Genomic DNA, 490,886 nt, shown 5'->3' on the forward strand with positions numbered 1-490,886 from the left:
ACTTTGCCAACAAAGGTCCATCTAGTTAAGGCTACTGTTTTTCCAGTAGTCACGTATATATGTGAGAGTTGGACTGTGAAGAATCCTGAGCGATGAAGATTTGATGCTTTTCAACTGTGGTGTTGGAGAAGACTCTTGAGAGTTCTTTGGACTGCAAGGGGATCCAACCAGTACATCCTAAAGGAGATCAGTCTTGGGTGTTCTTTGGAAGGACTGATGCTAAAGCTGAAACTCCAGTACTTCGGCCACCTCATGAGAAGAGTTGACTCATTGGAAAAGACTCTGATGCTGGGAGGGATTGGGGGCAGAAGGAGAAGGGGGTGACAGAGGATGAGACGGCTGGATGGCATTACCGCCTTGATGGACATGAGTTTGGGTGAACTCTGGGAGTTGGTGATGGACAGGGAAGCCTGGTGTGCTGCAATTCATGGGGTTGCAAAAAGTCGGACACGACTGAGAGACTGAACTGAACTGAATAGGAGTTGAGGTAAATAGGCCTCTATCATGAGAATTTATGATCTTATCAGGATCTGAGGTTTGTTTCATATTTGCTCAAGCTATAGGTGCCACAGATTTCAAATTTCTCTAGCGCTTTTGACTTTGTCTGCTGGAATTCAGGCTTTCCTGCATACTCTCCTGCAGAAAGAATGTGTTTTACAGCAGTTTCATCTGTGATCAGTAGTAATCCCATAGGTGTGGGAACAAGGTGTGGGAGGGTAAATGTTCTATAATTTTCCATTTAAGTCTCATTCTGATAGTGGGCTTTCCTCTTTGACTTGTGACCTACATAAGTGTGTTTTTCTTTTTAATGGCCTTTAGAAAAATTCCCCCTCTCAGCATAAAACAGGGAGGGGTCTGGAGTGAGAGGAATGTCCTTCCCCATAATCCCAGGATAAGGCTCAGGTCAAGTTTTTTCTCTTGAGGAGAAGGACTTTGGTATGGAGAAGGTCTGGGCATATTTCGCAAGCATTATTCTCCCCTTGCCCCTGAAGATTCAGAAGGGGCATATTTTTCATATCTTCATTTTGAGAACCTGGTGGGGTTCCTGGAAGTAAAGATCACAAAATTGTAGGGGTCTCCTAAAGCCCCCAGGAGTTTCTCATCTCATTCTATCAATTATCTCCAATAATTGTCAAGGTGGTCATTTAAATCTTGCCAGTTTATGGATTAAGTGATTGTGTTCCAGATAAGCAGATCTTGGCTGTGATTCTCTGGATCGCATTCCAGATTTCAGGGTAGCTATTTATTTACAAACTCAATTCTTTGTTGGGTTAAAGAAAACTTGCTGATTTTCAATTTGTCCAGATTTTCTTCTTATAAGGACAGTAGAGAAGACTTGTTGGAACTAAAAGTTCTCTAGATTGTTTTTGTTTTATGGCTCTTTTTATTTTTTATTCTGTTTTTGGCCATGCCATGTGGCTTGCAGGATCTTAGTTCCCTGGCCAGGTATTGAACCCATGTTCCCTGCAATGGAAGTAAGGAATCCTAACCACTGGACCACGAGGGAATTTCCCCAAAGTTCTCTATATTTTTGATATCAATGTTTCAGCTGCTCAAATGCAAGAACATCTTGATTGGATATAGTTTTTGGTGACCTCAGGCCTTGACTTCTAAAAGGAGTAATGAATGACTGAGAATGGTCCCTGTGATGTTTGTTTAGCTTGAACAATTGAGACAATGTCTCAGACTAGGAGAAGAAACAGTATTTGGCCTTTCACAGGGGGATTAGTGCAAGTAGGGATACTATCTCAAGTTATCTCCAGTTTTAACAACCTTGACCAGACAATGGGAGTCACTCAGACTGTAGAGGCATACAGTAGTCATCATGGCTTCCGCATCGAAATAACAGTGACTCTGAAGAAAGAAACCAAGTCGTGCTAAGGACAAATCATTAATAAGTTGGACAAATAGTAAAACAACATTTGACTCAGTGTATGCTCAGATTTTGTTACAATGATGAATTTTTTCTTACAATGATGATTTTTGAACATAACTCATCTGAGAAAACTCCTTATATCACATAATGTGCCCTCCTAGCACAACTGACAGAATGGATTGACTTTGAATGAAACCAAAGTGCAAGGTACCAGCAAGTTACCATGCTGGGAACTTTCTGGACCATAATTTATAGTTATGTTATGGACTAAATTGTACCTCCCCAAATTCATACACTGAAGACTTTACCCCCAATATAACTGTATTTAGAGATAGGGCCTTAAGGGAATAAGGTAGGTACCTCAGATTGAATAAGGTTATAAGAGTGGATCCTAATCTGACAGGACTGGTGTCTTTATAAGAAAAGAAAGAGGTGCAGAGATTTCCCCTCCCTCCACATGTGCACAAAGAAAGGTCACTGTGTGCCAGCCAGCAAGAGAGAGCTCACTGGAAACCAACCCTGGCACCTTAATTCTGGATTTCCAGCCTCCCAAAAGTATGAGAAAATGACATGTGCTGTTTCAGTCACCCAGTCTATGTATCTTGCTATGGCAGCTCTAAGTACAAATGGTAGAGATGGACTCTTGGTTCTGTAGCAGTGACTATAAAGAATTAGGCACAACACCTGACTGACTTCCATGGATGTTGCAGATGCATATGGCACAAGTGGATATTTTTCTGCTGCTTCTACACAAAGCCAACAGACAGCCTAGTCTCTAGAACTTTTGTTGTTCAGTGGCTCAGTTATGTCCAACTTTTGCAACACCATGGACTGCAGCATTCCAGGCTTCCCTCTCTTTCACCATCTCCTGGAGCTTGCTCAAACTCATGTCCATTGAGTCGGTGATGCCACCCAATCATCTCATCTTCTGTCATCCCCTTCTCCTCCTGCCTTCAATTTTTCCTGGCATTAGGGTCTTTTCCAATGAGTTGGCTCTTTGCATCAGGTGGCCAAAAAATTGGAGCTTCAGCTTCATCATCAGTCCTTCCAATAAATATTCAGGACTGATTTCTTTGAGGATTGACTGGTTTGATCTCTTTGCTGTCCAAGGAACTCTCAAGAGTCTTGTCTAACACATGTCAAAAACATCAGTTCTTCAGTGCTCAGCATTCTTTATGATCCAACTCTCACATCCATACTCTTTTCCACTACTGGAAAAACCACAGCTTTGACTCTGTGGACTTTGTCAACAAAGTAATGTCTTTGCTTTTTAATATGATGTCTAGGTTTTTCATAGCTTTTTTCCAAAGCACAAGCATCTTTTAATTTCATGGCTGCAGTCACCATCCACAGTGATTTTGGAGCCCGGGAAAATAAAGTCTGTCACTGTTTCCATTGTTTCCTCATCTATTTGCCATGAAGTGATGGGACAGGACACCATGATCTTTAGAGCTAGAGACCTTGAAATCAATCCAAATGTTAATACCTCAAGAGCTGTCCTAAAGCCCACATCTCCTTCAGAACCCATGATATTACACATATCTGTGTATGGCTTTGTAGACTTTTGATGGAAACCTTTGTCAATAAACCATCAATATATCTCAGGCTCCAGGGTTCTCAGTCACTCAGTTGTGTTTGACTCTTTGCGACCCCATAGACTGCAGAACGCTAGACTTCCCTGTCCATGACCATCTCCCAGAGCTTGCTCAAACTCATGTCCATCGAGTCAGTGATGCCATCCAAACATCTCATGTTCTGTCACTCCCTTCTCCTCCTGCCCTCAATCTTTCCCAGCATCAGGGTCTTTTTCGATGCTCTTCACATCAGGTGGCCAAAGTATTGGAGCTTTAGCTTCAGCATCAGTGTTTCCAATAAATATTCAGGATTGATTTCCTTTAGGATTGACTTCCTTGCTGTCCAAGGAACTCTCAAGAGTCTTCTCCAACACTGTAGTTCAAAAGCATCAATTCTATGGCACTCAACTTTCTTTATGGTCCAATTCTCACATTCATATATGACTACTGGAAATATCATAGCTTTGACTAGACTGATCTTTTGTCAGCAACATCTCTGCTTTTTAATAGGTTGTCTATATTGGTCATAGCTCTCCTTCCAAGGAGCAAGCATCTTTTCAAGTCATGGCTGCAGTCATGTAGCAATGCAAAGGTTCTACAGCTTGCCTAATAGATTCAGAGATTATCTCACTACAAGTCATGAATCTAATGGAGTCTTCAAATAACAGTCAAACAGGGCCTTAGGTCCTTGGCCATCCTAACAAATCCAATATTAGACACTGAGACAACAGGGTTCACTATAAAAGAGCCTGCGTCCAGAGAGAACACTTTCAGTGGACTATTGCAGCCTTCCAATATAATGACTGATCACCAACAGCCCACTGCATTGAGGGTCTGCAAAGTGGGCTGAACAGCACTTCTCAACTCATTTTTATACTAACTATATACTTTATACTAACTATACTTTATACTAAAGATGCTAACTCATCTTTATACTTGTGAGCCAGCACTAAAAGCCTAAAAATTGTCAGGCTATTGCATATGAACATAGGGCTATAATACTAAAAATATATCTATATGAAATTAGATATAATAACTTGTTCATGAACTTAATGTTTACATCACACAAGTATATGTCCAAATAAAGGGATTATGTTTAAGTCAAAGTATTTTCCTAACAAAGTCCAATCAAGAATGCTGGGCTATTTTGTTGGACTTATTCTGTAGTTATATTTTTAATTTCCTAAGACAGAGGTTTAGCTCATTAATTTTTACACTCCTTTCTTAACTTAAGAATTTTAGTCTAACCATTTATCTCTATATATTGCTTCAACCCAACACTTCAAGTTATGCACTCTAGAATTTCCACTAGTTTAAATACCTAAAAATTGCCTAAGTTCCACAGCGATTTCTTCTATAATCCGTGAGTTGCATGTGTTAATTTTATATTTCAAATGTAGTTTCATTTTGTCAACTTTTGTTGTTATTATCTTCCTTAATTACCATGTCATCTGCTGCTACTGCTACTAAGTCACTTTAGTCGTATCCAACTCTGTGCGACCCCATAGACGGCAGCCCACCAGGCTCCCCCATCCCTGGGATTCTCTAGGCAAGAATACTGGAGTGGGTTACCATTTCCTTCTCCAATGCATGAAAGTGAAAAGTGAAAGTGAAGTCTCTCAGTCGTGTCCAACTCTTAGCGACCTCATGGGCTACAGCCTACCAGGCTCCTCCATCCATGAGATTTTCCAGCAAGAGTACTGGAGTGGGGTGCCATTGCCTTCTCCTGCCATGTCATCAGACAAGTTCTACTACAAAATATTTGAAAGTTTTAAAAACTGCTTTTGTGACATGACCTATCATCATTTTTCATAAATATTCTATGTATCCATAAAAGTATGTTTCCTCCAACTGTGAAGGTACAATAGTCTGTAAATATAATTAGTTTTAATTTGGCAATGGTGTGATCAAACCTGTCAAATTACTTATTTTTAAAATGTTTATTCTACAAACTAAGAGATGTGATAAAACAACACAAATGATACATTTGTTAATTTTCCCTGTAGATTCATTATTTTGCTCTTGCTCTCTCAATCTTTCTTCCTCCCTTCCCTCTCCCTCCTTTCTTCCTCCCTTGTATGTTGTTGGATAAAATTTAAAACATTTTTTTATAAATGGTTAAATGAATATTTTGCCATTATACACTGATCCCCTTTACCTCTGCTAATGTTTTGCAATGTAATGGATTTTTTTTTCTTTCAGTTCAATTTGATAATCTAGATGTTCACTGGTGGATTTAGCCCAAGCAGTGTAATTGTGATTACCAATTGTTTCTATTTTTTTCCTTACCATCTTATAAAAAGTATTCCCTATTCCTATACTTTTCTAAATTTCTATTTTTCTGAAATTCTTCAGTGTTCTTCTCTTTCTTTCTTAGGAAGCAAAATCTTTATTACTGTAGTACAATAATTTAATATTAAATTTGACCCTGAACTTTGTGATGACAAGTATACAAAATGAAACACTGGTTCACATAATTAGTTCTCCTTAACATCTACAAATTTAGTGTGAAAACAGATGAAAATACCTTTTCTAGGAAATGAATGTACATTGATTTGGGGTGGTTTTTTTTTTTGAGAGAGAAAACTTACTCTACTGTTAAAATCTAAAAGAATGTCTGGTATGGAACTCAATTTATATAAGGCAATACAACATGATGGTTGCTATTGACAACAGTTCACAGAAGAAGGGCAAGGGTGGTTAGAAACTAGTCTTCATTTTTGTTTTTCCAATTGAAATGTAGTTGATATTATCTTAGTTTCAGGTGTACTACTTAATGTTTCAACATTGGCATACATTATGAAATCTGTATGCAGGTCAGGAAGCAACAGACTGGTTCCAAATAGGAAAAGGAGTACGTCAAGGCTGTATAATGTCACCCTGCTTATTTAACTTATATGAAGAGGACATCATGAGAAACGCTGGACTGGAAGAAACACAAGCTGGAATCAAGATTGCCAGGAGAAATACCAATAACCTCAGATATGCAGATGACACCACCCTTTTGGCAGAAAGTGAAGAGGAACTCAAAAGCCTCTTGATGAAGCCAAAAGAGGAGAGTGAAAAAGTTGGCTTAAAGCTCAACATTCAGAAAACGAAGATCATGGCATCTGATCCCATCACTTCATGGGAAATAGATGGGAAACAGTGGAAACAGTGTCAGACTTTATTTTCTGGGGCTCCAAAATCACTGCAGATGGTGACTGCAGGCATGAAATTAGAAGATGCTTACTCCTTGGAAGAAAAGTTATGACCAACCTAGATAGTATATTCAAAAGCAGAGACATTACTTTGCCAACTAAGGTCTGTCTAGTCAAAGCTATGGTTTTTCCAGTGGTCATGTATGGATGTGACCGTTGGACTGTGAAGAAGGCTGAGTGCCGAAGAATTGATGCTTTTGAACTGTGGTGTTGGAGAAGACTCTTGAGAGTCCCTTGGACTGCAAGGAGATGCAACCAGTCCATTCTGAAGGAGATGAGTCCTGGGGTTTCTTTGGAAGGAATGATGCTAAAGCTGAAACTCCAGTACTTTGGCCACCTCATGCGAAGAGTTGACTCATTGGAAAAGACTCTGATGCTGGGAGGGACTGGGGGCTGGAGGAGAAGGGGACGACAGAGGATGAAATGACTGGATGGCATCACTGACTCGATGGGCGTGAGTCTGAGTGAACTCTGGGAGATGGTGATGGACAGGGAGGCCTGGCATGCTGTGATTCATGGGGTCGCAAAGAGTTGGACACGACTGAGCGACTGAGCTGAACTGACCTGAACTGATCACCATGATAAATTAGTAACCATCTGTCCCCATACAAAGTTACTATAATATCACTGACCATATTCTTTATGCTTTTTCTCATGACTTATTTATTATCTAACTGGAGGGTATGTGCCTCTAAATCCTCTTCACATATTTTGGTCACCCTTGCCTCTGCCATCCCTTCTGGCAAACATCTTGTTGGTTTTGGTTTTCATATCTATGAGTCTGTTTTCCTTTTGTTTTGTTTTTGAGTTCATGAGGTCGTTTTCTTTCTCTGACTTACTTCACTGTAAGTCAGAAAGAAACTTGTAACATTTTATCTCCCCAAGTGTCCTTCCCAGCAGCAGGATAAAGTGGCAGGAATAGATATCCTACAATCTCAGTGGCTGGAGATGATATTTCTATTTGTCTTTACATGTAAAAATGCAAAACAAAAAGCAAACACACACGACATATTATACTTATACATATAATATAGACAGTAAAAAATTAAATGAAATTTATATTTCATAAATATGTTTCTTAACAAAATTTTATATTTGTTTACATTATTTCTCATTCACACTACTTGTTTTTAATGGGCATCCCATAGAATGACAGTATACCTTGTTCTAGCCCCAGGGTCCAGGCCATGTGGCATTATTAGTCACCAGGGCAGAGATAAAGAGATGTAAATGTATACAATTTCTTAAAGCTTCTGCCCAGAGATCACACAAGTCACCCAACTCTCATTATTATTCCTACCAGGTCCCAGGCATGTTTTAATTAAAAATCACTGTGAAGTACAGTTCTACTGCGTGCCTCAAACATCCTCCTTTCATCAGTTCCTGGTTTTCTTCAGTTAAACATTCATTCTGCGGTACTAACATTTATATTCTGTTTCATTACTAATTTCCCTATTTTCATTGAATTTTAGTTTTATATCTAAATGGGTTTATTTCTTTTTACCACTGGTGCTTTCCAACTGTGGTTTCTCTGTTATTGCGATCTTGATGTTGATTTTTTTTCTTGAAATTCATAATCAAAATTTTAAGACAGGCTTTTTGGACTCTGTTCCTTGATTTCTTGCATATTCATGAATTTATTTCTTTTATACTAAAATGTCAACTTGACTGAATATAAAAAATCTTTTAAAAAAGTCTTGAATTACACTTCTTTTTCACATAAGGATTTCATAAACATTATTTCACTCATTTTTAACATATGATTATGTACAAGACTCTAATACCACTCTTACTGTCTCATCTCATGATTAATCCCCAGGATGTCCACAGAATGCTTTTGATTTTTTAACTAATTTAAATGTATTTTTTTTTAATTTTTAAGTTACAAAATAAGATGTACTATTTTAATAAGTTATAGAGCACAGAAATAGAAAAAATGTCAATAACCTTTATATCCTCCACTAATTTCTCCCTTAAGCTTTGCTTTTCTAAAAATATACCTATTTATTAAATTATAACACAGATAGAGAAAATGCACAAATCATAAAAATGAAGCAAATTATGTTTATAAATGTGAATACACCAATGTAGTCAGTATATAGATAAGAAAACTACAACACCAGCATTCTAGGAGTACCTTCATGCTGCAACCCTTCCCTAAGGAGTAACCATTATTCTTTAAAATATATATATATATTTATTTTAATTGAAGGCTAATTACTTTACAATAGCTTTGTAGTGGTTTTTGCCATATGTTGACATGAATCAGCCATGGGTGTACATTGTTCCCCATCCTGAAAGCCCCCCCACCTCCCTCTCCATCCCATCCCTCAGGGTCATCCCAGTGCACCAGGCCTGGGCACCCTATCTCATGCATCAAACCTGGACTGGCGATCCATTTCACATATGATAATATGCATGTATCAATGCTGTTCTCTCGAATCATTTCACCCTCGCCTTCTCCCACAGAGACCAAAAGTCTGTTTTTTACATCTATGTCTCCTTTGCTATCTCACATATAGGGTCATCATTACCATCTTTCTAAATTCCATATATATAAGTTAATATACGGTATTGGTGTTTTTATTTCTGACTTACTTCACTCTGCATAATAGGCTCCAGTTCCATCCACCTCATTAGAACTGATTCAAATGTATTCTTTTTAATGCCTGAGTAATACTCCATTGTGTATATGTACCACAGCTTTCTGAGCCATTTATCTGCTGATGGACATCTAGGTTGCTTCCATGTCCTGGCTATTATAAACAGTGCTCTGATGAACATTGGGGTACATGTGTCTCTTTCAATTCTGATTTCCTTGGTGTGTATTCCCAGAAGTGGGATTGCTGGGTCATATGGCAGTTCTATTTCCAGTTTTTTAAGGAATCTCCACACTGTTCTCCAAAGTGGCTGTACTAGTTTGCATCCACCAACAGTGTAAGAGGGTTCCCTTTTCTCCACACCCTCTCCAGCATTTATTGTTTATCGACTTTTGGATCACAGCCATTCTGACTGGTGTGAGATGGTACTACTTTGTGGTTTTGATTTGCATTTTCTGATAATGAGTGATGTTGAGCATCTTTTCATGTGTTTGTTAGCCATCTGTATGTCCCCTTTGTAGAAATATCTGTTTAGTTCTTAGGCTCATTTTTTGATTGGGTCATTTATTTTTCTGGAATTGAGCTGCAGGAGCTGCTTGTATATTTTTGAGATTAACTCTTTGTCAGTTGCTTCATTTGCTATTATTTTCTCCCATTCTGAAGGCTGTCTTTTCACTTTGATTATAGTTTCCTTAGCTGTGTAAAAGCTTTTAAGTTTAATTAGGTCCCATTTGTTTGCTTTTGCTTTTATTTCCAGTATTCTAGGAGGTGGGTCATAGAGGATCCTGCTGTGACTTATATCGAAGAGTTTTTTCCCAGCACCACTTGTTAAAGAGATTGTCTTTTCTCCATTGTATGTTCTTGCCTCCTTTGTCAAAGATAAGGTGTCCATAGGTGTGTTGATTTATCTCTGGGCTTTCTATTTTGTTCCATTGATCTATATTTCTGTCTCTGTGCCAGTACCATGCTGTCTTAATGACTGTAGCTTTGTAGTAGAGCCTGAAATCAGGCAGGTTGATTCCTCCAGTTCCATTCTCTCTCAAGATTGCTTTGGCTATTCGAGGTTTTTTGTATTTCCATACAAATTGTGAAATTATTTGTTCTAGTTTTCTGAAAAATACCATTGGTAGCTTGATAGGGATTGGATTGACTCTATAGATTGCTTTGTATACTCGTTTTCATTATATTGATTCTTCTGATCCATGAACATGGTATATTTCTCCATCTATTTGTGTCATCTTCGATTTCTTTCATCAGTGTTTTATAGTTTTCTATATATAGGTCAATTGTTTCTTTAGGTAGAATTATTCTTAAGCATTTTATTCTTTTCATTGCAATGATGAATGGAATTGTTTCCTTAATTTCTCTTTTTGTTTTCTCGTTGTTAGTGTATAGGAATGCAAGGGATTTCTGTGTGTTAATTTTATATCCTGAAACTTTACTATATTCATTGATTAGCTCTAGTAATTTTATGGTAGAGTTTTTAGCGTTTTCTATGTAGAGGATCATGTCATTTGCAAACAGAGTTTCACTTATTCTTTTCCAATCTGGATTCCTTTTATTTCTTTTTCTTCTCTGATTGCTGTTGCTAAACTTCCAAAACTATGTTGAATAGTAGTGGTGAGAATGGGCACTCTTGTCTTATTCCTGACTTTCAAGGAAATGCTTTCTATTTTTCACCATTGAAGATAATATTTGCTGTGAGTTTTTCATATATAGCTTTTCTAATGTTGAGGTATGTTCTTTCTATTCCTGCTTTCTGGAGGGTTTTTATCTTAAATGGATGCTGAATTTTGTCAAAGGCTTTCTCTGCATCTATTGAGATAATCATACGTTTTTTCTCTTTCAATTTGTTAATGTGGTATATTACATTGATTGATTTGTGGATATTAAAGAATCCTTGCATCCCTGGGATAAAGCCCACTTGGTCATGATGTATGATCATTTTAATATGTGTTGGATTCTGTTTGCTAGGATTTTGTAAAGGATTTTTGAATCTATGTTCATCAGTGATATTGGCCTGTAGTTTTCTTTTTTTGTGGCATTTTGTCTGGTTTTGGTATTAGGGTGATGGTGGCCTCATAGAATGAGTTTGGCAGTTTACCTTCCTCTGCAATTTTCTGGAAGAGTTTGAGTAGGATAGGTGTTAGCTCTTCTCTAAATTTTTTGGTAGAATTCAGCTGTGAAGCTGTCTGGTCCTGGGCTTTTGTTTACTGGAAGATTACTGATTACAGTTTCGATTTCTGTGCTTGTCATGTGTCTGTTAAGATTTTCTATTTCTTCCTGGTTCAGCTTTGGAAAGTTATACTTTTCTAAGAATTTGTCCATTTCTTCCAAGTTGTCCATTTTATTGGCAAATAGTTGCTGATAGTAGTCTTTTATGATCCTTTGTATTTCTGTGTTGTCTGTTATGATTTCTTCATTTTCATTTCTAATTTTGTTGACTTGATTCTTTTCCCTTTCTTTCTTGATGACTTTGGCTAATGGTTTGTCTATTTTATTTACCTTTCAAAGAACCAGCTTTTAGCTTTGTTGATTTTTCCCATGGTCTCTTTTGTTTCTTTTGCATTTATTTCTGCCCTACTTTTTATGATTTCTTTTCTTCTACTAACCTGGAGGTTCTTCATTTCTTCCTTTTCTAGTTGCTTTAGGTGTAGAGTTATGTTATTTATTTGACTTTTTTTCTTGTTTCTTGAGGTAAGCTTAGTGCTATGAACCTTTCCCTTAGCACTGCTTTTACTGAGTCCCATAGGTTTTGGGTTGTTGTGTTTTCATTTTCATTCACTTCTACGCATATTTTGATTTCTTCTGTGATTTGTTAGTTATTCAGAAGCATGTTGTTTAGCCTCCATATGTTTGTATCTTAGTGCTTTTTTTTTTTTTTTTTGCTGTAGTTGACATTTAATCTTACTGCATTGTGATCAGAAAAGATGCTTGAAATGATTTCAATTTTTTTGAATTTACCAAGGCTAGATTTATGGCCCAGGATATAATCTATCCAAGAGAAGGTTCCATATGCACTTGAGAAAAAGGTGAAATTCATTGTATGGAGGTGATATGTCCTATAGATATCAATTAGGTCTAACTGGTCTATTGTATCATTAAATTTTGTGTTACCTTGCTAATTTTCTGTTTAGTTGATCTATCCATAAGTGTGAGTGGGGTATTAAAGTCTCCCACTATTACTGTGTTACTGTTAATTTCCCCTTTTACATTTGTTAGTATTTGCTTTACATATTGCAGTGCTCCTATGTTGGGTGCATATATATTTATAATTGTTATATTTTCTTCTTGGATTGACCCTTTGAACATTATGCAGTGTCTTTGTCTCTTTTCACAGCCTTTATTTCAAAGTCTATTTTATCTGATAAGAGTATTGCTTCTCCTGCTTTCTTTTGGTCTCCATTTCATGAAATATCTTTTTCCAGCCCTTCACTTTCAGTCTGTATGTGTCCCTTGTTTTGAGGTGGGCCTCTTTTAGACAGCATATATAGGGGTCTTGTTTTTGTATCCATTTAGCCAGTCTTTGTCTTTTGGTTGGGGCATTCAACCCATTTACATTTAAGGTAATTATTGATAAGTATGATCCCATTGCCATTTTCTTTGTTATTTTGGGTTCGAGTTTATACACCTTTTCTGTGTTTCTTATCTAGAGAAGATCCTTTAGGATTTGTTGAAGAGCTTGTTTGGTGGTGCTGAATTCTCTCAGCTTTTGCTTGTCTGTAAAGCTTTTGATTCCTCCTTTATATTTGAATGAGATCCTTGCTGGGTAGAGTAATCTGGGTTGTAGGCTTTTCTCTTTCATCACTTTAAGTATGTCCTGCCATTCCCTTCAGAGAAGGCAATGGCAACCCACTCCTGTACTTTTGCCTGGAAAACCCCATGGACGGAGGAGCCTGGCAGGCTGCAGTCCATGGGGTCACTGAGGGTCAGACACGGCTGAGCGACTTCACTTTTACTTTTCACTTTCATGCATTGGAGAAGGAAATAGCAACCCACTCCAGTGTTCTTGCCTGGTGAATCCCAGAGATGAGGGAGCCTGGTGGGCTGCCGTGTATGTGGTCGCACAGAGTCGGACACGACTGAAGTGACAGCAGCAGCAGCAACAGCCATTCCCTTCTGGTCTGAAAAGTTTCTGTTGAAAGATCTCCTGTTATCCTTATGGGAATCCCCTTGTGTGTTATTTGTTGTTTTTCCCTTGCTGCTTTTAATATTTGTTCTTTGTGTTTGATCTTTGTTAATTTGATTAATATGTGTCTTGGGGATGACAGAGGATAATATGGCGTATGATATCACTGACTCAATGGACATGGGTTTGGGTGGACTCCAGGAGTTGGTGATGGACAGGGAGGCCTGGTGTGCTGCAGTTCATGGGGTCGCAAAGAGTTGGACATGACTGAGCAACTGAACTGAACTGAACTGGGGTATTTCACCTTGGGTGTATCCTGTTTGGGAGTCTCTGGGTTTCTTGGACTTTGGTGGCTATTTCCTTCCCCATTTTAGGGAAGTTTTCAGCTATTATCTCCTCAAGTATTTTCTCATGGCCTTTCTTTTTGTCTTCTTCTTCTGGTATTCCTATGATTTGAAATTTGGGGTGTTTGGCATTGTCCCAGAGGTGTCTGAGGTTGTGCTCAGTTCTTTTAATTCTTTTTTCCTCTCTGCTTCATTTATTTCCCCCATTCTCTCTTCCACCTCACCCTATCTTCTGCCTCATGTATTCTACTGTTGGTTCCCTCCAGAGTGTTTTTGATCTCATTTATTGCATTATTCATTATTTATTGACTCTTTTTTATTTCTTCTAGGTCCTTGTTAAACATTTCTTGCATCTTCTCAATCCTTGTCTCCAGGCTATTTATCTGTAACTCCATTTTGTTTTCAAGATTTTGGATCATTTTTACTATCATTATTATAAATTATTTTTCAGGTAGACTCCCTATCTCCTCCTCTTTGGTTTGGTTTGGTGGAAATATATCATGTTCCTTTACCTGCTGAGAATTTCTCTGCCTTTTCATCTTGTTTAGATTGCTATGTTTGGGGTGGTCTTTCTGTATTCTGGCAGTTTGTGGAGGTTCCTTCCTGTGGCCTCTTTATTGTGGAGGTTCCTCTCTGTGGCTGGGATTGGATGAATGGCTTGTTAAGGTTTCCTGGTTAGGGAAGCTTGCGTTGGTGTTCTGGTGGGTGGAGCTGGATTTCTTCTCTCCGGAGTGCAATGAAGTGTCCAGTAGTGAGTTTTGAGATTTCAGTGGGTTTGGTGTGACTTTGGGCAACCTGTATATTAAAGCTCAGGGCTATGTTTCTGCATTGCTGGAGAATTTGCATGGTATGTCTTGGTCTGGAACTTGTTGGTTCTTTGGTGGAGCTTGGTTTCAGTGCAGGTATGTAGGCTTTTGGATGAGCTCTTATCGATTAATGTTCCTTGGAGTCAGGAGTTCTCTGGTGTTCTCAAGTTTTGGATTTAAACCTCTTGCCTCTAGTTTTCCATCTTATTCTTACAGTAGCTTCAAGACTTCTCCATCCATATAGCACCAATGATGAAACATCTAGGTTAATGAAGAAAAGATTCTCCACAGTATGGGGCACTCAGAAAGGTTCGCTGAGTTATGTGGAAAAGAGAAGAGGGAGGAGGGTGATAGAGCTGACCAGGAGGAGACAAGGGGGATTCAAAAGGGGAGACAACAAGCTAGCCAGTAATCAAATGTCTATGTGCTCTCTGCAGCCTGGAACACCCGGAGAAGCTCATGGAGTTACATAGAGAGAAGAGGAGGGAAGGAGATAGAGGGGACCAGGAGGAGATAAGGTGGGGGGGGCGGGGGATGAAAAGGAGAGAGACAGATCTAGACAGTAATCAGTTCCGTAACTGTTCTCCACAGCCCAGAAAATCCAAAGAGATTCACAGAGTTGGGTAGAGAAGAAAAGAGGGAGGGAGGAGATGGAGGTGACCTCCTTTCGAAGACAATGGGCTACCTTTCTTGGTGCCTGGTGTCCTCTGCCAGCGTTCAGAAGTTGTTTTGTGGAACTTGCTTAGCATTCAAATGAACTTTTGATGAATTTGTGGGGGAGAAAGTGGTCTCCCCATCCTATTCCTCCGCCATCCAGAGTAACCATTATTATAACAGCTAAAATAGCTTTGCTTATTTTTTAAAGAACAGAAAGAAAAGATTCACATCATTGTACAGCAGAATGTAACATATTGTATGGCAATTGTTTCAATATTTTCAAAATCATTGGCTTGCTTTTTTTTCTTTTGCTATGTATTCGTTACTTTTTATTGTGTGTGTGTGAGTATGTGTATATATATGTGTGTGTGTATATATATAGGTCCAGAACAGTGGTGATAGTCTTAGCCTCTAGCTCAAAGTCAGAACTAGACTGCTCTCCAGAATGTTCTACCTTTCTCCATTCCCTCACAGTGCATGAAGTTTCCTATATCCTCATACCTCACTATTGTTTAAATTTGCATTGCTCTAGTTAATGTGTATAAACATCTCTTTCTATACTTCAGTACTTATAAGCTTTTTTCATTTCTTTGTTTTATTTTTTGAAATTTTTTATTGAAGTATAGTTGATTTACTATGTTGTGTTAATTTCTGCTATGCCACAAAGTGATTCAGTTATATTCTTGAAAAATTCCTGTTCACATCATTTTTATTTTTTAAAGAGAAATCATACATTTCATTGTTAATATGCAGAAACTTCTTGTATTATATATCTAATATATTCTAAATTAACCCTTCATTGGTTTTAGGCATTGTAAATGTCAAATTTCATATTCTGTCACTAGTCTTTTAACTTTAACTGGGTGATTTGGATTTCTGGATGACTAGTGATGTTTAGCATCTTTTCATGTGCCATCAGTATGACTTTTCTGAAAAATGCCTACTCAGGCCTTCAGTCCACTTTTTAATCAAATTGTTTAGTTGTTTTGCTATTGAGCTGTGTGAGTTCTTTTTATATTTTGGATACTAACTTCTTATCAGACACATCATTTGCAAATAAGCTTTCCCATTCAATTGGGTTACCAATTGTTTCCTTGCCCTTTCTTCTAACATTGGCTCTTTCCCTACATGTTTAATCTTTTTACTTATAAGCATATCATCCATGCTTATTTCTTTCTGATTTTTTACTAATGTTGAATGAGACACTTGTATCTGTTCACATATTTGCTGAAATACATTAAAGGTGAGAGATGTAAATTGAAGCAGTGGAAGTTCAGGATGCATCTTCATCATCTCTGTTTGGTCATCTCCTCAGTAAATGCTTTCTCTCGTTAACATTCCTATGTCCAGTGAGCAGAAAGTCTTGAGTTTTCACAATAAAGCCATATATTTCAGGTGTCTGTGGCATCTCTCCCCATTATTAATTTATTTTCATTGACATTTGATTGGCTGTCACCACAATGAATGAGGTATACACTCTTGTCTTGCTCTTTCTGAAAATATAACATTAAGTATGAATCTTCTTATTCAATCTTCCCTCCCTCCTCAGGCTTGCTTTATACATCTGTACTCTGCTCACGGGGCTTCCTGGTGTCTCAGTGGTAAAGAATCTACCTGCAATGCAGGAGACGTGGGTTCGATCACTGGGTGGGGGAAATCCCCTGGAGGAAATGGCAACCCACTCTACTACTCTTGCCTGGACAAGGACAAGAATTCCATTGACAGAAGATCCTGGCGGGCTACAGTCCATGGAGTCACAAAGAGTCATACATGAATGACCATGCACTTATGCACTCTGCTCACACCTCCATGCCAGGTATCTTTATTACCTTAGAGCTGTTCCCTGTACTTTGAAGGACCGCTGTACTATTTAAAGCATCTCTAGGGGTTTGCATTTCTTCTTGTCATCTTTTGCCACTTTGGTCCCAATAAGTTTTTCCTTTAATTTCTATTTGGAGGTTGTGAGTCCCAATGAAGACAGAATAGTCCCTATTTTTTATATATGCTTGTTCTTTCAGTTGGTGTTAAAGAATACAATGGATAAAATTACAGAAGGAAATAATGCTTAATTCCCTGAAACTGGGTAAAACATTGGACAGTAAAAATATTTTCTAATTTGCTCCTTTGAAACCTGTTATTATTATGAAATTTTATCTTTTTCTATAAGATCAGGTGATCTGATGCTTTGAGGTTGGTGCTTAATTACTGCAGAATGCAAAATTTGGGACTCCAATATGGAATGTTAGTTCATGCAAATGATGTAAAAATTACATCCTAACAACAGTAGAATTTGTTGAGAAAGAAAATGTAAAGTTGTTGTGCTACTTAGTTTTATTAGGAAATGATTCCAGTATTGGACCAAAAAGACTGATAATTATTCATAGCACTACTGAGGAGATGGCCATAGGTAACAAAAGTTACCAATAAGTTAATTTGTTAGCTAGAATTTTTTAAGGTGCAAATGATAGAAATTCAAACCATCCTTAAGAAAAAAAGAGAGAGAGAGGGAGAGGGAGAGGGAGAGAGAGAGAGAGAGAGAGAGAGAGAGAGAGAGAGAGAGAGAGTTTATTGATTCTTGTAAGTATTCCAAAAAGGGAGCTCACTTTAATCATGGCCAGCCCCCGAAGCTTAAAAAAAAATCTAGTTTTGCTGCAAATTCTGGTCAGTTCCAAGTTATTTATGAGAAGGACATACATACTTCTTTGTTAGAAACCCCAAAAGAAAGAGAATTGCTTAATCACACATGAAAGATTCTCCTTTTCCCAAGTTCAGACTCTTTGACCCCTCTTGCATCACACAACTGTGCAGGATTGTGTGTTGAATTCCACCATGATCCATTGAGAAGAGTAGGACTTTTGTGTACAAGCAAGGGTGCTGGTAAAACAAAAGTTAAGTCCAATTAATGAACTGGGTTGTGCTATTTCAATATTCTGATTGCAAATAATTTTGGAGAAGGATTTGCGTTTCTACTATAAGTATTACAGAGTAATTGAAGTTTCTTTGTTTTGTTTAGAAGAGGATTGGAAGAGGGAATGAACTCTAAGATGAGGCTATTTCAGTGATCTTTATTCTTTAGTTGCAAATTGGAAAGCCAAACACTCAAGATACTTACTCTCATAGCTTCAAGTTCTGCCTGGAATCTAGCTTTTAAGATGCTCTCTTGGGACTTCCCTGGAATGCAAAATAGAAAGTCAAGAGATACCTGGAGTAACAGGCAAATTTGGCCTTGCAGTACAGAATGAAGCAAGTCAAAAGCTAACAGAGTTTTGCAAAGAGAAGGCACTGGTCATAGCAAACATCCTCTTTCAACAGCACAAGAGAAGACTCTCCACATGAACAGCAACAGATGGTCAGTACTGAAATTAGATTGATTATATTCTTTGCAGCCAAAGATGGAGAAGCTCTATAACATCATCAAAAAACAAGAACGGGAGCTGATTGTGACTCAGATCATGAACTCCTTACTACCAAATTCAGACTTAAATTGAAGAAAGTAGGGAAAACCACTAGACCATTCAGGTATGACCTAAATCAAATCCCTTATGATTATAGAGATGAAGTGACAAATAGATTCAAGGGATTAGATCTGATAGACAGAGTGCCTGGAGAACTATAGATGGATGTTCACTATATGTTACAGGAGGCAGTGGTCAAGACCATCCCCAAGAAAAAGAAATGCAAAAAGGCAAAATGGTTGTCTGAGGGGGCCTTGCAAATAGCAAGAAAAGAAGAGAAGCTAAAGGCAAATGAGGAAAGAAAAGATATATCCATCTGAAAGCAGAGTTCCAAAGAATAGCAAGGACAGATAAGAAAGCCTTCCTCAGTGACCAAGGCAAAGAATAGAGGAAAATAAAAGAATGGGGAAGACTAGGGATCTCTTCAAGAAAATTAGAGATACCAAGAGAACAATTCATGCAAAGATGGGCACAATAATGGACAGAAACTATGAACATAACAGAAGCAGAAGATATTAAAGAGAGGTGGCAAGAATACACTGAAGAACTATATTAAAAAGATCTGAGTGACCCAGATAGCCACGATGGTATGATCACTCACCTAGAGCCAGACATCCTGGAATGCAAAGTCAAGTGGGCCTTAGGAAGCATCACTATGAACAAAGCTAGTGGAGATGATGGAATTCCAGCTGAGCTAATTCAAATCCTAAAAGATGATGCTATGAAAGTGCTGCGCTCAATATGCCAGCAAGTGTGGAAAACTCAGCAGGGCCATAGGACTGGAAAAGGTCAGTTTCCATTCCAATCCCAAAGAAAGTCAATGCCAAAGAATGCTCAAACAACTGCAATATTGCACTCACCTCACATGAAAAGTAATGCTCAAAATTCTCCAAGCCAGGCTTCAACAGTACATGAGCTGTGAATTTCTAGATGTTCACTGGAATTAGAAAATGCAGAGGAACCAGAGATCAAATTGCCAAGATCCACTGGATCATTAGAAAATCAATAGACTCCCAGAAAAATATTTACTTCTGCTTTATTGACTAGCCCAAAGCCTTTGACAGTGTGGATCACAACAAACTGTGGAAAATTCTTCAAGAGATGGGAATACCAGACCACCTGACTTGCCTCCTGAGAAATCTATATGCAAGTCAAGAAGCAACAGTTAGAACCGAATATGGAATGGACTGGTTCCAAATTGAGAAAGTTGTACGCCAAGGTTGTATATTGTCACCCTGCTTATTTAACCTCTATGCAGAGTACATCATGTGAAATGCTGGGCTGGATGAAGCACAGGCTGGAATCAAGATTGCTGGGAGAGATATCAATAACCTCATATATGCAGAGGATACCACCCTTGCAGCATAAAATGAAGAAGAACTAAAGAACCTCTTGATGAAATTGAAAGAGGAGAGTGAAAAAGTTGGCTTAAAACTCAACATTCAAAAAAACAAAGATCATGGCATTTGGTCTCATCACTTAATGGCAAATAGATGGGGAAATGATGGAAACAGTGAGAGACTCTTTGTGGGGCTCCAAAATCACTGCAGATAGTGACTGCAGCCATGAAATTAAAAAAATACACTTGCTTCTTGGAAGAAAATCTATGACCAACCTAGACAGAATATTAAAAAGCACAGACATTACCTTTCTGACAAAAGTCCATCTAGTCAAAACTACAGTTTTTCCAATAGTCATGTATGGATGTTAGAGTTGGACAATAAAGAAAGTTTAGTGTTGAAGAATTGATGCTTTTGAACTGTGGTGTTGGAGAAGACTCTGAGAGTCCATTGGACTGAAAGGAGATGAGATCAAATCAGTTAATCTTAAGGGAAATCAGTCCTGAATATTCATTGGAAGGACTGATGATGAAGGTGAAACTTCAATACTTTGGCCACCTGATGCGAAGAACTGACTCATTTGAAAAGATCCTGATGCTGTGATTGAACGCAGGAGGAGAAGGGGATGACAGCGGATGAGATGATTGTAAGGCATTACTAACTTCATGGACATGAGTTTGAGTAGGTTCCAGGAGATGGTGATGGACAGGGAAGCCTGGCATGCTGCAGTCCATGGGTTCACAATGAGTCAGACATGACTGAGTGACTGAACTGAACTGACAGTGGTTAAAACTCTGAGCTCCCAATGCAGGGTGCCAGGGTTCGATCCTGGGTCAGGGACCTAGATCCCAGGTATCACAACTAAGAGTTCCATGATGCAACTAAAGAAAGAGCATCCTACAACTAATGATTGTGCATGCTACAATGAAGATAAAAGATCCCACATGTTGTAGCTAATAGCTCACACAACCAAATAAATAAATAATAATAAATAAAATGTATTTAAAAGATGCTCTTGTTTCTGTTGGAAAGGAAAGAATCAATCCTTTGAATTCTCTTGAAATCACAGGGAGGAATGCAGAAGGTAGGACACCTGAATGCAGAGGAACTAAATCTTTTATGGAGAAAAGAGATCTTTAGATCTCTGCATCAAGCCTTGGCAAAAATGTTCTATCTCTCAATTTTTCCATAAAGAGGTAGTTCAGCTCAGTCACTCAGTCATGCCTGACTCTTTGCATCCCATGGACTATTTCAATGAGTAAGTTCTTTGAATCAGGTGGTGAAAGCATTGGAGCTTCAGCTTCAGCATCAGTCCTTCCAATGAATATTCAGGACTGATTTCCTTGTGAATTGACTGGTTGGATCTCCTTGCAGTCCAAGGGACTCTCAAGAGTCTTCTCCAACACCACAGTTCAAAAGCATCAGTTCTTTGATGCTCAGCCTTCTTAATGGATAATGGTCCAGCTCTCACATCCATACATGACTACTGGAAAAACCATAGCTTTGACTAGACGGACCTTTGTTGGCAAAGTAATATCTCTGCTTAATATGCTGTCTAGGTTGGTCATAGCCTTTCTTCCAAGGAGCAAGCTCCTTTTAATTTCATGGCTGTAGTCACCATCTACAGTGATCTTAGAGCCCAAGAAAATAAAGCCTGTCACAGTTTACATTTTTTCCCCATCTATTTGCCAGGAAATGATGGGACCCGATGCCAAGATCTGTTTTTTGGATGCTGAGTTTTAAGACAGCTTTTTCACTCTCCTGTTTTTAATTTCATCCTGAGACTCTCTAATTCTTCTTCACTTTCTGCCATAAGGGTGGTGTCATCTGCATATTTGAGGTTATTGATATTCCTCCCAGCAATCTTGATTCCAGCTTGTGCTTCATCCAGCCTGGCATTTCTCCTGATGTACTCTGCATATATGTTAAATAAGCAGGGTGACAATATACAGCCTTGATGTACTCTTTTCCCAATTTGGAGTCAGTCATTGTTCCATGTCTGGTTCTAACTGTTGTTTGACCTTCATGCAGATTTCTCAGGAGGCAGTTAGGGTGGTATGGTATTCCCATCTCTTGAAGAATTTTCCACATTTTGTTGTGATCCACACAATCAAAGACTTTGGCGTATTCAATAAAGCAGAAGTAGATGTTTTTCTGGAACTCTCTTGTTTTTCCTATGTTCCAGTGGATATTGGCAATTTGATGTCTGGTTCCTCTGTCTTTTCTAATTCCAGTGAACCTCTGGAAATTCATGATTCATGTACTGTTGAAGCCTGACTTGGAGAACTGTGAACATTACTCTGCTAGTGTGTTAGATGAATACAATTGTGCGATAGTTTGAACATTTTTTAGCATTGCCTTTCTTTGGGATTAGAATGAAAACTGACTTTTTCCAGTCGTTTGGCCACTGCTGAGTTTTCCATCTTTGCTGGCATATTCAGGGCAGCACTTTAACTGTATCATCTTTTAGGATTTGAAATAGCTCAACTGAAATTCCATTACCTCCACTAGCTTTGTTCGTAGTGATGCTTCCTAAGGCCCACTTGACTTTGCATTCTAGGATGTCAGGCTCTATGTGACTGATCATATCATCATGGCCATCTGGGTCACTCAAATCTTTTTTGCATAGTTCTTTTGTGTATTCTTGCCATCTCTTATTAATATCTTCTGCTTCTGTTAGGTTCATACTATTACTGTCCTCTATTGGGCCCATCTTTGCATGAATTGTACACTTGGTATCTCTAATTTTCCTGAGGAGATCTCTAGTCTTTCCCATTCTATTGTTTTCCTCTATTTCTTTGCATTGATCACTGAGGAAATTCTTACCTGCCCTTGCTATTCTTTGTAACTCTGCATTCAGATGGAAATATCTTTCCTTTTCTTCTTTGCCTTTAGCTTTTCTGTTTTTCTCAGCTATTTGTAAGGTTCCCTCAGACAACCATTTTGCCTTTTTGCATTTCTTTTTCTTGGGGGTGGTCTTGATCCCTGCGTCCTGTACAAATTCACAAACCTCCATCCATAGTTCTTCAGGCACTCTGTCTATCAGATCTAATGCCTTTAATCCATGTGTCACTTCCACTGTAAGGGATTTGATTTAGGTCATACCTGAATGGTCTAGTGGTTTTTCCTACTTTCTTCAATTTAAGTCTCAATTTTGCAATATGGATTTCATCATCTTTAGTGTTTTATGGCATAGTAGATCATGTATTTTGTACCAGTAATCAAGAACATCATAAATGAGACCCAAGTTTATTTTGTTCCCTGAAAGGGGAAGTGAAAAGTTTAGTTGCTCAGTCATGTCCAACTCTTTGCAACCCCATGGACTGTCGCCTGCCAGATTCCTCTGTCCATGGAATTCTTCAGGCAGGAACACTGGAGTGCATTTCCATTACCTTCTCCAGGAGATCTTCCCAATCCAGGGATCAAACCCAGGTGGCGTGCATTTCAGGCAGATTCGTTACCATTTGAGCCACAGATTTCCTTCCATAAGAATTAACAGTCTGCTAGCAACAGTTAGAAGTGGACAGGGAACAACAGACTGGTTCCAAACAGGAAAAGGAGTACGTCAAGGCTGTATATTGTCACCCTGCTTATTTAACCTATATGCAAAGTACATCATGAGAAATGCTGGGCTAGGAGAAGCACAAGCTGGAATCAAGATTGCCGGGAGAAATATCAATAACTTCAGATGTGCAGATGACACCACCCTTCTGGCAGAAAGTGAAGAGGAACTAAAGAGCCTCTTGATGAAAGTGAAAGAGGAGAGTGAAAAAGTTGGCTTAAAGCTCAACATTCAGAAAACGAAGATCATGGCATCTGGTCCCATCATTTCATGGGAAATAGATGGGGAATCAGTGGAAACAGTGTCAGACTTTATTTTGGGGGGCTCCAAAATCACTGCAGATGGTGATTGCAGCCATGAAATTAAAAGACGCTTACTCCTTGGGAGAAAAGTTATGATCAACCTAGATAGTATATTCAAAAGCAGAGACATTACTTTGCTGACTAAGGTCCATTAGGCTATGGTTTTTCCTGTGGTCATGTATGGATGTGAGAGTTAGACTGTGAAGAAGGCTGAGTGCCGAAGAATTGATGCTTTTGAACTGCGGTGTTGGAGAAGACTCTTGAGAGTCCCTTGGACTGCAAGGAGATCCAACCTGTCCATTCTGAAGGAGATCAGCCCTGGGATTTCTTTGGAAGGAATGATGCTTAAAGCTGAAACTCCAGTACTTTGGCCGCCTCATGTGAAGAGTTGACTCATTGGAAAAGACTTTGATGCTGGGAGGGATTGCGGGCAGAAGGAGAAGGGGACGACCGAGAATGAGATGGCTGGATGGCATCACTGACTCGATGGATGTGAATCTGAGTGAACTCCGGGAGTTGGTGATGGACAGGGAGGCCTGTCGTGCTGTGATTCATGGGGTCACAAAGAGTCGGACACGACTGAGTGACTGAACTGAACTGAATTGATTTTGGATATGTCATGTTCACCTTGATGCTCTTTGATGCCCCTCTTCCCATAGCTGCTCTTGCTCTAGCTCGGTTTAACACCTCTGTTTAAACACCCTCATTTTACTTTTGACTTGACATTGTCTTGAGTCTTCTTTCAGAATCTAGTTCAGCTCCTGCAGAATCTCTAACATGGATCTCTTTATTACTCCTGAATTATAATTTGGACATATTTTGTTCCCTATTTGATTCACTCCTACTCAGTAACCCTCCTATGACTCTAGCATAAAGGACTCAGCTTCTAGGTTGCTCTTTCTAAGCAACTGATCATCATCCAGGAACTTGGAATTAAAAAAAAAAAAGCATTGAAGGAAAATGAGAAAGAAGAAACAACTGGTGGAAAATGTCAAAACAAAGCTATCTGAGAGTATATTTACAATCTTGGGCCCACTTAAATCATGTTCTAGGATAACTACATGGGATAAATTGTTTTGGAAACGTTGTCTGTGTAAAGCAGGTAAGTTATGGAAAGATCATGATCTTAGATAATTTGGTAGTTAACTCCTAGGAGAATAATCATCTAATGTTTCAGGAAATTAGTTGGAAACTCAACTTAGGCTGTCAGGTCATTAACATATAATGGTATTTAGGTTTTCTATACTACCCTGCGAAACATGGATTCTCCCAGGGCTTAAGTTCAAGTGAGTGTGTGGCTTATAGACAAAACAAAAGGAAATAGAGGTACAAAGGACATATTGGAATTGTTTCTTACTCAACTTTCCTACATCTGAGTGAATGGCTTGTCAACAGTGTTCATCCTAATGTTCTCAAATATCATATATTGCATTTCTCACAGTAATCAGTATTTCAATAAATTTTGTATTGATATTTGTGTAGGAAGTGGTCACCTTTCCTCTTAATTAGTGATTTGGCGATGACATTTCCATATTGCTTTTTGCCACATCCTCATTTTGTGCAACTATAAAGTTTGTTTGGACCCATTGTAAAAGTTACATTACTCAGGAAGCTCTGTAGTACGTGTACAGCTTATCGCATCTGAACTCAATACAGTGCATGTTCTTTCTGCTTTGTATGTGATAATAATTCAAGACGCTTGTTTTAATTTTAAATGCCTCCATGATCTGGCTTCTAACTAGAGAATGTTTAAGGTACTTGGTGATAATCCATATTTAGTATTTCTTTGGGAGTTAAGAATAATCACTGAGCAGTCAGATTTTTTTTTCTTTTTAGTGTTAGCATATTTTACATTGTTTCAGTGCTCTGAGGGCACATATTTTAGTTTATCTCTTAAAAGGTAATCAAAGCTGTTCAACCAGTTGTGTGAAATTGGAAAAGCATACTTAAATTCACAAGTTGCTAAAGAGCGAAGATGAGTTTATATTAAGGAAAGGACCTAGAAATGTGATTGCCTACATTTTGAAAAACAAATGTAATAACAATGGCAAAGTATGTGGTGAACAGCATTCTAAAATATATAGACATATTAATGCATTTGATCCACAAAAAATGAGTGCTGTAATCCATTTCATAGATGAGGAAACTGAAACAACTGGTTAAATTGCCTAAGGTCAAACAACTGATAAACGCCAGTGTCAGGATGTAAATCCAAGAAGTTCAGGCTCAGAATGTGTACACATAGTCGCTAGAGAAGATTGTTTTCCAGGTGGTTGGGTGGGTGGGCTAGCAGGCAGTGGAACAGGTACACTGGGAAGTAAAAGGAAAGGGTAGGTTTTATGACAAACTGTGCTCACTACTGGGCTTCCCTGATGGCTTGAATGGTTAAAAAAACAAACAAACAAAAAACCACCTGCAATGCAGCAGACCTGGGTTCCGTCCCTGAGTTTGGAGGATCCCCTGGAGAACAGCACGGCAATCTGCTCCAGTATTCTTCCCTGGAGTATCCCCAGGGACAGAGGAGCCTGGTGGATTACAGTCCATGGGGTCGCAAACAGTCAGACATGACTGAGAGACTAAGCACATGCTCACTTCTGGAATTTGGAACCTAAATGATGGGATTGAAGGGAAGGATTTGCTAAGATTTTATGTGTGTGTCCATGTGTGTAAAAAATAGGACACAACTTTTGTTGTTTTTATAAATTTTTAAAAAATATAAATTTATTTATTTTAATTGGAGGCTAATTACTTTACAATATTGTAGTGGGTTTTGCCATACACAGACATGAATCAGCCATAGGTGTACATGTGTTCCCCATCCTGAATACCCCTCCCACTTCCCTCCCATCTCAACTTTCTGGGTCATCCCAGTGCACCAGCCCTGAGCACCCTGTCTAATGCATTGAACCTAGACTGGGGATCTGTTTCACATATGATAATAAACATGTTTCAATGTCATTCTCCCAAATCATCTCACCCTTGCCCTCTCCCACACAGTCCAAAAGACTGTTCTATACATCTGAGGACACAACTTTGTACCCCCGCCCCAGGCTGGTGTGTTCTCAGGATGAAAAAAGTAGCATTTACATTGAAAACGAGATACATGCTGACTCACTACTTTCAAATAATAGCTTTTCAGATAGATACTAAGTGTGAAATCACTAATAATATATTACCTTTAAATAGCAACTTCTTCAAAGATATATCTAATTTTCTATAATTTTATTCTTTTTCTGAGGACTGCATGCAGAAATCTCAACTGAATCTGAATCAGTTCAGTTAAGCTCATTCAGTCGCTCAGTCATGTCCGAATCTTTGTGACCCCATGAATCACAGCACGCCAGGCCTCCCTGTCCATCACCAACTCCCAGAGTTCACTCAGACTCACGTCCATCGAGTATGTGATGCCATCCAGCCATCTCATCCTCTGTCGTCCCCTTCTCCTCCTGCCCCCAATCTCTCCCAGCATCAGAGTCTTTTCCAATGAGTCTACTCTTTGCATTAGGTGGCCAAAGTACTGGAGTTTCAGCTTTAAGCATCATTCCTTCCAAAGAAATCCCAGGGCTGATCTTCAGAATGGACTGGTTGGATCTCCTTGCAGTCCAAGGGGCTCTCAAGAGTCTGCAACATCACAGTTCAACAGCATCAAATCTTCGTCGCCCAGGTTTCTTCACAGTCCAACTCTCACATCCATACATGACCACTGGAAAAACCATAGGCTTGACTAGATGGACCTATGTTGGCAAAGTAATGTCTCGGCTTTTCTATATGCTATCTAGGTTGGTCATAACTTTTCTTCCAAGGAGTAAGCGTCTTTTAATTTCATGGCTGCAGTCACCATCTTCAGTGATTTTGGAGCCCCCAAAAATAAAGTCTGACACTGTTTCCGCTGTTTCCCCATCTATTTCTCATGAAGTGATGGGACTGGATGCCATGATCTTCTTTTTCTGAACGTTGAGCTTTAAGCCAACTTCTTCACTCTTCTCTTTCACTTTCATCAAGAGGCTTTTGAGTTCCTCTTCACTTTCTGCCAAAAGGGTGGTGTCATCTGCACATCTGAGGTTATTGATATTTCTCCCGGCAATCTTGATTCCAGCTTGTGCTTCTCCTAGCCCAGCATTTCTCATGATGTACTCTGCATATAAGTTAAATAAGCAGGGTGACAATATACAGCCTTGACGTGCTCCTTTTCCTATTTGGAACGTCTGGTGTTCCACGTCCAGTTCTAACTGTTGGTTCCTGACCTGCATATAGGTATCTCAAGAGGCAGGTCAGGTGGTCTGGTATTCCCATCTCTTTCAGAATTTTCCACAGTTAATTGTTATCCAAGCAGTCAAAGGCTATGCCATAGTCAATAAAGCAGAAATAGATGTTTTTCTAGAACTCTCTTGCTTTCTCCATGATCCAGAGGATGTTGGCAATTTGATCTCTGGATCCTCTGCCTCTTCTGAAACCAGCTTGAACATCTGAAAGTTCACGGTTCATGTACTGTTGAAGTCTGGCTTGGAGAATTTTGAGCATTACTTTATGAGCGTGTGAGATGAGTGGAATTGTGCAGTAGTTTGAGCATTCTTTGGCATTGTCTTTCTTTGAGATTGGAATGGAAACTGACCTTTTCCAGTCCTGTGGCCACTGCTGAGTTTTCCAAATTTGCTGGTATACTGAGTGCAGCACTTTCACAGCATCATCTTTCAAGATTTGTAATAGCTCCCTTGGAATTCCATCACCTCCTCTAGCTTTGTTCGTAGTGATGCTTTCTAAGGCTTACTTGACTTCCCATTCCAGGATGTCTGGCTCTAGGTGAGTGATCAAACCATCGTGATTATCTGGGTCTTGAAGCTCTTTTTTGTACAGTTCTGTGTTCTCTTGCCACCTCTTGTTAATATCTTCTGCTTCTGCTAGGTCCATACTATTTCTGTCCTTTATTGTGTCCATCTTTGCATGAAATGTTCCCTTGGTATCTCTAATTTTCCTGAAGAGATCTCTAGTCTTTCCCACTCTGTTGCCTTCCTCTATTTCTTTGCATTGATCGCTAAGGAAGGTTTTCTTACCTCTCTCTCCTTGCTATTCTTTGGAACTCTGCATTCAGATGTTTATATCTTTTTCTCCTTTGCTTTTCGCTTTTCTTATTTCACAGCTATTTGTAAGGCCTCCCCAGACAGCCATTTTGCTTTTTTGCATTTCCTTTCCATGGCGATGTTCTTGATCCCTGTCTCCTGTACAATGTCACGAACCTCAGTCCATAGTTCATCAGGCACTCTATCTATCAGATCTAGTCCCTTAAATCTATTTCTCACTTCCACTGTATAATCATAAGGGATTTGATTTAGGTCATACCTGAATGGTCTAGCGGTTTTCCCTACTTTCTTCAATTTAAGTCTAAATTTGGCAATAAGGAGTTCATGATCTGAGCCATAGTCAGCTCCTGGTCTTGTTTTTGTTGACTGTATAGAGCGTCTCCATCTTTGGCTGCAAAGAATATAAACAATCTGATTTCGGTGTTGAGCATCTGGTGATGTCCATGTGTAGAGTCTTCTCTTGTGTTGTTGGAAGAGGGTGTTTGCTATGACCAGTGCATTTTCTTGGCAAAACTCTATTAGTCTTTGCCCTACTTCATTTCGCATTCCAAGGCCAAATTTGCCTGTTACTCCAGGCGTTTCTTAACTTCCTACTTTTGCATTCCAGTCCCCTATAACGAAAAGGACATCTTTTGGGGGTATTAGTTCTAAAAGGTCTTGTAGGTCTTCATAGAACCGTTCAACTTCAGCTTCTTCAGGGTTACTGGTTGAGGCACAGACTTGGATTACTGTGATTTGAATGGTTTGCCTTGGAAATGAACAGAGATCATTCTGTCGTTTTTGAGATTGCATTCAAGTACTGCATTTCGAACTCTTTTGTTGACCATGATGGCTACTCCATTTTTCCTAAGGGCTTCCTGCCCACAGTAGTAGATATAATGGTCATCTGAGTTAAATTCACCCATTCCAGTCCATTTTAGTTCGCTGATTCCTAGAATGTTGACGTTCACTCTTGCCATCTCCTGTTTGACCACTTCCAATTTGCCTTGATTCATGAACCTGACATTTCAGTTTCCTATGCAATATTGCTCTTTACAGCATCGGACCTTGCTTCTATCACCAGTCACATCCACAGCTGGATATTGTTTTTGCTTTGGCTCCATCCCTTCATTCTTTCTGGAGTTATTTCTCCAGTGATCTCCAGTAGCATATTGGACACCTACTGACCTGGGGATTTCCTCTTTCAGTATCCTATCATTTTGCCTTTTCATACTGTTCATGGGGTTCTCGAAGCAAGAATACTGAAGTGGTTTGCCATTCCCTTCTCCAGTGGACCACATTGTGTCAGACCTCTCCACCATGCCCGCCTGTCTTGGGTGGCCCCACAGGCCATGGCTTAGTTTCATTGAGTTAGACAAGGCTGTGATCCTAGTGTGATTATATTGACTAGTTTTCTGTGATTATAGTTTCAGTGTGTCTGCCCTGTGATGCCCTCTTGCAACACCTACCATCTGAATAGTTGCAGCTTATACCCATGCTTAATTGCTGTCTCTTTTTTTCTCAATTCCTAAGATGAATTTTCAACATGGTGTCATTAGTATGAGTATTTACAATTTTGTTTGATTCTTATTTTTTTTCTGAGGGAGATAGCAAAGTGAATAAGTTTTTTTTTTTTTTCAACTCCCAACACCTAGTTTAGACACTCATCACCTTTCCCTGGATTTTCATGAGTTTCCTAAATAGCCTTAAAAAAAAAACTATTTATTTTTAATTGGAGGATAATACTTTATGATATTGTGTTGGTTTCTGTCATATGTTAATATGAATCAGCCATAGGTATACATATGCTCCCTCCCTCTTGAACTTTCATCCCATCTTCCACCTCCCACCCCTTCCCTTCTAGGTCATCACATAGCACCAAATTTGAGCTCCCTGCTTTATACAGTAAATTTCCACTGAATATCTATTTTACATATGGTAATGTATATGTTTCCATGCTACTCTTGAAATTCGTTCCACCCTTTCCTTCTCCTGTGTCCAAAGGTCTGCCATCTATGTCTGTGTTTCCATTGCTACCCTGCAGATAGTTCCATCAATACTATCTTTCTAGATTCCATATATATATGTTAATATATGATATTTGTTTTTCTCTTTCTTACTTACTTCACTGTGTATAATAGGCTCTATGTTCATCCACCTTATTAGAACTGAGTCAAATGCATTCTTTTCATCACTGAGTAATATTCCATTGTGTGTATGTACCACTTCTTTATCCATTTATTTGTTGGTGGGAATCTAGGTTGCTTCCATGTCCTAGCTAGTGTAAATAGTGCTGCAATGAACATTGGGATACATGTGTCTGTTTTAATGATGGTTTCCTCAGCGTATATATCCAAAAGTGGGATTGTTGGGCCATATGGCAGTTTTCTTCCTAGCTTTTAAGGAATCTCCATACTGATCTCCATAGTGACTGTACCAATTTGCATTGCCATTGACAGTGCCAGAGAGTTCTCTTTTCTCCACACCCTTTCCAGCATTTATTGCTTGCAGACTTTTTTGATAATGGCCATTCAGACCACTGTGAGGTGATACCCTTTAGTTTTGATTTGCATTTCTCTAATAATGAATGATAGCATATTGAAAAGCAGAGACATTATTTTGCCAACAAAGGTCTGTATAGTCAAGGCTATGGTTTTTCCAGTGGTCATGTATGGATGTGAGAATTGGACTGTGAAGAAAGCTGAGCACTGAAGAATTGATGCTTTTGAACTGTGGTGTTGGAGAAGACTCTTGAGAGTCCCTTGGACTGCAAGGAGATCCAACCAGTCCATTCTGAAGGAGATCAGCCCTGGGATTTCTTTGGATGGAATGATGCTAAAGCTGAAACTCCAGTACTTTGGCCACCTCATTCGAAGAGTTGACTCATTGGAAAAGACTCTGATGCTGGGAGAGATTGGGGGCAGGAGGAGAAGGGGATGACAGAGAATGAGATGGGTGGATGGCATCACTTACTCAATGGACGTGAGTCTGAATGAACTCTGGGAGTTGGTGATGGACAGGGAGGCCTGGCGTGCTGTGATTCATGGGGTCGCAAAGAGTCGGACATGACTGATCAACTGAACCGAACTGAATAATGAGTGATGTTGAACATCCTTTCATGTGTTTATTAGCCATCTGTACATCAAGGCTGTATATTGTCATCCTGCTTGTTTAACTTCGGTGCAGAGTACATCATGAGAAATGCTGGGTTGGATGAAAACAAGCTGGAATCAAGATTGCTGGGAGAAATATCAATAACCTCAGATATGCAGATGATATCACACTTATGGCAGAAAGCAAAGAACTAAAAAGCCTCTTGAAGAAAGTGAAAGAGGAGAGTGAAAAAGTTGGCTTAAAACTCAACATTCAGAAAATGAAGATCATGGCATCCAGTCCCATCACCTCATGGCAAATAGATGGGGAAACAATGGAAACAGTGTGAGACTTTTTTTTTTTGGGGGGGGGGAGGCTCCAAAATTACTGCATAAGGTGACTGCAGCCATGAAATTAAAAGACTCTTGCTCCTTGGAGGAAAAGGTATGACCAACCTAGATAGCATATTAAAAAGCAGAGACATTACTTTGCCAACCAAGGTCCATCTAGTCAAAGATATGGTTTTTCCAGTAGTCATGTATGGATGTGAGAGTTGGACTATAAAGAAAGCTGAGCACCAAAGTATTGATGCTTTTGAACTGTGGTGTTGGAGAAGACCCTTAAGTATCCCTTGGACAGCAAGGAGATACTAAAGGAAATCAGTCCTGAATATTCTTAGGAAGGACTGACGCTGAAGCTGAAACTCCAATACTTTGGCCATCTGATGCAAAGAACCGACTCCTTGAAAAATACCCTGATATTTCGAAAGATTGAAGGTAGGAGAAGGGGATAACAGAGGATGAGGTGGTTGGATGACATCACTGACTCTATGGACATGAATTTGAGCCGGCTCCAGGAGTTGGTGATGGACAAGGAAGCTTGGCGTGCTGCAGTCCATGGGGTTACAAACAGTCAGACACTACTGAGCAACTGAACTGAACTGACGTCTTCTTTGGAGAACTGTCTGTTTAGGCCTTCTGCCCACTTTTTGAGTGGGTTGTTTTTCTCCTATTGAACTGTATGAGCTGCTTGTGTATTTTGGAGATTAACCCTTTGTCTCATTTGCTCTGTTTGCTATTATCTTCTCCCATTCTGACGGCTGTCTTTTCACCTTGTTTATAGTTTACTGCACTATGCAAAAGCTTTTATGTTTAATTATGTACCACTTATTTATTTTTGTTTTTGTTTCCATTACTCTAGTTCAGTTCAGTTCAGTTCAGTCGCTCAGTCGTGTCTGATTCTTTGCGGCCCCACAAATCGCAGCACGCCAGGCCTCCCTGTCCATCACCGACTGACTCCCAGAGTTCACTCAGACTCACGTCCATCGAGTCAGTGATGCCATCCAGCCATCTCATCCTCTGTCGTCCCCTTCTCTTCCTGCCCCCAATCTCTCCCAGCATCAGAGTCTTTTCCAATGAGTCAACTCTTCGAATGAGGTGACCAAAGTACTGGAGTTTCAGCCTCAGCATCATTTCTTCCAAAGAAATCCCAGGGCTGATCTCCTTTAGGATTGACTGGTTGGATCTCCTTGCAGTCCAAGGGACTCTCAAGAGTCTTCTCCAACACCTCAGTTCAAAAGTATCAATTCATCGGCGCTCAGCCTTCTTCACAGTCCAACTCTCACATCCATACATGACTACTGGAAAAACCATAGCCATTACTCTAGGAGGGGGATCATAGAGGATCTTGCTGTGATTTATATCAAAGAGTGTTCCTAGTATTATATAAATTTAAAAAATGTACAGTAAACACACATTTTATTTTCATTCTCAAATGGTACAAATCAAGATGACAATGGATGTAGATGATAATATTCAGGAAAATTGGGCTTCCATAACATTTATAGTGGTTATTGAGTGATTTATTTTAGCTTTCCATTTCCTCTATCTAATCATTTTCAAAATGAGAAAAATATATATTCACTTAATGTAAAATATTGCCAAATTAGTATACATTTTAAACAAATGAGCCTGGGGTCATTTATAACATTGGAATGGACAGACAGTAACTATATAAGCTGTTAATATAGACATAATACAGAAATCAGCAGAAGTTTTCCTTCTTGTAAATTAAATTTATAACTAGATGAAATCAATAAAAATTGACAATATTTCAATACAAACAAAAGCATTTTAATTGCCAAGACCATAACCCCTATCCTTTTTCTTTCTTGCAAGCATTACTCTACTTCTCAAGTCACATCCTCATGAGAGAAGACCTATTATACTTTATATAAGGCTCTGATAAAACACTTTTTTTAAATTGGCATGCCTTACTTAGGTAAGTGTGATACATGCACATGCATGCACATGGGTGTTGTTGTTATTCAGTGGCTAACTTGTGTCTGATGCTTTGTGACTCCATGAATTATAGCACACCAGGCTACTCTGTCCTCCACTATCTCCAGGAGTTTGCTCAGATTCATGACTATTGAGTTGGTGATGCCATCCAACCATCTCATCCTGTTGTCCCCTTCTCCTGCCTTCAATCTTTCCCAGCATCAGGGTCTTTTCCAATGAATCAGCTCTTCACATTGGGTGGCCAAAGTGTCAGAGCTTCAACTTCCATCTTTCCAATGAGTATTTAGGGTTGATTTCCTTTAGGACTGACTGGTTTGAACTCCTTCCAGTTCAAGGGACTCCTCTCAAGAGTCTTCTACAGCACTACAGTTAGAGGCATCAATTCTTCTGCATTTCACCCTTCTTTGTGGTCCAACTCTCACATCTGTACATGACTACTGGAAAAACTATATACAGACTGCCATATAACCTAGATAGCATATTGAAAAGCAAAGACATTACTTTGCCAACAAAGGTCCGTCTAGTCAAGGCTATGGTTTTTCCAGTGGTCATGGATGGATGTGAGAGTTGGACTGTGAAGAAAGCTGAGTGCCGAAGAATTGATGTTTCTGAACTGTGGTGTTGGAGAAGACTCTTGAGAGTCCCTTGGACTGCAAGGAGATCCAACCAGTCCATTCTGAAGGAGATCAGCCCTGGGATTTCTTTGGAGGGAATGATGCTGAAGCTGAAAATCCAGTACTTTGGTTACCTCATGCGAAGAGTTGACTCATTGGAAAAGACTCTGATGCTGGGAGGGCTTGGTGGGAGGAGGAGAAGGGCATGGCAGAGGATGAGATGGCTGGATGGCATCACTGACTCGATGGACGTGAGTCTGAGTGAACTCCAGGAGGTGGTGATAGACAGGGAGGCCTGGCGTGCCGTGATTCATGGCGTTGCAAAGAGTCGGACATGACTGAGCGACTGAACTGACTGACTGAACTGACTGATATATATGCATCACAATTTTCCCATGCTAGAATTAAAAAATCTAGACAATTATTCAACCAGATTATTGACTCATTTTCTCTTTCTCTACTTCATTTTACTTTCCTTTCTTGCTTTCTATCATTCAGCAGACTTTGTTTTGGGGTCCATACTATATACCAGGCACTGTTCTGCATGCTGACAAGATCCACAAGGTCTTACCCTTACAGTGAAAGTGAAAGTCGCTTTGCAACCGACTTTTGCAAAGCATGTCCAACTCTTTGCAACTCCGTGGACTATACAGTCGATGGAATTCTCTAGGCCACAATACTGGAGTGGTAGCCATTCCCTTCTCCAGAGGATCATCCCAACCCAGGGATCAAACCTATGTCTTCCACATTGCAAGCAAATTCTTTACCAGCTGAGCCACAAGGGAAGCCCAAGAATACTGGAGTGGGTAGCCTATCCCTTCTCCAGTGGATCTTCCCGACCCAGGAATCAAACTTGGGTCTCCTGCATTGCAGGCGTATTCTTTTTTTTTTTTTTTTTTTTTATACCTTTCCTATATAGGGCTTTATTGGAAACTTTTGGGGAATTAGAGGTTTTTAAGACATAAGCCTTCAGGGTTTTGCATGATCCTGCAATAGACCTTTCTCTGCTCCAAACACCTGCATTTTGGTATTGTTTGGCCTCACTGTGCATCAGGCACACAGATTTGCATTTGATAGCATATGTGGGTTCTGACTAGACCATGTCTCTGCTGCACCTACCTGCCTTGACGTGGCCATTTCTTTATACCTTTAGTTGCAGACAATCTATTCTGCTAGTATTCAGATTGCTCTCAGAGCTGTTGAAGTCTTGGTGTATCTGTGGGAGGAGGTGAGCTCAGGATGTGCCTACTTCACCATCTTGATCTGGATCTCTGATAGCACAAATTATTTTGTACAATTTTGTGATGTTCATTTTTAATGTAATAGAGCTGTCCGTTTCATTTATAACTAGTATTTCTAGCAAGTATTGCTTTTTTTTATTTTATTATTATTATTTTTTAATTTTTATTTTTACTTTATTGTACTTTACAATACTGTATTGGTTTTGCCATACATTGACATGAATCCACCATGGGTGTACATGCGTTCCCAAACATGAACACCCCTCCCACCTCCCTCCCCATAACTTCTCTCTGGGTCATCACCGTGCACCAGCCCCAAGCATGCTGTATCCTGCGTCGGACATAGACGGGCGATTCGATTCTTACATGATAGTATACATGTTACAATGCCATTCTCCAAAATCATCCCACTCTCTCCCTCTCACTCTGAGTCCAAAAGTCCGTTATACACATCTGTGTCTTTTTCCCTGTCTTGCATACAGGGTCGTCATTGCCATCTTTCTAAATTCCATATATATGTGTTAGTACACTGTATTGGTGTTTTTCTTTCTGGCTTACGTCACTCTGTATAATCAGCTCCAGTTTCATCCATCTCATCAGAACTGATTCAAATGAATTCTTTTTAACGGCTGAGTAATACTCCATTGTGTATATGCACCACAGCTTTCTTATCCATTCATCTGCTGATGGACATCTAGGTTGTTTCCATGTCCTGGCTCTTATACACAGTGCATTGCAGGCGGATTCTTTACCAGCTGAGCTATAAGGGAAGCACTTACAGAGCTCATATCTATTGCCGTGGGATTGGAGACCAGGAAGGCACAAACACCAAGAGCATCTTAGCATAGTGTGATTATAAAAATCTTCTCTAACAAAGTGATAATGAAGTTATGATGAAGCCGTGGTGAGAAGGAGTGAGGGGAAAAAAGTGAGAAAGAAGGAAATAGGCTGGAGCATAGTGCCTCAGCAGGACTTGGACTGGGCAACTTTATAATTTTATTTTAATTTTGATTACCAAATGATAAACACAGATACCTAATAGTTATTTATCATAAATCTTCTTTCTCAGCTATTTTGGGGTGCACATGCACTTTGGAGTCAGAAAATCAAGGTTTGGAGTCTTGGCCTAGGACCTTCTACCTGGGTGATACCATCTGAGACTAAGTTTTCCCATCTTTGAAATCTGGACAAAGTTATTTGGTTTTCATAATTGTTCTGACACATAACAGTTACACTGCAGGTATTAGCTTCTTAGCATTTTTGTTTCTATGCTTGAAGAATGATAAGAATATAACTTAATCCATTCACTTAGGCAGCTTCTTGTTCACTCAGTAGAAGATTGTTGACCACCACTAATTGACAAGCATTGTGAAAAAGACAAAATCATAGTCACCATTATTGTTTTGGAAAGTTTGGAGATGACAGGCTCAGGGTAAAAGGAAGACCGAGACAGGGGGCTTCTCTGATCTGTCCGTGAACTGGATTTGTGACACTACAACATAAAGACTGGAAGAACCAGGATGAGAGCAGGAGTTTTCCAAACTTACTGGAGATAATTTTTCCCTGCAGAAATGTATGTGTTTCGTAGGTAGAAGCCTCATGTGGGTGTGATTCCTGGATTATTGTAGGAGAAGATGCTTCAAAGGTATTTAAACACATTTGATACTTATTACCTAATTTAATTCTGTCTTCTTCCTCCAAAAATTCAAAGGAAGAGACTTTAGAAACAGGTAAAGGGAAATGATATGGGCTGTCATTGAGTAATGCTGAATAAGATGTGTGTTTAGGGAAAGCTTTGAGAAAAGGGACAGAAGCATAGAGGAAACTCCCAGAGGACACTGCTATTAAAATAATAATTAAACGCTATAGCCATATATTACCTTAATGTAATTTATGGCAAACTTCCATTGTAAGGTGCAAACACACATTCTGCTTCTCAAAGAGATTTTAATTTTAGAATGGCAAAAGCCACTGGAAGTTTGGGTAAATCACATTAATTACTGGAATATCTTCATAAATCTCCAAATGGCCTTCCTCTAAACTACCTACCTGTGCTTTTCAGGTGGAACTGGTGAGTCAGTTGTGATATTGTGCCTTTTCATTTTCTCTCCACTGGTTCCTCTTTTCAGTGTTGCTGAGATAAAAATGATTCTGTTCATGTGGCTAGACATGCTTAGAATATAGGACAGGTTTTGTTACAGTTTTCTTCCTGTAGATAGAATCTATTTTAGCTTGAATTAAGGGTCACCAAATAAAATCAATCAAGAAAATAGAGAGACACTCCTTCCGTCCGCCTCCCACCTCTGCAGCCCATCCGCTCCCGCGGGCACCGTTACAGGCTCAGTGTCTGCCCTGCTGTCACCTCCTGGTACCTTGAGCCAGGTGCAGTTATCTCTCTAGAGGATGCTTCTTGATTTTACATCTCTGGATAAAAATCTGTTCCTGGTATTCAGACCCATAGATTCAAACCTTCTTGACTTCTTTTTGCAGATGGCTTAGAGTGAACTCATTTTCTCACTCAGACCTATTTCTGTATTCCCATCTCACCCAAGAATAATACTCTTCACCTACTTACTCATCCTGAAAGCCCAGAATCATTGATTCTTCACTCCCCATTAACTTTCACAATATCTCAACTATCTGGTCCTTCTAAGACCATCTTCTTAATTTTCTACAAAGCTGTCTTCTACTTTCCATCTGCACTGTAATTATTTCAGACAATCAACATATCTTTCCTGACGTACTGAATGGCTCCTCAATGGTCTCCCTTCTTCCCTTCCTGTCCTCACCACCAATCGATCATCTTCACTGCTAACCATGGTGGTCTTTCCAAACATGAACTGGTTTTTGTCACATACCTCCTTAAAAATCCTCAAAAGGGTCAGCATTGTCTACAAGTTAAAACCCACACGTATGGCAAGGCATGCCAAGCCCCTCCAAATGATAAATGAAGGCAGCTCCGGGCTGCCAGTCTTCCTGCCAATTTTTCTCCCTTCTGTCTCCTTCCGACCTAAATATACACCCTGAGTTCAAACTACATGAAGCTTTTGCATTTGCTGGAATCTGCTATCGCTTTCTCATATCCATTATCTGTACCTGTGTAGTTACTGATGCTCTCATTTGCTTTTAAAATTCTTTAGCATAAATGTCATCTCCTCCAGAAAGCCTTCCTGATTTTCCCAAAGCAGAATGAGATGTCTCTCTGTGCTCCCCAGCAACACGCTGCCAGTGACAATTACTACTGTTGCCATATTCTAGTGTACTATTGGATGGCCTTCTCCTGCGCCCTTAGACTATGGGAAGTTTAATTCATAGTGATGACTTAATGAATCTTTGTTAAAAAATTAACTGAACACATCTTTCTTTTTTACACTGAAATGCTGCTATGTAACTTAATGATGCTGAATAGATGTGGATTATCCCGCCTTCTTTTGCCTACACAGATGAAGGATCTATGAAGTAGGAAGCCTAACATATATAAAATTATTTTTTTCTATTCAAAATTTATTTTCAAACAACTTTTATAGGCCTCAGTAGACAAAATCACTGGCAGTTTTAAAAAGGTTCTCATAAAAATAACACACGTAATGTGCATATATTTTTGGCTAAAAAACTCCAACATATTCTATACTGCCAACCATGCTTATTATTCACAAGATAATTATCAAGAAATTGCTTTTTGTAAGCAAAATCCTTTCCCACTCATTATCTTTACTCTTCACTCACTCTTCAATCATTCTTCACTCTACTCTCATTTATTTTATATTTAAATATTAATATAATTAATGTACTGGAAATCAAAGATCTAAAGAAAATACCTTTTCTGTATTGAAAAAGGAAGAAATTAGAAGATATTCTGAAATCTGTTTCTGGAAAGACTAGGAAATGAATCTTCTCCCTAATTATCAGTCTAGGCATGGTCTACTCCATCACTACTGTAATTCGGAAGAGTTGTGGCGAGTGTTCTCATAGTATTATGAGACCAAATTAGTCTATTGCTCTCATCTACACTAGATTTTGATTTGATCACCTAAGATTACCAGCAAGGAAACTGCAAAATTGTACAGAACCAAGTTAAAATTGTTTCTAAAAATAGACTCTCATGTCATGGTAAAATGAAAGATTTCACACACACATACACACACACACACACACAGAGTCTATGAAATAGGAGATTAAAAGAGTACATTGAGAAAAGGAAACCAAGATAAAAAGAGTGAAAGAGGAAAGTATGTTTTAACAGCAGGAAATGGCATGACTTGGCACGAAAAAAAGAGTAAAAAGTATAGAAAAGCAGCTGGGAGAGCTAAAAGTAAAAATTAATGACAAAAAATGAAAAGTCTGCCTTCAGAAAACTGAAAAAAAATTAAGTTTCAATGCCCAAATATTGCTATATTTTAAGACTGTCAGGATATATTTGTTATATTGCACCATTCTTTTAATTTTCTTAAATTCAGAAAGATAAGATTCTTCACTGGTGACAACTGTAAGGCACATATTGGTCTCCACTTGCTTTGACACAGTAGGGTCCTTTGTACCCTTTGTATCCTTGACAGCTGGGCTATGACACTACTAGCGGAGCAAGTTTTTATTTATTCCTTTTTTTTTTTCTTTCTACCTGAGGTACTTGTTCCCTCTTAAAATGTTTCCTGGGTACTTGGAAACCAAATAATTCAAACTGTCATAAGGGTGAGGGTGCACAGCTTTCTTTTAAATCAAATGCTACTGCTTTACTCTCTAATCTGTAAAATCACAAGAATCCAACACTAAACAGCTATTTTTTTTTCTTCATTTTAGTGTCTTGCTTCTGAATTGGTTACTGATACATAAATACTTCAGATTTCTGCCCTGTATATAAAAGCAGACTATAATAATATAAATAAAAATATAAATACTAGCCTGGAACAGTAAAAAAAAAAAAAAAAAAAAAAAACAGTAAACTTCATAGAGCTATCTTAATAGCAGATTATAAGGTCCAAAAGATAAAACAGATATTCTCTCCCCAACCCCGGCCCATCCCACCTAAACTAACAATGTACCGATTCACCTTTCTCATTTGGCAAAGTGGTGGCAAAACACAACACACACAAAACAAAAACAAACCATAAACACATAACTTTGGAGCTAAAGCCAAAGTGAAAAAAAAGATTAACTTCCTAGCTTTAAGAGCTTTTAATGCATCTCAACAGTACATGTTGAGATGTTACTCATTTTAAAGGCACTGTGCTAGAAAGATAAGCCACGGGAAGGGGGATAAGATGTAGAAAAATGCACAGTTAATCATACAGCCGGCGAGAAAATAGTAAGCACTCCAAGCAAAACACTCACAGAGGGTATGAAGGATTCAAAGGAAGAAGGCATCTTAGCCAAATGGAAGCATCAGGAAATCTAATAGAGGAGATGTCATTTGAGGTGGGTCTGGAAGAATGGGTAGGATTTGGAAGATAGAGACATCTATTTCCACTGATTCTTAAGATTTAGGTAGGTGCTCACTCGATTTTCTCTGCTTCTACAGTTTGACTTTTTATTGAATTTCTAACTTTCCATATTTAACACTCCACTCCACGACCTCATTGAGAATTTAATCATACCAAATTAATCACTGACTCCTGAATGAACCAAACATTTTTAACTAGCATTTTGCATGTACTCATTGGATTCTCTCTGCTCGCTCCACTGCTTTCTTCCCTTTCCTTGAGTAAGTTGCAAAGTAACATAACAGACTTGGTTCACTTTCTGTCTTGACCCTTCCGTGCATGAAAAAGTGTGTTATCTCACAGGTATTTCCCAAACTCTGTATGTTGCTGGATTACTGTGTCTCATGTTGTATCACTTCATTTATAAGCTTGATCCTCCAAGCAAATGATGAGATCCCCGAGGCCACTGGCCGTGACACAACCTTCTCTGTACCCACAGGCCCGTGTCTCTCAGAGGAGAAGTAGTTGGTGTCTGAATGTACATATCCTGATGGAGTCGGTGTTTGGTAGAAGAGCAACATAGGCATGTTCCCATAAGCTGCGGTCCATTCTGAAAAGTAGGCTGTGGACTCTCGGGTTCACCCTTCCTCTGCCCGCGTGGACCACTAACGGGGCGCACTGAACAAGGCGAAGGCCACATGGAAGCCCACAGCACCACACTCTTGCCCTAGTAGGTCATCCTCCACGCATTCCAATGCGTCCTCCCTGCCAGCATCTAAACACTTCTCTGCAACGGCCTAAAGTGGCCCTTATTCATTCCTTTCCAGGATCAGGGAAAACACCTCCCTGGCTTTCAGTCTGCGAGGAAAAAAAAAAAAAAGACTAGGACTTCCCTGAAGCTGGGAGCGGGGATTCCCTCTCCAGGAACGTGCCATTTCCACGCTGCCTACCTGGCTGAAGGTGGCCAAAGACGAGGAGCCGGGTGACCTGGGGACACTCGACGCGCTCGAGTCCCCCTCCTCCAGAGGGGGCGTTCAGCCCGGGAACCCACTAATTAGGCTCGCCCCCATTGGTCGTCCCCTGGCACCTCCGTCACCGTTATGCTAACGAGGGGCGTTTCATTGGCGGGGCCTCCGCGGAGGCCCCGCCCACGGGGAGAGCCCGTGCGCTGCGCCGGGACCCCCAGCCCCAGGCCCCCCGGCGCCTGCGCGGCCGTGCGGGGCTTCCGCCTGCGGGAACCTGCTGCAAGCTGGGCTACCCTGCGGAAGGTCGCGCCTGCAGCCGGGCAGGGCGGGCTTTCACCCTCGCGCTGCGCGCACGCCCACCCCTCTCCTCTCTTTCTAGGCACCGCGCGTCTTTTCTCTTTTTTTTCGGGCGAAGTAACTTTTGCATTCCCGCCTCCCCCGAGTCCTGGAGACTAGAGGCGGCGCCCAGCCTGGGGGCGGTTCCTTGGCATCGTCGGTCCTTGTCAGAGCCAGACTTTTGCTCCTGGGCTGGGTTTGCATCATCCCCATCACACTCTCCGGAGGAGAGGAGCCGGCCCCTTTCGGCCTCAGCTTCCGGCTGGGCGCAGACCCCCTCCACCCTCCCAGGCACCTTCCCCTGCTGCGGTCCCCCTTCCCGCCGCCGCCTTTAACGAAGTCCTCGCCCCCCACCTCCCCACTCCGCAATATTTTCTTTCGCTCGCCTTCCTCGCCTCCTCCATTCGTTGTCTCTCATTCCCACTCTTTGAGGAAGGATGGTTGATCTGGAGAGCGAAGTGCCCCCTCTGCCTCCCAGGTACAGGTTTCGGGATTTGCTGCTCGGGGACCAAGGATGGCAGAACGACGACAGGTGAGTGGTGTGCTGCAGTGTGGCTCCGAAGATACAGCTGGAAAAGGGAGGGATAGGGAGGCCGAAAGGCTAAAGGAGGGAGACGGGGAAAGGGAGCCAGAGCTTGGGGGAGGGAGGGAGAGGGACTCTGACGTGTCTCTCCATTTTGACTATAGGGCTACTGGTGTAGGCAAGGAACTCCTTTTCACTTTCGGACCCCTGCAATGTATTTATTGCATTTATTTGGTGCTTATTCTTTTGTCTATCTGTGCTTTCCCAGGGTGTGGATGAGGCTGGTGTGAAAGATATAGTACGTCCAAATGGCACGCAGCATCACTGCCGATCAGTTTTCATATTTTCCCCTTGGCTGTTGTTAATCAAATTCGAAAATGCATCCGAGTTGATTGAAAAAGCATACCTGATTAGGTGTCCACCTGCCACTGGGAATTTTATGCTTTTTAAACATTTGGAGACACAGGTAGACAGTTGGTTTCAATATGTAACAGGTAGTTAGTGAAAATGACAGCGTTTGCAATTGGAAAAACTCACTTTGAACGGGTAACGACGATTATTATTCATAATGTGTTCGTATAGCTTGATTCAACCTTCTCATAAATAATGTATTTAACCAAAATAGTATATATGTCACAAAATTAAAACATAAATTTCAAAGAGTGTTATTAGCAGCATATTGCTCATGTGTTTTATCTGTAGAATCACTGCTTTGCCTCGTTAAACTTTTGGAATTACTCTTGTTATGTCTTATTATTATTTTTTAAAAAGCACATTTTATGTTTCATTGAATTTGGTGTTTTCTGAAATAGTCATTTAGGTATTACATGCCACATTTCTTTGTTTTAAAATAATACGTGTATACTAAGTAGACTTTCAACTCAACTGAAATTTTTCGTTAAATTTCAGTTTGGTATTGCTGTTCTGTTTTAATAACATAAAAAACCCATTATTGGCCCCATTCAGAATTTCCTTGTTCAACCACTGGGAAATACCTTCCTCCCATCTCAGCTCCCAATACAAACCCACACTACACACAGGGGATTTTATCTGAGGCATCACTTGTGGCCTTCTTCTTTGGTCTCATGTTAGTAATTTAAAGGGATATAGATGTTTTGTAGATGATATTTCAGTTCAATCTCTTTTTAGGCAAAAATGTATATATTGATAAAAATTAAAGAATTCATACCAGTATGCTTGGAAAGTAAGGTGTTCTGGTTGACTAAAGATGAAGAAAAGAATATTTAAACCAATTTCAGTGCTAACTGACATTTAGATACACTATTTTAACTTTGCTCAGTGGCTCATCAAGTGCAGCTTGGTGTTCATAGTGATTGGATCTATATTTGTTACTTCAGGATATCAGGATCATCATGTATTAATTGAATAGAAATCCTCATTGCAAAAATGTGAGTTGGCAGAGTACCTAGACATTTCAGACTGGTGATGATAGCCTTGTTTGTTTTTTAAACATCGTATCTAAGATAATGATTGCTCATGGGGTTGCCCTGACTTTTCTAGGGATGCTGAAGATATTTAGTTAATTAAGAATTTTGGTTAGTTGAATGCATCCTAAATGAGTCATTGCCATGTTGAAAAATGTTTTGCACTTTTAAAATCCCTTTTATAATATAAGTTTCTACTAGCCGAAGTTTAACTCTAAAATTCGGCCATATTTACTAATAAAATAAAGTACTGTTACCAAACTAAACTTGGGTCCACTTGCCTGTGCAGTAAAGCCAATCTACTGACAATGCTTTGTGGTGAAGGCAAAAGAAAAAGTGAAGTCGCTCAGTTGTGTCCAACTCTTTGCAACCCCATGGACTGTAGCCTGCCAGGCTCCTCTGTCCATGGGATTTTCCAGGCAAGAATATTGGAGTGGGTTGTCATTTCCTTCTCCAGGGGCAACTTCCTGACCTAGAGATGGAACCGAGTCTCCCACAGTGCAGGCAGACTCTTTACCATCTGAGCCACCAGGGAAGCCCTGGCAAGTGCAGCCTTTATTTCAGGGCACCAAGCAAGGAGTCCAGGTAGCTGGTTCTGGAAATGCCTAAACTTGCCAGTAGCTTTCAGGGAGATGTTTTTAAAGACAGAATGTGAAGGAGGGGCAGTTGTGCAGTGTGTGCAGCTCCTGGACATTCTTTTGATTGGTTGGTGATGAGGTAATCAGGAGCCTACATGTTCAACTTTCTGGTTCTAAACCAACTTGGGGTCTACCAGGTTGTGGACAGCAGGAAGTTAACTTCTTCCACCTAGTGGGGTCTTCGTGTCTGCAGAACAGCCTGAAGATCAGGGCTCAGAATGTTTTGATGGCCATTGAGGTCCTTGACTTTGTTTAATGGCTGACATATTCTTATTTTGTTTTACTTGACTGTTTTCCTTTTTTTCTGCCATTTCCCCACTTCTCCAGTTAAATTTATTCTTTGGAACTCAGCCTCGGAGGCTAAAGTTTTCTACAGACAAGGGGCAGGCAGAGGACATGGTGGGGAGAAATCTGTCTTGGGAACCCCCATAGGGTCCTATTCGGTTACAGTGTTAACATTTTAAACATTGTTCATTCACATTTAAAGGTAATTTTGTGCCTCCATGAAAACCTACTGTTTAGTTTTGGTTTTGTTTGTTGTCCATCTTTGAAGATAAGATCCTTGATTAATATGGAGGACCCAGATATCAGTGCTGTGCTTATTTATTCACTACCTGAGTGGCCTTAGGCAAGTCATTCAGCTGTTACAAATTTCAGTAATTTTATTTCTGTAAGATATTCCTGTAAAACTAGCAGTTTATACTGAGTACTTAGCTAGTGCTATATGTTAGCTATATTATATGTGTATGTGTGTGTGTAACATGCATGTAAAAACATATGTATGAGTTAACTTACGATAGTTATTATTTCAGTCAATTATCTGATAGTCCTTGAATTGTAGGTAATTATTTTAAGGACTAGGAAACTCAGTTTCTGGGAAATTAAATACTTGTTATGGTGATATACCTTACAAGTGTAAAGATGACACTTGGGTTCAGTCCTTTGTGACTCAAATTACTTAAGAAGCTCCTAATTTCCTTCTACCTAATTAAATTTCTATTTATAAGAATAATTTTATAGAATCTAGCTTAGATGAGGTGCTCTTCATTGCATTCCCTTCTTAATCCATGAGTCAAAGTTTGCAAGTGAGGTCATCTCTTTTGGCTTTAGTACGGTCACAAACTTCTCTTTGCCATTAAGTGTGAGTAGCAATGTTGTTCTCAGTTATCTTCGTGGGCTCAATTCCTACAGAGAAAAGGAGGAAGCACTCTTTAATCTGGGAATAAGTAGACAGTTCTGCCAACAGATGCATTTAGTGCTCTGCCCATATTTACTGGATATTTTCTAGGAACACCCTCTGCTTGATATTTTTTGTTTGTTTCCTCTTGGCCTTACGTGCACACCCGGCCCTCTTGGAGAGCAAGCCAGAAGTACCACTGAGTAAATACAGATTTGTTAGATAAATACTGTAGCCTCCTAGTTCCTTGGTTGGGACCACTCTGGCTTATGTTCTTTATACTGTGTCCTATGGGACCCCACTCTAACTGGTATAGGGGGGTAACTGGCTTGATATTGTGAGCTTTATTAGCTTTCTTCCCTCTCTGCCTAACTGGTATTTTCTGGATCATTTCCCAAGTAAACTACTTACACTTCCATCCTTATCTCAAGGTCTGCTTCTGATGGAATATGCACCAAGATGGATATATTCCCCATCTAGAGGCACATTCTAGAAATGATGGGGGAGAATTAGAGGAGAGAAAAGTAGAGCTCTTCATTTTAAGAATTTTAAGTTCAGTCTTAATAAGATATGGTGGATTGACATGTAAAAATGAGTGAGGCATATCACTGATGCATGAAGGGGTAATGTTAAAGAGGGAAGATTGGTGAGTCTGTCATAACACAGAAGTGTATATTCCACACTATAGATTTTCTGTAAACTAACCGCAGATAATTCAGTTATATTTATATTGTACCACCTTTTGCTAGGGAAACAGACAAACATGTAAAATACATGTAATATGTATGTATATGTATAATGTATATGTAATAGATCTGTATTCTATGTGAAAGTGAAGTCGCTCAGTCGTGTCTGACTCTTTGTGACCCCATGGACTATAGCCTACCAGGCTCCTCCGTCCATGGGATTTTCCAAGCAAGAGTACTGGAATGGGTTGCCATTTCTTTCTCCAGGGGATCTTCCCAACCCAGGGATCGAACCTGGGTCTTCCACATTGTAGGCAGACGCTTTACCATCTAAGCCACCAGGGAAGTAATTCTATGTAAAATATATGGAATGTTTATGTAATATACACATCAATGGATCCTTGTGTAAATCTTATCCTCTAATGCTCATGTTCAGTCATGTCCAACTCTTTGCGACCCCATGGACCGTAATGTCCATGGGATTTCCCAGGCAAGAATACTGGAGTAGGTTGCCTTTTCTTTCTCCAAGGGACCTTCCATGTGAAATGCCATGCTGGATGAAGCACAACCTGGAATCAAGATTACAGGGAGAAATATCAATAACCTCAGCTATACAGATGACACCACCCTTATGGCAGAAAGTTAAGAGGAACTAAAGAGCCTCTTGATGAAAATGAAAGAGGAGAGTGAAAAAGTTGGCTTAAAATTCAACATTCAGAAAACTAAGATCATGGCATCTGGTCCAATCACTTCATGGCAAATAGATGGGGAAACAATGGAAACACTGACAGACTTTATTTTCTTGGGCTCCAGAATCACTGCAGATGGTGATGCAGCCATGAAATTAAAAGACACCTTTTCCTTGGAAGAAAAGCTATGAAAAGCCTAGACAGCATATTAAAAAGCAGAGATATTACTTTATCGACAATGGTCTGTCTAGTCAAAGCTATGGATTTTCCAGTATTCATGTATGGATGTGAGAAGTGACGTCGCATAGTCGTGCCCAGCTCTTTGCGAACCCGTGGACTGTAGTTTACAAGGCTCCTCTCTGTCCATGGAATTTTCCAGGCAAGAGTACTGGAGTGGGTTGCCATTTCCTTCTCCAGGGGATCTTCCCGACCCAGGGATCGAACCCAGGTCTCCCACACTGCAGGCGACACTTTACTGTGTGAGCCACCAGGGAAGCCCATCCTCCACTATGGATGTGAGAGCTGGACCATAAAGAAGGCTGAACACCAAAGCACTGATGTTTTTGAACTGTGGTGTTGGAGAAGACTCTTGAGTGTCCCTTGAACTGCAAAGAGATGAAACTAGTCAATCCTAAAGAAAATCAGTCTTGAATATTTATTGGAAGGACTGATGCTGAAGCTGAAGCTCCAATACTTTGAGCATCTGATGCGAAGTGCTGACTCATTAGAAAAGACCCTGATGCTGGGAAAGACTGAGGGCAGGAGGAGAAGGGGACGACAGAGTATGAGATGGTTAGATGGCATCATTGACTCAATGGACGTGAGTCTGAGGGAGCTCCGGGAGTTGGTGATGGACAGGGAGGCGGTGATGGACAGGGAGGCCTGGTGTCCTGCTGTCCATGGGGTCATAGTCAGACACGACTGAGTGGCTAAACTGAACCAAGTAGTCTTTTATCCCGTCAGCTAATGTTTGAATGCATGCTATATCTCAGGGCCTCATGAAGTTAGGCTTTGGGAAGAACATAATAAAGAATATGAAAACAAGGCTTCATCAGGGAGGAGTTCACAGATATAATTTTAAGTGAATTTCTGCCATGATGTTGACAGTATTACTTATGTTATGATGATGTCCTTACAGAATTTCTATTTGTAAGTAGTATATTCAGTGTTTGCTTGAAAATAAAGTAGCTAAAATCTACTAGAGATGGCTCTATATACTAGAGAGTATATAGAAGTCTTCTATATACTTTAATATTTAGACTACTTAATATTATCAAAGTTACTCTGTAATTGAAAGCAATATGAGTAGAGACTGAAAATTTAATTAATCTTCTGTGGAGACCATTTTGTAATATGTAAATTGTAAGGGTTAAAAATACTTTTTGTTTCCTATTTCATATTTTAAGATTTATAAAATAATAAAGATTTAGACTATTCTCTTGCAGTTAAAGATTGGTAAATTTCAGGTCTTAAATGTCTTCAGACAGTTTGGACTAGCCCTTCTCATCCTTCATCATGACTTAGTAATTTTAAAGTTTGGAACACAATGCACTAGATGTGGATAAATTATCACAAATGTAGATAAATTGCTGTTAATGGACATTTCTCAGTTGCAGTCATATGGGAGTAGGCCATTTATTTAATTAATGTTATTCTAGTGTTCAGATATTTGGTCAGGTGTTGAAACTCAAGTAATTTTAAGTGTATCATTCATATTTTATAGTTGGCATTTACACATAATGCAAACAAGTCACCTAATGCATTGTGGTAATTGAAAATATAAAAGAACTTGAACAAAAAGTGCAATTCAATCAATTAATAGTTAAGAGGTAGTTATAAAATGGAGAGAATGTTGAATAGCTTTTCTAGTATAGATAAGTTTATATATCATACAATGTAAATATGTGACTTTATTTTTTGTTGTTACTTTTTCTCTTTATTTTTTTTAGTTTTCTATTAAAAAAATTATTTACTGTGACTTTATATAATCAAATTGAATTGGGGTAATGATTTTGGATTGGCACATGGCAAATATATATGTTATCAATTTTATCTCCCTTATTAAATTATGTATTATTTTAAAAGTATCCATTTAATGTAAAGTTTTTATTCTGAATGTTTATATTCAGGTCAGTAATACACTTTTAAAATATTTTGTGCTGTTAAAATTAATTAAATTTTAATTTTAATTTTTAATTAAAATTAGTTATCTGTATATTATCTATACATAGTAGAACCAATCATACATATGCAATATCTATAAAAATGATTCCAGCATTTATTATTTGAAAGTCCAGATAGTTCTATATCTGTTAGAGCTGTTGTATTGAGAGAAATCTCTATGAATAAGACAATAAAAATATTACCTGCTACTGAAATAGGTAGTGGTATAAAAATTGACTTTACACACATACACACACACACACACACAGATATATATATATATATATATATGTATATATATATATATATACACACTACCTTTAGGTTAATACTGAATGTGATACTTCTGGGGTTTCCAGTCATGCTCTTGTTCATATGTTTATATATTATTTTGTCATTGATGGTTCATCTGTTTTTATTAGTGTATTTGTGTATTGCCGATGTTGTCTTACTTATCTGTTATGCTTGTCTCAATTGCCTTTAGAAAATAAAGCAAAAAGAAATATTTTTTTACAGTGATATTTCACCAGTTGCTTTGTACATTTATACTGTGAAATTAAATAACAGTGACCTTTTCTGAGCAATATTTGATATTTTTTATCAAAATTTTTTTCAATTAAGATATTTTTAAACTAATGTTTTTCCTAAGTCTTAAGTTGCTAATTTAAAATTTCGCTATAAAAGAACCAAAACTAGGTAATGATCCAGAAGAACAGTTACTTTTACTCTTTTACAGTTTTTGACTAGATATGGAATTTTTAAAATAGGTCTTGGGATCTTAATCATCAGATAGTAATCAAATTGCAATTTAAGAGAAAATTACTTGGAGAATAGTGAGAAGAAAGGTGCATATATTGCACTGAGAAAATCTCAGCCTCAGTACAAATTCAAACTGGTTGTATGCAGTCATAAAAACTATGACCCAGAGGGATGGTACGGGGAGGGAGTTGGGGGGGGCGCGGTTCAGGATGGGGAACACGTGTACACCCGTGGTGGATTCATGTTGATGTATGGCAAAACCAATACAATATTGTAAAGTAAAAATAATAATAAATGATAAATGGTTTAAAAAAAACTACTATCCAAGCAAAGTGGAGGGACTTGCAGTCCCCTTCGCACTGAATGTACCACCCAGGTAGAATAGATAAAGATAAACTGAGCCAGAAACTTCTTTCTGGTAGTCATGGGGGTGTTATGTAAGGTTTTTAAAGTTGTAAGCAAATGACCCAAACGTTATGAAGAAGCAAATTATAAAGACTACCTTAGATATATATTTTACCCTTGCATTTCTATAAAATATAGAACACTGTTAATCTGTCATTTAATATAATCCATATTAAATATTTATACCTAATATACACATAAATAATGATTATTGTGTTTAAATTCTAATTGACATAGAAACTGAGAAATTTGCCACATATTGTAATCATCAGCTTTAGTCTACCAACCAAATTACATTATGAGTTTTCTTTTGCCTAAGGCAATCATTAATATTGATAACGTTTCTAAGTTACGCATTATGTCACTGTTGTTTTGTTATACACTTGTGTATTGCAGAACAGAGGCTGTGGTTCCTTAGGAGCTGAGGTTCCCTTGTATTCTCCACCATCTCTCTAACCCAAAGGTTTGTTCATGTACAGTTGGCCTCATCATTTGTCCCAGCATCTGGGTACTGCATGACCTCGAGCCACTGTGATGTTTGATTGCATATCTGTCATATACAAGAGAGACCACATATGTGTTTCCAGCAGATAAATAGAAGCTCAGACAGTGTGAAAGCAAGAAAGCACTCTGAGAAGGGCATTGGGTCCTTTATGTCTGGTCATCTGGAAGCAGAAGAGTGAACACAAAATTTCTGACCTTGTTTTCTTAATAACCAGAACTAGATTCTCTTGAGGAGAATCTGAGTTGTAGTACGGTTTCAAGGGGAGGAAGGAGCACTGTTCTTACTTGGAAAAGTAAATTATTTATGTAAATGAATTCAGTGTATCCCTGGTAGGTTTACTTGTCTGCTTTGGTTGGGAAGCAGGAATGGGATTGGAGTTGGGAAGGGGATTCCATAGAGGCTGAAAAGTTCTCATCTCCTGAAAGGAGTAGAGGGGATATACTCCTAGGGGTTCAGGAAAGAGGATTTGCAGAAAAGCAAGACCAGGGAAGTGAGATTTCTCTCCCCAGTTTTTCTTGGATCAGTCATATTGATCTTTGTCATTTTCTTTTTTTTTTTTTCTTCCCTTGACAAATAGAAGCAGTGAGGGAAAAACAGACAGGAAAACCCGGACTGAGAAGCCTGGCTGGTCCATAGGGCACTGTGGACTGGCAGCGAGTCCCTTTCCTGTTCAGATTCATTACTGGGCCTGTCTTTGGACTGTGCTTCTGCTCTCTTGCTCAAGTATGCTCAGCCACATCCAACTCTTTTGTTACCCCATGGGCTGTAGCCCAGGCTCCTCTGTCCATAGGATTCCCAAGAAAAGAATACTGGAGTTAGTTGCCATTTCCTCCTCATGGGGATCTTGTGACCCAAGGATGGAACCTGTGGCTTCTGCGTCTCCTGCATTAGCAGGTGGATTCTTTACTGCTCCACCATCCAGGAAGCCACTTAGCTCTCTTAGTACTACTGCAGTGATGCCCCAGCTTTAAAGATCGAGAATCATTTTTCTCTGTGTGTGTCTTCGTGGAACTCAGAATTTTATTACTTCTTATTTTCACACTGCCCAAGTCTGTGTGAGAATAGGAGCTTGCACACGAAGCCAGAAACCTCTGAATCCAAGGACTGAAGGGCAGCTTCTTCTTGGCTGCCTTGCATTGCACCTTGCACAGAAACAGAATGATGAACTGCTATATCTGGGGCATCCTTAACTCATCTTGTAAAGCACCATGTGAACAGGGATAAAAGCGAATCGTCACATTTTAACCTCATTCAAATCCCTGTGGGAAGACTTGTAGATTGTCCACATATTGCAGACAACCTGGGACAGAAGGACCAAATGTGTGGTTTAATAATGGGCAGCCTGTGGTGTCAGGTCTGTCAAAAATGAAAATGCCATTCCATGCCCTCAGAATCGAATTGAGTGATTAGTAAGCTGCACAAGATGGTCAGCAGGGACAATGATGACTTTAGCACAGTCACTGCTGCACCATGTGGTGATGACACTGGCAAATTATAGATGGAAGCTTTCAGTGTTATGTTTCTATTTCTTGTCTATCTCTCTACAAGAGTTCCTGTGCTATGCCACCTGTTTCCCCTGAAAATACAGAGGAAGATGAAATGAAAATAGATGATGATATGAAGAGGGTGTAGAACACCACACATTGTTCTAAGCATGTGTATTATTTCACTGAATCTTCACAGCAGCTCTGAGGAATCTGGTTATCTTCCCCTTCTTACAGATGAATGTCCCGAGGTACAGAAATTCATGCCTTGTTCCCAGTTACATAACCCTAAGAGCTAGAACCAGAATCTAATTATTCTACCTACCCACTATGTTTACAACTAAACAAATGTGGTTTAATGCTGTGAAATAACAGACAGAACAAAATGCAAACAAATGTGAATACTTTGGAAGGTAGAAAAATCACAGACCATCTGCATCCCTTTAGGCCAGCATCACTTGAGTAACTCAATAGGAAAGTTAACGGAACTTTTGAAATTGATAATTTCCAGGGAGAAAATAATTTCCCCCCTCTCCATATACACTGTTCTCCTCACAATCTGAAGAAAGTGGATTGAAGTAGGGAATTAGTGAAACAATCAAGGCAGAGATTTATTTATTTAAATATTTATTGCTGTTTTTATTAAAGATAGGCCAGAGGTAATTGACTGGAGAAGGAAAAGGCAATCCATTCTAGTATTCTTGCCTGGGAAATAACATGGCCAGAGGAACCTGGTGGGCTGTAGTCTGTGAGGTTGCAAGAAGTTGGACATGACTTAGTAATTGAGTATGCATGGGCAACCTTGGAGAAGGAAATAGCAACCCACTCCAGTGTTCTTGCCTGGAGAATTCCATGGACCGAGTAGCCTGGCAGGCTACAAGCCCATGTAGTCTCAGAGAGTCGTACAGGACTGAGCAACTATCTCTCATGCACGGGTAAAGATAATTGACATCCCAGGAGTCAACAGTTCACAACTACCTTTCTTTTTATAAGGCTAGGTTTTTTGTTTTGTTTTTAAATATTTCTCATGTAACTTTGGGGTTTTTTACTGTACTTTTACTCCCTAAGATATTGGTACCTACCTGAAATTAATTTTTCTCAGCCATCTTGCTAATGCTCATGGAAACCCTCTTGTGAGATGTTATGATGTCTAAATGTGGTGATGTGAAATTACTTAATGGAGGCCTTAATATGGAGGTGTACCTATTAGTATGTTTCACCTGTTCTAAAAAAAAAAAAAATTGCAGTGATCCACATAAACACTTGCAATATCATAAATAAAAAAACAGAGCTGAAGAAAAATGCAATAAGAGGGCAAAAATGAATCCAGTATAGAGTTGGTACACAGTAAGAATTCCATGATTTGCTAAGTAGCTACTGGAGATGGACAGCAGAGTTAGCAAGAGCAAAAGACATGATCAGTCACGTAAGATGAGAAATAAACCTGCAGCTCAGGAGGAATACAGCTTGCCTTGTTCAAATTGAAAGAACATTGTTCCCAGGGATCTCACCTGGTGTACAGTGTGCTCACCCACTCCTCTGTCATAAAAGAATAGCAGATTTCACGAGACTTTTGTGATATTCTCACTGCCAGGTGCTGATATAACTAGAATTATCCAGTTAAAACAAATCTACAGGACACGCACAAGTGTATTTCAGGCCAAAAAAATAAGAAACACTCCAGGTTACTGATGGGTTATAGTCTTTCATGTAATCATCCTTAAAAAGTTTATATAGATAGATAGATGGCTTTGATTCAGAATTAAGAATGAAGTGAGTTTAGAGCTATATTTTTTGTTGTGAACCTGAAGAATAAATGTAATCAATAGAGCCTGGGATCAGTTACTGAATGTAGAATCTATAAGGATTCTAACCAAAACACAAGCCTGAATTGTAGTTATTCTCACCTGCTCAGCAAATGTTAGATTAATTTATTTTCCTTTCCCACAAATACCTAAACTGTATATTATATAATATTATATGAAGACTTTGTAAATATCCTGAATTTAATTATTCATATAGCACTTACTTATCTTCATATACATAGTGATATATGTTAAATGCATAGTTTTTATAGCAGACTTCTGGTTGCTAAGTAATTGATAAAAATAGCTTTAAACTAGAATATTTATTCAGTTTATCCACCATCACCAATATCATTATAATCCTCCAGAATTCTCCATTTCAAAACTTCACAATAGTTTTGTATTATCTTTTCAACTTGCTTTTTAAAGTTAGTTTTTGATCTCTATCCTTTTTTGGTAAGATTTCATTCTTTCTTACTTAAATTAATGTAACTTGTTGGCATACTTCATTGTTGCAAGCCTTTCCTTTGCACCTCACCTCCAATAATCTCTGTTGTCAACTCAAGTCTCATTCAACTCAAGCGTTTTCATCACAATCTTCTTAACATAATTTTAACATAATATTCATGTGACTGATGCTTATTATGTGAAATTTAAACTGCTCAGCCTAGTATTCAATATTCTTGACTAACCAACTCCTCAGTTTTGTTTCCTGAGAATACATTTTTATGTTTTCAAACTGCAGGTACAATTTTTTCTTTTAAATAAATCAATTTATTTAAGCTAAAACAAACAATTCACCCATTTCTCCCGCTTCTTATCTGAGCCCCTGGCAACCAGCAGTCTGTTCTTTGTATCTATGAGCTTTTTCTTTTTTAAAATTTATATATATATATATATATTTTAGATTCCACATATAAGAGAGATCATATGGTATTTGCCTTTCTCTGTCTTATTTCACATAGCATAATGCTCTTGAGGTCCATTTGTGTTGTTACAAATGAAGATTTTATTCTCTCTCTCTTTTTTTTTAATGGCTGAAATACATATATATTACACACACACACATATGGCAGAATTTATTTATTACATTCATCCATCATGGAGTCTTAGATTGTTTCTGTATGTTAGCTATTATAAATAATATTGATATGAACATAGGGTTGCATATGTCCTTTTGAGTTCATGTTTTCATTGTTTCAGATAAATACCCAGAAGTGGAGTTTCTGGATCACATTGTAGTTCTATTTTTAATTTTTTGAAGAACTTTATAGTGTTTTCCATGTTGAACTGCATCAATTTACGTTCTTAGCAGTGCAGGAGGGTGCCCTTTTCTTCACAACCTCTGCAACCGTTGTTATTTTGTTCTTGTTCATAGTAGCCATTCTGACAGGTATGAAATGATATCTCAGCGTGGCTTTGATTTATATTTTCTTGATGGCTAATGATACTGAGCCTTTTTTCATTGGCCTGTGGATTGTGTGTTTGTCTTTCACTTGCTTTTTTTGCGCTTGAGTTGTATGTGTGTGTGTGCTTAGTCACTTAGTTGTGGACGAAGTGGACTGTAGCCCACCAGGGTCCTCTGTCCATGATATATCCCAGACAAGAATACTGGGCTGGATTGACATTTCCCACTCCAGGAGATCTTCTCGACCCTGGGATCAACCCTGTTTCTCTTGCATCTCCTGCACTGGCAGCTGGATTTTCTACCACTGTTCCAGCTGGGAAGCCCACTGAATTGTGTCAGTTCTTCATGTATTTTGGATGTCAGTCCCTTATGAGATTTATCAATTGCACATATTTTCTTTCATTAAGTAGGCAGCCTTTTCAGTCTGTTGATGGTTCCCTCTTCTGTGTAGAGGCTTTCTAGTTCGAAGTAGTTCCAACTGTTTACTTTTGCTTTTGTTGCCTTTCATTTTGGTCTCAGATTAAAATGATCAGCAAGGCCTGTGTGAGGGACCTTACTGCCTGTGTTTTCTTCTAGGAGTTCTATAGTTTCAGGTCTTAGGTTCAAATCTTTCAGGTCAGTTCAGTTCAGTCGCTCAGTCGTGTCCGACTCTTTGCGACCCCATGAATCGCAGCACGCCAGGCCTCCCTGTCCATCACCAACTCCCGGCGTTCACTCAGACTCACGTCCATTGAGTCAGTGATGCCAGCCAGCCATCTTATCCTCTGTCGTCCCCTTCTCCTCCTGCCCCCAGTCCCTGCCAGCATCAGAGTCTTTTCCAATGAGTCAACTCTTCGCATGAGGTGGCCAAAGTACTAAAGCTGGAGTTTCAGCTTTAGCATCTTTCCTTCCAAAGAAATCCCAGGGCTGATCTCCTTCAGAATGGACTGGTTGGATCTCCTTGGAGTCCAAGGGACTCTCAAGAGTCTTCTCCAACACCACTGTTCAAAAGCATCAATTCTTCAGCGCTCAGCCTTCTTCACAGTCCAACTCTCACATCCATACATGACTACTGGAAAAACCATAGCCTTGACTAGATGGACCTTAGTCAGCTAAGTAATGTCTCTGCTTTTGAATATGCTATCTAGGTTGGTTATAACTTTTCTTCCAAGGAGTAAGCGTCTTTTAATTTCATGGCTGCAATCACCATCTGCAGTGATTTTGGAGCCCAAAAAATAAAGTCTGACACTGTTTCCACTGTTTCTCCATCTATTTCCCATGGAGTAATGGGACTGGATGCCATGATCTTCGTTTTCTGAATGTTGAGCTTTAAGCCAACTTTTTCACTCTCCTCTTTTACTTTCATCCAGAGGCTTTTGAGTTCCTCTTCACTTTCTGCCATAAGGGTGGTATCATCTGCATATCTGAGGTTATTGATATTTCTCCACAGTTAATTTTTTTACATAGTGTAAGATCATTGTCCAGTTTCATTCTTTTCTGTGTAGCTGTCCAATTTTCCCAGCACCATTTATTGAAGAGACTGTCCTTGCCCTAATTATATATTCTTGCCTCTTTTCTTGTATATTAATTGACCAAATATGTGTGGGCTTATTTCTGAGTTCTCTATTCTGTTCTGATCAAGTATCTGTTTTTGTACTAATGCCATACTGTTTTGATTACTGTAGCTTTGTAATATAGTTTGACACCAGAGAGCATGTTGCCTCCAGCTTTGTTTTCCTTTCTCAAGATTGATTTGGCTATTTGGGGTCTTTTATGATTCCATAAAAATTTTAGGTTTCTATGAAGAATGCCACTGGAATATTGATATAGATTGTATTGAATCTCTAGATTACCTTGAGTATTGTGAACATTTTAACAATATTAATTCTCTCAATCTATGAGTACATAATGAGTACATTATTCATTAATTTTTCCAAAAAAGCTTTTTGAAATTTAGCCACTGTGCTTATTCACAGAAATAACTCCCCACCTCCCTTGCAATATACAGTTCATTGCTCTTTCTGGTATCACACCATGATCTGAGACTGTTCAGCATCTGTTCCTTTTCTTATCATCCCTTACTTCATGACCGGACCCAGAACTGAACACTGAGCCAGAGTTACTAATGAAACCTTTGAAATCACTCAGGCTACTCAATATATTTTACATATCATGATGTGGTTTGATAATTACTCATGTGTTATTTTAGGCATAATATACAACTTTCTAGGGAAAAAGTCATGTCTTCAATTTATTTGAGGTCTTTCTACATTATTTAACATATATGGTTTACACAAAGCCTTCAAGAATTTTAATTTTGTAATATAAGGAATATATTTTTAAAAGAAAAACAGTCACAGCTATGAATATATATATATATGTGTGTCACATACATACATGTACACATTATTTTAATAAAAGTGCAAGATCGTTTCAGTTTGAGATGTTTTTTCACTTGGATATAAAATATGTTTTTAAAGCCCCTTCTAAACCTAGATATGTAGCTTAAATCATTTGGCTTGAAAAATACTATTCCCATTTCTAATTTAATATTCACGAGGAGCTTTCCTTTGGAAGTGGCAAAGCAGAATGTATCTCAGTCCATAATTCATACAGTGACAGTTCAAATGACTGTTAAAGTGAATTCTGAATTTTACTTACAGGGCCACTCAGTGAAAGCCATCAGTCTGCTTGACAGTCAGCAGTTTCAGTGTCTAAGAGACTGGTGGAGGTGTTGAAAAGAGCACATAGGTAGTGGTACTAACTCTTACATAATTGGGATGAACAGAAGGAATTCTTTTTGGTCTTAAATCCTATTAAAAAAAGATTTTTTTTCTTATTGAGAAACAGTGCTTATAATAGTTGACTATGTTTAATTTTTCAGTGTTAGTGTGAATAGAATGATTTTCTAGAGGAATAAAAAAAATATGTGAAATATATCAGTGACAACTATCTAAACATGGTCCAATTCTTTGACTAGAAAAAGGCACATTATTCCTAAACATGTATATGCCTATTATTATTCTATTTCCTGAGTCAGATCCTTAACTGGTGTTTTTGTCCAATGGAATGAACACATTTGATTTCACTTCAGTCTCCTTTTTAGTATCAGAAAGAAGCTGGTAATACATCTCTCTATCACATGGCAAGTAGGAGAGAAACAAACTCTAGTCACTTACAAAAATATATAATTAAATGTGCCTCAAAAAAAGACTAATTAAAATGTTCATTATAAAGATGCTCTTACTTGCTGATTCTGTTCTTCCTGCTACATATTCCAAGTAATATGTCCTTTTAGTAAACCCATGTAATGAAGTCAAGGGAAGTTCCTCTGTGCATCCCAGTTTGTGTTCACGTTGAACTTATTCCTGTTACCATGTGCATTAGGATAAGAAGTGCTTGAAAGATACGGTCCTGCCTTTATCGCACCCTTGAACTTGTGTTGGAAGACTTAAGACTTGCAAAACAATTCAGATAAGGTAGAACATTGTATAAAGTAGCAGTCACCAACATTTTTGGCACCAGGGACAGGTTTTGTGGAAGACAGTTTTTCCACAGATTGGTGGTGGCAGGGAGGGGAAATGATTTCAGGGTGATTCAAGCACAGTAGGGTTCATGCTCCTATGAGAATATAATGTTGCTACTGATCTGACAGGAAGTGAAACTCAGGCGGTAATGCAAGCAATGGGGAGCAGCTTCAAACACAGTGAAGTTTCTCTTTCTGGCCCACCACTCACCTGCTGCTCTGTTGTGGCCTGGGTCCTAACTGGCCATGGACTGGTGGCCTGGGGGTTGGGGATCCCTGGGATGAGGTACGGGAATATTAGAAAAAGCTTTCTGCAGAGTTTTAGAAAGCAAGTAAATTTTTATGTTAGGGGTCACGTATTAGACATCAAGTGGTAACAGCTAGTACAAATGGTGGATCTTCCATGAGGCATGTTCTAGGAAAAGATGCAAAAAGTAAACTAGATTGGACATAATATAGTATACTCATGGATCAATAATTGATATCAGTAGTTTGGGGAAAGACCATAGGAGCATTTATATTGCCAAGTGGAAGAGTGTGATTTTTTTTTTTTTCCTATAGACTGTGGGGAATTGTTGAAAGGCTTCAAATAAAAAGTGGCTTTATCAAATGTGTAGTTTTAGAAACTACAGAGAGAGTAGAGAAGTTGATCAGACTACTTTAATGAGCTAAAAGAGAACAAGCAGTGATGATGAAAATGTACCCCCCCCCAAAAAAAATGCAATAAGAAACTTTGGAAGTGTCATTAGCAAACGTGAACATGGACTGTGGTGAATATCAATGTTGTGAAATAAGAAGAAATATTAAAAGAGGGGCAAATTTTAGTTAGTATTTGTCATGTTTATGCAATGCAATTTTATATCATTCATTAGGGTTATAAATTCTAGGGGTCAAAATCTCTAGAATCTAATTACACCTTGCAAAACATCCAAGAATGATGCTACTTAATATACTCATTTTCATTATTGATAAAACTGAATTCATCTCAACAAGCAGTAGATAATTCCTGACCATGAATTGTAGTCTGTGCTAAGTCCCTGAAAACAATGTAAAAGGTGTTGTGCTAAGTCGCTTCAATCGTGTCCAACTCTTTGTGACCCCATGGACTGCAGCTCATCAGGCTCCTCTGTCCATGGGATTCTCCAGGCAAGAGTATTGGAGTGGGTTGCCATTTCCTTCTCCAAAAAGATGTTCGGTTCAGTTCACTTCAGTTCAGTCACTCAGGTGTGTCCGACTCTTTGCGACCCCATGAACCGCAGCATGCGAGGCCTTCCTGTCCATCACAAACTCCCGGAGTTCACTCAAACCCATGTCCGCTGAGTCGGTGATGGCATCCAACCATCTCATCCTCTGTTGTCTCTTTCTCCTCCTGCCCTCAACCTTTGCATCATCAGAGTCTTTTCCAATGAATCAGCTCTTTGTATCAGGTGGCCAAAGTATCGGAGTTTCAGCTTCAACATCAGTCCTTCCAATGAACACCCAGAACTGACCTCCTTTAGGATGGATTGGTTGGATCTCCTTGCAGTCCAAGGGACTCTCAAGAGTCTTCTCCAACACCACAGTTCAAAAGCATCAATTATTCAGTACTCAGCTTTCTTTGTAGTCCAACTCTCACATCCATACATGACCAGTAGAAAAACCACAGCCCTGACTAGATAGACTTTTGTTGGCAGAGTAATGTCTCTGCTTTTTAATATGCTGTCTAGGTTGGTCATAACTTGCCTTCCAAGGAGTAAGCATCTTTTAATTTCATGGCTGCAATTACCATCTACAGTGATTTTGGAGCCCCAAAAAATAAAGTCTCACACTATTTCCACTCTTTCCCCATCTATTTGCCATGAAGTTATGGGACCGGATGCCATGATCTTAGTTTTCTGAATATTGAGCTTTAAGCCAACTTTTTCACTCTCCCCTTTCACTTTCATCAAGAGGCTCTTTAGTTCTTCACTTTGTGCCATAAGGGTGGTATCATCTGCATAAATGAGGTTATTGTTATTTCTCCTGGCAATCTTGATTCCAGCTTGTGCTTCTTCCAGCCCAGCTTTTCTCATGATGTACTCTGCATATAAGTCAAATAATCAGGGTGACAATATACAGCCTTGATGTACTCCTTTTCTTATTTGGAACCAGTCTGTTGTTCCATGTCCAGTTCTAACTGTTGCTTCCTGACCTGCATACAGATTTCTCAAGAGGCAGGTCAGGTGGTCTGGTATGCCCATCTGTTGAAGAATTTTCCACAGTTTATTGTGATCTAGACAGTCAAAGGCTTTGGCATAGTCAATAAAGCAGAAATAGATGTATTTCTGGAACTCTCTTGCTTTTTTGATGATCCAGCAGATATTGGCAATTTGATCTCTGGTTCCTCTGCCTTTTCTAAAACCAGCTTGAACATCTGGAAGTTCACAGTTCATGTATTGCTGAAGCCTTGCTTGGAGAATTTTGATCATTACTTTACTAGCATGTGAGATGAGTGCAATTGTGTGGTAGTTTGAGCATTCTGTGGCATTGCCTTTCTTTGTAAGTGGAATGAAAACTCACCTTTTCCATTCCTGTGGCCACTGCTGAGTTTTCCAAATTTGCTGGCATACTGAGTGCAGCACTTTCACAGCATCATCTTTCAGGATTTGAAATAGCTCCTCTGGAATTCCATCCCCTCCACTAGCTTTGTTCGTAGTGATGTTTCCTAAGGTCCACTTGACTTCACATTCCAGGATGTCCGGCTCTTGGTGAGTGATCACACCATTGTGATTATCTGGGTCTTGAAGGTCTTTTTTGTACAGTTCTTCTGTGTATTCTTGCCACCTCTTCTTAATATCTTCTGCTTCTGTTAGGTCCCTACCGTTTCTTTCCTTTATTGAGCCCATCTTTGCATGAAATGTTCCATTGGTATCTCTAATTTTCTTGAAGAGATCTCTAGTCTTTCCCATTCTGTTGTTTTCCTCAACTTCTTTGCATTGTTTGCTGAGGAAGGCTTTCTTAACTCTCCTTGCTATTCTTTGGAACTCTGCATTCAGATGTTTATATCTTTCCTTTCCCCCTTTGCTTTTCACTTCCCTTCTTTTCACAGCTATTTGTAAGGCCTCCCCAGACAGCGATTTTTCTTTTTTGCATTTCGTTTTCTTGGGGTTACCAACCTTCATTTATTTTAGGAAGGTGAGAAGGACAAATAAATAATAATATTCTAGAGCATACTATATAAAAGTAATATTAGTAATACAGATTATGGAGCTAGTACAGAGGCAAATAATTATGATATTTATAGTAATAAATAATAATAAAATGATATTACAAACAGGAAATAATTATTGTGATATTATATAAACAATAATAATAAATAATTGTGGTATTATACATATTAGCACATATAAAAGCTAAGGTCATATGTCATATTTAATCCTTTTAAAATTTACTGCTTTTGTATTCTTCACAACATGGCAACATAGACGGGAATGTAGACCAATCCTGTTTCATTTTAGACGTAGAAACTCAACTAAAGAGAATCTTATCTTTTTTTTCTTCTTTTTTTAAATTGAAGTAGTTGATTTACAATATTATGTCAGCTTTAGGTGTACAGCTTTCAGTTTTACATTCAGCTATGCACATGTATGTGTGTGTATGAGCTTCCCAAGTGGTGCAGTGGTAGAAAATCTACCTGCCGATGCAGGAGACATAGGAGATGCTTATTCGATCCCTGGGTCGGGAAGGTCCCCTGGAGACGGAAATGGCCACCCACTGCAGTATTCAAACAAGTAGGTCCTGTTTTGTTTTGTATTTTATATATGTTAGTGTGTATATGTTAATCCCAAACTCCTAATTTATCATTCCCCCACCCCTTTTCCTCTTTGGAAACCATAGATTTGTTTTTTATGTCTGTGAGTCTCTTTCTTCAACTAAAGAGTGTTTAAATACCTGAGCCAAATAGCAGAAGTTCTCTATTTGTTCAGTTGTAAATTATAGAAAATCCAGCTTAGATACATCCAATAAGACAAGAAGTCTGGAGCTGCTGTAGCTTCAGGGTTGACTTTAAACCCTAGGATGTGTCCGTTTTTCTCCTTGTTTTCATTGACATCTGTTGCTGTGTCTCTCTTCTGGAGCTTGTCTGCTTGGTCCCTGAATGGCTGCTCTGCTTCCACGTATCACAGAGTCTGAATCTTTGCAACCCCGTGGATGGCAGCCCACCAGGCTTCTCTGTCCATGGGATTCCCCAGGGATGAATACTGGTGTAGGTTGCCATTTCCATCTCCAGGGGATCTTCCTGACCCAGGGATAGAATCCATGTCTCCTGAGTCTTCTGCATTGGCAGGCAGATTCTTTACCACTGAGCCACCTGGGCAGCTCAACAGTGCCAAAGTCCAGAGATAGAAGAGAGAATTGTCATTGTGTTATGCCCTTCTTAAAAATGAGAGAAGTGTTGCCTGAGGCATTCGAAAGATACACTCTCCTGTGCTGTTGGTTGTAGCTGGTTTCTGCTGTGTGCAAGGGCAATGAGACCTCATGGGCTGGAGGTGGACTCAGCCTCCTCTGAAGAGCTTTGTCTCTTTGAGATGTATGAACAACATCAGGTTTGCTTATGGGGAGAAAAAAGTTTTATGCGTGTTGGTAAGGTGGGTGAGGAAGCCAGGCTAGAGACATGGCTATCAGGGTAGGAAACCCACAATTCCAATTCTAAGTATAATTCTAAGTATAGCTCTTTAACCGTTTTACTGTTTTTCTTCACTTTCAAGCAGTTCCCAGAGGAAATCATAATCTCAGCAGGTATCCTATGTCTTCTCTTGATAAACACAATAGTCCAATATATGAATATTCTTAAATTCCCATGTGAAAATTAGAATGTTATGAAGGCTTCTCTGGCTCTCCAGTGGTTAGGAGATCTAGGTTTGATCCTTGGTCGGGAACTAATATCCTGCATGCTGTGTGGCCAAAACACAAGAGAAACAAAAAATTATAATGTTATAAACACTGTGCTAACTTATAAATGGACCTTTTGGAAAATTGTAAGCCATTCTGAGTGCAAAGCTTCTTTTAACAGCGTCAACATCAAATTATATAGGTGCTGAGGAAGTTTTGGTATTTTTGCTGCTGATAGTAGGTAATAAAGGAAGAGATAGAGATATATAAATATGTATAGATCTATATCTCTGTGTAATGTGGATATATAAGCTGTAGCTGAGGTAAATGCTCCCTTACTGCAAGAGAACCTCAGAACATCAATTTAGAAGCAGGAACTTTGTTTTGTCTAAAGTTTTAATAAAAATCAACCATACCAGTCCCCCCACTGAAGTCTTACCTGAAGGAGCATGTCCTACATTTTCTGGAAGAGACTGAAGGTCCTGCCAGGTGTTGGGGAAACAGGTGGGCTGAACAGGTAGAAGGGAGGAGAAAGAAGTTGGGGAGGAGAGAGAAGGGGAAAGGGGGCCAGGGACACAGCGCTTCATCTCTTTCTTGTAACAAGTCATCTGACAAATATAATGTGTGTTGCTTATTAATAAACATGGTATCTAGCAGTAGCAGGCATCTCTTGATCACTTATGACAGGTGTGGAATTTTAATCTAGTTCCTTTTTTCCTCCGTCCTTTTATAATTTTGCTGACTTGGCATATTTGAGAGGAATTAGTAGAAGAGGGCTATAACTGGTCAGAACAGTAGGAGAGGCAGAGCTTGGAAGAAGTATGCACTTCACCTTATTTCCTTTTACTATCTTCTGCAGCATTTTAGTGCTTTCCCAAAGTCTAGCAGGCCATGCTGTTTTAAACCAATAATGGCTACGAGAATATTCTGTTTGAAATTGGAATGAGGAAAACCAGTAATTTTATTGCCAAAAAAATGGCTTTTTGACCTTGCCGACCAAGTTCTATATGGTCAAAGCTATGGTTTTTCCAGTTGTCATATATGGATGTGAGAGTTGGACCATAAAGAAAGCTGAGCACCAAAGAATTGATACTTTCAAACAGTGGTGTTGGAGAAGACTCTTGAAAGTCCCTTGGACAGCAAGGAGATTAGATCAGTCAATCCTAAACGAAATCAACCCTGAATATTCATTGAAAGGACTGATGCGGAAGGTCCAATATTTTGGGCACCTAATGCAAAGAGCTGACTCATTGGAAAAGACTTTAATGCTGGGAAAAATTGAGGGCCAGAGGAGAGGGGGACAGCAGAGGATGAGAAGTTGGATGGCATCATTGACTCAATGGACGTGAGTTTGAGCAAACACAGGAAGATGGTGAAGGACAGGGAAGCCCGAAGTTTATGGGGTCACAAAGAGCTGGACATGACTTAGCGACTGAACAACAACAAGGAGCACCTCCTAGATAATGCTTAGTAAAAATTGATTTAACTGTACTTCCCTGGTGGCTCAGACGGTAAAGCGTCTGTCTACAATGCAGGAGACCCGGGTTCGATCCCTGGGTCGGGAAGATCCCATGGGGAAGGAAATGGCAATCCACTCCAGTACTATTGCCTGGAAAATCCCATGGACAGAGGAGCTTGGTAGGCTACAGTTCATGGGGTCGCAAAGAGTCGGACATGACTGAGCGACTTCACTCACTCACTCACTCACTCATGCCTAAATTAAAGGCTTCTTTTAGTGAAATGGCATGAATATAAGGGCTTTCCCAATGGCTCAATGGGTAAAGAATCTGCCTGCAATGCAGGAGACGCAGGAGACCTGGGTTCAATTCCTGTGTCAGGAAGATCCTCTGGAGATGAAAATGGCAACCCAATCCAATATTCTTGCTTGGGAAACCCCATGGACCCAGGAGCCTGACAGGCTAGAGTCCATGGGTCACAAGGAGATGGACACAACTGAGTAACTAAGCATACATGCACAGAAAGTATAGATTCAATAACTGATACAATGAATAAAAAGCCAGATATTTTCAAAATACCTATAGAGATTCAGGAGTATCAGGGGTACATAAGGGTAGCCAGACTTATAATGAATATAATAAATGTCACAAATGCACCTACTCATACTTTAAAAGGGAGGGACACCTTCTTAGATTGAGCAGGATGAGGTTGTTCTCAGAGGGGTTATCTTCGGATTGGGAAGACATCCAACAATAGCTATCTTTAGTTTTAGAACAGGAGAACTATTATGTTTAAACTTACTAGAAAACTCAGTTGAACATTGTTGTTGTTCAGTCACGCAGTCGTGTCTGACTGTTTGCAACCCAGAGGGCTTCAACATGTCCGGCTTCCCCATCCTTCACTATTTCCTGGAGTTTGCTCGAACTCATGTCCATTGAGTTGATGACGCCATCCAACCATCTCATCCTCTTATCACCCCCATTCTTCTTCTACCCTCAATCTTTCCCAGCATCAGGGGCTTTTCCAACAAGTCAACTCTTTGCACCAGGTGGCCAAAGTATTGGAGCTTCAGTCCCTCCATTGACTATTCATTGTTGTGCAATTATTTTAAAAATCAAGTTTTGACCCTTAATCCGATAACTTCTGGACTACAAATACTATGCCCAGTAGTGTTTTTTAGAATGCTTTTTAATATGGTCAGTACATTTTAATGTGTAAAATTATTCAAAATATATGTGAAATATTTTAGTTACTTGCACATCCATGTATACGTATGTTTATTTAGTTCATAGTGACTTTAAGGATTATGTTTTCGTAAGTGAACTTTTACCAGAGAAGACAGTTTTGTCAACTGCTGTTTCCACTTAATGTATTGTTACATAGACTAAATCTAAGTAAAATGTGTCTTTAAGTAGATTCCTGAAAGAACATTATTTATGATTGTGTAATATTCCATGATATGAATATATCATATTTATTTAGTTAGCTACTGTTGCTATTAGACATTTAGGTTGCTTTCATGCTGCTATTTTATATCCTTGTCTCTAAATGTATTTGTATGCATTTCTAGGGGCTTGGTGGTGATTTTCCTAAAATAAATTCCTAAATGTGGAATTACAGTGTCAATTAGAGCATTTTAAAACTTTGAATGTGTATTTGCATATTGTACTCTAGAAATATGTTTTAGTTGCTAGACTATTCCATGTATGTATTATTATTTTATTAAAAATTAATTGATGCCATAACTATGCAGATTCTAGATCATTGTTAAATAGAAGTTTATAACGTAGTTGACTAGAGAGTACTACTATATTAGTCTTTTCTACTCTCCTTGTGTATCATCCATATCTCATTATATGTGTTTACTTTCCTTGTATCATTATATATTCATATCATTGGCAAAACAAAAGCAAAGAAGAAAAAGCAAAGATTGACACATCAATGAATGTTAGCAATAACAATAAAAGTTACTGCTTTCAGGAAAGCTTAAAATGCTTACCATAAGATGGTGCTTTTGCTTGCTAATAAAAATCTCCATTTTGCTCTGTGCAGATAGCAACAACAAGAAAAAAAAAAAGAAGGAAGGATAAACAAATACACGCATAGACCTTACCTGCTAGGAAAAGCTAATGATGTAAATGAATAATAGCCGGGTTTTTATTATTTCAAGTAAATCATCACATTTGTAGCTGACTGCTCCCAAGACAGGGGCTTTGCCAGTGGCTCAGCAGTAAAGAATCTGCCTGCTTTGCAGGTGACTCAGGAGACACCAGTTTGATCCCTGGGTCAGGGAAGAACCCATGGAGAAGGAAAAGGCACCCTACTTCAGTGTTCTTGCCTGGGAAATCCCATTGACAGAGGAGCCTGGCGGGGTCCATGGGGTCGCAAAGAGTCGGACATAACTGAGCGACTGAACACACACACACAATCACACAAGACAATAGGGCAGTGTCTTTTTGTTTTGAATGTTCATTTTTCCTGTTTGTTTGTTTTCCTGCCTATTTAATCCTTGTTCACATAATATTTAATTTACATTTACACTGAACTGCAAAAGCTGAGATATTCAAATGCCACTTACTCTCAGGGATTCCCTAGCAGTCGAGTGGTTAGGACTCCATGCTTGCACGGCCGGGGGACCAGGGTTGATGGCTTGATCCCTGGTCAGGGGACCAAGATCCTGCAGGCTGCTCAGTGTGGTGTGGGGAGGGGGAAACCACTCACTCTTGAAATGGTATCTAGCAACTGTGTGGCCTTGGGCAATTATTTAATCTCTTTAGTTATCAGTCCTCAACTATAAAATGAGGGTAATAATCTTATAGCCTTTGGGAGATGAGGTAAAGTAGTTTTGAAAAAAGCTGAACCTTGATAGTTAAAATATATTGGTGATTTTTGTTTTTTAGGATTTGAGTCTCTTTTCTAAATAATATGGGGACTTTGCATTGGAGAGTCAAGCTGAGGAATTCTTTCTTTTTGCTGCTGCTAAGTCACTTCAGTCGTGTCCGACTCTGTGTGACCCCATAGACGGCAGCCCACCAGGCTCCCCCGTCCCTGGGATTCTCCAGGCAAGAACACGAGTGGGTTGCCATTTCCTTCTCCGATGCATGAAAGTGAAACGTGAAAGTGAAGTCGCTCAGTCATGTCTGACGCTTAGTGACCCCATGGACTGCAGCCCACCAGGCTCCTCCGTCCATGGGATTTTCCAGGCAAGAGTACTGGAGTGGGGTGCCATTGCCTTTTTCTCTTATGAGCACCTATTAAATACTACAGTTAAGAGATCAAGGGAAAAAGACATGAAAAATAATATTGTTCATCCTGGTGAGATACAGTGGAAGAAATGATAAATTGTATCACTTAGGGTTAAAAAAATTTTTCCCTCAATTTTAAGTTTAGTAGCTGTCTACACTATTTTCCTCTTTGCTGTTTGTTTCTTTCTACTTGTCTTCCTAAAACCTTAACCAGAATTCCATTATGGAATCTTGAAGCCAATTAATTTTACCCTGAGTCACAAGGTTCCTTTTCTAGAAAAGCCTGTCAATTTACTATTAACATAAAATTTGATTAGGAAAAAAATTACAGGATTTTCCTTTTGATAACAGTATAGCTAGTCACGAAAATGTTTGATGACATAATTCTCTGAGAATATGATCATTCATCTCTATTCTGTCTGTCTTATTTCCGCACTGCTGATTTAACTGTGCACACACTGTCATCTCTGGTACCCTAGTTTCTTCTGAATCTTCTGGAGTTACTGCACCGTCATAAATGATTTTCTTTTACACTCATTATTTTTCTAAGAGAGTTCACTGCATCTTCTTATTTTATTTTTTAAAATTTTTATTAGAATATAATTGACTTACAATATTGTGTTACTTTCTGCGGTGCTACAAAGAAATTCAGTTATACATATACATAGATCCACTCATTTTTAGATTATTTTCCCATAGAAGCCATTACAAAGTTTTGTGTAGAGTTCCCTGTGTTATACAGTAGGCCCTTATTCGTTATCTATGTTATATAGTAGTCTGTATATATCAATCCCAATCTCCCCATTTATCCTTCCCTTCCCTTATCCCTGGGTAACCATAAGTTTGTTTTCTACATCTGTGACTATTTTGTGACTCCATTTTGTTAATAAGTTCGTTTGTACTCTTTTTAGTTTCCACATGCAATCAGTATCTTATGATATTTGTTTTTCTATGTCTGACGTACATCACTCAGGATGACAGTCTTTAGTTCATACATGATGCTGCAAATGGCATTATTTTTGTTCTTTTCTATGGCTGAGTAATCTTCCATACTATATATGTATTGCATCTTCTTTATCCATTCATCCGTTGATGGACATTTAGGTTGTTTCCATACCTTGGCTATTGTGAATGGTACTGCTGTGAGTATTGGGGTGCAAGACATTGCACTTTTAACCCATGTCAATAATTATACATTATCAAAGGTGATCATTTATTTCTTATATCAAGTCGAGAGATGTAAAATGTCACATAGTGTGATGTGCCTTTTCCTTGCTTTTTCCCACCAATTTTCCTCCCTCACATTTTTTAAGGTTTAAGATAACATGCAACTTTAAAGTAATAAATAGATAAAATGGTGCAAGGCTTAAATCTAGAAAGCTGGACCTTTTTAGATCTCTATAGCTCTTTCTAGGGTATTTCCTCTTGTTCTCATGATTATGGGTTGAAGTCTATTCATTGACTTTAGCTCCATAATAGACTGTTTATGTAACATTGCTCTTTATTGGGCTTTCTTCTTGGTGCTTCACCTGGTCCTTGAGGAAGTGCATTAGCTGCATTTGGTAGTTGAAGAAACAGAAATAGAGTTTAAGTGACTGACAGTGGTTGCAAACTAGATAGAGGAAAAGCCAGGAACACACGCTCTGATCTTCTTGACCATTAGACTGTTCCAGAGAGGATGGAGAGGTGCACGAAGGTGATGTAGGGATGGGGGTTATTTGGCTTATTCCTCTAAAATTTGCTGTTGATAAAAAGATAATTGATAGATGCTAAATTAATGCATGAATACATCATCAGCTCCATTGCAAAATTTAGGCTCAAATTGAAGAAAGTAGGGAAAATAACTAGGCCATTCAGGTGTGACCTAAATCAAATTCCTTATGATTAAACAGTGAAAGTGAGAATTAGATGCAAGGGGTTAGATCTGATAGATGGAGTGCCTGAAGAACGATGGACAGAGGTTCGTAACATTGTATAGGAGGTGGTGACAGAAACCATCCTCAAGAAAAAGAAATGCAGGAAGTTCAAGTGGTTGTCTGAGGAGGCCTTACAAAAAACTGAGAAAAGAAGAGAAGCAAAAGGCAAAGGAGAAAGGGAAAGATATGCCTAATTTAATGCAGAGTTTCAGAGAATAGCAAGGAGAGAGAAGAAAGCTTTGTTAAGTGAAGCAATGCAAAAAAATAGGGTAAAACAATAGAATGGGAAAGACTGGAGATCTCTTCAAGAAAATTGGAGATACCAAGAGAACATTTCATGCAAAGATGAGCACAGTAAAGGACAGAAATGGCAAAGAACTAACAGAAGCAGAAGGGGTGGCAAGAATACACAGAACACCTATACAAAAAAGATCTTAATGAGCTGGGTAACCACAATGGTGTGGTCACTCACCTAAAGCCAGACATCCTGGAGTGTGAAGTCAAATGGGCCTTAGGAAACCTTACTACAAACAAACCCAGTGGAGATGATGGAATTCCAGCTGAACTATTTCAGATCCTAAAATATGATGCTGTTACAGTGTTGCACTCAATATGCCAGCAAATTTGGAAAACTCAGTAGTGACCACAGGACTGGAAAAGGTCAGTTTACATTCCAATCCCAAAGAAAGGCAATGCCAGAGAATGTTCGTATTTCTGTACAATTGCATTTATTTCACATGCTTACAAGATTATGCTCAAAATCCTTCAAGCTAGGCTTCAACAGTATGAGAAGACATGGCTTTTAACAAATACTCTTTAGACAAATTGAAGCTAATTAGTATTTGAGCAGAACTTCTTTCTCTGTTCAGAAAATTGTTGTAAATGACTGAAAGCAAATTTCTTTTTACCAATAATGATCCCCACTCTGTACTGCTATCCTTCCTCTTCTTTATAGTCGAATTCTGTAGAATGAATCAGGCTGCAAGAGAATTTCAAATTATGTACATTAACTTCGTTAAACTGAAATTCAGGAACAACCTCAGGGAGTAAGGGGTGAGAAAATAAAATGAGGCAATATTCATCTAGTGGCATTAATTTTCAATAAAGAGCAGTCAAAACTAAGAAATCTTTATATTATTAAATTTATGTTTTTTTTTCCTTAGTTTTGATACCACACGTCTATTCCATATATAAATAAAAATAAAACTATGTTTACTTAATCTAGATATTTGTAAGCATTGGGAAGTTAGTAAAAATGAAATAACTTAGGAAAAATATTCCCTGCTTCCTATTCTATAAACATGTACCTTTTTCTGTTATAGTGAAAAAGTGAAACACTACAACTTAATGTATATTTTCTTACCACACATAAGCATTCATGTGATTTTATACTAAGCCTTTGTGATACTAGTAGCTAAAAATGCTAAAAAGATAGATTATATTCCACATTGATGTTTAAATGTTTAATGTCTTAAAATCTTACTTGCTGTAGGGCTTCCCCTGTGGCTCAGTGATAAGGAATCTGCCTGCTGTTCAGGAGCTGTGGGTTTGATCCCTGATTTGGGAGGATCCCCTGGAAGAGGGCAAGGAAACCCACTCCAGTATTGTTGCCTGGAGAATCCCATGGAGAGAGGAGCCCAGCAGTTGACTGTCCACAGGGTCATGAAGAGTCAGACATGATTGAAGTGACTTAGCACAGCACAGCATAGCATAGCATAATTTTTTGGAATAAATGACCTGTGTGTTAGAAACAGTTTTATCAAAATACATATACATTGTTCAGAAAGTCAACTATCATCATAAGGCTTACAATAAGAAAACAAGAACAGAAACATCTTAGCAATAACAGTTGGCCTCTGCCGTCATGTTATCAACACTTCCACTGTCTACCTTCTAGACAGAAACACTTTTAAGTCTTTTAACGTCTACCAAATTTTTAACTCACTATTTAGTATATTTCTTAATTTTTCAATTTCAGGCAGTATTTGTTGACTTCCTTGTATAGAAGACGAGGAGTTAGGAGTCTAATTAATCATCACGACATAGCTTCCACTCCCCATCCCCCCAGTATAGTCCTGTATTTGCGTAGATGATGCCAAGGGTGTATTTTATGCCTCTATTTAAATATTTCAAAGAGCTGAATAATATAGTCATGTATTATGATTAGAATTTTCTTGTTGTTGCTGTTTAGTCGCTAAGTTGTGTCCAGCTCTTTTCAACCCCATGGACTACAGCACATGAGGCTTCCTTGTTCTTCACTATCTCCTGGAATTGGCTCAGACTCATGTCCATTGAGTCAGTGATGCCATCCAGCCTCTTCTCCTTTTGCCTTCAGGCTTTCCCAGCATCAGGCTCTTATCCCAGTGAGCCAGCCCTCTGCATCAGGTGGCCAAAATAGTGGAGCTTCAGTTTCAGTATCAGTCTTTCCAATGAATATGCAAGGTTGATTTCCTTTAGGATTGACTGGTTTGATATCCTTTCAGTCCAAGGAACTCTCAAGAATCTTCTCCAACACCACAATTCAAAAGCATCAATTCTTTGGTGCTCAGCTCTTTGGCACTCAGCCTTCTTTATGGTCCAGTTCTCACATCCATACATGACTACTGGAGAAACTATAGTTTTGACAACACGGACCTTTGTGGGCAAAGTGATATATCTCTGCTTTTTAATACACTGTCTAGGTTTGTCATAGCTTTTCTTTCAAAGAGTAAGAATCTTTTGTTTCTTAGGAATTTAATTATTTTACTTTTTTTTCTTCTAGTTGACACACTAAGAGTAATCTATTAGTATAATTGGATAGAAATGACAAAATTCTTTCAAATAATTCAATATGTCCTTAGAAGTCCTTATATGGATGTTTCAATATCTCTAAAATATTTTAAAAATAATGATGATCTCAGGGATTTCCCTGGTGGTTTAGTGGTTAAGACTCTGCACTTCTATTGCGGGGGCATGGGACTCAAAACCAATTATGCCTAGTGATTTTAAAATCTTTAATTCACTATGTAATATAAGATATCTATTTAACTGTAGCCAAAGGGGCTTCTCTGTAAAGAATCTGCCTGCAATGCAGGAGACCCAGGTTGAATCCCTGGGTTGGGAAGATCCCCTGGAGAAGGGAATGGTGGCTTCCCAGGTGAGGCTAGTGGTAAAGAACGTGCCTGCCAATGCAGGAGACATAAGAGATGCCAGTTTGATCCCTGAGTTGGAAAGGTCCCCTGGAGGAGAGCACGGCAATCAACTCAGTATTCTTGCCTGGAGAATCCCATGGACAGAGGAGCATGGCGGGCTATAGTCCATAGGGATACATAGATTCGGACACAACTGAAGTGCCTTAGCATGTACACTCACGCATCTACTCCGGTCTTCTTGCCCGGAGAATTCCATGAGTAGAGGAGTCTGGTCGACTACAGTCCCTGGGGTTGCAAGGCGTCAGACAGGACTGAGCAACTAACACTTTCACTTTCAAAGATACTTTCTATTTAAAAGGAAAGATAAGAATGCATAAAACAAGATGTTGAATATATTAGCAATATTTTCAGTTTACTTTATAATTTTCAAATACACAAATTTATTCATTATTTGGCTATAAGACCTTCCAAATGCCTTTAGAGATGTGTGCTAGGAATAAGGTGCAAACTTCTCACATAATCCTATGTACGATAGTATCTACTTCACTCTGACGCAGGCTACTGACTGGTACTCCTAATGAGTTTTGCCTGGAATGTTTTTCTAAATAGCATAGGTTCTTTAGGAGACAGTAGATTCACATATAAAAACCATTCAAATTTCTGTGCCGTTCCTGCTTGTAGCTCCTTGGATAATTGGTTTAATGTTCCAAATCTCAGTTTCCTCTTTATAAAACGGTAGTAAAACCAGGAACACTAGCTTTTGAATCAGATATATCTGTGTTTATATTGCTTTTTGTATTACTGGCCTTGAGTTAATCTTGGGAGCTTTTTATTCTTCCTATTGTAACGCAGTATAACCATGTACAGTTTGCATTGTTGATATTAGGATTCATTGAAGACATGTATATGAAGAACCTGAAACACTGGCCCATCTCTGGCCCATCTCAAATATTTATCAAATGTTACCTACCATACCTTTCCCAACGTAAGCTGATAGGACAGTTAAGATCATGAATCTCTCAGATTATAGATAGAAACCATTTTGGAAAATATTAAAACCAGTATGCATATTAAATGGTCCTATTACCTCTGTGGCAATCATACAGATTATAGGCTATAAACTGATAGCCAGGTTATCTGTAGGTTAGTATCATAAAAGCCCAAGTTAAAGTCAGCTCAACTGACAACCTTTCTTCATCTGAAGCATGATTGAAATATTTCCTGGCTAGTGGTTAGGGAACAAAGCTAGTAGTGGAGGAGATGGAATGGGGGGAGGTGATGGAGGTGATGGCCACCTGATGCAAAGAGCTGACTCATTTGAAAAGACCCTGATGCTGGGAAGGATTGAGGACAGGAGTAGAAGGGGACGACAGAGGATAAGATGGTTGGATGGCATCACCGACTCGATAGACATGGGTTTGGGTGGACTCTGGGAGTTGGTGATGGACAGGGAGGCCTGATGTGCTGCGGTTCATGGGGTCACAAAGAGTCAGACACAACTGAGCTGCTGAACTGAACTGAACTAAGTGGTTAGGGCACTAACAATTCTGCTACAGTCAAGGGACGCAGTTAATGCTATGGACATTTTACTTATGACTCATTTGCTGTGAAACTGTAGGATATTATTATGCACATCATCTCAAAAGATGGATGTTGAGTGAAAGGAGAAAAATGATACAGATAACATTGGTAAAGCAAAACATTACCCAACTTGGATCATGTTGATCCAAGACATCTGAATTTAAAAGGGAGTATTTCCCAGGGTAATGGAAGTAAAAACAAAAATAAATGGGACACAATTAAACGTTTTTGCAAAACAAAGGAAACTATAAACAAGGTGAAAAGGCAGCCATCAGAATGGGAGAAAATGATAGCAAATGAAACACTGACAAAGAATTAATCTTCAAAATATACAAGCAGCTCATGCAGCCAATACCAGAAAAACAAACAACCCAACCAAAAAGTGGGCAAAAGACCTAAACAGACGTTTCTCCAAAGAAGACATACAGATGGCTAATAAACACATGAAAAGATAGATGCTCAACTTCACTCATTATTAGAGAAATGCAAATCAGAACCACAATGAGGTATCATTTCATGGCAGTCATAATGGCCATCCTCAAAAAGTCTATAAACAATAAATGCTGGAGAGGACGTAGAGAAAAGGGAACCCTCTTACACTGTTGGTGGGAATGCAAACTGGTATAGCCAGTATGGTGAACAGTGTAGAGATTCTTTAAAAAACTGGGAATAGGACTGCCATTCAACCCAGCAATCCCACTGCTGGGCATGCACCCCGAGGAAACCAGAACTGAAAGAGACATATGAACCCCAATGTTCACTGCAGCACAATCTACACAGTAACTAGGACACGGAAGCAACCTAAAGGTCCATTGGCAGATGAATAGATAAGGAAGCTGTGGTACATGTACACAGTGGAGTATTGCTCAGCTATAAAGAAGAATGCATTTGAGTCAGTTCTGATAAGACAGATGAATCTGGAACCTATTATAAGTGAAGTAAGTCAGAAAGAGAAAGGTAAATACTGTATATTAACATATATATATATATATATATAATTTAGAAAGATAGTACTGACCATCCTACATGCAGGGCAGCAAAGGAGATACAGATGTAAAGAACAGACTTTTGGACTCAGTGGGAGAAGGCGAGGGTGGGATGATTTGAGAGAATAGGATTGAAACATGTACATTACCATATGTAAAATAGATGACTAGTGCAAGTTTGATGCATGAAGCAGGGCACACAAAGCCTGTGCTCTCAGACAACCCAGAGGGATAGGGTGGGGAGGGAGGTTGGAGGGAGGTTCAGGATGGGAAAAACAATAAAAATAAAGTTGGTATTTAAGAAAGTGGCAATAATCATATATGGATATCTGCCAATCATTATTATTTAAAACAGTATCTGCAAATTGTTAGTTATTCCAAACAATATCTTTGAAAATCTCTCTTTTATTGATTCATTAATACCTTTACCTCACTGTTTCCTCTGGGAAAAGAGCAAATTTCCACTTCTAAAATTCTCTCCATTCTAACTTAATGATTTTGAAAAGTGCCTTAGATGAGTTCTTCCCCCAAATGGACACAGTGCAATTTATTTAATGTAGAAAATGCCATCCATTGATTATGAGCCTTGAATTTTGTTTGAAATTATTAAACAGAGGCAACATGTTATTTATTGAAAATTCTAGGAGAAAATTCTGGGAGACACATATGGAAAATTTTAAGCTCTTCTCTACCTGATGTTAGTTTTTTAGAAGAAAAGAAAAACTTTTTCCCAGTGTATGATTTTTTTTCTCTTTCCAACATTCCTTAGTTGTCAAATAATGCAAAAAGTTGTACATAATTTATATAGGAAATATCTCTAAAACTAAGTTATATTCACCATAATTTTTAAAATAAGTCAAGTATATCTCTTTATATCTTAACAAACCTTTTTGATCCCTCTTAACAAGTATATAATGATTAAGACCTCACTAAGAAGTTATTTCTTTTGGAGAAACAATTTGCAAATTTGTTTTTACGTGTTATTCCACTTTAGGCTTGTGTGTGATATCTTTGTGATGAAACAAGAGTTTTGTTGGAGAGTGGAGAGAATAATGAAATGTAAGAGAGAGAATCCAGATCCCCAATTTTGCCCTTTTCTGTAGCACCTGTTTCCTGGACAGTTGTTGGACCATTGTGACACTAAGCTCTTCCTTCCTAAAACAAAACAGAGCTTTCACTCTCATAGGATTGTTGTGAGAATCACATTAGATGATACATTTGATAGTGATTGGTAATTGAAAATTCTTTACAAATGTATAGATTATTTGGTATGTAGAAATAGACTTCCAAATTAATTAATATAAAATACAAAATTTCGTTTGTTTGCCTTTCTTTCCTGTTCTTTTTTTCTTTTCTTTTTCATTTTTGGCCACACAGCATGGATTGCGGGATCTTGGTTCCCTGACCATGGATTGAACCCAGATCCTTGGCAGTGAGAGAATGGAGTCCTAACCACTGGATTGCCAAGTAATTCCCATGTTTGCGTTTCTTGATAGGATGCTTTGCATGTTTAGCCCACTTATGCTTCATAGGAACCTTCATTTATTCCACTTATGCTGTATTTCATAAAAGAAAAATTAGGTATTATTTTCTGTTTTCTCCAGATTAAATAATAAAACTATTATTAATAATTGATTCTCAATAAAGCTAAATGGTTTTTTCAGGACCATGCAGCTGTGATAGAGCTGGGATTCAAACCTAGGCACACTCTACTCTACTATTCTATCACGACCCAATTTTGTGTACTTAGGTGATTTTTCTTTATCGTAGAAATCTCAATCCACTTCTTTCTTGCTTAAGAAATTTCAAGTGCCTTGTGTGTCAGGCACTGTTCCAAATCAGGTCATGCTATTAAGGCATTTATGGTAGCTGGAAAAGTAAGAGTGCCAGGTGGCAAGGAGTGCTCAAGTTATAGGTGTCTTGAGAGCACAATGGAAGGAAGGAGCAGGGAGGACGTGAAGCATCTGATATGCTTCAGTGAGCCCTTGAGCAGGTCAGTGTGGTAGGAACCTGCAGGAGGAGTGAAATGTGCAAAGAGGCAGAACCACGAGGGAGCACGGGAGCATAAGGGACAGTAGGCCAGATGCCAGAGACTGTCAGGACATAACATCGGAAAGGTGGAGTGGTTTCTGATCACGTAACCACCCCATGCCTCGCTGGGGTGTCTAGACTTTTCTGACTGTGATAGACGAGGGAGTCAACTGAATAATTTCAAACCAGGACGTGACCTGCTGGGAATCCAGTTTTGGATCTTTCTTCTCTGCAGGGGGTGTTGCCTTTGCTTTAGAGAAGATTTGGATGATGAAGTTTGTCTGTGACATGAGATATATGCAAAATGGATATAATTTCTGGTTCGAATTCCTGTTGGGAAAGTTCTTTGCAGTCAACGAACTATTTCTTAGAGATAAAAGCAAATTGACTACCTATGTCATTGCATTTTGAGATTTTAATGGGTAATTCTTTGTCCTGGTAAGAGTATGTATGGAGGTGCATGTATATATATGGTTTGATACTGTATTATATATGTTAGCATTAGGAATATGGTATACAGCAAAACAACACAAAATAGCTAGGAGCTTCTGAGGGGAGAGCATTCCTAGTCCTCAAAGATTCAGAAGCCCCAGGCCTTTAAAACTCTGAAGTAAGTACTTAGAGATAGTCCATTGTTGATTAAAGAATGGTTTCACCCCTTCACTGAACAGTGCTGTTTTCATGATGGGAATATAGTCAAGACAGGACTGTGGACACAGTGGTTATAGATACAGTCCCTAGCCCTCTCAGGTGGGATTAACATGTATTTTAGCAACTGTAATTATGATAAATATTGTGGTAAAGTGTGCACATAAAGGAAGTTATTTAGACCAAGGTAAGCTTGTCAAGGACTTCCTTGGTGGTTCAGTTGGCAAAGAATCAGCTTCCTATGCAGGAGACCCAGGTTAGATCCCTGGGTCAAGAAGATCCCCTGGAGAAGAAAGTGGCAACCCACTCTAGTATTCTTGCCTGGGAAATCCCATGGACAGAGAAACCTGACAGGCTACAGTCCGTGGGGTCATAAAGAGTCAGACATGACTGAGCGACTAAACCACTGCCACAAAGTTTGTCAATATATTAAATTGGAGTAAATAATAGAAAATTACTAAGACCACTGGCTTAATTTTGTGATACTCAAAATGACACTTCCCCCTTCGTGCTTCACAAAGGAGTCATTGTCCTGTTAAAAAAATGAACTTGAAATAATGGGGTTCAAGAAACAGTTCCCATGTTAACATATCAGAAGATTCAACGTAGTAAAGATGTCATTTCTCCCTAAATGGATCTGTTTGGTTGAGGCAATTTCTATCATTATTTCACCAAGGTATTTTTGGAGACATAGATGCACTTATTCCAAAATTTATAGGAAGGCAAAGTCTCCAGAATAGCCAAAACAGATTTGTGGGAGGAATAATAATATGGGAATAATCAGCCTTCTGAGTGTTAAGAGTTACACTATTCAAGATGCTGTGGGTCCGGGGAAGGGGAGGCACAGATTGTTACAGGACTGAATAAAGGAGCCAGAAGTGCACCCACACAAGTATGTCCAATTAATTTTTTTACAAAAGAGCAGAAGCAGTGCAAGGAAGGAAGAATGGCCTTTTCAATAAATACTGCTTGAGCAATTGGACCTCTGTAGCTAAAAAATGAACTTGGACCTAAGCCTCACACCTAACACAAAGCAACTGAAAATAGTTCATGGAATTAAATGTGGAACATTAAATAACACTGCTAGGAAAAGACACAGGAGAGAATCTTTGGCATGTAGAATAGGCAAATAGTTCTTAGACCAACACTAAAAACTATCCCCCTCCCAAATTGTGCTTCATCAAAACTTCAAAGCTTTTGTTCCCACTCTAGGGAGGATGAAGTGACAGATTATAAATTGGGAGAAAATATTTGCAACCCACATTTCAACAATGGATATGTATCTAGAATACATGGAGAACTCTTAAAACTCAGCATTGAAAAAGAAGCAAAAAAAAATCATTTAGGAAATGAGCAAAAGATATGCATAGATATTTCACCAAGGAATATATACAAACAGCAGGTAAGTGTATAAAAAGATGCTCACTATTGTTAGCTATTAGATAAATGTATATTAAGAGCACCAGGTGTTTATGCTACACAGCTCTCAGAATGAAAAGCAAAAAACAGTGTTCCTTGCCCTCAAATGCTGGCACGGCTGGATCAGAAAACTGGATCACTCATATATTGCTGGTGGAAATGTAAAATAATACAGCCACTATGGAAAACTGTTTGCAGTTCCTTTAAAAAGTGAAAATAGATTTACCTTGTGAAAAGTGAACGTGTTAGTTGCTCAGTCATGTCCAGCTCTTTGCGACCCTTGCACTATAGCCCACCAGGCTTTTCTGTCCATGGTGTTTCCCAGGCAAGAATACTGGGGTGGGAAGCCATTTTCTTCTCTAGGGGAGCTTCCCAACCCAACGATCGAACCCAGGGTCTCCTTATAGACAGATTCTTTACTGTCTGAGCCACCAGTTTGACCCAACAGTTTAAGTCTAAGGCACTGTTTCATGCAGAAACTTGTACACTGATGTTCACAGCAGCCAATCCCTAGTTATATATAACAAGGGTACATCCATACTGGGCTTCCCAAGTGGCTCAGTGGTAAAGAACCCACCTGCCAATGCAGGAAACGTGGGTTCCTTCCATGGGTCTGGAAGATCCCTTGGACTAGGAAATGGCAACCCACTCCAGTATTCTTGCCTGGGAAATCCATGGAGAGAGGATTCTGGCAGGCTACAGTCCAAGGGGTTGCAAAGAGTTGAAAGCCAATTAGCAACTAAACAACAACAGCATTCATGACGCGGAATATTTGTTGTTCAGTTACTAAGTGGTCTGCAGCATGCCAGGCTTCTCTGTCCTTCAGTATCTCCTGGTGTTTGCTCAGAGTCACGTCCATTGAGTCAGTGATGCTATCTGACCATGTCATGTTCTGTTGCCCTCTTCTCCTTTTGCCTTCAGTCTTTCCCAGCATCAGGGTCTTTTCCAGTGAGTCAGCTCTTCGCATCAGGCGGCCAAGGTACTGGAGTTTCAGCTTCAGCATCAGTCCTTCCGATGAATATTCAGGATTGATTTCCTTTAGGATTGACTGGCTTGATCTCATTGCAGTCCAAGGAACTCTCAAGAATCTTCTCTAGCATCATGTTTCACAAGCATTGATTCTTTGGCAGTTAGCCTTCTTTATGGTCCAATTCTCAGATCCATACATGACTAGTATTCATGGAATACTGGTTCAGCAATAAAAAGGAAAAATGACATAAATTCAAGAACTTGTATGAACCTCAAAGAAATTACGCTGAAGGAACCAAAAGTGAACCTCAATAGAATATATCCTACGTGATTACATGTATTTAGCATCCATGAAATAATATGGTTATAGAGATGCAGAACCAATTAGTGGTGGCGAGGTGTTAGTGATGGCGGTTGGTGGTGTGGCTGTAAGCAGAAGGGCATCTTGTGGTGATGAAATTAAATATCTTGATTGTGGTGGTAGTTCTATGAAGCTACAGGTATGAAAAAGTTTCGCAGGGCTACACACACATATCAGTGAGTGCATTTATAACTGATGAAAATCTGAGTAAGCTCTTTGAACTGCATCAATTTCAATTTTTTCTGGTATTAGTATTGTGCTATAGTTATGTCATCTGTTAACATTGGTGCACAGAACGTCTCTGAACATTTCTTCGCCCTTCTGTGAATTTATATCATCCCAAGATGCAAGACTTAAAACAAAGGTAATGATAAACATAAATACAATAAATTCCTCCAGGGGAAAATAGTTTTCACATCTCCTCCATTAGCACTTCAAATTGTTAGACATGAAATGAGTGAATCTTATGAATATTTTAGCCAGTTTTCTATGTATTAGCACATTCAGATGCTCCTCCCTCCCTTTTCTCTTTCCTCTTCTCTCTCCCTCCCTCCCCCCCCTTTTTTTTTCTTTTAGTCATAAATTATTTAGTGTTCAAAACACTTTGAAGCTTACTGGATAAACAGCTGGAGGAAAATAAATATTAGTATTATGTATCAAATCTTCAATCTGATTTTGAGTCCTATAGAGTGACTCTCAATATAAGGTAATTTTTACCTGGTCTGATTAGAAATCAAGATTGTCCCTGGGTAACTCTTTAAAAAAGACAATTAAGCAATGAAATGTAGTACTAGATGTATAACCAACTCTACATCACTGTTTCTGCTCATTCCAACCACAAAACGTATAATGGATTTTCAATCTAAGTAAGCCATGAAGTGATTAAACACACATGTGTATGTTTAGGAATTATATTGTGTACTTTCTTAGAATTTTAAATGTATGTCTCAGAATTCTCCCTCTCTCATCTTTATCTTATTCTTAAACTTAACATTAGCCCCAAGTGTTGCATTTTCCATGAAGAAAGTTAAGGCATTTCTTTAAAGTTAAATGTGATGGACCAGGTCTCTGTGACAGTTGTTTCCTATCTCTTGAATGAGAAGATTTGGTCAGATATCCATTGTGTGCCTTCTGTAAGTTAAAAACCCACACTCGTTCAAAAATTCTGAAAAGAAAAGGCCTGCTGTGGTTAAAACATCCTGGAGAATTTTTCCATTCTGATGTACATGTGTTCTTTTATTTTATTCTAGCATCTGTCTAAACCTGAGACACTTAGAGCCCCTTTCCATTTATAGCCTCATTTATTTGGAATAGAGCTTATGCCTAAAGTTTTCTGAGAAGCAAAAACAGGCAGCATGCATCCAGAAACAATTGAAAATCATGTGCTAGACCTTCTTGCTCCTAAAATCTTTGCAGCAACTCGTTTGTTATGGTTCCCATGTGATTTTGGTCAAATAGATGGGGGAAGAGTGGAAAGAGTGGTAGATTTTATTTTCTCTGGCTCCAAAATCACTGCAGCCATGTAATTAAAAGGCACTTGCTTCGATGGAAAGCTGTGATAAACATAGACAGCATATTGAAAAGTAGAGACATCACTTTGCTGATCAAAGTCCATATAGTCAAAACTGTGGTTTTTCCAGTAGTCATGAATGAATGTGAGAATTGGACCATAAAGAAGGCTGAGCACTGAAGAACTGACACTTTTGAATTGTGATGCTGAAGAAGACTGTCGAGATTCCCTTGGACTTTAAGGAGATCAAAGTCCCATGTGTTACTTCGTTCTATCAAGTGCCTGGCTTTCCAGCATCTCAGGAAATTTCCTTTATCATCTGCATTTCTTGAAAGCCTTTATTGATCTATCCACATGCATTGTGGTCTCAATAAAATAAAATAGCTTTTTAATGATAATATCCACCCTTCCTGGTAGCTCAGATGGTGAAGAATTCACCTGCAGTGCAGGAAACCTGAGTTCAGTCCCTGGTTTAGGAGGATCCTCTGGAGAAGGGAACTGCTACCCACTCCAGTATTCTAGCCTGGAGAATTCCTTGGACAGAGGAACCTGACAGTCCAAGGGGTCACAAAGAGTCGGACATGACTGAGCGACTTTCACTAATTTAGAAAGCATTTTCTTGCAATAACAATGGTGACTTATAGATTATCACACCCAAATTGGTAATGGTGACTCAGATTTGCTGACAAGGTGACAAAACATATATATTTTTTCACTTTGATACTTCCTCAGCCTTCTCTGATTCACTTCATGGCTCTCTCTCACTCTATGTTCTAGAAGGCCAAGATTAAGATCTGGCTTCTTTATAGATGCTGGCAGACATCCTCATTCACCTGCCCAGTCACTGGGTCATCACACCAACTTCTACCCTCCACGTTTGGCTATTCTAGATCTGGAGGATTGTGTGTCAGGCAGAGTTTTCGCTGCACTGGGATAAGTCCCAAGTCCCTAGTGGATCTTTGTATCAGATCTAAAAGTTGAAGTTGCAAGGCTTAATTTTTGCAGAGGTTGATTAAACTATCAAAATAAGTCACTACCGTAAGGAAAGTTATGATCAACCTAGACAGCATATTGAAAAGCAGAGATATTACTTTACCAACAAAGGTCTGTCTAGTCAAGGCTATGGTTTTTCCAGTAGTCATGTCTGGATGTGAGTGTTGGACTATAAAGGAAGCTGAGTGCTGAAGAGTTGATGCATTTGAACTGTGATGTTGGAGAAGACTCTTGAGAGTCCCTTGGACTGCAAGGAGATCCAACCAGTCCATTTTAAAGGAGATCAGTCCTGGGTATTCATTGGAAGGACTGATGTTGAAGCTGAAACTCCAATATTTTGGCTACCTGATGCAAAGAGCTAACTCATTGGAAAAGACCCTGATGCTGGGAAGGATTGAGGGCAGGAGGAGAAGGGGACACAGAGGATGAGATGGTTGGATGGCATCATCGACTCAATGGACATGGGTTTGGGTGGACTCCGGGAGTTGGTGATGGACAAGGAGGCCTGGCGTGCTGTGATTCATGGGGTCACAAAGAATTGGACATGACTGAGTGACTGAACTGAACTGATACTCTCTTTTTTTTACAGTCAAGATTTGTTGTCATTTGCTAGTTCACCCGAGAAAGAGATTAAAAGGTGAGTACTTTTTAAAGCTCGTTAGCCTCTTGTCTACAGGATCTGAGCCTATGATGACAATTGGATGGTTTCATTCATAGTGTTGAAATATGTTGAAACACATTACCTCTCAGGTCCCACTTCTTTCTCTCTCTCTCTTGCTTTCCTTTTTTTAAAATTTCGAGTATAGTTTCTTTACAGTGTTGTGTTAGTCTCTACTGTACAATGAAGTGAATAAGCTGTATCTGTACATATATTCCTTCCTTCTTGGACCTCCCTCCCATGCCCCCATCTCCTTTAGATCAGTTTAGAGCACTGAGCTGAACTCCCTGTGATATAAAGCACCTTCCCACTAGCTTTCTGTTTCACACTTGGTAGTTTATATACGTCAATCTCAATCTCCCAATTCACCCAACCCCACCCCCACCGTGAATGTCCATTCTCTATGTCTGCATCCCTGTTACTGCCCTGGAACTAGGCTCATCTGTACCATTTTTCTAGATTCCACACACATGTGTTAATACACATATTTGCTTTTCTCTTTCTTTAAAATCTTCTTTAGGCAAGTTTTAACATCTGCATGTTCACATAATCAGGGTCAGACTTATAGCATGGATATGCATTCCCCCAAATACACATTATTTCTATGACTAAAACAAAATAATTGACATTTCTGTTACATGAAATCCCAGGAACTTACATCTGCCCTCCATAAACACACCTCATTCTGAACTAATTTGGACCCTTTCCATGGAAAGAAATGTCTGCATCTCTGGGGCAATAATGAAATTTATTGTATCTGTGGAAATGTGGGTCTCTGCAGACCTATGCCTTCTAGATTTGCACTATTGGGACTTTTATTTGCTAGGCATTGGGGTGTGATTGACCTGTTGATCATAATTATCTTGTTTATAGATGAGAATTTTACGATGGAGGCAAATTCATCATCATGGTTAATAACCAGAAACAGATCTCTTTTGAGGACATTTTGACTTGTATTGAAAAACTATCTTAACTCTAGTCTCTTGAGGACCAAAAATTCTATGTCAAGGGGCTTATTTTATTCATTTCTATATTTCTTTCAACTTTCTGTCTGAGTCCCAGTGCTACTTATTCTGGGATGTTCCCCAAAGGTAGCCACATACCCTCACATCCTTTCTCCTCTAAAGTTAATAGCTTGAATCAGGGGAGTTTTTCAAGTCTTTTCCCATGTTGCCCAAATTCTTCCAAGAGGGACTGTAAATGGATCTATAAACATTTTCTGCAGTTGAGCTGATTTCTACCTTTTCTGTTTAATAGCACATCCTATCCATCTCTGTGAAAACATCTCATCTTGAAGCACTTATTATTTCAATGAATATGTGCTGAGCATCTCCTTTTACCAGTTGAAGTGTTGGGATTGTTGTTGTTTACTGCTAAGTTGCATTTGCCTCTTTGTGACCCGACAGACTGTAGCCCACCAGGCTTCTCTGTCCATGGGTTTTCTCAGGCAACAATACTGGGGTAGGTTGCAATTTCTCCAGGGGATCTTCTTGAACCAGGGATTGAACTTGAGTCTCCTGTTTGGCAGGAGGATTCTTTGCCATTGAGCCACCAGGGAAACCCTGAGGTTGTATAGGTGAATAAAACTAGCAGAGATTTCTTTCTTCTTGGGACAGGGAAAGGAGAGGGGAAGACAAATTAATATAGGAGTTCAGTCGTATGGGACCATGTCAGAGCAGTGTGGCGGGAACAGGCTAGGCGGCTGAGCTGTCTGCTCCTATAACTGACGTTTGCCCTCTGGGCTCTTCCTTTAGAGGAAATGATGACTGCTTAGTTTTATGGATGAGATGCAACCAGTATTTTAGGGGACACCTTCAAGATGAACGCTCTGTTGTTGAATGGTCAGACATTTTATCTTCACCAAGATCCAGTAGCAAGCCGGAATCTTTCTGAAGAGGACAGTAGTTACTCATTCAAGGAAGATTTATTTTTGCTTCACAATCCTAGGTGGCCCTGTTTTGTTCTTCCTGTGAGAGCTTGACACATATTCTTTATAGCACCTTCATCTACCACAGACAATTTGCGTACCCTTGCATCTGCCAGCTTAAAAGACGTGAAGAATGTTTTTTTTTTTTTTTCCTTTGAGAATACTACTGCAAGTGGTATTCTCTACTCAGAACTCAAAACTTTCCTGTTGGCTTGCTGTTGAGTAAGAGCGTGACACCAATATGGTGTGTGAAAGTGTTGAAAGGAGGTGCCCCCAACTAGGAAGCCTCCAACTCAGCAAAGATTGATTCCTTTCCCTTTTTTTAAAATTTAACTTTATTTTTAATTGGAGGATAATTGCTGTACAATATTGTGTCAGTTTCTGCCATAATATCAACATCAATCAGCCGTAGGTATACATATGTGCTTTGTTTATATTATGAAAAAGTTCATCTGATTGTTTTTATTTTTTAATTTGTTTGGCCACTCTGTGGGATCTTCCTGAACCAGAAATGGAGCCCAAGCCTCTTGCAGTGGGAGCATGGAGTCTTAACCACTGGACCACCAGGGAAGTCCTGATTGTCTTACAGTCTGGTTTATTCAGGCCCCATCAAAATTATGGAATAAAAAAACCTTAAAAATCTGCCAACACAAACATTTAACAGGGTTTTAACAAGAAGAAGAATCATATTCTAGCAGTTCCTCAAAAGAAGATTCTTCCTTTCACAGTTAACTGCATTTTACCCTCTCTATTTTTATTCTGGTTTTAGCAGACTGAAGCATTGTTTTTGAACTTCTAGCCCCCTATTACACGAAATCCTTTTTCTCAAAGGGCTTTTTCTGTTCCAGTCCATATGTCCTGGACCCTGGAGTCCTGCTGAGTCAAAACTCTCCCTGCATGAGCACGAGACCCTGGGAGTCCTTGAGTGGCTTTGGAAACCATCAGCTGCCTATAGACTTCCTCCTACCTTTCCCATCTTCCCCTCTCCCCTGCCCAGATTGTCCATTTTGCCCTGTAATCAAAACAAAAGCAAGACTTTATTTTTAACATAAGTCTCTCACAGTGTGGGCAATAGCAGTCTAAATTTTCTCCCTAGTCTAGCCAATGCTGTTGAACACAAACTCCAGTTGCTCAAGTTTGAATAGGGCTACATCTGTAGCCCCAGGTGTGCCATTCTTTTCCTTCCCTCTGGGCAGCCAGTATTTATCCCTGTTGTTATCCTTTTGAATTAACTTCATTATGATTTCAGGGGCTCTTTGGGTCTCTCTAGAAGTCTAAACTCCTTCAGTAATGTTTCTCCATAAATAGCCATAGCAGTACATTGTTCCACATGATCCTGAAGAAAACTGTAAAATCTCATTGGGGTATATAAATAGATATATAACCAAATGTAAGGGTATAGCTTTATCCTAAGGAAGTCACCAAGTATCAGATACGTTTATAGCTTTATTACAGTTCCAGTAAAATTTTAAATGTATCATTTATTGAAAAATCAACTTATCACCATCAAGATAAGCAGAAAAATAAATGTCGAGACTTAAAGAGGTCATTTTGAAAAAAAGTAGAGACAGATATTACTGAATGTACATTCACAGTAGTTGTAGAGATCATTGAAACAGTTTAGATAGTCTGAAATGATAGGAAGATAATATAAGAATATATTCTGTCCTCAGAAGTCATCAGTTGTAAAGAAAGAAGTTTAGAGATATAGTTGATTCTAAATATCAGATCCAATACTTTGGCTGCCTAATGCAGAGAACCAACTCATTGGAAAAGATTCTAATCCTGGGAAAGATTGAGAGCAGGAGAAGAAGGGGAGAGGATGAGGTGGTTGGATGGCATCACTGACTCAGTGGACATGAGTTTGAGCTAACTCTGGGAGATAGTGAAGGACAGGGAAGCCTGGCGTACTGCAGTCTATGGGGTTGGAAAGGGTCAGACACGACTTAGTGACTGAACAACAATGATAAAACATCAGATCAGCTTACCAGTATTTCAGTAGATTAAGAAGCTAAGCATAAATATAAGCCAGAAAAACTAAGAGGAAATAAAAATTAATTTTAGGGTTTCAACAAAAGGATGGAAACTCATTAGGAATGAAATGATAATAGCAGTGATTTATTTGTGTTCGCATCCTTCTGTTGAAATCCTAAAATTAATTTCTGTATTAATGGTAGGAATTTTGTTTTATGCTTAACTTCTTAATCTGCTCAATGATTTCTGCCCCATCCCTTGCTCTGGGTTATCATTCTTTTAAAAGGATAGGCAGTTATCACAAGGGAGCATATCAGTAGATTTGACTCTACATGCTGTGAGCTTTTTGAACCCAAACTCTCTCTTTACGTTCCTAGCATAGGGTCTTTCCAGCCTTCATTCAACCAACATTTACAGCATTTGCTCCTGTGATTAGTGCAAGTTTTGGGGTGGTTGGTTTTTGTTTTGAGAGGCAATGTCTTTAATGCTCAAATATTAGAACTGCTGAAGAAAATCATGATAAACTGGAATCCAGGCTCAAGGCAGCAAGTTTTCCTAAATGAGATCAACGTCCTGGGTGGAGGAAGACTCAAGTACTGGGGTGGAGGTGTGGAGATATCACTGTTGACCCCTGATGTCCCATTTCCACACAGGCAGCTGAGAGGGTCTCCGCTTCCCTCAGGAGTCCTTCATCACTGCCTTCCTCTCTTCCTTCACAGAAAGCCTAGTGTCCCCACTTCAGGGGTAAGGTAGAAGCCATCACACAAGAGATTCCTCAGGTTCTCAGACCTGGACCTGGTGGGCACACTGCCATAGCCCTGGCACAAGAAGATATGTCCTTACAGGGTTGCAAACTCTCCCTTCCCTGGAATCCGTCAGCTCTCACTTAGTGGTGACTCGGAAGACTCAGCTATCAGTCCTCTTTTTAAAGATTGTAGAAAAACTTGAGAAAGTTCTAGATTTATGCCAAAAGCATTCGAGAGGCAATCTCATCATGCAGAGCTGTACAAGCAGTGCTATCTCAAGATTAGATTTCGGGGGACAGGAGGCATTTGAGTTTTGCCCTTGACTGACACAGAGATTTCTGGGAGGTTACATTGTCAAGAAGCATTCCATATTACACAGAGAACTATACTCAGTTCAGTTCAGTCACTCAGTCGTGTCCAACTCTTTGCAACCCCATGAATCGCAGCACGCCAGGCCTCCCTGTCCATCACCAACTCCCGGAGTTTGCTCAAACTCATGTCCATCGAGTCAGTGATGCCATCCAGCCATCTCATCCTCTGTCCTCGCCTTCTCCTCCTGCCCCTAATCCCTCCCAGCATCAGGGTCTTTGCCAATGAGTCAACTCTTCACATGAGGTGGCCAAAGTATTGGAGTTTCAGCTTTAGCATCAGTCCTTCCAATGAACACCCAGGACTGATCTCCTTTAAAATAGACTGGTTGGATCTCCTTGCAGTCCAAGGGACTCTCAGGAGTCTTCTCCAACACCACAGTTCAAAAGCATCAATTCTTTGGTGCTCAGCTTTCTTCACAGTCCAACTCTCACATCCATACATGACCACTGAAAAAACCATAGCCTTGACTAGACGGACCTTTGTTGGCAAAGTAATGTCTCTGCTTTTTAATATGCTATCTAGATTGGTCATAACTTTCCTTCCAAGGAGTGAGCGTCTTTTCATTTCATGGCTGCAATCACCATCTGCAGTGATTTTGGAGCCCCCCAAAATACAGTCAGCCACTGTTTCCACTGTTTCCCCATCTATTTGCCATGAAGTGATGGGACCAGACGCCATGATCTTCGTTTTCTGAATGTTGAGCTTTAAGCCAACTTTAAGCCACTCTCCTCTTTCACTGTCATCAAAAGGCTTTTGAGTTCCTCTTCACTTTCTGCCAAAAGGGTGGTGTCATCTGCATATCTGAGGTTATTGATATTTCTGCAGGCAATCTTGATTCCAGCTTGGGCTTCATTTAGCCAAGCGTTTCTCATGATGTACTCTGTATATAAGTTAAATAATCAGGGTGACAATATACAGCCTTGATGTACTCCTTTTCCTATTTGGAACCAGTCTGTTGTTCCATGTCCAGTTCAAACTGTTGCTTCCTGATCTGCATATAGGTTTCTCAAGAGGCAGGTCAGGTGGTCTGGTATTCCTATCTCTTTCAGAATTTTCCACAGTTTATTGTGATCCACACAGTCAAAGGCTTTATCATAGTCAATAAAGCAGAAATAGATGTTTTTATGGAACTCTCTTATTTTTTCCATGATGCAGCGCATGTTGGCAATTTGATCTCTGGTTCCTCTGCCTTTTCTAAGACCAGCTTGAACATCTGGAAGTTCATGCTTCACGTATTGCTGAAGCCTTGCTTGGAGAATTTTGAGCATTACTTTACTAGCGTGTGAGATGAGTGCAATTGTGTGGTAGTTTGAGCATTGTTTGGCATTTCTTTGCCTTTCTTTGAGATTGGAATGAAAACTGACCTTTTCCAGTCCTGTGACCACTGCTGAGTTTTCCGAATTTGCTGGCATATTGAGTGCAGCACTTTCACAGCATCATCTTTCAGGATTTGAAACAGCTCCACTGGAATTCCATCACCTCCACTAGCTTTGTTCATATGATGCTTTCTAAGGCCCACTTGACTTCCCATTCCAGTATGTCTGGCTCTAGGTGAGTTATCACACCATCATGATTATCTGCGTTGTGAAGATCTTTTTTGTATAGTTCTTTCTTGTACTTTTGCCACCTCTTCTTAATATCTTCTGCTCTGTTAGGTCCACACTATTTCTGTCCTTTATTGAGCCCATCTTTGCATGAAATGTTCCCTTGGTATCTCTAATTTTCGTGAAGAGACCTCTAGTCTTTCCCATTCTGTTGTTTTCCTCTATTTCTTTGCATTGATCTCTGGGGAATTCATATTTAATTTTGTCAATTAAAATGTTAATTCATTTTAATTTTGTTAATAATTTTAGGTAAGATTCAGTCAGTAAGTTTTTGCTTAAGGAGCATATTGATTAATTCTTAAACAATACAATTGAATATATTGATTATATTAATTGAGTAGAGTGAATATTAATTCTTAATGAGATATTATATGAATCCTGTGAAATTTTTTTGTGTTGTGTGTTGATTTATGTGTTTTAGTATATTTTTGTCTATAGACCTTATGTATATTTATTCACTGATGCTACAATATATTGTCTGATACATTTTAAATACATATTCAAAACATATAAAATTTTATCTTGCTTTAAAAATATTTTGTAATGAAACAAAATGCTAACTCTCATAACTCATTTATATACATCTTATATTTTCTAACAAGAAGTACCTTATTGAGTTCTCTATGCAGCCTTCATGACCTCCTTTAGCTGTGGTAATGATATACAATTTCTTTCTCATCATTAAGAAAGTATCCTTTAGATAGCTACTTATCAGTTGGTACTAGCAGGATGAAACCATAAAAATAGCTTATTCATTGTGAAACTGTACAGAAGTTTCCATTTAGATTTTATAAAGTTTTTCTTTCTTTCCTTTCTTACTTCTACCGCCTTAACCTCTTTCTTTCTTTCTGGTCTTGAAATAAGCCTTTTAGGACATTTGTTTCTTATGTGATCCCATTTGATGAATCTTGCATGTAGGTGCCATGTGTGTACTTAGTCTCTCACTTGTGTCTGACTCTTTGTGACCCCATGGATTGCAGCCTGCCAGGCTCCTTTGTCCATGGGATTTTTCAGGTAGGAATACTGGAGTGGGTGAACATTTCCTCCTTCAGGGCATCTTCCTGACCCAGGGATTGAACCTGCATCTCCTGCGACTCCTACCTTGTTAGGCAGATTCTTTACCACTGCTCTACCTGTGAAGCCGACACATGGTTGCCATACTCCTGTTTATAAAAAGTGCTTTTGATCTTGTCATGTCTCATCCAGACAACTGTTATGGTGCATCCCCATGCCTTCTTCGTAGTCAAGAGGACAGTCTAAGATGTAGCATTTAAAAGACCACCAATTCTGCTGCCAGATTGCCTATGAAATCACTCAAGCTGCTCCATTCAGGGGATGGTGTCCTTTGCTACTTATTACTTTTCTCTCTCTGGAAGGTCATGTCTTCCACAGTTTGCACCCGAGGAAATTGGACCTCCCGCTAGCAGTCCCACTCCCCTTGACACTAAAGGATCTTCAGTGATCTGTTGACCCAAATTATCTTCTGCTTCACTGGCTGCTTATTGCTGTTTTATTTAGCTCACTAAATACTCATATTGAGGTTCTGATGGAGGGGGGCGGCAAACATTTTTCAGTTATTGACATAAAATGATAATGACAAGATCCATTGTCTTGAAGTGACTGCATTTCAGGGTAGTAACCCACACTACCTGGGTTATTGAAATGTGTGATTTCAGTAACACATCCTGTGACAATTCTATTAAGCCAGTTATGGGAATGCTTCACTTTATATCAGTTCTCTACACTAATGGTTTGATCAACCTACTGGTCAGTTCTAAAGGATTGATCAAACCAGTCCATCCTAAAGGAAGTCAACCCTGAATATTCATTGGAAGGACTGATACTGAAGCTGAAGCTACAATACTTTGGGCACCTGAGGCAAAGAGCCAACTCATTGGAAAAGACCCTGATGCTGGGAAAGATTGAAGGCAAAAGGAGAAGGGTGACGCCAAAGAACGAGATGATTGGATGAGATCACTGACTTAATGGACATGAGTTTGAGGAAGCTCCTGACGATGGTGAAGGACAGGGAAGCCTGGTGCCCTGCAGTCCATGGGGACGAAGAGTCAGACACAACTGAGCGATTAAACAACAAGAACAGTAATGGTAGGTAGAGAGCACAAGTGGATTTGAAGCCAAGATTCTGTGTTAGATTAGCTGGTGGAGTCTAGTTAAATTGAAGGAAGGAATACTTTGTGTGAAGGAAATAATATTCTTTGTGGGTTCTCAGATTCCTGGTTTTGTTTTATTTGTTTGTGTTTGGCAGGAGAGGACTTTGTTAATGGCACTAAACTGAAATAGAATTTGCCCTGGAGGTAATTAGCTATTGAGAAGAATAGGAAAAAAAAAAAAAAGTAATTAGTACCTTACTTCCTAAAATATAATTCAAAATAAATCATGCAGTGGTTAACATTATTTTCATTTGACTTTTTTCAGTCAGCTCACATTCAGTATTTTCCAGGCAAGGGAAATGGCTACATATCTGTGGCCATATTTCTTTCTTTCATTTATTTATTTTGTTATGGGCGTGCAGACTCCTCACTGTGGCCCATAGAGGTCTCTAATTGCTACATGTGGGCTTAGTTGCTCCATGGCATTTGGGATCTTAGTTTCCCAACCAGGGAGTGAATCCATGCCCCTAACTTTGGAAGATGGCTTCTTAACCACTGGACCACCAGGGAAGTCACTGTGGCCATATTTCTTGGACTATCTATGCTTCTGTAAAATAATTTAGTTTATCTTGATACCTCTTACCATTATGTGGCATGTTAGTTGCTCCATCTTGTCTGACTCTTTGCTACTCCATGGAGTGTGGCCCACCAGGCCTACTCTGTACATGGAATTTTCCAGGCAAGAATACTAGAGTGAGCTGCCATTCCCTTCTAAGGGGATCTTCCTGACCCAAGGCTTGAACCCAGGCCTCCTGCATTGCAGGCAGATTCTTTACAGTCTGAATCACCAGGGAAGCTGCCTTACCATTAAATCCTATTCCTTATCAGATCCTATTGTTCCTGTGTGTGAGATATCCATGAATATATACACTTCCCTTCTTTACCATCCCACCTTATTCCAAGCTTTTCCCATTTCTCACCTGAATTATTTATTCTTTGGGTGAGACTTCCTTTTCTTTATTTTATTTTTCTCCTTTAGAGCCAAATAGGTCATTTTGAAATATAAAACTAAATGTACTTTCCCTCCCTTTACACTGTTAGGGGATAATAATTAAAAACTCAGCTTTCATCCGGTCCCTAAAATCTGTCCACGAAGGCAGGAGATAAAGAAAACACTTCTATCATTAAGTAATCCTAAGACCAGGATGTGAGACACATGGGCAACCCAGTAGGCATCTGCAAGATAGAAATTTTATTTTCTGATACAGCCAAGCGGATGCAACCCATCACTTAAATGTTCTCAAGATAATCAGTAATGAGTCCTGGAGTAAGAAGACTTGACAGCACCGTTTATCACCTACCATTCATCTTAACTTTGCTTGGTAATTGGAATGATCATCTGTATTAACTAAATAGCCTTACCCAGAGGAAAATCAAACTTCCTAGGTTTTTTTTTTTTTTTTAATTAGATTTTTTTCACATGAACCATTTTTAAAGCCTTTATTTGCTACAAGATTGCTTCTGTTTGATGTTATTGTGGTTTTGATTGGGAAGCATGTGGGATCTAGCTCCCCTATCAGGCACTGAACTCAAACCCGCTACATTGGAAAGTGAAGTCTTAACTACTGGGCCACCAGGGAAGTCCCCTCCCAGGTTTTTATTACAGGAAGTTTTTTTTCAACTTGAAGCCCTGAAGATTCTGCTGTCCTACTACAGAAACAGAGAGATGGGGAGCTATCGCCCTTAATGTTCACATCACAAAGAGATGGCTCCCGGGTCCTTGAGAAAGAAACACAGTCAGGTCTGTAAAGCCCACCAGAGGCTGACCTAGTTTTCAAAAGGATTTATATGATTTCGAAAGAACATAGTATTTACAAGTACAGATTTTTTTTTTTTTTAAAGGAAATGCTCAAAGGAAAAGGAGAGTGGAGAAATCTCTTTATTTTCAACAGGGAGAATTAAGCCTCTTAGTTTTAATTTGTATTTGTCTTTACAACACCAGAAGTGTTTTCATTCTTCTTAGGATAAAGACCAGACATCTTAAGAGGCTTCTCCTGCTGCCTGGTTTCCTTACTTCTCCAGTTTTCTCTGACTCCATGTTCTCTTCAGCACAAGTTCAGCTACATTTTCCTTTATTCTATCAGAATTCTCACCACATTGCTTTAGCAGAAGATTATTTTTCTGCTTTACCATCCCCTCAACAAATTTAGCCTTGGTTAGATATTTTACATCTCAGCTCAGTCCTTCTTTTCACGAAGTGCTGTCTCTTGCAGATTTTAAGCTGCATGACCACTGCCACTGTGTCAGATTTTGCTCACTCTTGCTTTATGCCAAGTGTAAACTGTTTTCTTGATGCATAGTAAGCTCTTTACTGATATTTTTAAAGGAATTAATTTAAAAGTTAACATTAAAAATTTAGAAATTAGTAAAAGGAGTAGGATAGGGTGGGGGAAGGCTCAAGAGGGAGATGCTGTATGTATAATTAGAGCTGATTCAATCTGTTGTACAGCAGAAACACATTGTAAAGAAATTATCCTCCCATTAAAAATAAATTTTAAAAATTAGTAAAAACTAAAAGAGAATATGATGAAATATTTATCAAATATTTAAGTTGAGGTAAGTTAGTGATGGACAGGGAGGCCTGGTATGCTGCGATTCATGTGGTCGCAAAGAGTCAGACACGACTGAGCGACTGAACTGAACTGAAGCTTCTTAATGGTTTTAAAAAAGCCTGTAGAACTGGTTTCATTCAGTTAGGTTCAGTTCAGTTGCTCAGTCGTGTCCAACTCTTTGTGACCCCATGAACTGCAGCAGGCCAGACTTCCCTGTCCATCACCAACTCTAGAGCTTACTCAAACTCATGTCCATCGAGTCGGTGATGCCAACCAACCATCTCAACCTCTGTCATCCCTTTCTCCTCCTGCGCTCAATCTTTCCCAGCATCAGGGTCTTTCTCAGTGAGTCACTTCTTTGCATCAGGTGGCCAGTATATTGGAGTTTCAGCTTCAGCATCAGTCCTTCCAATGGATATTCAGGACTAATTTCCTTTAGGATGGACTGGATGGATTTCCTTGCAGCCCAAGGGACTCTCAAGAGTCTTCTCCAATACCACAGTTCAAAAGCATCAATTCTTCAGTGCTCAGCTTTCTTTATAGGCCAACTCACATCCATACGTGACTACTGTAAAAACCGTAGCCTTGAGTAGATGGACCTTTGTTGGCAAAGTAATGTCTCTACTTTTTAATATGCTGTCTAGGTTGGTCATAGCTTTTCTTCCAAGGAGTAAGTGTCTTTTAATTTCATGGTTGCAGTCACATTCTTCAGTGATTTTGGAGCCGAAGAAAATAAAGGCTGTCACTGTTTCCATTGTTTCCCCATCTGTATGCCATGAAGTGATGGGATTGGATGCCATGATCCTCATTTTTTGAATGTTGAGCTTTAAGCCAACTTTTTGACTCTTGTCTTTCAATTTCATCAAAAGGTTCTTCAGTTCCTCTTCAGTTTCTGCCATAAGAGTTTTATCATCTGCATTTCTGAGGTTATTGATTGTTCTCCTGACAATCTTGATTCCAGCTTGTGCTTCATCCAGTCTGGCATTTCGCATGATGTAATCTGCATAGAAGTTAAATAAGCAGGGTGACAATATACAACCTTGATGTACTCCTTTCCCAATTTGAAATCAGTCCTTTGTTTCATGTCCGGTTCTAACTGTCATTTCTTGACGTGCATGCAGATTTCTCAGGAGGCATGTCTGGTGGTCTGGTATTCCCATCTCTTGAAGAATTTTCCACAGTTTGTTGTGATCTATAGAGTCAAATGCTTTGGCGTAGTCAATAAAGCATAACTGGATGTTTTTCTGGAACTCCCTTGCTTTTTCTGTGATCCAATGGATGTTGGCACCTTGAACTCTGGTTCCTCTGCCTTTTCTAAATCCGGCCTGAACATCTGGAAGTTCACGCTTCATGTACTGTTGAAGCCTGCTTGAGAATTTTGAACATTACTTTGCTAGCATGTGAGATGAGTGCAATTGTGTGGGTTTTTTTGAGCATTCTTTAGCATTTCCTTTCTTTGGATTGGGATGAAAACTGACCTTTTCTAGTCCTGTGGCCACTGCTGAGTTTTCCAATTTGTTGGCATATTGAGTGCAGCACTTTCACAGCATTGTCTTTTAGGAGTTGAAATAGCTCAGCTGGAATTCCATCACCTCCACTAGCTTTGTTTGTAGTGATGCTTCCTAAGGCCCATTTGACTTTGCATTTCAGGGTATATGGCTCTAGGTGAGTGATCACACCATTGTAGTTATCTGGGTCACCAAGATCTTTTTTGTACAGTCCTGTGTTCTTGTCACCTCTTCTTAATATCTTCTGCTTCTGTTTGGTCCATACCATTTCTGTCCTTTATTGTGCTAGTCTTTGCATGAAATACTCCCTTGGTATCTATGATTTTCTTGAAGAGATCTCTAGACTTTCCCATCCTATCAGTTCAGTTCAGTTCAGTTCAGTCACTCAGTCGTGTCCGACACTTTGCAACCCCATGAACCGCAGCATTCCAGGCCTCCCTGTCTATCACCAACTCCTGGAGTTCACCCAAACCCATCTCCATTGAGTCAGTGATGCCATCCAGCCATCTCATCCTCTGTCGTCCCCTTCTCCTCCTACCCTCAATCTTTCCCAGCATCATGGTCTTTTCAAATGAGTCAGTTCTTCGCATCAGGTGGTCAAAATTTTGGAGTTTCAGCTCCAAACACCCAGGACTGATCTCCTTTAGGATGGGCTGGTTGGATCTCCTTGCAGTCCAAGGGTTCTCAAGAGTCTTCTCCAACACCACAGTTCTAAAGCATCAATTCTTCAGCGTTCAGTTTTCTTTATAGTCCAACTCTCACATGCATACATGACTACTGGAAAAACCATAGCCTTGACTAGATGGACCTTTGTTGACAAAGTAATGTCTCTGCTTTTCAATATGCTATCTAGGTTGGTCATAACTTTCCTTCCAAGGAGTAAGCATCTTTTAATTTCATGGCTGCAATTACCAGCTGCAGTGATTTTGGAGCCCAGAGAAGAAAAGTCAGTCACTCTTTCCACTATTCATTTGCCATGAAATGATGGGACTGGATGCCATGATCTTAGTTTTCTAAATGTTGAGCTTTCACCCAACTTTTTCACTCTCCTCTTTCACTTTCATCCAGAGGCTCTTTAGTTCTTCTTCACTTTCTACCATAAGTGGAGTGTCATGTGCATATCTGAGGTTATTGATATTTCTCCTGGCAGTCTTGTTTCCAGCTTGTGCTTCTTCCAGCCCAGCATTTCTCATGATGTACTCTGCATGTAAGTTAAGTAAGCGGGTGACAATATACAGCCTTGACGTACTCCTTTTCCTATTTGGAACCAGTCTGTTGTTCCATGTCCAGTTCTAGCTGTTGCTTCATGACCTGAACACAGATTTCTCAAGAGGCAGGTCAGGTGGTCTGGTATTCCCATCTCTTTCAGGATTTTCCACAGTTTATTGTGATCCACACAGTCAAAGGCTTTATCATAGTCAATAAAGCAGAAATAGATGTTTTTATGGAACTCTCTTCCTTTTTTGATGACCTTTCAGATTTTGGCAATTTGATCTCTGCTTCCTCTGTCTTTTCTAAAACCAGCTTGAACATCTGGAAGTTCACGGTTCACATATTGCTGAAGCCTGGCTTGGAGAATTTTGAGCATTACTTTACTAGCGTGTGAGATGAGGGCAATTGTGCGGTAGTTTGAGCATGCTTTGGCATTGCCTTTCTTTGCAATTGGAATGAAAACTGACCTTTTCCAGTCCTGTGTCCACTGCTGAGTTTTCCAAATTTGCTGGCATATTGAGTGCAGCACTTTCACAGCATCATCTTTCAAGATTTGAAATAGCTCAACTGGTTTTCCATCACCTTCACTAGCTTTGTTTGTATTGATGCATCCTAAGGTCCACTTGACTTCCCATTCCAGTATGTCTGGCTCTAGGTGAGTGATCACACCATCGTGATTATCTGGGTCTTGAAGGTCTTTTTTGTACAGTTCTTCTGTGTATTCTTGCCACCTCTTCTTAATATCTTCTGCTTCTGTTAGGTCCCTACCATTTCTTTCCTTTATTGAGCCATCTTTGCATGAAATCTTCCCTTGGTATCTCTAATTTTCTTTAAGAGATCTCTAATCTTTCCCATTCAATTTTTTTTTGTCTATTTCTTTGCTCTGATCGCTGAAGAAGGCTTTCTTATCTCTCCTTGCTTTCTTTGGAACTCTGCATTCATTGGGTGTATCATTTCTTTTCTCCTTTGCTTTTTGCTTCCCTTCTTTTACAGCTATTTTTAAGGCCTCCTCAGACAGCCATTTTGCTTTTTCATTTCTTTTTCTTGGGGGTTGTCTTAATTCCTGTTTTCTGTACAATGTCACGATCCTCCATCCATAGTTCATCAGGCACTCTATCAGATCTAGTCCCTTAAATCTGTTTCTTACTTCCACTGTATAGTCATAAGGGATTTGATTTAGTTCATACCTGAATGGTCAAGTGGTTTTCTCCATTTTCTTCAATTTGATCACTGAGTCAGGCTTTCCCATCTCTCCTTGCTCTTCTTTGGAACTCTGCATTCAAATGAGAATATCTTTCCTTTTCTCCTTTGTCTTTTGCTTATCTTCTTCTCTCAGCTATTTGTAAGGCCTTCTCAGACAACCATTTTGCCTTTTTGCATTTCTTTTTCTTGGGTTGGTCTTAATGACTGCCTCCTCTACATTAGAAAAAGAATAATTAGTTTCATTTAGTGACCCATGCGTAAAGATACACACACATACATAAAAACACACACGTACGCTCACATATACAAAAGGCAAACAATACATCAGAAACATGCAGTAATGAATTAAATATGAGCCGATGTGCTCAGTCCCTCAGTCATGTCTGACTCTTTGTGATCCCATGGACTGTAGCCTAGTATTTTCCTCTGTCCATAGAATTTTCCAGGCAGGAATAGTGCCTACATTTCCTACTCCAGAGGGTCTTTTGGACCCAGAGATGGATTAGGGAGAGGATGTTTTATAAAGAACTAAGTAAAAATATCAGAAAAGATTATATCTAAGTAAATACCAACTACGTCACTAATAAGGTGAGAAATTCACATTAAAGTTAGATGTAATGTTTAGCAGTGCTTTTCCAATTATATAATATGAAAGTGGATATAGTAAAATAGAACTTTCTTACATTCCTAATGGGAATGCAGATTTGTACAACTTTTTGCAAAATGATTTGGTAAGTTTATGAAGAAACTTGAAATGTTGATATTCTTTGAGCAAGTAAATCCACTTCTGAGAATCTAGTCTGGAATTCAGCAAGAAATGAGCAAGTAATGATGTTTGTTATCCAGTATGTTACTAGTGTGATACAGGAAACATGATAAATGTTTTCCTCAAAATTGGAGGAATGGTTTTCTAATTTATGGAAGAGAGTTTTATATATACATATATATATATATGGGTTAAAATTTCTGTGTAGACACAAAATACATATTTCAACAGATTGGAAATATGTCCTTTTTTATTTATTGCCAAGTCTAACAAACTTATATGTATATATGTTGTATACATATATCTGTGTGTGTGCACTTATTCTCTCAGTTGTGTCGACTCTTGTGATCCCATAAATTGTAGCCTGCCAGGCTCCTCTGTTCATGGGATTCTCCAAGCAAGAATACTGGAGTGAGCTGCCATTTTTTTCTCCAGTGGAAACTTCCTGGCCCAGGGATCGAACCCGGGTCTCCCACATTGCAGGCAAATTCTTTAGTGACTGATCTACAAGGGAAGCTATATATATATGTAGTTTCAAAGAGTTTCAAAGAGTCAGACAAGGCTTAGTGACTAACACTTTCATTTTCCACATATACAATATTAAGTAACAAAACAACATTCCACTTATTCACTATGACCTATATTAAAGGTTAGAGTTTGTATGTATATAAGAATCGTCAAAAAGACATTTTACCTTCAGGTGATCTAAGCTGTCTTATTTTGGTATGATCAATTTAAGGAGAATATTCACTGAATTTTTTTCCCCAATTAAAACAACCATTGTGTATTTCTTTATTTTTTATTTAGGCATGGCTTTTCTTTATGTGTTTTATTTGTATTTCAAATAAATAACTCTTCCAAGATATTATTTGCATTTAGAAGAATAACTATGTATTATCGATCAGCCCTGGGATTTCTTTGGAGGGAATGATGCTGAAGCTGAAACTCCAGTACTTTGGCCACCTCATGTGAAGAGTTGACTCATTGGAAAAGACTCTGATGCTGGGAGGGATTGGGGGCAGGAGGAGAAGGGGGTGACAGAATGAGGTGGCTGGATGGCATCACTGACTCGATGGACATGAGTCTGAGTGAACTCCAGGGAGTTGGTGGTGGACAAGGAGGCCTGGCGTGCTGCAATTCATGGGGTCACAAAGAGTCAGACACAACTGAGCAACTGAACTGAACTGAACTGACTGATCACCTTTCATAAAGCTGAATATGAATCTGTTTGTTGGAATTAGAGATAAAGAACTAAATTTTCTATACATACTAAAAAAATTAAAAAGCTGGTTCATTTGATTCAATGCATATTTTCAGTTTTACTATGTTTTTACAAAAGTATTGAAAACAAATTTCAACTCTGAAAGAAAATAAATCGTGACCATGTAGAAAGAGGTGTAAATAGAAAACCATCAGGAAAATATTTGAACAAAGGTTAAGTATAAGAGATGGAGTGTGAGGTTCTTGAATTCAGCATTTTGTCTTCCTCTTAGTTCATAGCCTATTTGCTTTGGGCTCTGTTTTCCTGGCAAATGATTGACAAGTCCCTGAAGACATTAGAGATTCTGGTAAGTTAAATATAGTTGGCTTGGTGCACTGGTTGTGGGAATAGTATTGCTCCCATTTTCCTACAAAAGCTGCAGGCCAAAACAAAAACTAAAAATAAATAATAAAGGAGAAGTAAAGGAAAAAAATACAAATTAAGGCAAATTTAAACATTATAAAATGATCAGTTTAGTTCAGTTGCTCAGTCCTGTCTGACACTGCAACCCCCTGGACTACAGCATGCCAGGCTTCCCTGTCCATCACCAACTCCTGGAGCTTGCTCAAACTCATGTCCATCGAGTTGGTGATGCCATCCAACCATCTCATCCTCTGTCATCCCGTTCTCCTCCTGCCCTCAATCTTTCCCAGCATTAGGATCTTTTCCAGCGAGTCAGTTCTTCGCATCAGGTGGCCAAAGTATTGAGGTTTCAGCTTCAACATCAGTCCTTCCAATGAATATTCAGGACTGATATCCTTTAGGACAGACTGGTTGGATCTCCTTGTAGTTCAAGGGACTCTCAAGAAGCTTCTCAGAAGCATCAGTTCTTTGGCGCTCAGCTTTCTTTATAGTCCAACTCTTCACATCCATCCATGACTACTGGAAAAACCATAGCTTTGACTAGATGAGCCTTTGTTGGCAAATTATAGAATGATAAATCAGATATGATATCCTTACTTTACTATCTTCCTAATTAATTAATAACTGGAGGTAGATTTTAATAGATTTCACTGTTTGATCCTATTTGACCTATATGCACATTTTCCTATGGTATGAGAGTTGTTTTCAGTGCATAACTTGTAAGACTAAAGTTACTAAAGAAATTGCTTTCACTGTATTGTGTTATTTTCTAATTAAAAATAAAATTTAATCACACAGTCTATTATAATATCAGCTTACAGTTAAAGAGTACATTTTGAAAAGCATTAGGCATCACCTACTGTACCAGGATGCTAATTTGTAACATTTTGGTATAGTAGTGAGGTAAAGGTTACAGAGGCATACCAGTCACAGTATGCAACTTCTCACATCCCTCAATGTAAGAGTAATTAAATCTCATTGCTTTTTTAAAAAAAAAAATAATTCTGAAAAATATTTTTTAATAAAAAAGTTTATATTCTAAGCAAAAAATGCTCTTTAAAATAGCAAATGGTATATATTTTCATTTTTAAAAATGTAGATAACTGGAAAACTGATTTATTAACTTACTTGATTAAATAAATTACTTGATTTCTTTCACAAATAAGACTTCAAAAATATGAACTCTTTTTACCGCCCCCCACCCCACCCCACTTTTTAGTGATTTTGTGATTTTCTTTAATATATATATATTTTTTCTTTTTGTGTATTTCTCATCACTGTGATATGATTAGATGAGATTCTGGTCAGCAGACTGAGAATGACTGAGCATGCGCACATGCGTGCATGCTGGAGAGCAAAATGGAATTACTTTGCTGTTAAAAAATTCTGTGTTCTGGGCCATATTATTGTTTTTCCTATCAACCTACCAAGTTGGTATTTTTTTCTTTTTTTTAATTTTTTTTAACGTGGACCTTTGTTGGATTAGTTGCAGTATTGCTTCTGCTTTCTGTTTTGATTTTTTGGCTACAGGGCATGTGGGATCTTTGCTCCCCAACCAGGGACTGAACCCTCATACCCTGCATTGGAAGATCAAGTCTTAACCACTGAACCACCAGGGAAGTCTCATTTTATTTTTTCCTGACTCAGAGATCATGTTGAATCATAAACTTTGAAAGAGGAGAATGTCCACAGGGATCATGAAAAACTACATCCTGACTGTTAACATTAAGCTGCCTGCTACAGGTGATACAGTTTGGTGGGAATGTACAATGAGATCACTCTATTCCTCCCAAAATGGTATAGGGGGATAGTTGCTATGTCTTGTGTTAGTTCTTAATCAAAAGTATAATGCAAAAGCTATTAGAATTCTGGAAAAAAAGATTTTCTATGCCATATTTATCTTCTAAAGCAGGATTATGAACTATTTATGAACTAATACAGAGACACTTGGAAAATGAAAAAAAAAGCTCATGATTTTAATGACAGAATAGTCTGTAATTTCTGTTTTTAAAAACAAGTATAATGTAGAGACAGACACAACTGTGGAGAGAATCGGGGAGAGTCACTTTAGAATTAGCATGTGGTCTCTGTTTCTCATTGGCATAAAAACATTTATCTTGCTCTTCCTCTTTTAAAAAAAAATCTATTTTATGTGGAAAATTCTGAAAGAGATGGGAATACCAGACCACCTGACCTGCCTCTTGAAAAACCTATATCCAGGTCAGGAAGCAACAGTTAGAACTGGACATGGAACAACAGACTGGTTCCAAATAGGAAAAGGAATATGTCAAGGCTGTATATTGTCACCCTACTTATTTAACTTCTATGTAGAGTACATCATGAGAAACGCTGGGCTGGAAGAAGCACACGCTGGAATCAAGATTGCCAGCAGAAATATCAGTAACCTCAGATATGTAGATGACACCACCCTTATGGCAGAAAGTGAAGAGGAACTAAAAAGCCTCTTGATGAAAGTGAAAGTGGAGAGTGAAAAAGTTGGCTTAAAGCTCAACATTCAGAAAACGAAGATCATGGCATCCGGTCCCATCACTTCATGGGAAATAGATGGGGAAACAGTGGAAACAGTGTCAGACAAAATCACTGCAGATGGTGACTGCAGCCATGAAATTAAAAGATACTCCTTGGAAGAAAAGTTATGACCAACCTAGATAGCATATTGAAAAGCAGAGACATTACTTTTCCAACAAAGGTCCATCTAGTCAAGGCTATGGTTTTTCCAGTGGTCATATATGGATATGAGAGTTGAACTGTGAAGAAAGCTGAGCACCAAAGAGTTGATATTTTTGAACTGTGGTGGTAGAGAAGACTCCTGAGAGTCCCTTGGACTGCAAGGAGATCCAACCAGTCCATTCTGAAGGAGATCAGCCCTGAGTGTTCTTTGGAAGGAATGATGCTAAAGCTGAAACTCCAGTACTTTGGCCACCTCATGCGAAGAGCTGACTCATTGGAAAAGACTCTGATGCTGGGAGGGATTGGGGGCAGGAGGAGAAGGGGACGACACAGGATGAGATGGCTGGGTGGCATCACTGACTCAATGGACGTGAGTCTGAGTGAACTCCGGGAGTTGATGATGGACAGGGAGGCCTGGCGTGCTGTGATTCATGGGGTCTTAGTGAGTCGGACACAACTGAACGACTGAACTGAACTGAAATGATTCAGATTCTAGGTTGGAGTTGAAATTGGTTAGGCAAGTACTATGGTTTCTTTATAGACAAGGATAGAAAGACAGTAGAATTTTTAAGAGTTTGAGATTCATTATATTTATTAATATTTCTGATGTATCACAAATCATATGATTTTTAATATAAGAATAATGTCCAGATTTCTACTGCATTATGAACTCCTCAAAATTAGTCTCACATGTTGTGGTTAGTTATGGGTGCACTAATTCACAGAGGATACCAACTAGGTCAGGTAGAAGAATGAAAACTTTCTCTGCCTTAAAGTGTAAGGGTAGAGAGTGTGTATAAGAACTTGTTCAAATGCCTGGAAATATTTAAACTTCTGAAGGAGGTGACCACCTTGTTTATTTAAGTTGAAGCGGTAGCCTTAAAAAAAAAAAAAAAAGCAGATGTTTTATTGCTCCCAATAATGTGGTTAGGAGTTCAGACAGGGCTTAGCAAAGTGCTTTATGAGCTATCAGCCTGATGGACTTGATTATGACTGGAAGGCCCAAGATGGTATCACTTATGTTGTGGTCCTGGTGCAGCCTTTTGGCTGGAGTTACTTGAGTCTCCTCCATCAAGTTTCTCTCCAGATAGTGGCCCAGCATTTGGGAGTTAGCCTAGGCTTACTTAGCTTGTCATGTTTTCCAGCAGAACGAAGGCAAGAGGGAAGATGCTTGCTAGATGGTAGCCTTTTTACCTAGCAGAACAGGACTGAGTGACTGAACTGAACTGAACTGACTGAAATGTAGCTTACAGTAGATGTTTCTTTCTTTCCTTCCTCCCTTCCTTTGTTTCTTTCCTCTCTCTCTCCTCCCTCTCTCCCCTCCTTCCTTTCTTGGAGTATAATCACTTTACAATGTTGCATTAGTTTGTACTGCACAACAAAGTGAATTAGCTATATGTATGTATGTGTGTGTGTGTGTATATATATATATATACACATATACATATATATATATACATATACATATATATATATATGTATATCCTGGGTTTCTCAGGTAGCCCTACAGTGCTGGAGACACAGAAGACTTGGATTCTATCCTGGGTCAGGAAGATCCCCTGGAGGAGGGCATGGGAACCCATTCCAGTACTGTCGCCTGGAGAATCCCAGGGACAGAGAAGCCTGGCGGGCTACCATCCCTAGGGTCGCAAAGAGTCAGACATGACTGAAGCGACTGAGCAAATGTGTATATATATATCCCCTCCCTCTTGGACCTCCCTGCCCCATTGGGTGTTCTTTAAATTAAACTAATTGAAAAAAGGAAACTTTCTTCGGTTATGATTCAGAGCAACAGTAAGATAATAAGAAGCTGCAGGAAGAATTGTCTCGTATTTAGGAATGGACTTCATCCTGATAAAGGCAGTGGATTCCCTGTCACTGACTGACTGCCAAGGTTGGTGTTCACCTTTCATGGATGATTTAGAAGATGTCTGTCTGAGGAATAGAAGAAAGCAGCTTTTGAAGAACACCTAAATTTTAATTTTGTATGATTCCACCTTGTATGTCCTTGGCTTGCAAAAAAACTGCAGTCACCACGATATAAGTGAACTAGCAAAGTAGAGTGTATTTTTGTCATTTTCTCTCTGCACTTCAGAATTTCTCTCTTCTTAAAAACTATTCTTCCGTTTTCAACACTTTCCAAAGCCCCACGTCTACCTGTCACCTACTGACTCTCCTATTCCCTCTAGTTCTACTCTTTAGGCAAACAATTCGAAACATCAAATTTATGTTCTGTTCCTCACGTCCAAACAAAAACAGTTCTTATTGTTCAGTGTTTTTGTGTTGCATCTGAGGAAAATAATTCAAGAGAAGTTATGGATTTAAAATAAATTGAATGATCTCAGATTATTCATGAGTTGTGTGGCTTTGGTCACTTAGTCTTGTCTGACTCTTTGTGACCCTCTGGATTGTAGCCCACCACGCTCCTCTGTCCATGGAATTCCCAGGCAAGAATCCTGGAGTGGGTTGACATTTTCTTCTCCAGGGGATGTTCCTGATCCAGGGGCGAGACTGTGGTCTCCTGCATTGCAGACAGTCTCTTTACTGACTGAGCCACCAGGGAAGCCCTTATGTGTGAGTTAATCCCCATCAATCTCTTAAGTGCTCAGGCCTGGATGAGGCAAGAACAGGAAGCTCCTAAGCTTGATTGACCTCCTGGAAGCCATGCTGAGCCCACTCACTTTTTTTCAGTGACTCCTGTCACGAAGGGCAGTGCTGTAAAAACACACACCTTGAACTGAGAGAGCTTGGTCTCCCAAAACTGCAAATATCTGAACTCAAGAATCATAAATAAATATATGAATGTGAAGAGTTGCTTATAAGTAGAGAAAAGGATATCATTAGGAACATAATTTCCCTGTGGCACTTTCAAATGTCCCATGAGGTCAACTTGAATTTACCAACAGTGCCTCTTTTTCCTAGCATGCTTTTTTTTTTTTTTTTTTTTACTGTTCCCACAGCCTTTGGTTCTGAGAACAAGAAGTATCGATCTGAAGGAAAAAAAAGGTTCCCATGATAATTAAGTGGAAAGGGAATAGAAGTGAGAAACAGAGTGGATCTCATGTCTACTGGCTGGTTTATTTTAGAATTTGTACAAGTGAATTTGTGTTTATTTTTAAGCCTGTGTACATGGATAAAATATAAATGTAGTCTACATTTAAAATCCTAAATGACGTCCTATATGTTAACCCAAGAGATAACATAGAAAGACTACAAGGCTGAAGTTATTTTCTTGATTTTGACAGTCTTTTATTATAATAGTATACCTAACAGAAATCATATGTAATATAAAAATCCATCCACATTTTTTTCTGACAGAGTGATCGCAAAATGTGTGATGTTTAAAATAACCGATCTTCATTTTGTGTTTTTTCTTACACGTGGTACTGGAAGCAAAACACTTAAGAGGAATCAAGACAATCACTTTAAACTGATTTTGCCAGAATCTTTGAGTTTCAATTTTCTCTCACTCCTGCTGAGAAAGTACACACATTTTGAAAGTTAGTTTATTTGAGCAGTGCTTTCCCCTCCTTTAAGCTGATGATAAACATGTGGGAGTGGGATTGAATTAGAGACAAGCTGTTGGTTTCTATTGAATACTCAAAAATTGTAAGTTATCAAAAAATTTTTAACTATCCAGTGATTAGCTGAAGTTTATTAGAAGTTCAGTAAATGGATGTAAAATCATCCTGATGTGGAGCTTATAGGAAGAAACGTGGTTGGTGTTTATTTCATAATTGGGGCTATGACTATTTGGCTTAGCGCTCAGAGTTATAAAGTTATGGTATTCAAAGAAAAGAATTAGAACCAGAAAGGGATGCTGAAATTCACACAGTGGCAGCAAGAATATTATTATTATTTTTTTTCTACCATTTTGTTGGTTATCTCTTGGTTTGTTATATTTGGAACCATATATCTAGAAAAATATAAAATGTGTTCTATATGTTATAATATATATATAAAATAGAAATAATATATCTAATAAAATGACACAGTATAATATATAATGGTATATATTTATTATATATACATGCTATATAAGAATTATAATTATGTAATAGTATAATTATAATGTAACATACATGCACATATGTATACATATATTGTGTTATAATTATTATTCTATTATACAGTTATAATTATTGTATCATAACATATGCATATATAATGTTATAATTATATAATTATTACATTATATTACATTATAATTATACTTAAAAGACACTTGCTTCTTGGAAGGAAAGCTGTGACAAACCTAGGTAGTGTTTTATGAACCAGAGATAACAGTTTGCTGGCTAAGGTCCCTCTAGTCAAAGCTGTGGTTTTTCCAGTAGTCACGTATGGATGTGAGAGTTGGACCCTAAAGAAGGCTGAACACTGAAGAACTGATGCTTTTGAGCTGTGATGCTGGAGAAGACTCTTGAGAGTTCCTTGAACTGCAAGGAGATACAATCAGTGAATCCTAAAGGAAATCAAACCCAAATATTCATCAGAAGGACTGATACTGAAGCTGAAGCTCCAATACTTTGGCCACTTGATGCGAAAAGAGGTTGATACTGGGAAACATTGAGGTCAGGAGGAGAAGGGGATGACAGGTTGAGATGGTTGGATGGCGTCACCAACTCAATGAACATGAGTTTGAGTAAACTCCAGGAGGTAGTGACGGACAAGGAAGCCTTTTATGGTGCAGTCCATGGAGATGCAGAGTTGGACACAACTTAGTGACTGAACAGTAATAACATCTGTGATGTTATAACATATAGTGGAATAGATATTATTAACATGTTACAATCTATAAGTATATATAATATATATGTAACAGATATTATATTTGTACAGTTCTATACTCCTAAGAAATATTTGAACAGATGGAGAATATACACTAGAGATAGTTGCTGATTTTAAAGTATATACTTATAAATACATCTACTTCCATATCTATTGAAAAAGTCGGTTTCTGAGAAATCAAATGGTATATCTTAGAGTTATATCTAAAAGGCAAGAGAGACCTGCATTTCATTTATACCTTTATGACACTAGATTCACAAAACCGTTTAACTCTGAGGAGTCTTCATTTCGTCATTTGTAAATCGGTGGTACTGAACCAGAAGACCATTTCTAGCTCGAGTTTGTTTGACTGAAGAAAGAAACAGGCCAGGCTTAGGACATCTGTAAGAACTAGCGATCTGCCTTTGGGGCCTTCTCACCTACATTTCTCTCACACTCCACCCTCTTCTTTCCTGCCCATCTTCTTCTTGCTGAAAATATTCAAGAGTCAGGGCCCATGAGGTTTTTTACTGAACTCCTTTCTTCTTGCAAAGGTTTGTGGTGACTTTTATAACTTGCCATTTAGTTTAACCTCTACCAAAATACCCAGGCCTTTTCCATTTAAACTCTGCTTTCAGCTAGCAATAAGAAATAAATACTTGAATGAACTAAGTAGCAGGCTTCCAAGTTCTCAGTTTTTAGTATATATCACTTGTTGAAAGTCCATGTTTGGAGTCTAGGCCCCCCCAGTCGCTGAATGTCCGTTTTTTAATACATTCTCTTAACAGATTCCAATGCTCTTTGAGAAACAGTGGCCTAGGATTTCTGTATATTGCCAGAGATTTAGAAGGATTTAATTCAAATTATAGATGGAATATTTGGAGTTTCTGACATGCTTCAGGTCACACAAAATTATACATAATTTTATAGGTTTTACTCCTTAGACTAGTCTCAATCTGTGGGGTGGGCCCGTTTTCTCCAAAATAATTGTATTACTTTTCTCCAATGAATTTTCTCACATAGTATTCCCCCTAGAGTTCCAGTGTTAAAAAATAGAGTCCTTACTGAGAAAGATGGAAGAAAATGAACTTTCAGAATTGCAAACTTCATTGAATGACAGAATACTGGTTTACCAGAACCTAAAACCTAAAAAGAATTAACAACAACAAAAAAGACAACTATATAAGCTGATCTTCCTAAGTGACTTATTGTAGAAGCCCAGTGCCCAAAATAGGTTTTTAATATTTTTATTTATTTATTTATTTTAATTTATTTTCTTTATAATATATTTTTTTTACTTTATTTTACTTTACAATACTGTATTGGTTTTGCCATACATTGACATGAATCCACCACAGGTGTATACAAGCTCCCAATCCTGAATCCCCCTCCCACCTCCCACCCCATATCACCTCTCTGGATCATCCCCATGCACCAGCCCCAAGCATCCTGTATCCTGTATCGAACATAGACTGGCACTATTAGTTACTGTTGTTTTCTCTAATTCCTCTCATATACTCATTTTCATGGCTTATAAATGTTTTGCTTATTTAATGAGTAACTCCATGAAATTCCTTAAAATCTATTATTGCTCAATGGATGGCCTTGGGCTTTTACTAGAAATACCGAATCTTTGGATCCAGTCCAAACCTACTGAATTAGAACCAGCATTTTATAAGATTCCTAGTTGACTTGTATTTTGTATTTGTTTTAAAATTTGAGGAGAGCTACTATAAAATGCTTTTTCTTGGGCTATACCAGACTGGAGTTTACTTTTAATATATTACCTTATGAAATTTTAATAATAATGTTTTAAAAAGCTTAATAATTAAAAGCTTAATTTTAATAATAATGTTTTTGTATAAATTACATGTGTTTATTTAAGATATAAAGGTAAAGAAATGTAAATAAGGAAACTCACTCAGCCACTCAGAAAAAAACATTGTTAACATGATAATTTTAGATATCTCCGTATACAGATGCAGACGAATGTAGATATAAATAGAGAGATGGATGGATAGATGGGGAAATGCTGAGAGAGAATTTTGCTGAAGTGGAATCATGCTATGTATAAAACATTGAAAATAAAGATGCTAGGTTAATTTTTTTCTGAAATCAGAATTATTCAGAATTGATAAATACAAAGAAATTTAAATGTAATTGAAGGTATTGCTGAACTTGAAGCAAGCATTTCTTTATAAGAAGAGATCTTAGATTTTAAATGTCTTCTAAAATGTGATAACATTGTGAGATGGATGTATTTCAAGTTTTGAAGACATCTGTTATCTGTCTAATGAAGGATGGGGAAATAAATATCTTTCACTGCCTTGCACTTCAGCCTCCCGATTTTGTTTCTTGAAAACAATTTTTAATTTTTTTGCAATGGCAAGGTTTCTAATGTTCACATTCCATTCTACTATCATAATTTTAATTGTTTAAGCTTACTTCTTTATTTAGGGGTATAATTATCTTATCAGTAGCACTTATCACATTTCCCATCCTATTTTTATTTTGATTTATTTCTGAAATGCAAATATTTCATTAGATATTCTCTCCGAAAGACAGTCCAGTGAGTATTGCTTTCTTTAGCTTTTTGAATTCTTGAGAGGGCAAGTGGTCCTTTTACTAAAATTAAAAAAAAAAACCAAAGTACATGGATATGTACTTATCTTGTTATTCATTGTTGCTTTATACTGGAGATATTGCTATGTTTTCAGAGGTTATTTTCCTGAAGAAATCTCAGATCACTTTGATATAAACTAACACCCCCTCTTGTACTTAGAGAATATATATACAACTATTTTCTATAAAGTTAGGTAACTTTACCAGAATATCTTAGTTTTACTATCAAAACTATCACAGTGTGCCAAAAGTTGCTATGGATTTTAGCTTCATTTATTTCAGTACAGTTTTCTTTGATAAAGTTTTACATTTGTTTTTCTCCGTTTTACTTGTTCTCTTTTTTTTTTTTTTTTTGGAACTCTGTGCAGACAGATTTCTTTGTTTTTCTTCTGTTTCAACATAATAGTAACAGGTTTTGTTACAAGTGGGAGGTTTCATAACGCCCTAGACCCTCATGTTTAGAATTTTACTTCTGCACAATCACTATCCTTAGAAATTAGCCCCAGTGTTCTGTTTCAGGACTGATGAATGTTCTGAACTGTGGCCTCAGGGTACACACAGAGGTTACTTGAAAAACAGTGTTATGAGAAGATGTCCATCTGTTGATAATATGAATGTCAAATTATTGGCTGCTATCATTAGAAGACCCATATTGCTCCAAGATGGCAAATAACTCATTAGGCTCACTTCTCAGAGGTTATGTAGTTTCCTCTATGATAAAGACACAGGGGCGTCCCAGTTGCCTCTAGTAGTAAAGAATCTGCCTGCCAATGCCTGAGACACAAGAGGCATGGGTTCAATTGTTGGCTTGGGAAGTTCCCTTGGAGAGGAAATGGCAGCCCACGCCAGTATTCTTGACTGGGAAATCACGTGGACAGAGGAGCCTGGCAGGCTAGGGCCGCAAAGGGTCAGACATGACTGAGTGACTGAACACACATGATAAAGACATATGGTATGATACCGGGAGTATAACTAACAAAAGAATAACAATAAATTTACTTTATTAAAATTAAAATGTGTTTCATAGGACATCATAAATGAACTGAGAACACAGTCTACAGAACAGAAAAAAAATATATTTGCAAGGCATATATTTGAATTCTATATTTGTAATCTACAATATATGTAACAACTTTTACAACTCAATAATCAAAGGACAAATCACCCAGTTTTAAAAAGTAGGTAAAGGATATGAATAGACCTTTCTGCAAAGGACGTGTACAAATGGCCATGAAACGCAAGAAAAGATGGTCAGCATTATGACCATCAGAGGCCTGCAAATAAAAACCACAATGAGAACCTACCTTCCACCCACTGAGATGGTTTTGATATAAAAAGACAAAAATAACATGTTGACAAGGATAGGGAGAAGTCAGCACCCTCATATATTGCTGGTGGGCATGTAAAGTGGTGCAGCTGCTTTGGAAAACAGTCTGGCAGTTTCTGAAAAGGTAAAACATAGATTTACCATGTGACCCAGCAATTCCACTTCTAGGTGTTTACTCAAGATTTAGAGGAACATACATTCATAAAAAAAAAAAAAAAAAACCAAAAACTTGCACATGAATGTTTATAGTAGCATTACTCATAGGGCTTCCCTGGTGGCTCAGAGGTTAAAACGTCTGCCTCCATGTGGGAGACCTGGGTATGATCCCTGGGTTCAATCCCTGGGTTGGGAAGATCCCCTGGAGAAGGAAATGGCAACCCACTCCAGTATTCTTGCCTGGAGAATCCCATGTTCAGAGAACCCTGTATGCTACAGTCCACAGGGTCGCAAAGAGTTGGACATGACTGAGCAGACACAACTGAGCATTATTCATAATAGCACCCAAATGGAAGCAAATTGTATGCCCTTCAATAGGGAAATTAATAAGTGCAAATGTGATATGTCCATACAAACGAATACTACTCAACAACAAGAATGTATTAAGTACTGGTGCAAGATACAACATGGGTAAACCTTGAAAACATTATGCTAAATGAAAGAAGTCAGTCATAAATGATTGCATATTGTATGACCATTCACATGAAATATTCAGAATAGGCAATTCTATAAAAACACAAAGTAGATTAGTGGTTGCCAGGAGCTGAGAGTGGGACAAGAGTGGGATATAGAGCCATTGCTCATGGGTGGATGGATGTAGGTTTTCTTTGGAGGGGCTGAAAATGTTCTAAAATTGGATTTGATGATGGTTGCACAGCTCTGCTAATACACTAGAAACCACTGAAATGGATAAATAGATTTAAATAGGTCAAAATTCTGCTATATGAATAGTCACTGTTGTTTAGTTGCTCAGTCGTGTCTATCTCCTTGAGACTCCATGGACTGCAGCATGCCAAGCTTTCCTGTCCTTCACCGTCTCCTGGAATTTTCTCAAACTTACATCCATTGAGTTGTTGGCACCCAACAATCTCATCCTCTCCCCCTTCTTCTCCTGCCCTTAATCTTCCCCAGCATCACTGTCTTTTCCAGTGAGTTGGCTCTTCATATCAGGTGGGCAAAGTATTGGAGCTTCAGCATCAGTCCTTCCAGTGAATATTCAAGGTTGATTTCCTTTAGGATTGACTGGTTTCATCTTCTTGCTGTCCAAAGGACTCTCAAAAGTCTTCTCTAATACCACACTTCAAAAGCATCAATTCTTCAGCGCTCAGCCTTCTTTTGGTCAGACTCTCACATCCATACATGAATATTGGAAAGCTTCCTGGGTGGCTCAGTTGGTTAAGAATCTGCCTGCAATCCAGGATGCCCAGGTTCAATCTCCTGGAGAAGGGAAAGGCAAATCACTCCAGTGTTCTTGACTAGAGAGTTCCATGGACAGAGAGGTCTGGTTAGCTACAGTTTGTAGGATCTCTAAGGGGTGGAAAATCTGAGCGACTAACACTTTCACTTTGAAGCTATATGAATTACATCACAATAAATTCACTAAAAAAAGTATATTAATGCATATATACAGAATCTTGAAAATGATATCAGTTCAGTTCAGTTCAGTTCAGTTCAGTCACTCAGTCATGTCCAACTCTTTGCGACCCCATGGACTGCAGCATGTCAGGACTCCCTGTCCATCACCAACTTCTGGAGTTTACCCAAACTCATGTCCATTGAGTCGGTGATGTCACCCAACCATCTCACCCTATGTTGTCCCCTTCTCCTCCTGCCTTCAATCTTTCCCAGCATTAGGGTCTTTTCAAATGAGTCAGTTCTTCCCATCAGGTGGCCAAAGTATTGGAGTTTCAGCTTCAGCTTCATGCCTTCCAATTCAGGATTGATTTCTTTTAGGATGGACTGGTTGGATGTCCTTGCAGTCCAAGGGACTCTCAAGAGTCTTCTCCAACACCACAGTTCAAAAGCATCAATTATTCGGCGCTCAGCTTTCTTCACAATCCAACTCTCACATCCGTACATGACCACTGGAAAAACCATAGGCTTGACTAGACGGACCTATGTTGGCAAAGTAATATCTCTGCTTTTCCATATGCTATCTAGGTTGGTCATAACTTTTCTTCAAATTACTCAGCATCTTTTAATTTCATGGCTGCAGTCACCATGTGCAGTGATTTTGGAGCCCAAAAAAATAAAGTCTGACACTGTTTCCACTGTTTCCCCATCTATTTCCCATGAAGTGATGGGACTGGATGCCATGATCTTCGTTTTCTGAATGTTGAGCTTTAAGCCAACTTTTTCACTCTCCACTTTCACTTTCATCAAGAGGCTTTTGAGTTCCTCTTCACTTTCTGCCATAAGGGTGGTGTCATCTGCATATCTGAGGTGATTGAGAGTTCCCCGGCAATCTTGATTCCAGCTTGTGCTTCTTCCAGCCCAGCGTTTCTCATGAGGTACTTTGCATATAGGTTAAATAAGCAGGGTGACTATATACAGCCTTGATGTACTCCCTTTCCTATTTGGAACCAGTCTGTTGTTCCATGTCCAGTTCTAACTGTTGCTTCCTAACCTGCATACAGATTTTTGAGTGGCAGCTCATGTGATCTGGTATGCCCATCCTCTGAAGAGTTTTCCAGTTTATTGTGATCCACACAGTCAAAGGCTTTGGCATAGTCAGTAAAGCTGAAATAGATGTTTTTCTGGAACTCTCTTGCTTTTTTGATAATCCAGGAGATGTTTTCCATTTGGTCTCTGATTCCTCTGCCTTTTCTAAAACCAGCTTGAACATCAGGAAGTTCACAGTTCACGTATCGCTGAAACCTGGCTTGGAGAATTTTGATCATTACTTTACTAGCGTGTGAGATGAGTGCAATTGTGTGGTAGTTTGAACGTTCTTTGGCATTGCCTTTCTTTGGGATTGGAATGAAAATTGACCTTTTCCAGTCCTGTGACCACTGCTGAGTGTTCCATATTTGCTGGCATATTTTGTGCAGCATTTTCACAGCATCATCTTTCAGGATTTGAAATAGCTCAACTGGAATTCCATCACCTCCACTAGCTTCGTGATGCTTCCTAAGGTCCACTTGACCTCACATTCTAGGATGTCTGGCTCTAGGTGAATGATCACACCATCGTGATTATCTGGGTCGTGAAGATCTTTTTTGTTCAGTTCTTCTATGTTCTTGCCACTGCTTCTTAATATCTTCTGCTTCTGTTAGTTCCATACCATTTCTGTCCTTTATTTAGGTCATCTTTGCATGAAATGTTCCCTTAGTATCTTTAATTTTCTTGAAGAGATCTCTAGTCTTTCTATTGTTTTCCTCTATTTCTTTGCACTGCTCACTGAGGACGATGGAAATGGTGTAAATGAACCTATTTGCAGGGCAGGAACAGAGACACAGATGTAGAGAATGGATGTGTAGGGGCAGTAGGGGAAGAGGTGGGTGGGGTGAATTGGGAGAGTATGTTTGATATAAATATTGACAACGCCATCGTGTAAAATGGATAGTTAGTGGAAAGCTGCTGTATTTCACAGGAAGCTCAGCTCCTTGCTCTGTGATGACCTAGATGGGTGGGATGCTGGAAAATGGGAGGGAAGTCAAAGAGAGAGAGGCTATATGCATACATACAGCTTATTCACAGAGTTTTAGGACAGAAACTAACACAACATTGCAAAGCAAGTATACTCCAATTAAAAAAGAAAAGAAGAAACTCAAGTGGAATGCAGTCTTGCTTCCATGTTTCTCTGGGTCTCTGGTGATATTAGCAGTTTTCCCAGGCAGAGCATTTCCCCAAGGTCTTTTCTCTGCTCCTACTCCAGTACTATATCTCTCTCCTTCCTTCCCTCAACCCAGGTGGTTCCTTTCATGTCCTGGTGAAGATCAGAGCTAAATCCATGGAGGTGGCTTTATTCTTCCCTGGCTTTCTTTTTTATTTTACAATCACTGCATAATTATATCCTACTTAGCTTCCAAAGGCGTTGGTTTTGATTTGCGAAAACCTTTGGTGAAAGTAAAAGTCCAAACCTGGATCATTTTTTGTGTGGCTGTTTTTGGGATTTAGGGCTGTGGGAAATATCTCATAGTTCACAGGAACTGTAAGTTCTGCTGTTAACTTCTAGCATGTCTGGAGAAAACAGAAGTATATTTTGACCAAAACATGCTTTCCTGCTAGTCTTTTGACTTGTCCACCCAGCAAATTTTTTTTAACCTTTTGCTGAGAATGAGGATTATTTTTTTTTTCTCTTCCTCTTGTCCAGGGGAACATTTCATAAACTTCAGATAAGAACCCACTCTTCTTATTTTTGTGAAGTCAGTTTTTATTCCAGACTTTTCTCAACTGCTTACATCCTGAGGAAAACCACACTGCTTAGTCTCATGGGAGACATTATTTGTATTACAAAACACATTTGAACATGTATAATGAGACATGAAAGTGCCAAGCTTGCTGGTGTGCTCTAACACTGCTCCGGGCATTTTTTTCCAGTGAATTTTATGTCTGCGAACAAATTAGGATGAAAAACCTGTTCAGTTAGAATATGGAATCACATCAAAGATGTGCCCAAACCATCGGAAAGTTTCTAACATATAACAGCATTCACTGCCAGACTAGAGACGTACTAGGCAAATTTATTTCCAATTGCTAAATCCAAAATTCCCCAAGTGGCCCTTTTTCTTTTATAATTGAAACCACTTTTAATTAAAGCACTTCTATTAGTTTGGGAGAGGGGTACTAAAATAGGAAATGTATATGCATAAGTAATTTTTAAAATTATATAAAATTTGATATGTCTTCAAAAATAATTTTTCATATTAATACATTCACATGTTTAAAATTTTTGAAAGTGTGCAATCAGAAATAGAAGAAATAGAATGAAAGTCTGCTTCTCCCCCATTTCCATTTTCACAGGCAGTTAAGCTGGTCCTTTGTTTCTGGTATGTGACTCAAGAAACATTTTCTATCAAAGCAAATATACCCACACACATGCACACACACACACACCTGTGTGTGTGTGTGCATGTGTGTGCTTAGTTGCTTAGTCATGTCTGACTATTTTTGAGCCCATGGACTGTAGCCCACCAGGCACCGCTGTTCATGGGATTCTGCAGGCAAGAATACTGGAGTGGGTAGCCATTCCCTTCTCTAGCAGATCTTTCCGGCCCAGGCACCAAACCTGGGTCTCTTGCATATAAAGCATCTCTGGATTCTTTATAGTCTGAGCCACCAGAGAAGCCTATATATATACACACACACACACACACACACACAATACATTTCATTTTTCATCTTTATATAAGTACTAGTAACTACATAAAGTCTTATTTTCTACATTCTTTTTCTTTATATTAGAAGTCCTGAAGATATCCATTGTTCCAACATGGAATTGTTCCTCAAAGATAAAAAATGTAACTTAAAGATAAACTTTAGAATTTTAAAAAATTTGTTTGCTTTTTGTCTGGTCTCCTTTTATTTCCCAATACTTTCTTTTATCCCCTTTTATCTCCCAGTATTTTCTTTTCCATTCTATTCTTACTTTCACAGATTTACATTAGAGAATATTAAGATGATGGTGTGATTTTTTTTTTTTAAGTTGCTCTTGGGTCTGACAAAGTTTATCTTTCTGCAGTTATACTAGAAGAGACTTTTGATTGATAATCCCGTATGAAATGTACACAAAACAGTTTGTTGAAATTAAACTTTACTCTTCTGATTTAGAATCCTTAAAATTACAGTACTTTAAAATGTTAATTCTCTAAGATATTACTGAGAGACAGATGGGATAATTATCTACATATCAAATACAATTGTTTGGAAGCTACAAATTAAATCAAGAACCGAATTTCTTATGTATGAAGCTTAACTCTAGTGAATTCCTTTGACTTATCAGTCAGTAGCTTCTAACAGCACCACCACTATATTTTAAATGAATGTTTGGCTTACAGAGTTGCTAAATAGTTATATGTAATCAATTTATGACAATATATGATATCTCATGGTACTTATTTCTTTATTTTACTTTCATCTATCCATCCATCCATCCATTCATTAAGTGTTTTTCTTAGTGTCCTGAAATCATTTCATCTCGTAGGATATGGACTGGATAAAAGTCTAGAGTGCATTATAAGATAATTAAAACAAATATTGTGTAATCAAAAAGTGAGTCTTGCAGAAGATAGGATATTCTCTTTATTAAAACAGGAATCAACTTATTTTTCCTATGGAAAGAATCAGATATTAATTATTCTAGGCCCTGTAGACTGTAAAGGCTCTTTTATAACTAGTTAGCTCTGCTGTTTTAACCCATAGACAACATGTAGATGAATGAATATGTTTGAGCAGAAATAAAACTATTTATGGACATTGAGATTTGATTTTCATGTGCCATGAAATCTTCTTCTTTGAAATGATTGCAGACATTTTAAAATATAAAAATGTACTTCATTCACAAGTTATGTATAAAAAAAGAAAAACAGGCAGTGGGTGAGATTTGGTTTCTGGGCTATTGTTTGTCGAGCCCTGAAGTATAGCAAGATATGTTGCTGGATTCTAAACAAAATTCATTTCATTTCTAATTGATTATTTTTTGCTTAAGTGTATTTAAAGTGCTGATTATTAAATACCTTAATTGTTTTTCTCTTATATGTTCAATTCAGTCTGTTACTTAGGGAAGAGATATAATTTTGAGTAATGTGTAGATACCAGACACTTGGTACTTTATCTCACTTAATCCAGTCACCAAGTCTATGAAGTGGATATTCTTATTTCTGTTTTATAGATGAAGTAATGAGGAGCAGAAGGATCAGCAACATTTCCAAGGTTATGTCCTAGCTAAGAGATGGGTTATAGTTTTTAATAGAGGTTGATCATACTCCTTGTTTATAGAATTGAACATCTATTTTTCAGTGTAATAAATATGCTGCTTCCACATAGTTCCATAGAACTTAGCACAGTTCTATGCTCATGAACTTAGGTATTCAAAGTTTTATTGTTGCCTGTTGGTCGGTTGATGTTCAATGCTGCTATTTTCACAAAGATATAAACAGGAAAATTGAATTCATAGTTACTTTCATTACATAGTTTTCACCTGAATGACTTTGATTTATCCAGCTTCCTTTTAAGGGGAATTGGATTGGAAAATTGGCAAATGGAGTTTAAAATTGAGTATTTTTTTTTCCAAATATGGTCCTGACTTGCAGTTATATGCATAATTTAATTTTTATTTTTGTAATTTCAGTTCATTTCCTCTCGAGTCCTCAGATGTTCAAAATGTTGGATGACAGCCAATTTTAGGAGATTGTTTTTCTCAGTGGTTTGAGGAAGAATGAAATGTTTTTATAGAGGGATTATAAAATACATTAAAGCACATATTCTTTCTTCTGAACTTAAAATAATTAAGAGTGTGATCTTTTTAGTCAACAACAGCGTTGAATTATAGCCATATTGTTGATAGCAAAATTTGGCTACCCTTAAAAATAGACTTCAACATGAACATGCATGCCCTAGTAGCTTGAAATATTCTAATCAATTGGTTGATTATGACCCCTCTACAGTCATCAGCCATGCCCTTAACATATTCTCTCTTTAGCCCAGACAAATATACCATCTAAAGTCCATTTAGATTTGTGGGTTTATCTCCATTGTACAAGAGCATTCTGTGATTAATTGAATTATTGGTTCCAAATAATAGGGCATTAGAAATCAGACAGTGTCTTTAATTTCAGTGATTGTTTAAAGGCTAATAATTAGAAGATTCAGTTACTGACCTGCAGATGTCAGAGAAAAAATTTATTCCTTATCTGCCGCCACAATTTAAAGCAGAAGCTAATGCTAAGATCATACCATCACACTTTATTCTATCAATAAGAGGTGAAGTCATTACGTAATGACTACCGAGATAAAGGAGTGGGAAAATGCCCTTTAAAAAAAAGGAAAGAAAGAATTAAAGAAGGAAGGAAAGAAAGAGAGAAAGAATAGTTTACTTAAAATAAAAACTAAATATTGTGTGTGTCGAAAATACCTGGCAAGAACATGGAATAATGCTGTTCTACATAACAGACGTTAATACCATTAAAAACATTAGCTTTTCTAATTTTTATTGTTTTTTACAGACTGTTAGATATTCATCATAGCTCAATCGGTAAAGCATCTGCCTGCAATGCAGGAGACCCAAGTTCAATTCCTGGATCAGGAAGAAGGAAATGGCAACCCACTCCAATATTCTTGCCTCAGCAATCCCAGGGACAAGGGAGCCTGGCAGGCTGCAGTCCATGGGGTTGCAAGAATCGGACACGACTTGGTGATTAATTCACCACCAAGATATTACTATTTTGAGATTCATACACCTTAAGTCAGAAATCTACAGTTAAAAAGTGAGAAGCTTATTGAAAAATATTAAACATGCCAATGACTATGTTTTATGTATGCATAATAATGACTTCAGAAAACCCTAAGAGGCCATAGTATTCTCAGTAGCCCATCCAATGCCCAATACACATGGAAAACTCATATGTTTATTGAATGAAATAATAGACTGATCTTCTGTATACTTTGTTTTATCCAAATCTTATTTTCTTATATGCTTATTCAATCTTCATTAAATAGTCCTACTATTTGTTTTTATAACTGAAGAAGCTCAGTTAGTTTATAATTGATAATTTCATTGAAATATAAAAGTATTCTTTGTATCCATTTCTGATTTCTGTCTTTGGAAAGTTATTTAACAACATTTTGTATGAAATGCATGAATGCTCTCACTTCAATAAGATATAAATCTGTAACCTAATAAAACACGAAGAGGGAGTTAAAGCCATTTATTTATGTATTTTATATTCAATAGAGATATTGATACATTTTATGGAAGTGCATACTTCATTTCTCAAGCTCTAATATTCTGAATACATTTTTAAGTTAATTTTTCAACTTGAGTAGTGCCAGGATAGTAAGAAGTTAGAAAATTTTGAGAGTAATTTTTTAGTAAAGTCTCATTTTAATATGATAACATCATATATAGTTATAGATGCTTCAGGTTAGGATTCCCTGTGAATACCTATAACTTGTATTACACATGGGCTTCCCTGATGGCTCAGTGGGTAAAGAAACTGCCTGTAATGCAGGAGACATGGGTTTGATGCCAGAGTCAGGAAGATCCCCTAGAGGAGAAGAGTCCCACCCACTCCAGTATTCTTGCCTGAAAACTTCCATGGCCAGAGAAGCCTGGCAAGCTGAAGTCCAAAGGATATAACATATAATATACATATTACATATAACATCCTTGTCCTGTAAGGTCGTGATGCCACAAAACCAAAGTACAAAGAAATGTACGAAGAAAATGAGCATTATTCAAAAAAAATTTTCTTGGACTGTATTTAAAGAGCCCAGATTGAGATAAGTTTTACTATATTTTTTCAAATATTTGCTAGGGTTGTTTTCAGTTGTCTCTTTTCCTTGAAATTGTCATTAATTGATTCAAGGTCTCTGGTTTTCCCACTTCCTATGAATTATAGATACTACTTTTATTATTATTATTAGTTGAAGTATAATTGATTTGCAATATATGTATATAAATACTCATTTTCAGATTCTTTCCTGTTATATATTTTTACAAGATAATGACAATAGTTCTCTGTGCTATACAGTAGGTCCTTGTTGTTTGTTTTATATACAGTAGAGTTTTTTGTTTAATCCCAAACCCCTAGTTTATTCCTCCCTCACTTTTTCCTTTAGTAACCATGTTTGTTCTCTAAGTCTGTGAGTCTGTTTCTATTTTGTAAATAAGTTCATTTGTATCATTTTTTTAAGATTGCACATATGTGATATTATATGATATTTGTCTTTATCTGATATACTAATCTCTAGGTGCATATATGTTGCTGAAAATGGCATTATGTCATTCTTTTTATGGCTGAGTAATAGTTCTTTGTGTATGTATGTACCACATCTTTATCCATTCATCTGTCAGTGGATACTTGGGTTGATTCCATGTCTTGGCTATTGTAAATAGTGCTGCTGTGAACACTGAGGTGCATGTATCTTTTCAGATTATAGTGTTCTCCAGATATATGCCTAAAGTGAGATCGCTAGAGCATAATGGCAACTCATTTTTTTGAGGAATTTCCATAATATTCTCCATAGTGGCTGCACTGATTTACTTTCCTGTCAACAATGTAGGAAGGTTCCCTTGTCTCCACACCCTATCCAGCATTTATTATTTGTAGACTTTTTGTTGATGGCCATTCTGACAGGTATGAGGTCATACCTCATTGTAGTTTTGATTTGCATTTCTCTTAACAATGTTGAACATCTTTTAATATTGCCTTCAAGTGAATAATTTTTAGGACGAACATTTTTACAGATAGGTAATGATTAAAAAATTTGGAATTGTGTCCTTTGAGATTTCAAAGAGAAAGCGAAATTAAAGAAAAAATAGGAGGGTAATTGGCCATTTGGGGAATACATTGTAGTGGCCTTTCCTTGATAAGGCCACGGCTCAGTGTCTCAGACTCAGTGTCTCAGACTGAGAATGCTGGACATTCTCATTGGAATGCTGCACATCTCATTTCCTGAATGCATCCAGAGTTTATAGTTTCAAACCAACTGATTCATGCTCAGCACACTATAGTATGACCAAGATACAGTCCGTAATATCAGGGTAGTGACTTTGTTCTCATTAAATCATATGCATGTAAATGGAAATCATAATCAAAATCATACTTCCATAGGTATACGTATAACCCTCCCTTTTATGGCTGATTCATGTTAAGGTTTGACAGAAAACAGCAAAATTCTGTAAAGCAATTATCCTTCAATAAAAAATAAATTAATTTAAAAAATCATACTTTCATAACAGAGTCAGAAAAATAAAGAAAAGGGAGTTGGGTGATTTTTAAATGATCTCTAGTATGTAATTCATGTAGCTAGTCTTCCCTAGGAGAATTGCAAGAATTTTTCTCCATTTCTGAGAGGTTAACAATTCATCTGTCTTTGTTGTCCCCTCATTGAGATGATTTGGCAGGGAGAAATCAGTGAAAGAGTGTCAGTTCTGTAAAACAGTCTGTTTTTTCTTACAGATCTTTAAGATATACATATATATATAATACATTGATAAATCAATAAATCTTAATTTTTGTGTATTTTGAGTTTGCTTTCTTCTGTCTCAGGGTTTTAGCTTTTAATCAAATGTCCAAGTGGGCTCCTGTTCTTTTTTGTTTTTTATTCTTTAAAATTTTTAAAGCCTAAATTGCAAGCTTTCTTTTGCTATGTTATTTTCTACTTAATTTTAGTTTGCAACAGCTTCCTTAGTATCTCCACTTCCTTATTATTTTTCATTTGAGAAAAATCATAGGACATATCAGCTCAAATAATTAGTCTCTTAAGTCTAGCAAATATTATCTTACTAATAATTCTGTGGCGTGTGCATATTTATTGCCTGGAGAAGGCTTTCAAAATGAGAAATTTAAAATAATGTACCTAGCCAGTGTGTGCTTTGAATACAGAAACAATTTTCCTCAAAGTCTACTAGGCAATCAGTTTACTCCATGGAACAATACCTCTATTTGTGATTTTCTCTCAACATATAAATGTACAAAAATTGGTTATCTATCAAAGGCATTGGAATATGAACAGTTATGAGCTGTGGGAAGCAGTGTTTTCAAAATGTGGTTTTCTCCCCAGTACTTTTATTTCTTAAGTAAAAAAGAAATCTTTTTCACCCTCATTTATCACCCTCCAAACTTTTGTCCATTAAGTGCAAGAATATTGGGGCTTAAAGCAGATATCTTGTGTTATCCCCAAATTGTGAATGAAAATCAAATTTCAGTGAACAAAATTACTCTTTGGACTATCTATGAGGTGGTTCAGTGAATTAGAATCTGCTTACAATGCAGGAGACACCAGTTCTATCCCTGCATTAGGAAGATTTCCTGGAGAAATAAATGGCAACCCACTCCAGTGTTCTAACCTAGGAAATCCCATGGACAAAGGAGCCTGGTGGGCTACAGTCCATACGGTCAAAGAGAGTTGCACATGACTGAGCAACTGAACAACAATAACAGTGAAAAGTCCACTGACTCAGACAACGTGATACCCATGGAGAGGACTTTGCTGCTTCCCAATTGCTCCATGTACCCACTCATTACCACTAGAAGTTTCCATCCATAGCACTTATTTCAGTTTGTAATTGAACATTTATCACTGTGTTTATTTTCTGATTCTTCTAATTCTAATATAAGCTCTGTGAGAACATTATTTTTCTTTTATTCACTGCTGTATGTATGCTATCAAGGACAAAAGAAGACACAAGTTATTGAATGAATAGACAAATGCATCTGTAACCAAGCTGAGGCTTTTCTTTCTACATGGATTGACTTAAAGAAATGCTAGATTTCTGGACTGGGAGGAAGCTGTCATAGCTCATTTTACAGTTTGGGACACTGAGCATCCCAGAAGATGGAAGAATTTGAACAGTTCCCAGATGCATTGATCCATAATAGCTATCACTTATCATTGGTTCCTATTAAAACCTGTTTCTTTCTGTATCACCATATTTCTCTTTCAAAGTAATTCTTGTTCTGAGACATAAGGTCATCTCCACCATGATCTCTTTTTGTAATTGAGGGATAATTTTCATGTTTACATTGAGTCTTGAGAGGCCCAATAATTGTTGAACATTGAAAGAGAACTTCATATATCAATAGTTGTTCTCAGAATCATTCTGTCAGCATCTGAAAGAAAACCTTGTGATTTAAAATACTTCAGTGGGTGTTAGCAATACCTCGATTGAACTGTAGTATCCTTGATAATCACCTGAGTCACTAACTTGGCAGTGCAAATTCTGTCCACTCTGTCATGTATATAATCCTTAGTTTGCTCAGTAAAAGAATGAAATTTTAGTGTGAACAAATAGAAGTTCCTGTGTATGTCAATTATTTGAGGATCTCCTTTGCTTTTGAATTGCTACTGCTGTCCTCTCGAAGGGGTAAATTTTGAGTGACCAATGAATATTTGCTGGGGGAGGGGCAGTATTTCCAGAATTGTATGAGGCAGTAAGCAGTCTGAGCTACTTTATTACACTGTATTGCTTTATGTTATAAATCATATGGTTTTAAGCCTTGGTTTATAAGAAAAGCTCAACAACTAGATTATGCATCCAAGCATATTAATAGAGTGGGGTATTAATCCTGTAAACATCCCTTTTCACATGCAAAAGTTCAAATAGAAAGCAGAAATAATTTATTTTGGCTCAGACACAGGGGATCATTAAATGTTCTAAAAGTTGTGTTCTGCTGATAAATTATTGGAGACTGCAATGTAGTCACAATTCTTTGAATTTTTATTTTTATTTCATGGAATTCTGCTAAAGAGTATAATGATGAACATTTTAGTGAAATAAGAAACATATGGTGGTCTCAAGCATTCTATCTTCTCTCTTGTTTATCTCAAGATTTTCCTTCCGTTCTGGTTAATAAGACTCATGTTCCAAGTATGAGCTTGGAAATGTTAAAGGGTCCCAGCATGTGAAGTTTGAAAAATGAACTTAGCTGTTGAATGATTCTGCTGATTTAGTTCTGGAAACTCAAATGATGTCCAAATACATTACATGGAAATGGTACAAATCACCTACTTTTCCCTGATTCTTGCTTGGCTAGTGCTGGTGTTTATGATACTATTCAGAGTCAGAATGAGTTGTTCCTGGCAGCATGCACTGTTAGCCCAAACTCTGATGTTTTCGAAAAATGTTTCATGGACTAAAGTTTTAAATCAGAATATTATTTCTGTTGATTCTCATTTGCAATCACTGTGAAATAAATGGATGTGAACATGTGATAAGGCATTCCTTTCCTAAGAGGGAAACAACACTAATGAAGACTTTATTTACTAAACCTCCCCCCACACCCCTCACACACACACTTAATATGGTATTGAGCAAAGGAAGCTAAATTACAAATTCGAGGATTTTGACAACTATGCATAGTTAACTCACAGACCCAGGTACTCCCTGCTACCACTTTGTAAAACTTGTAAATGCTATACTGCTTCAGCTGTGCTTCTGCACTTCCACCAGCAGCCATTTGGTCTAATTACATTAAATTGCTGGAATAAAGGCATCTCTGATTACTTCATGGAGAGAGACTCTAGCGCAGCCTGACTAGAGATCCTGCTGTAATCATCTCTGGACCCTTGAGTTATTTTTGCTATTTCAATAGATTTACAAGTCTACATTTCTCAGTGATAATACTGAGATGCTTACTAAAATGTCAGTCCTCTGTGGGGTAAAAATTCATCAATCTTATGTGATAATGATGGTTATGAATACTAGCCTAATAAAGATATGAGAAAGACAATCAAGATGCTACTGCATGTCAGTGTCTATATTAGGTATTTCACCCGCATTCTCATTTCATTCTAGTTAACATTGGGAAGTAAGAATTACTACTCCACTTTGACCACCTTGAAGAAGCTGTGAATCTCAGAACACTTAAGTAACGTTGCTGTGTTCAACATCTGATAGTTAGCTCATCTGTGCATGTCCTGTGGCTCTGAATTTTGTCCTTTTTCCTAAAATTATAATCTTCACATGGTACCCTGTTCTTTAGAAAGTCTCCAATTAAAATAAATTAAGAAAAAGAAATGATTTGAAAATAAACATTCTTTTCTGAGAGCAAAACAAACAAACAAAAAAAATAGAAGGTCTCCTTGGGAATTCTTCTCTAATAACTGTGAAATCTTTTCTCTAATTGGGTTCGTGAAAAAGTATGGGTCTAGCTCAGTTGAGAAGAAAATGCCCCCTAAGCTTTGAAGAGCAAAGTCCATACATTGTACCAGAAAGAGTGGAAGGAGCAGCACCCATAGTCTCTTATGAAGAATAGAAGTCATGAGGATCTTGAGGTAACATGGTGCTGGATCCCTGGTAGTGATTAGGGCTTCTCTGGTGGCTCAGATGGTTAAGAATCCACCTGCAATGTGGGAGATGCAGGTTTGATCCCTGGATCAAGGAGATTTCCCTGCAGAAGGGAGTGGCTATCCACTCCAGTATTCTTGTCTGGAGAATTCCATAGAGAGGAGCCTGCTGGTCCAAAGAGTCAGACATGACTGAGCAAATAACACTTTCACTTTTCAGTGATTAGGTCCAAAACTTATGTTCTGTAAAGTTGCTATTTACCTTAGGTATTTGACCTTTAATTTGTTCTTTTAGACTTCTTTTCTGAATTTAACAAATAGCCCTGGAAATTTGGGAGGGGCTGAAGTCCAATTGGTTGAACTAACTAACTAGTGAGTGGGCTTCCCTAGTGGCTCTGCAGTGAAGAATCCACTTGCCAATGCAGGAGACACAGGTTTGATCCCCAGGCTGGGAAGATCTGCTGGAGGAGGAAATGGCAATCCACTCCAGTATTTCATGCCTGGGAAATCCCATGGACAGAGCAGTCTGGCTGGCTACTGTCCATGGGGTTGCAACGAGTTGGACACACCTTAGCAACTAAACAATAACAACAAGCCTAGTAAGTAGCAGTTAGGATGAGGATCTCCAGATTCTGACTCTGGATATGATGTGATCTCCAGCATAATGTCCTTGAAAATAACCTAAGGTCACCAGAGAGCAATTATTTGGATCTTTGTAGATGACATCCAGAAAGTGATTTCAAAGTGATTTTACATATTAGGAAGTAAAACCATGGTCAAACACCGTGATAGTCGTGTTTCTTGGTACCGCTGGTGCACTTTCTGTCATTAGTGCTTTATTTTTATTACGTAAGTGGTACGTGGTCACTATGGGAAAGGTGGGAAATATTGATTAGAAACAACCACTTCAAAAAAAAATCTGAAACATAATTTCACCAATGATAATAACTTGATGTATAATAGTCCAGATTTTATTTTCTATTTTGAAATGTTTAGGCTTTATCTAAACAATCAAATAACAATAGTGTTTGGTAACCTATTTTTGTTTATTTATTTACTATTTTTCCACTGAATATGTTATGGTTAGTGTTCCATAATTATTTGTGATGGCTTACTATTTCATGCTTACTGATGTATAGAAAATATTTATCTGCTTTTCTATTATTGGGCAGTTATGTTGCTTTGATTTTTCACAATCCAAATAAGATTATAATGAGCAAAATTACAAAAAGAGTTTATATACTTCTGTGCACCATTGTCATGATATAAATTGCTAACATCTTCCTAACATTATCACTGTGTTTTAATGAGATGTATATTTTATAAATGTCTATATTTTTATTAATTCATATATATATACATTATTGTTATGAAACTTCTACACATATACTTATTTTTTTGGAGTATAGCTGATTAACAATGTTGTGATATTTTGAAGTGCACAGCAAAGGGACTCAGCCATACTTATACATGTATCCATATCCTTCAATATGTCAGCCATTTTAAAGGGCACATGTTAAACAGTAATGTTCTCTTGGAATATAACATTTAGTGTATATATATATATATATATATGAATTGCAGAAAGACCTTGCTGTTTGGAATATGATCACTCACATTCTTCTGAGTTGTAAGGCTTATATGTTTGGTAGACATAGTCTCAGAACCATGGACTTTTCTGAAAATTGGATCTGAATTATTTATCTTTGTTTAGCATAAAAAGTTTGAATCTATAACAAAGTCCTTTTTCTTGAGGAAAAGTTGATACTTTTTCTATTATTGAAGTACAGTTAATTTACAATGTGTGTTCATTTCAAGTGTACAGCAATGTGTGATTCAGTTACATTTGCTAATATATCTCTTTATATTCAATCTATTTCCTCAGATTTTTTAAAAAATTCTTTTTCAAATTCTTCTTTAGAGTTTATTGACCGGAGAAAGATATATACGTTATGTTTTCTGAAACAAGTGATATGTTCTATATTTTGAACATCAAACACCCTGAGAATAAATACAGATAAATAAAAGATTTGTGGAAAGTAGCAGAGAGGAATATTGTGACAACTTATTCACTATGCACAGTGTTCTGTGAAATAATCATGTTAACGTAGTCTGTTCTTCCTACATCATCAACATTTCCTTAATAGTCTGTCAAGCAATGCCGAATTACAGATAGCATTAAAGGAATTAGAATCAGCTGCTGGATCTGAAATGTTGCCATCCCATAAAATCTTTCTAAAGTCATGGTAAAAGCAAAAGACTCCATTCCTTTGATCTTGCAACAGGATGAAAGGAGTTTGTGGCTGTAAACATATTTCTTTCTCTTGAACAAATACCTGAGCAGAAGATCATAATGTCTCCACAGCTAGTTCCTTGTGGCTCCACTTTCGTGCCTTTTCCACGACTTCAGTCATCAATATCTGACTCACGAGAAAGGTACTGTAGAGTAAGCTAAAACATCAAGGGGTTGAAAAAGTGAAAACGATGTTCAGCTGCTTTTGTCGACATGGATAGAGCTATCAGTATTTGTTCTTTATGAATTTATTGCTCCCAAATAGAGCGCTTTGAATAATTTGTGGTTTCAGCAAACTTGTGTTTCATGTTTTAATATATTTATTTTAATGAACTGCGACAGATATATTTAAGAAAATTCTTTTTTCATTTAGTATTATTTAATTTAGCACTGTATTTTTGAGATACTGTGGATGATCGAGTATATAAAATATGCTCCCACTGTAAGTTATTATTAAATTGCTCTGATTTGACATAATATTCTTTTTTTTCTAGCATTATTATTTAAATGGAAGTTGTTTTAAGTACTTTAAGCCCAACATTTGCTCTAAAGAAAGCCATTCAGTCACATTAAGATACACATTCAAGAGTTAAATATTTATGTACAACCTAACTGTAAGCATAACAGGTATGGGGCAATCTAATGCACAGATATGTATTGCCTAAATTTTTCTGTTCTTGACTGAATACAATAGCTTTTTTTTTTTTTTTTTCAAAATTCCCATGCCTGCTTCTGCTCCTTTTATCAGTACATTTTAGGCCAAACTGCCTGCCTGGCAGATGGGTTGTTGCAAATACGTTGATGTCACCAGTCAAGGGAATAATTCTACCAAATGAGAAAGGGATAGTCTAACCAATTTTTATTACTGACAAGCAGTCATGAGCCAGTAAGAAGGAAACCCCCATAAAAGATAAATCTCTTCTCCCTTAATGATTATATATTTTATGTTCAACACTTAAAACTAAAGTGCTGCTTTCTCAAATGGACTATGGTAAAGTAAATATTTGGGCAATAACCCATAATGAATAAAGATTTATTGCATTTATTGTTGGCTCTAAGTTCAATAACACCTTTTGTGTCTTGGATATCATTAGGAAATTAGAGATTAATTCATGCCATTCCTGTTCGATCCTTGCTTGGATAAAAAAGTCATGTGAGGAAAGGCTCACACATTATTTGTTTTTGCAATTGAAATGGCAGCTTAGTATTTACTGTTGTGCTCACAGGAAAACAAATAACCCTTGGCTGTAATATTGGCAGTAAAATATTTTTTCAGAATAATTTCACATTTCTTTCCAAGAATATTATCCTATGCAGAACTAGAAGTACTTGCTTTCTGCATGTTTACAGTGACCACAGCACTAATGTACTAAAGAAATTAAAACCTTGTTTAAAAATGAGACAGGCTATTTTGATTAAAAAAGTGTAACCTTTTATTTATTTATTCTTTTTACCTAGAAGTGGTCATTTCCCCCATAGAACTGATGATGGAAATTATTAGACCAGTGAAAGATAGCTGTCATTCCATTATTGGTCATTATCATTTTTTTTTCCTTTAAAAATGCTTATTAGAGGTAGCTAATCAAATTCAATTGGAGGCTAAAAAAGTTGGTAAGTTAAAAGTACTGGAGACATGGCAGAAGAAATCTGATACATTAGCAAGATCCATGATCTGGGAATCAAACTTGAGTTCACCTCTTTTTCTGACACTATGTATGAAAGAAATTCACCTCAGTGACATTGCTTATCTAATTTGGGTTTTGGTTTCTATCTATAAATCTAATTCTAAAGAATTTTTGTCCAGAAGGAGTTATAGTCCTTTATATCTCATGTTTTTATGAGATAAACTGTAAGAAATATGAGAATAAGTCTTCAGGATTCATTTTATTTTCATTGCAAAGTTGCAATTATTTTAGATCCCAGCTTCATGACTTACTAGCAGTGTGATTATGGGCAAGTAGTGAACTTCCTGAGCCCCATCTATTTCAGTTATATAAAGAGAATAATAATTCTTAGTTATTTTGTAATGTTAGAAAAAAATGCCAAATGTGTGGCTAAAATGGTGGAGTTGGAAGACCCTGAGCTCACCTCCTTCCACAGGCACTCTAAAATTATAAGTACTTATAGAGAAAATATTGATGAGTAAGACCTAAAGATAAGCAAAACATATTTTCCACTATTAAAGTTATAAAGAAGGAACCACAATGATACATGTTATAATTAACACTCATACCCCAAAGTATGCAACCCATGAATTGGGATAATCACAATTATAGGAATTCTCCTAAAGGAACAAGGGGTGTGAAACCCCCTTGGGCTCTCCATCCTAGAGATCTGCTCTTGGGAGACAAGCCCCCAGAATGTCTGGCTTTGAGGCCAGCAGGATGTACCCATGGAGAGCCAGAAAGTGGTATAAAACAGAGACTTTGTTCTTAAAGGGCACACACAAAATCTCATATGCTTGGAGTCCCAGCACACAGGCAGTATTTGAAAGAATCCTGGGCCAGAGTACTTGCTCATATTGGCAATCACCCCAGAGAGGCAGTAAGTTTGACCTCCTACTGGGGATGTAGACACTGGCAGCAGTCATTTTCAGCAACTCATTCTATCTCAAGGGTAGTGGTGCTAGTAAGCACTGTTTGAGGTATTCTCCTTCAACCTTCTTGGGTTGGGAAAATACCCCAGAGAAGAGAATGGCAACCCACTCCAATATTCTTGCCAGGAGAATCCCATGGACAGAGGAGCCTGGCAGGCTGCAGTCCATGGGGTTGCACAGTGTTGGACATGACTGAAGTGACTTAACATGCATGCAGATGCTGACAGTAGTCATTTTCAGGAGTTCATTCTATCTCAAGGGCAGAGGTGCTAACAACCACTGTTGAGGGATTCTCCCTCCATCTTGTTAGTAATTTGGGCTTACCCACTCCCAAGCAGGTCCCACCTGGCCCTATAGGCAGTGACCAAGACCCAACTCTGCCCCTCAGGGCGTCTGTACCAGTAAGGTGGCCCCTGGACCCTAAGACCACTGCCCTAAACAAGGCTCAACTAGGCTGCCTCCAGTGTGCCCACAAAGATTGGCTTTGCCACAGTGGAAGAAACCTCACAGGTCACATGAAGGGCGTGCCTAGAGCATATGGCTCTGGTGGCCAGGCGAGGATGTGCTATTGGGTTCTGTAAAATGGCTCCTACATAAAACTATTTCTCCAAGATCAGGAAATGCAACCAACCTACCTAATACAGAGAAATAAGCTCAGAAAATTCAGCAAATAAAGAGACAGAGGAATATGTTCCATATGAGTAGACAAAACTAAACCTCAGAAAAAGAATTGAATGAAGTGGAGGTAAGCAGTCTACCCAATGAAAAATTTAAGGTAATGATCATAAAGATGCTCAGTGAACCCAGGAGAACAATAGATGAACACAGTGAAATTTTAACAAAGAGAGAGAGGATGTAAAGAAGAACTAAACAAAACTAAAGAATAACTAACTGAAATAAATACACTAGAGGAGATCAGTGGTTGATTAGATGATGCCAAGAAGTGGATCAGAAAACTGAAAGATCACTGGAAATGTTCATCCATGTTGAACAGAAAAAATGAAGCAGAAATTTAAGAAATGAGAATACTAAACTTCTGTCACCAAATCTGAAGGGAGAAACTGTTAGAAACACAATAGTAAGAGATTTTAACACCATACTTACCCCAATTATATCCAGACAGAATTAATAAGGAAACACTGCAGTAATGACATATTTGACCAACTGGGCTTAATAGATTATTATAGAAACTTCCATCTAAAAGCAGCAAAATATGCATTCTTTTCTCATGTACTTAGAACATTCTTTAGGATAGATAACATGATAGGCCACAAAACAAGTAAGGATAATTTCATTGATTGAAATCATATCAAGTATCCTTGGCAACCACAATTGTCTGAGATTAAAAATCAACTATAAGAAAAGCTACAAAAAAACCCACGCAAACATATGGAGACTAAACAATATGCCACTAAACAACCTGTGGATCACTGACTAAATCAAAGAGGAAATTTTTTAAAAATGCCTGTAGACAAATGAAAACAGAAATACACTGGTTCAAAATCTGTGCTGAAGCAAAAGCAGTTCTAAGAGGGAAGTTTATAGTGATACGTGCCTACTTCAGGAAACAAGAAAAGTCTTAAATAACCCAGCCTTAAAGGAACTGGAAGAAGGAGAGCAAACTAAGCCCAAAATTAGAAGAAGGAGAGAATAAAGACCAGAGCAGAAATAAGTGAAATAGAGATAAAAATAGGATGCTAAGAACTGGTTCTTTGAAAAGATAAAATTGATAAACTTTTGGCCAGACTCATCAAGAACAAAAAGAGACAGAGTCAAAATCTATAAAATCAAAATGATAGAGGAGATGTTATGACTGAGATACAAGAAATAAAAAAGATCCTAAGAAATTCCTCTGAACAATTATACAGAAATAAATTGGACAACCTAGAAGAAATGGATAAATTCCTAGGAACCTACAATCTCATATATTTGCTTGAGCAAATCATAAAGCATGGAAAATTTGAACAGATATTACCAGGAATGAAATTGAATCAATAATTTTAAAACTCCCAAAAGATAAATGTCTGGGGCCAGATAGTTTCACAGATGATTTCTCCCAAGCATTTAAACAAGTTAAAGCCTATTTTTCTCAAACTGTTCTGAAAATTGAAGTGGAAGAATGGTTTCCAAACTCATTCTACAAGACCAGCTCCATCCTAATACCAAAACCAGAGAAAGACACCACAGAATAGAAATTTATAAGTTGATATCTCTGATAGGCATAGATACAAAAATCCTCAACCAAATATTAGCAGACCAAATTCAACAGTACATTAAAAGGATCATAAACTATCATCCAGTGGGATTTCCTCTAGTGATGTAAGAATAGTTCAGTATCTATAAATCAGTCAACATGAGATTCCACAATAACAAACTGAAGTATAAAAATTATATGATTATGTTAATAGATGCAGAAAAACTTTTGACAACATTCAGTGTCCATTTGTGATAAATCTGTTAATAAAGTGGGCATAAAGGATACATATCTCAACAAAATAAAGGCCATATTTGACAAGCCCACAGCTAACATCATTCTCCATGGTGAAAAGCAAAAAGCATTTTTTCCAAAGATCAGGCACTAGACGTGGATGGACACTCTCAACCACTTTTACTCAATATAGTTTTGGAAGTCCTAATCAAAGCAGTCAGCCAAAAAATAGAAATAAAAGGAATCTAAATTGGAAAGAAAAAAGTAAAATTGTCACTATGCAGATGATATGATCCTATATATAGAAAATCCTAAAGACTCCACCAAAAATTAATAGTGCTTATCAATGAATTTAGTAAATTTTCAGAATACAAAGTTAATGTACAGAAATCTGTTGATATGCTCTAGTGATAAACTATCAGGAAAACATTAGGAAAATCTCATCTACAATTGCACAAGAAAGAATAAACTATCAAGGAATAAATCTAATCAAGGAGGTAAAAGACTTGTACATGGGGAACTATGAAATACTGATGAAAAAAAGTGAAGACAGCCCAAACAGATGGCAAGATATACGTAATCATGGATTGAAAGAATTAATACTGTTAATATGACTATACTACCAAAGGTACTTTGCAGATTCAGTGCAATCTCTACCAAAATACTACTGAAGTTTTTCACAGAACTAGGACAGATAATTCTAAAATTTGTTTTAAAACATATTATTCCTCAAACACCAAGGCAATTTTGAGAAGAAAAACAACAGCAACAACAACAACAAAGAAGCTGGAGGTATCATATGCCCTGATTTTAAACTACATTGCAAAGCTGCAGTAATCAAAGTAATGTGATGCTGTCACAAGAAAAGCCACATAAATCAGTGCAACAGAGTCAGGAACCCAGAAGTAAACTCATACTTATGTGTTCAATTGACCCATAACAAAGGAGTCAAGAATATGCAATGAGAAAAAGACAACTTCTTTAAAAAATTGCACTGGGAAAACTAGACAGCTACATGCAAAATAATCAAACTGAACTACTTTCTCACACTACACAGTAAGTCTTCTACATCCAGATCTTCAAGTTGCCAATTTTCAAAGATGATAATGTGTTTTTGCATGTTCAGTTACAGAAATTAGTTCGCATGTCTGACATATGTTGTCAGGTGCATGCATCCTCTACAAGCAATTGTGCTTTTGTGCACTTCACAGTATGGTATAGATTACAGTAGTACAGTACCTTTATTTCAAGTTCAGGAATGTCCAGAAGTAAGCGTAAAAGCAGTGATGATGTAGTTGGTACTGCTAAGAAGTGCCAAGCAATAACAATGGAAATAAAAGTGAAAATTATTGAGTGGAGTGAGGTGAAAAGATGGTAGATAAAGCTCATTCATTGAACTGTTAGCACAAGGACAAAATCGTGGGACATATGAAGTCTGCTGTGTCAGTAATGTTGACAATATCAAAGAAGCATGGAAAAGTGACAGAGGAGATTGAAAAAGTTCTCAATGTTTGGATGCAGGATCAGCGTCAGCATCAAGTCCTGCTCAGCTTAATGTTGATTCAAGAGAAAGATAAAAGCCTTTATGAAAACTTGAAAAAGAAAAACGGTGAAGAATCAAAGGGCACATCTTTTAATGCTAGCTTTGGCTGGTTTCCAAGGTGACTCAGTGGTAAAGAATCTACCTAGCAAGCAGGAGACAGGAGTTCAATTCCTGGGTTGGAAAGATCCCCTGGAGAAAGAAATGGCAACCCGTTCCATTATTCTTGCCTGGGAAATCCCATGAGCAGAAGAGTCTGGCAGAGTATAGTCCACGCGGTTGCAAAGACTCAGACATGACTTAGTAGCTAAAACATCACCACCTACAGCTGTTTATCAGTTCAAGACTACAGTCAATCTTTACAATATAAAAGTAAGCAATGAGGAAGCAAGTGCAGATATGGTAGCTGCCCAGGAATTTCCTGAACACTTAAAGAAATTATTGATGAAGATGTATATTTACCCAAGCAGATTTTTAATATAGATGAGACAAGACTGTACTGAAAGATGTTGCCAGACTAAAGTTACATCAGTAAGGAGAAAAAGTTGATGCCAGGATATAAGGCAGCAAAGGAGAGGCTAAATCTGTTGTTTGGTGGTACTGCTTCTGGTGATATGGAACTATAGTCTTTCTTAGTTTATTATTAACCCAAGAGCACTTAAAAACATGGCCAAGGGTTCTCTTCCTGTTGTGTGGAAGAGTAACCCCAAAGCCTCAGTTATACAGGCTATTTTACAAGACTGATTTTTCTATCACTTTATCCTAGAGGTAGAGAAATATTGCTTGAAGAAGAATGTCCCATTCTTTTGCCACTCAACAGTGCTTTGGGCCACCACCCATTCATGCACAACTTTCATCCCAACATCAAAGTAGCTCATGTGTATGTATGCTCAGTCATGTCCAACTCTGTGACCTCATGGACTACAATCTACCAGGCTTCTCTGTCCATGGGATTTTCCAGGCAAGAATACTGGAGTGGGTTGCCATTTTCTTCTCTAGGGACTCCTCCCAACCCAGGGATTGAACCCACATCTCTTACATCTCCTGCATTGGCAGGTGGATTCTTTACTTCTAGCTTCACCTGGCTTTCCCGGTGTCTCAGATGGTGATGAATCCACCTGCATTGCAGGAGACCTGGGTTTAGTCCCTGGAATGAGAAGCTCCCCTGGAGAAAGGAGCTGCTAGCTACTCCAGTATTCTGGCCTGGAGAATTCCATGGACGGTATAGTACATGAGGTCACAAAGAGTCTGACACTACTGGGCAACTTTTGCTTTCACTTTCAGTGCCACCTAGGAAGCCCAAAAGTAGTCCATCTACCACCAAATACTACTTCACTTATCCAACCTATGGACCAGGGAGTTGTAGAAACTTTCATGAAATATTTACACCGCACTTTTTTTTGTCAGAGTGGTGAATCAGGAGTAACCTTGTGACAGTTTTGGAAGGAGTGTAACATCTACAAGATCATAAAAAACCTGACTTTGCTTGTTGCGAGGTTAAGGCCATCACCACCGATGGGGTTTGGAAGAACCATAACCTGCACATTTTTCATGATTTTTGTGAATTTGAGAAGTTGGATGAGGAGTCCAAAGAGGTCTTCAGCAACTTGGTGACCCTCACCAAGAAGCTGGAGGTAGATCTGCAAGAGGATAACTACACTGAAGCCCTTGTTCTACAACACAAGGAGTTTACTAATGAAGACCTCATGGAATTGGAGTCCCAGAGGAAGGACTAAGAGAGACAAGAAAAAGAAGTAACTGAAGAATGGAAGAGAGTCACAACAGGGAATGGCAAGGGGATTTTCTTTATTTGCGGGGACTCTTCATTGTTGAGGCATAGGACTATAGAATCTAGAATGGTACATGAAGGTTGCTGCAGCCATTCAGAAAGCAATCTGTGCTATCATGTCATCTGTGATGAGCAAAAGAGCTATTATCCAGACATCCCTGGGTAATTTCTTTCAAGAGGGTACATAGAATTGAATCCATCAAGGAACCAGAACCTGTGCCATCAGCATCACACATGACTGAAACTGCAGCTTGCTCTGTCTTCTGTTGCTGGCAATCCTTCAGCTCTGCCATCTCCCACCTTCTCTCCATTTTCCAATCAGTAACACTTCTTGCCTGTTCACTTGATGCCTGTCCCTCTATGCCAGCTGTTTTACCGTACTGCTGCACTTTTCAAGGTATTGTACTGTAAGATTAAAACTATTTTCTTTATTTTTTGTGTTTGTTTGTTTCTTAGGAATTATTTGTGTGAGAAGTATTATAAACCTATCACAGCACAGGACTATGTAACCTATCATGTTAGTTGGATAGCTAGGCTAACTTTGTTGTACTTCTCAATGTGTTGGATTTATGAACATGCTCTCAACATGCAACTTGTCCATGTGTAAGGGACTTACTCTCTATAAAAATAAATTAAAAATGGATTAATGACTTAAATTAAGGCCTGAAACGTAAAACTTCTAGAGGAAAACACAGGTGGTCCACTATTTGATCTTAGTCTTGGAAATATATTTTTGGATCTCTCTCCTCAGGCAAAGGAAACAAAAATAAACAAATGAGACTACATCAAACTGAAAAGATTTGGAACAGTGAAGGAAGCTTTCAACAAAACAGAAAGGTCATCTACAGGATGGGAGAAGATAATTGCACACCATATACCCATAAAGAAGCTAACATTAATATCCAAAATATACAAAGAGTTCATCAGTTCAGTTCAGTCGCTCAGTTGTGTCCAACTCTTTGTGACATCATGGACCACAGCACCCCAGGCCTCCCTGTCCATCACCAACTCCTGAAGTTTACCCCAAACTCATGTCCATTGAGTCAGTGATGCCATCTGACCATCTCATCCTCTGTCATCCCCTTTTCCTCCTGCCCTCAATCTTTCCCAACATCAGGGTCTTTTCAAATGAGTCAGCTCTTCACATCAGGTGGCCAAAATATAGGAGTTTCAACTTCAGCATCAGGCCTTCCAATGAACACTCAGAACTGATCTTCTTTAGGATGGACTTGTTGGACCTCCTTGCAGTCCAAGGGACTCTCAAGAGTCTTCTCCAACACCACAGTTCAAAAGCATCAATTCTTCGGCACTCAACTTTCTTTATAATCCAACTCTCACATCCATACATGACTACTGGAAAAACCATAGCCTTGACTAGACGGACCTTTGTTGGCAAAGTAATGACTCCGCTTTTTATTTTATTTCTGCCCCCCCAGAGGGTACTTATCTTTTATTTATTTATTTATTTATTTGCTTTCCAATATTGTATTGGTTTTGCCATACATCAATTTTAATATGCTGTCTAGGTTGGTAATAATTTTTCTTCCAAGGAGTAAGCGTCTTTTAATTTCATGGCTGCAGTCACCTTCTGCAGTGATTTTGGAGCCCCCCAAAGTAAAGTCTGCCACTGTTTCCACTCTTTCCCCATCTATTTGCCATGAAGTTCTGTGGCCGGATGCCATGATATTAGTTTTCTGAATGTTGAGCTTTAAGCCAACATTTTCATTCTCCTCTTTCACTTTCATCAAGAGGCTTTTTCATTCTTCTTCACTTTCTGACATAAGGGTGGTGTCATCTGCATATCTGAGGTTATGATATTTCTCCTGGCAATCTTGATTCCAGTTTGTGCTTCATCCAGCCCGGCATTTCGCATGATGTATTCTGCATGTTATTTAAATGAATAGGGTAACAATATACAGCCTTGACATACTCCTTTCCCGATTTGGAGCCAGTCTGTTGTTTCATGTCCAGTTCTAACTGTGGACTCTTGACATGCATACAGATTTCTCAGGTGACCAGTAAAGTAGTCTGGTATTTCCATCTCTTGCAGATTTTTCCACAGTTTATTGTGATCCCCATAGTCAAAGGCTTTGGCATAATTAATAAAGTAGAAGTAGATATTTTTCTGAACTCTTCTTGCTTTTTCTACAATCCAACGGATGTTAACAATTTGATCTCTCGTTCCTCTGCCTTTTCTAAATCCAGCTTGAACATCTGGAAGTTCACAGTTCACATACTGTTGAAGCCTGGCTTGGAGAATTTTGAGGCTTACTTTGCTAGCACGTGAGATGACTGCAATTGTGCAGTAGTTTGAACATTCTTTGGCATTGCCTTTCTTTGGGATTGGAATGAAAACTGACCTTTTCCAGTCCTGTGGCCACTGCTGAGTTTTCCAAAGTTGCTGGCATAGTGAATGCAGCACTTTCACAGCATCAGCTTTCAGGATTTGAAACAGCTCCACTGGAATTCCATCACCTCCACTAGCTTTGTTCACAGTGATGCTTCTAATGCCCCCTTGACTTTGCATTCCAGGATGTCTAGGTGTAGGTGAGTGATCACCCCATTGTGGTTATTTGGGTCGTGAAGATCTTTTTTGTACAGTTCTGTGTATTCTTGCCACCTCTTCTTTATATCATCTGTTTCTGTTAGGTCCATACCATTTCTGTCCTTTATTATGCCCGTCTTTGCATGAAATGTTCCCTTGGTATCTCTAATTTTCTTGAAGAGATCTCTAGTCTTTCCTGTTCTATTGTTTTCCTCTATTTCTTTGCATGGATCATTTAGGAAGGCTTTCTTTCTTTCTTTTTTTTTTTTTAGTTTTTTATTTTTTAAATTTTAAAATCTTTAATTCTTACATGCTTTCCCAACCATGAACCCCCCTCCCACCTCCCTCCCCATAACATCTCTCTGGGTCATCCCCATGCACCAGCCCCAAGCATGCTGTATCCTGCGTCAGACATAGACTGGCGATTCAATTCTTACATGATAGTATACATGTTAGAATGCCATTCTCCCAAATCATCCCACCCTCTCCCTCTCCCTCTGAGTCCAAAAGTCCGTTATACACATCTGTGTCTTTTTTCCTGTCTTGCATACAGGGTCGTCATTGCCATCTTTCTAAATTCCATATATATGTGTCAGTATACTGCATTGGTGTTTTTCTTTCTGGCTTACGTCACTCTGTATAATCGGCTCCAGTTTCATCCATCTCATCAGAACTGATTCAAATGAATTCTTTTTAACGGCTGAGTAATACTGCATTGTGTATATGTACCACAGCTTTCTTATCCATTCATCTGCTGATGGACATCTAGGTTGTTTCCATGTCCTGGCTATTATAAACAGTGCTGCGATGAACATTGGGGTACATGTGTCTCTTTCAATTCTGGTTTCCTCGGTGTGTATGCCCAGCAGTGGGATTGCTGGGTCATAAGGTAGTTCTATTTGCAATTTTTAAAGGAATCTCCACACGGTTCTCCATAGTGGCTGTACTAGTTTGCATTCCCACCAACAGTGTAGGAGGGTTCCCTTTTCTCCACACCCTCTCCAGCATTTATTGCTTGCAGATTTCTTATCTGTCCTTGCTATTCTTTGGAACTCTGCATTCATACGGGTATATCTTTCCTTTTCTCCTTTTTCTTTAGCTTATCTTCTTTTCTCAGCTATTTAGCAGGTGTTTATTGTCTTAATGATTAAGTACATATTGGAGACCATAATTTTTGTTGGTGATGAACTTTTTTCCCTCTACTTCATATTAGTCATTTGGGATTGGTTTTTCCTTCTATTTCCTTTTACCCGTATTTGTTAATTTGCCTTCCATATAATTAGAATAAAGTGATTGAGCTATGTAAGTGTTAAAGATGCTTAAGTGGAAAAACAGGTTTCTTGACCTACAAATTAGATTTTTTCACCGCAACTGCTGAACTAAACAAATTAAAAAATCATTTGAACATCTGCACATTACAGTGAGAAATGAATTCAGCTTGAGGCTTTGTATAATATATTTCTTTATATTAACTATGTTCTTTCATGTGCACCAGGAACTTTGTTTCACATTAAATTATTTAAACTAATTGAAACTTTTAAAATTGAAACTTTATATTTTATTTAAATGAAAGATTCTGAGTTATTAAGTATACATCCTTCATATGCTAGAAACCTATGTTATTTTCAAAGGGTACACACTGATTTATAACCCGAATAATAGATTCCTATTAATACTCTTCCTCATGAAAGAAATTCAAGCAGCTTTTAAAGTACTTGAAACTGTAAAGATAATGGCCTCATTTTGGTGAAATTTGTTAGATTATTAGTATCCTTGATATTTAAGTCGTTGTTTTGCTAATGAAGTGTCATTATTTACCTATGAACCTCTCTGAACACATTTCAGTTAATTTTAACCAACTTTATTTTTGTGTGATCGATTTCTATGTGTGTACTTTCAGTCTTTGTGGTAGTAAAACTTAGATAATGCAAGGCAAATTACTGAAGCTAATAAATGGCTCATAAATGCTATGAAGTCCACCTTTTCCATTCGCATTAAAATGAATAAAAGATAATTTGCCATTACAAAAGACTTTTTGTTTCTTTAACAGGAAGTTTTGAGGGATATAATGTAGAACCAACACACCATGGGGAATGCAAAAAGAAAAATGCAAGGCAGTCAGTGCCTTTGTGTTGGTAATGGTTGAAGAATAGACAAGCATAAATTACACTCACCAAGTAAAACTATTAATACAATATAGGTCCTGAGCAAGAATCAGAACAAGTGCTACAGTTGACCCTTGAACAACACAGATGAACTGAGTGTGTCCATTTGCATGTGGATTCTTTTTAATGGTAAATATGACAGTGGTACCTGGTCTGTGGTTGGCTGAGCCAAGGACGCAAAAAGCTGACCGTAAAGTTATAAGTGAACGTTTGACTGATTTCTAACCTTTGCATTGTTTAAGGGTAAACTCAATATATAATTTGGATACGTATCTACCTGCAAGACAGGAGAACCAAGTTCCATATCTGGGTTGGGAAGATTCCCTGGAGAATGGAATGGCAACCCGTTCTAGTATTCTTGCCTGGCGAATTCCATAGACAGAGAAGCCTGGCGGGTTACAGGCCATGGAGTTGCAGAGTCGGACACAACTGAGCAACTAACACTTTCTTTTTTCAGGTGCGTTTGAACATTTGAATTGTCCACATCTCATGAATCTTCACTTTTAGCTGGCTTTTCCATAGCTTCATCATGCAATATATATCTAAATTTGACCTTTCTCAGAGCAGGCTCACATACCTATCAGTGAAATTCCTTTTTGTAAAGGAACATTGAACTCACAAACAATAACACTCTTAACTTATTCCTGAATGAAGCTTATCTAACAAACATTTCTCCATAAGGCGTATCCGATCTTGTCATCTAGGAACCCAGACAGCACTTGAGCATTGCAGCTTTGGGGTTCCTTTGAAGAGTGAAATCACCAACAGAAGGCACACCAAAAATTGCAAAATACATGATACTAAATAGACCATGGAAGAAAAGGCACTTGTTTGAAATATGGGAGCTGGCATAAGAAGACAGGGCACCATCTTGTTCAATCTCAACTGGGAACTTGCCCTAAAGACTTGCACTTTTTGCTGCTTTGTGAAAACCCACAGATGACTTGAAAACACTGACAGCAATGATTTGGTCATTTTCTATCTGTTCACTAGCTATTTTCCAGGAAATAAAAATCACCAAAATACACTTTTCTAATATTTGCTTTCCTGTTAAATGACACCCATATCTATCAGATACTTAAGCTAGAAATATGGGAGTCAAATTTGACTTGTTTTCTTCACAGGGACCTTAATATACAACATGTCACCAAATTGTCTGATTTCTAGCACTAACAAATGTTTGTTTTTAAATTTACTTGACATCTTTTATTTCCCCCTGAACTACTGAGTTTCCTCACATTTAATCTTGACCCTTTTAATGCACTCTCTATACTGATTAGATATATAAAAAAACCACAGACATAACAATTGTCTGTGTAAATGGCTCACCATTACTTTAAAGTCCAAGTTCAAACTCCTTGATATGATTTATAAAACCTTGCCACCTTTTCTTGATTGCTTTCCATCTGTTTTTCTGCTCCAGTCACAATAATATATAAAATAGATATGAAACTAGAGATTATATAGAAAAACACTCCCTGTATTCATAAAAATTGAAACCTGACATTTTATTTAAATCAATTTTTCTGAGCTAGGAGACAGTTTAATGCTGCTTTAGATCTAATTTGATTTTCCTGTCTACTTATAGTGAGAGATGTATGCAAAATGAAATTTTGAAAGCTAGAATTCCCTCAAGAAGCTGATATCCAAAGTTCTAAATCCAATAGCATTGATGTAGAAATGTCCTAATGCAATTCTGTCATTTTTCAATATTATTTATGTTAATAATATTTAAGTTATAGGAACATGAACATCTTACTTAGCATTGAAAATAAATCTTATATGATTTTAATGTGAACTGTATATTTTACATCATATCATACATCATTTTACCTCTTTATTTTTATACCACTGACATCCAGTTACTCATTTTTGAAAATGAATCTTGATTTCTCTCTGGAAAACCAGCTTTTCTTCTATCTCAGTCCACCCTACCCCTAACCAAGCTGCAGATTTGAGACTTGATATGACCAAGGCTAAGCCAACTTCAGAGAACTTCATGCCTTGACCTCAGTGTTTAATTTAGGGATGGATGCATGACATGAATCAGATCCATTGACAGCCTGTGATCAATGAAATTATGGTAAAGACTTGCTTATTTTTCTTTCTGCATTTAACATGAGTAGATGTAATTTCTGGACCAGTTGAGTTCATCTTATTACTATAAAGGAAAATTTGTTTCAGGATTAAGTAAGGGAATGAACTTGAGAGATGAAGGGAAATGAAGTTGAGAGATGGAGAAAAATAAAGTCTTGGTGAAATTGATGAGCTCCTGCTTCAAGCCATTCTTGCAGTCAACCTGAGGCTGGCACGTTTCTATTATGAAAAAGTTTAAATTCTTTTTTTTTTTTGCCTCTTTATGGTTTTTTTTTATTTTTTATTTTACTTTATTTTACTTTACAATGCTGTATTCATTTTGCCATACATCAACGTTTAAAAGAGTTGGAATACGTCTTTTTTCTCAGTTGAAAACTGAAGAGTCCTAGCAATGCAACACATAACAAGATAGTCATTTCAGTCATCTGCAATTTTTTTTGAATCAGAGCATATATATGTAAAGTTTTAGTAACTTAACTACTTTAGATTTCACTGAGTTGTATGATAACATTATTTTCACATATGCACATCTGTTCTTCATCAGAAACCGCTGGAATCTCTATTATTTATACTTTTTGCATATGTATTGTTGTTCACCGTTTGTAATTTAAAGACCTATAACCCCTTTAAAGACAGCAAAATTCATGTTCTCACTTTAATTTTTAACTTTTGTTAGTATGAATTAACATAAAGTACATTTACAAACAAGTTTAATTTAAAAAGAAGGGTGAATTGTTATATATACATGGAAACAATGAAAGCTAGTTTGAAATGAAATTGCCAGGTACAGATTCTTTCTTCACAAACATACGGTTAAATATAACTATGGAGATTTTATATTCTTTGGTTTTTAGAGAAAACTACACATATTATTGGCACTTTTTTCCCTTTCCGTCTAGTCAAGGCTATGGTTTTCCCTGTGATCATGTATGGATGTGAGAGTTGGACTGTGAAGAAGGCTGAGTGCTGAAGAATTGATGCTTTTGAACTGTGGTGTTGGAGAAGACTCTTGAGAGTCCCTTGGACTGCAAGGAGATCCAACCAGTCCATTCTGAAGGAGATCAACCCCAGGATTTCTTTGGAAGGAATGATGCTAAAGCTGAAACTCCAGTACTTTGGCCTCCTCATGCGAAGAGTTAACTCATTGGAAAAGACTCTGATGCTGGGAGGGATTGAGGGCAGGAGGAGAAGGGGACGACAGAGGATGAGATGGCCTGATGGCATCACAGACTCGATGGACATGAGTCTGAGTGAACTCTGGGAGATGGTGATGAACAGGGAGGCCTGGCGTGCTGCAATTCATGGGGTCGCAAAGAGTCGGACATGACTGAGCAACTGAACTGAACTTTTTCCCTTAAATGGAGGAAAATATGATTCCATCATTAAGAGGAAAAACTCCATTATAATTGATTCTCAATTATTTTTATAAGATGTGTCTATAGTCAGGCTTTAATTTCACATCAACTTTTTTCCAATCCAAAGGAATACCTTTCCTGTTAATGGAGGGTCAGTGTGTGTTCAACATTTATGAATGTAAAAATGAAATACACATATTTCATAAATAGTAGAGTGTTAAGCAAGTTTTCATGGTACTAGTATTCCTGAAATTATCTATTTTATGGTGTGATTTAACTGCCTTTTAACAGAAACCTAGCAGCTTTGTATTTCGCAAGTCTTCTTAAAAGGGACTAGAATGTGAGGTGATGGCCTTCTGAGTTCTGGTGACCAGCCTCAGGATCCTTGAAAAGGCTGTGCTATAGTCTTTCCCATAGCTATGGGTGCTGGTAAAATTGTCTTCATCTAAAAAAGTGCTGCAAGTGCTTTACAGCCATATTGATAGTTGCTTTCCAGGAATATTAGCAGTGATGATAAACCAGGATATAGAATTTTCCCCAGTTGTTTTTAGTACTTTAAAACTCTTTTTTTAAAATGTAAATTTATTTATTTTAATTGGAGGTTAATTATTTTACAGTATTGTATTGGTTTTGCCATACATCAACATGAATCCACCACAGGTATACATGTGTTCCCCAAACTGAACCCTCCTCCCTCCTCCCTCCCCGTACCATCCCTCAGCCCCAAGCATCCAGTATCATGCATCGAACCTGGACTGGCGATTCATTTCGTATATGTCAGTTTTCCTAAATCAGCGACATGAGTTATGAGGCTGAAGTTTGGGAACGGATGCTGTCATCTATTATGGTTTCTTTCTTTTTCTTTTTTTGGGATGAATTCTGTTCATTTTGTTTCCCTCTTAACAAACTGATGATTGAAATTCAGACTTAATTCATCAGGGAGATATCTTACATAGTTTATTTCATGAACGAATAGTTTCACAATTCTAAAAGACATGTTTTGGCAGAATTTCTAAAGTGATAATTTTGGAATTTAATGATTTATTAATGTGTAAAAGAAAAACACCCAACAAAAATAAACAAGTGGAAATCAACTCTCTTATATTTTATATAAATATAAAGATGTCATTGACTAGTGTTTAAATGTGTAAGTTAATATTCAAATACTATATATGTACTTAAGTAAATGTTTAAGTAAAGGTATGTCAGTATTTACATGGTACACATTTTTTGGCCATATTTTATGAGTAATTTATGCAGAATTCAAAAATTATTCTGAAAGTATTAGAAACAAAAAAATATATTCTCAGTACTGCTCTGCCACAGAGAAGAAATAATAATACTACTGATTATTTTGGTGGTCAGAGGAAGGAAGGTTGAAGGTGATACTGAGAAATTTTAAATAAGCCCCAGCATCAGAATGTATAAAGGAAGGATGGTGGAAAATTAGAAAAATCTTCAGAAGAGATTTTAAAGTGAGAATATGATTTGACAGATAAGAATGTAAATATTCATGAGCAAAAAATATAAGCTTTTATATAGCAAAATTAATTCAACCCTCAGGAACTATATTGCATACCTACTATGTGTACCTGGCACTATGTTGGGTTCTGAGAACACAATCAAAGTGAATAAAGTAGCTGGTGAACCTGTTTGCAGGGAAGGAATGGGGATGCAAAAAAAAGAATGGCTGTGTGGCCACAGCGGGGGAAGCAGAGGGTGGGATGAGTTGAGAAAGTAACATTGGTTCACATACACTATCATGTGTGAAATGGAGAGCCAGTGGGATTGGTTCACATACACTATCATGTGTGAAATGGAGAGCCAGTGGGAAGCTGCTGTGTAGCGCAGGGAGATCAACGTGGTGCTCTGTGATGACCTTGGGGGGGGGGCGGTGCAGGAGGCAGGCCCAAGAGGGAGGGGATTATATACATAGACATATATACATATAGACTTCCTGGTGGCTCAGACGGTAAAGCATCTGTCTACAATGTGGGAGACCTGGGTTCAATTCTTGGGTTGGGAAGTTCCCTGGAGAAGGAAATGGCAACCCACTCCAGTACTCTTGCCTGGAGAATCCCATGGACAGAGGAGCCTGGTGTCCATGGGGTCACAAAGAGTAGGACACGACTGAGCAATTAAATAAGATAATATACATATGGGCTTCCCAGGTGGCGCTAGTGGTAAGGAAGCTGCCTGCCAGTTCAGGGGATGCAGGAGATGCAGGTTCCATCCCTGGGTTGGGAAGATCCCCTGGAGTAAGAAATGGCAGCCCACTCCAGTATTCTGGCCTGGAAAAATTCCATGGACAGAGAGTTTAGTGGGGTACAGCCCACAGGGTCACAGAAAGTAGATAAGACTGAGTGGTTGAGCACACAGCAGACAGATAGATAGATAGGCATAGTTGGGCTTCCTTGGTAGCTCAGCTGATAAAGAATCAGCATGCGATGCAAGAGACCCCAGTTCAATTCCTGGGTTGGGAAGATTCCCTGGAGAAGGGATAGGCTACGCACTCCAGTCTTTAGGGCTTCCTTGGTGGCTCAGACGGTAAATAATCTACCTGTAATGCGGGAGACTTGGGTTCGATCCCTGGGTCGGGAAGATCCCCTGGAGGAGGGCATGGCAACCCACTCCAGTATTCTTGTCTGGAGAATCCCCAAGGACAGAGCAGCCTGGTGGGCTACAGTTCATAGGGTCACAAAGAGCTGGACACAACTGAGCGACTAATCACAGACATTTATATAGTGATGACTGACTCATGTGTTGTACAGTACAAACCAACACGACACTGTAAAGCAATTATCCTTCAATTAAAAAAAAAAAAGAACAAAATAGACACAGCTCCTGCCCTCACAATTTTAGAGCCAAGCAAAGCCATTACTAGCAGCTTCAGAGGGACACACAGCAAGAAACATGCCCTCAAATCAACTCTTGATGAGGCTTAGAGTTTGATGTTATTAATGATGCATTCCATCTGGTACTTGGTAGCTTCCTGTCTATTTCAGTCTATTTCTGCTCTTTATTCTTGCAAAGCACTAAGCTAAGCTGTTTCTGCTTCTCTCAAGGAGGGTATACAGTTTCAAAATGTAAATGTACCCAATTTCTAATTATATAAATATTTTAAGTTATCCTTTTTCTTTCTATAACATTGCTGTGTTCAGTGCCCTATGCCATAGAACTAGTTTTTTTTTTTTTTTTCCTCTCTAAGTTTTAAAACTTTTCAAAAGACCATTCCAACACCTAGTAGTAAGTCCTATGGTCAAAGGAATTGAGTGCACTGAGCAAAAACACATGTGTGTCACTTAGAGATTGTGGTAGAAGGTTCAGGTGGCGTCTAAAATGAGACCTGAAAGAAGCAGAGCAAGGCTGAGAAGAAAGGCAAAGGAAATCTTAGTTGAAGAGTTGTTCATTTTGGTAAAGATCCAGCTGAGTATTTTCTATTGTAAAGTAGTGCACCCACAGATGAAAACCTGTTAACTTGTATGATAATGAAGTCTCGTTGAGGAAATAAAGAAGAATTATGACATACTAGAGTGTCCATATCATCCATGGCAAATCAGAAGAATGCATTCGCAAATTAACAAATGTGTTCTTCCTTTTGGAACAAGGTTATTTGGGAGTCTCTGTTTCCTAGCATAGAGGCCAGATGGCAGCAGTCACAGATTGCCATTCTCTGCATGCTGGTAGTTGTCAACTTCAGATGCTAATGTGGTATCAGAGGCAACTACTGCCAAATAATTTTTAAATCTATATATATGAGTGAACATCCACTATATTCTAGGCACTGGGCAAACAGTTATAAGCAAAAGCTGGTTAGTATTGTTTTAGTGGAGCTTGTGGTTTAATGAGGCTTTAAGAAGCTGTGCGATGACAAATTTTATCCTCTCTTAAACTAATTCTGAATTTTTATTGAACTATGGATAGCATAATTGGGATTAATTGGGGAGAGGGAGGGAGTAAGCATGGGGAAAATGAGCAGGTAGATCAGAGTATCTTCTTTCTCAGACACAGTAAGGGGATGGGAAGAAAAAAATGGGTGGTTATTTCCTTTCCAATACTTCCCTCTGTGTCTATACATCACTCACCCAAGGGATTCAATCTGGCCGTTTCTGCAGTCATATCTAATTAAAGGTCATGCCTTAGAATAGAATAATATTAATATGTGCACAAATGAGAAGTAAAATAGGGTATAATTACATGACTCTTGTCTGTGCCACCAGAGGATTTAATATCAGCTCAGATTGGGGAAAGATTTTAGGGAAAAAAATATCAGAAATTTAGGTTTTGGTTATGCAAAGTTGAAGACATCCATTTGAGAAAAGTTGAGTAGGCAGTTGAATTTGAATGTATGAGTTCAGAAGAGAGGACTGAGCAGGAAATATAAATTTGGCAAACTTGGGCATAGAGATGCATTACTCTTTGCGTATAATTCCAAAAGGATAGATTTTAAGAAGAAAAGGGAATGAACTAGCCAAGGATACTCAGAAGGAGTAAACATAAGTGGGAGGAAAACTAAGAGAAAAGAGATTCAAGGATGAGGAAGTGATCGATTATGCCAAACGCTGACAGGATATGTCATAGGCCTCATGCCTGGTTTCTGCATTATGCCAAGTAGAGGTCATTGGTGACGTTGGCAATTGCAGGTTTGGTCTGAAAGTGGAATAGGCTTAATAAAGAACAAAATGTGAGGAATTGGAGCCAGTGGTTTTAGGCTTTGTAAATGTTATGAGCTAAATTGTGTCCTGTAAAATTTGTGTCTCTGTGTGTGTTATCACTCAGTCATATCTGACTCTTTCTGACCCCATGGTTTGTGGCCCACCAGGCTCCTCCATTCATGGGATTTCCCAGGCAAGAATACCGGAGTAAGTTGCCATTCCCTTCTCCATGAGATCTTCCTGACCCAGGAATTGAACCCAGATAACCAGCATTGCAGGCAGATTCTTGAAGCCTTAATCCTCGGTACCTTAGAATGATAACTATTTGGAGACAGCACATTTAAAGGGATGATTAAATTAAACTGATCAGTTCAGTTAAGTTGCTCAGTTGTGTCCAACTCTTTGTGACTCCATGGACCACAGCATGCCAGGCCTACCTGTCCACCACCAACTCCCAGAGTTTACCCTAACTCATGTCCATTGAGTCGATGATGCCATCCAAGGTGATGTCATCCCCTTTTCCTCCCTCCTTCAATCTTTCCCAGCATCAGGATCTTTTCTTTTCTCTTTTTTTTTTTTAATTTTTTTAATTTTTATTTATTTATTTATTTTTTAATTTTTATTTTTACTTTATTTTACTTTACAATACTGTATTGGTTTTGCCGTACATTGACATGAATCCACCATGGGTGTACATGCGATCCCAAACATGAACCCCCCTCCCACCTCCCTCCCCACAACATCCCTGTGGGTCATCCCCGTGCACCAGCCCCAAGCATGCTGCATCCTGCATCGGACATAGACTGGCAATTCAATTCTTACATGATAGTATACATGTTTCAATGCCATTCTCCCAAATCATCCCATCCTCTCCCTCTCTCTCTGAGTCCAAAAGTCTGCTATACACATCTGTGTCTTTTTTGATGTCTTGCATACAGGGTCATCATTGCCATCTTTCTAAATTCCATATATATGTATTAGTATACTGTATTGGTGTTTTTCTTTCTGGCTTACCTCACTCTGTATAATCGGCTCCAGTTTCATCCATCTCATCAGAACTGATTCAAATGTATTCTTTTTAACGGCTGAGTAATACTCCATTGTATATATATACCACAGCTTTCTTATCCATTCATCTGCTGATGGACATCTAGGTTGTTTCCATGTCCTGGCTATTATAAACAGTGCTGCGATGAACACTGGGGTACATGTGTCTCTTTCAATTCTCTCTTCAAATGAGTCAGCTCTTTGCATCAGGTGGCCAAAGTATTGGAGTTTCAGCTTCAGCATCAGTCCTTCCAATGAACACCCAGGACTGATCTCCTTTAGGATGGACTTGTTGGACCTCTTTGCAGGCCAAGGGACTCTCAAGAGTCTTCTCCAACACCACAGTTCAAAAGCATCAATTCTTCAGTGCTCAGCTGTCTTTATAGGCCAACTCTCACATTCATACATGACTATTGGAAAAGCCATAGCCTTGATTAGACAGACCTTTGTTGGCAAAGTAATGTCTCTGCTTTTTAATATGCTATCTAGATTGGTCATAACTTTCCTTCCAAGGAGTAAGCATCTTTTAATTTCATGGCTGCAATCACCATCTGCAGTGATTTTGGAGCCCAAAAAATAAATCTTCCATTGTTCCCCATCTATTTGCCATGAAGTGATGGGACTTGATGCCATGATCTTCGTTTTCTGAATGTTAAGCTTTAAGCCAACTTTTTCACTTTCCTCTTTCAGTTTCATCAAGAGGCTCTTTAGTTCTTCACTTTCTGCCATAAGGGTGGTGTCATCTGCATAACTGAGGTTATTGGTATTTCTCCCAGCAATCTTGATTCCAGCCTGTGCTTCTTCCAGCCCAGCATTTCTCATGATGTATTCTGCATATAAGTTAAATAAGCAGGGTGACAATATACAGATTTGACGTACTCCTTTTTCTATTTGGAACCAGTCTGTTGTTCCATGTCCAGTTCTAACTTGCTTCCTGAGCTGCATACAGATTTCTCAAGAGGCAGTTCAGGTGGTCTGATATTCCCATCTCTTTCAGAATTTTCCACAGTTTATTGTCATCCACACAGTCAAAGGCTTTGACGTAGTCAATAAAGCAAAAACAGACTGTTGTCCTTATGTAAAGGGGAAATTTGATCACACAGAGACACCAGTGATGCTTGAACTCAGAGGAAGAACCTTGTGAGGACACAATCAGAGGATGCCATCTGCCAGCCAAGGAGAAATCAACCCACTGGCCCCTTGATCTTAGGCTTCCAGCCTCTAGAACTATGAGAAAATAAACTTAAGTCATGCAGGTATTTTGTTATGGCAGCTCTAGAAAGCTAATATCACAAGACTCAGTGTCAGTTTATTTCTTCCATGGCTAAGGTGGCTGAGTGCATTCACCATCTTCTGCAAGTTTGTTTCCCTCAGTGCGGTGTATATTGTCTTTCAATAACCCTGGTTCTCTCTAGGGGACTTATGTGGGAGATTTCTGTTGTGCTCTTCATGGGCTTTTTCTTTGCCAGGTCTCCTGTCAAAAGAGAAACTCCATATCATCAAAAATTGGCAGATTACACCATTGTGAACAGCAGAGTTAATAATCATTTATTTCTCTGATTTCTTAAATTCTTGTCTTATCTGACTTCCAAAGGATTTCTCTTACTTTCCTGGTAGCTAAGACATACATGTTAAAAAGTGGTGTGTCGTTTGTATGTTTAATACAATTTTTTTAACTTTTCAAGGTATTTCATTTGGGGAGAGTTTATGGAGGGTGTTTTATGATATTGTCAAAAGCAAAATCCTATATTATTTTGAAGTTTTTTTTCCTTTTGTGATAAAGCAATTTTCTCTTTTCTGCATGTTGCCAATGTGATCATAGTTACTTGCTTGCTTTTTGATCCTGCTGGCTTGTCATTAAACTCAGAGACAATCTTTATTAAGTAATTCCCAGTGTCTCTGATTGGGCTCCCTGGAAGTAAACCCAGTTATCCAGCTCATGGTGAAGGAGGTGGATCTGGGTGCTAAATTTTCATGTCCATCATATTCAGTTATATGTACTTAATCATGATACAGTCTTAGCAATAATTTTTATTTACTAAATTAGTTGAAGCTGAAATAGCCAATTTTTCTTATGTAAATAAATTTTAATCCAACAAATTCCAAATGTATCTATCAGTCATTGTGGTATATGAAATACACCATTTTAGTGTATTTTATAATCAGAAAAAAAACACACACAATAGCTTAAAAAATAGAAAATTTGTGGTCAAAAGGGAAAGTGTTATTTGCTTAGTCTTATCTGACTCTTTGCAATCCCATGGACTGTAGCCCACCAGTCTCCTCTGTCCATGGGATTTCCCACACAAGAATACTGGAGTGGGTTGTGATTTCCTCCTCCAGGGAATCTTCCCAACCCAGCGACTGAACCTACTTTTCCTGAATTGGCAGTTGAGTTCTTTACTACTGAGCCACAAGGGAAGCCCACATGATGTGAGATAGAGGTCCAATTTCTTTTTTTCCTATTTGTATGCCTATTAAAAAAAATATTTAAAGTGTCTCTTTTTCCTATTGACCTCTCATAAAGTTTTTGTTTCACAGTAATATTTAATAAATGCATGAGTCAGTTTCTTGACTGTTGTATTCCTCTAATCAATTTTTCTTTCTCTGTGTCATGCTTAGATTCTTTTGATTACCATAAGATCCTAGGTCTTGATATCCATCAGGTAGAGAGGATATCTACTCTTTATTCTTCTTCACAAAATATCTTGTTTAATCTTTCACCATCTATAGAATCAGCTTATCAGGTTCCACAAAATTGCCTATGTGATTTAGATTGGAATTTTATGTAATTTTTGGTTTATTTCATAATATAAATACCAAATTGTTTATCAAAGCAATTGGGACAACTTAAATTATGCAGGTAATTAATGAGAAACCCTTATTAATTCGAGAAGGAACTTTTAGAGTATAATTTCCAAAAGGTTAAAAAACATGTCCCTCATACAAATATGGACTGAAATGTCAAAACTTATACTCAACTCATTAATTAATGAAGGATACAGCACTAATTTCAAACTGGTAGAGTATTGAAGAAGCCAGGTATTTCTAGGCAATGCTAAAATAAGATGTCTGGGTTAGTAGTCCCACCTCTAGAAGTTCTGTGGAACATTTGGTGTTTTCTCTTTTGTTTTGTGGAGATTTGTTGCTTAACTACTTGACACAACTCTACTCACTAAGATCTGTTCCTTCACTGTTGAAGAAATGCACAGAAAATGTAAAGTCAAGGTGAGCAGTTTATTAAAAGAACATCTGGAAACCTTTTTTCCTGCTTCCAAATTTTGGATACTTTTTCTGACAAAATAGACAGAAAAAAAATTGACAGCAAATGTTTCTCTAGTATAACATTTTCACATTTTTCACCATTGTCTATCTTTTTAGACAGTTTTAGGAAAAAAAAATATTGGGAAAATTTTCTGAGAGAAGTTGTTTGCCTGTTAAAATGATGAGATAATAAACATAGTTTTAGATCACTGTTATATTATTTGTCATCTACATAAGTTTAAGTTAATTTGATATTTACATTTTATGTTCTTTAGTAAAAATATAGATGATATACTTATTATTTATTAGAAAAAAATACATGATTATTTTCCTGTATTTTTTTTTCATAATCAGCCAACAAAACTTAGTTACACAATTCCATAAGGTAATTGTGGGAAAATGGTGGACCTTTAATACAGAGAACCATAGAAGAACACCACACAGTTGTTAACAATAATGATCTAGACCCACATTCTCTATGTTTGAGTAAACATAATTATGTTATAAATCTGCAGGTGTTTAAATTATTGAAATGTCACCAGACATTTGTAGATAAAGCAAAACTAAGTTTATTTAAACTCCTTGAAGCTAGGGATTAAACATTAGCCATGCTTCATAGGATAATGTTAAAAGTAATACCTTTATTATAGTTTGGAATAAGTGCAAGAGGGTCTTTTATGGTGAAAGGGGTTTCAAATGATCAAAATTCATGATAAGTCCCTTTCAACTGGCGGAAACAACAAAGTGAGGGTTTTGAACGCGTAATAAGAATATGAAAGTCTTGTAAATAAGTGATGTATATTGTTCCCAGTAAGTTGATCTGGAGAGATTTTCTGGAGTAAAACAGTGAAGTTATTTATTGCTTTATATCCTTATTTTTCCTAAGCAAATGCTTCTTGGAGGAATCTTCAGTTCATTTCAGTCGCTCAGTCGTGTCCGACCCTTTGTGACCCCATGGACCGCAGCACACCAGGCCTCCCTGTCCATCGCCAACTCCTGGAGTTTACTCACACTCATGTCCATTAAGTCAGTGATGCCATCTAACCATCTCATCCTCTGTCATTCCCTTCTTTTTCCTACCTTCAATCTTTCCCAGCATCAGGGTCTTTTCAGATGAGTCTGTTCATCACATCAGATGGCCAAAGTATTGGAGTTTCAAATTCAGCATCAGGCCTTCCAATGAATATTCAGGACTGATTTCCTTTAGGATAGACTGGTTGGATCTTCTTGCAGTCCAAGGGACTCTCAAGAGTCTTCTCCAACACCACAGTTCAAAAGCATCAATTCTTCAGTGCTCAGCTTTCTTTGTAATTCAAATCTCACATCCATACATGACTACTGGAAAAACCATAGCTTTGACTAGACAGACCTTTGTTGGCAAAGTAATGTCTCTGGATTTTAATATGCTGTCTAGTTTAGTCATACTTCCCTGGTGGCTCAGACGCTAAAGCATCTGTCTACAATGCCGGAGACCCGGGTTCGATCCCTGGGTCAGGAAGATCCCCTGGAGAAGGAAATGGCAATCCAGTACTCCAGTACTTTTGCCTGGAAAACCCCATGGACAGAGGAGCTTGGTAGGCTACAGTCCATGGGGTCGCAAAGAGTCGGACGCGACTGAGCAACTTCACTCACTCACTAGTTTGGTCATAACTTTTCTTCCAAAGACTAAGCATCTTTTTATTTCATGGCTGCAGTCACCATCTGCAGTGATTTTGGAGCCCAGAGAAATAAAGTCTGCCACTGTTTCCACATCTATTTTCCATAAAGTGATGGGACCAGATACCATGATCTTTGTTTTCTGAATGTTGAGTTTTAAGCCAACTTTTTCACTCTCCTCTTTCACGTTCATCAAGAGTCTCTTCAGTTCTTCTTCACTTTCTGCCATAAGGGTGGTGTCATCTTGGAGGAATCAACTACATCAAATTGACATCAGCGATCCACAGTTTTTGTTTTCCTTCCATAAATATTTGTTCTCAGAACACTTTTTCACTATCAATATTTCAGAAAAAAAATTATTTGCTATTGTCTAGTTGTTTGTCTCACATAGAAAGTATCTCTTTGACTTTTATAACAACCATGTTAATGAAAGTAATATCCGCATTTTGTAGAGAATGAAAGTTAGGAAATCTGGTAGTCAAATGCATATCATTTGATCCCAAAGTCTGTGCTCTTATCCCTCTTAGCCATTATGCTAAACTAAACAAAAGGAACAAACAAAAGAACATACCAGCACATGACTGTGGGGATGAAGTCAGTTTCCCTAGAAAACACAGTCATTTATTGTAGTATTTATTGAGGGAAATTCTATTTGTGACTGTTTTCTCCCTCTTTTGCCAGGTTGTGCAACCATGTCTTTAATAGTATTCAACCCCTATGATTTTTCTATTAAAAGTCATGTATGGTATTCAAGTGCAACTTCCCTGGTGGGTCACATGGTAAAGAATCTACCCGCAGTGTAGGAGACCTGAATTCAGTCCCTGGGTCAGGAAGATCCCCTGGAGAAAGAAATGGTTACCTACTCCAGTGTTCTTGCCTGGAGAATGCTATGGATAGAGGAACCTGACAGACAACAGTCCATGGAGTCACAATGAGGCAGACATGACTGAACAACTAACACTTCCACTTTTCATGTTACTTACGGAAGAATATTAAGTGATAAAAGAAATCCTAAAGCAATATATGTCCTCAGTGAACTGTGTCTATTACTGACCTGGAACTTTTTCCTTTGAGGTGCAGAATGGAAGAGGCTGCTTGGAGGACTGATCTGAAATCTAATGTCACTGGTGCAAAGAAATAAGACTAAAAGGTGCTACTTTCACTGCATGTGCAAGTCTCCATATAGTTTCCAATTTCATACTAACAACCAGCATCTGTTGCACATGACCAGACTATTTGAGATCCAATGAGTCACTCCCCCAAAACAAACACATTTCTCCTCAAGCTGGGGTTTGCTACTTGATCATGCCACCCATTCATAGCAATCCTGGGCTGTGGGAGCATCATTATAGTTTCCTTCAAGATTTTAAAATGACTGATGCAAGAGTCCAATCTGAGTTAGAAATTACATGGTGTCTTCTTTCCTCTTCTTATAAGTATACAGAAAAAGAAAAGAGAATTTACACATTGTAGTTGATGGGAGATTTGATTAGATGGTTGTTAGGTTTGTAGTGGGGTTGTGCTATCTATAAGCTTCTAAATCATTCTGTGAATAACAGCTTTATATTTTAATATATATGCTTACATGTATGCATGTTATACTGGAGTGAGTTGCCATTTCCTTCTCCAGGATATCTTTCCAACCCAGGGATCAAACCCAGGTCTTCTGCATTCCAGGCAGATTCTTTACCACTGTGCCACCCCCAAAGCATAACTTTATACCCAAAGCTAAATCATCTCCTAGCTTTGTTTATCTTTTGCTTCCCATGCTTAGGTTTAAAAATTGAGATTACTTTAATTTAATTATTTTGAACACCATGGGGAAGTACGGAGAGTAGGTCTTGAAAATGAGCATTGCACATCAGGACGTGAGTTTTTAAACTGAAGAAAAACTTGAATACAAAAGTACTCTTGGGTTCACTTCTAATTTGTTTTCCCTTGGAAGCCACAAGATTGTGTGTTTCCAGTTACTGGCAAGCTGTGATTACCAAGGAATGGCAAAAGCATAAATGCAGTATTGAGGGGCATCAGCGTTATGTTACCCAGAATGAAAGAAAACTGATGAGTGATTAGCACCCCAGAATCTTTCCTCATTACATTACATATATCTATCTAATCATGTATCACTGATCCTGCTCACAGTGCCAGTTATCTCGCTGTATCTCACTGAGCACACTGTTCGCTGAACTCTGGGTAGGCAAGGCATGAGCTTACCCAAAGAGGCTGGAAGAAATCTCAAGGAGTTGCGGAACTGCAAGACACATTTATTATTGCCTGGATGATACGGCAGCCATAGCAGCAGCCGTAACATAACCTAACACAATACCACCTCTCTCCTGACTGGCACAGTGGCTGTAACAGTATCCTCTGCTGCTACTGCAGCAGCCATCGCAGTAGACACACTACATTATGTCGTCTCATGGCTGACCCAGTGGACACAGGCCGATGACACAGCAGCAGTGCCGCTGCGTTTTAGGTGGAGCTCACATATCCCTACAGCACAAAGTAGCTCCTGACCAAGCCAGTACCTCCTGAAGGTATGCACACTGCTGTAAGTGATCTCAGCTGTTATATAGTCATTATTTACAAACTGTGGGGCAAGAAGCCTGAACAGTCCATCTTGGCTAATTTGCTCTGTCCCCACACATCACTATATATATATATATATATATATATATATATATATACACATATATATATACACACACATCACTATGTATATACATATATATTTAAATACACATATGTACATGTATATATATGCATATATATGCATATGGTAGATGATTTAACTTTCTGAAAATGGCACAATTTAAAACTTTATTTTTACAGTGCAGAGAATGCTATTGAAAGTCTCCAGAATTAATCTCTGCCTCCTTATCAGTTCAGTTCAGTCGCTCGGTCGTGTCCGACTCTTTGTGACCCCATGAACCACAGCTCGCCAGTCCTCCCTGTCCATTACCAACTCCCGGAGTTTACCCAACCCCATGTCCATTGAGTCGGTGATGCCATCTAACCATCTCATCCTCTGTTGTCCCCTTCTCCTCCTGCCCTGAATCTTTCCCAACATCAGGGTCTTTTCAAATGAGTCAGCTCTTTGCATCAGGTGGCCAAAGTATTAGAGTTTCAGCTTCAACATCAGTCCTTCCAATGAACACCCAGGCCTGATCTCTTTAGGATGGACTGATTGGATCTCCTACAATCCAAAGGACTCTCAAGAGTCTTGTCCAACACCACAGTTCAAAAGCATCAATTCCTCTGCACTCAGCTTTCTTTACAGTGCAACTCTCACATCCATACATGACTATTGGAAAAGCCATAGCCTTGACTAGACAGGCCTTTGTTGACAAAGTAATATCTCTGCTTTTTAATATGCTGTCTAATTTGGTCATAACTTACCTTCTAAGGAATAAGTGAAGTGAAGTGAAGTTGCTCAGTCGTGTCCGGCTCTTTGCGACCCCATAGACTGTAGCCTACCAGGCTCCTCTGTCCATGGAATTTTCCAGGCAATAGTCCTAGAGTGGATTGCCATTTCCTTCTCCAGGAGATCTTCCCAACCCAGGGATCGAACCTGGGTCTACCACATTGTAGACAGATGCTTTACCATGTGAGCCACCAGGGAAGCTAAGGAGTAAGCGTCTTTTAATTTCATGGCTGCAATCACCATCCACAGTCATTTTGGAACCCAGAAAAATAAAGTCAGCCACGGTTTCCACTGTTTCCCCATCTATTTGCCATGAAGTGATGGGACTGGATGCCATGATCTTCGTTTTCTGAATGTTGAGCTTTAAGCCAACTTTTTCACTCTCCTCTTTCACTTTCATCAAGAGGCTTTTGAGTTCCTCTTCACTTTCTGCCATAAGGGCGGTGTCATCTACATATCTGAGGTTATTGATATTTCTCTCAGCAATCTTGATTCCAGCTTGTGCTTCTTCCAGCCCAGCATTTCCCCTGATGTACTCTGCATAGAAGTTAAATAAGCAGGGTGACAATATAAAGGCTTGACGTACTCCTTTTCCCAATTTGAATCAGTCTGTTGTTCCATGTCCAGTTCTAACTGTTGCCTCCTTATTAGCTGTTACTAATGGAGATGGGAAAGTTAAGCGTGTATAATTATGAAAAGAATAAGAGGGACAGAAAGATGTTAGCAAGTGACTTAAGAGAGACTCCATAGAGTTTTAAAAATGAGGTTATTGGTGTAAATAGCAAAGACTAGAAGCCAAGTAGAAGCTCCTTTGAAGCACTTGAGCTTGAACAATCTAAACTAATTCTGTGGGGATGAAAAAGTGATAGTAGGCTCATTTATTTATTTTTTTTACAAGGTTCCATTTGAATGGTTCAGTTCAGTTCAGTTCATTTGCTCCGTCATGTCTGACTGTTTGCAACCGCATTGACTGCAGTATGCCATGCCTCCCTGTCCATCACCAACTCCCAGAGTTTACTCAAGCTCATGTCCATTGAGTTGGTGATGCCATCCAGCCATCTCATCCTCTGTCGTCCCCTTCTCCTCCCATCTTTAATCTTTCCCTGCATCAGGGTCTTTTCAAATGAGTCAGTTCTTCCCATCAGCTGGCCAAAGTATTGGAGTTTCAGCTTCAACATCCGTCCTTCCAGTGAACACCCAGGACTGATTTCCTTGCAGTCCAAGGGACTCCTAAGAGTCTTCTCCAACACCACTGTTCAAAAGCATGAATTCTTCAGTGCTCACCTTTCTTTATAGTCCAACTCTCACATCCATACATGACTACTGGAAAAACCATAGCCTTGACTAGACAGACATTTGATGGCAAAATAATGGCTCTGCTTTTTAAAATGCTGTCTAGTTTGGTCATAACTTTCCTGCCAAGGAGTAAGTGCCTTTTAATTTCATGGCCACAGTCACCATCTGCAGTGATTTTGGAGCCCCCTAAAATAAAGTCTGTCACTGTTTCCACTGTTTCCCCATCTATTTGCCATGAAATGATGGACCCGATGCCATGATATTAGTTTTCTGATTGTTGACCTTTAAGCAGAGTTTTTCACTGTTCTCTTGCACTTTCATCAAGAGGCTCATAAGTTCTTCTTCACTTTCTACCATAAGGGTGGTGTCATCTGCATATTTGATGTTATTGATATTTCTCCCTGCAATCTTGATTCCAGCTTGTGCTTCTTCCAGCCCAGCGTTTCTCATGATGTACTCTGCATATAAATTAAATAGGCACAATGACAATATACAGCTTTGATGTACTCCTTTTCCTATTTGGAGCCAGTCTGTTGTTCCATGTGCAGTTCTAACTGTTGCTTCCTGAGCTGCCTACAGATTTCTCAAGAGGCAGCTCAGGTGGTCTGATATTCCCATCTCTTTCAGAATTTTCCACAGTTTATTGTTATCCACACAGTCAAAGCCTTTGGCATACTCAAAATTCGTAGCTCTGTTAAATAATTTAGTTACCAGAAGTTAGGAGTGAATATTTGGAAATGGATAAGAACCTGCTTTACAGTCAACAGTCAAAGGGCAGAATTAAACAAACACTTCTTAGTATCCCTGTGATGGTCTGGTATTTGCAGTGCTCTTTTGTAATACTTCACAGATAACCTGGAACTCTCCTAATAATGAAAAATTAACTTGAAGAGAAAGCAGGAAGCAAGAAGTAGTAACTGAAAGACTAGTGTCCCAATTCTGTCTCAGTACTAGCTATAAATCTGGGCAAATTACTAAAATTACTTGAATTAAACTTTTTAAAAAATAAAATAAAAGTGATGCTTGCTTTAGTCAAGTCATAGCAACACTGTAAAAATTAATAAATCAACAGTAGTGGAATTTTTTTCTAAATGTTTATTAAATCATGGGGAGATGGTACAAATAAACAAGCACATCCAAATTAATTTTTAAAAATTCATGGAATAACCATTAATCAGAAGGCAAACCAAGTTGGAGTAAGGAAGAAATTTCAAGGATTCAGCTCACTACAAACCCAAGTATTTTATCCTTAAGTAGTTATAACCTAAGGAAGAAAAGTAAGATGCCTTTATTTCTTCCACTGGACTAGCACTAGGTGTCCTTAAGGTTTGTACCAAAGAAAGAACTCTGGACCACACTACCTCTTCATTCAGGCAATGAATAAAAACAGGTCCCTAGTAGGTGTCCAGAAACTTAAATATTTAAGACAAAAGCATGAACAAAATGCAGTATGGTCCCCACCCTCATAGAGTTTACAATCTAATGGACTTATGTCATATTGCTGAGAAGTGCTACCCTCACCATCGTGAAGAGTGATTGGAAGAGAATGACAGCAGTTAGACCAGAAAGTCCAGATCAGCACTCCCTTGTTTGAAATGAGTGCAGTAACTGTAAAACTGATACATGGACAGTATCAGAGGAAAGCAGGAAGGGAACAGCACCAAGGAGACACAGAAGAAGTATTTTCCTTTGGTAATGATCTGTGATGAGTTCCCAAAGAGAATATCCACAAAACTTTGGCATCTTAAACAGAGTCCAGGGTATTATCAATGCTCAAAAAAAAAAAAAAAAAGAAAGAAAAAGAAAGGAAGAAAGGAAGTGTTCCTGAAAGATTGGTGCATTAACAACCTGGGTCACCATTATTTTTTTCTATTTTAAAGTTAGTTAGGAATTTTAAGACTGAAATAGGAAAATTGCTTTTCAAGAAAATATTGCATATTTCTTATGCTAAATTCAAGTAAGCAACAGAAAATGGAGAAAAAAATTGAAATCACTATTACGTCTTTGATATTGTTAAGGCAAATTGATGATAGTTATGCAAAAAAAAAAAAAAAAAAACCCTACAATACTAAGAATTGTTCTAGAAAGTAAAACATCTGGGAGATTTTCAGTTTATATTTGAAGAATAATATAAAGATAATAGCACATGAATCTTAGTTATGAACATAGAATAAAAGCTTCTAAAATAAAAGAAAATGAATCCAGCAGTAAATTACATAAATAATTCACTATTACAGAAACAATATTCCACGACTGAAAAAAAAGTTGCCTAATATAAAAATACCTAAAAATTGGGCTTTCTTAATGACTCAGGTGGTAAAGAATCTGCCTGCAATGTGAGAGACCTGAGTTTGATCTCTGGGTTGGGAAGATCCCCTGTCAGAGGGCACGGCAACCCACTCTAGTATTCTTGGCTGGAGAATCCCATGGACAGAGGAGCCTGGCAGTCTACAGTCCAATGGGTCACAAAGAGTTGAACATGATTGAGTGACTAAGCACATGACAATAAAAAAACAACTAAAATAATTTACCAAGTCAATAAATCAAGAAAAAACAAAAACACCATCAACTGATAGATTCAATATTTTTTTAAGAATCAGCATTCATTCATTCCTGTTATGATTTTTAGTAAAATATGAGTATTCATTGCAATTTCATTGTCAATAATGTAATTACTTCTAAAGCACTAGATGCCTTCTAGGAAAACATACAATGGTTATTTGATTGTTGTTGTCATCAAAAAGTTCTTGTCGATGTAATAAGACAAAAACAATGAAAAGGGAATACAGATATTGGAAATTTTCAGACGACATGATTGTCTGCCTAGAAAAGAAAAAATAAGCATGAAAAATATCACTACCTATAAGAGAGTTCAACATGGTTGTCAATTACAATATTAAAAAAAGTTAAGATCAGAACAGCACAGTTTTAGAATAGTAAACAAAATTATAGGATCTGCCCAAATAAAGCAACAACCAGCATATTATTAACCAATGGTAATGTATGTCAGCAGGAATAGATATGGCGTAGTAATGATTGCAATTCTAATTTATTTTTATTAACTACAATCACATATCCACTGCTATATTGGTATAAATGAGACAAAATGATCTTAAAGTTTGAGTATAAAAATGTGAAAAATGACATTATAACGAGTAATGAGGGCAGATTTGCTCTAGTGTATTGTTCAAAACTGTATGGTTTTAGAATATGCTAAAATTACCTACTGGATAGAGGTCAGTTCAGATAAAGTTAGATGGGAGGAAGGAATGCATAAACAAAGAGAAAAGAAGGAAGAGAAGAAGGAAGAAAGGGAAAAAAGAGGAAGGGAGGGAGGAAAGGAAAGAAGAAAAGAGGGAGGAAATAAGTAAAAGCACATTTAAATCTGGAAACGAAACTACTAAGAGGATATTTAAAATCAGCTAAAATCATGAAAAAAAAAAAAGAAAGATAAAAACTAAATTCTGTCTCACCCAACTCCCTGAGTACTAGAGAAATATCTGGTGCTGGATAGTTCCCAAAATATACACTATAATAGGTCAGGAAGCAACAGTTAGAACTGGACATGGAACGACAGACTGGTTCCAAATAGGAAAAGGAGTACGTCAAGTCTGTATATTGTCACCCTGCTTATTTAACTTCTATGCAGAGTACATCATGAGAAATGCTGGGCTGGAAGAAGCACAAGCTGAAATCAAGATTGCCGGCAGAAATATCAATAACCTCAGATATGCAGATGACATCACTCTCACAGCAGAAAGTGAAGAGGAACTAAAAAGCCTCTTGATGAAAGTGAGAGAGGAGAGTGAAAAAGTTGGCTTAAAGCTCAACATTCAGAAAACGAAGATCATGGCATCTGGTCCCATCACTTCATGGGAAATAGATGGGGAAACATTGGAAACAGTGTCAGACTTTATTTTTGGGGGGCTCCAAAATCACTGCAGATGGTGACTGCAGCCATGAAATTAAAAGACGCTTACTCCTTGGAAGAAAAGTTATGACCAACCTAGACAGCATATTGAGTCAAAGCAGAGACATTACTTTGCCAACAAAGGTCCGTCTAGTCAAGGCTATGGTTTTTCCAGTGGTCATGTATGGATGTGAGAGTTGGACTGTGAAGAAAGCTGAGCGCCAAAGAATTGATGCTTTTGAACAGTGGTGTTGGAGAAGACTCCCTTGGACTGCACAGAGATCCAACCAGAACATTCTGAAGGAGATCAGCCCTGGGATTTCTTTGGAAGGAATGATGCTAAAGCTGAAACTCCAATACTTTGGCCACCTCATGTGAAGAGTTGACTCATTGGAAAAGACTCTGATGCTGGGAGGGATTGGGGGCAGGAGGAGAAGGGGATGATAGAGGATGAGATGGCTGGATGGCATCACTGACTCGATGGACGTGAGTCTGAGTGAACTCTGGGAGTTGGTGATGGACAGGGAGGCCTGGCGAGCTGCGATTCATGGGGTCACAAACAGTCGGATACGACTGAGCAACTGAACTGAGCTGAACTGAAGCTGCCTGGATTCCTGTACAGTTGTCATGAATCAAATAAGTCTCCCTTCTATATTATAAATAATAAATCTAAATGACATTTTTTTGTATCTGATGGAAGACAGGGTTCAAAAAGTGTTTTGCTTATTTTTTGTTTTTTTTTTTCATTTTAGCTTTGTAAAGTGTTTGTAGTTCCTCAGTGATGTTGACTCAGATCACTAGATTAATTAACTCTGTTGCTTCACATGATATTATAATGAGAATGGAATTTGAAAGTTATTTAATGAGAGACCTTACACCATGCAAAATCATTTTCACTTCAGGAAAAAATCCAGTCGCTTGCAAGCTGTTACTTAGTCTTTGGCACATTTATATGTATTAGAGAATGCTCAACTTTATAGTTTCAGAACTGGGTAATATCATTCATAATTCTCATATTTTCTATAACTAATCCTATACATCACATTATGAATCATCTCATTTTAATAATGATAGTCATTTCAGTGTTTATAGACAGCCGTTGAGTAAGGTTAAGCATTTCCAGTTACTTAAACTTGTCCTTATATGAAATGCTTTCCAGATACTCATTGTTTGCTTAAGGATTTAGACGATCTCATTTTAGTTAAAATATGCTCCTCTGCTGTATACCCAGTACTGCACTCCAGGTATTATCTGAATAATGCACTGATACTATTATAAGCTTGATATTTCTAAGGAGCAAATCTACACGGCTTTTGTTTTATTACTTGTATAATAGCCATATGTCCTTCTCAAATTTGCTTCTGTATCCATAGCAAATTTGAGTTAATGTAGCTTAATATCAGTGTCACAGTCACTTTATTAAAATGAACTTTCTTTCACTTGATCAATAAGGGAAGCAGGTCCGGTGATGGCTTTCCAAGATGCCAGTGGAGTTGTGGGTCTCTGTGTGTGTGCATGTATTTCGTAGCATTTGTGAGTGTGAAGGTTTCCATATATATGTGCGGGTGTGTGCATGGGCACAAACATGCATGTAGAGATGTTCTGCTGGAAGATATTACTGCAGTATCCATGGCTTGTTTCTAGAGAAATTCACAAGAAAGAGAATCTTGATTTTTGTCATTTTACACATTAAGTAAAAAAACAAAAAACAGAAATCACAAAAGGATACAAAAGAAAGAAAATATTGATGGGTGATAATATTGTCTTTAGGGAAAAGAGATAAAGAGTAATTCAAGTTTTTAGAATGTATAACTGATAAACCTTGGTTAGCAATTGATAACAAAAGCCCTTTGTTTTTACTGCGTAAGAGATTGCTTTTAAAATATTCACAGATCTTTTTTAATATGCACCTTAGAATTTAGGAGTGAAATATTTCTCTAGGACATGAACATCTTCCTATGTCAATTATTTTCTCTCCAGGTTTTCTCTCTCGAGTATCCCTACAAAACAAAATGCAAACAAAAAGCCAACCCCAAAACTATCTACTTTATATAGATTACATTATCAAAATTTTGTGATATTTAGTTCAGTTCAGTCACTCAGTTGTGTCCAACTCTTTGCGACCCCATAGACTGCACCATGCCAGGCCTCCTTGTCCATCACCAACTCCTGGAGTTTACTCAAACTCCTGTCCATCGAGTTGGTGATGCCGTCTAACCTTCTCATCCTCTGTCGTCTCCTTCTCCTCCCATCTTGAATCATTCCCAGCATTAGGGTCTTTTCTAATGAGTCAGTTCTTTATATCAGTTGACCAAAATATTGGAGTTTCAGCTTCAGCATCAGTCCTTCCAATGAATATTCAGGACTGATTTCCTTTAGGATGGACTGGTTGGATCTATTTGTAGTTCAAGGGACTCTCAAGAGTTTTCTCCAACACCACACTTCAAAGCATTAATTCTTCGGTGTTCATCTTTCATTATAGGCCAGCTCTCACATCCATACATGACTACTGGAAAATCCGTAGCCTTGAATAGACTGACTTTTGTTGGCAAAGCAATGGCTCTGCTTTTTAATATGCTGTCTAGATTGGTTATAAATTTTCTTCCAAGAAGCGAGCGACTTTTAATTTCCTGGTTGCAGTCACCACCTGTGGTGATTTTGGAGCCCCCCCGACCAAATAAAGTCTGTTACTGTTTCCATTGTTTCTCCATCTATTTGCCATGACATGATGGGACCAGATGCCATAATCTTTGTTTTCTGAATGTTGAGTTTTAAGCCAACTTTTTCACTTTCTTCTTTCACTTTCATCAAGAGGCTTTTTAGTTCTTCTTCACTTTCTGCCATAGGGTGGTGTCATCTTTATATCTGAGGTTATTGATATTTCTCCTGGCAATCTTAATTCCAGCTTGTGCTTCATCCAGCCCAGCCTTTCTTAAGGTGTTCTCTGCATATAAGTTAAATAAGCAGGATGAAAATACACAGTCTTGAGGTAGTCCTTTTCCTATTTGGAACCAGTCTGTTGTTCCATGTCCAGTTCTAACTGTTGCTTCCTGAGCTGCATACAGATTTCTCAAGAGGCAGGTCAGGTGGTCAGGTATTCCCATCTTTTTAAGAATTTTCCAGAGTTTGTAGTGGTCCACACAGTCAAGGGGTTTGACATAGTCAATAAAGCAGAAGTAGATTTTTTTCTGGACCTGTCTTGCTTTTTCGATGATCCAGTTTATGTTGGCAATTTGATATCTGGTTCCTCTGCCTTTTCTAAATCCAACTTGAACATCTGGAAGTTCATGGTTCACATTCTGTTGAAGACTGGCTTGAAGAATTTTGAGCATTACTTTATTAGCATGTGCGATGACTGGAATTGTGTGGTAGTTTGGGCATTCTTTGGTATTGCCTTTCTTTAGAATTGGAATGAAAACTGACCTTTTCTAATCCTGTGGCCATTGCTGAGTTTTCCAAATTTGCTCACATATTGAATGCAGCACTTTCACAGCATCATCTTTCAGGACTTGAAATAGCTCAACTAGAATTCCGTCATCTCCACTAGCTTTATTCACAGTGATGCTTCTTAAAGCCCACCTGACTTCACCTTCCAAGATGTCTGGCTCTAGGTGAGTGATCACACCATTGTGGTTATCTTGGTCGTGAAGATCTTTTTTGTACAGCTCTTCTGTGTATTCTTGCCACCTCTTAATATCTTCTGTTTCTGTTAACTCCACACCATTTCTGTCCTTTATTGATCCTATCTCTGCATAAAATGTTCCGTTGGTATCTCTAATTTTCTTGAAGCAATCTCTTGTCTTTCCGGTTTAATTGTTTTCCTCCATTTCTTTGCATATAGCTGAGGAAGGCTTCCTTAGCTCTCCTTGCTATTCTTTGGAACTCTGCATTCAGATGGGTATATCTTTCCTTTTCTCATTTGGCTTTGGCTTCTCTTTTATTCACAGCTATTTGTAAGGCATCCTCAGACAACCAGTTTGCCTTTTTGCATTTCTTTTCCTTGGGGATGGTCTTAATCCCTGTCTCCTGTACTATGTCATGAACCTCCATCCATAGTTCTTCAGGAAAAATTAAGTATTTTTTGTGTTTGTGAGCATTAAAATGTTTTCTAACTGTTCTTGAAATCTTAACTTATAGTAAATGTATTTCAGATTATTTGAGAAAATTTCAGATGATGATTATTTGGAATTCACCAAGTTTGAACACAGTTGCTTTTTACTCAGTATTTTGAAAATTTTATTTTTACTCTATCATTTGAGAGAAGTTGCTAGAATTCAGGGAGAAAGCATAAGCATTTATTAGAATGCAACTATGTTTTAGAGTGTTGATACCAGTTTATAGTGATTAAAGGTAGAATATTCAGTCCCTTAAATGATCTGTCTGGTTGGTAACTTACCTCTGGTGACTTTAATGTTCCACTTGCCAGTACCACTCCTTTGTTGATCAAGCAATATTTAATATGAGACAAATAAATAAGCAAGTAAAGTGTCCCATATGTCATGTCCCAAAATAGGCTCAAGGTAAAGAGAAGCCTTGCTAAAATTCTATTTCCAAGCCCAGTCCCTTAAGATTCAGTAGATCTGGGGTGGTTAGTTCCTCCTCACTTTTTAAAGCATCCAGTTGATTCCTACGACAGGGAAAAAATTGGGACTACACTGATGAAAAAGTATTCCTCAAACATATATGAAAGACTTTTGCATTATTGCTATTTTGAGCTACCAGGAAAGCCCTGAATCATACATACCACTCATTTATCTAGTAATAACAGACAACTGAATTAACTGCATATGATATTTAAACTGAGTATATCTTAAAAATTAGAACATAACTGGTACTCTCCAAAAAATCAATGTTTTAACTCACTTCTAATTTTCTATGGTGGGGATTCGCTCAAATTATATAATGTATTACATCACATAATTTGTTTTTATTTTCATATATCTTACTGTTTAGCTTAATTGTGTTTGTTTGTTTGTTTGTTTGTTTGCAGGGTGCAAGTTGAATTTTATATGAATGAAAACACATTTAAAGAGAGACTAAAGTTATTTTTTATCAAAAACCAGAGATCAAGTAAGTCTTTCATTTTATTTCCCTGTCTATATTTTGTGTATATGTTCACTGTAATAAAAGATACAGCTATACAGTCCTTTTTCAAAATATCTTTTATATACAAGAGTAAACTTGATAATCTCTGTCAGGCATTAATGTTTGAAAAGCAGTAGATGTTGCCTCTGGTGATGTCAAAGTATCTTGACACCTTTACATCTTTAAGTCTGGTATCATTTAGTAGACTTCTGAGTGGACCATTTGGATTGATAAAAATACTGAGGAAAGTCATTTAAATGAGGGTTCTCCATATTTTCACTGTGAGAGACACCTAAAGCTTGTTTTGAGGAGACTCTGGTGATTCCAGGTGACCGTAATGGGGAATAATTTTCTGATTTAGTGTTTAGTAGGGGTGAGTTTACCTATCACATCTAATAGCAAGAAGCATGTAGGATGTCCTGAAATGTACAACACCTTCTCCTGGAGGTTTAAAATCATAAAGTGCAGAGCCAAGCTCAGCATATAACATCCCAGGAATTCTTGCCATAAAGTACATTTGGGAAACTTTGGAACTTCAAGAGGGCATGAAATTGGCATAGTCGCTGACCTCCTAAGCCTGTTTGGGGTTGAAGTGTCAGTCATCCTTCTTACCTCTCCACAATACCATGTATTTTTGAAAAGTTATATATAGTGAACCAGTATGCAATGTTTTTTTCATGTGATTATTGCTTACGATGTCAATAAGCAATGGAAATAGTTTGGTGTAGACTCTACTATTTCACAGTTTTGACCTCTGAATCCTCTTGGGTGGTTTAATGTGCTTCTGTGGGTTCATAGAGAAACACTTGAGTTATGACAAGTTGCCTAAATACTGACCACAGGAAGTATTTCAATCTGTAAGGCACACAAATGACAGAATCTTAATGGCTGGTTAGTTCAGGGTTAGGTTAAGTGCTTCTCTAAGCTGATTGGTTAGAGGTTGCACCAATAGATATTACTTGAAGAGTCCATATTATTTGCATAGAAGGTTTCCTTTATTTTAGTACTAAAAATTCTGTCTCTCCAGGCCAGAAAGAATACCCAGCTTTGACTAAGCTATCATTTAAGGAGACCAGTTCTATTAAACCAGGGCAATTTCATTAACAGTTTAAAAGACTTTATTAAGAAACTAACCTGTATATACCTAGCATTTTAATAGGAAAACCAAGGAAAAATTATGCAATTAATAAGCATTAACCTTTTACTGTTAAATATTACCTTAAGTACACTCACCTACAGCAGAGTAAAAACAAAATGGCATTTCATTTGTAGATTTTATTAAGAAACAATTATTGGAAGACCTTTCTCAGAATTTTATTCATAATGTGTAAATCTGGTACCACCTGATAATTGCAGGAAAGGTAATGCTTCTGTTAATCAGATTTTAAGCACATTTTGCTGGATGTTAATTAGTCCTCTCCAACATCAACTATCACAGCCATGTACAAAGATACATCCATGGCTGTTATTTCCCACAAAAAAATTTTTTAAGATTTCATCAGTATTTAAACCTATAATGAAAAGTTAGTTGAATCTCAAAAATGGTGATGTGAGTGTATATATTTCCCATTATACGCTATTAGGATTTCTCGGTAATTCTATAATTACTATCTAAATGTATAATACATAATTATATATGATTATAGTTTCTGTATAATCAAATCTGCAAGGTGCTCAGAAGATACAAAGTTTATAACTTATCCTTGTGAATTTATAAGCAGCTAGATTTTCTGGCTAATTAAAATTTATTCCCAAATTTATAGATCTATAAAATGGTTAAACTTTTAAGCATACCTCAACCAATCTTGGTTGGATATGATTTTTATGGCTTTGAATGCTCAAAAGTTGAATTACTTAGTGTATAATATCCACTATTGTGGTTCATACAAGCTGTCATTCTCATTTTTTGTTTCAATTTCAGGCACTTAGAACTTCAGAGTGGGTATACAATTATGGTAGTGTAGTTTCTAAACATAATTTAAGTGCTGTACTTAATATTGATATCTTTGACAATTCTTTTTAGTTATCTGTGAACTGAGTTTAAATGAAAATCCAATTTCTGTTGTTTGTTTAAAGGTCTAAGAATACGTCTGTTCAATTTTTCTCTGAAATTATTAAGCTGCTTATTATACATAATCCGAGTGCTACTAGAAAACCCTTCACAAGGAAATGAATGGTAAGGTGTCTGTCTGATTTTCTGCAATATTATTTTGATTAGTTTAAGTTGTATTATAAGTTTTGAGGTAAAACTGGTAATAACATTATATTAGTTTTCGGTATACAACGTAATGGTTCAATCTTTGTATATATCACAATAAGTCTAGTTACCATACATCACCATATAATCCATCTCCTTTACCCATTTTGTCCCCATCCTCACCCTTTGCCTCTGACAACCAGCAGTCTATGAGTTTTGTTTCATTAGCTTATGTTTTTTTTTCTGTTTACATGCAAGTGAAATCATATGGTATCTGTCTTTTCTCTGACTTATTTTATTCAACATAGTGCTCTCTGGGTCCTACCATGTTGTCACCAATGTCAAGCTTTCTTTCTTTTTATGGCTGAATGATCTTCCACTGTGTGTGTGTGTGTGTGTGTGTGTGTGTGTGCATCTTCCTTTTTCCTACATTCATCAATAAACACTTGAGTTGTTTCCATATCTTAGCTATTGTAAACACTACTGCATTGAACATAAGGGTGTGTATATCTTTTTGAATTAGAGTTTTTGAGTTTGGGGATGGGGGTATAAATACTCAAAAGTAGAACAGTTGGGTTATGTGGTAGTTTTATTTACAGTTTTTTTTTTTTTTTGAGGAGCCACCAATTATTTTCCATAGTGACTTCACCAATTTACATTCTCACAAATCATGTAAGAGGATTCCCTTTTCTCTAAAACTTTCAATGCTTTTTTTTTTATTATTATGATCATTCTAACAGGTATGAGGTGATTTCTCATTGTGATTTCATGTTGTATTTCCCTAATACTTGGATTTCCCTAGCAATGTTGAGAACTTTTTCATATATCTGTTGGACATCTGCATATCTTCTTTGAAAACGTGTCTATCTGGATTCTGTGACAATTTTTATTATATTTTTGTTTGTTTTAATATTGAGTTGAATGAGTTCTTTAATATTTTGAGTATTAACTCATTTTCAGATATACAATTTGAAAATATTTTCCCATTCTAGGTTGCTTTTTCATTTTATTGATGGTATGCTTTCCTGTACAGTAGCTTTTCAGTCTGAAATAGTTCCACTTGGTGTGTGGGTTTTTTGTTTTTTGGTTTTTTTTGCCTTAATTGCCTTTGCTTTTGACATCAAATTCAAAAAATCATCACCAAGGCCTATATCAAAGGACTTACCACCTGTTTTCTTCTGGGAATCTTATGGTTTGGTTTCACACCTTACATTCAAGTCTTTCATCCATTTTGGGTTAATATTTATATATTGTGTAAGACCGTGGTCTTTGTTGTTGCTCTGCTTCCCAGGTAGCTCAGTGGTAAACAATGCATCTGCCAGTGCAGGAAACATGGGTTCAATCCCTTGATCAGGAAGATCCTCTGGAGAAAAAAAATGGCAACCCACTCCAGTATTGTTGCCAGGAGAACCCCATGGACAGAGGAGCCTGGTTGGGCCACGGTCCAGGGGGTTGACAAAGATTTGGACAGAGCAAGAACAACAAAGATAGTGGTCTAGTTTCATTTTTTTATTTGTGTTCTATTTTTCCAGCTCAATGTATTGAAGAGACTGTCTCTTCCTCATTGTATATTCATAGCTCCTTTGTCATATATTATTTGACCGTATGTGTGAGTATTTATTGTTGGGCTCTTTATTCCGTTTCATTGCTCTATGTACGTTTTTAATGTCAATAACATGCCATTTTTGTTGCTATAGCTTTGAGTATTGTTTGAAATCAGGGAGCATGATTCCTCCAGGCTTGTTCTTCTTTCTCAAGGTGCTTGGCTATTTAGAGTTTTTTGTGGTTCCATAGAAATCTTTAAATTGTTTGTTTTAGTATTGTGAAAATGTCATTGGAATTTTGATAGAGACTATAGTGAATCTGTAGATTGCTTCAGATAGTATGGACATTATAACAATACTAATTCTTCCAATCCATGGGCACAGGATATCTTTCTATTTCTTTGTGTCTTATTTATTGAATAATTTATTTTATCAGTGTTGTAGTTTTCAGCATACAGATCCTTTCACCTCCTTGACTAAATTTGCTTCTAAGAATTTTATTCTTTCTGATGCAATTGTAAATGAGGTTGCTTTCTTAATTTCTCTTTCTGATATTCCATTATAATTTATAGATATGCACAGATTTCTGTGCAGTCATTCTACGTATCCACAGAGAGTTGGTTCCAGGACCCAAGCACAATATCAAAATCCGCAGATGCGCAAGTCACTTACATGAAACGGCATAATATTTGCATATAACCCATGAACATCCTTGCATATACTCTATGTCATCTCTAAATTGTTTATAATACAAATCTAGTGTAAATGATAGTAAATAGCTGCTAGCATGGGGAAAATTCAAGTTTTTGTTTTTGGAAATTTCTGGAATTTTTTTTTTCAAATACTTTTGATCCATGGTTGATTGAATCTGCAGATGTAGACCCCATGGATAAGGAGGGCTAAATGTATGTTGATTTCGTATCCTGCAACTTTGCTGAATTTATCTATTGGTTCTAACAGGTTTTTGGTGAAGTTCTTAGGGTTTTCTATAGGCAGTCTCATGTAATCTACAAATAATTTCAGTTATACTTTTTTTTTCCAATCTGGATGACTGTATTTCTTTTTCTTGCTTAATTGCTGTGGTGAGAACTTACAGCACTGTGTTGATAAAAGTGACAAGAGTAGGCATCTTGTCTTGTTCCTGATCTCAGAGGGAAAGCTTTTAACTTTTCATTAAATATGATGTTAGCTGTGGGTTTGTCATATATATGACCTTTATTATGTTGAGGTCCATTCCCTCTATACCTGTTTTGATAAGAGTTTAGAAATTGTTATAAAATTAAAACATAACACACACATTTTTGTGGCACTACACAGTGTTTAGAAAGCCCTGTTCTTCCCCACTACCTCCTCCCTAATCACACCTCTAAAGGACGAGAAGTTGCTGACCAGATTGAAGTGAGCCCAAGATACTCATTGGGCTGTATTTTCACAAATGAACAGGGTCACTATGTTAATGGGCTTCCCAGGTGGCACTAGTGGTAAAGAACCTACCTGCCAGTGCTGGAGACGTGAGAGACCTGGGTTCGATCCCTGGGTCTGGAAGCTCCCCTGGAAAAGGGCATGGCACACTCACTCCAGTATTGTTGCCTGGAGAATTCCATGGACAGAGGAGTGTGGCGGGCTTTAGTCCATAGAATCTCAAAGTGTTGGACATGACTGAAGTATGGATGTTGAATCAAAATTCGACAATGTCTTTTCTGTATCTGTTGAGTTCATTATATAATTTTTTACCTATTTGGTTAAAGTGCTTAGTATTAATGAGATGTTGAACCATCTCAGCATAAATAAATCCCAGGAATAAAGCCCATTTGATCATGATGTATGCATACTAAGTTGCTTCAGTGATGTCCAACTTTTTGCAACTCTAACGACTGTAGCTGGCCAGGCTCCTCTGTCCGGGGGATTCTCCAGGCAAAAACTCCAGAGTGAGTTACTATGCCCTCCTCTAGGGATCTTCCTAACCCAGGGATCAAATCCGTGTCTCTTACATCTCCTGCGTTGATGCAGGGGCCCCTTTACCACTAGTGCTACCTGGGAAGCCTGCGTATCTCACAACTAATTATTATCGTTAGTTTTACTACTTTTTTCTTTTAACCTTAGTAGTAGTTTAATAAATGGTCAGTCCACTAGTTTTATTGTTATTTACCTTTACCTGTGAGATTTTTTTTTTTTTACCATCTTATGTTTTCTTGTTACTGGATAGTGCCTTTTCAGCTTAAAGAAGTCCCTTTAGCATTTCTTTAAATGGGGGTTTAGAGCTGATAAAATCCTTTGGCTTTTGCTTGTCTCGAAACTTCTTTATCTCCCTTCAATTCTAAGTGATAACTTTGCCAAGTAGAGTGTTCTTGGTTGTAAGATTTTTCTTTTCAGCAATTTGAATCTGTCATGCCTCTCTCTCTCAGCCTGCAAAGTTTCTTCTTGAAAATCAGCTGATAGACGTATGGAACTTCCTTTGTATGTAAAAAGGTTTTTTTTTTTTTTTTCCTCTCTTGCTTTCAATATTCTCTTTAATTTCTGACATTTTTATTATAACGTGTCTCTCTCTCTGTGTTTATCTCATTTGTAACTCTCTAGTCTTCCTGGACCTAAATGTCTATTTTCTTCTGTAGGTTAGGAATATTTTCAGTCATTATTGCTTTGTATAAACTTTCTGTCCCTTTTCTCTCTCTCTCTGCCTTTTTTGTCATCCCTATCGTGTGTATATTGGTCTTTTGGATGGTGTCCCATAAATCCTTTAAGCTATCTTCACTCTTTGTCTTTTTTTTTTTTTTAGCTGCTCTTACTGAAAGAATTCCGCTATCTTGTCTATAAGTTTGCTTTTTTTCTTCTTCTGCTTGATCTAGTCTTCAGCTGAAGCCCTTTGTTACATTTTCCAGTTCAGTTATTGAATTCTTTAGCCCTGTAACTTTCATTTTGGTGCTTTCCGACATTTTCCATCTCCTTTTTGAACTTCTCACTGTATTCATGTTTTCTCTCAAGTTTGGTGACCATTTTTATGGGCATTATTTGGAACTCTTTGTCAGGTAATTTACTTATCCCCATTTCTTTAAGGGTTTTTAAAAATTCAATCTTGTTCTTTCTTTTGAAAACTATTCCTCAGTTTCCTCATTTTGCTTTTCTCTCTGTGTTTCTTTATATTAGGCAAAATGGGGAACCTCTCCCAGGCTTGAAGGAGTGTCCTTGTGTAAGCCATGAACCTTACTGTTCAGCCCTGCCCTAGCTTTTGGTTATCTCTCATATGTTTGTGATTGTTTAAACATCCTGATTTATTCTTGATAAGTTCCAGATTTTGAAGTTGTACTAAGCCCTGTTGTGTTCAAAGGTAGAGGTCTCAGTCAGCCCCTAGTTTTGGCTAAGTGAAAGCCAGACTCTCGGGGAGCAGCTTTAAAGTCCTGTGGGACCACTGTCTTTGCTGGCCTCCAGACAGGTGATTTGGATGTGACAGTTCCACAAGTCAGGGCTCCAGATGAGTATATATGCTCCTCTCTGTGAGACCCTGGTGAGCTGTAGCAAGGCCTGAGAGAGTGCAAAGATAGCATTCACTCCCCTGCCTTCACTCCCTAGAACTCCTCTGTAACCTCTCGATATGTGGAAGGCCTGAAGCTTCCCTCACACTGAGACTCCAGCACAGGAATATAAGCCTTTTTTAGTGGCAAGCTGGAGATGTGTTGCAGTCTGCTGTGTCATGTTGTGGGGGTGGTAGCCTGCCCAAACTGTCACTCCTGATTGTTTCAGTCTCCTGGGTGCAGAAGTGCAGGCCACCAGAGCTGGGTACCCAAGGGGCATCTGCTGTATGAACTGCCTGCACCTGCAGGGCTCAGTGGGGCCCCAGGATGGGGGGAAGTGGTGCTAGCAAGGAGAAGGAGCACAGAGATGGCACCTGATTATCAGGCACCTACGCTCCCTGATAATGTCCAGAAAGACCCCTGTGCCCTTGGCAGTTGCTTTAAGATTGGCTAGGAATGATGCTAAAGCTGAAACTCCAGTAACTTTGGCCACCTCATGCGAAGAGTTGACTCATTGAAAAAGACTCTGATGCTGGGAGGGATTGGGGGCAGGAGGAACAGGGGACAACAGAGGATGAGATGGCTGGATAGCATCACCGACTCGATGGATGTGAGTCTGAGTGAACTCCGGGAGTTGGTGATGGACAGGGAGACCTGGCGTGCTGCAATTCATGGGGTCGCAAGGAGTCGGACACGACTGAGCGACTGAACTGAACTGAATGCATCAGTCCTGGGTGTTCATTGGTAGGACTGATGTTGAAGCTGAAACTCCAGTACTTTGGCCACCTGATGCAAAGAGCTGACTCATTTGAAAAGACATTGATGCTGGGAAAGATTGAGGGCAGGAGGAGAAGGGGACGACAGAAGATGAGATGATCGGATGGCATCACTGACTCAGTGGACATGGGTTTGGGTGGACTCCGGGAGATGATGATGGACAGGGAGGCCTGGCGTCCTGTGGTTCATGGGGTCTCAGAGTTGGACACGACTGAGCGACTGAACTGAACTGAATGCATCTCCTGCTGATGTGGTCTAGGTAGTTTTCAGACTGCTGGCTTTTCTCTGGGTTTTAGGCTTTCCAGGTGGCACTAGTGGTAAAGAACCTGCCTGCCAATGCAAGAGACAAAAACGATGCAGGTTCAATCCCTAGGTTGGGAAGATCCCCTGGAGAAGGGCATGACAACCCACTCTGGAATTTTTGCCTGGAAAATCCCATGGACAGAGGAGCTTGATTGGCTACAGTCCATAGGGTCACAAAGAGTTGGACACCCTGAAGTGACTGAGTATGAGTAGGGTGACTTAGTCTGCAAAGAAGTGAAAGTTGCTCAGTTGAGTCTGACTCTGTCCCTATATATATATATATATATATATATATATATATATATATAGTCCCTAGAATTCTCCAGGCCAGAATACTGAAGCAGTTAGCCTTTTCCTTCTCCAGGGGATCTTCCCAATCCAGGGATCCAACCCAGGTCTCCTGCATTGCAGGCAGATTCTCTACCAGCTGAACCACGAGGGAAGCCCATTTCTTCCAGCACTTGGTTCCATAATTCTAAATAATAAGTGTGCACTACTCTTCCTTGGTTTGCCAACTTTGGATAGTAACTAAGAGCTTCCTACTTTGGTAGATCAAACTTAGTCTGCATAAGAGCCCCTTACGAGCTTCCTGTACCCCACACCTTTTGGGTCTCCTGAACATAAATCCTACTGGTTTACAAAGCTGCTGTTGCTCTAGGCTCATTTCTCCAGGTCCCAAGAATGTCTGCATGGAGCACAGATCCCCTACTCCACACAGAGAAGCCCTGTGTGGTGAGATCCCTCCTGCGCCTGGGTCACTGTGTCAGAGGCAGGGTTTTTGATAATACTACATTTGATAATACTACATCTCTGCCTTTCCTTGTTGTGTTGTTGTTTAGCTGCTCAGTCTTGTCCGACTCTTTGCAACCCCATGGACTGTAGCCCACCAGGCTCCTCTCTCCATGAGATTCTCCAGGCAAGAATACTGGAGTGGGTTGCCATTTCCTCCTCCAGCGGATCTTCCCGATATAGGGATTGAACCCATGTTTCCTGCATGAGCAGGTGGATTCTTTACCACTGAATCACCTGGGAAGCCGCCTCCCTTTCCTATTGGTCTCATTATGGCCCTTGTATTTCTTGTTGTAGAGAAGCTGTTCTGCTAGTTTTCAGGTCTTTTTCAGAGGAAATTGATCCATACATGGCTATAGATTTGGTGAGTCTGTGGCGGAGGTGTGTTCAGGATCTTCCTACACTGCCATCTTGAATTACCTCCTGAATGTAGTATAAGTTTAAAGAATGCTATATGGAATTTATTTCTTCAATAAGTGTTTGTCACAAATAAATCGATGTGGTTTGCAGTTAATACATGAATGTAATCTTTGTAGGTTCTTTTAATATATCTCTCTTTTTGTTTACATAATTGTCTAATGCTAATACTTGCCATCTACCCACACAATTTTTATTGCTAGTCAAAATACTGTAAGTAATGCTTTGAAATGGATCAGTCTCTTTAAAAACCCAATACTTTTCTGTTCTTGATTCACATGTGCTCCTGAAGCGTTTATTGTTTTGTATTCCAGCTTTGTACGTATTTTCAGTTATAGTTTAGAGGCCACTTTGAAAAAAGTTTCTTGAGGACATTATTCTAAGTTAATTAAATCAGACAAAAAAATAAATATTGTGTGATCTCACTTATATGGGGGAAATTTTAAGACAAAACAAAGCAACAACAAAGCTAGTTATTTACTCTTGAATAGAAACAGCATTTATTCAGCATTTATCGGGATGCTTAATTCAAGTCTCAGATTTAGCTTGTGTAGTTCTTTATCTAATTTGAGTTAAATGACATTGATTTATTTTGACTTACTTTTCCATTCATTATTGCTTTTATTAAATTGCATATCTATTCCTTTAAAGGTTCTCCTTTTAATTTCTGTCCTTGCTAGAAGCAGTAGGAAAGGGGACTGGGTGTATGATGGCCTGAATAATTATTATCTCATCACACACCTTGAGTTTCTGTCCAGCCTACTAAATTGAAAATAAGTTTCAAAGCTGAAAACAAATTTGATGGCTAACTTCTGTACAATTATTTTTTTCATGTAGAGGTTTGCCCTGAGAAAATTTAAGAAAAATTAAAAGATCAAAGTAAAATGGAAAATGAAGGCATAATATACATTTAAATGAATTGATTACCCTTTGGCTTATTTAGACAGTGAAATGATTTCTTATGTATTAAAGGGTTTGGAGATAAGCTAAAGATTAACAAGTGAAATTTCAGTGTGTAATAATTTATGTGATAATTTATTTTGAAATAATAAATAATAAAATAATTTATTTAATGAATGTAATATGGTTATTTTACTACCTCTTTATTGAATACTTAGCATGTATTCATAGTGCTGAAAGTGACATAGCCATGAAAAGTAAAATTCATTACCCTCTGGAAATTTTCAACCCTTGTAAAGGTTTTATATTTTAGAGATCTTATATTTTCTGTCATTGGGATGGTTACTTTATTTATGTTATTTCCTTCAGTACACACTTAATCTTATTATTCCCACTTTCATGTAAAGAAACATGTGTTTTCTCCTCTTTGTCCTTCATGTTGAGAACCTCAGCACTAATCATTTTAACCCTGTTTAACTTACTGGCCTCAGGAAGCCAGCACTTTTCCTGCCTCCCACCCCCCAAATTCTAACTACATATTCATCTTCTCCCCTTGGAGGTTTGATAGTCATAGCAAACTTGTCATGTTCCAATTGGCTTCTGTGATTTTCTGCATCTAAGTGAATGACAACCCTATCCTTCCCCAAACCCTGCTCCACCCACAGCCTCCCACATTTTGGCTGATAGCAACTCCATCTGAACAGTTGCTGAGGCCAAATGTTTTGGAGTCAGTCATTCTTCATTTCTCTTTTTTCCCCTCACATTCTCCAGCACGTGCAAAACCAGCAGAAAATTCCATCATGTCTACCTTCAAGATGGATCCAGCATACAGTCCCTTCTCGGTGCTACCATTCTGGCCAAGCCGTCTCCCCTTTACCCGGATTACTGTACCCTTCTTCACTAGTCCTGCTAATTCTGCCTTTTCCCCACTTTGGTTTATTCTTAATGAAGCAGCCGGTATTCCATTAGAGTCAGATCCATGCACAACTGTAATCTGAGTATTGAAGTACCTGCGAAGGATGTAAGAACCCCGTTTTCCTGCTGTTACTCACCACTTCTCCCCCACACCCATTTTGCTCTGCCACTCTGGCATCTTCTCTGTTCCTGGGTCACATTAGCCACTCTGCCGGCTCGGGGCCTTCATACTTGCTCTTGCCTCTATCTAGAATGCCCTACAATCGGGTCACTCTGGCATGCTTCCTCAGATCTTTACTCAAAATCAGATTTGTAGTGACGGCTTAGCTGAACATCCTGTTTAAAACTGTATTCTCCCCTCAAGACTCCTTGGGATGCTTTTTTCCCTTCTTTTTCCATTTGTCTCCACTGCCTGAGTCTCTTTCATACGGTGTACGTGTGATACTTGTTTATCTTGTTTTCTGTGCATTCCCCGTAGATTGCAGTGGATATTCCAGGAGGGCACAGGTTGTTTGTTGTCTGAATCCTCAGAACCTGGCACCAGTGTGGCACTGAGTAGTTATTTATTACACGAGTAGGTGAGTTGAGGAGGCAATGAAGGTCCTTTCCAGTCTGACCTTTGCTTCCTTCACCTCAACAGCCTCACGCTCCAGCCCTGCTGACCTATTTGAAGCTGCTTATACATACTCGGCTCTCCGTTGTCTCAGAAACTTAAACATTTGCTCCCAGTTCTCAGACCTCTGTCTTCCACTCCTGTCCCTCCACATCCATTGTTTCTCACCTTACCTCAGGACCCCTGGACCTTTTGGATAACAATATGTTGGATAAAACTTGATCTGACACTCTTCCTTGACATCATGCCCTATAACCTGGTGCCACTGTTCTCGGAGGGATAGTAGTCTTGGAGCAAGAGTTTATCTCCCTCTCCCGGGATTGAACCTAGATACCAGTCCACCAGGGGCTAGAGACTGGAAGCAGAATTCTCTGATTCTTACCCAGTTTGGAAGCAAAAATGTCACAAGGAGGCAAAAACTGCAAAAGAGGTACAAAATTTACCATTAGAGACACACAGCACAATGGGAGAACACAGAGAAACAGCTTGTTTTATTTAAGTCAGAAGCAAGACAGAAACACAAACCCAGAGAGGAAGGGTATGGGCATCCTCTCTAATGAGAAGCACAATAAGTCACAAACTGGACTGACATCCACACTCAGAGAGAAGTGCAGGAGTCCTGAACAAGGAACACAGTTAAGAGGTGACTTAAATCGCGTATATAGGACAGTCCTTCTGGGTCTTGGTTTACGTTTGGCCAGTTATCTTGTTTCTTTCTTCACTAACTGATCCTAAGACCCTCCCCAATGTGCATGTATATCTTTTCGATAAGATGTATCCCATCTCACCTATGGGTGCGTGTCCACACTTATTATGGACCCCCTCCCTTTTTGACCCTCAAGGAGCCTTCCTGCACATGTGCAGAAGTGAAGTCTTCCTTGAACTCAGGAGTGGGCCCCTTATCTCTTTACTTCAGCAGAGCTCAGCTTCAGCCACTAGCTTTGTCCTCAGAGTGTCTGGGTGAGAACAAAGCTTCAATCTTACTCCACTAAACAAACACCAGCTGTCCATTTTAGGAGTCTGTCTATCTCCTATATCACCACTCTGGGTTAGGAGGAGTTTCTGAGGATTCTCCAAGTGTCCCCCATGTATTTCTGTCACCGACACACCAGCATTGTTTTCAAAACTTGGTGATTTATAAATGAAATGTACTTTAGAGATACCTGAGAATCATAAAATGAGGCACGACAGAATCCTTTTTACAATGAAAGAGCATTGGCAAGTAATAGAAGAGTGAAATAATATTATTTGAAAACATTGAGCAGTTTCCAATAATTAACTTCTCTGTCATCTTAGTAAGAATGTTCAGCTGTAATTATAGAGGGTATACATTTGAAAAATTAGATTACTGCAATTAAAAAAGCATAACAAAATAACTCATGGCTCCATTTTGAATACATTGTTCTGTTTAGTTACTGTCAGGGTAGTATTGGTTAATGCAAAACAGCAGTGACCTTTACAGACACAGACTCTATTTTAAAATAATCAGGCTAATTTGGCAAAGAGATTAATTGAATTAGAAATTCTGACATAACAAAGATGCAGATATTTTGTGCCACTTTGCTTTATTTTGAAGTCCCAGGAGTCGAAACTGATATGAAAATGTGGGTGTGGACAAACGGAAGGGTATGAAAAGAATTTTACTGTTAATGTATGAAATTGTGCAAATGGCAATCTCTCATGGAGGCACAGTTTGTAAGAAATGATTTAAAGGCATTAGCAAAGGAAACACACCTAACATGTAGTTTATGGATTTCATTGAGAGCTGAGCCATCAGCATTGTCTTATTGCCTGCTGGCGCTTACAGTTCTTCACTAGGTGAAAACTTATGCATCCTTTCCCACTTTAAAAATTGTTGAAGTGATTATTAATTTTCAATATCAAATGACAAAGACAAAGTAAGAATCATGTAAATGTGCTCATATTTTATGGTAATTGGATTTACATTTAGCATAAGTGCCTAATAGAGCCACAAGTATGTTGACATGATGTTCTAATTTTAAAGACCATTTCTTCGTTTGGGTAATAACTATTAAAATAAGAAATTTAATTTTTGCAGTATGTTTAAATATCTGATGACCAGTGAGATTGAATATCATAGTGTTAACCTTTTCTTCTCTCATATGCCTTGATTATAGCATCCCCAGGTGTTTCAACAGGCAATCTGAAAAATTCAAAAAGATTTCTTTACCAGATTCCAGTGCTGGTGTTCCTACTCAGGGTTCCTCTTCTCCATATGCTGATGGTCACACACACACACAGACATACCCTATAGCATGGTACGTTCAGTGTCCTGCATGCAGCCCACTTTCATTCAGTGGCTATATGCTGTCCTAAGACCCTACAGCGCTTTGTAGTCAGCTTTCAGAATGATGAAGAGAATGTGGGAAAAGATACAGTTGTTAAAGTTATTGGCTGACAAAGGAGTATCGCTTTGTGTTTCATACCCAGATCTCACTGGGGAATCAGTGACACAGTCATACCATGACACGGAGGCTAAGAAAGTCACCTTTGGCCAAAGAGTAGCTTTTGACACCCAACTCTGTACCATGGAAGGGGAAAAAAATAATAATGTTGATAGAAAGCCACTTCTACCTCAGCCCATGTGTGTCTGATGGAAAGACTCTTAAGAGTCTATTATTTCAAAGACCCAGCATTTAGTCCTCTCTGCCGCATCTCCAACAGTGGTGTGAAGTATTGTTATTTTAGTCGCTAAGAAGTGTCCAACTCTTTTGTGACCCCATAGAGTGTAGCTCGCCAGGCTCCTCTGTCCATGGGGTTTCCCAGTCAAGAATGCCATTTCCTTCTTCTGGGGATCTTCCTAACCTAGGAATCAAACCTGCATCTCCTCCATTGGCAGGCAGATGTTTTACCACTGAATCACCTGGGAAGCCCAGTGGGAAGTATACCCATTTTGAAAGGATTCAGTTATTGGGAAATCTTCATAATATATTATCAAGACTCTACTATGCTTCAGTATCCTGGTCACATGATAAATTTATGTTAAATTTTGTCCCTCCTTAAAATGTGGCCATACCTAGTACTCATTTCTTAGGATTTGTTATGATTAAGAGAGTGTCATAATTTTCCTCTTTGATTAAGTGGTCTTACACTTTCGTTAATACAATACAAGCTTGCCTACTGAGTTTGGAGCTCCTTCAACCCAAGTTCCTCTTGAGCTGTGACCCATAAGTGTTTTATTTGAATTCTGCCCCACGCAGTGACCCTATAACTTTTCTGTGTTTACCAGATGCTTGATTCTTCCAGTTAACATTTTTACCCCTGACCTCCTCCTCTGCTGCCAAAGCAGTTCTGACATTTTCAGCAGCTATTTCCTTACCTTTAGGAGAGGTATTTATTCACCATAAATAAGTGAGCTGTCAAGAGTGGCTGGGGTTGCATGTCATTAACTTTCCATATCTAACTACTGTTATTTCCATTGTTTGATATAGTTCTTCCAGTTTTCATAATCATTCTTCAATGTGATTTTTATCTATAGGCCTAGTTAAATCATATAAATAATATTCATATGATATTATTAATATAATAAATAGATAATATTTATTTTTATTTATATATTATATGGTGATGGTAGTTTAGTTACTAAGTCATGTTTGACTCTTTACAACCTGCTGTAACCCGCCAGGCTCCTCTGTGTATGGGATTTCCCAGGCAAGAATGCTGGAGTGGGTTGCCATTTCCTTCTCCAGGCGATCTTCCTGACCAAGAGATCGAACCCACGTTTTTTTCATTGGCAGGTGGATGCTTTACCACTGAGTCACCTGGAAAGCCCATAATGTATTATACGTATATAATATTATTTATATAATAATAAATTAATAAATTAAGATAGCTAGATAATATAATTTTATTTTTATTTACTTTTAAACATATGTATTTGTTTATTTGGCTGCACTGGGACTTAACTGTGGCATGTGTAGACCTAGTTCCCCAACCAAGGATTGAATCCCAGCTCCCCTGCACTGGGAGCACAGAGTCTTAGCAACTGGACTACCAGGGAAGTCCCAAAGGCTGTTTTTATGTTCGTTCTTGTTGTTATGTTCTTATAGTTTTAAAAAGTGAAATCTGTTTTATTCTTATGATTGTACAAATGATTCATGATTATTGCAATAGAAATACTTAGGGTGAGGAAAAGGAAGTAAACATTACCTAACATCTTAATACCTACAAAAAAGTATTTTTAGTATTTTGACTGCCAATCTTCTGTAAATTGTATCAATACACATATACAGGTACCACAGTCATGTTAATACAATTAGGATAATGTTATATACGTCACTTTTTATCAATGACTTTTTTTTTTCTTGTTAACGGCCTTTTTGCTGTTGTTGATGATGAGCAATTTAAATCTCTTGTTGGTTAGGTAGATTCCAGTTACTATTCTGCCATATGTAATACTGCAATTGATATTTCTGTGCAAGTCTATCCTCTGAGTGCCTTTTTGTCAATGGGATTGAAGATCATTTGGAATTAGAGACTAGCTGCTAGTTTCGGTTTCACCTCTCATTCATTTTGGTAGTTTTTGAGGAACATGCAGATCAGATCCCAGATTCTTTTTTCATGATAAATCTATTTTATGAAGAGAGTTTGGGCACTACCTTTTTGCTAGAATGTGTACATTTTCCTCCTGTGTATTTAATTTAATTTAATGCCTGGTAAGTGGGTGTAAAAGACAACTTTCCACTGGCGATGTCACTTCACATTCAAATTTACATATTAGAGTTTTGTAGAAATGTTTTTTTAAGGACTATGAAACTTATTCCACATGACACTGTCTTGTACTAAAAATGTTTTCTTCAAAAGCTTATTTAAATTTAAGTACTCTGATATTTCAAGACCTATTAAAACATGTCAGATCAAAGAAAATGTCATTAATTAGATAACTAGCTTTTAGCAAATCTGTATTCACTACCAATTTCCTTTTGAAAATGCTCTCAAACTTATGATTAGCAATTTATTTTATGATTTTATAATTTATGTTATGCTTTCAAATTTATTTTATGAATTTCCTATTTCCTTATTTTGTAGTTTATAGCATATCATTTCTATGTACAAAAAAACCCAACCTATATATGATACATTCCTCTTCGTTCCTGCGTACTTTGTTTTGGCTTCATTTTTCAAGTGTTACTGAGAACATAATAAGGTGTGTTCTGGAAAGGAGAGTGGTGCTGAGTTCATCATCCACATTTTGCCTTTCCTGGCTCCATCCATTTGTCTGTATTGAATGCTTAGACTACTGTACTTGGGAAGACATTAGTACCATCGGTTCAGTTCAGTTCAGCTGCTCAGTCATGTCCGACTCTTTGCGACCCCATGAATCGCAACACACCAGGCCTCCTTGTCCATCACCACCTCCCGGAGTTCACTCAGACTCACGTCCATCGAGTCAGTGATGCCATCCAGCCATCTCATCCTCTGTTGTCCCCTTCTCCTCCTGCCCCCAATCCGTCCCAGCATCAGAGTCTTTTCCAATGAGTCAACTCTTCGCATGAGGTGGCCAAAGTACTGGAGCTTCAGCTTTAGCATCATTCCTTCCAAAGAAATCCCAGGGCTGATCTCCTTTAGAATGGATTGGTTGGATCTCCTTGCAGTCCAGGGGACTCTCAAGAGTCTTCTCCAACACCTCAGTTCAAAAGCATCAATTCTTCGGTGCTCAGCTTTCTTCACAGTCCAACTCTCACATCCATACATGACCACTGGAAAAACCATAGCCTAGACTAGATGGACCTTTGTTGGCAAAGTAATGTCTCTGCTTTTGAATATGCTATCTAGGTTGGTCATAAGTTTTCTTCCAAGGAGTAAGCGTCTTTTAATTTCATGGCTGCAGTCACCATCTGCAGTGCTTTTGGAGCCCCCCCGAAAATAAAGTCTGACACTGTTTCCACTGTTTCCCCATCTATTTCCCATGAAGTGATGGGACCAGATGCCATGATCTTCATTTTCTGAATGTTGAGCTTTAAGCCAACTTTTTCACTCTCCCATAATGGTGAGTAAAAGAGATATACTCCATCTTACGGAACTTGCAGTTCAGTGAGGATACAAGTATTAAAGAGGTACATTTACAAACAAATTTAAGGTTACTCCTGAGATGAGTGGAGGCAGAGGTATGGTGAGTGACATGGCCTAAGAGATTCCTTGGCTGCATTGATCAAGGGGAAGTTTCCAGAAAGGTTTCCTTGAGAGAAAGATGAGCTGAGAGATCTCTGATGAGGGAAGAACATGTGAAAAGGGCTGCAATAGGAAGCAGTGTGTCACAGTTGACTAAGTCTGAGAGAGCCAGGGTCGGAGTTTTGGTCTTTATCTTAACAAAGTAAAGTGCCAGTGTTCAGTGGGGTGATGTGATATGGCATGCATTTAAAAGGAATCTGTGTAGTTGAAATTTGGAGAAAAAATATAGAAAGCAAAAGGAAGTGTAGAGTTCAGGTTTGGGCTTTTACAAGAGCACAATTGCAAGAAAATGATCATTTATATTAAGGCGGTTCTGGCTATAGATATGAAGAGAAGTAGATACATTTTACAAATATTTGGTGGAAAGAATTGGAAGGTTTGGTGACTCATGTATTCAGTATTTATAGATAGAGGGCAGGAAAGCACCTAAGATGATGCCCAAGTCTTTGGCTAACCAAACATAATGAAATTTGGTGCCACTTACTGAGATGTGATGGAGAAGGCAATGGCACCCCAATCCAGTACTCCTGCCTGGAAAATCCCATGGACGGAGGAGCCTGGAAGGCTGCAGTCCATGGGATTGCTGAGGGTCAGACACGACTGAGCGACTTCACTTTCACTTTTCACTTTAATGCATTGGAGAAGGAAATGGTAACCCACTCCAGTGTTCTTGCCTGGAGAATCCCAGGGAAGCCTGGTGGGCTGCCATCTCTGGGGTCACACAGAGTCGGACACAACTGAAGTGACTTAGCAGCAGCAGCAGCAACTGAGATGTGAAAGGCCAAGAAGACCTATTTTGGTGGGAAATAGTACAGGTTTGGTTTGGAGCAAAAGAAGTCAGTCATCCAGATAATGTTATATTCTGGAATCACGAAGAATAATATACTAGGTGGTGGTTGTTATTCAGTTGCTAAGCCATGTCTGACTCTTTGCAGCCCTGTGGACTACAGCACACCAGGCTTTCCTGTGCCTAATTCTCTTCCAGAGTTTGCTCGAATTCATGTCCATTGAGTTAATGATGCCATCCAATTATCTCATCCTCTGTCATCCCCTTCTCCTCCTGCCCTCAGTCTCTTCCAGCATCATGTTCTTTTTCAATGAGTCAGCTCTTTGTATCAGTTGGCCGAAGTACTGAAGCTTCAGTATCAGCCCTTCCAATGAATATTCAGGGTTGATTTCCTTTAGGATCTACTGGTTTGATCTTATAGTCCAAGGGACTCTCAAGAGTCTTCTCCAGCACCACAGTTTGAAAGCATCAATTCTTCAGCACTTTAACCTTTTTTATGGTCTAACTTTCACATCCATGCATGATTACTGGGAAAACCATAGGTTTGCCTGTATGAACCTTTGTCAGAAAAGTGATGTCTCTGCTTTTCAATTCGCTCTCTAGGTTTCATAGCTTTACTTCCAAAGAGCAAGTGAATATGCTAGGTATTTTCTTTGAATAATCTTCTAAATTTTGCAGTTCTTTTTTAAACAAGGAATTTTTAAGAGTTTATTGCTCTTTGTGTTTGTTTAACATATTACCCAAAATAAAATGATTCAAAGATTTAAAAATACATACTCTGTTTTGGGATTCCTCGAATACTTTATCACTATAGTGAGTGGGCTTAGTTCTGTTTGTAGTTTTTTTGTTTGCATTTTCTGGGCAATGTAGTATAGCTATTTTCATCTTTTCCTGAGTAGAGTATGTTGCTGGGAATGACTAGTATTTGAATCAGCTGCACATTAAATGATGTAGATAGGGACGAAATATAAACAGTGAAAAATTCTAACTAGTTGGACATTAGAATATATGGTGTTCTTTGTAGACTATAAACAATTTTTAGCATCAAAGATAATAGTACTTTTAAGACACATTTAAAGACAATTACTCCTTGTTCTGCATAATGTTTTATGCTAACCTCAGTCACAGTTTTTTTTTTTTTGGTGGTATATTAAATATTTCATTAAATATTAATACAAATCTAAATATTAATGTGCTTTACAATCTGAAAGTGTTAGCATTAGTTAGACTGAGTGAAGTTACTCAGTCATGTCTGACTCTTTGTGACCCCATGAACTGCAGCCTACCAGGGTCCCTTGTCCATGGGATTTTCCAGGCAAGAATACTGGAGTGGGTTACCATTTGCTTCTCCAGAGTATCTTCCCAACCCAGGGATCGAACTCTGGGTCTCCTGCATCGCGGGCAGATGCTTTACCATCTGAGCCACCAGGGAAGCCCAAATATTAATGTGCTTTACAATCTGAAAGTGTTAGTCACTCCAGTCATGTCTAACTCTTTGTGACCCATGGACTGTAGCCCCCCCAGTGTCCTCTGTCCCTGGGATTTCCCAGACATAAATACTGGAGTAGGCTGCCATTCCCTTCTCTAGGGATCTTCCTGATCCAGGGATCAAACGTGGGTCTCCTGCTTTGCAAGTGAATTTTTTACAGTCTGAGCCACCGCTTCAACCTGAGTTACTGACTTTATTCTGATTATTTCTACTGTTGAATTTGTACTGCCAAAATATTGCTTAAAAATAATAAAATGCTAGAGTTTATTGAAAGCATTTAAGTGACTTTTCAGTGGAGTATTGATTAGCAAATGGTTTGGAGTTTTTCTCCCCTGGCATTTTCACTCTTTAAATAAGAGCCCATGGTCTTTTCTTTTGATTAGTATGAGACCGAAAACAAAATAAAAAAGAGTTTTTTCCCTGAAATAGAAATGAATATTACCAAAAAGAAAATTAAATCAATATAAAGGTTTTTTCCCTAATTTTAATTTTGATGTTAATATATTGTATCTATTTTATTGTCTCTTTATGTTAACAACATTTAAATATGTTTAGCTTTTATCAACATTTGAAAATGAATGTTTTTTTCACTTGGAAAAATCTAATGTCTTATCATTCTTTTTATAGGTCTCATATCTTTTGGGTGAACAGAAGTCTACCTTTATGGGGCTTACAGGTTATGTACAATTTTGTTTTATTCCTATATATCTAGATGTACTCATATTTTACAGAGCAGTACTACTGGGGAGAAAATTATTGATATTAAAAATAAACAATTAAAATTGTTTATTGTTTAATTAACCTTAATGCACATCTTGAAGTTTTTATTTCTTTATGTTAACCTGAGCCTTGAATTCTACCTGTTGAGAATTTCCTCATGGTCAGGATTAGACTTCAGAAAGCTTGAGTAAAACAGTGTTTGAAATTGCAACACGTTCTCCCAACTAATTTATGTGTTCCTAAATTCTTAAGTTACATCCATGTGTGAAAAATTAGTCAAAAGTCCTTAACCATGTTTGCCTTTTTACCTTATGTTCTCAATATCAGGGTCATGGCGGAATCTTGATGAATAGTTGTTAAATGAATAAACAAATGAACCAATAGCTCTTATTACCAATGGGAAGAGCTTGGTCCCTTAGTAGATAATTTTGCAAATAAAACAAAAAGTATGCTCTGGCATTGAAAGGCTCCTGAAGAAGGAGTAAGGAAATGTGAAGAGAACAGTGCTTCTGAATTACGTATTTGGTGTGCTTCCTGGAGTCCTGTGTGTTGTTCTTTGTTCCTTTTTCTGTTGAATTTCATGCCTAGCAAACTTTTTACAGCTTCACATCTCCTCTACTCCTGTCTCTTTCCTTCAGATGCTTTTTGGTTTCTGTTAATTTTCAAAAGCAAAAATTATTCAAAGAGTCCCTAAGATTAAAAGCATTAGAGACTGGAAGATAGTTGAGTCTGGAAGGAATGGAAAGACTCTAAGGCTCACTGTTTATAAGCAAACATTAAAGTACTTTAAAATCAAATGTTTGGTTTGTCATTTAACATCAGGGTGATTCTGAGATCTGTACATTTTATATGCAACTATGAATTATTTTGATTATGTGTGCATTGTGTTTATTACTATGAAATCAAGTTTTTACTGTGTTTGTATATTTCCTGTTTTATAAGTTGTGTTTTATGTTTTTTTAGTGAACCTTATAGTAGTGTCATTAACTTACAAATAACTCTCTTCAAATATTTCAGTTTTAGTAAAAATGCAGTTTTTTAATCTCTGAGTTAGATTCCTATATTATCCATCAGTGAGGTGGATACTTGTAAAGTAAGTTAGTATTTTTCTGAATAATTATATATGGCCTTGAAATATATTTTGATCATTCAAATTGTTTTTTACTCAATAGTGATATCTTTAAATAAGAACGTTCATTTTTCAATAGGATTTTGAGTAATTCATCCTGAAAATGGTTTCAAGGTCATCTAAAAATGTGTACCTTTAGAATAGTACACGAGTTAGGAAATTTGCGAGGAAAATCTAAAAAGTTCAACTTTACTATTTTAATAATGTCTGACTACTGTATGCACTTCCGGACTTATTTTACTTATATTGTCATGCATTCATATGTTTTTAAATTATCCTTATGTTTTAATACTCACCTATATCAAAATTTTCATTAAAACAGGAGTCAAAATCTGAAACTCTAGGGCATCTGCTTTTCTCAGACAGGTGACTTAACCCTCACAAATCTATGAACAAATATATTTGTTATCTTAAATACTTCATGTTGATGCTTGCTTAGTACTCCTCTCTCCCAAAGTGCTTAGCGTCTTTAACATAAGACAATTTGGATGTCCTTTCTGTTGGAGCCACTGTTCTTTGGGAGTTGAGCTGAGAAAAATGTATGCGGAGTAGAGATGAGAGAGAAAGGCAGGAACTTGTCTAGGGCAGGGCAGGATGCCCATGTCTGCTGCAGAAGGGGGGTTGTTTATGAAGTCTGTTCAGACGGAATCTGCAAGTATCTTGGACCGTTTGCTTTAATGATCAAGGATGTTACTGTTTACCTTTGTTTGAGGTGGATGATAGGATGCAAACACCCTCTAACTCCAAGCTTGTATTCTTTGATTTTCTGTAGGGAACTGCCATTCTTGGTAGGTGAACTGAGAGGGAGGCTGTGTGGCTGGTTTTATGGTGGAGCAGTCATGTGATAAACAAAATCTAGTCTTTACATATCATTCAAATTCCAGTCATCTGACTATTCTAATCCCACACTTACATTTGTGGTAATAAATTTTAAAAGACTTACTGAGGTGTATTAGACATTATAAAAACTAAACTGCAGTGACCAGGACAGCCTGCTCCCTACCACTTGTATATAGAAGTTAAGAGTGTCACACAGCACCTCTGTTGCTGAAACTCGGTCTCTGTTCACCAGAGTCAAATAGAAACACAGAGACAGAATTTTGGGTGAAGTAGAAAAGAGTAGCTTTAATCGCTTTGCCAGGCAAAGGGGGCCACAGTGGGCTAATGCCTTGAAGACTGCATGACCCCAGTGAGGAGTTTTATAGTGTTCAAGAAGCAGGGTAGGATCAGCTCGTGGACAATTCTTGGATTGGTTGGCATCAAGGTGAAGTTTTGAGAAAATGATCAACCTTCTGCTTTCAACTAGTCTAGGTTCTATGTTCTTGTGGTTGGCAGTTTTCATCTGGACAGGGAGTCTGCTTCCTGTAAAAACAGTCAGGCTTTTATCTGTATCTTTCAGGGAACTGGAATTTCAGTGATATGTGCCAGAATTATAGTCTAAATTGTTACCAGTTCTTTAGCGCAACAGCTTTTCCTTATTTCTGTATCTTCATATTTCCCAATCATTAACTCTTGAGTCACCATTTTACTTCAAAAGATAAGGACGCAAGGCCTTGTATATGGTGTCAATCCCTATATCATATATGATATATATACATACTCATATATGCACACACATACACAGGCTTATATTGATAAATTGATAGTATATTCAGAATATATATTTTTGTTGCATCTTCTCATTAAGGTATAATTTATATTTTAGGTTTTAGTGGCACTGATAAGTCTCTTTGAAACAATACTGCTTGGTTATCTCAGTTATAAGGTAAGTTGTTTTATTTAGAAATTTTCTGCCAGTGGAACACACTACTAGCATTTACCCAGTATTTGTCTACTTATAATTCACACTCTGGGGCTAAAGCAAGATCTTCTTAAACCCCTTTAATTATTTTGGGCCTCTCCAGTAAGTAATAAAAAGCTGTTTTAATATAGTAATGTTTTCCTTGGTGGCTTAAACACACTTCACTAATTCCTCTGGTCTAATTTACCCAGTATACACATGCTTATATTAGGCAAGTGAATGGAATTGTTTGGCTTTTTATTGTTCTCAACCTCTTCTCCTGATCTGTACAGAAAACACTGAGGGAGAAAAGTGTGTCTGTTAGGAATTATTAAAATGAATTCCCTCACTTTTGGCAAAGCTTTGCTTGGCTAACCCAATTTAACAAATGTTTCCTGAGCTCTTATTTGATGAAGAGCACCACACTGTGCATTGTTTGTTTGTATGTTTGTTTTTCTTTTCTCAATGAGATTACAATCCAGAAATGGGGGTAGGCAGGAGAAGGTTATACAGGCAATAATAATACAAGGTGGAGTAATAAGTACATCCTATGAGATGCAAATAAACTTCAGTGGGGGTTCATCAGCTCAGTTCAGTCACTCAGTCATGTCTGTCTCTTTACAAACACATGGATTGCAGCAAACCAGGCTTCCCTGTCCATCACCAGCTCCCAGAGCTTACTCAAACTCATGTCCATTGAGTCAGTGATGAAAACCAGCCATCTCATCCTTTGTCATCCCCTTCTTCTCCTGCCCTCAATCCTTCCCAGCATCAGGGTCTTTTCAAATGAGTCAGCTCTTCGCATCAGGTGGCCAAAGTATTGGAGTTTCAGCTTCACCATCAGTCCTTCCAATGAGTATTCAGGGCTGATCTCCTTTAGGATGGACTGGTTGGATCTCCTTGCAGTCCAAGGGACTCTAAAGAGCCTTCTCCAACACCACAGTTCCAAAGCATCAATTCTTCGATGCTCAGCTTTCTTTACAGTTCCACTCTCACATCCATACATAACTACTGGACAAATTATAGCTTTGACTAGATGGACTTTTGTTGGCAAAGTAATGTCTCTGCTTTTGAATATGCTGTCTAGGTTGGCCATAGCTTTTCTTCCAAGGAGTAAGCGTCTTTTAATTTCATGGCTGCAGTCACCATCTGCAGTGATTTTCATGTCCAAGAAAATAAAGTCACTGTTTTCATTATTTCCCCATCTATTTGCCATGAAATGATGGGACCAGATGCCTTGATCTTCGTTTTTTGAATGTTAAGTTTTAAGCCAACTTTTTCACTCTCCTCTTTCACTTTCATCAAGAGGCTTTTTAGTTCCTCTTCACTTTCTGCCATAAGGGTGGTTTCATCTGCATATCTGAGGTTATTGATATTTCTCCCAGCAATGTTGATTCCAGCTTGTGCTTCATCCAGCCTGGCATTTCGTGTGATGTACACTGAATATAAATTAAATAAGCAGGGTGGAAATATACAGCCTTAATGTACTCCTTTCCTGATTTGGAACCAGTCTGTTGTTCATGTCCGGTTCTAAGGGTTTCTTCCTGACCTGCATACAGATTTCTCAGGAGATACGTCGGGTAGTCTGGGATTTCCATCTCTTTAAGAATTTTTCAGTCAAAGGCTTTTGGCGTCAGTAAAGCAGTAGTAGATGTTTTTCTGGAACTCTCTTGCTTTTTTGATGATACAATGGATGTTGACAATTTGATCTCTGGTTCCTCTGCCTTTGATTAGTGCAAAGAAATACATGAAAATATTAGAATGGGAAAGACTAGAAATCTCTTCAAGAAAATTGGAGATACCAAGGGAACGTTCATGTAAAGATGGGCTCAATAAAGGACAGAAATGGTATTGACATAACAGAAGCAGGAGACATTAAGAAGAGGTGGCAAGAATACACAGAAGAATTGTACAAAAAAGATCTTGATGACCCAGATAATCACAATAGTGTGGTCACTCACCTAGAGCCAGACATCCTGGAATGGAAAGTTAAGTGGGCCTTAGAAAGCATCATTACGAACAAAGCTAGTGGAGGTGATGGAATTCCAGTTGAGCTGTTTCAAATTCTAAAAGAGAATGCTATGAGAGTGCTGCACTCAATATGCCAGCAAATTTGGAAAATAGTAGTGGCCACAGGACTGGAAAAGGTCAGTTTTCATTCCAATCTCAAAGAAAGGCAATGCCAAGAAATGTTCAAACTCCTGCAGAATTGCACTCATCTCGCACACTAGCAAAGTAATGCTCAAAATTCTCCAAGCCACGATTCAACAGTACATGAACCATGGACTTCCATATATTAAAGCTAGATTTAGAAAAGGCAGAGGAACCAGAGAGAGAGGTTATATCATGGGATGAAAAGACCTATTAAGCAGAGTCCTTGAACCAGTGATTTCACTAAAGTAAGATCATAATTTCACTAAAAAAAAAAAAAGGGGGGGGGGCAGAACAACAGGGATTTGTAGAATTAGCAAAGGCATAAAATAAGAAATATGCATATAAAATTGGAAGAATGAATTAATATTTAGGCTTGTCCAGCATATGGTGTGTTTGGGAAAATGTTGTTGGGATAAGTTTGCTACAGTATTGTGAGGGCCTTGTAGAGAAACCTAGAATGGGAAGTTGGTGCAGGATGTTGAACATGAGAGTTCTGTAATTGTAACTAAGTCTTGGAGTATTAGTTTGGAACATCTGCGCAAGCAGAAGTCAAAGAGCCAGTCCACTGAAGTCCATATGCTCTGCTAAGACACAACTGCAGCAAGAAGGAAAAGTGGGAGTGAGGTTTTGGCCAGGTGAGAGGAATAAACTAATTCAATGCAGGAAAAGTCATGAAAGTAGAAACTGAAGAAATCATCAACAGATTGGTTGAGATAGAAGAAGAGAACAAAATGTGAAAGATCATTTTAAGATTTCCTAAAGCCAAATGATAGTACAAGGCAGTAAACCCAAGGAAAATGACATGGAGGAAAAAATCAGATTGGGGTCAAGATAGATGGAATAATGGAAATTGTTTCAGGAATGATGAATTTGAGGTATTTTTGGACAAATAGATGTGATATGCAGACAACTGAAAAGGAAGATCTGGGACTCGCAAAAGAGATTTATTAAGCTTTGGCAGTCATTTCCAGTGAGATGATGAAGAAAGCAGGCAAGTCCAGTAAGGATGGGATAGTAACCAATGGAGAAGAGATGCCCCATGTTAATGGAGATGCTTATGTTGTGGGTCTTGAAAGAATAGAGCAATGAGGGCAGACAGAGGAGTAAGTGAGAAGGGTGGGAAGTCTTCCGAATGGTTGTCATAATCTTCGCTGATTTCCAGTTCACAGTTATTGCATGCGCCATATCAAGCAGCACAATCAAGGTTCTGTTTTGAGGGGATTCTTATCTAGCATATAAATTTCTCATTTCATAACATAAAGTCTTAAAAGTAACATTCTGTTGACTGCTTTTTAAATCTTTTCAAACTCACCTTTTCCCCCTGGTTTCCTTTATAAAATTCTTATATGTGCCACCTAAAGAACATAATACCAGTGCCTAATTAGGTGACATGAATGAATTAGAAAATGTAGAAAGAAAAGAATGCTTGGTTTCCAAATAAACACAGATGGATTGATTTACTGATTATGAGCAAAATACAATATTACGAATGACTAAGAAAAAAATATTAGATGAAAGATGTGAATGATGGCAGGTTTAGCAAGAAGCTTGAGAAAAGCAATTGGGTTTACAGTTTAGGAGATCATTTGTTATTCACCCTTAAAAGACCAGTTTCAATGGAGTACAACTGAGAGTAAAGTTTTCAGATGAAGATTGTTGATTGATCAGTACAGAAGCTCACTAAAAGTAGTAGAATGAGATGGAAGATTGCCTCGTGATGGTAAAAATCTGCATCATTTAAAATGAGCTGGTAGAAGGGACAGGAAAAGTGATGGATGAAGCAAGATTTATAAAAAGTAAGAATAAGCTAGGTTAGGAAGTTGAGGATTACTAATTAGCTTTGGATACATCCTGTTCTTTTCTGAGAACACTGAAGATGGAAAATGGTGCCTGAAAGAATATTTTGAAGTTGGAGGAGATAAGCTGGAAAATTTTGCATATACGTAGCCACTCAACCCTAACTTACCTAGAAAGTACTAGCTTAGTGACATACGGTTTAGAAGGAGATGTGGAGGAGGGCTCTTTAAATGATTTATTAGTGAATCTCTTCGTCAAAATAGCTACCTCATAAATATGTTGTTGTTAAGTTGCTAAGTTGTGTCAGACTCTTTTGCAATCCCATGGGCTGTATCCATCAGGCTCCTCTGTCTATGGGATTTCCCAGGGAGAAATACTGAAGCAAGTTGCCATTTCCTTTTCCAGGGGATCTTCCTGATCCAGGGATCAAACCCACGTCTCCTGCATTGGCAGGCAGATTTTTTACTGCTGAACCACTGGGGAAGCCCATAAATATGTACTGATTTACAAATCTGGATTTTGGAAACCTAGGAGAAGGAAAACAATCAAGTAAATTAATATCCAAGGTGTTATCTTCTAAAGGCCCTTAGTATGCATGTGATAAATGTCAAATGTAATATACAGAAAGTGATGTACTGAAAAATAAGGATGTGGGTGTTTTTCTCTAATTTAATGAAATATTTTCCACTGTAACAAGAGTATCTACAAATACATAAACTGGACAAAATATTAATTTGAGTTTGTATTTGTTCCAAATTCTAACTAAAACTTAATATGAAATTAACTTTGAGGCTTTAAATGCTAGTAGTCATTTAACAAGCACAGACTCAAGATGGAATTATAGTTTCCCCTTGTGATTTTATGGTGCTGACCTTTGTAATCAATTAATTCCTGCCATTTATAAAATGAGAGCAAAGATTATAAGACCTGGTGGGGTGCCATTGCGTTCTCCGAGTAGATAGAGCTAGATGATGTATAATATTTTCATTCTGACCTTCATAGACATTAACATCTAGGTCATGGTGGTTGAGTCTTGTGTGTTATAACACGAAGGCTAACAAGGGCTTATGTGACATGGGGAGGATTTCTTTTCTTTTCATTGTTGTCTTTAAGCCATGTCCAACTCTTTTGAGACCCCATGGACTGTAGTCAACCAGGCTCCTCTGTCCATGGAATTCTCCAGATAAGAGTACTGGAGTAGGTTGCCAATTCCTCCTCCAGGGGAATCTTCATAGGCCAGGGATCAAACCCAAGTCTCCTGCATTGTGGGCATATTCTTTACCATCTGAGCCACTGGGGAATCCCTTTTCCTTTCATATATTCAGTCAAATTCGTGAACTCTTAAGACTCTTTCAATAAGCTGTTGGATACACTGTTGGAATGAATAAGTGATAACTATTTATAGCACATATATAAGGTAAATCCATATAGCAGAACTGCAAATGAGGTCCTTCTCTCAAATTAGGCTTTTAAGAAAATTATAGACAGATATGAAGAAATGGATATTGCATTAGGAGTGAAATCCATTTCTACTATTGTTGTTTGATATTTCTAGTTCTGAATATAAAATCTACATATAATTTTCTCTTATTGGTTTATGAAGTGAAGTGAAGTGAAGTTGCTCAGTCGTGTCCAACTCTTTGTGACCCCGTGGACTGTAGCCCACCAGGCTCCTCCATCCATGGGATTCTCCAGGCAAGAGTACTGGAGTGGGTTGCCATTTCCTTCTCCAGGGGATCTTCCCAACCCAGGGATCGAACCCACGTCTCCCACGTTGCAGGCAGATGCTTTAACCTCTCAGCCACCAGAGAAGCCCAAAGTGAACAGTAAAAGAGACAATACTGGAAACCACTGCCAATGACAAATTCAAAATGATGTCTCTCCCCACACTGCAGTGGCGACCAGGTTGTCGTCTTATTCAGTAGGGCAGAGAAGGGGAAAAGAGAAGTCATTTTCACTTCCATTCTTGAAATGCTCACCTTGTGGGCATGAGGTGATTATAATTATAAATTTTCACAAAAGACTTGATCTTTGACCTCTTGGCAGTTTTCTTCTTGCCCATGGCAGCTGTCACTTTGCGGGGATAGCGATCAATTCCAGCCACCAGAGCATGGCTGTAGGGTCGGTCTGAGGTGCTGTCATCAATGTTCTGAAGCAGCAAGAATTACATGTTACCAGCCATTTAGGCCCTGTGCTAGAATGGTTTATATCTATATATATAAACAGATAATGTATGTATTTACATATATGTTTGTACACACTGCTGCTGCTGCTAAGTCACTTCAGTCGTGTCCGACTCTGTGCGACCCCACAGACGGCAGCCCACCAGGCTCCCCCATCCCTGGGATTCTCCAGGCAAGAACACTGGAGTGGGTTGCCATTTCCTTCTCCAATGCATGAAAGTGAAAAGTGAAAGTGAAGTTGCTCAGTTGTGTCCAACCCTCAGCGACCCCATGGACTGCAGCCTTCCAGGCTCCTCTGTCCATGGGATTTTCCAGGCAAGAGTACTGGAGTGGGGTGCCATTGCCTTCTCCGATTGTACACACTAGACATTCTAAAATAAGCATGACTTAATCTTTAACTTAAAAGGTTTAAATTATCATGGAGAGCAAAGCTTTTTAAAATCAAAAGACTTAATAGGTAGCAGCAAATTGAGCAAAAACTCTTTAAAGTGTGTGTTAAAGTTAGCAGATAAAAATTTCAAAATCCCTGACATTCATTTCTTCTGCCCTCTGTCATACAGACAGCAGATCTGAACTTAAATCACCATTCTGTTCATGTTTGTCACAACTTGGCAAAACATCCATGAGGCTTGCCTGACAGTAAAATTCTTATTTCTCTGTCACGTAAATACCGTCCGTGTCTTTATCAACTGTTTTCAAAAATATAACAGTACTCTATATATACATACACATTTATTAAATCAAAAGGATTTTGTGCATTATGCACAAAAATGCATAATTTCCAAACCTCTTATAATGAAAATTCACCACGCCTAGAAAGCTTTTGTTAAATCTATAGTTGTTTTTTTTTTTTCCTATACAGTAATCACTTATAAAAAGCATCAGTTCTGAAATGTTAGCTTCATTTTGGGCTTATTCGTGGAAAAGAACAAAGAATTCATCCTAGGACTCCAAGATCCTGGTGATTCTGCTTATTATGCCACAGGAATGGTAAATCTAAGTGTTGTTGGGTTTATGTTTAGAAATACAAAGTAACGCTGCCATAGAGTTACTCCATATTTTAAACTCACTAAAAGAACGTTAAGTCTTCTGGATTAAATATTTTAAATTAGGTATTCTTAATATTAGAGAAGAAGGTACTTTTTAAGGGTCTCTTGTTCCCAATTTGGGCTAACAGCAAGTAGATTACCATAAGTCTTATACTTTTTAAAGTGCTTTTTTTTTTTAGAGTTACCTAGATAATAGTTCTAAACTTGTACTTTCTTTTATGATAAAAATAAAAGCCTGGTACATTTTAGGAAATCATCTGTTTTCTTGAATTTTTATTGGTTGAGGAAAGTTGCATCCATACCAAATATAAAATAGATTAAATTTTATTTATATTTTATTGAATTATGTCAATAAGAAGAGGAACACGGAGAGTTCTATATGCTTAGAACAGTTAAAGCTATTTCTTAAAAACTATCTTTTTTCTTTAAGAAGTTACCTTTTAGAAGAAGACTAATGCCTTTCATCTCATTCAGGAAAATATGATTAAGTGGAACAGGTATTTAACTTAATTTTGAAAAGCATGTGCCTGCCTTTTGGATCTTATTTCACACTTCTCTACATAGTGCCATCTCTAGATTTATGCTTTCCTTTTTTGCCATAATTGCTTTTATCCTGAGCCTATATTATGTAGGTTCATGGGAACTCCCTAACAGCCAATACAACTTTTGGATAATTTCTCTATTTTTCATCAGCTATTTTTAGGGGAGATAATTTATGAATATATCTTTAAGTTCAGAAGACAACCTGAGATTTTAGAACTAAACCTAATGAATATAACTGAAAAAGACATTTACTTTTAGCAATGAGTATATTGCCTCCCTGTATAATTTTAGATTGTGGAAGTCAGTCCTCAGGTGGAAGTTCATTATTTGCCACAACGTACACACACACACACATACACACACACACACACACACACACTAGCTGTGAATCAACAACAGGAGCGTGTTTGACATAATGCAGATAAATTTTATTGAGGAGCTTCAGACTGGCAAGGACTGTGCTTGAAACAGAGCAAAGAATTGTGAACTAAATGTATGCTCTCGCCTGGACCATATTAAATTCAGTCATGAGTGAAATGAAGTCGTTCAGTCATGTCCAACTCTTTGCGACCCCATGGACTGTAGCCTACCAGACTCCTCCATCCCTGGGATTTTCCAGGCAAGAGTACTGGAGTGTGTTGCCATTTCTTCCTCCAGGGGATCCTCCCAACCCAGGGATCAAACTCAGGTCTCTTGCATTGCAGGCAGATGCTTTACCATCTGAGCCACCAAGGAAGCCCAATGCTCTCACCTGGACCACATGAAATTCAAAGTCAAGTGTTGATCAAATATATAAAAACAAACTGAAAAAAAGGAAGGAGAAGGATGTTGATGAAGAATCAAAAAACCAAGTGTGGGAGTCTGATCTTGTCTAGAGTGTGTGTAAAGAGGAGGTGGGGAAAGTCTCAAAACACTCAGAAGATTTGAATTAATAGCTGAAAGACGTGTGTGAGTTAACTAGGTAAAGGAACATTGAAGAGGAAGGTGGGGAGACCAGTTAAGAAGTTAGAGTGGAAATAGAGTGTAAATTGAGAACCGGACAACCCAAGATACGTTCATGAATCAGAAAGTCTTATTCAACAATTATACTTAGGTAGTGTGTGAAGCGGAGAAGGCGATGGCACCCCACTCCAGTACTCTTGCCTGGAAAATCCCATGGACGGAGGAGCCTGGTGGGCTGCAGTCAGTGGGGTCGCTAAGAGTCGGACACGATTGAGCAACTTCACTTTCACTTTTCACTTCATGCATTGGAGAAGGAAATGGCAACCCACTCCAGTATTCTTGCCTGGAGAATCCCAGGGGCGGGGCAGCCTGGTAGGCTGCGGTCTATGGGGTCGCACAGAGTCGGACACGACTGAAGCGCCTTAGCAGCAGCAGTGTGTGAAGGGGGTGGCAGAGGACGAGGTGGTTAGATAGCATTACTGACTCAATAGACATGAATCTGACCAAACTTTGGGAGAGAGTGAAGGACAGAGGAGCCTGGCAGGCTACAGTCCATGGGGCTGCAAAGAGTCAGACATGACTTAGTGACTGAACAACAATGGCATGTGAAAAGAAGATGCAAATTTTCCAGGATCTTTGGTTTTTGTTGCTGGAGAGTCAGTTAGGACAAACATCCTAAATTTTACTTTTAGGTTGTCCATTTTATTGGCATATAGTTTCTTGTTGTCGTCTCTTATGATTCTTTTTGTTTCTGTGGTATCAGTTGTAACTTATTTTTCCTTTCTAATTTTATTGATTTGAATCCTCTCACTTTTTTATCCTGATGAGTCTGCTAAAGGTTTATCAATTGTGTTCATCTTCTTGAAGAGCCACCTTTTAGTTTCATTGATCTTTACTGTTGTTTTCTTTGTCTCTATTTCATTTTTTTCTGCTCTGATCTTTATGATTTCTTTCCTTCCACTAACTTTGAGTTTTGTTTATTCTTCTTACACTAGTTGCTTTAGGTGTAAGGATAGGTTGTTTATTTGAGATCTGTCTTGTTCCTTGAGATAAGATTGCATTGCTATAAATTTCCTTCTTAGAACTGCTTTTGCTATATCCCATAGGTTTTGGATTGTCATGATTTCATTGTCCTTTAAATTTTACTTTGAGACAAATTACCCACAAGGTGCCTTTGAGGCATTCATGTGAAGCAGCACATTAGACAGTGGAGATCTGAAACTGACTCTCAGATACAATATTGATCCAGGCTAGAGATACAACATTGGAAGTCATTGGTTTATTATTGATAATAAGTTGAAGTTGTAACATAAATGAGATTACCTAAAATGAATATATAGCCAAGTACTCTTGAAATGCTTTCTTCCAGAAAATTTCTGTTGAGCTTTGTGAACATAAGTTTAATGATTTATATGATTGCATCAGGAAGACGTAATAAAATTTTTTGAGTGTTTCCACATGGATCCAAGAAAAAGAAATACAAATGCTTAAGTTCAAAATCAAAGCAATTATACCAGAAGGGAAGAGTATTATAAAATATTTGGAACTTTCCTTTATTCAGTATCATGCTCATTGAACTCTAATGGTCATAGAAACAGATAAGTTTTGTAAAATGTTAAAAACATGTATCAAGGTAGTTAGTGGTGAAGGTATGGGGGTTGGGGCATTCCAAGCAGAAGAAGTGTGAGCAAAGTTATAAAAGATGAAACAGCCTAGCTCATTCAGAGAACTATATCAAAATTAGTTCTATATGTAGTGAATCTGTAGCTGAATTCAAGATGGGTTAGGAATATAGTAGGTACGGAACAAACCAGCAGCCATAGTTCAAATTGTGAAGCTTCATATGATATAATGAGGAGTTTGGATGTTGGCAATGGAGATTTGCCATTTTAGAAAGATTCTCTGACTTGGAATATGGAGGCTAAATCAGAAATGAACCCAACTGAATCACATTTTATTCATCAGACTCTCTTAGTGGTTTGAGGGAAAGCAATAAAAAATTAATGTTGTGTTAGATCTGAAAATGAAGAGAGACATCAGAGGTATAGAAGCTTTTGGTTTACTAGGAACTAAACTTTTCCAATGTGCCAAGCTAAGAAAACTAATGCTAGTCTTGATATACATTAGCAGAAAGACCCTGCCATGTGACCAGTGATAATGATTCCCATTACATCCCCCTCCTCTGGTCACATCAGTCTCTTTTCCTTTGTAAAACCATTGACATTAGGGAACAATGTTCAATGACTAGTAAAAAATATGGTGAGGAAAGAGTAGGCCAAATGTTACGCAGTCTGGAAACTGAGTCATGTAAAAAACTATTAAATGGTAACATTAACCAGCACAATAAAAAATAGATGTGTTGCATAATGAAAATCAAGTATAAATGGTTTATTGAATAGGCCTGATTCAGTGCAAGTAGAAAAGCCTTTAGCCCGTTCTACGTTTCTCCTTCAAACCCAGTCATTGTCCTTATGAGCCATGCTGATCCAATGAAATCTCAGTTAGGCCCCTTAGTTTTTTTGCAAGACAAATCTCAGTTTAGTATTTAAGAGATAGTGTTTAGTATGTAAAAAATTTAATGTTCTCATCCAGTTTTAGCTTTTTCTAAGCTGCAAACTTCCCAGGTGGCACAATGGTAAAGAATCTACCTGTTGATGCCAGAGACACAAAAAAGTGGGTTCAGTCCTTGGGCCGGGAAAAATTTCCTAGAGGAGGAAATGGCAAGCTGCTCCAATATTCTGGTTTCAAAAATCCCATGGATTGAGGAGCCTGGTGGGCAACAGTCCGTGGGACAGCAGAGAGTCGGACACGACTGAGCACGCATGTGTGCACAGCTGGGAACTCAATGGGGCAAGGATCTTCTTGGGGGGCTTCTCCTGTGTCCACCTCCTCTTTGTCCGAAACCAGCTGATCGTGGGCCCTCAGGGCTGAGGAGGCTCCAGGAGAAGGTGGTCCTGACTGACTGGCCCAGGAATAGTCTGTGGGTTGGTTGCTCTGATGGCAGATACAGATGGGGCTTTGGTGGTTCTCCTAAGGCCTTGGGTGGAAGCTCCTCGATGCCTCAAGCCCCAGTCTGGCCACTCTGCCCCGGGTTCTGGGGGGTCCAAGGGCCACCATCTGTCAAGATTCTCTGTCTCCTCAGGCCTGCAGCCCTTCTGAGTCTGAATTTAAAATGGCCATACATTTTATTCTGTAGGGTCTATATCTTGTTCCCAGGAAATAAGTCGCTCTGTCTTAGTATTGTTGTAAGTGTAGCCTGTTCTTATCTCAACATTCTCTCTCTTTGCTTTGCTGTGTGTGTGTGTGTGTGTGATGTTTTAGGCCTTAGTCAAAAACAGCCTCTAAGTCTGAGTCCAGCTCTCTAGGTTGTTTATCTGCGCCCTTCTTACAGAGCTGGAGGTGATGAGGGAAGCATCCTTACATCTTTACACAGAGATGAGAGAGATCTTTAGAGCTCTGTGCCTTCCACCTGCTCTCCCACCACTTTTTATTTAGCCTGCAGACAGCGTATGAACGAGGGATAACAAAATCTCTTACTGTTTTAGCAACCCAGATGATCCCCGATGTAGAACTTGCTTTATGAAGTGGCGGTGTGCAGCGAAAGACCAAGTTAGCCAAAATGGCGTAGTCAGGCCCTCTTGCCCCACAGCCTCTCGCTTTTGCCTCACATTTTGTAAATAATGTTCATGTAATAATTCGAGTCACTTATAACACTGCACATGTGCATCGAGGTACTCACTTGGTCACAGCTGCTTTGTGCTGTAGGGATATATGAGCTCCACCTAGGGCTGCATTTTACTGCTGTGTCATCGCTGTGTCTCCTGGGTCAGCCACGAGAGGGGAGAACATAGGGTGTCTGTTGTTATGGCTGTGGAGGCAGCAGGAGAGAGGCCGTGTGATGGCTGCTGTGCAGGCCAGGAGAGAATAAATGTATCTGCAGTTCCTAGGGCTCCTCTGCTGCTGCTGCTAAGTCACTTCAGTCGTGTCCGACTCTGTGCAACCCTGTAAGACGGCAGCCCACCAGGCTCCCCCGTCCCTGGGATTCTCCAGGCAAGAACACTGGAGTGGGTTGCCATTTCCTTCTCCAATGCATGAAAGTGAAAAGTGAAAGGGAAGTCGCTCAGTCGTGTCCGACTCTTAGCAACCCCAGGGACTGCAGCCCACCAGGCTCCTCCATCCATGGGATTTTCCAGGCAAGAGTACTGGAGTGGGTCGCCAGTGGCTCCTCTAGCCTCCTACTAACATCTTAGCTCACTCCTTGCCTACCCTGGGTTCAGCGAACACTGGGAACAGCGAGACAATTGGCGTCATGAGCAGGATCGGCGATGCAAGGTGTTTTACATCTCTGTAATGTTTTAAGAGTTTGGGACCTCAAGAAAAATAAAGATCCCAATATTATAGCCAGTGTGTCCTCAGTTGCTTCAGTCATGTTTGACTCTGTGCAACTCTGTGGAATGTAGCCTGCTAAGCTCCTCTTTCCGTGGGATTCTCCAGGCAAGACTACTGGAGTGGGTTGCCCTTCATAAAATAATTAGACATTACAGGAGTCAGATTTCAAGTTGCCTTTCTAACAGATAGATTTCTTTGTTGTTGTTGTTGTTGTTGTTGTTGTTGTTGAAAGAATAAACTGCGTTAGGGAGTTCTGAGTTCTTTTTCACTGGACATCGTTAGAGAAAGTTTCAGGAATGACCTATTAGTCAGTGCCGTTGCCCAGAGCTGCACAATTAGATGGATATGTGCTTGTTTGAATGCTCTGATGTCACCTTCTTGAAATTACTCATAATTTGTTAATAAGAGGCCCTGCATTTTCGTTTTTAACTGGGCCCCACTAATTATGTAGCCAGACCCGATTAATGTTGTTGTACTGTGTGGGTTGGGAGACTAGAATCCAGATGATTGAGAAAACTCTGACTTTAGATCTTATTAATCTAAAAACAATGTTAAATGGCCTCCCAGGGCCATTGTTATATGTGTGTGTTTGCAAACTATTTAATATGCTTTATATTATGATATAAAAATTAAGATGGAGTTACTTTTTCATTGATTCTGTAAGGTTTCTTAATTTTTTTATTTTTACTAGTAACTTTTTTGATGTGATATTATGTGATTAAAATGTGCTATGTGCAATATTCATGGATTACTATGAGCATTTGGTTTACTTAAACTCTGCAAAATTGAGAGGGCACAATTACATGTAGCAAAATAATCTCTAAAAGTCATTGCTACATTTCTAAATAATGATTTTGTATTCTGTTAATATAAACATCCTTATCCTTATTGCTAGCAAAATTCTGATGCCTTTTCCCCATTTAATGGTATCAGTTGTAATTGACTTTTATTTTTATTCTTTTTTTTTTTTTTGGAAGGGAAACATCTGGGAACAGATTTTACGAATACCCTTCATCTTGGAAATAATTAATGCGGTTCCCTTCATTATCTCAGTAAGTCCTAAAAGAATCTTTAAAAGAAATAATTTTGTTATTAGTCATGAGTAAAATCTTTCAATCTAAATAGCAATAAATAATATATTAGCTCAGATGAATGAATTTAGGCTTTTGTTAATGTATTAAATCATGGTATTAGAAAATAAATAACAAAGTCAGTTATAACTGGGTTGTGAAATTAAGTGAACATTAACAAGATTTAGTTCAATAGCAAAATGAAATGCATTTTAGGAATATATACTCTAGAGGTACCATTTAAACATGTTAATTTTGTCTAAACAGATTAGAATGAATCACTCCACTTCTTGTGTATATTGTAGAGTTTTAAAAAATAAAAGCCAAGTAAAACCAAGTATTTATAAAAGTTTCTCATGCTGAGAATATGTTTATCTTTAGTTTAAGCCACAGGATTTATTAAATCCAGTTCTCTGTTTACTAAATATATTGCCAACAACTAAGACAACCAGCAGTGTGCTTCTTTATTAAAGTCTGTGGAGGACCAATTCCATGGTGATCCTGTTTAGCTACAGAATATGCAACCAGCACTTTTCCATTGCAAAATTGGATCTTAATCTATATTTGATACAGCTTTAGTAATGTCTGTTGGAAATATGCTTTCTAACACTCTTTATTTTGAATTTTATTTGGAAAATCATGACTATAAGTCAGTATGATCTGAAGCTGTTGCTCACTCTGACAATTATTTTAATTTGAGTGATTTATCTAGAGGAACAACTGGCTCCAGATTGAATGACAGGTTAATTAAATATAATTCCAATGGAATACAGTTCCCCAGTGTCACGTAAATGTTTGAATCTGAGAGAGTAAGTGGTAATGTTATAGAAAAGTAAAGCACTGTCTCCTTACACCTATTTTTACCTCCAGTTCCAGAAAAGAAAAAACATGATATCTATTATAACAGTCATACCAAAAGATTTAGTGATCAGATTAACACAGTTATAGCTGATATCCCATTACAGCTGATTATTTTCCTTCTGCTTCTACAATAACTTTGCAAAGAATTTTTCCTTAGGACTTAGAGAATGAAAAGATCCTATCTGCCCCTCCATTGCAATAATCATATGAATTTAGAGTATTTGCCACATGTTTTATATAATTATATTGTCCTTAATGACTTATTTTTGTTTTGCTTTTCTTCTCAATCATGTAGATTTCTTGCTTGGAGATAAAAATTTAGTTTTGATTTGTCTTCCAGATATTCTGGCCTTCCTTAAGAAATCTATTTGTCCCAGTTTTTCTAAACTGTTGGCTTGCCAAACATGCCTTGGAAAATATGATTGTAAGTATAAAATACAAGTGCAAAGACAAAAGTATTTTTCAATGCTCCATTACCTTCTTACCTCACTAAAGTGATGTGTTGCATAGATGTCTAAGCTAATAGACCCTATGTCTGTTTATATCCTAATAAGAATGAAAAGTGGTGAAACGCCCTTACTGTCAAGTCCCTTGTTTTATAAGGCCCTATGAAATAGTAAACAAAAATAATTCAGGTAGTCTAAAGATCACCAAACCAAAGCTGACTGCTGTTTGGATGGTCAGACTTATTACCAATCTTCTGAAGATAGTGTTTCCTTCTAAAGCAATCTCATTAGGTATAACAGGACCCCTAGGTTTAAGGCTTCAGGAGGTAATGTTGTCAAACTGTAGGTAGTCTCACACTCCATAAAAATCTGTGGAGTTTTCTAAGGCGCTGTATTGGAGCTGGAAGGTCCTCATGTAAAGTCAGCTTTTTAGGTTGGGTTCGGTTGGGAATAGGGAGGCAGAAGGGGACGCAAGAAGGAAGAGATGCCGAACTCAGAGGTGTGCCACCATTGCATTTTGCCTAAGGCCGACTCTGTTTGAAAGGACTGATTTATAACTAGGACCAAAACATTATAGGCTTGGATACTTACTCGTGAGCTGACGTTTGCTATTTGCTATTCAGTCATTTATTCTACCCTGGTGGCTCAGATGGTAAAGAAGTTCCCTGCAAAGCAGGAGACCTGGGTTCTTTCCCTGGGTCAGGAAGATCCCCTGGAGAAGGGAATGACAACTGACTGCGGTATTCTTGTCTGGAGAATTCCATGGACAGAGGAGCCTGGCTGGCAGTCTATGGGGTTGCAAAGAGTCAGACATGACTGAGAGACTAACACTTTCACTTCTTCCATTTGTTTTACAAGTATTAATATGAGTCTACTCTCAGCTAAGCACTCTGATAAAATAAGCAAGTGATTTAACACCTTTGCTAGGGGAGGGAGGTGGGAGGGGGGTTCAGGTTTGGGAACGCATGTACACCCGTGGTGGATTCATGTCAATGTATGGCAAAACCAATACAGTATTGTAAAGTAAAATAAAGTAAAAAAATAAAAAATAAAAAAAAAAGACTGAAGGAGAGACAGAAAATTAAAAAAAAAAAAAACACCTTTGCTAATGTCTTCATTTTGAAAGAGAATAAAACTACCAACATACAGGCTTGCTGTGAGAATTAAGTTATATTATATATACATTTATATATGTGTAAAAATCTTGTATCTAGTATAAACATAGTAAGAGCTCAATATTATTAATTTGATCACACTGAAATTGTTTGCTTGGAGGCAAACTTGTTTTTCTTTTAAATAGCTTTTTAACAGAAAGTATGGCAATAGTTTTGGCCAAAAGGAATATTTGGATAGCATTTGAGTCTTTACAACCAGCTAAATGTTTCTAATCAGCTCTCAATATATTAAGTGACCACTGGAGTTTCATGCAAGCTTACAGCTAATAAGGGGAGCAGCATATGTCCTGTGAATGGTTTGCAAAAACATCCTGCTATCTTAGCTGTCCAAAAAAATATTATTTCACTAACTATAACTGTGGAGCCTGATGGGCTGCCGTCTATGGAGTCACACAGAGTTGGACACGACTGAAGCAACTTAGCAGCAGCAGCAACAGACTGCCTAAATTGTTAATCAAAAAAAAAAAAAAAATTCCTCCAGTACTCTTTGCTAATTTGTGTTTATTAGTTGCTAGAAAAAGTAACCTAACCAAGAAAGGAATCATTAGTCAATCATTAAGAGTAAAAGTAGTGCTTTGCATTATTTATTTAGGATTCATTTTCCACCATAATTCTATATTTTACTTCTTTTCTTCCTGATTGGTAAAATTTAATTTGTTTTTCTGTTCATTAACACCTCTGTTAGAAGAAAGTAAAGAATGCAAGGTGAAGTTTTAATCAACTTCGCTTTTTTGTTTTCATAACAAAAGTTCTGGTTAAATGTGTGGTAGAGAAAGATAAAATGATAGCTCATTGAGGTTTTATTTTATATTGAAAGTGCAAGTGACTTTTTGTGACCACATGGACTGTAGCCCAATAGGCTCCTCTGTCCATGGAATTCTCCAGGCAAGAATACTGGAGTGGGTAGCCATTCCCTTCTCCAGGGGATCTTCCCAACCCAGGAATTGAACCAGGGTCTCCTGCATTGCAGGCAGATTCTTTACCAGCTGAGCTACCTATTTATCTCATGAAGTACAGCTATTCAGACTGTTAAAAAATTATTATGAAAATTTATAAAACAGAAGAGTATAAAGTAAAACATTATATAAAACTACAAATCTTCCACAAAGGCTAGACACTAGAAATAATTTATATCCTTCTAATATTTTCTATGAAAGCACACACACACAAAATTGTATGTTTAATTTTATGATTTGACTGTTTGTCAAATACGAATTCCTATTCAATAAATATTTATTTCAAACCACCTTTAATGGATGCATGTAAGTCTGCTGTCTAATTTTGATCAATTCATTCAACCATTTTCTATTTCATTTTTAGTTATTTTAATAGGAATGAACATTCATTATTCATATTATAATTTTGCAATAAAGATTATACAAAATATTGATACAAATAAATAGTATACAAAATAATATAATATACATCACACAATATGTATTACACAATAAATATGTTCATATTTATATTTTATACAATAAATAATATAAAAATATTATATTATAGGAAATATAATAATTTTGTAATGACGATGAGCATACATAAATATTCAACTTCCATCTCATAATTTTCATGTGGTTAACTTTTAGAAGTTATGTTATGGGATAAATACTAATTAAATGGTGAATGCATGAACTGGAAAGGGCATACTTGTGAATTTTGACCTGTATTACCAAATTACTTTCAAGATATTTATAACAAATTACTTGAGCAATATTACATGTGCGTGCTCATTTTTTGCCTCTTAAATAACAGTAGGTATTATTATTTTTTAATGTTTTTCAATTGCAAAGTAAACTTGTATCTTGAATTCACATTTCTCTTAATATGAATGAAATTTATCTAAACATGTTCATTGGCTATGTAATTTTTTATTTTTATGATAAACTGCCTGCTACTTTTTGTGACTTAGAGAATGAGATATGGTTGTAGTTGGATCCAGCTATTACTTTCCCCTCAGTTGAACATATTATTTTCTGATCTTTTAAAATTAGAAATTTCCATAAGACAGCATTGTCTTCAGGGAGGGCTTTTGGAGAGTCATTGAACATCTCTTTGTAAGGCAAGTAAACTAAAATTTAGTGATTTTGTGGTGTACCATAGTATTAATATTATCTTGGCAATGAATGTTACAGTGAGGTTTAATTAGACCTAGGAAAAACCAAAAATATGCTGCTATATGCATTTAAAGTATGTGTGTTGAGTATGAAAAAGACAGTTAAACTGTAATACATAGTAACAAATGTAACAAAACTCATGATTATTGAGTATCTATCAGAATTTAAAATATGCTTTTCTGTATTATTTCAGAATGATCTACACAGAGCCATTCAGCGTACACAGTCTGCAATGTTTAATCAAGTTTTGATTTTAATATCTACATTACTATGCCTTATCTTCACCTGGTAAGACTTTACATCAGCATTTTTATTATGTTTCATTTTAATTATAATACTAAAAAAAGTATTATAAACCATTTAAACTAAGAGCTGACAATAAAGATGAATAGATAAATATTTACTGTAAAACATAATGGGTCACCTACAGAAACAAAAATAAAATCTTTACTTCAGTCTTACAGAAAAAAAATCAAGAAAGGACATTGATTATTTGGAATTGATATTTACTGCAACTCTGAGGTTTCCCAAATGCTGTAAACAACCAGATCACAAGAATTTGTATTTCATGCCATAGTTGTCAAACAAGAATTTTTCCTTCACACTGCTGACATGGAGATGCCCTTATCTGTCCGTAATCTTCAAAGCAAAACCGCTGTTGGGAACATTGTCACTGCCCATCACTCTCTGCCTGCGTCTTCTCCCCTGATGGTCTAACATGCAGCCAGGCAGAAAGCAAGGGCAGACCTGACAGCGTGAAGCAACCGGTACTTTGCTTTGTTATAGAAAACAGCTATTTCTTCCTGTGGAAAGTCCCACTTTGCCAATTACACAGTAATCCAATGAGAAATGATACACTTCCTATATGGATCCATGAAGATCCTAAGTAAAGGAAAAAAAAGAAATGTGAAAATCAGAAAATGAGGTAGAATGATATATCTGTTTTTCAACTTCATTATGTATAATTGTGCTCTGACCTGAATTTGACCTACTGAGAAAGAGAAATTAGGAAGTCCTGAAGTAGGAAGAACGCCCTCATCACTAGCATTATAGAATTTTTAGATATAAATATAGCTACAGATATATGTGTGTAATTCTAGTTTTAGATACAGAAATATAATGTATGCTTAAGTAGTATGTAATTAATATTTCTATTAGGGATGGTACTGGGAGGGAGGAGGAAGGGGGGTTCAAGATGGGGAACACGTGTATACCTGTGGCGGATACATGTTGATGTATGGCGAAATCAATACAATATTGTAAAGTAATTAACCTGCAATTAAAAGAAATAAATTTATTTTAAAAATCTCTATTAAATGGATTTTAAAGGTTTTATTGCTTACTTTTATATTTAAAAGTAAACATTTTAGGATATTCAACATTGTTAAATATAAAATATCCCTCTAAAATGGACACAATACCATCTTATCTTTTATTTTTTTTTACTCTGAACAGATTGCTTTTATTATTCACCTAGTAAATAACTGCATAAATTTGAAATACTGACAGCAGTGCCTTCTCAAGTCACAAAAGTGTTCTTAATTTTAAAATAATTACATTTTTAAAATAATTTAGAAGATTTCTCCTTTTATTGGACTTAAGAAAAAGTACTTACAACTAAAATTTTTATATATATGCTGATTTCTCAATTGCTGGAAAATGACCAAGAGTGAAATGAATGAGTTATAAATGTTATACATAGTCTGTTCAATTAAAATTATAATTGAAATTTTAATGCTAAAATAAGTACAGATGATTTAAATATGATAGCAAGTCCAGTACTTTGGTTGGGACTGTGCTCATCACAGTACACTCCCTACAGTGGGGCTCTTACTTTCTGCCTCTACATCAATTTCTTGAGCACATTTATTTTTGAAGGAAGTGACTACACAAATTTTGCCTCTTTCCTGTGCCAAGAAGTGCTTGATAAAGGGTTTTCATGATCTATGTGAAATTTCCATTATGCAACTTGTTAATCTCTTAAATCATTTGTGTTTCATTTTTTGTTGTATTTATAGTTACTTTTTTTGTTGTGTGTATATATTGTTAAATTTCAAACAGTTGAGTGGTAGTTTCTACAAATATAGTCTCTAGTTAAAGCTGTCACCAATAAGTGGATTTGAATCTGTCTTTCAGTGTGGCATTTTTGTATAGAGTTATGTCTAACTCTAACATAATTTTAATAACAAAATGTTATTGTTTTTAATCACATGCACATCAATACAATTAGATTAATCTGTTTTAAATTATAATATCTGGGATAGAGAAATTGATGTTTAATTTATTTGTGCATTGTCTAGCTTAACAAGCAAAGGTCTTCATAAACCATGATCGTCATAGTAAGGTAGAATAAGTCTTATTTGAATTCACCATGGGCAATGGGGTTACTTACAAGAAAAAATATAGAAAATGTTGCATTAGTCATGATACCTCATGAGGCTGTTTTACCACAGTATGCCACACATATTATAAAATAAAAGTACACACAAAGATGTAAGAACTTACACAAATAGAAATATCTATGTAGTCTGTCCAAGACTGTTAGATCAGCTTAATACCCTGGAGATAGAGTTTCCTTATATCTTGTTTTGTGTCATTCTGAAAACAGTTTCCATGGTTCAGTATGGCTGCTTTGCTCTTGCCATTATATCCTAACTTCAACCTTTTCTCTTAGGAGAAAAGGATATAAGGTACTACAAGAAATTGCATGCATAATTTCAGCTAGAATTTGGTCATATACCTACATATAGCTGCAGGAGAGCTGCAAAAATGTAGCCTAACTGCGCAGTATACCCAGTTGAATAATATACCATGAAAAAGAAAATGGGATATTGTGGAACAATAAGCAATGATGAGTCATAAAATTCTATTTGTATATTGTTTGTTTAAAACTCAGGACTATACAAATTGGGAGGTTTTTGACAGCTTATTTATTTAGTCTTGTTTTCCACATCATTAAATGAATATAATACTAATCACCTTATAAGATTTTTGCTTTTTGTTTTTTAAATGAGGGTTGAATTGAGTGCATTTATAAAATGTCTATGAGGGCATGGTAAATTGTGATAACACAGCAAAAATTTTAATTTCAGTTTTTCTCTTTATACAAAATGATTTAATTATGTGAACTCAAAAATGAGATTACTTTAAAATGTCTAAACACAATAATTTATTCAGTTCAGTCGCTCAGTCATGTCCTACTCTTTGCGACCCCATGAATCACAGCACGCCAGGCCTCCCTGTCCATCATCAACGCCTGGAGTTCACTCAGACTCACGTCCATCAAGTCAATGATACCATCCAGGCATCTCATTCTCTGTCGTCCCCTTCTCCTCCTGCCCCCAATCCCTCCCAGCATCACAGTCTTTTCCAATGAGTCAACTCTTCACATGAGGTGGCCAAAGTACTGGAGTTTCTGCTTTAGCATCAGTCCCTCCAAAGAAATCCCAGGGCTGATCTCCTTCAGAATGGACTGGTTGGATCTCCTTGCAGTCCAAGGGACTCTCAAGAGGCTTCTCCAACACCACAGTTCAAAAGCATCAATTCTTTGGTGCTCAGCTTTCTTCACAGTCCAACTCTCACATCCATACATGACCACAGGAAAAAACATAGCCTTGACTAGACGGACCTTTGTTGGCAAAGTAATGTCTCTGCTTTTGAATATGCTGTCTAGGTTGGTCATAACTTTTCTTCCAAGGAGTAAGCGTATTTCAATTTCATGTCTGCAGTCACCATCTGCAGTGATTTTGGAGCCCCCAAAAATAAAGTCTGACACTGTTTCCACTGTTTCCCCATCTATTTCCCATGAAGTGATGGGACTGGATGCCATGATCTTCGTTTTCTGAATGTTGAACTTTAAGCCAACTTTTCCACTCTCCACTTTCACTTTCATCAAGAGGCTTTTTGGTTCCTCTTCACTTTCTGCCAGAAGGGTGGTATTATCTGCATATCTGAGGTTATTGATATTTCTGCCGGCAATCTTGATTCCAGCTTGTGCTTCATTAATAATACTTTAAAACTGAATCAGGATACCTAAAAATAATTCTTGGCAACAGAGAGAACTGGCTACTTTTTTTTTCCAGTTTTATTGAGAAATAATTTATATATAGCACTATACAAAGGTAACATGTACAGAATAATGTTTGCTTATACACAACAGGAAGTAATTGCCATGGTAAGTTTAGTGAATGTCTATCATCTTTTATAAATGTCAAATCAAATAAAAAAATTTCCTTGTGATAATTCAGAATTTATTCACTTAACAATTTTCCTGTATAACAGAGCAGTGTTAATTATATTACTCCGGCTTTACTTTACATCCATGGTAGTTATTTAGCTTACAACTGAAAGTTTGTGCCGTTTGAACATTATCATCATTATATAAAGATACTACATTATTATTGATTATATTCCACATACTTTGCTTTTCATTCACATGACTCACTTATTTGTAACTGTAAGTTTTTGCCTCTTAATTGTGGATGTAACTGGTGATGGAAGTAAAGTTTAATCCTGTAAATAACAATATAGCATAGGAACCTGGAATAGTTACGTCCATGAATCAAGGGAAATTAGAAGTGATCAAACAGGAGATGGCAAAAGTGAACATCGACATTTTAGGAATCAGCTAAAATGGACTGAAATGAGGGAATTTAATTCAGATGACCATTATATCTACTACTGTGGGCAAGAATCCCTTAGAAGAAATGGAGTAGCCCTTATAGTCAACAAAAGGATCCGAAATGCAGTATTTGGGTGCAGTTTTGAAAACAACAGAATGACCTCTGTTCATTTCCAATGCAAGGCATTCAATAACACAGTAATCCAAGTCTATGCCCCAGCTAATACTGAAGGGGCTGAAGTTGAATGGTGATATGATGACCTACAAGACATTCTAGAACTAACAGCCCAAACCCCCAAAAGAGATGTCCTTTTCATCACAGGAGACAGGAATGAAAAAATAGGAAGTCAGGAGGTATCTGGAGTAACAGACAAATTTGGGCTTGGAGTACAAAATGAAGCAGGGCAAAGTCTAACAGAGTTTTGCCAAGAGAACACACTGGTCATAGCAAACACCCTCTTCCAGCAAAACAAAAGATGACTACACATGGACATCACCAGAAAGTCAGTATTAAAATCAGATTGATTATATTCTTTGCAGCCAAAGATGGAGAAGCTTCATACACTCTTCGAAAAACAATACCGGGAGCTGAATATGGCTCAGATCATAACTCCTTATTGCCAAGTTCAGACTTAAATTGAAGAAGTAGGGAAAACCACTAGACCATTCAAGTATGACCTAAATCATATCCCTTACAGTAGAGTGACAAACAGATTCAAGGGATTATATCGATAGACAGACTGCCTAAAGAACCATGGGTCAAGGTTCATGACATTGTGCAAGAGGCAGTGATCAAGACCATCGCCAAGAAAAAAAAATGCAAAAAGGCAAAGTGGTTGTCTAAGGATGCCTTACAAATAGCTGAGAAAAGAAAAAAGAGTGAAAAGCAAGGGAAAAAAGGAAAGATATACCATCTGAATGCAGAGTTCCAAAGAATAGCAAGGAGCTATAAGGAAGCCTTCCTAAATGAACAATGCAAAGAAATAGAGGAAAATAATAACATGGGAAAGACTAGAGTTACCTTCAAGAAAATTAGTGATACCAAGGGAATACTTCATGAAAAGATGGGCTCAATAAAGGAGAGAAATGGTATTAACCTAACAGAAAGAGAAGATATTAAGAAGAAGAGGCAACAATACACAGAAGAAGTATACAAAAATGATCTTTATGACCTAGTTCAGTCAGTTCAGTCATTCAGTCGTGTCCAACTCTTTGCGACCCCATGAATCGCAGCACGCCAGACCTCCGTGTCCATCACCATCTCCCGGAGTTCACTCAGACTCACGTCCATCGAGTCCGTGATGCCATCCAGCCATCTCATCCTCGGTCGTCCCCTTCTCCTCCTGCCCCCAATCCCTCCCAGCATCAGAGTCTTTACCAATGAGTCAACTCTTCGCATGAGGTGGCCAAAGTACTGAAGCTTCAGCTTTAGCATCATTCCTTCCAAAGAAATCCCAGGGCTGATCTCCTCCAGAATGGACTGGTTGGATCTCCTTGCAGTCCAAGAGACTCTCAAGAGTCTTCTCCAGCACCACATTGCAAAAGCATCAATTCTTCAGTGCTGAGCCTTCTTCACAGTCCAACTCTTTCATCCATACATGACCACAGGAAAAACCATAGCCTTGACTAGCCGGACCTTAGTCGGCAAAGTAATGTCTCTGCTTTTGAATATGCTATCTAGGTTGGTCATAAGTTTTCTTCCAAGGAGTAAGCATCTTTCAATTTCATGGCTGCAGTCACCATCTGCAGTGATTTTGGAGCCCCAGAAAATAAAGTCTGACACTGTTTCCACTGTTTCCCCATCTATTTCCCATGAAGTGATGGGACTGGATGCCATGAGCTTCGTTTTCTGAATGTCGAGCTTTAAGCTTTCACTTTCATCAAGAGGCTTTTTGGTTCCTCTTCACTTTCTGCCATAAGGGTGGTATCATCTGCATATCTGAGGTTATTGATATTTCTCCCAGCAATCTTGATTCCAGCTTGTGTTTCCTCCAGTCCAGCATTTCTCATGATGTACTCTGCATAGAAGTTAAATAAGGAAGGTGACAATATACAGTCTTGAGGTACTCCTTTTCCTATTTGGAACGAGTCTGTTGTTCCATGTCCAGTTCTAACTGTTGCTTCCTGACCTGCATACAGATTTCTCAAGAGGCAGGTTAGATGGTCTGGTATTCCCATCTTTTCAGAATTTTCCACAGTTGATTGTGATCCACACAGTCAAAGACTTTGGCATACTCAATAAAGCAGAAATAGATGTTTTTCTGGAACTCTCTTGCTTTTTTCATGATCCATCAGATGTTGGCAATTTGATCTCTGATTCCTCTGCCTTTTCTAAACCAGCTTGAACATCAGGGAGTTCACGGTTCACATATTGCTGAAACCTGGCTTGGAGAATTTTGAGCATTACTTTACTAGCATGTGAGATGAGTGCAATTGTGTGGTAGTTTGAGCATTCTTTTGCATTTCCTTTCTTTGGAATTGGAATGAAAACGGACCTTTTCCAGTCCTATGGCCACTGCTGAGTTTTCCAAATTTGTTGACATATTGAGTGCAGCACTTTCACAGCATCATCTTTCAGGATTTGAAACAGCTCAACTGGAATTCCATCACCTCCACTAGCTTTGTTTGTAGTGACGCTTTCTAAGGCCCACTTGACTTCACATTCCAAGATGTCTGGCTCTAGATTAGTGATCACATCATCATGATTTTCTGGGTCATGAAGATCTTTTTTGTACAGTTCTTCTGTGTATTCTTGCCACCTCTTCTTAATATCTTCTGCTTCTGTTAGGTCTAGACCATTTCTGTCCTTTATCAAGCCCATCTTTGCATGAAATGTTCCCTTGGTATCTCTGATTTTCTTAAAGAGATCTCTAGTCTTTCCCATTCTGTTGTTTCCCTCTATTTCTTTGCATTGATCGCTGAAGAAGGCTTTCTTTTCTCTTCTTGCTATTCTTTGGAACTCTGCATTCAGATGCTTATATCTTTCCTTTTCTCCTTTGCTTTTCGCTTCTCTTCTTTTCGCAGCTATTTGTAAGGCCTCCCCAGACAGCCATTTTGCTTTTTTGCATTTCTTTTCCATGGGGTTGGTCTTGAACCCTGTCTCCTGTACAGTGTCACAAACCTCATTCCATAGTTCATCAGGCACTCTATCTATCAGATCTAGACCCTTAAATCTATTTCTCACTTCCACTGTATAATCATAAGGGATTTGATTTAGGTCATACCTGAATGGTCCAGCGGTTTGCCCTACTTTCTTCAATTTAAGTCTGAATTTTGTAATAATGATCTGAGCCACAGTCATCTTCTGGTCTTGTTTTTGTTGACTGTTTAGAGCTTCTCCATCTTTGGCTGCAGAGAATATAATCAATCTGATTTCAGTGTTGACCATCTGGTGATGTCCATGTGTAGAGTCTTCTCTTGTGTTGTTGGAAGAGGGTGTTTGCTATGACCAGTGCATTTTCTTGGCAAAACTCTATTAGCCTTTGCCCTGCTTCATTCCGCATTCCAAGGCCAAATTTGCCTGTTACTCCAGGTGTTTCTTGACTTCCTACTTTTGCATTCCAGTCCCCTAGAATGAAAAGAACATCTTTTTGGTGTTAGTTCTAAAAGGTCTTGTAGGTCTTCTTAAAACCACTCAGCTTCAGTTTCTTCAGCGTTACTGGTTGGGGCATAGACTTGGATAACTGTGATATTGAATGGTTTGCCTTGGAGACGAACAGAGATCATTCTGTCGTTTTTGAGATTGCATCTAAGTACTGCATTTTGGACTCTTTTGTTGACCATGATGGCTACTCCATTTCTGAGGAATTCCTACCCGCAGTAGTAGATATAATGGTCATCTGAGTTAAATTCACCCATTCCAGTCCATTTTAGTTCGCTGATTCCTAAAATGTCAAAGTTCACCCTTGCCATCTCTTGTTTGACCACTTCCAATTTGCCTTGATTCCTGGACCTTACATTCCAGGTTCCTATGTTACCCAGATAACCAGAATAGTGTGATCACTCACCTAGAGCCAGATATTCTGGAAAGCGAAATCACATGGGCCTTAGGAAGCATCACTATAAGCAAAGCTAGTGGAGGTGATTTAATTCTAATTGAGGGATTTCAAACCCAAACGATTATGCTGTGAAAATGCTGTACTCAATATGCCAACAAATTTGGAAAACTCAGCAGTGGTCACAAGACTGGAAAATGTCAGTTTTCATTCCTATCCCCCCAAAAGGGAAATGCCAAAGAATTTTCAAACTACGACACTATTGTACTCATCTCACACAGTAGCAAAGTAATACTCAAAATTCTCCAAGTCAAATAGGGAAAGGAACTCATCAAGGCATATTGTCACCCTGCTAATTTAACTTATATGGAGAGTACATCATGTGAAATGCTGGGCTGGATGAAGTGCAAGCTGGAATCAAGATTTCCGGGAGAAATATCAATAAACTCAGATATGCAGAAGACACTGCCCTTATGGCAGAAAGCAAAGAAGAGCTAAAGAGCCTCTTGATGAAAGTGAAAGAGGAGAATGAAGATGCTTGCTTAAAACTCAACATTGAAAAAGCAAAGATCATAGCATCTGGTCCCATCACTTCGTGTCAAATAGATGGGGAAACAATAGAAACAGTGGGGGATTTTATTTTGGGGTCTCCATAATCACAGCAGATGGTGACTTCAGCCATGAAATTAAAAGATACCTGCTGCTTGGAAGAAAAGCTATGACCAACCTAGACAGCACATTTAAAATAGAGACATTACTTTACTGACAAAGGGCTGTCTTGTTAAAGCTAGGATTTTTCCAGTAGTCGTGTATGGATATGTGATTCAGACCATAAAGAAAGCTGAGCACCAAAGAACTTATGCTTTTGAACTGTGCTGTTGGAGAAGACCCTTGAGAGTTCTTTGTACTGCAAGTAGATGAAACCAGTTCATCATAAAGGAAATCAGTCCTGAATATTCATTGGAAGGACTGATGCTGAAGCTGAAGCTCCAATACTTTGGCCACACGATATGAAGAGCTGACTCATTAGAAAAGACCCTGATGCTGAGAAAGATTGAAGGCAGGAGGAGAAGTGGACCACAGAGGCCAAGACAGTTGGATGGCATTACCCACTCGATGGACAGGAGGTTGAACAAGCTGCAGGAGTTGGGGATGAACAGGGAAGCATGGCATTTTGCAGTACACGGGATCACAGAGTCGGACACGACTGAGTTACTGAACTAAACTGATACATATTTGTATCTATGTATGTATATTGGTACATACACCCTGGAACACACACATACACTCATATATATGTATATATCAATACAATGTAATATACCTGGAGGAGTGCATGGCAACCCACTCCAGTACTCATGCCTGGAGAATCCCTATGGACAGAGGAGCTTGATGGAATTCAGTCCATGGGGTTGCAAAGAGTTGCACACGACTGAGCTACTAAGCACAGCCCAATGCAATATATGTATGTATGTGTGTGTGTCATATTAAATGCTCTTAATTTATGTCACAGAGCAAGACTGTCAGTGTTTTTCTAAATCAGAACTTTTAATATATATATTAAATATTAAGCCCCGAATGATTTCAAGAACTATTTGATGAAAGGACTGTGTTGTTTGTGGATCTCACAGTCTTAAAACTACCTGTTTGGAAAGCTGCTGTATGGCTTAAAATGTATCTTGCCTTCATTGTTATGAACATTACAGAGAACTATCATTAGGCATCCGCTTATGAGAGACACCGTGCTCAGTGCCAAACCAAAATAACAGTTAGGCTGCCGACCCCTCCCTGTAGGAAATGTGCTCAGAATTGCTTTTCCTGTCATTGTGATGGAATTAGACTCATCTTTCCACATATCGCTGTGTGCCCCTCCTGATCAACAGTGTACACTTCCAAGACATCTGGGAGTTGTGATTCAGCTCATGTCTCTGTAACAAAGCAGAGGCAACTGGTCCATCCAGGAATTAAGTGCATGACTTTAGAGCAATTTTCAACATATTCTAACCAATAATAAGTACTCTAATGTATAATGCATTTGCTGTTTCTAATTATACACTGTTAAACTTGTTTTTGCACCTACTTTGATTTGAAATTTTTATTTGAATATGTATTGCATATTTTCATATTATTTCATAGAGTTATATAGTACAAGATATATTAGGTTAGTGGATATTTTGTGTTTTAGTACAGTGTGAAAAAATTAGTTTACCTCCTCAGTCATTTTTTTTTCCTACTGCTGCCCCAAATCATTGTTTATAATGTAGGCAAGAAGGGGTTGTTCTATGCTGGATTTTCTCAAAATTTATTGTAGGAAAAAAAAATTAATTGGAATGTAATTGCTTTACAACATTGTGTTTTTCTTCTGCTGTGCAATGAAGTGAATGTTATGTATGATTCTTCTCATTTTAGACAAGAGAATGAGGCACAGAAAGGAGAGATGAAAAGATAAGCCTTAGTTTATTCAAGGTGTGCAATTAGTAAAAATCAGAGTTCAGATCTGGATCTAGACAAACTGGTCCCAGAGTGATATGCTTACCTTGTATTATTTGTATGATGTTCTAGAAGTCATTAACATAGATGTATATAAATTATAATCAAACTAAAAATCAGATAAGTGAAAGTGAAAATCACTCAGTTGTTTCCGACTCTTTGCAACCCCATGGACTTAGTCCGTGGAATTCTCCCGGTCAGAATACTGGAGTGGGTAGCCTTTCTCTTCTCCAGGGAGTCTTCCCAGCCCAGGGATTGAACCCAGGTCTGCCACATTGCAGGCAGTTTCTTTACCAGCTGAACCACAAAGGAAGCAAAAAAAAAAAAAAATCAAACAGAATTGTGATAGTTTTCTCATTTCTGTTGTGAATTTAAATTGCCATTTGAAGCAGGATTATAGCTGAATAAAACATTAAGATGACATTTTCTTCATTAGTAAAGACATTTTGGATTAAGTATAGAACGATACTTTAGCCATTAGTTTCTCTTTTCCGTAAATAGTTACTTTGAATTTGGCAAGTTTCTAATCTTTTTTTTTTAGTTTTAGCTAAAACAAATACAATATATTTAGATAAAATTTCTGCATATATACATTATTATTTTAATAATTTAATAATAATATTAATAATTATCAAATTATTTCCATTAACCTGTTTTCCCATCTGTCTTTCTACACTTCTGTGTTTTTATAAAGATACAGAAAGAATATATCAAGTGATTCTATTTGGATATAGGATTATGAATGATTTTTTTAAACTTTCTTCCTTATACATTCTGCTGTGGTTTACATTTTCAAATGAATATGTTTAAGTTTTGAAAACAAAACAAAGTTACAAAAATTAAGGAATATAAAAAAGAGAACAAAATTTAATACAAGGTACAAAATGTAGTGATCACTTTATGTATGATTTATTTGAATAGTTTCTTTCCATTAGTAAAATTATTTTCATATTTTATGGGGATGATCCAGAGGGATGGTGTGGAGTGGGAGGTGGGAGGGGGGTTCACGTTTGGGAACTCATGTACACCCGTGGTAGATTCGTGTCGATGTATGGCAAAACCAAGACAGTATTGTAAAGTAAAATAAAGTAAAAATTAAAATTAAAAAAAAAATTAAAAAAATAAAAATGGAAATTAAACCGATTTTAAACTATACGATGAAACTCAAGAAAAAAAAATCTAAATTCCTCTCCTTTCTCTTGTGCTTATCTTTTGAGTCTTGACATTTAGATTGAAGCTCTTAAGTTTTCTTGAAGGTTATCTAAATTAATGGGAGATATCCAAGCTTTATGCTTGCCAGTATTGGAAAAAATTGCAAAATATATAATACTTCCTTAATTATCAGTATTTCCTGCCAGATTTTAAACATATATAACAAAGTTTCAATTGTTCTTTCTTATCATTTTATATCTAGTGTCTCTTTATAGTCAGAAAATATAAGACACTTAACAAGTGTTTGCAATTGATAGAAAATAATATTTTGGGGTTAAAATCACAGGCCAATATCCTTATCAGTTGGAGAAACTTAAATGTATTATAGGCTAAAAATGTTCAAACCATGTATTTTGAGAATGTTCCTTTATGTGCCTTCTTTTCACATTTAACTTTGTGTTGGATGCTAGAAAGAATCGTTATAATCATACCCTTCTCTGCCAATGTGGTTTTATGAAGATATTCTAGTTTTGTTACTTTTATCGAAGAAATATAACTGAGTAGCAAAACTTCTACAACTTTTTTAATTAAAAAGGAATGCTCTTTGAAATAATTTTTATAAATTGCCTACACATACCTCTTAAATAGGAACTTCCAGATAAATCAAATTTTGGCTGTTAATTTTGTCTCCATATAATTTCTGAATTTATATCTTGAAAATTTTTCTTTTAATTTTACAATTTTGAGAGTAGAACACTGTGATAAAATTACTGAAATTATCACTTCTTATTTGCTATCAAGAGTTTCCCAGATGACTCAGTCGTAGAGACTCTACTTGCCAATGCAGGAGACTCAGAAGACGTGGGTTCAATCCCTGGGTCAGGAAGAACCCTGGAGAAGGAAATGGCAACCCGCTTCAGTATTCTTGCCTGGTAAATCCCAGGGACAAAGGAGCCTGGCGGGTTACAGTCCATGGGGTCAGAAAGAGTCAGACATGACTGAGCATACTCACACATGTGTGCTATCTTGCTTTTCTCATTCCATCATGCTTTAGGATTTCTTGTTTAGTTTATTCTTCTATTTATTTCTTTGCTTTTCCTTTTTTTTTTTTTTTTTTTTTTGGTCCCTGAAATCTGAGTTTTGTTTTTCCCATCTGAGTGAAACCCCAATCTTATCCTGAAAAATCTGTTTCTTTATTATTTTGAAACAAAGAAAATGTATGTTTCTATATCAGGGCGTAGGGTGGCATGTGTTCACTTTTTATAAACGACTAAACTGCAGTGTCTGTTAACTTCAGATTAGTGGCCCATATGACGTAAGTCATTAACCTTTATTTGCATATACATGAAGACAGTGCCTAGTAGAGCAAGAACTTTCTTTTAATAGTAGAAAATCTAGATTTATCATTACTTCAAAAGGAGCAATTCTGCTAGAAAAGGTAAAACCCCATACCTCAAATGATCTTAAATCCCATGGAAATTTTAGATTTTAAGCAGACATTCTACAGGAAATGAAAATGATTATTTGGAACAATTTAGTTGGTATTTATTCAATAAATACCAAACTGTAGGTCTGGGCTGATTTGAATGCTAATGTCTGAATTACAAGCATTAAATCAAGGTGTTAGATGCTTTCAGCAAAGAATGCCATTGCTAATTAAATTTTTCCAGTAACTATGCACAGCAATGGGATTCATAGGCAGTGTATGGATATTTGAAATTATTTATTTCTGCCATCTGATTTTTTTTCCCTCTGAAAACATTTCAGTGTACAAATTAACATTTACCAGGTGGTGAAAAAGATTACAGTCTCAATATTTCCTTTCATTCAAATTAACATTTCCCTTATAAATCTTGATAAAGCTTGAAAAAGTAAATGTATTCTTAACATATTAAAAGAAGAACACGTTAAAAACAATAATTACAAGTGATTAGATAAGTTTAGTTCAGTTCAGTCATTCAGTCATGTCCGACTCTTTGCAACCCCATGGACTGCAGTGCACCAGGCTTCTTTGTCCATCACCAACTCCCGGAGCTTACTCAAACTCATGTCCATCGAGTTGGTGATGCCATCCAACCATCTTATCCTCTGTTGTCCCCTTCTTCTCTTGCCTTCAATCTTTCCCACCATCAAGGTCTTTTCAAATGAGTCAGTTCTTTGCATCAGGTGGCCAAAGTGTTGGAGCTTCAGCTTCAGCATCAGTCCTTCCAATGAATTCAGGACTGATTTCCTTTAGAATGGACTGGTTTGATCTCCTTGCAGTTCAAGGAACTCTCAAGAGTCTTCCCCAACACCACAGTTCAAAAGCATCAGTTCTGGCACTCAGCTTTCTTTATAGTCCAATTCTCACATCCATATGTGACTACTGGAAAAACCATAGCTTTGACTAGATGGACCTTTATTAGCAAAGTAATGTCTCTCCTTTTTAATGAGCTGCCTAGACTGGCCATAGCTTTTCTTCCAAGGAGCAAGCATCTTTTAATTTATGGCTGCAGTCACCATCTGCTGTGATTATGGAGCCCCAAAATAAAGTTTATCATTGTTTCCTCATCTATTTGCCATGAAGTGATAGGACCAGATGCCAAGATCTTCATTTTTTGAATATTGAATTTTAAGGCAACTTTCACTCTCCTCTTTTTCTTCCATCAAAAGGTCTCTTACTTCTTTTTCAACTTTCTTCCACAGGGTAGTGTCATCTGCGTATCTGAGGTTATTAATATTTCTCCCAGCTTCCTTGATTCCAGCTTGTGGTTCATCCAGTCCAGCATGAATTAGATGTTAGATAAGCGATTAGATATTAAGGTGTTTTTGTTATTATATTGATAACCTATTGGGTAAGCAAATATATTATGTTTTATTTTAGAATTGTGTAACACTGAAATTATTTTGCATGGATCTGTGTCAAAGATAATATGTAGGAATATTTTGTAAAGAAGGAAAGTTCACAGTAGATTCTTAAATCCAACATTATCCTTGAAACATCTGGAAAGTAAACTGTGTTTTTCTATAAGGAAAACAATAATAAGCTAACATTGAAACTTAAAAAGTATATTTAATTCATTTGCGTTCTTTTAATAATTGAAATGTATTCTTATCTAGTATAAGTTTTCAGTGCCTATACTATTTTTCTGTTTTTTAATATTGCTTTTTATGAAGCAGCCATATATTAATAAAAATCTATACATGACATTTTCATAGGGTAGGACCTGAGATATATGGAAGTCTCATGCTGAATCTGAGTAACCCCATCCATACACACACTGGGAGCTTTTTGTCTTGAACAGTTGCCTAAGTCTTCCAAGTTCCCAGGCCTTTGTCTTCTAATTCTAGTTCTTATCACTTCTAAGATCCCAAGTGCATCACTGTTATGAATTGTTTGCTTTGAAACCATGACTCACCTATGTGCTCTTGCTCTGAGTGCATCCCCCTCAAGGTAGAGCAATCTATAAGCCTGCTGGCCCTCCTTATGAATGATTTATGAAATCTTCACTGAAACAGATGGCTATACAATCAATTAAGAAGATGCTCCATTCTGGTTTACTCTGTGCTGAAAGTTATTTAATTGTCTAGGTTGGTCTTAACACAGTTATCTTATTTTCTGTCACTTATGAACTTCTACAATTTCGATCTTAAAGGCATCTGTTGTCAGACCAGAGTGACTAGAATTGCTTTCTTTAGTAAACTCCAGAGTCTCTTGCTCTTCATAATAATGATAAGCATTGCAAACTAGAAAAGTATAATCCTGGGTTCATGTTATGCCTTTTCCATTGATTTATTTCATTACTGTAAGTTTGTATCATTTATTGTACACTTATACATTTACACCATCCAGGGCTTCCCAGGTGGCTCAGATGGTAAAAAATCCACCTGCAGTGCAAGACACCTGGGTTTGACCCGGGGTCAAGATGACCTCCTGGAGTAGGAAATGGCAACACACTCCAGTATTTTTGCCTGGAGAATTCCATGGACAGAGGCGCCTGGTGGACTATATAGTCCATGGGGTTGCAAAGAGTTGGATATGACTGAGCAACTAACATATACATTTGTTAACAGCATAGATCTCATGCTAAGTGTTCTCAGTACAATAATTTTTTTAAAAGAAGAGCTAAAAACTGAAGTTCAGTTGGGTAAATTTGAAAATCAAATTGACTATCTTGAACAGTTCATGAATTGGGTAGCATCCCCCCTAGCAAACAGAAAGAAGCTCTGAAAATCTGTAGAAAAGGAAAGGTTTAAAAGGCAGAAGGAGAGTGGGAAAAGGAAGTGTGTTAGCAAAGAGAAGATTGTAGCAGGGCCACCTTCCCACTGGAGAAGGCAGGGGTCTCTGCAGCATATGACCTTGCTAACTAATCAGGTACTCCAGAATGACTAGTTAAAGATTGCATTCTGGGGAGAGACTGAAACTGTGATTAAGTCCTGGTTTGCTGGTGTGGGGCTTAGGAAAAGTAACTCCGTTTGAGGCCCGTGGTTTCTTTCTTTAACAGAAGTGACACCATTTTGATGACTAATTGGTTGTAAGGTGAGAGAGAAAGGAAACTTGAAGATGACGTTGACATTTGCTTTTTGGGAAACTGACCAAATGCTGTGCTGTATGCCAGGATAAGGGAATCAAAAGGAACATGGAGAGGAAGAAAAAGAGTCCATTTTAGTTGAGGTCCCTTTGGGAAACTTAAGGTGAGGGATTGAGTAGCCATGTGTCTCCAGGAGCCCAGAGTTTAGGAGCAGGGCGGGGACCAGGGTGCAGAGCGGGGTGAATTTGGTGATCATCAGCATCCTTAATGGTAAAGGATTAGAAAAGATCACCTAGGGGATGAACAAAGTGGAAATTCTGATTAAAAGCAAAGCAAAGCAGAAACCTCCGCAGGGTAGTAAGAAACATTTTATAAAGATAAATGGCACAATTTGCAAGGAGAGAGGATCTTCATTTACCTCTGTATCCAAAAAAAGGTGGCAGTTAAATATATAAAGTAAAACCTAGTGGAAATGCAAGGAGGATTTGATAAAAAATCTTGTAGCAGAAGATTTTAATAAAGAATCCTATTACCAAAATGGATCCCAGGATATTTTTTTTAATTTTTTTTATTTTTCACTCCTCCAAACATAGCGCTCTCTATACCATCCAACCCAGATGGCTGTCTATTTTAAACCATAGTCAACGTCAGAGCTTTTATAGTACATTTTCATTATAATAAAAAGAGTTTCTTACCACCAAGCAACAAAGCCCTTGCAAAATTCATACATCTTTTTAAAACACCATAAACTCTATTTTTTTCTCTTTTAAAATTCTTCATTTTTTAAATCCTGTCTTTCCCTCCTTATTAATTCTTCTGTTACCTAACTCTTTAAATTGCTTAGACACATTCATGTTTCAATTGACTTTTAGAATCTTTATACTCGAGGTCATGTATTATTGCTGTTCTCACAATTTTCTATTAGTAAATTCTCTAAATTATAATATCTGCCTGCCAATGTAAGAGACACAAGAGACGTGGGTTCAATCCATGGGCCAGGACGATCCCCTGGAGGAGGGCATGGCAACCCACTCCAGTATTCTTTCCTGGAGAATTCCATGGACAGAGGAGCCTGCGGGCTACAATCCATGGGGTCACAATGAGTCGGACACAACTGAACATGTTTTGCAGAAGACAGTTAACTTTTTCCATGGACTGGGGTCGGGTGAGTGGGGAATGGTTTGGGGATGATTCAAGCCCATTACATTTCTTACGCACTTAGTTCCTAATATAATGCTGCCACTGATCTGAGTTACTGGTCCATGGCTGGGATGTTGGGGACCCCTGTTTCAGAGTACTTGATTCAGAGTGTTGAGAGCCTCATTTTAGCATTTTGTCCTTTCTCTAAATTCATTGTTTATGCTGGTGGTACCTCCTACACCAAGGTTATAATAACTTTTTCGCTAGCATTTTGCTTTGCATATAAAATATACATAATATTTCTGATTATCCCTAATAATCCAGGTTCATCTGTCTACTTAAGATGCTTGCTCATTCCTGTCTATTAGCCCATTGAGTTATATTTATTATAGACCTTTGTTCTACCTTTGTATTTAAGTTTTTGGTATTTATTTTTAGGCCTCTCTTTTGCTAGCAAATTGATTTTAGGATGTTCTAAATACCTCATTTGAATTTCATATGAGCTTCTTCCCTCTGGTGAGACTGCTGGGAAGGTGAAAAACCTCTTTCAATTCCCTGCTTTATAATTATCTTTTATATTGACAAATGAAGCACAGTCTTCTTTTTCTTCAAGTCAAATATCCCACAAGTGCTTTAACTTTTTTCCCCAGGACTTTTTTTTTTGGTTGGTTTGCTTGCTGTTTACTAAGTCTTCCTATTATCTGACTATAAAGTCAAGCCGAACCCAGTGCTGAATAACCACAAAGATTAAGATTCTTTGTATAATAGCATTTTGTAAATTAGAAAGTGTCATTTAAATGTAAAGTCATATTCTTCACTGACATAATTAACAAGACAGATTTTAGTGTAACAAAGATTGTTCCTCTTAGACTTTATTGTCACAGGGGCATATGTGTATAAGCTACCTGGAGGGGCTTTAGGTAAAAACAGAAATTCATTGGGTTTGAAGATTTCTTGGTTATGGCCCTTTTTTGCTGTGTGACTTTAGCTTCTCTGAAGTTTCATTTATTCATTTGTCAAATGGAGACAGAAGAACACTACAAAACCTTCAACAAAATGTTAGGGGCAGTTTTCAAAGCATACATGAACTTTGGTCATTGTAACAGAAGTAGAAGAAACAAGTCAACATAGTAGGAATGAAGAGTAAACCTTATATTAAGCTTTAAGACAGCTGAGGTGGGGGGAGAAATGAGTTATTCTGAGCTGTCATTTCAGAAAAAAGAAAGCACATGCATCTCTCAGTGTAATTAATATCCTCCTTCACTATTTCTTGCAGAACTCAGGAACCTCATTCTGTAGGTAGAACGATAGAGACAATATGTTTTGTAAGTGTATATTCAATATGTATATTATTCTTGTAAAATTTATATAATGGAAAAACAGCATTGATTTTCTGCTTATTGGCTTAGTGTTTTTTTAAGCCCCCGTAATAGCCTTAGGACATTCTGAGGTATGTGTTATATATTTCTAGTGTGGAGAGGTGACAAGTAAGGGCAGAGGGAAAGATTTAAGGAGACTTTTAGGTAATTGTGGCTTCAGGAATGAGCCCAGATTTATCTGATCAAGACCTGTATCTTTTCTATGCATATGAGGCCTTAACACAGATGAAGTCAGTTCTTTCAGGTACACATTTTGGTGCTTTGCAGAGTTCAGCTTTATGCTAGCAGATAAATTAGGACACATGGAGGGAGAAAGGATTATTTGTACTCTGACCTGACTGTCTCCAACATAATTTTCTTTCCAGATGTTTGATAAGAGTTATTAACAAAATTATCAAGGCTCTTCTTGCTTTCTAGGGCCTGACTACTCTGTCTGCCTAGGTAAACTCGTAGATGCCCATGCTTCTAAAACCATCTATAAGCTAATCATTTCAGCAGCCCAAATCATTTTTAATTCTCTCCAGGCAGTTTTCCCTTGTATGTTCTCAAGTCTCCACTTTAGAGCCATTCGCTGAAAAAAGTAAAATACTTGGAGTCTTCTGACCTCTTCCTTTTCTCTCACACTGAGCATCCAATCTATCAGCAAGTGTATCAGCTCCAAGGCCAAAGTCTCTTCCAGCAGATTTCCTTGCACTATCTCTACCCCTCAAGTTGTCTCCTTCTTAGCTGTCTGATCTGTCTACTGACACCCTTCCTTTCTTTCTTCCATAGACCAATAAGAATATCCTTACAATTTTAAGAAACTCCATCCTCCCCGCTAGTGCACTTGGGTCAAAATAGCAAACAAAGAGAGGTTCATAACATTGTTAAGAAGCTGTGCTCAAAACCATCTCCAAGAAAAAGAAACGCAAAAGGCAGATGATTGTCTGAGGAGGTCTTAAAAATAGCTGAGAAAAGAAGACAAGTGAAAGGTAAAGGAGAAAAGGAAAGATATATCCATCTGAAAGCAGAATTCCAAAGAATAGCAAGGAGAGATAAGAAAGTCTTCCTAAGTGATCAGTGCAAAAAAATAGAGGGAAACAATAGAATGAGAAGGTTTAGAGATCTCTTCAAGAAAATTAGAGATACCAAGGGAATATTTTATGCAAAGATGGGCACAATAAAGGACAGAAATGGTATGGACCTAACAGAAGCAGAAGATATGAAAAAGAGGTGGCCAAACTACACAGAAGAACTATACAAAAAAGACCCATGACCCAGATAGCCACAATGGTGTGATCATTCATCTCGAGCCAGACGTCCTGGAGTGTGAAGTCAGATGGGCCGAAGGAAGCAGTATTATGAACAAAGCTAGTGGAGCTGATGGAATTCAGGCTGAGCTATTTCAAATCCTAAAAGATGATGCTGTGAAAGTGCTGTATTCAATATGCCAGCAAATGTGGAAAACTCAGCAGTGGCCACAGGACTGGAAAAGATCAGTTTTCATTCCAATCCCAAAGAAAAGCAATGCCAAAGAATGCTCAAACTACCACACAGTTGCTCTCATCTCACATGCTAGCAAAGCAGTGCTCAAAATTCTCCAAGCTAAGCTTCAATAGTAAATAAATCTAGAACTTCCAGATGTTGAAGCTGGATTTAGAAAAGGCAGAGTAATCAGAGCACAAACTGCCAACATATGTTGGATCATAGGAAAAACAAGAGAATTACCAAAAAAAACTAAACAAAGCAAAAAAAAAATCTACTTTTGTTTCATTGACACGGTAAATCTTTGACTGTATGGATCACAACAAACTGTGGAAAATTCTTAAAGAGATGGAAACACCAGTCCACCTTGCCTGCCTCCTGAGAAATCTGTATGCAGGTTGAGAAAAAAACAGTTAGAACCACAAATGGAACAATGGACTGGTTCAAAATTGAGAAAGGAGTATGTCAAGACTGTATATTATCACCCCGCTTATTTAACTTATATTCAGAGTACATCATGTGAAATGCCTGGCTGGATGAAGCACAAGCTGAAATCAAGATTGTGGGGAGAAATATCAGTTACCTAACATATATGGATGACACCACCCTTACAGTAGAAAGTGAAGAGGAACTAAAGAACTTCTTGATGAAAGTGAAAGAGAAGAGTGAAAAAGTTGGCTTAAAACTCAACATTGAAAAAATGAAGATCATGTTGTCTGGTCCCATCACTTCATGGCAGATAGATGCGGAAACAATGGAAGCAGTGAGAGACTGTATTTTTTGGGGGCTCCAAAATCACTGCAGACAGTGACTGCAGCCATGAAATTAAAAGATGCTTGCTCCTTGGAAGAAAAGCAATTATAAACCTAGACAGAGTATTAAAAAGCAGAGACATTACATTGCCAACAAAGGTCCATCTAGTCAAAGTTATGGTTTTTCCAGTAGTCGTGTAAGGATGTGAGAGCTGGACCAGAAAGAAAGCTGAGCACTGAAGAACTGATGCTTTTGAATTGTGGTATTGGAGAAGACTCTTGAAGGTCCCTTGGACTGCAAGGAGATCCAACCGGTCCATCCTAAAGGAAGTCAGTCCTGAATATTCATTGGAAGGACTGATGCTGAAGCTGAAGCTCCAATACTTTGGCCATGTGATGTGAAGAACTGGCTAATTAGAAAAGACCCTGATGTAGGAATGCAAACTAGTACAGCCACTGTGGAGAACAGTATGGAGATCCGTTGAAAATTTAGAAATAGAACTGCCATAGAACCCAGCAATCCCACTGCTCGGCATACACACCAAGGAAACCAGAACTGAAAGAGACACGTGTACCCCAGTGTTCATCGCAGCACTGTTTACAATAGCTGGGACATGGAAGCAACCTAGATGTCCATTGGCAGATGAATGGATAACAAAGTTGTGGTACATATACAAAATGGAATATTAATCAGCTATTAAAAAGAACACATTTGAGTCAGTTCTAATGAGGTGGATGAAGTTGGAGCCTATTATACAGAGTGAAGTAAGTCAGAAAGAAAGACACCAAATATATTCACACACACACACACACATATATATATATATGGAATTTAGAAAGATGGTAATGAATATGCGAGACAGCAAAAGAGACACAGATAAAAAGAACAGACTTTTGGACTCTATGGAACAGGCAAGGGTGGATGGTTTGAGAGAAAAGCCTTGAAACATGTATATTACCATATGTGAAATAGATCATCAGTCCAAGTTTGATGCGTGAAATAGGGCCCTCAAAACTGGCACACTGGGACAATCCGAGGGATGGGAAGGGGAGGGAGGTGAAAGGGAGGTTCAGGATTGGGTACAGATGTACACTCGTGACTGATTCATATCAATGTATGGCAAAAGCCACCACAATATTGTAAAGTAATTAGCCTCCAATTAAAATAAATCAATTCATTTAAAAAAAGAAAGAAAAGACCGTGATGTTGGGAAAGATTGAAGGCAGGAGGAGAAGGGGATGACAGAGGATGAGATGGTTGGATGGTATCACTGACTCAATGGACATGAGTTTAAGCAAGCTCCAGGAGTTGGTGCTGGACAGGAAAGCCTGGCATGCTGCAGTCCATGGAGTCGCAAAGAGTAGGACAGGATCGAGTGACTGAACCGAAGGGAGTAGATCCTATTATCTTAGGTTTTTTGAATGTTGAGTTTTAAGCCAGCTTTTTCACTCTCCTCTTTAGCTTTCATCAAGAGGCTCTTTAGTTCCTCTTTGCTTTCTGATGTAAGGACTGAGTCATCTGCATATCTGCGGTTGTTGATATTTCTCCAGGCAATCTTGATTTCAGCTTTTGCTTCATCCACCCTGGCATTTCACATGATGTACTCTGCTTATAAATTAAATATACAAGGTGACAATATCCAGCCTTGACATACTCCTTTCCCAATTTTGAACCAGTCCATTGTTCCATGTCTAGAAGCTTTTGAGACTAATATAATTATTTTCCATGATTATTTTTGATCCATGGGAGCATGTTAAGCTTTTGCATATATGTGCATACCCTTCCATCAAATTTATTATAATTCAAAATAATTCCTGAAACTTTTTATTTGAAACTTTTAAAAAGGTAAACATAAAAATAAAGTGTGTATGTTACAATATATACAGGTGAAATAAGCATGGAATTTTCTTTCTTTCAAATATCGTTATTATTTATTAGTTTTCAGCTGAAACCCTAGGAAGCCTGGTGTGCTTGTCTATGGGGTCGCAAAGAGTCAGAAGGACTGAACGACTGAGCGTGATTCTGTTATTCTGTTATCCTCCCCCTCCCCCCAATGCACTTGGATCACAACAGGAAACAAAAATAATTATGAGGTTTTCCATGGTCTGGCCATGCCTGCCTCCTTGACCTCAACTTACACTGCATTTGCTTTGAACCATGGGGCTGCCGCACCACTGCTTTTAATATTATGATGATTCCTGACGAGTTTTCTAAACAGTCTTTGTCTTGTGTAATCTCCACTTAGCTTTTGTCATCCTTAAGGTCTCAGTTCATATGTTAAATCCTTAACGGAACCTTTCTTACCAACTCAGTCAAAAAGTCCTGACAGCTCTGCTGTACCATCCACCACCAGTGGGTCTGCATTGCACTAGCCTTCTGTTATTTTCAGTCATTTGCCTTTATCAGAAATTAGAGTTATTTCCTTTTACTTATATAAAATGGGTTATGGAGGTTGGTCAAGAAAGATCTCGCTGTGATTTATGTCGAAGAGTGTTCTACCTGTGTTTTCTTCTAAGAGGTTTGTATTTTATACCATAATTCTAAAGGCCACATGCACCTCCATGTTCACTGCAGCACTATTTACAATAAGCAGGACATAGAAGCAGCCTAAATGTCCATCCACAGAGGAGAGGATAAATGGATAAAGAAGATGTGGCATGTATATATGAAAACAATGGGATGTTACTAAGCCATAAAAGGAACAAAATTGAGTCAGCTGCAGTGAGATGAATGAACCTAGAGACTGTGAGACAGAGTGAAGTAAGTCAGAAGGAGAAAAACAATTATTAATATGCATTAATGCATATATGTAGCATCTAGAAACATGGGTTAGATGATCTTACTGGCAAAGCAGAAACAATGACACAGAGGAAGAGAACAAACATTTGGACATCAAGGGAGGTAAGGACGGGTAGGATGAATGAGAAGATTGGGATTGACTAATATACACTGTAGATACTGTGCATAAAACAGCTACCTAGTGAGAATCTACTGTACATCTTCGTGAATGCTCAGTGTTCTGTGGTGACTAAATAGGAAAGAAATCCAGAAAAGAGGGGACATCTGTTTATGTACAGCTGATTCAATTTGCTGTACTGCAAAAACTAACACAACATTGTAAAGTAACTATACTCCAATAAAAATTAATTTAAAAATAAATAGAAATAAAATAGGTTTTGAAATGATACTGTTTATACAGTGAGTCTGGGATAAACTACTTGACTGAAAATATAAAATATAAAACTGATTTTAAGTTCAATCGTATCTAAAGATACAATCACTAAAGGACACTTTATAGATTATTCTCCTAGACTAACTTTGCCACAACTACTTAAAACGCGAATCAAAATGTTCTAGATGTTTACATTGCAGGTGGTTAAAAGACAGATTGTTGTAAAGTGACTCATGTTACATGAATCTTTTTCTCTTTGCAGTACTTAAGTGGAAGATATTGTAGACAAATTTATCACTCAGGAAAGACAGCATAGCTTAGCCAAATTTCATCTTATTTAGGACATTCACTTAGCTAATTAGCAGCTAAGTAACTTATTAGTCCTTTAGTTCACTAGATTGTAAATTTGGTTGCATTTTGGTATAGGGAATTTTTAGAACCTACAATTCAAATTAGCAAGATATTTGAGGCAACTGGTTTCCATTCTGATTATTCTCTCAAACAAAGCATGTATAATGTCACAGTTTTCTTAGAGCATGCTTGTGTTATTTGATTTCTACAGAGTTGGGAGAGGGGAAGAGAAACTTAATTATATTACTGGTGTTCCCTCTTATAAGGGTAGGTACCCTTGGTCAAGGGTTGAATTCTTTCCTCACTGAAATGCTACCTCTGGAGAAAAAGGCATGGATGGGACAAGTTGTTCGCAAACCAGTGTGCCAGGGTACCCTATATGTTCCAGAACTTCCCCAGCAAGGACATTGAAGTTATACTATTCTGTGACATTCATTATTGCCAAAAATGAGGATAAAAGGAATTAGGATAATGTCTCTTAAATAAAATTCTGAGCTGAATCGGTTTCATCATGAGTACTAATGAAAAGAAATGGCGTATTTATTGTATATGCTCTACCCTGAAAGTGTTATCATTTTGCTTAATGAACTTTTCTTGTATGCCAAAAAATACAAAATCAAAGATTTTCTTGAATGGTAGTACCTTAATTGCTAGTGGTAAAGAACCCACCTGCCAATGCAGGAGACTCAAGAGATGCGGGTTCAATCCGTAGGTTGAGAAGATCCCCTGAAGGAGGGCATGGCAACCAATTCCAGTATTCTTGCTTGGAGAATCCCATGGGCAGAGGAGCCTGGCGGGCTATGGTCCATAGGGTCACAAAGAGATACACTGAAATGACTTAGCATGCACATACCTTAATTGCAATATTAATTCCTAGTTTAATCTTTGAGCATAAATCTGATATGGGAAAGGTCATACAATTTTTTTTTAATTGAAGCCATAGGAAAAAACTGTGCTAATGCAAATTATGTTTCCAGTAAATTTCTTTAGTTTAGAATGTGTCATTGACCTCCTGAAACTGTTCTTTGAACAAATTTGATCAATAAGGAAAACAGTTGTCATTTCCAGTGAACAAGAAAAATAATTATTTACCTAGGACACCATTGTACATAGATAACTGATATATTTGTTGTTAGCTTACAATTAATAAATAACCATCAATTAGTTGAATGCTTAGATGAACCCATCAGATACTTTTCAAGAGTATTCTGACTCACATATGGCAATATTTGTGTATTATATAGTTCTCTGAATATTATACTCTATGAAACAGATATAACAGATTGCCATCTCTTGGGGGAAATTTTTCAATTACTTTTAAGCAGAGATTAAATATTATGAATGCAAAAGTGTTATCACTATGACAAAGCTTTTCTGTTAGTGAACATGATAAAATATTACATTTAAAATACTGAATTCAAGTACATCATTACATAAAAATAAGAGCCACTTTTGCTATGAGAGAAATTCCCAGTCTTCACTGTGTGAAGTAACGTTTAAGATCTGTTTTCTTTTAGTTTTAGTGACTATTAAGTTTGGATCACTTCAGATAGTATAAGCCTTAATTTGTGCCTTACTTGATATCCAGAGACTGTTGACTAATGACTGAATATTTCGGTTTAATCGTGCTATGTGACAAAAACTATTAGCAATGTATTCCTGGGGGAACACATAAAATGAATATAAATCGGCCTAAATTAACAGATATGTATTTGACCCTATTACCTATGTGCAGAAACCTATAAACTAGTGTTTACTTACTAACTTCTTGATAGTAAAATTGAAATGCATTGTAAATCAATTATTTTCTGAAAAGAATCTGGAGATATATATATATGTTTTATGAATCTATATTTAAATATATAGTAGGAATTAAAAGGTGAAGTTATGACGAACCTAGATAGCATATTGAAAAGCAAAGACATTACTTTGCCAACAAAGGTCCGTCTAGTCAAGGCTATGGTTTTTCCTGTGGTCATGTATGGATGTGAGAGTTGGACTGTGAAGAAGGCTGAGCGCCAAAGAATTGATGCTTTTGAACTGTGATGTTGGAGAAAACTCTTGAGAGTCCCTTGGACTACAAGGAGATCCAACCAGTCCATTCTGAAGGAGATCAGCCCTGGGATTTCTTTGGAAGGAATGATGCTAAAGCTGAAACTCCAGTACTTTGGCCACCTCATGTGAAGAGTTGACTCATTGGAAAACTCTGATGCTGGGAGGGACTGGGGGCAGGAGGAGAAAGGGACAACAGAGGAAGAGATGGCTGGATGGCATCACGGACTCGATGGATGTGAGTCTGAGTGAACTCCGGGAGTTGGTGATGGACAGGGAGGCCTGGCGTGCTGCGATTCATGGGGTCGCAAAGAGTCGGACACGACTGAGCGACTGAACTGAACTGAAGCTAATATTTTATTGTCATAAGCTTCATTTTTGGGAACTGAATAATGTATATATATATATATATATAATATATATATATATGTGTGTGTTTTTTTTTTTTTTAATCAAGCAGGAAAAGTAAGTTGCCGGCAAGAGCTCACAACCTAGAAAATGCTTTAGGACTGAACTTAGTTGCTTTGGTACACCCATTATTTCCTCTGCTCAGAGTTGGAACTCTGGTGATTTGCATGGACATTGTCTTAAGGGTGATTTGTCAGCCTGGAGGCTGAGAGTCTAGTGTAAATGTAGTTGCTTCTTGGAAGGAATAATCACTCAGGGTATCAGCAGACTTTTATTAATGACCTCAACACTACTCGGTTGGATCACATCATTCATTCTCTTGCTTAAATTTCTCCTTTTGTGTCTTCAGAGTATAAATTCTTTGGTGTTGTGTAAAAAGCAATTTATAATTTGTCCTGTCTTACCTCACCGACTTTATCTGCCCTTATTTGCCTTCCTCTAAAGGCTATCACGTAGCCAGACTGCACTATAGTGATGGTCTTCACAGATGAAGTTTTCATGCAAGATTCTATTTTATCTTTTTTGCATCCAGTAGAAGTTATTTTGAACTGTTCATGACTTGATTGCAAAGCTTTTCCTATCAAGAATACTGTTTGTTTTTAAGTAAACATGGTTAGGAAGAAAAAGTGTAAATCAAGAGGAAAGAAAAATGGATATCATACTTTTTGTTTTGTTTTCTTTTTTTTAATTTAAGACTTAAAAAGAGGGCAAAAGGGAATATGATCTTTAGAACTATTGACTTTATTCTATTACTGGAAAAGGAGCAACTATCAATTTAGGAGGGATCTCTGAAATCACAGTAAGACTCCAAAAGCTGGTGTAAGTCACTGGCTTTCAACATTAAACATCATTTAATATATCCTCATTTTAAAGTCACAAAAATGTATATGAAGAAGAATTTACACATCCGTGAGAGTTATGAGCATGCGTTGGGCATGTGGAACACACACACACACACACCCCATAGTTATGTACGCAGATATATACACTCTTTTTATGTCTTTGTCCTTTACTATAGCATTTCATTAAATGATGTGTTGTCTCAGTAGCCAGTCCTTGGTCTTTTAATTTTACTTTTATTTTTCATCTAGGAATATATCATATTTTAGTTATATTTTCTGTAATCCCATAAATATCTCATATAAACCACAGTGAAACGTGTCCAGACACAGTAAAAATCTAAGGATGGCTATTAAGTCTGTGAAGAATTCTCATCAGGGACCCATTATCAGGTATCACCAGTTTCAATCATGAATATCTGATGATTATCAAATTATGTTTACAAATTAACATAAAAGGAATTAAAATTTTTTCTAGCTGTGTAGTTGGCAAGAAGGTATTATTTGGTTATTTCTGCCCCTGCATAACTGGACTGCAAGAATTTGTTGAACATAGCAGCCACACCCTTTAGGGAAGTGGTGCCTTAGGTCTGGAGACCCTTTCAAACTTGTTTCTCCTTTGAGCATTTGTCATCTGATCCAACAAGACTGTTAGCAGAAATTGCCCTTTGTACATTTTCAGCTTTTTCTTGTTATGAGTCTTTCTTTCAGTGTATTTCTTACTATGCACAGAAAGACAAGAGAACAGATCTCTTGGATCTTGCAGAACAGGGATTAGTGAGCGTTTTGTGTGGCAAAATTTAGTCTGCGACTTGCTCTTGCTATATCATGATTGGCAGCAGGGTTGTTAGAGAGGCAGTCTGACACCCCACCTTCTTTTTTCATTGGAGGTTACAAATGTGCACCAGGAAGAACTTAGTAACTAGACAAACTGTCTTAGGCCAGTTTCTATGGTTTTTAATTACATAGTTATACGTTTTGTAGTTAGCTGTTTCTATGGCATTTCCTCTTAGATTCCTCAAACTAAGTATGCCTAAAAGCAAATTTATGCTGTTTTTCCCCAGAATTGGCCATAACTCTGAAATAGCAGCCACTGTCCATTTTTTAGATCATTCAATGGAGTCATTCTTAACACCTCCTTTTCTCATGTCACACAGTACCTGATTTTTTTAAATCCCATACATTTCACCTCCTAAATATCCTGCAGTTCTTCCTATTTCTCTTCCTCTCAGTCATCACCTCACTCATCTAAAGTGTTACTACCTCCTTATGGGGACAGCTTACCTGTTTTCACTCCAAACCGTTCATCTCGTGACTACCACAGCGATCGTTGGGAAATACAAATACGATTGTGTCACCACTTGCTTAATACTCGTTAAAGATTTCCCATGTGCTGTGGGCTGAAGACAGAACTTCTTATGATGTTCTCAATTTCCTGCACCAGCGGGATTTCCCCCGTCTTTTTTTTTTTCTTCTTATCTCACATTCTTGATCTTTGCTCAGAAGTCATGCTTTTTCACCCCACTGCTTTGTCTATCAGATTAGACCCCCTTCCTAAAATTCTCTGCCTTCTCTGTAGGCCAAAGTCAGACTCACCTTTTTGTGTTAATGTAAACATCACTTTTTCATTGAACCTGACTCACCTGATTAGGTTGAATTCCATTGTTATAGGAAATCTTAGCACTAGAGGGTCTCCTATGTTATTTATATATAGTTATATTAGTCATCACTTTCTGTCTTTTCCACTGCACTGAAACTCCCATCAAGGAATTATTCTTGCAGGTTTTTCCATACCATTTTCTCCCCGAGTACCTGGTACTGTGCCTAAATCTTTGAGTTGTTGTCATTCAGTTGCCAAATTGTGTCTGAGTTTTCTCAACCCCTTGGACCGAAGCACGCCAGGCTCCCTGTCCCTCACTATCTCCTGGAGTTTGCACTCACTAAATAGAAGAACTAATAAATAAATGTAAACACTTCTCACATGAATATGGTCTACAATACAGTGGAAATAAAATTACAAGCACTTTATTGAAGCTTCAGGAGAGAAAAGCCCTGAGAGCTTTCCAGAAAGCAAAGAGTAATAAATAAAAAATGGTTTCTCTAAATTAATACAAATATAAGATGATTAAGCACCATGTTGTCTTTATTTGTTCTCTTATTCATGCTATTTTGTTTCAAAAATATGAACATAGTTTTAATAGCTTCCTGCTGGGGATATAGTTCCCCATTTTTTCCAGTAAGAGTTTAATCTCTGAATTTTGAAGTCTCCTAAAATGAGATTTTCAAGAAAACATTATTCTGATTTTACAGAATTCTTCTCTATACTATGTCATTTATTACCTATAACCATAAGCCGTAATGATGTCATCTCTTTGTTTTCACCTCGTTCAATCTGTCTAATCATCTTTCTTATCCCACTGCCTCCTTTCTTTGTTTCCTTTGTTCAGTATTTATAGTAGAAAATACATTTTACATTGACACACAGTACCCATTTTTAATAAATAATTATGGATGAATATGAATACATGCTCAGCATATAACCTGAGAAACATGGAACAAAATACTACATGATTTAAAAAGCCCTACATGTATATATGCGCATGTGTGCATGCTCAGTTGCTTCAGTCATGTCCTACTCTTTGCTACCCTGTGGACTATAGCCTGCCAAACTCTTCTGTTTGGAATTTTCCAGGCAAGATTCCTGGAGTGGGTTGCCATAGCTTTCTCCAGAGGACATATATATGCGGGGGACTGCCCGTGAAGGGTTGTCTTGGGAGCTGCTCGGCGTATGCAAAGCCCTAGGACATGTGCCTAAGCTCCCTGTCCCGCCACCCTCAAGAATTTTTATAGCCCTTAAGGCTCCAAGATGTTTGGTTTCGGCAACATGTCATAGAAGATAGATTAGCTTATTGTGATCTGTATACAATGGTACGGGTCTGGTGATTGTATCTGGAAATTAAAAACAATCTTGTAAAGGTCAGAAATCACGTACTTTACCCTATATATGCTGCAGCATAATAAAGCAAGGTATCAGCCATTTTGGTCTGATCCTCTCAACCCCATCTTTTGTCTCTCTCTTATTTTCTTAGCGGGGACGCTCCGTTCTCTCCCTGTGCAGGTGCGACTCTTGCTTGTGCTGGCCGCGGCATATATATATAATACACACACACACATATATGTGCTAATAATGGCCCATAGGCTTATGAGTCTATCAGTGATTTACAAAGACTGTTGAGCTGATGCTTTTATTCTGTTTTGGTCATTAATGATGAAAAAGGAGAAAATGTAATAAATGGAAATTTAATGTAAATTCATTAAAAGAAATATATTCTATAAGACAGGTAGTAGACAATGTGGAATCTTTAATTGAAGTATTTAATGTAAGGAAGAACATTTGTCATTCCATTATGGTTCGTGTAGTGTATAGCATTACATAGTTTATAACTCGTAGGCTGGTAATCCTTCTTTCATTAGGTGAGTGAAAAAGGAAAAAAGTATACTTTAAATTATGTAAATTAAGATGGTAGCTTTTCTAAATGGAGGAATATTTGGTGAAAATAAGACTTAAGAAATAAAGTTTACATTAGTCAGTTTTTTCCTAAAGATAATTAGAAATTAAAAATGTTTGGCATTATGGCTTTGTATATTTAGTGTAAATGGAGCCTAATCCTTTTTAAATTGATGTGAATATGATTTTTGCATACATGTTTAAATCGTTTCTTTATAATTATCCTGAGTAAAATGTAACAGTATTTCACTCTTGCCTGGGCCTGCAGTCCATGGGGTCGCGAAGAGTCGGACACGACTGAGCAACTTCACTGTCACTTTTCACTTTCATTCACTGGAGAAGGAAATGGCAACCCACTCCAGTGTTCTTGCCTGGAGAATCCCAGGGACGGGGGAGCCTGGTGGGCTGCCGTCTATGGGGTCGCACGGAGTCAGACACGACTGACGTGACTTAGCAGCAGCAGCAGCAGTTAACAAAAAAGTAGAATTTATAATTTTTAATGAGATAGAATTTGGAGTCTTCCTTTTCATATGACATGCTCAATTTGGTGATCCACACTTAAATAATTGCAGTGCTTATGAAAGACTTTGTCCTATTCCTTTAACTTCTTTATGAGCAGGAAGAGAGGGCTCTTCTTTGTATATCCAATGCTCGGTTTGGCTGCTGTGGACCTGTATTTATAAACTGTAGGAAGTCAGTAAAGACGAAAGCATTATATGTGAGGCATATTGATTCTTGTGAATATGTGGAAGGAATGGTGGGCCATTCTAAAGTACATATTTATGGATTTTAAGAAGGGCTTCCCTAGTAGCTCAGATGGTAAAGAATCTGCCTGTGATATGGCAGACCTGGGTTCGATCCCTGGGTTTGGAAGAGCCCCTGGAGAAGGGAAAGGCTACCCACTCCAGTATTCTGGCCTGGAGAATTCCATGGACTGTACAGTCCAGGGAATTGTAAAGAGTTGTACAAGACGGAGTGACTTTCACTTTCATGGATTTTTAAGTAATATTAAATTAAGATTAAGGATAGATATGGAGCACCTTTAAAATGTTGCATTTTAAAATTACATCTTTTGATCTCAATTAAAAAGACAGGGGGGAAAAAAAAGAAAAGTAAAAAATCTCTAGGAACTGATAGTTTCATTGTTACCTTTCTTCAAGGAACAGTAAATCCAGGGTGATATAATTCAGGAGCTAGACAAAGGTACAAAATTATCCACATCATTTAATGATTAAGCTAAGCATTTATTCTAAAATACTCTGAGCACAAACTATGAGTTGATGTTCTCACATTTTAGTTCATAAAACCCTAATACTTTGAGATGCTCTATCAAAAGCAAGAAATTTAGCAGATATATTTGGTTTAATCTACTCTCAGAGATTTGCAATCAACATTAACTCATTAAAGGAACCTGAAAAATCCTTTACTAAATAAAATATACTTAATTCAGAGTTACCAAATATATTTGACTGCAGACCCCTGTGCCTGGTTCACATCTACTGCCAACTTGGCTTTTCAAGGAACATGTGTTGAGATATACAAGTGTAGTCTAAGAGAACTTTAAAAAGATAGATATAAATATCCTATAGTAATGAATTGTCAAACTCCAGTAACAGTGCATTTACGTTAAGGACAACAGCAAAACAAAATACCAAACAAGCAAAAGGACAAATACTAAATATTACTGCCTCAAGGATAGAAAAGAGTAGAATGATACTAATTTCTCATGCATGTCTTTATTATTTGCCTTGTAGTAATTGCATATTACTATTTTTTGGAATTGAAAATATTAGAACTGCTCAAAAATTGAGAAACCTATTTGCAGGTCAGGAAGCAACAGTTAGAACTGAACATGGAACAACAGACTGGTTCCAAATAGAAAAAGGAGTACGTCAAGGCTGTATATTGTCACCCTGCTTATTTAACTTCTATGCAGAGTACATCATGAGAAACACTGGGCTGGAACAAAACACAAGCTGGAATCAAGATTGCCGGGAGAAATATCAATAACCTCAGATATGCAGATGACACCACCCTTATGGCAGAAAGTGAAGAGGAACTAAAAAGCATCTTGATGAAAGTGAAAGAGGAGAGTGAAAAAGTTGGCTTAAAGCTCAACATTCAGAAAACAAAGATCATGGCATCTGGCCCCATCACTTCATGGGAAATGGATGGGGAAACAGTGAAAACAGTGTCAGACTTTATTTTTCTGGGCTCCAAAATCACTGCAGATGGTGACTGCAGCCATGAAATTAGAAGACACTTACTCCTTGGAAGAAAAGTTATGACCAACCTAGATAGCATATTAAAAAGCAGAGACATTACTTTGCCAACAGAGGTGCGTCTAGTCAAGGCTGTGGTTTTTCCAGTGGTTATGTATGGATGTGAGACTTGGACTGTGAAGAAGGCTGAGCACCGAAGAATTGATGCTTTTGAACTGTGGTGTTGGAGAAGACTCTTGAGAGTCCCTTGGACTGCAAGGAGATCCAACCAGTCCATTCTAAAGGAGATCAGCTCTGGGTGTTTTTTGGAAGGAATGATGCTAAAGCTGAAACTCCAGTACTTTGGCCACCTCATGCGAAGAGCTGACTCATTGGAAAAGACTGTGATGCTGGGAGGGATTGAGGGCAGGAGGAGAAAGGGACGACAGGGGATGAGATGGCTGGATGGAATCACCGACTAGATGAACGTGAGTTTGAGTCAACTCCGGGAGTTAGTGATGGACAGGGAGGCCTGGCGTGCTGCGATTCAAGGGGTCGCAAAGAGTCGGACACGACTGAGCGACTGAACTGAAATGAACTGAACTGAACTGAAGGTTTACCCAAGGAGTGTAGGTATGACTTATTATAGGATAAGTCAATAATATAAGTTATTGTAATGAATTGGACATAATGTCTTACAGGAGTGATATATTCAATATATCCAAAAATAAAATAGTTTATATTCCCCTCCTCCTGCAGAATTTTCCCTACTATTTCTTTTCTTATGCTTTCATTATCTGTTGTCTTTATTCCTTGATATCTGTAAATCATATTGAAAATAAACAAATATTGGTTGAAAACCAAACCAAACATTGTATTGCTCATGTAGCTCATGAGCAATACAATGTTTGGTTTGGTTTTCATATGGTTCTAGCCATGCAGTCAGTCTTTATCCTTGTTGATTATGGTAGTGTTGAATGATATGAAATCTCAAGGTCATTTCTCTGTTTCTCGTGCATGTTGTTGTTTTTGTTGTTCAGTTGCTAAATGCTGTAAGACTCTTCTGCAACCCCATTTTGTGCATGTAGCCTGATGGCTCCTCTGTCCATGGGATTTTCCAGGCAAGAATACTGGAGTGGGTTGCCATTTCCTCTCCAGGGGATCTTATCGACCCAGGGATTGAACGCCCACATCTCCTGTATTGCTGGCAGATTCTTTACCATTGAACCACTTGGGAATGTAGTTAATCAAGTTCTGAGTTGGCATTTAAGACATATTTCGTTCGTTGGCATTTTGTTCTCTACTCTGCATAGTTTTAGATGCATGTCCACTTGGTTTAAAAAACAAAACAAAACAAAACTTGTCAAAGTCCATGCTATAAAATTCCTCAAAAGATTTTTTTCTGACAGTGATCTTGAAAATAGTGTCACAAATCAATATTCATGTAAAACTAAATTGCATTAAGGCAGAAATAACTATGTGAAGGATTTTGGAAATTCCAGTTTAAGCTCAGTATTGTGAATATTGACCAAAATTATGAAAAGCACATAAATATGTGTATGGCAAGAATTATTTGCTTCTCAAAATGAATTGAGTTTCTAAAACTGGGTATAGTTAATCTTCATGAGATAGAAAATTCATAAGCTATATAAAATTAATTGTCTATTTAAATGATAGCAGTGAACGTGTGTTAATATGTAAAATAATATAAAAAGAGAAAATTGTTTTTCAAAATATTATGATTTTAATATTTAAATCTTAAAATATTGCCATATAATGATATACTTAGTAGTTACCTAAGTCAGTGACTTTTATAAATAGATACATATGCTATACATTATACTGTCTTTATATAATTACAATAGGAGTTCTTTTATTTAAGCAATCTCAGTGATAAGTAGTGCTTTTTTAAAACAAGTCTCTAGCCTGATATTGACAGTTTGACCTAGAAATAAAGTGTAATCTTTTTTTTTTTTTTCCCTTCCTGCATTGCCAAGAATTAGTTGTCAGTTTCTGTAAATGACGACACTGAACCCTCCAAAGGTCAACTGATATCAGCTGGCTATCTTTCTAAATAAAGATTATAGGTTTACCTTGCAAATTGCCTAACTATTCTTTTTTGGAGCCCTCTGTGTTTCCCTTTGTTTTTACTTCCCTTCCCAGGTCAGAGTTACAGGGTGGAGAAAAGACTGGACATGGATACAGAGACTCATTAATCCATGAGTGGCTTTCTGCCCCTGATAACTCTGTTACCACATCCACAGCAAAGAGAACAGGCAGGCTGTTTTCTCTTTTTCCACCGTCCTTGACTCTCCTGTTAATAGTACATTTACACTTCTCACAAGTGGAAAAAGGTTTTTAACACCTTTGTGGATTTACTGGATTCTTATATTTGAGTCTTTTTTGTGTTTATTTTTCTTTCATCCTCGGTATGTCATATAACTAACAGTATTACTTATGAATTTATTGAAGGTTATGTGTCAGGCATTTCATAGAACATTAGCTCACTTAATTCTGGGAATAACAAAGGAAGAAATTGGTATCATTACATTTGCTTTTCAGCTGAGGAGTATGAAGTTTAAATAGCTTAAGTAGTTTTCCTAAGTAAGTATTGATCAGTTCAGTTCAGTTCAGTCACTCAGTCGTGTCCGACTCTCTGTGACCCCACGAACCGCAGCACCCCAGGTCTCCCTGTCCATCTCCAACTCCCAGAGTCCACCCAAACCGATGTCCATTGAGTCAGTGATGCCCTCCAACCATCTCATCCTCTGTCATCCCCATCTCCTCCTGCCCTCAATCTTTCCCAGCATCAAGGTCTTTTCAAATGAATCAGCTCTTCGCATCAGGTAGCCAAAGCATTGGAGTTTCAGCGTCAGCGTCAGTCCCTCCAGTGAATATTCAGGATTGATCTTCTTTAGGATGGACTAGTTGGATCTTCTTGCAGTCTAAGGGACTCTCAAGAGTCTCCTCCAACACCACAGTTCAAAAGCATCAATTATTCGGTGCTCAGCTTTCTCTGTTGTCCAACTCTCACATCCATACATGACCACTGGAAAAACCATAGCCTTGACTAGACGGATCTTTGTTGGCAAAGTAATATCTCTGCTTTTCAATATGCAGTCTAGGTTGGTCATAACTTTCCTTCCAAGGAGTAAGTGTCTTTTAATTTCATGGCTGCAGTCACCATCTGCAGTGATTCTGGAGCCCAGAAAAATGAAGTCAACCACTGTTTCCCCAATCTGTTTGAAGTGATGAGACTGGATGCCATGATCTTAGTTTTCTGAAAGTTGGGCTTTAAGCCAACTTTTTCACTCTCTTCTTTCACTTTTAACAAGAGGCTCTTTAGTTCTTCACTTTCTGCCATAAGGGTGGTGTCATCTGCATATCAGGTTATTGATATTTCTCCTGGCAATCTTGATTCCAGCTTGTGCTTCATTCACCCCAGTGTTTCTCATGACGTACTCTGCATATAAGTTAAATAAGGAAGGTGACAATATACAGTCTTGAGGTACTCCTTTTCCTATTTGGAACCAGTCTGTTTTTCCATGTCCAGTTCTAACTGTTGCTTCGTGACCTGCATACAGATTTCTTAAGAGGCAGGTCAGGTGGTCTGGTATTCCCATCACTTGAAGTATTTTTCGCAGTTTATTGTGATCCATACAGTCAAAGGCTTTGGCATAGTCAATAAAGTAGAAATAGATGTTTTTCTGGAACTCTCTTGCTTTTCGATGATCCACCAGATTTTGGCAATTTGATCTCCGGTTCCTCAGCCTTTTCTAAAGCCAGTTTGAACATCTGAAAGTTCATGGTTCACATATTGCTAAAGCCTGGCTTGGAGAATTTTAAGCATTACGTTACTAGCGTGTGAGATGAGTATAATTGTGTGGTAGTTTGACCATTATTTGGCATTGCCTTTCTTTGAGATTGGAATGAAAACTGACCTTTTCCAGTCCTGTGGTCGCTACTGAATTTTCCAAATTTGCTGGCATATTGAGTCCAGCACTTTCATAGTATCATCTTTCAGAAATTGAAATAGCTCAACTGGAATTCCATCACCTCCACTAGCTTTGTTCGTAGTGATGCTTTCTAAGGCCCACTTGACTTCACATTCCAGGATGCCTGGCTCTAGGTGAGTGATCACACCATCATGATTATCTGGGTTGTGAAGATCTTTTTGTACAGTTCTTCTGTGTATTCTTGCCTCCTCTTCTTAATATCTTTTGCTTCTGTTAGGTCCATACCATTTCTGTCCTTCATTGAGCCCATCTGTGCATGAAATGTTCCCTTGAAATCTCTAATTATCTTGAAGAGATCTCTAGTCTTTCCCATTTTGTTGTTTTCCTCTTATTTCTTTGCATTGATCACTGAGGAAGGGTTTCTTATCTCTCCTTGCTATTCTTTGGCGCTCTGAATTCAAATGGGTATATCTTTCCTTTTCTCCTTTGCTTTTGGCTTCTCTTCATAGCTATTTGTAAGGCCTCCTCAGAGAGCCATTTTGCTTTTTTGCATTTCTTTTTCTTGGGGATAGTCTTGATACCTGTCTTCTGTACAATGTCACAAAGCTCTGTCCATAGTTCATCAGGCACTCTGTCTGTCAGATCAAGTATTGATCAAGTTATGTATTGATCAAGTTATGAATAAATGTTTGATTATTACTTTATGATAGCATTGACAGTAGTAATAGGGTTATAAAGTTGAGGTCAAGCCATTCATTTTAGATTTTAGAAACTTTTCTTTGTGTAGAATAAGGTGTCATGGATCTGCGTGTATAACATACAGCACGTACCTGGCACTAGTAAACCACTGAGAAATATATCTTTATGAATGAACATGACTTACTTTTACAAATTAGATCACCCTTTTTCTATTATGAAACACTTTATTAAGATGTTATAGAACTTACTGCTTTTATAGAACTCATATTTAAATTAAAAATTGATAGGTATTTTTTAGTAGAGAAATTATAAGAAAATTATATTCATTTGCAGCTTTCCATTTCAGTCACTCAGTACAAATGAATCTGAGTAACTTGTATGCATATTAACTAAACAAAAAGGCACATAGAACATGATGTGATATTGGTTTATTTTTAAATCTTAAATTGGAGCAATTTATTTAATTTCAAATGTTTTGGCAGGGCTTTTCAGGTTGTCCTAGTGGTAAAGGACCTGACTGCCGATACAGGAGACCTGGGTTCCATCCCTGGGTCGGGGCAATTCCCCTGGGAGAGAACATGGCAACCCACTTCAGTATTCTTGGAGAATCCGGTGAACAGAGGAAACTGGCAGGCTGCAAGCTATAGGGTCACAAAGAGTTCCACATGACTAAACAGACAGCATGCATGCATGGGATAATAAACAAAAATTTGGTTAGAGTTAGATATCCACTAAAATCAAGCATTTATGTGAGCTTTTTTGTCTTAAGTTTATGGCCCAGTCACAAAACATTAAATTTGATCACTAGAAAATTTGAAGGTAAAAGAATGTTTACTATTATCCACCAGCTATGATAATACTTGGAGAAGGAAATGACAACCCACTCCAGTACTCTTGCCTGGAGAATCCCATGGAGGGAGGAGACTGGTAGGCTACAGTCTGTGGGGTCGCAAAGAGTCGGACACGACTATCAAGCCTTCATATATATATATATATATATATATATATATATATATATATATATATGATTATCCTACTTCTATTTTCAATTCAGGATATAATTTAAGTAAGTTACTCAAGCTTTGACTGATGGAAAAGATGTATCTCTTTTATAAGAAGACAAAATAGGATATTTTGATTATGAATATGCTGTATTTGAGCACATTCTTGGATTTACTTTATCACAAAATCTGTGCCCATCATTAAAATCACTTCTGGGTACAGATGGAAACTAATAATTAACTGAAATTCATCAACTATGATCAGGGAGAAGAGACAGTTTCCATTTAATAATGGCTTGAAAGATATCTGTGAATGAAATAAGATAACTATCTATATTAAAATGGATTATAATCACTGAATAGCTTCAAATCCTTATGTAGCACATTGTTGGAGAAGGCAATGGTAACCCACTCCAGTACTCTTGCCTGGAAAAACCATGGACGGAGGAGCCTGGGGAGGCTGCAGTCCATGGGGTCGGTAAGAGTTGGACAGGACTGATCGACTTCACTTTCACTTTTCACTTTCTTGCATTGAAGAAGGAAATGGCAACCCACTCCAGTGTTCTTGCCTGGAGAATCCCAGGGATGAGGGAGCCTGGTGGGCTGCCATCTGTGGGGTTGCACAGAGTCAGATACGACTGAAGTGACTCAGCTGCTGCATTCACAGTGCTAGGAAAAAGAGGTAACATAAGTGAAATATTAATTTTTATGCATAATACAATAAAAAGATGTTTCAAAGCTAAAAAACTGTCTTAACTTCAAGAATTATATAATAAAGTAAGAGTTAACTATGTATCTACTTGTCCTGACGTTTCCCTTTTACATTCCCTCAACAAAAGTAGTTGAATTATTATTTATATAGGTAATCTATGTGAATATAAAAATATTTTTGTTTGTAGAGTAATAGAGAAGTAATAGAATAGTATTATAAGTTTTCATGTTTCTTTAAAACATTCCTAGTTCTATTGCCTATAACCAAAATAGTATCTAATAAGTTGTCTTAACATTCTCCACATGTTGCATATTGGTGCTCTACAGCTAGTATCAGACAGTGATACTGTGTCCATAGAATGTAATTAGACTGTCTCTGCTTCACACCTCCCCCAGCCTTTTTGTTAAACTTCCCCATGCATTAGTATTTACTTTTGTAAAATAACGTGCAACAAGTAATTTCAAAATACTTTTAAAATCTAATTTTGATAATTCTAGAAGAGATTTGAAAGACATTTTGCTTAAATAGTGTGAAGATCCTAACTCTGAAATTGATGTTAGCACAAATTCTGCAAAATCCCCTTCTAAATTGTTTCTACCCTTCACGTAATGTGATTCTTTGCATAAATACTGCAAAACATAAGGGAAATAACTATTTTCAGAACTTAATGTGAAAATGAATTCCAACAACGAAGTTAACGATTACAGTCTTTTGTAGGCAAATCTCTCTCTAATAATTGAGAGTAATTTGTTTCTTTTATAAAAGATAAGCTGGATACTTTTATTATTATGATGGTTATATGAGTAACCTGATTGACTTGACTTAGTATTAATGTGTGCAAAGTTCACTAACAGTGACATGAATATGATTTCAAGAAAAGCTTTTGATTAGAAATAATGTACTTAATTTAGTAATTTTTAATTGTGCAATTTGCTTGCATATTACCTGAACAGAATGGGTTTCAATAAGTCAGTACACTTCAAATTTCCCGAATTTTGTATTTATCATGTTAAGCAGTATTAACTGAACAAATGATGGAGTTGCAAAAGTAAATTACAGAGGAGAATAAAACCCAATTTACTTGTTTATAAGAACTTGAATATTTCAAAAGGTGGTGGGAATGTCATTTGATTCTTTTGAGAAAGAAGTATTTAGCCTTGCCCCTAAGTTATATTGGAGAAGGAAATGACAACCCACTCCAGTGTTCTTGCCTGGAGAATCCCAGGGATGGCGGAGCCTGGTGGGCTGCCATAGCCTGGTGGGCTGCCGTCTATGGGGTCGCACAGAATCGGACATGACCGAAGCGACTTAGCTTCCACCATTAAGGCAATGGTCAGAAAAATACATTTGTGTGCTTTTTCTTTTCTTTAATAAATTGTACTTAGTTTTTATCTTAACAGGATAAAGAGCTTGGTCATTTTCGTGTAGGCAACAGAAAGATATATATGTTACATTCAGACTGTCATTCATTTAGGAATTATTAGTGAACATCATTATGCTCTTGGAACTAATATAGGTGTTCAGGCAACGTGAGTGAAGAAAGCACATGACTCTGTCCTAATAGGGTGCATTCTTACAGGTTTATGAACAATCAGCATCAAACTCAACAAATGACTAAAACTATTTTTTTTAATTAAACACAATAAGAAAGACAAGGAGTATATTGATGGTCAGATTAGAAGTAAAGACTTGAAGGATGTGAGGAGATATCCATGAAATACCTGGGCAATATGTTCCAGCCAGAGAGAGTCATCCATAACAAGACGCTGAATCTGGGTGATGCCTGTCATGGTCAGAAAGCGAGAATGCCTGTGTAGCTGGGGCAGAGCAAACCACAGGGAGGAAACTAGTGAAACCACTAGGAAACTAGAGAAAACTAGAAACCTAGTCTGAAAGGCATAAGGAGGAGTCAGATGGAGGACTAGGCTAGAGACAAATATCATTGAATCCCAAAGATCATTAGAGTTTAGTCTTACGTGGAATAGGGTTCCCTGTTTCAGGGGTTTAAGCAGAGAAATAACATGGCCTGACCCATGTTGTCATAGCCCAACTCTGGCTCATGTGCTGAGTATAAGCTGTTGGAAAAGTAAAGAATAAAAAAGTAAAGATGCCTTAAAAGGCTGGACAAGGAATTTCTGTAGTTTAAACATTGAATAGCACATCTTCTCGGTCGTCATAATCAAGCCATCTGTGCTTGTTCTGCATAGAAATTGGAAGGAAAATCTAGAAGTACACAGTGATTTCTTTTGACAGCTTTAGAGAGGTATAATTTACATGCCATAAAATTCATTCTTGTTAAGTGTAGAATGCAACCATGTTAATATATTTACAAATTTCTACAGCCATCACCACAAGTCTAGTTTTAGAACATTTTCATCATCTTATTCCCACCATTACTTCCAAGCAACCATTAATATGGTTTCTGCGTCTTTTCTGAACATTTCATGAAAACAGAATTATACAGTATATAGCCTTTTACATGTGACTTCTTTCACTCAGCATCTTTCTGTGGCTTAGCACATTTTAACAGGCATCAGTACTAGATTCCTTCTTATTTTATTGGTGATTTTTTTACGTTGCAAATCTCATTCCTCTCCAACACTGCACAAATATGCATGTGTCATAGCCTCCTTTTTTTTTTTTTTTTTTAGCTAGTAGCAGTACTATCTCTAATGCTATTTTAGCAATTCTACTCTGGGAAAATCTTATAAGATTTCTAGCTTCTCCCTAACTTTCATACCACCAATAGTTTTGTACAGATAATTGATGTACCTAAAGACTCCTTTTGAGAGTCACCTTGCAATGTTAACTCCTCAAGCCCTTCTTGTATACAGTGGTCCCTCTGTATTCCAAGTTCCCACATTTGTGGGGTCAACCAGTCACAGATTGAAAATATTAGGGAAGAAATTTCTTTTTTTTTTTTTTTTTGAAGTCACAATTAAAAAGAATTTATTCTTTACACAGCTAGCTGATTTCATTATTGACATCTATGCTTTTCAAGGGGTCTTGACTTTTTATGTTCAATTTATTTTATTTTTTTTATTTTTTTATTTTTTTGAAATAAAAAGGTGTTTATTTAGGGCTGCAACCCAGGAGACGCAAATTCAACAAACAATTGTATTGTGTTTTGTTTTTTTTTAATTTTTTTTTTAATTTTTAATTTTTTTTAAATTTTAAAATCTTTAATTCTTACATGCGTTTCCAAACATGAACCCCCCTCCCACCTCCCTCCCCACAACATCTCTCTGGGTCATCCCCATGCACCAGCCCCAAGCAAGCTGCACCCTACGTCAGACATGGACTGGCGATTCAATTCTTACATGACAGAACATTCCAAAACCCAGAAGTTGAATTTGCTCCATACTTGCAACTATTTGCATAGCATTTGCAACTTATTTACAATGAATTTTATAGCATTTGTATGGTATTAGGTATTATAAGTAATCTAGAGATGATTTAAAGTATACATGAGGATGTGCATAGGTTATATGCAAATACTATGTCATATGAGTGACTAGAATGACTGTGTCATTATACATCCTGTGTCCCCCTGGGGGCTGGGAACCAACCTCTGGAGATATGGAGGGATGACTGTGAAACACATACACACGAAATATTACATATATATCTATACCACACATATACAACTGAAAAATGTCTCTCTGTTAAAAAAGAAGACTATTGACTATTGCTATTTTGATGGGTATTAGATCTAGTGGATTCTGGTGTCTATGTTTCCTTGACATGCTTCAAAATGTTTGTGTAAGTCACCCATGAAATTCTGTCTATTCATGTTATATATTATTCAAATATGCTTTGTGATTTGGGACTATAAATTTTGGCTACAAATAAAATAAGACGTAAGAAAAAACTTAAAAATATTTTCTCGAAGAAAAGTACTGAACCGTATACAATCCCAGCTGCCAAGTGGCTTTATGAAGTGTGCTTTGGCTTTCAGAAGAATGATGAAAAGTAATGTGACTGATTTGAAAGTTTTAACTGTAACGCATCTTTGTTTTTTTAGCATCTGTGGAATCCAACATCTGGAACGGATAGGAAAGAAGCTGAATCTCTTTGACTCCCTTTATTTCTGCATCGTGACATTTTCTACTGTGGGCTTTGGGGATGTGACTCCAGAAACGTGGTCGTCCAAGCTTTTTGTGGTTGCCATGATCTGTGTTGCTCTTGTGGTTCTCCCTATCCAGGTAAATACCACCATGTTAAATTTTATAGAAATGTGCAAAGTCTTATGAAATCAAATCTTCCCCATTTAATCAAAAATGCAGGGTGACTTATTAACCATATTAACACATGCTCGTATACCATCTAGTCAATTATTGAAATTGTCTCCAAAATGCCTTTTTAAATTGTATTAGAAACATGAGTGTTTTTTTCCCTTCTAGTCTTAATTGGTAGCTCACATTTCATTTCAGTTTTTTCAAGATGCTTTCTTTTACATATAGAGTATTTACATTAATTATCAGATTGTAGGATAGTATAGTTTTCAATTATAGCATGTGTGTACAAGACAATAAACATGAAACATTGATTTCTTTTGATTCTTGAAACTACAACTAAAAGCCATATGTTGTCATGAATAAAAATTGATTGACTATGTTGGTCAACTAAAACAAAATCTGAAGATGGTACATAGCTAACATGTAGCATTTTGGAGAATGGATAAGGAAGCAAAGGCACAGAGATATAAATGAGACTGAAGGCACTTAGAGGCAATCTTCAACTTTTTCCTGTAATGACTTCTGGCTGTCCATGAGTGGGCAGGTCATAAACAGGATGTGGCCAACACAAATCAAAATGTACATTATATTATACAACTATTTGACAAAGTTATTGAAATATCCTTTCCATAGATGTAAAAATGATCTTTCCGCTCCTATCCAATCATGCACGCCATCTTCAGTGACACCCCTCCCACATACCCTCATCATCCCTTTAATAACAGCTACTTGGTAAAGAATCAGCCTGCCAATGCAGGAGACATGAGTTCAGTCCATTAGTCTGGAAGATCCCCTGGGGAAGATGATGGCAACTCACTCCAATATTCTTGCTTGGAAAATTCCGTGGACAGAGAAGCCTGGCAGGCTACAGTCCGTGGGGTTGCAAAGAGTCAGACACAACTGAGCTTCTAGTTATGCACTATAACTAGAACGTAGCCCTGTGTGTGTGGTAAGGTTATCTCCCCTTGCAGGCGATGTGGGCTGAAGTTGACAGAAGAATGTGAGAGAAAAACATGAGACCTTTCTCTTTAACCAGGTGCATGACAAATATGGCTGCATACTCTACTGGACAGAAAGCAGAAGTGCAAACCTCTTAGTGCCCTGTTATGATACAATCGGAAAACCTCATTATTGTTTCCTGAGAAACATGAAGGCCCTGGGAGGGATTAGCAAGTTGGAAATTATCCTATGAAGAGTCTTGTTGAGGGGAACACTGATCATTTCAACCTCAAAGAGTTTCATCTAAGAAATTGAGTTATACCCAGTAGACAATAGATGGATTGCACTGATTGTTATTTTCATGTCCATTTCTTTTCATTCACATGTGGAAAATGTGTTACAGTTTGAACAGCTGGCCTATTTGTGGATGGAGAGACAAAAGTCAGGTGGAAACTATAGTCGACACAGAGCTCAAACTGAAAAGCACGTTGTTCTGTGTGTCAGCTCACTGAAGATTGATTTACTCATGGACTTTTTAAATGAATTCTATGCACATCCAAGACTCCAGGTAACTTTAAACAGATTATACCTACTAATATTGGCAAAATCAATTAATGATAGTACAGCCTGTGTTCTGGAGGATTTTTATTTATGTGCTCAAATTTAGAGAAAATGAAGAGCTACAAATATAACCTGGAACATAGAAAAAAATGCTGGAGGAATTCACAATATGTTAAGTTTCCTTCTGTATCTATAACGAAAGACAGATGGAATTATATTACTGCTACAAAGAAAGGTTTTCTCTGAATTAAAATGATTGCTTTTTTCTCCTTTTGGTAGTGAATAAATGATATTTTTATGAAACAGTGAAACTTAACATATAATAAAACAATAAAAGAATCATTTCAATATCATCTGCTCACTTGAATTTTCAGTTTTTTCAAGTGTTACTGATGGAAATTTGGAAGTCTGAAAGTTCCATTCTTCCCTTTGATTCCTGGAGTGAAACTTGGTCTTGTTTATAGTAGCAATAAATGACCAAAATTTGGGCAATATGTAATTGAGATCATGAATTCAGAAAAATCTCTTCTGTCTATGCAGACACTTCCACTTGCCATGGTTCTGGGCCAGTGTAGACTTACGTCACCGCCTTTGCTGCTCAATGCACTTAGTCTAGTCCAGACAGCAAAGAACTATTTGAATTTTCTGTATTTTCCCAATAAACGTCTGTGAAGAGATTGGAGAATGCGGAAGTCAAGACAGTAGGGAGTACTTCTAATTATCTCTCTCTTAAATAATTTAGAGAAATTTTAACATATTGCTTTTTTGGATTAAAAATCTAACTTATAAGAGAAACTTGTATAATATATTCTTTTGTTTTTACATACATTATTTTGAATTTTTGGAGTAACTCCATATTTAATGTTTTTTTTAATTACTCATATTAAATAATTTCAGATGTTTATTATGACCCACAAAGAAAATCTATCTGGGAGAAAATTTAATCCACCCAAAATTTGATCCCTAGTAATTAATTTTACCTAATATCAATAGGGAGAAATCTTAAAACTCCAAAAGTTCCCACTAGATACAGAGTGGTAAAATGGTGGACGTTTGCCAGAGAATTTGAATTCTTATAAATAAATTGCTTTTTACAATTTTATCACTGAGAATAATTTTGCATTTTCTCCAAACCATTGTTTTAAAATATTTTGATCACAAACTTTCAAATTTAATTTACTTTGTCAGTATTACCAATATTTTTGTGAATCCTTTTCCATTCAGATACTCATCAGAATATTTTCAATTTTATCAACTCATAATAATGTTACCAAATGATATAAACTATCACCGCAGCTTTTTATTCTAAAAGTAACAAGATTGAAGTATGACTTGATCCTTAGCAGTTCTGGCTGTTAGCAGTTTATTTTTTAGAATCATTCTGAAATCCTAAGGAGGTTCTCTGATGGCTCAGACTGTAAAAAACCTGCCTGCAATGCAGGAGACTTGGGTTCGATCCCTTGGTCAGGAAGATCCCCCAGAGAAGGGAATGGCAACTTGCTTCAGCATTCTTGCCTGGAGAATTCCATGGACAGAGGAGCGTGGCGGGCTACAGTCTATGGCGTCAAAGAGTCGGACACGACAGAGTGACTAACGCTTTCACACCCTGAAGTCAAAATTGAAAATTTCATAGGCTGAAATGTGTGCTGAGTGTAAGCACTGATTTATCTTCTCTTCTTGATGCTAAGTAAATTGAAAAAAGTCAGGATGAACATGCTGCTGATTTATGAGATTTTTGTATGTTTGTCTGTTATGTTTATTACCATCTCATGTTATTTAACATATGCCCCGGTTTTAAATGCAAACTTTGATTTATTAGTAAGAGTTCATTTCTCTTTTATCATATTTCAAAATGTTCGTAGATATTCTATTTACCTATCTAGTATAAAACAAAGCATTATTGTTTCTATCCCATTGCCCACTTTGTTTTGAGTAGGATTATTATGTGGTGATTTTGTGTCCTACTGAAATGGATGTGCAGGTCCGAAGGATCCTCCAGATTCCAATGTGGTCACAAAGAGTTATCTACCTTCAAGGTTCGGCCCTTAAAGACCAGGATCTGTTGAGAGCAAAGTAAGTATGTCCACTTCCCATCTTGTAGTGTTATAATATCTTTCCTCTCCTCCAAATTTTAGCAGTTTCAGTACCGCAAGATGTGTATTTGAATACAAACTTTTGCTTTAGTACCATTGCTGGTCAAATGGGAAGATTAAAAATATAAAATCAGCTTATTTGCTCCTCTTTCTCAGTGCAGGGTTGTTCATCAGACCATGTCCACACAACACATTGAGAAGTGTGGTGGGGTGGTATCATCTCAGGGTGTGGGGAGATGAACTGAGTTATCCAGATTCAGCGAGAATAGTCTCCAAATCCTTGGATACTGTTTTTATTCGACAAATAAAAATCTTGGGCTAAACACTACATGAGATGCCAAAGCAGTGTGAGTGAGGGTTTAGATTTTAAGGAGTTTGTATTATATACTGGGCAGATAACACTTGTGTTCCCTGGTGTCTGAGATGAAAGAGTCCTTGGGGACTGGAGAAATCAGGAGGGTGACAGAGGTCTTAGTTGCTGTCTTCTTCTTGTGCAGGTGCCTGTCCCCCTGTATTAAAGATGACATAGTCTTATAGCTTTGTCACAGTCTTGGGGGGGTCACTGCAGCGTGGGAGCAGAGTGAGAGTGTGGTTGGCTAGACTGCAGACTCCAGGAATCAGGGCCTCTGCAAAACACCCTCCATAGTTTCAGAAGCCAGAAGAGATCCTTAGTGGAGGTGGCTTCACTCAATGTTTTCTCTTGTTTTGTAGCTTTTAAATATATCTTCATGTTTATCTTTGAGTTGTCCTACAGACTCTGTTAGGTTTAAAAGTCTCTTCCTTGAATTTCATAGCATAAGTGTTTTTTTTTCCTTGTTGTTGTTTGATTCTTTCCAGATGGCTTGAGTATGTGTGTTAGTACATGTTCTCCGTATGTTTGTGTATGTTCTGTTTCTTTATACATGTCCTCTGTATGCTTGTATTTGTGTGTGTATGGGTTTTGGTGCGTGTGTGTGTATATGTGTGTGTGGATGATGGAAAAGAACAGAAAAAAATTCTCAAACTTCTTTCTGCTGCTTATTCCTGCAAAAGTTGACTAGATAGCTCATAACAGGAACTCTAACATTATGTTAGATTTATATATAATAGGTCAATTTAGCTGAGAATTTTTTCAATGATTTAACAATTTGTGAAACAAAAAAAGTCAGTAGAAACTACCAGGATATAATGAATTGTATATAATTGGAAAATTAAGCTTCTTTGAGAATATATCAGCATCTGTAGTGGATTGCATACTTCATATATATTGTCACTATACACATGACAGTTCTAGAATAAGTCATAGTCTCCCAGTACCTCAAGTAAAACACAGCATTAGGTGTTTGCTAACAATCTACTATCTATACTCATTTTTCAGGAACTGTAAAGAAATAGTTGCTTAAACAGTAATATAATTTGGATCTTTATATTCATCTGTATAGATAATAAATATGCTTAATTTATAGTAATGAGTTAAGTTCTATGAGTAATGTCCATTTTGTGTTCAATATGAATTTCTGTGATAAATGAAGCCTTTTGATTACCTAATCAATTAATCTAAGCTATTAGGATTAGCTATTGGCATCTCAGCTAGATAATACCTAGGATTAATGCATTTCTCAGGTAGCATAGTGGTGAAGAATCTACTTACGAATGCAGGAGACACAGGAGTCATGGGTTCAATCCCTGGGTTGGGAAGATGCCCTGGAGTAGGGAACAGCAACCCATTCCAGTATTCTTGCCTGGAAATATCCCATAGACAGAGGAGCCTGGTGGGCTACAGTCCATAGAGTCTCAAAAAGTTGTATACGACTGCACGACTGAGCCAGGATTAACACAACTCCATTTAGTATTGATAATATTAATGATTGTTTCTTAGCCAAATCAGTCACATTTACAAGAAATATTCCTCCATAGGTATGAAAAAGGAGAGTGTGGATGAGTGAGAAGTAGCAGGCTGGTAATTCTCAGAAAATTGATTTAAGAAAGATGGTACCATTTTTATGTTCATTTCTTATCCTATGTCATGTAGAAATTTGGGATTTAATGTTAGCTAACACATTCTTCAGCACAATTCCCACGCAAGACAAGGAGTAAAATTCTCCAAACCATTTCCAAAGGTCAGTTGCATGAGTTTGAGTTGCTTTGTTGAAGATGATGTATAAAAAATGGTATACAATTGTCTTAATAACCATGACAACTTCACACTTTTCCAAAACTGTTTGATTTGGTCTAATTCCATAGACTTTTATCATTTTTATCCATAAAAAATACATTGGAGGAAAAAATTTGTTCTACTGTAATGAACCAGAAAGGCAAATAGTTCCTCATTTTAAAAATACACAATGTTATGTTTTTAGAACATTGCTTACCAAGCACTAAAGCATTCTTATGGTTTATTATTACGTATAAGAAATATAGAACTTTAGTGTGAAGAAAGGGATTTGGAACAAGATGAAGATTCATCTCTAGGAAATATAAATGTGCAGTAGAGTTTGGCTTATGAATACTAAGCGGCTTTGTATCCTCTCTCTTAATTTTATTGATGCATTGCAGTCAAAAAGTAATCCATCTAAAACTTATGTGTATATATGTATATATATATATGAAAAAATATATATAATGATAAAAGAAAAAATAAAATTTGACTTTTTTTTAACTTCTGTCATTATGAATTGCTGTGTTATACAGTCAAGTCAACAATTATTTTGTATATAATCATGATCTGCAAGAAATCCTACTTTCATTTAAGCTTAAGGATGTTCATAGTTTATGTGTACTTTGTATGCCCTGGACCGAGTGTTGAAATTCTATTTTTCAGATGGCACATAGATATGTCAATGTGTGATTATTTTCCTTTTCTGTCTGCGTTTAGGATGGATGATGCTGAGGCCTGTTTTATTCTGAGCAGCCGTTGTGAAGTGGACAGGACGTCATCTGTAAGTTTCTAAAATCTCTTTTAGTAAATTGTTCTTTTTGCCTTATGAGATTTTATTTTTTGTAGTCTACCACTATTAAATATGGGTGGCCTTAAAATTTTACTAAAGAGAAGTAAATATCTTTAATATATCTTGCCAAAAAATAAGAATAGTTGCATCAATTATATCAAGAAAAATATTCTTGAAGTACTTTCTACTACTAATCTCTGGATTTTCTGTTGATCAAAATGAAATAAGTCCTATATAAACAGAACTAGATCATTTTTAATTAAATATATTCTATGCTATGTGATTTTGTTATAATGATCTCAATTTCCTCCACTTAAAAGTGAGGCATATGGATCAGGCAGTCTGCAAAATATCAGTTGGAGCATTTCTAAAAAAGTATGCATTTGTGAAAATCCTATTCAGGATATGTAGGGTGGGAATTGGGAAGCCGTGTATTTTTAAAAGCTCACCAGGTGATTTTGATGCACCTCCCAGTTTGGTAGTCTCTGGCTTATATGATCTCCATGATACATTTGTGGTCTAAAATTCAATAAACTAATAATCAAACTTTGTAATGTACCGACTTATAGCTTTTTTCCTGTAAATGCATTTTAATTTCCCTACTTAAAAAAAAATGCTTTACTCCTTTATGTTGAGGATGTCCGATTAACTCCTGTGTTTTAAACTAGTGAGTCCATCTGTAGTCATATCTGTGGTACACAGACAGATGAGAAACATGGTGACTTCTGCAGTGACTGGGGAAAAGTCAAAACATGCATGGGTCTTTGGGGGACATGATTGGCACTTTTCTGGACCATCTAATGGTGTGATCTGTTACATTTCTTTAGGACTACAGGTCCTGAATGTGGTAGGCTTTGCATTGTCCTCACTCTAATTTACTTAAAGGTTTTATTCCTTTTTAAACTAACTTGTGTGCATTTGTGCTAAGTCACTTCAATAGTATCTGATTCTTTGTAATCCCGTGGATGGTAGCCCGCCAGGCTCCTCTCTCCATGGGATTCTCCAGGCAAGAATATTGGAGTGAGTTGCCATGCCCTCCTCCAGGGGATCTTCCAGACCCAAGGAGCAAACCCACATCTCTTATGTCTCCTGCATTGGCAGGTGGGTTCTTTACCAATAAAGAACCCAGGGAGGCCCTTAAACTAACTTAGTGAACCTTTATTGGAAAAGGAACTGTTATGAACTGAATTGTGAGCCATGAAAACTCATATGCTGAAGACCAAACCACAGGGACCTCATAACGTGAATTTCGGTTCAGTTCAGTTGCTCGTTGTGTCCAGCTCTTTACGACCCCATGAACTGCAGCATGCCAGGCCTCCCTGTCCACCACCAACTCCCGGAGTCCACACAAATTCATGTCCATTGAGTGGGTGATGCCATCCAACCATCTCATCCTCTGATGTCCCCTTCTCCTCCTGCTCTCAAACTTTCCCAGTATCAGGGTCTTTTCAAATGAGTAAACCCTTTGCATCAGATGGCCAAAGAATTGGAGTTTCAGCTTCAACATCAGTCCTTCAAAGAACACCCAGAACTGATCTCCCTTAGGATGGACTGGTTGGATCTTCTTGCAGTCCAAGGGACTCTCAAGAGTCTTCTCCAACACCACAGTTCAAAAGCATCAATACTTTGGCAATCAGCTTTCTTTATAGTCCAACTTTCACATTCTTATATGACTACTGGAAAAACCACAGCCTTAACTAGACAGACTTTGTTGACAAAGTAACGTCTCTGCTTTTGAATATGCTGTCTAGGTTGGTCATAACTGTCCTTCCAAGGAGTAAGTGAATTTTAATTCCATGGCTGCAATCACCATCTGCAGTGATTTTGGAGCCCCCCAACATAAAGTCACACAAAGTTTTCACTGTTTTCCCATCTATTTGCCATGATGGGACCGGATGCCATGATCTTAGTTTTCTGAATGTTGAACTTTAAACCAACCTTTTCACTCTCCTCTTTCACTTTCATCAAGAGGCTTTTTAGTTCCTCTTCACTTTCTGCCATAAAGGTGGTGTCATCTGCATATCTGAGGTTATTGATATTTCTCACAGCAGTCTTGATTCCAGATTGTGCTTCATCCAGCCCAGCATTTTTCATGATGTATTCTGCAGTCAGTTAAATAAGCAGGGTAACAATATACAGCCTTGACGTACTCCTTTTCCTATTTGGAACCAGTCTGATGTTCCATGTCCAGTTCTAACTGTTGCTTCCTGGTCTGCATACAGGTGTCTTAAGAGGAAGGTCAGGTGGTCTGGTATTCTCATCTCTTTCAGAATTTTCCGCAGTTTGTTGTGATCCACACAGTCAAAGGCTTTGGCATAGTCAATAAAGCAGAAATAGATGTTTCTCTGGAACTCTCTTGTTTTTTCCATGATCCATCAGATGTTGGCAATTTGATCTCTGGTTCCTCTGCCTTTTCTAAATCCAGCTTGAACATCTGGAATTTACAGTTCATGTATTACTGAAACCTGGATTCAGAATTGTGAACATGAGATGAGTGCAATTATGCAGTAGTTTGAGCATTCTTTCGCCTTGCCTTTCTTTGGAATTGGAATGAAAACTGACCTTTTCCAGTCCTGTGGCCACTGCTGAGTTTTCCAAATTTGCTGGCATATTGAGCGCAGCACTTTCACAGCATCATCTTTCAGAAATTGAAATAGCTCAACTGGAATTCCATCACCTACACTAACTTTGTTCATAGTGATGCTTTCTAAAGCCTACTTGACCTCACATTCCAGGATGTCTGGCTCTAGGTGAGTGATCACACCATCTTGATTATCTGGTTGGTGAAAATCTTTTTTGTACAGTTCTTCTGTGTATTCTTGCCACCACTTCTGAATATCTCCTGCTTCTGTTAGGTCCATAATATTTCTGGCCTTTATTGAATCCATCTTTTCATGAAATGTTCCCATGGTATCTCTAATTTTCTTGAAGAGATTTCTAGTCTTTCCTATTCTATTGTTTTTTTTTTTTTTTTTCTATTTCTTAGTGTTGATCACTGAGGAAGGCCTTCTTATCTCTCCTTGCTATCCTTTGGAACTCTGCATTCACATGAGTATATCTTTCTTTTTCTCCATTGCCTTTTGCTTCTCTTCTTTTCTTAGCTATTTGTAAGGCCTCCTCAGGCAGCCACTTTGCTTTTTTGCATTTCTTTTTCTTGGAGATGGTCTTGATCCCTGTCTTCTGTACAGTGTCACAAACCTCTGTCCATAGTTGTTCAGGCACTCTGTCTATCAGATCTAGTCCCTTGAATCTATTTCTCACTTCCACTGTATAATTATAAGGGATTTGATTTAGGTTATACCTGATTGGTCTAGTGGTTTTCCCCACTTTCTTCAACTTAATCCTGAATTGGGCAATAAGGAGTTCATGATCTGATCCACAGTCAGTTGCCAGTCTTGTTTTTGCTCAATGTACAGAGCTTCTCCATCTTTGGCTGCAAAGAGTATAACCAATCTGATTTCATTGTTGGCCATCTTCTACTGTCCATGTGTAGAATCTTCCCTTGTGTTGTTGGAAGATGATGTTTGCTATTACCAGTCATTTTCTTGGCAAAACTCTATTAGCCTTTGCCCTTCTTCTTTCTGTACTCTAAGGCCAAATTTGCCTTTTACTCCAGGTGCTTCTTGACTTCTTATTTTTGCATTCCAGTCCCCTATAATGAAAAGGACATCATTTTGGGGCCAAAGATGGAGAAGCTCTATACAGTTAACAAAAACAAGACCAGGAGCTGACTGTGGCTCAGATCATGAACTCCTTATTACCAAATTCAGACTCAAACTGAAGAAAGGAGGGAAAACCGCTAGACCATTCAGGTATGACCTAAATGAAATCCCCTATGATTATACAGTGGAAGTGAGAAATAGATTTAAGGGCCTAGATCTGATAGATAGAGTGCCTGATGAACTATGGAATGAGGTTCGTGACATTGCACACGAGACAGGGTTCAAGACCATCCCCATGGAAAAGAAATGCAAAAAAGCAAAATGGCTGTCTGGGGAAGCCTTACAAATAGCTGTGAAAAGAAGAGAGGCAAAAAGCAAAGGTGAAAAGGAAAGATACAAGCATCTGAATGCAGAGTTCCAAAGAATAGCAAGAAGAGATAAGAAAGCCTTCTTCAGCGATCAATGCAAAGAAATAGAAGAAAACAACAGAATGGGAAAGACTAGAGATCTCTTCAAGAAAATTAGAGATACCAAGGGAACATTTCATGCAAGGATGGGCTTGATAAAGGACAGAAATGGTATGGACCTAACAGAAGCAGAAGATATTAAGAAAAGGTGGCAAGAATACACGGGAGAGGTGGTCTAGTGGCTAAGACTCTGCATTCCTATTGCAGGGGTTCTAGGTTCCATCCCTGGTTGGGGAACTAGATTCTGCCTGCCACAAAGATGATCAGAGATCCCACATGCTGCAGCTAAAGACCCAGCGCAGCCAAATAAATTAAAAAAATATATATTAAAAAAAAAAAAGAATACACAGGAGAACTGTACAAAAAAGATCTTCATGACCCAGATAATCATGATGATGTGATCACTAATCTAGAGCCAGACATCTTGGAATGTGAAGTCAAGTGGGCCTTACAAGGCATCACTACGAACAAAGCTACTGGAGGTGATGGAATTCCAGGGGAGCTGTTTCAAATCCTGAAAGATGATGCTGTGAAAGTGCCAATATGCCAGCAAATTTGGAAAACTTAGCAGTGGCCACAGGACTGGAAAAGGTCAGTTTTCATTCCAATTCCAAAGAAAGGAAATGCCAAGGAATGCTCAAACTACCACACAATTGCACTCATCTCACATGCTAGTAAAGTAATGCTCAAAATTCTCCAAGCCAGGCTTCAGCAATACGTGAACTGTGAGCTCCCTGATGTTCAAGCTGGTTTTAGAAAAGGCAGAGAAACCAGAGATCAAATTGCCAACATGCACTGGATCATGGAAAAAGCAAGAGAGTTCCAGAAAAACATCTATTTCTGCTTTATTGACTATGCCAAAGCCTTTGACTGTGTGGATCACAACAAACTGTGGAAAATTCTGAAAGAGATGAGATTACCAGCCCACCTAACCTGCCTCTTGAGAAATCTATATGCAGGTCAGGAAGCAACAGTTAGAACTGGACATGGAACAATAGACTGGTTCCAAATAGGATAAGGGGTACGTCAAGGCTGTATATTGTCACCCTGCTTATTTAACTTATGTGCAGAGTACATCATGAGAAACACTGGACTAGAAGAAACACAAGCTGGAATCAAGATTGCCGGGAGAAATATCAATCACCTCAGATATGCAGATGATACCACCCTTATGGTAGAAAGTGAAGAGGAACTCAAAAGCCTCTTGATGAAAGTGAAAGAGGAGAGTGAAAAAGTTGGCTTAAACCTCAACATTCAGAAAATGAAGATCGTGGCATCCGGTCCCATCACTTCACGGGAAATAGATGGGGAAACAGTGGAAACAGTGTCAGACTTTATTTTGGGGGGCTCCAAAATCACTGCAGATGGTGACTGCAGCCATGAAATTAAAAGACGCTTACTCCTTGGAAGAAAAGTTATGAGCAACCTAGATAGTATATTCAAAAGCAGAGACATTACTTTGCCGACTAAGGTCCGTCTAGTCAAGGCTATGGTTTTTCCTGTGGTCATGTATGGATGTGAGAGTTGGACTGTGAAGAAGGCTGAGCGCCGAAGAATTGATGCTTTTGAACTGTGGTGTTGGAGGAGACTGTTGAAAGTCCCCTGGACTGCAAAGGAGATCCAACCAGTCCATTCTGAAGGAGATCAGCCCTGTGATTTCTTTGGAAGGAATGATGCTAAAGCTGAAACTCCAGTACTTTGGCCACTTCATGCGAAGAGTTGACTCATTGGAAAAGACTCTGATGCTGGGAGGGATTGGGGGCAGGAGGAGAAGGGGACGACCGAGGATGAGATGGCTGGATGGCATCATGGACCCGAAGGACATGAGTTTAAGTGAAGATGGTGATGAACAGGGAGGCCTGTCGTGCTGTGATTCATGGGGTCGCAAAGAGTCGGACATGACTGAGCGGCTGAACTGAACTGAACTGATAATGAAAAGGACATCTTTTTTGGGTGTTAGTTCTAAAAGGTTTTGTAGATTATCATAGAACCGTTCAACTTCAGCTTCCTCATCGTTAATGGTCGGGGCATAGACTTGGATTTCTGTGATATTGAATGGTTTGCCTTGGAAACGAACAAAACTCATTCTGTCATTTTTGAGATTGCATCCAAGTACTACATTTTGGACTATTTTGTTAAGTATGATGGCTACTCCATTTCTTCTAAGGGATTCCTGCCCACAGTAGTAGATATAATGGTCATCTGAGTTAAATTCACCCATTACAGTCCATTTTAGTTAGCTGATTCCTGGATTGTTGACGTTCACTCTTGCCATCTCCTGTTTGACCACTTCAATTTGCCTTGATTCATGGACCTGACATTCCAGGTTCCTATGCAATATTGCTCTTTACAGCATCGGACCTTGCTTCCATCAGCAGTCACATCCACAGCTGGGTATTGTTTTTGCTTTGGCTCCATCCCTTCATTCTTTCTGGAGTTATTTCTCCACTGATCTCCATTAGCATATTGGGCACCTACCGACCTGGGGAGTTCATCTTTCAGTGTCCTATCATTTTGCCTTTTCATACTGTTTATGGGGTTCTCAAGGCAAGAATACTGAAGTGGTTTGCCATTCCCTTCTCTAGTGGACCACATTCTGTCAGACCTCTCCACCATGACCCACCCATCTTGGGTGGCCCCACACGGCATGTTTCATCGAGTTAGACAAAGCTGTGGTCCATGTGATCAAATTAGTTAGTTTTCTGTGATTGTGGTTTCAGTATGCCTGCCCTCTGATGCCCTCTCTCAGTGCCTGCTATCTTACTTGGGTTTCTCTTACCTTGGATGTGGGGTTTCTCCTCTCCGCCACTGCTCCTGACCTTGGGCGTGGGGTAGCTCCTCTCTGCCACCTCTCCTGACCTTGGACATGGGGTATCTTCTCTTGGCCGCTCCTGTGCCACGCGGCTGCCAGTCATGTGGCGAATTTACTTGATGATAAAGTCTTACTAGATATAATCAAGTTATAATGAGTTTATTAGAGTAGGCCTTACTCTTAATTGTGCTGTGTCCTTGACAAATGAGGAAATCTGGTGACAGATGAATAATGGAAAGCCCTGTGTATGTGAAGACAGCCTTCTGTAAGCTGGGAGAGACGCTTCCTGCACAGTTCTCAGGAGGAACCAGCCTTACGAACATCTTGCTTTTGAGCTCTGACCTTCAGAATGTTGAGACAATACATTTTCATTAAGCCACCCAGTTTGTGGTCATTTGTTACCACAGCCCGAGAAAACTAATGGTCTTCCTTCAGTGGCTCAGTGATAGAGAATCTACCTGCCAGCACAGTAGGTGCAGTTTCGATCTCTGGTCAAAAGATCCCCCTGGAAAAGGAAATGGCAACCCATTTTGGCAACTGCCATTTTGCAGTATTCTTGTCTAGGAAATCCCATGGACAAAGGAGCCTGGCAGGCTATAGTCCATGTGGTCACAAAAGAATCACACTCGACTAGCAACTAAGCAGCGAAAAAGCAAACTGGTTCATGGCCATAGAGCAGACGAATGATTGCAAAATTGGTAAAATATTTCTCTTTAAAACATATATATGTTTTGAAATTCATTTGCTCCCCTCCATCTCAACAGTTACTGTCTTAATTCAGACATGACTCTTGGGTCCACTTATGCATTATTGCAATAGTTTCTCAATTAGGTCGGCTCATTAGATACTCCAAACCTCTGTATTGAATAAGTGAACTGGAATTGAACATATTCTACCTTATGTTTCTGTAATTATTTAGCTGTGAAGCGTGGGACTCTCAAGTGGTAACTTAGTTTCAAAATACTTGTAGTCTTCCTATATCTATGTAACAAGGGGGAGTACATATAGGAAATAAAAATATAATTTTGGTGTACCCTTTCCAAGCTGAATTTGAAAGCTTTCAATTCAACAAATGCATTCCATTTCCTCCTGACACTGTAGGATATTGAAGGTTGTGAATAAAAAGACTTCACTCAGGACAGAAGAGATGGTAGATGAGGTGACACGGATACAAGTGTGGAAGCTGCAAAGCAGATGGATGGGTGGTAACTGACTTAACAGACTGAAAGAAGGTAACATTTAAGCTGAGAAAGGAGAGGAAACAAGTCAGAAGCAGGCTGCTTTATGCAATGGAGACTCAAGTGACAGGAACAGAGGTATCAGATGCCTTGCAGAGGCAAGTAAGGTTATACATAGGACTAAATATATGGAGAGTGGTTAAAAATCTTTAGGAGAAGTAATTAGATTCCCTGAACCCTTTCACATGTTCATTGCTGGTCCCTTTCCTCATCTTGGGAAAAGAGATTTACTCTAGGAGTTGGCAAATTTGGCCAAAATAAACACTCTGGTTGCCCAGGAATAAAGGGAGGGAAAGTAACCTGCAGCAAAAACTCGGGACCCACAATGCGCCCTGGGAGCAAAACATCAGAAGAGAAATTCTCTGATTCAGTATCATTTCAGAGAAGGTTAGAGAGAGTTCCTGAAGCAATTAGGGGATGGGAAATGCAAAAGACTCTTTCCTCTGCCCACTTGTGGTGGGGAACAGCCCAGGCCTCTTGGAGGTACAGATGGTGGGGTGGGCCCATCCAGGAACATGCAGCAGGCACCCCCTTGGTGCTGGGCTGACTGGTGCAGCAAGGCTGATTGGTAGACACCTATGGGTCAGGAAGCATTTATCCCAAGTGTGTGTGTATGTACATATGATGTGAAAATAAGGTCCTGCATTCCCTCATGTCCCAAGGAGCCTCTGAGTGCTTCACTCCCACATATGTTCATACAACAGTAACCTCTAGACATTTAAGGAAATCCTAAAAGGAAAAGAAGGAACTAATAACAGCCATGCAAAAACATACAAGAAGGGAGAATTCAGAGGAAACACAAATGACACCATAGGATTCTGGGAGAAGAAATCAATTTTAAAATATGCAATATCCCATCTTTAGTAATATAGTAGTTGAGAAGAGTATACATGTTTAAAAGAAGAATAGTAAGCTATAGAACAAAACAAATTGAAAAGCAAGAACATCCAGGGAACCAAGAAGAGCTTATGGAAATTAAATGTAGGTAACAAATGAAAAAATTAAATAAAATATTCAGAAGATAAATCTAAGGACATTGAAAGAATGAAGAATAATAAAATGAACAATAAAACCAAATAATGGAAAAGGAGAGTCAAACAAGAGAAAATTAAAGGAGTGTTCAGGAAGAAACAATATGATAAGAATTTCGGAACAGGGTCTGGAAAAAAATGGGGGAAATTATTAAAGATATAAAAAGCAGAATTAAAACAATCAAATTTCTCAGAATGGAATTGTTGAGAGGGCCCACATATTTCAGATTAATGACTGAAAAAGACATGCTTGCCTGAGAAACTGAGAACGAAATTAAGAAAAGGTAAAGTCGAAAAAGCAAGCGAGTTCCAGAAAAACATCTATTTCTGCTTTCTTGACTATGCCAAATACTTTGACTGTGTGGATCACAATAAACTGTGGAAAATCCAAAAGACATGGGAATACCAGAGCACCTGACCTGCCTGTTGAGAAACCTATATGTAGGTCAGGAAGCAACATTTAGAACTGGACATGGAACAACAGACTGGTTCCAAATAGAAAAAGGAGTACGTCAAGGCTGTATATTGTCACCCTGCTTATTTAACTTATATGCAGAGTACATCATGAGAAACACTGGGCTGGAAGAAACACACGCTGGAATCAAGATTGCCAGGAGAAATATCAATAATCTCAGATATGCAGATGACACCACCCTTATGGCAGAAAGTGAAGAAGAACTAAAAAGCCTCTTGATGAAAGTGAAAGTGGGGAGTGAAAAAGTTGGCTTAAAGTTCAACATTCAGGAAACGAAGATCATGGCATCTGGTCCCATCACTTCATGGGAAATAGATGGGGAAACAGTGGAAGCAGTGTCAGGCTTTATTTTTTGTGGCTCCAAAATCACTGCAGATGGCGATTGCAGCCATAAATTAAAAGAAGCTTATTCCTTGGAAGGAAAGTTTTGACCAACCTAGATAGCATATTCAAAAGCAGAGACATTACTTTGCCAACAAAGGTCCGTCTAGTCAAGGCTCTAGTTTCTCCAGTGGTTATGTATGGATGTGAGAGTTGGACTGTGAAGGAAGGTGAGCGCCGAAGAATAGATGCTTTTGAACTGTGGTGTTGGAGAAGACTCTTGAGAGTCTCTTGGACTGCAAGGAGATCCAACCAGTCCATTCTGAAGGAGATCAGCCCTGGGTGTTCTTTGGAAGGAATGATGCTAAAGCTGAAACTCCAGTACTTTGGCCACCTCATGTGAAGAGTTGACTCATTGGAAAAGACTGTGATGCTGGGAGGGATTGGGGGCAGGAGGAGAAAGGGACAACAGGGAATGAGATGCCTGGATGGCATCACTGACTCGATGGATGTGATTTGAGTGAACTCCGGGAGTTGGTGATGGACAGGGAGGCCTGGCGTGCTGTGATTCATGGGGTCGCAAAGACTCAGATATGACTAAGTGAATGAACTGAACTGAAATTCAAGAAGGAAACACTCAACCCATGTGTGTGCTTAGTTGCCCAGCCGTGTCTGACTCTTTGGGACCCCATGGACTGTGGCCCGCCAGACTCCTATGTTCATGAGATTCTCTAGGCAAGAATACTGGAGTGGGTAGCCACTCTTCTCCAGGGCATGTTCCTGACCCAGGGATCAACTCCTGCACTGAAGGCAGAATCTTTACCACCTGAGCCACCAGGGAAGTCAAGAAGAAAGCACTCAGCCCGAGGACGGAGAATTAGAATGCTTCAGACTTAGCAATAACACCAAAAGCCAGAAGACAACGGGGCAAGGCTTTCAAAATTCTGAGGGGAAAATATGTTTCCAGTTGGAATTCTCTATCCTGGAAAAACTTCAGATAGAAGGAAATATATCTATATATGTTAAAGTTTTCAAAATTGCACAGTTTTCAGGAAGCTGTTGGGAGCTGTGTATTACTCCAACTAGTGAGTGAGTGTGGAGAAGGCAATGGCAACCTACTCCAGTATTCTTGCCTGGAAAATCCCATGTTCGGAGGAGCCTCGTAGGCTGCAGTCCATTGGGTTGCTAAGAGTCAGGCAGGACTGAGTGACTTCACTTTCACTTTTCACTTTCATGCATTGGAGAAGGAAATGGCAACCCACTCCAGTATTCTTGCCTGGAGAATCCCAGGGACAGAGGAGCCTAGTGGGCTGCCGTCTATGGGGTTGCACAGAGTCGGACATGACTGAAATGACTTAGCAGCAGCAGAGAGTGAGTGAGGATGAAGACAGCTCAGGGTAGGGATGGGAATTCCCATAGTATGGTCAGAGCTGAGCAGAAGACTCTTGAGTGTGAGAAGGGAGGTTTGCTGCTAGAAAAAGATGAAATCAGTGTACCCCGATGTAGTTGAAGATTAGGACAGCAAGTTTCCCTTTCTGGGCAGAAAACAAATAAAGTGGCTGAAATTGTTATAATTGTGATAAAAATTATAAAACCACATGTTCACCAAACAAATCTAAAGTATAATTATCTTAAAAGCTGCATTGATGCTTGCAATAAATTTCTGAAAATCAATAAGGTAAACGGAACTGTAGTTATAAAATAAGACACATTACATACAGAGGAATAAGCAATTTTGATCAGAAGACAACTGGACAACTGTTTAAGACTGCTTTAAAAAGTTGTCTATACTACTTCATTTCCCATAAGAATATCTTACTAAAGGAAATGCATAATAAAAATATTTTTATTCAAATAAAACCTACTCACAACAGACCTACAATTTTTCTAAAGTTCTTCAACGAAAAAAAAATGATGTCTTTTGAGAACTTAGATTTATATGAAGAAATAAAGACAGCAAAAATGGTAAATATGTACATAAATATAAATGACTAATTTTTTAAAATATAATTTATTCTTTAAAGCAAAAATCATAGCAATCATGGAAATTGTAACAAATACAGAAGTGGAAAGAAAGAAAGGAAGTAAAGTCACTCAGTCATGTCCAACTCTTTGTGACTCAATGGATATAACCCGCCAGGCTCTGTGTCCATGGAACTGTCCAGGCAAGAATACTGGAGTGGGTTGCCATTTCCTTCTCCAATTAGAAGTGAAGTGGATGGCAGTAATATGACAAGGATTAAAAGGAATAGTGGAAATATACTAACGTAAGATTCTTGTGCTTTGAATATTATTTGAATGAAGAGTTTGATAGAGATTAATATTATACAACTTAGAATGACCATTGATAAGGATAAAATAGAAGACAAAGTGATATACTAAAAATATTTAGTTAATACACAAAGGTAAAAAAAGAACAAAGATCAAATAAGACAAATAGAAAACAGGGCTATAGTAAATTTAAAAGCATATTAGTAACTGTAAATTATGAATGGACTAGACTCACCACTGAATGGCAGGGATCTTCATATTGAAGAAGTAAAAGGAATATCAAAGGAAGTATTGTCACAGCAATTATACTCAAAATGGAAATGTGTGATTATTAATAGATTAAAAATAGGAGGATAAAAAGAGATATGTCTGCATAGCTAGTCATACAAAAGCTAGAATGGCTATGTAAGACAGATGAAGAAGACCTCAAGGGCAGGAACTTTTAATAGAGGTAAAGAGAAATATTTTATATTTATTAGAGAATCAGTGGATGAAGAAGACATAACACTACTAAGTGTGTATGCACCTTAAAATGACACCTCAAAACTTATGAAGTATGAAATAATAGAGCAGGAAGGAAGCATAAAAAGGGACAGTTATTGTTATACATTTCAATATTCCTCTCTCTGTAATTAATAGAACTAATAGAAAGAAAATCATTCAGCTTGTAAAAACCTGAACTCCTTTAAATCAAACAGATCTAATCAACATATATAGCATTACACTCAACTGCAGAATATGTGTTCCTTTCAGGTGCATGTTGAACACTCAGAGATGGATCATAGGCTGGATCACAAAAGAAATGTCAAATCAGATAATTAGATTTAAGAAAATAATTACAGAATATGTTCTCTGATCAACAGTTCAGTTCAGTTGCTTAGTTGCATCAGACTCTTGAGACTCCATGGGCTGCAGCACACCAGGCCTCCCTGTAAATTTGAGTTTACTCTGGAGTTTACTCAAACTCATGTCCATTGAGTCAGTGATGCCATCCAACCACCTCATCCTCTGTCATCCCCTTCTCCTGCCTTCAATCTTTCCCAGCATCAGGGTCTTTTCCAAAGAGTCAGTTCTTTGCATCAGGTGACCAAAGGATTGAAGTTTCAGCTTCAGCATCAGTCCTTCCAATGAATATTCAGAACTGATTTCCTTTAGGATGGACTGGTTGGATCTCCTTGGAATCCAAGGGACTCTCAAGAGTCTTCTCCAACACCACAGTTCAAAAGCATCAGTTCTTCGGTACTCAGCTTTCTTTTTTTTTCCTTTTCTTTTTTTTTTTTTTTATTAAATTTTTATTTTTACTTTATTTTACTTTACAATACTGTATTGGTTTTGCCATACATTGACATGAATCCACCATGCGTGTACATGCGATCCCTCTAATTCAACTCTCACATCCATACATGACCACTGGAAAAACCATAGCTTTGACTAGACAGACCTTTGTTGGCAAAGTAATGTCTCTGCTTTTTAATATGCTGTCTAAGTTGGTCATAGCTTTTCTTCCAAGGAGCAAACATCTTTTAATTTCGTGACTGCAGTCAACACCTGCAATGATTTTGGAGCTCAAGAAAATAATGTCTCTCACTGTTTCCATGGTTTCCCCGTCTATTTGCCATGAAGTGATGGGACCGGATGCCATGACCTTTGTTTTCTGAATGTTGAGTTTTAAGCCAACTTTTTCACTCTCCTCTTTCACTTTCATCAAGAGGCTCCTTAGTTCTTCTTTGCTTTCTACCATCAGAGTGGTGTCATCTGCGTATCTGAGGTTATTGATATTTCTCCTGGCAATCTTGATTCCAGCTTGTGCTTCATCCAGCCCAGCATTTCTCAAGATATACTCTGCATATAAGTTAAATAAGCAGGGTGACGATATACAGCCTTGACGTACTCCTTTCCCAATTTGGAACCAGTCCATTGTTCCATGTTCAGTTATTATCTGTTGCTTCTTGAAGCTGCCTACAGATTTTCAGGAGGCAGGTCAGGTGGTCTGCTATTCCCATCTCTTTCAGGATTTTCCACAATTTCTTTTGATCCACACAGTCAAAGGCTTTAGCATAATCAATAAAGCAGAAGTAGATGTTTTCCTGGAACTCTCTTACTTTTTCTATGATCAAGTAGATGCTGGCAATTTGACCTCTGGTTCCTCTGCCTTTTCTAAATCCTGCTAGAACATCTGGAAGTTCACGGTTCATGTACTGTTGAAGCCTGCCTTGGAGATTTTTCAGCATTACTTTGCTAGTGTGTGAGAAGAGTGCAGTTATGCGGTAATTTGAGCATTCTTTTGCATTGCCTTTCTTTGGAATTGGAATGAAAACTGACCTTTTCCAGTCCTGTGGCCACTGCTGAGTTTTCCAAATTTGTTGACATATTAAGTGCAGCACTTTCAAAGAATCATCTTTTAGGATTTGAAATAGCTCAACTGGAATTCCATCACCTCCACTAGCTTTGTTCTTAGTGATGTTTCCTAAGGCCCACTTAACTTCGCATTCCAGGATGTCTGGCTCTACGTGAGTGATCACACCATCATGATTATCTGGGTTGTGAAGATCTTTTTTGTATAGTTCCTCTGTGTGTTCTTGCCACCTCTTCTCTTCATAGCAGAACTTAACTAGAAACCAATAATAAACTTTGGCAGAGAATACCCACACATATGAAAATTAGATGATACATTTCTAAATAACCCGTGGGTGAAATATGAAATAACAAGGAGAATTAGAAAAATTTTAATTAGAACTGTGGTGAAAAATGCAACATTTGAGAACTTCACTGGTGGCTCGGTGGTTAAGACTTTGTAGTTCCATTGCAGAGGACTGTGGTTTGATTCTTACTCTGGAAACTATGATCCCACATGCTGGGTGGCATGGCCAAAAAATAAAAAAATAAAAACTTTAAAAATTTGTCCTCTTTAAAAAGGCAACATTTCAAAATCTGTAGGATGCAGCTCAAGTAGTGCATAAAGAGTTATTCATACCTTTACCTTCTTTTATTACAATAGAAGTATAAATTTCAATATCAAAGAGGAAGTGGATTCAGCAATTATAGACTTTAAAAGTGGTTTTTCTAAGTGGGAGCAGAGAAATATAGCAGGAACTTTGGGTAATGTCTGACTGAGGAAAGTTTTCTCTGTTTAAGTGGGAAAATTTGTTTTCAGGTTTTTTTTATTATTGAAGTATATTTGAATTACTATGTTGTGTTAATTACTTTATACAGCAAAATGATTCAGTTTTATATATATATTTATATATAAGATCACTCAGTGGTAAAGAATCTGCCTGCCAATGCAGGTGACCCAGATTTGATCCCTAGGTCAGGAAAATCCCCTAGAAGAGGAAATGACAACACCCTCCAGTGTTCTTGCCTGACAAATCCCATGGATAGAAGTGCCTGGTGGGCTACAGTCTGTGGGGTTGCAAAGAATTGGACACGATCTAAACAATATAACATCTAAACAACATACACACACACACATATACATATATATATATTCTGTTTAGTATTATTTTCCATTATAATTTGTCACAGAATATTGAATATAGTTCCCTGTGCTATAGAGTAGGACCTTGTTCTTCATCTGTCTTAGCAGTTTATACCTGCTAACCCCAAACTCCCAATCCAATGCTCACTCACTATGTCCCTCACCCCTCTCCCCATTGGCAACCAATCTGTTCTCCTGGTCCCTGAGTCTGTTTCAGCCATGTTCCAATCTTTGTGACCACATGGACTGTAGCCCGCCAGACTCCTCTGTCCATGGAATTCTCTAGGCAATAATACTAGAGTGGGTTGCCATGCCCTCCTCCAGGAGATCTTCTAACCCAAGGATCAAACCTGCATCTCCTGCATTGCAGGTAGATTCTTTACTGAAGAGCCTGAGCCACCATGCAAGCCCTTAAGCATTCAATTAAAAAAAAAAATTCTGTAAGGTGTAGAAAATATATTTTAAAAATCATTGATTAAATGCTTGGATATCTCTCAGGAATTTAAAAGTAAAAAAAGGATTAGGAAATTATTAACAAAAACTATGGATGTCTTAAAAATAAAATTGGATCATAAAACAGAGAAAATAGTTTCAGACACTTTAATTTTGAACATCTTGTTCACTCCATCAGTAGATGTGCTCTTAATTTAAACATCTGTTCAAAGCTAAGTCTTTCTCTGAGTCATTATAATGCAGGAAGCATAATTTATTTAGCTTCTGGATAGCCTTTCTTTTAAGGCTTCCCTGGTGGCTCAGTCTGCCCGCAAAGTAGGTGACCTGATGTTGATCCCTGGGTTGGGAAGATCCCCTGGAGAAGGAAATGGCAACCCACTCCAGAATTCTTGCCTGGAGAATCCCACGGACAGAGGAGCCTGGTGGGCTACAGTCCATGGGATCACAAAGAGTCGGACAGGACTGAGTGACAAACTTTCATTTCCACTTTAGCCTTTCTTTGCTGTGGTGAAAGAATTTGATTTGCTTAGCTGAACTAGACATATGAATTTTTACTTAGTCGAAAAAACTTATAGTGTTCGCTTTGCTCTTTTAGCTTTATTGTTTTTTTTGACACTATTGATTTTTAGACTTATTAGAAATAAAAGAAAAAAATAACTACATCATAATCCCCTCATTGATTCAGTGCAGTTCAGTCGTTCAGTCATGTCCAACTCTTTGTGACCCCATGGACTACAGCATGCCAGGACACCCTGTATATCACAACCAGCTCCTGGAATCTACCCAAACCCATGTCCATTGAGTCAGTTATGCCATCCAACCATCTCATCCTCTGTTGTCCCCTTCTCCTCCTGCCCTCAATCTTTCCCAGCATCAGTGTCTTTTCAAATGAGTCAGTTCTTCCCATCAGGTGGTCAAAATATTGGAGTAGTTTCAGCTTCAGCATCAGTCCTTCCAATGAATTCCTTTAGGATGGACTGGTTGGATCTTCTTGTAGTCCAAGTGACTTTCAAGAGTCTTTCCAAAACTACAGTTCAAAAGCATCAATTCTTCAGTGCTCAGCTTTCCTTATAGTCCAGCTCTCACATCCATACCTGACTACTGGAAAAACCATAGCCTTGACTAGACGGACCTTTGTTGGCAAAATAATGTTTCTGCTTTTTAATATGTTGTCTAGGTTGGCCATAACTTTTCTTCCAAGAGTAAGCGTCTTTTAATTTCATGGCTGCAGACACCCTCTGCAGTGATTTTGGAGCCCCCCAAATAAAGTCTGTCACTGTTTCTCTTGTTTCCCCATCTATTTGCCAGGAAGTGATGGGACCAGATGCCATGATGTTAGTTTTCTTAGTTTTCTCATTGATTAGCCATCACTAAATATCAATTACAGATTAGAGACCTCTTACATACTTTTATGCATACATGTGATATATTTCTCACAACAATCCTGCAAGGAGGTTCTTACTAGCTCCAATTTGTCAATTAATAAACCAAGGCTCAGGTTAGCTATTTTATTTAACCTTCTTAAGAGTATAGGGTTAGTGGTTCACAGACTTATGTTTATACCCTGCTCAGTGTCAAAGAAAAATTGTACTAGACAGTGTTGAACATGCAAGGAAGACTACTGAAGCCTGGGGGAGAGATTGAATCCAACTCCTCTGAATCAAAAGACTGGAGGAGTTTGATGTACTGGGTTGGGGAACTTGGTCAGTGTGATTAGGTCATCATTTGCTAACTGTTCTGTATGAAATTTAGGCTCCCTTCTGCCCACAGAGACTGGAGATGGGGAAAATTTCACCTTTGATGATCACATTTCAAAGAGATGGCCCCCAGGTCCTTGAGAAAGATTTTTCTCTGTTGTGAAACTGCTGAGAGGACAGGGAGAAGATTTACATCTCAAAGAGACAGAGAAAGAATTTATAATCGAAATTTTTCAAAAGTAAATGCTCTAAGAAAAGAGAGGTCAGCGGTCTACATTTTTGAAGAAACCTGTCAGAAAGTCAAACATGGGGGAAACTTTAAGGTCATCTTGGTCATCCAACTCCAGAGACCTGAGTTACAAAAGAATTAATCTGAGAGCACACTATTAGCGTCTTCCTAAATGTGATAGATTTTTTTTTCTGATTATCACATGCATTTTGGAATATGTGAAATCTTAGAATCGAATGCAAATAATCATTGAGTGCTCAGTAATTTCCCTGTATGACCCTTTCAGACAGTATGAAAAAAGAGCTGAAATAAAATGTTTGGGATTTCAGGGGAAGAAAAATAATTTTCCTCTAAAATTCTACTTTCTACCTTCTGTGACTGAGAACACCTGTAATGAAAGACAGCTTAACATGAGCAAAACACCTCTTGCCCACATGGGAGATACCTAGGAAAACTGAGTAAACCCACCCCTGCACCCCAAATGCCCAAGTCACCACCTCAAATATTGTCTTCAGCTAGAGACAAAAGAAAGGGGTTGATAGAAGAAAGGCTAATTCTGGGTAGTTATCCAGAAAAGTACAATAAGCTTATTATGCAGATTTAAGTCTGGTGCCTTCTCTACTGATCAAGTTTCTTGTGATTTGTAATCTTCCTTCTTGGTACAAAGAGAAAGATATCCTTACAAATGGAGATTTCCCTTTTGAGTATAATTTCCCTTACAAAAGGATGAATTGTACTCTGATTTCAGAACTCCTGCTGTGTCTGCTTTTTCTCCAAAATAATCAGCTCAAAATAATCCTTATGCTAAAAAGGCATATTTTGGGTAGCATATTCTGCTACTATTCACAATTTAAGTTTTGTTTTTGTTTTTTCTTTTTTTAAGTTTGTTTTGTTTTAAGCAGATTCATTTGGGACAGTAAAACACTTTAGTACTTTATCATTCTATTATTTTATTCCCTAGTTATATTCTTTAGAGGGTTTTTTCAATTTTATTTTGCTTTTAATTCCAGAGGTTAACCTACTTACAAAATGATCTTTCTTACCAATTCATAAAATCATAGAATTCTAAGCTATGACTGTTAAACTTGCTAAGACTCCTGGGATTCACTAGTATAATTTGTATTTTAGTCTCACCAGAAATACCTTTCAGCAAATTCTTGACAAATTCTTCACTGGACTTCAGTTACGTAGTTTCAAGAGAGCCTATTCTTTTTGTGATTCACATTCATTATTATTAATTTGACACTTTTCAATGATTTTTATGAAATTTTGAGTCATATGGACATCAGTTCAGTTCAGTTCAGTTCCCTCGCTCAGTCATGTCCGACTCTTCGCTACCCCATGAATCGCAGCACGCCAGGCCTCCCTGTCCATCACCAACTCCCGGAGTTCACTCAGACTCACATTCACCGAGTCCGTGATGCCATCCAGCCATCTCATCCTCTGTCCTCCCCTTCTCCTCCTGCCCCCAATCACTCCCAGCATCAGAGTCTTTCCCAATGAGTCAACTCTTCACATGAGGTGGCCAAAGTACTGGAGTTTCAGCTTTAGCATCATTCCTTCCAAAGAAATCACAGGGCTGATCTCCTTCAGGATGGACTGGTTGGATCTCCTTGCAGTCCAAGGGACTCTCAAGAGTCTTCTCCAACACCACAGTTCAAAAGCATCAATTCTTCGGCGCTCTGCCTTCTTCACAGTCCAACTCTCACATCCATACATGACCACAGGAAAAACCATAGCCTTGACTAGACGGACCTTAGTCGGCAAAGTAATGTCTCTGCTTTTGAATATGCTATCTAGGTTGGTCATAACTTTTCTTCCAAGGAATAAGCGTCTTTTAATTTCATGGCTGCAGTCACCATCTGCAGTGATTTTGGAGCCCAAAAAAATAAAGTCTGACATTGTTTCCACATCTATTTCCCATGAAGTGATGGGACCGGATGCCATGATCTTCGTTTTCTGAATGTTGAGCTGTAAGCCAACTTTTTCACTCTCCTCTTTCACTTTCATCAAGAGGCTTTTTAGTTCTTCTTCACTTTCTGCCATAAAGGTGGTGTCATCTGCATATCTGAGGTGACTGATATTTCTCCCGGCAATCTTGATTCCAGCTTGTGTTTCTTCCAGTCCAGCGTTTCTCAAGATGTACTCTGCATAGAAGTTAAATAAGCAGGGTGACATTATACAGCCTTGACATACTCCCTTTCTTATTTGAAACCAGTCTGTTGTTCCATGTCCAGTTATAACTGTTGCTTCCTGACCTGCATACAGATTTCTCAAGAGGCAAGTTAGGTGGTCTGGTATTCCCATCTCTTTCAGAATTTTCCACAGTTTGTTGTGATCCACACAGTCAAAGGCTTTGGTATAGTCAATAAAGCAGAAGTAGATGTTTTTCTGGAACTCTCTTGCTTTTTCCATGATCCAGAGGATGTTGGCAATTTGATCTCTGGTTCCTCTGCCTTTTCTAAAACCAGCTTGAACATCAGGGAGTTCACGGTTCACGTATTGCTGAAGCCTGGCTTGGAGAATTTTGAGCATTACTTTACTACCATGTGAGATGAGTGCAATTGTGCTGTAGTTTGAGCATTCCTTGGCATTTCCTTTCTTTGGAATTGGAATGAAAACTGACCTTTTCCAGTCCTGTGGCCACTGCTGAGTTTTCCAAACTTGCTGGCATATTGAGTGCAGCACTTTCACAGCATCATCTTTCAGGAATTGAAACAGCTTCCCTGGAATTCCATCACCTCCACTAGCTTTGTTCATAGGATGCTTTCTAAGGCCCACTTGACTTCACTTTCCAGGATGTCTGGCTCTCAATTAGTGATCACATCATCATGATTATCTGGGTTGTGAAGATCTTTGTTGTACAGTTCTTCTGTGTATTTTTGCCACCTCTTCTTAATATCTTCTGCTTCTGTTAGGTCCATACCATTTCTGTCCTTTATCGAGCCCATCCTTGCATGAAATGTTCCCTTGGTATCTCTAATTTTCTTGAAGAGATCTCTAGTCTTTCCCATTCTGTTCTTTTCCTCTATTTGTTTGCATTGATCACTGAAGAAGGCTTTCTTATCTCTTCTTGCAATTCTTTGGAACTCTGCATTCAGACACTTATATCTTTCCTTTTCTCCTTTGCTTTTTGCCTCTCTTCTTTTCACAGCTATTTGTAAGGCATAACTTTGTTTAAAAAGAATAAATAGATGAGGGAGACTCAAAAGGATTACAGTCTCTAGTTGGATTTGGTGTTAAGGGGTGTGTGCTGAGTCGTTCAGTTTTAGCCAACTCTTTGCAGTCCCATGGTCTGTAGTCCACCAGGCTCCTCTGGGGATTCTCCAGGCAAGAATACTGGAGTGGTTTGCCACTTCCTACGCCAGGGGATTTTCCTGACCCTGGAATTGAACCTGCATATCTTATGTCTCCTGCATTGCAGGCAAATTCTTTACCTGCTAGCACCACCTGTGAAGTCCCCAGAACTTGGGAGAGGACTTATGTAATGAAAAGGTTTCATTTAAGGGATGTAGTGCTAAGTCGCTTCAGTCATGTCTGACTCTCTGCGACCCTATGGACAGCAGCCCACCAGGCTCCTCTGTCCACAGGATTCTCTAGGCAAGGATACTGGAGTGGGTTGCCACTTCCTTCTCCATAAGGGATGTTGGGTTTGGCTAAATGACTGGAACTCATTCCAACAAGCACTAGAAAACAATATAGGATTTCAGCTCTGAGAACAATTCCAAATAGATTCTGTGTCTCTAAGGAAAGAGAAAGTAAGCGTGTGAATTGACTCCAGTTACCTTGTTACTCAGTCCCCAGGTTTCCAGTAACATTCTCAGAATGTTGTATCTAGAATTTCTGACAGGCAGTCAGGTTTTCACCAGTACATATCTGTGAGAATTAGTATACTCTCAGAAATCCAAAGTAGGATTATAGTTCCTGAGAGGTCATTGTCAAGATCAGGGAAGTACAAATAATCTTAAAACTGGAATCCAGGATAATGTTTTGGTCCATCAAAAAAAAAAAAAATACAACCCAGCACATTTGAAGATTTAATTGGCTTTGATAGGTGATTCATGAATCAGAAAGCATCCATCTAGCAACAAGAAGGGAGATTTGATGAGTGATAGAAAAAATGAAGGATTTTATAGAAAGGATAGTGGATCCAGAAACTCATTAGCAAAGGAAAGAGAGGAATATTTTGATCCAGAAGCAAGGATCTTACCTTGTAGATTACTTCCTCTTCCTGTGGGGGTAGGAGCAGGGTCCAAGAGACATCTTACCTCATTGCTGCTGACCAGGAAATCCCAAACTGTTTGATTAAGATTACATTCTGGTGAAAGTCATAAGTACTGTCTGGTTAGGTATTAAATCTAGGGTTGGTGTGATGGGCTTTAGCACATCACCAATGATACCATCTTGAGCCTGTGGTTTTCCTCTTTACTGGGCCCCATACATAATGTAAAACTTTTATGTTTAAAAATGGCAGGAAGGTAAAATTATACTATTAGTCCTCTGAGTTTTGATACCAAGGTCTAGAATGCTAAGCTGAGGCTCCTTTAATAAATCTTTCTTCTGATGCAGATTATTTAGCAAGACTGAGTTATTGCTGAGCCTATAGGTATTTAATTAAAACACAGTGGCTTGATCATTTGCTTTCTAGTAACCTATAGTCTAAAAGGGGAGCAACATATTTTAAAATGATTGTATCTTAGGGGTTTTGGTTATATATTTTGTTTTCAACTATTTTATTTTAGAGGGCTTCTCTGGTGCCTTGGTGGTAAAGAATCTTCTTGCCAATGTTGGAGACACGGGTTTTCTCCTTGGGTCAGAAAGATCCCCTGGAGAAGGAAATGGCAACCCACTCCAGTATTCTTGCCTGGAAAATCCATTGGACAGAGAAGCCTGACGGGCTCCCGTCCATGGGGTTGCAAAAGAGTTGACTTAGCAACTAAAAACACCACCATTTTATTGAAGAGCATCCTGAATTACTTTTGTATGTATAATAAGTATATATCAAATTTGAACCCTGCTTCTCTAAAGGTATCAGTTGCAAGGAATTTCAATGAAATTTTGTAGTTTCCTTGTTGTTTAGTCGCTCAATTGTATTTGATTCTTTTGAGAGCCTATGGAATGTAGCCTTACAGGCTTCTCTGTCCATGGGATTTCCCAGGCAAGAATACTGGAGTGGGTTGCGATTTCCTTAATTCAGTCATAAAGTCAAACTAACTAATGGTAGATAATATATGTTATAGATACTTTGTATTGTAATTGACTCTCATCTCATACATTATAGAAACCTATATATGTAGTCCAATCTTACAGTTTATAAGACAACCTAATTGTGAAAAAGTTGGGCCATTTTACTCAGGTGCTTTTAAGTTTAATCTAATGCAGTCTTTACTATGTTTTCTGTGCATTTGTAATTCTAAATGCAAGAATTACTTTTAGCAAGAATTTTTTATAAACTAACACATTCTAGTGTTTCTAGGAAAGACTTGTTCCCCAGTTTGCTGTAAAACTTTTTACTCTCTCATATAAATGTTTTGTCTTTGTTCAGTCGCCTATAAGTATTTATTTACAAATATTATTTTAAGTTTCATGGCTTCCTTTTTTGTCATCTTAAATAATGTCCAATAGATAAATTAGCAAAGCATACTTAAAAAAAAAAGTCTATCATTTTCTAAGTGCTACAAATATATTTTCTTAGATTTTATTATTGGAAAACTCCTTTATATAACCTTTTTGAAGGATTTTTCTCTATAAATAAAATTTTGGTTTCACAGTTTGTTTTGTTTTATTTCCTCCTCATTCTAAACTTTAGTTTGTTATTTCCTTGTCACCTGATTTCCATAATTTTGATGAAAATCTTTGGTCTTATGACTGTTTTTCTTTGCCTGCTTTCAAGATATCTGTATCTTTGGTTTTCAACAGTTTGACTGCAGTGTGCTTAGGTGTGGTTATCATTTTGTTTACATAGTTTGGAATTTGCTGCATTCCTTAATTCCTAACTTTGTGTCTCATAAAATTGAGCCATTTCTGAGCATTCTTTCTTCAGATAATGTTCTGCTCTAATTTATCTTTTATTTCTTCCCTGGGAATCCAATTACGTTACTTAAGATGTTTTCACATTTGTTCCCAAAGTACCTGAACTCTGTTCCTTTCCCGTTTCTTTTTTCTTTGTTTTTCAAATTGGATAAATTCTACTGATCTGTGGTCATGTTCATTGACTCTTGCCTCTGTCCCTTTCATCTATTTCACGATCCATCCAGTTAATATTTTTCAGATATTTTAGTTTTCTATCTAACTTTTTAAATATTTTCTATTACTCTACTGATTTTCTTTTCTGATTATTAGAAGCATTATTTTCCTTCACCTCACTGATTACAGGAGCTGCTTTAATCTTTGTCTGATCATTTTTACATTGATCATCTATATGCTAGCAGCTCTGGGGTATTTTTTGTTTGTTTCCCATGAAAATACGTCACATTTTTCTGCCACTTCACATACTCAGTAATTTTGTATTGTATTCTGTTTATCATGCTTTGGGGTGAAGCCTTGGATTCTCTTGTACTCCTCTAACAATATTGATATTCTTGTTCTAGCAAGAACAAGAATAATTTGATTTGATTAATTTAATAATTTAATCAAATCATTAATCATTAAATTAATGATTTAATTAATTTGATAATTTAATTTGATTCTACTCAAAAGGCAAACTCTATCACCCTTGCTGTTGGCAGTGATTCAAATCTTAGTTCAGATCGCCTTTATTCTGCCCCATGCATACACCATTCAGGTGTCAGCCAACGTGTAAATTTATACACACAATTTTTAGTTTCTTTTCTCTGTCTCTTCTGGGATTTCCCAGTCAGCCAGAGCAATGTTTAACCAAATACCTTGGCACACTATGAATTGGTCAAGTTGACTCATGAAATTAACTACCACACTATTTTTGGCTCATTGTTACCTTTTGGAAGGCACACATTGCTCACCTAAAGAATTCTGGTTTTCTAGTCATTAACTTTCATGCGACTTAAAGTTACAAACCATTGATAACAGTTTATTCTTTCTGCACAGATAGTCCCTCAAATCTACTTGTATTTTTAATCTTCTGTTTCCCTGATAGTAGTGTCAAATAAAACTTGCTGTGATGAAAATCCTCTCTATTCTGTATCTCCACTATTCTAATATAGATTGAATTTTCTGTATGTTGCTTTGAACTCTTGACACGTTGCTAGTGTGATAAAGGAATTTAATTATTAATTTTAACTAATTTTACTAAATTTTAAGTTTAAAGAGCCACATGTGGCTAGTGGCTATTACACAGACAGTGCTACACTGATTATGTGCATGTCCTCTTTGAAAACAATATATATTCAAGTCTTCTGTCCCTTTTTTATTCAGCTTGTTTGACTTTTGATGTTGGATTTTATGGACTGTTTATAGGTTTTGGATATCAACCTTCCTCATCATATAATTTGCAAATACTCTCTCGCATTCTGTAGTTTATCTTTTCATTTTGCCAATGGTTTCCTTTGCTGTGCAAAAGCTTCTAAGTTTAGGTCCCATTTGTTTATTTTTGCTTTTATTTCATTCACTTTAGGAAATGGACCTGAAACAATTACAACAATTTATTGTCAAAGAATGTTCTGCCTATGTTTTCGTTTAGGAGTGTTATGGTTGCTGGTCTTCCATTTAGGTCTTAATCCATTTCGAGCTTATTTTTGTGTTTAGTGGTAGAGAATGTTCTAATTTCATTCTTTTAAATGTAACTATCCTGTTTTCCCAGCACCGCTTATTGAAGAGACTGTCTTTTATCCTTTGTATATATTTTTCCCCTGTGATGTCTATTAATTGACCATATGTGTGTGAGTTTATTTCTTGGATCTCTGTTCTGTTCCATTGATCTATGAGACTGTTTTTGTGCCTGTACTGTACTGGTTTGATTCCTCTAGTTTGTGCTCTAATCTGAAGACAGTGTGATTCCTCCAGTTCTGTTTTTCTTTCTCAAGATAGTCTTGAATATTTGAGGTCATTTGTGTTCATGCAAATTTTAAAGCTATTTATTCCAGCTTTGTTAAAAATGCCATTGGTATTTTGATAGGGGTTGCACTGAATCTATAGATTGCCTTGGAGATTACAGTCATTTCAATAATATTAATTCTTCCAATCTGAGAACACAATATATCTTTTCACCTGTATGATCTACACTTTCTTTCATCAGCATCATGTAGTTTTCAGAGCACAAGTCTTTTACCTCCTTAGGGAGGTTTATTCCTAGATATTTTATTCCTTTTGATGTGATGATAAATGAGATTATTTCCTTAATTTGTCTTTCTGATATTTTGTTATTAGTGTATAAAAAAACAGCAGATTTCTGTATATTAATTTTGTATCCTGAAACATTATTAGATTCATTGATGAGCTAGAGTCATTTTCTGGTGGCATCTTTAGGATTTTTTATGCAGAGTATCAGGTTATTTGCAAACAGTAAGTTTTGCCACTTTATTTCCAATTTGTTTTCTTTTATTTTGTTTTCTCATCTTATTTCTTTGGCTAGAGAGTATGCAGATAGCCAACAGCAGCGTGAAACGATATTCAGTAACACTGATCATCAGGGAAATGCAAATCAAAATCGTAATGAGATATCCCCCCCACCTGTCAGAATGGCTATTATCAAAAAGAATATAAATAATAATTGTTGGTGAGGATGTGAAAAAAAAATGGAATCCTTGTACATTGTTGGTGGGAATGTAAACTGGTTCAACCACTGTCAAAAACAGTATACAAGTTTCTCAAAAAACTAAAAATAGAACTACCATATGACCTAGCAGTTCTACTCCTGGGTATATATCTGAAAGAAACAAAAACACTAATTGAAGATAACACATGCATCCCACTGTTCAGAGGAGCATTATTTATAATTACCAGGATATAGAACACCCAAGTATCTAACAACAAAGAAAAGATAAAGAAGATATGGTGTATGTATGTATATATATATATATATATATATATACACACACACACACACAATGAAAAGATGAAAATTTGTCATAAAAAGAATGAAAATTTACCTTTTACAACAATCGATGGAGGGTATTGTACTCAGTAAATAAGTCAAACAAAATACTTTATGTTATCATTATATATGGAATCTAAATAATACAACAAGCTAGTGAATATAACAAAAAAAGAGAATAATATTTACTGAGAATAAGATAAGGTTACCAGTAGGGAGAAGCACTGAAGGAGGGGGGTACAGTGAAGGAGGGTAGGGTTAAGAGGTACAAGCTATTAGGTATAAAATAAGCCACAAGGATATATGTACAACACAGGCAATATAGTCAATGTCTCATAATAATTATAGACAAGATACAAACCTTTAAAAATTGTGACTCACTATATTTTACACTTGTAACTTATATAATGTTGTATATCAACTATACTTCAGTAAAAAAAGTAAATAAATAGAATGTATCTAACGTTAGTGAATTTTTCTAATAGACTCATCTCTTTGTATTTGAGGGTTCTGCATCCTTGGCTTCAACTAAGTTTGGATCAAAATATTTGAAAAAGAAATTCTAGAAATTTTCAAAAAGCAAAACTTGAATTTACTGGCTGGCAGCAATTAACATTGTATTTACATTGTACTAAATATTATAAGTAATCTAGAGATGATTCAAAGTATTTGAGAGGTGGTGCATAGGTTATATGCAGATTGTTGTTGTTCAGTGATTAACTTGTGTCTGACTCTTTGCAACCCCATGAATTGCAGCATGTCAGGCTTCCCTGTCCTTCACTATCTCCGAGAGTGTTCTCAAACTCATGTCCATTGAGTCAATGATGCTATCTAACCAATTCATCCTCAGCTGCCCTCTTCTCGTGTCTTCAATATTCCCAGCAGGGTCTTTTGTGATGAGTTAGCTCTTTGCATCAGGCAGCCAAAGTATTGGCGCTTCAGCATCAGTCCTTCCAACGAGTATTCAGGGTTGATTTTCTTTAGGAAATACTGTACCATTTTATATGAAGAACTTGAGCATCCTCATATTTTGTTATGCATAGGGAGTCCTGGAAACCGAAGGACAGTTGTAATTTGCTTTGATTTATTCAATTAAATCAAGCTGATTTATTCAGTTAAATCAGTTATGGGGTGATAGTATATGTAAGATTTCATGGTAAACATGATATTCACTTCCTTTCTCAATCTTAGCATTTCTTTTAAAAAAAAAAAAACAAACTTTTCTGTTACTTTTTTAATATCTGAAAGTTATTGATTTCTTCCAATACATACAAAGTCAAAATTCTTTTATCTTTACTGCCATATAAAAAGTAAACTAATGTGTTCTCACAAATGGTCTCTGCAGTCATTGCCCTTTTACAATCTATGTTAAAATTATTTTACATCCATCTTTTTCCCATGGAAACTGTTATTACAAACTCAATTTTGCCACATTTCTGAAGGTTTCTACCCCTTAATTATTTTCTGGGAAAATTATTTTTATGCTTGTCAAAGGCATTCCTCTTAATCTCTGCTAATTTCTAAGTGTTGGCAATTAGTACTAATTGAATTATGTATTGTTGATCTCTTTTATAGAAATTGGGCTTCTCTCGTAACTCAGTTGGTAAAGAATCTGCCTGCAGTGCAGGAGACCCAGTTTCAATTCCTGGGTCTAGAAGATACCCTGGAGAAGGAAATTGCAACCCACTGCAGTATTCTTGCCTGGAAAATTCCATAGACAGGGGAGCCTGGTGGGCTACAATTCATGGGATCACAAGAATCAGACATGACTTAGTGATTAAACCACCACCATAAAAATAGCAAGTTATCTTATCTTTAATAGTAAGAACTCTCAATGAATGATTTCATATGCTTAATTTTAAACTGTAGATGTGACCATTTCACACACTGACTGACAAATTTTACTTAATATTATAACACTTTCAGTTCATCTCATGATATTTTGGGTTTTATCATTTCAGGATCACCAAACAATTTTAAGAGCATGGGCTGTAAAAGATTTTGCTCCAAATTGCCCTTTGTATGTCCAGATCTTAAAGCCTGAGAATAAATTCCATATCAAATTTGCTGGTAAGTTTGACCTCAAATGAGATCCTTTAAACCTTTCCTCAAATTCTTATTGTCATTGTAAGAGTTACGCTTCTGAAGTTAATGGTAGTTTATTATATCCATGTTTCTGTAGAACAGGATTTATTTTTTATCATCTACTTGTTATAAGATAATTAATTCACTTTAAAATGTGAATCTTTGTGGTAAGACCTTACTTTTTTATATAACTTGGTGATTTTGGTAATTGAATTTGCTGAACATCCTAGTAAGCTTAATTAGATTAGCTCTGATAGTTGAGTATGAAATAAAGACACGTTTCAAATGTTTTATATATATGTATGTAGATAGATAACACTTTGCTATACATTATTTTATATAAATATAAACTTACCATAGAATAGGATAATATAATGTATTCAGGTAATTTAAATAGATTTAATTTGAGGGTAGATATTAAAAATAATTCAAGAAAAAGATACATGTGAATTTTTCATACAAGTGCTGCTTTTAAAATAATTATCCACATGAGATTATACTTTAAACTGTTAGAAAATTGAACAATGAAATGGTACTGTACCTTTTCTTAAGTGCTTCTGGAGGAACTAATTTTGATCCAGAGATAATTTATGTACTTTTTTTTTCTTCAAATATAAGAAACTTTTTTTTTAAGTAAAATTTCAGCTTAATGGTCTGAAACTTCAAAAGTCTTTAAAAAGTAAATCATTTTAAGTATGTATTTGCAAAATGTATTTCCTTCAGAAGATTCACACATCTTACAATGCTTATCTATTAGTGTATGATATTTAAATGAAATTTTATAAACACTGGGCTTTCTTGGTGGCTCAGATGGTAAAGAATCTGCCTGCAATGCAGGAGACCCAGGTTCAATCCCTGGGTCAGGAAGATCCCCCTGGAGAAGGGAATGGCTGTCCACTCTGCTATTCTTACCTTGAGAATTCCATGGATCATGGAGCTTGGCTGGCCACAGTCCATAGGACCGCAGAGTCAGACATGACTGAGTGACTAACACTTATAAACACTAAGAAGTTTTAAAGTAGTGATGAGTTCCGTGAAACTATTGCTATTCAATTTGTTCTGAGTCATCTTTTAGTCTTCATACGAATGACATCATTTTTTTCTAAAGAAGTAATAAAGCAATGACTCTCAACTTTGGTTGCATTTTCAGTTCAGTTCAGTTCAGTCGCTCAGTGGTGTCTGACTCTTTGTGACCCCATGAATTGCAGCATGCCAGGCCTTCCTGTCCATCACCAACTCCTGGAGTTCACCCAAACTGATGTCCATTGAGTCAGTGATGCCATCCAACCATCTCATCCCCTTCTGTCTTGCCCCCAATCCCTCCCAGCATCAAAGACTTTTCCAATGACACAACTCTTCACATGAGGTGGCCAAAGTATTGAAGTTTCACCTTTAGCATTAGTCCTTCCAAAGAACACCCAGGACTGATCTCCTTTAGAATGGACTGGTTGGATCACCTTGCTGTCCAAGGGACTCTCAAGAGTCTTCTCCAACACCACAGTTCAACAATTTAAATAAATAAATTTAAATTAAACAACAACAACAAAAAACATCAATTCTTTGCTGCTCAGCTTTCTTCACAGTCCAGCTCTCAAATCCATACATGACCACTGGAAAAACCATAGCCTTGACTAGATGGATCTTTGTTGGCAAAGTAATGTCTCTGCTTTTCAATATGTTATCTAGGTTGGTCATAACTTTCCTTCCAAGGAGTGTCTTTTAATTTCATGGCTGCAATCACCATCTGCAGTGATTTTGGAGCCCCAAAAAATAAAGTCTGACACTGTTTCCACTGTTTCCCCATCTATTTCCCATGAAGTGATGGGACCAGATACCATGATCTTCATTTTCTGAATGTTGAGCTTTAAGCCAACTTTTTCACTCTCCACTTTCACTTTCATCAAGAGGCTTTTTAGTTCCTCTTCACTTTCTGCCTTAAAGGTTGTGTCATCTGCATATCTGAGGTTATAGGTATTTCTCCCAGCAATCTTGATTCCAGCTTGTGTGTCTTCCAGTACAGCATTTCTCATGATGTACTCTGCATAGAAGTTAAATAAGCAGGGTGACAATATACAGCCTTGACGTACTCCTTTTCCTATTTGGAACCAGTCTGTTGTTCCATGTCCAGTTCTAACTGTTGCTTCCTGACCTGCATACAGATTTCTCAAGAGGCAAGTCAGGTGGTCTGGTATTCCTATCTCTTTCAGAATTTCCCACAGTTTATTGTGATCCACACAGTCAAAGGCTTTGGCATAGTGAATAAAGCAGAAATAGATGTTTTTCTGGAACTCTCTTCCTTTTTCCATGATCCAGCAGATGTTGGCAATTTGATGTCTGGTGGCCTTTTAGAATCTGTTTTAAAGAATATTTTTAAAGGACTAATGAGAGATTCTGAGCATGTAAATGGTTTTGGATGGTGCCAGGCCTTCTTTAAACCTGTTTCCTAAATCAAAAATGAAAAACAACAGAGGGTGGGCCTACACTGGAGCTGATGTGTCTTGGTCTCTCAGCTGGTTTCCAGCGGTGGGCAGGGCCAACAGACCAGAAAGGGAGCCTGAGCAGGGAAGACGAGGAAGATGAGAAGGTCTGCTGGAGGACAAGGGTGCACCCCGGGCCTCTTGCCAGAGTAGCCTCAGTGGTGGGATCCAGATAGTCAGCCCAGCTGAGAGGGAGGAACACCAGGCAGTGGACAGCAGAGGAGGAGGTGCTCATAGCTGGGAGCAGAACAGAGATTTGGAACGTCATACATCACATTTCTTATCCCATGATAGAAAGTGTGTAAATTAAATGTCAGGAGAAAACCAGGCTGTAGAAATTTAATCCAGTCAGTGTACCTCGAAACCTACAACTGAATCCATCCTTGTCAGAGATCAAGCCCTGAGCCTTTGGAGTAGGAGCACTGACTCCAGCTCCCTACACTACCAGAGAACTGACCCTAGGGAGTATCAAATACTGAGAACTCACACAAACGACACCACTGGAATACAAGGCCCAATATCACCCCACCACCAGCAGCACCCTGTGCAGGACACCTGATCTAAACAACAAAAAAAACAAAAATACAAACCCAATCATCAGCAGACAGGATTACCACCTCACTCAGCATTGCCCATCAGAGGAAAAACAAACAACAAACAAACAAAAAACTCAGCACAAATCTCTCCCTATGCAAAGCTTACACAAACCACTGGGACCAACCTTAGGAGGGCAGAAACCAAAAGGAAGAAAGAATTCAACTTTGAAGCTTGGGAAAAGAAGACCTCAAACAGTACACTAAAATAATAGTAATAATAAAAAATTCAGTTCAGTTCAGTCGCTCAGTCGTGTCCAACTCTTTGCGACCCCATGAATTGCAGCACGGCAGGCCTCCATGTTCATCACCATCTCCCAGAGTTCACTCAGACTCACGTCCATCAAGTCCGTGATGCCATCCAGCCATCTCATCCTCGGTCATTCCCTTCTCCTCCTGCCCCCAATGTCTCCCAGCATCAGAGTCTTTTCCAATGAGTCAACTCTTCACATGAGGTGGCCAAAGTACTGGTGTTTCAGCTTTAACATCATTCCTTCCAAAGAAATCCCAGGGCTGATCTCCTTCAGAATGGACTGGTTGGATCTCCTTGGAGTCCAAGGGACTCTCAAGAGTCTTCTCCAACACCACAGTTCAAAAGCATCAATTCTTCAGTGCTTAGCCTTCTTCACAGTCCAACTCTCACATCCATACATGACCACAGGAAAAACCATAGCCTTGACTAGACGGACATTTGTTGGCAAAGTAATGTCTCTGCTTTTCAATATGCCATCTAGGTTGGTCATAACTTTTCTTCCAAGGAGCAAGCGTCTTTTAATTTCATGGCTGCAGTCACCATCTGCAGTGATTTTGCAGCCCCCCAAAAATAAAGTTTGACACTGTTTCCACTGTTTCCCCATCTATTTCCCATGAAGTGATGGGACCGGATGCCATAATCTTCATTTTCTGAATGTTGAGCTTTAAGCCAACTTTTTCACTTTCCTCTTTCACTTTCATCAAGAGGCTTTTTAGCTCCTCTTCACTTTCTGCCATAAGAGTGGTGTCATCTGCATATCTGAGGTGATTGATATTTCTCCCGGCAATCTTGATTCCAGCTTGTGTTTCTTCCAGTCCAGCATTTCTCATGATGTACTCTGCATAGAAGTACTCTGCAAATAAGCAGCGTAACATTATACAGTCTTGACATAATCCTTTTCCTATTTGGAACCAGTCTGTTGTTCCATGTCCAGTTCTAACAGTTGCTTCCTGACCTGCATACAGATTTCTCAAGAGGCAAGTTAGGTGGTCTGGTATTCCCATCTCTTTCAGAATTTTCCAGAGTTTATTGTGATCCACACAAAGGCTTTGGCATAGTCAAGGAAGCAGAAATAGATGTTTTTCTGGAACTCTCTTGCTTTTTCCATGATCCATCAGATGTTGGCAATTTGATCTCTGGTTCCTCTGCCTCTTCTAAAACCAGCTTGAACATCAGGGAGTTCACAGTTCACGTATTGCTGAAGCCTGGCTTGGAGAATTTTGAGCATTACTTTACTAGCATGTGAGATGAGTGCAGTTGTGCGGTAGTTTGAGCATTCTTTTGCATATCCTTTCTTTGGAATTGGAATGAAAACTGAGCTTTTGCAGTCCTGTGGCCACTGCTGAGTTTTCCAAATTTGCTGGCATATTGAGTGCAGCACTTTCACAGCATCATCTTTCAGGAATTGAAACAGCTCAACTGGAATTCCATCACCTCCACTAGCTTTGTTCATAGTGATGCTTTCTAAGGCCCACTTGACTTCACATTCCAAGATGTCTGGCTTTAGATTAGTGATCACATCATCATGATTATCTGGGTCATGAAGATCTTTTTTGTACAGTTCTTCTGTGTATTCTTGCCTCCTCTTCTTAATATCTTCTGCTTCTGTTAGGTCCCTACCATTTCTGTCCTTTATAGAGCCCATCCTTGCATGAAATGTTCCCTTGGTATCTCTATTTTCCTTGACGAGATCTCCAGTCTTTCCCATTCTGTTGTTTTCCTCTATTTCTTTGCATTGATCGCTGAAGAAGTCTTTCTTATCTCTCCTTGCTATTCTTTGGAACTCTGCATTTAGATGCTTATATCTTTCCTTTTCTTCTTTGCTTTTCACCTCTCTTCTTTTCGCAGCTATTTGTAAGGCCTCCCCAGACAGCCATTTTGCTTTTTTGCATTTCTTTTCCATAGGGATGGTCTTGATCCCTGTCTCCTGTGCAGTGTCACCAACCTCCTTCCATAGTTTATTAGGCACTCTGTCTATCAGATCTAGGCCCTTAAATCTATTTCTCACTTCCACTGTATAATCATAAGAGATTTGATTTAGGTCATACCTGAATGGTCTAGCGGTTTTCCCTACTTTCTTCAATTTAAGTCTGAATTTGGTAATAAGGAGTTCATGATCTGAACCACAGTCAGCTCCTGATCTTGCTTTTGTTGACTGTATAGAGCTTCTCCATCTTTGGCTGCATAAAATATAATCAATCTGATTTTAGTTTTGACCATCTGGTGATGTCCATGTGTAGAGTCTTCTCTTGTGTTGTTGGAAGAGGGTGTTTGCTATGACCAGTGCATTTTCTTGGCAAAACTCTATTAGTCTTTGCTCTGCTTCATTCTGCATTCCAAGGCCAAATCTGCCTGTTACTCCAGGTGTTTCTTGACTTCCTACTTTTGTATTCCAGTTCCCTATAATGAAAAGGATATCTTTTTTGGGTGTTAGTTCTAAAAGGTTTTGTAGGTCTTCATAAAACCATTTAACTTCAGTTTCTTCAGCGTTACTGGTTGGGGCATAGATGGATAACTGTATTATTGAATGGTTTGCCTTGGAGACGAACAGAGATCATTCTGTCATTTTTGAGATTGCATCTAAGTACTGCATTTTGGACTCTTTTGTTGACCATGATGGCTACTCCATTTCTTCTGAGGGTTTCCTGCCCGCAGTAGTAGATATAATGGTCATCTGAGTTAAATTCACCCATTCCAGTCCATTTTAGGTCACTGATTCCTAGAATGTCAAAGTTCACCCTTGCCATTTCTTGTTTGACCGCTTCCAATTTGCCTTGATTCCTGGACCTGACATTCTAGGTTCCTATGCAATATTGCTCTTTACAGCATGGATCTTGCCTCTATCACCAGTCACATCCACAACTGGGTATTGTTTTTGCTTTGGCTCCATCCCTTCATTCTTTCTGGAGTTATTTCTCCACTGATCTCCAGTAGCATATTGGGCACCTAATGACCTGGGGCGTTCCTCTTTTGGTCTCCTATCATTTTGCCCTTTCTTACTGTTCGTGGGGTTCTCAAGGCAAAAATACTGAAGTGGCTTGCCATTCCCTTCTCCAGTGGACCATGAAAAGTACTACACAAATGGAGGAACAAACTAGAAACACAGAAGTCCAAATAAATGAAGAGAAATAGGTACACTGCCTAAAAAAGAATTCAGAATAATGATAGTAAAGATGATCAAAAACCTTGAAAACAGAATTGAGAAAAATGCAAGGATCAATTAACAAAGACCTAGAACTATTACCGAATAAACATACAGAGACAAACAATACAATTACTGAAATTAAAAACACTGTAAAAGGAATCAATAGCAGAATATCTGAAGCAGAAGTATGAATCAGTGAGCTGGAAGATATAGTGGTGGAATTAACTTCTGAAGAGCAGAATAAAGAAAAAAAAATGAAAAGAACTGAGCATAGTCTCAGAGACCTCTGGGACCAAATCCAACATTCCAACATTTAAATTATAGGGGTATCAGAAGAAGAGCAAAGAAAGGGTATGAAAAAATTTTTGAAGAGATTATAGTTGAAAAGTTCTCCAATATGGAAAAGGAAATAGTCAATCAAGTACAGGAGGTGCAGAGTCCCATACAGGATAAACCCAAGAAGAAACGCCAAGACACATACTAATCAAACTAAGAAAGACTAAGCACAAAGAAAGAATTTTAAAAGCAGCAAGGGAGAAGCAACAAGTAACATACAAGGGAAACCCCATATGCTTAACAGCTGATCTTTCAGCAGAAACTCTTCAAGCCAGAAGGGAATGGCAGGATATATTTAAAGTACTGAAAGGGAAAAATCTACAACCAAGATTACTATACCCAGCAAGGATTTAATTCACAATCGATGGAGAAGTAAAAAGCTTTTCAGACAAACAAAAGTCAAGAGAATTCAGTACCACCAAACCAGGTTTACACAAATGTTAAAAGGACTTTGTAGCCAAGAAATATGAGTAGAAAAAGATCTACAAAATCAACCCCAAACAATTAAGAAAATGGCAATAGGAACATACATATCAATAATTACTTTAAATGTAAGGGGATTAAATGCTCCAACCAAAAGACACAGCCTGGCTGAATGGATACAAAAACATGTTCCATATATATGCTATCTACAAGAAACCCACTTCAGACCTAAAGACACATATGGACTGAAAATGAGAGGATGTAAAAATATATTCCTTTCAAGTTGGAAGCAAAAGAGAGCTGGAATAGCAATCCTCATATCAGAAAAAAATAGATGTTAAAATAAAGAAGATTACAAGAAATAGTGAAGAGCATTACATACTGATAAAGGGATCAATCCAAGAGGAAGACATAACAATTGTAAATATCTATGCAGCCAACATAGGAACACCTCAATACATAAGACAAACAGTAACAGACATAAAAGGAGAAATTGACAGAAACACAATATTAGTAGGAAACTTTAACACCACACTCACATCAATGAACAGATCATCAAAACAGAAAATTAATAAGGAAACGCAAGTCTTAAAAGATGCATTAGATGAGATGGATCTCATTGATATCTTCAGTATCTTCAATCCAAATGAAGAATACACCTTCTTCTCAAAGGCACATAAAATATTCCTCAGGATAGACCACATCTTGGGTCACAAATCAAACCTCAGTAAATTTAAGAAAATTGAGATTGTATCAAGCATCTTCTCTGACCACAATGCTATGAGACTAGACATGAATTACAAGAAAAAAAAAAACTGTAAGAAACAGAAACACATGGATACTAAACCAACATGTTTCTAAATAACCAACAGGTTACTGAAAAAAATCAAACAGTAAATGAAAAAATTCCTACTGGAAAAAGAACAACCAAAAAAAGTAGAAGGAAAGAAATCATAAATATCTGAGCAGAAATAAATGAAAATGAAATGAAAGGATCAATGGTAAAGATTAATAAAACTAAAGGCTGGTTCTTTGAGAAGGTAAACAAAATTGGCAAATCTTTAGCCAGACTCATCAAGAAGAAAAGAAGAATCAAATCAACAAAATTTAAAGTGAAAAAAGAGAGGTTACAACAAACAATGCAGGAATGCAAAGGATTATAAGAGACTATTCTGAACAAGTATATGGCAATAAAATGGATAACCTGGAAGAAATGGAGAGATTCTTAGTAAAGTTCAATCTTTCAAGACTGAACCAGAAAGAAATAGAAATTATGATTACAAGCACTGGAATTGAAGCTTTGATAAAAAATCTCTCCCAAAACAAAAGCCCAGGACCAGATGGCTTCACAGGAGAATTCTATCAAACATTTAGAGAAGAACTAAGCCTTATCCTTCTAAAACTCTTTCAAAAACCTGCAGAGGAAGGAACACTTACAACCTCATTCTACAAGACCACCATCACCCTGATACCAAAACCAGACAAAGAGAACGCAAAAAAAAGAAAACTACAGCTTAGTATCACTGATGAACATAGATGCAAAAATCCTCAACCATATTTTGGCAAACAGAATTCAGCAATGCGTCAAAAAGCTCATACACCATGATCAATTTGGGTTTATTCCAGGGGTGCAAGGACTCTTCAATATAAACAAATCAATCAATGTGATATGCCATATTAACAAATTGAAAGGTAAAAACCAAATGATAATCTTAATAGATGCAGAAAAAGCCTTTGACAAAATCCAGCACCCATTTATGATTAAAACTCTTCAAAAAATGAGCATAGAAGGAACCTACCTCAACATAGTAAAGGCCATACATGATAAGCCTACAGCAAACATTATTCTCAATGGTTAAAAACTGAAAACATTCCCCCTAAGATCAGGAACAAAACAAGCGTGTCGACTTTCACCTCTATTATTCAACATAGTTTTGGAAGTCCTAGCTATAGCAATCATAGAAAATAAAAAGAAGTAAAAGGAATCCAGATTGGAAAAGAAGAAGTAACGCTCTCACTGTTTGCAGATGACATGATACTGTACATAGAAAACCCTAAAGATAGTATCAGAAAATTGCTAGAGCTAATCAGTGACTTGAGGAAAGCTGCAGGGTACAAAATCAATACACAGAAATCACTTGCATTTGTATATACTAAGAATGAAAAATCAGAAAGAGAAATTAGGGAATCAATCCCATTTACCATTGCAAGAAGAAGAAATAAATATCTAGGAATAAACTTACCTAAGGAGATAAAAGAACTGTGCACAGAAAATTATAAGACACTAATGAAAGAAATCAAAGATGGCATAAATAGATTGAGAGATATTCCATGTTGCTGGGTAGGAAGAATCAATATTGTTGAAAATGACTATATTACCAAATGCAATTTACAGATTCAATGTGATCCCTATCAAATTACCAATGTCATTTTTCACAGAACTAGAACAAAAAATTTCACATTCATATGGAAACACAAAAGACCCCAAATAGCCAAAGCAGTCTTGAGAAAGAAGAATGGAGCTTGAGGAATCAAGCTTCCTGATTTTAGATTATACTATGAGGCTACAGTCATCAAGACAGTATGGTACTGGCAAAAAAACAGAACAATATACCAATGGAAGAAGATAGAAAGCTCAGAAATAAACCCATGCACCTATGGTGCCATATTTTTTACAGAGAAGGCAAGAATATACAATGGGGCAAAGACAGCTTCTTCAATAAATGATGCTGGGAAAACTAGATAGCTCCATGTAAAAGAATGAAATTAGAACACTTCCTAACACCATACCCAAAGATAAACTCAAAATGGATTAAAGACCTAAATGTAAAACCAGAAACTATAAAACTCTTAGGGGAAAACATAGGCAGAACATTCTATGACATAAATCAAAGCAAGATCCTCTATGATCCACTTCCAAGAGTAATGGAAATAAAAACAAAAGTAAACAAGTGGAACCTGGTTAAACTTAAAAGCTTTTGCACAGCAAAGGAAACTATAAGCAGGTGAAAAGACAACCCTCAGAATGGCAGAAAATAATAGCAAATGAAACAACAGAGGATTAATTTCTAAAATATACAAGTAGCTCATACAACTGAATACCAGGAAAACAAAGAACCCAGTCGAAAGATAGGGAAAAGACCTAAACAAACATTTCTCCAAAGAAGACATACAGATGGATAACAAACTCGTGAAAAGATGCTCAGCATTGCTCATCATTAGAGAAATGCAAATCAAACCTACAATGAGGTATCACCTCACACTTGTCAGAATGGTCATCATCAAAATTTCTACAAATAATAAATGCTGGAGAGGGTGTGAAGAAAAGGGAACACTCTTCTCTGTTGGTGGGAATGTAAATTGGTACAATCACCATGGAAGACAGTATAGAGATTCCTTACAAACTGGGAATAAAACCACCATGTGACCCAGCAATCCCACTCCTAGCCATATACCCTGAGGAAACCAAAATTGAAAAAGACACATGTATCACATTATTCAGTGCAGGACTATTTACAATAGCTAGAACATGGAAGCAACCTAGATGTCCATCAACAGATGAATGGCTAAAGAAGTAATGGTACATATACACAATGGAATATTACTCAGCCATAAAAAGGAGCACATTTGAGTCAGTTCTAATGAGATGGGTGAACCTAGAGCCTATTATATAGAGTGAAGTAAGTCAGACATAGAAAGATAAATATCATATTCTAACATATATATATATATGTATGAAATCTAGAAAAATGGTACTGAAGAATTTATTTACAGGGCAGCAAGAAAAAACAAAACAATTGCTCCAGATCCTGGGCCTAAAATCAACACTCATCACCAATGGTTCCACACCTATCAACCTCTTCAACTCAGCCTTTGGTTTGCTGGGGCTCAGGAATGAGGCACAGCCTCCAGCCAAGAAGGCTGCTGGTGGGCCCAGCGCCCAGGAGGGCTTGCTTCCCATCTGCACCTCTGCCCCTCTAACCCTTGGAAACAGCTAGTTTGTGCCTTAGCTCTGTATTACACTGTCAAGTAAAACTGACACTTTTGGGGAAAAAGGAAAAAAAAATAGTACCTCCTTTGCAGACTTTTAATAAAATAGAAAAACACATATGAAGTATTACAGCTAGTGCCAGTAACATTTGTTATTAACATTTAGGAAATGTCAATTATTTATCTAAAAAGCCTTTGTAACTAAGCTGCCTTATTTTTATTATTATTTAGGAAAAGCAGTATTTTTGCAAAGTTTTCATGCCTAATAATGACTTGATATGATAAAATTTTAGGAAGGTAGCCGTGGACACAGAACTAATGAAGGTTCTTAAAATATGAATTTAAATTTGAGTGTCACCATGTACACTTTAGCCCAGCAGATTAGTAGTTTGACTGCTATATTTTTCTTCTGTTAAGTGGCCATAATAATATTATGTCTTTTCATTGGTTAAAATTAGCAGTAATGGTGAAATAAGTGATATCCGAGACATATTAGGTATTCAATCAATGGATATTGAATGTGGATCTCAAAACAATATGTAGTTTGAGAAGACAAGTTATGCTTTTGAATATGCTATAACTGAAATTCAGAGCAGATTTTAGTTTTTCTCTTTAGCAAGCCATTGATGTGTTCACAAACAGACCAAACTCACTATCAAAATAGCCTATTTTTACAAACAAGAAATTACAAAGACTATTTGAATTCATTATCTTTCACATTCTTATTTTGCTGATATTTAGATAAATCCATTGAAATGAATGGACTGTTTTAAAATTCTATCCCAATAGTGTATCTCAGTATTTCTCATTTATGGCGTCTGCTGAAATTCCTTTTAATAATATTTTCATTCTTTTATGTAGTGAGCTTACACTATCTTGGAGGCACCCTTTGTATATTTTGAAAAGATAAAAGTACCTTGATTTCATTAAAGTGCCATGAAAAGCAGTTTGAGGTGATATATGAGACTCTCAAACAAAAAATAATATGTTTTATATCTCAGCATGAGGTTAAAGCAATTATGGACTTAACCTTTCAAAAGGCGTTGCATCAAACTGTCATTGAGTTGGTGTTGTAAGTTGTTAAAATAATGGCCTCCAGTGAGCCATGCCCCCTGTGTCTGTGGCCCATTGTGATTCCACATTGCAGCTTCTTCCACAAGGAGGCACAGTATACTTCCCATCCTTTGAATATGGGCTGTCTGGTCACTTGCTTTGACCAGTATACTGTGACAAAGTGACTTTAAAAACAGAGCCTTGAAAGGCCATCCAGGTTCTGCTTGCCTTTGGTTGGAACATGGCCCAGAGACTATATGTGAAGAATCTGATTTATTCTTTCCAAGGATGAAAAATCCCATGGAAAGTGAGACTTATCCATCCCAGGCACCCCGCCTCACTGGTTCCCAACTTACCCATCAACCATTGATTCTCTTTCAAGTTGTTATTTTCCTGTTATCTTGATAAATCCATTGAAATGAATGGATTGTTTTAAAATTCTATCCTAATACTTTATCTCAATATTTCTCATTTTTGGCATCTGTTGATGCTCCCAGCTCACCTATCAGCCAATCCACAGAAATCATGCTGACCCACAGAATTTCAAGAAATGAAATGTTTAAGTCAATAAGTTTTGGAGTAATTTGTTATATAGCAATAGATAATGAATACTGTTTGCAATAAAATAATAATCATTTTAATCTTAAAACATATTTACTTGTTATTGATATTTTGTCCTTGTAGTTTCACAGGTGTTAAATGGCATGATTTTAGTTATCACAAGATACGAAGCATATTTTTATTTCCACTTATTTAATTACCTTCAATTCCCTTAAATTGTGGAACTCATACCCTGACAATCATTGATGTATTTTTCAAAAGTAAACCCATGTTTTTAAAATGTGAAAGACAGAAACTTCAAAATTCAACTAACATGTATAGAAACTATTAGAAAGCAAATACTGTTCAGCAACCTAGCAACTAGTACTTTACGCAGATATATCAATTGTGTAATTTTTGGGTCACTTTCTCCTGAAAAAAATGACTATAGATATTCATTAAATTATGGAACTGTTACACTATATTTATATGAATTATTGTAACATTAGTTATAAATGCAATTAGCATCTACACTTTGATCAGATTCACAGAAGGAAATTCCATATGGACATGATTTCAGCATTAGAAAAGATATGCTCTTACTCATATCAACAAGATATGAAGTTAAATAGTGAGCCTAGAGTTAGAAAGAACAAAATCCTACCCAGAAAAAGAGTTACAATAAAAGATTTCTGAATATAAGCCCAAGTACAAATTGTAACGAGAGTCAAGTAGAATAAAAATATTCTTCACAGATAATTTGTTTAATCACTATAAATTTTCAAGAAGGAAATAAACTCAAACTGGTTTATAAAAGAAAATCTTTCAGCAGTTTGTCCCTTTTTATAATAAATTTGTCAAAGTGAAAAGATAAATATTGCAAATTCTGGAATAAGACTGACTTCAGTCAAATTTTTCTTCTACGGTATAAGGACTGTATGATGTCAGATTTCTCAACCTCCCAAGCTAGAGTTTTTCAATATGTACAGTGAGAGTAAGAGAAACTATATCTTACGGCTGTTATGATTTTAAAAAGAATACTCCAAAAACATTAGCCACTAGTAGTTTATCAAATTGATGATTATCATAAATCTTGAGTACCAAAGTCTCATTCTTTTAACAATTCTGTATTATTATTGTCTCCAGCAAAAGTAACTAAGGGTTTTCCATGAAGCTTTACAAAGAGCTTCCATTCAGTTTATTCAGCTTTCAGTTCAGGTCAGTTTATTTCATGGCTCCGTCGTGTCCAGCTCTCTGCGACCTCATGGATGGGCTGCAGCATGCCATGCCTTGTTGCCCATCACCAACTCCCGGAGTTTACTCAGACTCCTCCTGTCCATTGAGTCGGTGATGCCATCCAACCATCTCATCCTCTGTCATCCGCTTCTCCTCCCACCTTCAATCCTTCCCAGCATCAGGGTCTTTTCAAATGAGTCACTTCTTTGCATCAGGTGGCGAAAATATTCAGCATCAGTCATTCCAATGATTTTCTTCTGGATGGACTGGTTGCATCTCCTTGCAGTCCAGTCCAAGGGACTCTCAAGAGCCTTCTCCAACACCACAGTTCAAAAGCATCAATTCTTCAGGATTCAGCTTTCTTTATAGTCCAATGTTCACATCCATACATGCTGCTGCTGCTGCTAAGTCATGTCAGTCATGACCAACTCTGTGTGACCCCATAGACAGCAGCCCACCAAGCTCCTCTGTCCCTAGTATTCTCCAGGCAAGAATAATGGAGTGGATTGCCATTGCCTTCTCCCATCCATACATGACTACTGAAAAAAACATAGCTTTGACTAGATGGACCTTTGTTGGCAAAGCAGTGTCTCTGCTTTTTAATATGTTGTCTAGGTTGGTCATAACTTTTCTTCCAAGGAGCAAGAGTCTTAATTTCATGGTTGCAGTCACCATCTGCAGTGATTTTGGAGCCCCAAATAATAAAGTCTCTCACTGTTTCCCTTGCTTCCCCATCTATTTACCATGAAGTGATGGGACCGAATGCCATGATTTTAGTTTTCTGAATGTTGAGTTTTAAGCCAGCTTTTTCACTCTTCTCTTTCACTTTCATCAAGAGGCTCTTTAGTTATTCTTCACCTTCTGCCAGAAGGGTGGTGTCATCTGCATATCTGAGATTATTGATATTTCTCCCGGCAATCTTGATTCCAGCTTGTGTTTCTTCCAGCCCAGTGTTTCTCATGATGTACTCTTCATATAAGTTAAATAAGCAGGGTGACAATATACAGCCTTGACGTACTCCTTTTCCTATTTGGAACCAGTCTGTTGTTCCATGTCCAGTTCTAACTGTTGCTTCCTGACTTGCATAGAGATTTCTCAGAAGGCAAGTCAGGTGGTCTGGTATTCTCATCTCTTTCAGAATTTTCCAGTTTGTTGTGACCCACACAGTCAAAGGCTTTGGCATAGTCAATAAAGCAGAAGTAGATGTTTTTCTGGAACTCTCTTGCCTTTTTGATGATCCAGCAGATATTGGCAATTTGATCTTTGGTTCCTCTGCCTTTTCTAAATCCAACTTGAACATCTGGAAGTTCACAGTTCAGATACTGGCTTGAGGAATTTTGAGCATTAGTTTGCTAGCATGTGAGATGAGTGCAACTATGCCGTAGTTTGAGCATTCTTTGGCATTGCCTTTCTTTGGGATTGGAATGAAATCCAATATTCCAGTAACATTATTTCCAGTTTTCACATATTTTCCAGAGAATAGGATTATGGGATTATACAAACTTGAATCATAACTTATTAAGCATATTATGGGAAATGATAATTAGAGAAAATTTTGATTGATTAACATAGTTGAAAATTATAGAAAATATGTTAGCAAGTCAAAGTAATATATTAAAAAATAATATATTGTCACCAGGTTAAAATTATTCTAGAAATAGATCATCATTTTAAAGGAGAAATAATATTATTGCTTCAGTGGATACAAAAGAAATAAGCATTTGAGAGAGAATTCAACATCCAGTCAAGATTTTTTTAAAAAGGAAATTTAAAAAATGCTAGGAAACTACAAGTAAGGAACTTCTTAACCTAAGGTAATTTATCTAAAAGGAAAACAAATATTTAATGATCATATATTGAGAGTCCTTCTTTAAAATTAGGTACAAACAAGGATGCATACCAAAACCACATGTACTCAGTGTTGTCCTAGAAATCCTGATGAGTGCAGTAAGGCTACAAAAATAAATAGAAGGAATAAGCACTGGAAACAGAGAAATGAAATCGCCACTATTTACATAAGATTCTCTACAAGAAAATTCAAAAGAATTTTTTTTTCCTAGAATGCCTTTTCATTAGGGAGTTCATCCGTTTATGATTTCCAAAATTGAACCGATAGTTCCCGTTTAAATATCCACTGTGAACTCCTGTCTTGTTCCACTAACTAGGCAGTATCTCCTGTTAGGTTTCTCATAACTATCTCAAAATTAATATATCTAGAGTCTGTTTCTCCACATTCTTCCCAGCAGCATATACTTAGAACATAAGCCACAAACCCATGCAAAATCCACTCTTCTAGTCTTTGTATACAGTCCTCTAGGTGCTGGAAGGTTACGCTTCCTGAATATCTCAGACTTAACCACTCACACAGCCCTTGTCTATTCCATTATCACATTTTGCTTAGTCTGTCTTAAAACTCTCCTTTTCCATTTCTTGCTGAGTATATACAAATTGTTCTCATATTCCCATCGTGTTTGCTATCACGATTGTCATTTGTGTATTGTAGTAGGCAGCAGCATCTTCATACCTCTGATGTCAGCCTAAAGTCAATTGTTTCCTCCTTTCAGTATATTGATGACAGCAGTCTATTACAACATCATTATTTTTAAAACGACTCTAGTGGATTATTTTTTGTCAACCTCTGTAGGTGAAAAATTGAGTGGTGATATAGCTTTGGTTATGTTAAATCTTTTTTCCTGTGAGAAATAATTTTATCAATGCACTTCTTTTTTAGAAGTGGCAATTGGTACTGAAACATAGGAAGAGGTAATGGCAGTGTTCCCTAGCTATGACTAATAGAAATATGTGGTTTCAGAACATCTTGTCTTCTCTGTGAGCCTCTTGTGGGACTAGAAATTCCAGTAAAAGCCTCTCCAAGGTCAAATATCTGATCTGAAATTACCTGAAAAAAAGATTATGCCTCTGCATTGTTAAGCCCTTCATAAATTGTACCTCCCTAGTGACAAAACTGTGATGAAAAAGGCAAAATGTTATAGTAATTTGGGTTTCAGATATGTTTCTGTACCCCATGTTTTAATCAGTATATATATATATATACACATATATATATCTTTTTTTTTCACTGTACATTCCAAAACTCATTAAAAACACACACACACAAAAAAAAAAACAAACAGGAAAAAAATGTACTTTACTAGGAAAAGAATCATTTAACTAAAAAGCCTTGAATGAACTTAAAGAATGAACTGTACACTTCAGTTTTTCAATTGAATCTAAACTCATTGCTACTTGTCTCCTGGTCAGATGAAACTACTCAGAAAATCAGTGTGAGATGAACCCCTATTACATGCATAAACTAATTGTTAGATTTATGTTCCCACTCAAGACTCCTTCCTGCAAAAAAAGTGCCACATCATCTGTGACCATTCAGTTCCTTTTTCTTTATCAATTTATTTCAACTACTGGGTTCTCTGGAAATTTTCCACTTCATTTAACAAATATAAGAAGCATAAAAATCAAATTGATAAATTTTACCCACAAATAGGAGTCAAGAATGTAAACATAAGTTTGTACATAAATTTGTAGGAGAGAAGAACATAAAACTTAATTTGTAAATGATTACTGGATTTACTGTGAATTGTATTTCCCACGCTTTGATGCTGATATTCTCTAAGTAGCAGATTTTAAGTTCATGAGTGAAAGGAAGAATCAGAGTGTAGTAGTAAAGAGTTGAGTGAATAAAATACTTTCTCCTCTGCTGCTGAAGCACACCTAGAAGAATGATTCATGATACCGGGGCTGTTTGAGTTATCTCTGGGCTATTAAAAAATTTTTTTTTAATTGCAAACAAAGTTAAAATAGGCAAAAAGAAAATTGTTTTCAACGATATCATTGATGATACTTTGTAACCATATTTTTCTTATAGTAGATAATCATGAATAGCTACCATTATAAAAACAATATGTTTAAAATCACACACACACACACACACACACACATCTTGTGGAAATGATTTTAGTAAAAGTTTAGCCACCATCAATTTTTTACTAAAGCACCAGATACTCCAGTGCCTCAATTTCTTCTTCCCAAAAGGAAAATGGAAAAAAAATTTCCAAGCAATATAAATATTGGAAATTATCTTAGCTGTTTCTAAATAACATATGTATATGCAAGGCTTGGCTTTTACCAAGTGGTGAGGTGTGAGATTTTTATGCTGAATAATTTCTTCATTTCCCATACACACCCACAGAAACACCATGTTAAACTTTATTCTTACAGCCTACTTAAGAACATAATGCTTTGAATTCTTAAGTCTCAAAAGATGAATTACCAAAGTTTTGAAAATTCTCCATTTTTAGATGGAAATAATTTTTCTGATTTTTTTATCTTATTGTGAAGATTGTCAGAAACCACTTAATGTAAGGCCATGTTCAAACTCAGCACAAGTTGGTGTTCTTTTTTTTTTTTTCATTTCTTTTTCCTCATTTTTTACTTTGTAAAAATCAAACATAACATAGTTTAAAAATTGTACAATGAAAATCTGTGCTCTCCCATTTATATTCAGTGGTGAACATTTTCCCACATTTGCTTAATCTTCTCTCTGTGTACACACACACACACACACACACACACACACAAAATAACACACACACACTCTTTTACATAAGCATGTTTTTTCTAAGAATGACATTCCTGTTACTTACACAGGATAACATTTTCATCTCTAAGAGGTGAAATCAATATTTTATTTTTTATTGCATTTGCTTTTCAATTTTTTTATAGGAGTAATTTTAGATTAACAGAAGCATGGTATGGATAGTACAAAGCATTTCTGTGTAGCTTTGATATCACATAACTTCTTGGAATGTTAGCTTCTTATATAGCCTTGGCCCACTCAATCAAATTTTTTAAAATTACATTGGTGTAGATTAAGTTAAATGCGTTCTTGTATTTTGCTCCTCCTAATAAAATATCAATCACATATTTGTTTTTCATTTCTGTGACTTTTGCAAGTTTAATATATGGACCGAATCATAGTTTCTGCTTGTTCTCTTTGAGCTTGAGTAGTTGCTGTTGACCATTTCAAGCCATTTTCTTGTGGACCATTTATAATTTAATTAAGTAAAAGCATCTTTGTGCTTTTGTCCATCAGTTTTCTTATAGTTGTATATGTCTCAAAGACTCAGTTTTATAGTTTTGAAAATCAGAGAATTGTTTTCCTTCTGTATTAAGATAGTGCCAGGCATATTCTGCCATATCCTAGACATAGGATTCTCAGTCTGTAAAGTAGTTTCTTGTTCTGAATGTTTCATAAAGAAGACCCGGTACATATTCTTTTATCCTTACTTACTTATTCAAAACATTTTTATTGGGTCATATTGTGAGCAACAAATTGTTCCAGGAAGTCATGGTACACCAGGGGTGTGTGTGTGTTTCACGTTGTCCAACTTTTTATTGAACCCATGGACTGTAGCCTGTCAGGCTCCTCTGTACATGAGATTTTCCAGACAAGAATATTAGAGAGTTGCCATTTCCTTCTCCAGAGGATCTTTCCAGCCCAGGGATCAAACCCACATCTCCTGTATTGGTGGACAGGTTCTTTAATACTTAGCCACCTGGGAAGCCTAAGATGGACTAGCTGTCTATTCCAATGGCAGATTTTCTAATTTCCTTTACCTCTAACCCTTTAAGAGGGCTTTCCTGGTGGTTCAATGGTTAAGAATCCTCCTGCCAATGCAGGAGACACATATTCTATCTCTGGGTCAGGAAGATCCACTGGAGAAGGAAATGGCAACCCACTTTTTCAGTATTCTTGCCTGAGAAATCCCATGGACAGAGGAACCTGGTGGGCTACAGTCCATGGGATCGCAGAGCTGGACATGACTTAGTGACTGAACAGCAGCAAACAACTCTTCAATAACCAGAATGTGCATTTGCTTTCCTTCCAAGAATAGCACCTGAGTTGAGCTTATTCTTTCTACAGAGACCTTGAATTATAACCTTAGACTCCTCCTCCCTGAGCCTTTCCACACTCCCTGAACATGGAAACTCATGATCCCAATCATGTTTTAATTTAGGAAGTTTTTATGATTTAATATATTATCCCCATTGCTGAAATAGTTACTTCTTTATAGAAAAATCTCATGAAGCACAATTTTACCCCCAAAAGAATGAGATCCTAATACTAGTATTGCCAACTAGTGGAGAGAGCAAATAATGGGATGTTTATTTAATCTAACATTCTCTCAGATCATATTGTGTGAGAACATACTGTGCACACACTCTTGGGTGTGTGTTGTGTGTGGGATTGTTAATTAAGCTTTACTAAACAATTAGAATGTTGTTGGAGAAGCAGTAAGAGGCTAATGAAAGTTTTAAGTAAAGGTTTAAATTTTTAACTAGATAACAAAGTATTAATAACTCCTTGAGAAATGTAGAATGCAAAAAAGAAAAGTGAAATTGTTAGTCGCTCAGTTGTGTCTGACTCTGTGTAACCCCATGGACTGTAGCCCACCAGGCTCCTGTATCCATGGGATTCTCCAGGCAAGAATACTGGAGTAGGTTGCCATCCCCTTCTCCAGGGTATCTTACTGACCCAGAGAGGGAACCCAGGTCTCCTGCATTGGCAGATAGATTGTTTACCAACTGTGCCACCTGGGAAGTCCCAATTAATGAATATATTCATAGTTGCTTAGATATTCATTTATCTTGCATGATTTAAAAACTTAAAAGATTTATTAAGCATATAGAAAAGTAATACTGTAACTCTGTAGAGTAAAATAAGCAAAAATGTATGAAATAGTGAAAAAAAAAAGAAAAACCCTAAAGCCCAGTTATTTCCTCCCATGTTTCTCTACTGTGAGCCTCCTTTACTTATCATGCTGCACACTTGACTTCTGACACTTCTGATCCATAAATGTGTGTGTGTGTGTGTGTGTGTGTGTGTGTGTGTGTGTGAGACCTCCACACAAAGCAATTCTCTGCAACACCAGTTGGGTGTCCTAAATTCAGCTCAATTCAAGTGATGGTGCTGGAGGTAAAGAACCTGCCTGCCAATGCAGAAAACATAAAAGCTGTGGGTTCTATCCCTGGGTTTGGAAGATCCCCAGAGGAGGGCATGGCAACCCATTCCAGTATTCTTGCCTGGAGAATCTCCATGGGCAGAGACTTCTGGCAGGCTACAAGGTCGCAAAGAGATGGACATGATTGAAGCAACTTAACACTCACATCTATTCAATGATAGTGCCAGATCCCACAGGATAATGGCTCAGACCCACAAGACCACCTCCCCCCCAACCCCCACTTCAGATGATGATGTAAATAGAGCGAGGTCTGGGAGGGTCCTGAGCATAGGACCTTCTGTCCCTTTGGATTTGGGGTCCATCACTTTCCCAATGTGTGTGTGTTCACCAACCAAGAAGCCCTCCAAACTCCTGACTACCAGTATTTTATGGAAGTTTCCTCACAAAAGCATGACCTTTTATTAACTCCACTTCCAGCCCCTGTACCCTCTCTGGAAGGTGGGGTTGGAATTGAAAATTTCAAACTTCTAATCACAATTTGATCTTTCTGGTGACTGTTCTCATCCCAGAATCATCCAGGAGCCCATCCAGAGTCACCTCGTCAGAACAAAAGATGCTTCTAGTCCCCAAAAGCATCTTAGGAATTTACAAGAATTCTAGGAGCTCCATGTCAGGAACTGGGTTGGGGAAAAATATAATAACAAGGGATGTTCCTAGTGCTCTTATCAACCAGAAAATTACAAGGGTTTCAGGAGTTCTCTGTCAGGAAAACTTCAGAATAGCTTTCAAATATATGTGATGTTCTGTCATAATGTGGTAATGATGAATTCTGCAGGAGTGACGCAGGAGAAGAGCAACAGAAATCTAGACCTAGACCCTGTAATTTTTTATGCAGCATTCATTTTTTTGTAGCAGTGTCATTAAAACGTGTCTCCATAGAATGCTGCTCTGGAGATAAGATGGAGAAATGCTTGCTATGAGAGTATTGTATAAAGTAGTAAAAGAACACACATGTAGAAATCCATAAAGGATGGCTGCATCAGCTAACATCTGTTTACACAATTACATGAAGGTTTCACGAGGAAATAATATGATCTGCACAAAACATTTTTTTCTTTGTTTTAATAATTAAACTCATTTGCAATTGAAGGATAATTGCTCTACAATATTGTGCTTGTTTCTGTCAAACATCAACATGAATCCACCATAGATACACTTATATCCCCTCCCACTTGAGCCTCTTCCCACCTCCCTCCCCATCCGACCCCTCTAGGATGTTACAGAGCCCTGGTTTGGGTTCCCTGAATCACACAACAAATTCCCACTGGCTAAGTATTTTACATATGGTAATATACACGTTTCCATGTTACTCTCTCCATACATCTTACTTCTCTTTCCCCCCCACCGTGTCCATCAGTCTTGAACACAATAGTTAAATAAAAGTTCATCCTTTACAATTTTACTTATTGTAAGAATAGATGTAAAAAGAAATAAAATGTCTAGCCATATGAGAATCGATACACAAAATGTATGATATGTGGTCTGTATATGAATTCATTGTTGTTGTTTAGTCACTAAGCCGTGTCCGATTCTTTTGTGACCCCTGGACTGTAGCCCACCAGGCTCCTCTGTCCATGGAATTTCCCACGGAAGAATACTTGCGTGTGTTGCCATTTCCTTCTCCAGGGGATCTTCCTGACCCAGGGTCGAACCCGGGTCTCTTGCATTGCAGGTGGGCTCTTTACCACTGATCCACCAGGGAAGCCTGTGTATATAAATTATCCAACTATAAATCATTACTATAAATTTTATCGATATTAAAATGAAGAACATTATGGATGAAATAAGATATGAAATTCCTCAAAATAAAGTAACAATTTTATTAATACTACTTATGTGCATTAAATTATATTTCATTTTATGTGAAAACATAATTATAGCTAGAAGGCAAGTTTGTTGAAGATGGTTGTTTTTATTTGTAGAGTTTACATTTCACATTTTTTTCTCACAAGGTCCAAATTACCAAGTGTAATTAATGCCATAAAAATTTCCAAATAGTTACATCTAAGGCGGAAACATGTTCACTTAATTAGAACAAGGGGTTATGTTTTTATATAGACTATAATCATTTGTTTACATGACCAGAAATACTGCTATTATGTTGGCAAAATTAAATATATAAATGTCTTTGTAATTAGCATATTGTTGCATAACCTGTAACCAATTCTCATTTAATATGTTCATGTCTTTCATGCCCATTCTCACTTTTTTTTTCAGTTCTTATTCAAACTATTCTATATAGTAAATAGAAGGGACTAAATGTGATAAATTAGCCAGAACGCCTCCTTGAGAATGTTAAATTCACTTGCTAATAAGTAATAAAAAATAAGTCATTTTAAAAAGTGGTAGCTATTTTTTTGGGCCACTCCACACAGCATGTGGCATCCTTGTTTCCCCAATCAAGGATCGAACCGAGGCCCCCTACATCAGGAGCATAGAGTTTTAACACACTGGACCACCAGAGACATTCTAAGAAGTAGCTATTTTTGAAAGAGACGTGTGTACCCCAGTGTTCATCGCAGCACTGTTTATAACAGCCAGGACATGGAAGCAACCTAGATGTCCATCAGCAGCTGAATGGATAAGAAAGCTGTGGTACATATACACAATGGAATGTTACTCAGCCATTAAAAAGAATTCATTTGGATCAGTTCTAGTGAGGTGGATGAAACTGGAGCCTATTATACAGAGTGAATAAGCCAGAAAGAAAAACACCAATACAGTATACTAATGCATATTTATGGAATTTAGAAAGATGGTAACGATAACCCTGTATGCGAGACAGCAAAAGAGACACAGATATATAGAATAGTCTTTTGGACTCTGTGGGAGAGGGCGAGGGTGCGATGATTTGGGAGAATGGCATTGAAACACGTATAATATCATATATGAAACGAATCGCCAGTCCAGGTTCGATGCATGATACTTAATGCTTGGGGCTGGTGCACTGAGACAATGCAGAGGGATGGTACAGGGAGGGAGGAGAGAGGGGGGTTCAGGATGGGGAACACGTGTATACCTGTGGCGGATTCATGTTGATGTATGGCAAAACCAATACAATATTGTAAAGTAATTAACCTCCAATTAAAATGAATTTTAAAAAAGAAAGAAAAAAAACTGCCAAAGTGATTGCAATTAGCTGAGATTAATTATTACCAAAAATTTGGGAAGTTTGTGTGTTTGAAAATAAGAAAAAGAAATTTGTGAATCGTTAAGTTGGCAGTTTTGACAAAATCAGTTTCATTTTGGCCTGTTTATTCATTATTGTTTGGTTTTCAGCTTATTAAGATTCAGTTTTGTCTGGGACTAAAAGAAGGAATATAAAAGTGCAATTATTATATAAGAGATTTTTGGGAACTTGGGTGGGACTAGTTTAAGATGGTCATCTAGTTTAATTTTGTAGTTAACTAGTATGTGTACTTTTATGGTCTTTAATACATAAGCCAGTTTGCTCCCCAGAAATGAATAAGTTACTGTTGCAGGCATGAGCAATATTCCTTTTACTAACTTTTGCCACCTGGTTGAATGAAAAATAATTTAAGAACGACTTTGCTATTATTATTGTGCATGTGTGCTAAGCATGTGTGCTAAGTCGCTTCAGTCATGTCCAGCTCTGTGCGACCCTTGACTTTAGCCCGCCAGGCTCCTCTGTCCATGGGATTCTCTAGGCAAAAATACTGGAGTGGATTGCTGTGCCCTCCCCCAGGGGATCTTCCCGACTCATGGATTGAACCTGTTTCTCTTACATGTCCTGCATTGGCAGGCAAGTTCTTTACCACTAGCCCCACTGGGAAAGCCCATAATTGTGGCAGACATTTATTTACTGCTTACTATGTGCAATGAATACAGTTCTGAATAACTTTTTATAGATTAACTCAGTAACTTTTTTTAATTAATTTTTTTATCAGAGTATAGTTGATTTACAATGTTGTGTTAGTTTCTGCTATACAGCAGAGTAAATCAGTTATACATATATCCCCTCTTTTTTAAACTTTATTTCCCTATAGTTCATTACAGAAAATCAATGAATTTTCATCATAATCTTATAAAGATAATTGTGCTTAGTCACTCAGTTGTGTCTGACTCTTGTGACCTCATGGACTGTAGCCCACCAAGCACCTCTGTCCATGGGATTTTTCAGGTAAGAATACTGTGTTGACATTTCCTCCTCCAGGGGGGTCTTTCTAACTCAGGGACAAAAACCTTCATGTTCTGTGTCTCCTGCATTGCAGGCAGAATCTTTGCCCACTGAGACATCAAGGAAGCCCCATTAAGATAGTAGATTAGTAATCTATGGCTTTGTAATGACCGCAAACCTTTGTGGTATAACCAATAAGCGCTCATTATCTCACAATTTCTGTAGGTCAGGAATTTGGGAGAAGTAATAATCCAGATACCTGTGAGGTTGCAGTAAAGATGTCAGTTGGGCCTGTGTTGTCTGGAGGCTTGGCTTGGACTGGAAGTTCTGTATCCAAGGTGGCCCCTCATCACTCACGTGGTTGCCAGGTTAGTGCTGGCTGTGGCAGGAGGCTCAGTTCCTTACCTCCGGGACTTTTCTTTAGGGCTGCTTGAGGGCCTTGTGACGTGGTTGCCTGCTTCCACCAGACCAGCTGATCCAGGAGAGAGCAAGGCAGAAGCCACAGGGTCTTTTATGACCACCACGCTCTGTAATTTCCGCAGTATCTAATAGGTCACATAGATCAGCCATATTCTGTGTAGAAGGAGACGGATGACACAGGATCCAATACCAGGATAGGAGAATCATAGAGGCTGTTGGTCAAGCAAGCTAGTCTGGCTAGATTCTATTATGATTCCCATTTCATGGAAGAGAAAACTGAGAAACGGAGATATTAAGAGAAATGCTGATGGTGCCATACTAAGCGGTAGAGCTCGATCTTGAACATGCATTCTGTCTCCAGACCATGTGCTGTTAAATGATATGTGGTGTTCCCATAATAGTTCATTTTACTTTTAAAGTTTTGATTACTAACAGTTGCACATTGTCATGTATCTCTTGTCCACTTACTTTGTGTGTGTATTCGTATATAAAGCACACCCCATTTACCCTTATTTTCTACAGAGGTGGCTATTTTTCTCTTAGTGAATTATAGAGATTTTCCTTTTTTAAAAAAATTACAAATATTTTGATTTTTTTTAAGTTGCTTTTTTTTTTCAGTTTGCCAGTTGTCTTTGGGTTGTGCTTATGGTGTTTCTAACAGAATTTTTGTCTCTTTTTTGTACATTGTCACTGTCTTCTTTATGATTTTTGCTTCTAGATTATCCAAAGATCCATCAGTTAATAGTTCAAATCAGTTCATTTTTCTAATAGTTACTTTTTAAGGCGGAATTTTCAGCAACCCCTAGAATTATCCCCTAAAGTCAAAAAGAGTGTGTGGATCATGAAGTACTGAAATGCCAGACTTAGTTTTTGGAATCTGTTGATGTGAACTTCATATTGAAGAATCGTGAGGGCTGTTTGGAGGAAGAATATCTCATGATAGGCAAAGACTCAGCAAGACAAGGCACTTGGCTCAATTATTCCCTTAAATCAACCTCACTTTGCATCAAATGACTCCTTTTAAATTGCATCTACCTCCTGGTAAAATTGAAATTTCAATGGCCGTTTGTATGTCTCTTTATTAAGATGGTTAGATGAATATCTAGCTGATAGTAGTGCTTATCTACCTATCTATTATCTATCGTCTATCTCTATCTGCCCTCTATCTCTGCAGAGGCATTTTGGAGGGAAAAGAAAAGATTTGGTTATTCTGGAATGCTGCCAAAGATTAGGCAGTGCCCAGTAAGTGTGTCCTAAATACCCAATAGAAGAGATGAGGTGAGATCTCATTTGCAACTTTGTCCAGGGTTGCACAGACAAAAAGAACTGTCACAGACTGCACATGACAACTATAAATATGGCTATAGGTTGTCATGGGAAGATCAAGCAAATTGTAGCATCTTCCTTCTTTGGTAAGGAAAGGGTATGGACTCATGTAAGTGCATGTTTCTACTCGCCTATTTTTATGAAAGAAAAAACTTTAACTTATTATGGGACTCTGTACTTGGCTGCATGCTATTTTGTGTTATTTTAATCTAAAGTTTACATTTTTGTAAGACAGCTATACTTACTACTTATTTGTCTAATATACTACTAGGCATAGTTGCTCTAAGCCTTACATGACTAAAGATGTGGAATTCGATCTCACATCTTCTGACTCCGGTTGCAATGATTCTTTCAATCAAGTACAGAACCACCTTTGCAACATTTTCCTACTGTATAATTTATTTCTAAGGGTTCTGGGATTATATTTTAATCCTCATAGAACGTGTGGTTCAGAAGGTCTATTTTCCAGTTTACATGACAATGGTTTCCAGAGATTTAGAGTGAAAAAGACATGCAGTAGAATTGTACACCTCGATCCTGCATCCTCCCAAACTCCAGGCCTATTTATCTGTTCAGACCTCACATCACCCAAACTCAGTCTTCTGTCTGTTTTGTTAATTCAGCCATCCAGTGCTATCTAAAGCCTCCCTCTTCCACCTCAGGGATGCAGTACTTTTCAATTAGCTTTTAACACAGTGCTGCTCAAAGTGAGGTCCAAAGGCCAGTTTCAGTCTATAGACTTTTTACTAGCTTGTGCATGCTCCGTCACTTCAGTGGTGTCTGACTCTGCGACCCTGTGGACTGTAGCCCCCCAGGCTCCTCTGTCCATGGAATTTTCTAGGCAAGAATAGTGGATTGGGTTGCCATGCCCTCCTTGACTTTTGCTAGACTACAAAATAAATACCCAGTTGAGACTGAGCATGTAGAAACTTTGATAGCAATCTGACATCGTGACATCCTAATGCACTGCAGTGTGTTGCTCTTTGGAAAGCAAGTAGACTGGTTTGGATCATATCGAGTTCGTAGGTGAGTTATATACGGCGTGAGTTCTGTGTGTGTGTGTGTGTGTGTGTGTGTGTGTGTGTGTGTGTGTGTGTGTTAGTTGCTTAGTTGTCTCCAACTCTTTGCAATCACATAGACTGTAGCCCACTAGGCACCTCATCCATGGGATTCTCCAGGCAAGAACATGCATGCAAAATAGAACCATATATGTGTCCGCAATAAGTTGGAAATTTAAAAAAAAAGAGACATCTGTCTTTCATCACAATTCGCTGAGAAGCCTAGCTCCAGTGCCCTCTCAGTGTAGAATCTTTTGTGCCTCACCTTCCTTGTTTGTCCTGCCCTCTTTAAACTACCTGGACTTTGTGGTCTGTCATAACTGCATATCAATATACTGTTTCCCTTTGTTGTGATTTTTGATGGCTCCTGATTGACAATAGCAAACATACACACAAACAAACAAAATCCTACACGGATGGATCCTTTTCTCCTGCTCCTTGGCTGAGTAAGCGCCGCTAGAAACAAAATTCACACCGTGAGTCAGACTCATATTGCTGAATTCATGGCCCTGCAGCTCACAGGCCCTTCACAGTGTGAATTTTTTTTTTACTTATTAAAACACGCTCTTACTCTTGCAGTTACAGTTTCAAACTTTAGCTCATCGCTTAATTCCTAGATGGGGGAAAACAATGCATGAAAGATTTCCTCAGATTTTTGCTACCATATTTCCCCAATGTCACTTCCTTTTCACCCACTCTTCCCTGCTTTTCTCCTGTTGCAATAGTATTTCCTTATTTCCATGCTGGTTTCCCTGGTGGCTTAGATGGTAAAGAATCTGCCTGCAACTTGGGAGACCCAGGATTGATCCCTGGGTTGGGAAGATGCCCTGGAGGAGGGCATAGCAACCTGCTCCGGTATTCTTGCCTAGAGAATCCCATGGACAGAGGAACCTGGTGGGATACAGTCCAGGGGGTTGCACAGAATCACACACGACTGAGCGACTAACACACACAGACATCTTGCTGGATCCCACTGCCTGGTACTCTGTCTGCAACTTTGTGATATTTTTCTCTCCTTCATTTTAAAATCTTTATTTGTTAATATATCTTCATGGAAATTTAAATATCCTCCTACCTCTCTGATTTACTTTTAAGAAAATTAAAAGAAGTTTTAAGAGAACTTTTAAGAAACTCTACATGCTTTCCTCACCTTTCAACTAATGACTCTTACTTATCCTTAAAATCTTAGTTTACACATCACTTTTTGGGGGATTTTTTTCTGATTCCTTGAGGAAAAGAAAGGTATCTTTTTAAATTCTTAGAGCGCTTGCATTCTTGTCCTTTATAAAATTTATCATTGTATATTTGCTACTAATAAGTCTTCTAGAGATGTTTCAAAAGCTCTTTGAATCAGTGACTCAAATCATTTTAGTCCAGCTATAATTTTGGCCGCATTCTTTCCAAACTCTGTCATTAAATGATTGGAGTTTGAGGAACATGGTGTTTGCATTTTTTCAATCATTAGTTCAACTTAGTGGCGATTTGAGCCACTTGTCCATCTGGTACCAAGTAGTAAGCTTTAAAGAATGTTCAGGAGAGAGGAAAACCACTAGAAAATTCACGTATTGTAATGCACTTGGTTAATCAATTTTAGACTTGTATAGTTTTTATAGAGTTCTTTATAGGCAGTTTGAATTTAATATGGATTTAAGCAAGTTACATTACCTCTCTGAACGTCTAATTCCTTATCTGAAAACTGTTTAACACAATATATATCATAGAGCTTTTGTGAGCTTTAATAACACACACACATACATACATGTATATGAATCATTTAGCATAAAAGGTGAAATATTATTTGGGATTATTATTATTATATCATTAAGATAATTCAATAAATATATCATTCACTCTCAATTTTCATGACACCAGTTACTATCACAAACTAGTGAGAAATGCTTTCCATTAGCATCTAAATAAATTGAGTTCTGAAGTCAGCAATTTTTCAAAAAAAATATTAATACTGCTATTTTTGTGACATGGTTTAGAGAAAGAGGTTAATAAAATTAAAACTGTTTTGCTCTAGGATATAGGAAACTTGGTTCCTCTTTTGAGCTTTTAATTAGTGTGATACATTAAAAAAGTTACAGCATTAACATAGCATAAGGATTCAAGCAATGAGAAAAACACAAAAATGTGTTTTATACTCAGTATTACTGAAGTGAAATAAATCTGTTTTTTTAATGTTGCCAACGTCAAGCTTAGTTGAATTCTGTATATTTAATAAGAATCTTATATTTAAATCTTGTGAAAGTAAATGACTTTTAAAGCTTTACTTAAATCTATTCTTAGTCATTTAGTGGTTGAATGGTTCACAGTCTTAGAATTGGAAGAAGTGTGATGTCTGCTCATACACACACACACACACACACACACACACACACACACCCCAACTGGTAATTTATTGATTTAAGCAACAATATCAAAATAAAACTCAATTGTTAGAGGTTGTCTATTCTCCTTGAAGAAGAAGCAATTTTCATGGCAATCAACCCACTCATGCTTATAAACAGAGCCTAATAAGCAAAGGTTATGTGAGAGATTTATAACACAATTTGTTCAGTTGGTCTATGTAATAAACTCTTTTCCCGTAAAATAAAAACAAATAACATTCAATTTTTAAAATTTACTCCGTTTCATGTTTCTCTTTGAAAGCTCTTTTCCAAAGGATATTTGATTTCTGTAAATCAAAACCCAGGGCTAGAGTGGTTTCCTGCACTGGCCGCTTGCTGTTTACAGCTTTCCAAAGACCCGTTACCTAGCAACTGCATAGAAGAAGCTTCCAGTAGTTTAAATCATAGACAAGCTCAGAAAATACTGTGAAGCAGACCTTAAAAATATTCTGACTTGTTAAACTGTAATTAACAAATCGACTTTCTGTCGAAATAGATCAAAATAGATTTGATCATATCTATTGATGACTTTATAACTAATTATAGTTGCTTATCTGAAAAGCTTTTAAATCAAAAATGATAAATGTAGCAATAAAATAGAAGCCCCGGATCTCACATAATCCTGCTGTTTTAAAAGTCGCAGTCCTTGAAAACTGTCCCCCGTTCCTTAAGATGGCTACTGTTAACAGTTTGAGTCGTGTTGTTACACTTTTTTTGTGCAGTCTGCTTTTGTGTCAGTGGAGTTATATCCTTTTACTCCTTAAGATTTTAAACTGTGTTATTGACATTATTTCAAGATGGCTTATGGACATTTCATTTTTAGTAATGCCGAATTGTGATGATAAACATTTAGCATCATCTGAGTGATCCCTGGGTCTGGAAGATCCCCTGGAGAAGGAAATGGCAACCCACTCCAGTACTCTTGCTTGGAAAATTCTGTGGATGGAGGACCCTGGTGGGCTACAGTCCATGGTGCCACAGAGTGAGACATGACTGAGCGACTTGATTTTCACTTTTCACTTTTTCCAGTGATCTAAATGAGGATGATCACCATCATCTGTGTAGCATTCTGATCAGCATTTTGTTCTCATTATCTACTCTTTCCCTCAGAAAATCCCATGAGGTAAATACTATTACTATTTACATTGTCAAAGATGAGGCAAGTGAGGCTCTGAGGGAACAGGACCTTGTTCAGGGCCTGACACACTCAGTGGTGACCCCACTGGATCCCAAGCACTTATGCTCGAAGAACAAGCAACAAGAGAGAAAGCTGAGTCAAAACAAACAGAAACTTTACAAGGACAAGAAGGAAACACAAGACGGAATATATGTAATTTCAAATGAGGAAATGTTTTCTTCAACAAGGGAAGAGAATTAGAAAACATGGACAGATTTGATCTCTGCTAAGGAGTGAATGTTGTCTGCATAATCAAAACTGGTCACATACGTGGCCTCACCAATGAGAGGGAAAGAATTTAGACAAAACTGGTTTTGTCTGCCAAATATTAACCCAGAAGTTTACAAAACTTGGTCTAGTAACCGTGTTTAACTGAGGAACCGATACTTGCCGTTGCCCCCTGGCGAGCCACCCACCCAGCTGAAACTTGGGGATATGTGCAGGAAAATGAGGGCCTCTTACTAAGGAACAAGGAGAGAATGAATATAGATGATAGTAGTTTCAGCCACAGTTCAAATCTTTTTGTCCACCCGCGTATCCAGGCACAGTATTTTTTCTATACAATAAGATAAATGTGTTCAGTATTAGTTGCTCAGACATGTCCGACTCTTTTGTGACCCCATGGACTCTAGCCCACCAGGCTCCTCTACCCCTGGGATTCTCCAGCCAAGAATACTAGAGAGGGTGGCCATTCCCTTCTCTAAGGGATCTTCCCAACCCAGGGATCAAACCTGGGTCTGCTGCATTGCAAGAGGAGCATTCTTTCCCATCTGAGCCACCAGGAAAGATACTCATCCATTATTATGAAAAACACACCAAAGTTGCTTCAGTTGTTGAATCTAGCTCCAAGTCCAGGATATCTCGATAATGCAGTCATTTCTAGCTGTGGACCCTAATAGCCTGGCAACAACAAACCAATAAATGAGTTAGGTACCTTCACTCCCACCCCATTTGCATATAGAATAGTGGGGCAAGATAAGTGTAATAATATATTAGCTTTTGGAAAATGAAAGGGAGACACATGGCAGACATTGGTCCCTGGGAATGGTGATTATCCTGTGGACATGAATTGCAAAGACCTTGCAGGAAATTTTTTGACTAGAGACCATCCTGCTGTACAGAATAACTTGTCTGTTCCTAAGCATAGATTCTTGTTCACTATTTTCAGTGATTACAGAGAATGTTGAAATTGGAACAGATTTCCTCTAGTCCTTTGCATGTGTCAGTGATTGTGCTTAAAGTTCTTTTCTAAGAACTTTCGTACACTTGCCTTATTTTGCTTCTATTGCCCCACCCCTGTCTCTGGCTTGGTTGGCATGGCAGCTACCTTGGCATTTCAGTTTGCTGACTCTCTGTTAATTTGACTCGTTAGTCAAAAATCAACTCGTAGTGTCAACTGTCTTCTAGGATTTTATTTCCATGCATGTAAGTGGCCAGAGGAATCGAAACAAAAGACAGCCCATAGGCTAGTCCCACTTTAAATTCACGATCACTAATTTTTAGGGGTCTAGCAGGTGCCAAACAGTCATTCTGTTTCCTAAATCTGTTTCTTTTTACCCTCTCTTAAACAGCTTTGCCATGCTTTCTCTTCTTACCTCCAACCTCTTGCCTATCAACATTCCAACCTACTTCACTAAGAAAGTAGAACCATAGGAAGAAAAACAAAGTTTTCATAAACTTCTGCCTACGCACATACTCACCAGTCTGAAGGTAGAACTCCCATATGTTCTACCTTCTCTCCTGTTATTATATATGAACAATTTTAGCAGCAATGTGACTGAGCAGGGTCATGGAAAGAATAACGTATTATGTTAATAAGATTACCCAAATTCTGACAGTCTAGGAATGACATTTTAAGGAATTGGAAATATATCCTATAAATCTTTCAGATTTATGAAAGGTCATTAATCCATTTGGCAGATTAAAGAGCACTCTCTAGCTATTGATAATAATGTATATTTGCCTTGTAACTCCAGTATTTTCGCCACCTGATGCGAGGAGCTGATTCATTTGAAAAGACCCTGATGTTGGGAAAGAGTGAAGGCAGGAGGAGAAGGGGACGACAGAGGATGAGATGGTTAGATGGCATCACTGACTCAATGGACATGAATTTGGGTAAACTCCGAGAGCTGGTGATGGACAGGGAGGCCTGGTGTGCTGAAGTTCATGGGGTCGCAAAGAGTCGCACACGACTGAGCGACTGAAATGAACTGAACTGAACTGAATACCTAGCCAGTAGTCAAGTGTTACTGAGAACTTTATTGTTTTCGAACTTTCATTTGTGTTTAGTTTTAGGTTATTTAAACTTAAATGGCCACATGTGGCCAAGGCAACTGTATTGGCCAGCACAGTTTCATTTCTAATTTACCTAATTATTTAATTATTTTATTGAAGTATAGTTGATACACAGTGTTGTATTACTTTCAGGTGTACAGCCATGTAAATCAGTGCTGTGTGCTTAGTCACTCAGTTGTATCCAGCTCTTTGTGACCCTGTGGACTATATAGCCCACGAGGCTCCTCTGCCCAGGAGGATTCTTCAGTCAAGAATACTGGAATGGGTTGCCATGACCTCCTCTAGGGGATCTTCCGGATGCAGGGACCTTCCAAACCCAGGTCTCCTGCGCTGCAGGCAGATTCTTTACCAGCTGAGCCACCAGGGAAGCCCAAGAATACCAGAATGGGTAGCCTATCCCTTCTCCAGGGGGTCTTTCCAAACCAGGAATTGAACCAGGGTCTCCTGTTTGCAGGCAGATTCTCTACCAGCTGAGCTACTAAGGAAGCCTGAGTCAGTTACACATACTGATAGTTATGGTGGACAATGTTGGAGTCGTGATCTTTGAAGAAGAGAATTTAGCTTCAGGACCAGGGGGGAGGCTTCAGACACTCAGAACTTCATGTGACAGAAGTTTCATTAGAGTGAAAAAGGGACAGAGAAAGCTTCTGACGTAGACATCAGAAGGGGTGGAGAGTGCCCTGTCACTTGTCTTAGCAAGGGAGCTATATACTTTCTCAGCTGGTTATTAACAATAAATCCAAAGAACATCTCAAGAATGTGAAGATCTTACCAGATACTCCCACAGTATACGTTTTAAGATAACAGGATTAGTCAGACTTTTTTAAGGAGAAACATGTCTTTGAGCAGGATACATTGTTGATATATAATCATCCGTAAGGACTTTAAGGTAAAACATACCTTTGAGGAAGATGAGTTCTTTTGTTGTATATCATTAGCTCTGGGCTTAAAGAAAAAAAAGAAAGTTTTATGTGACTATGACAAAGGAATGTAGAAAAAAACGTTTGTCCTTTTCTCCTCCTCGAGGGCCCCAGACTCCTTATCAACCTACCCAAGAATTAACTCTCTCCATACATATATATATTTTTTTCATACATATATATTTCATTTTTCCTTATAGTTTATTACAAAATATTGAGTATAGTTCCCTATGCTATACAGTAGGTCATTGTTGGTTATCTATTGTGTATATAGTAATGTGTAGGTTAATCCCAGACTCCTAATTTATCTCTCTCTGCTTTCCCCATTGATAATCATACATTTGTTATTTTTATGTTTGTGGATCTATTTCTATTTCATATATAAGTTCTTTTGTGTGTTTTTTCTTTAGATTCTGTACATTAGCAATATCATATGATATATGTGTTTCTCTGTCTGGCTTCCTTCACTTAATACAATTATCTCTAAATCCATCCATATTGCTGTAAATATCATTTATTCATTCATGACTGAGGCAATTATATTTGCCCACACAGTCTTAGAAGGGTGATAAGTGGGACACTAAAAAGTTGCAAAACAGGACAAGCATTTAGGAAGCTGTTTTATTAGCCCAAGTGAGAGATTATTAGTGTTTAAATAAAGGTCCATGATCCCTTTAGCTGATTTGAGATCCCTCATCCAGAAAATTCTGAGAAAAGAAAATATTTTAATATTTCTGTTAGTGGTAAAATCTGACCTGAAGTTATTTGCTAGTAAACCCTGTACTGAACTTCATTTTTTTTCAAATTAGTAAAAGTATTCATACATTTAACTAAAAAAACAATAGTGTTTTTTGCATAGGTTGCTCCCTACATCTAGTGCACAGGGTTTGCAAGATGAAGCATATTGTTTCTAAAATTTGAAAAAATAAATTTTAATTCTAGAAGCTGATATCTGGCCCTTAAGAGAATGGATAAGGATCAGTTCAGTTCAGTTCAGTTCAGTCGCTCAGTCGTGTCTGACTCTTTGCGACCCCATGAATCGCAGCACGCCAGGCCTCCCTGTCCATCACCAACTCCGGGAGTTCACTCAGACTCGCATTCATCGAGTCAGTGATGCCATCCAGCCATCTCATCCTCAGTCATCCCCTTCTTCTCCTGCCCCCAATCCTTCCCAGCATCAAAGTCCTTTCCAAAGAGTCAACTCTTCTCATGAGGTGGCCTAAGTACTGGAGTTTCAGCTTTAGCATCATTCCTTCCAAAGAAATCCCAGGGTTGATCTCCTTCAGAATGGACTGGTTGGATCTCCTTGCAGTCCAAGGGACTCTCAAGAGTCTTCTCCAACACCAACCTGCAATAAGTAGTTAAGAGTGGGAATGGAGGGAGGCGAGTGAGAAAGAGACAGAGGACTGGAATGGTACCATCCACAAACCTTTGCAGTCATATGACATTGGGAAATGAGGGGCAAAATAAGATGAAAGAATATTCTGCTTTTGTATTCAAGTTAGGAAATAAAAGTGAGTATAAATGTTTGAGGAAGAGGGATGGATTTGGGCCTGAGAGGAGACATCTAGAGTAAATTCAATTTTGATTTGCAGACTGAGTTTCACCTTTCTTAATTTGTGTAAATGAAGACTATTATGCCATAGTATTCCTTTTCATGTGTCAGTCATCCTTATTGGTGAAATATATGTTTTCTTTATAAAAAATACTGATTTTTCATTTTATCTAACAAGGAATCCCAAGATTATATATTAACTCATTAATCTAAGATGATTGCTTTCAACCTATCTGATCCAATACCTCTTTTGTATGATAAATATTTTGTCACACTTCCTTTACTAGCCTGGAACAAAATTCTGAGTAAATGTAAATATCTATATGAATATACTTTAAATAATTAATAGAATATGCAATTTATAATATGAAGGAGAAACAGAAGAGAAGTAATTAATAGTAACTAAACATATATCTCAACACTGTAAATGCCAAGATATGAATAACCAAAAAAAGACAACACAAAACAGATGCTTGCACCAATAAATATATGCCTGCTACAACATTAATGATAAGATCTTAAATTTCTATTAATGACTCACATATAGTATTAACAAAATAAACTTTCTCTTATACAGTAACTGTCTTCCTAAATAATTCAGTATTTACTAAATTTTTTCAAAACTTTGTATCCATGTGGAAAATTGCCTCCAGAAATGTGTACATTCTTGATGGGTTAATAGACACTGTAAAAACTTTACTACCTATAGAAAAAAAAGCATATACAGATATAAAAATGATGCCTAAAGCTACTTTTTCTCTTCTATTTCCCACTGATTGTTATAGTTTTTATGCAGGTCAGGAAGCAACAGTTAGAACTGAACATGGAACAACAGACTGGTTCCAAATAGAAAAAGGAGTATGTCAAGGCTGTATATTGTCACCCTGCTTATTTAACTTATATGCAGAGTACATCATGTGAAACGCTGGGCTGGAAGAAACACAAGCTGGAATCAAGATTGCCAGGAGAAATATCAATAACCTCAGATATGCAGATGACACCACCCTTCTGCCAGAAAGTGAAGAGGAACTAAAAAGCCTCTTGATGAAAGTGAAAGTGGAGAGTGAAAAAGTTGGCTTAAAGCTCAACATTCAGAAAATGAAGATCATGGCATCTGGTCCCATCACTTCATGGGAAATAGATGGGGAATCAGTGGAAACAGTAACAGACTTTATTTTGGGGGGCTCCAAAATCACTGCAGATGGTGACTGCAGCCATGAAATTAAAAGATGCTTACTCCTTGGAAGAAAAGTTATGACCAACCTAGTTAGCATGTTGAAAACCAGAGACATTACTTTGCCAACAAAGGTCAGTCTAGTCAAGGCTATGGTCTTTCCAGTGGTCATGTATGGATGTGAGAGTTGAACTGTGAAGAAAGCTGAGCACCGAAGAATTGAGGCTTTTGAACTGTGATGTTGGAGAAGACTCTTGAGAGTCCCTTGGACTGCAAGGAGATCCAACCAGTCCATTCTGAAGGAGATGAGTCCTGGGATTTCTTTGAAGGGAATGATGCTAAAGCTGAAACTCCAGTACTCTGGCCACCTCATGCGAAGAGTTGACTCATTGGAAAAGACTTTGATGCTGGGAAGGATTAGGGGCAGGAGAAGAAGGGGACAACAGAGGATGAGATGGCTGGATGGCGTCACTGACTCAATGGACATGAGTCTGAGTGAACTCCGGGAGTTGGTAATGGACAGGGAGGCCTGGCATGCTGCGATTCATGGGGTTGCAAAGAGTCGGACATGACTGACTGAACTGATCTGAACTGATTATAGTTTTTGAAACATTAGCCAGTGCAATATGATTGTACTTCAGCCATTTCCAACCAATCAGAGAGGCACACATTAATTGAGGCAAATGGAAGGAAGGGGACCCAATTTTTATTTTTTAGCACTGAAGGAAAACAAGATGGAATATTTTCAAACTATCATATAACTACCACATTTTCTCATGGTCCCCTGCTAGAAGAAATATAGTTTGTACATTAAGCCAAGGGAAAGTTAATATTTGCATATGGTATTCAGTTCAGCTCAGTTCAGTCGCTCAGTCGTGTCCGACTCTTTGTGATCCCATGCACCGCAGCAAACCAGGCCTCCGTGTCCATCACCAACTGCCAGAATCTACCCAAACCCATTGAGTCAGTGATGTCATCCAACTGTCTCATCCTCTGTCGTCCCCTTCTCCTCCTGCCCTCAATCTTTCTCAGCATCAGTGTTTTTTCAAATGAGTCAGCTCTTCTTATCAGGTGGCCGAAGTATTGGAGTTTCAGCTTCAACATCAGTCTTTCCAATGAATACCCAGGACTGATCTCCTTTAAGATGGACTGATTGGATCTCCTTGCAGTCCAAAAGACTCTCAAGAGTCCTCTCCAACACTACAGTTCAAAAGCATCAATTCTTTGGTGCTCAGCTTTCTTTAGAGTCCAACTCTCACATCCATACATGACTACTGGAAAAACCATAGTCTTGACTAGACGGACATTTGTTGGCAAAGTCTGTCTAGGTTGGTCATAACTTTCCTTCCAAAGAGTAAGCATCTTTTAATTTCATGGCTGCAATCACCATCTGCAGTGATTTTGCAGCCCAGAAAAATATAGTCAGCCACTGTTTCCCCATCTATTTGCGATGAAGTAATGATACTGTATGCCAAGATCTGTTTTCTGAATGTTGAGCCAACTCTCTCACTCTCCTCTTTCACTTTCATCAAGGAGCTCTTTAGTTCTTCTTCACTTTCTGCCATAAGGGTGATGTCATCTGCATATCTGAGGTTATTGATATTTCTCCCAGCAATCTTGATTCCAGCTTGTGCTTCCTCCAGCCCAGCATTTCTCATGATGTACTCTGCATAGGAGTTAAATAAGCAGGGTGACAATATACAGCCTTGACGTACTCCTTTTCCTATTTGGAACCAGTCTGTTCCATGTTCAGTTCTAACTGTTGCTTCCTGACCTGCATACAGGTTTCTCAAAAGGCAGGTCAGGTGGTCTGGTATTCTTATCTCTTTTAGAATTTTCCACAGTTTATTGTGATCTACATAGTCAAAGTCTTTGGCATAGTCAATAAAGCAGAAATAGATGTTTTTTAGGAACTCTCTTGCTTTTTTGATAATCCATCAGATGTTGGCAATTTGATCTCTGGTTCCTCTGCCTTTTCTAAAACCAGCTGAACATCTGGAAGTTCACAGTTCACATATTGCTGAAGGCTGGCTTGGCAAATTTTGAGCGTTACTTTACTAGCATGTGAGATGAGTTTAATCGTGTGGTTGTTTGAGCATTCTTTGGTATTGCATGTGTGGTAATCATACCTTCCAAATTTTCTGGTAGTGGATTTTTAAATATTCTTATCTCATGTCATAATAGATATACATACTTTTCTTCAATCATGCATTCAATTTTTGGTTTAAAATTTATAGACCCCATGTGTTTGGCGATCGTATGATTCTAAAGTAAAATTGTTCTTCATTTAGCATTTTTGTAACTTTATTTTCCTAGGTTGGGCATTATATACTTAAAAATTATTTGAGAAATATTAAAATAGCAGTTTAAGTCACTGTTCCTTTGCAGATATTTTGAATACTTTTCTAAATTCAAAATAGGACTTAGAACCTACTGTCCTCTTATAAACTATTAAGTCATCGTTATATATTTTGGAGATTTTTCTTATAGGTTATTATTATAATACTTATCAGTATTAAGCAGAAAAAAAGAAGCATTGTTAGATTCTTGAGTTTTTTAAAGAGTAAATCCTGATGTGTAACCATAGCTTATAATTTTTTCCATAAAATATAAAAGAAAATGAATTAAAGAAATGAAGGAAAAAGAAAAATAATGGGCTCTTTCATGTGCTTGCTGATGTTATGCAAACAAGAGTAAGGTTATTATATATCTGTCTGGAACATTTGATGAATCACTTCCCAAGTAATCTTGTTTTGTCATAAATTGTATGGTGTATGTTTTCATTTCATAGATCAGACTCACAAATTCAACCCATTTCTTCATTAGCTAAAACTGCTATTTACTGCCTAAGAATATTTGTTTTCTTAGAACTTTAAGCAGTCTTTATTTCCAATATCAGCTACAGCAGTTCACTTGGAAGGGAAGGTTTTTCTCCCCCCAAACAAACAGCTTTTTTTTTTTTCCCAAACGTTAATTGCTTCTCTAAAATGTTATTTCTGTGGAAAATTGAGCATATGGCATCTGAGCCCTCATTCCTGCATGAAAACAATTTACTTGGGCTGAATGGCATTTTTCCTTTTAACATGACCTTCACTCCCCCCCACCATGCGTCATCATTTCTAGCACTCTATTGTTTTCATGTCATTGAATTTCTTTTTATGCCATTTATTATCATTTCTAACTGGACTCTATCATCTTCTGCATTTATGACCTTAGATCCTAAGGTTAATGTGTAATTTAAATTTATATTTATATCAGGATTAATTTTTATTGATAATTGTAGTTGTTTTGATTGTACAAATTATTACTTATATGTTGTGCAAATATTATCTACCACATTTTTTAATAAGTAATTCTAAGGTTTTATGTTATGTGACTATGGATTTGATAAATAAATCATGTTATAAATCAGAACTATTATATTTCATACCGTAGAATTATCAGAAGTAAAGGAGACTGTGTATAGTCTTCAATTTACTATACAGGCTGTACCTCACACCTACCACCTTCTTACCTTTTTGTACAGATAAGGCACAGGAGAAAAACTTCTTGCCAAAGGCTGTCAGTTTTATTAAAGACATATCTGGGGTTAGAACCCCGCTGTACCTCAGTAACTTACCTCACAGTCTAGTACTCTCTCTTATGAAACATTTTTCCTGGAGATAAATTTGCACATGTAAAAATATCTCTGAAGCAAGTGTATTTATATGGAAGCTTTTGTAATTTTATTCTCTGTTTTACGTATTATTTTAAAATACTACTATCCCAAGGTAAATTATTCTTATTTACCTATTTTATTTCAAACAGATCATGTTGTTTGTGAAGAAGAGTTTAAATACGCCATGTTAGCTTTAAACTGTATATGCCCAGCAACATCTACTCTTATTACACTACTGGTTCATACCTCTAGAGGGCAGTAAGTATATTTTTTCTTTAAGATAATGCATTTTAAAGTATAAAAAAGAATTATATACGTGTAGTTATGTGATTTAGAAATACAGTAAGCCTAAGTATACAGCTAGATATGTACCTTTACTTGCATTTGTGTGAGTTATCATCATTTGGTAGACAGAGGGTAGACAGACAAATACAGACCTACTACAGGGTCCAAGACAAAGAGGGTATTGACAGTGATTTGCTGTCTTTTCTAGCTAATCGAGAGATGATTTGTTTTATCCTAAATTATATGCCTGAATCATTAGTTAGGCCTGGAATTAGGGTATTGTTTCTACTTTCAAAATTAATGCTTAGCAAATAAAATCTTGAAAAACAGGATGACAGCAGTCACTATTGAAAGGTCTTAAAGTCATTCTTTTTCTATTTCTGAGGTAAGTTTTTATCTGAAAGCTGTCTGTACCCAAATGAGCTCAAAATTAAAATTTTATAATTATTATAGAATGATAACAGAGTAGTTGATCAAATTAGCTAATGTAGTATAAAAGAAATTATTTAATGAATTTCAGGGTATTGAGGAAATTATATCCTCAGAACATTTTTTCCTACTTGTTTATTTTAATAGAGTTTCCTAAACCATAGACGTTGTTTTTGACTTGCATTATCAAGTTAAATACAATCAGCGAATATAGTCACTGTTCTTATTTAAAGTGATAAATGTTGTACCACATTTCATACTTTTCATATTCCTTACTTGATATTTTAGACAAAATATTTGATTTTCTAAGTAAATTCCACAGTGGTGCTTGCAGTTATAATCATTTAAATTTAGTGAGTTAATTGATAGTTGTTTAAGTGAAATGCCAAATCAAATAAATCAAGGAAAAGGAAATTCTTTCCTGGGATTTAGTACTGCTTGGAGGAAATTGATAATTGAAAAATAGTATAGTCCCTCTGGTGTTTTTAAGTAAATTTACCTCTTTTCTCTCTAATTATGTCTCTGCTCTATAGAGACAGAAAGAGCTTCCCAGAAGCAATTTTCTCAAAGTTCTGAATATAACTATTTCTATTCTATACACTGATAAGCCTTTAAGATGTGCAACAGAGAAAATGTAACAGGACCACAAATGAAATTGTTTTTCTTGGATGGACTTACTCAACATTTTGATGGAATTAAATAAAATACTGAAAACTTTGTCACCAACTAGTTGAATATTCATAGAACTTACCACATGGCTTCATTATTTTGTCATCCATCTTTGTCACAGATTCGTACAGCTGTAGAGCTGAGAATTTAGTCAGCTTCATTCTTGCACAAATGATCAAATGAAGCCCTTCAACATTAACACACATTAGTATTTATAGAATGGTTAAATAACATTTTCCAACTCCTAGTAAATATTATTTATTGGCACACAGTAGTGCCTGGTGAACATTGCACTTCATATAAATTTAAAAAGAATTTCAGCATTGCCTCAAATAGGACTTTTCCTAATATACTCTAATGAATTTTGTCATATTAAAAAAGAAAGTGGTGATCTTGAAAACATTACTACATAAGTAAGGATTTCCTATAAGATTGACCTGCAAAATCATTCCCCAATTAAAAGACACAATAAGTGCTTTAATCCACCAAAAGTACTTTCTTTGTAGCAGCTTTATTGAGATATAATTCATATACCATATAATTCACCTGCTAAGGTATACGATTTTGTAGTTTTCAGTATAGTCATGGAATTGTGCAACTATCACTGCTAAATCCTAATATTTTCATTATCTCATAAATTCTCTACATTTTTGCAATAGCCCACATTGTATCCAAACTCTTCCAACTATAGGCAAACACAAACTTTACCCTATCTCTATAGATTTTTCCTTTCACATTGCATATTGCAGTGGATGGAATATTACAACGGATACATATTGCAACGGATGGATATGAATGGAATCATGCAGTGTATGCTGTTTTGGGACTTGCTTCTCTCACTTGCCATAATGTTTTTAAGGTTCATCCATATTGTAACATGCGTCATTACTTCGTTCCTTTCTAAACTGAGTAGTTTTCTATTGTATGGATATATTTCTTTTTACTTTTCTATTCATCAACTGATGGCTACTTGGGTTGTTTCCAGCATGATGGATAAGGCTGTTCTTAATATGAATGTAAAGATTCTTATGTGGACATGTCTTTAATTTCTTTGGGTCTATATCTAGGAGTGAAATTGCTGAGTCATGGGCTTCCTAGGTGGTGCTGGTGGTAAAGAAAGCACCTGCCATTGCAGGAAACTCAGGAGACACAAAAGACAAGGGTTAAATCCCTGGGTCTCAGGAAGATCCCCTGGAGGAGGAAATGTCAACCCACTCCAGTGTTCTTGCCTGGGAAATCTCACGAACAGAGGAGCCCAGTGGGCTACAGCCCATAGAGTCACAAAGAGTTGGATATGACTGAAGTGACTGAGCAAGCAACACACACCAGTAATAATAGCCTTTTTAATTAGGAACTTCCCAAATGTTTTCTGAAGGGATTATATCATCTTACATTGACATCAGCAATCTATCATGACTCCAGTTTCTTCCTGTCCTCAGCAATGCTTGTTATTATCTGCTTTTTGCATCATAACCCTCTTATTGAATGCAAAGTGGTGCTTCATTATGGTTTTGGTTTGCATTTCCCTGATTACTAATAATGTTAAAATTAGTTCTTGCACTTATTGACCATTTTTGTATCACCTTTGAACAAAAACCTATTCAGATCTTTTGTCCATTTTCTAATCACATTGTTTCTTATATGTTTCTTATTTCAATATGATTATTGAGTTGTAAGACATTTTATATATTCTAGCTTATCTTAAACAGATAAATACCATCACTTCAGTATAAATGATCATCCTAATAGATCACTTAATTTTAAAAATTTAATATATTTTATTAATAATATTGTTTGACTAAAGTAATTTGTTATGCATTAATTGAAGGTATAGTGAAGATTCACTCATTAACAGAACATGTTTAAAATTTTGCCTTTAAGCATCAGCAGAAATTAGAGACCTCAAATATATTGATTTAATAATAAGAAAGCAAACTTGGGAGCTAAATTAAGTAGTATAATGGGGAAATGTTGAGTTGCCTAGAAATGCTTTATGTAGGGATTATCAAACCACTAATTGAGACAATACCTACAGTAATACTCAAATTTCTCCATTAAAAAAGAAGGAATAATATTATTAAAAGTTCATTCTATAACAAATGGTGATTGACTAAAAATAGTTGATAGACACAAGCTAAAGACTTAGATCCAACAAACACACAAAAAAATATAATACAAAATCTAAAAGAGTCTAATTTGAAAATATATTTTTAAATTAAATGCTCTGTAGATTGTAGGTACTTAAGGAGATAATAATTAAGAGTTCTGAAGCAAATAAGGTAGACAAAGGAAACAGGAATTAGAGATAGAGAGGGCAGCTTATTTAGTGACAGTCCTCTCTTAGGTCTGACAATGGAGTTCCTAATCCAGCCTTAGAATTAGATTTCCCCACTTAACCTTCATACGTTTGTTAATTCTTTTCCTCTAGCCTGTGGAAATGGGGCAAAGATGGAAACCATATGTTAAGTATGGTTTTGTTTTGCATTTCCCTGATTACTTCAAGTGGCTTCAGTGGTAAAGAATCTGTCTGCCAGTTCAGGAGACTCATGAGTCACAGGTTCGATTCCTGAGTCAGGAAGATCTCCTGGAGGAGGAAATGGCAACCCACTCCAGTATACTTGTCCGGGAAATCCTCTGGACAGAGGAACCTGACAGGGTTACAATTCGTGGGGTCGCAAATACTGAGTGACTAAGCAGGAGGCTTTCACATCAACTTAGCCACGACCTAGACCAGTGCATCTCGCAAGGCTCATAAATGCTCCTACAATCTTACATTTTCTTTATTTAGATGTTAATATACTCATTCCTGTTCTAGTTGATCAGAGAGTCAACTAGATGGGGTCCATTTTAAATGACTTTGAATAACTGTATTCCTTTTACTCACTGACGTTTACTCTGTATTTTAGCCCTTCTCAGTTTTCCCCTCTTCCTTCATTTACATTTGGGTGTTTAGTGCTCTTGGCAGTGGCTTTTCTTATTGTCAATTAAATTAGTATTTTGATTTATTTGGCAAACATACTAGAAAGATGAACAGAAATTTATTCATTGGGCAGATATCGCAGTAGGCTGTCAAACATGGACTGTGATGATTTTAGCAAACAGATGCCAAGTTATCAGAACAGTTGATAGACATTCAGCTGACCCATCTTAATATTCCATCTCTATCCAAATTTAATATTTTCTTTTCCTTTCCACTTAATTTCACAAAAACATTTATTTCATTTGTCCCATCCAAAAGGTAATATTCTTTGCTCTTTATGCTTATCAATGGGAGGAAAGAGAATTGATAAGAAAAATATTTCAAAGTTAGTATTTATGAACCTTGGCCACTGATTAGATATGGATATAGACAAGGGGAAAAGAGGAAGAAAATGTCTCCACACACTGAGGTTGGACAGGAGAGGACTATAGAATGTGTGGTTTTGGCAGAAGGAGAAAGGAGTTTGGGATTGAATCTTTTTGCTTTTCTGATGCAGGTACCTTTGGTTGTAGGAATTACTGGTTCCTGAGGAGGGATCAGGGCTTCCCAAGTGGCTCAATGGGTAAAGAATCCACCTGCAATGCAGGAGATGCAGGAGATAAGAGTTCGATCCCTGGGTCGGGAAGATCCCTGGAGGAGGGCATGGCAACTCACTCCAGTGTTCTTGCCTGGAGAATCCCATGGACAGAGGTGCCTGGGGGGTTACAGTCCATAGGCTCAGAAAGAGTCAGACACGACCGGAGCGTTTGAGCATGCAAGCATGAGGAGGGATCAGGGTTGTTCAGGGCCACAGAACTGAAAGGAGAAATGGTGGGGATTTGGGAGAAATGATCACTTAAGACTTTTCCTTGGGAAATTACTCCTTATAGGAAACAGATGGGAGAAAAGGACAGCAAATATAGTGTAGCATCACAGGATAAAAAGGAGCAAGGATTTCCAAAAAAATAACTGGAGTGTTAACAATACAGATGGCTTAAGATGGAGAAGAAGCAGAATTTGGAGGTCACTGGTTTCTGGGAAGTTCTGAGAAAATTTTGGACGATGGAGACTTTTTCATTTTGAGGTAGGGTAAATGAACGAGGAGATGATAAGAAAGCAAAGACTGGTCAAAGGCTGTCACTTCATTAGTCTTGCCCAGGAAGATAAAAAAAGAGAAAGCATGAAAGCAAATAGTTCTGCTGGTTCCACAAAAGTCAGTTTCTTTGATCATCACAGTTGGGATTGTCTGTGGTTCCTGGTGAGCATTTCTTCATCTCTCCCATGACAAGCACACACACACACACACACACACTCACGCACTGTCACACACACACACACACACACACACCAATTGGAGGTTTGAATTATATATCTGAAGGTTACTCATTTTTCTTTTATAGAGATTAACCTGCACTGAAAATCTGCACAGAAATGCATTTTATTAGGTGTATCCAAAATCTGTTTGGTTACCTGAGAAATGTTTTTCCACCTATTGAAAGATCAACTAGAACATTATTCTATTAAACATAATTTGAGAAATACAGATACTGCTCAGTCCCTTAATAGCTCATCTTCTGTGTTATCAAATTAGATTTAAGTATGTTCATTTTATTTATTGAGGACCCTCTTTTCTCTAATCCAAATTTATTTTTATGTCCTTAATTCTCATGATTCTATGTATCATGTTCTCCAAATAACATGATCCTAAATATACTTCATGGTTTCCGCCTTCTACATCTTTTTAAATGTTGTTCCTTCTGCCTTGAATTTTTTTCTTCTGCTTTCCTAGAGGATTTTCCTGAAATTCAAATATTCTATCTCCTTGTGAATATTTTTAAGCTTCCCAATTTAATGTGATGTCTCCTTTCTATGAGTTCATGTAGAATGTTATGATATTCTGCCAGAGTATGTATTAAGGTCTTTTTATTTTTTCCTACTTGATAGGGCATAATTTCATTTAAGGTAGAGAACATGTCTTATTCATGCCTTATATAATGTTTCATAGCATGAATGCCCAATAAACATTAGTTAAATAAAATGCACTAAAGATGATTCATTGAGGCCCCTGGTTCAAAGTAGTTTATGATCCAAATGCCTTCATCTGCTCTTCACCATCTGCTCCACCGAAATGACAGCTAGTAAATAAAAATCACCAGCTTTCATCAATGGAAAAGAAGAGACCTCAGTGAGCTCTTAGAAGAGGGAAAGTGAGTAAAGGAAGAGCTTTTGATGAAAACCTCATCCCGGCCTATGTTTAGAGGGCGATACAGCAACACAAAGCCTCAGCCCCCAGTGGGGCTCTGGGGTGCAAGATTCCCAGAAGAAAAAGGACATGTTTTGATGGCATTTCTGTAGACAGAACAAGTTACCTCTGTTTCACCCAGCACAGTACCATTTCTCTATAATTAATTTAGTCAGATATTTGCCATTGGGAATATCAGATTTTTCCTAAATGAATTCTAAGCTAGCACATAGTGCGGGCTAGGGCTTCAGCCCTCTTCATTTGACATTTATAGATAGTCTGAGCCCCTTCATGCCTAATATAAGATGTAAGAAATCATATTCACAGACAAAGGAATCTATTTTATATCCCTATATATGATACTCAGAACTTTGAAATATGGTTTTTCTCATTTGCTGACAACCAGCATGCAGGTTAGGAGAAGGCAATGGCAACCCACTCCAGTACTCTTGCCTGGAAAATCCCATGGACGGGGGAGCCTGGTAGGCTGCAGTCCATTGGGGTCGTGAAGAGTCAGACACGACTGAATGACTTCACTTTCCCTTTTCACTTTCATGCATTGGAGAAGGCAATGGTGACCCACTCCAGTGTTCTTCCCTGGAGAATCCCAGGGACGGCTGAGCCTGGTGGGCTGCCATCTATGGGGCTGCACAGAGACGGACATGACTGAAGTAACTTAGCAGCAGCAGCATGCAGGTTGAAATGAGGGGAATAAATTCAGCTATTGAGTAGAGAACATATATTGAATGGAGAACGTCACTACTCATATTGAAGAAACATAAATCCAGCAGTAGGAAGAGAACAATATCTGTATTCACACTGGAATTGTTTGGGGTTTATAGGGAACATTGGGTCTTATACTCACTAGTAAACAAGCAACTTTTTTAAGTCAAAAAACTAAAACATTTAAAAGGAGAGTCAAGCATATATTTTGGAAGCAAGGTTAGTCTCTGTAAAGAGAACAAAAAATACATTAAAAAGAAATTTAGATATATTTTTGAACACTGGAGATGTATAAGTGATAGTTGGCAAGAATACTAAAGGTTTATGAAAGGGTGATAATGCCTGTTCAAAGAAATAAAATGCTGAGGAATTTTTGTTTGTAGAATTTAAAATTTTCAGAATATTTAACTTAAATTTTGGTTAATTATGATTGTGGAGGGTCTGATTTTCTCTTCAGTAATAAGGAAAATAGTGATAATAAATACACAAATCCAAAATAACTAAAAATATTTATAATTATTAGTCTCAGAAAGATGTGAAAAGGAGTATGGTAGGGAAATAGAAGGTAAAGACCTTTTAAAATTAATAGAGTAATTGCTGAAATTAAAGTTCAGTAAAGTCCTTGAAAGATAATATCTCAGAGGTCTTGAGGATTTCAAATAAAAGAGAGAGAGAGAATATCTAGGAAAACAATTCAAGTACTCGAGATCAATCCAAAAGAAGTAATATTTGATTGGTGCGTGTTCCCATAAAGCATGGAAAGAATATAAGAAACCGTAACAGAAGAAGGGTGAGTCACGTCTTTAAATTCACAGGATTTCTTCCTTGTGAATGGCAGTGAATGGAAGAGAATAACACCTAGAGACATAGCGTTGCCAAATTATAAAGCAGTAATGGTGAAGAAGAATTCTCTTAAACTTGTAGAAAGGCAGAGAAAACTTAATATTGACTAGGACTCTTAACTTTAGACAAGGGTATTCATCAAGCTAGTTTAACTACAAAGAGGTGTATGGAGGAATATGGATAACTCACAGAACAAGAATGTTAGTCTCTACTTAGTCTAAACATGCATGAACAGTTCCCATCACCACACCTGACAACTAATTCAATAAGGAACTTTGACCTCGAAACATCCTAGGAGCCAAGAGTCTCTGTGGCCACGTCTCAGTAATACGGACGCGCCTTGCCGGCCTGTGTCCTCGTTTAACATACTTCCGAAACAAACTTCTGCATCTGTGTCTGATTGATGGAACCTAGGTTACATGTCTGTACAATAAATAAAACCAAAGATTCCTAAAAGCTATGGTCAAGATATGAAAAGTCAGACAAGTCTCAACAAGAGACTGGACTACATTAAAAGCAACATATATAATTAAATGTAGCAGAGGAAGTTTCTCTTTTCTCTCCCAATTGGAAAAAAAGGCAATTATAAACTCAAAGAAAATAACAAGGAAACTATAATGAATCAAATTAGAATGTGCCATAATACTGAACAATAAGTTCTTTGATATTCTCTCTTGAATTGCTCAGGGAACTACAGAGAAGGTTATGTGATTATATTAATATCATTCCACTTAACCCTTAAGTGAACTATGTTGCAATAATCCTAATGTAATCTCTGCTATCAGGCTCTCTGTACTTTTTTTCCAGCTTTGCTATAATCAACATGTTTAAGGTATACAATGAGTTCTCCAATTTTATGTGAAGCCACTGATTTATTTATAGCCAGTGAACAAAATGTAGATATTTACATTTTTAACAATGTAAAAAGGTGCAGCAAATGATACTTTAGAGTAAAATTAGGTAGAAGAGATCGAAGGGAAGAGGGTGGCTAACAGCTCAACTTACAGAATGGAAAATCAAGAGACTTGTATCGATAGTCACTAGTACTTTATATATGTACAGCCCTGTGAGGAATCTTCCCTGATCTAGTTCTCTAGTCTCACACCTCAGAGAATGTGATCAATAGAAGATTGATACAATCTTCTACAATGATACAGTTTACAGCCTTCTACAATTGATACAATCTTCTATAATGATATAGTAATACAATTTGATAGCATATTTTTATTAGGAGATAACTCAAAACTCTTCATATTAAGCCCAGAATTTGGAAGCATTTTCCATCAATTTAAGTCATGAATGAATTCACATGTTAAAGATAGCACTAGAGTTAAAATATAACTAATCCTGGGAAGGATTGAAGGCAAAAGAAGAGAGCGGCAGAGGATGAGGTGGTAGACAATATCATTGACTCAGTGGACATGAATCTGAGCAAACTCTGGGAAATAGTGAAGGACAGGGAAGCTTGGCATGCTGGTGCTTCCCTGGTGGCTTAGGCGGTAAAGAATCTGCCCATAATACAGGAGACCTGGGTTTGATCCTTGGGTTGGAAAGATCCGCTGGAGAAGGGAACAGCTACACACTCCAGTATTCTGGCTTGGAGAATTCCTTGGACTGTACAGTTCATGGGGTAGCAAAGAGTCAGATATGACTTTGTGACTTTAACACACACACTGGGAGATAGTGAAGGACAGGGAAGCCTGACATGCTGCAGTCCATGAGGTCGGGAAGAGTCGGACACGACTTAGCAACTGAACAACAACAACAAATTGTAATGTTTGGTCATTCATTCATTCATCCTTTCCACAGATAATAATCATTTGCATCCGTACAGTGTGAGGCACTATGTTAGAAGTTCGATAAACACAAACATGCATACATTCTGATCAAAAAGTCTAACATTCAATACAAGACAGTGCACTCTGCAGACATGGCTTATGTATGTTCGGAATGTGTTATAAATTTCTCCTAGTAGATCTGTTTGGTTAGTACAGTTTCTTTTAGCTATGGTAAGATTAGTTTGCACACCTTGAGGCTAAGCCAAATGATAACGTGGACAGACACTAAAGAAACTTGTTACTTACACATAATTTTAAGAGAGCAAAAAAAAAAAAAATCCTCAAAAAGATAAAATGTGAATAATAGCTATAGGAGCTTATGAAACTTCTATATCCCCAATATTAATATTTATGGAAGATGACTTTCTTAAAGATGTCACTGTGATGTTCTAAACTAAAAGGACAAATATCAGAGACCAATTCAAAAGCACCAGGGCACAGAGAGCTTGACCATAGCTAAGCATGTGGTACTTATTCTGTGAGCAAGCAGTCTGTGTTCTGAGAAAGGCAGGGAGATGGCACATTTTAGCTATAAATGTTTACGAATGCTGAAGGAGAACAGTTGAAAATCAGTGGGATAGGACCTATTTAATAATGGAATTAAAGAGCTGAGCCTGCAGTGTTGTTATGAGAGATGAATTTCTATTTCACCTGACAATTTAAAAAGTAGATGAAAAGGCTTTGCAAGTGTTTTTAGGATTTGTGTGTGTGATAATTAGGTGACTTCTTTAATTAACTGAGCACTTCAGAAAACCACACTAGAGATTTTGAAGAACAAACAAACTTTAAGGGAAATAAGTTTGGAACACTTTCATGTACAATGAGCCTTTCAAACTTAAAGTTTGAGCTCTATTTCCTTTCTTCTTTTGAAATCTCTTTCAGAAGGGAGTTCATTGTTTATGTTCACTATTGAGAATGCTTGAAAGCTCAATGGCATTTCTCTATTATAGCCGCTTTCACAGCGATTTTTCTCATCGTGAGAATGCAAACAGCTTTCTGGTTCCATCTAGTGGTAGAAAATTGATTATCATCCTCTACATGATTTTAATCTTACGACTCAGGGTTTTGTTTTGAGGGCTAATAACATCAAAAACTGAGGAAGTTCTGCTTCAAGAGTAGAGATGCATAAATCTCTTCCTGGAGGACAGAGGCATCTTCATTTTGAGTTTTATCACTTCTACGTAGAGTTCTTGACTACCTTTCTCCCCATTAAGATAACCCAACTTGTGCGTCAGATTGATTCCCAGACCAGGAAAAATAAATGTTCATCCAAAGTTGTATGTTAGCCCTTCCTTTGGTAACCTCACCTGTGGTAGAAGTTTCCATCTACTCCAATATGCCATTTCCCCTCCAAAAATTACAATTATGTTTTCAATGACACAGGCTACCATTTGTCAAAATCAGTTCTTTTACCTACAGTGTTGACTGTGGATTCCTGACATTGATAGCAAAGGAAAATCAGAATACCATTAAATACTTTAATTTTTAAATAAAGTAAAAGCTTTAGACCGCATGAATACACTACATTCATTTTTAAATTAATGTTTGTGTTTTCAGAGACTCTCCTCTAAAGAATATAAACAATTATCTGGAACCAAGCTGACATCAGTTGGTGAACTACTAGAGTACGGAATTAAATAAAATGTTAATTTTAATTAGATTAAAACCTTTGGGTCACTTGTTTTAGGCTTTTTAAAATCTACTTTCAACCTAATATAATGAAGCAACAAATATAGTTTCTTATCCTCTTTAAATTAAAGCACCAATAAGGGAACTTTATCTTTATCTAATTCTGCAATTATAAATTTAAATGGCATCCTTTTCTTAAGGCAAAGATTTCCCCTAGTTATATGTAAAGCCTTTTATTATATATCAATGAATGTGTATTTATACCAAAGATACCTTGTGACAGTATGTTCTTTATTCCCATGGAGGTGAAAATAATTTCATTTGGTAATAAAAATAAATATATAAAAGCAGCTAACTTGGCAATCTGTGTCAATTTTAGTGAGTCTGAAACACCATTTCTTGTATATTTAAATACATTATTTAGGTTTGAAAAGAACAAAATGTACTAGCAAAACAAAATGTGATAATTATAATGCAGAATTGTTCAAGATAGCAGGATTTCCACTAATAATTTCACTGTACAACCGTGAAGGCAGTAATGCCTGCCTGCACTCTATAGTTTACCTTTGTTTTTGTGGTATCTTTAAATACATGAAGAAGATATGAACACAAAAATTCAATTTTTCCTTCAAAAAGTTATTAGTATGAATTTTACAAAAAAAAATCACCTGCATAGAAATAGGAAACTGTCAGTCAAGTAAGCTTTTATGCTATTTTTTTTTTTTAATGCACACATTACTGAGTGGGGTAATTCAGTACATTCCTGAAATAAGAACAGAGAGTGTAGTATAATAAGACTTCAGGGTATTGCATCTGGAACAGGAAATTCCAGTTAGATTCTTATTTTCTCCTTTTGGGAAAAGTTGATTGGGGAAACTTTGAAAATCAAAACCATATCAGATTCTTTTACTGCATTCAATGGCCTAGGAAGCACATTTCTCCAGTTGCAGACCCAAGCACTTACTATTTGATGGTCCTGTTCCAGTGGGTTGGTTTTGTTGCAACACAGGAGATGGTATGTGAGTGAATTTATTCTCTGGCAATAAATACCCATCCCTGATAGCTCAGTTGGTAAAGAATCCGCCTGCGATGCAAGAGACCCCAGTTTGATTCCTGGGTCGGAAAGATACGCTGCAGAAGGGATAGGCTACCCACTCCAGTATTCTTGGGCTTCCCTTGTGGCTCAGCTGGTAAAGAATCCACCTGAAATGTGGAAGACCTGGGTTTGATCCCTGGGTTGGGAAGATCCCCTGGAGAAGGGAAAGGCTACCTGCTCCAGTATTCTGGCCTGGAGAATTCCCTGGGGAATAGTCCACGGGGTCAGCAAAGAGCTGGATGTGACTGAGCAACTTTCATTTTCACTTTCACTTACCTTGAAAGTGTGATCATGGATTAACCAGGGATGTGCACTTTGCATTGGAAAGAAAAGCAAAATCATTTGTCAACTTTAATTTATGCACCACTGAAAAGTTAACTGGAGCAAGTGATATTTCTAACTGGGGCACAATAAGCAGAATAAAACAAACATAACTTCTTTCAAATTTCTTTTTATTTTTTTTTTAAGTGAAAGTAGGTTTATTTAGAGAGATACACATTCCATAGACAGAATATGGTCCATCTCAGAGACAGACCTAAAATACTGGGTGGTTAGTTTTATAGGCTGGATAATTTCATATGCCAGTGAGTGAGACGATTATTCAGCTATTTGGGGGAAGGGATGTGGCTTCGAGGAATCGGGTCACCACCCACTTCTGGCCTTTTCTGGTCATGAGAGGGACTTCTCAGCTTGTCCGAAGATTGGTGACCACAATCTAAAACCAAGGAGGAAAAAGAGTCAAGTATCCCATTTTCTCATCTCCCCACCCTTCCACAGAAAGAAAAGATCAGAGAAGGCCAGTAGAGCAGCGCAGTGTGTTTGCACCTACCTTGGTTGTGCAGATGGTAAATAATCTGCCTTCAGTGCAGGAGACCTGGGTTCAGGTCGCAATCCCTGGGTCAGGATGATCCCCTGGAGAAGGGAATGGCAACCCAATCCAGTATTCTTGCCTGGGAGTGGCAAAGAGTTGGACACAACTGAGTGACTAACAATATCATTTTCACTAGCCTCATGAAATGGAAGTTCATGAAATGACCTAATTAATACTCATGGAGAATAAGGTGTGTCTGCGGAAAGCAGGGACCAGTATGTCATTCCTCAGTTGGACATTGGTGTATGCAGTTTTCTGATTTGAAAATGAGGAAAAAAGAATCAAAGAGAGAGAGATGGCAGAACCTTCACTTCCATGCATGGGTTTCCAGCATCAGAGCTGATGGCTTGAAAAGATCTATGTTCTCTCTGTGGTACCCTGTCTAAGGGTGCTGCTGAGGAAGGGATTCATAGGGCCTGGACTCCATCTTAGGGCTGTTCATGCTGACCATGCTTGGCCACCTTTCCAATGGACTCTGAACTCTGTGTTTAGTGCCTATGAAAACAACAACAGAAGGGTAAGACCACCTCCAGACAGGGGAACCTTGAAGATCGTATCTAGGTTACTCACATGCCATAAATTTTTCTGTATCAATCGGAGTGTAACCTCGGGTTTTATTGATTACTGGCTAATTGTTTGACTGTTTGAGCACATGAGCACATGGCACGTGAATGATGGGGTTATTGGGGTTGTATTTTCCTTGGTTTATGTAAGTCTCACGGAATTTGGAGTGGTGGGTTCAGACACGTACACATGGGGTATAAAAGATTTTCACAAATGCTGGTCGAGGTCCTTGGCTAAGAGGAGGCTCGGCCTTGGGCCCGCCGGTGTAATAAACTGCACTCCACTATCTGCATTGTCCTTCTAAGTGAGTTTGTTTCCCAGAACATGTGGCTACAACACCGCTACGAGGTGAGGAAACCCAAGAAGCCAAAGGCTGTAAGGTGCATGGGACATCTGTCCGGGAAGTAGGTTAGACAGAGTGGACAGGAATTTTTTCCTTCCCAGGGTTGGTACATAGGCCCCACCCCACCACACCCCACAAACATGTTCACATGACTCTAGGAGATGCTTTTGATGACCCGTGTGAGTCACTTCAGAGGCTCAGCATTCCAGGGAGAATTAGCCTCAGCTAGGAAGATTTGACTTTCAAATCAGATGAGACAGAGCTTTCTAATCATTGAACAGAAGTGGGAGCTCCCCAGTACATTATTATTACTGGACAGGAATTGGAGATTTGAAAGAGCTTGGGTGAAGGCTACAGAGTCTTGAAAATTTTGACATGAAAGTTGCAATTTACTTCACCAGACATTTTTGTTTGTTTTCTCATAAACAGCTCTCTATCACCTCTCCTTATACTTCTCCTTCCTTTTTCCAAATATATGTGTATATGTATGTAACACTTTTGTTTAGGGTTTAAGCATGCAGAAAGGAGCAGGCGTAAGCCTCCTTTGGTCCTGGGATGTGCACTGAAGCTTTTCTAAGGCTCTCATGACTATGGTATTGGATTTATGAATTTTCACAGCATGACCCTTTGTTCAGGGAAAATAGAGATATTTTTTCAAGCATTGAGCACAAGCTTTTATTCTGTGTTTCCTCTATTTTCCTAGTATAATATTTACTTTTTATGTTCTTTTATTTCCTTTCTTTTTTCTACTAACACCTTTTCTAAGAACTGGAGATGGCATTATTTTGAAAATTAAGGTAGACATAAACCTGTCTAGGAAGAATTTATTACTATTTAATTTCCAGTCAGTTACTATATAGTCAGTTACTGTATAATGCAATTACTACTGCATTACCAGTCAGTATGGTAAAGCAGCCTGTAAAGGGTCAGAAACATAAACTATAGGCTATATTATTTTACATGCTGGAGTTTACTTTGAGGCCAACAGTAAGTAAATGCAGAAGCAGACTGTCTTCCCTAAATGGTCATTTGATTTATGTAAACACAGAGTAAATCTTTCTTAAATGGCTTTTCATAATTTTCATGAAGCTTTTCATTCTTTGCTTTTTGTCCTTAGTATCTTTCGTGTTTTTTACTGCTGCTGAGGTTAAGATCATTTCATGTCCATTTATAATTATGAAACTCAGTGAAGGCTTTTTCTCCTCATTCTAATAGGAAATCCATCATAGGGAAAGTAATTGATAAGACATAAAAAATGATTTTGGTGAAGGAGAAAGGAATTATATAATTAGAAAAGCAGAAAATTTAGTAATTGAGCATGAAGAACACTGTTAGGTTATACTCTGTTCATTTAATAAAACATTTATTAAGACTTACTCTGTCAGACCAGATGTCTTATCTCAGAGATAGCACAGTAAACAAGAGATGATCCTTTGTCCCATGGAGCCTATTTCACAAGGAAGCAAGACATTAAGGGTTCAGTTCAGTTCAGTTCAGTTCAGTTCAGTCGCTTAGTCATGTCCGACTCTTTGCGACCCCATGAATCGCAGCACACCAGGCCTCCCTGTCCATCACCATCTCCCGGAGTTCACTCAGACTCACGTCCATCGAGTCAGTGATGCCATCCAGCCATCTCATCCTGGGTTGTCCCCTTTTCCTCCTGCCCCCAATCTCTCCCAGCATCAGAGTCTTTTCCAATGAGTCAACTTGTCGCGTGAGGTGTCCAAAGTACTGGAGTTTCAGCTTTAGCATCATTCCTTCCAAAGAAATCCCAGGGCTGTTCTCCTTCAGAATGGACTGGTTGGATCTCCTTGCAGTCCAAGGGAGTCTCAAGAGTCTTCTCCAACACCACAGTTCAAAAGCATCAATTCTTTGGCGCTCAGCCTTCTTCACAGTTAATATAATTTCATGTTATACTATCATGAAGCCACCTCTGCATGGCTGAAAGAGTAATGACTGAACTGTGGGTCCAAGAATGAGGACATAGGCAGAAGAAGGAACAGGTTAGAAGACCTGGTAAGAGAGTTTCTTGATCAGGGGAAACTAAAGTTTGCTGGAGCACCCAAGAGAAAGGAGACAAAAATGACAGATGAAATTTGGAAGACAGGCATGGCATAGGTCAGGAGGGACTGGTAATGATGGTAAGAAAGTTTACCTTTTTCAGATGGGAGGAGGAAACTGTTTAATTATTTTTAACAGGAAAGTGACCTGAAGTGATTTGAGATTTTGAAATTCACTCTTATTGTAGCACAAATCCATGTAAGAGGCAAGGAAATGGAGTAGGAATATTTTAAGAGTGTAAGAGTTGATGATGGAGAAAAGGGTAAGTGGTACATTCAAGAGTTATTTAAGTGGTAGAATTCTCTTGTATAAAACGGAAATAGATCATTTACTCAGCTTTATGATTATTTTTGTCTCATTAAAAAATAATCTTAAGTCTACCCAGATACATGAAGTAGGAAGAGATGAAAGAAAATAAGGATAGAATGATAAGTTGAAAACAAGAGGTTTATGCTTTGTTTTTTTTTAACAAATCTATAGGCTATGAAATGCCCTGTATTATTAATAAAGGTTGGAGTAAAATTTGGCTCTCAAATTCTAGTCAGTCAGTCAGTTCAGTCGCTCAGTCGTGTCTGACTCTTTGTGACCCCATGAATCACAGCACGCCAGGCCTCCCTGTCCATCACCACCTCCCGGAGTTCACTCAGACTCACGTCCATTGAGTCAGTGATGCCATCCAGCCATCTCACCTTCTGTTGTCCCCTTCTCCTCCTGTCCCCAATCCCTCCCAGCATCAAAGTCTTTTCCAATGAGTCAACTCTTTGTGTAAGGTGACCAAAGTACTGGAGTTTCAGCTTTAACATCATTGCTTCCAAAGAACACCCAGGGCTGATCTCCTTTAGAATGGACTGTTGAATCTCCTTACAGTCCAAGGGACTCTCAAGAGTCTTCTCCAACACCACAGTTCAAAAGCCTCAATTCTTCTGTGCTCAGGTTTCTTCACAGTCCAACTCTCTCATCCATACATGACCACTGGAAAAACCATAGCCTTGACTAGACTGACCTTTGTTGGCAAAGTAATGTCTCTGGTTTTCAGTATGCTATCTAGGTTGGTCATAACTTTTCTTCCAAGGAGTAAGCGTCTTTTAATTTCATGGCTGCAGTCACCATCTGCAGTGATTTTGGAGCCCCCAAAAATAAAGTCTGACACTGTTTCCACTGTTTCCCCATCTATTTCCCAAATTCTAGTACCCCAAAGAAAAGAAATAGAACAGCTACACATTCACACTGAATATTAGAGTGTTCAGAACTGAAACTTCTGAATAAAGGCAGTGTTTGTCACAGACTCTTCTATCCATGCCGGCAAGACCAAAGACTTGAAACCACTGATCCTCAGTTTCTTTATCTATGTGATGGGCATAATGCTAGCATGCATCTTAAAGACTGTCAGAAGAATAAAATTCTGTCATTAAGCAAATATGTTTTGAGCTCACTTCACTGCATTCTGTAAAATGCTCTGGTTACTGGAGATCCCACAGAAAACAAGATAGACAGTGGTCTGAGAAGTTATGGTGTTTACATTCTGCTTCATGCTGAGTGAGAGATGGTGGCAGACAGAGACAAGTAATAAGCATACAAATGGAGTTATGACAGTATCACAAAAATGTCAGTTTCACCCAGATTTATTAATCAGTCCAATAATCATATCAACAATACTCTTTTTCAAGTAATCAAGCTGATTTCAAGTTCATATGGAAAAATGAAGAAACCAAAATAGCAAGAAAAATGTTGAAGCAGAACAATAAAGAGAGGGATTAGCCTGATGTATTTTAGAACAATTTTGTACCTAAAATACTTGATATAGTGTAGTGTTAGGGAATGGACAGAGGCAAATCAACTTGACAGACTAGAAATTTGAGATAGAGGCACCTAGGTGCCCATAGGCACCTAGGAATTTGGTGTTTGATAATGGAGTTGTTAAATCATTGATTAAAAAATTGGACTATTCAATAAATTGAATAACTGGGTAGCCATTTGGAAAAAAGTTGATACATTCATCATAGTATGAAGGGAAAATATTACTTTCTCCCTAAATAAAATGTTACTCTCAAAATATTGGTAAAGAGGGGGTGGGGTGTATAATATACCCTATGATGCTGCTTTGAAAGGTAGCAGTGAAAAATTGTATCAACAAAAACTTAAAATCCTTACTAGTTTTGGTTTTTTTGTTCACTTTTGTGAACATGCATTTCATTTTTAACATCTATTTCAGACACTTAAATGCACAAGAATATTATCATAAGCATCCATGAACCTAGCATTCGAAATGTTTTTTATTTCAAGTGTTTCTGAAGCCCGCATATATGATCTCTGATTTACCTGTCTTCTCCCTAGGATCTAGTTCACTAAACACCCTACCTAGAGCTACTTAATTCTCTGAACATTTTGTATTTGACATTTCCCCATGATGCTCACTAAGCATTAGTTCTTGCATTTTCACTTTTAGCTGTATGGAATTTATTTATTTATTCACTCATTCAGTCATTTAATTTTTGTGTTTCTGATGGCCATTCGATCCTTAAGGTGTTTATTCCTATTTTTCTTTTCCGTCAGCAAATACACCTAGGTCCACCTTCAGAATATGCCCAGAATCTCCCCTGATCCAAAGCCATCACCTTCTGGTTGGATCTTTGTGGTAAAGTCCTCACTGATCATTGCCACTGCTTCAGTCTATTCTCAGAACAACGACCAGAGGGATTTTCCGCAAAATATAAATCAGAATCTTTGCAAATTTTCCCAATAAAGCCCAACATGATCATAAGATTTTAGACATCCCTGTGTGACCCGTTTCCCTACTAGTTATTCCTCTGGCCTCATTTCCTCCTCCCCCTTGCTTTTCCTCAGCCACACCAGGCACCGCGCTGCCCTAGGGAAGCGCTTGATGTTGCTTCTGCCTTAAACAGTCTTCTCTGCTATGGTTATCTCTCTCACTCTTCTCAGGATTTTTCAGTTCAGTTCAGTTCAGTCGCTCAGTCGTGTCCGACTCTTTGCAACCCCATGAATCACAGCACGCCAGGCCTCCCTGTCCATCACCATCTCCCGGAGTTCACTCAGACTCACCTCCATCGAGTCAGTGATGCCATCCAGCCATCTCATCCTCTGTCGTCCCCTTCTCCTCCTGCTCCCAATCTCTCCCAGCATCAGAGTCTTTCCAATGAGTCAACTCTTTGCATGAGGTGGCCAAAGTACTGGAGTTTCAGCTTTAGCATCATTCCTTCCAAAGAAATCCCAGGGCTGATCTCCTTCAGAATGGACTGGTTGGATCTCCTTGCAGTCCAAGGGAGTCTCAAGAGTCTTCTCCAACACCACAGTTCAAACGCATCAATTCTTCGGTGCTCAGCCTTCTTCACAGTCCAACTCTCACATCCATACATGACCACAGGAAAAACCATAGCCTTGACTAGCCGGACCTCAGTCGGCAAAGTAATGTCTCTGCTTTTGAATATACTATCTAGGTTGATCATAACTTTTCTTCCAAGGAGTAAGTGTCTTTTAATTTCATGGCTGCAGTCACCATCTGCGGTGATTTTGGAGCCCAAAAAAATAAAGTCTGACACTGTTTCTACTGCTTCCCCATCTATTTTTTACTTAGATGTTATTCTCTCAGGGAGGTCTTCTTCGATTATGCATTTATTTTCCAACCCAGCCCTGAAAATTTCCCTCTCTTTTCTCTCTACCACTTACCACTTCCAACACATAATTTGCTTTACTGCCAGTTTTCCTCCACTAGAGGCTTCAAGAAAGAAAGCATTTCTGCCCTTTTGTCAACTGTCTTAGCCTTGAAATCTAGAACTTTTCTTGGCACATCCCAAGTGCTCAATAAATATTTCATGTAGGAATTAATAAGTGAGACCCAGACATACCCATCAGTAAAAGATGGAGTGGCTTAGTTCCAACATTTCTCAATTAACACGAAGTGAAAAGGAAAAAATTCTGTATATTTACAATTAGCTGAAATTAGAGACTCATTAAAAAAACGTTTGGTAAAAAGGTACCATTATGAAATAGCATGAAGACAAGCAAGTGATTTAAGGAAATTCATTACAATCATCCTTGGCCAAATCCCTCCTTTTCTGTTTCCTTCCAAGTTACCACATTGCATTTCCATTTCAGCAGCTGGAGTTAGATTTGTGATTCGCTTGAATAGCTCTTAGTGCCCTTATGCGACTATTATTTGACCCTATGCTGCCTTTCAGATGCCAAACAAACCCTGATGAATTCCTGGCCCCTTCTCTCGTGTTTTCAGCCCTTTAAATGGATTCTGTCTTTGCCAAGTGCTATCTTGCCAAGCAGCAGTATGGTACATATCAAAGATAGCTTTGTTTTTATTTGTCAAAGGAAAGGTGTTCTCCACCAAAAATAATCATTCTTAGGAAACAGTAGTTAGATGTAGCCATATGTATTCCATGGTCAAATGTGTTTTGTTTTATATTATCCTATTTCCAAAAATATATTAATATTATAGGAAAAAAGGGTAAAGGCTTTAAGAGTAATATTGTTCATATTGTTGACTAGGAATGTTGAAAGTGGCTCCAAAATTCAGCAATGAAGAAGACATACCAGCAAAATAATAATGTAAACTAACATTTACTGAATATTACTATGCTCCCCAAATCTGCTAAATGATTAATTTATACTGTTAAATTATTTATTTGTACTATCTCATTTAATTCAACCCAGTAACACTGATAATTTTTTTTTTTTATGGAAATAAAGTATCATAGAGAAGTTAAATAACTCACCCAAGATTGTAGAGTTAGGGTTCAGATCAGGCAGTCAGACTCCAAGGCCCAAGATCTTAAGTCTTAAGCTTCCCTGATAGCTTAGTTGGTAAAGAATCCGCCTGCAATGCAGGAGACCCCAGTTTGATTCCTGGGTCAGGAAGATCTGCTAGAGAAGGGATAGGCTACCCATTCCAGTATTCTTGGGCTTCCCTTGTGGCTCAGCAGTAAAGACTCCACCTGCAGTGCAGGAGACCTGGGTTTGATCCATGGGTTGGGAAAATCCCCCGGAGAAGGGAATGGCAACCCACTCCAGTATTCTGGCCTAGAGAATTCCACAGTCCATGGTGTCACAAAGAGTTGGACAAGACTGAGCGACTTTTACTTTCAAGAAGGGATGAAGTACAAATGAAACATACCTGGAAAATATACATTAAAAAAAAAAAACTTACATTTTGAAAATATTTATAAATGTTTATCTCCCAGTAACCCTTCAAATAAAACTCAGTTAAAAATATGATAGATATGACTTTAATCTGTGCAGAAGCTACAGAGATTATGGTGAAATATTTTTTATTTTTATAAATGTATACATTTATTCTAGAATGTATATTTCTTGTACTTAAAAGAGTTCATAAGCTTTACTCACCAAGTGGAATTTATTGTACAAAATGGGAAATCATTCATGTATCTTTACAATAAATTTTGCATAAGTTGAATTTTTGATACATTTCTAAAGCCACTGAGCAGGCTGTTCTGGAGGGGGGTGGGAAGAAACTACATTTTCTGTGATAAACTTATCTTCTTTTTAAAAAGTGCTTTTGAAAATCTCTCAGAGATTCTTTTATCACAAAACATATCTTTTGTTAACTTCTACACAATTGGGAGGATGCCATTGCTATGATTTGGACAGAAATAAAGAGTATTCTTTTAATGAAATCAAACTGATAAGTTGAGATATATATATTTATAATTTTAAATACAAAGCAAAGTCAAAAACATACAGGGGCCAAGCAGCTATTTTAAGTGGGATTTAGTGGGCTATATTATTGAGACTATAAGACAAGTATTATATACAGGCTGTGCATGACATGATATACATAAACGAAGTCTAAAATTCAGTTGCTACAGCTCACTGGTTCATGATCACAACAAATGCTTTTATTAATTGGGTTGTGAAATTCTTTTAAAGAATTTGCCATTTAGCAAGCATCTATATTCTGTAGTTTCGAAATTCTTGTAGGTGACTCTTTGTAAATATTTGGTGATCACATCATCACTTTGAACACCACACAGATACTTCCTTGAACCGTGCTTGTTCCTCCCTGAAGTTGGGAAACTCTGGAGCATGTAGGACAGCGACTGTGCTTTGAGCCACATTCACTGTTTGTCTCTGTGTGTGTGTATGTGTGTGTGCTTTTGTTGCAGAGAAGGCCAGCAGTCGCCAGAACAGTGGCAGAAGATGTATGGCAGGTGCTCTGGGAATGAAGTGTACCACATCGTTCTGGAAGAAAGCACATTTTTTGCTGAATATGAAGGAAAGAGCTTCACATATGCTTCTTTTCATGCACACAAAAAGTATGTTTCCATCTCAGAATGGAATTAAAATATTAATTTACATCCAGTTTCGCATAATGCAACCCATATTGGTGCTCATATTGAAGTATTTTTGAATTATTATCATAATTTTCGAGACATTTGAATTCTCACCTTTTGTATGGTCTCTACAAGTTAAGATTCTTGGGTATAAAGTATAATTTAGTAGGAATATTGACTGAAAGTGAAAGCATTATTCACTCAGTCATGTCCAACTCTTTGCAACCCCTTGGACTATAGCCCACCAGGCTCCTCTCTCCATGGACTTCTCCAGGCAAGAATTCTGGAGTGGGTTGCCATTCCCTTCTCCAGGGGATCTTCTTGATCCAGGGATCAAACCCAGGTCTCCTGTATTGCAGGCAGATTCTTTACTGTCTGAGGCACCAGGGAAGCCCAGTATTGACTTTAACATCTTTTCAATTATCTTTAAAAACATTTTAATGCTGTAGAAAATCACAAGAAAATGAATCTTTTATATAGATCTAAATTTTAAAGTGTTAATTAAAATACTGTTTTATTTTATGGCCAAATTAAGATATACATTTGATGGTAAGACCCAGTATAAACACAAAATTTACCAAAAAAAAAAAAAAAAGCCCTTACTAAATGATATTTGCTTTGATGTTTTCTTTTATCTTTTATTCCATTCTTTTTTATTAAAAAAAATATATATATATAGTCTTAAGTATCCAAATTGATTTCACAACACACTTAAGATATTGGGGTTTTTTTTGGTTTGTTTTCTTCTATAAAGACAAGAACTTTGAACTTACAAGATCTTTTCAGGCTTTAAAATCTTCCTATTTGTGGTTTAAATTTTCCTTTGCCTTTTAATAGTTTACTTATTTTCTTAACATACAAGCTTAAGAAAAAAACTAAGATCTTTGCTGAACTTTAAACTTAAACTCCTTTATTTTCTTTTTTAAATTAAGGTTTGGTGTCTGCTTGATTGGTATTAGGAGGGAGGATAATAAAAACATTTTGCTGAATCCAGGTCCTCGATATATTATGAATGCCACAGATACATGTTTTTATATTAATATTACCAAAGAAGAGAATTCAGCATTTAAAAACCATGACCATCAGAAAAAAAGCAATGTACCAAGGTCGTTTTATCATGGACCATCTAGATTGCCTGTACATAGCATAATTGCCAGCATGGGTAAGTATAAATAAATTTGAAAATATAATTAATTTCCTTCTTTAAAAAGAATAATAAGTATATTTGTTTTGCTCAAAATTCCAAGGTCAAATTTAAAATATACTTGTGGGTATTACAAACTTGGTGTAACTAAATAACTAAATATACAGAACAAAATTGCTAATTTGTTAAACTGGTAAGAAATTAAATAGTTCAAAACTTCAAACAATAGTTTCATATATCTGATTAGAATATAAACACCAGACACTTCTGTATTTCTTTGTAAGTTTTATATTCAGTTATCAATAATGGCTCTTTCAGATTCTCTCTCTGTTTCCGCAGACTCCACAATCTTTTATCTAATTCTTACTGAAGTTAGCTTCTGTGACACAGAAATTTTTTTAAAAAGATTCAGACAAATAAGAACTTCCATTAAATTTTGTCACCAAACCACATACAAACCTACATGCACTTAGTTTCTGTCACAAGGAAAATGTGTTCCTTCTTTTAGCTTATAATACTTTAATATAAATACCCTCACTTATGCAGCAAGCCATTCTCCATTTCCCTCTTAGGGACTTCACTTTTTTATTAATCCTCATTACTTGAATTCTTATTTTTTTTTAAATCACCAATTCATTCTTCCTCCCTGTTTCTCTCTCTCTGACTCTTTTCATGTCTCTCTACACACACACACACACACACACACACACACACACACACACACACACACACACTTCTGGACCTCATGCCTTCACATCTTCACAGATCGATTCCAAGTGTTGGCTTCAGTTGCTGGCTTGAAATCTTACCATTCCCTCATGTCTCTACCAGTTCAGTCTGAAATCTGCAACCAGTATGCCACTGAAACTGCTCTGGCAAGGCCACTGCTCCACTCTCCTCACTAAATCCAGCGGAATCGTCACAGAATGTGACAATATTGACCATGTTCCTAAAACGCTCTAGTGCTATTCCCTCTGCACCCTGCACATTCATTTTCCCAAAATTGTCATGTCTGCTCGTCAAGATTCAATTCTTTTCCATAAATTGATGATCCCCTTACCTAAATCATGACCTTAAATCTCTTTTCACAGCAACATATTCAACTGTCCACTGGCTATTTGGAAAAATCAAACAAGCATTGGAAAAACCAGTGTGGTATATTCAAATTAAGCTAATCTTTCTATATTCATTCAAAACAATTTCCTCCTTCATTGTTTTTTTGTTTGTTTGTTTTTTGCTAAAAAGTGTGATATCATCACCCTTTGATTTGTAATGACAGAATTCTCACGTTTCACTATTCTTCTCTTCTTATACTTTGTATTTCACTGAATTCCACTAAATTTGATCAAGTGGCCTCTACAGTCATTCGTTGCCATGTCCATGCTCAGTTCGGTTGGTCTGAGTCTCCATCGTCCTGTCCTTCCACTCCAGAATCCCCCCAGTCTCTTCTCGATGCCTCCAGCCTTGCTGCCCTGCACTCTTCTCCACCTTGCTACCAGAGTAACAATTTTTACATAATGTTATAATCACGCTCCTGCATTAATCTTTAATCTTTTCCAATTAGCTATTGGGAAAAAAGCCTAAATTTTATACTATAAAATGGTTTCCAATTGGATGAACAAAATCTCTCTCTTTTTTTTTTTTAAACTTGAAGCAGTCCTTGTGTTCCCAGGATAGTACCAGATTATATACATTGTCCTGGTGTCATTATGAATAGAAATCCACTTTGATTCTTAAGAATACCCTCGTTTAGAAGATAAATTACATGATCACTTTTAAGTATCTCTTAAAATAATTCCTTCTTATGCTTTTAGTCCCACACTTTACCATTCCTTCAGTTGCTGTCCTAAGTCCCAATCGTATTAAATTTCTTCTAGTCTTCACTAATAGCTTTTCATCATCCCTTCAGTTGCTCTCCTTAGCCCCAATCATATTAATTCATTTCAGTCCTTCCTAATGGTTTTTTACCAATGGGCCTTGATGCACTGTTTCCTCTGAGAGGATCTACTCCCCAGCCCCCAACTTTGCTTATGTAACTACTTCTAATCATTTCCATCTCAGTCTTAATATCACTCCCTCTGAGACATATTTCATGGCCCTGCTTGGACTTTGTTAGATAACTCAGATTGTCACTGATACAACATATTTTATCTTCTATAGACGTTTTACTTGTTGGTTTCACATGTCTAAGAATTACTTGTTGAGTACCTAGTCCATGCCAGGAACTCTCACAAGTATTTGGGATGGGAGGGTGGGACAAATGGACAGAGTAACATTGACATATATGCACTATGATATGTAAAATAGATAGCTAGTGTGAAGCTGCTGCAACACAAGGAGCTGAGCTCGGTGCTCTGTGGTGACCTAGATGGCTGGGGATGGGGAGGGAGTGTGACTCAGGAGGGACGGTCTATATGTATACATGTAGCTGATTCGCTTCTTTGTACAGCAGAAACTAACACACATGGTAAAGCAGTTATACTCCAAATTAAGAAGAAATAATTGTGATTAATTAGAGAACATATGAAAATTCCTTGCTTCCAGAGCTAACATTGTATCATGGGGAAGTCTGGCCATAAACAATACATATAAAAATAAGTAAAGTATTTAGTAGATTAGAAGGTGATAAGTAGTAAGATGAAAGTGAGAAGAAAACAGTTAGCAAAAAGCGTCTATGAATTCTAGGACAATTGAATTTTTAGGTGGCTTGTAGGCCTCAATGAAAAGGTGGCATTTGAGAAGATACTTGAAGAAAATAGGGGCATTATGCCTGTGAATATCTGAAGGAAAAGCATTCCTGGGAGAGATAATAACTGGTACAAGCGCCCTACAGGAGGGGTAGGAACCTGATTGATGTGCTCCAGGATCAATAAAGGGGCCCTCATGATGCAAACACAGTAATTTGATGGTAAGAGTGCAGGAGAGGTAGGGAGAGAGGTAAAAAGGGGCCAGATCATGCTGGGCTCTTTAAGTCAATGTAAGAGTTGTAGCTTCTACTCGGGGTGAAGTAGGAGTCATCACAGGGTTTTCAGCAAAGCAATGGCATGGTCTCACCTATGCTGAACTCCATCTTCACAGAATCACTGTGGCTGATGTTAACAACAGATGCTTAGGGTCAAGGATCCAATGTATTTTCTAGTGGAAGTGGTAGGAGAGAAAAAGTCATGGGTATACTTTGAGTAGGGTAGGGTGCCATTATTTTATTATTTTTTTATGATCAATCTATTTTTTTTAACTTTACAATATTGTATTGGTTTTGCCATACATCAGCATGAATCTGCCTCGGGTGTACCCGTGTTCCCCATCCTGAACCCCCCTCCCTCCTCCCTCCCCGTACCATCCCTCTGGGTCATCCCAGTGCACCAGCCCCGAGCACCCTGTATCATGCATCAAACCTGGACTGGCAATTTGTTTCACATATGATATTATACATGTTTCAGTGCCATTCTCCCAAATCATCCCACCCTTGCCCTCTCCCACAGAGTCCAAAAGACTGTTACCATCTTTCTAAATTCCATATATATGCATTAGTCTACTGTATTCTTTCTGGCTTACTTCACTCTGTATAATAGGCTCCAGTTTCATCCACCTCATTAGAACTGATTCAAATGTATTCTTGAATTAGAAGTGAGCTGTAATAGAGAAGTGGGAAGAACTCAAGGATTTGAGTATCAGTTCTGTTCATTTCAGTCGCTCCGTCGTGTTCAGTGGTCTGTGAACCCGTGGACTACAGCACGGCAGGCTTCCCTGTCATCACCAACTCCCAGAGCTTGCTCAAATTCATATCCATCGAATATGATGCCATCTCGTCCTCTGTCATCCCCTTCTTCTCCTGCCTTCAAACTTTCCCAGCATCAGGGTCTTTTCCAGTGAGTCAATTCTTCTCATCAGGTGGCCAAATATTGGAGTATCAGTTTTAGCATCAGTCCTTCCAGTGAATATTCAGGACTGATTTCCTGTAGGATGGACTGGTTGTATCTCCTTGCTATGCAAGGGATGCTCAAGAGTCTTCTCCAACACCACAGTTCAAAAGCATCAATTCTTAAGCATTCAGCTTTCCTTATGGTCCAGTTATCACATCCATACATGACTACTGGAAAAACCATAGCTTTGGCTAGATAGAACTTTATCAGCAAAGTAATGTCTCTGCTTTTTAATATGCTGTCTAGATTGGTCATAGTTTTTCTTCCAAGGAGGAAGCATCTTTTAATTTCATGGCTGCAGTCATCATCTGCCGTGATTTTGGAGCCCAAGAAAATAGTCTGTCACTGTTTCCACTGTCCTCCCATCTGGTTGCCATGAAGTGATGAAACTGGATGCCATGAACTTCATTTTTTGAATGTTGAGTTTTAATCCAGCCTTTTCACTCTCCTCTTTCACTTTCAGCAAGAGGCTCTTTAGTTGCTCTTCACTTTCTGCCATAAGCATGGTATCATCTACATATATGAGTTTATTGATATTTCTCCTAGCCATCCTGATGCCAGCTTGTGCCTCTTCCAGTCCAGCATTTCACACGATGTACTCTGCATATAAGTTAAATAACTAGGGTGACAGTATACCACCTTGACATACTCCTTTCCCGATTTGGAAACAATCTGTTGTTCCATGGCCGGTTCTAACTGTTGCTTCTAGACCTGCATACAGGTTTCTCAGGAGGCATGTAAGGTGGTCTGGCATTCCAATCTCTTTAAGAATTTTGCAGTTTATTGTGATCCACACAGTCAAAGGCTTTGGCAAAGTCAATAAAGCAGAAGTAGATGTTTTTCTGGAACTCTCTTGCTTTTTTGATGATCCAACAGATGTTGGCAATTTGATCTCTGGTTTCTCTATCTTTTCTAAATCCAGCTTGAACATCTGGAAGTTCATAGTTCATGTAATGCTGAAGCCTGGCTTGGAGAATTTTAAGCATTACTTTGCGAGTGTGTGAGATGAGAGCAATTATGTGGTCGTTTACATATTCTTTGGCATTGCCTTTCTTTGGGATTGAAATGAAAACTGATCTTTTCCAGTCCTGTGGCCACTGCTGAGTTTTCCAAATTTGTTGGCATATTGAGTGCAGCACTTTCACAGCATCATCTTTTAGGTTTTGAAAGAGCTCAACTGGAATTCCATCACCACTAACTTTGTTTCCTAAGGCCCACTTGTCTTCACATTCCAGGATTTCTGGTTCTAGATGAGTGATCACACCAGCATGGTTATCTGGGTCATGAAGATCTTTTTTGTTTAGTTCTTCTGTGTAGTCTTACCACCTCTTCTTAATATCTTCTGCTTCTGCTAGGCCCATACCATTTCTGTCCTTTATTGTGCCCATCTTTTTATGAAAAGTTCCCTTGTATCTCTTATTTTCTGAGTAAGGCTTTCTTATCTCTCCTTGCTATTCTTTGGAATTCTGCATTCAAATGGGTATATCTTTCCTTTTCTCCTTTGCCTTTCACCCCTCTTTTTTTCTCAGTTATTTGTAAGGCCTCCTCAGACAACCATTTTGCCTTTTTGCATTTTTTTTTCCTTGGGGTTGATCTTGATTACTGCCTCCAGAACAATGTCATGAACTTCCATCCATAGTTCATCAGGTACTCTATCTATCAAATCTAATCCCATGAATCTATTTCTCACTTTTACTCAATATAAGGAATTTGATTTAGGTCATACCTGAATGATCTAGTGGTTTTCCCAACTTTCTTAAATTTAAGTGTGAATTTGGCAATAAGGAGTTCATGATCTGAACCACAGTCAGCTCCTGGTCATATTTTTGCTGACTGTCAAGAGCTTCTCCATGTTTGGCTGCAAAGAATATAACCAATCTGATTTTGGTAATGACCATCTGGTGATATCCATGTGTAAAGTCTTCTCTTATGTTGTTGGAAGAGGGTGTTTGCTATGATCAGTGTGTTCTCTTGGCAAAACTCTATTAGCCTTTGCCCTGCTTCATTTTATATTCCAAGGCCAAATTTGCCTGTCAGTCCAAGTATCTCTTGACTTCCTAGTTTTGCATTTTAGTCCCCTATAATGAAAAGGACCATCTTTTTTGGGTGCTGGTTCTAGAAAGTCTTATAAGTCTTCATAGAACCATTCAATTTCAGCTTCTTTATCATTACTGGTCGGGGCATAGAGTTGGATTACTCTGATATTGAATGGTTTGCCTTGGAAATGAACAGAGATCATTCTGTTATATTTGAGATGGCATCCAAGTGCTTCGTTTTGGACTCTTTCATTGACTATGATGGCTACTCCATATCTCCTAAGGAATTCTTGCCCACAGTAGTAAATATAATGGTTATCTGAATTAAATCCACCCATTCCAGTCCATTTTAGTTCACTGATTCTTAAAATGTCAATGTTCACGCTTGCCATCTCCTGTTTGACCACTTCTAATTTCCCTTGATTCATGAACCTAACTTCCAGGTTCCCATGCAATATTTCTTTACAGCACGGGACTTGACTTCCATCACCAGTCATATCCACAACTGGACATTGTTTTCTCTTTAGCTCTGTATCTTCATTCTTTCTGGAGTTATTTCTCCACTCTTCTCCAGTAGCATTTTGGGCACCAACCTGGGGAGTTCATCTTTCAGTGTCATATCTTTTTGCCTTTTCATACTGTTCATGGGGTTCTCAAGGCAAGAATACTGAAGTGGTTTGCCATTCCCTTCTCCAGTGGACCACATTTTGTCAGAACTCTCCAACATGACCTGTCTATTTTGGGTGGCCCTACAAGGCACGGCTCATAGTTTCACTGAGTTTCATTGAGTTAGGTTTTTAGTGTAAGCAGCAGGAAAATGGGAATGGCCATCCATTTAGATGAGAAAGGTATGGAGGGAACCAGTGGAGATGTAGAATTCAGTTTGGAAGGTAGTGCATTTCAAATTTCTGTTAGATATTGAGAGAAAAATGTCAAATAAAAGATTCACTATAATAGTCTAGAGTTCAGGTCCTACTGTATAGCACAGGGAACTTCAATATCTTGTGATAAACCATAACGGAAAAGAATATAAAAAAGAATATCTGTATGTGTATAGGCTTCCCTGGTGGCTCAGTGGTGAAGAATCCACCTGCAATTGCCAGAGACCTGGGTTTGATTCCTGGGTCAGAAAGATCCCATGGAGGAGGAAATGGCAACCCACTCTAGTGTTCTTGCCAGGAAAATCCCATGGACAGAGGAGCCTGGTGGACTACAATCCATGGGGTCACAAAGAGTCAGACATGACTTAGTATGCGCAATATGTGTATAACTGAGTCACTTTGTTGTACAGCAGAAATTAATACAATATTGTAAATTGACTAAATTAATTTGGGAAAAAAAAACTGAAATGAGTCTAGAGTTCAGGAGAGAGGTGTATGCTGAAAAAATTAACTTAGGATTCCTGAGCTTATGTATTATGTTTAAAGTCATGAGACGGAACAAGATCCTTGAGAAAATGATTGTGGGCAGAAAAAGGAATGAAGACAAAGGACCAAATCCTGCAACGTGTCAATATTAAATATCAAGGGAATGAGAAGAAACCAGCAGAAGAAACAAATAAGGAGCTACTGAAAGGGAAACCAGCGGAGTGTCTTGTCCTGGAATCCAAATGAATCTAGTGTGTGGAGAAGGTGTAGTGATGAGCCATGTCTAATGACTGTAATGGTCAAATAACATGAGAATTGAAAACTGGCCACTGAATTTAGTAAAAAAGTGATTGCTCCTTATCTCAATAAGAGCTCTTTCAGTGAAGTGGTAAGTTGGGGAATGCCGGATCAGAGGGGTTTATGACAAAATGTCAGAAGACAACTTAGGGAAACTAGGTCTAGACAACTCTCATAAAATTTTGCTGCATGAGAATAATGGAAATGAACATAAACAAATGAGACCTGAAAGTGAAAGTCACTCAGTCATGTCCAACTCTGCAACCCCACGGACGATACAGTTCATGAAATTCTCCAGGCAAAAATACTGGGGTAGGTAGCCTTTCCCTTCTCCAGGGGATCTTCCCAACCCAAGGATCGAATCCAGGTCTGCCGCATTGCAGGCGGACCTAATTAAACTCAAAAACTTTTGCACAGCAAAGGAAACCATAAAGAAAATGAAAAGGCAACCCACAGAATGGGAGAAAATGTTTGTAAATGATGTGACCAACTAGAGATTAGTCTCCAAAATTTACAAACAGCTTATAAGGTCGAATGTTATCAAAACAAACAACCCAATCCAAAAATGGGTGGAAGACCTAAACAATACTCCAAAGAAGACCTACAGATGGCCAAAAGCCACATGAAAAGATGTTCAACATCACTAAATTTTAGAGAAATACAAATCAAAACTAAAATGATATATTACCTAACACCAATCAAAATGTCTATCATCAAAAAAAAAAAAATCCACAAACAATAAATGAGTGTAGAAAGAAGGGACCCATCCTACACTGTTGCTGCTGCTGCTGCTGCTAAGTTGCTTCAGTTGTGTCCGACTCTGTGCAACCCCATAGACGGCAGCCCGCCAGGCTGCTCCGTCCCTGGAATTCTCCAGGCAAGAACACTGGAGTGGGTTACCATTTCCTTCTCCAATGCATGAAAGTGAAAAGTGAAACTGAAGTCGCTCAGTCGTGTCCGACTCTTAGCGACCCCATGGACTGCAGCCCACCAGGCTCCTTCATCCATGGGATTTTCCAGGCAAGAGTACTGGAGTGGGGTGCCATTGCCTTCTCCGCCTACACTGTTAGTGGGAATGTAAATTGGTACAGCCACTATAGTAAACAGTATGGAGTTTTCTTAAGAAACTAAAACAAGATCCAGCAACCCCACTCCTGGGAGTATATCTGGAGAAAAACATAATTTGACAAGACACATGCACATTGATGTTACAGCACTATTTACCATAGCCAAGAAGTAGAAGCAACCTAAGTGGCCATGAATGGGAGAAGAGATAAAGATGTATATACATATATACAATGGAATATTACTCAACCATGAAAAGCAGTGAAATAATGCCATGTGCAGCAACATGGATGAACCTAAAGATTGTCATATTGAGTGAAGTCAGCCAGACCAAAGAGAAATATTGTACGGTATAGCTTATATGTGGAATCTAAAAAAAATATGATACAAATGACCTTGTTTAGAAAACAGAAACAGACTCACAGAGACTTAGAGAGCTAACAATAGTTACTGGGGAGAGGGCAGGGCTGGGGAAAGATAGGGAGTTTGGGATTGTACACATATGTACACACTGCCATATTTAAAATGGATAACCTACTGTTTGGTGCAGGGAACTCTGCTCCATACTATGTAATGGCCTAAACAGGAAAAGAATTCAAAAGGGCAATAACTGAATCACCTGCTATCCACTTGAAACTAACACAACATTGTTAGTCAACTGTATTCCAATATAAAAGAAAAAAGTTAAAGAAAGAAATAAGTAGAATATATAACAAAACATCATATTAAAAAGCAGAGACATTCCTTTGCCAACAAAGGTCCATCTAGTCAAGGCTATGGTTTTTCCAGTGTTCACGTATGGATGTGAGAGTTGGACTACAAAGAAAAGAACTGATGCTTTTGAACTGTGGTGTTGGAGAAGACTCTTGAGAGTCCCTTGGATGGCAAGGAGATCTAGCCAGTCCATCCTAAAGGAGATCAGTCCTGCATGTCCATTGGAAGGACTGATGCTGAAGCTGAAACTCCAATACTTTGGCCACCTGATGCGAAGAGCTGACTCATTTGAAAAGACCCTGATGCTGGGCAAGTTTGAGGGAGGGAGGAGACAGGGACAACAGAGGATGAGATGGTCGGATGGCATCACCGACTCAGTGGACATGAGTTTGGGTAAACTCCGGGAGTCGGTGGTGGACACGGAGGCCTGTAGTGCTGTGGTCCATGGGGTCACAAAGAGTCGGACACGACTTAGCAACTGAACTGACAACAAAACAGACTCACAGAGAAGAAACTGGTGGTTAGCAGTGGGGAGAGTGGCAAAACAGGTGACGGGAATTAAGAGGTACAGACTACCAGATACAAGGATAAATTTATAGCACAAGGAATATCGTCAATACTTTATAATAACTTATATGGGGCATAATCCATAAAAACATTGAATCACTGTGTTGTACACCTGAAGCTAATACAAGATTGTAAGTCAGGTTACAAAACAAAACTAGTTAAGTCAACACAGGGTTGATGTACAAGGGAAACAGTGAAAGACAGTGGGTAATGGACTCTGAAGATGAATGATACAGAGCTGGGATATCATAAGGGGTGGAGGGAAAATGCTCTGAAAGAAGCAGTGAGAACTTTGAGGGTATTTCCCCACTAGTAAAACACAGGCACTCTTTTGGTGTTGCAACCTTCAGAATTGCAAGGAGAGATATCAGAGAAGAGCCAGGTTTTGTTAGGGGAAGGAAAGGCTCAAAGAAGAAATTGTTTCTTTAATTGTAACTGCTTTTAAAACTGTGTCTTCCCTGCTAAATTTTGACTTTCTCATGATCACATCACCCTATACTCAGCTTGGTGCCAAATATCAGTGTGGGCAGAATTATCAGGAAGTCACCAAGTTTCCTGTGTTGAGCAGCAAGATGATAGGAGGTAGTTGGAAGTGATGTGGAGACAAACATAGTTGGAAGGGGGTGAAATTCAGAGACCATGGCTCCTTGGGAAGTAGGTGGGGATTTAACTCTCAAAACAAGAGTAGGGTTGAGTTTTACATAAATATGGGGGTATCTCTTTCCTTCCAAACAGAAATAAAAAGTGAAAAGTTTGTTGAAGCTTTCTTGTTTACTTGGTTGAAGATAGGGTTTTGAAGGATTTCTTCAATAGAAAGACAGCTTTCTTTCAAAAGATAAAAATAATCTTCCTTCAAAAGATTACTTTTCCCTCTGAATTATGCAGTGTGGTCCTTTGCAGAGGATAAATGTCATAAATGTGGATTTTAATTTATAATATTAGGATGCAGATCATATATGGTTTTATTTTGATGAATCAAATTTATAAAATTTAATGTTTAATCAGATCCACTCACCTGATTAATGGAAAAGTTAATCTCATTTTCTCTAGGATCCTCATGTCCCTCCCAAGATGGACTGAACTATAAATTAATCCTTATTTGTGGTGCTAAAAAGTTACTGGAGTGTACAGTTTCTGATGCCAGTCACTTTTACCTTTGCTCAGAAATGGTGGTCATCATATTGTTTTCTCAGGCACAGTCATTTTAAACACATTGTGTCATGCCCCTCAAAGGAGTCTTCCCCATTAAGAGCAGACACACCAGGCTCCCTCTAATCTAAGTGTCATGTACAGTATTTCCAGAGGTCCTAGCCTCTGAATCTTGAGTCCCACATTTAGTTCAATATTGAGAAATATCCAGATGGAGAACTCAGATGGTCTCCCTAGTCTTGGTTCTATCAACTCTCACATTCAGAAACACTGCCTATTTTAATCCCTTCCTCTATGTTGTTGTTGTTCAGTCATGTCTGATGTTTGCAACCCCGTGACTGCAGCACACCAGGCTTCCCTGTCCATCACCAACTCCCGGAGCTTGCTCAGACTGATGTCCATCGAGTCGGTGATGCCATCCACCCATCTTGTCCTCTGTCACCCCCTTCTCCTCCTGCTCTCAGTCTTTCCCAGCAGCAAGGTATTTCTCGGAGGTTTTTAGAATTCAGCTGCTGACTGCTTTGTCCATGATACAAAGAAAGAGATGTTAAAACCCCTGAGGTTTTTTTCTCCCTCTGAAATCTCAGGCTCTTGCAGTGAAGAAGGTTGTAAGATCAGACAGAAGTTTCAAGGAAGTGGAGAGCATTTTGATAGTTGCTTCAAAAAATAAAATGAAATGGAGACTCAGGGCTTTCTGAAGGTTGGCCAGCTGTCCATAAATACATAAATGAAGCCAGTGATTGTGAAATATGGTGGCAGTCATCCATTAGATTGATTTTTTTTTCTCCAGAAAGGGAGAGACAGTCACTTTCCATAAATTGATGTTTATACTAATTTTTAAACGTTACTTAAAAATCTCAGAGGAATTTGTGTCTTCCATTTACCATTCCTTGAGTATTTCAAGGAGTCAAAGCCTTAAGCTGTTTAAATTCTCTGTTCTTACTGCCTCAAGGCATTTCCATGACTTGTGTGCTCATGATTTTCTTTTTATATCAAAAAATCAAATGTAATGATTTCAGAGTATAGCATCTTATCACTGGGTGAAAAGTTCATCCTCTCCCTTGCTTCCTGTCCCCACTATACTACATCACATAACATAATTCTGTTTTATTTTCTGCATGGTATTTAGCATTATTGAGAATTAGTTTTTCCATTTCTCTGTCCATTTGATTATCTTAAAGACAAATCCATATGCATAGGAACATTGTCTGTCTCATTCCTTGAATATCTTGAGTGCCTAGAGTTGTGCTTACCACAGAGAAGGGCTTAATAAATATAAACATTAATTATTCTAATATTAAAAAGTAGTTATAAATCAGTAAAAGAAAGATAACTCAACAATATAAGGAGGAAAGATATAATGAGAAATCGATAAAAGTGAAATGGACCAAAAATTTTCATTAATCTAAAATAAATATAAATTTAAACAATTTTTAAAATTTAAATGTCTAAGTATTTCATGATTTCACAAATCTTGTTTCATATTGTAGACCTAGTTGCAGCAAATACACTTTTGCACAAATACAAAATTTTTTATCCCTGTGGGTAGAAATGCTCAACTAAAAAGAAGTAAATCACTTTTGAGATTAAAGGGTGAACAGTGCAAAGTGTATTTCCTGGTTATACTGACTGCATTTCATCTCACTTTAATCATTAAATGATTGCCAGTGCCATAGGCGGCAAACACTTTAATGGATTTTCACTTCTCATTGTTCCAGGTACTGTGGCCATAGACTTGCAAGACACGAGCTGCAGATCAGCAAGTGGCCCTACCCTGTCTCTTCCTACAGAAGGAAGTAAAGAAGTCAGAAGACCCAGCATTGCTCCCGTTTTAGAGGTTGCAGACACGTCATCAATTCAAACATGTGATCTTCTAAGTGATCAATCAGAAGATGAAACCACACCAGATGAAGAAATGTCCTCGAACTTGGAGTATGTTTGTAAGGTTTACTGGGACTTGTGCTTGCCGTGAAAAACTAATGTCCTTCGCTTCTGGACATCCCAGAATCAGTCCTACATACTTCTGTCAAAACACTCTTCTTATTAGCCAGTATCTCTCTTGATGATAAAGTATTCTAAACCCTTGAATTTCTGGCTTCAACAGCTATTTACAGCTTTAATTTTCTCTATGTTAGCCTTTACCCTTAAAGAAAAAAATATGTATCTCAGTATTTCCATGATAAATATATATCACATTTTACATTTTTTGCTTTAAGGATACAGTTTGTATTTTTCATTTTTATTAAAAATAAGTAATAATGCTTTTATTAAATTATAATGTGCTTTCTACCTTTAGTTTGTGTTTCTACTTCCATATTGAAGTTCAATCAATTTTTTAGTAACATGTAATGCAGCTTCTTCCATTAAGCTCTTATTTGTCTCAGCATTCAGCAATCTTTTTTATTGAATATGCATCAATAATGTTTTGAATGAATGAATAAATGAACTACAGTTCATTTAACTAAGATTCCATAATAAATAGTATCAATATTTAAGCTATTGATCACATTTTAGCCTATAGTAGAGTTTGTTTACTTGTCTTATCATGTATTATGTTGGTATTTCTTAAGGAAACCACAGTGTTTAACTGCCTTGACGGTGGAGTCCAAAGGAATTTGTATCCCTTGGCAGTTTCACTTTATACTGGTTGTGTACCAGTGGCTTTGTTTAAAATCATCTGATCTACAATGCTTTATCTGTAAAAAGGGTTCATTCGAAGATTAATTGAGATAATGGAGAAATGTACTTAGAACAATTGTTTGTCCAGAGTAAGCATTCAGTGAGTATCAATTACTATTAGGTGTATAGCACTGGTCCTAGTGGTAATGGTAACATCATTCAGGCACTTCTAATATTTTTCATATAATAGAAGTTCAGTCAATGTTGAACTGAACTAAAATATACTGAAATATAATTGGAATGTAGAAAACTCCTTCTATTAATTTCTCACATTTTCAAATATCCATTACAAGAAACTTAGACATATACACAGAAGGCAATTTCACTCTCCAAGAAATTAATGACACTCAAATAGATTTATGAAATATTTGCCAGGAAGAAGGAACAGTTTGACCACCAGTATATTTCTAGAAATGGTGCTGTGATAGAAATTCTTTCTTTACACACACTTCAGAAAAATTGAGAGGTTAAATATTTTTTATTTCTAGAAAAATGGAAAAGACATTGAAGTAATAGAGGAGACTGTCAACTTCTAAATTTACAAAATATTCTCCATTTTACTGTCTTAGCTAATGATGTATGAAAAATAGTTCTAACTAGGTTTGAAATTTCTTGGTTTGAAAGATAAATTTTCTTCATCAAAAAAGAGTTTTCATATTGGATAAAAGAACTTTACCTCCACTAAATTTTCTTTTGTCTCTTCAGTTCAGTTCAGTCGCTCAGTCGTGTCCGACTCTTTGTGACCCCATGAATCACAGCACGCCAAGCCTCCCTGTCCATCACCAACTCCCGGAGTTCACTCAAATTCATGTCCATTGAGTTGGTGATGCCATCCAGGCATCTCATCCTCTGTCGTCCCCTTCTCCTCCTGCCCCCAATCCCTCCCAGCATCAGAGTCTTTTCCAATGAGTCAGCTCTTCACATGAGGTGGCCAAAGTATTAGAGTTTCACCTTTAGCATCGGTCCTTCCAGTGAACACCCAGGACTGATCTCCTTCAGAATGGACTGCTTGGATCTCCTTGCAGTCCAAGGGACTCTCAAGAGTCTTCTCCAACACCACCGTTCAAAAGCATCAATTCTTCGGTGCTCAGCTTTCTTCACATTTCTACTCTCACATCCATAGATGACCACTGGAAAAACCATAGTCTTGACTAGATGGACTTTTGTTGGCAAAGTAATGTCTCTGTTTTGTCTTTTTCTATTATTATTATTATTTTTGGTACTTTTTTTTAAATTTATTTTGCTTTACAATACTGTATTGGTTTTGTCATACATTGACATGAATCAGCCACGGGTGTACATGCCTTCCAAGGAATAAGCATCTTTTAATTTCACGGTTGCAATCACCATCTGCAGTGATTTTGTAGGGAAGTGGGGGGGGGTTCAGGATTGGGAACACATGTACACCTGAGGCGGATTCATGTTAATGTATGACAAAATCAATACAGTATTGTAAAGTAAAATAAATAAATAAAATAAAGTCTGACACTGTTTCCACTGTTTCCCCATCTGTTTCCCATGAAGTGATGGGATCAGATGCCATGATCTTCATTTTCTGAATGTTGAATTTTAAGCCAACTTTTTCACTCTGTACTTTCACTTTCATCAAGAGGCTCCTTAGTTCTTCTTTGCTTTCTGCCATAAGGGTGGTGTCATCTGTGTATCTGAGGTTATTGATATTTCTCTTGGCAATCTTGATTCCAGCTTGTGCTTCTTCCAGCCCAGCGTTTCTCATGATGTACTCTGCATATAAGTTAAATAAGCAGGGTGACAATATACAGCCTTGACATACTCCTTTTCCTATTTCAAACCAATCTGTTGTTCCATGTCTAGTTCTAACTGTTGCTTCCTGACATGCATATAGGTTTTTCAAGAGACAGGTCAGGTGGTCTGGTATTCCCATCTCTTTCAGAATTTTCCACAGTTTATTGTGATCCACATAGTCAAAGGCTTTGGCATAGTCAATAAAGCAGATATAGATGTTTTCCTGGAACTCTTTTGCTTTTTCCATGATCCAGCTGGTATTGGCAATTTGATCTCTGGTTCCTCTGCCTTTTCTAAAGCCGGCTTGAATATCTGGAAGTTCACGGTTCATCTATTGTTGAAGCCTGACTTGAAGAATTTTGAGCATTACTTTACTAGCATGTGAGATGAGTGCAATTGTGCAGTAGTTTGAGCATTCTTTGGCATTGCCTTTCGTTGGGATTCGAATGAAAACTGACCTTTTCCAGTCCTGTGACCACTGCTGAGTTTTCCAAATTTGCTGGCATATTGAGTGTAGCACTTTCGCAGCATCATCTTTCAGTAACTGAAATCGCTCAACTGGAATTCCATCACCTGCACTAGCTTTGTTCGTAGTGATGCTTTCTAAGGCCCACTTGACTTCACATTCTAGGATGTCTGGCTCTAGGTGAGTGATCACACCATCGTGATTATCTTGGTCTTGAAGATCTTTTTTGTACAGTTCTGTGTGTTCTTGTCACCTGTTCTTAATGTCTTCTGCTTCTGTTAGATCCATACCATTTCTGTCCTTTATCGAGCCCATCTTTGCATGAAATGTTCCCTTGGTATCTCTAATTTTTTTGAAGAGATCTCTAGTCTTTCCCACTCTGTTGTTTTCCTCTATTTCTTTGCATTGATTGCTAAAGAAGGCTCTCTTATCTCTCCTTGCTATTCTTTAGAACCCTGCATTCAGGTGATTATATCTTTCCTTTTCTCCTTTGTTTTTCACTTTTCTTCTTTTCACAGCTATTTGTAAGGCCTCTCAGACAGCCATTTTGCTTTTTAGCATTTCTTTTCCATGGGGATGGTCTTGATCACTGTCTCCTGTACAACGTCACAAACCTCTGTCCATAGTTCATCAGGCACTCTATCTATCAGATCTAGTCCCTAAATCTATTTTTCATTTCCACTGTATAATCATAAGTGATTCGATTAGGTTATACCTGAATGGTCTAGTGGTTTTCCCTACTTTCTTCAATCTAAGTCTGAATTTGGCAATAAGGAGTTCATGATCTGAGCCATAGTCAGCTCCTGGTCTTGTTTTTGCTGAGTGTATAGAGCTTCTCCATCTTTGGCTGCAAAGAATATAATCAGTCTGATTTCAGTGTTGACCATCTGGTGATGTCCATGAATTTTGTCTCTTAATTTTCATTTATGCTGTTACTTTGATAGCTTCACTTTGAAAATTTTATAGCCATAATGTGCAGGTGACTATCATGTAAAGTTTATAAACAAACCAAGTATTTTTTATAATATTTAAACATTATTTCACAAATAACTCTGGTTTTGGTGTGGGTCTTATGGAATAGTTCATTCAACCATTTACTCTTTTTTTCTAAAAGAAAAATATATTCATGACTTATGAAGATTGATAGAGTAAATCATAATAATGAATTTTCCTTTAAACCCACTCCAGCACTCTTGCCTGGAAAATCCCATGGATGGAGGAGCCTGGTGGGCCGCAGTCCATGGGGTCGCTAAGAGTCGGACACGACTGAGCGGCTTCACTTTTCACTTGCATGCATTGGAGAAGGAAATGGCAACCCACTCCAGTGTTCTTGCCTGGAGAATCCCGGGGACAGAAGAGCCTAGTGGGCTGCCGTCTATGGGGTTGCACAGAGTCGGACACGGCTGAAGCTGCTTGGCAGCAGCAGCAGCATGTTTTATAAAATTAACATTGCTATTTTCTAAAATCTATATAAATCTTTTAAACTAAAGATTGGAAAGGACCAGTTAGTAAATATTTTAGATTTTATGGTCTTTGCTTCAACTATTCAACTCTGTTTCTGAAGAGATTTGTGGCCCTATTCTGACAGAATTTCAGTTGTGGACACTGAAATGTAAATTTCATTTAATTTTCACATGAGATGAAATAGCTCTCCTCTTCTGACTTTTTCCAGCCATTTAAACATATGAAAACTAGTTCGCAAAATCATGTGATGAGCCAGCTTTTTCCATGGCCCTTGTTCCAAATTATTTATCAGAATATAATTGCAGCACAAAACGTTAATGCATCTAACTTTATCAAAGTGATGAATGTGACTACAACTGATTTGTCAGACTTTGCCTGCATTATTAAAGGTAATTAGGTATTTCATATTGTTTTACAGATATGCTAAAGGCTACCCACCTTACTCTCCATACATAGGAAGTTCACCCACTTTTTGTCATCTCCTTCATGAAAAAGTACCATTTTGCTGCTTAAGACTAGACAAGGTAAGCACTTCAGACTGTTATTTTCTGTAAAAATAAAATGATGGCATCATGTAGTTGCATGCATTTAAGTAATTTTGTACAATTTCTTGACTGAAATATGTTTATAGAGTATTATATTTCAAATGTCAATGTAATACATAAGGTGGTGAATTTTACTTTTTTTAGCTGCACTAATGATTACCCCTGGAGAAGGCAATGGGACCCCACTCCAGTACTCTTGCCTGGAAAATCCCATGGACGGAGGAGCCTGGTAGGCTGCAGTCCATGGGGTCACTAAGAGTTGGACACAACTGAGCGACTTCACTTTCACTTTTCACTTTCATGCATTGGAGAAGGAAATGGCAACCCACTCCAGTGTTCTTGCCTGGAGAATCCCAGGGATGGGGCAGCCTGGCGGGCTGCTGTCTATGGGGTCGCACAGAGTCGGACATGACTAAAATGACTTAGCAGCAGCAGCAATGATTACCCCAGTGCTCTACCCTCCACTGATGTACTTGAGGAGTTGATCAGTCATGTTTTTAAAAGGAAAACAAAGGTGTCAGGGCCACAAACCAGAGTCCTCCCCAGATCACTTTGGCCAAATATGCTCTATGTATTTTACTAGGCATTTTTGCCTCAAATCTCAAAGTGGAATTGCTTGATGTGATGCAAGTTAGGTAGTCTATGTATTGTTCACAAAGATTCATTATCTATTAGACTGGAAGTATCTTGTTTAATGACTCCTTCTCTGAAGATTTTATACTGTTTTTGGTTCCTGGCTGGATGTTCAGGAGAAATCATCCAAAACAGAAACATTGTAAGAAAGTGGGCATTTTTATCTCTTTCACAGCATGGCCATTGGACACGACCTGTGTAAAAATTTATTTTCCTAAAGAATAAGAAAGCACATAAAAAGGACACTGTGCAACTCTCCACCTCCCAGAAATTAAAACGTGCCACTAATTCTAACCAGGAATTTCTTCTTTTATTCTAAATTTTGGAGTTACCTGTTCTGAAAATCCCAGCTCTATGCTTACAGGTTTTACAATTTGGAGAGATAACTTTATCATTAAATTTCAATTTCCATCTCTCTGTGTGTGTTTAGTCATTCAGTGCTCCCTTGATGGCTCACATGGTAGCAAATCTTCCTGCAATGCAGGAGACCCGGGTTCAATCCCTGGGTTGGGAAGATCCCCAGAGGAGGGTATGGCAACCCACTTCAATATTCTTGCTTGGAGAATCCCATGGACACAGGAGTCTGGCTGGCTGCAGATCGTGGGGTCATAAAGAATCAGACACGACTGAGTGACTTACCACAAGCAGGGAGCCCAGCAGAGCTCAGTCAGTAGATCATCATACTTTTAATCTGAGGGTCCAGGGTTCAAGTCACTGTTTGGGCAAGGTTGACCTTTTGGGCTTCCCTGGCTCTCATTCTGTAAAGGATTCACCTGTAATACAGGAGAGGTGGGTTCAATCCTTGGGTCGAGAAGATCCCCTGGAGAAGGAAACCAACTCCAGTCTTCTTGCCTAGAGAATTCCATGGACAGAGGAGCCTGGCAGGCTACAGTCCATTGAGTCCTAAGAGTTGAACATGACTTAGTGACTAAACTACCAAGCAGGGAACCTGATGCAAGAAAAAGCTAGGCTTTTAGAGGTGAGTCTCGCTGAAGGAGAAATGGAGACTTTCAAAGCCAAAAGATGATAATCTGTCTCTAAGAAGGAGAAGTTTCCGGTTGTTGTTGATTAGTCTATGACCTCTTAGATTATCCATTCTTTAGGTGGCATCAGTCTGGTTGGTGCCATTTCTTAGAAGGAATGGAGTACCATAATAGTCAACAAAAGAATCCAAAATGTAGTACTTGGATGCAATCTCAAAAATGACAGAATAATCTCTGTTCATTTCCAAGGCAAACTATTCAATATCACAGTAATCTATGCCCCAACCAGTAATGCTGAAGAAGCTGAAGTTGAATTGTTCTATGAAGACTTACAAGAACTTCTAGAACTAACACCCATAAAAGATGTCCTTTTCATCATAGGGAACTGGAATGAAAAAGTAAGAAGTCAAGAAATACCTGGAGTAACAGGCAAATTTGGCCTTGAGTACAGAATGAACCAGGGCAAAGACTAATAGAGTTTTGCCAAGAGAATGCACTGGTCATAGCAAACACCCTCTTCCATCAACACAAGAGAAGACTCTACACATGGACATCACCAGATGGTCAATATTGAAATCAAATTTATTATATTCTTTACAGCCAAAGATGAAGACGCTCTATACATTGAACAAAAACAAGACCAGGAGCTGACTGTGGCTCAGATCATGAACTCATTATTGCCAAATTCAGACTTAAATTGAAGAAAGTAGGGAAAACCACTAGACTATTCAGGTATGACCTAAATCAAGTTCTTTGCAATTATACAGTAGAAGAGAGAGATAGATTCAAGGGATTAAATCTAATAGACAGACTGCTTGAAGAACTATGGATGGAGGTTTGTGACATTGTGCAGGAGGCAGTAATCAAGAACATCCTTAAGAAAAAGAATTGGAAAAAGGCAAGATAGTTATCTGAGGAGGCCTTACAAATAGAAAAGAGAAGAGAAAGGCAAAGGAGAAAAGGAAGATATACCCATTTGAAATCAGAGTTCCAAAGAATAGAAAGGAGAGATAAGAAAGCCTTCCTCAGTGATCAATGCAAAGAAATAGAGGAAAACAACAGAATGGGAAAGACTAGAGATCACTTCAAGAAAATTAGAGATGCCAAGGGAATATTTCATGCAAAGATGGGCTCAATAAAGGACAGAAATGGTACGGACCTAACAGAAACAGAAGATATTAAGAAAAGATGGCAAGAACTCACAGAAGAACTTTACAAAAAAGATCTTCACGATCCAGATAATCATGATGGCATGATGGCTCACCTAGAGTCAGACATCTGGAATGCGAAGTCAAGTGGGCCTTAGAAAGCATCACTATGAACAAAGCTAGTGGAGGTGATGGAATTCCAGTTGAGCAATTTCAAATCCTGAAAGATGATGCTATGAAAGTGCTGCACTCAACATGCCAACAAATGCAGAAAACTCAGCAGGGCCACAGGACTGGAAAAGGTCAGTTTTCATTCAAATCCCAAAGAAGGGCAGTGCTAAAGAATGCTCAAATGACCGCACATTTGCACTCATCTCACATGCTAGCAAAGTAATGCTCAAAATTCTCCAAGCCAGGCTTCAATAGCACTTAATCCATGAACTTCCAGATGTTCAAGGGGATTTACAAAAGGCAGACGAACCAGAGATCAAATTGCCAACATCCACTGGATCATCGATAAAGCAAAAGAGTTCCAGAAAAATATCTACTTCTGCTTTATTGACTATGCCAAAGCCTTTGACTGTGTGGATCACAACAAACTGTGGAAAATTCTGAAAGAGATGGGAATACCAGACCACCTGACCTGCCTCTTGAGAAATCTGTATGCAGAACCGGAAGCAACAGTTAGAACTGGACATGAAACAACAGACTGGTTCCAAATAGGAAGGCTGTATATTGTCACCCTGCTTATTTAACTTATATGCAGAGTACATCATAAGAAATGCTGGGCTGGTTGAAAAACAAGCTGGCATCAAGATGGCCAGGAGAAATATTAATAACCTCAGATATGCAGATGACACCACCCTTATGACAGACAGTAAGGAAGAACTAAAGAGCTTCTTGATGAAAATGAAAGAGGAGAGTGAAAATCTGGCTTAAAGCTCAAAATTCAGAAAACTAAGATCATGGCATCTGGTCCCATCACTTCACGGAAGATAGATGGGAAAACAGTGGAAACAGTGGCAGATTTTATTTTGGGAGCCTCTGAAATCACTGCAGATGGTGACTGCAGCCATGAAATTAAAAGACTCTTGCTCCATGTAAGAAATGTTATGACCAACCTAGACAGCATATTAAAAAGCAGAGACATTACTTTGCCAACAAAGGTCCATCTAGTCAAAGCTATGGTTTTTCCCATAATCATGTATGGATGTGAGAGTTGGACTATAAAGAAAGCTTGAGTGCTGAAGAATTGATGCTATTGAATTGTAGTGTTGGAGAAGACTCTTGAGAGTCCCTTGGACAGCAAGGAGATCCAACCAGGCCATCCTAAAGGAGATCAGTCCTGAATATTCATTGGAAAGACCAATGCTGAAGCTGAAACTCCATTACTTTGGCCACCTGATGGGAAGAACTGACTCATTTGAAAAGACCTTGATGTTGGGAAAGAGTGGAGGCCGGAGGAGAAAGGGTCCACAGAGTATGAGATGGTTGGATGACATCACCTGCTCAATGGACATGAGTTTGAATAAACCCTGGGAGTTGGTGATGGACAGGGAGGCGTGTCATGCTGCAGTGCATGGGGCCACAAAGCGTCGGACACAACTGAGCTACTGAACTGAACTGAACTGAGTCTGGTTGGAGGTGGTGGTCTGTTCTGCAAATGAGTGCCCACTTTGCGACTAGAGGGTGGGGTTAGGCAGCCAACCCTGCTGCATCTATGGAGTCTCTGAGCAAGGATTTTGTTGCCCAGTGTCCTTTACATGAGCATCAGCAGGCTCCTTCCTGGACAAGGTTTATCAAAAATAAATTCCATATTATACCCTTGTGTTATTTTTTTCTTGCTAATTATGCTGCTTCTAAATTTACTAAAGTAGTTCTTTTTCCTCACTTGAGCTCATAAAAATGAAGTACTTAATAATCTCAGCCCCGACCTGGTACCTTCTCCTTCCATGATCTCTTTGTAAAGGACCTAAATTTATGTGGCCTCAGATCCTGTTTATACTTAACAGTTCTCCAATGGTACTTCCAGTGGGGACCTGCTGTCCTTCTCCTTTATCATTTCCTGTGCTCTGTTCTTTCTTATGCCTTAATTCTTCCTTCTGGATTGATCTTTCCACTTTCATGATTACAGCTTTAGAAATCCTGCTAATGAAATCCTATAGTGATACATTCTTTCCATTTCAGTTTTCTGGATATGTCCTTATTTTGTCCTCCTTCCTAAAGACTAGTTTGGCTGGGTGTCCAATTCCAGGCTCTGAGTTTGTTTTTTCTGTTTTGTTTTCCCTTTGAACATGTTAGGATTTTTTCACTGCCTTCTGTCCTGCACACTGCTGGTGAGAAGTCAGCCGTCATTCTAATTTGTGTTTCTTGTAGGTACAGTTCTTTTCGCTATGGCTGCTTTTAAGGTCTTCTTCTTGTCTTGATTGTCCTGCAGTATAGCAATGTGTATAACCCTGGATTTATCTTTATTTATTTGGATTAGGATTCATTGGGTTTCCAGAACCTGGTGGTTTGCATGCTTCATTAATTCTAGAAAAGCCTTAGTCAATCTGTACGTGAATAGTGATTCTCATCTTTTTTTTCAGACATTCTGTTTAAATGTGTATTAGACACTGTCTTCTCACACATCTTAATTTTTTCCATACTACTTTCTCTCTTCTCCCTGTATTCTGAATAATTACTTCAACCCAATCATGCAGTTGATCCCTTCAGATGAACAGAATGTGCAGTTTAAATCATTTTTTGAATGTCTGTTTAAAGTTGTGATGCCTTTTAATTCCAGACTAGAGTAATTTGCATTTTAATTCCAGACTAGAGTAATTTATAATTTTTTAAACATCTACCTGAATATTTCCAATATCCTCTTGTTCTCTTCTATTTCCTTAAATGTAGTAAACATGCTCATTTTCTATTCTGAATCTAGTAACAAGGAAGTCTGTAATATTTGTGAGTCTAATTCTGTTGCTTATTGATTCTGCTGACTTGAGGTACCTTGTTCCCAAAAAGTGTTTTGCAATTTTTTATTCAGGAATGAAGGCAGAGAATATTCCAGAGTTGATCATGAATCCACAGAGAATCAACTAATCTCACCCCAAATAAAAAGAAACATAAGTAAAGACATAAAGGTTAAAAAGCCAGAATGCTAAAGCAGTTCTCCAGGCAGATAATTTTATTTAAAAGGATCTTGATTTAATAATGCCAAGTCCAGTAAATTCTAGCTCCCTTGGAAGTAGCAAAATACCCTCAGGAAACACGTTTTGGTAATGTGTTATTATGTTGTTCTTGTTATTGTTAGTATTAGTATTTTACTTTTGGATATTTACATCATTATCTTGTCAGCTCAGGTACACTTTTAGACAATTACAGATTTTTTGTTTGTTTTTTAATGAAAAAAATCCCTTTTAATATCTATCCTTTTGGTATTCAGTTCTTGGAATGCTGCAGGGTTACTTACTTATAATGTTACTCTATTTCTGGAAATGAAAGTCAGAGGTAGATTATTTTTCCAGCTTTCATGAATTATGATTGACAAATAAAAATTATGTATATTTGAGGTATTTAACATGATGCTTTGATATACATATACATTGTGATGATTCCTTAATACTGATTCCCAGATGTCATCTAGTGGCAAGCTCCTCTTTGCAGCAGAATGTGTGTACACACATACCACTGCCTTTTCATTCCGCCATATCAGGCTGCACACCTGGAATTCACTGGTTTTGTCCCTGCACACCTTCAGGCTGGAGAATTAGGCATAGAAAAGTGTAACTATTTCCAAATTGATTAGAAAACAAAGGATTCACTAGGATGGACTAATTTCACATTTCTTTGTCTCCTAAGTTTTTTCACCCAATTTTAGTGGAGTATAAAAATGGTATTTCTGTGTATAATTTTTCTTCTCTAGAGTTGCCAGCATAACTACTATGAGGACGCAAAAGCCTATGGATTCAAAAATAAGCTAATTATAGTTGCAGCTGAAACAGCTGGAAATGGATTGTATAATTTTATTGTTCCTCTCAGGGCTTATTATAGACCAAAGAAAGAACTTAATCCCGTAATACTGCTATTGGATAACCCGTAAGTATATCTTAAAATACACAAGCAAGACAAAAATTTTTAAATATTTTATCAAAAATAATTTAATTTAGAATTAAATTTAGAGTATTTTAAATCAGAAACATTATGGCATATATGGGAGATATATCCTGTACTGTGGTACAAAACAATCACTGAGTATGACTGTGTTTCACAAATACAACTTAAAACATAACAAGAGTACTCTGAGCCTTTTGTTTAAGACTATTTTTGCAAATGGTCATCTCTCTACCAGTGGGAAACATGCCACTGAAATAATTACAGTTATTTTCCTTAAATTAATCAACTAGCCTGGAAAATCTCTGCCAAAAGTGGACAATTTTGTTGTCTTTGTAAAGAACCATTAATTATCAGAGAAGCATGTTAATGATCCATTTTATGTCATATCATAACACATCATTACTTCTTATGATTCTTTCACTGTTAAAACATATATCCTGTGACATACCATGAATAGTTTACATTTTACCGTGTTCTTTTGTTTAGAAAATGTTTGATTAATATACCCATGAAAAATGACTACTTAAACATTTCAAGATCCTTATACAGATATAAATATACAGCACTGAATGCTGCGGTCAAATCCATTGTATGTGCTAAAATTACGACACTTCCCTCTCTGACTCAAATTAGTAGCAGATGGTCCTTAAATCAATACCATCGTTTAACATCCTCCAATTCTCCTCTTACATTCTAAAGTGATGCAAATTTTGGGATAAGCTAAATGAGGCCAACATCCACTGCCTTGTCTCTGCTTTTAAAATTTATGAAAAGAATTTTCTCAAAACAGAGATAGCTCCCCGATATAACTTCATGACATTATTTATTCTGAATATATGAATATCAAGATTCTCATGGATGCATCTCTTTTTAGCATCAGAATCCCAGCGATAATCAACTCTAAAACTTGAGCACACTTCTAGAGGTTTCAGTTGAAGAACTTTCAGGCCTGATGATTCAATGCTTTTTTGATACCGTTTTGGTTTCTAGGGAAAGGTGATGAAAATTTAGGGCAGGTGTAGGAAAACAAAAACTTAGACCCAATGTTAGATGAAATAAAAGTTTAATAAAGCAAATCCTAGCAGGATAAGAGTGGGTTACTGGGTAGCCAGGGTGATAGAGCATGGGACGATCTAACACACAGGAGATGCTCACCCACTGTTTGAACTCAGACGTGTCAGATGCTGGCTCTGTTTGCTTGTGGGGCAGTGTGTCCACTCCCTTAAAAATGAATGGGTATTTACAAGCTGATTGACTTAGAGCAGGTGGCTCAGTAGTAAAAAAATCTGCCTGGTGGGTAGGGAAGATCCCCTGGAGGAGGAAATGGCAATCCACTCTAGCATTCTTGGCTGGAGAATCCCATGGACAGAGGAGCCTGCAGGGCTACAGTCTATAAGGTCGCAAAGAGTCAGATATGACTAAGCATACATGCTTGTGCAACTCAGGCATGACTTAGAGCATGAGTTCCCATGTCCTAGGGCTTGGATTAAAGTGAGTCAACTCAGGCCTCAGAATACAGAGAAGCAGAGAGGAAGAGGCTTGAAAATAAAAGAAGGGATGCCTACAGCATCCCTGTGTAAATTGGTAAAAATTATTCTTTCACCTTCTTTATATTATTTCAAGGTATAATTCCTGGTCCTGATGTATAAAACTCCTAATTGAGTTCTGGGACCCAAATTCAGTGTGTGTGTGTGTGTGTGAGGGTTTTTCCACACCTCCAATAACCAGTTCTCCGGACCCCAGCTCAGTTCTTGGGGAATTCAACTCAGTTCTGATACCCAGAAATAGCATTAGCTTCCCAGGTTGAAGTTTCAGTTCTACAAAATTTCCCCACCCCCACTTCAGAAGTCAATCACAAGCCAGGTTATCACCCTATAACTGATCAGCTGTAGACTGAAAAAGACCCTAATGCTGGGAAAGACTGGGGGCAGGAGGAGAAAGGGGTGGCAGAGGATGAGATGATTGGATAACATCACCAACTCAGTGGACATGAGTTTCAACAAACTCTGGGAGATAATGAAGGACAGGGGAGCCTGGAGTGCTGCAGTCCATGGGATCACAAATAGTTGGACACAACTCAGCGACTGAACAACAGCAATAGACTGGAAGTTTCAATGACCCCCTCCATGAACTTTGATGCCAGTTGCAAGTCCAGGTTGTTACCTGTACTTCTGACAGACTGGCTGTAACTCAGAGGTTTCCACCAACACCTACTCAGGGTCAAGTTATTTGGTAGAGCAGATCACAGAATTCAGATAAACATTTTACTGACTTGATTGCCAGCTTATTATAAAGGCATATAACTAGGAAAACTGGTGGAAGAGATGCGCAAGGCAAGATATGGGGAAAGAGCATCACTGTCACCAAATCTCTACCTGTTCACCAGCCTGGAAGTTCTTTGAACTGTGTCTTCTGGGGTTTTTAATAGAAGATTCATTACATAGGCACAGTTGACTAAACCATTGGTCATTGGTAATTTAACTCAATCTCTTGCCCCTACCTCTTCCTCAAAAATCAGGAGGTGGGACTGAAGCTCCCACTCTTTATTCAGGCTGGTTTCCCTGGCAAACAGCCTCGTCCTTAGCTACATTCCAAATGTCACCTCGTTAACATAAACCCAGTTGTTTTGGAAAGAGGCTTGTTATGAAGAACAAGACACCCATTTCATCTTCATGTCTCTGAAGTGATTTCAGGAGGGTAAGAGATCAAATATTATTAACAGAAGATGCTCCCACGACTCTTGTCATTCAGGAAATTCCGAGGGTTTTGGGAGTTGTGAGCTAGAAAATGTGGTAAAGACCAAAGACATGTGAGGAATCTGAATGCGAATGCCAAATACACATTCCTTATAAATCACAGTATTGTACTTTGCAAAAGAGTCAATCTCACCAAATTTGGCAATGGAGTTAACTTTTGTCCTTTTCCGTATCTAGTTTCCCTAAACAATCTTATTTCAGAATCACTAATCCCATTTTATCCCAGTGAGCAGGTGGCAGGAGTTAGGGTTTCATAACCTGTGTATCTTGTGTAGACTTTGGAATTGCCATGGCTAAATCGTTCCCTTTCTGTTGGGTTTTGAATTAACAAATTACCAAAATGCTCAATTACTGCATTATTGATTGATTTGTATGATAGAATTATAAAATCAAGCGATGTGTCCACAGTCTTAATTCTTGAATCTGATCAATCATTAATCAAAAAATCTGAAAATTCTGTTTCTGTTAGTTACTGGAAAGCTGGTCAATAATTCAATATAAGTATACATGTAGCTTTTATCAGAGATTATTTTACCTAAATAAGACCATAGTGAACATTTAATAAAATTAATAATCTTTATCACTACCTTTGTTCATTATAGTCATAATTGCTGAGCATTTACTATATGGCAGTCATCCCAGTAGATACTTAGCCTTTATTTCATGTTTTATTTCCATAAAAAATAATCCATGTCATATAGCATGATTTATCCTCAGAAAGATGTACCAAGCAGCTTAAGATCTCAAAGCTTACAAATTGCAATAACATTTAAACAAATTGGTCTGTGCGACTTGATTACACCACTGTCTCTTATTTCATGGAAAGGAGGAACAAGCCAAAGAAGTTATATGACTTTTTCCAAGGTCAATTCTAGGGTTAGCACCTTCTCTGCAGTTCATAGCTCATTCTTCTTTAAACCAAGTGATCTTACTTTAGTTACAGGTTTTTGACATATGCAAACATACATTGTTTATTATCTGTCAAACAAGAATATTTTAACTTTAGGTTATTTTGCATTTAAGTATTTTTCTTTGCTTTCCTAAGGACCTACAGTTTGAAATCCAAGTATTCACATGACATCTGTTAAATGATTTTAGTGTCTGACTTTTTTTCAAAGAGTTGGGATGAAAGTGCTGTCTGTAAAATTGACCAGCATCCTGTGTATTTCCCAAAAGTGGTGTCGAACAATTTTATTTGTTGTTCTCTCTTCCTTTGATTGAGAATGAGGAAACCAGAACTAACACCAGTAAATAATGTTCCAGGAAGTTTTATGCAATTTTCTTTTTTAAAAAACAATGAAATTTAAAAAAAAAATGAAATTGTTTTAAAAAACTTGTTTCTCTGCTGTGGCTAGTATTTTTTAATCTCGCCTACAGTATTATAAAGAAATATGATGCTTTCTTCTTTAAAATATTTCTGGGCTATAAGAATTTACACAATAATAATTACACACACTTCTACAATGACTAGTTAGTTTAGTGGGATTTGAGTTCATTTTAAATGAATGTGAGCATTGTTAAAAATAATGTCAATACATGGCTACTTAGGAGATTTAGTGGAAAAAAACAGTTAATTAAATATAAAAAACAGATGCCACAAATATGGAATTAAAAATGTAAATTAAATTTATGATATTCACATACAAAATATGTCAAAGTAAATGTTCATAGTGTTTCGAAATAAAACGCCTTCTGCATTTCATATGCTAATCTTGCACTGGATACTGGTTCATCAGAACTGGTCTCAGTTCTGATTGCTTGGCCATCTGTTCTATTCTGCTGTGGCACCATACTGATTTTAAACATTTTGATTACTGCTTCAACCTTAAAGGTCATCTAGTCATCTGATGATACCATTTCATATAAGAGATGGAAAAGTGAGTCAAAAAACTTCAGAATATGTTACCCAAAGCTAAGCCGATTTAAAGTACAAGATTCAGGCTCATCTTCTTAACTTTTACATCTTGTTTAAAGTATCCCTTTACTAAATCAATCTTCTTTGCACATATAGGTACAAGTAGGCTCCAATTCAGCTTATTTCAAAAGTAATGGTAAACTGTCTGATATATCAGGGTCCTTATTAAAAACATTCAAGTCTTAGACTCACACAGATCTGAAATAAGATCTAACTGACCCTCTTGATAGGCTGTGTGTTACCGAATTTCTGAAAGCCTCAATTTTTTCATTTGTAAAATGAGAACATTTATCTTATTTTGCAATTATATAAAATAATGTATATGGAGCACTAGTAGAGTATCTGACTCATGAAAGCCAGTCCAGAAATGTAGTTTTCCTACTTGTGCCAGTCAACAACAGGACATTGTCACTATTCAAACTAATGGCTAAGTTTCTGTGAAAACCCAATTTACAACAACAACAACAACAACAAAGGAAATTTATTTCAAGTTGTTGAAATTAAAATACTACTTCATTTTTCAGGAAGAAATAAGCTTAAAAGTGGCATTATGAAATGCTAACAAAATAAACTGTCTCATACATTCATTTCTTGAATTTGAAATTTTAAAAATGAGTTTATTATAGTGTTAGTTGCTCAACCGTGTTCAACTCTTTGCAGCCCAATGGACTGTTGCCCTCCAGGCTTCTCTGACCATGGGATTCTCCAGGCAAGAATACTTGAGTGGGTTTCCATTCCCTTCTCCAAGGGATCTTCCTCATACAGGAATTGAACCCAAGTCTCCTGAACTGTAGGCAGATTCTTTACCATCTGAGCCACCAGGGAAGCCCACAAGTTTATTATAATTATTAGTTAAATGGGGATCTTCAACTTGAAAATCCATGAAATTTCATGAAACTTTTCATTTCCTACAATTAACTGGTGAATTCATAGTTGTGTATAATCACAATTTTTGTAATGAAAGTCTCTGTAAAGATATTTAGACTCATAAATAGTCATCTTTATTAACTGAATTACAGATAAGACTGATTAATGATGTGCTCATTTTTTCTTTAGTAAGCAGTTTAGTGCCATAAAGACCTTTGCCAGTTTACTTAAATGTGTCAGCATAGTACATACAAATGTATGATTGATATATTCCTTATATTTCAGGTGTCCTTTCAAGCCATCTTTATCAGTAGAAGGAGTGGGTGGATCTATTTACTATACAAGTCAAATTTTGCAAAGTATGACTTCACCAGTGGCTCAAGTGGTAAAGAATCCACCTGTAATGCAGGAGGTAGAAGAATCAGAGTTCAGTCACTGGGTTGGGAAGATACCCTGGAGGAGGAAATGGCAACCCATTCCAGTTTTCTTGTCTGGAAAATCCCATGGACAGAGGAGCCTGGTGGGCTGCAGTCCATAGAGTCGCAAAGAGTCAGACAGGACTTAGTGACTGATCACTCATGCACATGGCATACTAGACTCCCAACATTAGATATACTTCATCAGAATTATATATTTACCAAGTTTCAAATGACTTGCCTTGCCTTGTAACATAGCTGAATTCATGAAAGGATGAAGTGTGCTACCATAATACAGATGTTAATTTCTAAGGATGTGAAAGATTGCTTGCGCATTGTATAATAAATGCATGTTTGTGGCAGCATGGCATGTCTGTAAGATTCACAAGTTTCCTAACAACAGGCAGTAATTTTGATGTTTAAGTACTTTGAATGATTTCTACTCAACAGAGCAACAAAATACAAAGGCCAGATCTTCAGTTTTAAGTCTAATAGAAGGTTTGGCATAACATAAAGACTTACGTTGTTCCTTGTGACTCCAGTACTTCTCATCACATGGAAAACTTTTTGGTATCTTTATCAAGTTGAATTATTTGATAACATCAAGTACTGTTCTAAGTCTTTGGAAGACAGATATGTTACAGTGGACAAATGGTCAGAGAAGATAGTGTAAACAATGGAAAGATCTGGATTTTTTAAATTAGGAGATTATTTCACACAGGGTATAGCTGTGCAATTAATAACAAGGAATTATGAACATAATTCTGCTATGTAAGTTATTGAGCTATTCATTTTATCTGACTGGAACTATGTAAGAGGAAAGAGAGATAAAATAATGACCCCCGCCCCAAATGACACATTCAAAAGGATCTTTCAAAATGCCACGGAACCTCAGTGTTGTCCCAGTCTGTGTCACTTGAATCCTAATATCTTCTTCCATAACCACAAGGCAGGCAGGAAGCATAGAAGGTCTGAAATGAACAGTGTGAATACCCATTCTAATTGTAAGAAGCAGCACCCAGAAAGAGAAGAATTGGCAGGCACTAGCCAAGACCGCTACTGAGAGTATATATGATTGTATTTGTGAAACCAACCTACACCATGAGCTTTAAAAATATTTGTATCCTGTGATTCACTAGTGGGAAAACTTCTATACATGTTTTGGGGCAAATGATAAAACCAAATACTAGGAAAAAAGTCACCAGAAAAAGTCCAGAGCAATAATTTTTATAATACAAGACATTAGAAATAGCTTGTCACTCCAGGGATTAATAGCATAAAAGTGAAAATAACTTAGAAACTGAATAATTGAGGCTTTTTAAAAAACGAACTGTGGTACATTTATAATATGTAGTAATATGGGACCACTTAAAATCCTAGGAAGTCATTTTAGGAATGATGGTGGAAATGTCATCAACAGTGAGATTCTTCAGATGTTTTATTTTAATGATTCACTGTACTAAATATTATTTTTCTTTAAAGTGAAGAGAGATGAGATTGATCAATAGGAAGAAATGAATCAGGGAGGAGAGACTTCTGGCTGGGATGCTGTTGGGGCTGTTCTCCCCTTTGCCTAGAAGTGCCCTTTCCTCCCCCTTTACTGGTCCATCTTCTACTCATCCTTCAACATCCAAATTAAATATTTCCTCTATTCTGTCTTCCGAATGCAACCCATTCCTTATTTTTCAGCATATTCTATAATTTTGTGTTTTTACATATGTGTTCCAAAAGCTCTATTTCTTGTAGTAGAAGCTAACAAGATATATATATATTTTTGCATACATCTTAGTATACCAAAATGTCTAATATGAAAAACTTTTGGATTCAGAGATGCTGTGTGAATAGATGCATGAAAGAATGGATAACTTTATAAAATGAATACAGTGGATTAGGTAATTTCTAAGGAAGCTTCCAGGTTTATAAGTCTTTCCCCAAATGTGCATAAAGAGTAAAGATTTCAGTTGTAATACAATTTGCTCAACAGTGTATATTGAGAAAATCAGTAGTGTAAAAGGTGAAATGCTTTCATTTTAATTCTGTATTATATATATATATACTGCATGGGTACAAATACTGTATTTATTTACTCATAGGCTGATATATTAAGGGACATGTGGTGATTCTCTGTATCTCTTAGAGAAAATTACTCTAGAGAGACACACTAATTTAGTTTCCTATATTTTATATCATCAAAACAATCACTAATTTCCCATTTTACAAGACTTTCTCAGGATGAATCATTTCAAACTCATTGAAAATATTTTTTACTCATAAACGAAGAGTATCCATTTGGTGTTTTTGTAGAATACTGCCATAATGTTTCTGATTTAGAAAGCAGAAATGCAACTTTTTTTTAAATCAGTGCATTATATTATTCATAACAAGTAAAAGTGACATTTTAAAATTAATGTTGAGAAAAGGCGCTTGAAAATTAATCTTGTCAATGGCATTTAGTATTGGAAATGAGAACTGAGTCAGCTTACTTCCTTCCCTAGAAGTGCTGCCACTGTTGTGACACTGTGTTTCATTTTGTAACCCATGTGCTACTTAGGCCAGACATGCATTTTCTGGATGCCATCTGTTGGTTTCCAATGGTTTACTACATGGTGGGCTCTATTGACAAGTAGGTGACAAAATCTTTGGCACCCTCACCAGTGTGGTGTCCTGTGCTCGTCATGTGCTGTGCCCCGGTGTTGCATGTTGAGTGTAACTTGCCCTTTCAATGTTGTAAATATGATGTATATTGCATGTAGAGCTTATGTTCCTGTGTTACACACCTTGCATTCAAACTTCCTAAGCAGTAATCTGTTGTTAAATTAAGCAGATCTTGTTGCATGTCAGTCTTGTTCCATTTCTAAACCACTTCGGTTTTGTGTCATCTACAGCAGTAAGATTTTTAACTGTTAACATTGTGCTAGAGAGAACCTAGAACTTCAGCATTGCGCTGCATCGGTATCATTACCGTTACTTTTGGAAAACTTTAAAATAATTTGGAATGCTCATTTTTAAGTCAAATTTTTTAATTGGAGCATTTCCTTAGTTTATTCTTAGAACATATTAGAGTCTGTAATTTCTAATAATTTGTTAAAGGTCAAATGTGTGTGATGCTTCAGCTTTAAAATACAAATTCCTTTATTTGCATGAACATGACATGGTAACAAATACTAAAATTAAAAGATCATAAAACTAATATGCTTATAAAATGTGTTAATCTTCCATTCTAAAAAAAAAAAAAATCAGCCAGAGCATTGCAAATAATATGCTGGAAGTTATCCACTGAGAACTCCCGTGTTTACATTTCATCTTGTAGATGTTAAAAAAACAAAGGTTTGTAACTTTGAGAGTGTTTATTGACTGTGGGCACATTAATGGCCAAACAGGTTAACACACATTTAGTCTCCTTTCTACATGAATATGCCTGGGTTTCCTTGGTAGCTCCATGGTAAAGAATCCACCTGCCAATGCAAGAGATGCAGGTTCGATCCCTGGGTCAAGAAGACCCTCTGGAGTAGGAAATGGCCATCCACTCCAGTCCTCTTGCCTGGAGAATCCCGTGGACAGAGGAGCCTGGCAGACTACTTTCCACAAAGTCGCAAGAGAGTTGGAAACAACTTAGCAACTAAACAGCTACATTAATATAATTTACATTACTGTTGTCATAATGCTAACCAACTAATTAAAATACAGAGGTACTAAAACTACTATTTGAATCCATGAAAGTGAAATCAACCCATATTTTATCATTAGTAATGTTTCTTTGATGTGATATTAATAGTATTCTATTAAAATTCATTAGGACATTATATTTAGAAGATACAAAATAAACCACTCATCCATCTTTTCTGATGTAAACTATAAAATGAATTCTCCCTTTATAAAAGTATTAATGGGGAGGAAAGGAAGAATGGAAAGGATCAAATTCCTAGGATTAGAGGTGAAAATGGATTGACTACAAGTCACCAATTTTTAAAACTGGGTAATTGGTACAGGAGATTCACTATAGTGTATTCTCTTCTGCTAATGTTTGAAATTTTCCTTAAACATAAATGGTGAGCAAACAAAATCTATGAATGAGTTAAAACGCTCTCACAAACATTCCTTTATATTTATACCTTCACATTCTGGTTCTCCTCAAAAAGAAAGTCTTAGAGAAGGGTAGAAAGAGAGGCATTCCCAGTTAGATTATCTATAACTTTTTCAACCATAGTGACTTTTTTCTTGGGCCGCCATCTGGTGGCCAAACTGTGTAAAGCACTCATGCTTAATTAAAAACAGTCTTTGTAGATAACATACTGGGAAGAAATTGTGATACACACAGAATTATAAAAACAAAGTGGTAGTCTACCAAAAAGATAATAAAATACAATTCTAAATGAATATAAATAAGCTAAAGTTAAAACATGAAGAATAAAATTTCTTTGTGATTCAGACATGTGATTCAGAAATGCCACTCTAAATTTATATACATCCTATAAATTTCTTTAGATTTAAACTCATATTCAATGATAATTACTAAAATCATTTGCCAATGTTATGTGTAAACTACAACAGCCAGTATTTTCAGTATGGCATTAACTGTTATGTACAGGTTTTACTAGCAAGTAACTGTTTAGTACAAATATTCTCATAGTGAATTTTTTTGTCAGGTCTCAACTTCCTCGATTTATTGATGATGAAATATTCATTTTTATTACAACTTCTGGGTATCATTTTTTGATTAAGGTTACCTTCTATTAACTAACTTTTCCTTTTCCTATATAGACAATTTGTTTAATGGGGGAAATAAAGATCGTAAGAGCTGAAACATGAAAAAGTGAATTAACCCTATAATAATAGTGTGTGAAGTCATAAGATTTAGCATCGTTTTTATGGTCCCCAAGGGATCATATTTGCTTTCCAACTTCCTTTCCTTTAAAAAGTATTTTAATAGATGTAAGAATAATTATAAACTTCCTAGATGAAAAGAACACCCTAGTAAAGTATTCCTGGAAATTTAAACTTGGTCATCATATTGATTAGATGTTATGGTCCTGGCCCCTCTCGCCATAGGAAATTTATTTGGGATAACATTCTGTTTCCACAGTTTTAGCCATAAAATCCCTGCTATAGAACACTGTGCCTGATTCAAGCAAAATATTTTTTCTGGGCTATTCCAGGAATCTTGGACTCAAAGCTTTGGTAATACTTTCTTGCCGTTTAACAGAGTAAGAAATCTTGCCTCTTGCCTTCCTGTAAGAGGAAAATAATCCCCTCTAATGTGAGACGGCTAATTCAAGGGATCATGCAGTTTGAGACGATCTTTAGGAGAATTAACTGTTCCTTTTAAGAATCTAAAAGGAGCTACTGCTCTTTGAGTTTTACACTTTTTACTTTAAATTGGAAGATGTAGAAATCAGTTAGCCCAATTTTTCTTATTCGTCTTCAGTCAACTCTGAACCTAGAATACCCTTGCATTCACTCAAGTATAATCTCCCTTCTCCAATTCAGTCCTATTTTTGAAATTTGTGTGAAGCAGAGGCAATGAAAAATGGTTTTCTTGTTTCAGCTTTTACTATAACATTGTTTTTAAATTCAATGTCAGGTAAATTTTTTATCACTAATATGGGAGATGACTGACTCAGTAGGAACTTATGTCTTAGTTTAGCAATTGTTTCCTGCAACCAACAAATTTAATTCATTTAATCACTTGCTCAAAAAGTATCTAAAAGGTAGGCTTGAAAGCAAATGATATTTATATGTTTTACATGTTTTTGGCTGTGTAGAACCAATCTATAAGACATAGCTTCACATAGATAAATAGACATTTAAAAATAAATATCTCTAAAAAATATATTTCCTTGTTAGGCTTGATCATCTAAATTAATATATGTTCATTTTTATTCTTACCAGAAGTGCCTCAAAGATTTTTTAAAAAATGCAAATGCCATTTTTTAAAATAATATGCTAACTGTAAAAACAAAGTTCTAACATGCTGTCATTCTGTTTGATTGCAAAATTGGTGTTTTCAGGCTTTATTTATAAAATTCATAAATATTATTAAAGAAAGATCCTTAATGCATATGCTTTGAAATTATTGAGATCTAATGAAGCATAAAGAACCCCCAAATGCAATTTATTTCATATCTCTGGAGAATACTGTATTAGTTCCCATGACATCTATCAGTGTCCACTCTGTGCAAGCCACCTATAACAGTAACCTCTATGCCTATAAGCGTGGGGGAGCGGGTAGGTGAGTTTCAGCACCATCCTAACACTGAGATATATTGAAAGTTCACTTTTCTCTGTTGATTTTTATCAAAGCCTAGATGACTTACTCAGGTGTGGAGTGACTTTTGCTGCCAACATGGTGGTCGTGGACAAAGAAAGCACCATGAGTGCCGAGGAAGACTACATGGCGGACGCCAAAACCATCGTCAACGTGCAGACCCTGTTCAGGTAAACATCTGGACAGCCCGCCCCTTCCGCGGACTTACTGCTAACCACCTGTGAAAGGCCTGACTCTGTCTCTAAGGAATGCACATGAGGCGCAAACTGAAGTTATGTTTATTCATTCAATCTTAAAACAGATATGATTTAGGACCTAATGTGTGACTGGTCGTATGTGAAATTTAATTTTTAACACAAGGTCAGCAGTTCTTTTAAAAGTGAAAAGAGTAATACATCTGTTTTCTTATATAGTTTAACTAACAGATTCTCAAAAATTGTGTGCGGTAGCAGTCATGATTTTTTTTTCCATGTTGTGCATGTTCTGATTTTGCTTTTATGCCTAGCAGTGGCCGAAGGTATGCATTCACATACTGAGTAACCAGGAATAAACGATTTCAAGGCTCATTCACCCATGTCAGGAGCTAAGTCGTAAGCTTATCCTCACTGTTTTACTGCCTTTTGTTAATTCAGCCCACCCAGATAGGAATTCCTGTTATGGAAATCTTTGGTTAAGAATGAGCAAAAAGTTCCTGCTGTGAGCAAAATCAAAAGCACTAGTAGGGACTTTCCTGGCAGTCTAGTGGTTAAGGCTTCACCTTCCAATGCAGGGTTGCAGGTTCAATCTCTGTATTATAGCAAATTCAATAAAGACTTTTTAGATGGTTCATAAAAAAAAAAAGAGTCAATTTACCTCTAAAAAGAGTCACCAGTAAATTGAGACATCTGCATCACTTGGAATGATTCTTTTTAAAATCATTTAACATTTAAATATCTAAAACATCATTATTTCAGTTTTATGAGTTTTGCAGAAGTCTAAAGGAAGTATCTGAGCTACCAAATTAAGCAAATAAATAAAACAATCTAAACTTGATTTTTTTTCTCTCCTCCCTTCATACCTTCATATTATAGCAGAACATTTATTGAGGGTAGTTATCTATTTACCGTTTGAGGTCAGAACTCAGGAGAGTGGAGATTTGTGTCTCACTTAGGTTGACTATTTATTACATGATCTTAGGTAAATTACTTTCCTTCTCTAAATCTTTATGTCTTAATCGTAAGGTTGTTGGAGATATAACAACATATACCTGCCTGGTCATTTTCAGGTTCCCAATAAATGTTGTGCTCAGCTGTGTACAACTTTTTGTGACTGCTTGGACTGTAGCCCACTGGGCTCCTCTGTCCTTGGAATTTTCCAGGCAAGAATACTGGAGTGGGTTGTCATTTTCTTTCCTGGGGATCTTCCCCACCCAGGGATCAAACCTGTGTTTCTTGCATCTCCTGCATTGGCAGGCAGATTCTTTACCACTGCGCCATCTGGGGAGCCCCAGTCAATGTTGTGCGTGCTGTGCTAAGTCGTTTCACTCATGTCTGACTCTGCAACCTTTTAGACCGTAGCCCTCCAGGGTCCACGCTTTATGGGGATTCTCCAGGCAAGAATACTGGAGTGGGTTGCCATGCCCTCCTCCAGTGGATTTTCCTCCATGAATGTTAGCTACTGTAATTATTAACCATATGATTATCACCTCCCTGGGGCAGAGTGGAAAAGCTGTGGACCTTGGAACAATATAGCAACAAACTTCATCTGACATCTATCCCAGAAGTTCCTGCAGAAAATTACTAAATGTGACTTTGAGTGTATTTCTTAACCTCACTGAAATTCAGTTTCCCTCATCTGTAAAATGCATGTGGAGAATAATTCACTCTTCTTGCAGTATCAGTGTGAAGACAGGAAATCAGGTATGTAAAGAATCTCTCCAGCACCTGGAAAATCTACTATGCACTTGCCTACAACCTCCTCCTGTTCAGAAGGAGTAATACATTATCTAAAGTCACTGTAATGGGGTGGATCATTTAGAATATAGCTCACTAGTCACTGAGCTATGTAAGTAGTACATTTAAAAGTAGTATAACACATGCTTAAAATATGACATATTATATATAAGCATTTTTTTTCTCTCTAGAGAATGAAAAAGGAAATACAGGGTAGAAAACCAATGCAGAAGGATGAGATTTATAGTCAATGAATAAAGTCATCATAGTGTTTTATTCCATGCTTGGCAAAAGCTAATTATAGTTTTAGCAGGAGAGGGTCCTGGGTCTTTAATTAAGCATGCCATTTTAATTTTCAACTTACTGTGAGTTTGTTTGTATTATAGTGAAATTTCTATTGATTTGATATATGCTCTGAATAAATTATTTTTATGTTAAGAGAATAATAAATCCCCATTTTACTGAGAGATGCAAAATCTCGAATTAATCATTTAAAATAAACCAGAATACCTAAGGGCAGATACACATGTGCTTTCTGATGGTGGCAGGTCTGCCTGCCCTGAGTACCTGGTGGAGGAGGGCCACCTCTTAAAAGGATGGATGGAGAGCAGACGTGTGCCTTTGGATCTTTTCGCTATTAAAAGTTACCCATCTTCTGCAAGATATTTTAGAAATTATGCAATTTGTATAGTGCAAAAACATATCTAGAGTGAATAGTTTCAAACAGAAATTTGAGAAGCACTATTAAATACCCAGATTCTGCTCTTCTCTTTCTTCTGTTCATAAAGGCATTATCATTTATCTAAGTACTAAACAGTGTTTTTCAGGAAAAAAAAAATATTTTAGACCGATAGATACAGAAAAAAAATTTATGGTTACCAAAGGGGACAAGGGGAGGAAGGATAAATTAGGGGATTGGGATTAACATATACACGCCACTGTACATGGGGGGCTTCCCCAGTGTCTCAGCAGTAGTGAATCCGCTTGCCAATGCAGAAGACATGGCAGACTCAGGTTCAATCCCGGGTCAGGAAGATCCCCTGGAGGAGGGAATGGCAATCCACTCCAGTATTCTTTCCTGAAGAATTCCATGGGCAGGGTAGCCTGATGGGCTGCAGTCCATGCGGTCCCAAAGAGTCAAACACAACTGAGCATGCGCGCAAGGCAACTACTATATATAAAATAAACAACCTCTAAGGGGAAAGAACTTGTAAAACAATAGGTATGTATGTATGTATAACTGAATCACTGTGTTGTACACCTGAAACTAATGCAACATTGTAAATCAGCTATAATTTTTAAAAATTACAGTAATACTTAAATAAACTTTGAAGAAATCTAGGAGGCTTTTTGATGGAGTAATTCATCCATTAATTAGGCATGCTAAACTAGGCTAGTCTTACATAATAGAAGAACCAAATATCAGTATGTCCCTATGGTATATATAACACCATTTATGTAGATAAATAACCAGAATTGTAGACTCGGTAGTTTCATTTTATTGGTGAATCAGTAATCACCCTTGAGGTCACTCTTCCACAATTCTTGAAGGTTTCAGTTCCTGATTCACTGTGACTCTTGCCAGCCCTGCTTCTACCATAGTTCTTGATGATTTCAAAAATCTTAGGCAGATGAACCTTTGGATATCTACCCTTAGTCACCCATTCTCATGTGATTGGACAATCAATAGTTTCCACTCCATGTTCTGAGTTGCGTTCAACTCTCTGTTTTTCCATGCCATTTCTTCTCACATCCCCAACTCTGAACCGTCCTTTTTCACTGGAATCTACTGTCCACTGATCCTACTGTCCTTAGTCACCTGAGGGCTCTTCTTCCTTCCTTACCCCAATTCAGTTCCAAGATCAATCATGATAAAGAGTCCTGTGCTGATCCTCTAAACAATCACTGATGATCTACTGCAAGCTAACACCAGTCTCAACTCTGCTCCCCTTTTCTCTCTTCCTCCTACTTCCAGTTTTCTGAGCTTTCCTGTTTTCTATCCACCACTTTGCATGAAATTTCCTGTAGGCAGATGACAAATTACAGAGGGAGGATCCCAATTACTCTTATAGTAAGCATCAAGCTCCCAGAAGTCCAGTCAGTGTGTGGATTGAAGACTATTAGGATAGTATTAGCAGATATTAGGATAAAAGCCTAGGGCCCCAACTTCAAGGGAACTAGATTCTTACACACTGAGTTTGCAGGAGGGAATAATGTTAAAAATGAACTTCTTGTTGTTGTTCAGTCTCTAAGTGGTGTCTTGCTCTTTGTAACCCGTGGTCTACAGCACGCCAGGTTTGTCTGTCCTCCACTATTTCCAGGAGTTTGCTCAGATTCATGTCCATTGAGTCGGTGATGCTATCTAACCACCTCATCCTCTGCTGCCCCTTTCTCTTCTTGCCCTCAATCTTTCACAGCATCAGGGTCTTTTCCAATGAGTCTACTGTTTGTATCAGGTGTCCAAAGTATTGGAGCTTCAATATGAGTCCTTCCAATGAATATGCATGATCTATTTCCTATAGGATTGACTGGTTTGATCTCCTTGCTGCCCAAGGGACTCACAAGAGCCTCCTCCAGCACCACAATTTGAAAGTATCAATTCTTTGGCACTCAGCCTTCGTGATGGTCCAACTCTCACATCCTTAAGTGACTACAGGAAAAACCACAAAAGTTATTAAAGAAGACAATTTAATACAATTTGGTATAAACAAACATTAACACTTCACGAAGTGTGCAATCTCCATTCCCAAGGGTCCAGAGAACTGCAAAATGGGATGCTGTGCTGTGCTTAGTCATCAGTCATGTCTGACTCTTTGCAATCCCATGGATTGTAGCCCACCAGGCTCCTCTGTCCATGGGATTCTTCAGGCAAGAATACTGGAGTGGGTCACTATTTCCTACTCCAGGGGATCTTCCTGACCCAGGGATTGAACCAACATCTCCTGCGTCTCCTGCATTGCAGGCAAATTCTTTACCTGCTGAGCCATGGAGTGGGAGGAAAGCAGCTTTTAAAGCTTAAAGAATAAGAAACAAGGAAGAGAAACAGAGAATGAATAGGAAATAAGTACCGAGCCCAGAGTTGGCTTGGCATTTGCAGATTGGCTGACTGGATGTAATCTATTTCTGGTCGAGTGGGACATTTACAGGGACAGGAATGTGATCTAAGTTTTGGTTTGCAGATATAGCACCAGGACAGGAGCCATTCCTTCTTGGACCTAGAGTTTATTTCAACAATAATATCTCCAAAATATCTCAGCCAGTCCTTGCATTTTAATGACCATTATTCATTTCCTCAAAGAAGAGCCAGTTCTAATCAGCTTATTAGTGAGGCACACAGTGTTGACAGAAATATAGCTAATAGAAGCCATCTCAACTCTAGGATGTACACTCTCTGATGGGGGAAAAAACAAAAAAACTGAGGCACCCTGGGTGGTGAAACTAAATGCTAGCTGCAACTGGAGTTTATCTTAAACCTGACTCTGAACCTATCACCCTGTTCATGCTGAAGTATTTTAACATGAGAGATAGCCTAAGAGTCATTCAATTGATATTGATGGAGTTTGGGATTTAAATTGGAAGAGTTCCAAAGTTTAACATCAACTTCACTTGAATCTAGGTAGTCTGAATGTACCCAAACTCTTGCATCATCCTGCCAAGCAAGGCTGTTGAAAGAACTAAGTGAGATGATTTCTGAGAAGTACATAATAGGCAGATAGTAATAGGCAGTTTCTACTTATTAATAGAATGTATCTTTTAACACAAGAATGTGTCTTTTAAGCAAACTTGAATGGCTGCTTCTAAAATACTGTGGCCACCAAAATGTGTAAGCAGACATCATGGTTAGTTTATTAATTAGAAAACTGGGACAAGAATTTAGATGCATTATTTCCTTGGCTTATTTATTTCTAGGAGACAATCAAATCTTGTGATCTCCTTAGTATCTGGATGTTTTAGATGAATAAAATTACTGTGTGCTGTTACTTTATACAGGGTGATGCTACATTTTATGTTAGCATTTCTGTGTAGCAGTTTGAGCCATGCCATTTTAACTTGATTATTTTGGCATTTTGTTTGGATGGGAGGCCTTTTGAGTTTTACATTTTTTGCTTTTAAAACTGTGAAGGAATATGTTAGAAAAATCTTCAATCTGTGCTTACATTAGAGATAAAAACAGAATAGAATTCAAGTCTGAGAATTCAAGTTAAGAGTGCTCTAGCTTACAACTTACTAATATAACTGATATGACCAGTCTGGAATAAGGTTGAATTTGTTATTCAAAAGCTCAGATGGATCACTTGAGCTCCTACCTGCCCAGCTTACTCGGACACTTAGCTTTACTGACCAGGGCTCTCTTCTCCCTGGATTGTCTGAGGACCCTCCAGAGTTAGTCCCCAAAGACCAAAGGCAAACAAGAGAGTCTCCTTAATTCACTGGCAGTGCTTGTGTGTGTGAGTGGGAAGCAGAAGAGGGTTTGGGGGGATTTGGGGAGAATTCCTTTCCACCTGGAGTTGTATCTGAAACATAGCTCTGTGATTGAACACTGGACAACACAGCTTAATGTATCTTCATCCAGTGTGACAGTTACCTGTTTGCTGTCTGGGCCCCAAAATACCCACCCAGGAAGTGATTCGTCTTTAGCGTACAAAGTTTAGAGTGAAGTACCCAGAGTGTTAACACTCAAACACTTAGGGAGAACCCCTGAAGCGTGTGCTGGGATGGCTGAACCAAGAGGAACCTTCACACTCAGCCATGCTTTGTGCCAGCATGCGGTGTCTCTGCAGAAGGACCTGAGCGGGTCCTTACCCGGATGCATGCCTCTCTCCTGGGGAGTTTCCTCTGTGGGCTCCTCGTTGCTCCATAGAGCAGCAAACTTCCTGTGGATGACCTTTAGCCCAGAGGTTGCCATATCCCCTCCTCTGGTTGGCTCAGAAGAGACTACTGGAATCCCTAGCAGCTGGCCCGCCTGCTCCCCTAAGGGCCATTTCAGAGCACAGAAGACAGTGCCAGAGAAGGTCTTTATCATGGTGATGTTGTTATTTAATTGCTCGGTCATTTTTCAACTCTTGCAACTCTTGGACTGCAGCCCGCCAGGCTCCTCTGTCCATGAGATTTCCCTGGAGTGGGTTGCCATTTCCTTCTAAAGGGAATCTTCCCAAGCCGGGAATTGAACCCATGTCTCCTGTGTCTCTTGCATTGACCTGAGCCACCAGAGAAGCCCCCTTTGTCAACTTCAATCCTGTTAAAATTTCTCTTCCACCTGCTTAAGCACCCTTCCTTACACATCCCAGAGAAGCACTCAGGTGAGTCTTCCAAGCACAAAGTTTCCTTCCAATTTTTTCAAATTGAAAGAAATGCTGGTCCTGACTTTCAAATTTAAATTTCTTTTGCTGAGGTTTTACCTAACAAAACACTCTATACATTTGGGAAATGCTGAACGTTTTCACACTTTTAAGAACAACTGTTAGTACCTAAATTCAACTTAAATAGGCACATCAAAATGTGCCTTGAATAAAAACAACCATTTCCAATGCCAAAGACATTTTGCAGTGGCAAGTTTTGCTCCACTTTACAAGAAAAATATTAAGCAAGTCATTTAAAGATATAGCTAGAAGGATTGTTAGTGAAAGGTTGTTGCTGAACAAAAAGACACTGAGATTCCTGGCCTCCGGAGGAGAAGAATTCAATCCAGGGCCAGAGACGAGGCTTGATCGCTCAGAGTTTTTGTGTAATAAAGTGTTATTAAAGCATAAAAGAGATAGAGAAAGCTTCTGACATAGGCATCAGAAGAGGGCAGAAAGAGTACCCCCTTGCTAGTCTTCAGCTGGATGTTATATAGTCACTAGCAGTCTGTTAATGAAAGAAAGAAATGTCTTAAAACTCAGAATGGCACCAGGCCCCTCACCCATAAGATGCATTTTGGGATAATCTTGGCACCAAATGGTTCATCCTGGGCCATAAAATGATTAACTTGTATCTTGTAGAAGGACAAATTATCATACAAATAGTTTCATTTACATGGATTAGGGGAGCAATATCTGAGTATAACATACTGGTTTGTCAAGTAGGTTCTGAGCCACGAGACAACTGACCTGAAGACAAAGTCTGAGGTAAATGCATAGTACATTAGCATAGCTTAAGACAAACATTTCCATAAGAAAAATGCATTGTTATCTCAAGGTTTGAAAATAGCTAACTTCCGGTGAAACCAGGTGTCATTATGGCAACACAGTATTTTAAGAGAAACCTCCTTTTAAATTTGTATAGAGAAGGAAAAATATCAGCTCCTTTGTTTCCTCCTGCTGCTTAAGAGAGAGAAAAATGTCTGACACTTGCAAGCTATTTCCTCCCTTTGGAGACCCCTGGCCTTCCTGCCTCTTACCCTCTCATTAGTTTGGCAACTAATGAAAGAAAATAGAAGAATCTATGTGATCTAGTCCAGTGTGGGAAGGAATGCCTCCCTGAAGAATTGGTATTCAGTCTTCAACGAGAAGGGCATCCCAGGAGGCACAGTGGCAAAGAATCCACCTTCAATGCAGGAGACGCAGGTTCGATTCCTGGGTCAGGAAGATCCCCTCCAGGAGGGAATGGCAACTCACTCCAGTATTCTTGCCTGAAAAATCCCATGAACAGAGGAGCCTGGTGAACTACAATCCATGGGGTCACAAAGAGCCAAGACGCAGCTGAGTAACTGAGTACACACACACTTTTACTAGAAAGAGGCTGAGTGGGTGTAGAGATGAGCAGAGAATTCCACAAGAGGGCAGCAAATACCAAGGCTCTGGGAACTAAACCGCACTTGGAGCAGAGCCAGGGGAAAGTCCTCCCTAGGCTGACACGGAAATCGGAAGCCAGACCACTCATGGCTTTGAAGAGCAGTGTAAGGAGCTGCGCTTTATTTTAGGAATAACAGGAATTGAAAGATACAGGCTTTTTTTTTTTTTTTTTTGCCAATTAATTTTGCTGTATAGTAGAGTTAGTTCAGTTCAGTTCGGTTCAGTCGCTCAGTCGTGTCTGACTGCCACTGTATAGCAGAAACTAACACCAAATTATAAAGCAATGTTAAAATTAATTAAAAACAAATAAATAAAATATTATTTTAGCCTCAAGGTGAAGAATGGTTTGAGGATAAGTCAGAGCAAGTGAGAGCCGAACAGTTAGAAGACATTTGAATTGACTGGACTATAGGAGGAAAAACGTCATGTTAAGAGTAAAAATAAAAAGGGAATATTATTTCAGAGATCAAATTGCCAACATCTGCTGGATCATGGAAAAAGCAAGAGAGTTCCAGCAAAACATCTATTTCTGCTTTCTTGACTATGCCAAAGCCTTTGACTGTGTGGATCACAATAAACTGGAAAATTCTGAAAGAGATGGGAATACCAGACCACCTGACCTGCCTCTTGAGAAATCTGTATGCAGGTCAGGAAGCAACAGTTAGAACTGGACATGGAACAACAGGTTCAAATAGAAAAAGAGTACGTCAAGGCTGTATATTGTCACCCTGCTTATTTAGCTTCTATGCAGAGTACATCATGAGAAACGCTGGGCTGGAAGAAACACAAGCTGGAATCAAGATTGCCAGGAGAAATATCAATAACCTCAGATAAGCAGATAACACCACCCTTATGGCAGAAAGTGAAGAGGAACTAAAAAGCCCCTTGATGAAAGTGAAAGAGGAGAGCGAAAAAGTTGGCTTAAAGCTCAACATTCAGAAAATGAAGATCATGGCATCCGGTGTTATCACCTCATGGGAAATAGATGGAGAAACAGTAGAAACAGTGTCAGACTTTATTTTGGGGGGCTCCAAAATCACTGCAGATGGTGACTGCAGCCATGAAATTAAAAGACGCTTACTCCTTGGAAGAAAAGTTATGACGAACCTAGATAGTATATTCAAAAGCAGAGACGTTACTTTGCCGACAAAGGTCCGTCTAGTCAAAGCTATGGTTTTTCCTGTGGTCATGTATGGATGTGAGAGCTGGACTGTGAAGAAGGCTGAGCACCGAAGAATTGATGCTTTTGAACTGCGGTGTTGAAGACTCTTGAGAGTCCCTTGGACTGCAAGGAGATCCAACCAGACCATTCTGAAGGAGATCAGCCCTGGGATTTCTTTGGAAGGAATGATGCTAAAGCTGAAACTCCAGTACTTTGGCCACCTCATGCGAAGAGTTGACTCATTGGAAAAGACTCTGATGCTGGGAGGGATTGGGGGCAGGAGGAGAAGGGGACGACCGAGGATGAGATGGCTGGATGGCATCACGGACTCGATGGACGTGAGTCTGAGTGAACTCTGGGAGTTGGTGATGGACAGGGAGGCCTGGCGTGCTGCGATTCATGGGGTCGCAAAGAGTCAGACACGACTGAGCAATTGAACTGAACTGAACTGCACTGAACTAGTAATTATAGCCTTACTGAAGAAATGACACCCATAGGCACTTGGGAAATGATGTTGTTCAAGAATACTGATACCGAATGTGTATTAATGCAAGAGTAATTCCTTTATATAGTGCAAAAACATTTTAATATTTTCTTTGGTTTACATGGGTTAAATTTTTCTATTTAGGAGATATCTGATGTTTACCATATGGTAATTTAACGACTACCTCAGATTCAGATCTAAATTGTTTAAGAAGTGTTTGTGAAAAATTAAAATATTTTCATATTTGTTTTAGTGCCAATATTCAGTTAGAGTCTAAAACTGGTGTCTCATGCATTTAAGTGTGTCTATATACCTTACATAGTAATATATACCCCTTGTGATTTAGAAACATCAATCCCAGCCACCACAGATCAACTTGTATAGAGTGACATACCAGAGTACAAATATTTTATTAAATATTATAAATATTTTCCAGATTTTTATGTTGTTAAGTTTGATTGTCTTGCTTTAATATATAATGCAGCTAGTCTCAGAATTCTCCCAGTTTGTGAAATAGAGTGTTTGGTATGGTTTTCATCTTTATGTTGGTTAGCATACCTGAGCATTTCAGAATTATTTATTAAATGAATTAATTCAGGCAGGTAACTAGTCCATAGATATTTTACACAATTATATTTACATCACTGAGTAAATTTAAATAGCCACATCGAAATATGCCTTGAATAAAAAATAAGTTCAAATACCACAGGCATTTTGGGGTAGCAAGTTTTCTTCCACTATACAAAGAAAGTATTAAACAAGTCATTTTAAAATGTAACTAGAGTATTGACTAGAGAAGTAATTGTAGAACATTTTTAGATAAAACAAAGTACATTATTTTCAATCATTATGTTGCTTTATGGTGATGCTTTTGAACTGTGGTGTTGGAGAAGACTCTTGAGAGTCCCTCGGACTGCAAGGAGATCCAACCAGTCCATCCTGAAGGAGATCAGCCCTGGGATTTCTTTGGAAGGAATGATGCTAAAGCTGAAACTCCAGTACTTTGGCCACCTCATGCGAAGAGTTGTCTCATTGGAAAACACTCTGATGCTGGGAGGGATTGGGGGCAGGAGAAGAAGGGGACGACCGAGGATGAGATGGCTGGATGGCATCACGGACTCGATGGACGATGAGTCTGAGTGTACTCTGGGAGTTGGTGATGGACAGGGAGGCCTGGCGTGCTGCAATTCATGGGGTCGCAAAGAGTTGGACACAACTGAGCAACTGAACTGAACTGAGTACCTAGGGAAAAAAGAATTGTTGTACAGTTGCTAAGCCATGTCCAACTCTTTGCAACCCCATGAACTCAGCACACCAGGTTTTCCTGTCCTTCACTATCTCACAGAGTTTATTCAAACTCATGTCCATTGAGTTGGTGACTCTATCCAGCAATCTCATCCTCTGTCACTCCCTTCTCTTCCTGCCCTTAATCTTTCCCAGCATCATGGTCTTTTCCAGTGAGTTGGCTGTTTTTTCGTATCAGGTGGCCAAAGGATTGGAGCTTCAGTTTCAGTATCAGTCCTTCCAGTGAATATTCAGGGTGGATTTCTTTTAGAATTGACTGGTTGGATCTCCTTGCAGTCCAAGGGACTCTCAAGTGTCTTCCCCAGCACCGCAATTCAAAAGCATCAATTCTTTGGCACTCAGCCTTCTTGATGGTCCAACTCTCACATATTTACATGACTACTGGGAAAAATACAGCTTTGATGATACACAGCTTTGTCTGTAAAGTGATGTCTCTGCTTTTTAATATGGTACCCAGGTTTGTCATCACTTTTCTTCCAAGAAGCAAGTGTTTTTTAATTTCATGGCTGCAGTCAGAATCCACAGTGATTTTGGAACCCAAGATGGTTAAGTCTGCCACTTTTTCTATTTTTTTCCCCATCTATTGCCTTGATGTGATAGGACTAGATGCCATGATATTAGTTTTTTGAATGTTGAGTTTAAAGGCAGCTTTTTCACTCTCCTCTTTGACCTTCATCAAGAGTTCCTCTTCACTTTCTGCCATTAGAGTGAGATCATCTACATATCTGAGGCTGGTGATATTTCTCCTAGAAATCTTGATTCCAGCTTGTGATTCATCCAGCTTGGCATTTCCCATGATGTACTCTGCATCAGTTCAGTTCAGTTCAGTCGCTCAGTGGTGTCTAACTGTTTCCAACTCCATGGACTGCAGCATGCCATGCCTCTCTGTCCATCACCAACTCCAGGAGTTTACTCAAACTCATGTCCATAGAATCGGTGATGCCATCCAACCTCTCATCCTCTGTTGTCCCCTTCTCCTCCCACCTTCAATCTTTCCCAGCATCAGGGTCTTTTCAAATGAGTCCTTCCCATCTGGTGGCCGAATTATTGGAGTTTCAGCTTCAGGATCAGTCCTTCCAGTGAATTTTTCAGGACTGATTTTCTTTCAGATGGGCTGGTTGGATCTCCTTGCAGTCCACGGGATTCTCAAGAGCCTTCTCCAACAGGACAGTTCAAAAGCATCAATTCTTCAGTGCTCAGCTTTCTTTATAGTCCAACTCTCACATACATACATGACTACTGGAAAAATCATAGCTTTGACTAGACGGACCTTTGTTGGCAAAGTAAGTCTCTGCTTTTTAATAAGCTGTTTAGGTTGGTCATACCTTTTCTTCCAAGGAGCAAGCATCTTTTATTTTCATGGCTGCAGTCACCATCTGCAGTGATTTTGGAGACCCCTCAAAATGAAATCTGTCACCGTTTCCATTGTTTCCCCATCTATTTTCCATGAAGTAATGGGACTGGATACCATGATCTTAGTTTTCTGAATGTTGAGTTTTAAGCCAAATTTTTCACTCTCCTCTTTTTCTGGATAGAAGTTAAATAAGTAAGGTGACAATACACAACCTTGATATACCCCTTTCCCAGTTTGAAGCAGTCTGCTGTTCCATGTCTGGTTCTAACTGTTGTTTCTTGACCTGCTTACAGGTTTCTCAGAGGCAGGTCAGGTGGTCTGGTATTTCCATCTCTTGAAGAATTTTCCACTGTTTGTTGTGATCCACACAGTGGCTCAGATGTTAAGGAATCTACCTGCAGTTCAGGAGACTGGGTTTGATCCATGGGTTGAGTAGATCCCTTGGTGAAGGGAACAGCTAACCACTCAGTATTCTTGCTGGGAGAATTCCATGGAAGAGGAGCCCAGCGGGCTACAGTACTAGGGTTCCAAAGAGTTGGCATGACTGAGCCACTTACATGTAGGACTTCTCTATAGCTCAGACAGTAAAGAATCTGCCTGGAATGCAGGAGACCCAGGTTTGATCCCTGGGTTGGGAAAATTCCCTAAAGAAGGGAATGCAACCCACTCCAGTATTCTTGCCTGGAGAATCCCATGGACAGAGGAAGCTAATGGGCTATAGTCCCCAGGGTAGCAAAGAATCAGACATGATTGAATGACTAACATTATGCCTCTACACACAGTCAAAGGCTTTAGTGTAGTCAGTAAAGCAAAAGTAGATGTTTTTCTGGAATTCTCTTGCTTTCTCTATGATGCAACGAATGTTTGCAGTTTGACCTGGTTCCTCTGTCTCTTCTAAATCCAGCTTGTACATTTGAAATTTCTCGGTTCATATTCTGCTGAAGCCAAGCTTTAATTATTTTGAGCATTACCTTGCTACCATGTGAAATGAGTGCAGTTGTGTGGTGATTTGAACATTCTTTGGCATCGCCCTTCTTTGGTGGAATTGGAATGAAAACTGATCTTTTCCATGCTTGTGGCCACTGCTAAGTTTTTCAAATTTGCTGGCATATTGAGTGCAGGACTTTAATAGAGTCATCTTTTAGGATTTAAATAGTTCAGCTGGAATTCCATTACCTCCACTAGCTTTGTTCATGGTAGCGCTTCCTATAGCCTACTTCACTTCACATTCCAGGATGTCTGGTTCTAGGTGAGTGATCACACCATCGTTGTCATCTGGGTCATTAAGACCTTTATTGTACAGGTTTTTTTGTATATTCTTGCCACCTCTTCTTAATCTCTTCTGCTTCTGCTAGGTCCTTGTCATTTCTGTCCTTGATTGTGCCTATCTTTGCATGAAATATTCCCTTGGTACCTTCAATGTTCTTGAAAAGATCGCTAGTGTTTCCCATTTTATGGATTTCTTGTATTTCTTTGCCTCTTTCTCTTATGGCTTTATTATCTCTCCTTGTTATTCTGTGAATCTCTGCATTCAGGTGGGTGTATCTTTCCCTTTCTCCTTTTCCTTTCACTTCTTGTTTTATGTCATTTTATTTCTAAAATGTTATATATTCAAAATATACTTAAATCATGTTAAGGTTCAGAAATATGTGTACAGTGTCAGTATTGTAAAGGTATAAAATTAAATCTCTTAAGCAATCAAATTTGTAAATATGAAGTATTATAATTCAATACAGGTAATATTTTATGGATTTGAAGGACACTGCAGTAAGTTCTAAGATTTTACTAGGTGGCAAACTAGATAATTCACTCAGTTTTTCAGTTTAAAGTAACAAATGGAGTAGGTTCAATTATATAGAACAGAAATGGCCCATCACATAAATATTATTGTTCTATCTAATTTCAATTCTAGAAGTCACTTAAACGCAATGACTAGATCACTCAAATATTTTATCACTGTCTCTTACTAAAGCGTCAAATATATCTGTCTACACATATATATGGACAGAGAAACCTGGTGGGCTACAGTCCATAGGATTGTAAAGAGTCGTACAAGGCACACTGTATGTACATATTTGATGTATTTTGTTAGAAAAGGATTATAATGAAAAAAATTCAAGTAATCCAAAATTTTTCTAAAATTCAAAAATAACATATATGAAAGAAAAAGTCGTATTTCTCAGAGAAAACAAAAATTTCTAAAATATAAGATACACTTCTTACTTGTTGTCAGCTTCGTTTCCTCAGAAATTCCTCCCCTGACCATGCATCTTAGCACCTTCCAAGATGTTCCTATTTAATTTGTGAATCACAGATTTCAGTCAGCCTCTTTTAGCATCCTTAGAAAAATATATACATTCGTATAATTTATGAACTTTTTGCAGTTTTTTTCCAAAGTCTAAACCAAAGGCAGGGATTTAACATTATACTTTTTTTTTTTTTTAATCTCTTGGAAACCAGAGTTTTCCAATAGCAGATACTTGATACTTATTTACTAAATTAGATGCTAAATATGGTCCTCAGTAAATTGAAACCACAGTAATGAAATTATGATCTAACAACTACTATTGAGGGGTAGATACAGAAGTAGAGATTACAAAAGTTTAAATTAGCAACTCTGACATGTAGTTGAATATTCTTAATAATACTCCTTTTTATTTGGGTCATCTGAATCTCCTTTCCTACCCACCTATTTATTGAAAGTAGCAGTGACCATAGTAGACCGCTCTCTGGCAGATGGTGATCCCCACGTCAGGCAGAGCTGTGCTGGGCTGGTGCCTGGCAGTAGAGAGGAGTCTGATCAGGGGCCCTGCTAGACAATCACTGGGCCCACCCTGTAGGGCTGAGCTCACCCGAAGGCCTGGCTCAGACCAGCGCAAACCCAGAGATACTGAGAAGGCAGAGCCAGGGGTGAGCCATAGGTCCCCAGCTCCTCCCAGGAAACAGGAGGTGCAGACAGAAACACAGAACAAGGAGGTCTCCACCTGATGTTCTGGAAATTGCATGAGTTAATGCATGGAAAGCTCTAATAATACTGCCTTTTAAATTTTATGTGTGATAGAGTTTTGGACATTTTTTTTTTTAACTTCCAAAAGAGTTTTTTAAAAACTGAACAAAGAGGAAAACCTTAGGTCAGTTAATTTTCCTTTTCAGAAGCACAGATCGTGAATATGCTGTTTATTCTCTCAATGAGACTCTGCTTTATCTTCACTGTCCATTTTGCTACTATTATGTATTCATTTTAGTTTCTGCTGTGTCGGATTATTGAATATTGTCTGTGACAGACCATAACATGGTAAATATCTTTAGTGACATGGTTGTTTAAAAATATTTCCTAAATGAAGACTTTTGAAACTTCCAGATGGTATGAGGTTTGTCAGTTGGTGGCACTTCCTCGGCTTATCAGGTGGAGTAGTACCAGCCCAAAAGTCAATTGATATTTTTGCCATTAGGCCACTCTTCTAATTTCTCAGGTTTCCCTGGTGGCTCAGATGGTAAAGAATCTGTCTACAGTGCAGGAGACCCAGTTTCAATTCCTGGGTCAGGAAGATCGCTGGAGAAGAGAATAGCACCCCACACCAGTATCCTTGGAGAAGGCAATAGCACCCCACTCCAGTACTCTTGCCTGGAAAATCCCATGGACGGAGAAGCCTGGTAGGCTGCAGTCCATGGGGTCGCTAAGAGTCAGACACGACTGAGTGACTTCACTTTCTCTTTTCACCTTCATGCATTGGAGAAGGAAATGGCAACCCACTCCAGTGTTCTTGCCTGGAGAATCCCAGGGGTGGGGGAGCCTGGTGGGCTGCCATCTATGGGGTCGCACAGAGTGGGACATGACTGAAGCGACTTAGCAGCAGTAGCAGCCAGTATCCTTGCCTGAATAATTCCATGGGCAGAGGAGCCTGGTGGGCTGCAGTTCATGTGGTCACAAAAAGTCAGACATGACTGAGCGACTTTCACTTGCTAACTCACCCTTCTGATTTTTCAGAAGTGTCTGAAAAAATGAACTTTTTGTCAAATGTATGCACATTGGTGACTTTTGAGGGAGAAGAATAGGGCTTCTAAAAGAAAGTCATGTGGAATACAGATTATACGCTGTTTCTCCGTAAACTGTGTGTGCATGCATGCTCGGTAGTGTCCAATTCTTTGCAATCCCGTGGATTGTGGCCTACCAGGCTCATCTGTCCATGGCATTCTCCAGGCAAGAACACTGGAGCAGGTTGCCATCTCCTACTCCAGGGGATCTCCTTGACCGAGGGATCGAACCCGTGTCTCTTGCATTCCTTGCATTGGCAAGTGGATTCTTTACCACTGCACCACCTGGGAAACCCCATAGTTAACATATTTTTGGGAAAATCTGAACAAACTTTTTTCCAACCCAGTTTAATAATATTTGCTCTCAAAATGGAGGTGAGGCCATGCAATTTTGGTTATATTGCTTCCCACAAAGTGTAGATCTTATCAAACACCTAATGATATCGTAATTTTCAAGTGTTTTGATTAGGTAAGCGTCAATACTGTTATAGCAATGTAACCAAGGCGGCATATAGTTTTCACAAATAACTCTGAAATTAAGCATTTTTAAGAGTTGTTTAGATCTTAAATGAGAGGATGATGAAGCCCAGTGGAAACTGAGTTCATGGCCCTTTGGGAAAGTCCCAGGAAGCCTGCAGGGAGCCCTCTCACTCCCAGAAGGAGGGAGACTTTCATTCTGGCAAAGCATCCATCAGTTTCATAGAGTTAGAGCTGAGAAGAGGGGTGATCTCATGGGTCCTGCTGAAAGTCAGTTCCTCTCTAAGCATGTAACAGTACCCTCCCTCCTGGACCCAGCAGATAATGAGAGTAAGATCAAATTCCCTGGTGATCCAGTGGGTAAGACTTCACCTTTCAATGCAGGGGGTGTATGTTCGATCCCTGGTCAAGGAGGTAGGATGCCACATGCCTAATGGCCAAAAAGCCAAAACATAAATATGGCAACAAATTCAATAACAACTTTAAAAACGGACCACATAAAAAAGAATCTTTAAAAAATAAAAGGTCAGATGGAGACAACATGTTTCTGAGCTGCTAACTGAATGTTTCTGTCCTGAATATTTCGGTTCATTCTGGAGCCTGAGGTCTAGGCAAGGGTGCAGCTACCCGCAGAGATTTTTTAAGTGGCCTTAAAAATGAAGTTGCTCAGTCGTGTCTGACTCTTTGCGACCCCATGAACTATAGGCTGCCACACTCCTCCATCCATGGAATTTTCCAGGCGAGAGTACTGGAGTGGGTTGCCATTTCCTTCTTCAGGGGATCTTCCTGACCCAGGGATTGAACCCGGGTCTCCCACCTTGTAGGGAGACGACACTTTACTGTCTGAGCCACCAGGGAAGCCCCCATAGTTTAGTGGCCTTAACTAAGTTTAAATACATATTGTATGGAGAACAAAGCTGATTATCACTTAAAGTGGCTGCTACAGGGAATCTCAAAATATGTGAATCAGGAGAGCTGCCAGTGATGTAGAGACATCAACTAAAGATCAGATCACCAGCCACAGCAACAGTAAGGTGTTTGTTGTGGTTTTATCTTGCCCTATTTTTCTGGAGGAAAACATCAAATGTGTGTATGTATGTATGTGTGTGTGTGCACGCGCATGCGTGCACATGTACACGTGCATGTGTGGATTGTGCAGGAGGATGTAAATAGGAAGAAAGCTTATGTAAAACTCTAGGATGAGTGGAAATTCTCAGGATTGTTCTAGAACAACACTATCCATTGAGCCATGTCCTCAGTTCATTACAATGAGTTGTTATTTCAATGACAATATTTGCTTCGTTGTAGTAAGATTTGACAATTAAAAGCACATACTGTGAGAACAGAGAGCTGCAGGAAATCTTAGAACTCACATTATGGACAATAAGCTCATTGTGGGAAATTTTTGCCAGTCCACATATTCATCTTATAAATTTATATTTCATTATTTTTCACGAGGTAACTTCTTCAGTCAGCTTTATGAGGAGTGAGAAAATGCATAATAAAAATCAAATTACTGAATTTAGTTTGCTTACAGTGCTAAAATGTTGGTTAAAATATTCTTTGGAAAATAACAATGCATTTCTCTTCCACAAAACAGTTCGTGTGGCATGACTTGCTCTCCCAACTGCCTGTAGTTTAATGCCTGAGGCTAGGAATCACTCACTCCTAAACCTGTTGTTATGAAAACACCACTTTGGATCGCTAGTGTAATGCAAATATCTCTTTGGAATGTAGGTTGTTTTCCAGCCTCAGTATCATCACAGAGCTCACCCACCCAGCCAACATGAGGTTCATGCAGTTCAGAGCCAAAGACTGCTACTCTCTCGCTCTTTCAAAGCTGGAAAAGGTGAGTCGCCGCATGGTCAAGTGAGTTGCATTTACCTGTTTGGATTGAAAGACTAACTTGGGAAGTTTTTACACGTAAAAAGAAATGCCATGAAATATTAAAAATAAAAATGCTATTTTGAATTCCTATGTGGGGGCTAAAATCTTAATTTATAAGTTTTTTAAAGTGTATAGTGATGGATTTGAACCAGTGATATCAGAAGTGAACATGATGGAAATATCTCATTCTGGCATTATGGATCACAAATTGAAATCATGATTTATGAAAGAACTAAATGTACCTGGAAAAATATATATATATATACATACACTCACAAATGATATCTATTATTGATAATATCATTAGTGCTATGTCAAGACGTATATTTGCAGGTTTCAAAAATCCTTTAAATCCTAGAAAACCCATGGGCTTTGTTGAAAGTCAGTCCTCAGATGAGATAATCTGACATACAATCTGAGACAAAGTCAAGTTTATTGCTTAGGTAAGTAAGGGGACCCTGAATACTCGTTGGAAGGACTGATACTGAAGCTGAAGCTCCAATATTTTGCCTACTTGATGCGAACAGCCAACTCATTGGAAAAGACCCTGATGCTGGGAAAGACTGAAGGCGGAAGAGGGCAACAGAGGATGAGATGGCATCAGAGGATGACAGGTTGGATAGCATCACTGATCCAATGAACACGTGCTCAATCACGCAGTCATGTCCGACCCTGTGCAACCCCATGGACTGTAGCCCACCAGGCTCCTCAGTCCATGGAATTTTCTAGGCAAAAATACTGGAGTGGGTTGCCATTTCCTTCTCCAGGGGATCTTCCAGATAAACTTGGGCAAACTCTGGAGATAGTAGGGAACAGGGAAGCCTTCCTCCAGGGGAACTTCCATGGAACTGCAGTCCATGGGATTGCAAAGAATTGGTCATGACTTGGTGACTGAACAACAAAGTAAGGGAACTGTCACCTCAGGAGAGGTTTGTTTTGTTTTGTTTTGTTTATAAATATTTATTAAAATGAAAGGTGTTTGCGCTTCTGTCCCATGAGCATCCATCCAGCTGCTTATCAGCTGCTAAGATGGGTGGTTGGTGTCATAAATGCCCTTGAAATCGTCAGGATTATCGATTATCTGCTTTTACTTAAAACTCCTTGTTCCTTGACTTGTGGTCAGCACCTCTCTTCACATTGTTATGTAAAAGGTGTCCAGAATTTGTGCACCGAGTAAGGCATCCATGGGTAAAAATGTATGTGCTGTGTGCTAAATTGCTTCAGTCATGTCTGACTCTTTGCGACCCTATGGACTTTATGTAGCCCACCAGACTCCTCTGTCCGTGGGATTCTTCAGGCAAGAATACTGGAGTGGGTTCTACGCCTTCCTCCAGGGGATCTTCCTGACCCAGGGATGGAATGCACGTCTCTTACATCTCTTGGATTGGCAGGCCGGTTCTTTACCACTGCTGCCACCTGGGAAGGCCTAAAAAACATATACCTGCGATCAAATAAACATTGGTCCTGACATGTCAAAGACTCAAAATCCACCTGAGAAGGGTGGTTTTAAAATAGCCAAAGGTGGATTTTCTCAGCACAAATCTAAAATGTGCCTGAAATCAGATAGAGCTAATTAAGACTCAAGAGAGCTTTGTAGTGGGGGAAGGAAGGTCAAAGTCTATCAAGAACTGAAATTTTATTGAATGAGGGTCTTTCCAGGTGGCGACTTATTAGGATTGCAAGGATATGAGAATAATGCTAAGGAAGACAGTGACGCTATTGCGCAGTCATGTTACGGGGACAGAAAGGCGTGGTTTTCATTCTCAGTGTCCAGGCTGTCTGTGGGGATAAACGGACTTTGCATTCAAGGTGTACTTGATGTTAGTATACTGGGAGAATTAGATATATGAGAGGAAAAAAAAAGATCCGGTCTTATACATGTGAAAATGTGTCAAATCTATGCCATCTTCATTATTTGTAATAATATAAGGTAGAAGGATGGCTTATGGTTTTGTTTGTTTGGTTGGTTGGTTGGTTAGTTTTCTCTTTCACTTTATTTTGATTCCCTATTATGCCAGGCACTGTCTTGATCCCTGGATAGCATACAGTTGAGTGAGGGCTCTTCTGTGCTCTTGTCTGGTGATTTCCATCTTCACTGTTGGTCACATACATTATGTTAGTAGAGTCTTAGCACTGCTACTTTATAAGCACAGTGACGCTGCTATTAGAGACTGCTTCCAGATCAGGAAACTGAGTTTAAGACAGACTAAATCACTTTTTTTTTTTTTCAAGATCATATAGCTATCAATGTTGTTGAACCCAATCAGAGAGCCAGAGGTACAGTGAGGCCAGAGAAGCAGAAAGGTCTGTGTTTGGAGTGGAGAAAGTTTTATTGCAGGGCCATGCAGGAGAAAGGGGAGGCTCCTGCCCTACAGACCTGAACTCTCTGATGGTTTTCTGGGAAGACTTTTCATAGGCAAAATTGGCAGGGGGACTGCAGGGTGTGTAACTCTCCTCTGATTTGTTGGAGGCTGTGTTCTGGGAATCTCAATGATCAGCCTTCTGGTTCCAGCCAGGTAGGGCCCTGCTCAGTTTCATCTGGTCAGTGCATAAGAGAAACGTAAAGCCATTCGTGTTCAGAAAACGTCCCCTGTGTCATATGCTGTCTTAACACCAGGAACCACAGCTGAATGGCTCAGTATGCACAGACAAACCCAGGATTAAGCAGCCAGTGGAATCGGTGCTGGCTTGGTGTGGCACGGTCTCCTTCGTGACATGTAAGGGAGGATCACCCCATGATGAAGCCAGACAGGTTCTGCAGGCACATCACCCATCGCCCTACTGCTGTCTAGGAATGGAACCTGGATAAAACATTTACACTGTCACAGCCCTTGGCAGTTGTCTCTGGAAAATAGTGATGATAGCCAAATGATAGGGTCATCGTAAAGGTCACATCACACAATCTAGTCACAATATTTAGCCCAGTTTAGGCATATAATCAGTGCTCAAATAAATAGTCTCAAAAGCATAACTATAAATTAGTATTGTTGACATCATTACTAATAAATATTCTATTGGTTTTGTGTTCCGTCACTAAGTCACGTCCAACTCTTTGCAACCCCATGGACTGCAGCACACCACACTATCTTCCGGAGTGTGCTCAAGCTAATGACCATTGAATCAGTGATGCCATCCAACCATCTCATCCTCTGTCACCTTCTCCTTATACCCTCAGTCTTTCCCAGCATCAGGATCTTTCCTATGTGTATTTAATTTTATACCAGTTCAGTTGATACAGTAAGGTTATAATTTTGGAAGTTATTTTCAGTATTGGTGAATCTGTGTGTCTACACTATTGTGTGTCAATTGTGTTAGGGGAAAAGAAGAACAAGATGAAATTTGACCTGTGTTGGGGAATTAATTAAAAATAAAAATTTCCTCCAACCTAAAATCCTCTTCATTAATGTAGAAAAGTTTTGTTTGAGTAAGCTTTAAATCAGATTATATATAATATGCATCTCAGAAATCCCCTAAAGAGATTATAAGGACAGAAAGACATCTCATCTGTTTATGTAGCTGGGCAGATACAGTCATTTACGTACATGTTAATTGTCTTGATCCAAAGGAAAAATAAATTGTCTTCTATCTTGGCAGCAAACAAGAAGTTACAACTTGGAGCCTGGCATCTAGGCTAAACTCCCAAAGAGACAGACAGGGTACTTTATGTTCCCATTTCAAAAAGATAGTTCCAAGGCCCTCAAGACATTCCTGGGAAACAAAGCTGTCTGGAGGTTATTCACGTTTTCAAAAGTTTTGCATGTCTCTAAGAGACAAAGAAAGGATTTACAATTGCAAATTTCCTAAAAGGAAGCTCTCTAGGAAAAAGAAAGGGAAGGAGACAGTTTTATTTTTTGGCATGAGGGAATTCATTTATTTCTTGAGATTTATATTTACCCTTGCATCTTTTTGGGGGCTTCCCTGAAATAACAATTGTCACAAGGCCAGAAGACAATCCATATCTTGAGTAAGAAGGTCGTGACTAAACAGTTTTACCTTAGGGTAAAAGGTTACTGAAGGAAATCCATGCATATGCTCTGTCCCATGACCTCAGTCCTGGGAACACTGCGCCGCTCCACTCATTCCTGTCTACCAGGAACTGATAAGGAACAGAGGGTTCATGAGAAACAGAAAGCAACATACAAGAATCCTAAAGTTCCCTGACAGTTGCCTAGAAACATTTCAGGCTGCTTCCCTCGTAGCTCAGTCAGTAAAGAATCCAACTTCAGTGTGAGAGCCCCAGGTTTGATTCCTGGGTCAGGAAGATCCCCTGGAGAAGGAAATGGCAACCCACTCCAGTATTCTTGCCTGGAGAATCCCGTGGAGAGAGGAGCCTGGCAGGCTACAGTCCATGAGGGTCGCAAGACTCAGACATGACTTAGCTACTAAACCACCACCACCACCACTATGGGTTGAATTGTGTTTCTCTGCCCCACCAAAAATGTACTGGAGTCTTAGCCGCCACTACTTCAGAAGGTGAAATTCTCTAAAGAGAGGGTTTTACCGAGGTAAGCAAGATAAAGAAGACCTTAAGGGCCTAATCCAGAATGATTGGCATCCTTATAAAAAGTGTAAATTCAGACCAAGGGACAGATACTTGTAAATGGAAGACAGACATCCACAAGCCAAGAGGAGAGGCTTGGAACAAATCCATTACTGATTCCTCAGAAAGAACCAAAGCTGGAAACACCTTCATTTTAAACTCTCAGCTTTCATAACTGAGAGGAAATAAATTTCAGTTGTTTTGGCACTCTGTTTATGATACTTCCTTATGGCAGTGCTGACAATCTAACACATGTGCCATCACTGATAATGGTAACTATTCATTTCTAACTCATGCTTTTTATCACTGAACTGATTGGAGGAGGTTGCCATTAACCCCACCAAAGAGGCACCAGAACTTATATATGATGGGGGAAACAGAATCTTGGAGGGCACAAACAAAACCTTGTGCACACCAGGACCCCGGAGAAGAGAGCAGTGACCCCACAACAGACTGACCCAGACTTGCCTGTGAGTGTCCAGGAGTCTCTGGCAGAAGCCGTGGCCTGCTGCAGGGTCAGAGGCACTGCGTGCAGCATTGCCTTCATGGGACCTTTATCCTCATTACCTCCACCATAGTTTGGCCTCAAGTCAAGCAACAGGGAAGGAATACAGCCCCCAAATCAACAGAAAAATTGGAATAAAGATTTACTGAGCATGGCCCTGCCCATCAGAGCAAGACTCAGTTTCCCTCTCAGTCAGTCTCTCCCGTCAGGAAACTTCCATATGCCTCTTATCCTTATCTGTCAGAGGGCAGACAGAATGAAAACTACAATCACAGAAAACTAATCAAACTGATCACGTGGACCATAACCTTGTCTAACTCAATGAAACTATGAGCCATGCCTTGTAGGGCCATCCAGGACAAACGGGTCATGATGGAGAGTTCTGACAAAACATGGTCCACTGGAGAAGGGAATGGTAAACCACTTCAGTATTCTTGCCTTGAAAACCCATGAACAGTATGAAAAGGCAAAAAGAGGACACTGAAAGATGAACTCCCCAGGTCTGTAGGTACCCAATATGCTACTGGAGATCAGTGAAGAAATAACTCCAGAAAGAATGAAGAGACAGAGCCAAAGCAAAAACAACACCCAGTTGTGGATGTGACTGGTGAAGGAAGTAAAGTCTGATGCTGTAAAGAGCAATACTGCATAGGAACCTGGAATGTTAGGTCCATGAATCAAGGCAAATTGGAAGTGGTCAAACAGAAGATGGCAAGAGTGAACATGGACATTTTAGGAATCAGTGAACTACAATGGACTGGAATGGGTGAATTTAACTCAGATGACCATTATATCTACTACTGTGGGCAAGAATTCCTTAGAAGAAATGGAGTAGCCATGATAGTCAAGAAAAGAGTCCGAAATGCAGTACTGGGATGCAGTCTCACAAACAACAGCATGATCTCTGTTCATTTTCAAGGCAACCCATTCAATATTATAGTCATCCAAGTCTATGTCCTGATGAGTAATGCTGAAGAAGCTGAAGCTGAATGGTTCTATGAAGACCTACAGGACCTTCTAGAACTAATACCCAATAAAGATGTCCTTTTCATTATAGGGGACTGGAATGCCAATGTAGGAATTCAAGAGATACCCAGAGTAACAGACAAATTTGGCCTTGGGGTATAAAATGAAGCAGGTCAAAGGCTAACAGACTTTTGCCAAGAGAATGGAGAACATACTGGTCATAACAAAGACCCTCTTCCAACAACAAAAGAGAAAACCATTAGATCACTCAGGTATGACCTAAATCAAATTTTACAGTGGACATGGCAGATAGATTCAAGGGATTAGATCTGATAGACAGAGTGCTTGAAGAATTATGGATGGAGGTTCATGACATTGTTCAGAAGGCAGTGATAAAGACCATCCCCAAGAAAAACAAATACAAATAGGCAAAATGGTTGTCTGAAGAGGTCTTAAAATTAGCTGAAAAACGAAGAGAAGCTAAAGGCAAAGGAGAAAAGGAAAGATATACCAATTTCAATAGAGAGTTCCAAAGAATAGCAGGAAGAGATAAGGAAGCCTTCCTCAGTGATCAATGCAAAGAAATAGAGGGAAAGGATAGAATGGGAAACACTAGAGATCTCGTCAAGAAAATGAGAGATACCAAGGGAATACTTCATGCAAAGATGGGCACAATAAACGACAGAAATGGTATGAACCTAACAGAAGCAGGACATATTAAGAAGAGGTGGCAAGAGTACAAAGGAGAACTACACAAAAAGATCTTAATGATCCACATAACCATGAAAGTGTGATCACGCACCTAGAGCCAGACATCCTGGAAGCAAAGTCAAGTGGGCCTTAGGAAGCATCACTATGAACAAAGCTAGAGGTGATGGAATTCCAGTTGAGCTATTTCAAATCCTAAAAGATGATGCTGTGAAAGTCCTGCACTCAATATGCCAGCAAGTGTGGAAAACTCAGCAGTGGCCACAGGACTGGAAAGGTCAGTTTTCATTCCAATCATACAAAGAATGTTCAAACTACTACACAATTGCACTCATCTTACATGCTAACAAAGTAATGCTCAAAATTCTTCAAGCCGGGCTTCAACAGTACACGAACTGCAAACTTCCAGATGTTCAAGCTGGATTTAGAAAAGGCAGAGAAACCAGAGATCAAATTGTCAACATCCACTGGATCCTCGAAAAAGCAAGAGCGTTCCAGAAAAATATAAACTTCTATTTTATTGACTATTCCAAAGCTTTTGACTGTGTGGGTTACAGCAAACTGGACAATTTTTCAAGAGATGGGAATAGCAAACCATGTGACCTGCTCCTGAGAAATATGCATGTAGATCAAGAAGTGACAGTTAAAACTGGACATGGCACAACAGACTGGTTCCAAATCATGAAAGGAGTATGTCAAGGCTGCATATTGTCACCCTGCTTATTTTACTTACATGCAGAATACATCATGGGAAAGGCCGGACTATATGAATCTCAAGCTTGAATCAAGATTGCTGGGAGAAATATCTATACTCTCAGACATGCAGGTAACACCACCATTATGGCAGAAAGGGAAGAAGAACTGAAGAGCCTCTTGATGAAAATGAAAGAGGAGAGTGAAAAAGTTGGCTTACAACTCATAATTCAGAAAACTAAGATCATGGGATCCAGTCCCATCACTCCATGGCAAATAGATGGGGAAACAATGGAAACAGTGAGAAACTTAATTTTCTTGGTCTCCAAAATCATTGCAGATGGTGACTCCAGCCATGAAATTAAAAGACATTTGGTCTTTGAAAGAAAAAATATGACCAACCTAGACAGAATATTAAAAAGCTGAGACATTACTTTGCCTACAAAGGTCCATCTAGTCAAAGCTACATTTTTTCCAGTAGTCATGTATGCATGTGAGATTTGGACTATAAAGAAAGCTGAGTGCCAAGTTGTTGGTGCTGTTGAACTGTGGTGTTGGAGAAGACTCTTGAGAGTCCATTGGACTGAAAAGAGATCAAACCAGTCCATGGTAAAGGAAATCAGTCCTGAATATTCTTTGGAAGTACTAATGTTGAAGCTGAAACTCCAATACTTTGGCCACCTAATGCAAAGTACTGACCTGCTTGAAAAGATCCTGATGCTGGGAAAGATTGAAGGCAGGAGAAGAATGGGACGACAGAGGCTGATATCGGTTGGATGGTGTCACCGACTCAAAGGACATGAGTTTGAGTAAGCTCCCGGAGTTTGTAATGAACAGGGAAGCCTGGCGTGCTGCAGTCCATTGGGTTGCAAGGAGTCGGACACAACTGTGCGACTGAACTGAACTGTGCGACCCCATGAATTGCAGCATACCAGGCCTCCCTGTCCATCACCATCTCGCAGAGTTCACTCAGACTCACGTACATCGAGTCCATGATGCCATCCAGCCATCTCATCCTCGGTCGTCCCCTTCTCCTTCTGCCCCCAATCCCTCCCAGCATTAAACTCTTTTCCAATGAGTCAACTCTTCACATGAGGTGGCCAAAGTACTGGAGTTTCAGCTTTAGCATCATTCCTTCCAAAGAAATCCCAGGGTTGATCTCCTTCAGAATGGGCTGGTTGGATCTCCTTGTATTCCAAGGGACTCTCAAGAGGTTTCTCCACAGTTCAAAAGCACCAACAACTTGGCACTCAGCTTTGACAGTCCAACTTCAGCCTTCTTTACAGTCCAACTCTCACATCCATACATGACCACAGGAAAAACCATAGCCTTGACTAGACGGACCTTAGTCGGCAATGTAATGTCTCTGCTTTTGAATATACTATCTAGGTTGGTCATAACTTTTCTTCCAAGGAGTAAGCGTCTTTTAATTTCATGTCTGCAGTCACCTTCTGCAGTGATTTTGGAGCCCCTAAAAATAAAGTCTGACACTGTTTCTACTGTTTCCCCGTCTATTTCCCATGAAGTGATGGGACCGGATGCCATGATCTTCATTTTCTGAATGTTGAGCTTTAAGCCAACTTTTTCGCTCTCCTCTTTCACTTTCATCAAGGGACTTTTTAGCTTCTCTTCCCTTTCTGCCATAAGGGTGGTGTCATCTGCATATCGGAGATTATTGATATTTCTCCCAGCAATCTTGATTCCAGCTTGTGTTTCTTCCAGTCCAGCATTTCTCATGATGTACTCTGTGTATAAGTTAAATAAGCAGGGTGACAATATACAGCCTTGACGTACTCCTTTTCCTATTTGGAACCAGTCTGTTGTTCCATGTCCAGGTCTAACTGTTGCTTCCTAACCTGCATATAGTTTTCTCAAGAGGCAGGTCAGGTGGTCTGGTATTCCCATCTCTTTCAGAATTTTCCACAGTTGATTGTGATCCACACAATCAAAGGCTTTGGCATAGTCAATAAAGCAGAAGTAGATGTTTTCCTGGAATTCTCTTGCTTTTTCGATGATTCAGAGAATGTTGGCAATTTGATCTCTGGTTCCTCTGCCTTTTGTAAAACCAGCTTGAACATCAGGGAGTTCACAGTTCATGTATTGTTGAAGCCTGGCTTGGAGAATTTTGAGCATTACTTTACTAGCATGTGAGATGAGTGCAATTGTGCAGTAGTTTGAACATTCTTTGGCATTGCCTTTCTTTGGAATTAGAATGAAAACTGACCTTTTCCAGTCCTGTGGCCACAGCTGAGTTTTCCAAACTTGCTGGTATATTGAGTGCATCACTTTCACAGTATCATCTTTCAGGATTTGAAACAGCCCAACTGGATTCCATCACCTCCACTAGCTTTGTTCATAGTGATGCTTTCTAAAGCCCACTTGACTTCACATTCCAGGATGTCTGGCTCTAGGTTACTGATCACATCATCATGATTATCTGGGTCGTGAAGATCTTTTTTGTACAGTTCTTCTGTGTATTTTTGCCACCTCTTCTTAATATCTTCTGCTTCTGTTAGGTCCCTACCATTTCTGTCCTTTATCGAGCCCGTCTTTGCATGAAATGTTCCCTTGGTATCTCTGATTTTCTTGAAGAGATCTCTAGTCTTTCCCATTCTGTTCTTTTCCTCTATTTCTTTACATTGATCACTGAAGAAGGCTTTCTTATCTCTTCTTGCTATTCTTTGGAACTCTGCATTCAGATGCTTATATCGTTCCTTTTCTCCTTGGCTTTTCACCTCTCTTCTTTTCACAGCTATTTGTAAGGCCTCCCCAGACAACCATTTTGCTTTTTTGCATTTCTTTTCCATGGGGATGGTCTTGATCCCTGTCTCCTGTACAATGTCACAAACCTCATTCCATAGTTCATCAGGCACTCTATCTATCAGATCTAGGCCCTTAAATTTATTTCTCACTTCCATTGTATAATCATAAGGGATTTGATTTAGGTCATACCTGAATGGTCTAGCAGTTTTCCCTACTTTCTTCAATTTGAGTCTGACTTTGGTAATAAGGAGTTCATGATCTGAGCCACAGTCAGCTCCTGGTCTTTCTTGTTTTTGTTGACTGTATAGAGCTTTTCCATCTTTGGCTGCAAAGAATATAATCAATCTGATTTTGGTGTTGACCATCTGGTGATGTCCATGTGTAGAGTTCCTTGTGTTGTTGGAAGAGGGTGTTTGCTATGACCAGTGCATTGTCTTGGCAAAACTCTATTAGCCTTTGCCCTGCTTCATTCCGCATTCCAAGGCCAAATTTGCCTGTTACTCCAGGTGTTTCCTGACTTCCTACTTTTGCATTCCAGTCCCCTATAATGAAAAGGACATCTTTTTTGGGTGTTAGTTCTAAGTGCTGGAAAAGAGTCTTGAGAATCTCTTCAACTACAAGGAGATCAAACCAGTAAATCCTAAAGTAAATCAACCCTGAATATTCATTTGAAGGACTGATCCTGAAGCTGAAGCTCCAATACTTTGGCCACCTGATTTGAAGAGTCAACTCATTAGAAAAGACCCAGATGCTGGTAAAGACTGAAGGCAGAAGGAGATGGGGTGACAGAGGAGGAGATGATTGGATGGCATCACCAAAGCTATGGACATGAGTTTGAGCAAACTCCAGGAGACAGTTAAGGACAGGGAAACCTGACATCCTGCAGTCCATGTCGTCGCAAAGAGTCAGACACAACTGAGCGACTGAACAACATAAATGGAGCATGAGGGGTCTTAGCTCCCCGACCAGGGATTGAACTCATTGTAACTGCATTGGAAGGCAGATTCTTATCCACTAGACCACCAGGGAAGCCCCCTTTTGCTACTTTTATAACCTACGTCTTGCTTATACAAGTTAAGAAAAAAAACTAAAGATTTTTTAGTTCATAAAGGCAATTTTATTAAGATTTCTAAAATCTTTTAAAGATTTTTCAGACTGGCCTGCTCATTTCTCTCAAAAACTTGACAAAATTCTGGTATGCTTAATTCCATTCATTTTTATGGCCAAAATATATCTCAAGTTCCTTCTTAAATATAATGTTTAGGTTATTTCTTTGCCTCCTCACCCCTATCTCTCGTATCTTTTCAAAACTCCTTTCAGGTTATTGAGACAATAGTGTTGGACTTTGTTGTTCAATCACTATTTTTTCAGTTGTACATTCTATTACCATAGGCATCCATAAACATCCCCTTTATAAATACTGGAGGCTCTTACTCTCTGACTCCCCATTTAGTCTGTGCACTAAATTGCTTCAGTCATGTCCAACTGTTTGGGACCTTTTGGACTGTAGCCCACCAGGCTCTTCAGTCCACAGGGTTCTCCAGGCAAGAATACTCGAAGGGGTTGCCATGTCCTCCCTCAGGGGATCTTCCCGACCCGGGGACGGAATCCAGGTCTTTTACAGCTGCTGCATCGGCAGGAGGGTTCTTTACCACTAGCACCACCTGGGAGCTTGAGGTTAGTTCTTGCCTGAGCTGCTGTGTTTCTTCTAACATCCGACTGACTGTAGCAAGTAGTGTTCACACATCAATATTATTTAGATGGAGATTCTCCTGGACCAGGTCTGGGAGTGGCACACAGACTCCACTCAGATGCCATTGGCTAGAACTCAATCCTGTGACCACATCTAACTTCAGGGAAGACTGAGAAAGGTAGTCCAACCATGTGCCCAAGGAGAATTGGGCAATGAGTTTTGGTGGACAGTCAGTATTCTTGGTCATATGTGATATATCACCCTTACTTTCTTCAAATTTGTAAACCCAATCTAAACATTCTTGAACATCATGCTTTAGCTTGCTTTTTTAATCTGATTTTCTCTCATTGTTGCTGTTTTTGTTGTTGTTGTTCATTTGTTTGTTTCACATTATCTTTCTGGTCCTGGATATTCACATGGCCTCACTGATATTATTTATCCAATAACAGAGTCCTCCCTCAGGGTCCATGGGGAATGGGTTTCAGTCCCCTCCCTTCCCACTCTTCAGCAGGACCAAAATCTGAGGGTGCTCAAGTCCCTTATGTGAAATGATTTAGTATCTGCATATAGCTATGTACCCACATCCTCCTGTGTATTTTTAATAATCTGATTACTTATAACATCTAATATTTTACAGTGTAAATTCCATGTAACTAATCATGCCTATATAATGAAACTTTGATAAAAACGCTGAAGAATGAGGTTTAGAGAGCCTCCTGACTGGTGAACGTATTGATGTGCCAGGAGGGTGGTGCCCTCAGACTCCATGGAGACAGAAGCTCCTATGCTTATGGCTCTTCCAGACTTGCCCAGTGTACCTTTTCGTCTGCTGTTCATTTGCATTCTTTATATTCAAATGATAGTCCTTAAACATAGCACTTCTGTGAGCTCTGTGAGCCTTCTGGAAAGTTCCTGAGATTGTGGGAGTTGTGCGAGACTCCAGATTTCCGTCTCTGGTTGGCTCCCACACCGTGTTTCTGATGCCTGCTGCACCAGCTTTGCTGAACGGACAGGAGGTGCTCAGTATACGTACTAAGCACGCCTGTCAAGAGGTCTTGATTTGGATGATAAACTAACCTATCATTCTATTTCTAAGGTGAGGACCATGTGTATCTTAGTGCAGGAGGGTAGTAACTGCCTTGAAGACCTTGCATTTTTCTTTAAGATAAGGAATGGGGTCTCCCACACCCCAAACTCCTTCAGCATGAACTTGCCTTGGGTTGACTCAAAGGTGTTAGGGAATGTGGGCCTGAGGTTGAGTCCTCATAAGCAAGATGAACCCATGGAGTGTCCAGAAAATGCAGCCCCTCTAAGCTGGCAGTGAGACTGGAACAGACGTGTATGTGTGTGTGTGTTTATGCACATGCACTCGTCTGTGTGCATGTGAGTGTGCGGGGGTGTGGGAGGAACCTACTCTTTCCAGTAAGAAAAAAGTGGAAATGCAAAGAAATGCTCTTTATTACTGGAACTGCTTCCTTCTTGTGTGCAATACGAAGAAGTAAAAGAAAGAGAGATTGATTTAAAGCCACTGACGACTCAGGGTCCTCTGTCACTTCAGTTCCTAAGCACACACTTCAGTGAGAAGGTCTAATAAGAACCCTGTTCTGGAAGAGATACAGATTCAGAGCTGCTAGGCCACCCCTGAGACTCTTTCCTAGGAAAGCCCTAAGCAGGATACACAAGACTCTAGCAACACGTTGAAGATGCTTGTATTTTACTGTTAGGATTTCCTGTACTTGAATTCCAAAGGTCACTCCCTGGGCAAGCAAGTTTGTGAGAGGAAAGGCAGAGTTAGCTCAACCAGGACGTGAGAATTTGGAAAGAAGATTTGAGGGCTGTTAGTGAAGTAGAGTAGGGGTGGGGAGAAAGAAGGAGGAAAAGAGTGGAAAAAGATGAGAAGATGTCATGTTATACCCTGTAAAGAAGGTCAAGCAGGGTGAATGGTAGGAAAAGCCACGAGATTTGGGGTTACAGTATTACTATGTGTAGGGTCTGGGCAGAATCTGCTAAGTCCAGCCATGCTATCAGCTCATTCCGTATGGCACTGGCTGGACACAGTAAAGAAAATACAATTTATGCCAGAAAAAATTCCTTCTTCCAACAAAACCATGTGTTCACGATAGCAAACCAAGTGGAAGAGATAGGTAAGATCAAGGATATTAAAGTATCTGGGATCTTTGATTTGGATGTCTGAGATATCTTTTAGGTATTTTTAGGTAAGTATCAATCCCTTGGATGAAAAAATCCCCTGGAGAAGAAAATGGAACCCACTCCAGTACTCTTGCCTGGAAAATCCCATGAACAGAGGAGCGTAGTGGGCTGCAGTCCAAGGGGTTGTGAGAGTCAGACATGACTTAGCAAATAAACAACAACAAAGTTTTAGATGAGTGGATGTTAGGAAAACACAAAATCATTGCTGAAACTTTAACTGAATCCAGAATTATACCAAGAAACAAGTATGCCCCCCCAAATTAATACAGTATATGTTTGTACTAGAAGAAATCACAGAAATATTTATTATTGTATCTTGTAAAACACAATAGTCAAAAGACATACTAAAGTCAGAGAACTTTGCATAACACAAACTTAGCAGTTTTTTCCCACCTTCAAACCTCCATTAAAGAACTGAAGTGAGAAGAGAGGGGTGTTGAGGTAACCTCAAGGAGTTTGTTTCTTGCCTCTTCATACAAATGTTATAAACTTTATGCAACAAACTTTCTTTAGATGTAGACAACCGCTGTAAGTAGAAAAAGATTTATTCATTTGTTCAATAAAATGTCATTGACTGTGTGCTAGGCATTTGGCACAACTTAAGAAACACATGCAGAATACATCATGAGAATCCCTCGGCTGGAGGAAGCACAAGTTGGAATCAAAATTGCCAGGAGAAATATCAATAACTTCAGATATGCAGAGGACACCACCCTTATGGCAGAAAGTGAAGAAGAACTAAAGAGCCTCTTGATGAAAGTGAAAGAAGAGAGTGAAAAAGTTGGCTTAAAGCTCAACATTCAGAAAACTAAATCATAGCATCCGGTCCCATCGCTTCATGGGAAATAGTTGGGGAAATGGTGGAAACAGTGGCTAACTCTATTTTTCTGGGCTGCAAAATCACTGCAGATGGTGATTGCAGCCATGAAATGAAAAGATGCTTACTCCTTGGAAGGAAAGTTATGACCAACCTAGATAGCATATTCAAAAGCAGAGACATTACTTTGCCAACAAAGGTCCATCTAGTGAAGGCTATGGTTTTTCCAGTGGCCATGTGAGAGTTGGACTAGAAAGAAAGCTGAGCACCGAAGAATTGATGCTTTTGAACTGTGGTGTTGGAGAAGACTCTTGAGAGTCCCTTGGACTGCTAGGAGATCCAACCACTCCATCCTAAAGGAGATCAGCTTGGGTGTTCATTGAATGGACTGATGTTGAAGCTGAAACTCCAATACTTTGGCCACCTGATGCAAAGAGCTGACTCACCTGAAAAGACCGTGATGGTGGAAAGATTGAGGGCAGGAGGAGAACAGGATGACAGAGGATGAGATGGTTAGATGGCATTACCGACTTGATGGACATGAGTTTGGGTGGACTCCGGGAGTCGGTGATGGACAGGGAGGCCTGGCTTGCTGCAGTTCATGGGGTCACAAAGAGTCGGACATGATGAGCAACTGAACTGAACTGAAGAATCACATGTGGCCCCAGGTTCATAGGAAATCCTACCTATTTCCGTAGTAAGACAGCTCATTTGGAGCCGCCTATCTAGATGGTTCAAATAAGCCTTGTTGACTCCAAAGCTAATAAGTCAGTGACTGCATTGTGATGTAATGGCCACAGATACCAAGGGGGTACCACTTGCATATCCTTCCTTCTCCCTACATTTCAAGTCAGGATTCCTTATACTCTGGACAGTCTTCTCAACTAGCAGACATGATAGATGTGGTGGAGTAACTCCTCTTTCTCCCTGACAGGGTTGATGCTAAGCCCCGCCTCATCTGTCTGTCCACGGAAAGCCCAAGGGTCTAGTTGCTCTAGTACCATCATTACAGCAAGCAGCGGCAGCTGCCCTGTTTATCTCCAAGTCCTCCTCTGTCAACAGTATGCCCTCGCACCCATTCCTAAAGAGATCGACCCAGAGCCATCCCTTCCCCTGAGATCTCTCAAATTTGCTGCATTGGAGACTGGAGCCCTCTTCCATTGCCTCAGAGTGAGGGCTGATGTTTTCATTTGCTTTTCTATGTTGGTCTTTCCTGGTAAGGGGAAGCTGGCAAAAAGAGAAAGAAGCATCTTTGAGGTGACCACTTAAGTACAAGGTGAAGTTTCATCCTTAAGAAATTCGTTCCAATCTTACACAAACATTTGCTCTTAGGCCTTTGCTTATTAATGGGCAATAATAGCAACAGAATTTTTCAAACGAAACCCTCATACACCATTATACACACAAACACATGCTTTTTCACGTTGTTTCTTTGTTGTTGTTGTTGTTGTTTTTTTCCTGTGGTAAAAGTCGTATGAAATGTGCTGTTTTGAGCATATTTAACTGCACAGTTCAGGGACACTAAGTGCATTCATGTTCTGCAACACTCACTGTCATCCGTCTCTGGGATGTTTCACCTTCCTAAACGGAACCTCTATCCCCTCTAAAGACGAACTCCCCGTACCTCTCCTACCCCGAGTCCCTGACTCCTGGCATCTGCCAGAGTCCTTTCTGACTCTGAATTTGAAATTCTAGGTACCTCATATAAGTGGATTCAAGCAGTGTTTTTTGCACCTACTATATACTGGAATCCTTTTTTTAAGATTAACAAATATATGTCCTAAAAACACAGTTTATTTCCTTTTATTTCCCCTTGTGCTTTACAGTAGGTTCTCATTAGTTATCTATTTTATAATAGTATCAATATATATATAGATGTTAACCCCAATCTCCCATTTCATCCCACCCCCACTTTAACCCTCAGTATCCATGTATTTGTTCGTTATATCGGTGTCTCTATTCCTGTCCTGCAAATAGGTTCATCTATCCCATTTTTCTAGATTCCACATATATGCCTTAATATATGATATTTGTGTTTCTCTTTCTGGTTTGAACACACTTTTGGGGGTCATTTACAGAATTTTAGCTGCAGTTTGGTATGGCTCAGTCAACTGAGTTCAGTAAATCAGTCGTGTCTGACTATTTGCAACCCCATGGATTGCAGAACGCCAGGCTTCCCTGTCCAACACCAACTCCTGAAGATTGCTAACTCATGTCCATTAAGTCAGGGATGCTATCCAACCATCTCATCCTCTGTCATCTCCTTCTCCTCCTGCCTTCAGTCTTTCCCAGCGGGTCTTTTCAAATGAGTCAGTTCTTCGCGACAGGTGGCCAAAGTATTGAAGCTTCAGCTTCAGCATCCATACTTCAGTGAATATTCAGGACTGATTTCCTTTAGAACTGACCAGTTTGATCACCCTGCAGTCCAAGGGACTCAAGAGTCCTTTCCAGCACCACAATTCAAAAAGCATCAGTTCTTCATCCCTCAGCCTTCTTTACGGTCCAACACTCACATCCATACATGACTAATAGAAAAACCACAGATTTCACTATACGGACTTTTGTTGGCAAAGTAATGTCTTTGCATTTTAAGACACTGTCTGCGTTTGTAATAGCTTTTCTTCCAAGGAGCAAGTGTTTTTTCATTTCATGGCTTTAATTTCACTTTTATCAAGAAGCTCTTTAGTTCTTTGCTTTCTGCCATAAGGGTGGTATCATCTGCGTATCTGAGGTTATTGATATTTCTCGGGGCAATCTTGATTCCAGCTTGTGCTTCATCCAGCCTAGCATTTCACATGATGTACTCTGCATATAAGTTAAATAAGCAGAGTGACGATATAAAGCCTTGACATACCCCTTTCTCAACTTGAACCAGTCTGTTGTTCCATCAGTTCAGTTCAGCTCAGTTCAGTCACTCAGTTGTGTCTGACTCTTTGCGACCCCATGAATCGCAGCACGCCAGGCCTTCCTGTCCATTGCCAACTCCTGGAGTTTACTCAAACTCATGTCCATTGAGTTGGTGATGCCATCCATCTCATCTTCTGTCATCCCCTTCTCCTCCTGCCCCCAGTCCTTCCCAGCATCAGAGTCTTTTTCAATGAGTCAACTCTTCTTATGAGGTGGCCAAAGTATTGGAGTTTCAGCTTTAGCATCAGTCCTTCCAATGAACACCCAGGACTGATCTCCTTTAGAATGGACTGGTTGCATCTCCTTGCAGTCCAAGGGACTCCCAAGAGTCTTCTCCAACTCCACAGATCAAAAGCATCAATTCTTTGGTGCTCAGCTTTCTTCACAGTCCAACTCTCACATCCATACATGACCACTGGAAAAACCATAGCCTTCACTAGACGGAACTTTGTTAGCAAAGTAATGTCTCTGCTTTTAAATATGCTATCTAGGTTGGTCATAACTTTCCTTCCAAGGAGTAAGCATCTTTTCATTTCATGGCTGCAATCACCATCTGCAGTGATTTTGGAGCCCCCAAAAATAAAGCCTGAACTGTTTCCACTGTTTCCCCATCTATTTCCTGTGAAGTGATGGGACCAGATGCCATGATCTTAGTTTTCTGAATGTTGAGCTTTAAGCCAACTTTTTCACTATCCGGTTCTAACTATTGCTTCTTGATCTGCATACAGATTTCTCAGGAAGCAGGTAAGGTGGTCTGGTATTTCTGTCTCTTGAAAAATTTTCCACAGTTTTTTTGTGATCCACACAGTCAAAGACTTTGGCATAGTCAGTAAAGCAGAAGTAGATGTCTTTCTGGAACTCTCTTGCTATTTCTGTGATCCATCATATGTTGGAAATTTGATCTCTGGTTCCTCTGCCTTTTCTAAATCCAGCTTGGACATTTGGAGGTTCTTGGTTCACGTACTATTGAAGCCTCGCTTGGCGAATTTTGAGCACTATTTGACTAGAGTGTGAGATGAGTGCAATTGTGCAGTAGTTTGAACATTCTTTGGCATTGCTTTTCTTTGGGATTTGGATGAAAACTGACCTTTTAAGTCCTGTGGTCACTGCTGAGTTTTCCACATTTGCAAATTTGCTGGTATATTGAGTGCAGCAGCATCTCTTAGGATTTGAAATAACTCAACTGGAATTCCATTGTCTGCACTAGCTTTGCTTGTAGTGATGCTTAGTAAAGTCCGCTTTACTTCACATTTCAGGATGTCTGGCTCTAGGTGAGTGATCACACCATCATGGTCATCTGGGTCGTTACGATCTTTTTGTATAGTTCTTCTGTGTATTCTTGCCACTTCTTCTTAATACCTTCTGCTTCTGTTAGGTCTCTACCATTTCTGTCTTTTATGACAGAGAAAATGTATGACTGGCACAACTTGAAAGCAGATTGACAAATTAAAACTCAAATGACAGAAAGCTAGAATCCACTGGTTGCAATCACTCCTACTTGCCTGTGTTCTGTGTCCTCACATATGAGAATATTCAAAAGCTGATATTCTAGATATTATAGTACATTATGTGGCTTTAGGGATTTTTCCAAATTTGATGAAATAATGATATTGTGTTCATTCTTTTTATTAACATTATTTCAAATCCTGTTAAGAAATATGTACAAAGGGTAAATAAATGTTTAATGTATGAAAGGATCCAGCTTTCTTAACCGTTGGGTATTTTAGTGAAGAAAACATGGTTATGAAAGGGGCCTCCCAGGTGGCTCAATGGTAAAGAATCCTGCCAATGCAGGAGATGTGGGTTTGCTTCCTGGGTTGGGAAGATCCCCTAGAGAAGGAAATGGAAACCCACTCCTGTACTCTTGCCTGGGTAATCCCATGGACAGAGGAGCCCAGCGGACTCCAGTCCATGGCAGTTGCAAAAGAGTCAGACACGACTGAGCATGCATGCACATTAATGGAAAGTAAAGCGATATTAACAGTACAATTAAAGGTGAAGTCATGGTGCATTCACAGCTAAGAACCACATGACAAAAATTGCTTTCTTCACATTTGTTAGAATTTAACTAAGCAGAAAAGCAAAAGATAGAGGATGCTCACAAATTATTCTTTTTCAAATTTCTGAACAGAAAGAAAGAGAACGAGGTTCTAACTTGGCCTTCATATTCCGACTGCCTTTTGCTGCTGGGAGGGTGTTCAGTATCAGCATGTTGGACACACTTCTTTATCAGGTACTCAGTGTTTCCTGCTGCTCTCTAAAGCATTTATTTTCTATTTTGTTTGGATTCTATCAAACGAATGATACAACTAGTGTTTCTCATGTAACTGTCAACTTAAATTGGCTCTGGAAGTAACCCAATATTTTATTTCATGTATTTAATGAATGATCTAAATGTGCCTATGAAAAACATTGGAAGAAAAAAATTATTTTTCAGAATAATCTATGAAATGATGTTAGGCATTCTTTGACACCAGTTCTTTGACACCAGATGATATTAGGCATTCTTTGACACCAGTTCTTTGACACCAGATGATATTAGGCATTCTTTGACACCAGAAATGATATTAGGCATTCTTTGACACAATGTTTCATGTGACATTTGAATTCATTTACATATTCCTTTACATATGTAACTAGACTATAAATAAAAGTTAAGAAAAAATTACTAGGTTAAGAAAAAGACACCTTTCTTTCTAATGCACATTTTTAAAAAATGATACCAAAGAATGTCAATAAACTGACAAATCAAGGATATTTTCAACATCTGATAATTTTGCCTACTTTAGAAACATGTAAGGAAAATTTTACAGCCTCTAAGAACCATTTAGTTTGTTTCTGAATGCCAGAGTTTCACATTGTCATTTCATCATTGCTAAGGTCACAGGGATTTTATTTTATACAAAGACACTAATTTTTTTAACCCTGCCAGAAGCTGAACAGCAGCAATATTTCATATTCTTTGATTCAAGTATTCAGATAATTTTTAAATATATCCGTTAAGGAAACAAAAAGATATTCATAGGGCTTTAAACAAAAATCAACAACAAAAAACCTAGTTGAAATATTTGATTATAAATTTTAGTCATTACAAACTTTTAAAAAATATACTCTTTCGTTCAGCTTATAGTTTTTGTTATTAAAAATATAAAATTGTTTTCCTCATGTCCAATACCATCCATACAATTTAAACATATCATGACATCCTAGAAAATAATAATTTCTCATATTTTTTGAGGACAGCTTAACTGTACATGTGTATTTAGCACACTGACAAGATCGATTTTTATTTCTTTTTTTAATGGAGGCTGAATGACTGGAGAAGAAAATGGCTCCAAACCCACTCCAGTATTCTTGCCCGGAGAATCCCAGCGACAGAGGAGTCTGGCAGGCTAGTCCATGGGGTCGCAAGAGTCAGACACAACCTAGCGTCTAAACTACCACCACCTAAAGTGGGCTTCCCTGGTGGCTCAGACTGCTAAGAATCTGCCTGCTAATGCAGGAGACCCAGGTTTAATTCTTGGGTCGGAAAGACTCCCTAGAGAAGGGAATGGCAATCCACTTCAGTATTCTTGCCTGGAGAATTCCACGGACCGAAGAGCCTGGTGGGCTATATAGTCCATGGGATCACAAAGAATCAGAAACAACTGAGTGACTAACACTCACTTTCAGTGATATGACAGTGCTTCCCTGGTGGCTCAGTGGTAAAGAATCTGCCTGCCAATGCTGAAAACACAGGTTCAATCCCTGGGCCAAGAACATCCCCCTAGAAGGAAGTGGCAACCCACTCCAGTATTTTGCCTGGGAAATCCCATGGGCAGAGGAGCCTGGCTGACTACAGTCCATCAGGTCGCAAAAGAGTCCGGCGTGACTTTACTCACTAAACAACAGCAATGCCATGATAACCGTTAATATAACCTGTAAGATGTGATAACATATTCACACTCCAAGCTATTCTGTTTTTCATACACATGATAAATGCATATTTTATTTCTGTTGCAGTCATTTGTGAAGGACTATATGATTTCTATTACCAGACTTCTGTTGGGATTGGACACTACACCAGGATCGGGGTTTCTTTGCTCTGTAAGTTACTGCTGTCTGACGTGGAAGATGATTCTGGCGGGCAGTTCTTAAATCCATCTATCATGCTCTTTGGCTGACTCCTCTATATCATTTATTTATTCATTTTTCTAACATGTGCTCAAAGCATAGTATCCTGGTTTTTTAATTAATTAAAACATGTTTACAGAAAACATTATTTAAATTAATAATCTTGCAGATAGCCATTCAGAGCAAAATTCACAAATGTTGTTTTGTTTTGTTTTTTTCCCTAGCTGGCATTTGAGATGAACCGTTTCTGACATAGGATGTCATACTGCCAAGGGAAACACTGATCATGTTGTTTAACTTCTGGTTTTTGTTTTTCTTTCTTATCTTTGGCCATGCCCCACAGCTTGAGGGATCTTAGTTCCCTGACTGGGCCTCCTGTAGGGGAAGCATGGAATCCTGACCACTGGACCATCAGGGAATTCTCTCACCTCTCTGTTTTATAAAAGAGCGTGCTATGTCCAAGTGTATTTCATTAAGTGACTTATTAACAGTTGAAATTCGTGGTTAGCAGAGAGGAAGCAGCACTTATGCCTCCTGTCCGGGAGTCCTGTGCTCCTTCTATTGCACTCCTTTCTCAGTAGGGATGCTATAGAACTTTGGAAGGACTATTCCTTTTTGTGCTAGAGTGTCCTTTACACTTCAGGATCTGTAGCATCAGCAGACCCTGTCCACTAAGTCCCAGTAGCATCCTCTAGTTATCGCAACATTCAAACAAGTCCTTCCATACAGGTTTCCAACAATTCCCAGTTAGTTACCAGTGATGTCACCCACTGAGATGGAACTAACGCAATGCCATGCTGCCACAAATTGAGCAGTGGGTTTCTTAAGTTTGAGTTAACCTGACGGATAAGGTTTAAGATGGGCAGTAAATAACTTTAATATATGGTGAATGCTTAAGAAATGGTGCTTTGAGATTTTGAAATATCAATGAAATCTACTTTTAAGGAATGAAAAATAACCATTGAGTTTTTTATTTCTTAAAAAATGTGGTATGTAAATAATCCAATTATATTTATTACAGATGAAGATCACTGAGGATGACCTATGGATTAGGACTTATGCCAGACTTTATCAGAAGTTATGCTCCTCTACTGGAGATGTTCCCATTGGCATCTACAGGACAGAATCTCAAAAGCTTACTACATCTGAGGTTTGGAAATATCCACATATTCCTGTCTTAATGTTTAATGTCATTGAAAACTGTGATTCCTAAACCTAGAAACTTATTTCTGAAATATTGGCCATTAAATTATGTCAGAAATTTCATAAAGTATTTTTGGCAAAAGTGATATTCTAGGGTTTGGACTCTGAATGCTTTTTGTAGGTTTTAAGGGAATAAATTAATTCTAAGTAACCTTTTGACACATAAGAAAAGTTCTCAGGGCAAGCAATCTAGTTTTTAATATAATCTTAAACTCCAGTATATTAGCGTTTGGAAAGAAGGAAACAGAGATAAGTTAGGGAGCATGAAACTCACATTTTTCCAAACTCTAGGTTGAGAACTACTTTGGAGCCAAGGAAAAAACCCCAGGAGCAGTGCCAGACTCTGTCTCAATAATCATAATAGCAAACTAGAGCTTATTAAAAATGGAACAAAATTTACAGTGCCTGCATATGACTGAAAACATATCTATATTTTAATTTGGTCACACTGTGTGATTATAAATTGTGGTTTATATTCTTGAAATATTTATCTTCTTCAGATACCTCAAAGTTATTCAAAATTTCATTTAATCACTTCTTTCTTTGGTCTTATGTGAAACAGAACCTCAACTATGAGACTTAGATTAATTGCATGCATTTTAATAGTCATGTAATCATTACATCAGCTTGTGATTAAAATCAATAAATCTGTGTGTGGAAAAGAAGAACTTTATAGGAAGCATAAAGATAATGGAGTAGATTTTTCTTTTCTTGTTACAATTTATAGTTTGACATTTAAGTAAGTGATATTGAGGCCAGAGGAAAATAGTTCCATTTTTCTGAGATGCTCTTTGCTGGTTTCACTGCAGCTTCAGAGGTGCTAAAAGATGTTTTATTGCCATTTCTGCAGCTGAATCTGAGTTTTTCATTGGCTGTGGTCCCCGTGGTTCACACCACAAAGAGCAGGACCAAACTGGAAAAAATCAGGAATGACTGATGGGAAAAACATTCCAGACAGTTAAATGTGTAAGACAGCTTGGCAGATATGCCTAAAAGTTTAAAAATATTGCATCCAAAAAATATTATTTGATTAACTGTTAAGAGAAAAGGTGCTTTCACACCTGAGCAACTAACCATGTCTTACTCAAGCTTGATAAAGACAAAGAAGATTTCCACATAGCAGAATACTATTCCTGTTTTTATCTTGTAATATGGATTTTGTAAACTTGAAAACAGTTAATCCTTCCATTGGTCAAGTTCATATCCATGTTTGTCATTTTATATTATTAAGAGTCTTTGTTGTATGCTGTTAGCAGTGTAGATAGGGAAAAGATAATTGAATATTTGTACTGTCATCAAGGAGCATTTAACATTACATCTCGGTTCTTCCCGTCACAAATCAGCAAAATATTTATAAATCCTCAAACCTCCAGCTTATATTTAAAGCACATATCCTTGGAAAAAATGAAAGAATTCTAAGCTAAATGAAGATAATATCTGCTGTCTGCCTATACTGAGTTCAGTTCATCTTTTGGAACACATATTTTTGTTTAAATTTTATATACTACCTATTACAGAAAAAAAAAAGAGGCAGTTTAAAGATTACAATAAACTTCGAGTACTTTTACAGTGAAATATATTAGTAAGGGCAAGAAATTAAAGTTACTTTACATCTAAAATGACCTGACTGCTATAGTTGAAAAGGAATTCTACTTTTATTTTTCTGGCAAATAAGGCAAAAATAAAACTGTTGAGTTATATAATAATTGTAGTTTGATACACAAAAAGATGTAAGTTCATCTATAGAAAGATTTGTTTTTCCTGATCATTGTTAAGAGTATATTATATGTTTCTTTATATGAGATTTAATATTTAGAGATAATTAAGAGATAGATAACACGATGAACATTTTCTCGCTTTATAGTTTTACGAAATGCTAAAGTACCAAAAAAGGTGGTACTCAATAAAATCTCACTTTATAAAAGCAGGCTCATTCGTGTCTGACTCTTTGTGACCCATGGACTGTAGCCCACCAGGCTCCTCTGTCCATGGGATCCTCCAGGCCACAATACTGGAGTGGGTAGCCATTCCCTTCTCCAGGATATCTTCCCAACCAAGGGATTGAATCCAGGTCTCCTGCATTGCAGGCTGATTCTTTGCCATTTTAACCACCAGGAAAGCCTCCAAATTACATTAATATAAATATTTTAGTAAGGCTTAAGATAAAAAGTTTTGAAACTTCTCTACCATTTTCTCGTCAGTGTTATTCCATTTTGTTAAGAAGTGTTAAGAATCTGGAGACAAACAGTTCCAACAAGCCTATATTCATATATTTTTAATGTGTTTCTTAATATTTGTAACAATAGTGACAATCCTAAATAGTGGGTTAGACTTGAATTATATTACAACAAAAATTATAATTGAAAATTTCACTTCTGCCTTTTGAAGGATGAAGCTCATGTTATTCCGTAGAACTGAAGAACAAGATAACATGATTTTTATAACCCCTAAATGTTTAGGGCTTATATATTGACTGGGTAGATCAGTTTTTAACCTTTATAACATATTTGAAAACTCAGAATATTTCTATACATTTACTTGAATGTATATGTAGGGGTGAAAAATAATCTTATTATAGTATCTAAAATTTAAAAAAACAGTACAACTATTAATACCAATAATGATTATTGAATATCAATAATGATGTCCGTTTCTTCTCATGAATATAATCCTTTATATCTTATCAATTGTTTTATTTTCTATTAACACCACATTAACTTTTCATCAAATCATAGAACGATGATTTTAGAAAAAACCTAACACCTTTTTGGCAAGTTCTTAAAATATTAGCTTATTCTTTACCTAATTTTATTCAAAAGCGCTATGATAAGTAATCAAACACATAATTAGGTGATAAATGTTATGTGGTATCTGTCGTATATTGTCCTGTTGCTGATTGTTTTGTGAATGTATCGTTTAGTCGTTGTTTAAACTGGAATTTGTGTGTTTCTTTTCCCTCCCTTTGTGTCAGTGTCGAGAAATAACATCACAAGTAAGTATTTTGTTTGTCTCCGTTTCTTCAAATGGTCTAATATAATGAGTCATTGAAAACAATATTAAAGGTTAAACTCAGTAGTTCAGATTTTAAAAGAAAACAAGCTGAAATGGTTTAATATGTTCTCTTCAAGTTAGTGTATCTATATTTCCCTAATATGATTGCAAATTAATATTACCTATTTGTCTTCAAATTATGTTTATGTATTGATCCAATCACACACTTTACTGCATGGAGTCATTACCAGCTAGCACTTACTGGATGTAGATTATCTGTCCTTAAGGGACGTGCCACCTTCTGTGCAGTCAGCTAGGACTGAAAAGGAATGGGGATCTTGACATAAAACATACCTTTAGTTTGCTTCTTAAAGTAGCCTGGACCCCTTAGGAACAGTTATGGGAACAATAGGACCTGAGATGGATTCCTTCTTATGCATTTATATTCCTGAAACCTCGATTTCTCTTTATGGGATTTGCATTTTTTATTTTATTTTCCACTTTCTTCATGTAGATCATGTTAAATAATTGTCATTATGGCCTTAGTACTTAACACAAACCCCCAAACATTAATAGAATTAAAGAAACTATTACAAACATAAGTATTTTCAACTTTAAAAATTTCATTTTAAATCTCAAAGCAGTGGTACAATTCAGCCTACTGTGGAATAATATCACAAGTGTAAAACTTTTGTGTCAAAATTACCAACGAAAAATATGAGTCTTATTTTTGAGCTTGTTGGAGTTCTGTATTATCATAATTCCAGAAATTTTGACAGAATGACTGGTATTTTCTCTACAATTTGAAACCATATAATAAATGCAAATGTTTATTAAATTATTCTGAGCACTCTACATTAGTTATTTAAGGTTTAATAAGCTCTAGCTTTGTTATATTCTTAAATATTCTAATTTTTTTCTACATATTGATTCCTTTGGAATTTACAAGATAGGTACTAAAGAAGCTTCTCTTTGGGCTGTAAGAATGTTTTGGCTGCTTTCTGATTTTCTTCACATGATGGTACATAGACAATGGTAACATTTGTTTATCATGAAGCTGCTCAGCAGTACCAGCGACCATGGCTGCCTGCAGGTGATGCAAATTGAAATTCTAGTTAATGCAGAACATAGTGCTGGCCAAGACAAGGTGTGGGGAGCTTATCTCAGAGTTTTTATGGTTTACTTATTAGAGTATCTTTTGTAATGCTTTGAAAAGTTACTAATGAGTTTAAGCATATATTTCTAAAATTTTTCATTTGTACCAGTATTTGACTTGACCTGATTGACAAATTTTCATTTTATTTATGATGCACTGGCAGACATTATTTCAGGAAGTATTTTAGGAACATGTCACAAGCCAAATTGGTTCACTTTGCCTCTCCTAAAGGCATTTCTCAAGTGTGAATCTAGACCTGGTCCACAGTGGTAGAAACACTAGTTAGTGGTCACACCATGTCCCAAAGAGGAGTTTGCATTTGGCTAAAAACTATATAGCTTCATGTTTGAAAGTGGAGTTAATTTTTTTGAATGTAGATTTTTGGCTCTGTTGTAGTTTTCCATGTCGATTCATATGTTGTGCACTTTTAGTTCAGATGTCAAGCTTTACTATCTCCTCTTTTCTCTAACTTACTATTATAGATCCAGAAAGTCAAAGGTTTGGCTCATTTCTGAATTTTTGTAGCCAATTGGAAGTTGACTTGTAACTTTCTTCCTGTAATTGCTTTCTTTCTCATAATTACTATTCTAGGTCTTAAAGTCCTCCAGTTATTTCCCTATGTAAACTAAGCTTCTTCCCTCTAGTTTGCTGAGTTTTCTAATATAAGCATCTCCTCAAAATCCTTTTATGAAGAAAGAGCTCTAACTGCACTTTAGACATTAAAATATATTTATCCTTGTAATTCTATTTTTTTTCTTCCACAATTCTGTTCTTTCCCTTTTTTGGGCGAGGGGGCTTCTCTCTCTCAACCCTCAAATATGTTCAGATTTCCTCAAACCTCAAGAAACATTCCCCTCTTATTCTATTTTTCTTATTTCATTCTTGCTGTTAAACTATCAGAAGCGTTCAAATATGATGTCCATTCTATTCCTTATCCATGTCTCTCAGTTTTTCCTCACTCTTTGATCAAGCCTGTTCTTACTAAAAATCTCTTTTAGCCAAATCACTGGCATTTTATTTTAGTTGTAATTTGTTTAAACATTATAGAAGCTTTAACTGGGTTCATTGTTTCTTACATGTCAAAATTCTCCTGTCAGTTTTCATTGTATGAATAACTCTTATTTATCCTGGTATATTTGTTTTCCTCCTCTTTGTTCTGTTCAGTTTCTGCCTATAACAACTCATTTTATTAAAAAAAGTTATTTTAAGTCTTTATTGAATTTGCTACGATATTGCTTCCATTTTATGTTTTGTTTTTTTGGCCCCAAGGCATGTGAGATCTTAGCTCCTGGACCAAGAATCAAATCCACATCCCCCGCATTGGAAGAGGAAATCTCAACCTCTGGACCACCTAGGAAGTCCCAGTACCATCTCATTTTAGATGCTGATACTGTGATCTTCCATCTGAAAGTTTGTCTCTAATTTCCTGTCCTGAGATTGGCTCTATAACTCAGGACCTCAAGGAGAGGCAGGGATTTACCTCCTATCCTAGGACGTGCCATTGTCTTTGAATTCCAGGAAGTACACCATGATTTAAGTGTGGCCTAAGCTTCACTGCAGATTGTCCCCCCAAGAGTGTTAATCTTGATCTCTGCCCAATGCTGAACACTTTTTTATTTAATCCACATAGCCAGGTAACATGGCAGATGATTTTACTCCCATTTGTAAATGAGCAGAGGCTGAGACACTTAACTTGATAAAATAAAAACTTAGGAAGCAGCAGGCCTATATTTGAACTTAATCAAATTCTGACACCAGAGCCTCTCTCTCTCTCTCTCTCTCTCTCCTTTTAATCATTAGATTTCACTGAAGGAGCCTCTGCCAATTTCCGGCCACTTCTCTCTTTTCCAACACCTGCTTTGAGATCCCAAAGTGCTTTGTTTGAGGCTCAACATGGGAACTGACACTTGAAACCCAAACCAGGCATTTGTCAAAATTATGTGTATAGACTTTCCTCTTTTTCTGCACGTGACCTTGGAGAACTCATTAAATCTTTAGGTTTCAGTGATTACTCTGAGGTTAATGGAGGGCACATTTGTGTTTTATGAGCTTGGTGTTCTAATTCCTAAACATGAAGAACAAACTGATTATCTGCCAGATCCTCCCCTCCTTATCTCCTAGAATTAGACATTTCCTTAGCCTAGGTGCTTGGAATGAGGCAGCAAACATCCAAGAAAGATTTCTCAGAAAGTGAATGTGAGCTTTTCATACCTATTCTTGGATTTAATAATGACTTATTGGTGGATATGCTGTATCCAAATTCTCTTCCTTCAAGATCTTGCATAATACATACAGATAAATGATTGTTTTCTTTGCATGCTGTATATATAGTGGATTTTTTAAAATTAATTTATTTTTTATTGAAGGATAATTGCTTTACAGAATTTTACTGTTTTCTGTCAAACCTCAACATGAATCAGCCATAGGTATACATATATCCCCTCCTTTTAGAAACTCCCTCCCATCTCCCACCCTATCCCACACCATCTGACCCCTATAGGTTGATAAAGAGCCCCTGTTTAAGTTTCCTGAGCTATAGCAAATTCCCGTTGGCTATCTATTTTACATATGGTAATGTAAGTTTCCATACTAATGTTACTCTTTCCACACATCTCATCCTCCCCTCCCCTCTCCCCACGTCCATAAGTCTGTTTTCTGCGTCTGTTTCTTCATTGTTGCTCTGTAAATAAATTCTTCAGTACCATTTTTTAGATTCTGTATATATATGTTAGAGTATCGTGTTGGTGGGAATGTAAATTGGTAAAGCTGCTATGGAAGATGTTATAGAGATTCCTCAAAAAACTAGGAATAAAACCACCATATGACCCAGCAGTCCCACTTCTAGGCCTATACCCTGAGGAAAGCAAAATTGAAAGAGACACATGTATCCCATTGTTCATTGCAACACTATTTACAATAGCTAGAACATGGAAGCAACCTAGATGTCCATCAACAGATGAATGGATAAAGAAGTTGTGGTATATACACATGATGGGATATTACTCAGCCATAAAAATGAATGCATCTGAGTCAGTTTTAATTAGGTGGATGAACTTAGAACTTATTATATATAGTGGATTTTTGATGTCTGCCATACCAAGTCATTTTCTTGTTGCTGGATTTTAGACTCTTCTGTGTTTTACCCATTATTTACATTCTTTCTGTCTCTGTTCCTAGAAGAAGCAGTTATCCAATTATTTTTCCTGACCAGATAAGCACTGGACTTGGGACCACATAATCTGTGTTTGAAGTTGGCTCCTGCTTTCACTAGCTGTGTGTGAACTTGGGCTGTTCTCCACATGCAGCAGAGTGGAAATTAAGTCAGAAATTAAGTCACTGCATTAATTAGAAAAAACCAGAAATGTGTTGAGTGAATTGTCCATAGTTAATGGCAAGTACTTCTATATGGCATGGCACATGGACTAACATAGCTCTTTTTCCATCATTTTTTACTGCTGCAGTATTTTTTAGTGGAGGACGCTGCTTCAGAAAACGTGTGTGTCAATATACTTAAATTTATAAATAAAATAATAGTAAGTATTCCAGTGATTTGGATAAATGCCTTATAATATTTTCAAATGTAGATATATTCACTAACTTGAAATGTATTTTAATTCATACACATACACACACCATGAGTCTGAGCTAATCTATAATTTTCTTTCACTTTTCTCTTAAAAATTTTACTCTTAAGTACTTTTATTTATTTTATTATTCCTTTTTCTAATATTTCCTAGCTCTACTAATTCTTGTCTTGTTTATTTTCAACCCTAGGAAAGCATTTCTTACTTTCATTACTTACTTTAACTTAAGCATCTCGCTGTAGAGATGGCTAACAAACACTTGAAAAGATGCTCAACATTGCTTATTATTAGAGAAATGCAGATCGAAACTACAATGAGATATCACCTCACAGCAGTCAGAATGGCCATCGTCCAAATCTACAAACAATAAATGCTGGAGAGGGTGTGGAGAAAAGGGAACACTGTTGCACTGTTGGTGGGAATGTAAATTGATACAGCCACTATGGAAGACGGTATGGAGATTCCTTAAAAAACTAGGAATAAAACCACCGTATGACCCAGAAATCCCACTCCTAGGCATAAATCCTGAGGAAACCAAAACTGAAAAAGACACATGTATCCCATTGTTCATTACAGCACTATTTACAATAGCCAGAACATGGAAGCAATGTAGATGTCCATCAACAGATGAATGGATAAAGAAGTTGTTGTACATAGACACAATGGAATATTACTCAGTCATAAAAAGGGATGCATTTCAGTCAATTCTGATGAGGTAGATGAACCTAGAACTTATTATACAGAGTGAAGTGAGTCAGAAAGAGAAAGATAAATGTCATTCTAATGCATATGTACAGAATCTAGAAAAAATGGGACTGAAGAACTTATTTACAGGGCAACAATGGAGAAACAGACATAGAGAATAGAATTATGGACATGGGGAGAGGGGAAGAGAGGGTAAGATGTATGGAGAGAGTAACACAGAGACTTACATTCAGTTCAGTTCAGTCACTCAGTCGTGTCCGACTCTTTGCGACCCCATGAATCGTAGCACGCCAGGCCTCCCTGTTCATCACCATCTCCCAGTGTTCACTCAGATTCACGTCCATTAAGTCCGTGATGCCATCCAGCCATCTCATCCTCAGTCGTCCCCTTCTCCTCCTGCCCCCAATCCCTCCCATAGCCAATGGGAATTTGCTGTATGGCTCAGGAAACTAAACAGGAATTGTATCAATCTAGAGGGGTGGGATGGTGTGGGAGATGGGAAGGAGGTTCAAAAAGGAGGGGATATATGTATACCTTTGGCTGATTCATGTTGAGTGACAGAAAACAACAAAATTCTGTAAAACAATTATCCTTCAAAAAAAAAAAAAAGAATCGTACTGGCACACCTAGGAGCAAGAAGCTATTTAAATGCATCCAGTCTGCCTGATTTAACTGCACAGCCCTGGCTTTCTGCTCACTTAGTGCCTTAAACTGCATGGACATCATTCTTTCACTTTGCCCTGCCACAGGAAACAAATTAAGCCTTTACTCACAGCTTCTTGGTGCATGACTACTGTAGTTTACAAAATCAGAACTGAATATAAAATTATAAGGTTGATCTGAGTCATTCCAGTTTTCATAAGGGGGTGATAATTTCTAAGCTTTAATATACTTAGATCAATAATACTATTTTATACAGATTCTTTACATAAGAATATGAATATCCATTGAGGCTTAACTTAGCTGCAGTGCCCTATGGATACCTCTCCTTGTGACTCTGGGGATCAGCATCTTTGTTGCTGCAGAGGCACGGGCAGCAGCAGAAGCATTTTGTAGGGCCCCAGGGAGCTGTTTTCAGGAGTGTGGATCTCAGCATGACAACTACTCTTCTTCCACACAAGTAACCACATCATCTACCTCTGTGATACCCAGAGTGTCAGCATTTTCCCCTCACACTCTTTGCAATGGAGTTTGATGCCTGCTGTAGACACACCACCAATGGTCATGGGATAAGGATCTTTCCCTGAACTTAGTGGCAGTCATGCCCTTTACTGGAATCTAGATACGCAATTCAATATGAAACACACAGAGAAGTCTGAGACCTGTGACACAGAGCCCCAGCTCCATCCTCTGTCCTTAAATGCCAAAGATCGAAGCTTCTAACTTAAATTGGTGAAACCCAGACAGAAGCATGAGAGAACTGAACAAACACAACTTAAAACTGTGCAGCTCAAAGCAAACACTTGACAGTAGGCAGTGATACAACTCAGCAAGTGTGCTTATCAGCAGGTGATACAACCAGTTATCAAGTCAGAGCCCAAAAACATGAGTCTCCATATGGCCCCCATGGGCTGAATACCCTGCTTGCTGTGCCTGTTGCTACAATTCTGAGTACTTTATGACTCCCCAAGCTGCAACTTTAAGTGCTTACTGAGCCCACATCCATAAATTCTGCTTGATCCAACTTAATCTTCCATTATCCCAAACCTTCACATCCATACGTTCTCTTCAGACTTTGGTCTGTAAATATTTAAAAACTGAAGTAGTTCTTTTGGAGTGTAACTTCCTAAACATGTGATAAAAAGTAAAATGAATAACACATATGCTGCCTGCTGCTGCTGCTAAGTTGCTTCAGTCATGTCTGACTCTGTGCGACCCCATAGACGGCAGCCCACCAGGCTCCCCTGTCCCTGGGATTCTCCAGGCAAGAATACTGGACTGGGTTGCCATTTCCTTCTCCAATGCATGAAAGTGAAAAGTGAAAGTGAAGTCGCTCAGTCATGTCCGACTCTTAGCGACCCCATGGACTGCAGCCCACCAGGCTCCTCCATCCATGGGATTTACCAGGCAAGAGTACTGGAGTGGGGAGCCATTGCCTTCTCTGATATGCTGCCTGGTGTCGGCATATTTATGAATCACTGTATGAGGCTCCTAGAAAAATAACACAACCAGCCAAAATAAAGTCAAAATTATTTCTCAGTTTGTTTTTATGAAAAAAGGAGAGTTATTTAGATTAACAAATTTAAAAGCATTAATTTATAATATTTTAATAATCTATGATTTATTTAAATATCAATGAAGTAGCATTTAGGCTAATAATCAAATTAATTAATTCCTGTCTTAAGGGAAGACGTCTACCATGTAGTTAGTAATTGCATAATAATAGTATTCAAGATCCTAAATGGAGAAGAAAAAAGTAAGATTTTCTGGGCTTAAAGCACTAGGAGAGGCATCAATTCAGTTCAGTCACATAGTCGTAACCAATTGTTTGCAACCCCATGGATCGCAGCATGCCCGGCCTCCCTGTCCATCACCAACTCCCGGAGTTCACTCAAACTCACGCCCATCGAGCAGTGATGCCATCCAGTCATCTCATCCTCTGTTGTCCCCTTCTCCAGCCTTCAATCTTTCCCAGCATCAGGGTTTTTTCCAGGGAGTCAGTTCTTCGCATCAGGTGGCCAAAGTATTGGAGTTTCAGCTCCATCAGTCCTTCCAATGAACATTCAGGACTGATTTCCTTTAGAATGGATTGGTTTGAACTCCTTGCAGTCCCAGGGACACTGAAAAGTCTTATCCAACACCACAGTTCAAAAGCATCAATTCTTCGGTGCTCAGCTTTCTTTATAGTCCAACTTTCACATCCATATATGACTATTGGAAAAACCATAGCCTTGACTAGATGGACCTTTGTTGGCAAAGGAATGTCTCTGCTTTTTAATATGCTGACTATGTTGGTCATAACTTTCCTTCTAAGGAGTAAGTGTCTTTTAATTTCATGGGTGCAATCACCATCTGCAGTGATTTTGGAGCCCCCCAAAATAAAGTCTGTCACTGTTTCCATTGTTTCCCTATCTATTTTTCATGAAGTGATGGGACCGGATGCCATGATCTTCATTTTCTGAATGTTGAGTTTTAAGCCGACTTTTTCACTCTCCTCTTTCACTTTCATCAAGAGACTCTTTAGTTCTTCTTCACTTTCTGCCATAAGGGTGGTGTCATTTGCATATCTGAGATTATTGATATTTCTCCCGGCAATCTTGATTCCAGCTTGTGTTTCTTCCAGCCCAGCGTTTCTCATGATGTACTCTGTATAGAAGTTAAATAAGCAGGGTGACAGTATACAGCCTTGACGTACTCCTTGAAACCAGTGACAGTATACAGCCTTGACGTACTGTTTGAAACCAGTCTGTTGTTCCATGTCCAGTTCTAACTGTTGCTTCCTGACCTTCATATAGGTTTCTCTAGAGGCAGGTCAGGTGGTCTGGTATTCCCATCTCTTTCAGAATTTTCCACAGTTTGTTGTGATCCACACAGTCAAAGGCTTTGGCATAAGTCAATAAAGCAGAAATAGATGTTTTTCTGGAACTCTCTTGCTTTTTCGATGATCCAGTGGATGTTGGCAAGTTGATCTCTAGTTCCTCTGCCTTTTCTAAAACGAGCTTGAACATCTGGAAGTTCACAGTTCACGTATTGCTGAAGCCTGGCTTGGAGAATTTTGAGCATTACTTTACTAGCATGTGAGATGAGTGCAATTGTGTGGTAGTTTGAGCATTTTTTGGCACTGCCTTTCTTTGGGATTGGAATGAAAACTGACCTTTTCCAGTCCTGTGGCCTCTGCTGAGTTTTTCCAAATTTGCTGGCATATTGAGTGCAGCACTTTCACAGCATCATCTTTCAGGATTTGAAATAGCTCAACTGGAATTCCATCACCTGCACCAGCTTTGTTCGTAGTGATGCTTTCTAAGGCCCACTTGACTTCACATTCCAGGATGTCTGGCTTTAGGTGAGTGATCACACCATCATGATTATCTTGGTCATAAAGATCTTTTTTGTACAGTTCTTCTATGTATTCCTGCCACCTCTTCTTAATATCTTCTGCTTCTGTTAAGTCCATACCATTTCTGTCCTTTATCAAGCCCATCTTTGCAGGAAATGTTCCCTTGGTATCTCTAATTTTCTTGAAGAGATCTCTAGTCTTTCCCATTCTGTTCTTTTCCTCTATTTCTTTGCATTGATCACTGAAGAAGGCTTTCTTATCTCTCCTTACTATTCTTGGGAACTCTGCATTCAGATGCTTATATCTTTCCTTTTTTCCTTTGCTTTTCGCTTCTCTTCTTTTCACAGCTATTTGTAAGGCCTCCCCAGACAGCTATTTGCTTTTTTGCATTTCTTTTCCATGGGGATGGTCTTGATCCCTGTCTCCTGTACAGTGTCACGAACCTCCATCCATAGTTCATCAGGCACTCTATCTATCAGATCTAGTCCCTTAAATCTATTTCTCATTTCCACTGTATATATCTTAATACATATAAATTCGGTATACTTTTTATTATATCCTATTGGAAGTAGGAAAGAAAGGTATGTAAATTTCAAGCATAGAAATAACTATCTCTGTGTTGTGAGTTTAGATTTCTTAAACTTAATCCCCAAATCCTTCTGATTTTTTTTTTCTTTAGTTAAACTGAAATATGAAAAGAGACGTTACTTTTATTGAAATAATGATAAAAATGCCTTGTGAGTCCTATGGGTTTTTATGTAAATCATGATATTCTTTCCTTTGGGGGAATTCAAAACAGTGGTGAATAGGGGACCCAGTATTATTTAGCTCATATATGCTTGATATAATTCCTAGTACACATAACTAAGAAAAGCATTCACAAAGATTAAAAGTGTTTTATCCTTTACTTGGAAAAATATGCTAATCTTCAACTTCTTCCCTAAAGTATTTATTAACTTCTGGTTCTGTGACTTGACTTGTCAGTTCCATTATATGAGCATAATATCTTGAGTATTTGATCTGACAAAATTACTGTTTCCACATATTTATGGGAAATAAAACTATTACATGGAGTTGTGACTAAAAAGAGTACTTCAAATAAATTTTAGACTCTGATTCACAAATCTGTACAAGCCAATTATCTAAATATGAGTGAACTAACATTTTCATTTTTGCTATAAAGTACATGTAAACTGAAACTACTGAACCTAGAATGATATTCTTTGCTGATGGTAGATATTACTTGCAGTTTTATATATTTTACTTTCAAAGAGGATTTTCAGTATATTATCAACCAGGTAAGACTAGAGTAAGTTAAGACTTATAAAGGCATCCATTGTTGCAAAACCACGGTATTAGAATTTTTAATACTTCCAACCTAAATTCTGTAGCTAAAAGGAGGTTTCTGTTTTGAATGAAATATTATCTTATTCCAATGGGATTAATGTATACATGCTGCTGCTGCTGCTAAGTCACTTCAGTCGTGTCCGACCCCGTGAGACCCTATAGACGGCAGCCCACCAGGCTCCCCCGTCCCTGGGATTCTCCAGGCAAGAACACTGGAGTGGGTTGCCATTTCCTTCTCCAGTATACATGCTAGTATATGTAAAATAGATAATGATAACCAACAAGGGCCTTCTGTATAGCATAGAGAACTCTACTTGTATCTTATAATAGCTATAAGGGGAAAGACTCTGAAAAATTATATATAAATAATACATGTATAATTTGTTTAACCTTCATAGCTTCATAAGAGACTATTTCTTTTGTAGATGGAATTATACATATATACATATATATATAGCTAATACATATATATATAACTGAATCATTGTACTCTACACCTGAAACTAACACATTGTAAATCAATTATAGTCTTTAACTTAAAAAAAATAATAAATCAGTCTTAAAAAGAGAAAAGTACTAAGTATGCAGCAATGAAGCTTTAACAAATCGTTTTCATACCACTCTCTACAGTACTGTTTTGAAACAAATGTGAACGAATATTTACATTTTTTATTGAATTTAAGTGTGAGACAATTTCGATTTCATAGCTTGCCACTAGGAATTGTGTGTAGGGCATTGACTAAGCCTCCATAATTTATATTCACTTTAAAGGATCTTACTGGATCTGCCTTCTGACCTTACTTAAATTGGTAATTAAAAGTCTATTACTGTGGAAGCCAGCAACACATGCCTGTTGTAGCTCACACTTCCATCCACAGACGGCAAACACAGCGGGTTCGTGAACACGGCTCTATGCACAACAAAATGCAGGCAGTTTCCTTTTGCATGCGCATGCTTTAGAAAATAGGGCTTTCTGGTTTGAATTATGGTTCATTTCCTATGACTTCCTGGTATGAAAAGCAAGAATTTCTGAAGCAAGAAACTTTTGTTTATGTTAATATTACTGAAAGAGTGTGGTAGGGTCCAGCTGCTCACCACCCAGAAGCGAATAAACAGCCCAGATTGGTGGAAAGGAAAGTTTGCTTTATTTCAAATGCCAGCAGCTGGGGAGAGGAGGGTGGTGGACGTCTGTCCAAAGGCCAACTCACCCTCTCCCCCTTACACTGGCAACCAGTGGGGATAGAGCTTCTATACACAGAAGGAGGGGTGACATGCAGAAACAGCACAGTCAGCTCTGATAGTCATCTTCAAATTGATCAGCATCATCCTGATTGTTTTAGATACAGTTAATCTTCAGTTCCAGTGGCCATTTGTTCCCATTTCTCTGAGGCCAGTTCTTGGAATTGTGGCAGCTCATGTCCTGGTTACAGTCTGGTCGTCATGTAGTAATTTTCTACCTGGTGTTTTAGTATATATTAAAGAGCTCAATGATAAGGCTCAGAATATTATGTGCAACCCTTGAAAAAGAACTAAAGGTCCTTGACTATGCTTAATGACTACATTATTATTATTTAGTTTCCTTTGACTGTTTTCCTTTGTTTCTGCATTTCTCACTGCTCTGATTAAACTTATTGACTAAAGTTTCCACAGACACAAGGCAGGCAGAGGTCACGGTGAGGGGGCAAGGACCGTAAGGTCTTGCTCCATTTCAGTAAGTGCCTATAATCAAAGGAAAGCTTCTCACTTTAAAATCAAGTTTAGTAGTAAAAGAGTAGATCAAAATGGACTTTAGGAATTTTTTCATTGTTTTTCCTTCCTATGAAGAGTAGCCTAATGTAAGTTTTCTTTGTGATTCTAGAATATATTTGTGAAATATTAATACTTATAGCGTATTTTCACTTAGAACACTGAAAACAGTTCCCGAAGTGTATCATAATATTTTATCACAATTATTTATGTGGTAAATAACTAATGCATAAATTAAATAAAATATGCTTTTTGTTTTCCTAAGGATCATATGAGCAAATAAAATATTCACATTTTATAAAGTTCATGCCAATGCCCTCTTTAGAAAGAACAATAATTTAAAACCTTAAAAGTATTATTAACTCCAAAAATAAATGAACTTTCATACTTTTTCTAAATTTCATGTGGACTACTATGAGTAAATTGAGGAAAGTCCATTACTTTGACTTCATTTGAATAACTCTATAAAATATCTAGCTCTTTTTGTTTTGGTTTCAAACAACTCTATGCCAGTTGTTTGGTAACTCTGATACATAAAATGTTAAATTCTTTTTATAAAGAAACATATACTGGCGTATGCAAGGATATTTTATCTGTTTCATTGTAAGTTTGACAAACATATTTTCTAACACTTTTAGTAACAAAATTAGTGTCAATAATGATCTAGTAACATAAAATTAGTATCAATAATGATGATCTTGTTCTTTCTGTAAAAACTCTCATGAGATATATAATTATATCAAGATTTAGCAAAAAATATATATATATATGAATAGAACTCTAGGCTTCCTGATTCTTAAGCTATCTAATTACCATATGCACTTCTTTTAAAGTCTCAGATATCCATCAGTGTAGAAGAGTGGGAAGACACCAAAGATGCTAAAGAGCAAGCTCACCACCGAAGTAACCACCGCAACTCGACATCCAGCGACCAGTCGGATCACCCGCTGCTGAGGAGGAAGAGCATGCAATGGGCCCGAAGGCTGAGCAGGAAAGGCCCCAAGCATTCCAGTAGAACCGCGGAGAAAATGACCCAGCAGCGCCTGAACCTCTACAGGAGGTCAGAAAGACAAGAGCTTGCTGAACTTGTGAAAAATAGAATGAAACACTTGGGTCTTTCTACAGTGGGATATGGTATGCTCTTTACAAGTATCGCATGATGTGGGCTTGTGATTTCTTTCCGTTAGTTGGAACAGAGTCGGCTCTAATTTACTAATTTAAGAATCGTCTTTATGTTTCACAGGTCAGTTAGAAGAGACTAGTGACAGGTCTAACCTCCTAGAGGCATTTATGAACATGATATTAAAAAGAGGTTGAAAATTTTAAATATTTGCTCAGGTCTCTAGGCGCCATGTTGAACCCATTACAAGAATTAATTTAATTTTAATTTTCACAAAAACGCTCCCATTTTAGAGATAGGGGAACTAAATAACTTGCTAATTAGCTTGCTAGTAGCCTGACTGAGGCTTCTATCCAGTGCTGTCTGGCTCCAAAGCCTGTTTTACACACACACACACACACACACACACACACACACACACACACACACACACACACAAACTGCATCTCATTTTAGAAGCCTGGAATAAAATAAATGTGTGGCATTCCTAAGTAACTAAATGGATAAGCTACAAATGAATGAAAATGTTTCTATAAAATGTGTTTATAGTAAGTTGTGATCCAGAAACACAGAGTCTTCAAAAGCTTTAATCTGAAGCTCAGGTAGTGCTGGATCTCTTACAGTGCAGGTAAGTCTCAGTGACTATTACGCTCTTACATTGATACACAGTTGTAATATAGATCTGTTGCATATTTGTTTAGTTGCTCAGTCGTGACCGACTCTTTTGCAACTACATGGATTGTAGGCCGCCAGTCTCCTCTGTCCATGGGATTTCCGTGGACAAGAATATTGGAGTGGGTTGCTATTTCCTGTTCCAGGGTATCTTCCCAACCCAGGATCAAACCCACGTCTCCTGCATTGGCAGACGGATTCTTTACCACTGAGCCACCAGGGAAGCCCCAAGCTCTATATTAGACACCTCTAATAACATAAAGATTATGAAAAGAGGATTTGGAATCTCAGGGACCTCTGAACTTCTCCACTTATTCTCAGTTCACAATAATTCATCCATTCAGCAGATTGTATTAGGTTGCCTTCTGAGTTCCAGGCACTGGGAAGAGAACAATGACCTGTTCAGACAAGACCTCTGCATTCATGGAATTTATATTCTAGTGTCAGCCAGTAGATTTGTTGTATTATTTAATTTCTCAAAGCTATTTTATTATTTGTAGAAATGAAATAATAATCATTTTGTCCTGAAGGACATGGGATAATGAATAATAATGTGCTTAGCCCAGAACTGGCAATCAGCTCATCCACCCATCTACTGTATGTCTAAGAACAGCATGTCTATCTGTGTTTTATATATACAAATGTTATGGTGTGTTTTTTTTTTTTGCCCACTTCAGCAAACAAACTGTTTCCATTTTGGGGAGTGATGTTGTCTTCACTGAGAATACATGCTTTGAAACAATTATTGTTTTGCATGTTTGCTTTTTTTTTTTGAGGGAAAGGAAATGTCTTGCTTATCCTTTAACCTTTGTATTGCCAACCAATGTACACATTTTCTGACACAGAAATCCAGTAACTGCATGTTGATTGCATGAGCAACCAGAGTGCTTACAGAAGAGAAAACAGGGTCTCAGATATAAACTATTTCCTTGGGTTACCCAACCCTAGTGTACACTCGAGTCAGTGCTTAAACTTGTGACTTTTGATTCCATATCTTTTTGTGTATCTGCTGGGCCACTTATTTTTCCTACATTACTGTCAGTATTTTGTAGCACTTTACAGATGTGAAATGTTTTTAAGTGCTTTATAATAATGCATGATGATTGATTTAACCATTGGTCTTAATCTACTATGTCCTGAGTAAGTCTGGCGTGATTCAAGAGCATGAGCAGATTTCTTTTGATATATTAGATATGAGATAGAAACGACAGGAAAGGGGAAAGTCACAGGATGACTTTTGAGGGCTCTAGCTTGAGCAAGTAGTTCATAATTGTAACATTCACTGAGCTTAGAAGAAGAATACTTGAGGTGAAGATAATAAATTTAATTTGAGTGCCTGGAAGACTTCACATGGATAATTATCCATAAGAAGCAAGATTTCTGCTGAATGGTGCTCAAGAAAAAGAAATGAGATGTGTTTATAGACTGTGACATCATCAGCTTATAGATTTTAAGTAAGGTGATAGACGGCTTCCCCAGTGGCTCAGTGGTAAAGAATCAGCCTGCAATACAGGAGACGTGGGTTTGATAGCTGGATCAGAAAGATCTCCTGGAAGAAGGCATGACAACCCACTCCAGTTCTTGCCTGGAGAATCCCATGGACAGAGGAGCCTAGAGGGCTACAGTCCATAAGGTCGCAGAGTCAGACACAACTGAAGCAATTTAGCATGTGTGCGCACAAGGTGTAGAAGTTGATGGAATAACCCCAGATGAAAGACTACAGGAGAACTCTAAAAAATATGCGCATTTCTGGAATGATGAGGGAGGAAGTATTTTTTTTTTTTTGGAGTTTAAAAAAAATTTTTTTTTTACATTACTTTATTGGTTTTTTAAAAAAAGAAAAACAAGAGGCTGAAGTGTCTAGAACTGAGTTACCCAAAATATGTAGCATAATACAATATTGGAGAAGGCAGTGGCACCCCACTCCAGTACTCTTGCCTGGAAGATCCCATGGACGGAGGAGCCTGGAGGGTTGCAGTCCATAGCGTCGCTAAAAGTCGGACACGACTGAGCGACTTCACTTTCACTTTTCACTTTCATGCATTGGAGAAGGAAATGGCAACCCACTCCAGTGTTCTTGCCTGGAGATTCCCAGGGATGGTGGGAGCTTGGTGGGCTGCCATCTATGGGTCGCACAGAGACGGACATGACCGAAGCGACTTAGCAGCTGTATGATATTATGCTATTGACTGGTTATGTGATTTATCATTGTATTGATCTTTTATATCTTTTGAAGGCAGGTGAGGCCTTGTGTAGTCAGAGGCTGGTCACTTCCAGTCATGAGAAATTTTGTCTTCTACCCCAATGTGATATAAAATTGTATTTCCTATGTGCTTTATGATATAAAAACTGTTGAAATTTTGGAGTAGAGAAGGAATCATTAATAATGCAGAAAGTACAGTGATATGTCATTGCTGACCTTGGTTATGTGACAGTTAGATAGCATGTGTGAGAGGCAGATCCGAGTAGCTTGATTAATAAATTAAGACTTGAATATAGTGGATTTCATATATTAGGGACCCCAAGGTAATAGAATTTTAATCTTCTGTCTATTGCTCCAAAATCTATTGCTTCCATTGCTAAAGTATCATGGTACAAGATGCAGGTTGAAATGTCAGTCATTTTGTCCACATTCCATCAGGGAGAAAGGAGGATGAGGCCAGAGAAGAAAGGATTATCTCCTCAGTTAAAAAACAATACCAAGTAGCTGCATACACCATTTCCATTATGTTCCACTGGCAAGCTGTATGCTTTGTTTACAATGGCCTAAATCTAATATTACAGAAGACAAGACAAATGGCTATTGAGAGACAATTATCAGTCTCTGCCAGAATGGTTATGCTTTTTATGAAATTTTATTCTGAAGGAGAGGTGGGAAATATGGAAGTAGCTGGATGAGGAAGTGGACAGGGAAGAGGGATTGTTTTGTTTTTTAAGAGGAAAGAGGTATGAGCCTGTTTAAATAATAAGATTAAGCTACCAGCGGAGAAGTTGAAAGAAAACACAATAAAAAGAACACAGTTGGGGCCCTTGCTTAGATACTTGGAAGTGAAGAAAAGATGAGTGTTTTAAAAGGGACAAACTTGTAGGTGTTTGTCAGGAAGTTGAGTAATATTTTACATGATAGTAAGAGGTAAAATCCTTTACTGAGAATGATGGCAAGATTAAAAGGGTGAGTGTTTTAAAAATAAGCCAGAATGTTTGAAGTTTCAGGGGAAATGGTGTCCTTTCTGTGCAAGACTGAACTTCTTGTCTTATTCTTCATTTCTTAAATTTATAATATAGAAGATTTCAGACATGAATAAATGTAGAAAGATATGATAAACCTTGCAGTTGTTTAGCTGCTAAGTCGTGTCCTACTCTTTTGTGACCCCATGGACTGTAGCCCACCAGGCCCCTCTGCCTATGGCATTTTCCAGGTAAGAACACTGGAGTGGGTAGCCATGACCTTCTCCAGGGCTCTTCCCAACCCAGCGATCAAGCTGGTGTCTCCTGCATTGCAGGTGGATTCCTTACCACTGAGCCACCAAGGTAGCCCTAAGGAACCTGCATATACTCATTTTTCAACGTCAGTAATTATCAGGTCAATTATTATCAGATATTGTTCCATGTATGTGCCCGGTAACTTCCTTCACATCTCATATTAATTTCAGATCCATATATTTCAATATATACATCTATCGTTTAAGTGCTAAATTTAAAAAAATATAGCCACATACCATTTTCACACTTAAAAACAATTTTAATATCAAATATTCACTTAGTGTTCAAATTTCCAGTGATCTCACAAATGGCATGATTTTTTTATACTTTTTATCTAAATCAGGATCAATTAAGGTCCATTCATGGAGATGGGTGACAAGTTTGTTAAGTCACTTTTAAGTTTCCCCCATCTCATATTTTTCTAACTCAGTCTATTTCTTGAAGAAACTCACTCTGTGGTTTCCTAGACTCTGAATCTCCAGGCTTAATTGGTCCACTCTATCCCCCGCCTTTTCTTTTTTTAACTATTTTTTGTTACGATTATGAACTCCTAGATATAAATTTATTTTATGTTTTTATATGTGTGTTATTAATTACTCATCATATTCTAAAGTTGACCAGTGGAAGCCTCTTCAGATAGCTTCCTGAGTCTTTTTGTCATGACGTCAACCATATGTCATAGACTTGCCTTGCTCTCTGTAGGACTAAATGCTCCCCACCTAAATTAAGTCATCTCTCCCAGGATCACTCAAAATGCTAATCAAATTTTAGAGATGTTCACTTTGCTGCGTTTTTCACTTTTTCTAAGTTTGTTGGGGAGAGCTAAAAGATTAGGCAGAAGATAGATAGGTAGACAGATAAACAATTTCACCAGTTCATCAAGAAATTACAATTACAATGCAGGCTACTGGGTTTTTATTTAACTTTTTCTATCCTGTAGCTGTACTTTCTGCTATGCCAATATCAATGCTCATCAGCAACAATAGAAATGATGGAATTATAAAATTCATATTGCTTTTTCACAATTTACATAAAACAGTCTCAGAATAATAATACAGTGCTAGTCTTAACACTATAATTGCCAAAGCATGAATTTTTAATGTACTCCTTATAGACTAACCCAAAGGAATGTTTATTAAAATAATTCCAAGTCTTGCAAAAGTTCTTCTTGCTATAGTTATACCACCAGTTGGATATCAAGTTAAACTTATTTCTGTTTTCAAGGTTTAAGAATTTATTTTCCTAAAATTTGACTTTGTTTTTTTTTTGTTTTTTTTTGTATTTTAGTGATGCAAACTTTGTGCACAATTCAAAGCCAAATATTTCATACAAGTTATACTCAAAAAAATTTAACATCACTCCTCATCACTTCTACACAATCTCCTTCTTTCCTCATGAGTAACTTTTTTTTTAACTTTATGGTATATTCTTCCATGTATAAATATAAACTTTAAAATGTAGTTGGAAGCATGATATGTTCCTCTTTCTTTTTCCCATGTTGCTCCTTCCACTTAATGGTATATCCTGGAGATCACTGATTTAGTAGAATATAGAAATAGTTTTTATTTCTTTTTGCAGCTGTCTAGTGCTTCATTGTATAGAGGTATAATAGTCTATTAAACAAGTCCTTCATGCCTTTTCTGATTACAAAGAGTCTTGCAATAAATAGGCATATGCATACATCTTTTTGTATTTTTTCCCAGTGTACCTTTGGGATGGATATCTAAAAGCGAGATTATTGGATTAGAGATTAAATATATATAATTTTGCTATTAGAAATTTTTTCATCCTTAAATGTGTATGATTTTGTATTTATACTAGCAAAGTATGTAAGACTATTTTCCCAAAATCTTGCCAACAGAAAGTCGTTAGACTTTTATGTGTTTTGCGATTCTAATAGATTATTCAAGTGGTATCTCAGTGTGCCTTCTTATTATAATAAGGTATAGCATCTTTTCATGTGATTAAGAGTCTTTTTCAGTGAATTGTTTTCATTTCTAGCCAATTTTATAGATTTATTTCTGTTTTTAATAATTTAGAGGGGGCTTTCCAGGTGGTACAGTGGTTAAAGAATCGACCTGCCAATGCAGGAGACACAAGAGATGCAGGTTCCATAGCTGGATCAGGGAGATCCCCTGGAATAGGAGATAAGCAACCCACTCGTTTCTTGCCTGGGAAATCCCATGGACAGAGTAACCTGGTGGGCCACAATCCATAGTGTCACGAAGTGTAGGACACAATTGAGCAACTGAGCACTCACACACACACACACAGACACACACACACACACACACACACATTGGGTAAATTAGAACTGTGGCTAATAATTGCAGATATTTCTTTCTCAGGCTAGTTTTTTGCTATACTTCTGTTATTTAATATTTTAATCTAAGTTTCAAATTGTTCCCATTATTATTGGTCTATTTTGAGTAGATCAAAAGAAACTTTCTCTCTTCTAATTTAGAGGGGAATTCTCTTATGTTTTTCATTACTTATTTGGTTTCACCTTTTGCATTCAAGCATAGGATCTATTTGGAACTCATCCTGGTATATTTGGTAGGCAAGGGAACACACTTGTGTATTTTCTAAGATAATTTTCCACGTTGAGTTATATAATGTGCTGTGCTGTGCTTAGTCGCTCAGTTGTGTCCCATTCTTTGTGACTTCATGGTTGTAGCCCACCAAGCTCCTCTGTCCATGGAGATTCTCCAGGCAAGAATACTGGAGTGGGTTGCCCTGTCCTCCTCCAGGGGATCTTCCTGACTCAGGGATCGAACTCAGGTCTCCCACATTAGGGAAGCCCTTAGTTATGTGATACCATTTACTAAAATGCACACCCCACTCCACTGATTTTTAGATCCTGCTTTTAGCAGACCTCAAATTCATACATGTTATTGTGTCTATTTCTAGACTTTCTATTATGTGACAGTGGTCTGTCTGCCTGTTCTGACAAAAATCACCCACTGTTTTAATTGCAGTCTTTATAGTGTATTTTCATATTGGGTAGGGCTAGGGACATTTCACTCTTCTTTGTCAGTATTTGCCTAACTATATTTAGATATTTCTTCTTCTGAATTAATTTTATAATTACCTTGTTTGTTTCCGATGAAAAGAAAGGATTATTTCCTTCTGCTTTTAGTCCTCCTCCTTCCTAGTTCTTTCAGATCCAAATCCTGTCATCTAACTCCCCTCCCCTAATCTGTCATATTTCCCCCTTTCTATTCTCTTAGTTCCTCTTCTAAGGAAACCATGCCTCCTTCCCTTAATCCTAAAACAAACACATGTGCACACACATGTGCACACACATTCCTTACTCCTCAATCTGTCTCTTGTGTTTTCTTTTATCTACTAATTACATCCCATGTCTTTGCATCATCAGCTCATGTTTACCCTCAGTTCACTTCTTCTCTGCCCCTTCGCTGAGACACTATCAGCTAGAAAGGATTCTTACTTTCCTTCGTCCTGTCTTCAGCAGTATCCTTTCCCAGATCTTCTTTCTCTTTCTGAAAAATTACCAAACTTGCAGAACAATGCTGCTTTATAAATGATACATTAGAAATGTTATTTGTATCCTGTTTAAAGAAAAAAATTATATCTCAAATAATAGGAAATAATAAAGAAACACTGAAAAATGCTTAAAATCTAAAAGGTCACTAAATTGTTAACTTTTGACAACTAACCTTGCTTCCTGAAGGCACAGACTATCTCTCACTTATTTTTTTTTATCATATTCAATTCCCAAAGAAAGGTAATTCTTTAAAACCAGAGGATAAATTTTTAGTATTTCCTGATACAGCCTGTCTCTACAGGTTAGGCTGAAATAATGTAAATGCTTGTGCATGTTGTTGTCTAAGATAAACATATACCTATTCTCCAAAGGACATTAGTTAGATTGCTGCTGCTAAGTCGCTTCAGTCGTATCCAACTCTGTGCAACCCCATAAACGGCAGCCCACCAGGCTCCCCCATCCGTGGGATTCTCCAGGCAAAAACACTGGAGTGGGTTGCCATTTCCTTTTCCAATGCATGAAAGTGAAAAGTGAAAGGGAAGTTGCTCAGTCATGTCCGACTCCTAGCGACCCCATGGACTGCAGCCCTCCAGGCTCCTCCGTCCATGGGATTTTCCAGGCAAGAGTACTGGAGTGGGGTGCCATTACAGGTATATAATCTCTCACTGGTACTTTTAAAATCCAAAATTTCTGGATACTGAATTTTTAAGTAGGTTCAACACCAAACCTTGTTTAACCACAGAAGTTGATCCAAACTGCTTGAAGCTATTTGGATCTTTGATCAAATGTATTGTGAATATTCATATGTTTGCTGCAGAAATATGAACCTTGCTGCTTCAGACCCAACTGAGACTATTACATGAAATACATTATGTACCCTAAATCTAAAAATTTTACTAGTGGAACACATCTGGCCTCAAGGGATTGGGAGACAGAATGAGAACCTGCATGTCTTGAGAAATTAACTAATGTGATGACCTATAAGTTCTGCTTGTCTTTTATTGATTTTTTTGGAAAATATCTTCAATATAATTTTAAAAACTTACTGGCATCATTCTTCAACAATTTATTTGGCTCCGATACTCACTAAAATTATTCTCAATAACTTTTGAAATATTCTTAACTATCAAAATGACACACACTTTATAAATATTTGATATTTATATATTTTATATATAGTTATATATTGCATATATATAATTATATAGTTTATATATTATATAAATGTATTTGCCATTATAAATTGGCAAGTAAGTGTCCCTGATATGACCAGTGCTACAGGTTCCGATTTTGACATGGATCCCTTTGTTCATATTGTTAGTAAACAAAGGAACGTCAATGGGGGAAAAAAAGAAATCTTTTTAAGTGACAGAGGTAACTACTAGTTAGACGTGGCTTTCATTACATCCATCAGGAAGCCTTAGTTTCTTTGTTAAATAAGTTTATAATTTGCCTGAAATAATGAACAGATTAAGCAAGAGCTGGTTTTATAGTTAACATGGTGAATTTAATTCTTAGTTATTCTCTTCTGTATGGGATAGAAACAGGCAAAATCAATAAGAAAGAATTGTTATTCCCACCCAAACCTAAGATATATATTGTGGTGGTGGTAGCAGTAATAGTAATAATAATATCATCAACTTCTACTTTCAGACTCTCTTATAAATCATTGATCATTTTCGTGTGTTTTCGTTAAAAATTCCCCCAAATTCTAATCAATAGGTCAAGTACATTTTCTAATAAAAGGTTATAAATTTGTCCTGAAACATTACCAAAGAGGGAAAGGCACCAAAGTTAGATATTCTTCTAAAATATTTTATAACATTTAGCACATGGGAGGAATAATATAAGTATCTGAGATCACTATAATGACTTCAATAATAATTTTTTATTTCAAAAGAAACTGACAAATACTGAAGTTTTACTGTTTTTTGAAATATGTAATTCACCATTTCACAGTATTAATAAAATAGTATTGATATGTGCAATCATTATACTGCCAGTATAGATTTCCAGAAAGTAGATGATTTTATGTTATTCTATATTTCCAGAACTGACCCATTCTCACAAGGAGGCAGACACAGGAGGATAAAACCTGGGGTTTTATGTTAATCTCATTCTGTATATGGACTGTTAATAGAAAGAAACAAACTCAGCAGTTTCCTTAATAGATAAAGTAATGAAGCTTTCAAAAGAAGTAACTGCTGAGCTGATAATGATTTATGATAAACGCAATTATTTCTGCAATGAATTTTCCATATCTCCCTAAAGTAAAACTGTAAAGTTTTATTTCATGGAGTTGTATCATAACCTTCCCAGAGCATTAACTTCTCAATGATGTCAATATTTTTACATAATTTAACTCCACAGTTACCTTAATTGCACTTAATAATACATGTATTTTATCCTTACACCTGGAAATCAAATATTGTGCTTTGGCATATGTCTAAGAAAAATGTGGACATTTGAATAAAATAAAATATTTTTGTCATTGAGAAAAAATTTAATTAGTTGAATGAACATTTACTTTCAACATCTTATGAGTTCGGCATTTTATTATGTTTGTATAAATAGTCAATGAGAGCAAAAATGAGCTTTCTAAATGCATTGAAACAGCAAGAAGAAGTTTCCAATTATGATGATTGTTTATAGCCTCAATTTAAACAACTAGAAAAAGATAAACCAATAGTGTACAGGTGTTGGGAAAAATTGGCATATAACTTTGTTACCCGAGAAGATGTTAACAAATGATTTAGGCCTTTTACAGGCTGGAAGTCATGTAAATGGACCCCAAACAAGAAAATATGACCAGTACCAGCAGAAAAAAAAAATCAGTCAACAGAAACAGATTCATAAAATATGAATGTTGAGATAGTTATTATAATATGATATGATCTATATGTTCAACATGGTAGATGAAAACAGAATGATAAGGAGAAAAATTGAAGACATGAAGCTCATATAGGTTAGTATTTGTAATACTTTACTTTTCCATATTTTACTTGGAAAAATATATATTTTCCAATTAAAATGTGTATTGCATGGGATTTACATAAAAATAACTATTGCAGAATAAAAACATCAGTGAACATAAAGCCATAGCAATAGACTATCCAAAATGCAGAATAGAGAAGAAAAGAAAAAGCAAAAGCCTTGAAAAAGTGGTGCTAGCTGCACGTGGTATAATATGGAGTAATTTCATAATTGGAGTAACAGGAGGAAGAGAGTGGATATTTGAAGAACTAATGATCAACATTTTTTGTCCAAATTTGGTGGGAACTCTATTCAAGATCTCAGAAGCTCAGTGAAGCTCAAGGAATATAAATATAACAAATAAAATAATGCCAAGACACAATATTAAAAAAATGCTGGAAGTCAATGATAAAATACCTCAAAAGCAGAAGGAAAAAGACATTTCATAAGGAAGAGCCAAACATAAGGACAGTAGACACCTTCATGTCAGAAACTTCTCAAACCAAATCACAACTGAGAAACTTGTTTCTAGTACTGAAAAAAATAGTCTACCTAATACACCATACATAGTAAAAATATCTTTCTGAACTAAAAGCAAATAAGGACAGTTTTAAAAAGCAAAAGCTGAGAAAATTTGTCAACAACAGCTTTCAGGATGAAAGAAATTGTTAAAAGAAATTCTTAAATAGAAGAAAAATAATGCCAGTGGAACTTTAGATCTAAACAAAATAAGCATATGGGCAAATGTAAAAGATACATTTCTATTTTTAAAATTTTGTTCAAAAGTAATTCACCATTTATGACAAACATTGTAAGGTTTATAATATATATATAGAAGCAAAATGTGTGGCAAAAATAAATAATAAGGAAGGAATAGAATATAGTAAAGTTGTTAAGGGCTTCCCAGTTGGTGCTATTGGTAAAGAACCTGTGTGCCAGTGCAGGAGACGTAAGAGATATGGGTTTAATCCCTGGTTGGGGAAGATCCCCTGGAGGAGTGCATGCAACTCACTACAGTACACTTGCCTGGAGAATCACATGGACAGAGGAGCCTGAAGGCACAGTTCATAGGGGTGCGAAAAGTCAGACATGGCTGGAGTGACTCAGCACACACGCAAGTTTGTAAAATTACATGTAAAGTGATGTGCTTTTTAAGAGTAGACACTGAAAAATTAAAGCGGTGTGTTTAAGCTTTAGAGCAAGGGACAGGAAATGGTAGCATGCCAGTTTCTGGAAAAAATAAAAGCAATCATTCTTACTGATATTTGCATTTTCTATGGCTGCCTCCACTTTCCAGTTGAAAAAGTTTAAGTACAGCAGAGCTCATATGGCCTGAAAAGTCTGAAATATTAACTATTTGGTTCTTTTAAAAGCAATTGCCAACTAATGACCTAGACAAGCTACATAAAAGGAAAACCAAAGAGATATAACTGATAACCAATGTTTCAAATAAAACAGACTGATTATAAGAAGAACTGTGTAAAACCTCAATTAATCCAAAGAAGGCAGAGAAAAAAGAAAGAGGCACAAAGAACATCTGGAACAAGTGAAAAACAACTGCAAGACGGTAGATTTAAATCCTGCTGTATTGATACTTCATACCAGGGAAGCCTGTTGTGCTGCGGTCCACAGGGTATCAAAGATATGCAAGTGGCAGCAACCATATTAATATTTATATTACATATAAATGGATTAAACATTTCAACTATCTTCCCTAGTGGCTCAGAGGTTAAAATGTCTGCCTCCAATGCAGGAGACCTGGGTTTGATCCCTAGGTCGAGAAGATCCCCAGGACAAGGAAATGGCAACCCACTGCAGTATTCTTGCCTGGAGAATCCCATGGGTGGAGGAGCCTTGTAGGCTACAGTCCACAGGGTTGCAAAAAGTCAGACACAACTGAGAGACTTCACTTTCACTTTTCAAACATTTCAATTAAGAGGCAGAAGTCATCAGGCGGGATTAAAAAAAGCAATACCCAGCTTTATGTTGTCTAAAAGAAACACTTAAAATGTAAAGAAAGAAATAGATGAAAAATAAAAGCATATAATTATATTTTATGTAACCACAATTCTAAGGAAAACTTGAATGACTGCATTAATATACACCCGTGGTGGATTCATGTCAATGTATGGCAAAACCAATACAGTATTGTAAAGTAAAATAAAGTAAAAATTAAAAAAAAATAAAGTAGATCCATGCAACAGCTTGGATACTTAACAAAATGATTTCACAAAGGGGAAATAAAGCCTTATAGAAACACACTGTAAGATCCTTGGAGAGTGAATGTTTCTAGAAATCAGTGATTCTAAGGATGGGGCATGAAAGGAAGGAATTACCTGCAAAAGATCAGGAGGGAACTTTTTGTCATTATAGAAATGTTCTGTGTCATAATTATGGTAGAAGTTACACTATTCTATGCAGTGTCAAAACTCATTGCATGTGCATTTGAAATTAGTGAATTTCAACAGGATATTAATATCCTAAGATAACTCAAATAATATGCTTAAAATCATATAGAAAGTACAGCTAACTTGTTATAGGTGAATCTGTAGACTTGGCCTGTCTTGTTCATTGTTGTCTCCAGATTTAGGATTTTTTCTGACTAATCATACCTGCCTAGATAATATATTCAAAAGCAGAGACATTACTTGGCCGACTAAGGTCCGTCTAGTCAAGGCCTATGGTTTTCCCTGTGGTCATGTATGGATGTGAGTGTTGGACTGTGAAGAAGGCTGAGCGGCGAAGAATTGATGCTTTTGAACTGTGGTGTTGGAGAAGACTCTTGAGAGTCCCTTGGACTTCAAGGAGATCCAACCAGTCCATTCTGAAGGAGATCAGCCCTGGGATTTCTTTGGAAGGAATGATGCTAAAGCTGAAACTCCAGTACTTTGGCCACCTCATGAGAAGAGTTGACTCATTGGAAAAGACTTTGATGCTGGGAGGGATTGGGGGCAGGAGGAGAAGGGGACGACAGAGGATGAGATGGCTGGATGGCATCACTGACGCGATGGATGTGAGTCTGAGTGAACTCGGGAGTTGGTGATGGACAGGGAGGCCTGGTGTGCTGCGATTCATGGAGTCACAAAGAGTCAGACACGACTGAGCTACTGAACTGAACTGAATCATACCTGAAAGTGAAAGTGAAATTCGCTCAGTTGTGTCTCTTTGCGATCCCATGGACTGTACCCCTCCAGGCTCCTCTGTCCATGGAATTCTCCAGGTGAGAATACTGGAGTGGGTAACCATTCCCTTCTCCGGGGACTGAACCTAAGTTTCTCACATTACAGGCAGATTCTTTACCATCTGAGCCACCAGGGAAGCACAGTCATGCCTAGTTAACATTATTAAATGAGCAAACTGGAGAACAAAATAACAAAAATCATGCACTAAATTATGATCATCAACTAATGATAAAAATGCCTCCTGTAAGTCATTTGGGGGTGCTAGAGGATGGCAGCAAAATTGAAAACCACACTTATTTTTTAATCAGATAATATGTTCAATACATGTTTCTTCAATCTCAGATATTACTTTAGGTGAAGTACCTTTAAGCTTAAAGTAGTATGCGTACTCAGTTGCTGAGTCGTGTCTGACTCTTTGTGACCCCCATGGACTGGACTGTAGCCGTCCAGGCTACCCTGTCCATGGGATTCTTCCGACTGTCTCCTGTGTGGACAGATGGGTTCCTTACTGCTGAAGCACTCTCAAAGTAGTATATTCAACAGTTAAAATGAAACTAAATAAATAAGGTCTTTCCAAAACCTTTTGGAATTTGTACAGAAATTTTTTTTACTTTTTCAGGTTATCAACTAGATGGTAGTTGAGAACCAAATGAGGTGGAGATTTTCTAATGACCTGTTACGTTTCAGGGCGTCACGCTTCAGTCTCCAGGATGCAGTATTAACTGCTGCTATTTTGTTTAGCCTATGTGAAAACTCATACACAGGAGAAATTTTTCAAGAAGAATGCATACGTCAAACTTGCTTTCTGTATAAAAAAAGGATTTTGGTAATCTCCTGCCAGTACAATATGCTTTGAGGTGAAATCGCACCTTATTTGGAGTAAGCTTGTTATATACTCATTGGAATTCCAAGCTCCAGCATTTTGAATTAGCCGTAACCACACACCCCCTAGTATGACTGACAGATTTAGCCAAAAGAAATAGAGCATGTCTAGTTAAATTTGAATTTCAGATAAACAACAAATGATTTTTAGTATGAGCATGTTACATTCAATATTTGGTACATAATATGCTTAAACTTGTTAATTTTTAGTCTGAATTTCAGATTTCACAGGGCATTCTCTATTTTGCTGTAACCTTATCCCCATGGCAGGATACAATCCCTTGTGTCTGCCTTGGGGTTATGCAATTGAGTATATTCCTTTATTTGAATATTAATTTGATAATCTTATGATTATAATAATTTTACTGGCAAATTTACTGGAGACTTCAATTATATTGCAGTCTAACTTCCTTGTAAGATAAAAATTTTCACTTATAGACTTAAAAATGTCACATCTGCATATCAACTTGAAAGATCATAACTGAAAATACTATCTTTCACAGTCCAGTGACAGGTTTCTAATTAGAAGCACATTGTGGTAGATATTATTTTATGAAAATAATATATATTTTCCAGTGTAGAAAATTATTAGAATCACCTGTATTGGCCTAAAAATCATCTTTAATTTTATGCAGTTATTTTCATGTTGATGTATCCCTATTGATATGAAATATAGTTTTAGATTTCTGGATGAAACTGGAAATTTTAGTACCATTTTTAGGAGCCAACCTTATCTTAACTGAAGTAGCTGGAGAGGACTGTGGCTCTAGAGCAGGTTTTGAAACAGTGCCCTTCCAGCTTAAAATCTTTACCCTTAGGAGGATTAATATTTATTGACTGTGTATCCGCAAGCCTCTGTATTTACACCTTCTAGTAGCCTTGAAACTATAAAACCTGAGTCCCAAAGCTGTTTTATTTTCCTTTCCAATGTCAAGTCAACTCTCCAAAGGTGAAGTCTGATGATGTCTTCAGAGTGAATTGACAAAACTTAGAGGGCACAGCTGTTTGTTTTTAGAATATGAATTGTTTTAGAGAAAAAGCAGATTATCCAGTGGCACACTCCCGTGGAAACTTACAGTCGAATCTGATCCATAGAACTCTGCATTCTTCCAGAATACCATGTTTTATATCAGACATATTATGTAAGGAAGTCAAATGTACTTAGGGTTTTCATGCTATTTAGATACATATCTGTTGTGTTTTTTAAAACACAATGTCATTAGATGATTTTTTTCACACTATATTCCATATCAGTGCTCCTGTCTGGGGTGGCAATCTATAACCACAATTTTTTTTTCTTTGGAAGAAGACCTATACAGATAATTTTTCTTTTTTTTTTTAAATTTAAATTTACTTATTTTAATTGGAGGCCAATTACCTTGCAATATTGTGTTGGTTTTGCCATACATCAATATGAATCCTCCACGGGTGTACACGTGTTCCCCATCCTGAACCCCTCTTCCACCTCCCTCCCCGTACCATCCCTCTGGGTCATCCCAGTGCACCAGCCGCAAGCATCCTGTATCCTGCATCAAACCTGGACTGGCGATTTGTTTCTTATAAGATGTTATACATGTTTCAATGCCATTCTCCCAAATCATCCCACCCTCTCCCTCTCCCGCAGAGTCCAAAAGACTGTTCTATACATCTGTGTCTCTTTTGCTGTCTCGTATACAGGGTTATCATTACCATCTTTCTAAATTCCATATATATGTATTACTATCCTGTATTGGTGTTTTTCTTTCTGGCTTACTTCACTTTGTATAATAGGCTCCAGTTTCATCCACCTCATTAGAACTGATTCAAATGTATTCTTTTTATTGGCTGAGTAATACTCCATAGTGTATATGTACCACGGCTTTCTTATCCATTCATCTGTTGATGGACATCTAGGTTGCTTCCATGTCCTGGCTATTATAAACAGTGCTGCAATGAACATTGGGGTACACATTGTCTATAACCACAATTTTTTAATAATTATTAAAGCATAGCAAATCTAGTAAACATCCTGTGTAGCCATTTCTATATTAGTAATACTTTGAGTTACAAAAAGCATTAGCGTAATAGCTTACAAGGTAGTGTGTGACTGTTGTTGTGAACAGAATTAGATACTGTATTTTTTAAACATCTATTGTAACAAAAAATGAGTGCCTGTCAGATATTTCCAGTGACAGTGATTTGAAAATAGTCAAAGTTATATAAACAGTCATGCTGTGGGGAAACCTATAGCAAGTTATTATTGACAGCTGTGTGGTTTGAAGGTGAGATGCTCTGCAGTAATTCCCATAATTTTCTGTAAGTGGTATAACTAACTTGGCATTGATTTATCTTCTAGATGAAATGAATGATCATCAAAATACCCTCTCCTACATCCTGATAAACCCATCTCCAGACACCAGACTGGAGCTGAATGATGTTGTGTAAGTTGATGTATCTCACATTAGGCCTGTGTTTTCAGAAAACCACAAATTTATTTATTTTTATATTTTTATTCCCCCATAAAGCCCCATATTGTTCTTGTGATATAAATACTTAGAAAATCGAAGTCTAATTTTGGTGTTCAATAAACAAATGCATTTTGTGCACTGCATTGTGTATTGCTGTGTGTCGTACTATACAAAAGCATCATAGGATGGCAGAGGTATAGAAAACAGCTTGAATTTTGTTTTCAATATATTGAGCAAGTATACATTTGGACAAATGATAGAAAATCTGTGAAATGAAAAAAAAGAAAGAAGTTCAAAGGAAAACCTAAACTATACCACACTAGCTAATTCTAAATCCCTTAGACCTTTCAAAGCCAAGGTAAAATTGGTCAAAATCTTTATTAGGAAAGGGTCTACGGTAGTAATTTGTATTATGCATGTTAATAAAAGTGTTAAAGTGCTGCTTTAAAAGTGTGGTCTATGTAGCATGACTTTGTCACATGAGTTAAGCATGGATTAAATGAGATAGTGTTTTTCTAAACTCAGAAAAGAAGGCATTATTGTGAGTTACTCTGATTATAATGATGGAGGACTTGAACTAGACTCTTAGGGTAGATAGGATTTGTGCAGGTAGAGAGGAGAGAACATTCCAGAACAGGGAGATGGCTTGAGAAAAGGCAGTACCTGGGCATCATATAGTATGTCCCAACTGGCAACACTACAGAGCCTAGTGTGACCAGAGTAAAAGCTTTGTATTGTTAGCATTTGCATTGCTAATAACTAGTTAAACCGAATATCGATTTAGTTCAGTTCAGTTCAGTTGTGTCCAACTCTTTGCGACCCCATGGATTGCAGCACACAGACTTCCCTGTCCATCACCAACTCCTAGAGCCTACTCAAACTCGTGTATATTTAGTCGATGATGCCATCCAACCATCTCATCCTCTGTCATCTCTTTCCCCTTCTGCCTTCAATCTTTCCCAGCATTAGGGTCTTTTCAAATGAATCAGTTCTTTGCAGTATTGGAAACATATTAAGCCTGACTTTGGAAGGACCTTAGATTAGAAAATAAAGAATTTATACTCAGTCTTCTAGGTAATAAGAGCATTTGGTTATATGAGCAAGAAAGTAGCAAAATTTTAGAAGTCATTTTGACAGCTGCTGATGTAAGCCTAGGAGAGAAATTCCTTATGAGAAGCTGCTCCCAAGATCCATGGTTCTAAGGATTTTCTAGACCAAGTCCTGCTTACACAAGGTAGTTAACTCCAGATTGTATTAGTGACATAAAACCAATGCCAAAGATTCAAAAGAATTGGTGGGTGTTAGGTCCACAGGAAGTGTGTGTGTCTATAACCAGGAAAATAAGCAATAAGGCCAGTGACTAGGAAGTGTGAGGACATTCTGTGAGGCAGAGCATAAAGTGGATCCATGCCAAGTGGTTTAGAACTAAAGTTGGTATTAATAATATGCTAGCAGTTAGAAGCCTAGTTGTAGATGTTGCCAGTTTTCTGGGAGATTTCAGCTGGGATTGAAAGGGTTCTTTTCTTTTCTTTTTTTTTTTTTTTTTTGAAAGAGCTGTCTAGGAAGCAATGGAATTGATTGGCAGGATAGAGATAAGATTCTGTCATAACATCTGGATGAGGGTTGTAAAAGCAAAAGCCTATGGAATAAATTCATTATACCCAAACTTTTTATGGTTTTCTAAAGAACCACATTCGAAAGTTCATTTTAATTGAAGGCACAACATTAATTTGATTCAAAGAACCATAAATCACTAGATGATATGGAGATGAAAAGGTTAATGGGCATTTTTAGGTTTCTTCATTGATCTACCATGCTATCGGTATTCACAGGAATTATAAAGCAGGCCCATGGATAACAACATCCAGTTAATAGATCCAAGTCCGTGAATTTCAACTTTCATTTGAGAGAAGAAAATAGACTACAGTGCTTTAAACTGCTCTTCTCATTTTCATTAAAGGACATCAGTTCAGTTCAGTTGCTCAGTCCTGCCCGACTCTGTGACTCCATGGACTGCAACATACCAGGCTTTCCTGTCCATCACCAACTCCTGGAGCTTGCTCAAGCTCATGTCCATCGAGTTGGTGATGCCATCCAACCATCTAATCATCTGTAAGCCCCTTCTCCTCCTGCCTTTAATCTTCCCCAGCATCAGGGTCTTTTCCAATGAGTCAGTTCTTCACAACAGGTGGCCAAAGTATTGAAGTTTGAGCTTCAGCGTCAGTCCTTCCAATGAATAGTCGGACTGATTTCCTCTAGGATTGACTGGTTTAATCCCCTTCCAGTCCAAGGGAATTTCAAGAGTCTTATCCGACACCACAGTTCAAAAGCATCAGTTCTTCAATGCCCAGCCTTCTTTATGGTCTAACACTCACATCCACACATGACTACTGGAAAAAACCGTAGCTTTGACTATACAGACCTGTGTTGGCAAAGTAATGTCTTTGCTTTTTATTTTATTTTCTTAACTTTAAATTTATTTATTTTAATTGGAGGCTAATTACTTTACAATATTGTATTCGTTTTGCCATACATCAATATGAATCCGCCACAGGTATACACATGTTCCTCATCCTGAACCCCTCTCCCTCCTCCTTCCCCGTATCATCCCCCTGGGTCATCCGAGTGCACCAGCCCCAAGCATACTATATCCTGCATCAAACCTGGACTGGCGATTCGTTTCTTATATGATATTATACATGTTTCAATGCGATTCTCCCAAATCATCCCACCCTCTCCCTCTCCCACAGAGTCCAAAAGACTGTTCTATACATCTGTGTCTCTTTTGCTGTCTCGTATACAGGGTTATCATTACCATCTTTCTAAATTCCATATATATGCGTTAGTATACTGTATTGGTGTTTAATATGCTAAGTTCGTCATAGCTTTTCTTCCAAGGAGGAAGCGTCTTTTAATTTCATGGCTGCAGTCACCATCTGCAGTGATTTTGGAGCCCAAGAAAATAAAGCCTCTCACTGTTTCCATTGTTTCCCCATCCATTTGCCATGAAGTCATGGGACCAGATACCATGATCTTTGTTTTTTGAATGTTGAATTTTAAGCCAGCTTTTTCACTCTCCTCTTTCACCTTCATCAAGAGTTTTTAATTCCTCTTCACTTTCTGCCATAAAGGTGGTGTCATCTGCTTATCTGAGGTTGTTGACATTTCTCCCAGCAATCTTGATTCCAGCTGTGCTTCATCCAGTCTGGCATTTCACATGATGTACTCTGCATAAAAGTTAAATAAGCAGGGTGACAATATGCAACCTTGGTGTACTTCTTTCCCAATTTGGAACCAGTCCATTGTTCCATACCCAGTTCTAACTATTGTTTCTTGACCTTCTGGATTTCTCAGAAGACAGGTCAGGTGGTCCGGTATTCCCATCTCTTTAAGAGTTTTCACAGTTTATTGTGATCCGCACAGTCAAAGGCTTTGGCCTTTGTCAATCAAGCAGAGAACATCTATGATCCAATATTCATAAATATGTCCAAATTAAAGGACATATTTATGAATATCTTCCTTTTGGTCTTTAAGAGAATTACAAATCTTCATTATAGTTCCCCTTTTAAGTTAGTTTCTCCATTTATTTATGTGACTCCTAACATTATTACAAAGTGATGAAATACTCATTGCATTTGCATCTGAACAAAACCTTTTAGGAGCTGTGTTACATGTATTCACTTTCCACCTCTCAATTCCAAATGCTCATGTCTTCCCACTGCTTCTAGAACAGAAATGGAAACTTATCTTGAAGCTGAAAGTCCTTCATTAGCATCTTTCTAGGTTCTTTTGTGAATTCATCTTATGTCCTTTCCTGGTCTAACCAGTCCTCTGAAGTCAAACTCATTTTCTGAACATGCCAAGATCATCTCTGAGATGGAACTTTTTTCTGAGTCCCATTTCCACTCCACTTCTACCTGGAGGGACATCAACCTAACCCCCTCAGTAAAACATTCCCTCATTGTCCCCTGTTCTGTTCATCTTTCTGTGGTGTTTGGAATTTCTTTTTCATCCTTTTATCTGCTTCATAAATTAAATCCTCTGCAGGGGTCAGAGAGTATGGCTTTTCATATCCCCAGATCCAGCTTGTAGTCTAGCGAAGCTCAAGAAACAGACACTCATATCATTAAGCAGTCTGAAGCAAACCATGCTTCCTGAAACAAATTCTAACATTGAAATTTGTGAGTTTGGCAGATGAATATTTACCTATTTATTAATAGAGTGAATTAAGGATAATTTTTGGTCCAATTGCTTAATAGAGCATAACCTGAATTTTAGGTTAATTAATTTAAAATATTATTTATGCATAATGTTCTTCATAGCATTTCTGAAATCATTAATTTTTTAGAATCATAGATTTAAATTAAAAGACTATAGAAATAATTTGATCAAATTATTAATAGTTATGAATGATAAAACTAAGAACCATCAAGTGATATAATCATGGCTAGAATTTAGGTCTCCTTGATAGAAAAATAGCCAAAGTAAAGAATAATAAACCAATATATTTAAAATGGATAACCAACAAGGACCTAGTGTATAGCACATGGAACTGCTCAATGTTACACGGCAGCCTGGGTGGCAGCTGGGTTTGGGGGAGAATAGATACATGTACATGTATGACTGAGTCCCTTTTTTGTTCACTTGAAACTATTACAATGTTGTTAATCGCCTATACCACAATACAAAAGAAAAAGTTCAAAAGAAAAAAAAAATAGATGGACAAAATACTAGAATAAAACATAAATGTTTGATAAGGTGAACGTGGTGATGGATTGTAATTGAATGATAATGATTCATCATTCATCCATATTCATCTTCATGTTTTTAGGTATAGAAATAATACAAGCCCTGCAAAATTTACAGACCAAATAAACAGCAAGTCCTTCCACCAACATTATATAGAGACAAGTTTTGATAACCATAAACACTAAACAAATAAACTTTAAGTAAGAGTCTAAAGTGTCAGGGTGAATGAGCTTTGCCTTTAGTTGCTACTGCAGTCATTTACTGTGTTTTCTTTTATTAGATACTTAATCCGACCGGATCCACTGGCTTACCTACCCAACAGTGAACCCAGTCGAAAAAACAGCATCTGCAACACCATGGTTCAGGACTCTCGAGAGGAAACTCAGCTTTGATAAAAAGAAAATAATAAACTGTTTGTTTTTTTTTTTTTTCCCTCCAAGGATGTTGCTTGAAACAAGTTTAGATCTTAGGAAAGAAACAGCATTGCTGGCATGAACTAAACTAGGTTGGAATATATCCAATTCTCTCATATTTAAAAAAATCTATTCTCCTGGAAGTATAGAGTATTTTGAAACTTGAAGTACTGCTTGTTGGTACTCCTGCTATGAATACCGGAAAGACATCAATGGAACGGTTTTGAAAACCTAAATCAGAACACAAAAATTTAAACCTGATGTTTCCTTGTTTGACAATGATGCAAACTGTAGAAGCCAATTTTTAAAAAAGTATTAAGGCTTTATGAAAGTAAACTAGAAATCTAACTATATTTGGTGCATCCCAGTGGACGTAGAAGATGGTTGCTCCTCTTAAAGTTAAATGTGTCCCATTACATTGCTGTTCTATAAACAGCTCATCATACTGTGTCTAGTCTTCTCTACACAGATAAACAAATTCATGTGGCGGACTTCTGCGTAAGAATCATAGTTTGCTTTAGAATATGAATCCTTCAGTCTTTTTAACCTTTTTCTTGCCTTTTCATATGATATGATATCCATTTTAGAATTTGCCATGTTGATAGCATGTTTTATTACTCTGAAGAAATCAAAACAAACAAAAATAAATACTAACTACGTGAAATTTCCCTCACTTTATGTTTGACACACATTGTATGCCAAGAAAAGTATAAAAGCAAATATGTATTGTTCTCCTAACATATTGTTCTCCTAAGAGAATACCTAACATAGGGAAAATACTTGAAACACATTTGTCGATTTAAGTTTACTCCAAGAGTTGAAACTGAAATATTAAGTAAAGATTTTCATTAAAATCTTGAGCTTTAACATTTTTTATATATCTATACAGTATGTTTCAATAGAAAGATACTTTAAAAGAAACATAATTATGCTTTTTATAGAATACAAAGAATTTAAAACATTAGAAGTCCTCCTTTATGCTTTTAGCATTAATCATATTCCAAAAAATGCTATATCAAAATTTTTATCTAATGTAACTGTGCTTGAACATTGTGTGGAAAACATACAAAATAAAGATAGGAAGCTTGGGGGAATCCCCTGGTGGTCTAGTGGTTAGGCCTCTGTGCTTTCGCTGCCAAGGGCCTGGGTTCTAATTCTGGTCAGAGAACTAAGATCCTGCAAGCTGTGTGGCGTGGCCAGAAAGAGAAGGTAGTTTTTGCCATTTGCGTTGAATGCAGACCGTACAGAACTGGGCAGCTATAAAAGAAGAGGTGGCCCTTGGTGACTCCAGCGCTCTTACCTGTGTTGCATTAGTCCCCTTCGGAAACAGGTTGAAAAACACAGAGCTTAGTTTGCAAGGTAGTTGGAATGTGTTATCATTCCCATGAAAGAGATACTGAAAAAGTTTAAAGATATTTTTGCTCCAAATTTTTTTTCTGAATTTTACTTTGAATTTTAATTCAACAGAAGGTAGAACATTTAAAACTAGAAAGAGATGTGGTATCATTTCTTTACACAAAGAAGCAGATAAACTGAAAAGAAAATAAGATTAAAGGTAACAAGTAAACTCTAACATTCCCCCCAGTTCTGCGAATATAAAATATAAAATGTGAAATTATAGATTACAGCTATTGTATAATTTGGCTTTGTGTATATGAAATGCCTATTTGTTGTTGTTTTTGTTTAGTTTTTTACATTACTCTCATTTTAGAAAAACATGAACACCAAGAATTTCCCCTAAAATAGGGAGACCCTATATTTAATTCTCTTTAACCAAACAAGGAAATAGAAACACAACTTGAAGCAAAGATGGTGTGCTTATACATGTGTATTTGTTATAAACACAGGTGAAATACAGTTGACAAACATAGTCATATAAACATTATTCAAACTGAAGGCAGAATTGAATTAATATATGTGATGGAGAACAACAATAAATTTAATGAACTTGTTTCATATTTGCACATTTAAGTTTAAGTATGATATTTCTTTGAGTTGCCATGTCTTTACCCATTACAGTTGTGTTTAGGAATAAGTATAAAGTTTTATGAAATCTTTTTCCTCCAATATCTCAAATTGAGTATTTTTGCATTATGACAGTTGCCAAGACTAGGGTTTTACGCTAGGTAGGACCTGACTATATTTCCTACAAAAATAAAAAATGTGTTTCATAAATTTTAAAATAATTATTTTTGACTATGAACATTAGTCCAAATTTAATATTTAACACAATTCAGATCAGCTTGCTATAATGATGATAGTTTATTACACTTTCTGTTATTTAAAAAATAAAAACACACTTATAGAAGCCTTTTAACAAATGGTTGCCTTTTTAAATTACTTACACTTGCACATGAAAATAGAATATGAAGTCAATATTAGTTCTTATAACCCTATGGGCTTTGATTCTGTTTATTGTCTATGTACCATTTTGCTACCAGTTACATTGCTTTAAAATAAATAATAAAATTATTTCTGATGATGAAAACATTTATTTTGGTAAAACTTGAGTTGTGTAGACAAAGTATATTTTGATTTGCCACAGTTGTATTTTTTCCTGTCACTTTAATATTTCAAAACCAATATAAACATGAAGGTGATATCACTGGAAAAGTTAGTGACAAATAAACAGTTGTTAAATTACTTAAGAAAAGAAGGACAGGAAAGACAGAGAGACAGAGGAGGAAGTGAAGGGAGGGAAGGGAGGGAAAGAGAAGGGAGGGAAAAGTAGAAAGGGAAAGAGATGAAGAGAGAGGAAAAGGAAAAAAAAAGGAAAGGAAAAAATCAAAAAGAAACACCAATGTAGGTTTGAAGGCCAGAAAAACAGTGCTTAAAGAAAACCAATTTTAAATGCAAAGCTAGACTTTCGGTCAGGGAAATGGAGTAGAAACTTTTCTCCCCGTTACTTCTAAGTGCAGCTGGAAACCCTAGATATGAAACTGAGCAGCGCCCTCTGGGCCTTCCTAGGGACAGACACACCATCCCCCATGTCCTAGGAAAACAGTCAAGCAAGACCAAGGAGTATTAACTTGGCCAAAAAACAGAGTCAAGGACACTTTCTTCCTTAAGAGCTCTTAGTCATATTCTGAGCCATATCTTAGAGTTGTTGTGCAGATATGGAAACCCCCACAAAGGGAAGAAGTTGACTCCATGCTGACCAGCAGCACATAGATCCCAGACCAGTGGGAACCAGAAAATTGATGCATGAGATTCCTGAAAAACCATCCTGTTACCTCACCCCCAACCAACCAGAAGGATGTACATGATCCAGGTGCATACAACCCTCTCCTTCGCCTTGCCTCTAAAAAACCCTTCCTTGAGAGCCACTGACAAGTTTGAGTGTTTTGAACACTAGCTGACTGTTCTCCTTACTTGGTGCCTGGCAATAAACACTGTACTTTCCTTCACCACTGCCTGGTGACCACAGATGGCTCTGCTGTGCCTCAAGCAAGCAGACCTAAGTTGGGGTGAACGACAAATACTACGTATCAATCCAGCATAAGAAGGCTGAAGAGAAGAAGGAAGATGGACGAGGGGGCTATGGCTTGAGGAGCAGCAGGATGATGGGTTCTCTGGGTGTTCTTTTTGCCTCCTACAATTGCTTCGGATATTTGGAAACACCACTGTGCATGCATGCTCAGTCACGTGTGACTCTTGGTGACCCCACAGACTGGAGCCTGCCAGGCTTCTCAACCCATGGGATTTCCAACGCAAGACTACTGGAGTGGGTTTCCATTTCCTCCTCCAGGGGATCTTCCCAATCCAGGGACCAAATCTGCATCTCCTGAATCTCCTGCTTTGGCAGGTGGGTTCTTTACCACTGTTCCACCTGGGACGCCTGGGAAATGTTAGTGAGAACAGCAAAGCCAAAAAAAGCCTGCTCTTTCTACGGGACCAACATTGCAGCGTATGCGACTGTCACAGCGCCAGCCTCCTGATGACACTGCAGTGTGCGCGGCTTGTCCACAGAACGTCTCCTAAAATACACGGTGGTCAAAACATCCAGTGGCAAAGAGCTCCCTTAAGCACCCCCAGGATGGTGTGTAATCAAGTGCCTCCAGTGGTACGCTCCCCCGTGAAGGCTGTCCTGAGATGTTCAGCACAGGTGTACCACAGAAGTTCCTGCAATTCTGTGAACCGCAGCGATGCCAACAGCCTGGTTTCAGTTGTGGAGTCTCTTCCTGGATGCTCAGTCTCAGCTCTTAAGATAATGCATGCTCCTTATATCTGTTATTGTGTATTATTTTCAAGTCCTCTTTACTTGCTGCTGCAGCACTAAGCAATCTGTCATTACTCCAAGGTTCTGATACAGTTAATGATTATCTGTAACTTTGTCCAAATCACTGCATACTTCCTATTCAGTTTAGATCCTTGCTGAGAAAAATACACAAGTCAGTAGTTCTCCATCTGAATAAATCTGAGATAATGGTGATATCAAAATCCAAGGCCTGGAATCTGAAGGACATATTTTGGGAAAATTCAGCACATTAAATAGCACCCACTGGGAAATTTTTAAAACAGACAACACTTACTCTGTGGAGCATTAGATAACTATTACTTCATTTTGATCTCTGATCATTTTATAGGAATGTTCTCCAGTCTATATTATTTGAAGGAACAGGTCAGCCCTAACTGTGGTGGATCAATGAGATTATACCAAATGGTTCTGAAAAAAAGGTTATTTGGCTCATAATTAAAGATTATGTACTGTCTTAGTATTCAATAAATTTCATTCTACTGTTTATATCTATTAATGAAAATGTTGCAATAGAGTTAAAATGTCTGTCTTCCTAAGTAAAACAGAAATCTAAGAAATTGCACTGTAATTTAGTCACACTTCAAAGAAATACAGAGTTGTACTCAGAGACATATTTTTCCTTTTTCTCTCTGTACAAACAGGTTTAATTTCATGCGCTAACAGACTAGATAGTTTTCCACTTTAAAATTAAATACAATTCCAAAAGGAAACATTCCTGAATTTATAGACTGCCATTCCCTGATTTTTATGATATTAATACTTATATAGAATAAGAAAACTTGAGGATGTCTTGGAATATTTCAACTTGACAAAAGATTGGGCCTATGAGATGCTCTTATTACTAAGCCTAAGGTAAGCACTCAAGTTGAGATTTATAAATACGATTATTGATTTATACTATAACAAGTAATATAAATATAATGGAAATATTTATTACTTTAGCTAAGAATTCAAGCTTAGACAAAAAATATTTAGAAAAACATTACTTGAAAAATACTTCAATTTTAGAGTTTTAGGGGCCAACTAAGTCACAAATGATTTGATTGTGAATCTTATGATCACTTTGTAATGAAATTAATTGACTTTTAATGTTTTTGGCAAAAAAGCACACTATGACATGACTATAAAATGACCAACATTTTCACCAAAACACGTGTTGCTGAAAGTAATTAAGTAGCTGTGTTTAATTTACTGTCTGTAACCAAAGGAGAAAAGTCTTGTATTTTGAAGCACTCGGCCTCCTCCAAGTCACTGCGGGCAATCCTCGTTTTCACTTGTGCTCAGACTCTCAGTCGTGTCTGATTCTTTGTGACCCCATGGACTGTAGCCCACCAGGCTCCTCTGTCCATGGGCTTCTCCGGGCAAGGGTACCAGAGTGGGTGGCCATGCCCTCCTCCAGCGGATATTCCTGATCCGGGGATCAAACCCGCGTCTCTTAAGTCTCCTATATTGGCAGGGGTTTTCTTTACCACTTGTGCCACCTGGGAAGAACTTAGATGGTATTATAAGTTAAACATCACTTCATAAAATAATTTTATTTTGTCATTTTCATGTCATTCTATCATTTTGTCCTCTTGAGTTTGCTGAAATATTGATATTGTAAAAGAATTTCAATGTAAAATGGAGCCAGAGAATGGAAAATGGAAAAATCTCAAACACATCCCCTCAGGAAGACAAAAACTTAAGAAATGAGAAATGATTTGCTGTAAATATGTGATTTACCCAAAACTAGTAATATTGGTATTTCTTAAATGAGAGAGAGAGGGTCAGGTGTTGCCTTGTACCAACCTCAGAAAGTATCCTTCATGGTTTCCAGAGGATGAGCAAAAAATGACCCAGGTCAGGTTGGTCTCAACAAATAAGCTGAACTGAGTTTGTTTGTCTGGTGAGGCTGGTTTTGTCTGAGTAGGGAAATAGCAAGGCATGTCTCCACTGGCTTTTCATTTAAAAAAATTCTAACTGAACTCTCCCGTCTTTATGTTTCTGCCCATAAATACAGTTAACCTCAAGCCCTAAGCAGACTTGCTTGTTATTTGCTATTGATCTCATGTCCCAAGTTGCAATTCCTCTGCTATTCCTAAATCATCTTTTCAAAAAAATTATTTTTAATTGAAGGATAGTCGCTTTATAATACTGTGCTTGTTTTTGCCATGCATCAATGTGAATCAGCTATAATTATATATATGTTCCGGATTTCCCTTGTAGCTCAGCTGGTAAAGAATCTGCCTGCAATGCAGGAGACCCTAGCTTGATTCCTGGGTCAGAAAAATCCCCTGCATAAGGGATTGGTTACCCACTCCAGGATTCTTGCCTGGAGAATCCCCATGGACAGAGGAGACTGGCGGGCTACAGTCCATGGGGTCACAAAGAGTCAGACAGGACTGAGTGACACAGCAGAGCACAGGACATTCATATGTTCCACCCCTCTTGGTCCTCCCTCACACCCCATCTCACCCCTCTAGGTTGTCGTTGTCATAAACTTATCTTTTGGCAATTTTGAGTTTGCCTCATTTTCCCTTTTCATTTTGGTCAACAAAACCATGTCTTGTAAGTATGCTATTGAATGTGTATTATTAAGAATCTGCAAGAACAAAAGCTTAGCATTTCAGAATTATCCCTGTAATATTTGTAAACTTTTTCTTAAATAGAAACTATCCATATGACAAGATCTGTCTGCTTCATAATTATTTGGATTTAAGAGACATTTTTCTATATTAAAAGAATCAAACTTCCCTGACATTTTTCAATATTCCTCAACACCCTCCTTTTGCTTACCTTTTGATATAAAATAGCCACCAAAACAATTACTAAATTCATGTACCCTTGAAGGAACTTAGTGAAGTAATTTAATGTCTTTTTGTATCATGGATAAAAGACAATTTTCATCTGAGTCCAAAATGAATTGTTTCTTTGTAACTCTCTCAATACCATCACAGAATAAACCATAGGAAACAGATGATGATCAAGGGTAAGTAATTTGCTTTGTGTACACAATATTGATCACTTCTGTAGATTTTCCTGTGTTGTAACTGCCACATCTTATGTCCTGGTACGGATTACTGCACCCACTTCCAGAGGCAGCTACTTTGCGCTGGGTGTGCAGATGAAGCTAAGTGGTGGGAAATTTTGGCTGTGTGCAAAGGTGATTTGTCATCCAGCACCAGCTTCTCAATCTTGTAACATGGCAATTGTTTCTGTGCCCATTTCTTACCAACTGATATGCTTTGTCCAAGGCTTTGAGGGCTGGAAACTACTGGCCTTGGTACCCGCATGATGAAATTGGGGAATAAGTTTGGTAGGAGAAAATTGTTCATATGCAAATCCATAACAAATCTTTTATTTTTCACTATTGCATTCCCACAGAGTAACTTTTATGCTTTCTGTAATCATTTAATACTTCTTGATATGAATTTACTTTCATTAAGTCCATCCAAGCAATTCTCAAAACTATACACACTTAAAAATTATCAGTAGGGAATCAATAGCTTCAGGTATTCAAATCATCTTTAAATCTTTATTTACATGTTTTTTCTGTTGATATTAAAATTAGGATGGAGTCAAATTTGAATCTCATAATTATGGTATACTTTGAATTTCATAGAGGGAACACAGATAATCATGAGAGCCCAGAAATTTTGTGATAGAGTCAATTCTTCTTTATTCGGAATAAGAGTACTTACCAGCTTGAAGAAACTTTCCAGAATATAACCATCTCAGTAGAAAAAAAATAGTGGGGATAATAAGGTTATTATAAAAGACAAAAAGAAAATTTCCATTTATATAAATTAAAGAATGATATTCTGGGTGATAATTTTACTGAGAATCATAAACTCTGAAGACCTAGCCCTACATGCAGATCTTCCAAATGCTTGTATCTAATGCTGAAAGATGCAAAGTAGATGTTTGAGGTCAAAGATTCTGAAAGCACATATTCAGTTCCAGAAAAAAAAAGAAAAAAAAACAACAACTGGGCATTGTACTTGCAGATAAATATCCATTGGTTAGTACCATCTTTTAGCAGAATTTCATATAGACAAAAAACTCATAGAAAGCCACTGAACTAAAGTTCTGAAGGTGAAATTGTTGCTAATAGTTTTTGTATCCAAGTCATAAATAGTAACCCATTTTATATCCATCAAAACTTCATGGATCAAGTTTTTGATGTATCCTCAAAGTCCTGTTGAGAAATACCATGACCTTTTCTACTTTCTTTCATTACGTCTTCAGTGAAATAGTCTCTCTGAATAGTTTGAATAAATGTGTGAAACAAAGGATAATCCTGTACCAAGTTTCATTTCCCTGGATTTTCCTGATACTGTCTCCATCTGACTTTTTATATGGTTGGGAACAGAGGAAGAAAATACCAGAAATGATTAGTCTTTACATTTGTGTATTTCACTGATTAAAAAATACATATGTCTATGAATACACGTTTTCCCCATTGGTTTTAACAGTTCATCTATTGCCATTAAACTTGTTTTTCATAGGAAACAGACTTCTGGTAGACACATTCATTGTGAGGGTGTTTGTTCCTTCAATTTCCTTAAGGGATGAGGTTTCTTCTTTCAGCAATACTTTGTTTTGAAAATTAAAAACAAATTTTCTCCCTATTATCAGTTCAGTTCTGTTCAGTTGCTCAGTCGTGTCTGGCTCTTTGCCACCCCGTGGACTGCAGCATGCCAGGCTTCTCTCTTAGGATTCAATTGTCCCCATGTCTGTGGAGATGCAGAAATACTAAGAACTCATTCACTCACCCTCACTGTGTATAGCTGGTCACCTGGTCCAACCTGCCTCAAAGGCTCAGAAAAGAGAGCTGGAGATACTCGGTGAGCGTAACCAATGGCTGCTGCCACATACACCTAGACATGCCCTGAGATTTAGGGCCTTGAGTCATAAAAATAACAACCTAAAAGCTCCCAGAGAAACAAAGAAAAACAGACACATAAATAAAACAGGTAATCTACAAATAAATGAATTTCAGATCAGCAACAGATTTCTCTTTGACTCGCTTTGTTTAGAATGGAGCTATGCTTTAAAGTTTTAAAGGAAATCATTTTCCACATTGATTTTATACCAAATAAAACTATCAGTGTCTTCTGAGGGTCAAAAAAGTCATTTTGGAGATACGAAAGGACTCAGATAATCTATCTTCCATTCATCTTTCCTTTTCCTTTATGAGGTTTTTTGTATATATACAAAAGCAAAAGGAAAGAACAATGAAGGATGAGATGTTGGGTTAGAGAAAAACTATTTGCTGTATAGAAGGAAGGGGATGGGGTTCTCCATGAAAAAGGTGTCCTGGTACATGGGACCATGAAAATCAATCTTATGATGAATAAATAAACCAAGATGGGGCCAACATGTATGGTTATAAATCTAAACCTAATTTCACATTGAAAATTTGTAGATTTCTGAGAGCAATTTTCTCCGGATAGCAGTAAAATGCCTTGCACCTAGAAAATCCATAAAACAAATGATTTGAAAGTAGAAGTTAGTTGCTCAATCCTGTCTGTCTCTGTGCGACCCCATGGACTGTAGCCCACCAGGCTCCTCTGTCCATGGGATTCTCCAGGCAAGAGTACTGGAGTGGGTGCCCATGCCCTTTCTCCAGGGCATTTTCCCGACATGTACATTCACAGAGTCCACATGGGTGCTAACTCTGAGGTGGTGCAAGACCGTTCCTAAAATGTGTACCCACAGCGCACAGAATGTCTCGGTTTTGTTTTTGTTTGTTTGTTTTACCCTTGGACCATTAGCATCTGCAATTTCTAGTACAATTTATTCTTGGCTTCCACAAACCCTCAAATCACTCTGTCCATATGACACACTGAGGGTCTTGAGGACCTTCAGACGGTACACTCAGCTTCTAGACAAGCTGCAGCATGAGGGTCTTGAGTTGTTTGAGGCTCATGGAACAGTACTAACCAGTAACCACACCGTTTTGGACACAAGACCATCAAAAGCAGTGTGAAGAATATCAGGTCCTTTGGGATTGATGCTTTATTATGAATTTCTCTCAATTTCTGTGTATCTTGGAGAAGTTCCTTCATTGTTTGTTGCCTCAGCTGGTTAGGCAAACCTTTCAACACATGGAGATCCAGATGGTAAGCAAAGAGAAGGACCTGACCCAATGAACAAAAGTATCCTTTCAGCTTCTTACTGAGTTTATTATGTTCCCAAGCGCTTGCTCTGTTTGTCATTGTTTGACACTGATCCAGGAGCAGGATATCTCTTCGCTATTAAATAACAAGAAACAAGTCAACAACAATAATGAATACAAATAGCAGTGTATTGTTTCCTAGTTTTGAAATCTTATTTTGCTATTATTGCATATGGGTTTCAATACAATAGACTTAATTGATATTCTCTGAGGTAGTAGATATGAGGGACAAAACCCCCCAAAATATACAGACATGGAACAGATCAAGAAATACAACATCATTTAAGAGAAGTCACTGATTGACAAGAATAGTTACATTTAAAGCCTTAAGTTGGAGAGAAACACAAGCACTTTGCAATAGAATTTTATTTCTTTGAACTTGTTTTGTGATATCACCATCTTGTGGCCAAATTTAAGATAATTTTCCATTGCAAACTAAGTAAAGCTGGGTTTATTTCAATACAGCGTCCTATGAACGTGTGTGTGTGTGTGTGTGTGTGT

General features: G+C 37.9%; 1 protein-coding gene across 2 annotated transcripts; it reads left to right on the forward strand.

Moving 5' to 3' along the window:
• On the forward strand, positions 42,726-482,411 carry KCNT2 (potassium sodium-activated channel subfamily T member 2). 2 transcript variants are annotated; one of them, XM_005690450.3, is made up of 28 exons: positions 42,726-43,400; positions 172,880-172,959; positions 175,051-175,150; positions 194,034-194,082; positions 196,961-197,020; positions 211,070-211,144; positions 212,364-212,447; positions 215,955-216,049; positions 260,190-260,370; positions 261,746-261,910; positions 263,840-263,976; positions 266,851-266,914; positions 296,029-296,137; positions 337,502-337,610; positions 360,054-360,203; positions 361,154-361,383; positions 374,202-374,415; positions 379,275-379,380; positions 386,076-386,248; positions 394,772-394,843; positions 398,521-398,655; positions 417,744-417,855; positions 437,828-437,929; positions 439,699-439,782; positions 440,831-440,959; positions 457,372-457,672; positions 474,694-474,778; positions 479,835-482,411. In XM_005690450.3, exons 1-28 carry the CDS (start codon positions 43,306-43,308, stop codon positions 479,944-479,946), a joined length of 3,408 nt encoding a protein of 1,135 aa, XP_005690507.1. In that variant the 5' UTR covers positions 42,726-43,305; the 3' UTR covers positions 479,947-482,411. The 2 variants fall into 2 exon arrangements, with proteins under 2 accessions (XP_005690507.1, XP_013825514.1); XM_013970060.2 differs by lacking the exon at positions 394,772-394,843.

Source organism: Capra hircus, chromosome 16, assembly GCF_001704415.2.
Source record: "Capra hircus breed San Clemente chromosome 16, ASM170441v1, whole genome shotgun sequence".
Taxonomy (NCBI): Eukaryota; Metazoa; Chordata; class Mammalia; order Artiodactyla; family Bovidae; genus Capra; species Capra hircus.

Coding starts and splice junctions, on each gene's coding strand:
- KCNT2 (XM_005690450.3), top strand. CDS start 43,306: ATGGTTGATCTGGAGAGCGAAGTGCCCCCTCTGCCTCCCAGGTACAGG. Junction 360,204..361,153: donor TCTTTTCATGCACACAAAAA/GTATGTTTCCAT, acceptor TTTTAAATTAAG/GTTTGGTGTCTGCTTGATTG. Junction 457,673..474,693: donor TCTTTCTACAGTGGGATATG/GTATGCTCTTTA, acceptor TTTATCTTCTAG/ATGAAATGAATGATCATCAA.